The 508,169-nt window shown below is 36.8% G+C and overlaps 13 protein-coding genes and 2 long non-coding RNA genes across 63 annotated transcripts; 5 read left to right on the top strand and 10 right to left on the bottom strand.

Annotated features, from left to right (window-relative positions):
- Positions 1-4,047: 4,047 nt before the first annotated feature.
- Positions 4,048-28,238, bottom strand: LOC117330488. 3 transcript variants are annotated; one of them, XM_033888792.1, is made up of 12 exons: positions 28,149-28,238; positions 26,488-26,563; positions 25,384-25,499; positions 17,488-17,691; positions 16,613-16,766; positions 13,517-13,699; positions 12,731-12,904; positions 11,087-11,192; positions 10,563-10,628; positions 8,049-8,253; positions 5,366-5,411; positions 4,048-4,986 (listed from the first exon to the last, which is right to left on the bottom strand). In XM_033888792.1, the coding sequence occupies exons 2-12, from the start codon at positions 26,509-26,511 to the stop codon at positions 4,939-4,941; spliced, it is 1,326 nt and encodes a 441-aa protein (XP_033744683.1). In that variant the 5' UTR covers positions 26,512-26,563; positions 28,149-28,238; the 3' UTR covers positions 4,048-4,938. The 3 variants fall into 3 exon arrangements, with proteins under 3 accessions (XP_033744683.1, XP_033744682.1, XP_033744680.1); XM_033888791.1 differs by having other exon boundaries at positions 4,048-4,992; XM_033888789.1 differs by having other exon boundaries at positions 4,048-4,995.
- A 5,787-nt stretch (positions 28,239-34,025) lies between these two features.
- On the top strand, positions 34,026-69,806 carry LOC117330489. 3 transcript variants are annotated; one of them, XM_033888793.1, is made up of 2 exons: positions 34,026-34,701; positions 65,478-69,806. In XM_033888793.1, the coding sequence occupies exons 1-2, from the start codon at positions 34,654-34,656 to the stop codon at positions 68,970-68,972; spliced, it is 3,543 nt and encodes a 1,180-aa protein (XP_033744684.1). In that variant the 5' UTR covers positions 34,026-34,653; the 3' UTR covers positions 68,973-69,806. The 3 variants fall into 3 exon arrangements, with proteins under 3 accessions (XP_033744684.1, XP_033744686.1, XP_033744685.1); XM_033888795.1 differs by lacking the exon at positions 34,026-34,701 and adding an exon at positions 51,443-51,463; XM_033888794.1 differs by lacking the exon at positions 34,026-34,701 and adding an exon at positions 58,870-59,205.
- Positions 69,807-88,978: 19,172 nt separating this feature from the next.
- Positions 88,979-124,693, bottom strand: LOC117330491 (zinc finger protein 277-like). Its single transcript, XM_033888797.1, has 13 exons — positions 124,657-124,693; positions 123,603-123,825; positions 123,104-123,195; positions 122,868-122,950; positions 122,319-122,410; positions 121,943-122,007; positions 121,414-121,459; positions 119,788-119,920; positions 117,422-117,501; positions 114,686-114,785; positions 113,472-113,564; positions 113,033-113,157; positions 88,979-89,653 (listed from the first exon to the last, which is right to left on the bottom strand). The coding sequence occupies exons 1-13, from the start codon at positions 124,685-124,687 to the stop codon at positions 89,467-89,469; spliced, it is 1,350 nt and encodes a 449-aa protein (XP_033744688.1). The 5' UTR covers positions 124,688-124,693; the 3' UTR covers positions 88,979-89,466.
- A 195-nt stretch (positions 124,694-124,888) lies between these two features.
- LOC117330492 (dedicator of cytokinesis protein 3-like) lies at positions 124,889-306,745 on the top strand. 8 transcript variants are annotated; one of them, XM_033888798.1, is made up of 55 exons: positions 124,889-125,017; positions 130,243-130,338; positions 163,654-163,694; positions 170,782-170,837; positions 171,486-171,588; positions 171,930-172,078; positions 172,575-172,695; positions 173,868-174,031; positions 174,669-174,750; positions 174,955-175,015; positions 175,543-175,611; positions 176,135-176,207; positions 176,930-177,048; positions 177,458-177,586; positions 203,243-203,367; positions 203,591-203,689; positions 205,070-205,133; positions 205,378-205,484; positions 205,988-206,162; positions 206,699-206,802; positions 207,772-207,864; positions 208,344-208,444; positions 209,807-209,885; positions 210,146-210,198; positions 210,934-211,039; positions 211,304-211,496; positions 212,017-212,144; positions 212,346-212,375; positions 218,854-218,964; positions 220,832-220,987; positions 223,909-224,019; positions 232,839-232,937; positions 233,183-233,277; positions 233,539-233,617; positions 233,938-234,038; positions 234,466-234,524; positions 234,709-234,857; positions 235,640-235,728; positions 262,562-262,660; positions 275,750-275,810; positions 283,376-283,618; positions 284,056-284,142; positions 286,001-286,141; positions 286,589-286,730; positions 287,485-287,654; positions 288,058-288,324; positions 289,298-289,381; positions 291,798-291,917; positions 292,327-292,448; positions 292,646-292,718; positions 294,061-294,267; positions 299,636-299,732; positions 299,912-300,106; positions 300,235-300,314; positions 302,812-306,745. In XM_033888798.1, the coding sequence occupies exons 1-55, from the start codon at positions 124,972-124,974 to the stop codon at positions 303,175-303,177; spliced, it is 6,369 nt and encodes a 2,122-aa protein (XP_033744689.1). In that variant the 5' UTR covers positions 124,889-124,971; the 3' UTR covers positions 303,178-306,745. The 8 variants fall into 8 exon arrangements, with proteins under 8 accessions (XP_033744689.1, XP_033744690.1, XP_033744693.1 ...); XM_033888799.1 differs by having other exon boundaries at positions 292,649-292,718; XM_033888802.1 differs by lacking the exon at positions 294,061-294,267.
- LOC117330496 lies at positions 228,098-230,926 on the bottom strand. Its single transcript, XM_033888814.1, has 2 exons — positions 230,438-230,926; positions 228,098-230,098 (listed from the first exon to the last, which is right to left on the bottom strand). The coding sequence occupies exon 2, from the start codon at positions 230,031-230,033 to the stop codon at positions 228,399-228,401; it is 1,635 nt and encodes a 544-aa protein (XP_033744705.1). The 5' UTR covers positions 230,034-230,098; positions 230,438-230,926; the 3' UTR covers positions 228,098-228,398.
- Positions 300,321-302,802, top strand: LOC117330494 (extensin-1-like). Of its 7 annotated transcripts, none has more exons than XM_033888809.1 (3): positions 300,321-301,912; positions 302,157-302,211; positions 302,428-302,802. In XM_033888809.1, the coding sequence occupies exons 1-3, from the start codon at positions 300,344-300,346 to the stop codon at positions 302,562-302,564; spliced, it is 1,761 nt and encodes a 586-aa protein (XP_033744700.1). In that variant the 5' UTR covers positions 300,321-300,343; the 3' UTR covers positions 302,565-302,802. The 7 variants fall into 7 exon arrangements, with proteins under 7 accessions (XP_033744700.1, XP_033744701.1, XP_033744702.1 ...); XM_033888810.1 differs by having other exon boundaries at positions 300,321-301,397; positions 301,778-302,211; XM_033888811.1 differs by having other exon boundaries at positions 300,321-301,397; positions 301,778-301,912; positions 302,157-302,802.
- Positions 306,393-311,773, bottom strand: LOC117330497 (carbohydrate sulfotransferase 5-like). The gene is made up of 3 exons (XM_033888815.1): positions 311,046-311,773; positions 308,549-308,759; positions 306,393-307,739 (listed from the first exon to the last, which is right to left on the bottom strand). Exons 1-3 carry the CDS (start codon positions 311,200-311,202, stop codon positions 306,926-306,928), a joined length of 1,182 nt encoding a protein of 393 aa, XP_033744706.1. The 5' UTR covers positions 311,203-311,773; the 3' UTR covers positions 306,393-306,925.
- Positions 311,774-312,939: 1,166 nt separating this feature from the next.
- LOC117330498 (carbohydrate sulfotransferase 5-like) lies at positions 312,940-316,357 on the bottom strand. Its single transcript, XM_033888816.1, has 3 exons — positions 316,042-316,357; positions 314,679-314,877; positions 312,940-313,976 (listed from the first exon to the last, which is right to left on the bottom strand). The coding sequence occupies exons 1-3, from the start codon at positions 316,148-316,150 to the stop codon at positions 313,157-313,159; spliced, it is 1,128 nt and encodes a 375-aa protein (XP_033744707.1). The 5' UTR covers positions 316,151-316,357; the 3' UTR covers positions 312,940-313,156.
- A 2,799-nt stretch (positions 316,358-319,156) lies between these two features.
- On the bottom strand, positions 319,157-332,576 carry LOC117330499 (RNA-binding protein 5-like). The gene is made up of 21 exons (XM_033888818.1): positions 332,530-332,576; positions 330,893-331,138; positions 330,441-330,660; positions 329,481-329,639; positions 329,042-329,108; positions 328,131-328,204; positions 326,863-326,970; positions 326,239-326,299; positions 325,371-325,430; positions 324,852-325,116; positions 324,688-324,724; positions 324,129-324,363; positions 323,839-323,918; positions 323,378-323,632; positions 323,041-323,214; positions 322,727-322,867; positions 322,056-322,325; positions 321,798-321,866; positions 321,385-321,473; positions 321,111-321,237; positions 319,157-320,788 (listed from the first exon to the last, which is right to left on the bottom strand). The coding sequence occupies exons 2-21, from the start codon at positions 331,117-331,119 to the stop codon at positions 320,663-320,665; spliced, it is 2,844 nt and encodes a 947-aa protein (XP_033744709.1). The 5' UTR covers positions 331,120-331,138; positions 332,530-332,576; the 3' UTR covers positions 319,157-320,662.
- A 165-nt stretch (positions 332,577-332,741) lies between these two features.
- LOC117330502 (RPII140-upstream gene protein-like) lies at positions 332,742-354,956 on the top strand. Of its 2 annotated transcripts, XM_033888850.1 has the most exons (9): positions 332,788-332,856; positions 333,286-333,338; positions 334,640-335,094; positions 337,751-337,916; positions 339,354-339,442; positions 340,498-340,565; positions 340,916-340,994; positions 343,683-343,784; positions 353,512-354,956. In XM_033888850.1, the coding sequence occupies exons 3-9, from the start codon at positions 334,667-334,669 to the stop codon at positions 353,537-353,539; spliced, it is 960 nt and encodes a 319-aa protein (XP_033744741.1). In that variant the 5' UTR covers positions 332,788-332,856; positions 333,286-333,338; positions 334,640-334,666; the 3' UTR covers positions 353,540-354,956. The 2 variants fall into 2 exon arrangements, with proteins under 2 accessions (XP_033744740.1, XP_033744741.1); XM_033888849.1 differs by lacking the exon at positions 333,286-333,338 and having other exon boundaries at positions 332,742-332,856.
- LOC117330500 (muscle M-line assembly protein unc-89-like) lies at positions 354,370-408,779 on the bottom strand. Of its 28 annotated transcripts, XM_033888822.1 has the most exons (50): positions 408,647-408,779; positions 408,216-408,391; positions 406,968-407,202; positions 405,699-406,139; positions 405,281-405,656; positions 404,979-405,004; positions 404,682-404,708; positions 400,075-400,198; positions 399,530-399,708; positions 399,151-399,183; positions 397,859-397,979; positions 397,165-397,343; positions 396,816-396,936; positions 396,019-396,197; positions 395,580-395,700; positions 395,142-395,320; positions 394,205-394,325; positions 392,848-393,026; positions 391,993-392,113; positions 391,156-391,334; positions 390,704-390,815; positions 390,219-390,397; positions 389,489-389,600; positions 388,999-389,177; positions 388,565-388,676; positions 388,073-388,251; positions 387,774-387,885; positions 387,272-387,450; positions 386,977-387,088; positions 386,488-386,666; positions 386,038-386,149; positions 384,426-384,604; positions 383,498-383,609; positions 382,590-382,768; positions 381,697-381,817; positions 378,218-378,396; positions 377,090-377,210; positions 376,534-376,766; positions 373,707-373,827; positions 373,122-373,306; positions 372,264-372,378; positions 371,602-371,774; positions 369,845-369,949; positions 369,241-369,309; positions 364,431-365,234; positions 362,534-362,848; positions 361,002-361,083; positions 358,922-359,175; positions 357,590-357,808; positions 355,720-355,830 (listed from the first exon to the last, which is right to left on the bottom strand). In XM_033888822.1, exons 2-49 carry the CDS (start codon positions 408,306-408,308, stop codon positions 357,741-357,743), a joined length of 8,016 nt encoding a protein of 2,671 aa, XP_033744713.1. In that variant the 5' UTR covers positions 408,309-408,391; positions 408,647-408,779; the 3' UTR covers positions 355,720-355,830; positions 357,590-357,740. The 28 variants fall into 28 exon arrangements, with proteins under 28 accessions (XP_033744711.1, XP_033744713.1, XP_033744714.1 ...); XM_033888823.1 differs by having other exon boundaries at positions 376,588-376,766; positions 405,281-406,139; XM_033888824.1 differs by having other exon boundaries at positions 362,594-362,848; positions 405,281-406,139.
- Positions 408,780-416,051: 7,272 nt separating this feature from the next.
- On the bottom strand, positions 416,052-432,955 carry LOC117330503. Its single transcript, XR_004533353.1, has 2 exons — positions 432,728-432,955; positions 416,052-416,839 (listed from the first exon to the last, which is right to left on the bottom strand). It is a non-coding gene; the product is annotated as an uncharacterized LOC117330503 (long non-coding RNA).
- Positions 432,956-436,824: 3,869 nt separating this feature from the next.
- Positions 436,825-440,181, bottom strand: LOC117330506. 2 transcript variants are annotated; one of them, XR_004533354.1, is made up of 3 exons: positions 437,669-440,181; positions 437,377-437,516; positions 436,825-437,294 (listed from the first exon to the last, which is right to left on the bottom strand). It is a non-coding gene; the product is annotated as an uncharacterized LOC117330506 (long non-coding RNA). The 2 variants fall into 2 exon arrangements; XR_004533355.1 differs by lacking the exon at positions 437,669-440,181 and adding an exon at positions 437,650-437,666.
- A 40-nt stretch (positions 440,182-440,221) lies between these two features.
- Positions 440,222-499,118, bottom strand: LOC117330504 (DCC-interacting protein 13-alpha-like). 3 transcript variants are annotated; one of them, XM_033888853.1, is made up of 23 exons: positions 498,959-499,118; positions 490,241-490,339; positions 489,756-489,815; positions 489,152-489,223; positions 487,828-487,915; positions 486,905-486,946; positions 486,355-486,467; positions 485,285-485,463; positions 484,923-485,087; positions 484,427-484,447; positions 480,580-480,661; positions 477,188-477,294; positions 476,305-476,347; positions 476,075-476,167; positions 474,519-474,607; positions 470,822-470,986; positions 454,390-454,520; positions 453,661-453,769; positions 453,005-453,091; positions 451,360-451,453; positions 450,840-450,890; positions 448,731-448,746; positions 443,382-443,556 (listed from the first exon to the last, which is right to left on the bottom strand). In XM_033888853.1, exons 1-23 carry the CDS (start codon positions 499,010-499,012, stop codon positions 443,522-443,524), a joined length of 1,995 nt encoding a protein of 664 aa, XP_033744744.1. In that variant the 5' UTR covers positions 499,013-499,118; the 3' UTR covers positions 443,382-443,521. The 3 variants fall into 3 exon arrangements, with proteins under 3 accessions (XP_033744742.1, XP_033744743.1, XP_033744744.1); XM_033888851.1 differs by lacking the exon at positions 448,731-448,746 and having other exon boundaries at positions 440,222-443,556; XM_033888852.1 differs by lacking the exons at positions 448,731-448,746; positions 484,427-484,447 and having other exon boundaries at positions 440,222-443,556.
- A 177-nt stretch (positions 499,119-499,295) lies between these two features.
- LOC117330507 (26S proteasome non-ATPase regulatory subunit 6-like) lies at positions 499,296-508,169 on the top strand. The gene is made up of 8 exons (XM_033888854.1): positions 499,296-499,464; positions 502,227-502,432; positions 503,055-503,200; positions 503,808-504,027; positions 504,400-504,508; positions 504,908-505,076; positions 505,446-505,551; positions 507,930-508,169. Exons 1-8 carry the CDS (start codon positions 499,320-499,322, stop codon positions 507,996-507,998), a joined length of 1,170 nt encoding a protein of 389 aa, XP_033744745.1. The 5' UTR covers positions 499,296-499,319; the 3' UTR covers positions 507,999-508,169.

Consider the following 508,169-nt stretch of genomic DNA (forward strand, 5'->3'; position numbering starts at 1 on the left):
AAACAGGTTTTCCGAAAGAACCATAACTTTAAGTATGTCTGGACAACTCCTCCTAAACCGAAGGGCTGATTTTAATGAAACTTCACACAAATATAGTGGACCATATGCAGATGTGCATCTCATTTTCTTTTCATCAAAATTATGGTTGCTATGGCAACTGGTCACTATATTACTGGATTATCTTAGACTGTAATTAAGAGTTCCAATTCACCATTGACTCATGCAGATTGCGGGGGTATTAGTCAGCCATCCTGGCGACAGTTCTAGTTAGTATTTTGCCTAGTTTTCATCTATTTTGAGTTAGAATTAGATTCATTTGCATATAAGTGGTTGCTTTCAGATTTGAAGACTCGACCGTACATTTAGATAAGATGACCCTTTCAATTAATTTGGTTTTAAGTTACAAACAAAATCACCAAATAAATGTTTGATTTATAAGAAAAATTCAATAATCACAAAACATAAATCCTAAATTGCTTTCAATACGAGTTTAATATATTTGACTGTATAACAGTTAACACATACAGTAATAACAAATGTACATACATGAAGTTTAAAATCTGCATATATACAACAAAAAAGCGTGTACTGCCTGGCCAATGTAAGTCTTCAGGCTTCTTTTGATGACCTTCACCATTGTAACCACAGGAAAAACCTCGTGTAAATCAATGACAAATGAAATGATCAATTGTGGTGCCAAAATCATATCAACTGATGGTAGATTTATTTATATCTACAATGACAGTATCCGACATCAAACATGGACTACTGTACATATACGATTTTTAGGTGAATGTGACCCAAGACAAATACTATGAGCCACATGCTCACTTAACATACCATTTAAAAATTTCTACATTGTATAAGGAAAACCATAAAAAGTGGAACAAGTTCCAAGAAAAAATTTGAAATGAAAAATTATTATTTGTAAGCAAACACTCGTTACTTCTTCAGGTACCTGTCATGTGCACCAAGTTTCATACAAATAGGTTTGGAATAAGAAGTAAAACGTATTACAACTTGATCATAAAAGGGCAATTACTCAAAAGAAAAATCTTAATTAAAAAAAAAAAATAATCAAAATAAGTAATAGTCCAGAGAGTAATCTTTAAAACTGATGAATGGAAGAAAGCAATGAATTCTTTATATCAAAACCCATCTTACTTTTTACACCATACTGTAAATATAGTTGTGAAAAGGCTAGGAAGGAGGTATCTAAAATGTAAATACTGACAGTTCCTTGGAGGCCCTTCTATTTTATTATTGGATGTGTCTTTCATGATTGCAAAGTAGAAATAATAGTGTTGAGGAGAATAATTTGTTTGAAAAAAACTGGACAACTCTTGACAACTCTTGTAGTTCAAATGAAAATTGAGCACAGACAAGATGGCACTATTAGCACTATGACATAATTTGAAGACAAATCTTTTTTTCCAAAAAAGGTATATCAGACAGAGCTTGACATATGGGGATTTTCTGAAAAGTTTTCAGCTGAAAATTATGATATGAAATGTCTCTTTATTCCTTATGAATTGAATTTTGAATCCAAATATACTCTTGACTATCAAAACAACAATATCAGTAAACATACATTCAACATGAAACATTGTGGTTAATAATACTATACATTTATATACACACAAGACTTAAACATACAAAAAAAACAGTTCAATTTTAGACAGATTTGACTTGACAAACACATGTAAATCTCATAAATGGATTTTGATATACTGATATTTTAAGCTGATTTAAATAAGTGAACAGAATAAAAGAACAAAGTCTGTACCATGGTCAAGCTGACTGTATAAACCTAATAACAAAACAAAATTGATAATCAGGTACTAGTAGGCACAGCATACCATTAACTAATGTTATAAACACAATATTTCTGGCATTGACCAGTTCTGGAGATTAGAAATTTTTGAATTCAAAAGTCCACTATAATTATTGAACCAAAACTAAAGCAACAAGATCATTAGACAGTGTATAAGACTGAGAGGCAGTCTGGGCTACAGCCCAACAATTGCAATAAAACAATATTTCTGGAAATGACTTTTTTTCCCCTGAAAATCAAACAATCTCATAAGAATAAAGTACTGAAAATATTGAAATTGCAGAAAAAAATAATAGCTTTTGATAACAAATAACTGATTTCAATGAAAGGTAAATCAGTGTGAAGCATCTTTATAGATAAGTCTGTTTATTTGTCTATTTTTACTATGGAAGAACTCAACAAACCAAACAAGTGCAATCAATGATTGCGAAAGCTCACCGGCGGCAGCAATCACACTATGCATTCATTTTTTATGTATGTATAAGCATGTCATTTTGAAATTGTATTTCACATAATATCGCTCCTAGACCTCTAAATAATGGATGTATAAACCAAATAAGAAGGGTGTGGACTTACAAGCTTTCCAAAACTAACCCCCAAAATCTTTAAAGTGGGTTTTTGTGTCAAAAAAAGAAAGTCCACTAAATAGTAAAATGCCAAAATGCCAATTTTTTTCTGCATGATTTGCCACAGCATCACTCCTGGATCTCTAATGAATGTATAAACCAAATTAGAAGGGTGATAGGTGTATACTTTTGACTTACCCCCAAAACTTTAAAGTGAGTTTTGGTGCAAAAAAAGTTAAGTCAAGTCCACAAAATGGTAAAATGCAAAAAAATCTGCATGATTTTGCCATAGCATCATTCCTAGACCTCTAATGAATGTATAAACCAAATAAGAAGGGCATGAGGTGTATACTTTTGGACTTACAAGCTTTCAAAAAACTTACTCCAAAAATTTTAAAGTGGGTTTTGGTGCCAAAAAAGTTAAGTCCACAAAATGGTAAAATGCGAAAAAAATCACGATTTTTTTCAGCATAATTTTGCCATAACATCACTCCTAGACCTCTAATGAATGTATAAACCAACTTAGAAGGGCATGAGGTGTATACTTTTGGACTTACAAGCTTTCCAAAAACTTATTCCAAAAACTTTAAAGTTTTGGGGTGGGACGCGGGCGCCGATGTGACAGCATTAGCTCTCGGTTACTCGTAACTGGTGAGCTAAAAACTGAAATCAATTGACAGTTAACATGTGACTGCACTCCAAACTAAACATTTCATTTAACAATTCTTTAGCTGATAGATCTTCAAATGATGAAACAGATATTTCATCTCGGAATGAGAAAACTGTTCTTTTTCCACTGTTAACTTATACATAGAGCAGTGATCATGAGTTCTTCAAAATGGGCCAAGGTCAAATTTATTTGAATAAACTTTAAAGACTTCATCTGAACATGTTGTTGTAAGCGTATAAATTGCTTAAAACATGGAAGCAACAAGGAGAACTGTACGATCAAATGCTGCTTTAATATAAAGCTACATGTAGGTTAATGTTATTCTAAAGTAGACAAAAATATATCTTGGAGATATCAAAGTCTGAAATTAAAAGAGAACCAAAACTTCTTTAAATATTCTTTGAATTAAAATGCTACAAAGGAAACATTTCCATGATTAGGTCTAAAGCAACTTACAGCCTGAAGTTAAACAATAATTATATCTTGTATCAGTAAAGTACTGATTTCTATGTTGAAATGTTTATAAATTCATAATCTCATTTACATCCAATATAGGAAGGGTATTATTGATGATATACATATAGCTACATGTACTACAGAAACATGCTTCAGCAAAATCACAAACATTTTTACCAAGAAATGAGGATATCTTTCATAGTGTTGTATGCTAATTGCTGTGTGCATTTTGACGAGTTATAGACAATATTCTATCTCCAAAGTTTCAAATTATAAGATTTATAAAAGAAACATTCACTATTGAATCATTTTGTTGTCATAAGATGTGCAAGAGACTTCAGCTCTCAGAAATACAGAATGTATTTGGTTAACCTTTTGAAACAGGATATGTTTAATTTTCCTGTATTAGTTAACCTTGTGAAACAGGATATGTTTAATTTTCCTGTAATATCAAACGTTTTTTATTAATGAATGGGACATATTTGGCCGCCATCTTGAATTAAAATACGAAGATGACAACCCTATGCCAATATCTACAGCTGATTTTTTTTTTAAACGATTCAATACACTGTTTATCTCATTCCGATAAATCTACAGTGAAATTACAGATGACAGGTAAAATTATACTACAAGTTATAAAATATAAAATAAGTTGCTTTCAGTAAGACTAACCACATATTTCGTCAAAAAATGTGAACTGTTTTCAGAGATTTTATTTTTCATGCAAGTAGATAGATGTTATGGTTGAGTTTTTGTTTTATACTAAACGATTTGTTGTCGTTTTATACCCTCCTGGCACTAGGTGGGGTATAAATCCCAGGTCGGAGTAAACTTACATACAATCACCCTTGCATTTGATAAGAACGCTGACGCAAGAAAAAGAAATTGAAGCATCTGACTGAAAATGACTGGATAGAAATGCGATAGCATAATGAATAGAACTTCATGAGGGTCGTACTTATTTACATCTGTTCCTACGTCATGTGTTTTCCACTACATGTAAGTCTCTGGATTTCCAATATACCTGTTAGATCATCCAGTCCTCATATAAAAAGACATATACTCCATGAACTTAGCAACAAAATCATCTCAACTCTAAAGGTAGCCATCTCACTTATGTAAGTACACAACATTTCTCTAGAGAAAAAGTGCTTAGATATAAATATCATCTTGATAATGGCTTTACACATTGAATAGGAACACAAAAAAATTCCTCCCTAGATTTTACTGCCCACTGTGAGTTCAGTAACAGCAGGCAGAAGTCCAATCCTTTGACACGGTATTCTGGGGGTGTTACCGCTGTACTGTACTGTACTTCAAGTTGAAATATCATCTGCACAATTCCACAAGACAGTATGTAATGTTAATGGCCAAGGTCTGTAAAGTGATCCAATGCCTGATGATGGAGGTGCTCATCTGCCTTTCACCAGTTTGATGACATCAGGATTTGACTTTTTTTCCTGTTCCTGATTAAAGATATTCAAATTGTCAATTGTTACAAATTATAGGACAGAGCAAAATTATCACATTGTAATATATCATACGGCAGAATAAAATTTTAAATTTTGTTATATTGCTATACGTGATACAAAATCATAACATGGTAATATTGCTACATGTATGATGTACGATGACAACACTAGGGGTACAGCATTAGTTTTATGCATCTTCAAATATTTTAAACGGCTGAGGAAAGACCTATACATGTACAATGTACCAGTGTAATTTATGCACGGAAAAAATAGGATGGATTAAAGTTAGCTCAATCTTAATATTGTTAAATTTATTATACCATATAATCTATAATGGAATCATTATATTGATTAGATAGAAACTTACAGATTTTTTCTGAATTCCAACATCCCATATTTTTGTATTTTTCGTCCTGAAAGAGATGTTTGTACAACATATGAATACAGTCCAGCAGGGTTACTTTTATGTTGTAACACTAACCAGCAAAAATTCAAAGAAATACAAATATATGAACCAAAACAAGTTCTTTATTTGCTATCTTAACAATATATACAACAAGAGATCCCAGAGGGATCTTGGCACCCACAATTAAATGATCTTTATTGGATCTATGTCAGACTGATCTTCTCTCTACTTTTCTCTTCTTTCTTTTTTCCTCTTACTTACCGGTATTTGATAACATAGAACCTACATGTGAATTTTGAGAAATATCCTTCCAGTTCTTTTCAAGAAATATAAATAACTACTTCTAAAAATTCCTGTTGGCCATTTTGTTTTTCAGGTCAATAATCTAAATTCTATTGACATACAAAGAGACCAAGGGAACCTACACATGAAGTTTTAGGAATATCCCTCCAGTAGGCAGTACTTTTCAAGGAATAGTGATAATAAGTATTGTTTACAGACGGACGACAGGCAGACAACGAACCACAGAGGTATTGGAGGTACTGCGGTATCTACTAGTACAATTGTTAAATAAAACAGTATTGTAGGACCTGTATCTGTGTCTGTCCCAGGGATCAACACACAGTATTGTAGGACCGTTATCTGTGTCTGGCCCAGGGATTAACACACAGTATTGTAGGACCTGTATCTGTGTCTGGGATCAACAAACAGTATTGTAGGACCTGTATCTGTGTCTGGCCCAGGAATCAACACAGTATCATAGGACCTGTATCTATGTCTGGCCCAGTTATCAACACACAGTATTGTAGGACCTGTATCTGTGTCTGGCCCAGGGATCAACACACAGTATTGTAGGACCTGTATCTGTGTCTGGCCCAGGGATCAACACACAGTATTGTAGGACCTGTATCTGTGTCTGGCCCAGGGATCAACACACAGTATTGTAGGACCTGTATCTGTGTCTGGCCCAGGGATCAACAAACAGAATCGTAGGACCTGTATATGTGTCTGGCCCAGGGATCAACACACAGCATTGTAGGACCTGTATCTGTGTCTGGCCGAGGGATCAACACACAGTATTGTAGGACCTGTATATGTGTCTGGCCCAGTTATCAACACACAGTATTGTAGGACCTGTATATGTGTCTGGCCCAGTTATCAACACACAGTATTGTAGGACCTGTATCTGTGTCTGGCCCAGTTATCAACACACAGTATTGTAGGACCTGTATATGTGTCTGGCCCAGTTATCAACACACAGTATTGTAGGACCTGTATATGTGTCTGGCCCAGGGATCAACACACAGTATTGTAGGACCTGTATCTGTGTCTGGGATCAACACAGTATTGTATGACCTGTATCTGTGTCTGGGATCAACACACAGTATTGTAGGACCTGTATCTGTGTCTGGGATCAACACACAGTATTGTAGCTATATAGGACCTGTATCTGTGTCTGGCCCAGGGATCAACACACAGTATTGTAGGACCTGTATCTGTGTCTGGCCCAGGGATCAACACACAGTATTGAAGGACCTGTATCTGTGTCTGGCCCAGGGATCAACACACAGTATTGTAGGACCTGTATCTGTGTCTGGCCCAGGGATCAACACACAGTATTGTAGGACCTGTATCTGTGTCTGGCCCAGGGATCAACACACAGTATTGTAGGACCTGTATCTGTGTCTGGCCCAGGGATCAACACAGTATCATAGGACCTGTATCTGTGTCTGGCCCAGTTATCAACACACAGTATTGTAGGACCTGTATCTGTGTCTGGCCCAGGGATCAACACAGTATCATAGGACCTGTATCTGTGTCTGGCCCAGGGATCAAAACACAGCATCGTAGAACCTGTGTCTGGCTCAGGGATCAACACACAGTATTGTAGGACCTGTATCTGTGTCTGGCCCAGGGATCAACACAGTATTGTAGGACCTGTATCTGTGTCTGGCCCAGGGATCAACACAGTATCATAGGACCTGTATCTGTGTCTGGCCCAGGGATCAACACAGTATTGTAGGACCTGTATCTGTGTCTGGCCCAGGGATCAACACAGCATCATAGGACCTGTATCTATGTCTGGCCCAGGGATCAACACACAGTATCGTAGGACCTGTATCTGTGTCTGGCCCAGGGATCAACAAACAGAATCGTAGGACCTGTATCTGTGTCTGGCCCAGTTATCAACACACAGTATTGTAGGACCTGTATCTGTGTCTGGCCCAGGGATCAACACAGTATCATAGGACCTGTATCTGTGTCTGGCCCAGGGATCAACAAACAGAATCGTAGGACCTGTATCTGTGTCTGGCCCAGGGATCAACACACAGTATTGTAGGACCTGTATCTGTGTCTGGCCCAGGGATCAACACACAGTATTGTACCGATGGTACAGCATTAGCTCATGGTTACTATTAATAAAATGTTTACATTATAACAAATCCTATATCATGAATTATATATTATAACAAATGCTATATCATGAACTATACATTGTAAAAAATCCTATATCATGCATTATACATTTAAAAAAATTCCTATATCATGACCTATCCATTATATTAAAATCATGAACTGTTTGAATTATTCATTGTAATAAATCCTCTAATTAAAATCAAAAATTACACACAGCCATACTTACTCATATCCAAGCTTGCGTAGAATTTGTCCAATAAGTGTTTGCGTGATGTTCAAATCTGGGTGTTTTAATTTAAGAGCAGTCCTCAGATTCACTGTGGTAAAGGTTATATTCTTACTCTCCATTTCTTGTACAACTTCTATGAGAGCTTCCTCTGCCGCCTCCTCCAGTCTTCCCTTGATTGATTCCATTTCTCCCCCAACACAACCTGAATATTTTAATTACTGGTATTACTCAGAACTCAGAGACAAAATGAAAAGGGAGAGAATAGCAGGAAATATGTGTGATATTATCAATGAAGAAATGGAACTCAGTTAAAAGAGTTATGTTTTGATTTTGTTACAGTTTACTGGGTTAATTGCCCCAATCAACAACAAAAGTAAAGCAGAAGTGGTGTTCTTGAACAGGAAGACAATTGACATGCTATCTAGAGCTTTTGGGATCAGGGTTACTTGCTCAGGAACACAACCATGAGTGTGCCTGTGATCTTAACTTCCTGATTAAACACAAACTACCCTTGGAAGGAATGGAACTACAGATCTCTGAAAATGAGAAGGGATAATATATCCATAAATTGGAAAAAGTATTTCAGGCCATAAAAAAATAATTAATTGGTTCTTAGGCCTGCCCACATCCAAATAGATGTAGTCGCGTTACCGATTTTAGTGCAAAAACAATAAAATAAAATTGCCTTAAATTGCCCTGAATTCCTGGTCCGGACTTATGTCCGGATTATTAGTCACGTAACTGCATTTCCTTCATCACGATGGAGACATTTTCAACTGACTTTTTATGAACTCTTTTTCATACTTCCCAAGCAAATTTTTGTATTTCTATCTATCAAAATTTCGTGAAAATCGTCTGAATGGCTAGGATGTCTTTTCGCCATATCCCATCTCCTTTTTGAGAAGTAAAGTACTTCCGTTCGCTTTTGGGTGTTATCAGGGCAAAGATAATGTATTCAATACATTTTATGAGGCAGAATAAGACATTTCATGCATTTCTGAAGTATTTTTTAATCTTCAAAAGCAGGCAAGTTCGTCTGGTTTCTTCTTGATTATGACTTCTGCTTCCGTTTTAAAACTCAGAAAGTCGCTGAAAAAAGTTGCTTTTCAGCATTTGGGACACGGAAATGATGGTCGTTAGTCGCGTCTGACAGGTAGTCGCTTAATTCAGGTCACTAGTATAGTAAATAACATTAGGAGGAAAAAATACGGTCGCATATGAAAGGAAGTCATTTAATTCAGGTGGTCGCTAAGGCAGGTTTGACTGTACCTGCTGAAAAATTCCTATAATAAGCTCTGAGGCCAACTCACTCGAGGCATTCCCATACTTGGTCATTAAAGCTTGATCAAAATCTATTTAAAAATAAAATATATTTAAACAAGAGGCCCATGGGCCTTAACAGTCATCTGACTCTAAATTAAAGACCCTTATACTATTGTAGTATGCATTCTCTGTAGCAGGTATAGTGGCACTGTGGGCCATGGTGGCCATCTTGGAATTTGGATTAACCCGAAAAATAATAAAACTTGATCAAGACTATCTCATGATCATTTCTGGTAAGTTAGAGCTGAATCCCACAGGTGAAATTTGAGAAGTTTTAAATAGGTGTTGTTATGGAAAACCATGATTGCGCAATCATATTACAAAATGGCCGTCGTGGCTGCCATGTCAAAGTTTTTACGAGGCCGAAAAATAACAACACTTTGTTGGCTCTCCTTCCTTAACATCCTCACCAATGTCCAGCTCAATGGCACCAGTGGAACTGGAGAAGAAGTTTAAAATGTTTTTCAAGATGGCTGCCATGGTGGCCATCATGGATTTCTGACCGACCTGAAAAATAACAACACTTCCTCAGGACCATCCCAGGATCATTTCAGGCAAGTTTCAGCTCAATCTCACCAGTGGAACTTCAGAAGAAGTTTCAAATGTGTTTTCAAAATGGCGGCTGCGGCGGCCATCTTGTTGGATTTCAGACTGACCCGAAAAATAACAACACTTGGTCAGGACCATCCCAGCATCATTTCAGGCAAGTTTTAGCTCAATCCCACTAGTGGAACTTGAGAAGAAGTTTGAAATGTGAAAAGTTTACGCACGGCGGACGACGACGGACGAAACATGATGGCTATAGGTCATCCTGACCCTTCGGGTCAGATGACCTTAAATTGAAGATACTAGAGAGCTAACAATGATTTTCTATAAATAGCTATGGTGACCTTTGTGGCAAGGGGATCCCAAAGCACTGACAAAAGGTTACTCCATTACAAGGAGATAACAATAATACATGGAGGAGGTTGCGTAAGTCTGATACACAGACTACACAACACTTCCTCCAATAGAGCAAATTGCAGACTGAATAGGATCAGAGGTTGTCCTTTAAAAGATAACTTCATACAGAATAGATGATGCACCATCACATCAGCCAAATGGAGCTTTGTGTCAAGTGACCGTGTTGTATAACTTAATGCTTTCTATGATGTTTATTTTGATAAAATTACTGGAAAACAAACTCACGTTTGATAGCCATATCTTTGTCATTCGCAAAATCCAATTTCTTCTTCAATACACGTGTTGGTATACCTAAAAACAAGAAGAAAAGAATGTGAAATATCATCAAAACTTACATGCTGGTATGGCTTATATACAGCTCAAAAAAATATCTTACTGTTTAGTCAAAATCCCTGAAAGCATCAGGTTATGAAAGTTGTTAATTTGATACTGAAAATCATTTAATACTGATTTGAAATATGTACAAAACACCTTCAAAAAAATGATTGACAACAATGAATCACATAAATAGTCCTTTGGACTGATTACATAAATATATTTCGAAGACATTACATGTCTGCAAAAACCACATGTTCAATAAAAAAAATTTCTCAACGATATATTGCATCCACTTTCTATATTATGCTAAGTGCATGTGCTGAATCAACTGAAAAACATGTTTTATTGAAACCACACTCATAGAAGCTATGACATCTATATAGACAGTTCCTTCCAGGATCCATTTTGCCAAAATTTGCGATATTTATCACCTGTGGCTTCATATAATCTCTTCATGGGGCTGTTTATGTTTCTTGTAGTACCAGCTCTCTCCTCATCTTCAAAATACTGTAGTACATTTCTCAACACATTTTCCACCTGTTAAACACAGAAAATTCTTCATACACATATTTTGAATAAAAACAGTATCACCTGAATTAAAACTATACTGATAAATGGTGTCACTTCATTATCAGCATCACTGAAAAACAACTTTGCAATTTTAAAGTAACTTTTTAAAAAAAAAATTAAGGGACATTTTTCATAATGTTACCATGATTATAATACATTGTATACATTTGTGTTGAGTGCAAAGTTTAGTTAATTAACATGATATAGCAGATTTAAACTGGGTATAGCAATTTTTTTGAAATATCTTAAATCTTTTTCTGAACAAAAATCTTGGAAAACAACATTTTATCACTTAGAAGATGTACTACAGTCAAACCTGTCTATAGCGACCGCCCAAGGGGAGGCAGAAAAACGGTCACTATAGACAGGTTGCCTTTATAGACAGGTCAAAATTATTGCACCAACCAATTCACTTAAACCTGCCATAAATAAATTGTCATTGAACAGGGCATTCAGAAGACCAGTCAGAAGTTAAATAAATGCATAAACTTTATAAATCTGAAGGGTTTAATATTTAATGATTTGTGGACCCAAACACAAAATATAACTCAAAATGGTCTTATGGATAATTTTTTTTAAATATTTTGTTCTGAAATAATGCTATATGTATCTATCAAATTATCTCCCTTTCTTTCATAAATAAAGAAAAAGAATACACAATAATTAATAAATTAATTATATTTGTGTTACTACTAATTATTTTGTGTTATAGTCTTACTTCTTAAAACCAAAATATTTTTTTTTCTGACCCAAATTGAAATCCGGATATTTGTGTCAGTTTACGACTTTTTATTAGTATTGACTAATTAAAGATGGCGGCAGTACGCAAATACCGACAGCTACGATTAAGAAAGGCATTATTGGCTTTCTTGTGAGTAAATCTTGTTGACAGATATGACCAGTGTTTGTTATTGAAGTGATGTATCCTAGTTGTAATCACAAAATTAACTGACCGTGTCAAATGAAGCCACCTGTGCACAGTTGTAATGTAATACCGACACGCATGGTGACCCGACTCCTCTCTTACCGAGCCCCAGGCCAGGGCAGCTACAGTAATTATAGGCTAACAGGTGGTAGGGGTCTTTTGTTTATATACTCAGGCCAGGGTTGTGGTGGTCCTTTGTTTGTATAATCAAGCCAGGGTCGATGTGTCTGAATTTTCCGGGGATTTTATGAGGGATGACTGCCGAGAGCAGAAGATGGCTGGCAGAAATCGGTCGCTATAGAAAACAAATTAGCGACCACCGTTCCGAAATCACCGGTCGTTAGCCGCATTAGACAGGTAGTCGCTATACAGAGGGTCGTTATATAGTAAAATCTCACGGGGAATCTTAAAACCGGTCGTTATAGACAGGCAGTCGTTATATACAGGGGGTCGTTAGAGCAGGTTTGACTGTATATATATATGTATCAGTTTATTTGAGAAAAAAAACCATGACCACTTAAAATATTCATACAAGAACACTACTGAAAATTAGACAAGTACTTGTTGGAGAGAAACTTACACTTATATCCACTTTATTTTTCATCTTTTCCCTAATACGGTTGGCTGTCCTCACCAGATTGGCATGTATTGATCGACTACACTCTGTTTCATCTCCTTCAGCATTCTCCAGCAGCACAGTGTTGACGACAGCTGGACCAGTATCCAGCATGTTCTGTTTAGCCATCATCTTTATCTGTGTTACAAATTATATCCATTATAAACTATAACCTGGCTCAAAACTGATAAAAAAGTAATTCTGTTAACTAAATTTACAGTACAATATATATACCGATGTGCTGAAACTTGGATGCTTGATAATCAATATACTTTATGCTATTACCAACCTCCAAAACTTACATACTTTATGCTATTATCACCCTTCAAAGCTTCTTTTTTCATTTTCTAATTTTAAAGCGAACTTAAATCATTTACATGTCCTGAAGAAAAACTCTGCCTTTCTATTGATTTTGCATGTAAATACTGATTACCATTACCATTTTAGGGTGATATTATATTCTTATTTCATTTCCTGGTGTGAATTAGTCATTTCTATACTTCGGGTCATTTGATGCATTTTTGTGAGAATCAGAATATATGCTGGTGGCAATATTAATGAAACCTCTTTCAACATTTTCTTTGAATAAAATGTATTTTAAAATGATGCTAATTCAGTTGAATTGGGCTAGTACTATTCCACCATGTTTCATCTTTAGGCAATTCATTTCTAATACAAACTTGCCGACAGGCCAATGATACTGAAAATCTGTTTCTTTCAACATTAAAATGTAACAGTGACCGACATTACCTGTTTTCTGATCTTGACTTGGTTAAGACCATCTGGTTTGGGTAAATGTCCATGTGGCTGGTCGTTGCGCATGAAGCAATCATCACCCTCCTGAACCACACCGGCTCCACAGCTGTATTGCTTCCCCCTCACGGCACACCTCCAGTACCTCCTTTGGATTCGATCAGCCTGATCTCGCTTTCCCTAAGATTTATTTTTTAAAGAAAATCCTAGTTAAGAAGAGTTTTTCCCAACAAAGCAATTGCACAATCATTTTTAAACAACAATGAAAACACTCATGTTTATCGCAGTTCTGTTAAAATGAAAACAAATTCATGAATTATTGTATTTCCTGTAATGAACCAACTCCCTACATTAAATCAGTTTATGTGTCGGCCATCTGGACTTATTAAAAGATAAATATATACTTAAAAAATCGTAGAAGGATATAGGTTATAGAGCCAACACGGATTGTCCTAGATTGGTTGGGTATTAGGTTCCTTTACTCCTCCTCTGGAGACCCGGGAGTATACAGGGTGATTGAGCAGTAGGGAAAATCAGGTGAAGACAATCATAACAACTTTGGAGTAGGTTCTTTATATTTATTACTAACCATCAACCAATTTCACCCTCTACGGGCTTTGTCAGAACTGTCTTGGCAAAGCCCTTAGAGGGTGAAACTGGTTGATGGTTACTAATTATATATTATAAATACAAAGAATCTACTCCAAAATTGTTGTGATTGATACTCTTCACCTTAAGGTAGCACACCACAGTAAGACAGCCTGGCCATGGGCAATTTTTTTGTTAAGCAAATAACTCCTGTATTATGATATGCATAAAAAATGAAAAAATAAATGTACACTATAATTGGTATATCCAGTATGAAGTAGTACATACAGGCTTCACATTTATTAAAACAAAAATCAATAAATTGGTTCCGGATTTTAAATATCCGGATTTTCCGAACGTGTGTTTACACAGGAAATTTAGTTTCGCCTACAGCGCAAAATGGAAGCCCACAGAAAAGGTAAGATAGCGGAAAAACTTAATTTACAACATATGTCCAAACAAGATTAATTCTGTCTTTGGGATAGAGATATTTAATTTTAAATAGGTTTCAGAAAAAAAATTGTGTAGAGAATTGTGCCATTTTGGGTCAAATATCATAATATTTTGCAATTTTTGAGAATTTTTTAAGCTGTTACCATGGTATTCACAGCTCTAAAAATCACAGAAAATATCAGTTTACTTATCCTTCAGAGCTCTATTAAAATTGCAAATGTTGTACAGATTTCAAATATATATACTTTATTAGAGGTTATATGTAAGGTTAACTGGCAATGTTTACATATCTAAAGCATGTGCCATATTTTTCAGAATTTGGCATTTTTACTGTACACTGCTACCTTATAAGGGCTGAAAAATGTTATTTTTTGGAAATTGTGCTTAATTATGCTTGATTAAGCTTCATTTTAGTTCATTATTGCTCAAAAATGCATAAAAACAATTTAAAACTTGTTTATTATCAGGCTTGTCATATTAGAGGAATCAAGGGAGGTAACTCGCATATTTACCCATTTTAAGGGTGGGTTAATTAAGCATAATGTTAATGAGTCAGTGTAAATTGAAAAGATATTCTATGTTTTATAACAAACCCAAAATAACTTATTGGGTATCTAACAAACCATATAGACTGAATTCTGGTTTGTTTTACCTGATTTATTACCCCGTATCCATGGAAACTATTACAGTAAGTGTTATTTTTTGAAATATTTGGTGAAACCATTATTTTCAATTTATTTATACATTGGTAAGCATGTAATTTCAATTGATGGAGTGTACGGTTGATACAATATTGTCAATTATTGTCACTTCCTTCGGTAAAGCAGAAAAAATAGCATTTTCCGCATAAAATGGGATCAGCGGACACTTTCATATGATCATTGGTACATATCTGAATTACCGGGGTGGAAACAGATGACTGTGATGTCATAGGCATGACATTTTGAAATCTTGGATGTCATGTCATGATTTATCAGTTAGAATATTGCATGTGTTGCTAAGCTGAGGTTTGGAAAGGAATTTGGTTATTTATTATGACCCCATTGAGTATTTATGACGTCATAGATACCATCTGATGACGTCATAGTTACTGATGACGTCATGGTAACTATGACGTCATATTACAAGGCTAAATTTGATAGTTGTATAGTATTTTTTGCTTGATTACATGCACAGAGACTCAAAGTACCACATTCAACTCAAAACACAACTTTATTCAAGAGATATACAGAATTATGGGAGTTTTCATCTTTAAAATTACCTCCCCTTATTACTGGATTGGGAGAAAAAGTTGTCAAAATACACCTCTCAGGGAAATCAGCAATACTCGGTGACTATTAAAGATACACAGTAACCCGATATGTCATTTTGTTCGTCGGAACATATTCTAGACATTCATGGGTTTTTTAGTAAAATTAGAATTAACAAAAGTGATGTATAAGGTAGCACACCACAGTAAGACAGCCTGGCCATGGGCAATTTTTTTGTTAAGCAAATAACTCCTGTATTATGATATGCATAAAAAATGAAAAAATAAATGTACACTATAATTGGTATATCCAGTATGAAGTAGTACATACAGGCTTCACATTTATTAAAACAAAAATCAATAAATTGGTTCCGGATTTTAAATATCCGGATTTTCCGAACGTGTGTAAAGTATTCTATTTTGTAACATTATTTAGAAATTGTAAACCAATACCAACTGAATTATAAAATGATGATATAAGAAAAAGAATACCACAAATGTCACATTTTGGCCAATGTCATTCATTTGCATTTAGAGAAGCTGATTACAAGACTGTCAAACTGTCAAGAAAATTTTTCATTTTAAATACATGTACATGTAATCCCTTTTTTTGTTTCAGCCATCCATTGAAATATATATTCCAGTTTTTATTCCAGTCAAAGATCTAGACTGCCCATTGATTTTATCTGATCTGAATGATCATTTGTGAATTCGTTGAATTATTTTGAGCGAGAAATATTTTTTTTTGTTTTAATACTTCAATCAGATTAAAAGGATGACAATATAAATATAGCATATCCTACCTTACACTTCCCTTTTGCCTTTGCATTGACACATGATGTGCGGCGAAGAGTGTAGCCATATCCAAAGTTATCCATCAATTTAGGAAGGCCCCTTTGTGAGGCTGAATCAATCACTTCAAATGTCAACGACTTACTGCAGGTGTTTGATGCAGCTCTAATATGGAGAAAATCAACAAAAATTACTTGCTCTATAATTTGACGGACCCAGTGTTTTTCTTGGCCATTGGAAAATGGGACTCATCAAGCTAGATTTCATGCTATCATATAAAAAGTACCAATTTTGAAAATTCTGGAAATTTTTGTAATTAGATTGGAAAAAATAAACATCATACACAATTTGGAATGAGGCCAAAATATATTCGGACCAAAATATATAGGCAGAAAAAACTATAAACATCTAGATTTTCTGTAGACTGGAGGTAATAAACCAAATAATGTTTTGATATATACAAGGTTTATCCAAATGTTAAATCAAAAGGTTTTTTTTTGCAGCATTTCAAAGGTATATGTTTGGCAATATAATAATTACCAGAGTATTGATGTCTTTCTTTCAATGCTTGGTGTAAACACTGACACTTTAACATTTGTCCTTCTCATCAATTACATAGCACCTGATCCCCACTACATGTATGTTATATGCTGCTTTTACAACGACAGTGACATGGAGGTTCCAAAATGTTCTGGAGAAAATATTGCAAATTTCCCATCATTAACATACCTGCCTCAACAACCACCTGAATTAAGCGACTTCCTTTCGTGTGTGTATTGTTTATCGAGTAATTTCCCCTCCCAATGATGTTCTGCATTTACTAATTATGTGAACCTGGATTAAGAGATCACTTGTCATGAGACAGTGATATTATCCAATAACTTACTGTATAGCCATGATAGAGGACGCAGCATCGACTTCTTCCCCACCATCATTTTCACCAGATGTACTACAATCCATAGATGCATCTGCACTTTGTTCTTCCACTATTTGACGTTCTGAATCAACTTTTGAATATAATTTGTTGTCTGCAACTTTGAATCGAGTAATACGGTGTGCATGATCAGTGGCTGTTGTGTCTATCACAATCCTGCAAAAAAAAAAAACGTAAGTCATTAGAGTTTGGATCAACTAAAACTACAATGGCATAACATGTATGTGTTCAGTAGATGCAGTGCTCCAGAAAGCCTGCGTGAATGTGTATTTACACACAATTCTTCGCAAATAACACAAGCAAAATACTCATACTTGCGTCAATAATGCAGGCAAAATCTGGATACTTGCGTCAGACTCAGAATCCAATTTTTAGCAGATCAAATTTCGATACAAGTGGAAAAAAAACACCATTATCCTAAGGTATGGGTAAAAACCCCCCCTGTTCAAAAGTTATCTAGATCACTGAGATAAATATCCCTTACATAGAAATATGCAGAGTACAAAACTTGTTTGTAAGTATTTTTTCATCATCAATCATATAGTGTAAAATAATCTGAATCTATGACCTGTCAGCAGAGGTAAACATCAAAAACAGCTCTCTGCAGATGTAAACATCTAGATCTAGATTTTAAGATCAGAAACAACTGTCTACAGGTTTACATCAGAAATAACTCTCAACAAGTAAAGATAAGAAACAACTGTCTACAGGTTAACATCAGAAATAACTCTCTAGAATTAAACATCAGAAACAATTGTCTACAGGTTAGCATCAGAAACAACCGTCTCTAGAAGTAAACATCAGAAATAATTGTCTACAGGTTAACATCTGAAATAACTCTCAACAAGTAAAGATAAGAAACAACTGTCTACAGGTTAACATCAGAAATAACTCTCTAGAATTAAACATCAGAAACAATTGTCTACAGGTTAGCATCAGAAACAACCGTCTCTAGAAGTAAACATCAGAAACAACCGTCTCTAGAAGTAAACATCAGAAACAACTGTCTACAGGTTAACATCTGAAATAACTCTCTAGAAGTAAACATCAGAAACAACTGTCTACAGGTTAACATCAGAAACAACCATCTCTAGAAGTAAACATCATAAACAACTGTCTACAGGTTAACATCAGAAATAACTCTCTAGAAGTAAACATCAGAAACAACTGTCTACAGGTTAACATCAGAAACAACTGTCTCTAGAAGTAAACATCAGAAATAATTGTCTACAGGTTAACATCTGAAATAACTCTCTAGAAGTAAACATCAGAAACAACTGTCTACAGGTTAACATCAGAAATAACTCTCTAGAAGTAAACATCAGAAACAACTGTCTACAGGTTTACATCAGAAATAACTGTCTCTAGAAGTAAACATCAGAAACAACTGTCTCTAGAAGTAAACATCAGAAACAACTGTCTACAGGTTAACATCTGAAATAACTCTCTAGAAGTAAACATCAGAAACAACTGTCTACAGGTTAACATCTGAAATAACTCTCTAGAAGTAAACATCAGAAACAACTGTCTCTAAATATAAATCCTAAGAGGTAAATATCAGAAATGACTTTCTCCAGATGCAAATATCAGAAATAACTCTATCCAAAGCTAAACAACAGAAACAGGGTTGCCACCTCTCACGTCCTCAGGGGGAGACTCACGATAGTGAAAGGTTTCTCCCACAAAGACCTCTCTCATGCGACGCGAGACAAAATCTTGCGGTTTTTTTTAGGTACCAGTTTCCATGGCATCCTGCTATTGTCAATCATGTCTGGTCCTCATCAATCAGAACACTAGGGCTGGGGCTTGTTAATGCATACATAGCAGGTGTGAAGGCAATTATAATATGTCTGACATAATTAGGACTGGGCAAGCTAGTCCGTAGTCGGGCCGGCTGGGATCTGAGCCATGCGCCAAGTCTCGGACCCTTTGGTCATTTAACCCCTTAACTCCTAACTACGCCAATAGCACGTCGATGTTAGGGAAATGGTCGTATCTCCCTTATTTTTTTACCTATTGAGATTCCGAATATACCTAGTAAAACTGGAGAAAATATCCAACAACATTTGTAAAATTTCATTTGACAAACTTTTCTGATATATTTTATGAGTTGAAAAAACAAACCAACTTTTTTTCGACTATTTTGAATTGTTGACGTCGTGTTTCAGCCAGCGTAATCGTCCAAGCGCGGATTCGGTTTTGTATCTCACATAACTTAAAATATAGCGAGAAATAATGCCTGTAATTCACAGTAGTGGTAGTCAATACTCTCAATATTATGTAAATTCCACTATTTTACAGGAATCCTCCAAAAAGTGATGTTTTTTGTCAATAAAGTACATGTGATGTATGGTTCTATACCTTACGCAGCACAAATCGACAAATTTTAATGATTTTTTTGCATAAAAAATAGTAATCATTACATATACAATTGAAGCCAAGAAAAAACTGACCAAAATACACAATTCTATCATTCATAACGTACCAAATAGATGATTAAAAGTTACCATAAATCCGTATTGTTTTAACGAAACACCGCAGTAACTTGACATCGTGCAAGAGCATGTCGATAACGCAAGCACCTGCGCGAATACGATCGACAACTTTTAGTTTCTGCTGTTTTCATAACGCAATGGTCTTGGTTTCATCAGGAAACATCACTTTTGTGGCACTTTTGTGATAGCACATATTTTGAATACAAATAATAGAAAAATGAATAAATAAGAATAAAGCCGACGACAGCAAAATCTATTTATAGTAATCGGGTATTTCCTAGATGATCACTTTCGGTTTCTAAATGGTGGGATAGACATGTGCCTGGTGCCGATTGTTTTCGCGGACCGAACATATTACCAATACAAGTCGTCACCAAAACAATATGCAGTGACCACTGTCAACTCAACTAACAAACTGGGCATTATGAAGAGCTGCGGACGTAACCTGTATATGGACACAAACAGACAAACAATCATGTTCAGATAAGTAACCCTGATAACGTACATGTAGGTAAGGTAAGTACAAATACAAAAAGTACCAGCAATATCTTATATGTATTTTTTACAAATATACATTCATATCATATGTTTACATGAGTATCTGCATGTAATATTGTTGCTTTAATTTCATTTATTGTGTTACAAGATAGGCCTACGTACATTTGTATATTGGCTCCAAATGAAATATGACCAGTTAAAAAAATATTCACATTAAAATCAATGATTTAGTTCTTGTTTCATTTATTTTTTATTTTATTTTCTTATTCTTCTTTTTTCTTTGTTTGTTGGGGGTGTGGGGGATGTTACAATAAATTTCATCATTACTGTATTTTGTATCAGAATTATCAATATTTATCTCTATGGGTTTAATTTCTAATTTTTACTTTACATCAGTATATCAAATATGTTTGTATGTACAAATAGTAAAAAGTTCTTGATGTTTTTGCTAAATTTCTGTACATGCATGTATCAACTGAAATTAAATGAATTTGCTTGTATTGCATTTCACATAATGAAAATTACATGGGAGATGAAAAAGTGAGACCTATTAATAGAATTTCAGTTTTGCAACAGTGGTATATAAATTCAGAAAAAAAGTCACATGGTATGGTTGATAAAACAGGTGATAGAGGATTACTGAAAATACCAAATAGCTGTTCTTGAGTTTAGCTGGTTGTGAATTCTAAAATATTTGGATCATGGTGTGCTGATATAGGTTGGATTCTTATATATGTATTCATGTTAGGGCTCATATCCCTACCCCCATATTAATATAAGGTGTTTTTATTGTTACTGTGCTTACTACAAATGGATGTGGATCAACATGTGACACACCCAAGCTTTTGTCTGAATTCAAGCATTATATGTTGTGTCAGACTTTTTTTATGTGAAGTAGACTGATACATGTATAAATGTATACAATTGTAGAGATATACATGTATGTAGTTGTACATGTTTCAGTAAGTATTCTATGCCAGTAAAGGCTGGGAACATTGTTGAAAGCAAATAATTTGAATAAATCAAAGATAGACAGATACTTGTGTTGGCAGATATAATGCTGGTTAGCTAGTAATTATCATTTTATGCTTTATTATGATTAATCCTCTAAGGATGCACACAAGACAGAAAAAAATAAGTAATTACAAGTTTTCACAGTTATTATTAGTGAGGAGTGGGACACTGAAGCAGGGTTATAACGTGTATTTCTCTGTTTGAGAGTAACCCTGACTTTCCTCTGACCTAAACACCAAACATAAGACACTTAGATAGAGAGATGTCCTTTATGAGACATATAATGATATCGATCTTACAATCAAAATGTCTAATGTCTGGCAGTAGAGCAAGAAGAAACTCATTGGTGTGCTTATTTGGATTTTCAGAACAATGTTACGAGTATTTGAAACGCAGACTTGGTTGGTGGGATGGGCAAGTTTGTTTAATTTTCTAAAAGTTCATTTCAAGGCTTTTTAAAATATTCCACATTAATAATCTCAATTTTTTTTTTTTTTTTTTTTTATTTATTTTTTAAACAGGACCATGTGAAACAAGCAATCAACAACATTTGAATAAAGTTTATTTTGTATTTCAGGTATTCCCCTTACTTGTAAGGTCTGGAGCTGTCTCAATTTTACTAGCAAGCTTGCATTGGTGTACAAAATTTAATGTGAACATTGGCTTATGGATGATTCTGCCCAATATATGACATCAAAGATAAGCTAATAGATTTATCTTAATTACAAATTCATTTCAATTAAAATATTTATTATCTTATAGCTTCTGAGGATATTTGGTTTTGTTTAAATTGGTCATTATTTTCTGCTTTTCTATATGTATGTGAGCTCATTTCCTATACTTCATAATTTACTTTTTCATTTGAAAGTTTGAAGTGGGCATTATAAATTACCATATTCTTTAGAATAAATCTGTAATGCCTTGCAAAGAAGATATTTTAATTAGTGTATATACATGTATCTGGATGCTTATGATATTGATTTTCTCCCATTTCAAATTTCAGGTACATCAGCTTTATGACTTTATTTATATGGATATTTGTGGTGTGACCAATACTAGAAGATAAATGCCATCCCCTACCACCAGAGACAGCAGATTTAGGCATAGTTTCCCTTTAGCTATCATCTCCCATTATTCTATGTCATTGATTAAACTTACATAACTTAATATTTGTGTTGGTGTTGTTTTTCAACTGCTTCCAAGTTGAATCATCTTAAGTAAATTATTATTTTCAAAAACATGGTACATCAATATTTCATTTATACCAAATATGGCTTGCCTGGCCATGTAATAAATATAGTTCAGAATTCTTTATAATCCATAATAAACATGTAACCAACCATGTTCAAGTGTTTATATCAATCAACTTGTTTGTCTGCCAAACTGGATTATTCAAACTGAAAATTTCATCAATAACATAGGTTCCTTTGGGGAACTTGGACTTTCTTCTCTTGTCTATATTTCTTCCAATCTATTGTCTATGAATTAAGTCTAGGATTTCTCAACCAGGAAGACATACATACACAGAATGATGAGCAAAGATGGTTATAACCATTTGATTTGCTTGCCTTCAATAATTTCAATTTTTATCAGTAAATCTGTTTTTAGTATACTAGTAGCTATAGTACCAGATGCTATTATGACCCTTTTGTTAATCATCCTATCTCTGTGAACAAGTGGCTAATTATGATAAGTATTGAGAAACTAGAACAAATACAACAAGTGAAGAAGATCTGAAACAACAAAATGGTCACTTGCTAAATTGGTAGCCATGGCAACCAAAAATAGATACAGAATGTACATAGATTCAACATGTTGAAGAGAGGAATTGCAATTTTACATTTTCTGCAATGTACATAATGGTAAAATTCACATTGATAAAATCAGCTTCAATATCATGATTTGGAGACACATGTTAGCTGTTGACTAAAACCATGAAATAGGAAAGGAATAAATATAACTAAATATAACTTTTGAAAGATTGATTATTAATGTTAAAACCATGAAAACAACAACCTACTTTTATAATTCTAATACAGCAATCTAAGCTGCAAACAGTTTTACATTTTACATATTTATTCAGATGGGAGCACATGCACATGTTTTTCCAAGTAAAATATCACATTTTTAACTATTTTCACTTCTGGTTGCCATGCATGGTAACGTTTTAAATAAAAAAAAAAGAAGTTTTGTCATAAAACCTGGATAGGTCCTCTTTACAAGATTCAATATATAGATAGACTGCTGACTAAACCATTATACCTGTAATACAAAATCAAATTTCTTACAACGAAGTCTAGGCAGATAAAATGGAAATAAAAACTTGTAACAAAAATCACTGCTTTTAATTTCAGTCAGTAACTATGACAACAACTGCAAATAAAAAGAAAATACTGTTTTTTTGTGTTAATCATCCTTCCTGAAGAGTCATATATATCATTAATTACATAAACTAGCACTAAATTCACTCGCATTGACTTAAAATGTATAAACATATGAAATAAGTAACTTTCTTCATAAAATCATAAAATTTGGTTACCATGGTAACGTCAATAATGCAAAAAACACCACTTTTGTTACTAAATTTGAAAAGGTTTTATTCTCAAGTTTCTAAATATATATCGGTTGTTTACCAAAAATATTGACGCAAAAGTGTGAAAAATCATGATGAACCAAAATGTCGGATTTTTTTCAGTTCCATTAAAAAATCCTGGGAGTTAAGGGGTTAAGCATGGCACGGTTAATTACTGATGTTTGTGATAACATTACAGGCCATCACTTAAAAAAAAACAACACTAATAACAATTGACAATGATTTTCTCCCATGAAAATGATATAAATGTGGAAACATATCATACTGACAGCAATGAAATATTTGTACTGACCGCCATTTTTTATTTGGTAATAGTAAAAGAAGAGCCGGAAGCTGCTATAAAAAAAATACGGATTTTTTTATAGAGGGAGTTGATTAACAAATAAATTAAATAGATATATATATATAAAAAAAGAGAGAGAACATATACATTGAGAAATTAAAATAAATCCAATGATTAAAATATTGTAAGACAAAAAAAAAATATGATAGTTATCAGGTAAATTTTCTGTGAAATTAAATATAAATACATGTACATTATGACTAATTAAACAATATTGGATACTTTATGCTGAAAATTACTGCATAAAAACAATTTTTATCTTGTTGAAATGTTGCTGCACTAAATCTCCCACTTTGAACAATCTCTTGGTGGGGAGATTTCCCACTTAGGCATCTCTAAAGGATGGCAAAGCTGGCCTGCAGAAACTGTCTCCAGAAGAAAATACCCAGAAGTCAAGTAAATATCAGAAACAACTGTCTCGAGAAATGAAAAAAAAAAATAAGAAGATTTTTCTTTTCAGATGATGTTAAGAGATAAAAGCCTGTGTGATCAGTTAGACCTGGTAACTATGCATGTCTGACTGGAGAATCATACCCCAATAATTTTGGTGATCCAGAAGTTGTGCGGATTTGTGAAATTTTAACACTTTCACAATGTATTTATGAAGTAAATTAATTTACCTAATTAAATTAGGTAAATCATAGGAGATACAGCTACAACATGCCTCAGAAAAGATGAGACATCCTATAGGAATGCGATTCATCAGTTAAATAACCAATATGGGGTGGGATTGTTAAAACAACACCTGTTTCACCGACTGCATGCACAGCTTTAAAGTTTTATTGGAACCAAAATAATTTAAAATGTGTCTTAGACATTTTGACAGCAGACTTCACACTTTCATTGATCCCATCACCGAATATAGTGAATGGTGATCATCCTGATGTCTGCAATTCAATACTTACACTTCTTCATTGACATGATCTGGTGGTATGACAAGGTATTGTTCCGAGCCTCCTAGGCCTGTAGTAGTAGAGTTGTTCTCACTCGCCTCAAAAGCCTTGGCAATCAGAGATTGGACCTACATAGTACAAAAAATGTCAAAAATGCATAAAATAACAAGGATGGAGAGTATTGCAACAGCAATACAAAGTCCCATGCCTGAGCTATAAGTGCAACTATTCATTTTCCATTTTTTTTTGAAAAATGGTTTTTCGAGAAAAAAAAACAAATGTGGGATGCACAACTACATGTTAATATACTGATTATGTATACCAAGTTTCGTTAAGATCGGAGTAGTACTTTAGGAGGAGTTGTCCGGACAACTATTGTGTGACTGACAGACAGACAGACAGACGGACGGACGGAGGGTAACCATTAACCTATAGTCCCCCCATTTTTCAAACGGCAGGGGACTAATAAACTGTTTCACATGTACATGTGGAGCAAAAGACATTACATAGAAAAGTAATAACTCATACAGGCAGAAATTTTCCAGGTGTACAATTGCAAGTGACTTCGATTTTTTTAGGTACAGTAATCTTGTACCTAAAAAGTACCTGGTAAAGGCCTACATGTTTGGTTACCAATGAGAACCAAATAGAGCAAATTGTTTAAGATTTTATCAAAATATCTGAAACATTTCATTTTCATACATGTATAATTGATTTGAAATCTTTATTAATGCTTTATCTGATCAATGTTTCTGAAAATTTGTAAGGGAGGATATATAATTTCTACAGCAAGAATGTTACAGCAAGTTGAAATTTAAATCAACGGGTTACATTATATCAAAAACAAGATGTATCTATAGGCTCTATAGTCACTATAACAACAGTTATGTGTCATGACATTGCATAAACTCTTTCAACTGACAAACATATTATGACCCAGTACAACCTCATTTCATAACATCTTATGTATACCTGGAACTAGTTCTATTAATTGTGTGGAAATTGTACATATCATATCAACTAACATCAGTTTTTAATCAACTACAGCTATAAAACTCATGATAGTGAAATTCAGAATGTACTGAAGTTTATTTGATGATTTTTATTACTACTTACCTCTGGTGTAGCTTCAACCTCCATTCTCCTCTATTAATTCACTGTGCACTTAAGTATATAACCGTCATGTAATATTCTGTCAATAACAAAATATAATAGAATAAGATGTAATACTGAGTAAAACATTAAAGATATCCAGCTTTCAATTTTGATTATTACATTACATACATTTTAAAACAAGTGAGTATTGCTAAAACAATAAATGTTCCCTATAAGCCACTGCTAGCTATATAGCTATTACACCCTGATGATAAGTTATTTATAAAGATGGTGCTCTTTGGTGGTAATTTGGGAAAATGAAAGCTAGTACTGTAGTTATAACCAATTTTAATGTATAAACATAAGAAATTTTTAGAATTTTAACTAAGGAATTACATAAATGAAACTTGGATTATCTGAAATTAGTAATGACCTTGACCTTATAACCCTGAACTCAAACTCGTTCAAAATATGGTTATTTATAAGTGTGTGAAGCTTGGTGAAAATCCTTCAAGGAATGAAGTCACTAGATTGCTGACAATGAATTTTCTAAAAAAAAATAGGAACACATGACCTTGGCCTCGACCAAATAACCTTGAAACTAAAACTATAGTCAGAAATATTATGATTCTTAGTAAAGTCTGAAGTTTGATCAAAACGGTAACCCTCAATGAATCTGCACTTCTTTTGCTTTAACTTAACAACTTGTGTGTGAATAGTTTTTTTTTTTTTATCAATTATATATAGTGTCTGAAATTGCTATTTTGGAACAAAAACCAATCCATCAAAAAATATTTTGGGGACGGAGTAAAAACCAAAGACAACAGTTCAAACTAAAGTTGTTTTTAATATGAAAAAGTGGTGCAGTTTTTAATAAAACATACCAAAATCCTAACTTTTGACATTTCATATATGGCACACTCAATTGTATAAGAAAAGAAAAGACTTTCGGAGGAGTTCCCAACCAGTATATATAGGTATTTCTGGTTGATTTTATCATAATCTGTGACTTTGGCATTATGCCCATATGTATTATTAGATATATTATAGGCTGTTGGAATATAATACGGTCACCACTTTTTCAGATGATGCCAGGTAAAACAAAATCCTTTGTGAACCCTGACCGTCACTGTTGATTTGCTAATATTAACAATTTAGGATTGCTTCCTTAATGCATATTTATTGGGATTAGAATCTGTGTGCATCATCAATAACTTAGGTTATAGCTATACATTTTAATTCATACATCCAGGTAACACGTACCATAACAATTGCATGCGATATTCAAAATTAGAAGTTTGTTATCCTCGTCAAAATCTGATCGGCCAGATGCACCCAAGTGATTGTGTTTATGGGCGTGTCATGTTACTAGATGATCCGTTTCAGATACTTAATATATCAGTTTATTTGTTGCAAGCATTAAATACATTGACAAATAAACAAAAAATAGGCGAATGTATCGAGACAAAACAACAAATGTGGTCTAAAAGATAAACACTTCCGATTTGTCGGACAATCATTCTAAGTCAACTCGTGCAACAACCAGGTCTATTCGCCATGTTTAAAAAAATAACACTAACATCTTCAAGGTTTTGACATTCTACAAAATGTTCTATATAATCGGGTTGAATGTTACAAAATTAAAATATCTAGACGTTGCATTTCTGTTTTTGATAACTTACCACTCATTAAATCAATAGATACAATAGTGCGAAATGTCTTCGAACGAATTGACTAATGGATGCGCGCCTCGTTTCGGAGTGTTAAGCATCGCCGTGACTGAGATTTTGGCGGGATCGCACGGTGTAGCAGGAAACAGTAACCCTGTATTACAGAGGTCGGACCTAAAACCAGAGACATCTGCATATATGTCTCTGCTAAAACCAAAAGGTTCATATGATACCGTTCTGTATTAAAAATATAAAGATTAACGTTTGATTAGTTCCCCATCGATCCATGAATGTACGTAATTATGTTTTTCGACATAGCCGTATACTATTCTTTTGGCCCCGGATATGACGCGACAGGTGGCGTTACTGGTCAAGATGAAGTATGTGATCGGTCAATGTAGCGGTAAATGCAAAATGTAGATATGCAGTTAAAAACGAAACAAAAGTTAAGATTGAATGCAAGCTGAATAAGTTGGTATATCTTTTCAAATGACACATTAATAAAATTATATTTCTGATTCAAATACAGTCTGAATATCACCAAATATGATTCAAACCGATATAATTTTGTTATCCGTGCTGAAATGCATTAGTTCGTTAATTTATTTCAACAGCAGATTTACATTATAATCACCAGCATTAAAACTATGCCGTTTATCTTTTTTCGGCATAGGCGTATAATTTTCTTTTGTCCCCGGAAATGACGCGACAGGTGGCGTTACTGGTCAAGATGAAGTATGTGATTGGTCAATGTAGCGGTAGATGCAAAATGCAGATATACACTTAAAAACGAAACAAAGTTAAGATTGAAACTGATACAATTTTGTTATCCATGCTAAAACGCATTTGTTCCATAATTTAGTTCACTATCAGTTTAACATTATAACCACCAGCATTAAATCTATGCCGTTTATCTTTTTCAAAGATCTTTCTTGTTATTATTTAATAACACACTGATTACCAGGGACATATAATAGTATATGTCCCTGCTGATTACATATTGATTTGTATACGTGTCCGTGTCTGTTTCTGTTCTTCACTTCATTATAACAGAGACTTGTATATCAGTATATATACGTCTCTGCATGTATAACATATTGGGGGGGGGGGGGGGGGGGGGGGGGGGGGGGGGGGCATGGGTATGCTAATACAAAAAGTTTGTATCTGTGTCTGTGACAATAGTCTATATCTGAATCTATTTAAAGCTAACAACACGAAAACTTCGAGGATACTTACATCCTTGTATCATTTACAGTAAAAAATACGTCATTTGGGGTGTAATTTACATACGATATTGACAAAAACATTGAAGTAGACCACCTTTCATTAAGTCTCTAATCTCTTATGTAAATAGTAAACCAAATTTTACCAATAGGGCGTGAACTTATCCACTTTGTAAACGGGACGCGACACTTCGCCCCAAAGACACGAGAATGGGGAGTGAAGATGATTATACTGTATGCTAATTAAACCTTCAGTCATTCGGACATCAAAAGATCCGTCCCCATCAGAGTAGATATTGGCCAGGTGTCCATTTCGGTTGTCAGTTGCCGATGGCCGATCTAGCTGTAATGACGGGTTTATACTCCCCCAATATTAAAGGACTGTCGGGAAACCCGGGGAGAACTAAAAGGTAAGCTGTATCTTCATTTCCTCTTGTCTTGTTTACATAATCTAAAGTAAACATTACCTATTTCTAATGTAAAGAGAATAATAAGAACATGTTTAAAATAAGTGTTGTGATAATTGGTTACCGAGACATCGTTATTACGTTATTTTGTCGTAAAGTGCAGGACAATTGAAACGATATTCAGGTTACATATATCAGCTACAATATATAATAGACACTATAGTCTCAATGATTGAGTTGGAAAGTGACAATCCGTGGATCAGGCTATTTTTCCTGTGAGTCACACTTTCCAACAAAATTGGTAATTTTCTCATTTACAGATGGTTATAAGAATTACTACAAATATGTAATAATTACGGGGGGGGGGGGGGCACATATTTCCGTTTTTGGAAATATCTTTTATTGGAATTAAGAAATTGCATGTACCCTTAAACTCGAAGCTGTGAAAATCAACTTTAATAAGAGATAAGAGAACCGATTCTCAGCAAGGTTAGAAATTATTTGTTTTAATTCAATTCTTTTGGTTCCAAAAAAGCCTAACAACCCATTCCTTGTGCGCGTACCATATACTGAATGTTTCACAAACGAAATTTGATAAATTAACATCAAATGAAAATACTTAAATAATAGATTGTTATACTGTTAAATTTATGTTTGTTTAGCGTCAAACCTCGTGTACAATGACTTACCTCCCTTACTACACGAACTAGTCCATACTGACGAGTACTTGGTAGCACCCATGTTCCGGTTTTCGGTTTGTCCTAAACGTCACCACGCATGGTTCAAATGATTTAATATCCTACATCCAGTAACCTCTGATAAACGAACCATTCAAATACTCCCGAGTTACAAATGGGTTTTTTTATCCGGAGCTCAGAATTGAACGCAAAACAGTAAAGGAAGACTAGAGCATTGTTATTGGTGTATGTGATGTACATGTAGTATACCTCGCAGAAATGAAATAAAGTTTATATTAAAGGGAAGACTTGGAATTAGGGAGGTAGTATTAAATAGGAAATTGTTTTAAATTAGCTATTGCACTGTGCAGCTGAAATGCCCATGTCCATGAATCGCTACATTTTTATATTTGAATTTTAACAATTAAAACAAATAAATGAAAGTTTTGTCTAATATTCGTCCCAACATGTTTTAAGAGGCATCTAAATAGCAAGCCCAGTTGGTGATGTTTTATATACCTACAAATCCCTAATAACAACTATTGTGCAATTTGTGAAGTAACTTGATCAATTTTAGCATGTATCATGGCTAACCATGGGTCTTGCATTTGACATGTACAATTATAATTTGTTCATCTGTTCATAAATTTCTAAATAGGAGTATTGGTTTGGCCAGATCTGACATTAGAATATGATATGCATAAACACTTATTTTATTTTGACCTTGAAATGCAAATGGCGGTTGTGAATAATATCGCACAAATATGACATGTCAGAGGGAATTTCAAATATCAAAAATGCTCTTAAGGGACATTATTCAGAACTCTGGATATGAAAAGAAGACCTTTTTTTTAGGAAGAAATGTTCAAACACTAACTTGAGGTTTCAGAAAAAGGCCCCAAACTCACCAGTTTAACAGTTTATCTTGAAAACGTCGTTCTTACTATGGTCAGATATGTTAACTGTACGATATATGAACATTTTTCGGCATAGCCGTATGATATTCTTTTGGTCCCGGATATGACGCGATAGGTGGCGTTACTTGTCAAGATGAAGTATGTGATTGGTCAATGTAGCGGTAAATGCAAAATGCAGTTAAGATTGAATGCAAGCTGAAAAAGTGGATGTATCTTTTCAAATGACACATTGATAAAATTATATTCCTGATTCAAATGCAGTCTTATTATCATCAAAAATGATTCAAACTGATATAATTTTGTTATCCGTACTGAAACGCATTAGGCCTAGTTTGTTAATTTATTTCACCAGCGGTTTTACATTATAACCACCAGCATTAAAACTATGCCGTTAATCTTTTTTAAAGATATGTCTTGTTACTCATTGAAATACCTCACATTTCGGCATATTTATGTAACATTATTCACAACTGCCATTTGCATTTCAAGGTCAAAACAAAATAAGCTTTCATAGGTAGATAAAGTCAAATCCGGTCAAACAAATGTTCTTATCGTGTGTTAAAGACGCTTGTGTGTATAACAGATTGGCTATTGTTCATGTTTGATTTGTGACTTATCCCCTAATATAACAACAAAGTAACTCACAGAAGAAGCTGTTATTATCTACAACAAATTACTGGTGATTTGAAGAAAATACATGTAAAAAAACCCAAACATTTTGGTATATCACATGACTAGTTTTGCACAAATTTGTATACATGTATTCATGGACAGGGGCATATGGTATTTCCCTTTGCCCTAATTCAGTCATAATTTTGTTTCCATTAAGCTACACTTTAACCGATGCAGATATAGAACTGTAAATTGTTGTAGACTTGTATAATAATATATACTAAGTTCTGATTTTATGGTCTATTTTCCCCGTGGTAATAATATTGTATACAGACTGTAGGGCCAAAATTGGAGAGCCTTGTTTAATTCCAGTGTGAATTCAAAACAAAATAACAGTCAAATAATAAATCTGTGGAATCTCGTGATTTGGGAATCACTGTAAACGAGGGTGAAGCTTTGAACCAGGTAATTTGGTAATTTATTTTGACAACCATTCTTTGTCAACTAATATAGTACCTAACTTGTAACAGCGCCCGATACCTAAGTCCGGGTTAGAGCACCGAGGCCATCTCGATTTGCACTCTTCTTCTTCTAGAATATAACTTCCGGTCACTCGATTTGTAGCTCTTCTGCTTCTGGAAGATTTTCTACCTCTTCCGTCTCGAAGCTGGAAGATTTATCTTCCAAGATGGCGGCGACCATGTTTAATTGTGCGACATGCGGAGCGATGAGTTTCACTAGAGAAGGATTTATGGCACATACATGCACGTGTTTGTGTTACAGTGTTTGAGAAAACTTAAAAACTTGTCTGTTTTGGGTAGTGTTCTTCCGGTTTACTCGATTTACATATAACGGAATACGATCTTCTGTGAAAGCTTCTCTACCGAGAAGGAAGCAAATCGAGTTGGCCTCCGGCCACGTAACTCAAGCCCAACGCTCCCAACCCGTATCAGTTTGTGCTTCGTGGGAAGCTGAGAAACGGGCCGGTCAGTGCTGTTGTGGTTGTGTCCTTTGGCAAGACTCTTTTCCCTCGTTGCGCAGGATGGCATGCGGCGGGCCTTCCGTGTGTTGTTCAGTGAGCCGTAGTCACCAACTACTACAAGGAGATCTTGGCTGTTCACGGAGCCATAAACCCAGCAAGCAAACAAACAAATTAATATCCTTCACAACGTCAATAACAGTAAATATTTAAACTTCCATTGGTTACCGGCGAGGCATTCGTGTCGCTCCGGCCGGCACTTCTAGCTGTTTTACATTCCACCGACAAGTCATTTCGGAGACAAATAATATATGCAACACATATCAATCTAGTTGAAGGAAACCAATCTTCTCTAAGACAAAGCTAAGACGTTGTGTGGTAAGCGTCACTACAAGAAACCATTGTATACTAATACTATATATGTACACGATGTCGATTTTTTTTGTAGGAATTATCTCCTTTTAATTTTAAAGCTGTCATTATCTGGGAATTCATAATCACCGGAGTATAACTGTATTATCGATATTTTGTAAATTGCAATTGTGTCATCAATTAATCCCTCAATTTATTATTCATTTCAAACGTCATTTACTAGCTTTTTAGTAGGGAACTCTCCTGTACAGAAGATACAAATCACAGTAGCATACATCCTTAAACACCTGTTACTGATTATAACCAAACATTGGCGTTAGAATATCGGTTTATAACTAGATTTCTGATATGTAGTCAGACGAAAACGACACATGTTCACACAAATACTTAATTTTTACGGGAGTCGTCTAATCTATTTACATTTAAGTACATTTCTATTTATCACACAAAACAAGGAAAGAAAACCAATTTCAAACGGCGATGAGTCCATTCAGGATTTAACTAACACAAACATTTATTTTCAATGAAATGTTTGATCAAATTCACTGTCAATACATAAAGGAACATGGCGGGTTCGGGATTAAATCTAACCAATGTGTTACTTAAACCATAAACGTGATGGATTTAACTTGGGATATTTCTACTGAAGAACGACTTGAAAAGTGCGAAATGGCAGACTCCAAGTGGAGCGGAAAGAGACTAAATAACTATATGGCTGGGGGATGTCTGGAAAAGTTTATTTACATAGGAACTTCTATAATGTATTCTGAACAGGACAAAGTGTGGTCTTTAATGTTTTAATTGGTCCTCGGGATGTCCCCTCAGGACGCCGGAGTACGCCATGGTGTACTGCTGTGAGCGTTGAGCCATTCTGTGATTTTACATAGGAGAATTTCACTATTATTATTCAACATTAATGTTAACTGCCATGTTCAGTAATTTTTCTTTGTGAAAAAAAAAATGACAAGTGGGATTTAAGTATATAAATAGTATACCTGCTTTCTGCTGTAAGGGTATAATATATTGGTGTCTGACACGCACCTGTCATTAATTTCAGGTGAAAGAGACATTCACAAAAGCCTCGGAGACTTGGAAACGTTCGGGTTACATAATCACAATACAGCTACCCTAACGGACCCACCGCTAAACGTTGTATACATGCAGATTTGTGATGGATCAACTTGATTATGGGTTGGAAGAGTGAGGCTGCTTTGGATAACACCATCACCTGGATGGAACCCCGCCTTTAGGGGCCACATCTACTATAGCTCCATCTGATCCTTCACGGGAGCCGTGTCAGAGCTGTCTGTGGCCCCCATGGGATTCCAAGATGAATACTACAATGGATATTCTGCTACACCGACTGAGAGAGGAAGTGGTAAGTCACCATTAATAAGCAGCACGTGCTCGAGTTCCTCTAAGATAACACGGTCACGGGGACCCATTGCTCCCTTATACATGTCTGTTTTATATTTGGTCATACGTTGACAGGCAGATAATAATGGACATGTTACGATCTGTTATCGATAAAGTTAATCATAATTGGAGAGAGCAGTTACATGTACGATAGAAATTATTGCGAAATCTGAGGTTCTTTTGATAGATTTCCGGACTGGTACAGTCTTAGCATACCAATAGGTCTCCTACTGAAATATAAACAAGACGACATTTTGTGGATTGTCAGTAGTAGTCGAAGAACCAAATCAGCTGCAGAACAAATAAATATGGTAATTTCTTACGGCCTATGTATTTGTAAACCAGACACATCAGTTCCTAAGTATCAATGCCGCACAGAGATTGCATCTGAAGGTCACAAGTGCAGAATTTCTATGTGAATGATCGATATATTTATATAAACAAACAAATCAATAATTAATGATTGATTAATTCTTAGTTAATTTATTGTCTGATATATTGATTATGTTCGTGCTAAACGTATAGTATATACTATGCTTCCATAGCGGACAGTAGAGTTGGCCATCCTACCATTGTTGCTCTCAATACTGCAATTGTCTTTCAGCCATTATTACAATGGTAACCTGTTTTACCATGATATATGAACGACATACATACATTTTGTATCTACACCGTGCTCTGAATAGCCAATTAACATTTTATGTATAATTACTGTAAGTTTACATCAATAAAGGACGTCATTGCAAATTTCCTTTCTATGACAACGAGTTAAGAATGTAGATATTTTCGTTCCTGTGTAGTTTTAAGTTAAAAAGTAAACAATTGACCTATAAAAACAAGCATTTTCACAGAGGAGCTAGGAGATCTTAAGATGAGATATGGGATGAACCTTTCGTGTCAGGTGCCACAGTCATCTTTCGGATATGAATATTTCTGCATGGTTGCATTTATTCCTTTGATCCCAGTGATCACGAAAGCGTGAAATGCGTATCTATGTAGCGATATAATATAGTTTTGTGATATGTATTTTCGTTTCAAGCTATATCATCTTCATGTTGTATGAAATGAATAATGTTCAGCGACATTAGAAATACAAAAAAGATAAATACAGATCTGGTTTGCGATAATAATTGTATCGTCTTGTCTATACATCCGATCTGGATTCTTTTTATATCATATACACATCCATTTGGAGATTATACTTCAAACTATCACATTATTATCCGTACTTTATCAAACCATGATTTTATACACAACACATAAAGGACCTTTTTTCTCAGTGGCAGAAAAAAACTCTCCCCGCTAGTACATTGAAGGTTTGAAACACCTGGCCTCAGTATCACCAATATTCTTTAACATGAATTTTCCTTGGGAAAGCATGACAATATTTAAGGAAAGTTCCAAGATTCTTCCCTTGAATCCAATATTGCTTTCCTATGGAAATTCCTAAGTTAAGAAATTAACCTGGGTCTGTGCAGTTAATTACAAGGTTTTAGTAGATCCCTCAATTTCCAAACTCAGTTGAATGTGACCTTTCTTTGTACATTTTCGGCACAGGGACATGTATAGTCTTTTACAAATGGGATTAGCATGGAATTCCTTTTCTTATCATGTAAGACTATATACGTCCCTGTGTTTGGGGGCTGGTAATGGACCACATTGCCAAATGAAGCAATGCGTAACATAGTTCACTGGCTGTTTCATAATTGGTCATTTTCTTACCAAAACAAAAAATTATGTTCTTACCAAATTCACTCCGGTGATATTCAATTTTAGTATAACAGCCCTAAGCACGTCATTATGGTTACACAAGAGTTACCCCGCTTGGATATTTACTATTACCTTGTTATCTAACCAATTTGACGTGTGATTGGTTCAGTGACTCACAGTGTGTGCCTATTTATTTTTGACATCTTGAATTAGATTTTGTATGATTTATTTAAGTGGATATTTACAGTTCGATGTTAACCAAGTTGATTTATTTTTGGCGATTCTGATAAAAAAAAAAGGCGCGTTACAAAAGATATTAACCTTTAATTGCTAAGCAATTGTTTAAGCATGCTGGTATGTCACATACTGTTGATATTTTGGTGTTGGAAGCAAATGGATGTATTTTTCGTGGATATTTTTCATCGGGCCGTGTGTTTCTCTAATACATTGTATAAAATAAATCCTATCATTAGAAAACACTAATACATTTTAGTATAGTTCCTTGAAATATATGTTTGATAGCTCATGGGCCACCAAGGTTGCAGAATTTCATCTTTAAAAACTATAGATGAGAAAACTGGAAAACAAACGTTATCAAAAGATATCTTTAATAAAATGACTGACTACGTTAAAGATTAAAAGTGTGACATTCCGCCTGGATTAGATCCGGGGAGGCGTCCAACATTCCCGGACTACCATCATCTCCTAGGGTGCCCCATACAACTGTAAGAGACATGACCCTATCTCCCATTCAATGACTTCATCTTGAAATTTAATTGACATTTTCGCTGGTACGTGCGAAGAGATTGTCCTATCGTCTTCAAGTGCCATTCAAATACAGAAGTAGAAAGTCTTATCGTCAATAAATCTCAAAATAACACCCCAAGAAGCGAGTACAAACTTCAAACAAGGAGCTCGTGGGGTGTTTCAGATAACAACTCTCCTGATTGGGTGCGTGCTGTTCCATTTAACCATTCAAAAAGGTGATAACAATGTGTGGTTTCGGTAGGGATATTATAGATAACATACGTTATGATTGGTCGTACATTGTAATGATTATCCATTCAACAGGCGGATACCAGACGTGTATTTTACGTTCGTGCTAATATTGACTGTATGTGACTCTCTGAGGGTGTCTTAGCCAGCCGTGGAGTCTGGCGGTGTTGACTTAGCGAAGTCGATAAAAGGTATCCTGGGTGGACAAACACCCCCTGCCAGGCGGTGTACGGACAAATTATACTTACAACCTGATGTTTACCCGGGGTTAGACCTTAGAAAGTCACTTTTGGTGGTATACCCTCAGAGAAACAGATATCCTATGCTGGCCTTGTCCGACAATAACAAACGTCCCCTTGTTGGCTACGCACTCGTTGGCACCATATGGTCTTTGAATTCAACAATTTTAAAGTTTAAGTAGAGTGTTATACCGTGATCATTGTATGCAGTCGTTACTTTCCGATAACGTTGTTTATTGTCCTTGGTAAATAGGAGTAAGTATATTCAAAAGTAGAAAATTGTCATTGACACAAGTGTACTAAAAAGATCCCAATATATATAATATTGATGCATTTGCTAAAAAAAAAAAATATTTATAACGAAAGTTTTGTATTCACTTTAATAACAGTTCTAATAGAAGCTGATGTTGCTATATCCGATACTACTTCTTTATTATGCCGATGTCTTGGAATATTCCTGCAATGGAAACTGATGTTGCTATACCCGACATTATTTCATTATTATGCCTATTATGCCGATGTGTCTTGGGTTGCTTCCTGCCGCTTCGCCGCCCAAGTATTGCCACTTGTCAAACCTTGGCGCCGGGGACCTTGCCTCCAACCACAGGTAGCGGCTAGATACATCCATCTACCTGTTTTATTACGGCTAATTGCTAAGGACCTACCCGTGCCAGGTGTATCTATTTCCTGTCTTACTGCGACAGGTAACGATCTGACAAGGATACATCCCGCGCGAAAACAAGAGAATTACCAGAGAAACTTACACGGCCAATTTACTGATCTTAATATGGATGTTGTACACGGTTAACAAAGCCAGTCGCTCCATGTTTCCCTGTTTCTCACAAACAGTAACAATGGCGGTCGCCTAATTTTTCCGTGCTTATTATGAAAAGTTGTATTGACACTGCAGACGTAACCAACTGGTGCTTTTTTCACATGAAACGTTTTGTTTGTCCGGACAATAGGCAGCATCCAATGTTTCAAATTCTGTTACTAACAAATCGCCCGCTATCTAATCTAACGATACAACAATAGAAGATCACCTGCTGGTTCACATCCTCTGATGATATCGGTGTGAGCGCCATAGTTCGTCTTACTCCTCTCTCAAAAGCAAAGGGCGACTTTTCTCGACAATTTCTCATCAGTATCGAGTTTTCAGTAAACGCCAAGGGGACACGATTGTTAGGTCGATACTCGGAAAGGAAACCAATGCTATCGCATTCAATCTGCTTTTAAATTCATGTATCTTCATAGCATGAGATCTACATTGTGTACTCGGATGATTGCGAGTCTTATTACCGTCAATTGATATGCCTTTTGTTATCAATACGCTCCTAAGCAAACTTATAATAGGACAACCGATGTCTTCTATCAGTGTTAAATCTCAACTGAGATAAACATATTTCCCACGTTTTGTGGTAATATTATAATCACTGATGTTAAAAGGGATTCTCAGAATAACAAGTACACGGTGGTTTTCTCACTATGTCCATGTACCGAAAAAAAATCAACATAATATCCTAAGCCGATTGGACGAAAGAGCTGTATGATGCAGTTTTATTCATTTTTGACCCTACTACATCAAACTGCAAAATTGTTTTGGAAGATGTTAATATTTTGAGTGCATAGTACGATCCAAACTGTTATAGTAAATTTGATATCTATAGGGAGAGATATAAGGAAGAACCTTTGTAAATTGATTCTTCACATTCTAATCTCAAGTATTTAATCATGGACTCGTATTTAAACAAGTAAAGCATACCATTCTTTATCTGAAGTACCACCCAAACTCATTAACGTACAGACCATCTAAATTCTCCGTACCACCTCGCCAACATGGCAACCAGGTAGGGAAATGGCTATCCTCGTACTCCAATGCGACCTCAGCATTACTTGACCTCAAATTGACCTTATTCCTTGACCAATGTGTTGAACTGTAAAAACTCTATCTCAAGATTGACCTTCAAAGAAAGGATATCGACTGTATAATTGTTTGTTTGAAGGTCAAGTTCTTGCAAATCTTTGACCTTCAAGTCCAGCTCTCTGTGAGGTTCAATAATCTAGTACTTTTGAAAACTTGCAAGAATTAACATTTGATGATTTTATATTTATATGCCTATGTGATTATGTATCAATGTGATGACATACATATTCGGCTTATTCCGTCATTTTCGAGCCTTGACGAACTCGGAACTCCTACCAAATACATGTATAGTATTATTTTCTGAATTGGTAATGGCGCTCTGTATAACTTGACACATCAGTATTATAAAATCAAATGTTGAATGGAACCAGTCTTCATCAAATTATACCAGTTTTAGAACCGGAGCATCACGTGAAAAGTTTAGGTAAATGTCAGAAATTGATTTCCGAAATTGAATTTGTTCCAAGATATTGCGATGACCAATCAAAGTGCATACAATGGTTATGGCACTCAGTGCCGCTTGTTCATGTTGGTCTAATATATGTATGTACAAAAATGGGTAACGACATACACTGTAATACTCGCCCATCGTCTGGCGTCATTCTACTGCAGATAATTATGCACTTGTGATGATATCGTATACAAGTTGTGCTTACTGAAACGATGAATGAGCCGCCTACGCCATTCACACGTGTCACACTATTTGAAGGAATTTGATATTAAATTTAGAAAGGAATGTCGGACGAGGGTTTTGTGTACAGGTTTGTTAACTATTATATACAATGATGAGGATTCCGTGTATAGTCAAGTCACCGTCTCCTCGTACCGAGTTACACAGCTTGGCTTACATTCTCTACACCTGTTACATGCGACAGGTGTACTAATGGAGGTACAATCTGCACATGTTATTACATCTGGAGTGACCATATCGTGTACAATCTGTTGGTGCATATGTAATGTACAGAAAGTTTGCGTTTAGGTAATATTTTAAAATAGTAACTCTCAAAACTGTACATTCAGACTCAACTTTGCTCACACGTTCTAATAAATGCACTCTTCCATTTTGTTGTAATAAACATCCACAGGGACCAAAACAATCACGTGAGCTTCGTTATGCAATTTGTACTCGTGGTTCCTAAGTAACAGTTAAGTTGTGAATTCTATATCTGGAAATTCCAACTAGTAACTAGACTACAATATGGCAGATCTAATCAGATCAAAGCATTCCAAAGACAGTGACATCAGCGACAATTGTGCGTTTGTCACAGATCAATATCCCATGACTTTTTAATCTATTCACTTGGGACTCATTTTGAAACTAAAACAGTTAGTTTTCTGTAGTACGTTTATACACACGAGCAGAAAGTGCCTTAAATTATGTGCGTTCGTATGTCTAGGTCTCGTGCTATCCCCTCGGGAGTCCACTAACGCTAATTGGGTTGTCTGCTTTCTGACACGTAACAAATGTACCGAACTCACTCAGGTGCGTCCAGCCTCTGCAACTGTTTCGGGCGGGAGATTCGCTGTCACACTTCAAAGCCTTGTTAGTTTCCTTAGTCTTTGATGTTATTGTCAAAGTTAGAATTTTGAAGGAAAATAATCTTCAACTGCGTATTATATTTGTAAAGTAAGAATCCATATGCTTGACTGTTCTCTATGATTTCAATTACTTCGAAAAAACACTGTACATTTAACAAGTTATTTGCAAGCTGATATGGTGTTTGAACAAAAGACCAGACTAAGGGTACCAGATACAAAGTCATATGTACATTATGTATAAAGATGATAATTCTTATAATCAAATATTCACTGAAAAGGCAAAGTGTGCATTGTCTACTAAAAAATGGTATACCCGATCATCTCGTCAGGAAGACAACTGCTAAAACACGTCGAAACCAGTGACGTGGTACATGTTATTGTTGGTTGCAATTAAGGAAATATTGGAAATTACTTAAGCTTTTATTATTTATGGTGTTGATGGCTGTATCTCCATTTGCCCACTTTTTAAAATCCTATAACGAGGGAAGTGTTGTGACAAGAATTATAGTCTATTTCAGAGTAGTTAACCTAACAATACCTGTGTTTTTTACTTGTGTTTTTCACCTGTTACCTGATTATATCATGATGGTAACTTATACCTATAGGATGTACATATCAAGAAAAACTTATTAATTGAAAAAAAATGCAATAAATTACAAAATATATATATTAATTGCATTTATAGACTATAATGAACTAATTATCTAAAATCAAAGATTTTTTAATAATCATTTTATCATTACTTATAATAACAATAAAATTTCACCAATTTTCAATGATCATATGTAACAATGTCTAATAATATTAATGACTGAATGATGGAGATGACTCGCGGATCATCAGCTTTCCAACCACGGACAGCTTATTTGACCTCGCCAACGCCGACACCATCTACTGCGACGGAACATTCTTCACCTTTATTATGCAAACATTTCGGTCTCCATGTTAACTATACCAGTGCGATTTATTGTCTAATGTTAATTATTAGTGTATATTCTGGTGTTGCTCATGTATCGTATATATGATCTTAGTGTCAAATAAAAAACTTCTGAAACTTCTGAAACCTGCCCAAGCTTTTCTACCAGATTTATACCATCTATGCAGACATAGACGGACAGATGTACCCACTAGTCTACACTTTATTGCCTAGCAAGACCCAGCAGACCTACACCCGATTCCTCACCCTTCTGAAGATAACCATGACGAACTACAACCTCCCCTTCAACCCGCCGACGCAGCATCACACCTTCTTCACTTGAGTAAAGATAAAAATCAGGGAAGAAACCTGCGTATGAACTGTAATGACATTAATAATATTGCCATATATACTGTATCTTAGATGTTGTACAAATGTAGATATGTTTTTATATAAAAAAAAGTTAAATGAATTGTTTCCATCTCATGAAATTTACATGTATATGGTAAAATAATGTTTAATTAAAATGTATTGATATGAAACTGTAGTCGATATGTATCGCATAATGTATTTAAAGTAACATATTGTAATGATATCTAAAATATGTCTTAAATGAATGAAGGGATTTGTAGTGTAATATCTTCCATAAAAAATGAAATTAATGTATTTAGTGCTTTCTTGGTGATATATGTTGCTGATTGAAATGTATTATCTATATACAATTTGTAACTCTCAAAACTGTACATTCAGACTCAACTTTGCTCACACGTTCTAATAAATGCACTCTTCCATTTTGTTGTAATAAACATCCACAGGACCAAAACAATCACGTGAGCTTCGTTATGCAATTTGTACTCGTGGTTCCTAAGTAACAGTTAAGTTGTGAATTCTATATCTGGAAATTCCAACTAGTAACTAGACTACAATATGGCAGATCTAATCAGATCAAAGCATTCCAAAGACAGTGACATCAGCGACAATTGTGCGTTTGTCACAGATCAATATCCCATGACTTTTTAATCTATTCACTTGGGACTCATTTTGAAACTAAAACAGTTAGTTTTCTGTTGTACGTTTATACACACGAGCAGAAAGTGCCTTAAATTATGTGCGTTCGTATGTCTAGGTCTCGTGCTATCCCCTCGGGAGTCCACTAACGCTAATTGGGTTGTCTGCTTTCTGACACGTAACAAATGTACCGTACTCACTCAGGTGCGTCCAGCCGCTGCAACTGTTTCGGGCGGGAGATTCGCTGTCACACTTCAAAGCCTTGTTAGTTTCCTTAGTCTTTGATGTTATTGTCAAAGTTAGAATTTTGGAGGAAAATAATCTTCAACTGCGTATTATATTTGCTACAGTATTACCTTTTGTCCCGTAAAGTAAGAATCCATATGCTTGACTGTTCTCTATGAATTTCAATTACTTCGAAAAAACACTGTACATTTAACAAGTTATTTGCAAGCTGATATGGTGTTTGAACAAAAGACCAGACTAAGGGTACCAGATACAAAGTCATATGTACATTATGTATAAAGATGATAATTCTTATAATCAAATATTCACTGAAAAGGCAAAGTGTGCATTGTCTACTAAAAAATGGTATACCCGAACATCTCGTCAGGAAGACAACTGCTAAAACACGTCGAAACCAGTGACGTGGTTCAGGTTTCAGTCAGGATATGGAAATATGTACACGTACATGTTAGTGTTGGTTGCAATTTAGGAAATAATGGAAATCACTTAAGCTTTTATTATTTATGGTGTTGATCATTACTATGCTAATGTGTATTAAAGGAAAGTTTACCATCTTTCGGAAGTCAGGCAAATCACAGGGACTTTCCAATCCACGGTCCATATACATACATATATATATAGTACTCATAATTATATGCATGGACCGTGGATTGGGAATTCGTGTCAAGTTCCTGTGATTCGGAAGTCAGGATAGACTAATAGGGGTTGGCTTCGGTAGGGACAGGGTTTTGAGTCGAATACACAATTGTTCAGTGCAAATATTTTTTTATGCCGGCCTACATTTTCTAGTTTGACGCTTAAGATGGATTGTCCATATTTTGTCCATGATTTTGTCCATGTTTTTGTCCATATTTTGTCCATTTTTTTTTTTTTTTTTTGCTGTTTTATAGACAATTTTAGTTGATGTTTTATATGAAAAAGGTCGCGCTGACCGCAGACAATTCTCCGGCGTTAAGTGTCTCGTTAAGTCAGCCCCGCCCCCTAATAACTAGGTATGATACGTCCCGGGTGTAGCCCCTCCCCGGGGCAAGTAAGATACGACGGCCGTTAACAATAAGATTCTATCTGCTAGGAAGGATTAGGCGGGGGATCTCTGGCTCATCTGTTTGACGTTTAGAAGAAATAAATCAGCTTTACAGACAATCTGCCGTGAAGTTTGGAAAGTTAAATCTCTCTAGCCAATTGTCCTGTTTCTACACCATTTACACACGTTTAAATATTGTCGTTAGTGTAGAGACTCACTCCAGACATGTTTTATTCATGTATCTAGTCCAGAGGGTCTCCATTGTCACCCCGAAACACACGCGAGCTCTAAACCTTTATCTTAAAGAAGGCGTTTCCGCACCAAGTTAGGTCAAAATGTCACCATTGTGGGAGACCTCTTTCCTTAAATTCTGTTTGTTGTCGGAATTCGTGTTTAAGTCCGCAGACATGGTAACGCTGAAATATGTCAATTTCTGACGTAATTTCGTGTTACCTTTTTAGGTCGTGTATCTGCGTATTTCTCTTGCTTTGGTTTCATCATCATTCCTTAACTAAGGGAATTCCTTAAATTAAAAGTTTACGTAAGAAAGCATTACATAATTTGATAAACGTTTCTTAACTAAGATTGGTTCCTAAATTCAATAATGCTTTCATATTGGACATTTTAAGATAAAGAATCCCTGAACGTTGATAGAACTTAGACCTGGTCATTTATCAATAGAATCCGGAAAGATATTTTAGAATGATCTATTGAACAATGTAAGTGATTGTTGTATACTGTATATAGAATTAGCGGAATAATTTAATTGACATTTATCTATAACTTGTCACCATCCCCACACACTGGCGGGACAGCGGTAACGTCCACTCTGTCAATAAACTTCAGTAATTGACACGAACGGTCAAACAGGTATATATATCTCCCTGATGAATACACCTATTGGCCGAAATTGGCCGGAGAAGTGCCCAATGGCCACTGATAACATTGAACCTACAGGCTTATATACTTATGAATGAATGGATGTCCACGCCAGCCATTTACGTCACTTGTCCAGACCGTCCAAATGAACACTAAATCAATTTTTGACCAGTCCTTAACAGCACCCACGAGACATTTTAATATGTATTTTATCACTGTCACACGAGGAGATATCTTCTTCATTAGTCAGTCATCGTGTATCGGAGACGTCTAGCACGAGAATTACCGGTCAGTAGTGTGGTATCAATTAGCTTACATGTAAAGTCTCTATAGAGTCCAACTAATTAAATTTAGAAATCCGCGTTGCAAGACTTTGGTCCTAAACTGAAGATTTAAAAATAAATCTATTAATACTAGGAAGAAATCCTAATTTAAGACATTGTAATAAATGTATGTCATCGCATGATTGTCTCTGTATACAGCACGAAAATATATTTTCATCATGAGTGATAGCGCGAAAATATCCACACCGCGAACTGTTTTGAAGCTGACTAAGCGAAAATATCCACACCGCGAACTGTTTGGAAGCTGACTAAGCGAAAATTTCAACGCGCGAAATTATCCACTTTTACAGTAGATGACGCCGACAGAACACTGACTTCAGTCTGGGAGACGAAGATTGGTAATGGACGGAGTCGTGAAGGCGGTAAAAACCAGAAACTAATTAAAATGTCTTTGTAGACAAAACGCATACCGTCTGAGTCAAAATCCGCATGTCTTATATAGATGTGATACTTCTCACTTACACTCCTATAAATATGAGTTATGTGATAAACAGAATCTTAAGGCTCGTGTCATTTCAAGTTATAGAACATGTTTAATGAATAGAAATCTATATACCGGAAATAAAGTCCGGGAGTTTAATTTCAAAGAATCCCCCGAACTACAAACTTTACTATTAGAACATTAAAATGATTTACTTACAAGTTCTTATGTATTATTAAGCATAGTATCTCTATGTTGATATCTGTGTGATGATATCAATAGGCAATTAAAATCTAAAAGTTTCCTAATCTATCGGAAGGGAAATTGATCGCTTGTTTCGCAATCTGTCATTCAAACATTTTAAGTCAAGTAGTGTCTTCCCAAACAGAATGTGTAATATCGAGAAAATGAAATTGATGTCGTGTCCTGATAAGAGATATAAAGATGGAGTTTATTACTCTGATACTTATCGATCGCTTTCCTTTGAGGTATACGTAGTGAATCATAAAAGGCACTTCCACCAAAAACTACTTATCCTGATATGATAAATAGATGTACATTTGTGTATAGATATATGTATCTCGTAATAAAGGCAACGTCTCCCAGAATTCCTTGCTATCCCTCCAAGTTTCATGATTAACGCTTATGCACTGCATTATGTAACAAAACTACATTTCCCATATTTTTACATTGAGCATAACCTTGCTTTATTTTTTTTCTGGTTTATATAAATTATTAGATTATTTCTATCAAGCTAAGACGTCGGATTATTTGTGTGTCAGCATCATCTTGGGATGTGTTGTTCAGTGAAAATTCTAAAGTTGAAATGGGATATATAAAGATGATCCCCCAAGTTGAAAACTGGACTCTGTTGTGACGTGTTTGACAAATACAAGAGGAATGAAATACATCATGGACGATGTTGCTGCAAACCCCTGGGGATTCATATGTCTGGCATATGCTTAACTTTTGTAACCAAAACATCATTTTACGACAGATGTATGAAGCTGCCTTGCTTCTTGCACAAAGCACAGCCGTAGATGATTATATGTAAAGTAAAATGAAATGTACTCTAGAAGGGCTCTAAAGGAAGAAGAACACCAGAAGGATTCGAACGGCAGAAGAACACCAGAAGGATTCGAACGGCAGAGGAACACCAGAAGGATTCGAACGGCAGAGGAACACTAGAAGGATTCGAACGGCAGGGGAACACTAGAAGGATTCGAACGACAGAGGAACACTAGAAGGATTCGAACGGCAGAGGAACACTAGTAGGATTCGAACGGCAGAGGAACACTAGAAGAATTCGAACGGCAGAGGAACACTAGAAGGATTCGAACGACAGAGGAACACTAGAAGGATTCGAACGACAGGGGAACACTAGAAGGATTCGAACGACAGAGGAACACTTGAAGGATTCGAACGACAGAGGAACACTAGAAGGATTCGAACGACAGAGGAACACTAGAAGGATTCGAACGGCAGAAGAACACCAGAAGGATTCGAACGGCAGAGGAACACCAGAAGGATTCGAACGGCAGAGGAACACTAGAAGGATTCGAACGGCAGGGGAACACTAGAAGGATTCGAACGACAGAGGAACACTAGAAGGATTCGAACGGCAGAGGAACACTAGTAGGATTCGAACGGCAGAGGAACACTAGAAGGATTCGAACGGCAGAGGAACACTAGAAGAATTCGAACGGCAGAGGAACACTAGAAGGATTCGAACGACAGAGGAACACTAGAAGGATTCGAACGACAGGGGAACACTAGAAGGATTCGAACGACAGAGGAACACTAGAAGAATTCGAACGGCAGAGGAACACTAGAAGGATTCGAACGACAGAGGAACACTAGAAGGATTCGAACGGCAGAGGAACACTAGTAGGATTCGAACGGCAGAGGAACACTAGAAGAATTCGAACGGCAGAGGAACACTAGAAGGATTCGAACGACAGAGGAACACTAGAAGGATTCGAACGACAGGGGAACACTAGAAGGATTCGAACGACAGAGGAACACTTGAAGGATTCGAACGACAGAGGAACACTAGAAGAATTCGAACGGCAGAGGAACACTAGAAGGATTCGAACGACAGAGGGACACTAGAAGGATTCGAACGACAGAGGAACACTAGAAGGATTCGAACGACAGAGGAACACTAGAAGGATTCGAACGACAGAGGAACACTAGAAGAATTCGAACGGCAGAGGAACACTAGAAGGATTCGAACGACAGAGGAACACTAGAAGGATTCGAACGGCAGAGGAACACTAGAAGGATTCGAACGGCAGAGGAACACTAGTAGGATTTGAACGGCAGAGGAACACTAGAAGGATTCGAACGGCAGGGGAACACTAGAAGGATTCGAACGACAGAGGAACACTAGAAGGATTCGAACGACAGAGGAACACTAGAAGGATTCGAACGGCAGAGGAACACTAGAAGAATTCGAACGGCAGAGGAACACTAGAAGGATTCGAACGACAGAGGAACACTAGAAGGATTCGAACGACAGAGGAACACTAGAAGGATTCGAACGACAGAGGAACACTAGAAGAATTCGAACGGCAGAGGAACACTAGAAGGATTCGAACGACAGAGGAACACCAGAAGGATTCGAACGGCAGAGGAACACTAGAAGGATTCGAACGGCAGAGGAACACTAGTAGGATTTGAACGGCAGATGAACACTAGAAGGATTCGAACGGCAGAGGAACACTAGAAGGATTCGAACGGCAGAGGAACACTAGTAGGATTTGAACGGCAGAGGAACACTAGAAGGATTCGAACGGCAGGGGAACACTAGAAGGATTCGAACGACAGAGGAACACTAGAAGGATTCGAACGGCAGAGGAACACTAGAAGGATTCGAACGGCAGAGGAACACTAGTAGGATTTGAACGGCAGAGGAACACTAGAAGGATTCGAACGGCAGGGGAACACTAGAAGGATTCGAACGACAGAGGAACACTAGAAGGATTCGAACGGCAGAGGAACACTAGTAGGATTCGAACGACAGAGGAACACTAGTAGGATTCGAACGACAGAGGAACACTAGAAGGATTCGAACGACAGAGGAACACTAGAAGAATTCGAACGACAGAGGAACACTAGAAGGACTTGAACGACAGAGGAACACCAGAAGGATTCGAACGACAGAGGAACACTAGAAGGATTCGAACGACAGAGGAACACTAGAAGGATTCGAACGACAGAGGAACACTAGAAGAAACCCACGACAGAGAAACTCTAGGGAAATTTGCAAGATAATATTATTTATAATGAGAGTTCGCAAGGGAGACTTAATAATGAATTAATTTCTTATTTGCTATCATCTGGAAAAAAACCCACAAACTGTGCTTTGGTTATGTACTGAAACTATTAGAAGTATTCCATCGGCAACACGTAGGATATTGTGTGCAGTATCACAGATTGGAATGTGTGTTCAGGAAGTCTCAAACTAGAAATGGATATATAAAGATGATCCCAAAGTTGAAAACTGGACCTAGTTGAGTGTTCGCAAAGACAAGAGGAACACTAATAGCATCATGGACGAAGTGCGAAACCCTGGGATTCAACCAGAAACACGTACGGCAATCTAACTTGAAGCCAAACATTATTTACTGAAGACAGAGGAAGCCTAGTTGCTTCTTGCACAAGAAAACTGTAGAGATTATACGACAGAAAACTGAAGATTCGAGAAGGCAAAGGAACACAGAAGAAAGGATTCGAACGGCAATGGGAACACAAAGTATTCGAACGGAAGAGAATACTATAGGATTGACGGCAGAGAACAGGCAATAGAAGTAATTGCGGATAGGAACACTAGAAGGACTTGAACGGCAGAGGAACACTAGAAGCTATGTTTCCAATTATTGATGGTGCTATTTGTTATGTTACTGACGTTTATCAGTCATACAGAATTCAGACTATGTAGGTACGCGCGTACTTTACATCGTACCAAGAACTTAAATATGTATATCTAAGTCTTCAGTTTTGCTAGATTTGGTTTATTTAGTAGGCAATGCGACTTCAATTAACCCATATCTCTAAGTTGCCATGCGTTACTTACGTTTCGTTGAGTATCGATAATAGATTGAATTAGTACAGGAATCAATAAATTATCATGATATTAATGTATTAAATGTCATCAAATTATCCTTTCATCTTTCAAAAATAGAAAAAGATCATTTATAAATATGCATATCAAAAGCATACAATATGGTTTCATCAATATACTTCTTAACGTAAATAGACCAGGTATCGTCAGGCATATTGTTAATACGACCAGGTATCGTCAGGCATATTGTTAATACATGGCCCAATACATAGTTGACATAGTTAATGCATTTATTTCAACTTGGTGACGTCAAAACGGAAATTAAATCATAAGGGAAGCATGAAAAGTAAGATTATTATGCGTTTGTCTAGCATGATGGCGAGGACTAATTTCAATGATAAACGCTTATGAATCGAGCTGAAGTACTTCGTTACACCCACATAATTTCTGAAAATGTCATTTAACTGTTATGTGGAAAATTTTCAATGGGTATTTTTCAAACGGCTGGTACCATTGATAGACTTCACTTAATGCTAAAATTGTATATCTTTAATATATAGTTAATTAATTATTTTGATATTCAGAGTAGGGGTTATCGTAACCCGGAAACTCCAGAAAGTGATAAAAATCAGGATCATACAGAAGGCGACCCCTTTATTGTACCCAGATCATCCTCACACATCTAGCCGTCCGTGAGGTGACGAGGAACATGTTCCGTTATCCCCTCCACATTGTGGGCGTACAGGCGTGGACACAAAGGTTCAACGGACGGTGATCCCTTATTGAATAGCAATGCCAATTACACTCCAAATATTGGTGTACGGACATTGAAAACAACCTCGTGAGTTAAAGAAGCTGGTCACTCGTGGTCAGTGAGGTGGTCCGTTGCTTCACCCGAGCTGCCGATTGTCCGGAGAACTTCGACAGATGTGCACATCTTGCGCGCCAATGCATTGTCGCGTGCCCGCCTTCGACAGGTGCTGGGGGGTTAGAAGAGCAGGCCTGACTCCGGGAGGACAAGTGCCCGGGTGAGGAGATCCGATACTTGCCCCGAGGATGTTGACCTGTGTCTAACACCCTTTAACAATAAAGCTCATTTCCCGTTACACTCTCCTAGTCTGTAATTCAATTTCTACAACAATCCGATGGCTTAGTGAAATTCTGCACATCCGGGCCAGTTCTCAACAGCATGGCCACCAAGCATGTCCTGCTCCTAGTAAAAGTAGCTCTGCATTGTGAGACGAATGAACTGCTGAAGTTCTGTCCGGACTGTGGAATAACCAGATTTGTGTGACGAAGCTAGAGTAACGAATCTCGAATGTAAATGTCACCTTGGGACACATAGTGAACAAAATATAACATACATTTTCAATGGACATGACAGTTATCGTCACAAAATCCATGTGAGATAGGTAAGTTGTGGCTGTTTCCCATTGAACTCTGAGGCTCTTTGATTTGACGGGGCGATTCCTTAACTTCAAATCTAGGGGAAATGCTGTGTGGAGAAATTGTCTTGAGCTAAGGAACGTTGATGAAACTGAAACAAATAGTCATATGTTTGGGCCCCAATGCAAAATAGTTCATGGTACCGGTATATCGACCTCTATATCAAGGTCCATTTTCTCTGCTTCTATGATTGGCCATTGTTTAAAGGGTTGGCTGTATAATTTTGAATGTCCATTCGTCACCTTCAAGTGTCCCATATGGTTTTGTTCTCCATACAACCCGTTTATTGGTACAGCATACGGTACCTGAAAGTATAGCAGAGAAGTGGAGGGGGAGGGGGTCAATAGCAAGTGACAAGTAAGGTAATTTGATCGAAAGCGCTAATGCCGAGTATATTTAGTTCCCCATATTTCAATATAAGATTACTTACTACACTTTCTTTAAAAGGTAAGTTGGTAAGTTTAAGTGACAGCTGTTTCCTATGGTTTGACATACGACCATTCTTTCTGGTTACATATCCTCATTATTCTTACCATATATGGTCATTCCAATTATCGTCAGCTCTTTCATCTTAATACGTCATCAAATATATGTCGATTCACAGTGAGATATCTATATCCGTCCATCCGCAAAGATCCTGGTTACATTATGTTCTTAATTTATTTTTCTTGTACAAGTCAAGAAACTTCAAATTTCATTTTCAACAAAGTCATTTCTTTGAGATTGATTACACCTGCTGGGTCAGCTCAAGTGTGTCTCGATAGATGGGCCGCCATTGTCGACAAATTCTCCCCGGACACCCGATCTACCCGTGGTGTTCGCTTACACTCTAAGTACCTGCATGATTGGAAAAGATGGGTAAACTTCCTTTTAAATGATCTCAAACATTTCACCGAAATCGTGAACTGTAGCAGCGGTGGAGAATGTTGATGCTTTATTAAGATAATATCCATGTCCTTATAGTTATTTCTCTGACGTCGGTGTTTTTTAATTAGAACAAAATTTAAAGTTCAAACGGACGTGAAAAGTAAACAATGCTTTTATTTTTGACTTTGTGTACAATGCTCGTCCATTGTCTCTGTAGGTCGATGCTTTGGTATTCGGCTATACGTTTTGTGGGGGTAATAAGCCTGACTTGTAAACTCGAACCCTCTCAAGATCTAATTATGTACACAGTCGGTAAATGTTATGGATTCTAACGTATTCTAATATCGAGTGTTTGCTCTCCATCTTAACGGTGTGGGGGAGAAAAGTTCGGGTGGCTTAATTGATACTGGGTGTTCAGTGTTGGTACGGAGATGTTCACCAATTGTGGCAGTTTTATTATATCTCCGTAGAGGTAGAATCGGGTGATTGTATACTGTATTTGATTGTATAAGGTATATGATTATATATGGGGTGGCAAATTGAATGATCACAAGGAACAACACTCCTGGCGTTGTTTAAGACTCCCGTGACAAAAGTCTCAGACTATTTGCTTTAGTAATAGAGTCGAAAGGTGAAAGAAGGTTTGTTTCGCTATCCTATAACCATGCAGAGATTAACTTTAAACCAACAATACAAGTATTTGTGGATCCCAAATTGAACTCCATTTGTGATTCGTTTTTTCTTCTTCATTGTAATGTGTATGTTTGTGCATCATTAATTAGTCAAGTATTGTTAATAGTTCCAAACAATGGACCGGACATCCCAGGAAATCCCCAACCTGCTGTCATTGACCACCAAGGAGGTCCATGTATGTGGTAGAGTATATATGTCGACGTTCGTGAGATAGTTCTCGAGAGCCGGGTGGAATACGTGTGATTGTCCCTATATTTTCCTCTTTGTTTTATGACCTTATCATCAAAGGCAGAACCTTGTAATAGCCATTGTGTACCTCTCGGAGCTGAACCTTGTTGTATTCAATGTGAACCTCTCAAGCCTGAACCTTGTTGTATTCAATGTGTACCTCTCAAGTCTGAACCTTGTTGTAGTTAATGTGAACCTCTCAAGCCTGAACCTTGTTGTATTCAATGTGTACCTCTCAAGCCTGACCATTGTTGTAGGCAATGTGTACCTCTTAAGGCTGAACCTTGTTGTAATCAATGTGTACTTCTCGTGGCTGTTTCTTGGAGCCATAAATGTGTACCTCCCGTTGCTGTACCTTGGAGCCATAAATGTGTACTTCTCGTGGCTGTTTCTTGGAGCCATAAATGTGTACCTCCCGTTGCTGTACCTTGGAGCCATAAATGTGTACCTCTCGTGGCTGTTTCTTGGAACCAACAATGTGTACCTCTTGTGGCTGTACCTTGGAGCCATAAATGTGTACCTCTTGTGGCTGTACCTTGGAGCCATAAATGTGTACCTCTCGTGGCTGTACCTTGGAGCCATAAATGTGTACCTCTTGTGGCTGTACCTTGGAGCCATAAATGTGTACCTCTTGTGGCTGTACCTTGGAGCCAAAAATGTATACCTCTTGTGGCTGTACCTTGGAGCCATAAATGTGTACCTGCTCGTGACTGAAACCTTTTGCCAATGTGTAGCTCTCGAGCCTGGACATTGTTGTAGCCAATGTTTACCTCTTGTAGGTGAACATTGTAATAGACAATGTACACATTCTGTGGCTGATTTTGGAGCCATAAATGTGTACCTTCTCGTGAAGTTTTGCTTGTTATCTGGTTGCGATCTAATGTCTCTTAGTTCACGGTCAAAGTCTGTTTTAAAGTTGAATCGTGAGATAGTAAAAAAATCAATGTCATGGGTTGACTATAGAAGTGAACCTCCAATTGGGTATCCTCGCGGTGGTCGGACAGATGCGCCCGTAATCATTACTTAAAGAGTTGTCCCGAAGGCATGTTTTTGTGTCTGTATGTCAAGGGTACAAAGTGCGATCAGCTGGCAGTTTCTGCACCGAGTGGCTGCAATGAGTTTGTGTGGTTCCCTAGTACCCAACACCGCGACCTCCCGGATAGGGATGTACGCTACACTGTTACCTGTAATTACATGTTAATTACAGGTGGTTCTACCTGTACCTGTCATATAACATGCCAATTAGCATCTATCAAGCTACATAATAACCCGGAATAGTGCCCCAGTGCCGTTTTGCAGCTTAGATGATGCGTTTAATTATACACTAAAGCATAATGCGGAATATTAGTCCCGTGTTCATTTTTGCATCTTAGATGATGCATTTAATTATACGGTAGAAACGTGTGACGCGGAAAGTTTGAAGACTGTAGCATGCACCATTGGACGTGTTTTGATGGGGATGAAACTAATGGGGTAGCAAAATCGCCCACAAAACACTTCAGACCTAGTACCACACTTTTATCATACCTTCATCTACAAAAAATACTTAAACCCATAAAAATATCATAAATGGTCCATTCTCTACAGTACTTTCTTTATGAAACAACCCATACAAGATGATTGCTAGTTAACAATGAATTTAAGTATTTATTTCGGCACGCCCCATTCCACACAATCTGATTTCAGCTTTGAACGTATTCTACACCTCCGAGAAGATACACAGACGCCATAAGACTGGCTTTATACCAAACAGTTGGTTTTTATACAACAAAGAAAGATAAAGTAATGATATCTTTGTGACATTGAAAACAATTTACGAATATTCTACCGACATTTTGTTTTATGAATATATATGAACTTGTGTAAGTTGTGGTACACATGCGTGATGTACGTGTGAGTTGTGGTATACATCCGTGATGTACGTGAGAGGTGTGGTATACATCAGTGATGCACGTGTGAGTTGTGGTATACACTCCGTAATGTACGTGTGAGTTGTGGTATACATCAGTGATGCACGTGTCAGTTGTGGTATACACTCCGTAATGTACGTGTGAGTTGTGGTATACTTCCGTGATGCACGTGTTAGTTCTGGTATACACCTCGTGATGCACATTAAGTTTTGGTATATATCCGTTGTGCACTTGTTAGTTGCGGTATACACCGCGTGATGCACGTGTTAGTTGCGGTATACACCCTTTAGCTATGATAATACATTTGTAAGTTGTGGTATACACCCCGTGGTACACGTGTAAGTTGGGGTATACACCCCGTGGTGCACGTGTAAGTTGTGGTATACACCCCGTGGTGCACGTGTAAGTTGTGGTACATACCCAGGGATTCACAATGCTACTGTACTAAGATCGAGAGTCGCGTAGATTATCTACTTAACGGATTTAAACTAAGACATTTTTGTGGTGAAGTTCCCTGGATGCACAATAATGCTCGCCATTTATCAGCTATAGGGCCGGGTCCCCCTTTATCCCTATCAGAAGGACCTTTAAAGGCTCTCAAAATACCTCTAGTAATTCCAGGATGACAGGGGTTTTCTCAGCTATGTCACCTTTCATCTTGTCATTTTAATCCCTGAAGTCGGAAGAAAATTGATCGATGAATATTGTGAGACTAAACTGAAGCAATTAAATGTATATCAGTAATGTTTGTAAACCTAAGCGCCTATGTAACCTAGATGTGTTGTGATTCTTACACAAACATGCCTGTGATGACCGTCAGTCTGTCGGGGTACTGTAAATCTACTGATGGATTGGCCAGACGCCACCAAACCGTTGACCACTATGATGTCCATTTAATCGTGTAACTGTGAACTTAAAAAACCCGCCGTGACGTCATATTACAGCAGGTGCCCGTAACATTACGTTACCTGTCAGCGACAGACTAGGCCACCCCGAGCTAATTAGACGGGTGATGCGAAAACACTAAAATTGTTTATCTTCCGGATTACTGGTCCGAGATAGGTTTACAGATTTAGAAGTACGCCTTATTTTCACCTGTCAGTGTACAGGTGAGGTGTTTGTATTAGAGATATGTTGGATCTTAATCATGGACCAGGGGCTAGTACCGCATGGGACAGGGCAAACACGGGGCTTACTGCGGTCTGTCTCCGGGCCCCAAAATACAAACGGCATTAAAGTTCAATATGTAAAATGTATCTTAAAGATAATATCTGTCCATACCTGTCATCAGCCAATATTTTGATAAGGGCGGAGCTTGTACAGGTTGTAGCCTCTAGGCCAATTCTCGTCAATATTTTCCCGGAAGAAATGCAAGGAGTCGTTACAGTCGTAATTGTAAAAACTATTTTTTCGGGGTATTATTGAATTTAAATTTGTTCAAAACCTAACGACATAAAAGGGTTGCAATCGAAAGAAAAACAGTTTGTTTACATTTCTCCTTGGATAACCTCGACTATACGGAGTATACAACGCTTACCGAAATTCCGGTCATTTTGTATTCTAAAATGACATCTCACTCAAAGTAACTTCTATTCGTCGATGTCGTATAGATCTTTACAAACTACTCTCCAAAACAGTCAGTAATAGAACATTTTCACGACTAAAGCTAGGTATGTATGCTTGCACACAAGTCCGAATAACTGACGGTACGGTCCAATTCTTTGCCTTTAGATAATTTTTCCATTTCGTGACTGGTTGTTTGGTTTGTTCGGTAACGGTGGTACTGTTAATTTTGAGGTTCCGTGTTCGAATCTTATCCGCTACTCGTCTTCTGTGGTCTTTGTGCTCCACAACTACAGAGAGGGCCGACATAGTTTATGGAATATGAAGTGGTATACAATCAGCACCATGCAAGTCGTTCGTATTGTTGACTTTTCTTATGAATGGTAGGTATTTATTTGTCGCATTTACGTACTTTTCCTTTCCTGATCAACTCAAAAGATAAGGGCATCTCATTTCCAAAGTAAATATTGAGATTATTTCTCCTGACATTTAAAACACCGCTAAATCACATTTTAATTTCATTTTAGATAAAACATATTTTTTAAAACAGCAACAATTATTTCAAGTTGTCAAATGATAAATTGTGTACCGTGATTGACTTAAGATATTAGGCCATCGTGTCTAAAATCAATGTAAACTTACACAGGTTGTGGCGATTGCCTAAGTAAATATCACCTGTATCCCAAAGTTAATATCCAAACATCTGAGGACGTCGACAATGGAACGCGCAAGACCATTACTTAGAGAATTCCTTAGGGGATTCAACATGGCGTTACTTTACGGACCGTGGGCGACGAGAAGATCGCCGGGAAAGGGTCTTGTTTAATACACTACAGCTCACATTATATAAACGAGAACACGAAATTTGCATCCCTAAATCTGTGTACGAAACTATGGCTACATATGTTAGACATACTCTACCCACGTGTTGGGGAAGTGTTTTTTGCGAAGAGATCACTTCCCTTTTCTTTGTAGTTTAACAGTTCAATGTGGCAAGGAGTTCTGTCCATGGTCTTCTGTAAGAAATCGCTTTGCCCCTCCACTTTTTCGACATATGCTACAAAGTGTTCAATGAATCTAAGAATCAGTGCCTTGTAAGATGTAGTCATTTCCCCAGCTTGTAAGTCTTATCAGACATATATATATCACAAGTACATATTGTTGTAAAGCAGCCGTTTCCTCTAACCAAATTATATTCATATTCCCAACAAAACATGTTGAAATTCGCCAATAAATCGTATAAGAGACATTGAATTAGTGTTGGTCTTTGCTTATATCGTTTTGGCAAACACCGTTTGAAATTAGATTAAACAATATTTTGTTCAATAATTTCACGAAATTTGCCATTATGTTCAGTTCATATCAATAATGTGTAATTATATCGATATGATGTAACCGCTTAGGAGGCTGATGACATTGGACATTAATTAAGATTGGAAATTATATTATATCAAATCTTCTTTGGTTTGAATTATTGATCAATGCATAAAACATATATGGCCATTTCCCTCCGATAAAATCGTTTGACGTTGTATTGAATTTTGAAGGAATGTGATCTTGTAAATGACTGTACTGGTACAGTTATTCGGTTAAGAATCCATGACTATATGTCCGGTATATACAATAAGTATCAGTAAAGTGTGAAAACGAACGTTTGATAGACCTCCATTCTATATATCCCAGAGATATAATTCGAATTTATAGTGCTGTTCACCTCTCATGATAATTATTTATTGAATCCGATACACAATCGCATTAAAATCTCAGATAGCACATTCACGTGAGAACGCATAAACTAACAATTAGTTAATTGGTCGCCTGCTTATACCACTGTTAGACCTGTATTCGACCGACGCAGAGCTACTTATTTTATAAGCAGTTCAATTTATTTTCTTTGTTATCATATTGTTGTTTAGTTGTTTTTGAAAACTTCTCCTCGCATGAGTGGTGCTTTTGTAACCCTCTGATATACTTCCCTGGTCTCAGGTGGGTTGACTGAGGTGTACCCTCCCTCCCCACATATCGCTGGGTCGACTGTCATATTTGACACAGTGTAACCCGTATCTGGTATCGTTCGTGGGCTGGGGTTACTCAGCCTTGGCGCATACACACCAGGCGCGTTGGTGTTACGCTAAGCTGGTCTTATAGTGGCGACCAATCACACAGGTATCAGTGTACGACTATCTACCTGTAGTACAACACTCGGATGTACTTACCTGTCTACCTAGCTATCCGAGAAATCTAGTTTACTCACCTGGATACAACGTCTGTTGTTTTTAACCTGGATTTAACTAGATTTTACCGATAGAAACGTTTGGTCACCTTGTGAAGTCAGATTTTAACGATTTTTTTACCTGGATTAAAAAGATAGTGTTATTAAAGTCTACTCTGTGTGATGGTACGATGGTCGTGTTGATGACGCCGTAGGAAGGGCCAGTCCCACTGAGGTAAGATCTACTGTCAGATTGTTTAATGTTTATACCACTCGATGACAGCCTTAAGTACTAAAACAAAAGAAACTCTTACAGATTAAATAATCGACAAGATTTCAATTGATTTATCAGACGAGGTTTTGTTTGATAACTAAACATCTCAAGTTATAAACGTTATTAAACAAATTGAAAAAAAAATCAGTTTCTGATAAATCTATAGAATCTAGTTATATGTTATATATGTAAAATTATTTTGTTAATATGAATAAATACGTCACGTGGCAAGTTATAATTGATGCATTAAAAGGAAATACGCTTAAATTGAATTGATAAAAAACAAACAAAAAAACAAATACACACACACCACTTTAATTATTACACACACTTATTTTTAGAAAACAATTTTACAAAAAAATATGTTGAGTATAAACGGGACCATAGATTACAAGTGCTATTTCTCACACTTGAGAAATGTGTGGCAATGAAGCAATTCCAGCCTCCCTTCGTTACCTCTCACTAACACTGGGTGCGTGTGAATCCTCAAAGTCCTTTCTTTAATGTACGTAGTAAGACCTGTTCTCAGTTAATATCTGGTGCTCATCTTCATTATCTGTCTGCTGATTTCACCCTCTAACGACAATCTCACGACATCATACCTCAGTATTTATAGATTACGTAAAGTGTTAGAGGTAGTTAAAATCGTGTATAAATATTACGACTTTACACGTGAGAGAACTTAATAGTTGTAATCCTTTCATAATAATGATATGGAGAATGCTAATAATTAGTTAATATCTCGTGAAATACGAATGAAAAAGAAACAGTCTCTTATCTGATAAAATCATTTCCCATGCAGTTTAAATACAGCAAAAAAAACAAGCAAAGAAAAATTCTACACTTTTTGGGGTCGATTTTAGATGTGGGTATGTTTGAAAGGGAAACCTTTTGCCACGTGCTTCGTTAGACAGTTGGTGGTACAGATTTGTTTCTGTATGTTAAGTAGCATTACAATTATAGATACATCCAAAATGGCGGATTATTGACGGATCGCACAAACCACGTGTATGTCATGAGATGTGGTCTTGAGACTTCTCTGTAAGTTAAAAAAAAATCTTGGGCTGCATTAGTGTAGCGAAGCCTAAAAACGTTACATTGTATGGTTTCCTGTGACAGCATCAGGCGTGAACCGTGCAGTCACTGTAGACTTATTGATATTGGTAATCAATTATTGAAGGCTTTCTCTGGATACATATCCAATGGCGATACAACTCGTACCTTTTCTGAAACTTGTAGTGCTAGGTTATGTATAAATTAACACTTCCTTTAGTTCGCTCATGAAATGTACATTACAGTGAACGTAGAAATATATATACTTTGTACTCCGAGGGATACAATTCCATCAGCTATCAAACGCATACGGAGTTGTAAGTTATTTATAATAAATTTTATTGTGAGGAGACAGTTACCTTGATCATATATGTATACTTTTGTGTAATCCAAGTGCAGGTGTATAGACATTAACAGTTGTTATAAATTTATTTTTCGGAGCATTGACAAGTTGAATATTTTTTTTGCCATGCAGATCAAAATTATCAGTCGTAAAATAGCAAACTTAAATCCATCAATATTGCTCGTAAAACACAATAGCTTCTACAATATAGCCGTGCTGAATGTGACGGGTAAGTGCTAGAACTGTCGGCGTTCATCAGTCTGTCTTCATGTTTGTTTACTGTTTATCATACCTGTTCAAAGTCTCAGGTGAAAATATACAAGCCGTTAATCACAGGTGATGTGTAAATTCTGGTTAAACGTAGGCGTCACGCGCAGGAAGTGTACAGAAAGTTAAAAAAAAAGTTCGACAAACTGAAGATCGCTTTAGCCATAACTTGATATATAGTTTTTATCTAATAATTCGGGATATTTTTTTTTGTTGTTCTCTGTTACATTGTTTCTTTGTATTGTTTGTTAATGAAATGTAGAATGACCTTAACTGGACATAACGTGATCACCAAGCTATGATATAACATATTAAAAAAAACACGGGGTTCTGATGGAGACTTTTTAATACTTACCTTATGTCAATATCTCCTTGTTTTTTAGAAACGTTTTGTGTTAAATGCATTTTCATTCAAAACACGCGTCCTTAACAAAATGAATTACACATACATGTATGTCCTAAACCTTTGATCTTCCAGGTGATGTTACCGGTAATTAGGTTAATTGCCGAGAGTGTTACCAATGACCCCTTGATTATAGCATATTATTATGCTTGTTACTTCTGTGTGAAGAAGTCAATTGAATTATTTATGTAGGGCCCTGACCACTGTCTGTAACCCTCTAGTTGTTAGTTCATTTGTCCTTACAGAAACTGACCGTCTACCTTTGTGCATAATTGATATACAACCCACGGGCTCTTTAATTCGTTACAATTTTACACCCGCTGTTAAATATACTGGCCAAATCGGCGGGGTATCATGTAGTGTTAATTAGGCCAAGTTTCTACCGGACAAGGACAGGTAGCTAATTGGATAGTACTTCATTAACCCGTAAATTCAATCAACTTCCGTCTAATAATTTCTTTCTTTCTTTCTTTCTTTCTTTCTTTCTTTATGGATATTTCTATTCTATGTGGAGGCAGTCTTTTTGTGAATTTTTGCAGTTCACAAGAACAATAATTTGTAAGTGTGAAGTGACCTTTTTTGAATGGACACCGAGACTCGACTTTGTCGGGACAGGTCTCTGGTTGGGCGAGTGATTAAGCGAGTAGCTACTTTTCTGTGAGATTTAAAACATGTTGGCTGATTATTGTGACGTTGGTGAGGATTTGTAAGTGGGTGTGGAAGTATAATGGACACTAGTTGGTTATATACCACGCTGAGAAGGAAATAATGAGACAATTTTAACTTATTTGTCACAGAGGCAATACGACAATACGTCCTTACTGTCATGTAGCGTTCAAGCCACAAGTGAGGGTGTGGGGTGTCCTGGATCCAGGGATCAAAGCTCCACGGACAAATGAGCCGAACATATGGAAATAGTGGTTCATTATCCCAACAGGGGAGGGGAGGGGGACTTTTAATTAGGTCAGAGGATTACTGCGCCCTTGGTCAGCTTAGTCTAAGTGACGATATCCATGGTCAGTCCTGTCGAGATGACCAGCTCCCTGACCAATACACGGTGTTATACTAAGCCGAATAAGACAGGTTTACTGTCGTAATGTCACTCAAATCGTTTCCGTATTTTATCAAGGGATCTGTGTCACCATACAATACCAGTAATCCTAAACTATTGTGTGTCCATATATAGTCATCTTACGGCATTGTGTTTTAAATCAATATCTCTAATAAACACATTGAAAAAGATTGAAACTGAAATTCAATTCTAAACTCCATAAAGAATATCCACGCTTTACCATAATACTTGCATTTATACCGTGTATTCATTTCCAGTAACTGTTGCTCGTAATTCCTTTTATGATTTTAGATGTTTACAATATATTTAATGTATTAAGGAACACACACAGGCTATTGTTCTTTATAATCTATTACACTGATAATGCCCTATTGTTACCTGACGACAGAAAGGGCCAGAGGAGGTGTAGGGACAGGTATCTATAAACCACATGTAATTCATTGTCCGAATGATTCATGGTCGATAACTCTGTCCTGTCAGCGCCCTGTCGGACGGGAGGAGAACGGGGGATCTGTCTGTAGGGAACGAACACTGACATACCTAATCCTCTTTAGTTACACAGGTGAACAAATCAAGGGTTTGGGGTCAGCACGATCCCCTAAATTGAGGATTACGGATCACCAAGAGCTGTCCGATCTACCTGTATATATTTGCACGTCACTCAACTCGAGTTGATCCCGTTACACGCCGTCACTTAAAACGTTTTTATATTTTAAATTTCACAACCGAATATTTATTTGATATTTATAAGTTTCTTTTCTTGAAACACACAAGCTTGTGTTCAGGTGTATGCATGATTTACAAATACTCCATGCTTGATTATTCGACAGTTTTGTGAAAAGAAGAAACATTTTCGCTAGTATGCTTCGATACATTTAAAAATAATTATCATAAAAAGGGAGAAGACATTTTATTATTAATATCTATTACGCTTGATTTTTTTTATCAATATACGTCGTATATAGAATAGTCGCTTAATGGGATGGTATATATCATAGATTTAATCATATACGTTCACACCTGAATGGGATAATTATGTGTATCAGCCTTATTTTACCTGAAGCAAACTACTAACTTCACCTAGGTCACCAGGTATGACAGACATCACATTGTGTTGGGATTCTGACCATAATCTACCTGTAAAAATCCTACCTGTAAACATTTATCGGTGATTAATGACTCCGTGACACTATCACTTCCTATCTGTCGCTAAAAGCCAAAATATGCAAATAGGTCCAGGTGAGATCATTTTTCAGGTATAATATCAAACATATCCAAATATATGTAAATGTGGAATTTACGTCATTCTCAAATGTTTTACAGCTAAATGTCTTTTGAGTTGTTCTAATATTATTACGACATCGGAAGTGTAATTGTACAATTGTACGTAAGAAAAAAAAATGGTGGATTGTGGCAAATATGTATTGAATAACTGATCTACAGCCTAAGTTTTAACACACTATCTAAATCACAAACACCGATTGCGACACATTCAACGATAAAAAAAAATCTTTGAAGCGAAAGTACAATGATTTGAGACCTATGATAGCAGGACTACCACTCAAGCTAGTACAACATATACAATACAATACAGCTAGTTGCTCGGTAAATGTGTTCCAATTACTACCGGTACTTCTTGAAGTTAACAATTGCCACGCCCATTGTAAACTGACAAAAACACTTTAAAACTGAAGCAAGTACTTTCTGTTACTGTCGGAAATCAGAAGATAGGCCCGTGACACTTGTTTGTTACGGGATGATGGTTTCAGAGAATTCGTTCCTCTCCATCTTTTGTACTATACTAAATCATCGATGCTTATTTATAATACAAATTAGGATTTTAAATGACACTTTCGTCATGAAAAGATACATAAACATTTGCCTTGCCTTTTACGATTCCTGATGTTCCACGCTAGATTTACCCCAGCACGATAGCATCTAGACAACAGACGGTATATTTCCTCGGGGCTTAAAACTTTCTGTCCTATCTAATTATTGGTTTAAAACCTGCCAACATAGACTGCCATCATTAGCTCCACTTTCACGGGGCTTACCTGGAATTTAGACAGGTGTAAGAGAGTTTGTTAGTTTTTGTAATACATTGTATATTTGTGCGTCTGTGTCTGCGAAGCATTGTTATCCCCTTCCCTACCTCTGACTTATATACACTTACATACACCTAAACTTCGCTCCGTATATTCATATAATAATCCAAGTTTTTTTTATTCCTGCTTTCCTTATAAGGTATGCTATATGGGTTTACTGTTCTAAGATGTGAGCGTTAATGCTGCACATTGTTATCAGTAGCCGCATCATACCCGTATCCTGGCGACACCCGCACCATACTGACAAGGCCGCGTGAAGCTGCCTTTTAAACTATCCAACGCCCCATGATGTGTTTAATAAAGAAATACTCTGTCACGCACCATCAAATCTCTTGTTCGAGAAAATATAAATAAATTCTCCAGACAGCATTTTATAATTATATCGCTGTTTGAATCTTCCATATGATCTTCCCGAGCGAGCGCAGCATTCTTGATGTGTTGTGTATACAGGTATACAAATAGTAGGAACGACTAGCGACATGATCTCTGTAACCCAGACCTCATGTGTAACGACAACAGATGTATTACATGAATGTTAAACTCTAATCGGCGAAGCAAAACATTCTGTTTATTTAAAAAAAAAGTCTGATGTCTTTGTTTTATAATGAATTGAATACATTTCATATATATTTGGTATGCAGTGTGTTGTCAATGCAGGTCGACGAGAACAAGGAAATTAAAGTCGATGAAATGTTTGAAATAATGTATTCAGTACACGTGATGGATATTACAGAGGTCGTCATGGTCACTAGGTTTACTTCGTCTCGTACGTCCGTTTTGTTTTCGGCGAATGGTTGCCTAGACAACCAGGCTGGCCAGGCCGTTTCCTGAATATCCTTGACCTGTTGTTGACAGTGTTACGGCACAATGATTTAATTTCCAGTTTATATATCATTGTCTTGTGACCCCCGACCCTTACGCCAGTAACTTTGATAATTTATACATAATTGGGACATCCCGTCTAATGTTTGTTTTTAATTGTCATTGCAGGTTGACCTTCGCACTCAGAGCTCTGCTTTGACGCGGCAGATGTGGCTATTGTATGTAACATTTGAGGATTTCGTCTGCTTGAAATATCCTAACAAGTCCAAGGAAGTTCTGACGACCAGGATAAACATTGATGCCTACATCTCCTCGTCCTGCAACAGTCCTGTGAGAAGGTCGCTATCACAACCGGTCACCAGCTCATCTCAGAAAGAGATCACTCGATCAAAACGAGTTTTGTGTGAGGGTTTTAAAAACCAAGTTGGATTTAAACGTATTCAAGCTAAAACGCGGTGTTCCACTCTTGGAGATAAAGAGGTAGATGACAAAAGCAGGTACAACACTACTGTTTCATATCAGATAGCTAAAATACAGTCAATTGTGAAGACTGAAAGGCACAACAAACCCCGTAACAATCGACAGAAACTTGAGCTTGATGGTTTTCCAGGCGTGATTTCAATGGAGATTGGCCAGTCCGATCAGAGGAATCGAGATAGAATGCACGATTTGAGTGAAGGGCGCCTGAGTAGTATAGGGAGTACAGGCCAAGGTGCATGTAGATCATCGAGATGTGTGAATTCCCCGGGAATAGCTGATAAGGCTGTTAATTCGCGAGGTATTGTTTCGGGAGCAGTGACAGAGTCACACGGGGTATTGTTACGTGGAAGTGTTCCGCGACAGAGCCAGAACAGTGCCACACTCGGTCCTAACAATGGTCGGGTTCGGCGCTACAATCCACAGGTTGGGGTGGAAAATAGGTGTCTCAGTCAAACTAATCGCCTTAATCAGTCCGCAGATCAGATACATTCTGTTGGTCGGTGTGTAAGAAACCCTGCACGGGTCGAAACAACTCATTGTGGACCGAGGATTGTAAACGTGAGGGCTCTCCAGGCCATCACAGATAACGCTCTTCGTGAGGATCCCTGCATCACCAACAAACTCAGTGTTCAGAGCAAGTGCTGGAACTCTCTCCGTCTTCAAGGTATTCTTCCACTGGATAACGGTCGCTTTGATTGGGACAGTGGTTCTATGAATGATCGGATCATGACGGACCCTTTACGCGTGTCAGTTAGGCACGACGTTTTATTTAATTCACAAGATGGCGGATATTTACATCCACGACCGGACAGTGTTGGTCCGCGACACAAACCCCCACAGACACTTTCACTGGATAGAGTCAATTTAGCTGGACGATCGGACAATGTAGTAACGTCCACTCCGAATGATTCCGCCCATGATGCTAGTATAGACATTTTTCATTCGAACGAATCGTCACCAGTTACGATTTCAAGTGGATATGAAAGTGATTCTCTACATACGTGTGAGGCAGATATAGACAATATATTCTTTAAGAGGAATAAAGCCAACAACACTCGTACAAAGGCAGCGACCGCGGAAGGAGACACCGATCCATTGACGGACTACTTCTCAATGTCCGACTCCAATCTAAATGCGGAAGTGACGGCGCCTGTTGATGGGGATGTTACCCCAACGTCCTCTCCTCAGGTCGTCCTTACAAGGATACCAGACAATCAAGGAAAGGATCATCCTGTGCCTCAGGATTTAAAAACAAATTCTAAATCTCGAAAGCCGAAACAGGATAAAGTGCTAACACCCAACCAGGGAAATAGTGCCGTGTTTTCTCCGAAGGAGAGAAATAGTTACCAACTGACTAAAGTAGCAAGGTCAATGTTCGAGATAATTCATGACCTTCAAAACGAAGAAAACGCGGCTGAAGGTAAAAAGAAAGGAAAGAAACCTCGCAGAAATACTCCCCCATTAAAACCTGAGAGGTTGATCGGGGACAACCCTAACCTTCCTTCGTCATCATCATCAAGCGATACGACGCCTACAAACACGTGCACAAAACCAGTTATGGGTCAAGATCAATTTAATATACAAAGACAAGTTCAAAATCAATGTGATAACACGCGTACAAATGTGAATCAGGTTCCCCAACCAAAACATTTCGATAGAGTGGTTGGCAATCCTCCGAAAGTGTCTGTTCGTTGTTTGCGACGCCCTCTAGGAGCAGATCCATCTGACTTTGACCGCAATGCGGCGCTACCACATTCAGACAGTGCACGTGCTTCAACGAACGATAATCCTCCAAAAATTGTCGGCCAGCCAAGCTATTTGGAGGAAGATACCAGTATCGCAGCCAATGACAATTCTACTGTACATTGGGAAGGAAGCGGAAGTGACGTGCACCCGTTTCATCCACAGGTTCCAGATAATTCGAATGATCCTCAAGCGGCCCTGATAAATCAAAACTGGACTACTAATATAAATGACTGTATGCCCTACGCTACAACACGGCTTCCCGGGTGTCAAACACCAAAACGAGATCCAAGGGATGATCACGTGTACGAAACTATTCCCGGGGATGAAATGCTGTCGTACGAGGAGCACATGCGCCTTCGGATGAATGGCATTCCTGTAAAGCTACAGCGTTTACATCCAGACTGTCCGTTCGTTCCGTACGAGCCTCCCGCTCTCCCAGCAAGGAACGATCACAGAATGCCAAAATCAAGTGCTTTTATGAACTCCAGTTTTATCATGCACACTCAACCTTTTGTGCCTCAGAATCTTATTCAGTGTCCTAGAAATCATTCACAGTCATTTGTTCCGCAGTTTTCGTCACTTCCAGGAAGTCATCAAGTTAACGTCAACCATGGGGTATTGTTCCACGCCCCACACCAAAAAATCGTCAACAAATTAAAAGTAGGGGATACATCTGTAAATATTAACTCATCAAAGAAACAATCTAAACAACGTCCGGCGTCACAGGAACTTCCGGTTAGACCACAACCAGTATTGCCAACTGGTTATAAACAAAAACGTCCCGTGTCGGAACAATTATCTCATGCACAGAAAGCTCCAGCACAGCGGCGCTTACAGCTGCTACAAAAACAGCAGTTAATCAGACAGCAACAACAGCTTCAACTTCTCCAACAGAAACAGGAGCTAGAAAAACAACAGAAGATATTGCAATATAAGCAGCAGCAGCAGGATAAACAACAACAGCAGCAACAAAAACAACAATATTTACTCATGCGTGACATTAATTCCAATGTTCCGGAAAGAGCAAGTTTTAGCGCGACGTCCACTCATCACCATGTAAACAGGTCAAGATCACGTGCGAACTCGTGGGACGGTTATGGTAGTTTGGATCTAAGAAAGACCAATGACAATACGCCTTTAAGTAAAGGAGCTTCCAAACTTTCAACATCTGACCTTTTGGATTATATTGATGACATAAAACAACCCCCACCGAAACGACGAGAAAACTTTTACCTTCTTCTGTCGAATAGACAGAACCGTGCGGATTTCTCGGATTCATTAGAAATCGAATCGAAACTTAAAGACCTCGGAATTAATGTGAATCAAGCAAAGTGTGGCGAGTTTGTTGACGAGGATGGTTATACTACTATGGACAGTCCGCCATTTGACTTTGGTATTGAAACACGACCTCAGTTTCTTCAGTCTACGTATGTGTGAAGTACGTCATCTTTTCTTGTGTAGATAAGTGTTATACCTATGTAATACAATTTATACGTTTCTACCGTGCAATTTTGCCACCTAATCAATACGTGCAATGACGTCAAATAGACTGACATATGGAGGATACCAATATTATTTACTGATAAACAAAACATGGATTTACAATACAAACGTGTAACCACTCTAGTGGTATTGATCTCAGGCTGGTACACTGCCTTTCGTATGAATTTCGTTTGTGAGAGTTTATGTTGAGTGGAAATGCAATTGATCTGGATAAAGTTGGGCTTTCGTGACACTGTAAAACATTTACCCGTGCCATTTAACGTGTATTTCGATCTGCGGCCGACCACAAGGAAAGGTTAGTCGCAGTGAACAGGATAAAAGTGTAAAAAGTGCTGACTTCAATTCGTTTATAACGTAAGCTGTCCCAGGGGTAGTCATTAATCAGTCCTAATTCGGTCCATAAGAACATCAATGAAAACAGACACAGAGATTTAGATATATTAATATTGAAAAAAGTAATGTCAAAACCAGTGCTCAGAGATTTATAATTTAAATCAAAAGTGACTTGTGAACAGTCCAGCCAAGGGGAAAGCTTACGTTTATATACAGAACTGTTTATCCTTTTGTTTACAATGAATGATTAAAACTGTAGTGGGTAATTAAAGTCAAACGATTTAAGCCAAGAAATACGTTAGATTTAAGTCGAAATAGGCCCGTCTGTGACATGACCCAACATGTGATCTATCAGGATCGGCTCTTTTCGTGTGGAGTGAGAGACGAGAGAAATACTATTTATGACAGATAAGAGAGAGAGAGAGAGAGAGAGGGGGGGGGGGGGAGAGGGAGAGAGGGGGGGGGGGGGCATTTGGAAATTTGTTTAAAATGACTTTCCAATTAGGTATATTTATTATGCATTTCTTGCAGATGTATAAAACTGATTAAAATGTTGAATAATTATTATTTTCTTTTGAGTCATTATTATATATGGTTGTTTACGTATTGTCCCTGGATGAGGTAACAAGTCACGTGCTAATCACACGCGGGACCGTACTTTATTCTTGACTACGTCATAGAAATGAGGATTAAATGTTAGTTTTTTGTTTTCACCCAAAGTTACAAAAAATATATATATTACGTGAGATAGACATAGTTTTAAGTCTAAATTAAACTGTTCAGGAATCTGATAAATTGTCAGAATAAATAACTGATATAAAAATATTGAAGAGAGTGACATGCTTTCTATCTGAAAGAACGAAATCAAAGCAGGATTGAATGGAATTCCAACGATTTTTCGCACATGAAAATAAAATTTGTTAATTATTTGAAAACAATAATTCTTATTCTTCACTAAACTCGTTCGGTTTCATATTTCGCTATATTAGATCTGTTAACGAATCCTTCCATCTTTCACTTGTGAACGTGCATTTGTACGCACTATACAGTGCAAGGTAGAGCCATGCTGAAATATCGACACGAAAACTGTGGCGGATTTTGTTGTTATGCCTATGAGATAACAAAATATATGTTTAACCAGGCATGTGGATCACGAGCACTAGATTTGAGAGATATATGATATTTTAATAGCATGTACAGAAGGACACTGTAACAACATCACGTCCAGCTTGCACAATTTCCTCCGGAATTGAGAGAAAACTTTTCTCATATAATCCATTTACATTAATTTCACGTTTATGTGATTACTCAAGTCAGTTCATAGTAGTTGAACCCGAACGGAATTGATTTTGTTTACATAGTGTCATTGCAGTGCAAATGTAAATATTGTTTTTACAAAACGAAAGGTGAAGATCCTAAATGTAGATATAATGATAAATCTAGAAAGCAAAATAGAAAAACATAGAAAACATTGAAAGTTCACTAACTATTCCAAAGAAAGGAAGAAAGTTTGTTGAAATATTGCAGTATTTTGGAGACCATGGAGATAACACACCTTCAAGATCCATTCTAAATAACACGTTTGGGTATAGGACCATATTATCTTGTGTCACAGAAAGCCAGCCTCCTCAGTCTGGATCAACAGAATTTAGACTAGTAACTGGCAGGAGGCTTTTCTTCACAACATGCAAATGATTCTGACTCACCCTATTTGGAAGTTTATATTTTAGCTCACACTAAAACATGCATTACAGAATCATCAACAATTAAAATGGTTTACTGTAATTAAGTGTTTTGTAAATATGACTCAGAGATATTCCATTATTGAACAAAATGTCGAACAACAATTCTTCGATAGCGTTACATGATTGTTCTCGTCTTGTCTATGAAATGGAAACTTACACAATTCATTGAACTACAACAGTGTTTATATATATGGCAAATAATCAAATCTCCGACCAAGATGATACGAGACACACAATATAAATTCTATTCCGATTGTGGCTCTACTCGACATACGATAACATTCAAGTCTCAAGTTTGGTTAGCTTGATAAACCATTATTCAAAACACTTAAAAGGATATAATTTGTCACTTGTTTAACCATATTTCTGTGTTTTTTGACAAAGAGAAACATCTGTTTTACTAATATTCGTTATATTTAGTTAATTATTACAACGCCTTTGAAAAAAAATTAAGATGTGATCTTTCTGTTGGCATGTTAAGCTAAGCACATATTGAATTGTCGAACCAAGATGATTTAAACATTTCGATGTTAAACGATGGAATGTTCACCTGACAACTTGGACAATTACTACGCGTGATATTTCACGGTAAATTAGGAAGGTTGAAGTGTCAATGACGCAGCAATTAAAACAAGCTCTAAAATCCTTGGCAACGGATATTTAAAGCTTAACTTAACAATCTTTGGTTTTACACAAAAAGAGAGGCTTTAACAGTTTAAAACACAAAAGCTGTGGAAAGGTCGTAATTATACTGATAAAGAGAGCAATTTAAAATCTTAAAATCTTGAGTGATTAGACTAGGGATAGTTAGGTGTAATAAATGCTTTTACCTCAGATAACGAAAACTAATTCGTTGGATATAGCGATGTGAGAATAAAAACACCTCTCACCACCGCGAAAACACGAGACAATTATTGAAACCTCAAACGGCTATTTATGTTCTTTATAGATAAAAACGACGAAACAAATATGACAGAAAGATCCGAAAACCAAACAATAACATTGCGTAAAAAGAGAAGAAACATATTAAAATTTTAAGGTAATGGTACTCTGTATATATAATCTTTTTGATTTTTTAAATGCTCGGAATCGTTTGTTACCTTTAGCATAATTAACGTTAATTATCGGATCTCGATCCTATTAACGGACCAATTGTATTAACTAGACACAATAAACTAATTGTAGGGCCGCCAAAATGCTCACAACCTACCATACATACATGTGTCCATGTAAACATGAAACCTGATCTAAACATAGAATTAGTCATCGTATACTTTATAGATCATATTATAACAAAGACAAAGGATTAAGACAACCAAGTCTCGGTTATATCGAAATAGATTTATATAGGTATACAATCTGTATATATCCATACGTCATGCTCAGTGAGTCAGCGTGGACCTGATTTTACAACAAAGCCAAGATCAATTAATTCCTAAACAAATGAAATCAAGATATTAAGAAAGAATATTCAAAACGTTTGCCAAAATGAGTTTTATTTCAAACATCATCAAAGCCGGTATTATAAAAGGTTTACTAAATACGAAATATAAAAACTGGGAACAAAAATGTCACAGAGTGAAAAATAATCTCATTCTACAAGAACACATGAATTTGGAATTTGTCAGATGAGAAATTTGTATTATCTGACAAATGTCGGGTGTAGAGTGTTTTACATATTAACACACATTAAAGACTATATATGTAATGTAAGATACGGGGCCGGGGATATTATTTCGACCACAAGGCAAGGCACGTTCTGTCACCAAGACCGGTGTCGTAGTAATTCTGGCCGTGGCGACTACCTGTCTCTTCTTTAAAGTTTTATATTCGGGAGGAAAACCGCAAAAATACTAGTCGTCACCATTGTCCATTAAGTACACTGAATGTTTAAAGTCCACGCGAGTTTAATGTACCAAGGTAACTGATATTAAACTGATAACATTATACTGGTTTTAATAAAATCAATAGACATATTTATGCTTAGTTAAATTCTACATAAACCAGTTAAAGTTGAAGACAAATCAGGTATTTTTTATGTACCATATTTAAAGTCACATTTAGCGACATGGACGTGAAAAAAATGTTTTCTGAAATGCGTGTTTTCTAAATATTCTTACGAACGGTGGTAGATTTAGTAAGTATAAGCAGTTCTGTAGTTCTCTTAACAAAAACTGTGGTTTTATTTAACGATACACAGAGACTGTAATCCGCTTTAAAATAAACTGCCAAGACACTGCCCGAAGCCTGTTCCTGACCATATCCCGGCAAATGTTTACTCAGATGGTCTGTAGTATTTCTCACGGGACTGAAGAAGTCACTTTCTCAGGAACGGTTCCAAAACCACTCGCATTCCGTCGCTGTCTGCCAACTCTCTGAGTGACGGAGGGTTAAGTTAGGTAAACACGGGTAACGAGCCTATAGCGATTAGGACAGTCAAGGAAAGGTATTAATCAGGTAACATATTGAAACAGTAAGATCGGTGGGAACATACTCATAATCCGATTTATCCAAATCTTAACCGATTAGGATCGGGGTATATTGGCGAATTAATAGTAATACTCTGGATGTGTTTTAAGACAGGTAAGCTTTAAAGAAAGAAAAAAACAGATAATCAGGACAAGAGTTCGGCACAAATGCTGTTTTAATGTTGAATTTGCCAATGGTAGATTATCTGATGTTTTAAATACAGCTTTTAAGTTGATAAAGCTCGAGGATGAAAAATTACCGATTGAGAGAAGGCAAGATGAAATATAGAAATGAAAATGGAGCCAAGATTAACAAGCCTTTACAAAGACTATTATAGGTATTAGTGTTGCGATTATTTCCTGTGTGAACAGAGAGATGTGTATCCTTATCCACTCCCCACCCACACACTTCATCCGGGGAGCTGCACGTATGAAGTAGAGATGACGCATCTCTTACCTGCATAATGAGCAAGGTCATGTCAAAGTTAACATTTTCACGGACGAGTGTCTTGTGCTGGCAGGAGGCTTGCAAAACCACATTTCGAATGCAACAGCTCAAAACTCCCATTACATTTTATATTAAACCATGAGATGTAAAGAAGATGAAGGTCACCTTCCGTATTTTTAATCGTCCATCATTGTCATCATTGTTGCGAGCCAGCGATGACACATTTGCTATACGATGATGGTTACATTCTTCGACACTGTCTGCATCAAATCTGCGTCATTTTGATGATTCAGTGTAGTTCTTCAGAAATTAATATTAAAGATAAAAATCTTTGGATATTATTACACTTATTCAGTTATACAACTACAGCTTTCTCAAACTGAGTGTTATGTAAATTTTGTTAAGATATTACCGTACTTTTGAGATATTAAGAGACACTGAAGAAATTTATACTTTGGAATCACATACTGTATTATAGAATTTGCAATCCAATCGTTAGAGTTTCCTTTTACTATCGTCATTTAACAAGTAACAGTATTCTCTGTTCTAATAAAACGTTATAAACTTTCTTTACAAGTGAGGACTTGTGAATAATCATCATTTATCACTATTAGGTCCAGTTTCAGGTCCCAAGGAGAAACGGCGTAAACCCAAGGTCATACTGTCTTAGGTCCAGTTCAATAAGGTCATACTGTCTTAGGTCCAGTTCCATAATGTCATACTGTCTTATGTCCAGTTCCATAAGGTCATACTGTCTTAGGTCCAGTTCCATAAGGTCATACTGTCTTAGGTCCAGTTCCATAAGGTCATAGTGTCTTAGGTCCAGTTCCATAAGGTCATAGTGTCTTAGATCCAGTTCCATAAGGTCATAGTGTCTTAGATTCAGTTCCATAAGGTCATAGTGTCTTAGGTCCAGTTCCATAAGGTCATACTGTCTTAGGTCCAGTTCCATAATGTCATACTGTCTTAGGTCCAGTTCCATAAGGTCATACTGTCTTAGGTCCAGTTCCATAAGGTCATACTGTCTTAGGTCCAGTTCCATAAGGTCATACTGTCTTAGGTCCAGTTCCATAAGGTCATACTGTCTTAGGTTCAGTTCCATAATGTCATACTGTCTTAGGTCCAGTTCCATAAGGTCATGCTGTCTTAGGTCCAGTCCAATAAGGTCATACTGTCTTAGGTCCAGTTCCATAAGGTCATACTGTCTTAGGTCCAGTTCCATAAGGTCATAGTGTCTTAGGTCCAGTTCCATAAGGTCATAGTGTCTTAGGTCCAGTTCCATAAGGTCATAGTGTCTTAGGTCCAGTTCCATAAGGTCATAGTGTCTTAGGTCCAGTTCCATAATGTCATACTGTCTTAGGTCCAGTCCCATAATGTCATACTGTCTTAGGTCCAGTTCCATAATGTCATACTGTCTTAGGTCCAGTCCCATAATGTCATACTGTCTTAGGTCCAGTTACATAAGGTCATAGTGCCGCAGGTAGATTTTTTTAGATTCAGTTCGTTTGAAAAACATTGTATAGTTGATTAATACATTAGGCCAAAGTAATGCGTTCTCTATATATAAATTGCGAATACAAACGCAATGGATAGAAGTATACAATATGTAAACTTATAACACTTAAAACACGACTAAGCTCAAAATAAAATGGGCGTAGCTAATATTGTCGTATAGTTGTCAACATGGATGACGGGGAATTTATACAGATATGCAACACAATGCACTCGAGTTAGATCGCATGGTGGTCAAATCTTACCAATATGTCCAAAACTTGCATTTCAACATCAAAGTTAATGGATACAGCACTTACAACATTCAGGGCGTCTGGGATAAGGTTGTACAAACACGGGTTTGGTTGTTCTGAAGGCGTGAGACCGAGGATGGCGTCAGGTGCTCATGTTTTCTGTTCAGTGTGATCGTTTTGTCGGCTTGTGTTCATCAACATAGTGTTACAGTCGTGTTACCATGGTTATGTGTGATTGTCGCCTGGCGATGTTGAGCTTCACGCAAACACATCAATAACTGTTATACAAGACAAACATTTAACTTATCTGTATAAAACAATAAAGAATACCGACATTAAAATCAAACTTTAATTCAAACTAGAAATCGATAAAACGAGGGCAAAAGGAGATTCCCGAATACAAAGATAATAAGACCAGGCGCTCTGTAAGAGAAAGCGTCTTCTACTTCACCGACGGCACCTGAACTACCAGTCTATTTCAGATCCTGGTTAAGTCACAATCTCAAATAAGAGTTGGAGTGGTGACAACTTCTAGGTATATCAACAAGCATCAAACACATACGACTTTATATCCCATATTCAAATCAGATCATGGCATTGATCATAAAGCTTTCTCATGGTCTATTTCCATGAATAAGTATGAAAGCAAACAACAGCGCTGATTCCAAAAATGTGTTTAAACCATGAAATAAAATCAACTTAGCCAATAAATAAACATAGATTACAGCTTGCTTAGATAGATATCAATAACAAAGCTCTAACGGTTTGTAGGTTTTTGTGATAATTTCATGCTGTTTTAGTTTTAATTTTAAAGGAATTTAAAAATTAAGTTTAGTATAACCGTTTCCAGAATTAAGAGACTAGACAATACAAATGTGCAACAAAATATCAAGTAAAAAAGAAATACTCTTTAGTAAAACATTGCCTTTTTTTAATAGAAGCTTTTACGATGCAGCTTTTTTTGTTTAGCTTTGACCTAGATTTGTATGGTGGGTGTTGTCGTGACCTAGATTTGTGTGGTTTGTGTTGTCGTGACCTAGATTTGTATGGTTGGTGTTGTTGTGACCTAGATTTGTATGGTTGGTGTTGTTGTGACCTAGATTTGTATGGTTGGTGTTGTTGTGACCTAGATTCGTATGGTGGGTGTTGTCGTGACCTAGATTTGTATGGTTGGTGTTGTCGTGACCTAAATTTGTATGGTTGGTGTTGTTGTGACCTATATTTGTATGGTTGGTGTTGTTGTGACCTAGATTTGTATGGTGGGTGTTGTTGTGACATAGATTTGTATGGTGGGTGTTATCGATGAAGGAGTAGACGTTTGCCTTTCTGAAACGTATTGTCTAAATCTTGTACATTTTCAGGGGACTTACATATATATATTTGTTGGTATTTTGGTATTTTGTCATCGTCTTATCGATTATGAGTTAGTAATACGGTTTCATTATTAAATTATTATCTCGGTTTTCTTTTTGAAAACAGAGAAAAACATCAAATACATTACTGACCAAAAACATACAATTATGACTACTAAGATAATTTCATTCTGTCAGTTTAGGATTTGATGAATCACAAAAGCCAGGCGAATTCGGAACACAGTACTAGGTATTGGACGTGTGAAGGAATTTCCAGTAATAAGGGTAGTGAGACAACCCGTGGATAAGAACAAGTACCTAGATTAGGACGTACAAAATTCATTGTTTATAAGCTTAAGCGTTACATGTAATTACATCACAGATTTCCGTGTATATAAGAAACCTATGTATGTAAAGTCAACTACGTAATACAGGAATATTTGGGAGGCTTATAGTCTTGACGTGGGCGTTCATTATGTACTAGTCAGATAAGATATTGTATGGCGTTCTATAACATTGGTTTGTTGTGACCACCTGTAGCACGGTAAGGCTATCACGGCCATTGTTAAACCATGATTGGGATATATCAGTACAATATTACACAGACCTACAAAGGATTAAGGGTGTCCATCATAACTTGGATCTAAGCCCCCGATTTGATAATGGCTATTCATAATTGATAATAAGAGGACAAAAGATTTGTATCAATACGCTGTGTCTATAGGTACGTAGGATAGCAGTGAGTCACACTATTGGACGAACTACGTTGTATCAACTACACGGTACTGACCAATCTCGGCACCATACAATCTGTCAGGACAAAAGACGTTATCAAAGGAATTTGAAATATCACTACATTGTCTTCTTTCTTCTGTAATATCAATCCCGGATACTTCTCAAAACAGTTATCTATATATCTCAGTCATTGTGTAACACACGGATACCCAAGCCTTAAGACATTATATAAAAGATGGTTATACCAGTATGCCATGGCCTTATACTTAGCTCAAGGGATTGGTGAAAAACTGAGTTGGACTTTAGCACATCCATTTTCTGATAATGGAGTAGGTGGGGTAAATCACCAGCACGCATTCAGGGTTGCATCGCTCGCATGTTCTTTTGTAATGTGATAAAGAGTAATATTATGTCATTTATGGAGAGTTTTGTGTATGATACCTTGGACCAATTGTGGTGAATTGTGGTTTCTTACCGACACAAAGTATTAAACGAACACTTTATAGAGGAAATTACAGGAAAGAATACATCATGTGTGGTTATAATAAGTAACAAAGGCAATGAGTATAAAGATGTCTAAATCATTAAAAGAACACGGTAGCATCAAACACGTACGACTTTATATCCCATATTTAAATCAGATCATGACATTGACCATAAAGCGTTCTCATGGTCTATTTCCATGGATAGGTATGAAAGCAAACAACAAAGCTGATTCCAAAAATGTGTTTAAACCATGAAATAAAATCAACTTAGCCAATAAATAAACAGATTACAGCTTGCTTAGATAGATATCAATAACAAAGCTCTAACGGTTTGTAGGTTTTTGTGATAATTTCATGTTGTTTTAGTTTTAATTTTAAAGGAATTTAAAAATTACTAAATCATTAAAAGAACACGGTAGCAATTGAAACTTCAAATTAAATCAAAACTATATTAGAACTTGTTCAGGTCCATGATAATGTATTACAGTTAATGGTTGTGCATGTCTTCGGACTTTGTATCTCCACTACTGTATATTTTAGAATATTTATGCCTATTACTGATTTCCCCAACTTACTTACCGTGCTACAGGTGGTCACAATTTCCTTATGAAAGCTCCAAACTATTGGTTCCTGAAACAACTGACGAGAAATACACAACATGCATGGCGCACTTTCATTATTTGACATACATACTAAATCTATGATTGAATTCATTTTTAAGGTGCTCCCCTCTCAGCAAATCCTAAAAATGTTTTCATCTTTGATTGTGTCATGGCCGTGAAATGAATCATGGTACATGTATAATTAATGTCGACACATAATCCAAACAAATAACACTTATACATTATTATTTCATTTTCATTGTTATTTTACCTACTGAGCCTCGTTCATTCATTAAGCATTGGCACATTTTTCCACACCACTCCACATCTGTAGCGTAATGGTATGGTACAAAATAACACAGCATACTGTAATTCACTTATATTTCATGTGGGTTTTATTTTCGCGGTAAAACGCGAGGAGAGTCAATTGCGACTTCATATCATTCGTGATCATTTGTACGATACAGGAGTCCGTTACTATAACAACCCATCATTTGTAAATTTAAAGTAATTTCTAGATCAGCATTCGCGAAATCACGTATTCGCGAATATGTCTGAAGAAGTAAGTTCGCGAAATAAAATATTCACGAAATATAAGTGATTTACAGTAATCAATAAACTACGTTGAGACGACTAAATCATTATGATGTATTGGTATTGGTATTGGTAAGAATTTTTTTTTTTATTATCAATAAAAGTAAAATGCACAAGAGATATTTGCACCTTTCAATACAAATTAGGAGTTAAGTACAGACGATCCCAGTTACTTAAACTCCAACTTACAATTGTATCGTCTTTCTATGACTCGTCATGATGCTAAGGAATTCTCAATACTATATATAGAATGCCCGAATTAAGAATAAAAAGAAAGGCAACATGACCATCTGTAGTAATACACGATGGATGATAATTTAAAGTTAAATATACATATCGATAAATTGAACAAAGTCTTTTTAAAATCAATTATCAATGTGAAATAAGTACACATGAACACGATGAAAACTGTTTCACCTTTCAAATAAACATTATGTGTATGTTATTGAAATATTTGTGTAAGGTATAAACACATCTAAAGTAGATATAGTTTATGTCCATCATATAAAAAGGACATTATGTCTTTACGTTCCACTCAATGTCAATCGAGTTCACCACATTACACATTGCCCGGGTACCTAAATTATCCCAAGATGTGGTCACCGATAGAAGCTAGTGAGAATATTAATGTATGATTCTCTACCAGCTACTGACCACAGTATCGGTCAAGTTCCTACACGAAACTGACCCCTAGCTGTAAGGTGAGCGCTCAATAAATAACAAAATATTTGTGGTTGATATGAAGGCCAATTTTACCTGACATACCTACAGGTTTGTCATAGTAAATGTATCTTTATACATCAACTTCTTGTCGCCGAGCTTTACTCATGCAGAAGATACGTCCTGTCACCTGTTAATACACCGACAACAAAATTCATATATTACACTAAAATTCTCACCAAAATAAATTTCGTTCCGTATCTGTTATACAGGACATAAATATATTCTCAAACAATGTCAAACCATTTGCCGGATAAGACCGATACTATCTGCATGTGTAAAATGCGAATCAATGCAATCCACTTCCAGGACACGCTTCTAATTAAATCATATTAATCACTTAAATGAAGCGTTTGTTTGATCTTAGCAACAAAGGAGAGCTTCCTGACCCATTCCTCGATACAAGAAACTAAGTAAAAATTTACAATCTAATTAAAATTTTGGCAGATAAGTTTCATTTTCTAACCTTAATCAAAATACTGTCACTTACTAGATTTAGAAGCATCAGTATCAACATTAAACATATATTTATATCAACAAATAAATCCGTCCAAGTTAATGTCACGACCAACATGTCTGCGATCCCTGGAGACATAGACTGCTGTGGTGTATTTATAAATAGTTATATAATTCTGTCCTTGCATGACGTTAAGAGATCTGCCTCGAAGATAACATCTACAAACCGAGCCTTGAATTTAGTGATGGGTATGCCAGCTAGGGCACTAATACGTCTCATCCGAATAGGGCTTGATATCTACACCTTCCTATCAAAGTATCTGTCTGGTTTTATGTCTCTGTCAGATCGTGACTTTTCAGACACACTTAGCAAATGAACTAAATACAGATCGCTGTATTAAATAGGAGTCAATTTTACAGCACTTGAAATTACTGTATTTTTACACAAAACTTTTAATCAAATTACCTATTTCATATGACTTACCTGTAACATTGATTCCCCGCCGTTTGATCGAACATAGACACAATTTAAATTAAGTCTCTTATTTGCCTTTTCACACAATGGTACAAGTCCATAAAATCATCAAATACACTAGACATTATACGGAACACCGGTAAATTAGCATCATTCAAATATACCGAATACATTCAATTTCAATTCATTCACACACATGACACAAACGTTATACCAGTAACAAAACTATGAATTCAAGGTTTATAAACCAGCAAATTAGCAGACATATCTTCTGGTTAGGGTTTGATAATAGTCACGTACAGTATTCAAATCAACCAACATTCCGGAAATAAAATGACAAAGCAATACTGCCTTGTCTTGTCTAACATACGCCTATGTCTGTACCAAACTGTCTACTAACGAAGGTTCACAATGTCTCAAACATTCAGAAAATATATTTCAATTAAATATTTCCGCCAAATCAGCGAATTTTATTGCCAAAAAGGGGGAGAATATATCAAGGAGAGAGCTATTTCAATTAACTGTAGAAAATCAATCCAGAAGAAATGAGGCCATAACAATGGGAGGGAATAGGTATCCCCCTTCTGGAGAAAATAACCAGAAGCAGAATAAGGGTCTGGTAGGAGTGGAATTAGACAGGGCTATAACATAAATCACCGGTATTGATGGACCCTTAAACAGTCATACAGTACCACCTAGAATGGAACATTTAAATTAGACGTCTGTAAATAGGACGAGTGATACCTTTCAAGCTAGAATACAATATAACTACAAACAATTCAAATTGGATTAAGTTGTCATGGTAAAAGACTTTTTCATCAGCAAGGGTATTGTTGTTGGGTGTATGTATTAGTTTGAGTTCCATTCGCCTTTCAACACCTTACCCAACACCCTGAAATACCCAGTAGATAGTGTCTGGTTAAATCAACACACGTCCTGGGAGGTTTACCACAATTTGATGTTCAGTATTTTATTCACACGACAAATTCTCACATTTAGAGATACGCACAACATACAACCATAGTGGTTATTTCAATGCCTCAAGGTAAATAAACTTTGTCTCTGATTATCTTGACAGCCGAGATGGAATTGAAATGCTATCTTGGAATCTGTATTCAAAGGTAGAATATGGTGTTGGTTTAACCCTGAACCGGTTTGGTGCATCCGGGACCCTGGATCAATGTAATCAGTAACACGAATGTTTCCAAATGAGAACCAGATATCGCCGGGCCGTATCTAGGAATCAGTCCAATGTGATAAATGACTACACCAGCAGAATGACTGAGGCCTGTTGACAAGTGGTTAGAAATACCCCATTGTCGTTACTGGGGAAACAAAGTGTTATTTACGGGTTGATGAACAATTATCCGCTTGAACGAGGTGTCGGAGAGCAAGGAGTTACTATGTCAAAAAATTGTGTATATTGTTACTTGTATAAGTAAGGGAAATTGAATTATTAATTGTGTAACTGACACATTACAGGGAGAAACAAATACTTTCTTCCGGACATGACAATCAATTTTCCAGTTGAATAAGATGTCAGAGTGTGAGAAATGAGTTTCAGTAATGAGTAATAGGCATCAGGAAACCAAACACACTCTACCACATATTTATTGAAATTACAATATGTTCCTCTACACGTATCCTACCATCAAATTCAAACATAGCATAATGGAAATATTATATAATAGATGTTTCAGTGAGGTATGCTGGCATTTATTGTTATTAAAACGGTCACCGAGTTTTGCAAGAACTAAACTATCAAAAACTAACAGTATGATTTCACACGATTTCACCGCGTCTTTAATAATACAGTTTGTGTATCAAGATTGAAATAGTTATTTGTATTAATGATCTGCATGATTTTGCGATATCCACGCTTGTCGGAATAAAAAGAGACATTTGGATATGTCAGCGACTCTAAACTTTGGTTGTTACACGAGAAGTGTATGACAGCCTTCTTTTTGTTGTTATTGTCTTTTTTTTACACTGTTTTGTAACGTTTTGAATTGTTTATTATTATTTTTTCATTACATGTACTTTTTATCGTGGTATTTTATTTAAGCAGATTGCCACTAGTCCTTTGGTATTCAACTGAAGATGCAGAACAAATGAAGCAAGCAACAGCAGCAGTAGGAGGAATGGACAAAGGTGATGTACTCTACAAGCCCAAAAATTGGATGTAAACTCAGATGACGACACCAGAATGATAACCTTCTCAATGAATAAAAAATCGAAACAGAATTGTCTGATACCTTAACGAAACCAGGATCTATGTATCTGAACCTACAATCTTATTGGCTGTGCTCCAACCAATAACACGACGAGAAACAGTGTCAACCTACATAGACGGATATATTAAAATGTAAACATTGATGTCAAGGTCAGCATAAATCAAAACCTGTATGTTAATGTTTCATAAAACGTCACTGCTCGTAAAACATTTGAAGACCGATCCCGCAATAGTGCCTCGCAACTGTCTCTCGAAATATTGTCTCAAAACTGTCGCTCACAAAATTGCCTCACAGCTGTCTCTCACAATATCGTCTCACAACTGTTTATCACATTATTGCCTCACAACTGTCTCACAATATAGTCTTTCACTATACTGGACTCATAGCTGTCTTTCACAATATTATTTCAACTGTCTCTCAGGATACTGGACTCGCTATCTAAGATATTTACTAAAGAACGTGTAATAATAATTTGTTTGGACGTCTGGAAGCAAATCTTTGAAGACCAAAGGGCACTCCTTGAAGACCAAGGCAACCCTTGGTGACATATTGTCATCAAATGTGAAGTAGGTATAAACTGTATCAGATGGTCAGAAACCCTACAATACTCTATTTTTCCCGTGTGATAAAAATAGACATGACGCAATAAGGTACACGAGAGGTTTTCTACCTGTTAATCCAGGGAAGTGTTTTTTTTTTTAAACTATCGCTGTATCTATCATTATATAAGACGATCTATATTTCCGTGAGCTATGAATTGATCCACGATTTACTGTAATGCACTGGACTCCAAATACAATATTGTGTACTAACAAAAGGTATTGGAAGTGGCTAGTAACATTGGTGACAAAATATGTATTGTTCTTAATACACGACCCCATACTCGGAGGGAAATAAACGTAACCCAAGTGTTATAAATTCAAACTTCATATACTAAATGTATGAAAATATTATATAGTTACTGTAAACAGAATTCAGTAAATGCCTTTTTAAATGCATCTAGCGTTAATACATATTATACATGACTGTCGTGAGGGCAAGCTTGTTGGACCAAATGCATATAACCATAACAAATAAGACAGACAACCAAGTTTAGAATGAAATTGGCCGTTTATTATATATAAACGACAGACCTGGAAATATGGATTTCCAAGCCTGAACCAACATTTAGTACATAACAAAACATTTGGTCCTAGGTGGGGATAAAAAACGCCCAAAGATGTTACTCTTGGATAATAAACAGCAAGTTGATCCTTGTACTATCATGAAATTATTTATTTAAGACAAAAATAATGCTCATTTTATCAGTAATATAACATGTGACACACTAACATTGTGATGAAATTTGAAACATTTCCGAATTTTAATAAGCAAAATTGTAATGGTAAATGTCTATTTCAGGTTCCGCCTAAGTCTAAAACGGCAGGGATTTTTTTGACATGGCGTAATTTATATAAGGTAAGCAATATGCTGTACATATTTTGGCATTCGAGGTTTTTGTTTAGATGGCAGTAGACAAGGATATGGCAATCTGGCAAACTGTTGTATGTTCCTAATAATATCTGCTATTCTGACTGCCTTCAATAATGCATTGACGATGAGCTGTTCTATAATGCTTCCAGTCGTAATCATTTAAAACAAGGGAAAATGCATTAGCATCCTTGCCAATGAACCTTTGAAAACAGGATATTACTTGATACAAAGCAAATATTTGAAGGACTGTTTTACATCACAGGTCAGTTTTCAAATCATTTTAAGACAATACGATTGTGATCCATCAGGTTACTGAAAAAAATTGTTGCTAACTTGATTGATGGTATTGACACCTAACCGCATATAACAATGTAGAGGTTTCACTTTTACTATCGCTTAGGGACAAATACAGTTTTAAATTCTTTCTTCGTTACTTTCTGACACATCAAAGTGTTGGAATATTTAAACAAAGTGATACAGATTCCGTACACTGGTACAGCGATGATTCACTTGTCAATCCATGATTATACCGGTAAGTATGGCAACACGTTTCCCCTCCAGTCACCAGTCACTACCAATCCGTGACCAATTGTTTTTATCCCAAACCCAATCAGTTAACTTTTGTCATTGTGTATAAAGTCTTTACTACCATATGTGGCAGGCATTAAGGTATAAGAGAGCCAAACCGTCAAACCTGGAAAATATCAGATATTCTAAAATAGATTTATAGCTTCTCTAAGATTTGAATTATCCGCGGGCAATTTCTTAAACATCAATCTAACCTCACATTAACAGAAGTAGTGAGGAGGATAAAAATGAATATCTATGGAGATTTTCTGGCGGTTCATAACCGTATGAACTGCAATGATTTTATTCCAGACAGTGTCCTGTTTTACGGGTTATAATTATAACACAATATCCGGAAGAGACACATTATAAACCAATCATTCATATATGGATATAGAGGCATATTGCCTGCATCCATTGATTATCATATTATAAAGATGGTGTTGTCGTTATAGCATTAAGACAATACAGAATATGATGCGCATGTTCCCGTTTTTCTCTCTCAAAGTTGATGGCACTTAGGCAGATTATGCATAAATGAACACTTAAGGTCGAGACTTTATACACCGCTAATACGACAAAGTGTTTCTACAGGTAAATAACGTTTGGTGACTCGGCGATACAAGAAATTATATATCTTAGTCAAATACAATTAATCGTATCCTCGGAGTGTGAAGGCTGTAGCTGCAACCATAGACAAACCAGATGGAAACTTTGACACGAAGGAAATGCATACAGAATATTGTGTCCCTGATCTTAAGTTCAGAGGGTTAAATTATATATATGTTTGTTATATTAATACATCACATTTTAAAAATGAAATGAAATACTTTTTTCTGATAAGCTTTCAATAATTTCAGTGTCACATATTCATGCTGAATATTGGCCCAGAGATATTTTCAAATGATGATTAATTTTGTGATTACATCCTCAAGACAACTTGCAATGCATTAGTCCTTCGCGATCTAGAGCTCTATCTAATCCCACTTCTGGAGCAATCATCTGAAGCATACAGTGTCAGGACTGGACGGTCATAACATGGTACTATGAATGTTTGGATAACGGACTGGTTGTTATCTAGGGCTACCAATGATATAATATTCTTTGGAAGTTTCATAGTCAGATAGGTATCCTTATCAAATAGTATCAGATAGAGACACATGACATCCTCGGTACACCAGTGGTTATACTCTCTACATCTCTGGAATATGTCATGACAACATCGGCTCAGTTACAGCCATCTTGAAAGTAAAACAAAAAAATACTGGACTAATCTTATAGTCGTATGCTTCCTATTTTGCGAATACTTATTCCAGAGGTACCGGGAGGGAGCGAAAAAGAACAATTTTGCGATGACATATTCCAGGGGTACTGTGAGCTAAGGGAACAATTTTGCGATGACATATTCCAGGGGTACTGTGAGCTAAGAGAACAATTTTGCGATGACATATTCCAGGGGTACTGGGAGCGAAAGAGAAAAAAATCCATTGATTATCATAGATGTAGTTACCTCTAGAAATAAGGGCACTTTTTGGTGGTAACTACCTAGGGACTCCAAATGGTCAATTGTTTCATGAATGATGGACATAGCAGATTTTCATCCACACAGAATATGTATCCAATTTTGAATCGAAAACATAATTGTTAGAGAGATTAACCCAAGTCCATCTACTAAACTTCAAATGTGGTGTGACTGGTACATAATCAATACATCTAATTAATTCAATAAATTGTCATTGCCTGAAAATACCCGAGAACTTATATGTGTATCTAAAAAGGTACTAATTTAGTCACCTTCAAAGAAGGAAAAGTCAACACACATGACAAATGATATTTCATATTCTGACAAATTTAATGAATAAATAACAATGATTCAAACAACATTTTGAGCTTAATATTATACCTTTGCATAACAGTTTAGTTTTAGTATTTTTCAACATCCTATCAACAGCTAATATGCAGAAATGATGCTGTCTTTATAGTGCTACCTCACCGAAGCATACTGCCAAAGACATCCAGCAGGACACACCATCCGGTCACATTATAGTGATAATGGGCGATTCAGTCTTCCCACTCATGATTTTCATACACCTAATTGTTCATATAGTAAAACAATGTTTATTTTCAACTATAATGCCATCGCTACATATGATAATGTTAACGTGTGTCTTATACAGTTATTGGACAAAACAAAATGGAGAATTTGTTGGAGACAAGTGTGATAAAAAACAAGAGGCCCATGGGCCTTAACGGTCACCTGAGATTTGAAATATTTCAGTTAATTTAATTTACCCTTTTTGGCCCCGCCCATCAGCCCTCAGGGGTCAGACAGGGCCAACATATGCATATTATCAAACTTTCATCCCATGCTGAAAATGTTAACCAAGTTAGAATGAATTCCAATAGAAATCAAACAAATCAGTCAAAAATGTAATTTCCCTATATAAACTATAGTAAAATGTAACCCCTCCCCAGGGGCAAACTTATGACCCCAGGGTCATTAAATTAATAAATTTTAGTAAAGCACCTTAAGACCCTTCCAACTATGAAGAGTATTTGATTCTACCTTATTTCGGTCTTGAGAAGAAGATTTTTGAAATTTCAGCCAATTTGACCATTTTTAGCCCGGCCCATCAGCCCCTCTGGGTCAATCAGGGCCAACATGTGCATACCCTCAAACTGCCATCCCAAGCTGATAATGTTAACCAAATTAGAATGAATTCCAATAGAAATAAAACAAATAAAAGTCAAATGTAATTTCCCTATATAAACTATAGTAAAGTTTACCCCCTCCCCAGGGGCAAACTTGAGACCCCGGGGTCATGAAATTCACAATTTTGGTAAAGCACCTTCAGACCCTGCCATCTATGAAGTGTATTTGATTCCTTATTATCCGAGAGTAGAGAAGAAGATTTTTGAAATTTCAGTCAATTTGGCCCTTTTTAGCCCCGCCCATCAGCCCCTGGGGGTCAACCAGGGCCAACATGTGCATGCCATCAAACTGTCATCCCATGCTGACAATGTTTACCAAATTAGAATGAATTCCAAAAGAAATAAAACAAATAAAAGTCAAAAATGTGATTTCCCTATATAAACTATAGTAAAGTTTACCCCCTCCCCAGGGGCAAACGTTAGACCCCTGGGTCATGAAATTTACAATTTTGGTAAAGCACCTTAAGACCCTTCCATCTATGAAGAGTGTTTGATTCCACCATGACTGGGAGTAGAGAAGAAGATTTTTGAAGTTTTAGTCAATTTGACCCTTTTTAGCCCCGCCCCTCAGGCCCCTGGGGGTTGGGAACCATATAATTTATTTACAATTTTGGTTGACCTTTAGCCATAGAAGCTTCATGCCAAATTTCATTGAGTTTGGTTTAGGGGTTTTGGAGAAGAAGTCGAAAATGTAAATTGTTTACGGATGCACGACGGACGACGCACGACGCACGACGACGGACAAAAGGGGATTAGAATAGGTCACTTGAGACTTTGTCTCAGGTGACCTAAAAAGGCAAGACAGCTGATAACAGGTTGTGAGGACAACCTATCTTATTGTGAACCCTCAGATACAATTTAATCTCTGTAAAGAGCTGTAGTCAGATATTCATGTTAACAAATTCCATATTGTCCTCAAAGCCAGTCAATAACAGGATTTCTAAATTGCAAACAAATCGCAATTCAGTTATTTTCGATATCATATACATTTGTACACCATCTCACATATGGGTCCATAGCGGACAGTCCATCAATTATACAAGTTCGGTTCTTCTTCACCCAGGGATGCTCCATATCAAATTTGGTTGAAATCTGCTTAGTGGTTCATGACTAGTAGTGAAAAGTTGCTGACAACAGATGATGTGCCATGGCTTAAGATCACCGGTCCCTCTGACCAATTGAGCTAAAAACATTCATCAATCTTAGATATCATGACTGACTGGTGGTGACTCTATATTTCGCAGGAAGAGGGTATCAGAGAAGACTGGGTTCCTGTTGTCACTGCTAGGAAATTATATCCTGTCTGACCCTTTCTTCAGATAAAATGGTCTGTCCTACATCTGGAACATCCTCTGCAATAACTGTCACTTTGCCTTGGCAACAGGTCACATGACCAGCCCACTGGTCCTCTCCGTCATCGTCCTGTAGCTGACACAGAAGGTTGTCATTCTCGTAGGTAGGGAAGAAATACCTGATGGTGAAAATAACATAGTGTCAGAGAAAATACTAAGATCAGAATATATCATACCCATGATTCAACATGAAGAATTCTAACTTCTGATTCATTATCAAAACAAATCAAAGGTTGATACAACCAATAAAAAGATCAAAGTTCATATACTGTACCTCAAACTAAAGATCCAGGATTCAGACATCTCAAACCAAGGACATCTCAATGTCAGTAACAATTAACAAATTAAAGATTTGATACCTTCAATAAAATGGACTCAAATATGAAACTTTCATCACCAAAAGGGTTTCGAGACTTCAACATAATTTCCTTTTTGAGTCGACCTCCCTGATGAAGGAGTTAAGTTTGAGAATAAAGAATCTTTAACCAAAGTTTGAGACATCTGACACCACAAACCCCAGAGACAGTAATTTTACTGGCCATTTTTCACAATACACCTTTAACAAGAGGGCCTGGTATTTAATGTAATGTGTCTGTTTTTGCATCACTACACTTTTTAAATATGATCAATCTGTATCAGATGTATTTAAACTATAGGGTTTCATTGGACCAGATATTGGTTTCACATGGTCATTGAGAACATGCAAACCTCTGGTAGACCTCATATTAATGAAAAGGTGTAAGTTTCAGCCAAACTCCCCCCAAACTCTCCACCAGAATTGATTGGTCAGTTTTGATTTGAGATTACTCCATCAGGCCATGTCTGTCTGTTAAATGTTGTAGTGTAAGTGACCTGGTGACCATTACAGTGTGAATGTGTCCGCCCCTAACCCCTCCCAGTGTTATTCCTAACCCGTACAGGTAACTGGTCATCAGACATCCCACACAAAAACACGCTCATATAAATTACCCAAATGTTACTTTATCAAAAGAAAAAAATTTCCTATCATGAAATCCTATCTTGAAAACAGATCCGGGGGAAAGTATACAAATCTCTTGAATTTGGAATGGATTTAAAGAGACAGTATACAACGACATGATAAATGGTCGACTTTGAAATCAGAACCCTACTTAATTTTGTCTGATGACAAGGAGCCATGTGGTGTCCCTACTGTGTCCACTGACACAGAATTAACACACACTTCCTCTGGGGCGAGCCTTGCTCCTGTTGGGCCCGCTCATCATCATGTGGCCACCGGCGGTCCTATATCACCTACCTGTGAGTTCTCACCTTGACTGGCGTTAAGTCGTTACTTTGTCTGCTACAGGTGTGCAAATAATTATTCTTACCTTACATTTTACGTCACATTAACGTTATACAATCTGCCAGTTGTCTGATCAATTTAAGGATTAGTTTGGCGGAGTTTAACAATTTTGTGTCAACTATGGCGATATATCTACAGATAAAGCAACCCTGAGAGATTTACATTTAGAACTGTACAACACCCTGCAAGAAATGATATCAGAAACAAGGGAAATTAAAACAAGAGGCACCATGGGCCTGTCTTGAGTTCTAGTTATATGTCTAAACTATATAAACTTTAGAAGTAAATGATGAATGAAGATAGCATCTTTGTTAGAAATGCTCTTGTGAAACCTTGTTTAAAGATCTTCAATTTCTTTATTTAGGTGACTTTCAAAGCACATCCAAGTCATTCAGTAGACATTTTGGTTATTCTGAACAATGTTTGTCATTCATTGTCATTCAACATCATAGTTTTTTTACCCAGCATGCTACAGGCCAGAAAGGAGTTAAGGCGAAAAAAGAAAAAAAAAAAAATCATGAAAATCACTAACTCGTAAAGCATGCTCTTTTTTGAGGTCCAGAATTGTTAATGTTCAAGCAACATTAACATAACTTAATCATGTGTGCAGATATCTTCAAAAAATTTAATTAGATATTACAACTAAACAAGGTGAGTTATCAGATATCAACAACAGACAAAATGATGACACCATTATAACGTCATGTCAGGTCATAATGTAATTAATATTTTAGCAGATACAAATATATATAAAAGTTGAATTTTCAGCAAAACTGGTCAAAATAAAAGAAAGAATATTGGAGAAAATGAAAATCCTTTTTAAATCTTGCTTATCAATATAGACGCAGCTACAAAATGTAGATAATATTGTCTGTAATGAAAAAGCAATTGATATGGAAGTAAATAATCTAAATACATGTACATTAAAGGGAGGTTTTGAGTAAGTCCTAATGCTAAACTTGTGTTTAGTTCATTTGGAAAAGCAGTAACATGTTGGGAAGAGAATTTAAAAAATTAAGCAACACACTAGCAAACATCTACTACTGCCTTTTTCTAAGATAAAATATTGACAGTCTGAGGAACATTTAGTCCTACCTCCGAGTAGGATCCAGTTTAACTCAAAATATCACTGACATCCCTCCTCTATAACGATGATAGTATGATGGATACACATATTAGTGAAATCCTATACTCAATAACTATAATTGTCCACAAAAATACTTCAATTGGCATCAAATGTGTAATAAAACGATGATTGACTATCGACCATTAAAACAGCCACGGGTAAATATTAGGAGCAATTTGAGGTATTGTTGGCTCTTTTCATTGGTCGTATCCCACGGTTACCTGCTCCATTGCCACCATGGAGGACTAATGTGATGTTTTAGAGTCTATAATTACTTGCGACAATCAGTAGCTCGGTCTACAGGTGCATCGATAATACACATCTACCCAAAGGATCGGCTTCGCCTCGTCCTTCTTCATAGCAAACCTGGCCAAGTGAAACCGTCGGACTTAATGGCGTGTGACCCGATCACACTGCCTCAGATCTCTATCACAGTGAGAAGCTCTCCCAGTGTCAGTAAGAGCTAGCAGGGCTAGTCAGGTGTCAAGCTTCATATTTCATCCATAATTTGCAAATCAAATCTTTTTTTTATTTATCACATATATATTCATGCCTATTGATAATGTCTTTTTATAAAAATTGATAAATAACTCTCGGTCCAGACATCCATCAGGGCATATCTGGACACAATCACGCGATCTAAAACTCATTGTATTTAATTCTAACTTTACGATCTCTTTACGAGTGACAGTGCCCCAACACTGTCCTCCCGAGCACACCTATTCCTATAATAACTAGAAACACCCAGAGACTCCCTTACACTATTTGATGAATATGCAAATGAGCAACAACCTGTGTGGATCAAGGTCAGGCCATTTAATAAGCACTGCCTGCCAGACCATTACTGCTCTACCTTGGTAACCTTAGATTTCAGAATTAATCTTCCTTATGTAGATCTAACAAAATTATTATTATCCTGTACGTGACCTGGTCAGGGGACGGTAACTCTGATAATCAGATAATATTTGTGGGAGGAATTGCAGCGAAACAGCAGAAAACAATTTTTTTTATTAATGAAGGGGCCATAACTCTGCAAAATAATGTCTGGCAAAAATGGTGATCGAACTTGGACAGCATTTAACCTTGTTATCGAGCTGAAGAAAATCTGTAAATAACTAGTTATTTCACAGAAACAGCAGAAAATGATATTATTAGTTATTCAAGGGGCCATAACTCCTCAAATAATGTGGCATTCAACTTGGTTGAGTCCTTAAGGCTTTTAACCTTGTCACGAAGTTTGAAGAAAATCTGTTAACATTTGTTGCAGTTATTGCATGGAAATGAAGAGTGACAGACGGACAAACCAAAATTGACTAGGATAACAGTGCTGAGTAGTTTAATTAAAATTACTTGTGTCTTTTCCTCTGGCTCATTCAAGTACAAAGGTAATTGTTACATAAATAACAAAATGGTGGGAATAAGTTGAAATGTATCCTAAGTAGGGCCCCTTATTATGTAAACCATGTTAAGTTTTCTTTTCATCACCCCTATCTATACCATGATGCCCCCTCCATTACATACATCTACTGTGTTGCCCCCTCCCCCTCCCCATTATGTATACATCTACTGTGTTGCCCCCTCCCCCTCCCCATTATGTATACATCTACTGTGTTGCCCCCTCCCCTCCCCATTATGTATACATCTACTGTGTTGCCCCCTCCCCCTCCCCATTATGTATACATCTACTGTGTTGCCCCCTCCCCATTATGTATACATCTACTGTGTTGCCCCCTCCCCCTCCCCATTATGTATACATCTACTGTGTTGCCCCCTCCCCCTCCCCATTATGTATACATCTACTGTGTTGCCCCCTCCCCCTCCCCATTATGTATACATCTACTGTGTTGCCCCCTCCCCCCTCCCCATTATGTATACATCTACTGTGTTGCCCCCTCCCCATTATGTATACATCTACTGTGTTGCCCCCTCCCCCTCCCCATTATGTATACATCTACTGTGTTGCCCCCTCCCCATTATGTATACATCTACTGTGCTGCCCCCTCCCTTCCCCTCCCCATTATGTATACATCTACTTGGTTGCCCCCTCCCCATTATGTATACTGTGTTATGGGCTTTTATCATGTACATCATGGCCCTGCACCCCCTCCCCCAATTGTGTAGACTGTGTTGTGAGCCCCCATTATGTACATGGTGGCCCCTAAGGTCCCTCATCATGTAAAATGTGTTGGGCCCACATTATGTACATGATGGGCCCATCAGTGACACAACATTCACACACACAGCAGTGCTGACATCTGCACTTGCTGCTCTCTCCCTATACAATCTCCAGTATATATACCAGGTAAACGTCTTATACAGGAAATTAACAAAAACGATATTCAACTCTTGAAATTCTAAACCAAGCTTTTATGTCACTAATGTACACTATAAAAATTTAATAAGAAGTCTTCGTAAAAATGCAAATAAGCAAAATAATATAAATAACACCTGAATTCCACAATGAAACTGATCACATAATCATGGTGACCCTTGACCTGTTGGATTGCGTTTTTGACATATGATTTGCTATGACCCCATGGGGATTACAGGGCTCGCCTTCGCTGACAAAACCAAGACCTACACTGCCCATACTTCAGACATATCAACTTTTACGACACATCAAAAATTACCATCTGAAATTTGAAATTAATTGAAAAAAAATAGTTGTACAATCTGGCCTTATAAACTTATGCATGTACAATTGAGAATGTAACAATGCTGTTTCGCTATAAATGTACAGATTCCTCTGCCAAACTCTAGGGTAGTGACACTAAATCTCATAGAAATCAAATTAAACGCAGATATGTGGTATCAACTCCTGTGGATTATTCAGTTTAAAATTTAGCTGTCCCGAGAAATTCCTTCAGGGAAGTCGATATATTTATTTTTTTATACAAGTCAAAGGGTTTTTGTACTTTAGTTTAGACCAGGTTCAAAATTTACATAACTCCAGCATTCCCGTAACAACATCGTTACATTTCAGACATTTATGTTATCCCATGTGTTTCTTCTGGTTTCAATGTTTTCAGATTCATTTTCTGCTTGTTCATGGTAGATAGAACTGATATCACACTACAAATTTACATACAAGCATAACTGTTTTAAGAAAAAGACTCATTTTCTTAAATGTTGGGTCTGTCTTGATGTCAGCCATGGCCAGAAATTGAAAAAATAGTATTTTAAACAAATCAAACTCATCAAATTTATTGTTTAATTATTTTATAATTATTAAAATGGTTCATATATTTTTATTTGTCTTCAAAAATTATGTGGTAGCTGAACACAAGATGTTTTCCAAACAATGTAACTGATGATTTCACCTGTCAGCTTTAGTTCGTTGTTTAAGATCTGAATGGAATAAACGATGTATTAAATCATTTCAATGAAATATTTTGGTCATAGATCTTTTTAGTAGAACAGGCTCTTCTTTTCCATATCATAATCCAAGATGGTAGCCAAAATTTTCCCTCTTGCATAGTCTTATAATCAGGGAGAAGCCCACCGCCTAATTGTTCCCTATTTTCAGTGTACTAGCCCCCTGGGCTTATATATATATGCAGTAAAATACAGTATATCAATCAGACACCTACTTTTTGTGTCCGTGACATAAGGAGAACTTAGAAAGAAGAAGGCCACATTTCTGGTGGGCCTGTCTAAGGGTCCAACTGCAATTCTTTGTAAACCCCAAAATACAAAATTTGAAATTTTATTGAAGAAAATCATCAAATGTATTTTTCGGCATAGCCGTATGGTATTCTTTCGGTCCCGGATATGACGCGACAGGTGGCGTCACTGGTCAAGATGAAGTATGTGATTGGTCAATGTAACAGTAAATGCAAAATGCAGATATGCAGTTGAAAAAGGAATGCATGCTGAATAAGTGGATGTATCTTTTCAAATGACACATTGATAAAATTATGTATATCATAAACAGTCTTATTATCATCAAAAATCATTCAAACTGATATAATTTTGTTATTAGTTCGTTGATTTATTTCACCAGCAGTTTTACATTATAACCACCAACATTAAAACTATGCCGTTTATCTTTTTTAAAGATATATCTTGTTTGAAATCATCATTATTACCTCAAAGGGAAGCAAAATTCATGTATAAGGCAAGAAGTAAACTGTAAAATATTACATATAGAAAATACTGGGGTTATAAGGAATTATTAGTAACATCACCAAATATTTTGTCTATGAAATTCTCACATATATACAGCAAGTTGGTAAATTCATGGAAGACAATATTCATGTATTACTCAGACAAGAAAAATACTTGTACACAAAAAGAAAAAAACCCCACTCCATTATAATTTCAATTGGTCATCTGCAATTTCCATATCAATTAAAAACTCTCTTTACCAAATGATGAAATAATTATGACAGAGTGGATCAAAGTTTTATTTTGAGATTATAACATTTATCTTATCCTATAAGATATTCTGTCATGTAGATGAGGAACAAACATCAAGAAACACGTGAAGATAATACACACAAGTCACACAAGATTAGGAGATAATCCGCAATTGTTCTCTTTCTCCGTAATATACTGGAATTGTAGACAAAAGGTAAGAAAAAAAAAAAAAATCTGGCTAAAACAACAGCATAATCTTCTGTTGTGAATAGTCTGGTTTTTAATAAAGAAAAGCGAAAAAAGCGGATTTAGAGATAGAGTTTAGGAGATGTTATAGTCAGACGGATATTGTGTTATACAAAGGTTCTTAATGCTTGACAGGCACGCCTTCAATTCTACCGTGGATACTCACAACTTTACATTTCAACAATGGCTACTCCATTCAAATTAAAATATTGAATTCGGAAAAACAGCTATCAATACCAAAGAAACAAAGGAAACTTTAGAGCAGGCAACACCGTTTCTGAAATGGACCTTTTCAAAATGACTTTTAAAACATTTAAAAGCACAAAGAAAATGGCTGAAAAACAATACCCAGCGTGAAGGTAAGCTATTGAAAAACACTAACTTATCTGATTAGTGTAATGTTACTGGGCATAATACACCCGAGTTGTATGTCATAATATACATTACCATATACTCTCGTTAAAATCTTATCTTTCTATTATTGTCGTTACGCTTTCTACATTGAAATATCGACTGAAATAGAACTTTTCTATTTGGAAGTAACTGTAAACTTCAAAACTAGACAGCAGAACGAACAGTCTTTAAAATTCACCAAGGTATATTTTATCAGATCTGGTTCGAGTTACGATGGTACTGTTACAAGGAACGGATAGCATCAGTAGCAATTCTCCGACTGCGACCATCTCGGCCCAATTAATTAGGCGAAGACAGGTTAATTAGGGGGAGTTATTCAGGTGAGAGATGGACCTTCTGTTTTTTTTCCGATCTGGCACCGGAACTCTCTGCTATCTATATTTTGACATCTCTTGCTTGTCAACAAACACAAACCTCACATTACTCAGACAGAACACCCAGATTTATCCTCGTTTTGTTTGTCCCATCAATACATTATCTGTCCTGGGTCAAGGTCAGAGACAAAAACACTGAGCACAGCAGATCCTCTTCCTTTACTGGTAATCCTAAGTCTCTGACACCATGCAAGAGACATTGTTTCTGGCCTCCTCGTATCAATTACACTGTAGTCGTTTTACTCATAGGCCATCTTCATTTTATATTGAAGATAAAAGTCTGCTGTCAAATTTTTCTGGTCATACTGTATATGCATCTTACATTTTGAAATAGAATGTTTAAAAAAAAAAAAATATCAATAATCAATGCTGTTATGACATTTTCTATAAGTGAAGTGGACATTTCTTAAGTTTGAATTATATTGGTTTTAGGGAATGGCTTTTAATCAGCTCATATTGTATCATATACACTGTACATGTATTGATTTATATTTAGCAGACATTACACTGAATATGAGAGAGACTCTGTCTCAAGTTTTAAGGGGCTTGACTGAGAACAATTAAGCCCCCTTAAAACCTTTGTCAGTGATTCTTACCTCAGGGAGGATTTTTTTGCAGTAAGAATATTTTGATTGAAAGGTCAGAGAAATACAATTTCCATGTCAAGGTATGTCAAAGAATATTGATGAAACTGGGGGCATGTCATCTATTAGAAATGCAAATTTATTATGTTATCAATGTTTAGTTCTGGCATGTTTTTAATTTTCTCAATTGGTAGAGCATTCGGCTGGTGTTTGGAGGGTTCCAGTTCGAACCCTGGCCTGGCTGCTACGTTTTCTCTTTCTCTTGTTACATATCTTATCAGTTGTAGTTTTGTTTCTGGTCAATATGGTGATTTATGCTGTCATCATATTTACACATTTTTCACGTTACTATCACGTAACTTCTGAAAATTGATATTAAATGAATAATTTAAGAGAAAATCATTCTACCTGAAAATTGAATTTATTTGAAACAAGAGATCCCAGAGGGATCTTGGCGCCCACCATTGAATGATCTTCATAGGTTCCATGTCAGATTGATCTTTTCTCTACTTTTCCCTTCCTCTAAGTCTTACTAATCTGTGTAAATTCAGAAACAGCCCTCTATAGCTTCAAACAAGGGGAACCTATATATAAAATTAAAGATTTAGCGATAATGGCTGTCTGTCGACCATGTTGTTTTTGGATTGGTCCCAATATGCAAAACTAGGCACTGAGGGGAACCTACATATGAAATTTGAGAAAGATCTCTTCAGTACTTTCTGAGAAATAGCGATAACAAACTTCAATTGTCAAAATCCAAGATGGCTGCCTGTCGGCCATGTTGTTTTCTGATTGGTCTCAAAATGCAATATGCATAACTAGGCACTGAGGGGAACCTGTGTATGAAATTTGAGAAAGATCCCTTCAGTGCTTTCTGAGAAATAGCGATAACAAACTTCAATTGTCAAAATCCAAGATGGCTGCCTGTCGGCCATGTTGTTTTCTGATTGGTCTCAAAATGCAATATGCATAACTAGACACCAAGAGGAACCTACATATGAAATTTGAGAAAGATTCCTTCAGTACTTTCTGAGAAATAGCGATAACAAACTTCAATTGTCAATATCCAAGATGGCTACCTGTCGGCCATGTTGTTTTCCGATTGGTCTCAAAATGCAATATGCATAACTACCCACCTAGAGGAACCTACATATAAAATTTGAGAAAGATCCCTTCAGTACTTTCTGAGAAATAGCGATAACAAACTTCAATTGTCAAAATCCAAGATGGCTGCCTGTCGGCCATGTTGTTTTCCGATTGGTCTCAAAATGCAATATGCATAACTAGGAACCAAGAGGAACCTACAGATGAAATTTAAGAAAGATCCCTTCAGTACTTTCTGAGAAATAGCGATAACAAACTTCAATTTTCAAAATCGAAGATGGCTGCCTGTCGGCCATGTTGTTTTCCGATTGGTCTTAAAATGTAATATGCATAACTAGGCACCAAGGGGAACCTACATATGCAATTTGAGAAAGATCCCTTCAGTACTTTCTGAGGATTAGCGATAACAAGAATTGTTTATGGACGGACGGACGGACAGAGGGACGGACGGACAGAGGGACGGACGACGGACCACGGACGCAGGGCGATTTGAATAGCCCACCATCTGATGATGGTGGGCTAAAAAGCTCCAAACCATCACACATGTAATATGAATTTTCTTTTCAAGGTTGATAATTTATTTTACAAGTTGACTGATACTGATAGGATGTAGAAGCAAAATGAAAAAAAATCTGCTGTTCGGTTCGTTCAACGCCTGCTTCATGTATGTTGAATACAGAGAATTTATCAGCTTTCCTATTAGATAAAATTTTAAAATGAAAATATAAAAACTCTGGTTTTAAATTGTGTTAATACACATGAATGCCACTCGCCCATTAAAAATGTATTTACATAATTTCCATGGAAACCAATATATAACCGAAAACCAATTACCTAGATCTGGCCGATACAAACGACAAATTACATTGTTAGGTTAAAACTGAACATCAAGTGCTAGGCGGTCTACTGATGAGATTAAAAATATATTTCAGAGTATAGTCTCTGTCTTGATGTCATCAAATTGAAATGTCCCATAAAAACATAATCTTTAACTATCATCTAATGGGAAAAGTTATAAAAGCTCAAGGTGACCTTCAAAACGGTACTGTAGCTACACTCAACCTAAATAAACCTACTTAGTACTCGTGTACTGTTAAATAATGGAATTATTTACTTATTTCTATGACATGTGCTGTAGCATGCCTAATGCATTAATTGCCATGAAACTATGAATTACTTACTGAAAAAGGTACCCAATACTTTGCAATATGCCATGTCAATATGGCTTTTCGACAGTATGGTAGCATTTCAAATACTTCAGAGGTTGCTAACTTATTCAATATATTTTTATCCTTCAAAAGAAAAGAAATACTTCAAAAGCATTAAGATGTATATGTTGAGCTTTAGCTAAACAAAAGTAATTCTTCTAAAGCATTAAGATGTATATGTTGAGCTTTAGCTAAACAAAAGTAATTCTTCTAAAGCAATAAGATGTATATGTTGAGCTTTAGATCTTACTTTTTAGGTAAACTATGACCTTTGCTAATTCAATGAACAATGAAGGACCGCAGCCTAGATGTCTAGAAACTCAATATTATGTTAAAACACATTTTCTGTGGACATCTAGAATGTTTCAATCAATTTAAAATAATTGATGAAAGATAACTACAAGAATGTACATCATGACACATGTATATAAAAAAACCCTCTGTAATCTAGATAACTTTTAGAAACCTTTATAATCCAGAAAACTTTTAGAAACCTCTATAATCCAGATAACTTTTAGAAACCTCTATAATCTAGATAACTTTTAGAAACCTCTATAATCCAGATAACTTTTATAAACCTCTATAATCCAGATAAATTTTAGAAACCTCTATAATCCAGATAACTTTTAGAAACCTCTATAATCCAGGCAACTTTTAGAAACCTCTATAATCCAGAAAACTTTTAGAAACCACTATAATCCAGATAACTTTTAGAAACCTCTATAATCCAGATAACTTTTAGAAACCTCTATAATCCAGATAACTTTTAGAAACCTCTATAATCCAGATAACTTTTAGAAATCTCTATAATCTAGATAACTTTTAGAAACCTCTATAATACACATAACTTTTAGAAACCTCTATAATCCAGATAACTTTTAGAAACCTCTATAATCCAGGTAACTTTTATAAACCTCTATAATCCAGATAACTTTTAGAAACCTTTATAATCCAGATAACTTTTAGAAACCTCTATAATCTAGATAACTTTTAGAAACCTCTATAATCCAGATAACTTTTAGAAACCTCTATAATCCAGATAACTTTTAGAAACCTCTATAATCCAGGTAACTTTTAGAAACCACTATAATCCAGATAACTTTTAGAAACCTCTATAATCCAGATAACTTTTAGAAACCTCTATAATCCCGATAACTGTTCGAAACCTCTATAATCCAGGTAACTTTTCGAAACCTCTATAATCCAGAAAACTTTAAGAAACCTCTATAATCCAGAAAACTTTTAGAAACCTCTATAATCCAGATAACTTTTAGAAACCTCTATAATCCAGATAAATTTTCGAAACCTCTATAATCCAGATAACTTTTAGAAACCTCTATAATCCAGATAACTTTTAGAAACCTCTATAATCCAGATAACTTTTAGAAACAGCTATAATCCAGATAACTTTTAAAAACCTCTATAATCCAGATAACTTTTAAAAACCTCTATAATCCAGATAACTTTTAGAAACCTCTATAATTCAGATAACTTTTAGAAACCTCTATAATCCAGATAACTTTTAGAAACCTCTATAATCTAGATAACTTTTAGAAACAGCTATAATCCAGAAAACTTTTACAAATCTCTATAATCCATAAAACTTTTAGAAACCTCTATAATCTAGATAACTTTTAGAAACCTCTATAATCTAGATAACTTTTAGAAACCTCTATAATCTAGGTAACTTTTAGAAACCTCTATAATCTAGATAAATTTTAGAAACCTCTATAATCCAGAAAACTTTTACAAATCTCTATAATCCAGATAACTTTTAAAAACCTCTATAATCCAGAAAACTTTTAGAAACCTCTATAATCCAGATAACTTTTAGAAACCTCTATAATCCAGATAAGTTTTAGAAACAGCTATAATCCAGATAACTTTTAGAAACCTCTATAATCTAGATAACTTTTAGAAACCTCTATAATCCAGATAACTTTTAGAAACTTCTATAATCTAGATAACTTTTAAAAACAGCTATAATCCAGAAAACTTTTACAAATCTCTATAATCCAGATAACTTTAAGAAACCTCTATAATCCAGAAAACTTTTACAAATCTCTATAATCCAGATAACTTTTAGATCAACCTCTATAATCCAGAAAACTTTAAGAAACCTCTATAATCCAGATAACTTTTAGAAACCTCTATAATCTAGATAACATTTAGAAACCTCTATAATCCAGATAACTTTAAGAAACCTCTGTAATCCAGATAACTTTTAGAAACCTTTATAATACAGATAACATTTAGAAACAGCTATAATCCAGATGACTTTTAGAAACCTCTATAATCCAGATAACTTTTAGAAACCTCTCTAATCCAGATAACTTTTAGAAACCTCTATAATCCAGATAACTAGAAACCTCTATAATCCAGATAACTTTAAGAAACCTCTATAATCTAGATAACTTTTAGAAACCTCTATAATCTAGATAACTTTTAGAAACCTCTATAATCTAGATAATTTTTAGACCATCTGTGAAGTGTGCCTAAGAATTTCGGTCACTAAATATTAATACCTAGGCTACAAATGAACTGTCAGGTTACTGGAGAAGAATTCAAGCCTACATTTTATTTATGTGGCAGGTTTTCTTGAGAAGAAGGATTTAGAAGGTGTGCATTCGACTGTGTCTATTTTTTTCTTATTTATTTACATATATGACAATAAACTAGAACGGGATTGTGACATGGACAGCAGGAGGACGGGAGAATGTGGACATATGTCTGGGGGACGACCTAGAAACACACCTGTCTCACCAACACACCTATATATCATACCTATATACCCTCAACACTGACACAATTTTCCAACCCATTACCTGTACACTTCCCCATCATTAGAAGTGATGGTAGATATAGATTTTAATGTGAAAAAATTTAGATTACAAATATTTGACATTCAGAGAATAGATGCTGAAAACTTGTTTTTTTATGTATATTTTTTTTTACCAGAGAAGCGGTTACATTTCCGATTAAAACCCATCCCCATTACCTCAGCCCTCCACCCTAACCTCCATAATGTCAACCCTTCACTCCCACCCCATTACTTCAAACCTCAAACACCAACCTCCATCCTCATTGCTTTACCTTCACCCATCAACCTCCATCCCCACCACATTTCATTCACCCACCAACCTCCATCCCCACCACATTCATTCACCCACCAACCTCCATCCTCATTGCTTTACCTTCACCCACCAACCTCCATCCCAACCACATTTCCTTCATCCACCAACCTTCATCCCAACCACATTTCCTTCATCCACCAATCTTCATCCCAACCACATTTCCTTCATCAACAACCTCCATCCTCAATGCTTTACCTTCACCCATTAACCTCCATCCCCACTGCATTTCCTTCATCCACCAACCTCCATCCCTTCCATTACCTTCCTTCCAATCCTCACTCCCCACCCCAATGCCTGATGCCTATTGGTCTACTCTCTGGATTTATCTATATCTGTAGCAAATTATGTCAAATACATTTTTGCTTACAGACAGAACCAAAAAAAAATGTTATTAAAGAAAACTAATTTGATAACAAATCATGTTGAAATTAAAGGACGAAAAACTCATTAAAAACTGCACTCATCTTATGGAGTATATTTTATGCATGGAAACTCACAAAAAAGACAAGGATTTTTGACATTAGCCATCTCCCTACATCTATACTCCTGGGAACTTGTATCCCCTACGAAACGGTCTCAAACCAGTGAGCATTGATATTGGCTAGATCAGTTTAAATGTTTCAGGGCACGATAGATTGTATTGTGTGCATCCTCCACATGGTATCCCAAATAAGATTTATACCTACATGGCTGAGCGACTTTCCATTTTACTGTCATCTCGAAGTTCACGTCTGAGTGACCCCGATACGACCTTACACGGTGACCCGTGGTAACGGTACTCGTACAGTAATGATAATCAACATGTCTTTCCTTTCCTCCCCGATGCTTCAGGCCCTTTGTTAGGTCAAAGATCACTGTCAGATTTCTATAATGTTCATATATTTTGACACAACTACTTTCACTTCCCTCTGCAAACCAACCAGTTTCAGAGATAAATCTTGTGGTCAGGAGGAGAAACAAATGACCACTTCGGTGACTTCCGCCCACTTGAGCTATGGTTGTCGTCAAGGTCACCACTATTATAATTTGTTGTGTTGGTCTATTTTATTCTATAAAAAACACAGATTTTTTTTCATCCTCAACACATGTTTGACTTTGTTAGCAATGAAAGTGTTAAGCATTGAACGGCCTTGCTATGGTATTTATGGTGGTTATAAATGACAGAGCTACACAGACATATAACAAAACTATATTTTGCTTTTTGCATTATCTGAAATAGAATAAGGGTGTTTTAAAAACCACCTCCAAGGCTCATGTGAGTTATGCATTTGATGTCATCAATGGGCTTTTTCCAATTTTCCCAAATCCCCAAAATGGATCACAGTTAGAATATTTCAATATTTTACCCTTCAATTTTTTTTTGTAAACATGTAACTATCTTAAAATATTCTAAAAAAAGTCTTTCTAGTTTTTTTCAGGTCAAAACAAAAAGCATTGGCCTTGTACATGTCACTTTTAATGTATGTCATATTGAGCTTTCATCAGTTATTATGATGTAGAAGTAAATTAACAATGTATTCCATTCTATTCTTTGTAAATTCTCATTCATTCAAACTTGAATGACAATAATCAATTTTCCATTTTCGAAATTGAATATCATTGGTGTAGAAAATTACGTTTTTATCAAAATAAACAAACAACATCTAACATGTACAACAAAGAAAACTACTTTCTTTTTCCCATATAAGTACTGGGACATTCCATTTCCTCGTCATCATAACCTGGCCAGTACCGTCATTTTCCCACAATGCAGCTGGGGGTCATGCGTGACAGTACTAGATCTTCCTGATTATTTCCATACCTTTATTACATTTGTGTCGAATTTCGATGATTAAACTAGTAGATAAGACTTGTGGTCAGTTTGATAATTATGGTTTAAACCTGTCAAGGTGCTTTTGAAGTAATTAATGTATGTTTGAGTCATATATCAAAGCCTGGCTAAACAGCTGTATTACAGTAGGTATCAGAGCATTGTCATAGAATAAACAGGCATTGAAAATAAAGAGGGAAATTAATTTTCATCAATTCTATTAGTTTTTCATATACCACTTTTGAGTGGTAGGACAAACCCGCTTATAATTTAAATGTAATGAATTTTTCATAACATCATTGAATATAATGTATAAGTAATATTTCAATATGGTCAAGACAGATCCATGCCTCTTTATTTCTTTTACCAGTAGTATGGCTGTCCCTCTGTCCAGCCAATGTTTTTGAGACATATTGTCCCTGTATCCAGCCAATGTTTTTGAGACATATTGGCCCTCTATCCAGCCAATGTTTTTGAGACATATTGTCCCTCTATCCAGCCAGTGTTTTTGAGACATATTGTCCCTCTATCCAGCCAGTGTTTTTGAGACATATTGTCCCTCTATCCAGCCAGTGTTTTTGAGACATATTGTCCCTCTATCCAGCCAGTGTTTTTGAGACATATTGTCCCTCTATCCAGCCGGTGTTTTTGAGACATATTGCCCCTCTACCAAGCCAGTGTTTTTGAGACATATTGTCCCTCTATCCAGCCAGTGTTTTTGAGACATATTGTCCCTCTATCCAGCCAGTGTTTTTGAGACATATTGTCCCTCTATCCAACCAGTGTTTTTGAGACATATTGACCCTCTGTCTAGCCAGTATTTTTGTGACATATTGTCCCTCTCTCCAGATAGTGTTTTGGAGACATTTTGCCCCTCTGTCCAGCCAGTGTTTTTGAGACATATTCTCTCTCTATCAAACCAATGTTTTGGAGAAATAATGTTCTACTATCCAGCCAGTAATGGAAGAATCAATATATTTCCCCACTTGTCAGCCAGTAATTAGGAGATATATTGACAATTTTGATATGATATGTTCTAGAGGTGGCCAGTATCATAACTGCCTCTACAGATCCAGACAGTTTTGTTGATAACAAATGCTGTATGGTAGTAGCAAATAATTGACCCTTTAGATATCTATACTTTCCTAGCACATCATTTATTTGTCTATAAGAAGCCAAGGTTTAGAACTGATCATCACCTTTCAGAACATTTACCGTACATGATTTCCCCTTCAATTTTTCAGGACATTTACCATAAATGACTTTCATCTATCCTTTTTCAGGACATTTACCGTATTTACCATAAATGACTTTCATCTACACTTGTTCAGGACATTTACCGTACATGACTTTTACCTTTATTTTCTCAGGACATTTACTGTAATTGATTTCCCCTTCAATTTTTCAGGACATTTGCCATAAATGACTTTCATCTACACTTTTTCAGGACATTTACCGTACATGCTTTTCACCTTCACTTTTTCAGGACACACCTATTTTACACAAGACTTTAAACTGGTATTAAGGTAAATGAGACCTACAGGTATGGTTTCTCCCCGAGATACAGGTGTACGCCTTAAGGTGGGAATATCTACCTGTACAGGTACATCAAGGTCTCCAACACCTACCTCAATGTACCAATCTAAGGATGGCATTCTGTGTACACTTCCGACCCTTTGTTCCAGCCCTGAATGCTGTCACGATATAGCATGCTACGCTGTATACTTAGCTTGTCTGTATAGAGTCATAGATCACATGTAATTATCCACCCAGAAAAACTCACCAAGTACACTTTATAATTAATGATTAATATATCTCACCTCAAATATCCAACGATTGATCGACAACCCTAGTTTAAAAGAAAACATATAGTAGAGAAATATTTCCAGCGACAGTGAATTACTGTTGAAATATTTCTTCTGATAGTGAATGAGGACGGGAGAATGTCTTTTAATTGTGACTCAGGCGTATTGACCATTATACCATTAATGCTTTCTGGAATTGATTTTAAATTCTAAACAGTAAGGTACAGATATAGAGGATAGGTTCTCTTTATTAAAACTCATAATAATGTATCATATATACAATATAATATATCAATGAGATTCATTGATGTGGACATATAAAGATGTCACCTTTAAAGGAACAAATTTGAACAAGTGACCTTTACATCAACTTTGTATAAGGGACTTTGTACAGTTGTCGAAAAGTGACCTTTACATGGACAAATCTAGATAAGTGACCCTTACATGGACAAATCTAGATAAGTGACCCTTACATGGACAAATCTAGATAAGTGACCTTTACATGGACAAATCTAGATAAGTGAAGGACAAATCTAGATAAGTGAAGGACAAATCTAGATAAGTGACCTTTACATGGACAAATCTAGAAAAGTGACCTTTACATGGACAAATCTAGATAAGTGACCCTTACATGGACAAATCTGGATAAGTGACCTTTACATGGACAAATCTGGATAAGTGACCTTTACATGGACAAATCTGGATAAGTGACCTTTACATGGACAAATCTAGATAAGTGACCCTTATATGGACAAATCTGGATAAGTGACCTTTACATGGACAAATCTAGGAAAGCGACCTTTACATGGACAAATCTAGATAAGTGACCTTTACATGGACAAATCTAGATAAGTGACCTGTACATGGACAAATCTGGATAAGTGACCTTTACATGGACAAATCTAGATAAAAGACCTTTACATGGACAAATCTGGATAAGTGACCTTTACATGGAAAAATCTGGATAAGTGACCTTTACATGGACAAATCTAGGAAAGTGACCTTTACATGGACAAATCTAGGGAAGTGACCTTTACATGGAGAAATCTAGGAAAGTGACCTTTACATGGACAAATCTAGATAAGTAATTATAACCTTTACATGGACAACTCTAGATACTTTGTATAAGGGACTTAATACAGATGTTGATAAGTGACCTTTACATAGACAAATCAAGATAAGAGACCTTTACATGGACAAATCTGGATAAGTGACCTTTACATGGATAAATCTAGATAAGAGATGTTTACATGGAAAATCTGGATAAGTGACCTTTACATGGACAAATCTAGATAAGTGACCTTTACATGGACAAATCTAGATAAGTGACCTTTACATGGACAAATCTAGATAAGAGATGTTTACATGGAAAATCTGGATGTGACCTTTACATGGACAAATCTAGATAAGAGACCTTTACATGGACAAATCTAGGAAAGTGACCTTTACATGGACAAATCTAGATAAAACACCTTTACATGGACAAATCTGGATAAGTGACCTTTACATGGACAGATCTGGATAAATGACCTTTACATGGACAAATCTAGATAAGAGATGTTTACATGGAAAATCTGGATGTGACCTTTACATGGACAAATCTAGATAAGAGACCTTTACATGGACAAATCTGGATAAGTGACCTTTACATGGACAAATCTAGATAAAGGACCTTCACATGGACAAATCTGGTTAAGTGACCTTTACATGGACAGATCTGGATAAGTGACCTTAACATGGACAAATCTGGATAAGTGACCTGTACATGGACAAATCTGGATAAGTGACCTTTACATGGACAAATCTAGAGAAAAGACCTTTACATGGACAAATCTGGATAAGTGACCTTTACATGGAAAAATCTGGATAAGTGACCTTTACATGGACAAATCTAGGAAAGTGACCTTTACATGGACAAATCTAGATACTTTGTATAAGGGACTTAATACAGATGTTGATAAGTGACCTTTACATAGACAAAATCAAGATAAGAGACCTTTACATGGACAAATCTGGATAAGTGACCATTACATGGACAAATCTAGATAAGAGATGTTTACATGGAAAATCTGGATAAGTGACCTTTACATGGACAAATCTAGATAAGAGATGTTTACATGGACAAATCTAGGAAAGTGACCTTTACATGGACAAAGCTGGATAAGTGACCTTTACATGGACAAATCTAGATAAAAGACCTTTACATGGACAAATCTGGATAAGTGACCTTTACATGGACAGATCTGGATAAGTGACCTTTACATGGACAAATCTAGGAAAGTGACCTTTACATGGACAAATCTGGATAAGCGACCTTTACATGGACAAATCTAGGAAAGTGACCTTTACATGGACAAATCTGGATAAGCGACCTTTTCATGGACAAATCTAGGAAAGTGACCTTTACATGGACAAATCTAGATAAGTGGCCTTTACATGGACAAATCTAGGTAAGTGACCTTTAAATGGACAAATCTTGATAAGTGACCTTTTTATACAGTATGTGGCCATTTCATGGGAAAGTCATTTCCTGGTTATCTCAACTTATGACACTTAAGTATGGGTTAAAAAGACAGTTGATGTATTTAAATTTTCGGTAGAAGTAAACCTAATTTGGCGTGATATGTCCCAATAACACACAAAGACAACGTAATAGGATATCATGGGAGTTTTTTAATTTCTGACAGGAAACATTTTAAAGCTAAAATAATTGAAGGTTTTTGTTGTTTAAATATGACTTGGGATTGTTGGTTGTATTGTGTTTTTGAACTGCTGTGATTGTGTCGAGCACCAACGTTAAATGGGCAGGAACAAAGTGGGCGATATTTGTAAAGTACACATCACACAGGACATTGTCAGCAGTGATACTTCTATTTCACACACATGGTGCAGGTAAAGGATAATTACTCTGTATTTGAAAACAAGTCTAACCACAAAAAGGATTGTCTTATGTACAAATATCAGTGTGAAGCCAAATAAGTTATTAATAACTCATGTTGGTTAAACACCAGTCAAAATATACACAGAGAAACGATGTCAAAGCAGATAGCTTCTGGGGTAGTTGTGGGAAATGTTAAGATCTGCTGAAATATTGTTACATGTATCTAATCCAATATAAAGTCACAGACTAACAACACAATAATCAACATGCTATCACAGAGCAATACAGCATTCCTCAAACCAATATTTTCTATATAAAGTAACAATGACCTTGATATTTGACCTTTGGACCTGAAAAACAACTCCAATTTCTTTTCTTAAAAAAGCAATGTATTATATTTAAATTTGATAAGCCCTTAGAGCTGCCCTTATTATTTCCAAACTTCTTTTTATTTAGATACTAAATAATATTGGAGGACCAAAGTTCCTGACATCTCAAAATGTTCTTGGATGGATACCTTGAAGTATTCAGCCTAAATGATGCCCATAGTATGCTAATATTGAAACATTTTGAAAGTACCCAGATCAATAAAGCAGACAAGTATTAGTGGATGGTGAGAATCCTTGATCTAATTTAGTATTTGACTGAGGCCAGTCTTACTACAGGAGGCATAGTTTGTGTACTAACTGAGGCTGGTCCCCGATACATACTTCAGGAATAAGCTTTGTGCGACCCAGTTTGTTTACTTACTGAGGCTGGTCCCCGATACATACTCCAGGAATAAGGTTTGTGCGACCCAGTTTGTGTACTTACTGAGGCTGATCCCCGATACATACACCCGGAATAAGCTTTGTGTGACCCAGTTTGTCTACTGACCAAGGCTGGTTCATGATACATACTCCAGGAATAAGGTTTGTGTGACCCAGTTTGTGTACTTACTGAGGCTGGTTCCTGATACATACTCCAGGAATAAGGTTTGTGTGACCCAGTTTGTGTACTTACTGAGGCTGGTCCCTGATACATACTCCAGGAATAAGCTTTGTGTGACCCAGTTTGTCTACTGACTGAGGCTGGTCCCTGATACATACTCCAGGAATAAGCTTTGTGTGACCCAGTTTGTGTACTTACTGAGGCTGGTCCCCGATACATACTCCAGGAATAAGGTTTGTGTGACCCAGTTTGTCTACTGACCGAGGCTGGGCCCCGATACATACTCCAGGAATAAGCTTTGTGTGACCCAGTTTGTGTACTTACTGAGGCTGGTCCCCGATACATACTCCAGGAAAAAGCTTTGTGTGACCCAGTTTGTCTACTGACCAAGGCTGGTCCCCGATGCATACTCCAGGAATAAGCTTTGTGTGACCCAGTTTGTCTACTGACCGAGGCTGGTCCCCGATACATACTCCAGGAATAAGGTTTGTGTGACCCAGTTTGTGTACTTACTGAGGCTGATCCCCGATACATACACCCGGAATAAGCTTTGTGTGACCCAGTTTGTCTACTGACCAAGGCTGGTTCATGATACATACTCCAGGAATAAGGTTTGTGTGACCCAGTTTGTCTACTGACTGAGGCTGGTCCCTGATACATACTCCAGGAATAAGCTTTGTGTGACCCAGTTTGTGTACTTACTGAGGCTGGTCCCCGATACATACTCCAGGAATAAGGTTTGTGTGACCCAGTTTGTCTACTGACCGAGGCTGGGCCCCGATACATACTCCAGGAATAAGCTTTGTGTGACCCAGTTTGTGTATTTACTGAGGCTGGTCCCCGATACATACTCCAGGAAAAAGCTTTGTGTGACCCAGTTTGTCTACTGACCAAGGCTGGTCCCCGATGCATACTCCAGGAATAAGCTTTGTGTGACCCAGTTTGTCTACTGACCGAGGCTGGTCCCCGATACATACTCCAGGAATAAGGTTTGTGTGACCCAGTTTGTCTACTGACTGAGGCTGGTCCCTGATACATACTCCAGGAATAAGGTTTGTGTGACCCAGTTTGTCTACTGACCAAGGCTGGTCCCTGATACATACTCCAGGAATAAGCTTTGTGTGACCCAGTTTGTGTACTTACTGAGGCTGGTCCCTGATACATACTCCAGGAATAAGGTTTGTGTGACCCAGTTTGTCTACTGACTGAGGCTGGTCCCTGATACATACTCCAGGAATAAGGTTTGTGTGACCCAGTTTGTCTACTGACCGAGGCTGGGCCCCGATACATACTCCAAGAATAAGCTTTGTGTGACCCAGTTTGTCTACTGACCGAGGCTGGGCCCCGATACATACTCCAGGAATAAGCTTTGTGTGACCCAGTTTGTCTACTGACCGAGGCTGGGCCCCGATACATACTCCAGGAATAAGCTTTTTGTGACCCAGTTTGTGTACTTACTGAGGCTGGTCCCCACGATACATACTCCAGGAATAAGCTTTTTGTGACCCAGTTTGTGTACTTACTGAGGCTGGTCCCCGATACATACTCCAGGAATAAGCTTTGTGCGACCCAGTTTGTGTACTTGTCCCCACAAAATACTCTGGAAATTAAGTTTGTGTGACCTATTTTGTGTACTTACTGAGGCTGGTCCCCGATACATACTCCAGGAATAAGCTTTGTGTGACCTAGTTTGTGTACTGGTCCCCAATACATACTCCGGAAATTAGGTTTGTGTGACCTAGTTTGTGAACATACTAAGGCTGGATACCATAAAGCTACTTTTTGAATTAGTTTTGTGTGACCTAGTTTGTGAACATACTGAGACTGGTCCCATAAATCTACTTTTTGAATTAGGTTTGTGTGACCTAGTTTGTTTACTTACCTAAGATTGTCCCTGTTACATACTCCGGAAATTAGGTTTGTTAGACCCTGTTTGTGTATTTTTTTAAGGCTGCTTCCATAAAGCTACTTTAGGAATTAGGTTTGTGTGACCTAGTTTGTGTACATACTGAGGCTGGTCCCATAAATCTACTTTTTGAATTAGGTTTGTGCGACCTAGTTTGTTTACTTACCGAAGATTGTCCCTGTTACATACTCCAGAAATTAGGTTTGTCGGACCTTGTTTGTGTATTTTTTTAAGGCTGGTTCCATAATGCTACTTTAGGAATTAGGTTTGTGTGACCTAGTTTGTGTACTTACTGAGGCTGATCCCATAAAGCTATTTCAGGTATCAGATTTGTGTGACCTAGTTGGTGCATGTGGTCCAACAGTTCCTGCTTGTCTTCAAATTTAGCCTGGCAACCAATACAGGTACACAAGTGGACCTACAACACAAGGAAAGATGTAGTTATGAGAATGGTCAAATTCTGTCAGACAGAGATACAGGTATGAGACCGGTCAAATTCTGTCAGACAGAGATACAGGTATGAAACTGCTCAAATTCTCTCCGACAGAGGGCAATATCAAAAAAGATTATAAATTGAAATTAATACCATATTTGAATATGAAATTATCATCTGATTTTTTTTTTGTCATTCCCTCTCCCATTCTACAAGGAATGTATTACACCACCAATTACATGTGGCCGAATTCAACAAAAGATTATTAAGGACAAATATTTGGAGGAGAACTCTATTACCTGTCTCCGTATAAAGTTGATTAACTTCACTTGTTGATAAAAATCTAAATTCATTCTCAGTTTTATGTCTTGGAGGTCAAGGTCATGAAGTTCCTGGAATAGATAATGTAATTTGTCATATTGTGGAATATCCTGGAATAGATAAAATTCCAATATTACATCTTTTATTTCCCCTATAAAATACGAAATATTTCCCAGCATTTGGGAGTGTCCATGAAGTGAGTGACAAAATAAATGTATTTGTTCCTGAACTTAACATTATGGTTTCGTTTTTAAGTAATTTCCAATACAAAAAATATGTCTGCAAAAATTCCCATTTGTTTTCCTTATTTGCTTTTTACTTTTTACAAAAATATCAAGTCAAGACTTTATCGGGGTTTTTAAATGATGTTAAAAATATTCAGAAAATTAAAATCCAAAAAACAAAACTCCTTTAGTGGTGTTGTGGTTTAGACTAAAAAAACCTGTAATCATGACACGACACAATTGTGTGAGGTAATAAGATCTGACTAACACAACAATGATCATTGTATTCAGTAACAAACAATGAAGCTTCCAGTAACACATGTGTATGAGGCATGTCCAAGTTAGACAGAGTTATCTCCCTTAGTACCTAATAAATATGACACAGGATTCTGGTTATTAGGTCACGAGTCAAAATCAGACGTTTTATATTATTTTCTCTGATAGAAAAAATTGTTTATTATGTGAATGCTTTAAATCAATTAGTATGACAATTAACGTTCACAATTCTTCAAGACCCTTTCTACTTCAGCAAAAATGTACAGGCTTAATTATCACACCTCCATTATTATCTGTACAGGAAATATTTCCATACCTGATACCAGCAACATATAGAGCGAGTTCTAACATCAACTAACGGTATAATGTGATACATAAGATGTGATACATATACGAACAAACAAAAACCAATCACTACTGTCCTTCCCGATGGTGACTTATGTAAAAATGATGTTGGGCTGCCGTGGTTGGATCAAAGTAAAGTCGGAGGTTGAACCATAGTCAAATAAAAGTTTTTGTTTCTGTACACATGCATATTACATGTAACCAAAGTGAGGTCTACTTTAGTTAGATCATAGTCACTATAGTTTCTGACTGAACTCGCTCATTACTCATGATTAGACCAAATATATGTTACAGTTATCACCGTGGGACAAGGGAGGTAACTCTTAAACACCGACATCGAAACTGACCTGCATATGAGCGTTGAGTTTTGCTGAGTTACTGGAGGAAAACAAACAGTAGAGACAGACAGCTTGGGACCCCGCCTCCTCCTGCCACCCCTCCCACTCACTGACAACAAATGATAATGTTCATAATAAGATATGTAGACATTTAAACAGAATGGGAGCAATTATTAAAATTTATATACATGTACATTATGCAAAATTTTGTGATATGGTAAGGCTGAATTTCGGCTCAAATTACAAAGGAGTAGACGATGCTATTCAAAATATGAAAATTAAAACAATTCACTATCACAAAACATTCAGTGTGAGCAGATCTAGACTAGTGATTGCTATGAAACCTGCATTAAAGAAAATCTGGACAATGAAGTTTGACTTACTCCTCTGTAAACCTACGTTACAGACAGGAGATCTGGACAATGAAGTTTGACTTACTGTAAACCTACGTTATAGACAGTAGATCTGGACAATGAAGTTTGACTTACTCCTCTGTAAACCTACGTTATAGACAGTAGATCTGGACAATGAAGTTTGACTTACTCCTCTGTAAACCTACGTTATAGACAGTAGATCTGGACAATGAAGTTTGACTTACTCCTCTGTAAACCTACGTTACAGACAGGAGATCTGGACAATGAAGTTTGACTTACTCCTCTGTAAACCTTCGTTATAGACAGGAGATCTGGACAATGAAGTTTGACTTACTCCTCTGTAAACCTACGTTACGGACAGGAGATCTTGACTATGAAGTTTGACTTACTCCTCTGTAAACCTACATTATAGACAGGAGATCCGGATAATGAAGTTTGACTTACTCCACTGTAAACCTACGTTATAGACAGTTGATCTGGACAATGAAGTTTGACTTACTCCTCTGTAAACCTACGTTATAGACAGGAGGTCTGGATAATGAAGTTTGACTTACTCCTCTGTAAACCTACGTTATAGACAGTAGATCTGGACAATGAAGTTTGACTTACTCCTCTGTAAACCTACGTTATAGACAGTAGATCTGGACAATGAAGTTTGACTTACTCCTCTGTAAACCTACGTTATAGACAGTTGATCTGGACAATGAAGTTTGACTTACTCCTCTGTAAACCTACGTTATAGACAGGAGGTCTGGATAATGAAGTTTGACTTACTCCTCTGTAAACCTACGTTATAGACAGTAGATCTGGACAATGAAGTTTGACTTACTCCTCTGTAAACCTACGTTATAGACAGTAGATCTGGACAATGAAGTTTGACTTACTCCTCTGTAAACCTACGTTATAGACAGTTGATCTGGACAATGAAGTTTGACTTACTCCTCTGTAAACCTACGTTATAGACAGTAGATCTGGACAATGAAGTTTGACTTACTCCTCTGTAAACCTACGTTATAGACAGTAGATCTGGACAATGAAGTTTGACTTACTCCTCTGTAAACCTACGTTATAGACAGAAGATCTGGACAATGAAGTTTGACTTACTCCTCTGTAAACCTATGTTATAGACAGGAGATCTGGACAATGAAGTTTGACTTACTGTAAACCTACGTTATAGACAGTAGATCTGGACAATGAAGTTTGACTTACTCCTCTGTAAACCTACGTTATAGACAGATCTGGACAATGAAGTTTGCCTTACTCCTCTGTAAACCTACGTTACAGACAGGAGATCTGGACAATGAAGTTTGACTTACTCCTCTGTAAACCTACGTTATAGACAGGAGATCTGGACAATGAAGTTTGACTTACTCCTCTGTAAACCTACGTTATAGACAGTAGATCTGGACAATGAAGTTTGACTTACTCCTCTGTAAACCTACGTTATAGACAGGAGATCTGGACAATGAAGTTTGACTTACTCCTCTGTAAACCTACGTTATAGACAGGAGATCTGGACAATGAAGTTTGACTTACTCCTCTGTAAACCTACGTTACAGACAGGAGATCTGGACAATGAAGTTTTGACTTACTCCTCTGTAAACCTACGTTATAGACAGGAGATCTGGACAATGAAGTTTGACTTACTCCTCAGTTTCTGTAAACCTACGTTATAGACAGTAGATCTGGACAATGAAGTTTGACTTACTCCTCTGTAAACCTACGTTATAGACAGGAGATCTGGACAATGAAGTTTGACTTACTCCTCAGTTTCTGTAAACCTATGTTATAGACAGTAGATCTGGACAATGAAGTTTGACTTACTCCTCTGTAAACCTACGTTATAGACAGGAGATCTGGACAATGAAGTTTGACTACTCCTCTGTAAACCTACGTTATAGACAGGATATCTGGACAATGAAGTTTGACTTACTCCTCTGTAAACCTACGTTATAGACAGTAGATCTGGACAATGAAGTTTGACTTACTCCTCTGTAAACCTACGTTATAGACAGGAGATCTGGACAATGAAGTTTGACTTACTCCTCTGTAAACCTACATTACAGACAGGAGATCTGGACAATGAAGTTTGACTTACTCCTCTGTAAACCTACGTTATAGACAGATCTGGACAATGAAGTTTGACTTACTCCTCTGTAAACCTACGTTATAGACAGGAGATCTGGACAATGAAGTTTGACTTACTCCTCTGTAAACCTACGTTACAGACAGGAGATCTGGACAATGAAGTTTGACTTACTCCTCTGTAAACCTACGTTATAGACAGTAGATCTGGACAATGAAGTTTGACTTACTCCTCTGTAAACCTACGTTATAGACAGGAGATCTGGACATTGAAGTTTTGACTTACTCCTCAGTTTCCGTACTGTCGTCACTGACCATATCACGGTCGTTCTCCTGTTGTATAGCCTCCCAGTTCTTACCCATTTCCTGGAAACACAAACAAACATGTCTAAATCTTCACATTCATAATCATTTCTTATTGACATAACAAAGCGAATATCATTTCAGGGTTTTAAAATCTTGAAATTATCAATAGCTCATTTATAAGAAAAGTAATAACTTCACATGTAGTTACCATACTGTAAATCACTTATATTTCGCGTGGGATTTATTTTCGCGTTAATTCGCGAGGAGAGTCAAACGCGAATTCAAATCCCTCGCGAATATTTGTATGAGAATGACAAAAATACTAAGTGGCGTCCATTTTGAATCTACCGTAATCTTTAGTTGGTGAGCAAACATCGCCGTTAAAGTAATGATAGAGTGATAGATTATATACTTACATATGTATATCAGAGTGTGTTTTTATATCACAAAACACTAAAATTTCACACACAAAAAACCGCCACTGAACACTGATATTGTGGTTGAACTCGGACTTAATTAACTTCTAGACGACGTTTTACATGTAGTTAATTTAAGTACAATAGGTACGGTCCCGAGGATCCCGGATGGTCACCCGGAATACGTCCTACTTTATTACCCAAGCTGTTGTAAGTTATGTAAGGTTTCATGTATATATAGCACTTCACATCGCTTGATTCTCGAAAAGATATTTACCATAACAAAGTTGAAATCAAATAAATTATTTATTTAATTCAAACATTCAGAGCAAATAATCGCCTGGAGTATAAATCATTCGCAATATAGACTGTCCCGAGAACTGTTCATCGGTATCACTGTATACACACGTACGTTAATTACAATGTACGTTAACTCACAACCTATTGTAGTCACGTCATCTTCCAGGCATTCTTAATGAGCCGTGGGTTTTGTTCAATGTCTGACACCGCCTTTGTAAGCCATTTAGCATGTATACAGGTACGGTAAATACAATTCTGTATGTCCAGACACCGATATCACATGATTGAATCACATGACTTTTCTTTTTTTTACCGTCACATGACTCTCATGAACAAAATGGCTACCAACATGGAAATATCGCCGACCTGTTAACGTCATTCGCGAATTTAAAGTCATTTTGAGATCAGAATTCGCGAAATTATGTATTCGCGAATAAGTCAAATTAGGTGCGTTCGCGAAATTAAGTTTCCGCGAAATATAAGTGATTTACAGTAAATGTTTTGATAGTTACTCATCCAGTTGTGGCTGTATTAAAACTATATAAGTTTCGGGAATTAGGAGATACAGGTTAGCTGAATTATTCATAATCTATGTACGTCATAACTGATGAGGAGACCACAAAATTTTCTGAATGAAAATCATTATTTAGGCTACAGTCTTATTTTGTTACACATCCATCTAACTACATGCAACAATTACCATAACTGACAAACAACTAAGTCCTGCTCTAAAATTGACCCCTTCCTCTTCCTAAAAAGTCTTTTGAGATTAAACTTTCATTTGATAATAAACCTGATTTTGTTTTTGTTTTCAAAAATCTTACAGTACGATGTAAGAAGTTGATCAGAATGTTCTTGAAATGTAAAAGAATTAGCCTCCTCCACATAAATCCTGACAATCTTATAGACCAATATAAAAAGTAAGGAGACTTCAATCTGATGCTTTTTGTTAGTTTAGATTTAACTGTTAATCAACAACTGTAGTCATTTAGGGCCAATCACCAAGGTGATTCATTTATTACCTTATTATAAACAAATATGTGGGTGAGCGTAGACAAAGAAGATAAAATTCTTCATTTTTAAAAGCAATCGCTTTGTATATTTAGATTACTAAAATAAAAAGGGGGTTAAAATAATAAAAGATACAACGAATAGGTGGTGTGGATTATGTGATATATATAATGTCAAAGAGAGTAAAGGAGAATTGACATCAAAGTCTATAGAATAGATCAATATCTTTCATAAAGCTAAATAGTGTCTTCCAATCAACAGAGCTGAAAAGAGTTTTCGTATCAGGGCTCGAAAGTACTTATCACAAGTGTGCTTAAAATCAATATTCTATTAGAAAATGCTCCAATGTAAATAGTGTATCACATGCATGGCATGTTGGTGGATCTTCAAGTTTTAAGAGGAACAAATGAGTAGGGTATATGTGCCCGTTACGGAGCTGAGAGAGGACAACTTCCTCTCTAGGATCTTTCTGACTGGGAAAGTATGTTTTAAGTGTCGGTTGTACTTTATAAGATCTGTTGCTTGTCTCCAGAGACCAGCGCTGCTGCAATGAATTTTAAATCTGTTGTAGAACTTAATATTTATAGTGGTATATCAGCACCAGTACCACAGTACTCACTAGGTAGTTTATGATGTAATACTTGTCGTATGTCTTGTTCTTTGGATTAACTTTCTTGTGCTGTTTCTTTCTCATGTGTTCCTTCAGTATGGCTCTGTCACGAAAGGTCCTCTCACAGTACAGACACTGAAGACTGCAACACATTATAGTAATATAGTTGTCCTTGCCACAAAAGCTACCTATAGCAAAATCCTGTCTCTAAGGCAACCTCTTTATAACAAAAACTTGTCTATAAAGGCCACCTCTATATAAAAAGCCTGTCTATAAAGGCTACTTCTTTATAACAAAAACTTGTCAAAAAAGGCCACCCTATATAAAAAGCCTGTCTATAAAGGCTACCTCTATATAACAAAACCTGTCTATACAGGCTACCTCTATAAAATAAAAACCTGTCAATAAAGGCAATGTTTATATAACAAAAAACCTCTCTATAAAGGCCACTTCTATGAAATAAAAACCTGTCAATAAAGGCATCCCCTATACAAGAGGCCCAATGGGCCTGTAATGCTCACCTGGCTCTACAGCAACTTTGAATTTGATTGAGGTCATTTCTACAGATACTATGCTGATTACCTCTTTATTCAAATATCAGAGTAGGCTAGGTTTATTCATATCAATACATTTTCTAGTCCTTCATTCCAGCATACTATTGGCCTAATATCAGGTCTCAGACACTCTTGGCTATCGCAAAATTATTGTTTACAGATTTAAGCCGATTTCACCCCTGTGACCTTGAATGTAAGTCAAGGTCATTAATTTGAACAAACTTGATAGCCCTTCATCCCAGCATGCTACAGGCCCAATATCAAGTCCCTGGGCCTCTTGGTTATTGAGAAGAAGTGGTTTGAAGATTATAGCCTATTTGACCCATGTGACCTTGAATGAAGGTCAAGGTCATTCATTTGAACAAACTTTGTAGCCCTTTAGCCCAGAATGCTACAGGCCCAATATCAAGTCCCTGGGCCTCTTGGTTATTGAAAAGAAGTTGTTTAAATGAAAAAATTGACGCCGGACGGACGGACGACGGAAGCTGCACCACGGCATAAGCTCACTTGCCCTTCGGGCAGGTGAGCTAATAACAAAAACTTGTCTGTTAAGGCAACCTGTCTACAATGACTATCTGTTTTGATTCCCAATATCAGAAAATTTCCTAAATGGTTGCCTTCTTATAAAGGCCATTTTCATACTTTTATGTTTGTTTTTACAGACAGGTTTGACTATAAGTTGATTCAAGTACTTATTCCAAGGTATGAACAGACTGTTTGATTTAACAGAATTCTCGGCATTTATGCAACATGTTGCAGTAGGTATTGTTAAAAATGTGAGATGTTATGTTCACTTTTGATTTTTTAATTAAACAGGGGCAACACATAATCTATTCTGAGTGGGTTGGGCTTATTATGAGACAGTGGCATCTGTTGCTAGTTCTACTGAACAACAGTATATATATGTAGGCTTAATAACAAGTATTACCTTAATATATACATGCTAATTGTTCCTTATACCATACAAAAGAGATATCCTATTAGGAATATAGTTACAATAGCTTAATTTGTAAAAGACGTCAAAGTGAATTTCAGCCCTTTGTTTGTCAGAATTTCAGCCCATTGTTTGTAAAGTACTTACTTGTTCAACTTCTCGTGTAACTTCCCAAGCAACTCATCAATATAAACTGCAATTAAAGAAAAATTAATAATGAAATAGATTGTACAAACTTGCAACACCTATAAGGTCCAAGGCTCTCGGTCGTAAAAAGAGGGGCTTAGAATAAAATCTATCTTTAAAAACAACAGAGAATGCCATCATTAAGATGAAACCATAATTCAAACTAAACATTAACGAGACGAAGTAAAAATGCAACCAAATTATACAGACTTGCATGGATAGCATCATACAACGCGACTAAAAACGAGTGTTCCGGGGAAGAGAAAGTGTCTTATGCTTTATCAATGACATGCAGTTGTCAGAATAAGAAATCTACTCTCTGATGAAGTTTGATCCTCTCAGGAAACATTTTGAATGAAATACAAATGGAAAATTTCTTCTTAGATTAATGTATTTATATATATATGTAAATATTTATCCAACATGATTTAGAGTAAATTTTTCAATATAAAGGATAACAAGATGGGATATCTGTTGCTATGCTACTTACCCAGGTTGTTAGGGAGGCCGATGCTGAATCCATGATCATGTGCCATGTGGTCCAGTAATTCAGACCTACAATTGATAATGTGGAGATTAGAGAGATATATACAGAGTCATCAGCCAGTCATACCCACATAATATTACACTACCGGTTATATAATATATAATGGTTATAAAAAAGGGCTATAATAAAAAAAAAACATATTGTCTAATTTTCATATTTTATTGTTATTTTTTTTCTCCATCTATGAAAATAAAACATTCCTAATAAAGTGAAAAAAACAAACAAAAAAACTTACATGTAACATCTGACATTATAAAATCAAACCTAAAGGATAAAATAAGTTTGTGTATAGGTAAACATGATAGACTCTGAGTCGCACCTCTTTTTGGTGAATTGTGTACGACAGAATAGACAGGTCTGACAAAACTTCTCATCATCTCTCTCCGCCTGCTGCTGCTGGATAACTTCCTCCTAAAAACACACATTAAGAACAGACATTTTACATCGCTATCAATACATTTTAAAACAAAAACAAAAGTGAAATCTGACTTTGCCGACACTGCACGGGCCCAAAAAAAATGTGTTGGATATCATAGAGTATCGGTTAAGGTCAGAATAGACAATGACAGTGGAGAATAAAGCTGTTCTAATATACATATGGTCAGATGTCACAGGATGTCGCTAAATTCAGTGTTCGGTAGTCAGATTTCACTGTGCTTCTGTTTTAGTAAAATGGAGTAAAATTTGGTTTCCAGGCAAAGCAGACTTTTGATTAACAAATATAGAACTACACTGTAATTATAAATATTTTATCACATAAAGCAAAAATAGACATAGAAAATGCTTTAGCATGTAGATATAAAAAAGTAATGCTATAATATCAAAATAGCTAAAAAAAAATAACAAAGTCATATTTAACATGGCTTACCAGTTTTCTCTTCTGTAAGTAGTGTCTATAGCTTTTGTCTTCTGGTAAAACATCACACAGCAAGTAGTAATCTTCTGATGGGTCTGGAAATACAAAACATAGAGTTATTCCCCTTGCATTATATGCTTCTAAATTTCATTTAATCCATTTGCCAAACTATTTTTATTCTCTGTAAGAACTATGATACTATCAAGCTTTTGTACTTTTAGCAGCATGATAATTGAGACAAGACTTACCTCTATCTTTCTCCCCAGTGTTGGTTTTGATGACCGAGCAGAAGTCAGTGATTGGCTGTTCCTTGAATCGCTGTTTCCAATACACAAGGTACCTATGGAATGGCACAGTTTAAAAGTAAAATGCTCCACAGGGAATTCACTCAATTCAGAAGTGTAAATATTTTTCATTAAATTTGTTTGATATTGGTTTATCTAAATAACTGTACAAAATTCAAATAATTTTATATTTAAAATGCTATTGAACTTGTCAACATGAAAATAGAATATAACATTATACTAGTCAGTCATGAAACTGATATTTGCTGGTGTTTTTTGTAATTAGGCTCTATTCTTATAAGAATAAAAGTTGTATCTCATCCAGAAAAAAATATCAATGCTGGCATGGTGACAGATTAAAATGAAATAGACATACAAAAAAATAATGTAAAGAACTCCATTATGATGTCACGATGTGATATTATCAATAACATAAATAGTTGCCTGTCAATTTATAAGATACCTTTTCAAATCTGCAACAAGGTGCACTTCAGCAATGACGAGTTTGTGTGATAGCAGAAGATGGCGCAATAGATCATTGTTTCCTTCTGTGATATCAAAGCTTTCCTCACACAAAACACATGTACATGTGTTAATGGCCAGTGTGTCGTTTTCACAATCCTTCTCACCTTCACTACTCAGGCTCAGCAAATTCAGAGATTCTAGGACTGGCTGCTCTGATGTACCTGTTAAAAGGTAAAGATTCCACAGCTGGTACACTTATAAATTATAATTTCACCCAATATACTTAATTATGTAACATCAATTTTCACTAATGACAAGTACCTGTATATCTGGAGTACACATGTCCATGACCATAGATTAGAACATTAGTCAGGTAGTCTTGTAACGTGCACCGGGGGTACAACGGAGCGGTCACCTGTCCAAGAGCTGACCACGCTCGACGTTGCATAACTTGGGTACACAGACACAACACCCAACTGCATGCACAGCCACAAAAGCTATAGCTATTGGACTCTGCACTGAAATGCCCATATCCACGAAGTTGAACCATCAGTCTGAAGGTATGGGGCTATCTACTGACAATTTATCATAACACAGCGAGAAACTTATGACGGGTGCCGTTGGTTGGCATCTTAGATAGCTTTATTATGTAGGCCTATACCGACTGTAGCCTCAGCCCTGTAGACTCGAATTACAGGAAGATATTTGACTGTTCATACAAAAGCATTATCCAGAACAAATAATCAGAATCAATCACTGACTTCCATTGTTCCTACAAAAACATTATTAATCAACATAGGCCCTACTGTACAGAATAGTATATGAATACTTAGTTGTATATATCAGTGCTGAAAGGCTGGTGATCAGATCATGTACATCTGTCATTTGGGCAGACCTCAAATGACGTTTGTTTGGAAAGTTCGTTAAATAAATCAATATGAAACCATATACAGTTCAAAATTAAAACATAAACCATATATATATACGTTTGAAATACTAAAATTCACTTCAAATTCTCGGATAACTGTATTTGAATGATGATTTCAACGCACCTGCATCTGTTATTTTCATGGAGGCCGCCATGTTTAAAGACCGAGGAAATTTATGAAATAAATAATATAAATTAACTCTAAAAAATATTTTAATTCACATGTAAGTTTTTAAACTGATAACTAACGGGGTCATTCCATCCTGAAGTATATCATATTTCTACTTTTATTAATATTACGTAGGTTTTGTTTGCGTGACCTCTTCACCTCTTACCTCAGTTTAAGGTCACGAATGAGATCACATGATCACAACATCATATTAACGTGAAGCAGACAAGATTTGTGATATCAGGAAGTACCCAGTTCAAACGTCTTGCTATGGCCGAACATAATTGGCGACCGTCACGGAAGAAATATGGAGTTGGTAAGGAGATGTTTTTATTAATGTGGTTGGTTGAATTGTCATGCTTATTTCTTAACACTGTGTCAAAATAATGGTCACGCATCAATGTGTATTGCAGCCCTGCATCAGTGGCGGCAACATGTGTTTTCCCACACATACTAATACTCTTCATTCATAGTGTGATTGTCTTATACACTGTTCTCCTGACATTTCAATTAAATGTCACCTGCATTAATTTCATACTGAATAAACCAACAAACCACTTGACACCACTACTTGACAAAAGTACTGATTGTATTGTTTGTTTAAGATCTGCAGCTTTTCTGATATAGATAATTATCAGTAGATAACACTATCTATTGCGGTATGACTATTGACATCATATCATATTTACACATTATCACTTTTACTTAACTAACTGTGATGTATATGTGGAGATAATATTTATTTATTGGCCTGACTGTATTGGATCATTCAAACTATTAATTTACCATCATGAGTTTTGGGTCTGGTATCAGGTGGAATATATATATATCTATAAAATTAATGCTGAAGTGGGCCAAACAATTAAACTGTGTGGATGTCAACACCAATGAATTCTAGTTCTTTTGGTACCAGTTATTTTTGATACTTGGAAATATCATATGTTTGCTCTTGCCATGTAACATTTGATAGTTGTTCTTACAGTCCCTGTTTTCCATCAGTCATGGTGCCTTTGATGGAGTTCTTAATTTTTGTATTGTTGATGTTTTGTGCTTTGAATATTATGTGGTGTTACTGCATGTTTAATTAGTACTTACATTGGTAGAACACTGTCATTGTTTTAATTAGTGACTTAAAATTGTGTTCTGAAATATAAGGTTACAGAAATGCCAGGGTGATGAAATTGTTAAAACTAAACTTTTATATGATATATATATATATACATTTATTAAACAGGCTTGTAGTTGACCTGTTATACCCTACACATGTTTTTTTAATATAAATGTCTTCATTCATAATTATGGTATGAGTGGATTGCAGGAACAAGAAATTAATTGATGATAAGAATATAAAAAGCCGTCCTGAAAAGGATTTTGCAGTCAATCAGAGGCTTGCTTAAATTTGAATTGGAAGTTCCCTATAAAACCATTCTGCCAAGATGATTAGATAGGGAAATTTGTTTTAATGATATTTTTAGAAAACATATACTTTTATCAACCAATCTGCAGTTTCTCAGGTAAATTGTTCCTGATGTCTGTGTAACTTAGGTAAAACCCAAATCTTGACAATCTTGTTAAGAGTCCAGCTTAGAGATAGACACATTTATACAAAATGAGATTGCATGTACAGTCAAAAACCTGTATTACAGTATTATAGGCCACCTCTTTATAAGAAATACCTCTGTATAATTATATACATGTGTATGGGGGGGGGGGGGGGGGGGGATAACATTTATTATCTTTGATACATTGTTAACATTATGGGGAATGCAATAATTAAATAATTTCTAACACTGATTGCAAACATATGTCATAATTGATTACATCATTTCACTTATCAATTGACATGGTCATCAGCGCTGACCTGCAGTTTGACCTTTGACCTACATCAAAAGGGTTGTCCAGACTCTGTCTCATACTGTGCATGATTTCACAAAGACATGTATCAAAAGTATGTCACTCTGTGACCTACATTTCCCCTTTGACCTATATCTGGTCGGGAACTGTTAATCTCTGAATTGTCTATGAGACACTTGGTTGACCCAAGTTCATGCTGCCCATGCAGTATTTCTCTGTACAATGTTGCAGTCCATACAAAGTGATCGGAATAGCTTTAAAGTGTGATGAGCAATAGCGTGTTTTCCTCACTTTTTTTCCCCTCTTGTGTATGATATATCTCTATGGATGGTATTCCAAAATCATGTTTTCTTTCAAGAGAGGTCGTTTCCTTTGTAGTTAAGAACACAATGCATGGATGAGAAAAGCATTTAAGGGTACACGTTTATATATAAATACAATCTAGGATGCTTTAGATATATATATAATGCGATGAATGAACAAGACATGAAGTGCCACTTATATTCTAGTAGGATGTGGGAATGGAGATTGTAAGTGTTCCCCTTAATCCTATACATCTGTGTCATCATATCTGTCGCTGTATATAGAATGACATAGGCTATGTATGTAGGTTTTTATGTTTTAAGGAAAAATAAATACAAATTAAAGCCTATGTTCTATGCATTGTTGGAATTCTCAGAAAAATCAAGAAAATCACAGGAAAAATGTCATGTTTTAAAAAAATAAACTGTGTACTTCAGCAATAGGATTCAGAAATGTTACCTAATTAGATATATTTACAATTTTTGAAAATTCCACGCCAATTGTATTTTTAATATTTGTCTTAAAACCTTAATTGTTAAACAAACTCCCTGTAATATTAATAAGTTTTAAAACTTGGCACTAAAATTTTCTTTGAAAATATATGTAACCCATGCATCCTGACTACCTGGCAGAATCGGGGAAAGTTTATGTGATGTCATGTACGTACAGATCCATTCACTGTGTCGGGGAAAGTTTATGTGATGTCATGTACGTACAGATCAATTCACTGTAGTATTGTGTACTTATAGACAGTTGGATGTACAGATGTTTTAATGAACAGATGAACATTCAAATGTATAATTATATATTGAGAAATCATGCTGTACATGAATGATGTATAATTCATTATACCCCCGCAACAAAGTTAGAGGGAGTATATTGGAATCGGGCTGTCTGTCCGGCCGTCTGTTCGGTTGTCTGTCCAGCCGTCCATCTGTCTGTAGACACATCTTGTCCAGACAACTCCTCCTTAACCGGTGGGCCGATTCCAATGACACTTCACACAAATAGAGGACCATGTGTAGATGTGCATGCAGCAGTGAAAATTCCAAAATTTTGGTTGCCATGGTTACTGGTCACTATATTCAAAGGTTTTTTCTTGTCCGGACAACTTCTCCTAAACTTGTGATCCAATTTTCATAAAATTTTACAGGAATGTTAGGGAACATGTGTATTTAAGGAAATGAGAACATGTGCAGATGTGCATACAGGTGTTTGAATAGACAACTCTTCCAAAACCTGTGGACTGATTTCAACAAAACATATATCCCAGCCATTTTATTTGTTTTTGTTGTGACATCAGTACATGAACTAGTGAAATGATGAAGATAAAATAATATCTTTGTGTTATGTTTGGCCAGTTAATACTTTAAGATTTTAGCCTGAAGGATTTTTTTTTTTAAGTGTTCATTAAAAAATCTACACCCGTACTCACTGTGTTGATAACAGGTAGCTGGTGTATTGTGTTTCTCAGTTTATCCCTTACATTACACTGAGTATATATAGTCAATGAAATGTTGTGTACTATAGTCAGTGAAGAGGAACCTGTACCCTTAGTAATTCTATAAGATTCTTCAAACAGAATATACATGGGTATGGTTAATTAGTTGATGTTATGCAACTTGGGGTGTTGTCTGATTTAGACCAGTTTTGGTGTCGCAGTGTACAGAATTTCTGTAAAAGTTGACTGTTTTGAGGTGTGTGGATATGTGGTGAGTGGGTTGAATTATAATTATTATACTGTTGTGTTGGTATGACTGGTGACACAACGGTATACCCCACCTGTAGTTTATCATCACATGGGTATGTAGTAAGTAAAGAAATGTAGGCTTGTGTATGTTACAGACAATTGCAATAAACCAGGATATATACTTATACTCGGTCTACACTCCTAGTTAAGATTTATTAAACTGTTTAAGGAGGCCAAGAAATATAACTTCAGCATCACTAGTCCTTTGGGGCAAGTTTGAGTTTAGAGGTATTCATGTATACTAGTATTGCCCATAGAAAATTTCTCTTGCCTATCTGGCAAGCAATGACCAATATTCAATTGTCCACAGACCTAATTTATACTGACAACGAGTCTGTACCTGGGATTTTTCTCGCTCTGTTTAAGTATTTTAAGTGTTTAAGGGTTTGAGGATGAAATTGTACATTTACCTCATATTCTTTACCAACTTAGAGAAATGAAAATGAACATTTTTGTTTCCCAAATATGATTCCTATATAGGCAGTTTTCTGTAGTTAACAGGACATTTTTCTGAAGGCATTCTAAGATCAATTATGGAAAAAGGATCCCATTCTTAATTGACAACTGGCCGTGGGTCAATTATATTCATATTGAAGACAAGTTCCAAAATTTACAGTTTAGTCCTGAAAATGTTATTCTCGATTCACCCAATTTCTTTCCAAAATGAGGCAAATAGATGAAGGTCCTATCCCAAATGAGTAGGGAAAAATGTGGCTGCAGATTCAAAATTATATTTTAATCATGTGGGTCCTATCTTTGAAATCACACATGTATATAGGCTCCTTCCCATGAGACCAGGAAAGAAAATGTCAAACAGTCATCATTGTTCATATATAACTACACTTTGTATAGACCGAGTTTTAGATAGTTATGCAATGAAATTAAAATTCAACTAAAGGTGAGCTGTTAATTTAGATCTAGTCAAAGTAGCTGTACAGGAATTCAAACTAGATAAACGTACTTTTGCATGACAGTCGTGGGGGCAGACCTTGTATGTATGACAGGTTTTTATCTGGTTCCATACATCAATTATAGAATATCGCTGTGATAGGAAGTAGCTATAGGAAATCAATACTTGTTGCCTGTCATTCACTCCACAAATACTGCTGGCAAAATAAAGGACTGGCTCAATTTCATAACTCAATAGTGATTGCATGCCTGTCTACAGACAGGTTATACTTATACGTACAATGCACAGGTACATGTATTTAAGATATGTAGTTTTCGTATGAGTCCCAGGTGAATTTTAGTACTTTTCAATTTCGTTAATGTATACCTGATAGTTTACTTTTTCTCCATTTAATGTCTCTTAAAAGTTCATTGTGTTACCAGGTTATTTTTAGGGAAGGCTCCATTTCCACCTCCTCCAATGATAAAATATTTTCATAAATGTCTATATACATATATATCCTGAGAGAAATTTATTCATCATACATAACATACATTATAATATACACTTTCATCTTCAAAATAATTTTGGAAGAAAATAAACACTTGGGTGAAAATGGAGGTCTTATCAAAATATGACTTCAAAGTACAATAGTCTGCTTTTGATTGTATGTTCTTTGTAAATGGCTGTGGTTTTAGTGATGATGATGATGATGATGATGATGATGATGTGGTTTATGTTTCAGCCATATTCAACTTTTTGGGAGATGTTAAGGACGGATTACGTCTGCAGATTGGAGAAACTGTCCATATATTGGAGGAGTATGGAACCGGAGCAAAGGGTCAGTACATTGTCTTAAACAAAGGAATTGGTTGGCTGGCTTGTACATTTTGAAGTCTTAAATACAGTCTCTCTGACACCAAACTGTTGGAGCATGCTATTTTGGCTCAGTTGGTACTAGTACTGTTGGTATAGAGTCATGAGATTATCACAACAGAGACCTGTGTTCAATTCCTGTCCCAGCACTTGACAGGGATATGTCTTTTTCTGTTTTTTTTTCACACATGCATGTACTGAAGATATATTAATCTGTTCATACGAAGAGATCAAGTGCAGAATTGTTTTGGTTTCAGCTTTTTTATGTTGATAGATAATATAACACCTGAGAAAAAACAAAGGCACCATTTCAAACAGAAGTCAGGAATTTGATTATATTTTTCTTAGAAACGAAGCCTGTTTGACAATTTTGGACTTGATATCTAAAAAGTTTCTGTGTTTCTTGTCCTTCAGACAGCATTGATATCACGTAAATTATTTATCGATTGCCCAAAACCTAAAGGGAGGGCATTTTTTACCTCATTCTGTGAATTCTGTATTTTGGTGTATTATGATAAAGTATTATTATACTCGAGGTATGTACAGGAAATTTACTATAAAAGGTATAGTAGATTAGATATTCTTTGAGAATTATCAAATGATGCATGTCAGTTTTCACAGTACGTTTTATGAATGCTCAATGATTTGCTGAACATTTTGCCCAAATTTGTATCAAACGTCATCAAGATTCTCTGATGATTACCTCATATACAAATCTGCATTATCATGTGCTTCTATTTTGAGAATTTGTCATGTTTAAACTATTGTCATATGTAGTTATAAATTCTCTCAAAGTCAGAGGTTATCAAAGGAAGGAAGTGTGAAATGAGGTTTTAAAGCATTATAAAAATAGTATGTGTTATCTAAACTAGTGTGGGCACTGATCTTCTTTTATTTTTGTTTACTTTGTTAAAAGGCCTGGTCATATCGCCAACTGTTTAAAGCTCCCTTCATATCACCACCCGACAGCCAGATATGATAGGGAAAAAATAATATGAGCCCACATTAGCACTTCAATAAATCTCTAGTCCTAATTTCCATGGTCTCATTCAAGCGTAGATGCACAAAGATGGTCGATGTAAAGTTTGTAAGTGAATAAATTAATTAAATCATGCCCTACATATGTTAATACACCTGTTCATTTTGTAGGGTGCTGCTTGACATGTACACTTGTTATATTTTATTGTACAGTCTTCAAATGTTAAGTGTTTTATATCGCTGTGACAGCTCAGGTTATTTTGACTGTAACCAATAATGTCCTTCATTTTGGCTATAACCAACCAGTGTCTGTAGCTATAACCATGCAATGTCCTTCTTTTCATCTATAACCAATTTCTGCCATTTTTTCTATAACCAATGTTCATCATTTTGGCTATTACCAATTCAATGTCCATCATTTTGGCTATAACCAATGTCCGTGATTTTGGCTATAACCAATTTCCGTCATTTTTGCTATAACCAATGTCGGTCGTTTTGGCAATAACCAATAGCCAATGTTGGTTGGTCATTTTGGCTAAAACCACCTAGCTATTGCAATGTGATTTTAGCTAGAATCAATATCCTTGATTTCAGCTATAACCAATGTCTGTTTTCAGATTTATAACCAATGTTCATCATTCCATTTGTTTTCATAATGTCAAACATTTTTCTGAGTGAATAGTGGCTAAGGGATGTTTTACATTATGTATATGATATATATTGTGACACAGTTTCATGATCGTCTGTAAATTTATTCATAGCATCTTTATGCTGAGTCTCTGTGTGTCATTTACTATGGTGACCTTGATAATCTGCAATCTAGCAGGATGTTTGGATTTGATAAGGGTATACTTTTTAAGTTTAATTTTTTTGTGTGAAATTGTTGAATGGATGGTGTCTGAGATAACACAAGGTGTTTACATTGGCCTATTTATATAACTCAAGATGCTGAGTGTGCATGAGTCGGAATATTGACTGTCACATGTAGATGTGGTGCTTATATACTTGTCCCTGTCTCTACAACATTGAAATCATATTAAAAAAAACGAGCTTTATAATGTTGGTCTCGAGGATAAATCAGAAGTCGTGTAAACTAAGGGGAGACAATCTGGTGTTAGAATTCAGCTCGGCAGTTACAAATGCTTGGTGTCTGATGGCCAGTTTAATGTCCTTTGAAGGTAACAAAAAAACAAAAATAGAAATAAAAGAATAGACAGGAATAAAAGAAAATATAACCCTGATAAAATACTAGCCACAATTAAACTCTTGGCTAGAAAGGACTTCTCTTTAGTTCGATTGGTCGAGTGTAAAACTAGTAATCCAGAGGTCCCGGGTTCGATCCCTATCGGGGGGCATTGAAAATAGATTTGATTGATCATGCTCTCTGTTACATTGGCTTCCATGTAGGGACTCAAGAATTATACTTAATGTTACTTGCAAAGTATATCGCTGTAACCAATAGAAACTCGAGGACAAAATCTTCCCTGGAAGGGGAGTATGTAACCCTGGTAAAATATTAGCCACAATATACCTCACTGATAGAGAGAACTTCTCTTTAGCTCGATCATCTCAATAGGTTGGATGTAAGACTAGTAATCCAGTTGTCCTGGTTTAATCCCTAGTAGAGGCATTTAACTAAATTTAAATGATCATGTTCTCTGTTAAATAAAAGATAAAGATTTAAACTTTTTAATAGGGATTGTATGTAAGGTTGGTCTTATACAAATGTATATACAGAAAGCTAAGCCTGCAGGGAGATTCACATTTGCAGTTGCCTTTTACCATGCATATTTTCTTGGTTTCTCAGAGACATCAACGAGACATATACACCCCTGTCCTCCTGGAGGGGGTAATAGTGCTATAGGTATATAGATAGCTGATGATGAGTGTTGACAGCTGAAAATATACCATATCATGCTGAAGTATACATGCTTCATACACCCCTGTCCCTTGGAGGGGGTTTAGTGTATATAGATAGCTTAGTGTTGACAGCTGTAATACCATATCATGTCTAAATAAACTGTATCGTAGAGTATCCACACACAAGTACTTGTCCTTTAGATGTAAGCAAGATAAAAACACATATATATATATATATATATCAGTATTTTAGGTTGTATATAAGTATATTATGATCCTAAAGGAAATGATTTAAGTGGTATATAGATTATATGTCACAAAGTTGAAAGATGAAAGTATATATGAGTCAATTTTCTGATTTCCTTTGATAGGGTTGAGGTGTTTGATGATGGATGATATGTGGTATGGTGAGATACATCTGTGTTTAATTATAGGCCTGTCATTATCTACATCATAGGTCGACATACAATGTATAACACGAATATCACTAGACTTTACATAGGAACAATGTATAGACCTAAAGGTTATGAACTTCCCTGGAGTGACTAGGTGTGACAATTAAATTCTCTGAAGGGACTAGATGTGGCTTTGAACATCACTAGAGTACTAGATGTGACCATCAAATTCCCTGGAGTGACTAGACGTGACCATGAAATTCCCTGGGGTGACCAGATGTGACCATTAAATTTCCCTGGGGTGACTAGGTGTGATCATGAATTTCCCTGGGGTGACTAGATGTGACCATGAATTTCCCTGGGGTGACTAGATGTGACCATGAATTTCCCTGGGGTGACTAGATGTGACCATGAATTTCCCTGGGGTGACTAGGTGTGACCATGAATTTCCCTGGGGTGACTAGGTGTGATCATGAAATTCCCTGGGGTGACAAGATGTGACCATAGATTTCCCTGGGGTGACTAGATGCAGTTTTGAACATCCGTGGAGTGACTATAACTGTGACCATGGACTTCCCTGGAGTGACAAGATGTGACCCTGAAATTCCCGGAAGTGACTAGATGCGGCCTTGAACTTTCCTGGAGTAACGAGATGCTACTATGAAATTCCCTGTTGTGACTAAATATAATTGATGTGTCTTTAGAATTCCCCTGAATTGACCATATAGATTTGACCATTAAATTTCCCTGAATTGACTCTATAGATATGGCCATTAAATTCTCATGAATTGACTCTATATCTATGGCCATTAAATTCCCCTGAATTGACTCTATAGATATGGCCATTAAATTCCCCTGAATTGACTATATAGATATGGCCATTAAATTCCCTTGAATTGACTCTATAGATATGGCCATTAAATTCTCATGAATTGACTATGTAGATGTGACCATGAGATTCCATGAAGTGACTAGATAGGTGTGACCATGAGATTCCCTGAAGTGACTAGATGTGACCATTAAATTCCATTGAAGTTACTAGGTATGGTCTTGAATTTCTCTAGAGTGACTGGATATCTGTGTATCCAATAATGGTCCTGAAAACTAAATGGAGTCACTTGGAAATTTTCTTCTACTTACAGTTTAATCTGTCTAATGATTTAAATACTTTAAACAAGATAGCCTTTATTTCCTGCCATTTGATAGCCATTGGCCTGGGACCATTAAAAGCTATTCACCAATGTATGTTTGTGTTAGAGAGGCTGTTTGTAATTACATCAACAGATTGAACAACAAGAGTATTGGATGAGGTTATCAATTAGTCATGCAGTGTAGGGCCTAATGACCAATACCACATTCTCAAAGTAGTAATTACTGGCAAAATGCTCCTAATTAGGTCAATTTTACCATATATGGCTAATAGATAAATGTGTCGTGATTAGGAAATCTATGCCAATTAACAGTTGTCTGGCCCTGGTACAGGACCAACATATAGTCAGAGCTCAGGCTAAATAGTGATGGCAGCACTATACTTTTCTCCAACCTCAGATGATCCAGGATTTTGCCATGTTGGGGGAGGGTGGGGTTGTAGGCTTAAACTTTGACATGGCGAGTTTTATTTAAAAACCTCTGCATGCATATATACATGCATTTTCAGAGTTTGAAATTAGGGGTGGCGGGTGATGGTTGATCTAGCTTACTAAACTGATATCCCTATTGATACCGCACACAACATACGCTGGTCTGCATCATGTTAATGTATCAATTTTTATATGCTGAATTTTAATAATAAAACAAAAACAATTAGTTAACACTGTGTGGCACCTGCTTCAGAGATGCATCAATGACATATGGTGTTGATAGGTATAGACATGTAAGTTGTTAATAGGTCTTCATTATCAGTGCATGACAGGTATGTATAGCTGTATAATCTAAGATACATTTTTGTATGTACAAAACACTTATTGACAGTAAAGACAAGTTGGTATCAAATTTTCAGATTGACCTTTTAAAAAGACAACAGGAAACTAGTTATATAGATGATACTGTACCAATCATGACAAATTACCGGTAGGTTTTGACAATATATATATGCTGTAGTTATATAGATGATACTGTACCAATCATGACAAATTACCGGTAGGTTTTGACGATATATATAGGCTGCAATATGTGTGATTCTGAATGGTGTTTTTTTTTAGAATCTGGATCGGATCATTTTTCATCTTCGCATGAGATATATTAAGATTTATATATATCTATCTTCATTTTAAAAAGGTTGATTTTTTAATAAGATAAAACAATTTTCTGGATTTAAATACATATCAGATGGTACATGTACACAGCTGGACACAAACCTGTCAATCAAATGTGGAGCTGGTGGAGTGTTTGTAATACATAACTATCCTAACATCATTACACAGCTATAGACATGTGAACTTCGTAACATCATTACCCAGCTACAGCCATGTGAACCTCCTAACATCTAAGCTATAGACATGTGAACCTCCTAACATCATTACACAGCTACAGACATGTGAACCTCCTAACATCTAAGCTATAGACATGTGAACCTCCTAACATCATTACACAGCTATAGGCATGTGAACCTCCTAATATCATTACACAGCTATAGACATGTGAACCTCCTAATGTCATTACACAGCTATAGACATGTGAACTTCGTAACATCATTACACAGCTATAGACATGTGAACCTCCTAACATCATTACCCGGCTATAGACATGTGAACCTCCTAACATCATTACCCAGCTACAGACATGTAAACCTCCTAACATCTAAGCTATAGACATGTGAACCTCCTAACATCATTACCCAGCTATAGACATGTAAACCTCCTAACATCTAAGCTATAGACATGTGAACCTCCTAACATCTAAGCTATAGACATGTGAACCTCCTAACATCATTACCCAGCTATAGACATGTGAACCTCCTAACATCATTACCCAGCTATAGACATGTGAACCTCCTAATATCATTACCCAGCTATAGACATGTGGACCTCCTAACATCATTATCTGGCTATAGACATGTGAACCTCCTAACATCATTACCCAGCTATAGACATGTGGACCTCCTAACATCATTACCCAGCTACAGACATGTGAACCTCCTAACATCTAAGCTATAGACATGTGAACCTCCTAACATCATTACCCAGCTATAGACATGTGAACCTCCTAACATCATTACCCAGCTACAGACATGTGAACCTCCTAACATCATTACACAGCTATAGACATGTGAACCTCCTAACATCATTACCCAGCTATAGACATGTGAACCTCCTAACACCATTACCCAGCTATAGACATGTGAACCTCCTAACATCATTACCCAGCTATAGACATGTGAACCTCCTAACATCATTACCCAGCTATAGACATGTGAACCTCCTAACATCCCAGCTATAGACATGTGAACCTCCTAACATCATTACCCAGCTATAGACATGTGAACCTCCTAACATCATTACACAGCTATAGACATGTGAACCTCCTAACATCATTACCCAGCTACAGACATGTGAACCTCCTAACATCTAAGCTATAGACATGTGAACCTCCTAACATCATTACACAGCTACAGATATGTGAACCTCCTAACATCATTACACAGCTATAGACATGTGAACCTCCTAACATCATTACCCAGCTATAGACATGTGAACCTCCTAACATCTAAGCTATAGACATGTGAACCTCCTAACATCATTACCCAGCTACAGACATGTGAACCTCCTAACATCATTACCCAGCTATAGACATGTGAACCTCCTAACATCTAAGCTATAGACATGTGAACCTCCTAACATCATTACCCAGCTATAGACATGTGAACCTCCTAACATCATTACCTGGCTATAGACATGTGAACCTCCTAACATCCCGGCTATAGACATGTGAACCTCCTAACATCCCGGCTATAGACATGTGAACCTCCTAACATCCCAGCTATAGACATGTGAACCTCCTAACACCATTACACAGCTATAGACATGTGAACCTCCTAACATCATCAACTGGCACAGAGGTGTGATATAAAACGAAAACAAAAAAGTGAAAAAAATAAGTGATCAAATTATATAAGAAAAAATTGACTAGATTAAAATGAATCAAACAAAAATCTTTATTTTGAATTCATTTTCATAAATCAACTTGAGAAGAATTAGAGAATTTAAGAATTCTGAGCTGCATTAAGTTTATGTCTCAATCTCATTAACATTTTCTTGATTTACTTCCTGTAATTGACACACTGAAATGTTAGTTTATATGATTTAATCAGTAAAAAACAATTTTGTGTGCATTAAAACAAAATCTGTTATCTTGGAATTAACCTTCATGTGTATTGAATCAACTATCATTACTTCCTAGTCTAAACATAGCAATCACCACTCAGATTACATGTAGGATAGACAAAAACAAAAAAAGTATTTGTTTCAGGTACATGTATTGAAGGACTCACACATGTTTCACCTGAACCAAGTCCCTGAGGAAAATGTGTTTCTTAGGTAGGTAGCTGTTTTCCTGAATAAATAACATATGAAATGGGTACTTTCTATATACGAGATTAAAGAGTAGGGTCTTGAGACTTGGAAAATATAAAATATACACTCCTACTGAAAATAGAATGACGTAGGATTTGAGGTGTAATTGCCCTGGTGGGGGTTCCCAGGGCTACTGTCTTGTGAGTACCTGTGTGCTGATCATATGCCATCGATAAAACCTATACAATAACAACATTTATCCGATAGAAAAAACTTCAAACTTTAATTTGATATGAATTTGACATCATTTGAACTTCAAACGAGTGAATGAAGGGATGGGGTCCCTAGTAATAACATATAGTAAATTATTTAGTTGTGCAAGTCCGAAACAGGAAAAAAAATTAAGTGGGAATTCAATTGGTAATAATTGTACATAATCATTTAATATATCAAAATTTATATTTAGAGCCCTGTATGGATAGCTATTATGGTGTCAAGAATGGGGTCAGGTTCCCAAAGCAGGAAGAAATTGAACCTTTTTACATAATTTTGCCTAAATCAATCTTTGATACAAATATCTGGTATTAAAACGCTCTTCCTAACAGGAAATCTAGAGTAGAATAAGATACTAAAGCAAACATTTTTCTTTTCTTTATGACAGTAACATTTACACTGGGTGTGTTGTCCTTATGACAGTAACATTTACACTTGGTGTGTTGACCTTATAACAGTAACATTTACACTGGGTGTGTTGTCCTTATGACAGTAACATTTACACTGGGTGTGTTGTCCTTATGACAGTAACATTTACACTAGGTGTGTTGTCCTTATGACAGTAACATTTACACTAGGTGTGTTGTCCTTAGGGCAGTAACATTTACACTGGGTGTGTTGACCTTATGACAGTAACATTTACACTGGGTGTGTTGTCTTTATGACAGTAACATTTACACTGGGTGTGTTGTCTTTATGACAGTAACATTTACACTGGGTGTGTTGTCTTTATGACAGTAACATTTACACTGGGTGTGTTGTCTTTATGACAGTAACATTTACACTGGGTGTGTTGTCTTTATGACAGTAACATTTACACTGGGTGTGTTGTCTTTATGACAGTAACATTTACACTGGGTGTGTTGTCTTTATGACAGTAACATTTACACTGGGTGTGTTGTCTTTATGACAGTAACATTTACACTAGGTGTGTTGTCCTTATGACAGTAACATTTACACTAGGTGTGTTGTCTTTATGACAGTAACATTTACACTGGGTGTGTTGTCTGTATGACAGTAACATTTACACTAGGTGAACTGTCAGTAGTTTTTTTTTTGCTTCCTGTTAAAATATTGAAGTACAGAAATTTTCATTATTTGTATTATTTTGATTTACCTCTCCAATATATTGAACCTTAAGAAATAAACAGACATACTTACTAGGTATATATACACATCAGATTGTGTTACTTGAAAATAAATGTTACAGTTACTTTGTCAAGTGTCTAAGCTAGGTTTCATTGGACTGTTAGTTCTGATCAGTTCATAGACAAATTTCGACAATTTAGCATTCTAAAGTGGTGTAAAATAGGTCAATACGGTGTGGCATACTGCAATGTCATACGCTCGCTGCTGAAAATTATAGGTCAAGGTCACTGCAATAGGTCAAATGTCAAATATCCATGTTTGCTTGTCTAGGTCATACCTTCTGCATTTTAAATGTTATTCAATAGAAGGAGAATACTGTTATCAGTATGTTACAAATGTCTGGACGTCCAGATTTGAACATTCAAGCGTTTAGATGAGGGGTATATGTGGGACTTTGTGCCAAGGAAAGATAATTTAGATGAAATTTTAAAACAAAAGTGTTGAGTGTGTAGTGATTAGTATACTCCTACACATTTAGTTGAATAGAATACTCAAAACAGGGAAATTCATACTCCAGAACACTCAATGTCAGCCTGTATGATTATTTTTTCCTGGAAGAAATATGAAAAAAGTACTAGTTATCTAAAGTACATTCCTGGGTGAAAGTTTTATTTTCAGTATGAATACTGAACATAATATTTTGGAAATGTGTTTTCCCATATATTTCTGTGTTAAATTTTTGCAAAAACAGGTATTTCAGTATTTTGAGATTCTGACATAGTAATCCATATACATTTAATTTAACATAACTACCGTCTAGAGAGCTTAAAACAACAGAAAATCACAATGATATATGAGGTAATTTTGTGTGAAACCAAATCTTAATATTTAGTATGTACTTTCATATAAGTGGTATACATGTATATTATGATATAGATATTGAGGATGGGAAAACCTAAAATGCGCTGTTACTTCATTGTCAATTGTGTGCACAGCTGCAGTCGTCCCCGCAGCTATCTCAGTCTGTAATGGGCTTTGTTTTTACCGATAGGCTGTGTGTATTACCCTGGGGCTGTCCATGTTTTTGTTTGAGTTGGTTTTACCAGTAACATCACTCAAACATCTCCATTTAATGGTAGTTAATTGATGTTAATTGATATTTTACACCATGGCGTTTTGTTTTAAGAAATTTTCGTTGAAATGAAATGTGTAATTTAATTTTAAAATGTTGTGGAAAATATGACAGTCTTTTATCAGCACATCTATATTGTCCTGTGGAATTCAGACTTGTTTTAGGAATGATTCACCAAAGACCAATTGAATTTGTAAAATGGCAAAACAACTGCAGATCCAAATCTGAAACTTCAGTTCTTAGTAACAGTTGCATTTTGACTGGTGTTATTTGCAGTTTTTCCTAGATTGGTGAAATACACTGGATATAAAGGTGTTACACACTGGCCACACAGTATCTACATCAGGTGTAACACACTGGCCACACAATATCTACATCAGGTGTAACACTGGCCACAAAGTGTATACATCAGGTGTAACACTGGCCACACAGAATCTACATCAGGTGTAACACACTGGCTACACAGTATCTACATCAGGTATATCACACTGGCCACACAGTATCTACATCAGGTGTAACACACTGGCCACACAGTATCTACATCAGGTGTAACACACTGGCTACACAGTATCTACATCAGGTATAACACTGGCCACACAGTGTCTACATCAGGTATAACACACTGGCCACACAGTATCTACATCAGGTGTAACACACTGGTCACACAGTATCTACATCAGGTGTAACACACTGGCCACACAGTATCTACATCAGGTGTAACACACTGGCCACACAGTATCTACATCAGGTATAACACACTGGCCACACAGTGTCTACATCATGTATAACACACTGGCCACACAGTATCTACATCAGGTGTAACACACTGGCCACACAGTATCTACATCAGGTGTAACACACTGGCCACACAGTATCTACATCAGGTGTAACACTGGCCACACAGTATCTACATCAGGTGTATCACACTGGCCACACAGTATCTACATCAGGTGTAACACACTGGTCACACAGTATCTACATCAGGTGTAACACACTGGCCACACAGTATCTACATCAGGTGTAACACACTGGCCACACAGTATCTACATCAGGTGTAACACTGGCCACACAGTATCTACATCAGGTGTAACACACTGGCCACACAGTAGTACATTAGGTGTAACACTGGCCACACAGTATCTACATCAGGTGTAACACACTGGCCACACAGTATCTACATCAGGTGTATCACACTGGTCACACAGTAGTACATTAGGTGTAACACTGGCCACAGAGTATCTACATCAGTTGTAACACACTGGCTACACAGTATCTACATTAGGTGTAACACTTGCCAAACAGTGTATACCTCAGGTTGCATTAATTATGTTGATTATATTCGTTATTGTCAGGGTTTGTTAGGTACAATTAATGCACTTTGTGTTAGGACACATTGAGGTTCAGGAAGAAAATATATAGAACATTATATCAGGTTGTGTATTTACATTTGTTATCAGATAATTAGTTAACCTAAACAAAATACACTGATATCACACCAGTCCCCGTTACCTCAGTGTACAATAGGTCACTACCAACATAGAATATGATCACATCAATTCTGATTCAGCCTTGGGTTTTGACAGTGTTAGAGCAATGGGCCATGATCCTGCATAGGAATGACTGTTTAGATAGCTGTATTCCTTGTCTAGGGAATAATGCTGATGATGTAGTCTATGATAGGTTTTTATTGACAGTAAAATCCCTATACACTCTTCCTTATATCAGTTTTGATATAGCCATCAATATGCAAAAATGAAGATATATTGACCTTTACACGGACATTTGGCATATGTATAAAATAATTTACTTGTTGGTGTAAGTTGGGAAGGAGGAGGGAAATATATAGGAACAAGGCATCGCGAGGGACAAAGGCAACAGAGATGAGGATTCGAGTATACATATCAACAGTTCAAGATTATAAAGAATATTGACAGGAGTATATAAAATTCATGAATGTCACCATGGATCATCTGTAGTAGAATGGCCAATCCTTTTGATATTGGATACATAATGACAACATCAGTAATGTTGAGGTATTGTTACTATACTTCAGTACATGTATAGACAGGCTCTTTTAGACTGGATATTCATGTACTATTCCTAAATAGCCTGTTGTAAGGTCTTTTACATTAAGGACAAACTTTGACCCTAGTTTGGTCATTTTTAGTATCCTCTAATAGATTGGTTATATCTGCTAAAGACAAATAGACCCTCATTTTACCCTTCATTGATTTTCACCAAAAGAATTCTTCTTTGGAGCTAGGAGCTCGAGCCAGGTGTGGACAGTAGCTTATAAATAGCTTTATGAAAATGTTCCCAGCTGTTAGGATTTGAAGTGCACAGGTACAAATTGATATTTGAAGTGTCTAGGTAGAAATCTGTTGGCATTTTTGGTGACCTTTCTGACATGTCCTGATGTCTGTAATACATCTCTATGAGTCACAGAGAGTGAGGACCGTGATGTCACATGTCCTTTATAGGCTTCTGTAGTAGGGGAAATATGAATGAATAAAGCGAGACTTTGAACATTTTGTGGTTTGTCAACATGATGTCATGTGTGGTAAAGGTCAAGGTCATTCACATCAGGGAACTTTGTAGCATGTCCCCACTGTACTCTGTGTTATTGTGTTGTAGATGTTTATTTGAACCTGTAATCAGATTGGTGAAGTCGTCAGTTCCCTATGTGAATCAGAATTGATACAGAAATTCTTCAGCTGTCAACAATTGTGATGAAAACATAACATATGAAGACTGAGTCGCACCAGTACAGCTGGATTGGCCTGAGGACCAGAGGTTTCTACTCTGGCCATCTGTATCCTGTCTCCCATATTCTGTTGATAAAACAATTACCAGCACCTAGAGCTAGATTATCTCATACACAAGTACATGCACCCATAAGAATTCCTAAATTGGGAGTGAACACTGGTCTTATAAAGGCTATTTGAATATGAAGAAATCAGGGACTTAATTACCTGTCTGCATTGTAGTTTAGGTAATTAAATCTTACGCATGCATTAATGTTAAAATAATTATGTTTGTAATGCTTGATACAGAGACACTAGAGAAACATTTAATCTGTCATGCCCGCCTCCGCCTTTACGTTTCTGAAGGTGAGAATTATACAGTGTGTGCTGTGTATATAAAACATACAGAGTGATGTTATCTTCAATCAGTAACAATATTTATTATTCATCAGCGGCATTAATTAAGCTCTGGGGAAGGTTATAGTTTACTTTAGAGATGTACTATGTGTAGGAGTGATAGGTTTAAACAGTGATAAATCAGGCTGGTATTGTATTGTACTATACAGGGAAATCCAAGGATTGTAGCAAGATGTTGCAAACATATGTTAAAAAAACACCTGAGTTCAAGGTTGCTTCTTGGTTGTAAATCTGTACAGGCAGTAGATGTCATGGAAACAGGCAAACGACATCCAGATAATATAGCTCCTATTACATATGCAACTTTTTAGAGATAAATAATATTTCATAACATTTGTTATCAGCACACAAAATAATATTTCATAATGTTTGTAACCACCACACAAAATAATATTTCATACTAATTTTTTTAACGCCCCAAAATAATATTTTATACTGTTTTTTTACCGCCCCAAAATAATATTTTATACTGTTTTTTTACCGCCCCCAAAATAATATTTCATACTGTTCGTTACGTATACCACCTCATAAAATAATATTTTATACCGTTTGTTACTGCCAAAAAAAATTTGATCAATATTTTATATAATTATACTGCAGTAGATTTTAAGGTAAGCTTAGCTATTGGATGTGTTGTTATTATTCTTAAATCATGCACAACTACTGGTATATCATATACAAATATTGATAAGTGAATTGTCTGTATGTCAGTCTAGGTAGGATATTTAACACTATATTTAAGGATATTATGTGAGAAAAGAAAATATATGTATGTATTGATAACATCAACTTCAGGAAGTTGTTGACATTATGACAGAGTTAGGATTAAATCCTGTAAAATTTGTTTTGAGGCCAAGTTTTCACCAGGTGAAATTAAAGCAATTTATAGCATACAACTTCATTTTGAGACTTAGGCGAGTTTTCCTTCGACTTATCTCACAAATGTTTTTTTATTACAGGGTAAAGACAGATAGTATATGTAATGCCAATAAAAGCATGTGGTGTGTAGGTTTATAACATCTGTATGTACACACTATCAATAATTTATTCACAATCAACATCTATTCAAACAGTTTTGTGTGTATTATAGAAGTATAGTTTTGAGGTATCATTCCCCTTTGATTTGCTTTTGAGACTTCAGTTGTTTCTGCAACACACACGACTTTTTCATTAAGAATACAATATATTATCCGTTAAATTATACAGTTTTGTTATGTGACTGTAATTTAAGTATTGAAGTTAACTTATTATTTGATCAATGTTGTCGAAGGTCTGGTCCCTGAACATCTGTACTCTGTTTAGGCCTGGTTAGATATTTCCGTTGTCAACTCTTGGGCTCCATGTTTAGGTTAAATATTTCTATACAATCTGTTCTATAGACATTTGGCTCTCTCATGAAAGTTGTTTTTGTACAATCTGTTCTTCACTACATGTGATTTTCTGCTTAGAGGATGGAGGTCATGGTTGAGTTAAACTTGAATAATGATGAAATTCCGAGCTGGCATCTGTTTTAGCTATCAGACAATGCCTTGCCAATATAGCACTGTAGAATTACTGCATTCCTTCAAATTGATGTTACCGCCTCATCAGTAGGGCTGGCCTTACTAAATAGATGGAGTGGATAGAGTGTTGATCTACACTGACTGTATCATTGTTAATAGATAGTTAGAAATACAACCACTTTCAGTAAATTTCTAACCTTGAGCAGTTGATAATTAAAGAAAATATTCTTGCAAGAAAGAAATATTTTTAAAGATTGAAAATGGTTGCCAGGTGATTAATCTAACAGTTGAAGGGCTGGTAGATCTGAGCAGATTTTCTGTAGACCAGTTTGGATATTAAATTCATATATATATATTATATATATCTTTTGTTCTTTATATTATATATATGTATATATTTTTCTTTATATTATCACATATATATAAGAGGCTTGACTTCATTGTAAATGGAAGCTAGATAGATGTAAAATAGCCATTAAGTATAGGAGCCGCTAATGAATACCAGAAGTAAACAGAGATATTTTGGAAGCTGTAGTCAGAAATTGTAATTTTGTTTTGAAGATCTGAAGGTACACAGAGACAGTTAATGGAGATGGGGGAGCCACCGAGGTTTTTATCCACTAATTAGGCATGAGTGCGATATAACCATGAAAGAGGTAGCGAGGTAATTCCTCACCAAAGCCACGCTGCCCTTATCAGGACTTTGATAGCCCTTGCCAGCTCAAGATCGGTATACCCATTCCTTCATCTTCTGTAACAACAGATGCTTTACTCCTTATGAACCTGGTATTTATGTACAAATTGTATGTGTTTCAAAATGATATCAGTCTTCAGAGATTCCGGACATGACCCCATGATTAACATGTATGTGTAAAGCAAACCATTTGTGATTGCAGTATTCACTCCTGTGTTTAAAGTGGCATCTACAATAGCTGTTTGTAGGTTATCATATATTTTAAAGGATACTACTGTTGGATAAATTGTATGTGGTTGATTAGCCGGTTACAGATGCTTCAACCTGGCAGGCAGATGTGTTTTCTGTCAAGAAGCTACAACTATATACCGTTGATTCTCTGTATTCTAATCAAGTGTAGGCAACACAGATTTCATATGTCAAATTACAAAAAAAAAAAAGATTGAGATGGTAATCCTAAGTGTGGTATGGCTCTGGCATGTGTAGATCTTGGGAATCTATAAAGCACCAACTATTTCAAGGCAGATTTTCAGTAAAATAGGTATATATCATCAAATGGCAAGATCAGAAAAAATGACACACAGAGATTCGAGCATTATCATTTTTATAAACATTCAGTGTGTATATATAACAAGCTGATTTAGATTCCAGCAAGTCAGAATCGTTTAAATATATCAAAAATATCAGCATTATATATTTTACAACAATTGCGAAAACAAATTATATCAACTTGTATTAATTACTCTTGTTGGCATTAATTGATGGAAGAGCACGAGAGGTTACCGTTCAAGAAACTGGACTGCCTTCGAGAGAACCCACGGGTTGGGCAGCTAACCCTCGTACCTTTTCACATTCGATTCAGGAATCATTAAATGATTGAGTAAAGCGCTATCATGTGTCAACCTGGTAGACATTACAATGAAATAGCATTTGCTAACATTTCTTTCCTGAACTGCAATAAAAATGGATGAGCTAGCTAACTACCAGCTATGGGCTTATTGCTGGTTAATTATGGTTATTGCCAAATTTAATACTTTTTTAAGTAAAAAACAAAATCCAGATAAAACATGCTATGTCTGTTTGCTCATTTCCTATATTTAATAGCAAATGTAATCAAAAGCACATTAAGCAAATATTAATCTGTTGATCTGCAAATGAAAAGGAAAGTTGTGCTGTATACTTTTTGATTTTTTGTGTGATGAATAATGTCATGCAGGGCAGTTCCTGAAGCTTGAATAGATCACAAACCTTGACCCTCTTAAAGCTGTGGTGATTTATCATTATCGTGTGGTCCTGTACTTGAAGGGTGTCATATTTTGCACTCTGTGGCTTCACAGCTGTATCAGTCATTATACATAGTGTATTAGGAGACAGTGTTTTCTATAAGTCTACCTATGGAAATATAACATTTTATGCATAATTAATGATAGAAAGATTATAATGTGGGCAAATATATGAAAATCATTAAATGGTAGACAATTTGTGTTCAATACTTCATGTTGTTATGCTAATTTTGCATCAGCTGTACAGGCCTTTATGCTATTTCTGTCCCAAAAAAAGTTGTATTCAGTAGTCTTAAAAATGTCTCCAACATTCCTACTCGTATTTGGTGGTCTCCGAGGTAGACTTTGTCTCCAACAACCGTACTCGTATTTAGTGGTGTCCAATACAAGAGGTAGACTTTGTCTCAAACAACTTTACATATATATATTAGGTGGTCTTCGAGATGACTTTGTCTCCAACATCCTGGCACCTACTTGGTGGTCTCCAAGGTAGACTTTGTCTCAAACAACCTCACACATACATGGTGGTCTCCAAGGTAGACTTTGTCTCCCAACAACCTCACACGTACATGGTGGTCTCCAAGGTAGACTTTGTCTACAACAACCTCACACGTACTTGGTCTCCAAGGTAGACTTTGTCTCCAACATCCTCACACATACTTGGTGGTCTCCAAGGTAGACTTTGTCTCAAACAACCTAACACCTACTTAGTGGTCTCCAAGGTAGACTTTGTCTCCCAACAACCTCACACGTACATGGTGGTCTCCAAGGTAGACTTTGTCTACAACAACCTCACACGTACTTGGTGGTCTCCAAGGTAGACTTTGTCTCCAACATCCTCACACATACTTGGTGGTCTCCAAGGTAGACTTTGTCTACAACAACCTCACACGTACTTGGTGGTCTCCAAGGTAGACTTTGTCTCAAACAACCTTACACGTACTTGGTCTCCAAGGTAGACTTTGTCTCCAACAACCTTACACATACATGGTGGTCTCCAAGGTAGACTTTTGTCCCCAACTACCTCACACATACTTGGTGGTCTCCAAGGTAGACTTTGTCTCCTACTACCTTACACGTACTTGGTGGTCTCCAAGGTAGACTTTGTCTCCTACTACCTTACACGTACTTGGTGGTCTCCAAGGTAGACTTTGTCTCAAACAACCTTACACCTATAGCTACTTAGTGGTCTCCAAGGTAGACTTTGTCTCCAACAACCTTACACGTACTTGGTGGTCTCCAAGGTAGACTTTGTCTACAACAACCTCACACGTACTTGGTGGTCTCCAAGGTAGACTTTGTCTCCAACATCCTCACACATACTTGGTGGTCTCCAAGGTAGACTTTGTCTACAACAACCTCACACGTACTTGGTGGTCTCCAAGGTAGACTTTGTCTCAAACAACCTTACACGTACTTGGTCTCCAAGGTAGACTTTGTCTCCAACAACCTTACACATACATGGTGGTCTCCAAGGTAGACTTTTGTCCCCAACTACCTCACACATACTTGGTGGTCTCCAAGGTAGACTTTGTCTCCTACTACCTTACACGTACTTGGTGGTCTCCAAGGTAGACTTTGTCTCCTACTACCTTACACGTACTTGGTGGTCTCCAAGGTAGACTTTGTCTCAAACAACCTTACACCTATAGCTACTTAGTGGTCTCCAAGGTAGACTTTGTCTCCAACAACCTTACACATACTTGGTGGTCTCCAAGGTAGACTTTGTCTCCAACAACCTTACACGTACTTGGTCTCCAAGGTAGACTTTGTCTCCAACAACCTTACACGTACTTGGTGGTCTCCAAGGTAGACTTTGTCTCCAACAACCTTACACGTACTTGGTCTCCAAGGTAGACTTTGTCTCCAACAACCTTACACATACTTGGTGGTCTCCAAGGTAGACTTTGTCTCCAACAACCTTACACGTACTTGGTGGTCTCCAAGGTAGACTTTGTCTCAAACAACCTTACACGTACATGGTGGTCTCCAAGGTAGACTTTGTCTCCAACAACCTTACACATACTTGGTGGTCTCCAAGGTAGACTTTGTCTCCAACAACCTTACACATACTTGGTGGTCTCCAAGGTAGACTTTGTCTCCCAACAACCTCACACGTACATGGTGGTCTCCAAGGTAGACTTTGTCTACAACAACCTCACACGTACTTGGTCTCCAAGGTAGACTTTGTCTCCAACATCCTCACACATACTTGGTGGTCTCCAAGGTAGACTTTGTCTCAAACAACCTAACACCTACTTAGTGGTCTCCAAGGTAGACTTTGTCTCCCAACAACCTCACACGTACATGGTGGTCTCCAAGGTAGACTTTGTCTCCAACAACCTTACACGTACTTGGTGGTCTCCAAGGTAGACTTTGTCTCCAACAACCTCACACGTACATGGTGGTCTCCAAGGTAGACTTTGTCTCCAACAACCTCACACGTACATGGTGGTCTCCAAGGTAGACTTTGTCTCCAACAACCTCACACGTACATGGTGGTCTCCAAGGTAGACTTTGTCTCCAACAACCTTACACATACTTGGTGGTCTCCAAGGTAGACTTTGTCTCAAACAACCTTACACGTACTTGGTGGTCTCCAAGGTAGACTTTGTCTCAAACAACCTTACACATACTTGGTGGTCTCCAAGGTAGACTTTGTCTCAAACAACCTTACACGTACTTGGTGGTCTCCAAGGTAGACTTTGTCTCAAACAACCTTACACGTACTTGGTGGTCTCCAAGGTAGACTTTTGTCCCCAACTACCTCACACATACTTGGTGGTCTCCAAGGTAGACTTTGTCTCCAACAACCTTACACATACTTGGTGGTCTCCAAGGTAGACTTTGTCTCCAACAACCTTACACGTACTTGGTGGTCTCCAAGGTAGACTTTGTCTCAAACAACCTTACACCTATAGCTACTTAGTGGTCTCCAAGGTAGACTTTGTCTCCAACAACCTTACACGTACTTGGTGGTCTCCAAGGTAGACTTTGTCTCAAACAACCTTACACCTATAGCTACTTAGTGGTCTCCAAGGTAGACTTTGTCTCCAACAACCTTACACGTACTTGGTGGTCTCCAAGGTAGACTTTGTCTTTAACAACCTTACACGTACTTGGTGGTCTCCAAGGTAGACTTTGTCTTTAACAACCTTACACATACTTGGTGGTCTCCAAGGTAGACTTTGTCTCCCAACAACCTTACACATACTTGGTGGTCTCCAAGGTAGACTTTGTCTCCAACAACCTTACACGTACTTGGTCTCCAAGGTAGTCTTTGTCTCCAACAACCTTACACATACTTAGTGGTCTCCAAGGTAGACTTTGTCTCCAACAACCTTACACATACTTGGTGGTCTCCAAGGTAGACTTTGTCTCAAACAACCTTACACATACTTGGTGGTCTCCAAGGTAGACTTTGTCTCAAACAACCTCACACATACTTGGTGGTTTCCAAGGTAGACTTTGTCTCAAACAACCTCACACATACTTGGTGGTCTCCAAGGTAGACTTTGTCTCAAACAACCTCACACATACTTGGTGGTCTCCAAGGTAGACTTTGTCTCCAACAACCTCACACATACTTGGTGGTCTCCGAGGTAGACTTTGTCTCCCAACAACCTCACACATACATGGTGGTCTCCAAGGTAGACTTTGTCTCCAACAACCTTACACATACTTGGTGGTCTCCAAGGTAGACTTTGTCTCCAACATCCTCACACATACTTGGTGGTCTCCAAGGTAGACTTTGTCTCCAACAACCTTACACATACTTGGTGGTCTCCAAGGTAGACTTTGTCTCCAACAACCTTACACATACTTGGTGGTCTCCAAGGTAGACTTTGTCTCCAACAACCTTACACATACTTGGTGGTCTCCAAGGTAGACTTTGTCTCCAACAACCTTACACCTACTTGGTGGTCTCCAAGGTAGACTTTTGTCCCCAACTACCTCACACATACTTGGTGGTCTCCAAGGTAGACTTTGTCTCCAACAACCTTACACATACTTGGTGGTCTCCAAGGTAGACTTTGTCTACAACAACCTCACACATACTTGGTCTCCAAGGTAGACTTTGTCTCCAACAACCTTACACATACTTGGTGGTCTCCAAGGTAGACTTTGTCTACAACAACCTCACACATACTTGGTCTCCAAGGTAGACTTTGTCTCCAACAACCTCACACGTACTTGGTGGTCTCCAAGGTAGACTTTGTCTCCAACAACCTTACACATACTTGGTGGTCTCCGAGGTAGACTTTGTCTGCAACAACCTCACACATACTTGGTGGTCTCCAAGGTAGACTTTGTCTACAACAACCTTACACATACTTGGTGGTCTCCAAGGTAGACTTTGTCTCCAACAACCTTACACATACTTGGTGGTCTCCAAGGTAGACTTTGTCTCCAACAACCTTACACCTACTTGGTGGTCTCCAAGGTAGACTTTTGTCCCCAACTACCTCACACATACTTGGTGGTCTCCAAGGTAGACTTTGTCTCCAACAACCTTACACATACTTGGTGGTCTCCAAGGTAGACTTTGTCTACAACAACCTCACACATACTTGGTCTCCAAGGTAGACTTTGTCTCCAACAACCTTACACATACATGGTGGTCTCCGAGGTAGACTTTGTCTGCAACAACCTCACACATACTTGGTGGTCTCCAAGGTAGACTTTGTCTACAACAACCTCACACATACTTAGTGGTCTCTAAGGTAGACTTTGTCTCAAACATCCTTACTTGTATTTGGGGATCTCTGAGGTAGACTTTGTCTCCCAACAACCTGACACGTACTTGGTGGTGTTTCAAAGAAAGACTTTGATCTCTGAGGTCACACATCAACATTAATAGCCTCTAATGGTTTTGCATTTCACTGCACATTACAATAGTTTACTGTCTGTAAGTCTCATAGTTATAAATCACAATACATCTATTGAATCAGTGTATCATCTATCACCCTAAAGTATTGCCTAAACATTAGTCCTGTGTGTCATACATAGAGATCACTCTTTAAATTGTACGATTGTCTCCAATCACTTAAAATCCTAGAAATATTAGTCTCACCCTCAAAGGTCATGCATCCTTGTGTAAAAGATATATCTTTTTAATCCCTAGACAGATTTAGTTCATATTGACACCATAATATGACAGCATGTAATTCTACATTTGATTAGATTTTGGTGGTCATTGGTCAAGCTTAAAGGTCAAAAGTTAGATTTTGGTGGTCATTGGTCAAGCTTAAAGGTCAAAAGTCACACTTTTGAAAAAGCTTAAGACCACTTTTGAAAAAGCTTACATACAAGATATCCTTGTGAGGCCTTGTTTACCATGCTTTCATTCACATAGAACTGGGGGCATTTATCCTGTTATAGACGTTTTCTAGGTTTATATATAAATAATGTTTTCTAGTTTAGAGGGCAACTTGTGGGGATAGTGTTGATTAATAGCATCTAAATTCAGTGTTGCACATGTGTATATGCACTTGTATTGTTTTATAAGTTGATACAAATGTAGCAATTAATCCACAGTTTATATATATAGTGTATACCACAATGTCTCTGGTTAGTTAAGGCTCCCTCATACCATTCTTACTGCAGAACTTAAAACTCCAATACTAACCTTGTAAAAAGGCTGTATTCATGCATTCATAAAGAACCCCGGTTATTGAACAACTATTAGTAAAGTAGGTGTATGCTGATCAGTTGTCTGTTGGTTAAGAACAAGGTCATTTGGATATCTGTGGTAATTGTATGATACAACTGACTCAGTATGAGGCATGTTTAAAAGAGTATTGGATCCACATGAATTGTTACAACAAGGAAGAACCATGTATTTGTATACTGCACATGTACATGTATGATTTAAATATTTAATCATTTGTAGGGGTGGATATTTATAGATCGAGTGTAACAATGATGGTGGAGAAATGACCATACTGTATGATTTTAATATGTACACTGTAATCCTTTGTAAGGGTGGATATGTATTGGCTCTATAACAATGATGGTCAAAATACGACAATGACAGTATGGAATAAGTTTTGATGATACGACTGTAATATGTAATCACTTGTAAGAGTGGATATATATAGAGTATATACGTAACAGGGGTTTCTCCTTCCTCCTTTGTAACCTGGTAACCTCTCATGCTTGATTAGAGTCCTATAAGATAAATCTTCCAGATACTTTCCAATCAGTTGTGGAAATTTTCAAAAAACATCGGGAGTTGTTGGGGAATACCTGGTTTGTGTAATTGAATATGTCTATATTTACATACCAGTACATGTAATCAGCAGTGGTTTATGTGTCGCTATACAAACAGGAAGTTGTCCATCTCTCTTTGTAAAAAACCTTTGTTTAAGATTATAATGTCTATAGAGGCAATTCAGCTTGAAGTGTAAATCGACTGGCTTGTTTTAACAGGTAAATAATGTACAGGTGCTGTATATTTACTGGCTTGTTTTAACAGGTAAATAATGTACAGGTACTATATATTTACTGGCTTGTTTTAACAGGTAAATAATGTACAGATGCTGTATATTTTAAATATGAAGTGAGAGCAACAAATAACAAAAAAGTTCTGTATATAAACACAAATCTTATTTGACCAGTATAAGTACCCTGTTCCATACTTAACAACAAGTGCCTCTTGTCCTGTGTCTGTCCAAATTTAAAGTGTCTGATCCTGCCAATAAACCTGTGCCTGTTAATATAATATGGCCATTCATATCTATTGCAGTTCAGTTATAAAAAATCTTTTCCTTTTTTTCTGCAATAAATACACTATATTTGTTAGCTCAACTTGGTTTATTACAGGGTAAATATGGTTATTCAAAAATGACTAGGTAATAATTTTTAAAGGTTGTGCTATCATTCTATTTTTCCTTATTTTCAAAAAAGGTATATTTTTAGATTCAGACATCATCAGACCACATCTCCTGAGGGACAAAAATGATTTGTTAAAAGAAGAAATTGTTGGGCTACTGTACATGTATTTAAAATAATCCCCTGCCAATAAAAATTAGCCCCTTCCTTATTTTTGTATGATCATCAAATCAAAAATAGTGAGCTTTAAGTGATTCATAAATAAGCCCTCCCCAAACTTCACTTCTAATCTTTTACACTAGAGGAGGATGATTATTTGAGGTTTAATACAGTACTAAACCTTTACACTAGAGGAGGATGATTATTTGAGGTTACATACAGTACTAAACTTTTACACTAGAGGAGGATGATTATTTGAGGTTACATACAGTACTAAACCTTTACACTAGAGGAGGATGATTATTTGAGGTTTAATACAGTACTAAACTTTTACACTAGAGGAGGATGATTATTTGAGGTTACATACAGTACTAAACCTTTACACTAGAGGAGGATGATTATTTGAGGTTACATACAGTACTAAACTTTTACACTAGAGGAGGATGATTATTTGAGGTTACATACAGTACTAAACCTTTACACTAGAGGAGGATGATTATTTGAGGTTACATACAGTACTAAACTTTTACACTAGAGGAGGATGATTATTTGAGGTTACATACAGTACTAAACTTTTACACTAGAGGAGGATGATTATATGAGGTTAAATACAGTACTAAACCTTTACACTAGAGGAGGAGCTTACTTTTAAACTAGAAGGGGGGAGGCTTATTGCTTATTTGAGGTTTAATACACTACTAGACTTTTTAACTATAAAGGGGGAGATCTAGAGGCTTATTTGAGGTTAAATACACATGGGGGGGGGGCATATTTTATATTTTGAGGTTAAATAATACAGCGCTAAACTTTTACACTAGAAGGAGGGGGGGGGGGGGGGCTTATTTGAGGTAAAATACAGTACTAATCTTTTACACTAGAAGGGGGGGGGGGGGGGGGGGTATTTGTGGTTAGATACATTTACAGTACTTAAGAATGGGACTTTAATGTTTGAGGATAGATGCAGTAGTTATTGAATATTTTAGGAATATAAGAAATTAACAGGAAAGTCACACAGTATTTCTGGGATGTAAATAAAAACCTGTAAAGGTTAATGTAGCTTGGATCAAAGGTCGCAATGACATTCATAAGCCTGATAATGCCACAGCTGGCCAGGTGATTATGTACAGGTCAGTGTGAATTTTATAAAGGTTCTTATGAGATCAGGATGTTTTCCTGTAGAGAAAGATGGTAATAATCCATATTAAAGAGTTAATAATTTGGGTAATATCTAAATGAATAATAAAATTGTGATAGTTTGAAGGAAAATGATATTAAAATCTCCATTTTTACCCTTCAGAGAATATGATTATGATATCAAGCACATAATTCACAGTTTTGAGCAACAGGAGAACAAATTCAGCATTTAATAGCAGTTATAGACTTGCGTTTCGTTTCCAACTGTAGATTTGACCAAATTTGATATACAGTATGACAAAAAGCGTCAGGTTTATCAGTGATAACAATGGAGTAGACTATTGGGAGTAAGCTGTGGTATTATTGAGGTTTCATTGTCATGTGTAATTATGAAGTTCTCTCACAAAAGCCCTGATACTTTAGAAGCAGCTGCTGCTGACTGGTAGATACAGGGGAAGGATGATTGTGAGGTATTACATTGATCCAAACAGACAATGATTTCCCAGTCGAGGAAACCACCCACACAATCCAGAAACATCAAAACCATACATAATAGTTTTCCTAGAAGCAAGTAAAGTTGTAATTTTCTTGGATGGAAAAAATAGCTAAATCAAGTCTATTTCATTTGTTTTTAGCTCACCTACCTGAAGGGCAAATGAGCTTATATTAGTATGCTCTGGTGTGGCGTCCGTTGTCCATCCGTCTGGCTTCAACTTTTCCTTTTAACAGCTTCTTCTCAATAACCAAGAGGTCCAGGGACTTGATATTAAGCCTGTAGTATGCTGGGTGAAAGGCTACAAAGTTTGTTCAATTGAATGACCTTGACCTTCATTCAAGGTCACATGGGTCAAATAGGCTGAAATCTTTAAACAACTTCTTCTCAATAACGAAGAGTCCAAGGAACTTGATATTGGGCCTGTAGCATGCTGGGGATGAAGAGCTACAAAGTGTGTTCAAATGAATGGCCTTGACCTACATTAAAGCTCACAGGGGTCAAATAGACTAAGATCTTTAAACAATGATTTCTCAGTAGCCAAGAGACTCCAGAACCTGTTATTAGGTCAATAATATGCTGGAATGAAGGTCTGGAAAATTTATTGACATGAATAAACCTAACCTACCCTGATATTTGAACAAAGTGGTAATCAGCAAAGTATCTGCAGAAATGACCGAGATCAACTTCAAAGTTGCTGTAGAGCCAGGTGAGTGATACAGGCCCATTGGGCCTCTTGTTGGTAATGTATATGGAGTAAATCTAATTACCCTTGTATAGAAGTCCATCTGCCCCCTTTTTACCAAAAGTTATATAGGACCATGGTAGGAAGCCAAAGGTCCTAGTGGATCAGACATGTTGTAATAAGCATTTACATAATCACACAGAGTAGATAACATGTAGTAATTAATATATATAAGTGCCCTATATAACATGTAGTAATTGATATATATTATATAAGTGCCCTGTATTTGTCTGGTCCTTAAATTTGATTTGTCTGGTCCTTAAATTTGATTGTGACACTGAAAATTTATTTTTCTAATTATATAATTGAGAGGCTATACTGATTTATACACCTGTTGTCGTAGCTTTCTACAGGTTATCTTTTTAAGTATATAAAGCTCGATCATTAGAAAAAGTCTTCAAAATGTTTGTATGATTTATACAAAGGTGAATTGGGAAAATTCTACTGATGTTTTCTAATTAAAGGTGAATAATTGCTTGCATTTATGTATTTTCTATAAGGCTACTAAACTAGCCTATGAGAATTTGTGGCATCAGTTTTTAGAATTCCTTTGGATGAGCAGCAGGAATATTATTATTGAAGTTAAGGTTCCTGATGTCATTGTTACTCATTATTGTTTTAATGTTAATGATGCAATCATCCAGAGAAATCAGTGAGTCGCGACTACAGGCATCCCAGAATGCATCAGGTAACGACACAATTACACATCGTAATTCTCTGGGCTTAGTAATGACCTGACCCTGGAGAAATGCTGTTATGTTCTGTTACGATTTGAACGATGAGGTACCATTTGACACGTCATTTAATTTGTACCAATAAGGAAATGGAAGACTCCTATTATGAAAAGAGTTGATATGTTTCTGCTGTTTGTGTAAATAAAGATTTCATATAGTCAACCTGGGACTAGAAATCATTGTGGCATTTCTAATCTTGACAGTACAGATTGTATTTGACAAGTAATTTGGTGTTCAGCATTGAAGATTATTGACATTGTTAGATCTATTCAGTGCTGATTCATCACTGAATATTGTTTGTAAAGTTTTCAGGTCCCAATTTCATTATTATTAATGTAAGGAAATTTCTTAACTTAATATTTTTGATAGGAAAGCAAAGATAACAGAATTTCAGGGAAGTTCCATTACTTAGAATGTTTTCCTTAAATAAAATCATGCTGTTATATGAAAAAAAAAATAAGTTCAGGAATTAAGTTGAGGAATATTGACGAAACTGTGGGAGCAGCAATGCCGATCGACCGACTAATACAGATGGTTTGTTAAGTCAAAATAGAAGTCTATCTGATGGACAGGTCTGCTCTGATTGGTGGATTCCATCGTCTGCCGATCTGTAGTTGTTGGGTCTTGTGTTGTTTGGTCTGATCGGATGATTATTTTTGTCACCTGATTGGTGAATTTTTAATGGCATCATGGGCATGTCTAATAAAGACTGTGATTGGTGTGCACACATTAGGCCTGGGGATGAAGATTGGTGTGCACACATTAGGCCTGGGGATCAAACATGTTTGTTTTTCTATAACAGTTATTGATATCGCATTTGGAATTCGGTCAATAGCATGATTGTAAGTTATCAATAATGTTTTGGAAGTGATGTAAACAAGTCCTGTAATTGTTTTGTTTGATGGCTGAGGTGGTTTGAGGACACATCAAACTTCACAGGGGATTCCTCGCCTCATTTAACCTTCCATAGAAGTGGTGGTCAAGGTCAAGGTCATCATCACGTTAAAGTTTCAGTATATATTGATACTGGTCATTTTACCATTGTTATGTATACCCCATCATAATGGACAGGGAGTACAGAACATACACATCAGTCCTTTATATAAATATTTCAATCACCAGATGCATGTGGTCAATTTTACACGAAAATAATAAGAATACCAATATATAATTAACATATATTTCAATAAAAAAGGACCAAAAAATCACACAGCTGTCCTGCAAAAAGTCTGGTAGCTAATTCATAGACTGTCTGTGAGAGGATGTTAGTATATATACACTGACCTGTAGTGGACATGCATGGGCTTATTTCTAGGTATTGGCTTATTGTCAGAATATTTGATAATAATTAATAAAATGATGTTTGTTTCTATAGTTTCTAGTTGTGTACATGTACGTCACACAAAGAGGGAAATCGATAATAAACCAGAAGGTCAGCTGTACACCCACATTATAAGCCCTCTAATTAATGTATTTTTTTTTTTTCAACAAACAGAATTACTACCTATCTGTTTAAATGAAGTATTATTTAGTGGGAAATGTTCCGTATGTCAACAAGACCAAAATTCTGTGCAGTATGTAATTATATATAACATGGCCAATGTTCAAACTGAAAATAAAAATGTGCCGGTAAAATGATTATGTGTCATGCTGATCAATCAGTGTATGTATGGTGCTATGAATGTTGGTGGATTTACCTGTATAAAGTTTACAGGTGATCATGATATCAACAGGTAGTTGTTCTCAATGCAAGTTACACTTCCTCATTCCACTCTTGTTCTATGGGTACTTAAAGCATTGAGGCCTGATGCAGCAGTGGTACGGGTGTACCGATGTGTGGTTACTTCCCTAGCTACTCTGGGTAGTTCAGGTGTCCTAGGGAGCCTGCAAGACCATAGACTATCTTATGCTGTTGTGTCTTTGGGCAAAATTCTTTACTCTTATTGCATCGGAAGATGGGGCAGGGGTGGTCGAGTGGTTAAGGTGTCCCGACACTTTATCACTAGCCCTCCACCTCTGGGTTGCGAATTCAAGACCTAAGTGGGACAGTTACCAGGTACTGACCATAGGCTGGTGGTTTTTCTCCGGGTACTCCGGCTTTCCTCCACCTCCCAAACCTGGCACATCCTTAAATGACCCTGGCTGTTAATAGGACGTTAAACAAAATAAACCAAACCAAACCAAACACTGTAAGACATGCAACAGGCCTTGGGTTTGTTATTCAGAGAGACAATCACCAGCTACTACACGGAGACCATGTCTCAAAATTACCCTGGTTTGTTCATGGGGCTATATATAAACCCAGGAAACATAAAAACAAATTATTGTGTAGTGAAGTTAACAATCAAAACACTGTACACAGTAATAAGGGCCTTTGTTTCTTTGAACAATATTTACCTATTATTTTATATACTTTTGTCCAGTGGTTCAGGGAAGGAAGCATTTACTTCCCTTTTATACTACTCTCTTCTAATCTCACTTCCTCTGATATTGGTATCATTGTAGGTTTGTTTATTGTCTCCTTGTAGTAGTTGGTGACTTCCTCATTAAACAGCTTACAGGAGACCCATTGCATGCTATCCAGAGCAATTGGGGTAAAGTGTCTTGCCCAAGGACACAACCTGGACAGTACAGACCAGCTCATTTCTCAGCTTCTCGAGAATCAAAAACCAAAAATTTATTCCAGAAAAATATAGAAGAGTAAGCATTCTATTAAATTACATTCTCAAAGGAAATAATTTATACATCCATTCATAGTAGATATCTCATTTTGAATGCAAGAAAAAAAATCAGGTGTTTTAAGAATTTTAATCACACTTCAAATATCTTCATTAATAAAGTATATTTTCATGTGAAATGTGACAAAAGCTTCATTATAATGTATCTATTAAAGCTTTAAAAAAGAGTTCTGAATATTCTGTCATTGTAAAACATGAATACAAATTATTTGTTTTCAAAAATGCTAAAATTTTCATAAAATAAAATGTGTTAAGAAAACAGCTACATTATATCTTGAAGACAAAACATGGACATATTTAAAAAAAAAAAAAAAAAAAAAGAAAAAGAAAGAAAGAAAAGATGATTTAAAATTCTTCAGATGATGACTGCATGTGTAGACTGATTAGGAGTTCACCTGTATATGGGATAGGTATAGAGTAGAGCCATAATCAATACAACTAGAGGTAGATTCCATACCAATTGCATGCAGTTAGGTAATATTTTACATGTTCAGAGTTTTGAAAAAAGATATGACATTGTCATATACTTGGTTTAAAGCATAGATTCTAAGCTTCTTGGAAATAAAAAGATAGGAATAAATCAATAGCACTAGTTTTGGTATGATATGACACAGAAAATTACCAATTAAAAAACTCATAGTGCAGAATATCGAAGAAAAATAATGATGTAAGAGACATGTACAGGTGCTTTGTAATGGCAGAGATTGTGGAGGTAATATCTCAGGTATTGTGATCATGGTGGCCATGGAATTACTTTTGACCTATAAATATATATATAGCAGTAATTATGTATTGATGGGGAAAAAGCGAGTTAAAAACAGGCCAAGTTGTATTACTATGATTGTATTGATCCCCAGCCTGACCGGGGTGTGTTATAGAACCATCAGGAGTAATGTGGTCAGGTTATGGTACTGGCTGCAGAAGCTCAGGTAGTTTTACATTAACGTTTGTCTAGTTTTACATTAACGCTTGGGCTAGTTTTACATTAACGCTTGGCTTGGTTTGTGGGTGAGGAAAGAGCAATACCACAAACAGTTTTGTCAATAACTTAAGAAGTATAATGTGTATTTCAGAACAAAAGGAATGTCGTCTTCGATGAAATTCCAAAATTTATGAGGTTACAGTATACTGGTGTTGACAGAAAAAAGGATGCTCATGTTTCTACTGTATTTATCTTCAACCATGCCCCGTCCCCTAGTGTAAAAGTTTAGTACCGTATTTATCCTCAAATAAGCCCCTTACTTAGTGTAAAAGTTTAGTACCGTATTTATCCTCAAATAAGCCCCTCCCTTAGTGTAAAAGTTTAGTACCGTATTTATCCTCAAATAAGCTCCTTACCTAGTGTAAAAGTTTAGTACCATATTTATCCTCAAATAAGCCCCTTACCTAGTGTAAACGTTTAGTACCGTATTTATCCTCAAATAAGCCCCTTACCTAGTGTAAACGTTTAGTATCGTATTTATCCTCAAATAAGCCCCTTACCTAGTGTGAAAGTTTAGTATGTACCATATCTATCCTCAAACAAGCCTAATCTCTTATTGTAAAAGTTCATTACCATACTTATCCTCAAATAAGCCCCCCTACCATGGTGTAAACATTTAGTACCATATTTATCCTCAAATAAGCCCCCCTACCATGGTGTAAACATTTAGTACCATACTTATCCTCAAATAAGCCCCCCTACCATGGTGTAAACATTTAGTACCATATTTATCTTCAAATAAGCCCCCCTACCATGGTGTAAACATATAGTACCATATTTATCCTCAAATAAGCCTCTTACCCTAGTGTAAAAGTTGAGTACCATGTTAATCTTCAAATAAGCCTCATCTCAAAATGTAAAAAACTTATTATTAGAATTTGGAGAAGGATTATTTTGTGAACCAATCTCACCTTGCTATTTTCAAATTGATGATTCTGCAAAAAAGAAGTTTGGCAGGCTAGGGCTTATTTGTGGATAAATACAGTATCTATAGTTGAAAAGTTGATTTACTAGCTTTGCATGGCTAAAGTAATTTCTCCTTCATCACATCGGTAAAATGTTTGGACCTATTCTAAGTCTAAGATGATTTTATCCTTAGGAAAAGTGCATATTCTTTACAGTACCAGCTACCTGTCTATAACAGAAGCTGCTGGTCACAAAAAACAAGAGTATGCTTCATCGTATCATTTTATACCATTTTTTGGCTTGATACAAAACAAGAACATCGCTATAAACATGTGAACCATTTTAGATTTATTGTAATAATGAGTGTGGTATCATAAAATACCCTGGAGTAACAACAGATTTGAATTTTAGTTGTAATCAGACATGCATAATGCATATATGTATGTGTTAGCTATGATAAATACATCTCTGATGAACATTGAACAAGAAAATATAGATTTCAATACTATTTAACATAGAATGCCAATTTCTTTATCTAATAAAATTCTGATATCCATAGATATCAAATATACATAAATAATGCGGGACTTGTTTGGTTAATCTGTTTCCTGTATTGATTACAGAAGATATTTACATGAATGATTAAATTACATGATTTATATATACTGTTACTGAAATTTATGTGAACATGATTTCTGTGGGTTGAATATACTGTAAACAGCGACTTCGGTTCTAATACTGCTTTGTTGTTTAATTTTGTTGGTTTATACATGTACACAACACAACAAACAGTACTGAAAAGTGAAGTTCCAAAATTTATTGAATGAACCTATAACTTGTTCAGGCTTAATTACATAAACTTTTGGTATTCTTATAATTTTGTTAGGCTAAATGTTGGTATCTAGTCCTGGTTGGAATATATTACAGGTGCATGAATTGATTAAATTTTTCACATCACTACCTTGTCTAAATCTACAATAAACATCTATTCATTTGTGTGTGTGTATATAAGCATATGATGTATATCCACAGAGATTATATTTCATGTTTTAAATATTTGATTTGTTTTGGTACTATATTTAATGGCTCGAATACATGTATAGCAAATTTGTACTTCCTCCTCCTTACATAACACTGACTCATATCAAAATCTGACTTACATGATTCAAAGAACCATGCTACACCTGTATATAAAATCAGGTCCCACTCACTACATTGTGTGTCCACAACCTGGAAAATTGTACAAATGATGGATCTGACTTCCCGAGGGGGCCTGGGGGTGGAGCCAAAAGGGGTCAATTTGGCTATATTGATTTAAACGACTACTTCTCTGAAACCAAGCAGTGGATATCACTCATATTTGCATGGGTAGCATCAATATGGGCTGGGGATCCAAAAATGTACAAATGATGGGGCTGACCTCCTGGTGGCTGAAGAGGGAGGGTTTCTTTTAGATCCTTAACTGGAAAATAGGTTGTAATATCATTCAAATAGGAGTTTTTGTCATATTTGGTGAATTATCCAGGTGAGCAATACAGGCCTCTGGGCCTCTTGTTAAGAGGATGCCTGGAATTGTATTGGGGCCTCTAGATCTGTATTCTCACTCTAGAGTTATGAACTTTCACCTGTAAATTAAATTCTATGACCTTTGACCTTGATTATTTTTTTTCGTTACAGGTTGGTACAGAGGTGTGTCCCTCCACCAGAAAGGCCCCAAGGTAGGTAGTCCTGGATACAACCTTTCAGGTTGTAACTGATGTATAGACATGGCAAATTATGTTTTATCTCCTAGCTCTAAAACATAATTTCAGTTTAATATTATCTTAACTTTAATACATTATGTACAAAGCTGGTTTGAGTTTCTGCCCAATCAAGGATGGTTAAAGGCAGAACTAGATTATGTCCCCTGAATGAAGGGACATTTTTGGTTAGTCTCGTTATATAGTGTAGATATGCTGATAGTAAGTCTGCAAACCAAAGTTGTTCTGTGCTCCATATTTAACTTTTAATTGGTGATTGTTAGGAGTGGTTAGCCTGTTGTCAGTATAATAAGACAGGATTATGTGTTACTAGAAGCTATGTTCATGTCATAACATTTCAGTGCGATCACACTATAAAATACTCCTGAAATGGCCTCATGATATATATGGACATCATCTTCATATGGCCTTGGCTGTTGTGAGGACATGATCCCAATAGTATTTCACACTATACCACCTGTACAGATCAAAGCCTTTAAAATAATTTAATGTATAAATCTGTCACTATTAAGTACTTTATACCTCAACTCTTGTCTTACCAGGTGATGATTTTATTTTCTGGCCCAAGTTTGTATTGGCAACATCACATTGAGATCATTAGTCTTGTATCAACATTACTTCCTATCATTAAAATATGACTATGTGAGGTAATAATGATTTTTACTGGGTTTCTTATTGCTTAGGCTGTCCTAATTTATGGGGTCAGAATCGAAAGGTGAAAACTTAAATCCTCACTGCAGTCATTCTGAGCTTCAGGGTCCTTTACATCAAAGTAAATTAAAAAAAGGGGGGAAACGTTAATAGGCTGACCTTGATTCACAATAAATAACCTTGTTTTATAAGGAATGCTCATGATTCAAAAGGAATAGTCAGGCTTCAAATTGATTTATTAACTTTCTGAAGGAGAAGTTATAGGTTTCAGAAAGATTATATAGGTGTCAAATTGAACAGTAAGGTTCAAGTAGGAATTGTCAAATATAAAGAACAAATGCAATTTCAGAATTAAGGCACTGTTAATTTTCAAAAGGAATGGTTAAGTTTTTGAAGGAAATCTGGATTTTCTGCAACATTTTCTTCTGGTTGGTTATTATGTATATATGATAGAAGTTTACAACCAATTTGAATACATTTTTGTATCATATTGGTTGTGTTATATAAATTCTATCATAAATCTTCTGGATTTTCTGGAACATTTTCTTCGGGTTGGTAATGTAAATATGATGAAAGTTATATAACACAACTAATATGACTATCATATTGCTTGTGTTATATAACTCTATCATAAATCTTCTGAAGGAAGTGGAGTTTCAGCCTTTTAAAGGTAGGTTATTTAGGTGCCATAAGGAATAGTCAGGTCTGCAGCATGAGAACACTATACATGTCACTCAAAGCTTGGAAAACTTGGATGAATATTGCCAGGATCCCTATAAAATCTCGGGGGCCTGTTATTGGTTATTGATAGCTTACAGACCTGTTGGTCAATTCTCTCACAGATATTGTCACTGGTCACTATAGTCTGTTAACAGCCCCATGGTCAGTCATCATTTGGACATTAAACACTGTCCTGGACTACAGAACTGAAATCAATATAGTGCTATAGCTGATAATTGAAAATGTATGTATTCAACTGATTCTGGCCACAAGTGCTGTCTTTACTCTCCAGGGGACATGTGTTTACATTTACAGCAGGTTGTGTTTTATCATTATTGTCATGTTTTTAGACATTGATCTTCAGTGTTATCCATATGGATTACAGGCAGTTCTTACTAAAATGTCTGTCTGGTGAACCAAGTTTTCAGGAAGTCCAGCCGTCTATACCTAGATAGTGTCATCACCAATCATTGATGACCGATAAAACTGGGGGGACTATATAAAGGTTTCCTTCCTATCTGTCTGTCATCTTTCTGTCCATCCGTCCACTCAGATTTTCTCAGCTATGCTTCAAGGTATGTTGCTGAAAGTTGGTGTGTAAGTACCTTCAGTATGAGTAGCTACAGATCAAGTTAGATTTTCAAGGTTTTTGGGTTAAGGTCAAGGTCACTGTTATTATTTTTAGCGGGGTCTGGTAGGTTGCTTTAGCAATACTCTCAGAATGCTCGTAATGTCTGGCGATATCATTACTAGTTTAAAACAGGCTATAACTAGGATACCAATCAACAAACTCAGGGTAAATTCAAAAGATAATTACCTAACGAAATAAAAAAAAAATCCTTGGAAAGTAATAATACCAGATTAAGGTCATAGGTTGAGTGCTATTGGAACTTGGGTTAGGTCAAAGGTCAAATGCCAAGTAACAAAACCAGAGTAAGATCAGTTGTGTATTGATAGAACTGGAGCAAGGTCAAAGGTCAAGTACCAAGTAACAGAACCAGGGAAAGTTCAAAGGTGAAATACTGATAGATAGAACTGGAGTTAGGTCGAAGGTCATGTACCAAGTAACTGAACCTGTGTAAGGTCACAGGTGGAGTACTTGTAGAATTGGAATAAGGTCAAAGGTCAGGTACCAAGTAACAGAACCATGGTAAGGTCAAAAGTGGAGTACTATACGTAATAGAATTGAAGGTCAAAGGTCGAATACATAGCAAGAGGTATGTTGCTCTGGTAAATATCCACCCCTATGTAACTTTTACTTGCTTTGTTATGAGGACTAATTCATCATGACCTGATTATTGTTACATTACTAAGTGTATACATATTTCCACTGGGTATAATTAACATGAGATGGTTATGGATTTTCCCAGTAAATGGCTGCTATTTCACTGTGTGTAAGCTTAGAAGTAAACAGCAGTGCTGTAAGAGGTCAGCGGTCTCACAACGTAATGACCAATTCTAAATGGTCAGACATTAGCTGGACAAGATGTGAAATTGATTTGGTATATATAGTAATGTAACAAAAGTGATGAGGATTTCATCAATGACTTCAAAACAAATTAAATATCAATATCAATGCTAGCTACAGGTCCTTGTCCTTCACAGTCATAATCTTTGTTGTTGTTATTTACTTGAAATGAATCTTGAGTATTCCTGAAATATCGGTTAATTTGATGGTTTATTGTCCTGTGAACAGCCAGAGTCATTTGGTGTGGGGGTAGCTAGGTGTTGATACATATACTCCTTCACATAACAGTTAACATGCAGAAGGCCTGTTTCATGACACTTAGAGCGATTTGGGTAGTCCAGCTAAAAACCAAAACCATGACAACTCTACTAAGGTTAGGGTAAAAACAAAAATTACTGGGTGTAGAGATCTGACCATATATCTCAGGTCTTTACTGGAGGTGTATGAATCCATTTCACTGAATTAAATAAATAGTTTTGCGATTGTAAACAGAGAAATCTTCAATCATATTTCATGAATTTTCCTCTTTCCACTGTTTCCTACTGTGGAAATGTCACCATCAATAAAAAAAATCCCGGCGTCAGGGAATTATCACCTACTCGGGTTAATAAATCTTTATATTCACCTGAAAATAGGTCAATAGTTGTAAAATACTGACCGAGCTATGTCTGTCCCCAGAAATATCAGTGCAGGTTGTGTTCGAATATACCAACAAACATACAGCAAGCATTAATACTGGTGTCAAATCTCTTACTGAATCAAATAAATGAGAAATTTGTCGAATATCAATTAATGATAATAATATAAGTAATAGTAGTAATATCTATTGTTGATTACAGGGTTACATTGTTCTTGTTAAATAGTGTTCATACTGGCTTTCGTATAGATGTATAAATTGTTGACTTTATTTTAAGAAGTCTCGAAGCTGTACCACATTGGTGAGTTGCTTAATCACAGAGCACTCTTTGCTTTGAATTTAGTCACTGTGGGTTATATATATAATTAATTTTTTAAAGGCTACAAGTCAGTGATAATCAATACTACAATTTATCTTATTGAATATTGGAAAGTTGGTCCACAGGTTTCTTTATTATAAAGAATTCATCTTAAAAATAAACCAAATTGAACGTGAATCATTGTAATAAACCATCAGAGCTTGGTAACTGATAAGAATATTGATATGTACAGCCATAAAATGTTCATTTTCTTATCAGAAATAAAATTCTGACTTGTTTGGAAATTTACAATAATTCAATAGCGGTTACCAGTATTTGTCAGAAATGAGGTTTCTTGTACTATTATGTAATTTGTCTGCTGAATCAGAGAAATATTTTCAAATTTAAAAGTGAGTTATTGAATAAGATTGCATTGGTACTACGTTGTACCATTTCCATCACAGTAATCAGTGTTCACTTTACCGTTTTATTTCGATTAGCAGTAATCTTACTTCAAGCTGAAAGTGCACTATAAATTATGGTTGCACCATTGCAATCAACTAGTATTGTATAAAATGACAAATATTGAGGATGTACCAATTCATCACTGCGCTGATATGTTAAAATTTGGAAAAATGCTAAAGTAAGTGAGCAAAAAAGTGTCAGTGTTTACTGTATAATATAAAACGGAAAGTGAAATAGAGACAGTAAATGCTATGGTTCTGTTATATGTTAAGTGGTTTGTATTTTATGGGGGTGAACTATTTGGCTTGTAAAACATGCAGGTGTAAGCTGGGTTGAAATTGGTAAAAGCTTCTCAGCTTTATATTACTTATAATCCAGAAACTGCACATCTTATATTCTGTGTCAGTTATTTCATACCCAAGAGTTCTTTGCTTTGTCGATATCGCTTCAGTTGTAAGCTTACATATAATCATTTGGTTTGGTTGTAGTTTACCTGTCAGGGTATTGTATTTCATCTCTTTTGACATAAACAAATAAGAAATAAAAATGCTGTAAAATAAACTCATATTTTCATCTGTAATATTGGGTCATGGCCTTTATTATAGTTATCACCATCAGGTTCACATTCTATATACAAGTGACAAAAGGAGATCACCATTTGTGTTATCTGGTTCACTATATGTCACAAAGTAGGTCACCATGGGTTACTAAGTAGGTCATCAAGAAGGTCACCATAAGGAGTTACTAACTAGGTCATAAAGTTGGTCACTATATGAGTTACTAACTAGGTCTCAAAGTAGGTCACCATATGGGTAACAAAGTAGGTCACCATAAGAGTTGCTAACTAGGTCACAAAATAGGTCTCCATATGAGTTGCTAACTGGGTCAAAAAGTAGGTCACCATGAAAGTTACTAACGATGTCACAAAGTAAGTCACCACCAGGTAAGTCACCATTTGGGTTACTATCTGGATCACTCGAGGTCACAATGTTACTGTCCTAGACATGACTGGGGTTTATAAATGTAACTCAATTTAGCAAGAAGTCAATATATATGTCACTTCATTTGTTGTATCTTGTTCAGTCATAACAAGTCATGATATGGGTCAGTGAGCAGATCATATGACCAATGGGTCCCTATGTATAGTAAAAGCATCACAAAACTCTAGAGTTATCATAAATCTATATTTCTTATTATGAATTGCTATTGATACTTCCCCATCACAATGAGTAGTGTAGAAATATATACATGTACTTGTGGTATGACTTCCTTCCATGGATCTGTCCATGTGTGTGTATAAATTGTCCATGCATACAGGAAGAACATGACAGCATTCAAATCAAGAAAAGTTATCCATCGGCAATAATTAAATTTTGTAACTTGTTCCCATTTCATAAGTGGACAGATAATAAAATATTGATTTTGAGGGTCGGAAGTAAAAGGTCAAAGTCACTTTTAGGGCAAAATAACCAAAAAAAGTCGTCAGCATGATTTAGAGTTAACTCTGCCATGGATAATAATCTTACTCTGCTTATGTCACTTTATGAGACAATATAAGCCTAATTAATTTAATAAGTTAGTTTTTAAAGGCCAGATGCTTTATATTTCCCTTGTTAGCATGGTCACCTGAAATTTCCAAAATCTTCTCAAGACCCAAAAAACAGAATCAAATACTCTTCATAGATGGAAGGTCTTAAGGTGCTTAACCAAAATTATGAATTGCATGACCCTGGGTTTTCACGTTTGACACTGGAAGGGGGGGTGAACTTTACTATAGTTTATATAGGGAAATCACATTTTTGACTATCATTTGTTTGATTTCTATTGGAATTCATTCTAACTTGTTAACATTATCAGCATGGGATGACAACTTAATGATATGCACATGTTGGCCCTGACTGACCCCTTGGATGGATGGGTGGGGCCAAAAAGGGTCAATTCAAATTAACTGAAATATTTCAAATCTCAGGTGACCGTTAAGGGCTATGGGCCTCTTGTTTTTCTTTATTTCAGTGGTTGTTATTAAAAGCATGTCCTGTCAGGATTTTGTACCAAATATAAGTAAAGTAATATTTTCATATTTTGTGAGCTGGCCTGGCTGTTATTGAGTGTGATAGGTGTGTAAAGGACGGCTATGGTATCAGTGGGATCCCATACTGGATTACTGTCTCATCACCAGTGCTAGATATTGATTGAAGTCTTATCTTCTGATGTTAATAGTTCCCTCCTACACAGTATTAGTTATTTCTGAAGTTTTTTTGTATCCTGTGACATTCACGTTCCATGGATTACATAATATACCATTAGTGGATCTGTCACACTCACAGCTGATTCAGTGTTTTTAAGTGTGGGCAATGAGACCTATCTGATAGTTCTCCAGTATCCTCCCACATACATATGTATTGATTTATTCTGAATGTTATGTTAGCTTTGTTGACCCTGGCTGTTAATAGGACGTTAAACAAAAAACAAACAAACCAAATGTTAGCTTTGCCATTTTGATATTTGAAGGTTATTTGTCTATCTTTTTATAATTGTAGATATCATAACTCAAAATAGAAAAATTGTTAAATGGAAATGATGCTTAATTGAACTTACTGTAAATTAGCTTATGCCTTGATGAAATATGGAGTTGGAAATGAGTGGACGTCTGTTAAAAATACAAATATTTTTACTATCATGAGCTTGAGGTCCAAAGAAAGTTATAGTCCTAATTATATTTTGAGGCGATGAAAAACTGTAACAAGATATTAGGTTTTGTATGAAAGAAAACAATAATTCATCTTGTTGAATTATGTATTTACAGGGAATATTTCCAGCAGCCTTAATTCACATCAAGGAGTGTGTGGTTGACAATGAAGGGTAAGTTGTCTCCCTTTACAAGTATTATATACACCCGGGCCATTTTCATCTTAGCGGTCCAAACAGTTAGACCATTTGGACAGGTGTTGTTCGTTTATGAAATAAAGACTAGACCTGGTGATTTTATATTGTGTTCAGACTTTCAAGGCCTGTATTAACATTTGCAGGCCTGTCAAGTTATATGTTTGAAATATTACATTAAAAAACTGACGAACAGGTTTGTCCGCATAAACGAATTCGAACAGGCCCCAGAGAATATGAACTGGAAAAAAAAGGTAGATTACTCCACTCACTGAACCCTCAAAGAGTGATTGTGCAGCTATGAAAGGACTGAATGCCCTTACATGCTGCAAAAATAAACTGAAAATAGATGGGTAGTCTGTTTCCTCTTTATATATACTACATTTTATAGAGTTATATTTCACTTGCACCAATTTAACAACAATTTTTAACTGTCCTGCCATATACCTGATAAATTACTTATTCATGCTTCTTGAAGTAGGTTTCAAGTTAGAAACTGTTTTTTCTTCTTCAGAACTAAATGTATACGTTTTGAATATCCCCTTCCTTTGAAAACATCTTGTATTTTGTGTTTGACTGTTTATTTACCAGTATGACAAGATATTTTAGTGTCCTTTGTGATTTCAGTGCGAATGAGACGATTACACCTGTGGAGGATTCCATGGTTAAAGAGGTCACCTATGTCCTACGGGAGTGGTACACTATGTGGAAATCTCTCTTTATCAAATGGGTAGGTCATATGTTAAATCCAGATAGAATGAAGCTTGTCAGTTTTCCTTATTTTGGACAGAAACTCCAAATCTTGATTCTAAATTGAGACAAAATATGTTTTGAAAATCTAGTTAGTCAAGTTGGCGGAAAAGCAGTTAATAAAAATGGATTGATTAAATTCTTTACATGTTGTTTGTTAATAGATTGTTTATAAATGTACTTTTCCTCCATGAAAATTACACCAAGCCGGTAATAATGAAATGTAAAAAAAAAAAAGAGAGATAATGTTTTGTCTGAATCAGAAAAGAAAAGCATAACACTGGATTTCAATGATTGACAACTTTAACCCTCTTCTTTCAGGGCCAGTCTAGTGCAACAGTACAAGAAATCAGGAATGCAATGTTAAACCTGGTGTCACTAAGAGGCAAGCTCATCAGTGCCGCCCTGTCGCATGAACAGGCCAAGGAACTGCGCCAGGAGATCGCCACACTCATAGACTGGGGGGATGGGTAAGTATGATGTATTGGGGGGAAGAGGGAGTAGAGTGAATTAAATAATTACATTACTGATATCATACTTTCTCTATCACTACCCTGTTTTCAGTGTAATAACACCGAGCAGATCTGTGATCTACTGTATTTCAAATTGTTTTATTTGGCTTCAGGAAAGCCTTGAAGTGAAAAAAAATCACTATATTCCATATCAGCCTGAAAAAATGTTATTTTCACCGATATTTACAAAATATCAATAAAATATTATTTCACTGATATTAAAAAAAATATCATGATGATGTGATAAAAAATTATCTTTACCAGGTACTTGTATTCATTTTTATTTCATAAATATGATATTTATGATACTCATCATGAATTATTTCATTTTATTTTGCCAGATGCTCTTTAACATGAAACACTCAAAGAAATATTTGATCTATATCATACAAAATAGGAGAACATAGGAGATCCACTAGGAGATCCACTATCAATGAAATAATCTCTATTACAGGAAACTAGGAATGGACTTGGTGCCTCGGGTTGAAGGAGAACAAGTTGATCCAGACCGCTACAGTGTGACAGGGCTTTACAGACTCCACACAAAGAGTTCTGACAACACTACCTCAGATATGGTGAGTTGTCTGTCTGTCTGTCCATCTGTCTATACAGACTACACACAAAGAGTTCTGACAACACTACCTCAGATATGGTGAGTTGTCTGTCTGTCTGTCTGTCTGTCTGTACAGACTCCACACAAAGACTTCTGACAACACTACCTCAGATATGGTGAGTTGTCTGTCTGTCTGTCCATCTGTCTGTACAGACTCCACACAAAGACTTCTGACAACACTACCTCAGATATGGTGAGTTGTCTGTCTGTCTGTCCATCTGTCTGTACAGACTCCACACAAAGACTTCTGACAACATTACCTCAGATATGGTGAGTTGTCTGTCTGTCTGTCCATCTGTCTGTACAGACTCTACACAAAGAGTTCTGACAACACTACCTCAGATATGGTGAGTTGTTTGTCTGTCTGTCTGTCCATCTCTCTGTACAGACTCCACACAAAGACTTCTGACAACACTACCTCAGATATGGTGAGTTGTCTGTCTGTCTGTCCATCTCTCTGTACAGACTCCACACAAAGAGTTCTGACAACACTACCTCAGATATGGTGAGTTGTCTGTCTGTCTGTCCATCTATCTGTACAGACTCCACACAAAGACTTCTGACAACACTACCTCAGATATGGTGAGTTGTCTGTCTGTCTGTCCATCTCTCTGTACAGACTTCACACAAAGACTTCTGACAACACTACCTCAGATATGGTGAGTTGTCTGTCTGTCTGTCCATCTATCTGTACAGACTCCACACAAAGAGTTCTGACAACACTACCTCAGATATGGTGAGTTGTCTGTCTGTCTGTCCATCTCTCTGTACAGACTCCACACAAAGAGTTCTGACAACACTACCTCAGATATGGTGAGTTGTCTGTCTGTCTGTCCATCTCTCTGTACAGACTCCACACAAAGACTTCTGACAACACTACCTCAGATATGGTGAGTTGTCTGTCTGTCTGTCTGTCTGTCTGTCCATCTATCTGTACAGACTCCACAGAAACAGTTCTGACAACACTACCTCAAGGGATGTTGTTGATAGTAGAGGTGGTCATTGACAAAAGGATTCCTATCTCAGGGCCGAAAATTTATTCATGATAAGCCATTGTCTGGTTTTTAGAATGTATATTTTTGGATAACTGTCCATACTTTCGAAGCTTGAGATATGATTCTGAATATTTTCTAGCCAAAGAAGAGAATCAGTAGTGAATCACAGAGTATGAGAGGAGATGGCAAGAGTGAGGGGATGAATCACCTCCTTGTCAACTTCAAGTCGTCACAATGTGCTATTATGGAGGAGTCTGTCCTATACATGTCTGTATACAATGCCAGAGAACGCAAATTTATCAGGTAAGTAAAAACAAGTTTATCTGGCAGGTAGATAAGTAGATAACTCAGTACAGGATTGGACAATGCAGTCAATCAGCCTCCCTTAAATTATGTTCTTTATAGAAGTAGCCACCAGCTGCAACAGACCTTAAATAGTGATAAATCCAGGTAACAAAGGAAACATGTCAAATTCTTAAACTTAAAAGTTGGTCATAGCATGTTTATCAAGAGTTAACAAGGGCGACTGAGTTTATTATCAAAACTCTTAATTTTTTCAGCAGAAAACCTATTACATTGTATACTTAAAGATGGTAGTATTCTATCGAATACAAAACATCGGCAAATATACAAATAACGTGGTTGGAATAAGAGAATACAGGTTTGTAAGAAAAGGGTCAAAATTACTACTATCTAGATAAATATCAATATAGTAAGATGTAAGAGGCTAATTTGATTTGGAAATTAGGGGAGATAATTGCATTGGTGAGAAGGATAGGAAGAACAAGTCTTATAATAAGAAAGGCTAGTCAAAGCCTCAGAGGTCTGTAAAAGGAAAATTGTTGATATGTAGAGAATGACCACATTGTCAATAGTCTTAATCTACACAACAGTTATTTGAAGAATTGATAAATATTTAATGGAAATATTTTCTTTACAGTGAGCAGTTTGAAGTATGTGTAAACAAGAATGGTCTAGCACAGGACACGGATAAACTGAATGGATACTACGGTCTGTTTTCAGTGAGTACACATTCACACATGGAGGGTTGTGGGAAAATTTTTAAGGGTAATGCCATCAGTTATGAGGATTTACCTGAAGATCTGTAGTACATTCAGGAATGAAAAAAATTCAATTAATGTATGGATGTTTGTTTTATAGATTATTTATCTTGAAATAATTAAACAGAATAAAATGTGAATCACATTGTTTATCCTTTATTTCAGGATTTATCTTCAGAAGATCTGAACAAAAGTCTGTTTTTAGTCATTAAGATATACAGATGTGGTAAGTCTAGTATTGTAGGTACTGTAATATTATTTGTCAAACCACATGGTGCCCCCCTCCCCTAACCCCTATAAACTTTAATCCATGGGTGTTTATGTTTCCTTTGCTTTGACAATAGATTTCTCTTTGCTACTTTTATTAAATTCTTTCAAATAATGAAAAAAATGAGGGAAATTTTTTTTTATTTTATATTAGCAGGAGACCATCACTTTTTATAAGATAGAACACAATAAGCTATGCTGTATACTGGCATAAGCTTTTGCCTTATTTTGGCACATCATCCTTCAAGCATAAATATACAAAAAATTGACAACAGCTGAACCATTTCTCTATACCATTGATGTAACACTTCATTCATTATTGCTGTGGATAATCTTTTAGTACTGATACTTGAATAAGTCTACAGATTTAACTTGTGTAGGGCAGAACGTCTCCATTTGTGAGCCTCCAATGTTCAGATCTAATTAACAGAGATCTGAAGTTATAAGGGAAAATGTCAGAAAATTTGATTTTTTTTCTCCCCACAGGTAAGATGTTAGCTACAACACAACAGAAGGGTGCCGGGCGTACGTACAGACGTCCATTTGGAGTTGGAGGTAGGGACACCTTACTACTTCATATACAGACATTTTCACTTGTGTTTCAAGAGTTTGACCAGTTGGACTAGATCAGGTAGTTTAGGAAGTAAGGATGGACCTAGTCATCCTACTTTGCAGTTTAGCAAATCTTGACAGAGACTTTCTGGACCGGTATTTTCATCTGCAGGTCCATCAGGATTTATACCTGAAATTTTGCATATCGAATTAGACGAATTATTTCATCCTTTTTCAATGAACACACCTTTGTCCCTTAAAACTTATATGTTTATAGTGATCTTGCAGCTTATGGATATATAAACATTACATAAGTACACTGTAGTTTGACAATGAGTGAAAATCTGCACTTGGACTTTGACACTATAGTGATATGTTGGTCAAAATAGCTTAGAAAGTCTGTTTTAGAAATACAAGACATTTCACAGAATTTGTCAATATACGAAAATAATAAGTTACAGAATCTTACTATGTGTTTGTGATGAACTGATCATGTTTTAAAAGTTATGTTTATTTTATATTCCAGTATTAAAAGTTGAGGAAGTGAGACACATGTCGTGTACTGAGAAGGAATATGAAAGTATGATAAAGGTCACCAGGTAAAAATTCTGCAATATCCAACCCTGGGGCCCTGTTCTACTTATACCATGGTGACTTAAAAGTTTTAAATCTTTCTGTACTTCTTATACTATGATGACTTCAATGTTTAAAATGCCTGGAAGCCAGTTTAAAATTTATAACGAAATTGGATGGAAATATTTAGCTGTATTCTACTGTAGATATATATAAATTTGTATTGACCATCCCTGTAATACCATTAAGGTAGATCATTATAATTTAATGTCCAAGGTCAAGGTCACTGTTTAAATATTGAAAGATAGCTTTTATAGAAAATGTATTCCTTGATAAAATAGTCATAAAACTCTTTTCTATGTTTGTCTTAGACAAACATTTAACAATTACTAGTCATACCTTTGTTTATGAGTCCTTGGTCAATGTCACTTACTTCAAATAGAATTTGGTAAAAATTGGTTCCTGATTATAAGTGGCCATAAATATTTGACTGATTTTCTTTAGTCATCGCACATGTTTTCCTTGGACAAGTACAAATAAATCATTGTAATTTGTCCAATGTGAAGGTCATCTTTACCATATATCAATTTTGCAAAAAATCAGCTAAGTTCTGTAAAATTCTATTTTTAGTGATGTTGACATTTAGCTGTGAGGTAATTTATTGCAAATTATTTATATTAAGAATTCATGTTTCTGCTTTGATAATCAGATTATTTTCTAAAATCGTTTTTAATTGATTCTCACCCAGTTGTGTGGACAGTGAGAACTCGTTCCCAGACCAACATGAGAACCTGATAAAAAAGGCTCTACAGGAGAAAACTGGCAATAGACTAGGGGCAAGCTTTAAGGAAGACAAAGTGAATTTAGGTAACAATCCTTCTACTCACAACACTTGTAACCCTGGTAAAGACTATAGCTTCAGTATACTGCTTGGCTATAGAGAACTTCTCTTTAGCTTGATTGGTTGAGCATAAGACTAGAAAGCCAGACGTCCTGTGTTTGATCCCTAGCGGAGGCATGAAATAAATTTAATTAATCATTCACTCTGTTACACACTGATTCATGAAGGAAAAGTGTAGCATTTCATGTTGAATTTTAAAAAACAATTCATCAACCTATGCAATTGGCAAAGCAAGGTTTAAATCTGATATTTAATCAACTCCAGTATTGCAAACTTCAATCAGTATTGTAGCACTTTGTACCTAATCAGCATAATTATGTGCAATTATGTATAACATCTTTAGGACTAACTCAGATATTTTCTTCATTTTTACAGGTGTAACATTTTCATTCAAAATGTTTCAAGGTGACATACAGGCAATAAAAACTGAGGAGGCCATCTTGTTTTCAAAAGGAGTGACTGTGATACCAAAACTCAGCTTTACTGATCTCATAATTAACCCAGGTAACTACAGACAGGTACAGATTGACTTTACTGATCTCATAATTACCCAGGTAACTACAGACAGGTACAGATTGACTTTACTGATCTCATAATTAACCCAGGTAACTACAGACAGGTACAGATTGACTTTACTGATCTCATAATTAACCCAGGTAACTACGGACAGGTACAGATTGACTTTGCTGATCTCATAATTAACCCAGGTAACTACAGACAGGTACAGATTGACTTTACTGATCTCATAATTAACCCAGGTAACTACAGACAGGTACAGATTGACTTTACTGATCTCATAATTTACCCAGGTAACTACGGACAGGTACAGATTGACTTTGCTGATCTCATAATTAACCCAGGTAACTACAGACAGGTACAGATTGACTTTACTGATCTCATAATTAACCCAGGTAACTACGGACAGGTACAGATTGACTTTGCTGATCTCATAATTAACCCAGGTAACTACAGACAGGTACAGATTGACTTTACTGATCTCATAATTAACCCAGGTAACTACAGACAGGTACAGATTGACAATATTTGGCTTATTGATGATATTCATAATCTACTTCTTATAAAGATTGTGTGTTTTGTCATATTTAGTTATTCAATGCATATTAAAGTTATGGTATATGCGAATATTTTAAAGCTTGAATTAGATATTGTTTGTTTTTTTTAGTTCTGCATTTTAAAAGTTTATAACATGTTATATTGATATTTGATGAAATGGATGTACTTATCTGTATTTGTGTTGTGTCATCATAAAATGCATTCTAACAAAAAAGTTTGTGTACTATGTCATAGTAATGTGTAAGCTGACAGAATAGTTTGTGTACCATGCCATAGTTATGTGTGTACTTACATACAGCATTTTGTGTACAATGTCATAGTTATGTGTGTACTTGTACAGCATTTCATGTACAATGTCATAGTTATGTGTGTACTTATACAACATTTTGTGTACAATGTCATAGTTATGTGTGTACTTATACAACATTTCGTGTACAATGTCATAGTTATGTGTGTACTTATACAACATTTTGTGTACAATGTCATAGTTATGTGTGTACTTATACAACATTTCGTGTACAATGTCATACCGTAAATATTGGCGTATAGTGCGCACTTTTTTTTCAAAAATTGACAAGTGAAAAAGACCACTGCGCACTATACGCAAGTACAAGCCTTTTCCCAGTCAGAATGAATGTGATTTGACTGAGATTTGTGATCGTTTCCTTTCACAGCAGGATTGATTTAATACTTATATATATATATATAACATATATAAAGCATTAAGAAAGTAATAGTTAACAAATAATCAAAGAAATGAATAGTTAGTTTAATGTTTAATTCCTTGAAATTGTGTATTTTTCAGCAATATTACGTGGATTTATCTAAGTCGATCGTGAGCCACATGTTCCGTACACATACGATCTCACTTGAGCATGTTCCCGTATTCAGGTCCAAAACGATGTATAACATCTCAATTAACATCAAACAAAACTTGAAATGATATAGCAGTACTTAGTTATTTCATACTTCTAAATTAATCACCTTATAAATCCAGAATGTTGCCAGAAACTGATAACGTTCAACTTGTTTATTTACGGAAGCTGTAACAGCACGCATGCGCAATTAGCACGGGTAACACTAATGCCTTGATCTCGTGCGGCAGTCACTGACCAACTGGCCATATAAAATACAATATGACTGTGAAAACTACCGGGGTACTCTTATTTATCGTCTGCACTGTAGATTTATCCTTTACACATGTTAATTCATTGATATAAAAGTTGTGACCAGCACGACGACTGCAGACCTGTTTCCGTACTGTATACAAAATGGCGGCCTGTGTTACATTATGTACAGTCAGCTTACAAGTCAATCTTGTTATAATTGAGCTTAATTAGCTTTGCATGTTCGTGGACAGATACGACAAGAGATCATACCTGCGTGAAAAACACAAGGTAATTGAGGGTAGGATTAATTATTTTGTTGATACAACAGCGTAGATGGGACCTAGATGGGACCGCTACAATTTGCAAGCTGACAAGGCCTGTGGCGGTATAATGTAAACAACCTGTCAATCCAATGTGGTGATTCCAATTAAATGTGGTACATTGTAAATAAGCTTTCATAAGTTACAAATTCCTATCATCTTATGCTTTAGAATTCATCTACCGCTCAGTTGAAAATTGAAAAAAAAAATTGTTAATTTTTTTTTTTTTTTGAAAATGAACCTCAAAAACGTACCTGCGCACTATACGCGAGTGTGCACTATACCCGAACATTTACGGTAGTTATGTGTGTACTCATACAACATTTCGTGTACAATGTCATAGTTTTGTGTGTACTTATACAACATTTTGTGTACAACTTCATAGTTTTGTGTGTACTTACATACAACATTTCGTGTACAATGTCATAGTTTTGTGTGTACTTATACAACATTTTTTGTACAATGTCATAGTTTTGTGTGTACTTATACAATAGTTTGTGTACAATGTCATAGTTTTGTGTGTACTTATACAACATTTTTTGTACAATGTCATAGTTTTGTGTGTACTTATACAATAGTTTGTGTAATATATATGGCAGGTTTTTAGTGGCCTGCTCCTTGATGTGTAGTAAGATATAACTATATTTTACTTTGGCTCTCTGTTTGGAATCAGCTGTCAATGGTATGTGGTGGATCACAGTTATCTCCCCTTATATGTGTATTATACTTCGTTTTGATATCAAACTTAGATGATATTATGTTGTGAATCAAAGTTTAAGTTTGATGTCAGTTTCATTTTTAGTATATCCCTGCCTTCTATATTTTGTTACCTGTTGTTGTGTGGACAATGTTGTATTTCACGTTTGCCTTATACAAAGTTTTTACCAAGATTATGTGTACATGGAACCTTTATTTGATAAGGTGTTTTGAAAACCAACAGATGTATACATACAAAAAATGATAAATGTTGACTATTTGAGGTTATGTGAAATACTACATACAACTTTTAAATGAAAAAAACAAGGACAATTCATGTCATGGATTGAAACTGACCAACTTATTAGTTCTTACTTCATAATAAATGATAAAACTACATCAACATATGGATCGCAATGTATTAGCTCAATCTTCATACTGATCATGATCGTTGATCAAATTGCAAGTACGTCCTAAAGGTTCATCAGACTTAGGTTTAGTTTATTTCAATACAGGTATTAAAACAAATTTTCATGCATGGCTGCTAGATCAAATTAACACAGTCTAGTTAATGTCTGTCAAATTTGAACATTATTAATAAATTCACAATTATTTTAGGAGACTGAGATTTACCTATCAGCATTTACAAATATGATCAAGTCCCCATTTATAGAAGAAAAAACAACAACGAAACAACAAGGAAAACATCACACAGTATTTTTAGCCCACCATCATCAGATGGTGGGCTATTCAAATCGCCCTGCGTCCGTGGTCCGAGGTCCGTCCGTCCGTCCGTCCATCCGTAAACAATTCTTGTTATCGCTAATCCTCAGAAAGTACTGAAGGGATCTTTCTCAAATTTTATATGTGGGTTCCCCTTGGTGCCTAGTTATGCATATTGCATTTTGAGACCAAGCGGAAAACAACATGGCCGACAGGCAGCCATCTTGGATTTTGACAATTGAAGTTTGTTATCGCTATTTCTGAGAAAGTACTGAAGGGATCTTTCTCAAATTTCATATGTATGTTCCACTTGGTGCCTAGTTATGCATATTGCATTTTGTGACCAATCAGAAAACAACATGGCCGACAGGCAGCCATCTTGGATTTTGACAATTGAAGTTTGTTATCACTATTTCTCAGAAAGTGCTGAAGGGATCTTTCTCAAATTTCATATGTAGGTTCCCCTCAGTGCCTAGTTATGCATATTGCATAATTTGAGACCAATCGGAAAACAACATGGCCGAAAGGCAGCCATCTTGGATTTTGACAATTGAAGTTTGTTTTATCGCTATTCCTCAGAAAGTACTGAAGGGATCTTTCTCAAACTTTTTTGTAGGTTCCCCTTGGTAGTTATGCATATTACATCTTGGGACCAATAGGAAAACAACATGGCCGACAGGCAGCCATCTTGGATTTTGACAATTGAAATTTGTTATTGCTCTTTTACAGAAGGTACTAAAAGGATCTTTCTCAAATTTCATATGTAGGTTCCCCTCAATGCCTAGTTATGCATATTGCATTTTGAGACCAATCGGAAAACAACATGGCCGAAAGGCAGCCATCTTGGATTTTGACAATTGAAGTTTGTTTTATCGCTATTCCTCAGAAAGTACTGAAGGGATCTTTCTCAAACTTTTTTGTAGGTTCCCCTTGGTAGTTATGCATATTACATCTTGGGACCAATAGGAAAACAACATGGCCGACAGGCAGCCATCTTGGATTTTGACAATTGAAGTTTGTTATTGCTATTTTACAGAAGGTACTAAAAGGATCTTTCTCAAATTTCATATGATTTCATATAATTTCATATTTCATATGATCAAATCCCCATTTATAGAAGGAAAAACAACAACGAAACAACAAGGAAAACATCACACAGTATTTTTAGCCCACCATCATCAGATGGTGGGCTATTCAAATCGCCCTGCGTCCGTGGTCCGTGGTCCGTCCGTCCGTCCGTCCATCCGTAAACAATTCTTGTTATCGCTAATCCTCAGAAAGTACTGAAGGGATCTTTCTCAAATTTCATATGTGGGTTCCCCTTGGTGCCTAGTTATGCATATTGCATTTTGAGACCAATCGGAAAACAACATGGCCGACAGGCAGCCATCTTGGATTTTGACAATTGAAGTTTGTTATTGCTATTTTACAGAAGGTACTAAAAGGATCTTTCTCAAATTTCATATGTAGGTTCCCTTTGGTCCCTGGTATTGCATTTTGGGACCAATCCGAAAACAACATGGCCGACAGACAGCCATTATCGCTAAATCTTAAATTTTATATATAGGTTCCGCTTGTTTGAATAGTACTAGAGGGCTGTTACAGATTAGTAACACTTAGAGGAAGAGAAAAGTAGAGAAAAGATCAATCTGACATGGAACCTATAAAGATCATTCAATGGTGGGCGCCAAGATCCCTCTGGGATCTCTTGTTTTTTAGCCCACCATCATCAGATGGTGGGCTATTCAAATCGCCCTGCGTCCGTGGTCCGTCGTCCGTCCGTCCCTCCGTCCCTCCGTCCGTCCGTCCGTCCCTCCGTCCGTAAACAATTCTTGTTATCGCTATTTCTCAGAAAGTACTGAATGGATCTTTCTGAAATTTGAGATGTAGGTTCCCCTTGGTGCCTAGTTATGCATATTGCATTTTGAGACCAATCGGAAAACAACATGGCCGACAGGCAGCCATCTTGGATTTTGACAATTGAAGTTTGTTATCGCTATTTCTGAGAAAGTACTGAAGGGATCTTTCTCAAATTTCATATGAAGGTTCCCCTTGGTGCCTAGTTATGCATATTGCGTTTTGAGATCAATCGGTAAACAACATGGCCGACAGGCAGCCATCTTGGATTTTGACAATTGAAGTTTGTTATCGCTATTTCTGAGAAAGTACTGAAGGGATCTTTCTCAAATTTCATATGAAGGTTCCCCTTGGTGCCTAGTTATGCATATTGCGTTTTGAGACCAATCTGAAAACAACATGGCCGACAGGCAGCCATCTTGGATTTTGACAATTGAAGTTTGTTATCACTATTTCTGAGAAAGTATTAAAGGGATCTTTCTCAAATTTCATATGTAAGTTTCCCTTGGTGCCTAGTTATGCATATTGCATTTTGAGACCAATCTGAAAATAACATGGCTGACAGGCAGCCATCTTGGATTTTGACAATTGAAGTTTGTTATCGCTATTTCTGAGAAAGTACTGAAGGGATCTTTCTCAAATTTCATATGGAGGTTCCCCTTGGTGCCTCGTTATGCTTATTGCATTTTGAGATCAATTGGAAAACAATATGGCCGACAGACCGCCATCTTGGATTTTGACAATTGAAGTTTGTTATCTCTATTTCTCAAAGTACTGAATGGATCTTTCTCAAATTTCATAAGTAGGTTCCCCTTGGTCCCTTGTATTGCATTTTTGGACCAGTCTGTCCTGAAAACAACCTGGCAAACAAACAGCCATTATCGTTAAATCTCAAATTTCTTATATAGCTAGGATTCCCTTGTTTGAAAAGTACTGGAGGGATGTCTCAATTTGCACAGATTAGTAAAATGAAGGGAAAAGTAGAGAAAAGATCAATCTGACATGGAACCTATGAAGATCATTCAATGGTGGGCGCCAAGATCCCTCTGGGATCTCTTGTTTAGAAACCTCATCATTGTGTATATACATATATGTAGTTATGTCTTGGACCTTTTTCGTAATGTTGATATCTGTATTGACTGATTTGTGTAAAGCTTTTGATTATTCGTTGATACCCAGCTGTGATTGTGCTTTACACATATGCTCTTCAGATATACCTATCTTACAACAGCTTCATTAAATGTTTTCATAATAGCACAGTAATCTACATTGGGCTGTGATGATGTTTTGCCAATCCTGTTTACATCATGACGTTGATGAATGTATAACTAAATGTGTCAGTATCTGCAGTGTATCTTAACATTTGTCAAAAAAAATTATTGGAAGTATTATATTTATGTCATGAACTTGAAGGATTCGTGACTGTTATTTGAAACAGAACTTTTTTTACACTGCAGATTTAATTGACAATATTTGAAAGAGTTATTGCTATTTAATCTTGTCCATAAAAGCTATTTCAGTTTTCCACCAATGACTTCAAACTTTTTGCAAGTTTTATAAACAAAGACATGTAATTGTGTTTTCATAAGCATCAGTTTGATTCAGCAAATTCTTAAAACAAACAAATATTACTCTTTTTTTTCAGCATTTTCATCATGTCTTGAGATCTTAATCTCCTTACTCAGTTTTTTGATTTTTTTTTTTTTACTTTATGTATTTTTAGCCCACCATCATCAGATGGTGGGCTATTCAAATCGCCCTGCGTCCGTGGTCCGTCGTCCGTCCGTCCGTCCGTCCCTCCGTCCGTCCGTCCGTAAACAATTCCTGTTATCGCTATTTCCCAGAAAGTACTGAAGGGATCATTACAAAATTTCATAGGCACCTTTCTCTTGGTCCCTAGTTGTGCATATTCTATTTTGGGATCAATCGGAAAAGAACATGGCCGACAGGCGGCCATCTTGGATTTTGACATTTGAAGTTTGTTATCGCTAAATCACAGAAAGTACTGAAGGGATCTTTCTCAAATTTCACATGCAGGTTCCCCTTGGTCCCTAGTTGTGCATATTCCATTTTGGTAGCGATCAGAAAATAATATGGCCGACAGGCGGCCATCTTGGATTTTGACATTTGAAGTTTGTTATCGCTAAATCTCAGAAAGTACTGAAGGGATCTTTCTCAAATTTCACATGCAGGTTCCCCTTGGTCCCTAGTTGTGCATATTCCATTTTGGTAGCGATCAGAAAAGAATATGGCCGACAGGCGGCCATCTTGGATTTTGACATTTGAAGTTTGTTATCTCTAAATCTCAGAAAGTACTGAAGGGATCTTTCTCAAATTTCACATGCAGGTTCCCCTTGGTCCCTAGTTGTGCATATTCCATTTTAGTAGCGATCAGAAAAGAATATGGCCGACAGGCGGCCATCTTGGATTTTGACATTTGAAGTTTGTTATCGCTAAATCTCAGAAAGTACTGAAGGGATCTTTCTCAAATTTCACATGCAGGTTCCCCTTAGTCCCTAGTTGTGCATATTCCATTTTGGTAGCGATCAGAAAAGAATATGGCCGACAGGCGGCCATCTTGGATTTTGACATTTGAAGTTTGTTATCGCTAAATCTCAGAAAGTACTAAAGGGATCTTTCTCAAATTTCACATGCAGGTTCCCCTTAGTCCCTAGTTGTGCATATTCCATTTTGGTAGCAATCAGAAAAGAATATGGCCGACAGGCGGCCATCTTAGATTTTGACATTTGAAGTTTGTTATCGCTAAATCGCAGAAAGAACTGAAGGGATCTTTTTCAAATTTCACATGCAGGTTCCCCTTGGTCCCTAGTTGTGCATATTCCATTTTGGTAGCAATCAGAAAAGAATATGGCCGACAGGCGGCCATCTTGGATTTTGACATTTGAAGTTTGTTATCGCTAAATCTCAGAAAGTACTGAAGGGATCTTTCTCAAATTTCACATGCAGGTTCCCCTTAGTCCCTAGTTGTGCATATTCCATTTTGGTAGCGATCAGAAAAGAATATGGCCGACAGGCGGCCATCTTGGATTTTGACATTTGAAGTTTGTTATCGCTAAATCTCAGAAAGTACTAAAGGGATCTTTCTCAAATTTCACATGCAGGTTCCCCTTAGTCCCTAGTTGTGCATTTTCCATTTTGGTAGCAATCAGAAAAGAATATGGCCGACAGGCGGCCATCTTAGATTTTGACATTTGAAGTTTGTTATCGCTAAATCTCAGAAAGAACTGAAGGGATCTTTTTCAAATTTCACATGCAGGTTCCCCTTGGTCCCTAGTTGTGCATATTCCATTTTGGTAGCGATCAGAAAAGAATATGGCCGACAGGCGGCCATCTTGGATTTTGACATTTGAAGTTTGTTATCGCTAAATCTCAGAAAGTACTGAAGGGATCTTTCTCAAATTTCACACGCAGGTTCATTTTGATCCCTTGTTGTGTATATCCCATTTTGGGACTGATTGGAAAACAACATGGCTGACAGGTGGCAATCTTGGATTTTGACATTTGAAGTTTGTTATCGCTAGATCTCATCAATTACTTAAGGGATCTTTCTCAAATTGCACATGCAGGTTCCCCTTGATCCCTAGTTGTGCATAACCCATTTTGGGACTGATTGGAAAACAACATGGCTGACAGGTGGCCATCTTGGATTTTGACATTTGATGTTTAAAATTGTTATCGCTTAGTACTGAAGGGATCTTTCTAAAATTTCACATGCAGTTTTCCCTAATTTTAAAGTTTTAATGTTCCTTTTGTTCGCATATCTTGTGCATGTTTTATTAACAAAATGGCTAACATGTGTCCAGTTTTTTGTTGTTTTTTTTCTCTTATCTGAAGTTTATATTTTATGACATAGTGTTTTAATATATATATTTCCCATATCTCAGAAAGTAAAAAATTATGAATGAATATTATTCAAAATACATTTATTGTGGGTTAATATTGGTATGAAATCCTGTATAAACAATATATATCTAGAAAATGTTTAAGTTGACGACATGCAAGTAAAATATATATAAAACTGATAATTGACAAAGAAGACGTTACATTTTGCACCTAGCGCTTTCACTCTATTAGATCACTATGCACCTGAAGATCTAATAGAGTGAAAGCGCTAGTGCAAAATGTAACGTCTTCTTTTGTCAATTATCAGTTTTATATATATATATAATTTTTTTCTTGTTTTCTTATTATTAAAGACATAAAATGTTGTCTTTCAGTCTGAGATACACCTTAGTTCAGACAAGATTGAAGGAATACCACCATTTGTCCACTATATGTAATTGTGCAGTCATTTCTCTTTACAGCATATATATTTTCAAACTTATAAACATTGAAATAATTTTTACAAATTATTATTGAAGTATTGTTATAAATCAAAGATGCTAGTAATGATACTGTTTCATTTCATAAATAATGTTTTAAACATTGATTGAAATGGGGTTTTTTTTATTGCAAATTATATTAGACTCTAATGAAGTACAGTTATAAATCATGTAGCACAGCTTGGATCTCTGCATTGAATTATACTACAGTACATGTTATCAAAATGGTACTGTTTCATTGCATGATTAATGTTTTTTAGGAAATTATTTATCAAAGAATATTTATTTAAAAGCTACAATATCTTTCTTAGAACACTAATTACAATTAAAAATATATAATAAAAAATCGTTGGCAGCGGTATTCGAACCCTTATATTACTGAATCACGTGACCGGAAGTATTCGACAATAGTGCAATCTGGGATACGGCGAGGTAATGATGGGCACATGTTTTCGTGATTAACTGCCTCAGTGATTTCTTTATAGGGTTTACTCCAGTTGTTACGTTTATTTGCAATACATATTTATATGTTATAACACATGGTCTACATTCTTGAGTAGTTATGAACCTGTTACATTGTAAATACGATACATTATGGCCTTGTCAGTTGAGTGATGACACTGTCCCGTGTAGGCTAAACCCCCTACTGCGTAATAGCCTTGTGAATATGTGCTCATACGGAACCATGGAATTGGTACATGTTGCACAAAGTGTTCTATTGTTTTTGTTGATAAAATTGGATGTAGACGATGCAAGCAGCAATGTTTTAGCATTTACCGAGCGATCCATTGGGTTTACTAAACCTTTTCCAAGCGTATTTGATGCAGTACACTATATATATAGGCCTATAGCTAGTACGTACTGTACCATAACGGGCAGCTGTGCATGATACATTGTGCTTACATTCAGGCCCGATTTATGATCTGTTCAAGATCCGACAAGGGCACACTATGGTGATTTCTTACAGAAGGAAATTCCTCCTACGAGACCATGAACTAGTGATGGGTGCAAATTTAAAGGCGATCGTCAGAATATCGTAGGGCATTTGTTCTTTGTACAGTAATTCCCTCATCTATGATAAACATATAACCATGAAATTGATCAGGACTTGTTAAGATTAAACAGGTATCCCTAGGCCTACACAATCATGTTTAATGAATATTTCTCACACTAGTACAATCAAATTACAATAGATACTATTATTTGTTTATATCTTATGTCAACAAAATTTAGATGCATCAGCAGCTGTGAACAGATTTAATCATTTAAAATACATGCACAGTCAAATAAAAAATGTACATACATTCTAAATGCATTGTTTTTGTTGATATGAATTTATTTGAATGACCTTACCTATGCAAAAGTCACAATAAACTTTCTGCACTTTAATTCTCCATTCCCACTAGTCGCATAACATGAGAGCCAGTACTGGTTGGCTTTTTTATGATCGGACATTGGTTGACCGCTGCTCTCATCCAGAGACTGTCTGATCCCTGCCCTGATCTGATAGTGTTGGTTAAAATGTGCCAAAAACCATCTAAAACGATAATTTATGTTAACTATATTTAGACCTACTTGTTGATTATGTATTAATTAGTCCATTGATGTCCAAACTGTTGAGTGACGTTTGATATAAAACTTGTTACTGAATATGTTGTTATAAAATGTCAAAACAATTTATTTAATCCTAGAAAGTCAGTTTCCATGATTTTATATTGTTCTGATTGTTTTTATGCATAAAAATTACACTTCTTTTTTTGATAAACCCAATTGAAAACAAGTATGGCAGCATTTACAAGTGAAAGAGAGTTGAGTTATTGGGTGGTCGGGTGGCACAGTTGTAACACACTTGCCTTTCATCAAGATGATCTGGGTTTGATTGGGCGTGAATAGGTTTGGAGTCACCTTCCCGACCACGTTGGTTTTCCCCGGCTTCTCCGGTTTCATCCCACAGTAAAACCCCAACAAGATTGATTAATATAAGTTAATATAACTTGTTTTGAAATTGTTCTATTTATATTTATATTGGTAATTCTAATAATCGCTGCTTCTTGTATATGAATATGGACACACGTTTTGTAAATATGTGTATTTATCATACCTAGATAGAACAAGGTAGGTCACATTGTGTGAAATGTGAGTTCAAAGGGGCATTCCTTCGTTGAATAAAGTTTAGGTCATCAAAATAAAACTATGTATTTTTGCCAGGTAGTAGAAGTTAAAACCTTTACGATAATATGACAGTTTTACTGACAATGTAAACCAAAATTCTTCAAATATTAAGTCTTTAGAATTCTTAATTCGCTCCAAAGTATCACTAATTACAGCAAAGACGGACAGTATTTTTGTACAATTTGTCATTTTGCTATGCATAAAGGTACGTTACGATGATATTTTCAGTACTAGTAGGCACAAACCATTTAATATTCGTTAGGATATAAATTTCAACAATAGAAATTTTGCATGTTTCTGATGTCCAAACAAAGGAATGACCCTTTAATACATTTTGAACGACTTTTATTAGCTGTGTCCCAGCAGCAAGGAATGTGAACAGTGGAAATTTGAGGTTGTAACGTGACGCATATCAAAAGTTTCTCGTCTTGTTAAACCTCTAATAATATTATATTATTAGAGTACCTTCCCACAAGGAATAGATCTTTTTAAATCACTTTTTCGACAAGTTATTATACCCACGTAACAAAGTTAGGGTGGTATACTGGAATTGGCCTGTCTTAGTTAGGGTGGTATACTGGAATTGGCCTGTCTGTCGTCCCATAATTTTGTATGGACAACTCCTAAACTGCTGGGCCAATTTCAATTAAACTTCACACAAATTTAAAGGACCATGTGCAGATGTGGATCCATCTTTTTTTTGAAAATTTTGGTTGCTCTGGTAATCGGTCACTATAAACAGGTTTTTCATCGCAAAATCTTGTCGGCACATCTCCTAAACTGCTGGGCCAATTTCAATGAAACTTCACTTAAATATAAAAAAGGACCATGTGTAAATGTGCATTCTATTTATTTATTTTTTTTTTTCTCTAAAATTTTGTCACCAATCGCTATAAACAGGTTTTTCGTACTAAAAATTTTGCCTGGACAGATTACAACGGAACATTAAAAAAAAATAGAAATAAATTCTGTTGCAATTATGACCCGATGAGGAATGTTTTTGGCTAATTTCACTGGACTAATAGAGGACTTGGAGGAAGAAAAACGGACAAAACTGCTTGAAAACTGAAGAAGAAAAAAATACTGTTCGAATTACAGAATGCTTAACAATCGTAGATTTGGTCTCTACATAGTTTGGCCTTACAGAGACAATGTCGATATGTAGGATGGAAACGCACAATTGCCAAGCCAAAGGATTTGATTGGTTGAAACCTTGTCCAAGTTTGATTGAATTTAATGAAAATAATTTCATATAGAGATTACTGCATTTATGTTGTGCAGGTCTTCCTTTGAGTCATCTTTCACTAACTGTTGAAATGTGTTAATTGCTTCAGTTTCATCAGGTATTAAATTATTGTTGATTTATACAAGGCAGGGTTAATTTCGAATCTAATGTTACATTTTCTTGTTTCATGTTTTGTTTCTTTGCTATTTGACAGGTGTATATTGTTTAGCCCTGCTGCACTCTGATAACATAGCGATTAGTAGGTGAGGAAATTCACTTTTCTTTAGTACGTAAGCGATGATATCATCACTCCCTGCTTATTTCACTTATATAGTATTTGAATTCTGTGACCTCTGTCCAGACTATCATTTACATCCAGATACTTGCAGTCTTTATCTGCAGTTTAGTAATGCTGAAATGTTTGAATTTCAATAAATTGCTTTAAAGTCCATCTTTCACAATGTTACTGTATCCCTGTGAATTGAAACTTTGTAAGGTTACTGATACTATCATCACAGGATTACATAGTTTAGGTTAAAGACCTGGCTTTCTGAATTTGCACTAAAATTCACTTTCGCAATTCTGTATGGACTTAAATATAATTGACAAAGTGAGGAAGCCGATACATATAATTAGATGTAATTCTTGTTATGTATTATTTATTAACTTGTAGGTGATGGGTCGAAGACGTGCAGCTGGTATCCGCCAGGCGGCTGTGATGCAGAAGCAGAGGATGAGGGAGAGGAGAGCTGCACGAGCAGAGTCACCCGATGCCTCGGCATCAGATGGTTTGGGAGAACCATCCCCAGTGTTGGCAACTGCGGGAAAATCTCCAAATGCCCTGAGGTTGGTAACTCCTCAGGGAAGTCTGTGCGTCCAAAAGGATGTCCCACCGAGGTCTGATTCGCCACCGTGCGAATGTACACCACCGCGTGTACCACCAGTAACTACCGATGGTAGGGATGGTGCAGGGCAGACGAACACCATTGGGTCAGTACCTACTGATTGCACATCACACGTGCCATCACAACAAACTTGTGATGCAGTGGTTGAAGATGTTGAAACAAAAGTTACAAGAAGTGTGAACGAAACAAAAAACGAACTAATGAACAAATCAAAGAACAAACAGAAATGCAACTCAAAAAATGAAACAAAAACCTTACCTCAGAGCAGAACAAAAGATAAGAAAATTCATAAAGAACAAGATAATACTCTGACTCAAATACCCAATGATCAAAAAGACAGACTTTTTGAAAGAATATCTCAAATAGAAAATGAAAGCAAGGTCAGAATAGATTCTGATAATAATCAAGCATACGCTGATACTATTGATGATAGTATAACAGATGTTATATTTGTACAACAGACTGAGCCTGAAATTTATCCATTTACACCACTGTGTTTGAAATCAAAGGAGACATTTGTAGAGCAGTTTGGATTTAAGAATATTATTTTGGATAGTAACACACAAATCACCAAAGAAAGTCGCATACTAGCCAGACCAAAGCAAACAAAAACTATATGTGGTGATGGAAATTGCTTTTTTAGAGCTGTGTCTCATGTTCTATGTGATAGTGAAGAAAATCACATGTTCTTTAGAAATGAAGTTGTGAATCATATGATTGATAATGATTTACATTTTAGAAGTCACTTAAGATCAGGTGAACGCTCTGTAAGTAATTATGTGGTTAAGAAACGTATGTTGCATAATGGTACATGGGCAACAGAGGTAGAAATACTAGCTGCAGCAGACTTTTTGAAAACGGATATCTATATCTATGATGATGCACAATCTACTTGGCTAAAATTTTCAGCAAAACAAGTCCGTCCATTTGTAGATGTTCATGATGAAAGTATATACCTAATTCACAAATATCAAGCTCATTATGATGTTGTTTTGGATGTTATGGAAAAGGATTGTTCTGTTGAAACATTTGCTGGAAACAAACAAAATATTTACTTTGCAGTTCAAAGTCTAGAAGAAAAACAGCAAAAAGAGCAAACTGAGCCAGTACCAATGGCAGTACAAGGCCACTTTGACCAAAGCGATCCAAGGTTTCTGGACAATGCTGGTAAGCAATGTGTCATGAATAGTTTGTCAGCTCTCATATACAGTTGCAACAAACATACAACAGCTTGGACACCATTTGATGTAGATCAAATCCTTACAAAAGGCAATGAAATGTATGAAATTTTGCAGCGTAGTAGTACCATTGAGCATGATCTGCTAGCAATTAATGAAATACCAAGATGTGTTGAGTACAATGATGAGCTATACCACTTCACATTTCAAGAATCACTTATGGGCACGCTTGACAGTACAGGACAAAATTTAGATGAATTTCAGTTTTATACACTGGATGAAGCTTTAACAATATCTTTGATGCAGGATGATAGCCAGGGTGCATTTGTGACATTTAGAGGAAATACATTTGTTGTCATCAAACAGGATAACCTTTACTGTATATGCGATTCTCACTCGAGAAATTTAACTGGCATAGTTGATCCAAATGGCTCTAGTACCGTTATACATTATCAAACTATTGAGAATGTGTTACATCATTGTCTTCAACTTGCAGAATCTTTGGCGTGCCAAATAGATGATGTTTTTGAAATAACTGCCGTCACAGTATCTAAAGCATCTTCCACCGAATCAGGAACTAGTCGTGCAAGTTCATTATCAAACAAAAACCAAAAGACTGAAAAAGATTCATTCAGGAGAAAGATCACACTAGAGTCATATTTCCAAGATCAGGAAAAGAGGAAAAAATGTTGGAGAATGAAAACAGACGATGGAAATAGCACAGACACTTTTTCTGTTTCTATCTGTTCAAGGAAAGAATATATGCGTAACTATATGAGAAGAATTAGACTGAGTTCGAAACAAGCAAGCTTTCAGAAAAAAGACAAGAAAAGGAAGAGAGATGAAAGGCAGCATAATCCAGAAAAACACCGTGCGATAGATAAACAAAGCAAGGCCAATACACGTGATAAAAATCCAGAGAAACACCGTGCCATAGATAAACAAAGTAAGGCCAATGCACGTGATAAAAATCCAGAAAAACAGAGACTAATAGATGTACAAAAGAAGGCTAATGCACGTGCAAAAAACCCAGAAAGGTACAAGGCCGTAGATCGACAAAGCAAGACTAATGCACGTGATAAAGATCCAGAAAACAGAGGCTTATAGATGTACAAAAGAAGGCTAATGCACGTGCAAAAAACCCAGAAAGGTACAAGGCCGTAGATCGACAAAGCAAGACTAATGCACGTGAAAAAAATCCAGAGAAACACTGTGCCATAGATAAACAAAGCAAGGCCAATGCACGTGATAAAAATCCAGAGAAACACCGTGCCTTAGATAAACAAAGCAAGGCCAATGCACGTGATAAAAATCCAGAGAAACACCGTGCCATAGATAAACAAAGCAAGGCCAATGCACGTGATAAAAATCGAAAAAAGTTCCAGGAACTTGACCTAAAGAGCAAACAACAAGCCAGAAAAGATCCTCTATATCTCGAGCAAGAGCAGCTGGTGAAAAAGAAAGCTAGACTTGATCCATTGTTTTTACATGCCGAAGCTAAAGCTGATGTTTCTAGGAAAAGGCAGTTACGCTTAAATAAAAACTTCCTTGAGAACGAAAGGTTAAAACAAGTAGAAAGAAGGAAGCGGAACACAACAGAACATAAAGCATTAGATAGAAAACGAAAGGCAGATAATCGAAACCACGATACATTTAGTGGTAATGAAAGACACCAATACAAAAAGAGGCGTTTTGGAAATGATATATCAGAATGCATAACTGTCTTCCAAAGAAAAATTCAGAGAGGGCCTGAATATGTGTGCACATGTTGTCAACAGACATGGTTTAGTGAAAGTGTAAAAGAAAGTTCCCCGATTCCTGTTTTTCCACAATACACAGATTTCTATACAGGATTCAAATCGGTAGATGGTAAGGAATGGATTTGTCATACATGTTATGCCTCATTGAAGAAATGCAAAGTCCCAAAACTGTCGGTCAAGAATGGAATGAAATGGCCAGAAAAACCACCAGAATTAGACTTGCATCCACTTGAAGAACGCCTCGTAGCATTGAGAATACCTTTTATGCAAATACGAGAATTACCACGAGGCGGACAATACTCTGTAAAAGGAAATGTAGTGAATGTCCCAATAGATATTCAGCCAACTATTAATGCATTACCAAGACAAATGGATGATCATTTCACAGTTGCTGTAAAACTGAAAAAAAGACTAACATATAAATCATGTGTTTTGTCAGAGAATGTTCGGCCTAACATGGTACTCTCTGCCCTTCATTGGTTGATGAAGAACAGTGATTTGTATAAGAATTCTTGTATTAAAATTGATGATGATTGGCTTCAGAAAACAGCTGAAAGTGCTGAAGAAATTGTTCAAGAATTCACAAAAGCACAAGATAATGAATCAAATGTGCTGAAAAACCAATCTAGTTCTATATCTACTGATCAGTTCAAAATCCGACACTTCAAAGAGAATAATTCAGATAATAAAAGCTATGATGACAGCAGCAATGCTTGCGAGAAAGATGATAATTTCATTGAAATGAATGAAGATGAATGTATTCAAGGCAATTCTGATACGCTCATTGATGAAGCCAACCTTGACACAAACAAAGAGCTAGTCTTTGCACCAGGTGAAGGTCAGCAACCAATTGGTCTCTATCATGACGAAGATGCTGAGGTCCTATCATTCCCATCAATATATTGTGCACAAAAAAGGTTGAAAAACAATGAGAGACAAACACCTGTTTCATACAGTGATTTAGCAAAATGGGAACTTCGAAGTGTTGATAGAAGAGCTGCAGCATCTGTTCCAAATATATTTTTCAAATTGAACAAAATACAAAGAAAACAGGTAGCAGACAAAGTAAATTTGGCAATCCGCAGAAAAAAGAGTGACGGAAACAAAATTACTGCGTCAGATGCACAAAATCCTGAAATAGCCGACAAGATAGTAAGCTTAAATGAAGGTTACTATATCTTCAGAACTCTCAGAAATTCTCCAGCATATCTTTCTTCAAGAAAAAAAGACGTCTTCGCAATGATAAGACAGATAGGATTACCAACATGGTTTATGTCATTGTCTTCTGCCGATACTCGATGGAATGAGTTGCTTAAAACCCTTGCTGTGTTGTCTGGCACACCTTGCTCTGACCAACAAATAAGAAATATGACTTGGTCTGAAAAAGTTAAACTTGTACAAAAAGATCCAGTGACATGCAGTCGATATTTTGACCATAGGGTTCAAGTATTTATGAATACTGTTTTGAAGAGTGAACATGCCCCAATTGGAAGTGTAACGGACACTTTTCAACGTATAGAATTTCAGAACAGAGGTTCTCCACATGTTCACATGATGATCTGGACTGAAAATGCACCCAAATACAACATTGATTCAGAAGAAGACATTATTCGATATGTTGATAAATATGTGACGTGTTCTCTTGATGTAGATGATGACATGCAGGAGTTTATCAAAATGCAAGTACACAAACATTCTAAAACTTGCAAGAAAGGTGGCAGATCTGTGTGTAGATTTGGATTTCCACTTCCCCCACTTCCAAACACCATGTTATTGGAACCACTTGAAACAGATGTTGATGAATACAGACAAAAATACTCAGAAATTCATGCTAGAATGAATGAATTCAAAGATGGGTGTGACATGTCTTATGAAGAGTTTCTAACAGAAGTTGTGCAAATTGAAGAGGCAGAGTACATTAAGTGTATAAGAAGTTCACTGAAAGGACCGAAGATATTTTTAAAAAGGAAACCTAAAGAAATGAGGGTAAATTACTACAATACCACAGTACTACAAGCATGGAAAGCAAATCTTGACTTGCAATTTGTTTTAGACCCATATGCCTGTGCAATGTACATTGTATCATACATAAGCAAATCACAAAGAGGTATGAGCACTATGTTAGAACAAGCTTCAAAAGAGGCAGCAGAAGGAAACATGGATCTTAAACGTCAAGTCAGACATATTGGAAACAAATTTCTCAATTTTGTAGAAATCAGTGCCCAAGAAGCGTCATATCTTGTACTACAAATGCCCTTGACCCGAGCTTCTCGTGAAGTCGTATTCATTAATACGTCATTACCTAAAGACAGAGTTTTCCTTCTGAAAAGCCAAGAACAACTGAAAGATCTTCCTAAAAACTCTACAGATGTTGAATCTGACAATATCATCAAGAGGTATGCAAAGAGACCAAAGAAGCTAGAGAACTATTGCCTTGCTGATTATGTTTCTGAGTTGGATGTGAAATACAAAAAACCAAAGCAGAGTTTAGAAAATGATCATAATGATGATGATGATACAGGACATCATTCAGGTGAAGATGACCACTCAGAATCTGAGAGTGATACAGAATTCAATAATGAAAACACAATTATGAAGTTGCGGGGTGGCATTACAATCAGGAAACGCAAGAACCCTAGAATCATTCGATATGTCAGGTATAGCAAAAGTACTAATGCTGAAAACCATTACAGAGAAAAACTATTACTGTTTGTACCATGGAGAAATGAAGAACAAGATCTATTAAGTGGCCATGAATCATATGAAGAACACTTCAACAGCAGACAACAACAGATATTGCCTATTATTGACAAATATGAACATCATGTTGAGGAACTAGACATGGCTAGACATCAGGCAGAGGAAGACATAGTCTCAGAGTTTGATACTGTTGCACCTAACACTGAACAAGTGCAAGCAGAAGATGCAGAACAGTCAGTTGATCGGTCTGAAGAGTTCATTCACTATGTACCACCAGAACCATCACACAGAACAGTAGACATTGGTCAAGACCTAAACCTACCAGAAAGTACAGTATCAGTTGAAACAAGATCAGTCCTTTTGCCAGATGATGAATATATGACATTGCTCCGTTCTTTGAACAAAAAGCAAAGGGAATTTTTCAACCATGTCGTGAAATGGATTTCTACAAAAAATGAACCTATCTATGCATTTCTTTCTGGTGGAGCTGGAGTTGGAAAATCAGTCGTTATCCGAGCATTATTCCAAGCATTGCAAAGACAGTTGAACTCAAAAGAAGGTCATGACCCAGACAGCATAAAGATTCTGCTCACAGCTTTTACAGGAAAAGCAGCATACAATATCAATGGTGTAACAATAGCATCAGCATTTCATAAGAAAATGTTTCAGACACAACAACACATGCACAGTGATGAGCTGAATACTTTCAGAACCACATACAAAGATCTCTCTGTCATCATTGTAGATGAAATTTCAATGGTTGGTAATAAGCTGTTTGCTTTCATGCATGAACGCTTAACAGAACTGACAGGCACAAAGCGAGACTTTGGTGGTATAAGTATCATAGCAGTTGGAGACTTATTTCAACTATCACCTGTTGCAGACTCGTGGATCTTTAATGATTTGAAGATAGGTTTAGCAAGGAACTTGTGGAAAGAACATTTTCAACTATTTGAACTTGAAGAAATCATGAGACAGAAAGATGATTTACAATTTGCTCAGATGTTAAACAGGTTGAGATTAAATGAACTCTTACCAGAGGACAGAGATCTTATTAAATCTCACACCATTACACCTGCATCACCTACTTATCCAAAAAATGCCTTGCACTTATTTACTGAAAATAAGCGAGTTGATTATTTCAACAGCGAGTTGATACAAGACCTAGTCACCACAAAGGTGAATGTGCCAGCTCATACAGATGTCATTGCCCCTTCAAGTATAAGCAAGCAATCAAAACTTCACTTGATAAAAGAAATGAATAAGCAAGAAAATCACAGCAAAACTGGAAATTTACCTAGCTTGCTTAAACTTGCAGAAGAAATGTTATATGATGTGACGGTGAATGTGGATGTAAAAGATGGATTAACAAATGGAGCTTCAGGCATTGTAAAACACATTGAATTCAAAGAAATGAACCATGAAAGACCTGGCATTATATGGATACTTTTCACTGATGAAAACATTGGATCTAAAAGGAGAACAAAATACAAACATCTATATCATAGAGGAATCAATAGGTTGTGGACACCAATGTTTGAAACGAAACGGACATTTTTAAACAATAGAAAAACTTATGAAAGAACACAGTTTCCTCTAGCCCCATCTGCTGCCAAAACTGTACATAAAGCACAAGGTACCACTGTTGATGAACTGGTAGTTGACTTGAGGTCCAATTACAAAGCTCCACATATCCACTATGTTGCATTGTCACGAGTTAGAACATTATCAAATCTATACATCCTTGATTTCAACGACAAGGCATTAACAGTTGACAAAAATGTACATGTGGAAATGGACAGACTCCGTAAAATACCTATGCATTTGTGCTATATTCCATTATACAACATTGACAATGCGCATGTGAAACTCTTATTCAACAATGCAAGGTCGTTGCACAAACACATAGATGATGTAAAACATGAACCAAACATTCAAAGTGCAGATATCATTGGAATTTGTGAATCACGACTTGTTGATACAGACAGACAGGAATGTTATGATTTACCCGGCTTTACTGCACACAGACTGGATGAAGATTATAATGGCAAAACAAGGCCAAACCATGGACTAGTTGTGTATGTAAAGCATGGAATTACTGTGGACAGAGTACACCCCCATAGATATGATGGAATTGAATCCATGACCATCCATGCAAAAGTCAAGGAAACAGATATTCAAGTTGTCTACCTTTATAAAACACCAAAACTTGGTATGCAGTTATTTTTGAAAGCTTTAACAGACCACATAAAACCATGCATTGATAGAAATAGATCACTTTTTATTCTTGGTGACTTTAACATCAATCTTCTGGACATATCGAATGCCTTTTTGCGATTTATGCGAAGCGAATTTTCATGCAAACAAGTAATTACAGAGCCAACAACATGTTATGGAACACTACTCGATCATATCTACACTACAGAGACTGGAGTACAGACAGGAGTTATTCCAACATATTGGTCTGATCATTCTCTTACTTTCTGCATGAAACAATTTTAGATTCATTTGTAACACAAAAACAATCAAAATGAAGATGCAATGTAAAGCCTGCAACATAGAATTACAATGTTTATCGGAGAAGGACCCTTTGTTAATAACCAAACAAAAATCCTGACAGATCAATTACTGAACTAGCAGAATTTAAGTTAAATACATATTAAACCAAACAAAAACCTAATACAGATCAATTACTGAACTAACAGAATTTAAGTTAAATACATATTAAACCAAACAAAAACCTAATACAGATCAATTACTGAACTAGCAGAATATAAGTTAAATACATATTAAAACAAAAAAAAACCTAATACAGATCAATTACTGAACTAGCAGAATTTAAGTTAAATACATATTAAACCAAACAAAAACCTAATACAGATCAATTACTGAACTAGCAAAATTTTACTTGAATACATAACATAGCGAAACAGACCTTATAACTATTGCAATATCAACCAAAGCAAACTCATATTTACAAAACAGTCTACTCATCAAAATCATGAAATAGTTTTGATATTGAAGAATGTCCTAAACTGAGACATGAGCATTTAAGAAACTTAAAACAAATTTACAGATAAACAACCATGCCCATGTGACATATTATTAACGTAGTGATTGTGTGCTTAAATATGGTATTTGTACCATATTTAATCACATACTAGAAACTACCCCCACTGGCTAAATAGCTATGGGGAGAGCACATTTTGTTTATATCGTTACATCAATGTATTTTTAGTTGTGTGCTTCCTGTATCTGATATTATCTGTAAATTAATTGATGTACAAAATCTGATGACCTTTCAAGCATTGTATAGATTTTGCCACTTGCTTTACTCAAACTTGACTCGTACTTTTTTTTCGGAAATCATTACGTTCCAATATGCAAGTAAAATGTTGGTGTTTTTGAAATCAATCAAATATTGAATTCTATGGAACTAGTATGAATTTGTGATCAGATACGAACATTCAACTTACTGTTCTTTCTTTAAGTTAGTCACTTGCTTATATCACACCAATGACTCTCATGTATTGTTAAATATTTGCCAGAAAATTTGTTAAAACTTGAAAACTTACTTCAAATGATTTTGATGTGTATGACCTGTCATGTATCGAATACTTAATTAGAGCGATTGCAAAAGATGCATGTTTACAACTTTGATTCAAGGACATACCTGAAAATTGTATCACTGGAAATATCAATTAACTGACATTTGATACAACAAAGTGCCGATGAATAATGAAACTGATCAACAAAGAACCACAACAAAGTGCTAATGAATATCAAGAAAATAAACAAAAACATCAAAACTACACAAGACATTTGGAAATACTGGGGTATTGGACAATCGTTTCCTCCATGTAACTACCACCAATGATCAGATCCTTTGTACTGGCCACAGACCTCAATCACTATCAGGTAATGCCAGTATGTTCTTTTGTTCACCAATTGTTGAATTTGTATTTCTATCATCAATCAATTATTGAAATTTTTGTATTATTACAAGTTTGCGTTGTAGTTATCTATTTACTGCTCAATACTGAACCAGTTCATATCAATTTCAGGAATAGAACAGACCAACCAATATGAAAACAAAACAAAACAGTAGTATGTAGACAGATTCCAAACACAGACAACAGTTTTCTAAGACGTAAGTTATTTTCCAAGCAATTATATTGCTTTCAGTAAACATGTATACATTGCAGACACATGCTAAATATGTGTTACAACCCTTTTAATTAAGTTTTTTATGTGTGAATCAAATTTATTTAAATGTTCCATTTGATATTTTTGCCAATTCAAACTTTTCTCTCATTACAGGTACATCCCTACACAATCTACATCAAATCATTCTTGGAGTTGATCAATATTATCCAGTTGTGTTCTGCAAGACCAAACAAGTCCTCGTGTCGGTTTCAATTCATCTCTAATTGAACAATGCAAACATTTCTATTCTACATGTAGATCACAAATTTAAGTTTAGATTTGTGCTACACCATGTTATGAACAACAGCTGCAATATTTCAATCACTGCTGTTGTATTTGAACAATAAGACCATGTGTTTTCATTATTTGGTCTCAATTTTAATTCAAGCTGGACTACAACAAAATGTTTCAGCTGTATGCTGTTATTCATACCATTCACTTAAATTGTGTGCTTTATATTGTGTAGGTGTATATAAAAACATTTCTTGAATATCTGTTTAACTCAGTTAGTCACTTAGAATATTTGCAAATAAGTCTCTGCCATTTGGAGAAAGACTTAAAACAAGAATGTGATAAAAGCACATGATTGATGTCTTCAGCAACTCATGATTCTCAGCAACTTAATGTTGATTTATTGTAACAGGTAAGTATCTGAAAGTGGGGTCACTGGCATGGCAGTAAATGCCTGTAAACCCTTTCTTTCCATGTCATGTTGCTCAAATAACTCAAGAACATGGAGTAATGTCATGATGACATATCAGGTGCGCATGGTCTAGTTCCATGGCATGCCTTCTATATTTTTTGGTGTGTCGTTAAAAACGACTTAACTGATTTATAAACTTAAACAACTTAAACTATATTGTCAATTTCATGCAAATTGACTCATATCTGCTCAGTGTGGCATTAGACAACATGATAATATTTATATTGTGTTTATATAGGAAAATGAGCCATACACTTTCCATGAAGTATGTACATCATACGTATAGTTCTGTACACCTATCATACAATCTTGTGCTAAATATGCCTATGAAACATCACATTATATCATTGTTCATTCACTAATTGCTAATTTTATTTATAATTTTATTACATTATTTAATGGTAAATAAATATTTATTGTGTATATAATAATATCATGGTTGTTTTTCCTATTAAACTCTTACCTTTGAAACCAATACAGACCATCATTTTCTTGACGAATGTTTGTAAAACACAGACAATACTAAAGATTGTCAGTGCTCTATTGGATTCATTCATTGAGGTAATCTTATCATTCTTCACAGAGGTCCATAATATCTCAAGCAAGTTTGAAATTCAAACAAAACACTTTAAGGTCAATAATATTCTGCAGAAATATATACCGGTATGTGAATCATTTTAATGTATTGGCAAGAGGTGCCATACAACACATAAATTGCTTCAATACCTGCAATCTTTAGTATTTTGTGTGTTTTACTTCAATACTTCCTGGGAGATAGCGATAACAAACTTCAATTGTCAAAATCCAAGATGGCTGCCTGTCGACCATGTTGTTTTCCAACTGATCCCGAAATAAAAATATGCATAACTAGACAGACAGCCATTATTGATACATTTTATATATAGGTTCCCCTTGTTTGAAAAGTACTGGAAGGATGTTTCTCATTTTACACAAATTAGTAAGACGAAGGGAAAAGTAGAAAAAAGTAGAGAAAAGATCAATCTGACATAGAACCTACAAAGATCATTCAATGGTGGGCGCCAAGATCCCTCTGGGATCTCTTGTATTATCATGACATACAATTCGTAAGTGTCATGGATATCCATGTAACATTTCCACGTTTTTATTTATTTTGTTCAAGAATATAACTTTGACCCTCTAATGACCTAAAGTGATTTTATCTGTTCAGGTCAAATGAGAAATGACATCTACCTGACCTTAGTCAGTGGAGAGTACGAACGAGGAAGGAAGAAGTCAGAGAAGAATGTAGAAATAGTGGTGACTGCCTTCAACTCGAATGGAGAAGAAATCAAAGTAAGTACAATATTAGGTCCACTCTGGTTCTGTTGATAATGTATTACATAGTCACAATTACATACCTAAAATCTTTTTTTACTTTCATGGTATTTATAGCTATGTGACTTTTATGCATATTAAACAAGGTAATATTTAAATGATTTTGCATATTCATGTTGACATTTATATAGTATGTATATATATATACATGTATTGATCGAGTATTCTTTTTTTTTTCCAGAACTGTATGAGCTTTGGATGCGGGGAGAAACCACAAACCAATTTTTACTCGACAACCTATTACCATGACAACAGTCCGCAATGGAATGAAACAGTGCGGGTAAGGACCTGGATTTAGTCGATTCGGTACAAGAGGAGATAATTATTTGACAATACATTGATTCGTAGATTAGAAGATTGGTATTGCTAGTACTGATCTGTATTTCCCATTTACAGTTGAAGTGCAATAAACCAGTTACTTCTATTGAAAAAGACTAGTATTAGTGATGCCTAGATTATTAGGAATATTTTGTATAAAAAGGGCCAATTTGTCCTCTGGTTTGGGAGTGGTGTGGCTGATATCAAAATAACTGTTTTAGTGAGGTTGAAATGTATTTGATTTATAAACTTTGAACCAGAAAAATCTCTCCGGAGAAGTTGAAATATATTTGACTTATAAACTTTGGAACAGAAATTTCAGAAGGAAGGCTGTTAAAATGCTCAGTTACTGGCCGCTAAATTTAATGGCCCGTGAACAGCCTGGCTCATTTTGAGGCTGGATGTTCTTCTAGTAGTTGGTGACCACCTCACTGAACAATATACTGGAGGCTCATTGTATTCAATCAAGAGCAATTTATTAGGGTAAGGTGTCTTGCCCAAGGACACAACCAGGGAAGCACAGACCAAGGTGTTTCTCAGCTTCCCGAGAAACACAATCTGACAGATAGGGAGAGAGACGAACCACATACACAGAGGTTATGTGGCCGACATTCTAGCTGACTGAGCTATCACTGGCTCCCTCACCTGAGGTTATGTGGCCGACGTTCTAGCCGACTGAGCTATCACTGGCCCCCTCACCTGAGGTTATGTGGCCGATGTTCTAGCTGACTGAGCTATCACTTGCCCCCTCACCTGAGGTTATGTGGCCGACGTTCTAGCTGACTGAGCTATCACTGGCCCCCTCACCTGAGGTTATGTGGCCGACATTCTAACTGACTGAGCTATCACTGGCCCCCTCACCTGAGGTTATGTTGCTGACGTTCTAGCTGACTGAGCTATCACTTGCCCCCTCACCTGAGGTTATGTTGCTGACGTTCTAGCCGACTGAGCTATCACTGGCCCCCTCACCTGAGGTTATGTGGCCGACATTCTAACTGACTGAGCTATCACTTGCCCCCTCACCTGAGGTTATGTTGCTGACGTTCTAGCTGACTGAGCTATCACTGGCCCCCTCACCTGAGGTTATGTTGCTGACGTTCTAGCTGACTGAGCTATCACTTGCCCCCTCACCTGAGGTTATGTTGCCGACGTTCTAGCTGACTGACCTAACGCTGGCCCCTCACCTGAGGTTATGTGGTCGACATTCTAGCTGACTGAGCTATCTTTGGCCCCCTCACCTGAGGTTATGTTGCCGACGTTCTAGCTGACTGAGTTAACAATGTTGTAGAGAATCTATATAAAAGTTTCAGTTGTTTGATGGCCATATTTGTTTCTGTTTTAGTTATCAGTGCCAATGGAAATGCTGCCAAAGTCTCAAATTAGATTTGATGTTTATCACTGTTCAAGTAAGTACTATGTCTTTGGTCTGAACTTATGGCTAACTTCTACTGTATTTAACTATGAACAAGGTTCACATAGTTTTTAAAGTACATTTAGTGTCCATGTGTTAAACAATTAGTGTCCACGTGTTAAACAATTAGTGTCCACGTGTTAAACAATTACCGTAAATAGTTAAAACTGGTCGAAATTAAAAAAAAAAAAATCATATTCACAGAAGAGCTTCAACACATTTGTTTTCTTTTATTTCAGCTAGAGGAAGAGAAAACAAAAAGTTAGTGGGATTTGCCTTCCTGTGTGTAACTAATAATGAGGACGTTGTGATACAAGATGGGTCCCATGATCTCTGTATATACCAGGTATCAGTTTATTTGTTCTTTATTCTCCTATATATCATAGCTACTAGGTTATGTATGTCATAATTGCATGCATGCTTTTAAATTTTTTGTTGTAAATTGAAAAGAAAAACAATGGCAGGGACACATTTGGCATATACTTGCAAACTTTGTGCTAAGGATATCACATACAGAACTCTTTTGCTGACAAATGCTTTGCAACAATTAAACTATTCTTCGTAATGGACATCTTGAAATTACGAAATCATGAATTAAATACAGAAGTTTTACTGATAAGTTACGGTACATATAAATCAGTCATATCAGGTCAAAATAAGATTTGAAATGAGTGAGTTAATTAATATGGTGGGAGACTTGAGGATAGTGTTTTATTTGTCCACAGTGTGATGAGTGAGTTAATTAATATGGTGTGAGACTTGAGGATAGTGTTTTATTTGTCCACAGAGTGACGAGTGAGTTAATTAATATGGTGGGGGACTTGAGGATAGTGTTTTATTTGTCCACAGTGTGAAGACATTAGTAAGGTGGTATTTAAGAAATACAGAGGACTGCCGTACCTATATGATGATTTGGGAGATCCAAGATTGTCCATGTTCCCTAGTAACCTGGCCTACAAGAAAAGTGCAAGGGAGAAACTAACTGTGAAAACTCAGCTGTGCTCTACCAAATATACTCAAACAAGTGAGTTGATGTTAAAAATATACCTAAAAAAAGTGAGTTAATTCTCAAAATAAACCTCAAACAAGTGAGTTAATACTCAAAATATACCTAAAAAAAGTGAGTTAATTCTCAAAATAAAGCAAGTGCATAAATGCAATGATTGATGTATGAACTCAAAAAAAGTCAGTTAATACTACCTTTACTCAAACAAACAACTTCATACATCCAGATATATACTCAAACAAGTGTGTTTTTATGCCAAATATATCCAAACACTTTACTTAACTATCAATTAAAGTCAAATAAATGAGTTTACTTTCAAACCCAAATGAGTAAATTAGCTTTTCAAATACACTAAAAATATCAAACTTACCAAATATTGTATGCAAACATTTTAGCCCAAATTACATTTAAGTACCATTTTGAGCATTGTGCTAGATTATGATAATTGCACTACATTTATATATATGTTTACATACATTAAAATGAGTGTCACTTTCACTTTTTGAAGTTATATTAAACAAAAGAGTAGTAACCAAATGTCTTTGTTTCATTAGGTGACCTATTGGGCCTACTACAGTGGAAGCTTCCAGAAAACCAGCGACGCCTCCCTACAATACTAGATCAGTTCAGTCATATAGAGGGCGTAGAAATCATGAAGGTAGGTACGACTCTACATGTACTAGAATGTTATCAAAGTTATGTAAAGGTAGATGTTTCTAGGGGTTCCATTTTACCTTTTTTGGTGGGTAGAGTAAAATAGAAAAAAATACAATATAAAAATAGAAAATTGCATCCTCCAAACACATCCTCTCTTGTAGGGCTGTAACGATATATCGATACTACGATAAATGTTGTCGTACATAACCGCGATACGATACACGATACGTAAACTTGGTATCGCGATACCATACCTTAAATTACTTACTATAAACGAGTTGTCTCCCTTTGCACGCTCTCTTAAACCTACTACAAAAAGCAACATGGCCGAGAGGAGGAAACTTGCCTCACCACCTGCAACATTGAAGTCGCCCGTTTGGCGACAATTTCGATTCCCATATGAAACAGTTGACGGGAAAGAAACAGTAAACAAACATGTTTAAAGATTTAAACAAATTTAAACATTAAATTCTGGAAAGCAAAAATTATCTTATTGTTTTGTAATTTCGTGAAATCATTTTATGTATCGGATACATATCGTATCGTGGGTCCTGTATCATGATTCGTATCGTATCGTGAGGGAAAGTATCGTTACAGCCCTACTCTCTTGCTTAAAACTTTCAGTGATACTGAGAAAAAAATAAAAATAAAGAATGTTAATTAACCTTGAAAAAACGCCTTTATAACTTCTCGGTAACCTTCCCCGCTGTATTTCAGATAGATTTATATCAAAATTGGAAATCAGGAGATATAGAGAAACTGCATTGTAAGTTTATGGTCTGATACCATATTCAAAAAAATATCATGCCTGGTTGTAAGTCCACCCAGGTGTTTTGTTGATACAGTATCAAGTTTTAATCTACATGTATTATAGACAGAAAAAGAAAGAGACCCTGCATGCTTAACAACTTAATGTCAATGAAACACAAAATAGTGTATATTGTTATGTAACCTTGACCTTGCTCTTCAGTTCCTTCCAGATGTCCTTGACTCACTGTTTGCTATCATGACCGATGGCTGTGCTAATGAGGACACCAACACTTCCAAGGTGTTCCAAGTGCTGGTAAGATACTGTGATACAGTAGTCTCACATACGTTGCTGTGTGATTCCGTGGTTGCTAGGGATGGGATAGACAGGTCCCCTGTCATTAGAATATTAAAATTATAATTAAAATTGAGCTTTATGATTTTGGTCCCTTGGAATATGTCCCAAGTTTCAAACCAGGGGCAGATAATCTGGTATTAGAATTTAGCTTGGCAATTCTTAACAAAAAAAACTGGTGGCCATTTTAGGGATGGGATAAATCTCTCTCACAGCTGGCCAGCACGAGGCTTGTCCAGGCCCATGTAAGATTCTATTAATAGAAAATGAATATTAAGAAATTATAACAATGATTTATTTAAGTTTACCTGACAAAAAAGCAGTTTCAAATGAAAAATATTTTAATTAATTTTAAGGCTACTCAAGTCCTATGTGGTAAAAATTACAAGTGACTTTTAATTTTGCAAACTTGTCTGACTAAGACCATTTTTCCCTGACAGGTCTATGTACTACACCTCCTTAAGGACAGCCGGTTTGTCACATTCCTACCTGTACTAGAGAACTACCTCACTGACCAGTTCTCCTCGCCAGTAGTTCACAGGTATATACGACGGGTTGCACTGATCCTTTTTCAAATTTTGAGCTTCACTTAGGTCATTTGTTTCTTCAGCCATTAATTAAATTGTCTAAAATGTTTTTTAAAAATACCTTGGAGATAATTAACTTACACTATTAAAATGAGATTTATAAAGCAATCAATGTGTCACATGTATAGATATATCAATTAAGAAAGCTAAGTCTATTTTATATCACATGTATCATTTGTAAGGTAAAAGCACCTATAGATTTATAGTATAAACAGATAAAGCTGAATCAGGAATATAAAACTGCTCCACACAGCTGTTTTGTCCTTCTAGGCCTCATCAGTAATGCTAGGGGACACCACACAACTGTTTTGTCATTCTAGGCCTCATCAGTAATGCTATGGGGACACCACACAGCTGTTTTGTCCTTCTAGGCCTCATCAGTAATGCTATGGGGACACCACACAACGGTTTTGTCCTTCTAGGCCTCATCAGTAATGCTAGGGGACACCACACAGATGTTTCACCCCTCTAGGCCTCATCAGTAATGCTAGGGGACACCACACAACTGTTTTGTCATTCTAGTTCTCGTCAGTAATGCTAGGGGACACCACACAGCTGTTTTGTCCCTCTAGGCCTCATCAGTAATGCTAGGGGGACACCACACAGGTGTTTTGTCATTCTAGGCCTCATCAGTGATGCTATGGGGACACCACACAGATGTTCCGTCCTTCTAGGCCTCATCAGTAATGCTAGGGGGACACCACACAGCTGTTTTGTCCTTCTATGCCTCATCAGTAATGCTAGGGGGACACCACACAACGGTTTTGTCCTTCTATGCCTCATCAGTAATGCTAGGGGACACCACACAGCTGTTTTGTCCCTCTAGGCCTCATCAGTAATGCTAGGGGACACCACACAGCTGTTTTGTCCCTCTAGGCCTCATCAGTAATGCTAGGGGACACCACACAACGGTTTTGTCCCTCTAGGCCTCATCAGTAATGCTGGGGGACACCACACAGATGTTTCACCCCTCTAGGCCTCATCAGTAATGCTGGGGGACACCACACAGCTGTTTTGTCCTTCTAGGCCTCATCAGTAATGCTGGGGGACACCACACAGCTGTTTTGTCATTCTAGGCCTCATCAGTAATGCTGGGGGACACCACACAGATGTTCCGTCCTTCTAGTTCTCGTCAGTCATGCCAGGGGCTAAAATGTGGGAATCCAAAGGGGAAAATTAAGATGGGCTTTAAGTACTTTTAAAGTACAGCAAGGGAGATGGAGTAACACCATAAGTTAATAAATGCCCTGTCTTTGATATTGAATGATTTAATAAAATAACATACCAATGGATGATGACAACTTTTGTGATTACAGAGACATGCTAAAGTGCTTTGCTGAAGGGATACATTCCTACTGTGACGGTGGGAACTTCTCTGTGTCCCTGTGTTTGAAGGTAATATTTATCTTCTAGTTCAGTTGTCACTTCAAAAATCTTTTGTCTTGTCCATCCTCCGTATATTTTTTATGAAATAACAGAATTGTATTTTAAAGAATGGAAGATTCTGGAAGATAAATATCAATAACAAAGCATTTAATCTCTTAATAAAAAATTTAACATATGTATTTTGAAGGAATGGAAGAAATTTTAAGATACAAGTGTATATATACTTTAAAAGAATGAACTATGTTATGTAGTTTAACATTTTTTGACAGGTGTTAGAACAGATACTGCGGTTCGTGGTACGATCAAGGGAACTACAGCTCAGGTATGTAGCTATAATCTTAGACAGTCAGTAGTGTAAACCTTTCTCTTTTTATAACTAAGCATTTCAGCAAACTGGAACTTAATGATTGATAGCGTGAGAAAACATCAACATGGGGAAAATTTAGATAATACCCAATGTAATTGACCTGATATTAAAAGTAAAACTTGATCAGGTTTAATATGAACTACACATCCATCAGCTATCATATACGGCTGAGTGAAACATTCTCAAACTTGATTATTGCTGTAATGTTTGTAAGTGAATTCTGGGGCTTGTTCATTTATACAGACGAACCAGGTTTTAGGTTGTTAAATGTAAAATTTGAAACAAATATCTTGACGGACCTGCAGATGTTAATTTAGGCCTTGGACGTCTTTGTCAAGGCTTGTCTGAAAACAATATAAAATCACCAGGTCGTCTAAATTTCATAAGCATACAACTCTGGTCCATCCGTTTAGACTGCAAAAACGAAAACGGCCCAAGTTAGGGGTAGTTATAAGAAGGTCCTTTATAGGAAGGGAAGTAACTCTTGCTGCATGACCTTCACAATAAATAAATTTTCTGTTTTTCACTGGTAAAGAGACATCCGAGCTATTGAATTAATGGATGGCTAAAATAATGAATAAGGTGACAAGGTTCTTGATGGACAAGACATGTCTAATACGGGAGATTTTGATTCCCAGGTAATGGGTACTTTAAAACTATTTCTGATAACATTGGTTTATGTGTTAACAGCCTCGGCAGTGGGAACGAGATGGATTTCAAGAAGAATCTACAGGACCTGTTTACTAAGATGGGAGAGCTGGTATCTCGTAACAATGACAGGACAAAGATATCCCAGGTCGGTCTTAGATTAAAACCTTAATATGTACAGGCCTGGAATGATATTAAGACTAAAAGAGAAAGTAATACAAGAGATTCAAAATGTGTACTAGACAAAAGCTGTATTGTTAGAAATGGAGGACAGCTTTTGGCCAAGTATTATTGACTTCATCATTTGTATTAAAAGTATCTAGACATATGTACTGTATGTCGTTAGTAATGGTATGTACTGTCAGTTTGTGGTTATTGATGTTTTTGGTAAAATAATAACTTGTGATTACAGATGGCTCTGTTGAGTAACTTACACTGTGTATACCGACCCTTACGGACTGTACTGACCCTACGGGAGATGGCCGAGCTCATCGTCATGGTTATCACAAGAATGCCCAAGTCTAAGGAGCTGCCAGAGGATGTACAGCGGAACAAACTAGAATTTATACAGGAAACTGTTAACTCCGAACTTTTCCAGGCAGATGGTATGTGTTGATGAAGTGTTAACAGTAGAAGTTATTAATTTACAGTGTTTCTGGTTAAATGATCTGAATAATCATAGATGTTAATTGTTATGAGTGTAGGTAATTTGCTCCTTCTTTATGTGAAAGTTGTCCTGGGGAAAATCAGCTTCATATTTCAAGGGGCCGCGGTGGCCGAGTGGTTAAGGTGTACCGACACTTTATCACTAGCCCTCCACCTCTGGGTTGCGAGTTCGAAACCTACGTGGGGCAGTTGCCAGGTACTGATCGTAGGCTGGTGGTTTTTCTCCGGGTACTCCAGCTTTCCTCCACCTCCTAAACCTGGCACGTCCTTAAATGACCCTGTCTGTTAATAGGACGTTAAACAAAAACAAACAAACAAACAAACCTTATATTTCACTGTCAGTGGTGAAAGGGAATGAATTGGGTGGTACACAGTACTTAATAATGGTTTTTGTTAGAGTTTTCTTGTTTGAGATGAGCTGCAATGAAATACTATATTACAATGATGTTTATATTGTAGAATCTCGCAGCATCATCCTACCTCTGTGTCTGAGTCAGATCAAGTACTGTATGATAGAAAAGTTCATGCTGCCACAAGTCACCAGTATCCTTGGTGACATCCTCAACAATGTGTTCCAGATGAAACAGGTAATCATGAAAATAATGTCAAAAGAAATTATCAGGCTTATTCCATACCTGTCATAGTTTTACAAAGCAAAACACAAAATGATGTTACATAGTAAACAAATTAAATTTTCTTGAGAATCTCTTACATGGAATGAACTATATACTATATAACCCCTTTGTGGTAAACTTCAATATTTGACAAGTTATGGTTTTAATTACAAGCGGCAAAAAGGATCAAGATCTCGACCACGGGTAAGTTATACTGCAAGTCTTGGTACCTTCACATAACTGGATTATCTCCCCTGGTCAGCTCACATTTCCAGACAAACTGTGTCTTTGTATGCACATATTTTATGGAAACTACTGTACAATTCTCTTGTTATGTCTGTGATAATTCCTTAGTCTCCTCACACTCACAGAGAATGGAGATCACTTAGATGTATTGATGTTGTCTTTTGTATAGATCTCTTCATACAAGTCCAGAATGTCGAGGATTACTTTTAAAAATTATCCTGGTGCCGCTGATCTTGTCTGTCTGTCAGCTGGCATTTTACACCAGACGATTTCACTTTTCTCATAAAAACTTAATACTCTTATGCTATGTAGATGGTATTTATTCAGTCTATTCAGTGTATTAAGCACTTACCATATTGACTATACAGATCCTGCATTACAGTGTGTTATAGGACCCTGTAGTATTGAATGTAATCTCAGCTTTCATGTTAAGTGAATATTTTCTCAAATAATTTCACTGTGACCATCTCTTTTACTTAGCATCTTGCATGACTCAGCCCTCTACAAAATGGTCTTCATGTATCCCATCTGACACACAATGTGTTACTGGATTACATATTGCATGTGGAACGTTAACGTGTAATGTTTCATTTATTTGTTTATTTATTTACGGGTTTTACTTCGGCTATTTAATGTGTCCATTTTAACAGGTTTTTATATAACTTGACATATTGGTACAAAGATATGTGGAAAATATGGTTGTTAATTAAAATCATTCTTTGGTATAAGGTCTGTCCATAATGACACTTTCTTATGTTTTCATATCATACATATTTTCCCCATTTAATTCAGGCTCGATAAATTCATTTGCAGGATACTAAAGTTGGTATTGATAATTAAATAAAATCTATATAACTGACAAGGCTAGTCTGGTAACCATTACCTGTGATTTAAACCATAAGGGTAGCCTAGTTACCATTACCAGTGATTTACACCATAAGGCCTAGGGTAGCCTAGTAACCATTACCAGTGATTTACACCATAAGGGTAGCCTAGTTACCATTACCAGTGATTTACACAATAAGGGTAGCCTAGTAACCATATCCTGTGATTTACACCATAAGGGTAGCCTAGTAACCATTACCAGTGATTTACACCATAAGGGTAGCCTAGTAACCATTACCTGTGATTTACACTATAAGGGTAGCCTAGTAACCATTACCTGTGATTTACACCATAAGGGAAGCCTAGTAACCATTACCAGTGATTTACACCATAAGGCCTAGGGTAGCCTAGTAACCATTACCAGTGATTTACACCATAAGGGTAGCCTAGTTACCATTACCAGTGATTTACACAATAAGGGTAGCCTAGTAACCATATCCTGTGATTTACACCATAAGGGTAGCCTCAGTAACCATACCAGTTGATTTACATCATAAGGGTAGACTAGTAACCATTACCCTGTGATTTACACCATAAGGGTATACCTTGATTTAACATGTGCATAATTCCTGTATTTACACCAAAGGGTAGTAGTACATTACAGTATTTAATGTGTGTCATTTGTATTATCACCATAAAGGTAAATTCGTGATTACAAAATGTAGCCTGTAGCCCGTGATTCATAGGTACTAGTACTTACTGGATTTACACCATAGGGAGCTTTACATTTGTGTTTAACACCATAATACCTATACATATCTGTGATTAATTAAGGTTGCCATAGTAACCATACCATGTCTATTCACTAGTAGCCTAGTACCATTATTGACATAAGGTGCCTAGACCATATCCTGTGTTTGACCCATAGGTAGTAGTAACCTTAATGTGATTCACTTTTAGTGCTTAACCATACATGATTTACCATAATACTATTTACATGTGACCTCTGATTTACACATAGGGTAGCCTGTACCATCCTGATTACAAAAGTGGTACTTAACATACGTGATTACACCATGGACTGTAACCAATGTGTTACACTAAGGGTAGCCTAGTAACCATTACCTGTGATTTACACCATAAGGGTAGCCTAGTAACCATTACCAGTGATTACACCATAAGGGTAGCCTAGTAACCATTACCTGTGATTTACACCATAAGGGTAGCCTAGTAACCATTACCTGTGATTTACACAATAAGGTAGCCTAGTAACCATTACCTGTGATTTACACCATAAGGGTAGCCTATTACCATTACCTGTGATTTACACCATAAGGGTAGCCTAGTAACCATATCCTGTGATTTACACCATAAGGGTAGCCTAGTAACCATTACCTGTGATTTACACCATAAGGGTAGCCTAGTAACCATTACCTGTGATTTACACCATAAGGGTAGCCTAGTAACCATTACCTGTGATTTACACCATAAGGGTAGCCTAGTAACCATTACCTGTGATTTACACCATAAGGGTAGCCTAGTAACCATTACCTGTGATTTACACCATAAGGGTAGCCTAGTAACCATTACCTGTGATTTACACCATAAGGGTAGCCTAGTAACCATATCCTGTGATTTACACCATAAGGGTAGCCTAGTAACCATTACCTGTGATTTACACCATAAGGGTAGCCTAGTAACCATTACCTGTGATTTACACCATAAGGGTAGCCTAGTAACCATTACCTGTGATTTACACCATAAGGGTAGCCTAGTAACCATTACCTGTGATTTACACCATAAGGGTAGCCTAGTAACCATTACCTGTGATTTACACCATAAGGGTAGCCTAGTAACCATTACCTGTGATTTACACCATAAGGGTAGCCTAGTAACCATTACCTGTGATTTACACCATAAGGGTAGCCTAGTAACCATTACCTGTGATTTACACCATAAGGGTAGCCTAGTAACCATATCCTGTGATTTACACCATAAGGGTAGCCTAGTAACCATATCCTGTGATTTACACCATAAGGGTAGCCTAGTAACCATTACCTGTGATTTACACCATAAGGGTAGCCTAGTAACCATTACCTGTGATTTACACCATAAGGGTAGCCTAGTAACCATTACCTGTGATTTACACCATAAGGGTAGCCTAGTAACCATTACCTGTGATTTACACCATAAGGGTAGCCTAGTAACCATTACCAGTGATTTACACCATAAGGGTAGCCTAGTAACCATTACCTGTGATTTACACCATAAGGGTAGCCTAGTAACCATTACCTGTGATTTACACCATAAGGGTAGCCTAGTAACCATTACCTGTGATTTACACCATAAGGGTAGCCTAGTAACCATTACCTGTGATTTACACCATAAGGGTAGCCTAGTAACCATTATCCTGTGATTTACACCATAAGGGTAGCCTAGTAACCATTACCTGTGATTTACACTACAATGGTAGCCTAGTAACCATTACCTGTGATTTACACCATAAGGGTAGCCTAGTAACCATATCCTGTGATTTACACCATAAGGGTAGCCTAGTAACCATTACCTGTGATTTACACCATAAGGGTAGCCTAGTAACCATTACCTGTGATTTACACCATAAGGGTAGCCTAGTAACCATTACCTGTGATTTACACCATAAGGGTAGCCTGGTAACCATTACCTGTGATTTACACCATAAGGGTAGCCTAGTAACCATATCCTGTGATTTACACCATAAGGGTAGCCTAGTAACCATTACCTGTGATTTACACCATAAGGGTAGCCTAGTAACCATATCCTGTGATTTACACCATAAGGGTAGCCTAGTAACCATTAACTGTGATTTACACCATAAGGGTAGCCTAGTAACCATTACCTGTGATTTACACCATAAGGGTAGCCTAGTAACCATATCCTGTGATTTATACCATATTGGTAGCCTAGTAACAATTACCAGTGATTTACACCATAAGGGTAGCCTAGTAACCATTACCTGTGATTTACACCATAAGGGTAGCCTAGGGTAGCACACCACAGTGATTACACCATAAGGGGCCATAGTAACATTACCTGTGATTACCTATACCTATAATTGGTATATTCAGTATGAAGTAGTACATACAGGCTTCACATTTATTAAACAAAAATCAATAAATTGGTTCCGGATTTTAAATATCCGGATTTTCCGAACGTGTGTTTACACAGGAAATTTAGTTTTGCCTACAGGCCAAAATGGCAGCCCCACAGAAAAGGTAGATAGCGGAAAAACTTAATTTACAACATATGTCCAAACAAGATTAATTCTTGTCTTTGGGATAGAGATATTTAATTTTAAATAGGTTTCAGGAAAAAAATTGTGTAGAGAATTGTGCCATTTTGGGTCAAATATCATAATATTTTGCAATTTTTGAGAATTTTTTAAGCTGTTACCATGGTATTCACAGCTCTAAAAATCACAGAAAATATCAGTTTACTTATCCTTCAGAGCTCTATTAAAATTGCAAATGTTGTACAGATTTCAAATATATATACTTTATTAGAGGTTATATGTAAGGTTAACTGGCAATGTTTACATATCTAAAACATGTGCCATATTTTTCAGAATTTGGCATTTTTACTGTACACTGCTACCTAGAAACCATTACCTGTGATTTACACCATAAGGGTAGCCTAGTAACCATATCCTGTGATTTATACCATATGGGTAGCCTAGTAACAATTACCAGTGATTTACACCATAAGGGTAGCCTAGTAACCATTACCTGTGATTTACACCATAAGGGTAGCCTAGTAACCATATCCTGTGATTTACACCATAAGGGTAGCCTAGTAACCATTACCTGTGATTTACACCATAAGGGTAGCCTAGTAACCATTACCTGTGATTTACACCATAAGGAAGCCTAGTAACCATTACCTGTGATTTACACAATAAGGGTAGCCTAGTAACCATTACCTGTGATTTACACAATAAGGGTAGCCTAGTAACCATTACCTGTGATTTACACCATAAGGGTAGCCTGGTAACCATTACCTGTGATTTACACCATAAGGGTAGGCTAGTAACCATTACCAGTGATTTACACCATAAGGATAGTCTGGTAACCATTACCAGTGATTTACACCATAAGGGTAGTCTGGTAACCATATCCTGTGATTTACACCATAAGGGTAGCCTAGTAACCATTACCTGTGATTTACACCATAAGGGTAGTCTAGTAACCATTACCTGTTATTTACACCATAAGGGTAGTCTGGTAACCATTACCAGTGATTTACACCATAAGGGTAGCCTAGTAATCATTACCTGTGATTTACACCATAAGGGTAGCCTAGTAACCATTACCTGTGATTTACACCATAAGGGTAGCCTGGTAACCATTACCTGTGATTTACACAATAAGGGTAGCCTGGTAACCATTACCTGTGATTTACACCATAAGGGTAGCCTAGTAACCATTACCTGTGATTTACACCATAAGTGAAGCCTAGTAACCATTACCTGTGATTTACACCATAAGGGTAGCCTAGTAACCATTACCTGTGATTTACACCATAAGGGTAGCCTAGTAACCATTACCAGTGATTTACACCATAAGCGTAGCCTAGTAACCATTACCTGTGATTTACACCATAAGGGTAGCCTATTTACCATTACCTGTGATTTACACCATAAGGGTAGCCTAGTAACCATATCCTGTGATTTACACCATAAGGGTAGCCTAGTAACCATTACCAGTGATTTACACCATAAGGGTAGCCTAGTAACCATTACCTGTGATTTACACCATAAGGGTAGCCTAGTAACCATTACCTGTGATTTACACCATAAGGGTAGCCTAGTAACCATTACCAGTGATTTACACCATAAGGGTAGCCTAGTAACCATTACCTGTGATTTACACCATAAGGGTAGCCTAGTAACCATTACCTGTGATTTACACCATAAGGGTAGCCTAGTAACCATATCCTGTGATTTACACCATAAGGGTAGCCTAGTAACCATTACCAGTGATTTACACCATAAGGGTAGCCTAGTAACCATTACCTGTGATTTACACCATAAGGGTAGCCTATTTACCATTACCTGTGATTTACACCATAAGGGTAGCCTAGTAACCATTACCTGTGATTTACACCATAAGGGTAGCCTAGTAACCATTAACTGTGATTTACACAATAAGGGTAGCCTAGTAACCATTACCAGTGATTTACACCATAAGGGTAGCCTAGTAACCATTACCTGTGATTTACACCATAAGGGTAGCCTAGTAACCATATCCTGTGATTTACACCATAAGGGTAGCCTAGTAACCAATACCTGTGATTTACACCATAAGGGAAGCCTAGTAACCATTACCTGTGATTTACACCATAAGGGTAGCCTAGTAACCATTACCTGTGATTTACACTACAATGGTAGCCTAGTAACCATTACCTGTGATTTACACCATAAGGGTAGCCTTGTAACCATTACCTGTGATTTACACAATAAGGGTAGCCTAGTAACCATTACCAGTGATTTACACCATAAGGGTAGCCTATAGTAACCATTACCTGTGATTTACACCATAAGGGTAGCCTAGTAACCATATCCTGTGATTTACAGAAGCGGTGTATGCAGCAGGACATGAAGACGATGGTGCTGAGTGTGTTTGAGGTGATACTACAGACAGTTCTAGCCCTTACAGAGAAATCAGTCCTATCTTTACACCATCAGGTATGTCACATTCTATTTTTATTCCCCCTCCCACCCCATTACCTCCACCTTCCCCCATTTTCCCCAATCAACCACTCCCCATATATCCTTCTATCTCTACACTGGACACCTTCCCCTCTCCAAATCTCCTCATACCCATACCTTTTGGTTATATTTTCCTTCTTACATAATTTCATTCCCTATCCCCTACCCCACTGACCCCTATCCACTACCCCACTGACCCCTATCCACTACCCCACTAACCCCTATCCCCTACCCCACTAACCCCTATCCCCTACCCCACTAACCCCTATCCCCTACCCCACTAACCCCTATCCCCTATCTCACTAACCCTTATCCCCTACTCCACTAGCCCCTATCCCCTACCACCTACCCACTGACCCCTATTCCCTACTCCACTAGCCCCTATCCCGTACTCCACTCATCCCTATTCCCTACTCCACTAGCCCCTATCCCCTACTCCACTAGCCCCTAGCCCCTACCACCTACCCCACTAACTCCTTCCCCACTGATCCCTATCCCACTGATCCCTATCCCCTACTGCACTAACCCCTATCCCCTACTCCACTAGTCCCTATCCCCTACCATCTACCCCACTAACTCCTTCCCCACTATTCCCTATACCCTACTCCACTAGCCCCTATCCCTACCATCTACCCCACTAACTCCTTCCCCCACTAATCCCTATACCCTACTCCACTAGCCCCTATCCCCTACCATCTACCCCACTAACTCCTTCCCCACTAATCCCTATCCCCTACTCCACTAGCCCCTATCCCCTACCACCTACCCCACTAACTCCTTCCCCACTAATCCCTATACCCTACTTCACTAACACTTCTCAACTAAATAACTAACTAATGAGGATATGTATGTAGCACATAGGCTCGACATGTTCCTGCGACCTAGAATGAAAAATTAACCCCGGGGTCAGGTCCCTAGATCACTTTTTATGATGAATATGGTCAGACCCTGGGGTAAATTTTTCATTCTGGGTCATACGAATGTGTCAATTCCCAATAGTATGTAGTAATAACCTTGGCCCCAGACAAAAATTTTGCATGGCAGTAATTGTGGTTTAAAAAAGGGAAGGCAATTTTAAAGGCTTCTGGTTAATAACATGTGGTTCTGCCTAATAATTCACATTAGTACAGTTCACAAGAGAATGAAGCCATTCAGATGTAGTTTGATGTCGGTTCACTGTAATATTGAGTAAAAACAATGTATAGGCATGTTTGTACCCGACTGATGTTGTATCGTGGGCTTTAATCCACTAACCTGTGGTGTTTGTTACTCTAACTTTTCATCATGGATTATATATCTGATCTACAAATAAAAGATCTGACTTCAAATTCTGTAAAAAAAACTTTAACTATCTTACAAAACGTTCCATGTCATTTGGGTTATTTTCATTTGAAACAAATTTTAGATAATTTATCATAAGAATATTTTTTAAACATTCATGATTTTCAGTTATTGTTTTGGATGTTTATTTTAAATATTTATTGTTGAATTTTTGGTGTGTCTGTACAACATTTAAGTGAGTAAAGTGTAATTGGATTCAGGAATTCCATCTTTGTAAATATGGCATTTACCAGGTATTGAGTTTCTGTTAATTACAGAAAGCTATATCAAACCAATGTATTACTCATAATTATTTCTATCTTAAACAACAAATAATGAGGTCAGTATGACGGTCAGTTTTGACCAGTTTTACTATACAACCAATACAGAAAGGATTACTATGTATGATGCGTGCTCAAAAAAGTTGCTCACATTGAGTTTGTAACATGTTACTAACACAAAACGGGGGCAGTACATTGTCAGAAGCATGAACAAAGATAACACAATAACTGTTTCTATCCAGTCCATTCCGGAGAAGTCAGAGACCGAGCCAAAATCTCCCTCACCTCGGAAAAGGATGTTCCCTGTTAGAACTTCTTCAAACTTAGTTGATAGACAAAGACCAGAAAAATATAATGATTATCGACCGAAATCAGAATTTGAGCCAATCAAGTGGAAAGTATGAAGGTTTATTATGGTCCTGTACAATCATATTTAGCATGACTTACCTCTAAATTACACAGTCTATTTCCTAATGATATGGAAATCAAGAATTATTTATCTCTAACGGAATGGCATTATCTTGGTAACCAGCTAACATTGCATGAGGTTTGGATGATCTGAAGAGCTAGGTGTTTGTATGTAGAGAGTACACAGTACTCTAATCCTGTGTATAAATCTCTGCTGTGATGGAAGTTACATTAGCTATGCACTATAGGCATTTTAACATAAAATGGACAGAAAACATTTTGGCCTGAATTTTGATGAGCATGAAATTGTATCGACTACTGTAAATGAAATCTCTGCTGTAATGCTATAGGTAAATGGAAGTAAGCTGTGCAGTAGACATCTTTAATATAAAATGAACAACAGTGTAGATGAGCATGATTTTTATTGTAAAGAATTTTTTTTCCAACTTCATTTAGTTAAATGCTACAAATGTACCTGACAGCATTCGCCTTCTTCACAAAATAGCTCCATATATATATTTATGAAAAAGTATCATCATTCCTAAAATAGTCATATATCTGCCGATAACACTTTCAGATGATTTGAAGATTTTAGATTTAAGTACTGGTAATTCTTTATCAAAAAGTTCTTTCAAGGGAGACAACTCTTTATACAAATCAGCAGTGCAAAGTGTCATTAATTGTAAGGTAGCATGTACCATTAATGTCACATGCATGCTACCATAATACAAATACATCTATTTTCCAAGGTCTTGAATTTGTTGTTGTTAACATATTACTTTAGTTGACAGTATTCTGTACATGTGTAAATGCCTTTAAAAAAATTATTATTTGACATGATAGAATGGATATAATCAACATATGTTTGACTTTGATGATGGAATTATATAACTCTGGATTTAAAAAGGAACAGGAGAGATTAAGTCTGGCCATGATTGTTTGGGTTTTTTTTTCCCCTAGACTAATTCTTAATTTTGACTATTGCACCATAATACACATCATAAGCTGATGTTTTCATCAATAATTCTTAGCTCACTCTAAAAAGTTTCATGACAATTTTTTTCTTATCATCTAAAAACAAAATTTTGCAATTTTACTATCTTACCACAGGAATATTAGAAATGTACAATCTTGCCCCAGGAATATTATATTAGAAATGTACAATCCTACCCTTGGAATTTTAGAAATGTACATTTCTACCCAAGGAATATCAGAAATGTACAAACTTACCCCAGGTATATTAGAAATGTACAATCTTACCCCAGGTATATTAGAAATGTACAAACTCACCCCAGGAATTTTAGAAATGTACAATCTTACCCCAGGAATATCAGAAATGTACAATCTTACCCCAGGTATATTAGAAATGTAAAATCCTACCCCAGGAATTTTAGAAATGTACAATCCTACCCCAGGAATTTTAGAAATGTACAAACTTACCCCAGGAATATAAGAAATGTACAGTCTTACCCCAGGAATATCAGAAATGTACAATCTTACCCCAGGTATATTAGAAATGTAAAATCCTACCCCAGGAATTTTAGAAATGTACAATCCTACCCCAGGAATTTTAGAAATGTACAAACTTACCCCAGGAATATAAGAAATGTACAGTCTTACCCCAGGTATATTAGAAATGTACAATCTTACCCCAGGTATATTAGAAATGTACAAACTTACCCCAGGAATTTTAGAAATGTACAATCTTACCCCAGGAATATTAGAAATGTACAAACTTACCCCAGGTATATTAGAAATGTACAAACTTACCCCAGGAATATTAGAAATGTACAATCTTACCCCAGGAATTTTTGAAATGTACAATCTTACCCCAGGAAATTTTGAAATGTACAATCTTTCCCCAGGAATATTAGAAATGTACAATCCTACCCCAGGAATATTTGAAATGTATAATTGCTATTGAGCTGTTAATTGTGAAGATGTTATTAGTTACAAGCCCCTAATTTTTTGTTAAGAAATGCTCTACTAAATTCTAATACTAGATTATCTCCCCCTAGTTTGAAACTTGGAATTAGACATATCGATATCCTTGAGACCAAAATAATAAAGCTAAAAAATTGTTTATAATTTTAATATTCTAGAGACAGAGAACCAGTCTTAAGGAAGCATATTAGGCCTAACACATCATAAATCTACTGTATATATCATCATTACATGTACTCCTGGGAATGTATGGAATGACTAGTATTAATTAACTAATTAGATAGCATGATTATTATTATAATATGTATTATAATAATAAAGAAAATATGAAATGTTTGAAAAATCACCCATTTGGTAAAAAATTTTGATATTGCAAAATAATAATGCAACTATTTCAACTTCATTTTTAAATCCAGCTTGAAATATTAAGATTCCAGCATGCTTACTCTATGTTATAGAAAAGATTTTCTGTAGATTTTCTGATATTTAGTTGTGGTTATTAAATATTGTAATATAATGATATTTGACCTGCTAGTCAAAAAATTCTTAATTGAATTGAGACTCACAATGTGTAAAGATTTAATGTCATTGCATGGTATTATCATTTTACATCAACTAATAATAATAAGAGTCATTGTGCTATTAATATCATGGCTTCATATTGAATTTATGACAAAGTAATTTTACTCTTTGACAAAGTAGCCATGCTATGACAAAATAGTTTGTTATGACAAAGTAGTTTATTGTAAAGTAACTGTATGACAAAGTAACTGTATGACAAAGTAACTGTATGACAAAGTAACTATGACAAAGTAACTGTACAACAAGTAGCTGTATTATATGACAAACTACATCATGACAAAGTAACATTCCTGTAATTATATATATTATGTGATGTTAAATCAAGCTAGTTGTACAATATGTTAACAGTAAATCTGACATGTAGTGCACCTCCTCCTGTTTACAGAAGCTCGAGATCAACCACATGGTACCAATGTGTCAGGATATGTCCTCTGCTATTGCTCCGTCCAACAGTCTCGCTGCCACACTCACAGCAGAAAAACTGGCAAAAGTTTCTGTAATTATCCTCATTACAGTATAGCACTGTATATTATATCACTACATATATAATATATTATCACTTATTCATATCTGCTACTGTACACTGGCTTCAACTAAAAGCTTACTTGAAATTAAAGCATACATTTGCGCTTGCATGTTGACATTTATCAATATCACCACTGATTACCACATAGTGGATGAAACTGATCAACATTAGTATCTTCAACACTTTTTCACATCCCCCAACTAAACTAGGGGAAATGTATAGTATCATAATCACTTTGTGAATGTGTTCATAGCAAAAACGCTATGAGATTCAGGATGATTTTTGGGATGTCATTATGCTGTCACGGGGTGATGAATGTTGTATCTATACATTTACATGTATACAAAGTTTGTACTTTACACCTAAAAACACCTGAAAGGGAATTGGTTATATCATAATATATTATACCATTATGGCTGTCTGTGTGGGGATATATCTAGAATTATGTCCCTGGTAGGGGTTATTTCCTTAAGGGGATAGCCCAAGGGGAAATAACTCTTACAAGGGACATAATTCTTGACAAATCTCTACTCAGAGGGCTATAAACGTAGTATTATACCAAAACAAACAGCATGATCAATGATTATAATAACTAAATCATTGCTCTCCAATCTCTCACTGATGTCTCCTGCTGTTGACGGACCAAACCGTGCTGACACTTTCATTGTTGTTATTTTGAAATTGAAGCAGACAACTTCCGGCGCATGCGCGTTCAATGATGAGTAGAGTTATACATCAGGCGGGGGTTATCCCATGGTGTTATTCACCGGGCAGGGGTTATACACCACAATGGTATACTGCCGTGGGATATTCCATTTATAATATGTCAGGTAACCTGTTTTCCTCCAATGAATACATTTTTAATGGAGGTATAATAAATGATATGAGATTCCAGCATCGGGTATTATCTAGCTCCTATAACGATGGCTTCTCAGCATCTGATTTATCTAAAGATAAGCCAAACATTGTCAAAAGGATTTAGTGTAATCAATAGTGTTATATGTAACGCCCAATAGTATAGTGTAATCAATAGTGTTATATGTAACGCCCAATAGTATAGTGTAATCAGTAGTGTTATATGTAACGCCCAATAGTATAGTGTAATCAGTAGTGTTATATGTAACGCCCAATAGTATAGTGTAATCAATAGTGTTATATGTAACGCCCAATAATATAGTGTAATCAGTAGTGTTATATGTAACGCCCAATAATATAGTGTAATCAATAGTGTTATATGTAACGCCCAATAGTATAGTGTAATCAATAGTGTTATATGTAACGCCCAATAGTATAGTGTAATCAATAGTGTTATATGTAACGCCCAATAGTATAGTGTAATCAATAGTGTTATATGTAACGCCCAATAGTATAGTGTAATCAATACTGTTATATGTAACGCCCAATAGTATAGTGTAATCTATAGTGTTATATGTAACACCCAATAGTATAGTGTAATCAATAGTGTTATATGTAACGCCCAATAGTATAGTGTAATCAGTAGTGTTATATGTAACGCCCAATAGTATAGTGTAATCTATAGTGTTATATGTAACGCCCAATAGTATAGTGTAATCTATAGTGTCATATGTAACGCCCAATAGTATAGTGTAATCAATACTGTTATATGTAACGCCCAATAGTATAGTGTAATCTATAGTGTTATATGTAACGCCCAATAGTATAGTGTAATCAGTAGTGTTATATGTAACGCCCAATAGTATAGTGTAATCAATAGTGTTATATGTAACGCCCAATAGTATAGTGTAATCAGTAGTGTTATATGTAACTCCCAATAGTATAGTGTAATCAATAGTGTTATATGTAACGCCCAATAGTATAGTGTAATCAATAGTGTTATATGTAACTCCCAATAGTATAGTGTAATCAATAGTGTTATATGTAACGCCCAATAGTATAGTGTAATCAATAGTGTTATATGTAACGCCCAATAGTATAGTGTAATCTATAGTGTTATATGTAACGCCCAATAATATAGTGTAATCAATAGTGTTATATGTAACGCCCAATAGTATAGTGTAATCAGTAGTGTTATATGTAACGCCCAATAGTATAGTGTAATCAGTAGTGTTATGTAACGCCCCAAATTGTAAATGTATATGTAACGCCCAATAGTATAGTGTAATCATAGTGTTATATGTAACGCCCAATAGTATAGTGTAATCAATAGTGTTATATGTAACGCCCAATAGTATAGTGTAATCAGTAGTGTTATATGTAACGCCCAATAATATAGTGTAATCAATAGTGTTATATGTAACGCCCAATAGTATAGTGTAATCAGTAGTGTTATATGTAACGCCCAATAGTATAGTGTAATCAATAGTGTTATATGTAACGCCCAATAGTATAGTGTAATCTATAGTGTTATATGTAACGCCCAATAGTATAGTGTAATCAGTAGTGTTATATGTAACGCCCAATAATATAGTGTAATCAATAGTGTTATATGTAACGCCCAATAGTATAGTGTAATCAATAGTGTTATATGTAACGCCCAATAGTATAGTGTAATCAGTAGTGTTATATGTAACGCCCAATAGTATAGTGTAATCAATAGTGTTATATGTAACGCCCAATAGTATAGTGTAATCAATAGTGTTATATGTAACGCCCAATAGTATAGTGTAATCAATAGTGTTATATGTAACGCCCAATAGTATAGTGTAATCAATAGTGTTATATGTAACGCCCAATAGTATAGTGTAATCAGTAGTGTTATATGTAACGCCCAATAGTATAGTGTAATCTATAGTGTCATATGTAACGCCCAATAGTATAGTGTAATCAATAGTGTTATATGTAACGCCCAATAGTATAGTGTAATCAATAGTGTTATATGTAACGCCCAATAGTATAGTGTAATCTATAGTGTTATATGTAACGCCCAATAGTATAGTGTAATCAATAGTGTTATATGTAACGCCCAATAGTATAGTGTAATCAATAGTGTTATATGTAACGCCCAATAGTATAGTGTAATCAGTAGTGTTATATGTAACGCCCAATAGTATAGTGTAATCAGTAGTGTTATATGTAACACCCAATAGTATAGTGTAATCAGTAGTGTTATATGTAACACCCAATAGTATAGTGTAATCTATAGTGTTATATGTAACGCCCAATAATATGGTGTAATCAATAGTGTTATATGTAACGCCCAATAGTATAGTGTAATCAGTAGTGTTATATGTAACGCCCAATAGTATAGTGTAATCAGTAGTGTTATATGTAACACCCAATAGTATAGTGTAATCAGTAGTGTTATATGTAACACCCAATAGTATAGTGTAATCAATAGTGTTATATGTAACGCCCAATAGTATAGTGTAATCTATAGTGTTATATGTAACGCCCAATAGTATAGTGTAATCTATAGTGTTATATGTAACGCCCAATAGTATAGTGTAATCTATAGTGTTATATGTAACACCCAATAGTATAGTGTAATCTATAGTGTTATATGTAACACCCAATAGTATAGTGTAATCAGTAGTGTTATATGTAACGCCCAATAGTATAGTGTAATCAATAGTGTTATATGTAACGCCCAATAGTATAGTGTAATCTATAGTGTTATATGTAACGCCCAATAGTATAGTGTAATCTATAGTGTTATATGTAACGCCCAATAATATGGTGTAATCAATAGTGTTATATGTAACGCCCAATAGTATAGTGTAATCAGTAGTGTTATATGTAACGCCCAATAGTATAGTGTAATCAGTAGTGTTATATGTAACGCCCAATAGTATAGTGTAATCAATAGTGTTATATGTAACGCCCAATAGTATAGTGTAATCAGTAGTGTTATATGTAACACCCAATAGTATAGTGTAATCAGTAGTGTTATATGTAACACCCAATAGTATAGTGTAATCAATAGTGTTATATGTAACTCCCAATAGTATAATGTAATCTATAGTGTTATATGTAACGCCCAATAGTATAGTGTAATCTATAGTGTTATATGTAACGCCCAATAGTATAGTGTAATCTATAGTGTTATATGTAACACCCAATAGTATAGTGTAATCAATACTGTTATATGTAACGCCCAATAGTATAGTGTAATCAATAGTGTTATATGTAACTCCCAATAGTATAATGTAATCAATAGTGTTATATGTAACTCCCAATAATATAGTGTAATCAGTAGTGTTATATGTAACGCCCAATAGTATAGTGTAATCAATACTGTTATATGTAACGCCCAATAGTCACCATGGTGAAATAAAAAAGAACAATGTTCCATACTTCTATGACAAATTACAAAGGCATTGAATTCCAAACTGGCTAAGTGGTGACAGTGGTTGAGATATAGAGGATATTCATGGAATGTACTTGATGATATGGATTGTTCCATCCTGCTGACCAATCCACAAGTATCTGTAGTTGTCCATGGTAACAGCGGTTGGATATGCCAGCCCATCCTCTTCTCTCATTAGAAATTTACTGAACTTTCCCTCGGGGTTGAGGAGGTGTACGGCATGGTTCCAGTAGTCTGTGACGATGAGGCGGCCATCTTTGTCCTGACACATTCCTCTGGGATGGAACTGTTTTGCTGGATCTCTCCCTATGGCTCCATTGTATGCAATATGTTTGAGTACATTAATCACACTCCCCTTTTCAGATGGCATACCAATTATATATGTCCTTGAATTAAGAATGTACAGAGCAGATCTTGTCATGACGATGTCAAAAACTTGTGGATAAATGATTCCCCCACTCCCCCTTTTTCTTACTTCTTCTGAAACCGTTTTGCTTTTGATTCCATCTTCATTGTGTTCAGAAAAGTATTGATATTGCATGGAACCTTCATAGCAGTCTGTGCATATAATGATTTGACCACAGTATGACAATCCTACACATCTCAGAGTATCTGGCCAACAATCAATAAAGCGATACTTTTTACCTGTTGTAGTGACTCTAGTTACAACATTGTTATATTCCTGTTGTACATAGATTCCTCTGTCTGTGACAGGTGTGATATGGACAACACCAGTCATGAGTGGTTTTTCCTTCTCAATATCTCCCTTATGTTTACTGAAATCCACAAGGTACAGCTTCTTTTCTGTCACAATAAAAGCAGTGTTCACATCTACAAGGGCTATCTTGTCTATGGGAGACTTGGTACATTTATACATTGTTTCTGAATCAGCATCTTCATACAAGCTCTCTGTGTCTGTAGAATCTTGGTGGCTATCATCAGCTTCGTCTTGGTCCACACAAACACTGTTTCCCAGTGGTATTATATTCTCAGTGCTGTCAGAGGCAGAAGTTTCACAAGGCATCCCAGCAAGACTTCCAAATAAGGCATACAGGTTCTCTTCACAAAATCCTGACCCTGGAAGGAAACTCATTGGCTTTACATCTTGTCTTTTGGGTGGATTAGAGCCTTCATGAAGAACTTCTAAAATCTCTATGGATTTTGTTTCATCGAAGGTGTCAAAAGATTCAGGATCTTCTTGAAATACTTTGAGAAGTGACAGGCATGTGTCTAAATCTACCATTCTGTCATTCAAGCTGTCAAATCTTACTGTCTGATAATCTCCCACCACAGTCTTCAAATCCTCACTCCATCTTTCTATCTCTTTTATTAGAATTTCTTTTTGTTTGTCAATTTTTTCTGACACTGATTTGCACATTTCAATCACAGCTCCCTTTTCATGTTCAGTGACCGTGATACTGTTTTGAACCTGTTCACACATTTCTTTTCCTCGGTTGCACATCTCCGTCCTAAATTGGACTTGTTTTTCCTTGGCAACATGGCTTATTTCACAGAACTTATGGTTGCCATGGTTACCATCTATGATGCATGAAGCACACACAAGTCTGTCACATGTTTTGCAGAACAATGAAACTTCCCTTTTTTTGTGTTTAAAACAATATGCTGGTCTGGTCTTAAATTTGTTGAAGACACTCTGTTGTGCAAGAAGTGCTGGAATGTATTCTTGTCGCGCCATTTCTTTTTGAGAACCTGCCTTGTTTGCATGAAGAGAATCAATCTCTACCTACTTGGATTTAATTTCTGGAACAGAAAAATAGACAAAGTTATGAAAGCATGAAAATATATCAGAGAGAGTAATTATTACCATCATATTAGAGAATGTACATTTGTATTTCGATCAATTTAGCATGGAAATGGCAAACACACATTTCATACCTCTTACCAAAATGTACACCTTGGATACCCTTTCATGCAGGTATAAAAAGTATGCAGATACTTTTTAAAGCAGGAAGGAAATTTTATGCATGACACTGGCCAAGTTTTTCCCTATTTATCCATACAAGATATCTACTGGAAGTTCTCTTTTGAATAAATGCTAATAATTTTGTGCTATCTTAGAATACAAACAAAAATACCCACGGGTGTACATATAATGTTTGTTGTAGAGCCCTGTCTATGCTACACTTTACACCATATGCATGTTACTGGTTAAAACAAGGAAGTTTGAAGTGTGATAGCATTTCAAGGAATAGACACCAGCAAGTTTCACTATCTATCCAGAATATAGACATGGCACAAGCAGCTAGCTAGGCTTTACTTTCTGTTCCTGCACGAGTGAATTGTAATATTGATCTTTGTGACGTGCTTCCGGGAAGAGTGGCACAAGCAAGTTTCACTTTCAATTTCCTACTGAAGTATTATATTAAGATTTTTTTTACGTTTCTCAGAAGAGAGCCACAAATAAGTTTCACTTTCTAAATTTCAAACTGAATGTATTTCATTTACTAGGTAACATTGGCTACTTCATCTGTATATATAACTTGAAGTTTTGATCTTAAAATAAACTTTTCTACCTGTATAAGGTGTGTCCCTGCAAAACTGGTTGTAGATAATGTGTTTGTATACAGGTATACATGTTGACACTGAATTGTACATTATTACACTGCACACTGCTCTATTGTATGAGCAGGTCAGACTGTTACCTTCCTGCTATGTTTAGTAATACAAATTTATTCAAATTGTATGCCTTACATTATCTAAGCTATTTGTTGTGGTTGGAAATTAGCATTGCTATACAAAGTGGTTAAATCTTTACTATAGTTTTTATAGGGAAATCACATTTTGGCTCTCATTTGTTTCATTTCTATTGAAATTCATTCTAACTTGGTTAACATTATCTGCATGGGATGACAGTTTGATGGTATACACGTTTTGCAGCTGACAGACCCCCAGGAGCTGATGGGCGGGGCTAAAAAGGATCAAATTAACTTAATTTAAAAAAAAAATCTTCTCAAGGACCTGAGGGGCGGGGCCAAATGTGGTAAATCCGGCTATATTGATATAAACGACTTCTTCTCTGAAACCAAGCAATGGCTATCGCTCATATTTGCCTGGTAGCATCATTATGGGGTGGGGATTCAAAATTGTACAAATGATGGGGCTGACCCCCCAGGGGCCTGAGGGGCGGGGCCGAATGTGGTCAATTTGGCTATATTGATATAAACGACTTCTTCTCTGAAACCAAGCAATGGCTATCGCTTATATTTGCCTGGTAGCATCATTATGGGTTGGGGATTCAAAATTGTACAAATGATGGGGCTGACCCCCCAGGGGCCTGAGGGGCGGGGCCGAATGTGGTCAATTTGGCTATATTGATATAAACGACTTCTTCTCTGAAACCGGGCAATGGCTGTCGCTCATATTTGCCTGGTAGCATCACTATGGGGTGGGGATTTAAAATTGTACAAATGATGGGGCTGACCCCCCAGGGGCGTGAGGGGCGGGGCCAAATGTGGTCAATCGGGCTATATTCATATAATTGACTTCTTCTCTGGAAGCAAGCAATGGATATCTCATATTTAACTGGTAGCATCACCTTGGGGTAGGAATTTAAAATTGTACAAATGATGGGGCCGACCCCCCTGGGGGCTGAGGGGCGGGGCCAGAAGGGGTAAGTTTTGCAAAATTGAAATAAACGACTTCTGCTCTGAAACTAAGGAATGGATTTCGCTCATATTTCCCGGGTAGCATCCCTATGGGCATTTGTATGGTAGCATGGTTATGGGGTGGGGATTCAAAATTGTAAAGATGTTGGGGTTGACCTGGGCCGCCAGGGGGCTGAGGGGTAGGGCCAAAAGGGGTCAATTTGGCTAAATTGATTTAAACAACTTATTCTCTGAAACTAAGCAATGGTTTGACTGGTAGCATCTTATTGGGGTAGGGATTCAAAATTGCATAAAGGAAGGAGCTGACCCCCAAGGGGGCAGAGGTCAGGGTCAAAAGGGGTCAATTGGTCTAAACAAGTTCTTCTCTGAAACTAAGCAATGGATATCACTCACATTTGTGTGGTAGCATCCCTCTGAGGTCGCAGATTAATGCACTTTTTGGAATTTTCAGTATTAAAATAAAACCAATGCACATGTACCCATATAAAATGCTTATGATATAAATTGACATAGCAATACCAGCGACAAATATACTTCAGCATCATTATTGTTTCATATCTCATGAAACCAGGTGAGCGATACAGGCCCTCTGGGCCTCTTGTTAGTGTACTATTCTCTAAATCTTGGTGAATGTTTCTTAGCAAAAAATTTTGATGCCAAATTCAAAACGGGTTGGAAATACATTGTACCAAGTTACGAGTTAGCGAGCTCGAGCCATCATCTGATTGGTATCTGTAAACTATACAAACATATCTTTATTTTCATTAGCTACATTTAGGAACGTTTAGAGATTTTTTTCATTGGTGCTGTGTAAAGTTGCCTCGGATTTAATCATTGTGTTGATGAAGTTTATCTGAGTTGTCTCCCTTGTATAGGGGGAGCTGATATCCTGTCTGGTGGACATGCTGCGTCTGATGGACGAGGACCATTATGAGGCGGTGATGAAGATGTTCCCAGAACAGCCACCACTTAAGGTCTGTAAATTCCCAACAAAAATATTCCTGCAAAATAATGGTCAGGACAATAAAATGTTCTATATCATGATATGAATATTGTTTTAATCTTGGCAGTATATAAGTAAACGCTATTTCCTAAGCTGGAAAATAAACAAAACTTTTTGCCAGTTTTTGCGTGGATCAAAGTTAAAACTTGTGAACCTTTGAACTAATGTGTATGCCACATCTAAATTCAGCCATATTGGTTGATTTGCCTTTTGCAGGATTTTCTCGTGCGAGTTTTTCTGACATTCCAAGAGCTGATCAAGCCTGAAGTGTTCCCTTCACAATGGACAGTAATGAGGCTGGTCACTAACAAGTAAGTCTCGGGGGTCAAGGTTGCCAACAGAAAGTCTCAATATGAGGGCAACTTCACCAGCAATGTTTGTTAGTGTCCTAGTTAAAAGTCTTGAAAGTGAAATTATATTAAAAGAACAATTTTACCAATACATATAATGTATGTAATATTATGCAAGACAAATCAAAATTAAAACAAATGAACTTTTTGAACACATTTATGGATTTGTCAATATTAAGTTTTAAAGTTGCGAAACAGTCATGGATTTGTGTTCTTTTTCAGTGTAATATTTACAGCTGTAGAATACTTCTCACAGGCTCTCACCAAACACTTCCTACATTCCGAAGACTTTGACTTATCTGTAAGTATTTATGTCAGGGAACATGAAGTGTGGGAGTTTCAATAATAGTTTGAAAATGCAGATGTTCTAAGTGATTCAAGAAAGTTTGATAATCTATTGATTATCTCCCTTTTCCTACAAAAGATTACCTTTTTTTTCCGTGTTTCACTAAATCTAGTATATGTTTATATTTCTGATATTAACTTGTCTCAGTCAACAATTTACAAGTTTTTGTATAATTCTTATCTTTGTTTATTAACATAGTGGTAAATTATCTCCTCTTATTGGTTATCTCCCCTTATTGGTTATCCCCCCTTATTGGTTATCTCCCCTTATTTTAGCTGTGGCAGCACTACTTCAACCTATCTGTGGCCTTCATCACCCAGCCCAGTCTTCAGCTGGAGAAATACTCTGAAGCCAAGAGGAAGAAGACCAAGGAAAGGCAAGAAAACATTTGTTGATGAATTGATCAGTACATTTGTTGATGAATTGATCAGTACATTTGTTGATGAATTGATCAGTACATTTGTTGATGAATTGATCAGTACATTTGTTGATGAGTTGATCAGTACATTTGTTGATGAATTGATCAGTACATTTGTTGATGAATTGATCAGTACATTTGTTGATGAATTCCCTTATTGGGTTTGATTATGTTCGAAAACAACCCATGTCCATTGGTAATGTTAGGGCAGGGGCTGTTTAGAATGATTACATTGAAAAATATTATAGACACACGGGTATGGCATGTGATTGTAACTTTAAAGAGGAAAACATAGAGAATAATCTGGGTCTGTTCAACAATATCATATGTGAAATGTACAAGATGTTTAACCATCTGTCTGATATGTTTCATTATTTAACAACAGATACCAAGACATGCGAGTACCTATGGGCTATCAGATGCAGACGCTGTGGGAAAAACTGGGTAAGAATTTTTTGTTTCTTAAACAAATTATACCGTAGAATTTCTAAAATGTGCTGATAAGTTCCTTTCATTAATAATAGTACCTAGGAATTTTTTTATAATTTTTGTGAAAACTTTGATTTGATGAATATTTTGTTACCCAGTACTTGAATTAGTTTCAAACACACCTGTGCTTCTGATTCAGGAAACAATCAACGTTACTTCATACCGTCTCTGATTGGTCCATTCCTGGAGGTGACCTTGGTACCTGAACATGAGTTGAGGTCAGCCACTCTGCCCATTTTCTACGACATGATGAAATGTGAACAGAGGGTGACTGGCAATTTTCTCCTGGTCAGTTAACAGAATAAACAAGAAATATAACCGACAAATATTGTATATTTTTAACAGAATTGATCAATCTACAGGTTCATGGGTTATTGAAGTTCTTGACATTTAGGGAAAATATAGGAAGAGTCATTATAAAAATCATCGTATTACGAGACAAGTTTCTACAAAGATCACGTTTGAATCCTATTCTAACACTACTTTTGACATTTTGTAAATATTGCTCCCTTTACTTCGATATAAATGTTGTATTTTCAACCAATCTTAAGGTTAAAATTTACTCTATGATGTAGGTTTTCAAACAGCTTCAATCAGAAGGAAAAAAAAACTATTTTCAAAAAGATATTCTATATTTTTATCAGGAATGAATGATTCACATGCTGATGGATTATTGAATGTAATTGAATCTTGGGGGAAAATTTGGAACATCTTTGTAAAAATCATTGTATTAACTCTATATGTCGTATAAAAAAGAAATATAGCTATGGTGATAAAATCCACTACTGTAGGAAGACATGTCCCTATTTCATTTCTCCCTGAATTATATACACTAACATTTCCTGATATTAGATGATGTATTTTCAACCAATCCTGAAATTACACTCCATTATAGTTTATTGTATGACGTAGGTTTTCAAAACAGCCAATAAATGTTATCTCTGCAACCTTGCATGAGAAATAATCCTTGCAGTAGCCTGAACTATAAGACAAACATTTTGTACTTTCTACAGCGACCAAGACACACATGTCCAGTGTTTTGTTATTTTTTCTTTTCTTCTGAACTGCAGGTGGAAAATGAGGTGATAGAAAAATTGGATGTTTTCATCACAACCTGCAGTAAGGGAGACAACCAATATAGAGAACTCTTCGGGACAATGTAAGTCAGTAATGATAAAGTATAATGTTATTTTCAGTGTTTAAATAGCCATTATTAAAATAGAAATAGTAGACTAACATGAAACAAAAGATTGGTGCAGAAATCTCTGGAGACTTTTGAGGTATTCTGCTAACTTATTAGTTTTGGTAACCACAAGGAAGAAAATATCATTTGCGTGGGATTTTTTTTTTAAATCAAAATATTTCTCATGTAAGCATGAGCATACTGAGATTTTTATAAAACTTGGGACCTGTGCAAGTTTCAAATTTCAGTCTGGGCATTTGTACATTTTTTTCAAATTTAAGGGAGCCTGCAGTTAAAAATGCTGGGGATTTGACAGGTATGATTACCAAGGCAATTGAGCTGGTGTAGTTTTAGGATTTGATAACATGTATGTAGGAGTTACTTCCCTTGGTTCAAGATTCTCTGTAGACAGATGGGCTGTACAAGTCCATATTAAGACAGATGTAGATGAATAATTCTTTTTGAAGTGTTAATGTCCTTTTTTATTTGTCCATATTTGACCTGACCTTTTTCCGTTATAAAGATGACCTATTGTGATATGTGTACATAGAGGTTACACAACGAGTGGTTGTTGGATATGGAATTTATTTCACACGAGTAAGTTATTTTTTAAACGTTACAAAAGACACGAGCTTTAGCGATTGTTTTTTGCAACTTTTAAAAAATAACTAACGAGTGTGAAAGAAAAACCATATCCAACAATTTTGAGTCGTGTGACCTGTTTCTACCAATATAATATCGGCTTGAATCAAAGGGAAACGTGGCCAAGTATAATTTCGCGTATGCAAATAAAGTGTACCGGTGACGTCCGGGACCCGGTGATGTGACGTCATTAGATTATTGATGACGTCGATAACAATTGCAGCTTGGGTCAAAGTTCAACGTGTTAGCCAATCAAAATGCGTACAGAGTTTATACCACGTGTGGTATAAACAGATTGTTAATCAACAGCTGTTATGATTAACTGATGGTCTGAGAGTTGAATAACACAGGGTATTTTGGTAGAAGTTGTTTTAATAAATGTACATAAGGTTTCTGTATTGACAACCCAACAGAGGTTTGTTGTAATATTTGTATCTGTGAGTGTACAACAATGATCTCTTTTAACTTATATACTGTTAAAATGTTTTAAAAAAATCCAAGGCTGTATATATATGTAATGACAGAAAAACTAAAATTGTGTGCGGGAATGCGTGTTAGTGATATTTGTCTGTTGGTGTAGACAGGTATTGTGCTTGCCAGCAAACTTGCCTTTACACATGTATGATTGCACTGGTATAACTGTAGTGATGCGGGGTCGGCAGTGTAGAGAATTCTATATTTTGAATTTCAAAAGGAAGTTGATTAGTGGTGCACACTGAAATGGCAGCTACTACATAGAAGAGTATCTATATAAAGAACCTGGCATTGAGGTAGACCAAGAATGCTTGTAATTGGTGTATTTGATTGATGTTGAAATCTGATGGAAGATGTAATTGATGTTGAAATCCAATGGAAGCTATAAACTACCTATTACTTCTCCCAGAACCATTGCTGACCAGATGTATGTCTGTTTGCTAATATAGAATTATTGTGGCATTACTTGTTAAAAACATTTATTATTTGTGAACCTATACTTTTATGACCCTCATTGTCATCATAATGATACTTAAATTATTTCTAAGTTTTTTGATAAACTTGTGTCCCTTTCATGATAAATATACTTTCCCCACTCATAACTTAACTCTAGCTACCATTGTTATCTCAAAACACAACGACAATTATTTCCCCACTCATTTTAATCATTCAATATAAACTCAATACAAAATATAATTTATCAGTTTACTTGTGGTTGTAGCATTATTCTCTATAATATAATATGTATCTTCAAGTTTGTCTCTTAATTCTCACATCACATGTACAACCATGCATGTATTACAGTGACACCTATTGCACATGAGCAGCCATGTTACCTCCATACAGTAATGATGTGATGGTTTACATACAGTGGAACTTCGTTAACTCGAAGTCGACGGGACCATGAAAAAACTTCGAGTTATCCGAGTGTTCGAATTAAGCGAGTTATCATTTTTGGTGAAAAGTTTGGTCAATATTTGTCAATATTATATAATCATTATAACCCCGCTCTGTCGCTCATCAATTTAGTGTGAAGACTGGTCAATACATGTAAATATATATGTAATGTTTCGTTATGTCACTTGTAATTTGGTGTAGTTTTGCCGATATACAGTCACGATAAAGTTTCTTTCACTTAGTCACTTCAATAACAATCTGATGTGCAAGTCATGTTTGCAAAAGGTAAACGATAAAACGGAATTCGACAAAATAACAAGTTATTCATGTCAAATCAAATAACCGTTTAAGTTTAACACAGATTGCATGCAAGACGTAACCGAACCACTACCTTTTATTGGACATATAAAATACTGTTTGATCGGCCTACTTACTTTTAATTGATAACCACGCCATTTCCATGTGTATTAGCACCGGAAGTTGGGCTGCGCATGTGCGTATAAAATGTTACTGTGACTGAGTTGACGTTTTATCCGATTTAATAGACAGCACTGACCGTTACAGTTGTACTCTGAACACCTCGGCAGTAATTACGCTATTGTTTCAGCAGTTTAAAGATTTAATAGGCGCCGGTGACTGTTTCATTTCTACACTTGTAAAAACATCAGCCGGGTAGATCTACCGGTGTGTCAGAGATTAGTTCCGCTTGAGCGATCGGGTAGATGAGTTGTTGACTATCGTGTGTACTAATATCGGCGACTGCCTTAGGAAATTACCTGATGTAAGTAAAGCAGTACTTTTTATCACCAAGACTTGTTGTAATAAGATTCAACCGACAATTTCTTTTATGAATTTATGAAACACTTATAATAGCATGTAGTGCCGATATGTTCAGTATTACAAACGGAATTAAGCTCTTAAAAGATGTCGGCGTTTACCACCGATCAACGAAAAGTATACTTCGAGTTATTCGTTCATTTCAAATAGGATTTTTATTGTTGGGACCAAATTTTCACTTCGTATTATCCGAGTTTTTCGAGTTATCCGAGTTCGAGTTTCCCGAGTTTTTTTTACTAAGATAAAGAGAGAATTCGGCCGGGACCGACGATGTACTTCGAGTTAAGCGGGGTATTCGAGTTATCCGAGTTCGAGTTAACGAAGTTCCACTGTACTTCAAACACACAGTTTTACTGTTAAGTGCATTGTTGTGTTATTGTCAGACTTCCTTTAGGTATAGTACAGGTGAGGTGAAACTGATGACCTTGAAATAGGAATGTGAGCTGATGTTGATGACCTTGAGAAGGTTTCAATTTCTCCAGGAAGTTATCCAGAAACATCACAATTAGAGATTTGAGGAGCATCACATACTGTCTATGACATTGTTAGGACAGAGATTTGAGGAGCATCACATACTCTCTATGACATTGTTAGGACAGAGATTTGAGGAGCAGCATGTACTGTCTTTGACATTGTTAGGACAGAGATTTGAGGAGCATCACATACATTGTTAGGACTGAGATTTGAGGAGCATCACATGCTGTGTATGACATTGTTAGGACAGAGATTTGAGGAGCATCACATACATTGTTAGGACTGAGATTTGAGGAGCATCACATACATTGTTAGGACTGAGATTTGAGGAGCATCACATACTGTATATGACATTGTTAGGACTGAGATTTGAGGAGCATCACATACTGTGTATGACATTGTTAGGACAGAGATTTGAGAAGCAGCATGTACTGTCTATGACATTGTTAGGACAGAGAGTTGAGGAGCATCACATACTGTCTATGACATTGCTAGGACCGAGATTTGAGGAGCAACATGTACTGTGTATGACATTGTTAGGACTGAGATTTGAGGAGCATCACATACATTGTTAGGACTGAGATTTGAGGAGCAGCATATACTGTCTATGACATTGTTAGGACCGAGATTTGAGGAGCAGCATGTACTGTCTATGACATTGTTAGGACAGAGATTTGAGGAGCAGCATGTACTGTCTATGACATTGTTAGGACTGAGATTTGAGGAGCAAATGCCATATTTTTAAGCTGTTGTCCCAGAAATGGCAGTGCCAGCTGTATGCTCCCCCCCGAGAGTTGAGATAGACTTTTGCTAAAGATCCAACAACCATGGATAATAATTTATGAACTGGTTAAAGATTGTTGTATTGCTGTGATATAAGGGTATATAAGAACTTAAATTATTATCAACTATGAGACATTATCACAAAACTGAGGGGAAATTCCTGCTCACCTGAAATAATAATTTCGGTGGCCGAAATCTGTCCTTGGAAAGTCTTTATCCATGAAGCCAGGTTCTTCAGCTCAAATGAAGCCTCTCAATCCCCTTAGCTTACACTTGTAGTGGTCACCGATACCAAATCTGTAATAGGAATTGTAGTGTACAAAAAAACTGTAAATTACACAGGTTTCTATGGTAATATCTTGGGCTTAACTAGTGACCTCACTCTCAAATTACACCTTACAGGAAGGCTTAAGGGAAATTCCCAACAGCCAGGCCTGATAAGTTGACTTAGCTTATATTCTTTACTTCTATATGCTTGGCAAGAGCACCAAGAGGCTGGATAAGTAAGAAGGTTTACTTCTCACAAGTAGCTCTAAACAAGGCTTGACCTCCGATGCTGTAAGTGCCACAGACCTAAGTTGAACTTGTGTGAGCTCATTGGACCTAAGTCTCTCAAGTGACTTGTTGAACCCGATGTCTCCACATGTCAAAATGCTCGAAAGGACCAGATCAGGTGTCCTAAGGGGAGATAATTAGGGCAGGGATTACCTTGATTACACAGATCTCACCTGAAATCAAACAATTAAATGTATGGTGTGTTTAACAGGTAATTAACATCACTTGATCAGTCATTTGTGACCTCTCAAATCATTGCATGCCTGTTACCAAGTCCTCAATGACTTTCAGAAATAAAGATGATCAGTTTATCAAGCTACCACTAACAGACTCTTGATCAGTACATTTCATTTAAAAGGAGGAAAGAAATGTACACGTTCACTAGACCTACCCTAATGTGTGGAGTGTTCCGGTGTTAGGTGTGGGGGTGGGATCAGGAGAGGAGATAACAATGGGACAACATTGGAGGTCCCTGTCTGATCCCCTTTGACAAACACACCTATCCCCTAGTCAACAGTAGCAGACAGTGAGGAGTCCCCAACAACCAGAGACCTCGACCTGATAGGACTTTTATTTCAAATTAATAATATACTGGGAAGATCCAGTCATTTGATTTCCAGTTTTCTTCAGATCTTAAATTAGAAAATAATAGACTTGAATTTTAAAGATCATCTAAAGTTAAATACCTGGAGTTAATTGGAATATTTCCTGTAATAAAATGTTGCTATGTAACCAGAAGGCCTGTGAAGTGGGAATTTATATGGACATTTATTGGCAAATAAAATTTGTTTGTATAAAGGAAAAAGGCATGTAATACTAATACTGTGCTCTCACTTTTTGGTGGAAGTAATATATTTTGACATTAAAAATGTATTTTTTTCAAGTCTCACTGATTCTTGTAATGTTATTTTAAAAAGTTTTTCAGTTCCAACAAAATAGATTTCATAAAATGTTTAAATTAATATAAGTTTAAAAGTAATGACAATATTTAAACACTTGTTATTTTATATAAATAGTGTATTACTGTATTTTCAAAGTGTGTAAATTTTGTGAGCCACAAATCCATCATCAGTGACAGCTAGCTCATAGAATACAGACCAAAAATGTCCATGTTAAAAGGCTTGATGTAATAATTATTTAAAACTTTTCAAATTGATTTTTATTCAATCTTAATACTTTTCTTAATATCTTTCAATATTTTGACAGTTAAGTTGTACAAAAAGTTTGTATGAATGAAAATATTAACTACAAAATAGAATGTTTAGATTCTTGGCAGTTTATCACCTTTCCAGATTGACTTGATATGCTCAGAAAATTGATTGTTATTGTTTTCAAAAGAACTGGTGTTTGAAAATAATTGATTGTTATTGTTTTCAAAAGAACTGGTGTTTGATAATAATAGATTTGAGGAACAAAGAATGACAACTGTTACTGCCTGAGGTCCCTTTTCTCGCCTGACCTTGGCTCAGATCTGATAAAGCTTGTCCCCAGTCAGTCCAACCACACACCTCAACCCCCGCTCCTAATTACCTGTCAATATCCTAACACAGATTTCTTCTAAAGAATCAGATTTTTTAAAGAAATTACTCCGGGCTAAATGTATGACCAGTGCTGTTGAAATGTGTGCGACGGCCTGAGGGTTGTTACATTGTAGGCCTAGTAATTTGTCTGTCTTTGCTTTTCTTTATTAATATGGGGGACTTTTAAAACTCTGGTGAACAGTATTTGAGGGCGTCATTGGTGAACAGTATTTGAGGTGACCGTGTCATTAAGTTAAGGGGTGAGTGAGGAGTAGGTTTAATATCCAGGATATGTTTGAAATGTGTCGCTATTTTTTAAGTTCAAGCTTATTCCCTTGAGGAAAATTTATTCGTGAAGGACAAGGTGATGAAGCCTGTGTATAGACATTCTATGCGGAAAATTTAAATGATACAATTTTTACATAAAATTTTGATGCATTAATTGGAATAGAGAAAAGCTTGGATATTCCAGTGATTACTTGGTTTTCAAATGAGATTGAAAGAATTTTTTTAAAAACCGGGTGACACCAGTCTAAAACAGACATTCAATAAGTTGGTGTTAAAAAGTTGTTAGAGATATTGAATCTGTTGACACTAAGGAACATTCCCGGAGGGTAGAGAAACACTATCTATTTACGGAAGCATTATCAGGCGCTGGATTGGCCCCTCATGGTTGACTTGACAGGTAGTGTTTGTGTACATAGTGTTAAAGGGGTGTACTTGTGTCCCCTGTTACAGCGGACATCAGCTCTATACAGAAACACTTAATCCAACAGTCCTAATAGCAATACTGATCAGAGTTGTTGACACAATTTTGAAAAAAGGCAAGGATATTCAACGGTTTTTTCCTTGTTGCCTGGAGATAATAGAATTGGAGAAAGCCTATAGAAGATTATATTCACAATCAAAGCAGGGACCTTTTTGTGCGGAAAAATGTTTTTTCATTGAGTGTCACGGATAGTGCGTTGTGCGTGAGGGGAGATCATTAGAGGATATATTATTGTGTTTTGTGTGGAGTTATCGGTGGCAAGGTTACGCCAGGATATTATTGCACATTCAGTACATACCTTAGAACTGCATGGGAGATCTTTTTAAATTAAAAAAATTCCTCACCTGTATAACTGGATATATATTTCTCCATGGATAAATCTTAAGTGAAGTTTTCACAAAATGACAGTTCAAATTTGATTGACTGACTGAATTCTGTGAAAACCAATCATTTTCTACTGTGATATACTTTGCCTATGTTGATATGATGGTCAATGGAAAGGATGTCCAGTTGGCGTATTGTCCAGTCTGTGGAAAATCCCAGAGTAAGAGGTTCAAACGGATCAAGTCTCAGACCTCAAGGTAAAGAAATAGGATGAAACTTTAAAGTAATTTGGTTATATTATATCAGTATAATGATATTAATATATATCATGTCAGTATAATGTTATATAAATATATATCTTATATCAGTATAATGATATATATTTATTATATCAGTATACCGTAATGATGTTTATAATTTGCTGTGAGTATAAGTTATTTTAAAGAATATGTTTAGTGTATAATGCCCCTCATTCCATTTGCCAGTTCAGTGATTGCAAATTCGTTTTATGATCAGTTTTTCCTCTCTTGACAATGTCTTATATATCTGATGTATATTGACAGACCAATTTTTCATGCTGTCATATTGTAGGATGACTGGTGACAGTAAAACAGGTGTTTTTTAATATTAATTATTGTTTGTAATACAGCTCTTTTATAGGACAGATGATGGCAGTATAAGAGGGTTTTACTGACAAATGGTGACATTGTCACCATACTTTATTTCCTCCGGAAGGAGATGTTTGAATACAAGAAATTGACAAAAGAAAAAAAAGTAAAGAAAGACAATAGATAATCAATGCATCAAGGTGCAGTAAGGAAAATAACAAGAATGAATTCCTCCACCGCTTGAATCAGTCAAAGTGATTGGCAGTCACTATATTACAAATAGCATTGCATAGCTAGTACAACAGATCAAGCAGGCTTCATCAGGAATAGTCTATGGGCCGCGTCGTCTGTGAAGGGGATTCCTGTGGTCTCTCCTAATAAGTTGAGAGTAAAGGGGATAGTATTCATGCTCTCAATTGACATAAGAACACTGGCAGTATAAGGAGGTTTACTGTGTATGCTCTCAATTGACATAAGAACACTGGCAGTATAAGGAGGTTTACTGTGTCACCTGACCTCATACAAGTCTCGTTAGTCCCCTACCGGTGATATCAGGGCAACTATAGGTTTCTTCTCTGACCATCTTGTAGTATGGTCGTAACACCAAAGTTTGTCAACGCTCTAGCGTATTCATTCCTTGGGGGATTTTTATCAAACTTCACACAATGATAAAGGACCATAATATCTCTCACAAGTTTCAGGTATTTTTGGTCAGGGTCAAGATTACTATATTTAGCGGGGCCGGTAGGGACCATGTATTGCTTTATCAATAACCAGTATGCTTGTTTCAGATAAATAACGACAATATAACAAGGTTTACAATTTCACCAAATTTCTTTTTATTGCCAAGATTGTAAACATTTACTGCACCAGGTACATGAATCCTAGTTCTAAGATTTTATTAGTGACCATACAAATGTGGGTATATAGGAGAGGGAGGGTTGAATTAGATAAAAAATGAAATGCTATATCATTCAAGCTATCTTTAATCTTTTATCAGCAAAATAAAGGCTTAGGTATGAAAACACAGGTTGTGATTTAGTACTTATTGTAGCAGTGGGTACCTGTAATAAATTAGAACAATTTCAAAGGTAAACGTGTTTGATGTAATGTAACATTAGCAAGTAAATACCTGATATGATGCTTAGATAATTGTCTTGTTTGGCCTTCCCACACTGCCATCTCCCCACACAGATAGATACTTAGATAATTGTCTTGTTTGGCCTTCCCACACTGCCCTCTCCCCACACAGATAGATACTTAGATAATTGTCTTGTTTGGCCTTCCCACACCGCCCTCTCCCCACACAGATAGATACTTAGATAATTGTCTTGTTTGGCCTTCCCACACTGCCCTCTCCCCACACAGATAGATACTTAGATAATTGTCTTGTTTGGCCTTCCCACACTGCCCTCTCCCCACACAGATAGATACTTAGATAATTGTCTTGTTTGGCCTTCCCACACTGCCCTCTCCCCGCACAGATAGATACTTAGATAATTGTCTTGTTTGGCCTTCCCACACTGCCCTCTCCCCACACAGATAGATACTTAAATAATTGTCTTGTTTGGCCTTCCCTCACTGCCCTCTCCCCACACAGATAGATACTTAGATAATTGTCTTGTTTGGCCTTCCCTCACTGCCCTCTACCCACACAGATAGATACTTAAATAATTGTCTTGTTTGGCCTTCCCACACTGCCCTCTCCCCACACAGATAGATACTTAGATAATTGTCTTGTTTAGCCTTCCTGCACTGCCCTCTCCCCACACAGATAGATACTTAGATAATTGTCTTGTTTGGCCTTCCCACACTGCCCTCTCCCCACACAGATAGATACTTAGATAATTGTCTTGTTTGGCCTTCCCACACTGCCCTCTCCCCACACAGATAGATACTTAGATAATTGTCTTGTTTGGCCTTCCCACACTGCCCTCTCCCCACACAGATAGATACTTAGATAATTGTCTTGTTTGGCCTTCCCACACTGCCCTCTACCCACACAGATAGATACTTAGATAATTGTCTTGTTTGGCCTTCCCACACTGCCCTCTCCCCACACAGATAGATACTTAGATAATTGTCTTGTTTGGCCTTCCCACACTGCCCTCTACCCACACAGATAGATACTTAGATAATTGTCTTGTTTGGCCTTCCCACACTGCCCTCTCCCCACACAGATAGATACTTAGATAATTGTCTTGTTTGGCCTTCCCACACTGCCCTCTCCCCACACAGATATATACTTAGATAATTGTCTTGTTTGGCCTTCCCACACTGCCCTCTCCCCACACAGATAGATACTTAGATAATTGTCTTGTTTGGCCTTCCCACACTGCCCTCTCCCCACACAGATAGATACTTAGATAATTGTCTTGTTTGGCCTTCCCACACTGCCCTCTCCCCACACAGATAGATACTTAGATAATTGTCTTGTTTGGCCTTCCCACACCGCCCTCTCCCCACACAGATAAATACTTAGATAATTGTCTTGTTTGGCCTTCCCACACTGCCCTCTCCCCACACAGATAGATACTTAGATAATTGTCTTGTTTGGCCTTCCCACACTGCCCTCTCCCCACACAGATAGATACTTAGATAATTGTCTTGTTTGGCCTTCCCGCACTGCCCTCTCCCCACACAGATAGATGTATATTATCTGTTACAGTCATTGATGTCTATAAACAGGTATTCCTTCAGTTTGATCTTTCTGTTTGGTGGGGTAACAAGATGTAGTGATTCCAGCAGTTTAACTCACTATATGAATATAATGTATAACATTGCTTTCTCTACCAAAATCACCGCAATACTTCTCTACACTTTTCTCCACATGTTTAAGATTTATTGGTAAAAACAACAAGATCAGCTGTTTCATCATTTGACATAGAAAATACAGATTTGAGGGATGCTATTTTTCTCTAACATTGTAAAGCCAATTTGTTAACAGAAATTCCAAAGAATGTCAAATATGTTTAGATTATACAATTCTATAGAGTAGCCATGTGGCAACTGCACATGTTCTTAATTCCATTCTTGTAAATATGCAGCAATGTTGTAGTTTTGTGGCAACAAAGTTGTAAGGAAATATTCCACATACTGCTGGATCTTTCTTTGGAGTAAACATTAGATTTTGGAATTTGTTACAGTTTGGTCTTGTAATCAAATGTTTTTATCTGTTTATATATGTTAAAGATGTGACACTGCTTACTTGATAAAAAATCTCTAATTATCTCCTAATAGCATACCGTAATTTAGACAGAACAATTTTAAAAGAAAAAAATAACATTGATTATTGAGGAAACAAAACAAATCTCATTTCTAAAGTATTCTTAGCAATAAGATTAGGTATGAGTGACCTTACTTGGTCAGCTGTGGACAAATGTGGGATGGATTACAATGTTTACACAGTCCATACCCTATTATCTGGTGGACAAACAGCCTGCTCACCACCACCACCCTTAATAATTATATGTCACATGTCCTTACCTGGTAGACAGGTGACACCACTTCATCCTTCATATTCATTAACCCCCTTCCTTTTTTACATTAGGACATAAATGGTGGAAATTCATGCAACCATTGGTTGGATGTATATGTTATTTATAATACTTTTTGATTGTTTGTATATGTTTAGGACAGTGATGACATAAATACATATTAAAATTTGTGAGTAAAGGATACTAATTTAGAGGTCAGAGGTTTAGGTGTACCCTATCATGTGACCTGTGGGACCAGCCTGTGTGTAACAACAGGATGTAGATTCTATGTTGTGATCAACAGTAAGCTTCTGGATCTCTTGGTGACCATGTCCTCTCTGAGCCTCTACATCCCTGGTCTGGGTGATCATGTGACCAGCGAGTCAAATATCCCTCAGTGTGGGTTCTATGTCCCCTCTAGGCCTCCACATCCCAGGTCTGGGTGATCATGTGACCAGCGAGTCAAATATCCCTCAGTGTGGGTTCTATGTCCCCTCTAGGCCTCCACATCCCTGGTCTGGTTGGTCATGTGACAAGCATTGGTTCTATGTCCACACTAAGCCTCCACATCCCTGGTCTGAGTGATGATGTGACAAGCATTGGTTCTATGTCCCCTCTAGGCCTCCACATCCCTGGTCTGGTTGGTCATGTGACAAGCATTGGTTCTATGTCCACACTAAGCCTCCACATCCCTGGTCTGGTTGATCATGTGACAAGCATTGGTTCTATGTCCACACTAAGCCTCCACATCCCTGGTCTGGGTGATCATGTGACAAGCATTGGTTCTATGTCCACACTAAGCCTCCACATCCCTGGTCTGGGTGATCATGTGACCAGCGAGTCAAACCTCCCTCTGTGTGGATTCTATGTCCCCTCTAGGCCTCCACATCTCAGGTCTGGGTGATCATGTGACCAGCGAGTCAAACCTCCCTCTGTATGGGTTCTATATCCCCTCTAAGCCTCCACATCCCTGGTCTGGGTGATTATGTGACCAGCATTAGATCTATGACCTCACTAAGCCTCCACATCTCAGGTCTGGTTGGTCATGTGACCAGCATTGGTTCTATGTCCACACTAAGCCTCCACATCCCTGGTCTGGGTGATCATGTGACAAGCATTGGTTCTATGTCCACACTAAGCCTCCACATCCCTGGTCTGATTGGTCATGTGACAAGCATTGGTTCTATGTCCACACTAAGCCTCCACATCCCTGGTGTGGGTGATCATGTGACCAGCATTGGTTCTATGTCCACACTAAGCCTCCACATCCCTGGTCTGGGTGATCATGTGACCAGCATTGGTTCTATGTCCTCACTCGGCCTCCACATCCCTGGTCTGGGTGATCATGTGACCAGCATTGGTTCTATGTCCACACTAAGCCTCCACATCCCTGGTCTGGTTGGTCATGTGACCAGCATTGGTTCTTTGTCCACACTAAGCCTCCACATCCCTGGTGTGGGTGATCATGTGACCAGCATTGGTTCTTTGTCCACACTAAGCCTCCACATCCCTGGTCTGGTTGGTCATGTGACCAGCATTGGTCTATGTCCACACTAAGCCTCCGCATCCCTGGTCTGATGCACAGTTCGTGGAGATCAATGAGTTAAATACAATCTAAGACTACAGTAAAGCAATAAGACCAGTGTAAGAGTGTTTATGTATGTTTAATGTCTGTTTGTGGAATTATTTACAAATCATCTGGATATATCACTTACATTAACCAGCAGACCTATTTTATCATGATAGTCACGACATTTAGCTCCACTTTTCTCAAAAACCCCACATTATCTCCTTGATGTGTCTCTGCCTTTGTTTGTATAGAAATCTTGGTGTGGAACAGAAGCGTAATTGTACTCGATTTAGGTATCGGCTTCTCATCCCGGATCTTATGTGGGAATTAAAATGAATTGACTGCTCCCATTTCTTGCATGACAGTACATTTAGGAGATTATTTTATCAGCATCACAATAAAATAAAGTATTTTCTTACTGAGATGATCACTCCTGATAAGATCACTGATATTAACACCTGGCTGTGACATGCAATGCTATGTACCTAGTAGACACTTGTTTGAGTAGAAGATACCAAAGCTGTCATACATAAAAAAAAAAAAAAACAATCAATATTTTTTTTTTGGTTTTTGTGCATCTCCAAAATGTAATAGATACTTTAGTTTCAGTGAAATCTCATCATCGGAAAACCTCGAGACTGTGCTGTGGTTTGATTGACCGACAGTTTATATATGCACGTTATATGAACATTAAAAAATATTTTATCAAGTGATGATTTGGAAAATAACATATTCATGTAAGAAATCTGAATGGTCAAGAAAATCAACATATGTAATTTATCACCAAATAATTTTAACCTTAATGTACAATGATTTGATGTTTGATTTATAAATGGAGGTATATAGAGGATAACATTATTCTGTCTCCCTTTCGAATGAACAGACATATTGTATTAGTACTGGTTCTTCTTCTAATAATAATTTCTTGTCCAGGCCATAATTCTGAAACAAGTCAAGATTATGATGATGAAACTTGGAGGATGCTTGCACCACATGGAGCCAATGTGCAGTGCATTGCCTTTATGTCACTGTGACCTTTACTTCAAGGTCAAATAAGTGCCAAATTTTTCAATGATTGTTCAGGCTTTGAAAAAGAAATTAAATAAATTGTGATGAATGTTGCTGTATTATATCTTTATCTGATGAAGTGCATTGCTCTGTCATCAGATCATTGCAGCCTTACCCTCAAGGTCAGATATGTGCCAATTTTATTGGGCCATAATTTCTTAACCATTGAAGATTATGTTGATGAATCTTGCAGTATATATAATGGTTCTTATCGAGCAATAACATTTAAACAGTTTAAGGTATCTTTATTGAAGGTTGCTGTATACCTATCACCCTTGTGATGAAATGTAGTGCTTTCTCTGGATCATTGCAACCTTGACCTCAGGGTCAAAGGTAAATGGAGTTCAAAACATTCAATGCCTGGTATAGGAGAAGGGGAGACATAAGGTTTTCCCCCAAATACTACTCCTTATGGATTTGATAGATAAGCTGGAACAGTTTACTACTGTCTTTAGGCTATACGTTTGGGATGTTAGAATCCACTCTTTCTTGCTAAGCTTTTGAACCAGAAATATCTACCCAATGAATGGTGGCCCAAGGAACATCCCCAATCCTCAGATCATGTTACCAAGGGAACAGAAGTCTTTGTTTGGTGTCATCAGGAATATCCTCTGATAAATTCTTCTGGTTACATTACCAAGGGTGCAGAAGTTTCCAAGGGAACAGTCTATGTTTTGTGTCCCCAGGACCCAGGAACATCCACTGACCCAGTCTTAAGGTCATGTTACCAAGGGAACAGAAGTCTATGTTTTGTGTCCACAGGACCAAAGAACATCCCCTGACCCAGTCTTAAGGTCATGTTACCAAGGGAACAGAAGTCTACGTTTTGTGTCTACAGGAACATCCGCTGACCTATTCTTCAGGTCATGTTTCCAAGAGGACAGAAGTCTATTTGTGATCCCAAGAACATCCTCAGGTCATGTATTCAAGGGAACATACATCTGTAGTGTGATGTCTCGGAGACTATTACTGACCCAGTCCATGGGACAAATTGCCAATGAAAAAAGAACATTGCAGACATTTCTAGATTGTATTGTACCTGTTGCCTGTTGATTGGTAGATTTACATGTATATTAGTGTATAATCACCGGATGTACACATAAAGGGAGCTACTATCTTCACCTAATCAATGATCATTGTTGTCATTACTATCCCACTAAAGGGGACACCAGTAGACCCCTACTAAGGCACTTTGTCCAGTATCACTTAACACTAATCTCTCATCCTCTAGCCCCGCCCCCTTAAAGGGGACAAAATGAAATTCCTTGCATGGCACAATGTTCCAGGTGGAAGTTAAAATCTCAACCAGGAATACCGAAGGTCCTAATTATACACTAAAAATCAACTGTCAGCTGTCATTCACATCAACAATGTCCTGAGATGCTGAAATAGAATCTGTACATTACAGGGTTTTTAAATGGTAATGATTTTATAAGGATCATCTTGTATACAAACATCCAAGTAGGCGGTCCACCCAGTAGTCATTGGCTTTTTATGAAAGATTAAGCACTTAAATTGCATGTATAGAAAATGTTATCAGATGGATGAACAGGATGTAAAAGGTACATAATTAGATATTTAAATTTAATGGCAAACCTCAATAATGACATAGGGAAATAGAATTGGGCAGGACACTCATTGTCCAGAAGGGAAGGCCAGAACAGCTTGACCAGATTGTCCCGAGAGAGCTGTTAACAGTGACCATGTTGACCAGAGGTTTCTATAATTGAATGATAAAAGTTTCTGCATCTTTGGTATTTTATAGAAGATCAGTTTCATCAGACAGGTGTCGTCTGTTGCTGTTGGTCATTTCTTAAGGACCATTTGAGGCCATAATTTTGCAATGGACATAGCAGCAGTTATAGCATACAAACTCTCAGTTATGATTGTTTCAAAGGTGAATTATTTTGACAAAAGAGTTTATTGGTTTACCCCTGTCAGTCTGCCTCTCAGGAAATTGAGTCTGATTTGATTGCTTTTCTAATTTACATGCCCCATGAAACAACAGCAGTCTACTAACAGGATTTCACACCCTGCTGAATACATCTTCGGTGACCTAAGACACCAAATAACAGTCAACAACAAAAAGATAAAATTTCTTACTACATCAAATAATAACAATATTTTTTATCATTTTAGTATAGGATATATATTGATTTCCAGTGTATTTCAGAAGATTGATGACACTTTGATCATTTTCAATTCCCTACAGACAGAATTGGTGACTCCAGTTTCTGAAATGATAGATAGGAGGTAATAGGGCTAGGTAATCCAGGAATATATGTAGTAGCTCTGATGTCACTGGACCATATCACCATTGCTTCTCCCATGTGTGACAGTGCTTGTGTTTCTCTTCATATTCCACAGGATAACTTTACTGTCATTAGTTGCTGTGGTCTTGACTACTCTGCCCCTCTGGTTCCAGTAACTTACATAATGTCTTGTCACTGGTCCCTGACCTATGAATATTATGTCCTTTGCTTTGACGTCCCAGTATTACTGGTCAGAACGACCTTGACCTACCACTCCTGTGCCCATGACTGCTGTGTCCTTGGTCCTGGTGTTCCTGTGTTACTGGTCTTGATGAGTGACCTTGACCAATCACTGCTGTACCTATGGCTGCTGTGTCGTTGGCCCTGGTGTTTCTGTGTATTTTGTGTGAGTGACCTTGACCAATCACCCCTGTGCCTATCTATAGCCCAGGTCCTTGTTTCCCTGTATCTGTTGTTACTGTTTCATTGACCTTGACCTGGTCCCTGTGGCTTAGACCCTTGTTTCCCTGTATCTGTTGTTACTGTGTCCTTGACCCTGACCTGGTTCCTGTGACCTAGACCCTTGTTTCCCTGTATCTGTTGTTACTGTGTCCTTGACCCTGACCTGGTTCCTGTGACCTAGAACCTTGTTTCCCTGTGTCTCTTGTTACTCTGCCCTTGACCCTGACCTTGTTACTCTGCCCTTGACCCTGACCTTGTTAATCTGCCCTTGACCCTGACCTTGTTACTATGCCCTTGACCCTGACCTTGTTACTATGTCCTTGACCCAATGCTGTGGTGACCATAGCAATGGTTTATCACTGGTTCTTCTGTCACTTACTATTTGTTTTTCACAAGAATCCAGCACAGAAGCCAAATGTTTGTGTAAATATGATAATGATGTTAGTAATAGACTCTGGCAGTAAACTGACTGGTTTTGATGGCTTCTCCGGTACCAATCATCATTAAGTTGGGACCAATGAAATCTTCACACGCAAGTGTTAATGTAATTATTAAAGTCATTTGGATGACTATATGAGCTGTCAAAAATACTGCATGCATGTTCACGTGGGAGGGCTAATAGGATTTAGGGGGAAATGGTGATGGGTGGGTGTTGTGTAGCAGGAACTGAATGGGAGGAGCCAACACAACAGGAAGATGGGGGGAGGTTAATGGCAGGAAGCAGCTCCTCTAATTTACAAATTCTACAGCCACTGTCCCCCACAGTCTCTGTGATAGATCATCCAGTTATCTCTCTCTTGTCTCGTACAGCTACAGAGCTACTCGATTTACTGCCTTTATCACAGACAAAAGTTTAATTAAAGATATTTGTGATATGATTAAAGAGATCGCTGGTCAATTTGGATTATGATTTTTTTTTTCTGATAAATCTGTTTTGTTGTTTATCAAACCTGTATAGAAATTTTTTTCCTGAACATATTTCATCTTTCAGAAATTTTGTCATCTTTAATTAAAATAGATAAATTATGTATAATGTGATAGCTGTTTAGAAATGTTTTATTTTGTGTTGTAGATCTTTTTTTTTTGCTTCCATACCTGTAAATATTCTAATAGTCTTCATCAACATCTTCACACTTTTAGGATATTGATTTTCTCACTCCACTTATTTGATCCAATAGCTATTATCTTAGAGACAGCCATTGATGAGTCTACAGATAAAAGCTGTTTCTGCCTTTTTGTAGTGATAGATTTTCTAGTTTCCTTTGAACAGTAATTAATTATCATACAGGATCTTAATTGGAGATTACAACAAGACTCATTTGATTCACAGATTAATGATGTCATGAACCTGATATGTTACCATTAAATTATCAGAGGTTCAGCGCTGATAAAGTGCATATTATATTGACTAGTGATCTCTTTAGTTATGTGTGGCTGAATGTGGATGTTGAAGCCATGCATGTATCCATGGGAAATTACATGACTGGTACCCATGGGAAATTACATGACTGGTATCCATGGGAAATTACATGACTGGTATCCATGGGAAATTACATGACTGGTATCCATGGGAAATTACATGACTAGTATCCATGGGAAATTACATGACTGGTATCCATGGGAAATTACATGACTGGTATCCATGGGAAATTTTCGTGACATGACTGATTCGGTGATGAATTTTCATTAAATGACCCTGTATCCATGGGAAATTTTCATTAAATGACCCTGTATCCATGGGAAAATTTAAATACATGACCCTGTATCGGTGGCAAATTTTCATCACATGACCTGTATCCATGGGAAATTTTCATCACATGACCTGTATCCATGGGAAATTTTCATCACATGACCTGTATCCATGGGAAATTTTCATTACATGACTTGTATCCATGGGAAATTTTCATCACATGACCTGTATCCATGGGAAATTTTCATTACATGACCTGTATCCATGGGAAATTTTCATCACATGACCTGTATCCATGGGAAATTTTCATTACATGACTTGTATCCATGGGAAATTTTCATCACATGACCTGTATCCATAGGAAATTTTCATTACATGACCTGTATCCATGGGAAATTTTCATCACATGACCTGTATCCATGGGAAATTTTCATTACATGACCTGTATCCATGGGAAATTTTCATCACATGACCTGTATCCATGGGAAATTTTCATACCACCATATTTTGGGATTACCATCATTGGGGCCACGACCAATAATGGTCAATGAATTTTCATATTGGCTTTGATGTCAGATTTTTGAAAGACTTTAAATTTATGAATTTGAAACAATTCTTTCACTTTCAAAAGGTTATCCACAGAGGCCGCTATTACTGTATATACACCAAACCCCCAAGAAAGCAGTCTTCTGATTGACAAAATTCTAGAAGAAATATTTTCGGGGAAACAACAAAAAGTGTTCCAATTGTCCCATAGTCTCTGTCCGAGAGCGTCTGGGCAGCAGGTTACTGACGATGCATGTATCCATGAGGAAGTTCTGTTAACATATGTATCTGCGGGGAACTATCGTTACATGTATTGGTGTTGATATAGCTGTACGTGTTACTGCTCTAGGTCTGCTTTCACATGATCAAACAATTTTTTTTTTTATGAAATCAATCAACTGACATTGACATCTAGCTGCCTTCTGGGATTGCTGTGCTGTGTCTGGGAGGACAAATGATGTGCTTAGTATATAGCTTAGTTCAGCAATGGTATTACTCCTGTACATAGACACTATGTTTGGTACAGGCTTGTCAGTAGTATTAATAACACAATGATGTGACAAAAGGAAGTCAATCCTACCAGAACCACCAGATAATTCTTCTATCAATCAAATTAAGGGACTATAATGGAATAAGAATATCTTAATTCTCTTGTGTATTATTGTGTATTCCAGTATTGTTTACTGATGGACCTATGGCCTAAAGTTTGAATAGAACTTAAAACCTAATAGTCATAATGAGTACTATTTTGTCAATACAAAGCGTTACAGGGGCAGTCTCTGGTAACCGATTTGACTTTTGAGTACTGGTGCCTGTTCATTTATCAATTCATCATTTCAAGCATAAATCTTGACAAAATTGCAGATGACAACACAGGCTTTGATAGTTAGTCTTTCACTAGAAATGAATATACGTAAGATCATTAGGTTCGTCCTTATTTTGAACTAACAATTAATAAACAGCTTTGGTCCAAACAGTTAGACTGTTATGACCACAATGTAACAGGTCTAGAGTATTTGTCAGAATCAAGTATTGCAATTTAGTGATGACTAGGAGCAGTTTTCAAGTTTTGTGGGCTGTGAGTGCCATATTATCTTCAGTTTAGATAACAGATTTTAGAAGATCCATCATACAAAGCTAAGAGACCTGAAGTATGGAAATTCTGACGGTAGACATTATATTATCACAACTTTTTTCGGAGAGATCAATGTTGAAGTAAGATGTTTGTGAACGATGTATCAAATTGTGGGCGTATGTCGTCTGGAGAAGTCGTTATAGGGTTAGCGACACATGTGTTTTGGTGTACAGTAAGTCATGGGACTTCAGCCAGTCATTTGATGGATCTGACATCAAGTCCAATGTGTACAGAAGACTTCATAACAATCAACAACCCAGTCTGTCCTGATTTTTTTGATTTTTTTTTTTTTCTTCTTTTCAAAATCTTCTTTATTCAAAACCTGTATATTGATATCATTAGTGGATCATGCCTTCTCCCTTCCCATCTGTAAATCATTAAATATATTATTAAATGAAAATATACCTGGTATGACATGAAGTAAAATAGCTTAATTACCCATTTATGTGTTGAATTACCTAATTATGTGTTTGAGGGTACTAGCTCTCCATAATTATCAATTAGAATAATTATAACATAGGTCTAATGAGAGTAAATCTAGCTGTGCTGGCAGTCTCCAGGGAACGCAAGATCACCACACAACATATGGAACAGATCCAGTTATTTTGGAGTTTTTGAGATTTTCATGCCATTTTAGAATTGCTATAACATAGCAATTTGTCAAATTAGTGGATTATAGAAGTGAACCATTCTGACCTATGCCTTTTCATCTTTCTAATTGGTCACACAGAGAGTTAAACATGTCTTTTTTTTTTTAAATCTTGCATCACCCTTTTCTGAATGACTTAAACTGACCAAAAGATCAGAAACTTCAATTTTGTATTTATTTATTTATTTTTCCAAAAAATTAAATTCCCTAATAATATGAAAAGAAGAGCTGTTAAGACAAAAGTCAGTGAAAGATGTGTCCCCTGTTTCTGATGCTGAAGACGTGAGGAAGATATGTCCTGGGCCTTCTTCGGATGCTGTACGTGGGGAAGATGTGTCCCTGCTTTAAATAGTATACACCAGGAAGGCTTGGGAGAAAACACATGTTCAGGGCCCCATGTTAAGCTGATGGAAAATTCTTTACAAAGACATTTTAAAAGGACTAACATCTGTTGTGAGACTAACCACGGACATTCTGCCAGGAAGATTAAGAAATTCAAGATTGTGTTTTGACATTCAATGAGAACATCCTGTGAAAGGGGAAGACGCTACACAGCAAAAATCGCCAAGAAGCATTTTTAAAAAGTTCTTATTTAATGCTTCCCGTATACAAAGTTTGTGGGGCAATATGTTCCAGGAGTTCGTTTTATATCGGTAGCAAAAACACAGATCCATTACCAAACATTACGGTACGCTCTTTATTCCAGCTGACATGACTACAAAATAATTTGACGATTTTGAAAATGAAAGAAAATTTTGTATACAGACCGGTTTCGATATTCATGATTTGTTTGAAATAAACTTCTCTAAGTTTTTTTTTTTTTTTTTTTTTTAAATAGTTTCTTTATTGGCTGTTTTTGGTATACTCTTAAAATGTTTTAATAAACAGTTACATAGCTATTGAACAGATTTATTTCCTTGACACTTCAACGGAATCTCTTTATTTTTCATCCAATATGAAAACCATACTTTAGACCTGTTTAATAAAATGTCACTAGAACTGAGGAGGACAAGCCTGGACCCAGTTTGATTAGATACTATCATACATTATCATACAGTATCTTGTTACGACATGTTGTTCTTGTTTAGCCATCAAGTTACACTTTTAATTATAATAGTGCTGATAAAGTTTGAATTGAATATAAAAGAAAATTTCTTCATCAATCTTGGATTTTCTTTTTTGAAAACAAGATGGCGGACGCTCATATTGAGTTTTTGCTCCATGTATGCCAAAGTTTGTGAAAGGAAAACACCTTGACCCATATTCAAGGTCACAAGGGTCAGATATCTTATAACCTTTAAATGACTTCTTCTCACTATCCAAGACTCCCGGAGTCAGGATGTTTGAGTAATAAGTTTGTTGGATAAGTCCCACCAAAGTTTGCAAAAAGAAATGACCTTTTCCCATATTCCTTAAAATGGCTTCTTCTGATTAACCAAAATCGTGATATTTTGCTTGTAGGTTCCTATGATGGAGCCCCTCAAATTTTGCAAAAATATGTGACCTTGAACCATATATATTCAATGTCACAGATGTGAAATTGTTCAAACATATGAATGCCTTCTTCTTATTACCTACAAAGCTTAGAATGAAGTTCTTTTGACTAAATGAAAGGCAGATAATCATCAAACAAGTGAATACCAGGTAGGCAATGCAGGCCCATTAGGCCTGTTGTTTTGGAATGAAATATAATAATTACCTCAAAGAAAATGTATCCTTTGTAATTGTTCATGAGAAAATTTGATTTTTTTTTCATTATTGTTATTTGGCTTTGTAGCAATTTGGAAATCCCATTATTAAATGATAAAATGAGATATTGGTGTCCAGTGACCAGAGCTTTGATTGGTTCAGGTTGAGTGAGGTATCGATGTTATTAGAGAGGGCAGTATGAGATTTCCTTGGTGAAGATTGAATGAGTGTATTGACCATAATGTGTATTTGACAGTCCGGTTATTGATATGTTGAAGGATACACACTAGCTCACTGCCACTAACACTAGCCCACTGCTAGTAATGGCCAGATTGCATATGATGGAGTATGACTCTGACTTGAATTACTTCCTTGACAACCAACTGATGGATATTTCAGCATCTGTATCATTATCAGGTTGAAACTTGCTGTCAGTGTATAATTTCTGTATTTGTATAAGGAGATGAGTCTTCTGCATCTCTGAACTCTAGATGACAGCTTTCTCTCCCTCTTTCTCACAGCATCTGTATCATATTGGGGAGTCAAAGAAGGATAAAGGTCACGACATTTGAATCCCAGTTATACACTTTGTAATTACTGTGTTTTAATTGTCTTGCCCATAGAAGTGTTGCAGTTGGAATGTCCAAGGTTACAAAGGCAATTAATTGAGCTGTTTATAGAACAACCACAGAAATTAACATGTCTCTTCAACTGTAACTAATATTGGGGTCAAAGAAATGTCAGTGAAGTTAGCCAGATATGTATCATTGGTGATTCTGTTTGTAAGTAACCTGATAAAACTACAGTAGCCATCAAGTTAGTTGTCTAAAGTAAGACCATCCAGGGCTTAAGGTGATTATCCCAGGAAGATCTGTAGCTGTACAGTTCAATGTTGAAGGATTTAATATGGATTCCTCACACTCACAGCCAATGGTGAGGACATGATGCTCTCTGTCTTGGTGATAATGTGGACATTGAGATTCATTCTATCCCTCTAATGCTAGCCAGGTCTATTATCAGAAACCAATTAGCCAATTTCATCAGGGTGGAACAGCTGATAGGTACTGTCTGGGAAGTTTTGGTGTGAACTCAGCTCGCAACAGCACCTAAATCAAGATAGATATTTCTAGTGTTAAATGGTATAGAAACTGAAATTGTCTTCAGGATTTACTAAGTTGCACCATTTTGTGGTACAAAGGTTTCAAAACTTTAAGGAGGTATGTCACCTTGCCAAGACATGTATCTCTGTTTCAAAAGAGTTCTACAATAACAAACCAATAAAATTGAATTAAAAAAAACAAACTCATATGAGATTAATTAAGGATGCATGTAAAAGGCACAATAATTTATTGAAAGGGAGACAACTCCAACACAAATCACGAGTTTTAAGTTAACATTTGTTCATAATGGAAAAAATAAAGCTCCTAACAGCGTTGATTGGATGCATTTATTAATCTACAGAAATGTAGGGTTTGTGTGTGTGTCTGGAATGTTGTTTGTAGACTTGTAAAGACATCAATGGGAAAGCTATAACAGTTGAGGTTTCTATCAGTTCTGTATTGAGCCCTATCCTGGTGTGTGAGTGGCCTCTCTTTCTGTAGCCAGTACGTTTTATTGTGATGGGAGGACTGTTAATGAGTACACTCTAAGAGGTGATTGTGTCCGTTTTATTAGTAGTTATGTTTGTTTGATGTTTAACTTTATGGTGGGTTAATATTGGTTCCTCTGTATTGGAGTGTGAATTCAGTGTTTTTCTCAATACCCATTTCTTACTGAACCATAACTTAGTGCACAGAGATATTATAAGTAAATTCCAGTAGAAAAGTTGCGATGAAATTCCAGCAGTGGAAAACCAGTAGTTAATGTCACATTTTGATTTCATTAGAAAATTTATGCAATTTTTCAGTGTAATTATAGTACTGTCCAGTAGTTTTCAATGTTCTAGAAGAATGTTGAATTAGTCCTGAGCAGTCTTGCCTTCTATGTTGTATCTTCTGAGAATTGTGTGGTTACTCAGATCAGTACCTCAGATTATGTAAAGCAATATTGACCAAAGCAGTGGATTGATCAGTGCTGGTCAGTGTTACAGCAATACAGAGTAATTGCTACATGTATATGTATCCACAGAGACTCGGTACAAATTTCCAGCCCAAGGTCCATATTATATGTACTAATATAATATGGGCTGTGGGTTGGATATTCCTGCCAAGTCCCTGTGTATGTACCATGGCAGTCTGTCTGATAGCTTTAAATGTTAAAAGTTAAATAATTTTCTGCAGCATATCTTCACATGGTAATATTCGTGACAGTGCAGTCAGAGCGCAGTGTTAATTCTCCTACGGTCATAAGTGGAACTCATCTTTGTAGAAATGTAATGATATTCTGTAGGTTTGTTGTTGGTGACATATTCACTTGTGGATGGAGTCTGACTAGTCAGTGCATATGGTCCTGTGAAGATGTTTCTCTGTGTTTTAAATTAAGAGAATGAACGTTATAAATTCTTTACGACATTGAAGGATTCTGGTTGAATACTGAACTCACTAAAGGATTTAAGGAATATTAATGGTTCAAATGCAATTAACAACAAACTTCTGGATTACTGTTTATGACATAAATTAATCATCAATATTCCATTAAATGATCGATTTAATGAATTTAGATTTCAGTGAATTATTGAATGATTGCAATTCTGGAATTTTGTGAATTAATGAATCACTGCAAATCTTGACTTTAAAAGTGGATTAATGAATTACTGTAAATCTAGAATTTAGAGGATTAATGAATTGCAATAAATCCAATTTACAAGGAATGGTTGAATGACTACAGAATAAGGATATAAAGAATATTGATGATTTACCACAAATTCAGGACACAAAGATGAGCAATTGAATTACTCTACTTCATTGAAGGACTATTGCAGTACCTCTGAGCTGGCCAGTTGGTGATTTGTTTGGACAACAGACATGGCTGTTCGACTTTGATCATTGATACATAAAGCATTGCTATGGGTGTAATTCTGTAGTATAATAAGCTGTCACTGATACGTGAATTGACCCCTTGGATCATCTCTAAATAGTTGTGGTCAGACATTTGGACATTTAATTCTGACCACTGCCCTACCCACACAGACTCTATATATCAGAGGTACCCTCTGGTACCAAGCCATCCCAGAACGTTATGCCACTACATCTAGTTAATTAGATACAAATGTGCCCATACAGGAAATCAGCCGATCACCTTCCAGTACATTCATTTTAGTTCCAAGTTGATGTGATTAAAAGTCTGCTAGACAAATCCTGTGCTGTAAAAAGTGAAATAAAACTAGCTGACAGAGAAAAAAGTGGAGTGCTCAGTTTGGCGTGTGATATAGTGTATACATTTATAGTTCCTGTTTCAATAGGCACCCCCACGCCAACACCTTCTCCCTGGGGGCTGGTCATTCAGGGACTTACTTCACAGACAACACAGGCACCCCACACCAACACCTTCTCTCTGGGGGCTGGCCATTCAGAGACTTACTCCACAGACAACACGTGTCTGTCAGCCAGTCACAACTAGGCTTATCTCAGGATCTCACCAGAACACGGTGCTGGTCATTTTTTATAATTTCATATTTTTGGCTACTGAACTACTGAATCGGCCTTTGTTGTTTCGACATCAGCTGTTCCTACAGAGTGTTTACATGGGAACCAGTTCTCACCAACCAGGGCTCATTCATAGCTGCCAATGAGTAGCTATTCTGGTTCTGCACAGTTTATCAAATGGTCGTCTTCCCAGTGGATTGATGAAATTCGTGTTGTGGATATTAAAATTTCATTTCTGTTCTGTTTATCCGGAAGTCGGCTATTTATACAGAAGTGGTGTACATTTGTGGACTAAATTACTGGACCATTAGGTTTATGTTTTCAATAATCTATTTGTGAAATAGTTTACTCTAATTCGTGCTGATGGATGAAGTTTGCTTGGATTGCTGCAGTGAAGTTAAGTGAAGTGGCTGTATTTTGTCGGTACTGACTTCACGTGTTGGCAGTGTTCTTGTTTACTACACAAACTCGTAGTGGAGAGTAGACTTTTATAAAGTTTACTTTGATGTTACCAATCCGATACAAGTTCACGAAAAGCTAGGTCTGGAGTGCATCATAATGTACATTTATAGAATTTATGCTTTCGTGTTTTGTGTTGTAAAAATGATGCCTATTACTCGCATGAAGGGATTACAATACCGCGTGTAATGTACAGCAACACTCCGGTGTTCTATACCGGTATCAAAGCCTGGTGATAGTATTATAGTATTGACATCTCAAGGGAAGTACAAAATGATTAAGTATGTATATCATATGAGTGAAAACACCCAGGATTTGTTAACAAAATGGTGAAATTTTTCTCCAGACTTTTGGACAAAGTGCAAGCGGACCCAACACTCCAGGAAAATGGCAGTCAGTTTATCCTGTCCGTCACCAGTCTACTGGAACGACTTCTCGACTACAGGTAAGGACCAAACTTTCTTCCTTATCATTTTTCGAAATTTCAATTAATTTGTCAAGATTTGATTCAACTTGTAATGATTTAAATCAATTTTTGAATTTATCTGCCCCAAGTCATTTCAGAAAGCACATTTAGAAGTATACTGGAAATGCTGTTTTTTTTTGGTTTTTGTTTTTGTTTCGTTAGTTGAAATTTTTGCAGTGTTACTAAAGTTTGAAGCAAAAGAGGAGGTTTTTTGCTGGAAACATACAGGCCATAATTTCTCTATAAGTTTAATATCACTGTATTTTATCATGAAAAAAGTAAAAGACAACCCCTCAAAAATGACAATTCCTATAATGGACCCTTTACAAGTTATAGTCGTTTTTATCCTTGTTTGTGGAGTTTGTTGTTAAACAAAAATTTCTCCCACAGTTTGGAAAAAATAGATGCAAACTATACATGTCACTGATCTGATTCAGTAGTAATGTCACTGCACACACATCAAAAAATGTTTTGAAGTACAAATTGTCATACAAGAATGTGTAACATTGGCTCTTCATGTTTGTCACACAAAAGTGAGCTAGAAAAAAAACTGCTCCTTAAAAGTTCCTCCTGGATAACTATTTTTCATTCAAATTTCATGTACGTTTAAGATTTACCAGGAAATGAGAAAAACAAACTGTTATGAAGGAGAAAATAGGATATCATAAATTCACACCCAGTGGGGAGTTGAGTGTGATTGGGATGAGGGATGTGTGACATTTGACAGTTAGTAGATAGGGTTACAGTGGTTTAGATATCCAGCCTAGCTGTGAACACATATGCTAATGCCTTTGGGTCACATAATGTATTTGATAAAAATATTACTCGGAACTGTTTTTGAGATCAAATTATTGAAAATTTGCCTATGATTTAGGTTAGTTATAAAATCTTGAGGTTTCCACTGAATGCCCTTGAAGCAGCTGTCCTTGAACCTTTGATGAGAGAATGTGATAAACTAGTGATAATATTGGTGGTGTAATGACAGAGATTATATCATTGTGTTGTTTGTACTAGTGCTTGTGAATGTGGATAGAAATTAATATTCTTATGTCAGGATTTACAAACTTGATTTTTTTTTTTTAAGTTTTAGCATCAAGTGCAATAGAAAAACAAGGATATGTTTTCAAAATATCAAAATTTAATTTAATTACTGTACATCTGACTTAAACTCTATTTAATCTCATTAGAAGCTTAATGGTTTAAGAAACATGTTATCCAAACTTTTCTAGGTCAGCATTCATAAATTATTCAACTTTATATTATTTTAAATGTTTTATATCCAAACGCAATAGACACACAAGGAAATGTTTTATCAAAATTTAATTCGCTCCTATTTGTGATTAATCCTACTTCTCACAGAGGTTTAGTGGTTTGTACCCAGTCTCTGTGATCACACATCTCCTTAGAATTAAAATATCTTAATTGAAGAAATCCTAGATTTGCATCATCAGAGGAATTAGGCACAGTGGCTATCACTGCTTATTAGTGAGTGATGGGTCCCTAGGGGGCCAGTGGATCCCTGGACCTCATACTCTGCTAACAAGATCAGGGGTTTAACTTACATCTGATATCCCAGGGGCCCAGTTAGATCCCTATCATGGGCCAATATATCTCTTCATATACCCAGTATCTGTAAGGTATCTGATACTTCACAACACAAGAGGCTGTGTGGACAACTGTTGTGGAGGAATAATAGTAGAAATCTGGGGACTTTCTTTATCATGTTTATCAGAATCAATATATAATAGTAGAAATCTGCGGACTTTCTTTATCATAATCAATAGTATAATAGTAGAAATCTGGGGACTTTCTTTATCATAATCAATATATAATAGTAGAAATCTGCGGACTTTCTTTATTAGAATCAAAATTCTTTTGCATTTTTAAATCACAAGGACTTTCAGTACAAGATTCTATATACAAGAGAACAGTATTTTGGGGTAATTGAGGAACTCTTGTCTAAAACAAAAATAGTTAGTTGATTATTGTTATGCAGGTGCTTGCTTCTCAAATTGTGCCTTTCTCTTGCACATTATAAAGACTATTCAGTCTATCTTAGTGATAAGAGAATGTCTTTATTGTAACTTTGGAACTGGAGCATGTCTATGTTCAATGACTAGATGTTCTATATGTCAATACGGGCCGTACTAGCCCTCCACCTCTGGGTTTCTAGTTCGAAACCTACGTGGGGCAGTTGCCTGGTACTGACGGTAGGTCGGTGGTTTTTCTCTGGGTACTCCCAGCTTTGCTCAACCTCCAGAACCAGGCACTTTCTTAAGAGATATATTTAAGAATCTAAAAGAACCTTTAGAGTAAAAAGACTGTATTTCCCCTGGGTAGGAGACTGTGTGCCTCCCTGGGGACGGGGACAATATACCTCAATCATTGTTCACTTGTATATCAGCTGTATTTTGCCGTTAGTGTCCTCAGAAACAATGTCCAAGTCCTCCATTATGTTTGTAATCGACACAGTCAACATCCTCATCCATCATTACAATATGTTGATGGATGGGCTACCTTTTCATTACCTCTGGTGTGTTTCTGACATTGGGGAAAACTTCCTTCTTCACCAACACTGACAAATTTAGGTGGTTGATTAGTCGATTCTCATGTCTTTTTCTCTCTAAATTTCCGAGGTGTTGCCTTAATTTTTTTTATCCCTGAAAGACAAAATTGGATTCTGTCATTGTGACATTGGTTCAGGAAATTTTTAGATTAGTTTTCTGATGTATTTCAAATGTTATAAAAAATGTAATTAGATAATACAGGTTGGAAACTGAAAAAAGTTCAAGACAGAAAAGCTGGGAAAAGGTCATTTGTTAGGATGTATTTTGAAGGTTATTAAAAACTAACTTAGAAATTACATTACAGAAATGAAAAAAGTTTTAAGATTTAAGAATATGGGTACGAAAAAGTCATTTGTTGGAATGTCATTCTTTTTAATTGTCTTCTGGAATTGAATAGAGGTGTAAAGGAAGTGGTGAATCTTTGAGTGGAGTTATACAGCCTATATTTAAATAATATTACAATACCACAGGTATAATACATTTTATGACAGGTATTTGTTGACTAATTGGAGGTGACAGACATTAAGGACTGACCAATCAGGGTAGCCTTGGGTCAGTTTTAATGTTGTACAATTGAGACAGGAAACTGACCCCCTGACAAAGTAAAAATGTCACACCCTAGTGTTTACTGGCCCCTCCCCTCCATATTGTGATCACTTCCTGTCTGGGCATACTTGGTTACCATAGATAATGTATCTACCTATATATATATATAGACAGGTATGGCAAAGTGTTTTATAGGGTCAAAGGTTAAAATAGACAGGTATGACAAAGTGTTTTATTGGATCAAAGGTTAGAACCAAAAGTATCTATGTAGTTTTTTTCAAAATAAAAATAAATTTTGCTTTATTCAGTTGTGTATATTGATAGGTGACAGTAATTGGCCCAATATGCAAAGATAACCGAGGAAAATGTTGATGTTCCATTTTCATGACGGGGAGAAAGAAAACAAAATGCCCACAAAATTTCACAAATATTACTGGTTGTAGACATGAAGATCTTAATTTTATGTTCTTTTTAAAAGCATAGATTGATTTACTATATTTTTGAAAATTAGATATAAAGAAATAACTGTAGAAGTTCCCACAAATTTGGTCATTTCAACAACAAGTTTAGTCCACAGGATCCTAACAGAAAAAAACCCCACTCATTTCAGTTAAGGTATACGTAAACTATTCATTTACAAATCAATTCAACAGAAAATTAAAAAAAAAGAAGGTACAGTTGTTCAAACGATTTCTGTGATGTTTTAGAAGCTGCAGCAAGTTTCCCAACACTGTCACTCCTACTATACAGACAGATGGATTTGTAAAGCTGTCAGCGTCTGGTATACTTACTACTGTAGGCTTAACATATACCCACCATTGTTGATAAGCATCACACGGGCACTCATCATAAAAAACATCACATTCAGTTTACTCTATTCTCTTTGAAGTGCTATCCACACATCTCCTCAACATGAAATACCAAATTGTAATATAATTAAATTCCTCAAGCATTGTGTGGAAGACGGATATTGTGGGAAAACATGATATAAATTGGGTTAAGATAGCATTAAACAATTAATCTGGTAGTTTTATGCCTTGGAACAATACTTTCTGAGAAAATCAGCCCCAGGAGTTGTGGTTAGTACAGGGAGACAGAGGACAAAGATGGGAACCTGCAGGCGTTACCGCACCAATGTCGTGACGTGAGGCTTACAGTTATACGATAATTTGGAACAGTAGATGTGAATTAGAGAGATGTTTGAGATGGGTGACAACAGAAATAGATATTTCTCTCTCATTAATCATGTTTTCGGACGTAATAGTTACTTTGATCTGATGAAGTTTTGATGCTGGATCAAACTGTGTAACATTAACGTTCGTGAAAATAAAATGTTCATCAGATCTCTGTTAACTCGACAGAAATAAAAAGTTCTTATTCCGGGGCTTCTTCAGACAAAGATTATATATCTCTCTAAAATATAGTTACTGATGTTATTTCAAGCTTTAAATGAACTAGATGACTGAATTTTAGATAAAGACTTTGTTACAATGAAATTGTAAAATTTCTTTGTAAGTTTTCCAAAATATAGATATAAAATATACTCTGAGATGAAGAAAGTCAGAATACACTATTAAAATAGAGTTTGCAGAATTTAAGTTACATGATAAACACAATTTTTCTGCTTTCATACCGGTGATGTTTAGGGTTAAGGGAAGTGTAATCTTCATAAAAATATATTGTTGTTTTTCTCTCAAGACATTGCCTGTTTGACCTTCAAATAATGTCAAATGAAAGTTAATATTGGCCACCACAAGCTCTATGGTGCTGTGCCAGGAGGCCTGTATCCTGGTTCCCATGTTATTTCCAGCTGTGGCCCCACAGGGATTGGTGACCATATGGACAACTGGGTAAACTCTGACCTAGGCTGACAAAACAAATTAATACAGCGCCCTCCTACCCCTTCAGTACAGTGACCCTGATAGAGTCCTACAATATATAGATTCTGTAAACTGAGATGTTTTCATTTTTACATTGAGGTTGCACTTGTTAAATTATTTTTAAAAATTCTTCAAATGAATTTGTAAATTTTTCATCTGCTGAAGTTTTCCTTTTGAATAACTTTGCTGGTAAGCATGTTTTTTCTCTCTCATTTACAAGTTTTGTAAACATTGGTATGTAGCACTCGACTAACATGGAATAGAAATATGCTATGTGTAGTGGTCTCTTTGATGGATGCTGGGTGGTCCATCTGACCTGGGAGGAGGACGGATAGGGAAGAGGGTAGATATAGTGAAAGAAACCATCCAGCAAGGCAATATCAATGAGAGAGATCAGAAGTGAAGGAGGAAGTTATTGACCAAACATCTTGGAAATGTACTCCAACACTAAACAGATTGCACATGTGTTTCACACACTGCTTCAGAGCAAACTACCTGTAGTCAAGCATATACACTTATACTGAATTCTTCAGAGCTGAGAATTGCACTTGGATTCCAATAGTTCACACATGGATTAGTGCAGTACGGACAACATGTGGGATATCTGTAATCCTATGTAATTAGCAGTATATTCATTCTAATCTAGTAAAAAAAACTGGAAAAATAATGCATTAAAATGATTATGGTATCTTGAGGGAATTTCAGAATTCATCTGTGCGTGAAATAATCTGTGATCCATATAATACTGGTAGATAGTGGTATAGAGGCGCGGCTGCTGCATGCCTCTTAAAGCCTGCTAATATGGGTGGTATGAGAGAGGCGGAGTTGTTCCACTACCTCCGCACTGCAGTATAATTGCTTCACATTTTCATTTCAAATTCAGATGCAGTTTTTGTAAAGCTTGAGTAGAAAATGTCTGATGCCATTCCCTGTAAGACGTGCAGAATTATCCAGTGGTATTTCCCATATAGCACACGTAAACGATATCAAACATTATTTTTTTACAAGACAAATGTTGGGTGTTTCTGTCAAAACCTTCATGCAAAAAATATCTGGCATCTGTTACAGCTCATGAGTATTTCTCATAAGGAGTAGGTAGACTTCCTCACAATACATGGATTCAAATAGAATTCTCACAAAACCAGACAGATTTCTCACAAAACCAGACAGATTTCTCACAAAACCGGACAGATTTCTCACAATACATGGATACAAATAGATTTCTCACAAAACCAGGCAGATTTCTCACAAAACCAGACAGATTTCTCACAAGACATGGATTCAAATAGATTTCTCACAAAACCAGGCAGATTTCTCACAAAACCAGACAGATTTCTCACAAAACCGGACAGATTTCTCACAATACATGGATACAAATAGATTTCTCACAAAACCAGGCAGATTTCTCACAAAACCAGACAGATTTCTCACAAGACATGGATTCAAATAGAATTCTCACAAAACCGGACAGATTTCTCACAAAACCGGACAGATTTCTCACAATACATGGATACAAATAGATTTCTCACAAAACCAGGCAGATTTCTCACAAAACCAGACAGATTTCTCACAAGACATGGATTCAAATAGAATTCTCACAAAACCAGGCAGATTTCTCACAAAACGGACAGATTTCTCAAAAAACCAGATGGATTTCTCACAATACATGGATACAAATAGATTTCTCACAAAATCAGGCAGATTTCTCACAAGGCATGGATACAAATAGAATTCTCACAAAACCAGACAGATTTCTCACAAAACCGGACAGATTTCTCACTAGAAAATAACACAAATTTATTTGAAGACATTAAAACATATGCAAATATTTCTTTTAATTTTCCATTTCTCACCTGGACCATCCTCACATGACCTTAATGTGTTGATATGAAATTTAACAGTAATACTACAGGACCCAGATACTGGTTTCCCCTTCAATCAATAAAGGTCCGACATCCAAGAAAGGTCACTCTGTGTAATTTTCTATGTTTATGAAATATTAATTTAAAAATATCTTCAATATGTATTGGTGGTTATCACAATTGGTAAAGCAATATACAGAAATGAAAATCTTCAGCTGATTGGCTGATTTTAGCCTTTTTGACTCTCAGAAAAAAGCTAAATCCATGTATAGTTTCCACACAAAAAAGTAAATTTTAACTTTCTTTAGATTTTCCATTTTTGTCTCTGATCATAGGCTTTGATTTTAGAATATTTACAAATATACTAATGGGACAAATATCTCTAAAACTCCCCGACTGGAGTTATTAGCCATTGTAGGATTGATTGACTAATGATATTTTGATAATACACAGTGGGATGTATACAAGGTATGATAGATTGTAATATTGATTTGCCTCCCTCAGATAACAAACATCACCCGTCTCTTGTAGTTTAATCACACGTGTGTTCGAGATTCTATAAAATTTTGTCACAAATTTGGCATTACAAGATGTGTTTCCTTAGTTCATATAAATATTTTAATGGAAAATAATATTTTTGAAATATGAAATGAAATTATGAAAACTAATGTGACACTTTTTCCATGTATGTGCTTGAAATCTTTCTGATTTCACATTTTGATAATGGCCAAAGTTAATGGAACAAATTCAAATTAATTTGTAATTGGATTTCTATGAAACAAATTATACATGGTGGGGATGGCAGAAATAATTTACTTTTTCATTGTTTTTACCTGTCGTTCATCGATGGAGCTCTGACATTTGAACAAACAGATTATGGTCTTCATTTTAAGTGCAAAATTTAATACAAGTGGGTTTATGTTACATAACACATTATTTTTTACTAATTTTATGGAAATATGCATCATAAGTTATCTGAAAAACATCGCAAGTTGCATAATTCACAAAAACTATTGACAGATTTCCATTTATATTGACAATTACTGGTGATGTGACGAGTTTTCGAGGACTGTTGATTGATCATATCGTTTTTGTCATTGGAAGATTAGAACGTCCATTAAGGAGAGTTGTACTCTTAGAATATGTATAAATATTATAGAGATAAGGTTAACATGCAATACAGCGATAATACAACATGTTATTGATTATACATACCCCTCACTCCTCAAATAAAAAGATGTTTGTGGGTGTATCAGCATGTCTGTCAATGTGGCTGCACGGATAGCAGTTTATCTGAGATAATTTACTCTGAGTCTCTATCAACTAATTATAGTAGAACCTCATTTGTCTTAATTATTATTAGGGCCTAATTTGTTTTTGCATTTGAAAATTAGTTAAAATATAACAATTATGTCTGAGAGTTATGTCCCTTTGATGATACCTGTTTAAAAAGTCACTTTCATTTTGTTAAGGGTCATACTAAAATAAACTAAATCTCTTTGTTGATGATGTCATTATTCTTATTTTCAATATCACATCGAAGATGAACCAGTAGTTTTATACATTGCTTGCTTAAAAATCTTAAACTTTAATAGATAATGTTTGTCAGTACTGCATAAATTTGCCAGAACTTAATAATTGGGAAAATAAATGTCCTGATTTTTCCCCTGTAAGTGTTTTTTTTCAGTAGTGCTATAAAGTACTTTAATCTGTTTATTTTACCCATCACACTTGATGACTTCAGTGTGTGATCACAGTCAGGGGTTGTGAAAGTAAGCCTGGCCCTCAAGTGGTTACCATGGCGGTATGGGAGGAGCTCTGTTGATCAACTTCTCTAAAGTCAGGCACTTGTGTCAAAAACATTGACCAGTATACTGCCATTGACCTTTAGGTCAAATAGGCTAATTTTGGCATTTGGTTAATCAAAGACTGAAAGGCCTGCGTAAGGTCAAAACATGGTCAAATTCTTCAAAGGTCAAGGTCACATATATCATTGAAGATATATTGATCTATGAAAGTATGAAATATTGATGTAATTTTGTGTCTTTGCTGTAAGGAATTCGTGCAGGAAGATCCATATCTGGGCTGTCAACATATTTTTTTCATCTCAACAAATGATATATTTGAAGATATAATTTTTTTTCATAGCACCATAAATAAAAGATACAGAAAAAATTCATATTAGAACAAATTAGAGATATGTTTATGAACAGTAACTTCTCTAAAAGACAGAAACCTAATCTTATGCTGATATCTTTAATAGACAAGCTCACACAATCATTGCCAGACAGAAGTCTCCGGTATACAATCTCCCGGGCGATATCTGGTACCTATCTCTGATAATTTAAAGAAGATTTTTAGTATTTGGAAGAAGATTGAGTTTTAATGCAGTAATGAGTGGTTTATTGTCTGTCTGTAACGTTCAAGCTGCCAACACTGTATAGCTGTCACATAGCTGCACGTGTCTGTGATGGAGATATCTTCTTCTGTCATGATAACCTTTACCAACTAGAGTGATCTGCCCTTGATGAGATAACCTCACACTGTGGTCCATTGCCACTGGCTTCCTGTTGATCTTCCTCCTCAGTGTGAGCTGCTTCCTCCTTTTTACATCATGGTTACCATGGTGATGACCTCTGATTGGTTTGAAGAGATAAGTTAGCTCTACAAATGAGGGTCAAGGTCACATGCTTGTAGATATATAGATGTATACCTATTGCAGAATGGGTGATTTTGGTATCTTATTACATTAGTTTGAAAAATTCTATTAAATGGACCTTGTACATGTACATAAAAATCAGAAACCTTAACTATGAAATGTGTCTCATTTGCATGATTGTAACTATCTCATCTGTTTTTTCATGGAGGGTGTATTTGTTTAGGTATGCAAAATCTGTGTGAAACATTTTCTGAGTTTTGGAGAGATGTTGAGGTCAGATCACTTCATGCAGAGCAAAGATCGCTAGACAGATTTCAAGCAGATGCATTTTATACAATTTTGGTACAGATCCTGTTCTCAATTGGGTCTATTGACGTAATGCTGACTTGATGATGGTGATTATACTACACAATGGCCTGCTCCCTATGGTAGTGACAGGAGCTAGAACCACCTGTTACCACCATCAGTGTTGTGTTGTTAGGGTGTGAAGTTTTTCCAGTGTGGTGTAAGCGGTATCAGCCCCACAGACTGCCTGTCTAGGGAGGGATACAACTGCTGGGACCAGGTCCCCCTCCTACTGACACCATTCCTCATCTTGTCAGAATTTGCTGCTCCTGACCTCTCCCTGGCACCTCCATCCTCACTCCCTCCTGTATACAACCACCATGTTGACAGGTAGAGAGAGATTTATACCTTAGACAATGTGTTTATCACACCAAGAAATATTTAAAGTACATTTGTTTCTGTTTGTAGTTGTCCATTTTTCTCATTGTCTTCTTTTTGTGCTATATTTAGGGGTATTCATTGAAATACCCACAATACAGTTGTCATGCTTTAGGTGTCCACTTCCTCCTCTCTGCCATACTTGAGGTGTCTACTTCCTGTTCTCTGCCATAATTTAGTTACCCACTTCCATATGTTAGGTACCCACTTCTATTTACCTTCCAAACTTGAGGTACCTACTTCCTGTTCTGTGCCATACTTTAGGTACCTACTTCCTGTTCTGTGCCATACTTGAGGTACCCACTTCCTGTTCTGTGCCATACTTTAGGTGCCCACTTCCTGTTTTGTGCCATACTTGAGGTACCGGTACCTACTTCCTGTTCTGTGCCATACTTTAGGTGCCCACTTCCTGTTTTGTGCCATACTTGAGGTATCCACTTCCTATTCTCTGCCTTAATTTAGGTGCCCAACTCCTGTTCTCTGCTATACTTGAGGTACCCACTTCCTGTTTTGTGCCATACTTTAGTTGCCCACTTCCTGTTCTCTGCCTTAATTTAGGTGCCCACTTCCTGTTCTCTGCCTTACTTTACTTATCCACTTCCTGTTCTCTGCCTTAATTTAGGTGCCCACTTCCTGCTCTCTTCCATACTTGAGGTATAACTACTTCCATTTATCTGCCATACTTGTTACTTTAGGTAGCTATTTCCTATTCTCCATGAGTGCCACTTCCTGTCCTTGTGGTATAGATGATCACTTCCTGTTGTCTTTTGAGGAACTGTACTTAGATGTTGATGGTATTTTCGTAAGTAGTAGCTTCCTGGGTTGGAAGCCAGTGATGATAAATGTTACAGGCAATGCATTAGTTGTGTTAATTAAAATGTCTCCATGTTCAAACATATTCAAGTGTTAAGGGTATGTCCTGTCGGGGACAGTGCTGATGGAGAGTTTAACCTTTTGACCTCTATAATAAGTGTGTGATTGCTGTTAGAGGGTCTGTGTAACTCAGTCCTTTGATGTTCGCCAACTTACACTGTACTACAACACAGGGGACACCATTACGTAAACTGGAAAAAATATACAAGTACTCGAAATTGATGTGGCTTTTATTACCAGGAGCTTAAAATCCCAGCAGTACTTGTGTAATTAAACACATTAATAAGATAAAAAACAACTTTCTGTTTACTTAAAATGGAGTTGGTGTACACTTTTGAATTAAATTTTGATAAACTTACGGATTTATGGTACATTTTTTTAAATTAAATGTTTTTTCTCGCAGTAATTGTGTCAATGTATTATTGAATTGGTGTGGCATAGGTAGACAGAGGATAAGTCCTAATACCATATGGCTGACGTATTAGTAACCATATAACATTTCCTGCACAAACCAAAACTGAGGTATCAACTGAACTAAGGCTTTTACGATATTTCCTGTTTATGATGTGATATTGCTTGAGCTCTGATATAAAATCTTATAGCGTTTGATGGCTGCACTTTCCAGTGGTATCGGCTACATTCAAGGCAAAAAAAGGAAATTAAAAGTAAAAGTCATTTCCAGAGAATCCACATTGAAGTTGTTTTCCTTTAGATCTTAAATAGAAGTAATTATTACAGTGATGCACATAACAGACCATTTCTGATGTCATTAGATATTCTAGGTCGGGCGACTTTTAGTATACATGTAGCTAGGTCAGTATTATCTGCACATGTCTACTTTGAAAATACCGACTGAGTGTAATACTACATGGCTTTAATGTATCTGAGAGATGCTTCACTGGCTTCCAACAATTACACACGACCATATTAGAAACATTGATTTAGAGAAAATTCGCTGATTTAATCATGGTAAAATTTAACTGTTGGCATGGTCACAAACATGACCAAAAAAAAAAGTTCTCTCCCGAAAGTAATCATGGAAAAAGAAGAAAACAGAATTTCAAATAGGATTCTTGCTCCCCATTTAAAGAAACAAGAAAAAAAAACCAAATAACTCCTTCACATATTTTCTGTAGTATATTTTATTGGTTTCTATGGTAATGGGCTAAAAGGGAATATTAGAATTTCCTCTTGGTGAGAAACTTGTTTAAACTAAAGTAGAACATAAAGATGAAGGGAAAGAACTTTCGACAATATATATACTGTGTTATTTTCTGTGGTAGTATACTAAGCTGTCAATTTGGTATATCATAGTCCTTAAGAGTTGGCCTCCAAATAATTAATTACTCTATTTTGATGATAATTCTTTTATCGTGGCTAATTAATATACTGAAGGTCATAGAGACTGTTGAAAGAAGTGTTCTGGAATAAAGTTACATATTTCAAGTTTTCCAAGACTTGGCCCAGGATTTCTGTATTAGGTGAATGTTGAAATATAATTGTTGGCTTGAACTTTGGAGCGGGTGATAAAATATTCCCATGCAGTGTGGTATCCTTGTGACATTTCACACATCATATATGTGTCGTCCCAGTATCTGACCTACTGTAGGAATATTTACATTATCTATAATATATAGATCCAAACTGTAATTTTACATAAATAACTGAATTTTATGAATAATTTGTATTTTCAATTAAAATAGATTTCTCAGTATGATGACCTTAAGTCACTCATGGTCTATCTAACTTACCTGAAGAAAGATGGTTACATCTTTGAGGCAGAATTCTTATTTTTATTGTAGTAGTAACTTTTCTTGAAATATCTAGAAATACTGCTGAATAACTATTGTAAAAGAGGCTGTTCAAAGGTACAAGAGGTGTTGTATCTGATTAAAAGTTTTCATTTTATAGGGTGTTTTGGTTATTTAGAAATCAGTCTGTAATTTTTGTCATTTCAGGAATGTGTATGATGGAGAGGAACATGGTGACAGACGGATGCAGAGTACCTTCAACATCCTTGTAAGTAGTACAGTTGTCTCCCCTTTCTATCCCTGTTTGTGTGACAGTCACCATTGACTGAGGTGTATAGAGGTACAGTACCTTCAACAGCCTTATACAGTTATATCCCCTTGCTGTGTGGCATAGACCATTGACTGAGATGTATATAGGGTACAGTACCTTCAACATCCTTGTAAGTAAGACAGTTGTCTCCCCTTGCTGTGTGGCATAGACCATTCACTGAAATGTATATAGGGTACAGTACCTTCAACATCCTTGTAAGACAGTTGTCTCCCCTTGCTGTGTGGCATAGACCATTCACTGAGATGTATATAGGGTACAGTACCTTCAACATCCTTGTAAGTAAGACAGTTGTCTCCCCTTGCTGTGTGGCATAGACCATTGACCGAGATGTATATAGGGTACAGTACCTTCAACATCCTGTAAGTAAGACAGTTGTCTCCCCTTGCTGTGTGGCATAGACCATTGACCAAGATGTATATAGGGTACAGTACCTTCAACATCCTTGTAAGTAAGACAGTTGTCTCCCCTTGCTGTGTGGCATAGACCATTGGCTGAGATGTATATAGGGTATAGTACCTTCAACATCCTTGTAAGTAAGACAGTTGTCTCCCCTGTCTATCCCTTTCCGTGTGACATAGACCATTGACTGTGGTGTAGATAGGGTATAATAACTCCAACATCCTTGTAAGTAGTACAGTTGTCTCCCCTTATGGCGTTTCCTTGACATACATGTTATAGTTCCTTATAATGGATGACCTTGACCCATTTTCTTGAATAAATTGTAAAACTCAAAAATTAAAATCTGCAAGGGCCAAGAGTTTTTATGCTTGTGGTTAATATGCGAACCCATTTCATGGATTAAGTCTTTCTCATTTAATTATAATGTTGATTTGGCAGTCATTATTTACCTCACAGAGTTTGTTGACCAAAAGACTAGCATTTTATGATTCAGTAATTTTGTTTTGGCATGCAGATGTTGATATTTCATCCTAAAACTGTTTTGCTACAGTGTATACTTTCACTTTCAAGTTTATTTGCTTAACATTTAAAATTCTTTTCTGGAAATGAGAATTCTTTATTTTAAGACAGATGTCTTTAGTTTTTGTATCGTTATGTAAAAGATTCTCTTACATTCCACTAGACATGCCTTCAATACATAACAGCTGCTCTCTCACCTCTACTCATCCCTAAAATCACTCCTGGAATTCGTTTGGTGGCAACTGATGTTAATTTGATGAAGACATAAAACCCTTTAGTAATCAGCTGGTATAACTTAATACGATTGGCCCTATAAACAGGATGTGTGAGGGTCTCTCCTGCTTATCAACTAGGGAGGAAGTCAAATAGGGAAGGGCCTATCATCAGAGGGGAGGAGCTGTGATCATCAGAGGGGGAGGGGATCCACATGTGTCCTGGTGACTTTATCACACCTGTCTGGTCAATCAATTATCTAGGACTTTATCACAACTGTCTGGTCAATCAATTATCTAGGACTTTATCACACCTGTCTTGTCAATCAATTATCTAGGACTTTATCACACCTGTCTTGTCAATCAATTATCTAGGACTTTATCACACCTGTCTTGTCAATCAATTATCTAGGACTTTATCACAACTGTCTGGTCAATCAATTATCACAACTGCCATATCAGCTAATTACCTGTACTTTGAAGTAAAAAAAAGTAATTTGAATGTTCATATGGCAAAACAGCTTTTTCAAAACTGTCATATCAGCTAATTACCTGTACTCTGAAGTAAAAAAAAAAGTAATTTGAATGTTCATATGGCAAAACAGCTTTTTTGCTGGTTACTATGGTTTCAAGTTCCAAAAGGCAACTAATGCCAATCAGAATCCACTGAGAAATTTCTGTTATACTGTAATTGAACTAAGTTCAAAATCATGTCATGATTAGTTTCTGGTTAACACTGTGAGGAGGAAAAGTGTCCAATCAGAAAACATCCACATAATAATTCTTGTTGTTGTTGGATTATAACAGCAACTTGGGTTTATCATGAGACTGTACAAAGGTATTGTAAATACTATCTAATGACAGCTGTACAATCTGAAAATGTCAGCAATACTATCATCTGTAGGCAGTGTTCCAATATGGCTCTACCACCAGTCTGTCAGAATACAAAGTGCTCATGTACAAAATGAATGATTGTGGATTTAGAAGATGTTTGTTTTCAATCTCGGGATCTATTTTCCTGCCAATTACTGGAATCCTATAAATTCATTTTCTTGCCAATTACAGGAATTCCATTGGTCAGATGGATGACCTGGCATGATAATGTGGGGGCTGGTAGAACAGTCGGATTACACATGTTATCACAGTTTGGTCAGGTTGGGTTGCTATCTATCAATTCTTATGTTGGTCATGTTTATAGTTATCTCCCCTTGGGCCTGCTTGTTATTTCTGGGAGATTTACAAATTGGATATTGTCCAACTGAGAATTTATATTAGGCTGGATAAACGTGGTGTGCTGTTACTGTCCATATCATACTGGTATAATAGACAACTGATGGGCGGCTCAATCTGAATCATTTCATCACCCCCAGACAGACAGGTGTAATGTCAGGTTTTGTCTCTGACCCAACAGGTAATCACTCCTACACAGACAGGTGTAATGTCAGGTTTTGTCTCCGACCCAACAGGTAATCACTCCTACACAGACAGGTGTAATGTCAGGTTTTGTCTCTGACCCAACAGGTAATCACTCCTACACAGACAGGTGTAATGTCAGGTTTTGTCTCCTACACAGACAGGTGTAATGTCAGGTTTTGTCTCCTACACAGACAGGTGTAATGTCAGGTTTTGTCTCCTACACAGACAGGTGTAATGTCAGGTTTTGTCTCCAACCCAACAGGTAATCACTCCTACACAGACAGGTGTAATGTCAGGTTTTGTCTCCTACACAGACAGGTGTAATGTCAGGTTTTGTCTCCAACCCAACAGGTAATCACTCCCAGACAGACAGGTGTAATGTCAGGTTTTGTCTCCTACCCAACAGGTAATCACTCCTACACAGACAGGTGTAATGTCAGGTTTTGTCTCCTACACAGACAGGTGTAATGTCAGGTTTTGTCTCCTACACAGACAGGTGTAATGTCAGGTTTTGTCTCCTACCCAACAGGTAATCACTCCTACACAGACAGGTGTAATGTCAGGTTTTGTCTCCGACCCAACAGGTAATCACTCCTACACAGACAGGTGTAATGTCAGGTTTTGTCTCCGACCCAACAGGTAATCACTCCTACACAGACAAGTGTAATGTCAGGTTTTGTCTCCGACCCAACAGGTAATCACTCCTACACAGACAGGTCATCACCCCCAGACAGACAGGTGTAATGTCAGGTTTTGTCTCCGACCCAACAGGTAATCACTCCTACACAGACAGGTGTAATGTCAGGTTTTGTCTCCGACCCAACAGGTAATCACTCCTACACAGACAGGTGTAATGTCAGGTTTTGTCTCCGACCCAACAGGTAATCACTCCTACACAGACAGGTGTAAATGTCAGGTTTTGGTCTCCGACCCAACAGGTAATCACTCCTACACAGACAGGTGTAATGTCAGGTTTTGTCTCCTACCCAACAGGTAATCACTCCTACACAGACAGGTGTAATGTCAGGTTTTGTCTCCTACCCAACAGGTAATCACCCCCACACAGACAGGTGTAATGTCAGGTTTTGTCTCCGACCCAACAGGTAATCACTCCTACACAGACAGGTGTAATGTCAGGTTTTGTCTCCGACCCAACAGGTAATCACTCCTACACAGACAGGTGTAATGTCAGGTTTTGTCTCCTACCCAACAGGTAATCACTCCTACACAGACAGGTGTAATGTCAGGTTTTGTCTCCTACCCAACAGGTAATCACCCCCACACAGACAGGTGTAATGTCAGGTTTTGTCTCCGACCCAACAGGTAATCACCCCCACACAGACAGGTGTAAGGTCAGGTTTTGTCTCCTACCCAACAGGTAATCACTCCTACACAGACAGGTGTAATGTCAGGTTTTGTCACCTACCCAACAGGTAATCACTCCTACACAGACAGGTGTAATGTCAGGTTTTGTCTCCGACCCAACAGGTAATCACTCCTACACAGACAGGTATAATGTCAGGTTTTGTCTCCGACCCAACAGGTAATCACCCCCAGACAGACAGGTGTAATGTCAGGTTTTGTCTCTGACCCAACAGGTAATCATTCCTACACAGACAGGTATAATGTCAGGTTTTGTCTCCGACCCAACAGGTAATCACTCCTACACAGACAGGTGTAAGGTCAGGTTTTGTCTCCTACCCAACAGTTAGTGATACTGTTTCTCTTAAAAAGGAAAGTTCAAAGGATTAAATAAAAAGTTTAATCTTTATCTATTTTACATCAAATATGAAACCAGTGATATCAACTCTTGGCGAATGTAAGTTCATGAGTAGGTCTTACTGTGTCCAATCAGAGTCTTGAACCTCGGTTGTCTAGATGAATGTCAAATGCATTACCACAGCTCCCCCCTCACCCATCCCCCAGGATTATAACAATACATGCTAATTAACCCCAATATGCTTTTGACAATATATATTACAAGATATTTGAGACAATGAATACTCCGAGTGAGTCGGACCAATAGACGTCTGGTGAAGATCAGGGTGTGTTGTGATTCCATCTCTCCATTTCTCAGGAAGCTGATATGAGAAACTATCCTGTAACTTTGTGGATGTATCCTCAGGCCAGACACTCCCCTATCTATGGATCGTCCATCTTTTATACTAGACACCAGCAACTACAATGTGACAGACCCAACCTCAAAATGAACCAAACAAACCCAAGATAAGGGGGAATCAGAGTTGAATTAATGTTAGGTTTCTAAAATTTATGAGATTTCAACATTCTGATATAATCAAGAACATTTTGATTGCTACATTACAAATGTAATACAGGAAATATTTATAAATTCTACCAAATAGTGCTTTTCATTTTATCAGCATGTTTTCCATTAAATTGTTTGAATCTCAAAGTCTTGTGGTGTTTTTTTTTAATGTTATGTCTCCAGGACAGATCCGACATGATCAATTTATTTCATCCTCAAACAATTATCTTGACATGTTTGAATTCGATTTCAGTTCAGTTTAGTGGGTGGATAGTATTAGGTTTGACAGTGACTTAGTTGTAACTCAGTTCTGATCAGAAAATTGACATTAGTTCTGATGGATTGTAGTGTCTTGTACTGGTAGTAGACAAATAGACTCTTACATTGGCCTGTTGTGTACAATTTGTTACATTTTTTAAAAGTATTTGAGAAAAACAATCAAACATGGGCCTGTATCGTGGACAGGGATATCTCGACCCGAGTGTAAGAGTTTGGCCAGTAAGCACATGGCTTGCTGAGTGCTGGACAGCCAAACCCTTACACAGAGTTTGTAAATTGTCCCTGGTTTGTGTTGCCCAAGTTTGTGAATCATCCCTAGTTTGCAAATCATCCCTGGTTTGTAAATCATCCCTAGTTTGTGAATCATCCCTAGTTTGCAAATCATCCCTGGTTTGTAAATCATCCCTAGTTTGTAAATCATCCCTGGTTTGTAAATCATCCCTGGTTTGTGAATCATCCCAGGTTTGTGAATTGTCCCTAGTTTGTGTTGCCCTGGTATGTGAATCATCCCTGGTTTGTGAATTGTACCTGGTTTGTGAATTGTCCCTGGTTTGTGTTGCCCTAGTTTGTAAATCATCCCTGGTTTGTGAATTGTCCCTGGTTTGTAAATCGTCCCTGGTATGTGAATCATCCCTGGTTTGTGAATTGTACCTGGTTTGTGAATTGTCCCTGGTTTGTGTTGCCCTAGTTTGTAAATCATCCCTGGTTTGTGAATTGTCCCTGGTTTGTAAATCGTCCCTGGTTTGTAAATCATCCCTGGTTTGTGAATTGTCCCTGGTTTGTGTTGCCCTAGTTTGTGAATTGTCCCTGGTTTGTGAATTGTCCCAGGTTTGTGAATTGTCCCTGGTTTGTGAATTGTCCAAGGTTTGTGAATTATCCCTGGTTTGTGAATTGTCCCTGGTTTGTGTTGCCCTGGTTTGTGAATTGTCCCTGGTCCCTGGTTTGTGAATTGTCCCTGGTTTGTGAATTGTCCCAGGTTTGTGAATTGTCCCTGGTTTGTGAATTGTCCTTGGTTTGTGTTGCCCTGGTATGTGAATCATCCCTGGTTTGTGAATCATCCCAGGTTTGTGAATTGTCCCTGGTTTGTGAATTGTACCTGGTTTGTGTTGCCCTAGTTTGTGAATTGTACCTGGTTTATGAATTGTACCTGGTTTGTGTTGCCCTAGTTTGTGAATTGTCCCTGGTTTGTGAATTGTACCTGGTTTGTGAATTGTACCTGCTCCTTCCATCATCTCGTTGATTGGGCATAGCCTCGTAGCTCCTCAGTGAATTGTCCCTGGTTTGTGAATTGTCCCTGGTTTGTGTTGCCCTGGTATGTGAATCATCCCTGGTTTGTGAATCATCCCAGGTTTGTGAATTGTCCCTGGTTTGTGAATTGTACCTGGTTTGTGAATTGTACCTGGTTTGTGTTGCCCTGGTATGTGAATCATCCCTGGTTTGTGAATTGTACCTGGTTTGTGTTGCCCTAGTTTGTGAATTGTCCCTGGTTTGTGAATTGTACCTGGTTTGTGAATTGTTCCTGGTTTGTGAATTGTACCTGGTATTAGGTCATCACCAGTAGCTCCTTCCATCATCTCGTTGATTGGGCATAGCCTCGTAGCTCCTCAGGTTTGTGTACTTCTGGGAGAGATATTCAATATGAATAAACATCATGACATTACTAGATTTTAAAGTGATTTATTGTGTTTATCAACAGAAATTTGTCCATTAAACAGAAATTCAAAACTCATGAAATAGTTCTCTAAATAAGGCTGGGTGATTAATGTTGCTACGACATCGGTTGCAAGATAAAAATCACAGAAATTAAATAAAATTTAATTTCTACAGGAAATCACACCCAATTTACTCAGCAGTAAAGCTGTGTGTGATCACCCATAACAATACTGTACATGTAAAACTCATTTCCTCTCTGTTACGACAAGTACTTTAAATTACTGTGTCATAAACCGCATTGTTAACAAGGACACATTGGTCAATCTCCTGGTCATTTGGCTGGTCAAACTGATGTCTGACTGATACAAGTAAATGTAACACAACTTGTATCATTCTGGTGTCATCAATGTAGGTGGTCATTGAGTTGGTCAATCACCAATTCATCGGTCAGAGTGACCTTTAATTCTACTATGAGGTGGTCATGGATCACAGTGACCAGAAGATACATTGGTCAGGTATAAAGGTCAGTAATTACAGTGACCTTCACTGACCTATTTGTGCAATTTTAAGATATGTATTTTCATGATATTACTTGATTTGAAAACCATTTTATGTTACTGAATTAATTTATTTATCAAATACAAAAACAATACTATATTAATATATATGATGATCTCGTACTTCTGGTTTAGGGTGATAAAAAGTTATCTTCCTCTTACTACAAACAAGTAATTTCAGTTTCTCTTTCTATGTTTTAGAACTTCTACAAAGACAACAGCAATAGACAAGAGATGTACATGCGCTACATCAAGAAACTGTACGACCTTCACCTCTCTGCCAAGAACTACGTCGAGGCCGGTCTCACTTTACAGTTGTACGCCAAACTGCTCAACTGGACAGACGAGGTCAAACAGGGCGAGATGGGGTACCATGAACAGCCCGAGTGGGAGAGGAAAGAGGGCATGTACCAAAAGGTCATAGAGTGCTTCGACAAGGGCAAGGTCAGTCTGTAATGAAGGTGAAGATCAGCAATGTCGAGAAAGCTTTTAAATTAAATGCTGTAAAGCTCTGAATAGTACAATAATTTCAGTTAGCGGAATGCTTTCAATGCAAATAATGTTAAAATAAGATTACCGTTAAAAACTATGTTTACAGAATGTTAAAGGTTTGTTTTACAAAATCTCTATATGTCAATATATCACAGTGTGGTCCTGATGTACATTAATTGAAGAATCATTTAGATTGTAACAAAATACAATTTTGAATTTGGTATCAGCCTATTGTACAATAACTTAGATAAAACTTAGAATGCGATTTAGAAATATTATCAGAGATAGAAACTTCAAATGTAATAAGTATTTTAATGGAATAGTTTTTTATAGAATTTTCCACAGATAAGAATTTAATGGATATATAATGGGACTTTCTGTCTTGACAGGTTTGGGAGTTTGGCATTCCGCTGTGTAAAGAACTTGCAAAGTTCTACGAAGAAAGACTTGAGTACCGCAAACTTAGTCAGGTTCTGGTGAGTATGAGTTTCAGGGGTTATGTGTAGATAGAGGAGAGATTTGAGTACTGTAAAACTAGATTCTGTTGAGTATGCACATCATGGGGGTTACTAAAATACGGTCTACAAACCTTTTTGATTACTGGGTTAGTTACACAGAAACAATGCTCTGTATGTACCGTTGATTACAAAGTGATGATGATTGTATAATGGGAGTAGTATGTTTTGTTATGTTAATTTCTATAAATCTGTATACATACATGTCAACCTCTGAAACCTCCAATGAGGGAGATCTCCCTCATTCCACATCCAAAATGAGGGAGAAAGTGCGTGAAAAAAATCGCGACATTTTTGTTACTTTAGGTGATGTTCCTCATGGGCTTGCGCAGGTGTAAATTACCACGGGCTATACATTTTGATATTTAAATTTGACAACAATGGTTAATTTTAAAGAATAATATTAATTAAAAAAAAAAAATAGAGAAAAAAAAATGATTAATTCATTTAAAAACTGTATTTAGTGAATTATATTATTAATGATGTAGTCACCCAGTATACAAAGCAACTACTTATCTCCTGAATTTTTTTTTTATTATTTTGTTCTGAAATATTTCTAAATGTATTTATCAAATTATCTCCCTTCCTTTCTCAAATAATAATTACACAGTAATTTATTAATTTTTGTTTTACTAGTAGTTCTATTATGACAATAAAAACAACCTTCTTAAAAAGTGTTTTTATTTTTTTCTGACCCAAATTGAAATCCGGATTTTTGTGGCAGTTTACGACTTTATATTAGTATTAACCAATTAAAGATGGCGGCAGTACAAACGCTGTTACTGACAGCTACGATTAAGAAAGGCATTATTGGCTTTCATGTGAGAAAATCTTGTTGACAGATAGTATCAGTGTTTGTTCTTGAAGTGATGTATCCTAGTTGTAATCACAAAATTAACTGACCATGTCAAATGAAGCCACATGGGTTATAATGTATACACCAGTCGGCAGGCACGCATGCATGGTGACCGGTGACCGACTCCCCTCTCTCACCAAGCCCCAGGCCAGGGCAGGCTACACAGGTGGTGGGGGTGTTTTGTTTACATAATCAGTTTAGGGTCGAAGTGTCTGAGATTTCCGGGGTTTTATGAGGGAAGACTGCTCATATCCGGGAGAAATTTAACCCCGATTCGGGAAGTGTACCAAATCGGGATGTAGGGGAAATTTTAATGATTTTCCGGGCACTTCCCGCGTAATCCGGGATGGTTGACACCTATGTGTATATAAATGAATCCATAATTTGGTAATTATTAGTGTAACTGTTTATAGATGAACTTAGAGAAATTACAGATGGCCTAATGGGTATACTTTCTCTGTATGTAATTAGCCCTGGTATTCTAGGGAGATGTGTCATAAATACTCTAGTATTGTTAAGTAGATAAATATCCTATCAAATCATATCCATATATAATTACACAAGTATTACTACATGTAAAGTCAAATACCTCAGGAATGTTTTACGTGAATGATTAAACGGTTTGTGTGCATGTTGTGCAAGGGAGATAACTCTAGGTCCCAGTCCTGACACTCAGAACTCTACACCATAGAACCTTTTAAAGCAAAAAGCTATCCATTTTGAACAAATATACTCTAAAGAGTGAATTATATTGAATGTCCTCTATAATGATATAAATAAAAATACTTATTAGAAAAATATTGAATCACTCATAATTGTAAAGTATAGTCAGTGATGGAATGTATCTAAGATTGGAAGTGAAACACATTCTATATTATTTAGCAATGAAATGTTAATATGAGAAGTATTCCCTGTTGATTCAGTCTTTTCTGCATTAAAACAATTCAATTTGTATTTTTACAGCAAAAACAGGCTGCATTCTTCAGTAAAATACTTGACGGCGTTGAAGTGGTGGAGGATGGTCAGAAGAAGTACTACCCCCGACAGAAACCCAGCTTCTTTAGAGTGGCATACTATGGCCGAAACTTTCCTCCCTTTGTCAGGGTAGGCTTTTTCTTATGAAATTTATCTGAATAACACATGTCAGAATTGTTCAGATGTTGTTTATATTTCAAAATACTGAAGAAAGTGTAGATTTTTGATGGGCATCAATAAATATTTATACCTGTTAATTAAGTCCGTTTATAGGTAGGCGTATAGAGGTATCTACTAAAGTACACGTTTTCTTTTGGTCCCTAGTTTCTTCCTGACCCAATACGATCTGGGCTAACCAGAAGGATAGCTTTGTTATAAAACGATATATCTTGTTTTAAGTTTATGTTAAGGTGTATGTTTATTAGAACAGTACTTTGTGTAGATATATATTTGTTTGTACATGTTTGCTAGCGAGTTTTTTTTTATAGGTATACACTTCCTTATGTGACTACATTGAATATGAGCCTTCATTTCGAGACATTTCGCAAATTGATTATTTTTCTTTATAACATTTAGAACAAGGCATTTGTATATCGCGGCAATGAGTGTCTGAAGTTACAAGACATAATAAATCAACTGACAGAAGAGTTCCCCACAGCGACCATTATGAACAAGAACACCGATCCGACAGAGGAGATGAAGGAGGGCGAGACTATGAGTATCCTTTACATGACAAACACTTAACTAGCAGACTATTGTCAAACTGAAAGCAAGATTCTGATGAGGATTTATGTCTGGTATTTGTTAATTATTTCTCTCTTGGGTATTTACCAATTAAATCTCCAATTTGTGTGGATGTCTTCAATGACGCAGAAAACGTTTACCTACCTGGACCGCCTGGTTTTATTCTCCTTGAACATTTTAAGGATCTCCATGCAGATCTATATTTTGTTTGATTTTTTTTTTTTTTTTTTTCTCTCTTTCGTTATATCATTTTTGATGCAGGTTCTCTGTCGTTTTCGAATTAAGCCTAAAATACAAAAATATTGTAGTAAACTGATACATTTTCACAGACATGAACAAATATTCTACTCCAGTAAAACAGCTGCTTACAATGGAAACTGATAATTTGTTGTTAAGGCAATATAAAATATAAGGCGTACAATATGATGTATGAATGAAAGAATATGCAGTTTTTCTGGGGCTGTGGTAGCCGGGTGGTTAAGGTGTTCCGACATTTTATCACTAGCCCTCCACCTCTGGGTTGCGAGTTCAAAACCAACATGGGGCAGTGGCCTACTACTGACCATAGGTCGGTGGTTTTTCTCTGGGTACTCCGGCTTTCCTCCACCTCCAAAACCAGGCACATCCTTAAATGACCCTGGCTGTTAATAGGACGTTAAACAAAATAAACCAAATGTTTCCGAGTTAGATTCAGTGAGGACATTGTTTGTGCCTTAACCTGAGTACAGTCATACAGATCTGTGGGGTGAAACCTGTAGCTGAGGAGAGGCCAGAATTCAGGAATTGTCCCAATGCTGCCACAGAGATTAAACAATTCTACAATGTAAATGATGTTGATACATTCCAGTTTGACAAGTCTTTCTACCGTGGTGAGAAGGACAAGAATAACGAGTTTAAGGTATATAACATACAGTAATGTATATTTAGCTTTATCAAGAATGAATCCAGACAGCATATAAGATGACATATGTCTGTGTAACAAAATAAATATTAGATGAAAAAACATTTTTTTGAAGCCAGATCCCAAATTATGCTTGAAGATTCTCTTCTCAGCCAGTCCATGTTTTCAATAAATGAATGAGGGGGAAAAAAGGAAGAAAAAATTGGATCAAGTCCCATAGACTCAAAAATTTAGAAACGTTTTATATAAATATAATTTGACATTAAAATTATATTGACATTAAAATTAGTTAAGATGCTATTAATATACAGAGTGTTTTGTAAAGTGAAGATTGATTAAGTAGTGTTAACTAGCTTGTTAACAGTTAAAATCATATTGACTGGTATATTTATACGAACAGTCCCTGTGTACGGAGCGGGTCCTCATGAAAACGAGCTACAAGCTCCCAGGTATACTACAGTGGTACGAAGTTGTAAGTGCAGAGACAGTGACCTTGAACCCTTTGAGGACTGCCATTGAAGCAGTGAAATCAGCGTGTCATCAACTCAAGAACACTATTGGAGATTGTAATCGCAATCCCAATGAAGATAACATCAAACACTTGTCCATGTTGCTGAATGGAATGATTAGCGCCAATGTGATGGGAGGCATCCCCAAATACCAGGAGGTAGGTCAATTTACAGTTGTCTCCCCTTAACAAGTATTGGGAGGAAGGTCAATTTACAGTTGTCTCCCCTTAACAAGTATTGGGAGGAAGGTCAATTTACAGTTGTCTCCCCTTATCAAGTATTGGGAGGAAGGTCAATTTACAGTTGTCTCCCCTTAACAAGTATCAGGAGGTAGGTCAATTTACAGTTGTCTACCATTAACAAGTATTGGGAGGAAGGTCAATTTACAGTTGTCTACCCTTAACAAGTATTGGGAGGAAGGTCAATGTACAGTTGTTTCCCCTTAACAAGTATTGAGAGGAAGGTCAATTTACAGTTGTCTCCCCTTAACAAGTATCAGGAGAAAGGTCAATTTACAGTTGTCTCCCCTTAGCAAGTATCATGAGATAGGTCAATTTACAGTTGTCTCCCCTTAGCAAGTATCATGAGATAGGTCAATTTATAGTTGTCTCCCCTTAACAAGTATCAGGAGGTAGGTCAATTTACAGTTGTCTCCCCTTAACAAGTATCAGGAGGTATGTCAATTTACAGTTGTCTCCCCTTAACTAGTATCAGGAGGTAGGTCAGTTTACAGTTGTCTACCCTTAACAAGTATTGGGAGGAAGGTCAATGTACAGTTGTCTCCCCTTAACACGTATTGAGAGGAAGGTCAATTTACAGTTGTCCAACTGTAAAAAGTACTCAGAGGAAAGTCATTTTACAGCTGTGTCCCCTTGAAAAATACCAGGAGGAAGGTCAATTTACAGTGGTATCTCCTGAATTCGTATCAGGAGGTTGGTCAGTTTACAGTTGTCTCCCCTTAATAAGTACCAAGATATAAGTCAATTTATTGTTTAGATTTTAGTGTTCAGAAACTTTTTTTTTTTAAGTAAATAAATAAATCTAATGTTTTTATTTCCATTATATTCTTATGTTAGTCTGATCGAAGTTTTGTGAGTTTGGTACAATGCAAATCTGTCTCTTCTGTTAAAGGCTTTCTTCTCCAATGAATTTGCAATTGAACACCCAGAAGAATCATACCTTTGTCCAGAGCTTAAACGCTGCATACAAGATCAGGTGAGTGAATTTAGGTGTAGAAGATATAAATGCCAGGAGCAAGAAAAGGTGATAAGTCACCTCGTCACATGATACAGTAACGCGGGTGGTCTGGTCACACATAACACACTCACCTTACACAGTAACGCGGGTGGTCTGGTCACACATAACACACTCACCTTACACAGTAACGCGGGTGGTCTGGTCACACATAACACACTCACCTTACACAGTAACGCGGGTGGTCTGGTCACACATAACACACTCACCTTACACAGTAACGCGGGTGGTCTGGTCACACATAACACACTCACCTTACACAGTAACGCGGGTGGTCTGGTCACACATAACACACTCACCTTACACAGTAACGCGGGTGGTCTGGTCACACATAACACACTCACCTTACACAGTAACGCGGGTGGTCTGGTCACACATAACACACTCACCTTACACAGTAACGCGGGTGGTCTGGTCACACATAACACACTCACCTTACACAGTAACGCGGGTGGTCTGGTCACACATAACACGCTCACCTTACACAGTAACGCGGGTGGTCTGGTCACACATAACACACTCACCTTACACAGTAACGCGGGTGGTCTGGTCACACATAACACACTCACCTTACACAGTAACGCGGGTGGTCTGGTCACACATAACACACTCACCTTACACAGTAACGCGGGTGGTCTGGTCACACATAACACACTCACCTTACACAGTAACGCGGGTGGTCTGGTCACACATAACACACTCACCTTACACAGTAACGCGGGTGGTCTGGTCACACATAACACACTCACCTTACACAGTAACGCGGGTGGTCTGGTCACACATAACACACTCACCTTACACAGTAACGCGGGTGGTCTGGTCACACATAACACACTCACCTTACACAGTAACGCGGGTGGTCTGGTCACACATAACACACTCACCTTACACAGTAACGCGGGTGGTCTGGTCACACATAACACACTCACCTTACACAGTAACGCGGGTGGTCTGGTCACACATAACACACTCACCTTACACAGTAACGCGGGTGGTCTGGTCACACATAACACACTCACCTTACACAGTAACGCGGGTGGTCTGGTCACACATAACACACTCACCTTACACAGTAACGCGGGTGGTCTGGTCACACATAACACACTCACCTTACACAGTAACGCGGGTGGTCTGGTCACACATAACACGCTCACCTTACACAGTAACGCGGGTGGTCTGGTCACACATAACACGCTCACCTTACACAGTAACGCGGGTGGTCTGGTCACACATAACACACTCACCTTACACAGTAACGCGGGTGGTCTGGTCACACATAACACGCTCACCTTACACAGTAACGCGGGTGGTCTGGTCACACATAACACACTCACCTTACACCTTGGCGACTGGGGTTCAATTCCCTGATCCTGATTAGTCACGAAATGGGGAAAAGGTTCTGTATGTACAGTGTATAATGTGTTATCACAGAATTGTCTAATGTGAGGGGTTCTATACGTATAATGTGTTATCACAGAATTGTCTAATGTGAGGGGTTCTGTACGTATAATGTGTTATCACAGAATTGTCTAATGTGAGGGGTTCTGTATGTATAATGTGTTATCACAGAATTGTCTAATGTGAGGGGTTCTGTACGTATAATGTGTTATCACAGAATTGTCTAATGTGAGGGGTTCTATACGTATAATGTGTTATCACAGAATTGTCTAATGTGAGGGGTTCTGTACGTATAATGTGTTATCACAGAATTGTCTAATGTGAGGGGTTCTGTATGTATAATGTGTTATCACAGAATTGTCTAATGTGAGGGGTTCTATACGTATAATGTGTTATTACAGAATTGTCTAATGTGAGGGGTTATGTATGTATAATGTGTTATTACAGAATTGTCTAATGTGAGGGGTTCTGTACGTATAATGTGTTATCACAGAATTGTCTAATGTGAGGGGTTCTGTACGTATAATGTGTTATCACAGAATTGTCTAATGTGAGGGGTTCTGTATGTATAATGTGTTATCACAGAATTGTCTAATGTGAGGGGTTCTGTACGTATAATGTGTTATCACAGAATTGTCTAATGTGAGGGGTTCTGTATGTATAATGTGTTATCACAGAATTGTCTAATGTGAGGGGTTCTGTACGTATGTGTTATCACAGAATTGTCTAATGTGAGGGGTTATGTATGTATAATGTGTTATCACAGAATTGTCTAATGTGAGGGGTTCTGTATGTATAATGTGTCATCACAGAATTGTCTAATGTGAGGGGTTCTGTACGTATAATGTGTTATTACAGAATTGTCTAATGTGAGGGGTTCTGTATGTATAATGTGTCATCACAGAATTGTCTAATGTGAGGGGTTCTGTACGTATGTGTTATCACAGAATTGTCTAATGTGAGGGTTTTTTTTGTATAGATACGCCTGCTGGATCAGGGTCTGAAGCAGATGAAAATGGCAGGCAATAAAGATGTGACAGGCATGGTAAACTACCTGGAGGATACACTAAAAAATATCAAGCAGAGTGTGGCAGAGAAGGTATTACCTCCCTTGGCTTGATCTTCTCTCTTTGGTTAGAAGAATGTTTTAAATTTATATAAAATGAGTGTATTTAGGAAAAGCTCAATTGAATATAGTTTTCAGTCATGAAAGTGAATACCTATTTGGTCCTGATCCCTAAATATGGAGAAATGAATGTGGTTTTACCTGTCCGTAAAGGGTATTCTTATATACAAAAACCTGTCCATAAAGGCCACTCTTATGTGTATGATACCAGGTAATCTTCTTTTTATGCCTTGCCCATTTTATTTGGGAGGGGGGAGGGGATACAGTGTTACCAAAATCCTGTAGCGGCCCGTCCCATTCTGAATCAGTAAGAAACTCAACAGCATAGAAATGGGAACATTCATGTCTTATAGACATTTTCTAGTCTAACATTATTTTTCAGGGCTCAATGACATCTCTGAATCGTAGATCAGACTCTGGAAATGATAGTCTCTGTGGTAACGGTGTGATGTATCTTACCCGCCCCGATACCCCCAGTCATTGCTCGGTGAATTCGAGCGGCAGGTAGGTCACAGAAACTCTTACATTTGTATTGAAGAGGGAACGGATATTGTGGAATGCATGATATATATTACCAACTTTATCTGGTAATAAACCCATGCCTGGTAAAAAGCTCACCGATATCTATTGCAGTTCAATAAAAATGTTTACATATAATGATATAATACAATATCCTAATTGTAACATTGATGTTTTTGAAGCAGTAACAGGTCATCAGAGTGCTCAGTGTCCATAGGAACGCTGTCTCAAGAGGACATTTACACAGACCCAGAGGTAGGTGGTTGTCATGGTTACAGTGTTGGCATGCAGTGGTATGGTTCTGTATTAACTTGGTATGCTTTGGCTTTACTTACTAACCTGCTTCTGAAATTGTATGCTTTAGTGCCATCTACATTTTATTTTGTATAACTTATTTAAATCTTTAACAATTTAAACATTCTGTTTTTGTTTTGTGCATTCGATAGTAGCTAGAATTATTTTGAACAACTAATTTTTTCAAAGTTGATGAATCTGTTAGATAATATTTGGATAAATGTGACAATTAAAGTTGTATAAGCTGTCTATAACTTAAGGATCATGTCGTACTGGATGTTGTGCCCAAATAGGGAATGTTTTTTTAATTGTCATTTTCCTTCAAAAATCTGTGTCCTTATAAGCTCTTGGTCAGAATAATCTGATTAAAAGAAACATTTATGCAAGAATCTCAAAGAATACTTAATAAGAACAAAGATAACTTGTCTCTTTTCATTTTTTTTTTTTATTTATTTATTTTTGGTCTCCAAAAGGAAGATAACTAAACAACCAACTTACAAATAACTTTGTCACTCCAAAGGTTTGTTATGCTTTTACTCCAAGGGGAGATAACTTCCCAATTGTGAAACAGAAATGACATTAATATGCCAAATGCATGAGTGCTTTTCTATTTTTTTTACGCCCAAGGGAGGCATCTTAACAATTACCCCCCAAAAAACTAACTTTGATATGCCAAACGCATGAATGCTTTTCTTATTTTCGACTCAAGGGAGGCAACTCACAAATTAGCTGTATTACAGAAACTGCTGTGTTGTAAATCTATGGTTAATTGTCAACAAGCTTGTTTTTTATTTTTGTGTAAAGATTCAATTTTGTCAATCTGTTTTTGTTTTTTGTTGTTGTTTTTTTTGCATGATTATTTTGATTTTGTTTAAATAACATGCAAGAAAAAGCGTTGTTTTCCAACTTAAACAGGTTCAATTAAATTGATTGATTTTCCATTTGTATAAAATTGATTGCTGAATATCATTTTGTAATAAAATGTGTATTTTATAAAAAAAAAAAAAAAAGATTGGTATGTTGTCAAATGTTTAACTCATAATTAAAATATTTTAATAATTTTTACTCCAGTATTTGAAATCTTAATTGTTATTGAAATATGCACAGCAGATTCTGTTCAACTTAACTTTTTTCATAACTGTTTTATTGAATGGCTGATTATTTATACATGGACACTAGCTATACAGAAAGTCCAACATCATTATGGATTAGCTTGTTAATCCAGCCCAACACACCAGTATAACCCTAGGTTCACCATGTGATGCTAATTTTATTCTGTACCATCTCTCTGCATGTGATCTAGGAGAACCCACATCAGCATCCTCCACATCACTTTAACCTTTCACCCCTAATTCCTCCACCTCCTCCGGAGAAGAGACGTCACAGTCAGCACTTCCCTGTAGGGAGTCCAGGGCAGCATGTCTCCTTTGGGAGCCCCAGATCTGCTGTGCCCCCTCCAATACCATCACGGCCACACTCATTGTGTCTGAATGGGCTAGCAGCCCAACAGGTGGGTATCTTCTCCTAAGGCACAAACCTGGTGTCACTATGCCCAAAACCCTCTCCGGTAGAGTCACCGATAGTCACCGTTCCTGCGATATTTTGGAGTGGTTTTGTTTCATGCACTGTTTTTTCTGTTATAAACCCATCCATTGGATTATCACGTGGCATGGTCCATGCATTTTCTTTATTCATTCTATTTTACTTTAATCTAGTTGATCTTTATCATCATTTGTGAAATAATTGATAAAACTAGACAATGCATAGGATTTCTGCCCTAGATCAAAGGCTGAACAATTGGTTACCTAACATTTTCCTCCGATAGGCTTCTAGCTTGAAACTTTGGAATTTTATTAATTTTACAATGGAATATGATTGTTTTGAAAGCATTCCACATTTCAAACACTAGTTAAATTAATTTTTAAAAATAAATATATATATATAAGCTATAGTATTATTTGGTATTCTCATCAATGATCTAAATCACTTTAATAGTTACATTGAATAAATTCCTCCAACAAAAACTTGTAAGCTGCAGAACAGGTGAGCCATACTTGTACAGGCCCATTGGACCTCTGTTAAACAAAGAGGGATACAACAGTTTACAGTTATAGGCCATGTATATTAGTACAGTAATCCTGTAGCGGCCCGTCCCATTCTGAACGTGTGTGATGACATCATGCTGACATTTTCTAGTCTAACATTATTTTCAGGGCTCAATGACATCTCTGAATCGTAGATCAGACTCTGAAATGATAGTCTCTGTGGTAACGGTGTGATGTATCTTACCCGCCCGATACCCCCAGTCATTGCTCGGTGAATTCGAGCGGCAGGTAGGTCACAGAAACTCTTACATTTGTATTGAAGAGGGAACGGATATTGTGGAATGCATGATATATATTACCAACTTTATCTGGTAATAAACCCATGCCTGGTAAAAAGCTCACCGATATCTATTGCAGTTCAATAAAAATGTTTACATATAATGATATAATACAATATCCTAATTGTAACATTGATGTTTTTGAAGCAGTAACAGGTCATCAGAGTGCTCAGTGTCCATAGGAACGCTGTCTCAAGAGGACATTTACACAGACCCAGAGGTAGGTGGTTGTCATGGTTACAGTGTTGGCATGCAGTGGTATGGTTCTGTATTAACTTGGTATGCTTTGGCTTTACTTACTAACCTGCTTCTGAAATTGTGTGCTTTAGTGCCATCTACATTTTATTTTGTATAACTTATTTAAATCTTTAACAATTTAAACATTCTGTTTTTGTTTTGTGCATTCGATAGTAGCTAGAATTATTTTGAACAACTAATTTTTTCAAAGTTGATGAATCTGTTAGATAATATTTGGATAAATGTGACAATTAAAGTTGTATAAGCTGTCTATAACTTAAGGATCATGTCGTACTGGATGTTGTGCCCAAATGTGGAATGTTTTTTTAATTGTCATTTTCCTTCAAAAATCTGTGTCCTTATAAGCTCTTGGTCAGAATAATCTGATTAAAAGAAACATTTATGCAAGAATCTCAAAGAATACTTAATAAGAACAAAGATAACTTGTCTCTTTTCATTTTTTTTTTTTATTTATTTATTTTTGGTCTCCAAAAGGAAGATAACTAAACAACCAACTTACAAAATAACTTTGTCACTCCAAAGGTTTGTTATGCTTTTACTCCAAGGGGAGATAACTTCCCAATTGTGAAACAGAAATGACATTAATATGCCAAATGCATGAGTGCTTTTCTATTTTTTTTACGCCCAAGGGAGGCATCTTAACAATTACCCCCCAAAAAACTAACTTTGATATGCCAAACGCATGAACGCTTTTCTTATTTTCGACTCAAGGGAGGCAACTCACAAATTAGCTGTATTACAGAAACTGCTGTGTTGTAAATCTATGGTTAATTGTCAACAAGCTTGTTTTTTATTTTTGTGTAAAGATTCAATTTTGTCAATCTGTTTTTGTTTTTTGTTGTTGTTTTTTTTGCATGATTATTTTGATTTTGTTTAAATAACATGCAAGAAAAAGCGTTGTTTTCCAACTTAAACAGGTTCAATTAAATTCATTGATTTTCCATTTGTATAAAATTGATTGCTGAATATCATTTTGTAATAAAATGTGTATTTTATAAAAAAAAAAAAAAAGATTGGTATGTTGTCAAATGTTTAACTCATAATTAAAATATTTTAATAATTTTTACTCCAGTATTTGAAATCTTAATTGTTATTGAAATATGCACAGCAGATTCTGTTCAACTTAACTTTTTTCATAACTGTTTTATTGAATGGCTGATTATTTATACATGGACACTAGCTATACAGAAAGTCCAACATCATTATGGATTAGCTTGTTAATCCAGCCCAACACACCAGTATAACCCTAGGTTCACCATGTGATGCTAATTTTATTCTGTACCATCTCTCTGCATGTGATCTAGGAGAACCCACATCAGCATCCTCCACATCACTTTAACCTTTCACCCCTAATTCCTCCACCTCCTCCGGAGAAGAGACGTCACAGTCAGCACTTCCCTGTAGGGAGTCCAGGGCAGCATGTCTCCTTTGGGAGCCCCAGATCTGCTGTGCCCCCTCCAATACCATCACGGCCACACTCATTGTGTCTGAATGGGCTAGCAGCCCAACAGGTGGGTATCTTCTCCTAAGGCACAAACCTGGTGTCACTATGCCCAAAACCCTCTCCGGTAGAGTCACCGATAGTCACCGTTCCTGCGATATTTTGGAGTGGTTTTGTTTCATGCACTGTTTTTAGCTCACCTGGACCGAAGGTCCGGTGAGCTTATGCCATGGCGCAGCGTCCGTCGTCCGTCGTCCGTCGTCCGTCGTCCGTCCGTCCGTCCGTCCGTCCGTCAACATTTGCTTCAAATCGCTACTAGTCATAAAGTTCTTATTGGATTTTGACCAAATTTGGCCAGAAACATCCTTGGCAGAATGGGAAAAGATTTTGCATAAATGGTGACTCTGACCCCTGAGGGGCCAAAGGGGCGGGGCCCAATAGGGGAAATAGAGGTAATTCCTTTAAATCGCTACTAGTCATAAAGTTATGAATGGATTTGAACCCAATTTGGTCAGAAACATCCTTGGGGGAAGGGGAACAGATTTTGCATAAATGGTGATTCTGACCCCCGAGGGGCCAAAGGGGCGGGGCCAAATATGGGAAATAGAGGTAATTCCTATAAATCTCTACTAGTTATAAAGTTATGAATGGATTTGAACCCAATTTATTCAGAAACATCCTTGGGGGAAGGGGAACAGATTTTGCATAAATGGTGATTCTGACCCCCGAGGGGCCAAAGGGGTGGGGCCAAATATGGGAAATAGAGGTAATTCCTCTAAATCTCTACTTGTCATAAAGTTATGAATGGATTTGAACCCAATTTGGTCAGAAACATCCTTGGGGGAAGGGGAAAAGATTTTGCATAAATGGTGGCTCTGACCCCCGAGGGGCCAAAGGGGCGGGGCCCAATAGGGGAAATTAAGGTAATTCCTTTAAATCGCTACTTGTCATAAAGTTATGAATGGATTTCAACCCAATTTGGTCAGAAACATCCTTGGGGGAAGGGGAAGAGATTTTGCATAAATGGTGGCTCTGACCCCCGAGGGGCCAAAGGAGCGGGGCCCAATAGGGGAAATTAAGGTAATTCCTTTAAATCGCTACTTGTCATAAAGTTATGAATGGATTTGAAACCAATTTGGTCAGAGATATCTTTGGGGGAAGGGGAACAGATTTTGCATAAATGGTGGCTCTGACCCCAAAGGGACTAAAGGGGCGGGGTCAAATATGGGAAATAGAGGTAATTCCTCTAAATCGCTACTAGTCATAAAGTTATGAATGGATTTGAACCCAACTTGGTCAGAAACATCCTTGGGGGAAGGGGAAAAGATTTTGCATAAATGGTGGCTCTGACCCCCCAGGGGCAAAAGGGGCGGGGCCCAATAGCGGAAATAAAGGTAATTCCTTTAAATCACTGCTAGTCATAAAGTTATGAATGGATTTGAACCAAATTTTGTCAGAAATATCCTTGGGGGAAGGGGAACAGATTTTGCATAAATGGTGGCTCTGACCCCCAAGGGGCCAAAGGGGCGGGGCCCAATAGGGGTAATAGAGGTAATTCCTTTAAATCACTACTAGTCATAAAGTTATGAATGGATTTGAACCCAATTTGGTCAGAAACATCCTTGGGGAAAGGGGAACAGATTTTGCATAAATGGTGATTCTGACCCCCGAGGGGCCAAAGGGGCGTTGCCAAATATGGGAAATAGAGGTAATTCCTCTAAATCTCTACTAGTCATAAAGTTGTGAAGGGATTTGAACCCAATTTGGTCAGAAACATCCTTGGGGGAAGGGGAACAGATTTTGCATAAATGGTGACTCTGACCCTAAAGGGGCCAAAAGGGAGGGGCCCAGTTGGGGAAATAGAGGTAATTCCTTTGAATCGCTACTAGCCATCAAGTTATGAATGGATTTGAACCCAATTTGGTCAGAACCAGGGGAACAGATTTTGCATAAATGGTGACTCTGACCCCCGAATGGCCAAAGGGGCGGGCCCAATAGGTGAAATAGAGGTAATTCCTTTAAATCGCTACTAGTCATAAAGTGATGAATGCATGTTCTATAAGCAATTCTTGAGGTCTTTCAGACCTTAGAGAGTCTGGACTTCATTAATCTTTAAAGCAGTTCGGATTCCCACACTATAACCATATATAGCATTGTTAGAATTTTACAAATAAAACAATTTGAATATGAACATTATTTCAACATTTGGTCTAATCCAACCAGGTGAGCGATACAGGCCCCATGGGCCTCTTGTTTCTGTTATAAACCCATCCATTGGATTATCACAAAAACTTGTAAGCTGCAGAACAGGTGAGCCATACTTGTACAGGCCCATTGGACCTCTGTTAAACAAAGAGGGATACAACAGTTTCCAGTTATAGACCATGTAGTATATAGTACTAGATACTGGTGTTTGGTGAGGGGTGCTCACTTTTTGTATTGAGTGGTGAAGGATTTAGTTGATACTATGATGCATGCATGATACACATGTACATGATTTTATAGCTTCACTATCAGGATATTTAAATAACAGCTCTGAAGGCTTTTATAGCATTTTGAAATGATTTTCTACAAGCTTTACTAAACCAAAACTTCATTTATCATAATAGAAATGAGAAAGTGCACAATATTTTTTTTTTTTTTTGTCATTAAATAAAATCATTAAAATGAAAATAATTTTTGAAAATCAAATTACCATGGTACAACCTTTTTCTAAGGATATTCTTATACTTGATTGTTCAATAGTGGTGATCTTACCAGACTATATTTTGACTAGGCAGTCTTATTGTATTGTAGTTAGTGACACAGATGCATACTCCCCGTCATGGGAGTGACCCCAATATTAAACAGACAACCAACAGACCAACGAGTTCCTACTCCATCAGACAGGAAGGTAAGTAAATACTAGCAAACTTTTATCAATCATTCCCCTTCATACATGAAAATATTAAAGGTCAAATGTAAATTTAGTGCAATTATTTTACAATCTTTGCATAGCTTTTACATATACATGTATGTAGGTAAAGATATCTTGATGAAATATAAAACATATGTGCATCCTATTGTGTCCAGGTGAGTATCCAGATGGGCCACCAACTCCCTGTGAGAGGGAATCAAAGAAGCGAGATGTGTATGTGACTCCATTAAGTCCCCCAGTCCCCACCCAGAGACGACATCACTCCTACGGGGAGAGTCCGCCACCATCTCCCTCTCCTAGTATGATATCTACAACCTCAACCCCAGCTCTTCCACCCCGGAGACTTTCAGGTAAATAAAAGTGATTTTTTAGTTTAAATCAATATTAAAGAAATGTTGAATGATCAAACAAAACATGTAACTGAAATGAGGTATGTATTAAGGAGAATTTATTGGAAAAGAATATTTCGTATTTTCAGAATCAACAAATGAAGACACCCCACCATCCCTTCCCAGGAAAAAGTCAATTCAAGTCGACCAGCCCTTACTACCTCCAAAGGTATGTCACCCCTCACTACCACCAAAGGTATGTCACCCCTCACTATCACCAAAGGTATGTCACCCCTCACTACCACCAAAGGTATGTCACCCCTCACTACCACCAAAGGTATGTCACCCCTCACTACAACCAAAGGTATGTCACCCCTCATTACCACCAAAGGTATGTCACCCCTCACTACCACCAAAGGTATGTCGCCACTCACTACCACCAAAGGTATGTCACCCCTCACTACCACCAAAGGTACGTCACCCCTCACTACCACCAAAGGTATGTCACCCCTCACTACCACCAAAGGTATGTCACCCCTCACTATCACCAAAGGTATGTCACCCTCTCACTACCACCAAAGGTATGTCACCCCTCACTACCACCAAAGGTATGTCACCCCTCACTACCACCAAAGGTACGTCACCCCTCACTACCACCAAAGGTATGTCACCCCTCACTACCACCAAAGGTATGTCACCCCTCACTATCACCAAAGGTATGTCACCTCTCACTACCACCAAAGGTATGTCACCCCTCACTACCACCAAAGGTATGTCACCCCTCACTACCACCAAAGGTATGTCACCCCTCACTACCACCAAAGGTATGTCACCTCCTTACACCCACCAAAGGTATGTCACCCCTCACTACCACCAAAGGTATGTCACCCCTCACTACCACCAAAGGTATGTCACCACTCACTACCACCAAAGGTATGTCACCACTCACTACCACCAAAGGTATGTCACCCCTCACTACCACCAAAGGTATGTCACCTCCTTACACCCACCAAAGGTATGTCACCCCTCACTACCACCAAAGGTATGTCATCCCTCACTACCACCAAAGGTACGTCACCCCTCACTACCACCAAAGGTATGTCACCCCTCACTACCACCAAAGGTATGTCATCCCTCACTACCACCAAATGTACGTCACCCCTCACTACCACCAAAGGTATGTCACCCCTCACTACCACCAAAGGTATGTCACCCCTCACTACCACCAAAGGTATGTCACCCCTCACTACCACCAAAGGTATGTCACCCCTCACTACCACCAAAGGTACGTCACCCCTCACTACCACCAAAGGTATGTCACCCCTCACTACCACCAAAGGTATGTCACCACTCACTACCACCAAAGGTATGTCACCCCTCACTACCACCAAAGGTATGTCACCCCTCTCTACCACCAAAGATATGTCACCCCTCTCTACCACCAAAGGTACGTCACCCCTCTCTACCACCAAAGGTATGTCACCCCTCTCTACCACCAAAGGTATGTCACCCCTCACTACCACCAAAGGTATGTCACCCCTCACTACCACCAAAGGTATATCACCTCCTTACACCCACCAAAGGTATGTCACTGCTCACTACCACCAAAGGTACGTCACCCCTCACTACCACCAAAGGTATGTCACCGCTCACTACCACCAAAGGTATGTCACTTCCTTACACCCACCAAAGGTATGTCACCCCTCACTACCACCAAAGGTATGTCACCCCTCACTACCACCAAAGGTATGTCACCCCTCACTACCACCAAAGGTATGTCACCCCTCACTACCACCAAAGGTACGTCACCCCTCACTACCACCAAAGGTATGTCACCCCTCACTACCACCAAAGATATGTCACCCCTCTCTACCACCAAAGGTACGTCACCCCTCTCTACCACCAAAGGTATGTCACCCCTCTCTACCACCAAAGGTATGTCACCCCTCACTACCACCAAAGGTATGTCACCCCTCACTACCACCAAAGGTATATCACCTCCTTACACCCACCAAAGGTATGTCACTGCTCACTACCACCAAAGGTACGTCACCCCTCACTACCACCAAAGGTATGTCACCGCTCACTACCACCAAAGGTATGTCACTTCCTTACACCCACCAAAGGTATGTCACCCCTCACTACCACCAAAGGTATGTCACCCCTCACTACCACCAAAGGTATGTCACCCCTCACTTCCACCAAAGGTACGTCACCCCTCACTACCACCAAAGGTATGTCACCCCTCACTACCACCAAAGGTATGTCACCCCTCTCTACCACCAAAGATATGTCACCCCTCTCTACCACCAAAGGTACGTCACCCCTCTCTACCACCAAAGGTATGTCACCCCTCACTACCACCAAAGGTATGTCACCCCTCACTACCACCAAAGGTATGTCACCCCTCACTACCACCAAATGTACCTCACCCCTCACTACCACCAAAGGTATGTTTACTTATATAGTTAATATTTAATTAACACAGTCACTGTAGATCAGAGGTGTTTCTGGATACTAAATGTATATTCGGTAATAAGCTCATGTCTGGTAATAACCCACCCATGTCTATTGCAGTCAGTAAAACTTTCAACAATTGCTATTTCACCTCTACCATGAGTTAAAATTTCTGTGATGGCCCCTTGGTCTTATCATAGGTACCATATGTTGATGTTTGTAGAAATTCTACCATTTTATATGGTATATATGTTTCGGTATGTTATTAGGTAAATCTGGGTTTACAAGGGAAGACGGGAATCCGGACTGGTCCCCCACTTCCTCCTCGTCATCCTACCGCATCACCAAAATCTCCGGGACAGGAGTCCATGATCTCCAGATCAACATCAAATATTTCCACACACAGTAAAGACAGAATAAGCCCGATGGTACGGCCAAACAATTTAAGCACAACAAATCTGAACAATTCTAATGGTGCAGAGTATAAACAGTTAGAGGTTGTGCCAAGTGACCCACCCCCCATCCCCCAGCGTCACAGTCAGCGGATAGACTCTCCCCCACAAGTTAAACCCCGCCTGTCTGTGCCCGATAGAAAGTCGACCCCCTCAGTTGAGTTTGAAAACACACCTTTGTGAGACAGGGACTCTGGCGTTCTTTGTGATCTGTGATTTTTATGAATGTGCTGTAGTGTATATACATTGACATGATGTAAAGTGATTTCCTTCGTCAGAATCTTGTAAAATATGGATGTGAAATTTTCCCAAGTGTGGCGATACAGGGTGATATATTCTTAGTGATTCAAGGACTTGTAAAAGCATGTCTGACCAAGCGACACGAGAAAGTGCAGGTCTGGACCAAAGGAGCAATAAATCATGGATATCAAGTTTGGTGTCGTGACCAAAGAACAAATGTTATAGCTTTACCCTTCCTTGTAACTTAATCTGCTTTAATATTGGATTAAATACTCTACTGTCATCATGATTCTACACACATAAAACTGATACAGCTTGTTGAGTGTGTATGACATGAACCTATTATTGAAAGAAAACATGTATTGGGTATACTGCTGTTAAAATAGCAAGTGTTACATTAATTAACTACAGTATTTAGAACAATTACATATATAGCTGAGTATGTAATGGTACTTGAACAATTACATATAGCAGAGAAGTTGTACTTGAACAGTTACATATAGCAGAGAAGTTGTACTTGAACAGTTAAATATAGCAGAGAAGTTGTACTTGAACAGTTACATATAGCAAAGAAGTTGTACTTGAACAATTACATATAGCAGAGAAGTTGTACTTGAACAGTTACATATAGCAGAGAAGTTGTACTTGAACAGTTACATATAGCAGAGAAGTTGTACTTGAATAATTACACTTGAACAATTACATATAGCAAAGAAGTTGTACTTGAACAATTACATATAGCAGAGAAGTTGTACTTGAACAGTTACATATAGCAAAGAAGTTGTACTTGAACAGTTACATATAGCAGAGAAGTTGTACTTGAACAGTTACATATAGCAGAGAAGTTGTACTTGAATAATTACACTTGAACAATTACATATAGCAAAGAAGTTGTACTTGAACAATTACATATAGCAAAGAAGTTGTACTTGAACAATTAAATATAGCAGAGAAGTTGTACTTGAACAGTTACATATAGCAGAGAAGTTGTACTTGAACAATTACATATAGCAAAGAAGTTGTACTTGAACAATTACATATAGCAAAGAAGTTGTACTTGAACAGTTCCATATAGCAAAGAAGTTTCACTTGAACAGTTACATATATAGCAAAGTGGTGGTACTTGAACAGTTAAATATGTTGAGCTAATTGATGTAAAATTCACTGCTGTACCTTGAACAGTTATGTAAAGTTCACTGCTGTACCTTGAACAATTATGTAAATTTCACTGCTGTACCTTGAACAGTTATGTAAATTTCACTGCTGTACCTTGAACAGTTGAATGCTATATCCTAACTTATTTTAGCCAAATATTGTTACCTTAACTACTAGAGGATCAAACACAAAATCATTTTGTCCATAGTCTGTTAATTTGTTTTAAATATGTAACCTATTGTTTACTGTTGATGTTTTTTTTAAGTATTTTATTTTCATTTCTCATTAGAATTCAACATTTTATATCCACTCGCCAAATTAGCCACCGACTAACCATCAAAAGCATTACACGAACAATTCACCGGCCAGCATTATGTCATTAATGTTGTGTTCAATTTATGTTAATGTTTGTCTGATGTGACGTAAAAATACAAAGATTTCACTAGCTTCCTCCACTCATGTTCGTTTTTATTGATCAAAAGGTTTTTAGAAATGTGATACATGCTGCTTATAAAATATACCCAACTGTTGTAAAGGTAGCTAATCTGATTTTGAAACCAAATTTATGAAGTAACTTCCGATATTGGTTGTATTTATCAAAAATGTATAAAATATTAATATGGTTTCCAGAGAAAGTTTGTATTGTTTATAAAGCTATGACAAGTAGCTTCCACAATGTGTCTTTCAAATGTAAGTATCATGCAAAATATTCATATTTTAATTTAGGTTCATCTGCATTCAATATATACCCAACAAAAATTTAACTTTGTGTATACTTGTTAACATCAGGGTTTTTATAAATCATTGAAAATTTGGGAGATTTTTTTTTTAAATGCATCTCTGTTTTACAAATTTTACAATAAAGATATCACCTTTCCTAAGAATCAGTAAAATGAGGCTTTGCCATAAGTTATATGTGTACGCATGGTCCCTAGTAACTACCTGTGTCCAAGTTAATGGAACCAGAGTATGTATCATGTTTATAATATATTGAATTCAGTTTGATGTTTAATAATATACAATTCTGATGTTCACCACAGAAATAGTGCTACAACTCCTTAGGAGAACAAAACCAAGGAATGGATTCATATTTAATATGTTATGTGCCATATATTTTCATAAAATAATTGCAAATTATTTAATACATTGTATATTAGCTTTCTATCTAAAGGGAGATAACTCAACTTTCAGTTTTATATTGTGATCATTATAACAAACTAAGTTGCCTCCCTTATAAGGGCAGAATATGTGTAGTGTACTGAAGATGTTCTCATGTGAATATTAATTTCATAGGAAACTGATCATTCTTGCCTGTAAAATAGATATATTATCTTAATGAAGTACACATGGTCTCAGATTAAGAATGTTGGAAAGAATAAAATATCATAGTTATACTGACAGGAATATATTTCTTGTTTACATTTTAAGTTATACAATTATTATGGTCAAAATGCATAATATGTAAATATATATTAGATTTGCTATTATTTGTAAAAGGATTGTAATTCTAAAGATAGCTATCAGATGGTCTTAGCGGTTTTAAGATAAAGATTGCTCAAGTTTCAGTAAACTTAACTGTTCTTTCAGAAAGAAAAAAGATTGTTCCCGATAGCTACAGATACTGTTTTGTTTGTTATTCATGTGAGTTACCTCCCCTCCTTTTCTTTGTTAGATTCCTCTTCCGTGTCTGTTGCATCAGTTAAGCAATGGTCTCTGAATTATGTATTTTGAAGTGAAAGTCACAACTTTATCATTATGATGAGTAAAGTGTACATTTATCCTGTAAACAAGTTTCTAAATTTAAGTTTTAACCAAGCTCATGGAATTTCTTAGAAGTTTTTCCAATAGTTATCTCTAACTGACAAGCTGAAGATCAATGTCATACTTAGAATGTCAACCATCACGGCTCTTTTATAAAATTGACTATGGCACAAGGTTAATACTATAGAAGACAACATTGACAATCATACTTACAGAACATTGTCAGCAGATGTATAATGGACTTTTTTCTTGACTTTCTGTTTTTATTTTGATTTACCAAAGCAGTATCATGATATGCAGGTTATATTAAAGATACAGATTTCAGCCAAATATCCTTATTGTTTCCATTGAGAATCTTGCTGATAAACACACGTATCTTGTATGAAGGTTGTCAGTCTGAGTTGTTGACAACCGACTTTTTTAATTGACAATAACTACCAGGTGTATGTTGACAAGCAGGTTTTGTTTAAATGTACCTGTGTGTTGATATTTACTTTGTCTGTATAGTAGATCTACTTCACAACATGATATTTTGTGACTTGAAGAGTCTAAAGTCAATTTTTAATAGTGAAATAAACATTTATGCAAAATGGAATGATAGTATGTTGTTTATTTAAATAATAAAATTTGATGAAATGTCCTTGTCACTTTCCTCAATGACTGAATTGCAGAAAATGTAAAACATAATTTAGAGGAAATACAGTGTATGAAAACATTAGAAATAAGAATGTAATCAGGCAGTTTTGTGAATCTGACCGATTTATTGAATTTGACGTCACAAAGGGCCTGAAGGAAGGATCTTCAGACGAAGGGGAATGTTAAGGTTTCTGAGCTGTTGTAGATCCTGTACAGGTAGGTATCCTATCCTCTTATATAAGTCATCACACTGAGTGTCTATAACAAAGGCATGCTCCACTTCTATCTGTGTCCTCCACATTAGCGATGTCTTGGTGGAGTTAGATTTCTTCGTACACCAGTCACAGTCGCGGGCAAGTGGCGGGTAATGGGTGATTCGGTACACACGCTTCATCACTGCAGGGCTGAACTCAAGTCCAGCAAATATGTAAATATCTTCAGAGATTGCTATTGGATGTTCTGCCAATAGTTCATACACAATTTCTTTTATATACATGTATTTCTCATTTATATGAGCAGCCATTTCTAAATTTTTAGTGATTCTTTTACACAGTTCATTAACTTCTGTTTCTAGATTTATCCAATTTGATAGTTTGACCTTGAACCTAGAGTTCATGATACCTCTGGGGTCACGGATGACGTGAATGACCTTGAGATATGGAAGTCGCTGCTGTAGTAGATACACAGTATCCATGTTGATCCTGATGGACTTGATAGCCCTTAGCTGGGCGGGTACACATGTAGCTTTGAGATGATGAAGACAGTAGCCAATTCCGTCCAGGGAGTGATTGTATCGTTTGAGACACCCAGAGTAAGTTCTTGTCCTCCTGCTGTAGTACAACAGGTAACTGCTAGTCAGAGTACCAATGTCAAGGTCTTTAAAGTTACAGGTGAACCAGTTGTACAAACTGTCCACAAAGAATGAAATCTTTTCCTCTGCTGTATGAATATACCTTGAAAATAATACATAACATAATTTCAATATGTGTACATTATCTTACAGCTTATTTGGTCAAAGAGGAATCAGCCAGTGATGTAAAAACAATTGTCAGACTAAACTTGTCTACCAGTATCATAATGAATGGACACAGATTTTCTACAAAGCTAACAAAAGTGCTCACCAGGTGTTCTGTTACATTTAGTTTAGCTGAAAATGGAGATGACATCAGGGGACATAAATATTACACACATTATATATACGAGGGTCTTATTTGGGTATATAGGGGGATATAATTGGGTATTTTGGTCCCGCTCCAAAGCCCCTAGGGGTCATTGCGGCCCTATGTACATGTATTCATACCATCAAACTGCCATCTCATAATGTGATTTTCCTAATTTACCCCCTACCCAGTGAGAAATGTAAGCCCCAGGGTCATGAATTTCACACTTTTGGTAAAACATCCAAGGACCTTTCCATCCATGAGGAGTATCTTATTCTACCATAACTGGGTCTTCAGAAAAAGATTTCTGAAATTTCAGTGAATTTGACCCATTTTAGCACTGCCAAACAGCCTCTGGATATCATTTAGGGCCAATATGTGCATACCACCAAACTCTCATCTCATACTGATAATACTAACCAGGTTTGAGTTATCTCCTATGCAAATTAGACAAATGATGCTAAAAATATGATTCACAATATAAACTATAGTAAAGTTTACTCCCTCCCCAGGGGGACCCCATGCAGGGTCAGATGACCTTAAAGCCAACATTGGATATGATTTGAGACAAATTCTTCTTTAACTATGTTAATGACGTATACCTTTCTGTCCCATTTAAGAAGGCTATAGTCCGGTTGTTGTCGATACTGTCCACGGCATCCTTCAGAGGTTCATAAACATAAAAACTGGAGTCGTGCTGCTGGAGGATGTCGCCCAAAAAACTCGAACCACTGCGCATGTACGCCACTACCAGGACCATCGACTGCTGAGCTTTGGTAGTTACAGTGCCTGGGTGGACTTGTCTAGGCTTACCTTGAAAAATTACAGCAAGGATTATATACAAAATGTAATAGTATACAGACTCTGAGGTGCAGATACAAAGTTTCCATACTTTCAGAATTTCAAGAGACCCTTAAATTTTCGTTTTAAAGAAGAAGCCAACATAGAACAGGATATAATACATGGTTTTTGCAATCATGTTGGGTTGTGATTTGTGTTATAGGTAATGTGTTAAAGTTAAGGTAATATGCTACCTTACACTTTATACCTGTGATTTGTGTTAATGTTAAGGTAATATGCTACCCGACACATTATACCTGTGATTTGTGTTAAAGTTAAGGTAATATGCTACCCGACACATTATACCTGTGATTTGTGTTAAAGTTAAGGTAATATGCTACCTTACACATTATACCTGTGATTTGTGTTAAAGTTAAGGTTATATGCTACCTTACACATTATACCTGTGATTTGTGTTAAAGTTAAGGTTATATGCTACCTTACACATTATAACTGTGATTTGTGTTAAAGTTAAGGTAATATGCTACCTTACACATTATACCTGTGATTTGTGTTAAAGTTAAGGTAATATGCTACCTTACACATTATACCTGTGATTTGTGTTAAAGTTAAGGCTATATGCTACCTTACACATTATACCTGTGATTTGTGTTAGAGTTAAGGCTATATGCTACCTTACACATTATACCTGTGATTTGTGTTAGAGTTAAAGCTATATGCTACCTTACACATTATACCTGTGATTTGTGTTAGAGTTAAGGTTATATGCTACCTTACTCATTATACCTGTGATTTGTGTTAAAGTTAAGGTTATATGCTACCTTACACATTATACCTGTGATTTGTGTTAAAGTTAAGGTAATATGCTACCTTACACATTATACCTGTGATTTGTGTTAAAGTTAAGGTAATATGCTACCCGACACATTATACCTGTGATTTGTGTTAAAGTTAAGGTTATATGCTACCCGACACATTATACCTGTGATTTGTGTTAACGTTAAGGTTATATGCTACCTTACACATTATACTTGTGATTTGTGTTAAAGTTAAGGTTATATGCTACCTCAGACATTATACCTGTGATTTGTGTTAGAGTTAAGGCTATATGCTACCTTACACATTATATCTGATTTGTGTTAAAGTTAAGGCTATATGCTACCTTACACATTATACTTGTGATTTGTGTTAAAGTTAAGGTTATATGCTACCTTACACATTATACCTGTGATTTGTGTTAAAGTTAAGGTTATATGCTACCTTACCCATTATACCTGTGATTTGTGTTAAAGTTAAGGTTATATGCTACCTTACACATTATACCTGTGATTTGTGTTAAAGTTAAGATAATATGCTACCTTACACATTATACCTGTGATTTGTGTTAGAGTTAAGGTTATATGCTACCTTACCCATTATACCTGTGATTTGTGTTAAAGTTAAGGCTATATGCTACCTTACACATTATACCTGTAATTTGTGTTAAAGTTAAGATAATATGCTACCTTACACATTATACCTGTGATTTGTGTTAGAGTTAAGGCTATATGCTACCTTACACATTATACCTGTGATTTGTGTTAAAGTTAAGATAATATGCTACCTTACACATTATACCTGTGATTTGTGTTAGAGTTAAGGCTATATGCTACCTTACACATTATACCTGTGATTTGTGTTAAAGTTAAGGTTATATGCTACCTTACACATTATACCTGTGATTTGTGTTAAAGTTAAGATAATATGCTACCTCAGACATTATACCTGTGATTTGTGTTAGAGTTAAGGCTATATGCTACCTTACACATTATATCTGATTTGTGTTAAAGTTAAGGCTATATGCTACCTTACACATTATGTGATTTGTGTTGGAGTTAAAGGTTACATGCTACCTTATCCATTATACCTTGGATTTGTGTTAAAGTTAAGGCTATATGCTACCTCAGACATTATACCTGTCATTACACATGTGATTTGTGTTAGAGTGACCATATATATGTATACAGGTCTGGTAACATGACATTACGTTTTTCTAGAAGAAATATTGAAAGTCTAGAACACTCTTCGAAATCTATTAACTGCATTTGCCCTTGTTAATATTCAGTCAAAATATGTCATATGGCTATTTGGGATACTATTGATCACCTGCTATCCAATATTAAATCAACTATGAGCAAACGTGTAATTAGCTTGTACTCACCGTGTACAATTCACGAAATTAAAGATGACATATTATCATTGTATTCATTAAATCAAAGCACGTTTAAGATAAGTATAGAAGATTGTTCCTGTACTTACCCGTCATATTGTAAACAGTGTACGCGGTGGTGGCCATGAGAATCCAACAGGAAACCGGATATACCAGGAACCGGTACCTCGCCCAGCACCGCATCCCACAGCTCAATCGGAAACGGTACCTGACGCAGTGCCGCACGCGCACACAAAATGTCCACATCCAGCAGCATGTGACACGTACGCCGATTTACCTAGAGGTATCACCAAAACAAAACCCACACCAATCGCTCAAGATATTGTACCGTGATATTTGATTAGAATGGAACAATGCGATCTGTAGATCAGAGATACGTTGGATTGTCAGCCCTGGTCATGGTTCGGTCGGTCGGTGTTACCGTCAATGATACATGTACGTCTCGTACATGGATTTATGTCTCAGGGTTTATATAGGATTAAAGGGATATGTTTCCATTTCGGGCCGATTTAGTGTCCGTAGGTGAATAAATCCCCTGTATTTTAAAGGTCCAAGACATGTTTGTTGTATCACTTATGGTTTTTCTTTTTTTCTAGTTGACGAAGAAGTACTTGTAAAGTTTTGCTGCGGTCTCGGTGAATATTACTTTTTATCAGGTTGATAAATTTTGGTATTAACCTTGCGTAACGTCACTATTTGTATAACATCACACTCGATATGAAACAATCGAAGAAATGGCTGGAACTGTCGTTAGTAATATTGGTTAGAAGTGGTCACACTTGTCCGCTTCATGGAACTTAAGTATAATAAATCTCAAGACATAACTAGATCTCCAGTCCAATGAATAGACCGATAGTTGCTGACAACAGGAGTTCAAAATGTCTGAATAAATTTTTTCTTCATGCTGTGATTCAAAACATGAGTGACATTGGACACAGAGTGGGTAACTAAGCTTACGATCGTACTTCATTGAAAACACTTACTAAATATACATTCATATATGAAAGACATGAAATATGATTAATTTGAATGTAAATATATATACATATATACATGTATCCGTAGTTATGATATACGGTATTGTCTACCACCATGGGCAACTGTTACCACTTTACAAGGATTAAAGTTGTATAGATAGTAAATTGCTTTAGTTTACTTCAGCGAGATAGAATTGCATTACGGCTAAGACTTTGCAGGGACGAGGCCAATATGTCGATTATATAAGAGGATATTAAGCCTAATGGGTTCCCGTTAGATATCATATATATTTCACGAGTATGGAAGAATATCGATACTTTTCTCTGAAACTTTACGGCACGTATAGGCAACGAGGCTGACACTTTTATGTCGCTGTTTCGAGCTTTGATGAAGATTATGTCCATGTTTATATGGAGACAAAAGCCATGATCAATGTAGCTGTATTTTGGCGAGCGAAATTTTAGAAAAGTGCAAACCACTTTTTATTTTGATATCTCGAGCTAAAATACAGCTGATTCAATATTCTAAGACAATTACCATGTATTTTATTTATACTGAAACGTTTATAAGAGGACACGTTTTCAAAAATACAACATTTTGTATGGTGGCGATTTCGACCATGTCGCTTTGGCGCCCACGTCAATCGATAAGCGACAATGCGAAAAGCGAAAGTGCGCCATACGAAGAGCGACAATTCGCCATGCGATGAGCTAAAGTGCGCCATGCGACCAAAAGTACCCCGCCAACGCGACAAAATACTCCGCGACAGGGCGACAGAATCTTTATGTCTCACTTTCGCGTAATTTTGTTGCATGGCGCTTTTATTTTATCGCGTGACGCGCTGTCGAACTTCGCTTGGCGGGTACGCCAACGCGACAGTGCGACATGGCCGAAATCTTGTTTGTTTGATTAAATAGACCTTTCCCTTTTCTTACGCCAAACAACATACAAACAAAAGCTGGTACGATGGCGATTTCGGTACTTATCTAAAAAAATTGACACAGCTACCAAATAAGATATCTTAACATTTATTTTTTAAATGATGAACAAAATAATTCATTAATTTGTTACAACAAATTACCACACATGATGGTTTTTGATTTTGTCACTTCCGGGTGTTCCGAGAGTCACACTGCTGAGTGTAAGAAATAATGAGTTATATAAAGTTTTCAACTAACGATAATAAACTCACCAAAATAACAATTAACTTTAATAAATACAGTTAAAGTGAGTCACCCGTGAATCTGACAGTTTTCCTTAGCGGGTGCGATAGGTTTCGAAGCTGCGTGGTTTCGTTAGTGATTGGTTGATACCCAGTCATGTGATATACCCTACCACAGACTTCATCAATAGCCCGGACATGTGCGTACAATGTGTATATCCGCCATAGTAAGGATGTCCGTTTGGAGTTACCCCTCTGTGTACACCAGAAACAGTCTACGCCCCGTCCGTATAAAGTCAGGTACCGTACATACCCTACAACGTAAGCCTTAATCTCTATACCCGCAAAGGTATACATCCTGTGTGACACCTCCTCTGGACGTTCTGCCAGATTCTCATACAAAAGTATCTTAAACCTTTCTGGATATTTTTGTTTTAATTCCATGGACAATGGAATATCTGTGGATATTTTGGCACAAAGGTCGATGGCTTCTTGTTGAATCTTTTCCCATGTCAAAAGTTTAACGCGGACTCTCGAATGAATTATTGCACGTGGATCCCTTATAAGATGAATCACTCGTAACCTTGGTAACCACTTAAGGAGAATGTCAACTGTCTTCAAGTTGAGACGGATCGTTTTTATAGTTCTAAGTTCCTTGTGATCACAGTAGGATTGTATGTAACCAAGGCAATACTTCACGGAACTGACGTCACCTCCGTACCGCCGCAGACAATTATGATATGGAAGTGTCGATGCGCTGTAAAATCTGAGGTAGTCTGACGTCAGAGAACCAAGGTCAAGGTCGGAGAAGTTGCACGTAAACCAATTATAGAGCAGCTCAGCGTGGAGTTGAGTTATCTCTTCCGGTGACGTATATTTTCTGTGGGGAAAAAGAGATAGTCCACAATGACGTATAAAATGTGTATACCCCATGCAGTTCTAACATCAGTGGTAATGATACTATTAACGATGACGTATATACTTTTGGTGCATCGTCGGTACCACGGTCGATTGACTACACTACGCTTATCATCGGATTGATTGTACTTAGTCGTGCGTATCCGACGATGCTCTTGACGTTACTTTACCGAAAGAACTGCAAAATAAACCAACGTCAGAATAAATGTTATTCAAGGGTTAACAGACTAATCATTCTCGAACAGCTTAACATTTTAGCGTCAATTTACAAACATTTATGCAGATTTTATTTTTACACACACGGTAATGGTAGAAAGCTCACGTGAAGCGTTGAGATCAGATACGGCGCTTAAGAGACCGACGTTTAGGTTTCATAATCATATAGATGCCGTTTACTTGTGATTTATATATATCCGATATAGTTTGCACTCATAACATTGAAAACTTCCCCCTCAGTAACGTTCGTGCAAAATTCTAACATCCTATCACTATTTAAGAATTTTGTTTTTCAAAATTGACTTCTGTCATACAGCATTTATGTTTGATCCAAAAGTCGAACCCTACTGCCCTACCAGCATCATCATTGACCACTATTACATTGCGAGCACTGTAACCCTTGCTAATATATCACACATGGGAATCTGTGCTAAGTCCCAAACTTCACCTGACGGAACTGTTATAGAATGTTATGGACTGGTTGCTGTAGGCGAGTTCCGTAGCTGACCGGAGGGGCTCGAACACGTAGAAACTAGACTGATGATGTTGCAGAATGTCCCCCACTAAACTGGAGCCACTGCGCATGTACGCCACCACCAGCACCATGGACCGATTCCGTGTAGGGTACAGGAAATCATACAGGGATGCTGAAAAATAACATAGGATCATAAACTCCACCTCTTTCAATTATTTTTCGAATATGCAATGGGTTATTACTCGTCCGAACCCCATAATCGCAAATCTGGTTATGTCTAGTCCACAAAGAGTCATCGAAGGTCATACGGCATCCTGGATTACAATATAAAATGGTTACACTATTTCAAAGTACTGTCTACAATACAAAATACAATGCTGAAAGCCTGTTGGTGAGGACAATCGTTTGGGTACCTCCAAAAACAACTACAGTGGAACTTCGTTAACTCGAACTCGGAAAACTCGATTACTCCGCTTAATTCGAAGTACTTTGTTAGTCCCAGCCAAATTCTCTCGTTATATCAGTTAAAAACATCGGAACATTCGAATTCGGAAAACTCGGAAAAGTGAATTCCCAACTCTAAAAATCCTACTTGATCGAATAACTCGAAGTATCGTTTTTAAGTACATAATGTGTATTCTGATATCCAATGCTCACTCCGTTGCAAAAAGAAGTTTTTTATAGCTATCATATGGAAAGTGAACGAAACTCCTGGATGGAGGATGATACTGTACGTATGTATCTCAAAAACCTCATAGAAAAATAATTCGGTCGGTATCGTGGAAATTGTGTATCAAAAGAATAGTCAATGAATGAACATTCCACGATGCTAACAAAGGTGATTCGGTCAATAAAGAAACATTCAATATTGGACACCACCACCAAAATTAATTAGTCTTTTTTTCATGATGTTTTTTTCTTGAATTTTGTACAAATCTAAATAGAAAAATAATTGACAATCTCCCTCCTTCAGAAGAACTGGTGACGTCATCTCGCCCACTCATCTCGATACTGTTAAAGTGTAATCTATTTTAATCTAGGAGAGTTTATGTGGTACACGACCATTTAACGCCGTCGACTATCCAATTAGCTGTCAACATGCAAGGAAAGTGAACTATATGTGTTTAAGCTAGAATTTCAATGCCCTCAATAATGGTATATCAGGACGGATCCGCCAAATATATACACTGTTGTCCAAATATAGGCTGCCCGGAATAGTTTAGTGAATAATATTTGTATTACTTTACTCTACACTTTCATCTACATGTATATGCTATTTACATTGTGTCGTTCAACGATATTTACTCATGCACACGCGACGTTTGTCAATACTTACTTAAGGAATAGTAGAGCAGCCCCGCGCCCAGCACCACCCACAGAGCGATGGCCCGGGGGGTCAGGAATGAGGGGTGTCGGGCCCAGAACCTTCTACAATGTGGCTGCATCCCTCTGGAGAACGCCTCTCCCTATGTTCCACACAAGAAGACTGCATAATTTGTTGACCAGCAGAAATCACGATGAGCCATTCCTCGCCTTCCTCGTATAATCATTATTATCGATTATGGTAACGCGCCCACATGTTATGGTGTGTATCCTCGTGTGTATTGTGGTCTAGGGTAAAAGTTAAAAGAATGTGTATACCGAACGGCAGTTCCTCGATAAATGCTGCGAGGTCAGGTGTACGGAAAGGAACACCCTTTTGTAAAACGTTCGCAGTATTTTTATAAGTCTGCTGGGATATATTAAGCCCTTATCAAAACAATCTTAGCAAATGTAATAGAGTCAGTTTAAAACCCGAACTCAATTATGTTTCGGGATGTCGTTCCGAATTCAACCTGGGTCTAATTTATGCTTGCTCTCCGTAAATCGAACTGGATAAGACGAATTATAGATTGGGATCAGATTTCGGGTACTTTTCGCTAACCATACCGGGAACAAATAGCTAGACTCCAACACAGAACAGCTATCGGGGCGTTAGCTCACCTGGTCCGAAGGACCGATGAACTTGAGTCATGGCGGCATCCGTCGTCCGTCAACTTTTCCTTTAAATCGCTACTTGTCATAATGTACTGAACGGATTTGGACCAAATATGGTTAGAAGCTTCCTTTTGGGAAGGGGAGCACATTTTTCATAAATGGTGACTCTTGACCATTTTGGGCCAGATGGAAGTAAAACCTTTAAATCATTATTTGTCATAACGGACAAAATGCATTTGGTCCATATTAGGTTTGAAGCATCCTTGGGCGAAGTGGAATCAATTTTGTAGAGTCTGACCCCCATGGTGCTGAAGGGAGGGACCAATAGGGCAAATTCTTCTTCTTTAAAATTAAAAGGATTATATCTTTATTTGTTCTGAAGCACCTCTAAACTGCGCCTGCAAGGTGGGGCCCCAATAGGGTAAATACTTTATAGCAAATTCTTTAAATCCTTCTTCCTGTGAAGGTGAAGATAGCAAAATCTTTGAAATCCTTCTTCCTCTGTAGAAATGAAGTGTTTTGCCATACTCATTGCAATATCCAGGTGAGCATCAGAATATGAAATTTTCTTGTCATTAGTAATTCCGACAAGAAACCATTTGAGATAGGGTCGTTCTCGTTGATCCGGAAACATCGCTGATGTCATTTTAAATTCTTCTTAAGAATGGAAGGAATCGATCTATATTTGGTCTGAAGCAGCCTTAGGTGAATATAACAAGTGCAATCAATGATTGCGAAAGCTCACCGGCGGCAGCAATCACACTTTGTATTCATTTTTCATGTATGTATAAGCATGTCATTTTGAAATTGTATGTCACATAATATCGCTCCTAGACCTCTAATGGATGTATAAACCAAATAAGAAGGGTGTGGACTTACAAGCTTTTCAAATCTAATCCCCAAAATCTTTAAAGTGAGTTTTTGTGTCAAAAAAAGTAAGTCCACTAAATTGGAAAATGCCAAAATGCCAATTTTTTCTGCATGATTTGCCACAGCATCACTCCTGGATCTCTAATTAATGTATAAACCAAATTAGAAGGGTGATAGGTGTATACCCCCAAAACTTTAAAGTGAGTTTTGGTGCAAAAAAAGTTAAGTCCAAAAAATGGTAAAATGCGAAAAAATCACAATTTGTTTCTGCATAATTTTGCCATAACATCATTCCTAGACCTCTAATGAATGTATAAACCAAATTAGAATGGCATGAGGTGTATACTTTTGGACTCACAAACTTTCCAAAAAATGACCCCAAAAACTTTAGTGGGTTTTGGTGCCAAAAAAGTTCAGTCCACAAAATGGTAAAATGCGAAAAAATAACATTTTTTTCTGCATGATTTTGCCATAACATCATTCCTAGACCTCTAATGAATGTATAAACGAAATTAGAAGGGCATGAGGTGTATACTTTTGGACTTGCAATCTTTCAGAAAACTTACTCCAATAACTTTAAAGTGGGTTTTGGTGCCAAAAAAGTTAAGTCCACAAAATGGTAAAATGCGAAAAAATCACATTTTTTTCTGCATACTTTTGCCATAACATCACTCCTAGACCTCTAATGAATGTATAAACCAACTTAGAAGGGCATGAGGTGTATACATTTGGACTTACAAGCTTTCCAAAAACTTTAGTTTTGGGGTGGGACGCCGACGCCGACGCGGACGCCGGGGTGACAGCATTAGCTCTCGGTTACTCGTAACTGGCGAGCTAAAAATGGTGTTATCTCCTTCGAGATGTCGACGGGATATTTGGACCTGTCCGTACGTGTATGTTTCGTAAGAAAGCGATGTTGCCTCTACGGATTTCATTTCCAATCCGATTGACCCATCGGGTCAGATGACTTTATAAATAGAATTAGGGTATTCCTATACTACCCACCTAATTTCTTAGTGAATGCCGCAAAATCTGCAGCACCTGGGTCATAATCCCCACCTCCCTGTAATACGATACCATTAATAGTAATTCGGCGTCCTTGCTCTCGGTATCATTTTACAGTTAAATTCCTTTTTAGTTCCCGACGCTATGGTATCAGTCACAGGGACGTCCAGACAAAAAGCTTGCGATATGTTGTTTCCTTTTCAATACCGAGAATAGCACTTGTTTACCAGTGAACCGACATAAACAAGTATGATTATATAAGCCACACATGGCATTAATTCTGTAATTATTTATTCAAAATTAGACGTTCATTTATTTTAACGCATTTGCAATTAGCCCAGTATCATCATCACCTTGGGACTTGTGGTTATTAAAGTCATTTCAAGATTTTAAATTTGATCCCTTTACCCTTGAAATTGAGTCAAGGTCATTCAACTAAACAGACTTGCCACCGTAACATTGCTATTGGACAAATATCATGACCATTTGACCAGTGGTTGCTGTTTTATTTATCAGAAGGAAGGCATTTCAATACTTTGACACGTTTGAACTCTGTAACCTTGAATGTTTGTCAATTATATAAACATAACACAATACCATGCTTTATTCAGCAGTTTTATTAGAAATACACAGTACTTCAATGGAGATTTCTACATCAATGATCATTGATAAACCATGCTTTAAAACATTCAGGTATCACCATTATTATGGTAAAAAGTACACATTACAAATAAATATCACAGGTATCGAAGTCTTCACACAGAACAGAGAACCTTCCACACTGTACAGGAAAATCTGTGTCACACGGGTCAAAAATCACTGAGGGGGTGTCGGAGGTAAAAGATTTAATTCATAAACCAGCAGGCCACTATGGGGGGATGTGTTTCCCATCATAGTCAGAAATTTATAGTCACACAGTCATAGCTCAGACCACTACAGAGTGTTTCCCATCATAGGATCAGACATTCATAGTCACACAGTCATAGCTCAGACCACTAGTGGGATGTGTTTACCATTATAAGATCAGACATTCATAGTCACACAGTCATAGCTCGGACCCCTAGTGGGATGTGTTTCCCATCATAAGATCAGACATTTATAGTCACACAGTCATAGCTCAGACCACTAGTGGGATGTGTTTCCCATCATAGGATCAGACATTGATAGTCACACAGTCATAGCTCAGACCACTAGTGGGATGTGTTTCCCATCATAGGATCAGACATTGATAGTCACACAGTCATAGCTCAGACCACTAGTGGGATGTGTTTCCCATCATAGGATCAGACATTGATAGTCACACAGTCATAGCTCAGACCACTAGTGGGATACGTTTCCCATCATAGGATCAGACATTGATAGTCACACAGTCATAGCTCAGACCACTAGTGCCGTCTTTTTAAAAGTTGCAATTATTGAATTTCATCAATTGAACATACTTAGTTAAACCTTTCATGATTGGTGTTTTATAATAACAGTTAAATGCATAGATACAGCAGATGTTATAAGGATTTAAACCTAACATTTCAACACTTTCTTTCACACAAATTAATAGAAAATAACATGATAATCATGACTGGCCTGTGTACGAGGTAAAGACCATAGTCAAAATCCAAGATATCTTTTGAGCATGTGTGACCTGTCTTTGTCATGGCAATAAATGTAAATCTCTATAAACATTAATCCTGACAACTGTCCAGAACTATTGAGCACACTTGGCTCCTGAAGGTGCAGTGTTTGGTTCACAACCTTCTCAGATGGTTGATGCCTCGGTAAGCTGGGACCTGTTCAGCACAGTATCTGTGCTCACCGTATGTAGCAGACATGCTACTGGTGTCCGCCCACTCTTGCACTCTAGGGTAAGTGCTCTCCAGAACATCACAAGGATCTATACATGACAAACCCAATGATAGTGTACCATAGGTACATACTGACCAATTAGGTATTGTTCTATAATCCAGTCCTCATAGTTTGGGCGTCTCCACACAATGGGACGGGTTTGATTTATCAAACTTGATGTTAGACTTGGCAGCAGTCTTGAGTAATCCTTGTTGAAGAGTCTGGTGTTGTAACAATTATCATAGGCAGTCTAATTTGCCTTAACATCATTCCGTTTCCTGGTAACGAGCAAACATGGTCTTTTTCACAGCATCCTTGTATGTGTCAGAAGCATTAGCTCCGTAAGTTGATCCTCTCATGCCCAAACCAGCTGTTTGCATGCGTCGCTTAGCCTTAAAGAGAAAAGTGGTTTAATATCAATTAAAGGTCAAGGAAATGAAACTTACATTTTACCAGTGTAAATTAGTTGATACAAAAGTGATTGTTTCTTTTCAGCTGAAGCATTCACATCATAGCCAAAGTTTGATGTCTTTGGTGGTTTTACCTTCTTCAGAGCCAAAATACACCAAGATTAAATGAACTTTTACATATTTTATTCATATCAGATTTCATGGACATAGTCACTGTTTTATATCGTGTTCAAAAAGCCTATCACAGTGTCGAGTGATGGTGACGTATCACAGACCTAAATCCTATATAATTAGAGATACATACCTCTATAGGATTGACTATGCCCTGCCCTTTCTTGCCGAGACCCTGACCAGATGACCATCCCATCTTCTGAAGAAGCTTGTTGCCAATATTATCCTGGCCAATGCCTGTCTTGGTTGGCTGTTCTGGTCTGTAAAATTAGATGTCATAGATATTCCTTTGATAGTAATTTAATTGTGTAATAGAAACGAAAAGTTAACATTCAAAGAAAACTTCCATGTGGGAGCAGAATTTTTATTTTAATAATTTTTTTGTTAATGGGTTGACTGATGCTTACATGATGGGTATATCTGGACGTTTCATCTTGGGTTCAGGAGGGGGAGGTATTCCGTACTTCTGACGTCTCTCCTTCGCTCTATCTCGATACTACAATTAAACCAAATAATAACACTGAAGACCAAGCTCTCACAGTTGGAAATCTTTGCAAACTATAAATGAACATCACTTAGTTTTCAATATCTTGTCAATATATTCAACATGTAGCTTGATAGTACTCTCCAATGTCAAGTAGTTTCACCAATGTCAAGTAGTTTTAATATTATTGAGAAATTCAGGTTTGATTGTCAAGATCAGTTACAGGCTACATTTTTAATAACTCAATGAATTTAAGATATTAAACACAATTCTGAATGACTCACTGCCTCTGTACAAATTATATCTGGAATGGAATCAAAAGACCCAGATAATCACCTGTAGCTTTTCTTGTTCTGTAGTAGAAGCATTCTGATTTCTTGTTTTATGTAAAGCCTCCAGATTTTGCTGGAATTAGAAAAACAGAAATTTTAAGGAATACATTCTATTATCAAAATAACAATCCTGTAATTGATAAATATGAAAACAATATTTATTACATCAAAACTCTTAAGAATAAGCTTTCCAAGTTATCTATGCAAAATCATCAAATTTGCAAGTCTTTGTTTTCAAAAAACACAAAATGGAAATGCATACCTTGTGTAAGTCAGACATCTGTTGATGTTTGATGAGAATCTCTCGGGTCTGAAACTGTCGTTTACACAGAAGACAAGCTAGCTTAGACCAGTCAGTCAGCTTACTCTCATCAACTGGGCCAGTCCCTCCTGTTGCTGTGGGATCCTCCTCATCAGAGTCACTGTCTCCACCATAGGATGCCACAAGTATGGCACCAGCTGCAGGGCCAACACTTGCTTTGTCAGCAGGTGGTGGAGGCATCATCTTCTTGTCTTCAAGACTGCCCTTTGCCTATAATGTTAATAAGTGATGTCAAACAGACTACAAACTTAACAGAAATAATGTGGTGCTATAAGATTTTCCAAACAATAAAGAACTGAACAGTGTTGCAGTAAAACTTCTCTAAGGCAAACAGACTCAATATGAATTGATGCTTTTTACGAAGTACAAGTTAAAATCCTTGAATTTGACTCCAACTTTATTCACTTTAAAATCCTATGATGAATTTCAACACTGGTATTACAAAGTATTTTGTCTGGTCATGTGTAATTTATTAACCAAGTTTTACTATTGGTTTATCACTAATAATTAGCTGATTTGTTTACAATTTATGTTACTTCTGTGAAATACAAACATGTAACTAGTGTAGTATTTGAAATATTTGCTGTGAGCCACTAAAATTGTTTACTTACACTTTTCTCCAAAATGGCAAATCCTGCATCTGCTGTAGCAGATTCCTTTTCAAATCTAGAGTTCCCCATTGCTGTCTTTGAACTAAAGCCCTTGATTGCCTCTTTCTGGGCATTCAATGTCTTTGCCCATTTTTCCATATCCTGAAAGGAGAAAATGATTCATATCCTAATCTTAAAATTATCAAGAACGTGGACAGTTTTTCTAGAACACAAAGCTTGCTGATATAAGATTTGGATGCAGTTTACAATGTGCTCACAAAACCCAAAATTTTAGAAGGTATATGAAGACAAATGTGCCATCAGCCCAATCATACCTTAGCAATCCTCTTCGCTATCTTGACTTTCTCCTTCTTCTCCTTGTCTTTCTTGCCTCCCTTCTCCGTACCTTCCTCCCTTGATGTGCTGTCATCCCCTGTAGGGGCTGGGAGGTAGGTGGATTTTTCTGCATCCCAGTACAGGAACTGTGCAGTCTGGGAGTTGTAGAAGTACTGTAACACAAACAACACCAATACATTCTTAAGAATTCAGTACAACACAATATAAATTTTACTTGCATGGATAATAAATCCCAGGATTCAATTAATAGGAGTTACTGCTCTAACTAATGAAAATTTCCTTGTGATAATTCCTAAAGTTCAAAACTTAGCCTACCTGAGAATTTGCATCATAGTAGAGGCCAGTGACAGAATCATAGTAGTAGCCTGAGGACTCGTCATATGTATATGTTGACACATCAGGGGCCGGGTACACTGAGAACTCCGACTGGACTTGAGGTGCAGGTGGTGTTTGGACAACTGGAGCTGTTGGCTGGGCCTGTCCAGGTTTTGGCTGCTTCTTCCACTCCTCAGCCCGACAAGCTAATCGTTCCTCTGCAGTCATATCTGCTAGTTTTTGCTGCTCACGTACCTATTGTGTGTGGAAACAAAATCATCACGTTTTTTTTCTTTTGGTCTCCATGTCATAAAATTTACACACAACATGCTGTATCTACAAACTTTTTTTTTTTTTTTTTTTTTTTTACAATTTCTTATATTTGACGAGACAATAGATTTAATACTCATTAATATGTAATCCCATATTCAGAATGAACAGAACACATGCTCATGACCTACCTGTTTCTGGTATTGCTTGACAGCATTGCGTTGCTGGATGGCAGCCTGAGCTACAGCTGCTGCAGCATTAGTGGTGTCTGCTGCACAACAGAGAATCAATGAGAAACATTCGTTACGATATCACATATCCTGACGACATCCCGGTGTACGTATCATTCTATTGAGACATCCACTTTATTATATTTTATATTGATACCTTAAGAATGTGATGTTGTTTACACAAATTTGTTTTTTTAAATATTTGCATGGGTAATTACCATACATCATTAAACCCGTAGTAAGAGACTTACTCTGTGTAGGGTTAGTACTAGTGGAAGCTGTGGTGGAAGCAGACTGCTCCTGTGAGTAGCCTTGACCATAGTACTGTGAATAGTCATAGCCCTCTCCATAGTACTGAGCATATGTGGCTGCATCATATTCTGTACCCTGAAAGTACTGTCCATCATAGAAACCGGGCGGATTTGTTCCTGTAGCTCCAGCGGCTGGCTGTCCCCCTGATGATTGTTGAGTGTAGTCCCAACTCGTCTATTACACAACACACACAAATTACCAACTTAATTATTTAGCTATCAGTATATAATATCCCAACTCATCTATTACACAATACACACAAATTACCAACTTAATTATTTAGCTATAAGTATATAATAAACAATGTACAAGGTGCTGAAGTCATGACATGAAAATAAATATTACTACCGCATTCTTTCTACTTCAGCCAAACAAAAACACCATTATATCATTGTTTTATATATGTCCAATTAATGTACCAATTCCAGTAGAAATGTTTTGAAAATAATTATACATAAATATGTAGTTATTAATGGATGCAATAAATACTACACATACCTGATCTGCTGGATAGCTTGCCTTTAATGTTGCCATTCTGAAGCATGAAATAGAATACATTAACATCTAACTCATTTTTCTTTAATTACAATATTATTTCCTGGGCATGAAAGACATTTTTTTTAAAATCCATTAACCATAAGAAATGAAGACAAGTTACTTACACAGTAGAAAATGTGTTCTTAGCAAAGCTAACTAATATCTGTTTGCCATCCACTTCAAATGGAGGATGGAGTTGTGTGAGGGTGTCGAGGAGTTGCTGAGATTCCATGACCGAAGCCAGCTCTAAGAAACCATAGCCCCTTGATGTGTTTGTCAGTTCATCTCGCAGCACCTGACAGTTCTTCATGACCGATGACGTGACCTGGCCCAGAGCCTGGATAAGGTTGTCCTCTGTTGTCAAAGCATCAAGTCCACGCAGAACCAGAGCTGTAACAATATTGCAGTGTATTTTAAGATCTAGACCAGTTTTGTCCAAGTGTGAAAGCCTTTGAAAAGCATTATCATCCTAATATGCTTCAAAACAACAAAACATTTTTTGTTGTATGCCTAACATATGTCCTGGGAGACTATAGATACTAAAATATTCAAATAATCATTTTTCTCTGTCAATTCCACAACATATTTATTTTGCTTTATTATTTAAGTAAAAGCTTTATCACAGCTACATAGATATAACTTACTATTGCAAGGGTTTGTTCCAACCTGGTCAAAACCATCTCCTTCTTGTTTTCGGTCTGACTCTGAAAAACACAAACACATCTACTGAAACACTAAACTCTAATCTGATGAATACCCAAGACCAGGTGACTGCCTACAGTACACTGTGGAAGATCCAGGTTTATACAGAAATTCTATCTTTTTACGAATTCAGATAATTCTTCTCTGGATCCACCACTGGATGCCATCCAAACGCCCACATCACCAAGATGTGATAAAAAAGAATGTCTCATGCCAAGATATATAAGGCAGCACATAAGAATTAAGTTGATGAGATTATTCTAACATAATAAAATAAAGGTCATGCTTCTTAAGGTTTGTGCAAAAACATGTAAATTCTGTCATATTTCAGTGAATGGTGTGTTCCATGAAAAATATATTGTCAGTCACTGTCCGATAGTCCAATAAATCCTATCACATCTCAGATTAACCACACCGCTAGATGAATAACAATATACGAAAGCTAAAAAAGTTTTGATAGCTTACTCCTAGTATTTTCACACATCCAGTAATGACAAACGATATTTACTTTTTTCAGGGGTAGGTAAGTGTTAAGGGTGGGAAATGAATGAATGGTGAGTGTTAATGGTAAAGAATTAGTACATCTTCTAACTAACGCCAGTTTTAATTTCTTTACTCTGGCTATAATAATCAAGGATGACGAAGAACAACAGAGTTGTCTCCTGTCTTTACACTATTCAACAAATCACTCGGAACAAGCATTGTGTCAATGTTTTTAAATGAGTCAATGGGTCCACAAGTCGCTTCAAGTGTTCTATCTACAAATCTTTTACGAGGTGTCATCCGTTGATTGTAGATCGCATACTGTACCTTCACGTGAAAGATTGCACTTGAAACAGTGGTCCCTTCTCTTGAAATTATGGACGCCGCACTATAAAGTTAGAGATGTATGCAAATAATGACACAAATTTCTATATCTTTTTTGCCTTCATTTTGTATCCAACCCTAATGCAGTACCCATTAAAAAGTGGATACATACTTAATTGTTTTTAGTGTCAACAGAACATCGAGTGTTGTGCCCTTTTTAAAATGCAATTTTATAGTCTTCTGTATTTGTAAGCTACAATACTATCCACGAGTATCACAAATTTGTAATTCAAGTTCAGTGCTGTAACATTTCTATATCAATTCTTGCTTCCATTTCTTTTGGTTTTGTGTCCCCTATTTTTCAGACAATTTCAGCTGTAAATTATTCTATATTTTTGCATTCAAACTTTGATTCCCTCATTAAGATCTTGGTTTGGACAATGCATCAAATTAAATGCCTTTAAGGCAAAAATATGAGTGATGTATCAATTTATCAAAGGAGACAATACAAAAATGCCTAAAAGTATAATCTAATATCATCATGCGACATACTGTAACTACTCCCCAACATAACGGATCAGACGCTGTCGACACCACTGGATGTCAGTGCACAACGGAAGCCATTACCTTGCTACATGTCCAGTCGGTCTTGTGTATGGGTCCCTTTTCAGGCCCTGCCTTGGGTGTGCTGTAGTGCATGGTGGCATTGTACTGGTTTTGCAGAGTCAGCTGGCCCTGTAGAGGATGAGGAGCAAAGTTACAAATCTGTGATGACTGTGTCAGATAACCTTTGGTCACTGAACCCATTTCCTGTCAAGTCAAGATATATAATCCCTGTCTTTGAGCAATCATTTCCTGATTTTTAACATATGGCTAAAGCCATGACTACTATCACACACAGCTCATGTCATATCTTAAGTAATCTTAATCCAGCCTCTTCGGCCATGTTCCACAAGGATTTATACATTCCAACTCCTAATTAAAGTAGTTTTAAATTATCATCAAACAGATCAATTTTTGAGAATTCAACGATCAATCATTATACACAGTAATTTTAAAGCTTGCTGTTCATGGAAGGTCAACATTTTTAGGACTTTGTCATCTCTCTCAACAGTCAAAATAAACATTTTCATCATCTTAACATCTACATTTTGAATCAAACCAGTCTGCTCTTTATGATTTTTGTCTTTTGTTTAATAATACTAGCTTCAAAGTGATATTTTCATTGATTTTTTAAAAAGTTCATATTCAAGAAAACCAGTAAAATACAAACATTACCAAACCATAATGGAACCTTAAACTTTAAATAGATTGGAATAAAATGTATCTAATATCTTTTTGATGTAATACAGTATTTAAATAAAATATTACCAATGTAATCGTCTTGTTATAACAATAACTTATAAAAAATATTTCATACCAAATCAAACCAAATATGAGATATGTTACTTTTCATTGCATTTCCAACAAAGAACTAATATCTATTGATACGATACAGTATTTAAATGAAATATTGTCACTAATATTGTCTTGTTGTAGCAATAAGTTATAATAATTATTTCATACAAAATCAAACGACAGATGTGATATGTAACTTTTTGTATATCAAACAAACATCATCCTGTATGGTACCACTGAAGTAATCTGAACTGAACATCAGCTATCGATAGTCAAACTTTTTCATCCCACTGATCCCTAAGTTGATTCTACCACAGAGTAATTGAGATCTCATCAAGAGGGTTCATCAGGATGAAAATGTCTCAATGCTTCTGACTAGACAATACATCTTAACGAGTGCAGAAGCGACTTCCCACTAAGGACAATGATGCACCTCTAGTGGTGATAAAACGGGTTTTGGTCGTTACTTTACGATAAAACTGAAAGCTTCCATAGACCTGATTCTGGTCCATCCAGCGTTGTGCGTCTCCTATACTCTGAAACTCCACAAAAGCAAACCCGCGGGATGCACCTGTACAATAATTTGAACGTTTGGCATTAGATGACAATGTACAGCTAAAATACAAATGGTGGCACAGTTTTGAGGAAACACAATCATCTCATCACTGAAGGTTTTCTGAGCTCCTTCATTCAATAAACATTTTGAACAAATTTAAAAATGAATCTGAAATAAAACATACATATAGATACATTCTTAATTCACACATGAGTTGTTCAATCAATTAGAAAACTGAAATAAAAGACAAGTTTATAAAATAACAATTTTCAGATCATTTTGACTTGCTTCTGCAACCTGACCTACTCACTCTCAAATCTTCAACCACTTTCATTTTCAGTTGTATAATATTTACATGCAGTTGTAAAACCATTGTGACATTTTTTCTTTAAAGTTTTCTCATCATTACTAGTCATATGTAAAATGTATTCACACACAAATTCAATATTCTGACAGTTGCAGTTCAGGTAATTTTTTTTATGTATGGACCATATATAATGGTCATCAGTGGAGTGACTTCTGTAAAAGAAAACATGATCAGCACTTTCAAATTAACTTCACTTTCCTATAATCTCGGCTACCCATTATTTACTCAACCAGTCTTACCTGCAGTCAACCATGACCTATTGTTATCCATTACCAGAGGCATTCCCATTCTCCATCCTCTGGTGTTGTCCATTATTCAGATCAAACTATTTGTTTTTAAGTGTTTTGAGATGCAAGTTGAAGGAAACCCACAACCTTCAGTGATGAAGTGAAAACTGAACCACCTCCTAAACAACTTTGTCCCTATTCAACAATTGTAATTAACAATTTTCAACACCAGTGCTAATTTCGTAGCACAATCCTCACCTGTACTTTTCCTCATGAGCCGCACATCCTTGATGGGAAGCCCAAACAGCATCAATTCTGCTCGAATCTGTAAATTATAATTTTGTACTTTTATTATTCAAATGAACATTTATAAACACAATAATGAAACACTTCAAAGCATGGATATAATAACACATGTATGCATAATTACACCAATACAAATTATATGGAGCAATTTTTTTCTATGGTAATTTTCATGCTTTATAAAACCATGACAAACAAGCCAACCCTGTTTTCAAGGCTGATAAAAATTCTAGAAACTTCACCATCAATGTGTGATCCAAATACTCTGGTGATAGATTGTTACAACACTTCTGGTGATATGACCTTAAGTATGGTAATCATTACACATGTTTTTAGAAATTCAATGTATTATCTGAACAAGTATTATGATACTAAAGGATTAGAGTAGACTTACATCTTTCTCCTCTATGATAATTGGCAGTCCCCTAAGAAGAATTGTGTTAGTAGGTGTGTCTGTCATCCACTTCTCGCCACCTCGATCTTCTCTGTCAGCTCGGTCTCTGTCTCTAGAATCTCTCTTATCATAACCATCTCTTCTATCCATAGACCCTTCCTGAGAACAAGTTTCAAATGTCATTTTGCTATGTAATATGAAATGTCTTCAAAATTAAAACATACTTTCACAATTGTTCATGATTTAATATGTAATTTATCTAGCCATGGATAGGATGACTTGACTAGAGGTGAAATGGTATACTATGGTGTAGTTGAACTGCAAATTTTTTTTTTCAGTTCGGTACACAGAATAGTTACTTCAAACTACAGTACATGCATTGTGGGTGGTCAATTATATACTATTTCATCTTGCACTGGTAATTCCAAGTGTTTGGTTTCAGAGTACTCTAAATTTAACATTAAGAATCATAAGGCAAGAAACTGACGCTTGTCGCAGCTTACACAACATCAGTTAATAAATCAGGTGACAGACTCCCTTTATGTTATAGGATACCATCGCCGAATATGTTCATACGGACATTATAAACACCGAAACACAATCAATGTATACACACATTTGATTAGGAAACAAAGAACTGGCACTTGCCCAACATCAATTTAAAGGGTTCTGATGTTAATGCAGTTTTTAAATTGCCTTGTAGTTATGTAGCAATATCATCTAGCTATCTTATGAAACACAAACGTAACTCCTACTGTAGCAACAAGATTTATGCTCGTTATATATGCTGCTATAATGTTATTCAATACCTGGACCAAACCATGCTGAAGGTGTACAGTTTCACCCCTATTACTGACCAATTTAACTCCAAATGTTACAAGAAAGCCATTTAATTAAAACTAACCAAAACTCCTGATAACACAATATACATTCCTTAGTAAGAATTCAGTTATGTACTACCTTATCATTATCATCAAATCTGTCTTCATGTTCACTGCCACTTCTATGAGAGCTTCTATCTCGGTCTCTATCTCGTCTGTCACGATCCCTCCTCCTATCATAGTCACTATCCCTACTGCGATCTCGATCTCTGTCTCTATCACGATTCCTACTCCTGTCCTTTTCATATTCATGATCATGTCTTCGGTCTCTATGTCGATCCCTGTGTCTTCGGCGAGATCTGAAATATATCAGTTGGAATATGTATATCAATAAACTTAAACTTGATTCTTCAAACATAATATTAACAAATTATCTCATTTGATTCAGTATTCATATATCTAGTAATTTGCAAAACCAGAAAACAATTTTTTAGCTTATAAATCAAATAATCTTTTTTTATGCCAAAAATCATTTTAATTCATGTGACAAACATTTATTTTGACAACACTCCTGGCTTCTTGTCAAATTACCTGTCCCTCTCTCGGTCACGATCTCTTATATGATTAGGTTCAGGTGGCTCTTGTTTTGGCTCTTCATAATTTTCATAAGATGAGCCACATTCTCCTTCCTCATAACCATATTCTTCATCATAGAAATCATCTTTGTAGGCAGCACTGTAGTCATACTGCTGGTGGAAGGATATGTCTCCTCCTGTGTAGTTATAGTTATCCTTGAAATTTTCTTGATAAACCTCCATTGCTTTATCAAATCTGGCTCTGTAACAAAATAATCAGAGATAACATTGATCAAGCAAGCATGTTCATATACTAGCTATAGATTATTCCACGGTCTAAGACATTTGTCCTTCAAACTGTCTAAAGCCTGGTGTTGAGGCGAGAAGAAACTCAGCCTAACCTAATAAGGAGTAGACAACTGGGGTTTTATAGTCATAAGCCACCTTGAAGGTAGATTTGGTCTTATTTTAAGGGTGTTTACTTCTTGACCACCTGTTTATTCAATTACAATTCCACATAATATTGTAACAAGAGGCCCATGGGTCGCAACAGTCACCTGTTTTTTTTTTTAAATATCTAAGTTAATCCCAATAGAAATTAAACAAATGACAGTCAAAAATATGTTTTCCCTATATAAACTATAGTAAAGTTTACCCCTTTTACCCTCATGGGGCAAAAATGAGACTCCAGGGTCAGGAAATTCACAATTGTGGTAAAGCACCTTAAAACACTTCCATCTATGAAGAGTATTTGATTCTATACCTTATTTGGGTATTGAGAAGACATTTTTTGAAATTTTAGTCAAATTGACCCCTTTTGGCCCCATCCCTCACCTCAGCCCCCTTTGGGATGGGGACCATATAACTCACAATTTCATTCAAACTTTTGGCCATGGAAGGTCTCTTGAATAATTTCATTGAAATTGTTTCAGGGGTTTCTGAGAAGTCCAAAATGTAAAATGTTTACAGACACACAACAGACAAAAGGCGATTCAGGCACTCGAGAGCAAGAGGTCACTGATACCAGCCTCATAGAGCACATGGTATTTTCATTACTCTTTCCTATTACATTACTGTGCACAACCTTTAATAATAGGTAGCATTTGCGCACTTTAATAATAGTGGCACTGGGTGCAGATTTGATTTGAATTTGGACTTCTTTTCGGAGGCTATGACGCCAATGCTAGACATTTTTCAGTCAGACAGGTGATTGCACACTTTATTTTTATTAAGATGATATAGGCACCTAATTGACGGCGACATGAATGACTCTCACAATCCGTGTTTACTGTAACATTTGGGAGTTGTGTTCGATAAAAGTTACAAATAATACATTGGGTATTTCCACAGATTTATATGTTACATTCTTGTTAGTTAACATGTTCAGGATTTTTTCATGTAGTAATAAATATATGTGCGTTAAGAGGACCTAAAGAGGTACAGATAATTGCGGGCGGAGTGCCAGAAATTCAGAATCCCTCCTCCCCGCCCAATCCAAAACGGGTTTATTATCAGAAACTATGACTATAATCGAGAATATAGTGCACAGCTATGTTAAAAGGGAGATTTATTATATTTGGTAGCATTATAATCCGATAGTAAGAGGTATTTACAACAACCAAAATGGATTATTCTTAGCATTTTGATTCTTACCTATCCCGATCGCCTTCAAATTTGCAAATGGCGTCCAATGCATTGATTGTTCGTGATGTCGTGAGAGCCTGACACATCAGCAAATACCTATTCATTCAATATAAAATCATAGATTCAATGTTACTTATTTTATGTTTATATTCTAATAAGATATAGCGTTTATTTATTTTATTGAAACTTAACAATGGTTTGACCCCCAAGCAAATTTTACGACATCCCAAAGACACATGTGTAACACACGTGTGTGAGGACTCTTCTGTGTCATTGAAGCAGTTGGCACTAGATAGATCTATACACCAAGTGGGCTTTTATGAAAAGCCGTACAAGGTAAGTGAGTGAGTCTAGCATATATCATCATCAAAAGAAACCAAACAGGCCCCAACTATGAAGTGACAACTGCTTTATCAGATCACCGGGGCAAGTCTAGTTTTTTTTTAATATTATAAAAAATAGCCAGAAATACCAATATTATGATATATACCACTAGACATGTCCCGTGTAATAGATCGGGGAAAACCATCAAATTGCGTGTTATACACAAACTTGCTTATCATACGTCAATTACTAAGGATTAGGTTTGCTATAGAAAATAGCCGAAATCACTTTACGCTTTTGTTTTGTTTTGTCAAAGTTGCATTTGCATATAATACACAAACTTGCTTATCATAGTAATCATACGTCAATAAGCATTTAGGTTTGCTACAGAAAATAGCTGAAATCACTTAAAATTAACCTTTTTTTTTGTCTTTGTCATAGCCGTATTTGTAGCGGAACTGGACTTGTCTGAATCAGTGAATGACGGTGGCCAGGTACTATAAATGGTTAGAGTGTCCGTCTAGAGTTTGGAGGTCCCAGGTTCGAGTCTTGGTCTGATCATCATTGCATTATTCCTCTCCTGTTACATTTGATGCCCAGCAAAATACCCACAGAGGTGGTATAGGTTCTTGTGTGCAGTGTCCTCAGAGTTGAAGACTTTGTTGAAGCAAATTGGTAATTTGTGTCGTCTGGAAAGCATGGCAAACAGTTGTAGGCGTCTTGTGTCATGCATTGTTGTTGTCGGTCAGACTTTTCTGGATTTGTAACTTAGTGTATGGCTTTGTCATAGTGAATTACAGATTGAATTCGAGCCCAATGTCAATATTCCATTTTTTTTGCTGGAGTTACTGCCCTTTGCACTAAGGAAATTTGCGTAATTACCTATTTTCTGACTTTATTGTATAACTTCAAGATTACATATTGAGTTAATCCCCATTTTTTGCTCGAGTTATTGTCCTTTGCACACTGGTAATTATTACAATTAATAGTTCTTCATCTTTTTTTTTCCACTACTGCTTCCCACATCAGATTGAATTTTTGTATGTCGGTTATTCAGAAAACAGAAGGCATGATGATTTTTTCATATGGTGATCATGAAATTTTCAAAATAACAACCTGTCATTTAAGTGGGATCAGGCAACAGATTCACTTCTGTGGAATTTTGATTTTACTGCTGCCTTTTTCATAAGACTTTACCCTCTAACACAACCACAGCCCAGGTTCTTTAGCTGTATGCTTATAATATATGAACTCTATTGATATTGTTATCAATATGTTGTCATTAACATGATATTACAGTCAAACCTGAATTAAGCGGTCACCTAAGGGACTGACAGGTTCACTAGAAACTCACAAAAAAAACAAAAAAATTCATAAATGTATTGCTGCTGAAAAAAATCTCCAATTGTAGTTTGTTTGCTACATTTCACATAAAGTTTGTCATGTTCAGCCTCGGTTTGCATGATAACGCTGTGTTAAGGGTCTGAGTGTGAAGATTATCATTAACAAAACAACCCGTGTGACGATCGATGATAAAATCTGATCATGTGATTATCTCGGCTGTTTATATCCGAACACAATGGTCACTCCATACGGGATGAGATATCGACTAGGGCCAGATTTTGGTGACCACTGCCTGGCCACATTAGACAGATGAATACTTATTTAAGGTTCATTATATACTGGTAGTATTTTCCATCTGGAAGACCATAGACTGGCCACATAACGGAGGTGGTCGCTTATTCAAGGTGACCGTTAAGCAGGTTTGACTGTAATTTATATGTATGTCTTTCAGATAGCGTGACCAATAGCTGCTGTGGCAATGGATCCATTCAGGATGAACTCCAAAGAGACCTTCCAGTTAAAACCCTTCAAAGTGTTCCATCCTTCACAATATTCTTTATCAGCACATCGGTCAACAAAACAGCTATTAAAATTCCCTTACATTAACACATGCACATCAAAGCCAGCTTGTTCAGCGGTATCAGGTAACTGTAAGAATGACCATGCCGCATCTTCAAGAACTGTTGTGCGTCTGTCAGATAAAAAGAGCACACCGCTGTCGTACTCAGTCTACCAGAGGTTAAGGTCATGCATTCAAGTTCCTGTCCTCCTTGCTGAGACAAAAACTGATGAAGTGGCTGATGTTGAAACTCCTATTGATACTCCCTTTGTGTCACGAGAGGAAGTTCTGGAGTATATTGCCAATGAGACAGGAGAAGAAAGATTACAAGATTTTTATTACAAAAAGTAAGTATATAGTGGAACTGGACTGCATGGTCTGAATGATGGTGGTTAGGTAGCTCAAATGCTTTGAATTCAGAGGTCCTGAGGTTTGAGTTCACATCTGGTCATTGCATTCTTTCTCTCCTGTTACATGTACATTTGTATCTGATAATTTCTTAACTGTCTTTGCAGGGCTTTTTCTCATTGGTGCCTTTTGGTGTCATTTGGGAAAAAAATTGGTGAATTGGGAAAGATTTTTTCAGGAGTAAACTGCAATTTTTTAGCCCACCATCATCAGATGGTGGGCTGTTCAAATCGCCCTGCGTCCGTGGTCCGTCGTCCGTCCGTCCCTCCGTCCGGCCGTCCCTCCGCCCCTCCGTCCGTCCGTCCCTCCGTCCGTAAACAATTCTTGTTATCGCTATTTCTCAGAAAGTACTGAAGGGATCTTTCTCAAATTTCATATGTAGGTTCCCCTTGGTGCCTAGTTATGCATATTGCGTTTTGAGACCAATCGGAAAACAACATGGCCGACAGGCAGCCATCTTGGATTTTGACAATTGAAGTTTGTTATCGCTATTTCTGAGAAAGTACTGAATGGATCTTTCTCAAATTTCATATGAAGGTTCCCCTTGGTGCCTAGTTATGCATATTGCATTTTGAGATCAATCGGATAACAACATGGCCGACAGGCAGCCATCTTGGATTTTGACAATTGAAGTTTGTTATCGCTATTTCTGAGAAAGTACTGAAGGGATCTTTCTGAAATTTTATATGAAGGTTCCCCTTGGTGCCTAGTTATGCATATTGCGTTTTGAGACCAATCGGAAAACAACATGGCTGACAGGCAGCCATCTTGGATTTTGACAATTGAAGTTTGTTATCGCTATTTCTGAGAAAGCCCTGAAGGGATCTTTCTCAAATTTCATATGAAGGTTCCCCTTGGTGCCTAGTTATGCATATTGCATTTTGAGATCAATCGGATAACAACATGGCCGACAGGCAGCCATCTTGGATTTTGACAATTGAAGTTTGTTATCGCTATTTCTGAGAAAGTACTGAAGGGATCTTTCTGAAATTTTATATGAAGGTTCCCCTTGGTGCCTAGTTATGCATATTGCGTTTTGAGACCAATCGGAAAACAACATGGCTGACAGGCAGCCATCTTGGATTTTGACAATTGAAGTTTGTTATCGCTATTTCTGAGAAAGTACTGAAGGGATCTTTCTCAAATTTCATATGTAGGTTCCCCTTGGTGCCTAGTTATGCATATTGCAATTTGAGACTAATCGGAAAACAACATGGCTGACAGGCAGCCATCTTGGATTTTGACAATTGAAGTTTGTTATCGCTATTTCTGAGAAAGCCCTGAAGGTATCTTTCTCAAATTGCATATGAAGGTTCCCCTTGGTGCCTAGTTATGCATATTGCGATTTGAGACCAATCGGAAAACAACATGGCCGACAGGCAGCCATCTTGGATTTTGACAATTGAAGTTTGTTATCGCTATTTCTGAGAAAGTACTGAATGGATCTTTCTCAAATTTCATAAGTAGGTTCCCCTTGGTCCCTTGTATTGCATTTTTGGACCAGTCTGTCCTGAAAACAACCTGGCAAACAAACAGCCATTATCGTTAAATCTCAAATTTCTTATATAGCTAGGATTCCCTTGTTTGAAAAGTACTGGAGGGATGTCTCAATTTGCACAGATTAGTAAAATGAAGGGAAAAGTAGAGAAAAGATCAATCTGACATGGAACCTATGAAGATCATTCAATGGTGGGCGCCAAGATCCCTCTGGGATCTCTTGTTGGAATATGGCTTTGATATGAAATAATTTCGTCCCCAAAAAGTCCCCAGAAAAAGCCTTGTTGCTAGCTGCTTTATAAATCATAAATTTATGTGATATATGTGTTAGATATTTATATGAAATTTGGGTTTTGTCTATTAATGATATAATGTAATATAATACCCTAACATAAATAGTCAATCTTATTATTAACTCAGTTTGTTATACATTAAGGAATGTTTGATGATCTCACGACAGACTGTCATTAAATCATGGGAGATGACACTTTATTATGTATATTTATGTACTATTTTGGTATATCAAAGATTTATTAGCTCACCGGTTATGAGTATCCTTGAGCTAAAGCTGTTACCCTAGCAATACACCCCACACCCTTCTAATTTGGTATGTACATTCATTAAAGGTCCACAAGATCATGTTGAAATATTTTGCAATTGATTTTGAATTTACCGTGTTTGGGACTCTATTTTTTTGCATAAAAACTCACTTTAAAGTTTTTCAAAGGCCTCTAAGTTCATAAATATATATCCCATACCTCCCTCTTTTGGCCGTCCTTAAATGACCTTAGCTGTTAATAGGACGTTAAACAAAATAAACCAAACCAAACCAAAGTATAGATCTAGATATGATATGACAACTTTATTTTGAAATTTAATATATGTTGTATTCAATAGTTGGACATCAAATAAAAATTTGTTGAGATTAGTTTTAGAATTTGAATGAAGTCCAGATAATAATGGTGTATCAAATGCATTGATATAGCTTTAAGATTTCACATCTTTACAAGTCTCAGAAATTTTAGCATAAGACATGTATGGTGGTTGCCACCGATGAGCTTCACAATCATTGATTGCACTTGTTGTTTCTGTTACTAGTGATCAAGGTAAAAGACATCCGCAGTATGATGAGATTACGGTGGATTTCATAGCAGCTGTATTATTGGGCGCATGCGTAGGGTTTCCATTGGGGTTTCGCACAACATCTATTAAATTTACGGAAGAAAACCGAGCAACAATATTCCGTTCCAAGATGAGTTATGAGGTAAGATTTTCTTACACCAACAGCTTGTAATTGAGTTTATTATTATTTATTTTCCTACCTTTATATTTGGGGTCAAATATAGGCCCAATTTGTATCTTGTCTACTTTTCCTGAAGAAACTTTCAAAATATTTAATACTGTTTTATTTCATTTGAGAAATCAAAATCCATCAACCTATGTTCCCCATTCTAATGCTTATTTTGAAATTTTGCTGCACAGCAAATCCCAATTTCTACCTAGTGGCACTTTTCCAGTATGGATAAGGACAATCTCTAGACTAAAATATCTACTGGGTTATATCAGTAACAGGTAACAGACAAATCAAAACAGTTTCAGGAATATAATTACTTCACCATAACATCTTGCATGCTTATGGAAGGTTGATGAAACTCTATAGATGACAAGGCAGTGTGTCAAATATATCATCTTTGAGTCTACAACCAATGTCAAGGTCACATTGATTTCATGTTAAAGGTCAAAGTCATTGTTTGGTGGATCATTACTTCTTGCTCAGAGCGTAGGTCATTAAGATTTTATTGACATATATACAGTATACTGTATATATGTATGTGTAGGATGGCAAGGCAGATAAAGGTCACATTGAGGTTAAAGACCAAAATCATTACAGGTCAATACAGGACAATGGAATTACATCTTATGGTAATTTCATCCAATAGCATTGTATATAGGTGGCTCAACCTTATTTATTTTAAAATCTGATTATGAATTGATGATAAACTTATTCCTCCTGTCCCTTGGAATTGATATAAACAAGTTTGAAGGTGAAGTGTTGGTGCTTACCAATTTGGATCTGGAGTGTTACTTTATCTGTATAAAGGGACCAGATTTTATCGGGACTGTTTGCTTCTTAGAACATTTTTAGGTCACTTGAATCCTTTTATGGAATATCATACCTTTAAGGTGCATACTATATCATTGTGGATATTTTTAGGTCACCTGAGACAAAGTCTCAAGTGACCTGTTTTAATCGCCTTTTGTCTGTCATCATGTTTCTTCCGTCGTCCATTCTTCTCAGAAACCACTGAACCAAATGAAAGATTATAGACACCTTCCATGGTCAAAGGTCAACCAAAATTGTTAATTATATGGTCTCCATACTTCAGGTGACTGGCTGGTGGGGCCAACCAAAAAGGGTCCAATTAACTAAAAAATCTTCTTCTCAAAACCCAGCAAAGGTAGAATCAAATGTTCATCATAGATGGAAGGGTCTTAAGGTACTGTACCAAAATTGTTAGATTCATGACCCAGGTGTCTCACATTGCCCCTGGAGAGTAAACTTGACTATAGTTTACATAGGGAAATCACATTTTTGACTGAGAGTCTGACTGACCCCCAGGGGTCAAAATTGACAGAAATATTTCAAAACTCAGGTGACCGTTAAGGCCCATGAGCCCCTTCTTTTTGTTATATTTTAAAGAGGATGAGAATAGACAAAAGCTTACTAGGAGGAATGAAAATGGCAATGAAAGGGGGCTTTCACAGTGGAACATTTATGACGTTGATATTGTAAGTACATGGAGAAAAAACTTTGTATCTTAGCTACAGTTGTAATGGAAGTGACATAGACCACTTATTTCAGATTGATCACAAGGTTCAAAGTTCTTAAAACCATTAAAGGACATCTGGTTAATCAAAAGGCCTGGAAGTATATTTGGCTAATAGGTTGTTACCATAAAGCCTGACAAAGTTTGTGAAAAAAGAAGACCTTGACCCATATTCAAGGTCACAGGGATCAAATTTGTTAAAACATTCACACAACTTCTTTTCACAAACCAAGAGGCCTAGAATAATGATATGCCATTCTCTAGAATGGAATGGCCATAATCCAAGGTCACAGGGTCAAATTACAAAAAGTCTAGAAGCATAATATTTGGCTGATAGGTTGTTACAATGAAGCCTGACAAAGTTTGTGAAGAAAAATGACTTTGACCTGTATTTAAGGTCATATTTGTTAAAAATCTTTTCTTGACTTCTTCTGGTTAACTTAAGGCATAAGCATAATATTTAGCTGGTAGGTTGCCGGAATGGAACCTCACAAAGTTTGTAATAAGAACTGACCTTGACCCATATTCAAGGTTACAGGAGACAAATTTGTTGAAACTTTTAAATGCCTTCTTCTGATTAATCATTTTCCCAGAAAGTTGTTATTAACAATAGCAACATAACCATCTCAAAGCGGTTCACAAATTTGATAGATCTTTCTCAGATTAACTGGTATATTCCTCTTGTTTTATAATGATTAAGATGAAGAACCACTGGAATCTCTTGTTTTTGTTAATGTTACTTATTATAGCCTAGCTCAACCTGGTGTCAAATACAGTGTAATGTACCACTGTACTGACTTCCCAGGTGTGGTTGGGGGTGGTTGGTTGGCAGGGCCTAAGAATTTAAAAAAAAAATGGAAATAGGTATGAATATTCAGAAATTAATTTGACTGTGTCTGAAAAAACTGGCAAATGATCATTACAGTTATACACCATGAAAAATAACCCTTTTTGTGGCCTTCACTCTGAAATATGATGATTGATCAAGTTTTAATTTTCTTGATTTTATTTCCACAGGGTTTTATCCAAATGTATAGCTATATACAGAAACAAAACATCTGTCGTGGAATACAGCGTGGCAGCATGTGAGTTTTAAAAGAGATTGTCACCATTTCCTGTAATACTGTAAAAGTTTGATGGTAATATGATATATTTATAACATGGTATTCTCAATACATCAGTGTGGACTACACACTTGAATGATGTTGCACATTAATCTTAGCAAAACTTCCTTACTCACAGTTATTTTATATAATACCTGTATCGAGGGCTGTTACTCTTACTCTATTGAAATGGTCCATTGGAGTTTGAGTTATCAGGTTTGTACATTACATTATGTAGTATATATAATGCTGATCTGTGTTTTTCCCATGTGGAAGTTTAATTTTAATTTTAGTTAATTTGTTCCTTAAGAGTGATTTTTATGTTGTGACAGCTGTGGCTGGGGCGTTGTACCGAGCACACATGGGAGCTAAGGGTATGACGGCCGGAGGTATGGTTGGGTTCACGCTTGGGTAGGTATAGAACGCCTTAATTAGTCTGATATATGTTGGGAGTGAGAGTCAGATTTATGTTGGGAGTGAGTCTGATATATGTTGGGAGTGAGAGTCTGATATATGTTGGGAGTGAGAGTCTGATATATGTTGGGAGTGAGAGTCTGATATATGTTGGGAGTGAGAGTCTGATATATGTTGGGAGTGAGAGTCTGATATATTTTGGGAGTGAGTCTGATATATGTTGGGAGTGAGAGTCTGATATATGTTGGGAGTGAGAGTCTGATATATGTTGGGACTGAGAGTCTGATATATGTTGGGACTGAGAGTCTGATATATGTTGGGACTGAGTCTGATATATGTTGGGACTGAGTCTGATATATGTTGGGACTGAGTCTGATATATGTTGGGACTGAGTCTGATATATGTTGGGACTGAGAGTCTGATATATTTTGGGAGTGAGAGTCTGATATATGTTGGGACTGAGAGTCTGATATATGTTGGGACTGAGAGTCTGATATATGTTGGGACTGAGAGTCTGATATATGTTGGGACTGAGAGTCTGATATATGTTGGGACTGAGAGTCTGATATATGTTGGGACTGAGAGTCTGATATATGTTGGGACTGAGAGTCTGATATATGTTGGGACTGAGAGTCTGATATATTTGGGACTGAGAGTCTGATATATGTTGGGACTGAGAGTCTGATATATGTTGGGACTGAGTCTGATATATGTTGGGACTGAGAGTCTGATATATGTTGGGAGTGAGAGTCTGATATATGTTGGGAGTGAGAGTCTGATATATTTTGGGAGTGAGTCTGATATATGTTGGGAGTGAGAGTCTGATATATGTTGGGACTGAGAGTCGGATTTATGGCTTTGAAATGTGAACTATATCAACAATATGTTTATTTCTATGGAAATACCAATAGTCGAGTTTGAAACATCAGTGATAAAAAATTTCATGACTTTAATTGTATTTGACCACATTTTCAGCCCTCCATCATCATTTGGTTGGTTGTTCAAAGCACCCTTTTAACCCAACATCATGAGATTGTGGACAAATCACACTATGTCAATCGTCCATCCATCTTATAACCAATCCTTGATAATGCTAATTTTTCAGAAGTACAGGAAGAATCTCTCTCAAACTTCACTTGTAGGTCTCTATGATTGGTAAAACAAAATGGCTGACATCTTGGATTTTCCCAATTGAAATTTGTCATTGCTATTTCTTCAGAAGTAATGGAAGAATATTACTTATACTTGGTATACAGATTCTCCTTGGTCCCTTCTTGTGCCCATTTAATTTTGAGTCTGATCAGGAAAGCACAATGGCCAAAAGGCAGCCATCTTTGATTTTGGCATTTGAAGTCTGTTATCACTATTTCTTGAAGGTTACTAGAAGAATACTTTTGAAACTTGATATGTTGTGTCTGTGTAATTTCAAGATACACTATCACTCTTTTTGGAGAAGCACTCAAATGATATTTCTCACACATTGATGCATAGCTTCTGATTGATCCCTTATTTCATATGGTTAACTTTGAGACTAATCTGAAAAACAAAATGGCTGACATCTTGGATATTAGTTGAAGTTTGTTATTGCTTTTTCTCAGAAGAGCTCTTGATTGATCTTTCTGAGATTTCTGATGAAGGTTCTTCAGGTTTCCTGATTCTTTGGACTGGATGGGAGAAAATTAGAGAAAAGATCAGTCTCACATAGATATGGATCCAATAAAGATCATTCAATGGTGGGCGCCAAGTACCCTATGGGATATCTTGCTTTCTTTGTGGATAGTTGATTGTAAAGCAGTTCCTTTAAACAGACCATATTCATTTGTTTAATGAATTTGAACCTCATTTTTAGCTGACCTGGTCCAAAATTAATGACTTAGGTGAGTTTAATTTGGCATCCATCATCTGCCGTCTATACATCAGCACCACTTCTTAACCACTGAATGGAATTTGGTGTAATTTGATTGGACACATCCCTAGGTTGTTGGGATTCAAAATTATACAAAAGATGGAACTGACACCCTAGGGGGCTTAGGGTTGAGACCAAATGGGGCAATTTGGCTATATTACAATAAACAACATTTTCTCTGTTCTAAGCAGTGGATATCACTCATATTTGATTGGTAGCATCCTGAGATGGTTGGGATTCAGAAATATACAAATGATGTGGCTGACCCGACAGGGGGCTGACAGGCTGGGCCAAATAGGGAAAATATAGCTCATTCTTAAAAATCATTCAACTTGGGGGAATGATAGGGTTTGGTCCATATTTGGTCTGTAACATCCTTGGATAAAGGGAAGTTTTGACTTCAATGCATGGTACTGATCCTAGACAGGGAAAAAGTATTTGTAATATAACATACCAGTGCCAGGTTAGAGGTATATGAGAGTGTTTTATCGAATCTCTAAAATATCAAGTTCAGTGATACAGGCCCTCTGAGACTCTTGTTCATCTAGCATCCCTGGATCATTTGTTTAAAAAAAAATCCAGCTCCTTGGATTTTGTTATGACTGTATGACTTACTGACAAATATGTCATGACCTTTAAGTGATCAATCTAAAGAAATTAGAGATGATCAGCAAGCTGGCACAAACATTTAATACACTTGTCTGTTGAAATAACGGAAGAAGCAGTGAATGATATAGGCCTATTCTTCTCTATAGTGACAATTTAATATGTTTATACAGGACAGTTGCTGGGATCTTAACGATGGGGCTGGCTAAGGCAACAGGAGAAACCCAGCAAAACAAGCATTACAGATACATTGAGGAGAAGCTGATACTCAAGAAGTAAGATGGTTAGAGTCGGATCACAGGGATGAGCTTTAAATACACAGAACACACCAGTAACTGGATGGTTGGGTGGTGTGGTGGTCACACTACACACCAGTAACTGGATGGTCGGGTGGTGTGGTGGTCACACTACACACCAGTAACTGGATGGTTGGGTGGTGTGGTGGTCACACTACACACCAGTAACTGGATGGTCGGGTGGTGTGGTGGTCACACTACACACCAGTAACTGGATGGTCGGGTGGTGCGGTGGTCACACTACACACCAGTAACTGGATGGTCGGGTGGTGCGGTGGTCACACTACACACCAGTAACTGGATGGTCGGGTGGTGTGGTGGTCACACTACACACTGTGACTACACACCAGTAACTGGATGGTCGGGTGGTGTGGTGGTCACACTACACACCAGTCACTCGATGGTCGATTGGTGTGGTGGTCACACTACACACCAGTAACTGGATGGTCAGGTGGTGTGGTGGTCACACTACACACCAGTAACTGGATGGTCGGATGGTGTGGTGGTCACACTACACACCAGTCACTTGATGGTCGGGTGGTGTGGTGGTCACACTACACACCAGTAGCTGGATGGTCGGGTGGTGTGGTGGTCACACTACACACCAGTAACTGGATGGTTGGGTGGTGTGGTGGTCACACTACACACCAGTAACTGGATGGTCGGGTGGTGTGGTGGTCACACTACACACCAGTAACTGGATGGTCGGGTGGTGTGGTGGTCACACTACACACCAGTAACTGGATGGTCGGATGGTGTGGTGGTCACACTACACACCAGTCACTTGATGGTCGGGTGGTGTGGTGGTCACACTACACACCAGTAACTGGATGGTCGGGTGGTGCGGTGGTCACACTACACACCAGTAACTGGATGGTTGGGTGGTGTGGTGGTCACACTACACACCAGTAGCTGGATAGTTGGGTGGTGTGGTGGTCACACTACACACCAGTCACTTGATGGTCGGGTGGTGTGGTGGTCACACTACACACCAGTCACTTGATGGTCGGGTGGTGTGGTGGTCACACTACACACCAGTGACTTGATGGTCGGGTGTTGTGGTGGTCACACTACACACAAGTCACTTGATGGTCGGGTGGTGTGGTGGTCACACTACACACCAGTCACTGGATGGACGGGTGGTGTGGTGGTCACACTACACACCAGTAACTGGATGGTCGGGTGGTGTGGTGGTCACACTACACACCAGTCACTTGATGGTCGGGTGGTGTGGTGGTCACACTACACACCAGTAACTGGATGGTCCGGTGGTGTGGTGGTCACACTACACACCAGTAACTGGATGGTCGGGTGGTGTGGTGGTCACACTACACACCAGTAACTGGATGGTCGGGTGGTGTGGTGGTCACACTACACACCAGTAACTGGATGGTCGGGTGGTGTGGTGGTCACACTACACACCAGTAACTGGATGGTCGGGTGGTGTGGTGGTCACACTACACACCAGTAACTGGATGGTCGGGTGGTGTGTTGGTCACACTACACAACAGTCACTTGATGGTCGGGTGGTGTGGTGGTCACACTACACACCAGTAACTGGATGGTCGGGTGGTGTGGTGGTCACACTACACACCAGTAACTGGATGGTCGGGTGGTGTGGTGGTCACACTACACAACAGTCACTTGATGGTCGGGTGGTGTGGTGGTCACACTACACACCAGTAACTGGATGGTCGGGTGGTGCGGTGGTCACACTACACACCAGTAACTTGATGGTCGGTTGGTGTGGTGGTCACACTACACACCAGTAACTGGATGGTTGGGTGGTGTGGTGGTCACACTACACACCAGTAACTGGATGGTCGGGTGGTGTGGTGGTCACACTACACACCAGTAACTGGATGGTTGGGTGGTGTGGTGGTCACACTACACACCAGTAACTGGATGGTCGGGTGGTGTGGTGGTCACACTACACACCAGTAACTGGATGGTCGGGTGGTGCGGTGGTCACACTACACACCAGTAACTGGATGGTCAGGTGGTGTGGTGGTCACACTACACACCAGTAACTGGATGGTTGGGTGGTGCGGTGGTCACACTACACACCAGTCACTGGATGGTTGGGTGGTGTGGTGGTCACACTACACACCAGTAACTGGATGGTCGGGTGGTGTTGTGGTCACACTACACACCAGTAACTGGATGGTCGGGTGGTGTGGTGGTCACACTACACACCAGTAACTTGATGGTCGGGTGGTGTGGTGGTCACACTACACACCAGTAACTGGATGGTTGGGTGGTGCGGTGGTCACACTACACACCAGTCACTGGATGGTTGGGTGGTGTGGTGGTCACACTACACACCAGTAACTGGATGGTCGGGTGGTGTTGTGGTCACACTACACACCAGTAACTGGATGGTCGGGTGGTGTGGTGGTCACACTACACACCAGTAACTTGATGGTCAGGTGGTGTGGTGGTCACACTACACACCAGTAACTGGATGGTTGGGTGGTGTGGTGGTCACACTTCACACCAGTTACTTGATGGTCAGGTGGTGTGGTGGTCATACTACACACCAGTAACTGGATAGTTGGGTGGTGTTGTGGTCACACTACACACCAGTAACTGGATGGTTGGGTGGTGTGGTGGTCATACTACACACCAGTAACTGGATAGTTGGGTGGTGTTGTGGTCACACTACACACCAGTCACTGGATGGTCGGGTGGTGTTGTGGTCACACTACACAACAGTCACTTGATGGTCGGGTGGTGTGGTGGTCACACTACACACCAGTAACTGGATGGTTGGGTGGTGTGGTGGTCACACTACACACCAGTAACTGGATGGTTGGGTGGTGTGGTGGTCACACTTCACACCAGTAACTGGATGGTTGGGTGGTGCGGTGGTCACACTACACACCAGTAACTGGATGGTTGGGTGGTGTGGTGGTCACACTTCACACCAGTTACTTGATGGTCAGGTGGTGTGGTGGTCATACTACACACCAGTAACTGGATAGTTGGGTGGTGTTGTGGTCACACTACACACCAGTAACTGGATGGTTGGGTGGTGTTGTGGTCACACTACACACCAGTAACTGGATGGTTGGGTGGTGTGGTGGTCACACTACACACCAGTTACTGGATGGTCGGGTGGTGTTGTGGTCACACTACACACCAGTAACTGGATGGTCGGGTGGTGTGGTGGTCACACTACACAACAGTAACTGGATGGTCGGGTGGTGTGGTGGTCACACTACACACCAGTAACTGGATGGTCGGATGGTGTGGTGGTCACACTACACACCAGTCACTGGATGGTCGGGTGGTGTGGTGGTCACACTACACACCAGTAACTGGATGGTCGGGTGGTGTGGTGGTCACACTACACACCAGTCACTGGATGGTCGGGTGGTGTGGTGGTCACACTACACACCAGTAACTGGATGGTCGGGTGGTGTGGTGGTCACACTACACACCAGTAACTGGATGGTCGGGTGGTGTGGTGGTCACACTACACACCAGTCACTGGATGGTCGGGTGGTGTGGTGGTCACACTACACACCAGTAACTGGATGGTCGGGTGGTGTGGTGGTCACACTACACACCAGTCACTTGAGGGTCGGGTGGTGTGGTGGTCACACTACACACCAGTCACTGGATGGTCGGGTGGTGTGGTGGTCACACTACACACCAGTCACTTGATGGTCGGTTGGTGTGGTGGTCACACTACACACCAGTAACTTGATGGTCGGGTGGTGTGGTGGTCACACTACACACCAGTCACTGGATGGTCGGGTGGTGTGGTGGTCACACTACACACCAGTAACTGGATGGTTGGGTGGTGTGGTGGTCACACTACACACCAGTAACTGGATGGTCGGGTGGTGAGGTGGTCACACTACACACCAGTAACTGGATGGTCGGGTGGTGTGGTGGTCACACTACACACCAGTAACTGGATGGTTGGGTGGTGTGGTGGTTGGTGCGGTGGTCACACTACACACCAGTAACTTGATGGTTGGGTGGTGTGGTGGTCACACTACACACCAGTCACTAGATGGTTGGGTGGTGTGGTGGTCACACTACACACCAGTAACTTGATGGTTGGGTGGTGTGGTGGTCACACTACACACCAGTAGCTGGATGGTTGGGTGGTGTGGTGGTCACACTACACACCAGTAACTGGATGGTTGGGTGGTGTGGTGGTCACACTACACACCAGTAGCTGGATGGTTGGGTGGTGTGGTGGTCACACTACACACCAGTAACTGGATGGTTGGGTGGTGTGGTGGTCACACTACACACCAGTAACTGGATGGTCAGGTGGTGTGGTGGTCACACTACACACCAGTCACTGGATGGTCGGGTGGTGTGGTGGTCACACTACACACCAGTCACTGGATGGTCGGGTGGTGTGGTGGTCACACTACACACCAGTCACTGGATGGTTGGGTGGTGTGGTGGTTGGTGTGGTGGTCACACTACACACCAGTTACTGGATGGTCCGGTGGTGTGGTGGTCACACTACACACCAGTTACTGGATGGTCGGGTGGTGTGGTGGTCACACTACACACCAGTCACTGGATGGTCCGGTGGTGTGGTGGTCACACTACACACCAGTTACTGGATGGTCGGGTGGTGTGATGGTTGGTGTGGTGGTCACACTACACACCAGTCACTGGATGGTCGGGTGGTGTGATGGTTGGTGTGGTGGTCACACTACACACCAGTTACTGGATGGTCGGGTGGTGTGATGGTTGGTGTGGTGGTCACACTACACACCAGTCACTGGATGGTCGGGTGGTGTGATGGTTGGTGTGGTGGTCACACTACACACCAGTTACTGGATGGTCAGGTGGTGCGGTGGTCACACAACACACCAGTAACTTGATGGTCGGGTGGTGTGGTGGTCACACTACACACCAGTCACTGGATGGTCAGGTGGTGTGATGGTTGGTGTGGTGGTCACACAACACACCAGTTACTGGATGGTCAGGTGGTGTGGTGGTCACACTACACACCAGTAACTGGATGGTCGGGTGGTGCGGTGGTCACACTACACACCAGTCACTTGATGGTCGGGTGGTGCGGTGGCCACACTACACACCAGTAACTGGATGGTTGGGTGGTGTGGTGGTCACACTACACACCAGTAACTGGATGGTTGGGTGGTGTGGTGGTCACACTACACACCAGTCACTTGATGGTCGGGTGGTGCGGTGGCCACACTACACACCAGTAACTGGATGGTCAGGTGGTGTGGTGGTCACACTACACACCAGTCACTTGATGGTCGGGTGGTGTGGTGGTCACACTACACACCAGTAACTGGATGGTCGGGTGGTGTGGTGGTCACACTACACACCAGTAACTGGATGGTCGGGTGGTGTGGTGGTCACACTACACACCAGTAACTGGATGGTTGGGTGGTGTGGTGGTCACACTACACACCAGTCACTGGATGGTCGGGTGGTATGGTGGTCACACTACACACCAGTAACTGGATGGTTGGGTGGTGTGGTGGTCACACTACACACCAGTAACTGGATGGTCGGGTGGTGTGGTGGTTACACTACACAACAGTAACTGGATGGTCGGGTGGTGTGGTGGTCACACTACACACCAGTCACTTGATGGTCGGGTGGTGTTGTGGTCACACTACACACCAGTAACTTGATGGTCGGATGGTGTGGTGGTCACACTACACACCAGTAACTGGATGGTTGGGTGGTGTGGTGGTCACACTACACACCAGTAACTGGATGGTCGGGTGGTGTGGTGGTCACACTACACACCAGTAACTGGATGGTCGGGTGGTGTGGTGGTCACACTACATACCAGTCACTTGATGGTCGGGTGGTGTGGTGGTCACACTACACAACAGTAACTGGATGGTCGGGTGGTGTGGTGGTCACACTACACACCAGTCACTTGATGGTTGGGTGGTGTGGTGGTCACACTACACACCAGTAACTGGATGGTCGGGTGGTGTTGTGGTCACACTACACACCAGTAACTGGATGGTCGGTTGGTGTGGTGGTCACAATACACACTAGTAGCTGGATAGTTGGGTGGTGTGGTGGTCACACTACACTCCAGTCACTTGATAGTCGGGTGGTGTGGTGGTCCCACTACACACCAGTAACTGGATGGTCGGGTGGTGTGGTGGTCACACTACACACCAGTCACTTGATGGTCGGTTGGTGTGGTGGTCACACTACACACCAGTAACTTGATGGTCGGGTGGTGTGGTGGTCACACTACACACCAGTCACTGGATGGTTGGGTGGTGCGGTCGTCACACATACCTTTCACACTACAAGATAGCGTAAGTCACATGGTGGAAAGATGGACCAGGGGTATATACATGGTACAGTATTGATATGATTAATCAGGGGTGTTTTCATGGAAATTTAGGTCATGTGGTAGAAAAAGCCATTGATATTAAAAACTACTCAGGAAAATGGCAGATGCCATCTAAAAGGAAGGGTTGGGATACAGTGTAATCCAGTTTCTTTATGGCCATCTTACTTCATTATGTAATTTGTATGTCCCCCAAGAATGTTTTATCAAGCTTCAGTTACATAGACAAGGCCAGCAGCTTTCCATGCTAGGCTAAATGTTATTACCAATTTACCAGTCTGAAGTCTAGTCAAGTATCACAGTTGTTATAGCCCCTCAGTCCTGAGTCTAACTTGAGTCTAGTCAAGTATCACAGTTGTTATGGCCCCTCAGTCCTGAGTCTAACTTGAGTCTAGTCAAGTATCACAGTTGTTATGGCCCCTCAGTCCTAACCGAGTCTAACTTGAGTCTAGTCAAGTATCACAGTTGTTATAGCCCCTCGGTCCTAACCGAGTCTAACTTGAGTCTAGTCAAGTATCACAGTTGTTATGGCCCCTCAGTACTAACCGAGTCTAACTTGAGTCTAGTCAAGTATCACAGTTGTTATAGCCCCTCGGTCCTAACTGAGTCTAACTTGAGTCTAGTCAAGTATCACAGTTGTTATGGCCCCTCAGTCCTAACCCGGTCTAACTTGAGTCTAGTCAAGTATCACAGTTGTTATGGCCCCTCAGTCCTGAGTCTAACTGAAGTCTAGTCAAGTATCACAGTTGTTATAGCCCCTCAGTCCTGAGTCTAACTGAAGTCTAGTCAAGTATCATAGTTGTTACGGCCCTTCGGTCCTAACCGAGTCTAACTTGAGTCTAGTCAAGTATCACAGTTGTTATAGCCCCTCAGTCCTGAGTCTAACTTGAGTCTAGTCAAGTATCACAGTTGTTATAGTCCCTCAGTCCTAACCAAGTCTAACTTGAGTCTAGTCAAGTATCACAGTTGTTATGGCCCCTCAGTCCTAACCCGGTCTAACTTGAGTCTAGTCAAGTATCACAGTTGTTATGGCCCCTCAGTCCTGAGTCTAACTGAAGTCTAGTCAAGTATCACAGTTGTTATAGCCCCTCAGTCCTGAGTCTAACTGAAGTCTAGTCAAGTATCACAGTTGTTACGGCCCCTCGGTCCTAACCGAGTCTAACTTGAGTCTAGTCAAGTATCACAGTTGTTATAGCCCCTCAGTCCTGAGTCTAACTTGAGTCTAGTCAAGTATCACAGTTGTTATAGTCCCTCAGTCCTAACCAAGTCTAACTTGAGTCTAGTCAAGTATCACAGTTGTTATAGCCGCTCAGTCCTAACCGAGTCTAACTTGAGTCTAGTCAAGTATCACAGTTGTTATGGCCCCTCAGTCCTAACCGAGTCTAACTTGAGTCTAGTCAAGTATCACAGTTGTTATAGCCCCTCAGTCCTGAGTCTAACTGAAGTCTAGTCAAGTATCACAGTTGTTATGGCCCCTCAGTCCTAACCGAGTCTAACTTGAGTCTAGGCAAGTATCACAGTTGTTATGGCCCCTCAGTCCTAACCGAGTCTAACTTGAGTCTAGGCAAGTATCACAGTTGTTATGGCCCCTCAGTCCTAACCAAGTCTAACTTGAGTCTAGTCAAGTGTCACAGTTGTTATGGCCCCTCAGTCCTAACCGAGTCTAACTGAAGTCTAGTCAAGTATCACAGTTGTTATGGCCCCTCGGTCCTAACCGAGTCTAACTTGAGTCTAGGCAAGTATCACAGTTGTTATAGCCCCTCGGTCCTAACTGAGTCTAACTTGAGTCTAGGCAAGTATCACAGTTGTTATGGCCCCTCAGTCCTGACCGAGTCTAACTTGAGTCTAGTCAAGTATCACAGTTGTTATAGCCCCTCGGTCCTGACCGAGTCTAACTTGAGTCTAGTCAAGTATCACAGTTGTTATGGCCCCTCGGTCCTAACTGAGTCTAACTTGAGTCTAGTCAAGTATCACAGTTGTTATGGCCCCTCAGTCCTAACCGAGTCTAACTTGAGTCTAGTCAAGTATCACAGTTGTTATAGCCCCTCAGTCCTAACCAAGTCTAACTTGAGTCTAGTCAAGTATCACAGTTGTTATAGCCCCTCAGTCCTAACCGAGTCTAACTTGAGTCTAGTCAAGTATCACAGTTGTTATGGCCCCTCGGTCCTAACCGAGTCTAACTTGAGTCTAGTCAAGTATCACAGTTGTTATAGCCCCTCGGTCCTGACCGAGTCTAACTTGAGTCTAGTCAAGTATCACAGTTGTTATGGCCCCTCGGTCCTAACTGAATCTAACTTGAGTCTAGTCAAGTATCACAGTTGTTATAACCCCTCAGTCCTAACCGAGTCTAACTTGAGTCTAGTCAAGTATCACAGTTGTTATAGCCCCTCGGTCCTAACTGAGTCTAACTTGAGTCTAGTCAAGTATCACAGTTGTTATAGCCCCTCGGTCCTGACCGAGTCTAACTTGAGTCTAGTCAAGTATCACAGTTGTTATGGCCCCTCAGTCCTAACCCGGTCTAACTTGAGTCTAGTCAAGTATCACAGTTGTTATGGCCCCTCAGTCCTGAGTCTAACTGAAGTCTAGTCAAGTATCACAGTTGTTATAGCCCCTCAGTCCTGAGTCTAACTGAAGTCTAGTCAAGTATCATAGTTGTTACGGCCCCTCGGTCCTAACCGAGTCTAACTTGAGTCTAGTCAAGTATCACAGTTGTTATAGCCCCTCAGTCCTGAGTCTAACTTGAGTCTAGTCAAGTATCACAGTTGTTATAGTCCCTCAGTCCTAACCAAGTCTAACTTGAGTCTAGTCAAGTATCACAGTTGTTATGGCCCCTCAGTCCTAACCCGGTCTAACTTGAGTCTAGTCAAGTATCACAGTTGTTATGGCCCCTCAGTCCTGAGTCTAACTGAAGTCTAGTCAAGTATCACAGTTGTTATAGCCCCTCGGTCCTAACTGAGTCTAACTTGAGTCTAGTCAAGTATCACAGTTGTTATAGCCCCTCGGTCCTAACCGAGTCTAACTTGAGTCTAGTCAAGTATCACAGTTGTTATAGCCCCTCGGTCCTAACTGAGTCTAACTTGAGTCTAGTCCAGTATCACAGTTGTTATAGCCCCTCAGTCCTGAGTCTAACTTGAGTCCAGTCAAGTATCACAGTTGTTATGGCCCCTTAGTTCAATATCATATTGATGAATAATAAAAGTTTTTAATTTAATTTTCTCTCGTGTGTTTTGTTCGTGAATGTAGTCATATATTAGAAAAGACAAGTAAAGAATGAAGTACTGTGTATACTCCAGTGTCAAATTCTTTTGAATACATTTCATGTACCTGCTCTAGTATGTAATTAGACACTATGTTTTGTTTTATTCCTTTCTTTAGATCTTCAGGAGCAGTTCAAAATGTGTGAAGCACCGAATGGAAAGTCTGTACAGATAATCTCTGGTCAACAGAAATCAGCAGCTTCTCTAAATCTTCAAATTAATGTCGTGTCATACAGACTTTCATATGACTCAGGATGGACAGTGCTGGATGTCCGAGTGATTTGATGTCAAACTTTTACATTACACGAGGGCTGGATGTCCGAGTGATTTGATGTCAAACCTTTACATCACACGAGTGCTGGATGTCTGAGTGATTTGATGTCGAACCTTTACATCACACGAGTGCTGGATGTCGGAGTGATTTGATGTCAAACTTTTACATTACACGAGGGCTGGATGTCTGGGTGATTTGATGTCAAACTTTCACATCACATGAGGGCTTGATGTCTTGGTGATTTGATGTCAAACTTTCACATCACATGAGGGCTGGATGTCTGGGTGATTTGATGTCAGCAAGACTTTTGTATCACTCAGGATGGACAGTGCTGGATGTCGAGTGATTTGATGTTGAGGATGTCTGGATGATTCTGATATATCAAACTTTTAAAAGTGTTTTAATTGTTAGATATCTATCAAACTGGCCTTTCAGTGATGGAAATATATTTATAAGCAGTATGATTCTGATATATGTGTGGATACTGATAAGGTGGTTTTCAAACATTTAATGGAGTTTCAATTATTAAATATATGTTAAAACTGATCTATGATTCTGATATACGTGTGTATATATGTTAAAAATACTTCTCCCTTTATTTCTTAAGATTTTAAAATGTTTTTATTACTGGTTTATTGTTACTGTGAGTGAATGAACCTGAATAAAAGAAGACAGAATGTAAAATAAAAACAAATACATGTATTTGGAGATTTTTCAATTTTATTTTTTCTTAACATTCCTTTCCCATGGTAAACTGTTGTGCATTCAATATACAGATAATGGTCAGGTTCACACAAAGAATAGGTACATACTAATCACAGCATAAGTTAGTGTATATATACAACATAGACCTCTCTACAAATAGAAACCAAGGAATGTGTATGATGAGTATATCTGGTCACCCCTACATCTCCCAATGGACCCTTCCACAATTTTGGTAAGTCCATTGCGAAGTGAAGGGATAGAAAAGATCAATGGACAAACCCAAAAGTTGGATAAGGTGAGATATGTATTGATGTCACTAAGGTGCCCTAATTACCACAACAGGTGTCTTAACTAGGACAGGGGTGTAATAACAAGGGGCTGTATCATCAACACTAGAGCCTTGTCAAATCTCAAACAGTAGTACATCTCACAAGCCTGGCTATGAAAGACAAGTAGGTTTTGCTGTCTTTACACAAAAAAGTCATTCAGGTGGGATGAAAACCACTAATTGAACATTTTTATAACAATACAATCTAATCAAATTTTACATTTTTTCTACTTATTTCATTCATTTTGTAAAAAAACAAGCACAAAAAACAAACTGACTATAGATTAACAATACATGGACTCCAGCACTCTATCATTCACGAAAACATATCATACCAGTATCGTTCCAATAGACAGGCAAGTGTTTTTACTTTTACAAGAATTATCTCCCTTGCAATGGTTGACCATTCCTGTATTGAGTTATTTAATATCCTAATAATTGAGGTTATACAAGTAACATATGGTAATACAGGAGGACACGATATATTTGTCGTGTGAAAAAATTGGATTATGTGAAAGAAACATACACAGATAGGATTGTTAACTGAATAAAGCTTGGTGCTTCTCCTGCATAATAAGCAAACACTATGATGGTTGAAAGGCACGAAGCAGCTCTCTGAATCAATATGTTGTTCTATTCTGGCCTATAGGCGATACTTTGATCCACATCCCATGACGGAGACGTAGCTGTGGTATTGGAGTACTTTCTTACCCACAAGTTACACAATTTTGAACAGTGTCGCTACTGATATCGGGTCACGAAGTAGAGGTGCGTTTCTCATCCAGACAATTCTCTCCGTTTCTTTTTACGGCAACAATTGTCTCCCAAGATTAATTTATAGTAACCTGACACAGCTTAACACGTTATGGTATTTGATAATAATACATTAGACACATTCTCCATGACGGTGTTCCAACAGCTAGGCGTGTAGTGATGATTTTATCAGATGTACATAACAAAAATCATCACATAAAACTTTGTACATAAAGCCGTGACATTGGACATAAAATGTTCAGTGTTCTCTCCCATCCTTCTAGTTGACAAATGTTCACATATGGCGCTGTCTGACATTTAGGTACAGTAGGTCTACTTAGTTACGGCTTCTTCCTCTTCAATCATTTCATAATGGACTGTTCAAAGATAAAATGAAAATTTGTTTGAATACTAATTATACTTGTCAGTTTGTCAAATTACAAAAGTTATGGAATTATTAATGGTAGCCTAGCATTAGAATCCATTTGATGTTTGTCGGAGAATTCTTAACATTTCATCATTCTAGTTTTTAGTTTTAACAACTTCAAGAATCCTTCAAGTTACAACAAACATTCTAGTAGAAGCTCTAAGATACAAATATTTCCTAAGTAGAACAGCTTCAACCAGATTCAGTGTCATCAATGAGTTTTACTTCTTCATGGATTTTTATCAAATTTTTCACAACAATGAGCTCTTATTTCAGGAATCAAAGTTCAAGGTAATAATTACTATATATAGAAATTTGTCAAACAATGATGATAATTTGTAGTAGTTAATAAATAAAGCTATTCAATCAAACAAAAGCACCTGCTGCAAAGAGTAATTAGTAAAACCATTTTTTGTAAATCAATTTTATAAAATCTTTTGAATGGTAAATAAACCAAAAACAAAACACTTCCAGAAGCACCTGCCATAAAAAGTAATTAGTACAAATTCTTGTAAAACAGCTTAATTTTGAAAATAAAGTTATACATACTAAACCATAGCAAAAAACAGTTTTTTAAGAAAATGCAATTAATAGAAAATAAATGCTGATTATATTGAAATTAAAAGAAAAAAAAAAGAAAAAAGTATTTCAAAGAAATGAACTTTTAACATGTACTGTATTTGACGTATGTATGCCTATTACAATAACCTAGTGTGACCCAATAACAATGCAAAAGTTCCAGCAATAGTTCAATTAACCCTCTCTTCTTTATTTTTAAACCTCAATATATGTCAAATACAGTAAAATAATACATTTCCAAGGCATGCTGGCTTAGTATCAGCTTTTTATGCCGTATCAAAATGACAAAACCTAGTTACTGGTGTGTACCTGTGAATACGAAATTATTTATCATACAAAACATAGAAAATATGAAATTATTAATCATACAGAAAATTAAAATAAACATTTGTTCTATAATTGTCATGCAGAACTTACAGTCCTACCTACCAGCACTTGGTATGGAATCCTTTCAAGAGGCCAGAATACTTATTATCTTGGATAATCAAACATTAACATGCAGAGAGTAAGGAAAGTAAGGTATATCGTAGAGGATGGAAAGACTACATGTAGATATGGAGCTACATATATAACAATATCGATGGGTTACAGGGTACGGAGACCACATATGGAGACATATATAAAGGATATAGATACACAACAGTTTTCACCTTAACAGATTGACATACAAACTATGGAATTTATCTATGAAATACCTGTAATTAACTTTGATGTGTAGGAATTTTCTGTTTTCAGATTGCTTAAATTCTATACCAAACATTTTCCTCATTATATTGAGTTTGCTAATGTATCGTATCAGGAAAATGCTAATTAATGCATCATATCAAGAAAATGGTGAAAATAATGTACCACCAAAATTATCTTGCATACAGTATATTATGATTTTTGAGATTAGGTGTGAAATTTTTTTTGTGTTTCATGCCAATAACACATTATTTCATTCTGTCATGTGATGTTGCTAGTTGTAATAGAAATAATTAAAAAAGAAAAAAAAAACCAAAAAAACAGCTGCTTGAAATGCAAAACATTTAGGAAAATAAAGAAAATAAAATGTTATTCCTTCCATGGCGATTTGTATTGTTTAGTGATTTAGTGGTGTTAGTTCACATACGGATAGAAAATGTTCTTACCAATGTGTACGGTTGGTTTGTAATCCATAGAAATTCACAAAAAGTCTATCTCTATAAGAGTTCCACACACTACACGTGTGCACAAGCAAACTCTACTAGTATTGCTGAGAGATCGGAATGTGACTGAGCATAAGGCCTAGTAGGGCCAGTTTCAGGTACGTGTGAGCATTATATAATAGGCCAGAATGTAAAGCATTACAAACATGGCGTAGCCTCGCTCTGAAAAGGAATAATGTTTCTTACGGTTAAACAGGTCAGAAATGTTCAGGCACAATGGCTGGTATTGTGCTTTAATATTTGACATTTGGTGATGTGCCACCCTGCCTGCCAGTGTCCGTGCTTCAGAGACAAAGAACTGGGTTTATACCATTTGGTGATTGGTTGGTGCAGTGGGTAGTCTGTATGGGGACACTTGACTGACATATTGTTTTTCTCTGGGTGCACTGGTTTCTGATTCCCAATTTAAATCAAGTGTTATAATATATCCTGATCAAACTGTATCACAATTGTGCCATTTTTCCTTCCATCAGTCTTCAGTATTGTTGATGTGGGGAGACAAATAACCTTCAAATAAACTTATATTTGATTGTCATATTTTTGTATATCATCATTTAAAGGCTAGCAGTCCAGGTTTATGGAGATTGTACTCAAAAGTGTTGAATTTTAGAGTCATAATTGTCTGTGAATTTTAGAGAAATGCAAAAACTGTGAAGTAACAATACTGATAGACGCCACATTTATCATGCAGAATGGCATTAGTCGGGGCATATACATGTACAGTATGGATGTGATGGGTGGTGTTAGAGGGGTGTATGTGGGAGTGGTGGGTGGTGTTAGTTGGGTGTATGTGGGTACGATGGGTGTTGTTATTGGGTTGTATGTGGGTGTGGTGATTTCAATGGTTCGGAAAATTTGGGAGAACAGACAGGCAGACAGAGAGGCACAAATCACTAGAGAACAAGGACTGAAAGCTTGGGGAATCAGTGAAGGCATGGTATCTTTAGAATTGTATATAAATAGTTTAAACTTGTTTATACCACAATATATATTTAGAAAACTAAAATTGTAGAGATCTAAATTATAATAAAAGCTATAAAATGTAAATATTGTTGAAATCCCTACTTTCTCTTACAGGGGTTACTTGGAAACTTTACAAGCATTTTAACATTTTTTTGTAGCTATTATCTTACAGTATCCAAGATCTATACAAATATCTTGAGGAAAAATGGAACTACATTTATATGATTAATCTGCATCTGAAACAACACCTCCACCTCCTAGAAGTATTGATCTAATTTCACAATAAAACGTTTCCTTCCTCATGACACTTACCAGACTGTTGTACAACCTCGCCTTCATGCATCCAGCGTACATTGGCCTGTTTAGCAGCTCTGACTTTTACCATAAGCTCAACTTCACTGTGTTCAGGAATCTTGGTTGAATTTGCGGGGACGATGATTTCAGGTCCGTGGTGATCATGGTGACGGTGACGCACCTCACTAGCCTCATCTGAAGTTTCATTGGTTATGTGCCTTGCTGTGACTTCCACGATTTCTATTCTACTATCTGATGTACTTGATGCAACACTGCAATTCAAGTGACATAAAATTGTATTAACATTTCAATATTAGAAGCTTTATTAGTCATTTCTCATATATTAACATCTATTGTTACAGCCAACAGTAGCTAATTATCCAACCTCTACCAATCCAGTTTCACACCTCAGTCACATTTGTTAGAAAGGAAAGTGGCTGGATTGTCTATACAGGAATGTCTACTGAGATAAAGTCAGATTGTCTGCAGAGGTCAAACATGGTTGGATTATAGGAACAAATATGGCTGGAATATTTACTGGGATCAACTATGGCTGAATTATCTCCTGGGATCAACTATGATTGGATTATCTACTGGGATCAACTATGGCTGGATTATCTACATGGATCAACTATGGCTGGATTATCTACTGGGATCAACTATGGCTGGAATATTTACTGGGATCAACTATGTCTGGATTGTCTACTGGGATCAACTATGATTGGATTATCTACTGGGATCAACTATGATTGGATTATCTACTGGGATCAACTATGGCTGGATTATCTACTGGGATCAACTATGGCTGGATTATCTACTGGGATCAACTATGGCTGGATTATCTACTGGGATCAACTATGATTGGATTATCTACTGGGATCAACTATGTCTGGATTGTCTACTGGGATCAACTATGATTGGATTATCTACTGGGATCAACTATTGCTGGATTATCTACTGGGATCAACTATGATTGTATTATCTACTGGGATCAACTATGGCTGGATTATCTACTGGGATCAACTATGACTGGTTTATCTACTGGGATCAACTATGATTGTATTATCTACTGGGATCAACTATGGCTTGATTATCTACTGGGATCAACTATGTCTGATTTATCTACTGGGATCAACTATGTCTTGATTATCTACTGGGATCAACTATGTCTGATTTATCTACTGGGATCAACTATGACTGGTTTATCTACTGGGATCAACTATTATTGGATTATCTACTGGGATCAACTATGACTGGTTTATCTACTGGGATCAACTATGTCTGATTTATCTACTGGGATCAACTATGACTGGTTTATCTACTGGGATCAACTATGATTGGATTATCTACTGGGATCAACTATGACTGGTTTATCTACTGGGATCAACTATGTCTGATTTATCTACTGGGATCAACTATGACTGGTTTATCTACTGGGATCAACTATGATTGGATTATCTACTGGGATCAACTATGGCTGGATTATCTACTGGGATCAACTATGTCTTGATTATCTACTGGGATCAACTATGTCTGATTTATCTACTGGGATCAACTATGGCTGGATTATCTACTGGGATCAACTATGGCTGGATTATCTACTGGGATCAACTATGATTGGATTATCTACTGGGATCAACTATGTCTGGATTGTCTACTGGGATCAACTATGATTGGATTATCTACTGGGATCAACTATGGCTGGATTGTCTCCTGGGATCAACTATGGCTGGATTGTCTCCTGGGATCAACTATGGCTGGATTGTCTCCTGGGATCAACTATGGCTGGATTGTCTCCTGGGATCAACTATGTCTGGATTGTCTACTGGGATCAAATATGTCTGGATTATCTACTGGGATAAGATCATGGAGTTTATACCCAGATCAAAGATGACTTGATTATCTTCTGGGATCAAATATGGCTGGATTTTCTGGGATCAAAGGTCACTGGAGTAAATATACTCTGATCAATGGTGGCTGGTATTAAGACTACTGTAACCCTTTTTATATACGTTCATCTGGGGCTGTATCCTGTATGATGTCCTTTTTTATCTTGATACTGTAATATGATACATATACAGTTAGATGTTATTTTTACCTTGTTTCTTGTGTTTGACTTAGAGTTTCGTTCAGCTTACTGACCGAACTCTCCAGTTCCTGGAGCACCTGTACTGTAGACTCTGAAATAACATACACAATATATATACTCAATACAGATACTTACGTACACGTATTCAAGTAAAACACGAAAACTAATGACACAATTTAATAGTGACATCTAAACTGATCTATATCTGCCACAAACATTTCTTTTTCCAGTGACTTATCTTAATAAGAAAATCAATTAATAAAAAGAATAAATCTACAGATGATGAAATATTACATTAGTTAATGTATTGTTATCAAATGTATGTGGGGTATAATTATGAGATCAAATGGAACACACACCAATCTCACTGATGTTAGTTATAACACACACATGTTCCCTGTGATAAGCCAAATGCCCACCTTCCTTGTCCATAACAAAGGCCAAACCTTCAACAACATCCTTTAACTTTCCTATCCTAAGATTACATTATCGGATTTAAGGAAAAGTTCTTGGGAACTTTAGTTTGAATGCTTCCCTATGCAAGTTCAGGAATTTCCATAAGTGAAGGAGCGTTGATGAACTTGCATGAGCCTGGATCATAAAAGCCAATATTTATCCTGCATTCTGCAATAGCACTAAGAGATCGGCCCATACACTCTACTATGAAAAAGAAGGTTGGCTTATTGCAGGATAACAAAATGGCATGTATTGGTATTTCTACTGACATCTGGATATGGCTGGACCTATCACTACTAGGTAAAAAGGTGTGATTAACACTCTGAACTGTGGATATGGCTGGGCGTGTCACTACTGGGTAAAAAGGTGTGATTGGGGAACAGTCCGAGTACTGTTTTAACACTCTGAACTGTGGATATGGCTGGACTTGTCACTACTGGGTAAAAAGGTGTGATTGGGGAACAGTCCCAGTACTGTTTTAACACTCTGAACTGTAGATATGGCTGGACTTGTTACTACTGGGTAAAAAGGTGTGATTGGAGGACAGTCCCAGTACTGTTTTAACACTCTGAACTGTAGATATGGCTGGACTTGTCACTACTGGGTAAAAAGGTGTGATTGGGGAACACTCCCAGTACTGCTTTAACACTCTGAACTGTGGATTCAGTTCACTTTCCTCTTTGCATCCCTTGGATATGTCATAGCTATTAATTCTATTGGTGTTTAGGGGAAAACTTGACCAATTCCCAAGTCGAGGTTCTCCTGATGATTATAGAATTGTGACAACCAAATTCAAAGCCAGTCAAGTTATGGTATGACAACCTTGACATTCATTTGATTTAATATTCATGAATAAACATCAAAGGATCAAACTAGTCTTGTTTTTGCCACAAGATGGCAAATATTGAGCCCTCGATTTTGCCATGACAGGGATGCAGAGAGCAAATGTGAATAAAATATCTGGAGTATCAAAGATGAGTCTGGTTAAGAGAGTTGAATTTGGATTCATCTACCATAAAAACAACCAAATGGCTTTGGTCAATCAAAGGAAATCCTCAAGCAGAGAAGTTGAAATGAACGCTTACTGTTTATGTCTTTGACATTATTTTCGGCACCTTTGGATAATCTCTCCATCGATTGCTCACCTGCTGCCGACACAGACTCTGAAGTGACCTGAGTGACCTTGGCCTCTTCTTTCTTTACTGATACTTCCTGTTTGGAGACCGACTCAGATTTAGCCTTGACGACCTTGACCTCCTCCTTGGTAACAGACACTTCCTGTGTTGCTGTTGTTTCAGATTTTGTTTCAGCAACCTTTACTGTCTCTGATTTAGATTCTGTTGCTACAGCAACTTTGGATTCTACAGCACCATCAACTACATCCTGACCCGCTTCTTCCTCTGTAAATATTTGATAGAATTATTTTAAATGACAGTTTACAACCATCCAAACTTTTATTTTAATTATATAAATATATATCAATTCAAATATAGCTTTTAAAGAAAAGAAAATCCAGATAACATGCATTGTATTATTGTAATGAAAATATGATAATTAAATGATAAATAAAAGCATTTGATAGCACATAAGTTGAGCATGATATCGAAATCATTCTATTGTTGATGATGCATAACTAAATAAAAGGCACAATTAGTTCATACCTTTTAATGCTGAAAGAAAATCATTACACATATATAGAATGTTAAGATAGATATGGACTAGCGCAGGAACAAAGCATACATAACCATTCACAAATATGTAAAATATTAGCATGGCATGCACAGCAGTTCACTTGTTATATATTTCTCACCTGCCTTTTTACTAATCATGATAAATACACATGGTAAGATATGTAACTTATTTCTAAATACTGATACTATTTCGTTTCATTCCCCTTTCTTTAGCATACACCTAGATATCAAAACATCTGATTCTACATTGTTGGAAATATCTATATATCGTGTAAGCAAATATTTTTTGGGGATATGATTTCATACTTACAATCCTAGGATGCTTATTGTATATTTCTAATCTGCTCTGAATGCAAATCAAAACCTATTTTTAGTTCCTAGTGACAATGCCCTTGACCTTCAGCGGATCATTTTCATGTTCCTGATCCCCACGAGCAATCCAAATCTGAAAGTTTTTGTGATAAAATATTCCCAACTAAGCATCCAAGGTGCAGGCCAAAAATCTATTTTCAGAAGTCATGGCCCTGACCTTTTACATATCTGATTAAGCTCCATCTTCGGAGACAATTCACAAATAAGTTTGAGCTTTCTGTGTTGATTCACTCTCAACAGATCAATTATAAATCTATTTTCATAAGCATTGACCTTGACCTTATCCAAGGGCAGCAAATAAATTACTTTTGACCAATCACAGTTCAAAGATTTTTAACCAATTACAATTCCTAGCTTTGGCCTGCTCACAGCTGCCCTATGTTTCCAGCATTCATACTTAAAAGACATTTAAGAATCAATTATCATGGGTGCACTTTAAAATTTTTGACGATATTGTTTCACGCCACCGACACCGTAAGCTGTTAAAACAAGGTATCGTTACTGTTCAAAGTTTAAGTAACATGCAATGCTGAAATGTTAAAATAACGACAGCAATTCTTTTAAAAACTACATATGACGGCAACATTTACAAAAAAACAACTTTACCTTAACAATGAATTGACTTTAAAAACTACACTGATGACATCATTGACAATGACAACATGATGCATGTATACAATCATTTCTAGCTAATCTAATACATATAGCTAATCTAATACATATAGCTAATCTAATACTTATAGCTAAACTAATACACCTGTTAAAGACCAAAAAACATATACACAACACCTGTTAAAGACAACAATACCAACAGTACTAATTCTGTGTTGTAACAGGTACTATAAGTTATACTAATACAGGTGCTTTGTATTAACCACAAACAGACCACAGCACATTCACACCGCTAAATCTTCCTCACCCAAGTCACCACCAACAGTCTCTTCCAATATCTCTTCCAACATCTCTGAGTTCCTGATCGGGATTCTATCATCAAGTTCAATGTCCCTGTTGTCAGGCCTTGTGTCCCTGTTGTCAGGTCCCACGTCCCTATCATCAAGTCCAATGTTCCTGTTGCCAGGTCTTGTGTCCCTGTTGTCAGGTAAAACCTGTTCTACATCCTTAAGTGTTGCCCTCTCAAAAGAGCCTATGTTGTCTATGTATCCCCTGTCCCGGGTGCCTGTGAGGGTTTGGGTAAAGTCTTCCCCTGACTCAGATGAATACTCATAGGAATAAGAGTCTTCTCCGGAGTCATCCTCAGGACTGGCATTTATCAGAAAACTAAAGTTAATTGGTTTCACAGGAGATTCAGGGTGACCCGAGCTCGTACAATCTTTCTCTTCTCCTTCCTCTGTTTTCAAAGTTTTACAATCCTGAATAAGTTCTTTCAATTCCATCTTATTTACCACACCATTTAAATTTGTATTGGATTCAAAATCATTTTCCATCTCTTCTGACTGAGTTCGTTTGTGATTGGACAAGGGCAAATTTTCTTCCTGGACAGACAAGGTGGGATCCACAGAATTGTTAGACTCGGTTGTTCCATCCTCCAGACTTTCTGCACCATATTCAGTGTTTGTGACTGCGTGACTCATTTCAGAGTCATAATGGTCAGGGCTTATCTTCAAGGTAACTATATATTCTTCTTCATTGGCAGTTTCTACATTGTTGGTATTGGAGTGCTCATGTTGGACAACAGATTCCTCGTCACTGTTAATGTTATCGGCTGGAAATGTTATAAATATGATAATATTTTTAGATTATAATTGATATAATGATTATATGGAAGCTAGAAATCCTACCTGAAAAATATTCTACACTACAAACAGAAACTCCTATAAAACTAAAAATTGGCTAAAAATGTTGTAAAATACCTATGGCTACAACAAATAAGCTTTCTACTCCTACTGAAGTTAAAATCAAAACAATATTTAAGAGTGCCAACAACTCGTATTGGTCTTTAAGATGATATACATGTAGTAGCATATTTATGGATATTGATTTATCGACTTGCACGATCCTTGTGTTTCACTTTGCCCTCAGCGTGCGAGGGTATCAGTAGTTAAATGATATATACCCTCTTAGCCTCAGCTATAAATCATAGGATGACTCTCATCCATTGTATCCTTGGCGATACTTGGATGAGGGGGGCCATTATCACTTACCAGTGGACAAAATATCTAGATATAAATATCGATAGAGAAATCCTCTTATACATGGACACCATGTTACACAAAACAGACATTCACATGCATAACAATTCTAACTCCACATCTGACAATAAAAGGGAAACTGAGAAATGGGCTTATCTTTGCTGTAGCGGTTGTGTCCTTGAAGAAGACACTTTACCCAAATTGCTCTGGATGGCATGTGACGGGTCTCCCATATGTTAATCATTGAGGTAGTCACTAACTACTACAAGGATATCCCGCCTCAAAATGACCCTAGCTGCTCACAGGAGGATAAACCCAACAAACAAACAAACAAACAATAAAGACTATATAAATAGTGTTTAAATGATATTCATATATAGGTAGCTATCTGACATCTTCATTGGAAATATACACAAAGAAACACAATATCATCATGTCACATCTGAACTACTAAAACCATAATATTGAATAATAGGTTCATTTCTCATTTAAAGGAGAAGAGGTCAGTTATATTTGTTTTGAATTTAGATTGCTTAAGTTAGATGTACAATGTGATATGGCAGCCACAGAAGTTATCCATGCGTTGACCAATAGCTAAAACTCTTTTCTATGCTTGTCTGACACCGAGCTTCAGTAGTTACCATAGAGATGAGCAGGCCTATATAGATCTACCTAAAATTAAAGCAAATATAGCTGAAGGATCTTCTCCTCAAAATGAGATCACAGATCCCCTAAAATCAATTAAACATATCTGGATTGTTAAATACTCTATTGCAGTGACTAATTTAGTACATATTAGTTTGACTAACAACCTACAGAAACAAGAGATCCCAGAGGGATCTTGGCGCCCACCATTGAATGATCTTCATAGGTTCCATGTCAGATTGATCTTTTCTCTACTTTTCCCTTCATTTTACTAATCTGTGCAAATTGAGACATCCCTCCAGTACTTTTCAAACAAGGGAATCCTAGCTATATAAGAAATTTGAGATTTAACGATAATGGCTGTTTGTTTGCCAGGTTGTTTTCAGGACAGACTGGTCCAAAAATGCAATACAAGGGACCAAGGGGAACCTACTTATGAAATTTGAGAAAGATCCATTCAGTACTTTGAGAAATAGAGATAACAAACTTCAATTGTCAAAATCCAAGATGGCGGTCTGTCGGCCATATTGTTTTCCAATTGATCTCAAAATGCAATTAGCATAATGAGGCACCAAGGGGAACCTCCATATGAAATTTGAGAAAGATCCATTCAGTACTTTCTCAGAAATAGTGATAACAAACTTAAATTGTCAAAATCCAAGATGGCTGCCTGTCGGCCATGTTGTTTTCAGATTGGTCTCAAAACACAACATGCATAACTAGGCACCAGGGGAAACCTACATATGAAATTTCAGAAAGATACCTTCAGTACTTTCTCAGAAATATCGATAACAAACTTCAATTGTCAAAATCCAAGATGGCTGCCTGTCGGCCATTTTGTTTTCCAATTGGTCTCAAAACGCAATATGCATAACTAGGCACCAAGGGGAACCTACATATGAAATTTGAGAAAGATCCCTTCAGTACTTTCTGAGAAATAGCGATAACAAAAATTGTTTACGGACGGAGGGACGGACGGACGGAGGGACGGACGGACCACGGACCACGGACCACGGACGCAGGGCGATTTGAACAGCCCACCATCTGATGATGGTGGGCTAAAAATTGGTAACCTTGGGCAAATTACTAATCTTACACAGAAATTCAACATGTACATGTATACTTTTATTCACATCAAAAATACAACCACACCTGACTGTTTCAACACAGATTTATAAACATGACATTCAACATTTAACACGTAAAGCCGATTTCTTCAGCTGTAAAGTCAGTCTTGCATCACCACAATGCAAAAAATACGATTGACTGAAGCAGAAAGAAGCTGTCAATTACATTTGACATTCCACAAATTGTAAAATCTGAATTATTGACAGGTGCAAAAATTGTGTTGATCAATCACAGGTGCTTCTACATGTATACATGGCATGGCTTACAATAAGCAGAGGGAAGAGACCCACATCTACCTCGTGTCAGTAAAATAACAAAGCCAATGTCAGTTCATCATTCGCAAAAATACAACTACATGTAAACAAAAGCCTCTCTATTTCTCCAGTATGCAGTGTGATACAGAAAACAGGACACCATCGTAAGCCCGGCCCATTTCACTCATATCATTTATACGGTATTTTACTGGAAACAAAACTATAGGGATAGTCCTTCGAGAAAGTAGGAAAACTAATTCTGGCTTCTGATTCTCAAAAAATGTAAATCCTTCATAGGAGAAGAAATTTAAAAAATGTCTCAACTTCCACAAAAGAATATTCAAGAAACAAAGGTCTGAAGTTAGAGTCCACGAAATTTGTTGGTGCTTTAATAGATTACCTCCACCTTATGAAACTATTCAAAAGAAATGACTTCAGCATGACTATTTCTAGTACTAAACAACAGAGCCTTGCTAAAGTCAAAGATTTTGATATAATTTGAAGAGAGGAGAAAATCAATCATTTTTTATATTTTTTTTCCAATGATGATATTGGCCTAAAATTAAGTGTGCTTTTATCACAAGTAAAATACTGTACAACTGATATGTATGATAAGGATATATGCCACCTTTGATGTTATACCTGTGATTTGTGTTAGATTTATCTCCCTTTTATTCTTTTCAACAATATCATCTTATACCAGTTATAAAAACTAAATTTGGATTTATTCATTTTTTTGTTTTTTTTTGTTTTCAGTAACATCATCTATTGATCTAGATAAATTTATTCATGTTTTGTTTATATGATTTCTTACCTTAATGCATACATTTACACATAGTAAACAACTAAAAAAGACAAACATTTCTTTTTAGGACTTTATAAATTAGAGCGCTATGAATTGTCTAAAAATTAACTGACAGGAAAAAAAAGTCTCTTGTTCTCTTATTGGAAAGAAAAAAAACTGTTTATTTTTGTTCCTTTTATTTTAAAATGTGTTGATGGCAATTTTGTCTTTTCCCTAGTATAATATTAAGTTAAGGATATATGCTACCTTACTCATCATACCTGTGTGTGAGTTATCTCCCTTAAACATTGATTTGTATTTCTAAAGATTCATCAGTAATTAACTAACAGGTCATGATTTTGTGCTCTTCTTAGGTTCAACAATAAGTAATCAAAATACTTAAAATTTTGTAGTCATATTTCAAAAGAGTGATTTTTGTTTTGTTTTTTTGTAATAGTTCATGATATAAAGAATATGTAAATTTTAAAATCAAGCACAATCACCATTATTTCTAGCAAAACAATATCAGGAATCGAGCTTTACCTTAAAACTGCATAATGAGGACTTATTTTGATATCAGAGGATTATTTTATTGCCGATTCACAGCAATATACACACCACACATTCTTTAAGTGAAAGGAGACAGATATCACATTAATTTGAAGGTAGCATATATCCTTAGGCTGGCTTCTAACAACTGGGCCTGAGGGTGAGCAGCAGACCAGGGAAGCGACAGCGAAGCTGTGCTGCGGGCACTAACAGTGTTACCTATGTAAAGGGCGTGTCCTTCAGCCAGTATCGTTATATCTTGAACATAGGTGTCCCAAGTGTAACTCGCTGCAAGATGTTTCACAATAAATTTATAATGCCACGCCCACCATGCCAAATCTTCCAACATCATCAACAATGTTATCGCTCATCATTCCTTGTCAGTATAACTTGTTCTATCGGTTAATTGTAACAATGCTTTTAACATATTATGTAGAACTTCATGTCAGGGAAATTCAAAAATTAAAAGTTTTCTAAAGCAGAACAAAAATCAGCTAACCTTTGTAACGTCAACAATATCAGTATCACATGCTTCGAGTCAGTTATGTCAAATTCCAGATAGAAATGAAGATGAAAATTTGTTTTCTTTATTTGATCTACCCGCTATGAATCTATTGTTAATTAGAATGCATGAAAGTCTATATTATTCTCTAAATTCAGTAATTACTGTCTTTCCATGCTTATGTGTTAATTAAATACAATCTGTGTGATTAATTCTGATCTAATTCTATCCATGTGACTTAATTTACTCTCTTAGTGACTGTGAATCGTAAGGAAGTGAACATGATGCACGTTCTTGCTTGGATCCTGTGTCCAGCTTTACCTTTAGGCTTCCGATCATCCGGCAGAAAAACATCATCCTCATCCCCAGCGATAAACGAGCTGGGTCCATCCGATAATGGTGTCCGTCTACCCTTAACACCCTTTTCTAGTAAACCAGGCAAGACAAAAGTGTTTTCAAAAAAGATGTTAGCCAAGAAATGATATCAATATTTTAATTCTACCTATATGATCTTTAAATGTAATCAAAATACTGTATTTTTCCTGTAATAAGCCCTGGGGATAAACAAGCTTCCACTCAATGTAGCGATGGCCTTATTGCTGAACAATGAAGAGTATTTAGCTGCAATAGACATGGGTGTACTTAATACCAGACATGGACTTGTTTACCAGACATGGGCCTATAACAAGACATGGGTTTATTACCAGACACAGGCTTATTATCAGACATTGGCTTATTACCAGACATGGGCTTATTATCAGACATTGGCTTATAACCAAGCATGGGTTTATTACCAGACACAGGCTTATTACTAGACATGGGCTTAATACAAGGTATGGGCTCATTACCAGACATGGGCTTATTACCAGACATGGACTTATTATCAGGCATTGGCTTATAACCAAGCATGGGTTTATTACCAGACATGAGCTTATTACCAGACATGGACTTAATACCAGACATTGGCTTATTACAAATCATCAAAGGCTTATTACCAGACATGGACTTATTACCAGACATGGGCTTATTACTGGATAAATACAGTATATATATATATATATATATATATATATATATATACATTTCTACACAGCTGAAACAATAATATATGTGAATAAGATAAATACATATATTGTTAGGCAGCATTATGTAATACTGGCTCAAAATAAAATCACTCAAACAAATCCAAGAATCTTGGCAAACTAAAACCAGCTCAAAATAAATCCTCATACAAGTTGGATTCCTCAATGAAATCTATGTGAGTATTACTAATAGAAGCAAATGCTGCTTTGGTTGCATCCTGCTGTAACAAGCATAGCATTAAGTATGATATAATGTTGCTGACATCCTGCTATATCAGGCATAGTATTACGTATAATATATAATGTTACTATTTAGTATAAAGTAATTCATTGAGGAATATCACATAAAATATTCAATACATCAGGGAACATTTGTCAAGCATTTATATTTTCTTAAGCTTTAAAAAATTTCGAAATATTTCATTTTTCAAATCTGGAATTTAATTTTTTTTTTAAATAGATTGTATATTTAAAAGTTTATTTTACAAATGTTCCCCAATCTATTATACAGAATTCCATTATTGTATAAACACACAAAACCAGAGGTTTCCATATTTGTATTGTGAAAAGTTTTCGTAAAAGGTTATGTTGCTGCTGAGCAGATGTAACTAACTGGCAGAACAACGTGATAAGGATTCATTGTTTCCAAGATTTCATCCTATTTTTATCAAAAGCTGATTATCAACATTCATTTCAACAACACAAATATGGACCATACTGTGCCTAGATGTTCAAAGCAATGTTTTGTTCATGAGCAATTAACATTCTGAATTAATTCTCATTAAAATTTTTTGTTTTGAAATTATGACTTTCTACCTATAATTCTTCCTATGATAATCCTTACTACTTACAATTCTCTTACTTTAATTCATTTTTTTTTTTAAATCAATGTAGATGAGAAAATGTTTTTGAGTACGTTGGTTTAGCTAACCTGATTTGAACATCTGGGCAGTAACACAATGTATACCATACTGATGGAGTTGTATAGTGTCTTACCCTCCACATTCAGATCTCCCGAAGTGTGCTCCTCGCCATCCTCATTCTTAGCTGAGCAGGTGTAAGTGGCACGATCGTCAAACTGGACACCAGTGATGGTCAGGCTTGTGTCAGTCTTGGATACTGAGATCTTGATCCTGTCTGTGCTTGAAAGAACTTTGTCTCCTTTTTTCCTTAAGAAATGATGTTGAATAATAATAATAATGGGATTCGTTTACCATTACGATTTCCTGTAAAAAGTCCACTATCTTTTGCAGTGGAATAGAAATGCCTGCAAAGGTTAATTTCTTAATTCTTTTTAGATGATTCCATCTCCTGCTAAGATTTAGAAATTATGGGTTGTCTCCCCTTGGCTTCTTGCAGGCTAGATGCTTGAAAAGTGCAGGCGGAAAATGACGTCAAATGCATGAAAGAACCAATTAAACTTGCTTTCTTGAAATTCTTTTGCTTGGATATCGAGATTTATGTGTTAAGATACATTTGTATAACTACAAACTAAGAAACAACAAAAGCCTTTCAGCAATAAAGATGTACTAATTAAGACCTGATTCAGACTGCAACATGTATTTTATGAATTAGGGATCAAAAATTTCAGAAATGACAACTTATTTACATAGTCCCCATTAATTTGTTATAAGTAAATTTGACTGTAGTTGCCATACCATGTAAATGTGGCAGGGGACTTGGAGGTGACGATGCACTTAAAGACAGCTACACCTCCGACAGGTACAGTCTGACTAGTCGCCATATCTGTAAACACTGGTGGACACACGGGCTCTGTAACATACAACAACACATACAGTTCCTGATGGGAGACCAGTTTTCAAGTGAAATCTTCTCCATAATATGATTTGTCTTTTATTTTTATTTTTTCTCAATACTGTATAAATACTGTACCTGTTTAAAACAGCTCTGTACAGACTGAGCAAGGCAAACAATCTCTTTGTGTGCCAACTGGAGCTCGTTTGGCGTATTGTGATAATTATATGTGAGATTTGATCAAAATCTGTTTTAAAATGAAATTGATAGTGTGATAATTATGACCAAGATTTTCTATAATATGTAACTGTGACCTTGCCCTTTGCAACCTGAAACTCAAACTCGTTCATAAAACTTGTTCACAATTATTTAAGTTTGATCAATTTTGTTCACAAATGAAGTCTCTGTAGCGACGACTAATAATTTCTATAAATAGTCACTATGACCTTGACCATGACTTTGACTATGACACCCTGAAGCACAAAACAGTTTGAAATAAATGGAATTATATATACACACCATAATTTTTTTCGGAAAGGTGTAAAAACAATAGAGTCAGTACAGATGTGTCATAATAGACAGAGCAAAGTAAATTATCTATGACACCTACTTGTGACCTTGATACCTACTTGTGACCTGACACCTACTTGTGAACTTGACACCTACTTTTGACCTTGACACCTAGTTGTGACCTTGACACCTACTTGTGACCTTGATACCTACTTGTGACCTTGACACCTACTTGTGACCTTGATACCTACTTGTGACCTTGAGAGACGTCTCACTCCTCTTGTTTCCAATAGCAGAATCTGCTAGACACACGTAACTTCCGGCATCTGACAAACTGACACTGCTAAAGATAAGGGACGCATTGCCTGTACTCTGATCAAACTTCATCTTCATATTAGTTGTATCCACAAGCTTTTCCTTCTTTCCGTCCTTGTACCTGACATCAAAAGCCAGATAAAATATTGAAAAACTACTTCATAAATGATCATGTTATGCTTTAAAAGAAATTTATTTCAATGACAATTAATAATAAAATACAGTAACTGTAGTCAAAATAGTGCATCATCAGATTTAATTAAAATCAATTCAGCAAACTAATGAATTTTCACATCCACAATTTTGCTGTTGAAAACAAAGTACAGAAATACTAATTAGCACAATTAAAATTAAGCGGAGTATTTTCAGCGCAAAAAAGTGTTAAAATAAGACTACCTCTAAAATATCTTTGTTTACAGTATATGTGAATGCAGACAAAAATATTTTATTGTTAATTCTCTTATTCTAGCACTTCCGGCCCTGAATATATCAAAATGTATATAACATGGTGAACAACGTACCAGGATACATCAGGACAGGGGTTGCCATCGACAACACAAGCCAGGGTGACATTCTTGTCCCCTACTAGGACTTTGTATGTCTCGTCCAGCTCCTTAGAGAATTTAGGTTTGATCTCCGGCACTGTCATAAGTAATTAGATATCAGTCATACATGATGTAATATACAACTTATGGAAGCAATATTTTCCCTATATTAATAGGTATATTAATTTTCTTGATAAGTGACAAATGTGTTTCTCTCTCATTCATATATTAGACCACATATGATTTCACATACAATTATGCCACTCAGAAAGTTAAGGAATCCATGGATCTTGTTTCTTGTTAAAAGAGTGTCAAAATAGGCTTTTAAAACTGAAATCTGACCATTGAAATGTACAGTGAAATTTGTAGTCTAAGTATTGTAGCAATTATGTTAACTTTCTCTTATTACTTTTGGGATGGCTGTTTTATTATAATTATACCAAATGAAAAATGTCTGTATATTTCGGACTTACAGACGGACAGACTTACCAAGGATAAGCAGTGGTAAATTATGATAAAGAAAAAATATATATAATTTTCTAAAATTGCTATAATTCTGCTAAAAAGATTGTACCTAAAATTCAGTGTTAATTGAAAAAGAAAAATTAACATCAACACAAACGACCATCACCAACATCATCTGACATGTTTATTTACAGCATTATAGAAGCAGACATCACAATAGAAGCCTACATATAAATCACTAACTTGCTCATGCTTTGAAAACTACAATAAGCCAGGACAATACAGATACCATGCCATAGCTATCAGAAGAAATCTATGTCATTTCATTATTGCAGCAGAAGCAATAGCATGATTTTGAGAAAGCAAAATGAAGGAACAGCCGGCTAAATAATAGCAGACATACATAAATATTGACTCAATTGTAAATCACATGATCAATTCTTGGATGCTTATTGGATAAAAACAGGTTTATTCTGGTCCGCAGCAGAGGTGACTGCATGAGTCAGATTTCTTGAGCTCATGAACGTGTGTACAGTCGCTCACAAGTGTGTATATGTATATGCAGGTGCTTTTGAGTGTACATACTGGTGTTCATCAGTGTGTGTACTACAGAAGTGCTTACAGGTGTGCATACAGGTGCTCATGAGTGTGCATACAGGTGTTCGTGAGTGTGCATACAGGTGCTCATGAGTGTGCATACAGGTGCTCATGAGTGTGCATACAGGTGTTCGTGAGTGTGCATACAGGTCTTCATAAGTGTACATACATGTGCACTGAGTGTGCAAACTACTACAGAAATGCTACTAAGTGTGCAAATTGATGTTTACAAGTGTGTGTACAGAGTTGTTCTGCTTGTGAGTTTGGTTACAAAGGTGCTCACAAGTGTTCATATAGAGGTGTTCACAAATCTTAAGAGGTGCTTGCAAGTGTCCACTTTGAATAAAGCAACAGACACACAGCCACAACTAATATTACATCAACAAAATATTACACAATATGTGCATAGCATTCTAATATTTATAAAATGTGCAAGTTACAGACACAGAGGTAATTCAATACATATACAAAAGTCACAGTGTACAGTCAAAGCAATAAATTATAACATCGGCAACATGAATATTCAACATAAAATTTAAAGCATAAATAATGACAAGAGGACAATTAGGATTGAGGAAAGGCTTACAATATACAGATGAGGAAAGGTCAGGTGTCGGGCAATCATTCAACCATTACCAGCCACTGGAGTTATCTCTACACTGAGGTATACAGGGCTCCTTGCGTCTAACAAAGGTGTTACCATGTGGTCCGCTAACCGTGATGGCAGCCTCCAAGAAAGCGTCCTTTTTTAATTTTTATTGGTAAGTGAAATTCAAAGTTTGGGACCATTGAAAGGAAAGGTCAGATGTCATTATGCAGAGAGAACTACAGATTCCAACAGAAAATTTTGGTACATTCTACAAAGTTTCAGGAATTTACTTAAGTACAGACAACTCATTTCACCAATAAGCTAAGCAAGGTCTAGCTCTCTGGAGAGAAAAAAGCTGTCATAAACATACGAGACCATGGAACGAGAGGAAATTTTATATGAGGAAAGAATGGAGGAATAAATCTCATCAGTCACTTAAACTCCATTGTAATTTTTATATATTATATTCAACTTATAGAATATATATATATTGACATAAATTTCATTGTTATTGTTATAAGACTTGCAAAATCTATCAATTTTACTTTTATATTACACTTTCAGAATATATATGGACACTAATTTTCATAGAAACTGTCAAAACTAAAAGAAATGAGGACTGAGAATCTTGAAATATATTTGCAGTGTGTGCGTTGTTATCAGAGTTGAAACGATGGTTTGAGATTTGACTGTATAAGGCCACAACATGGAAATACAGACAAACCTTGTTATCTCAATCTCTGATAACTTAAAATCACTGCATAACCCGAAGTAAATATTCAGTTCTAACAATAAGAATTCAATATAAAATATACTCTGTTACCCTGAATACTCAGGATTTCTCAAGTTTGTCATTGACCTTTTGACTTTGAGATAACAAAGATCAACCGTAGATATATCTATGCCCTATAAAACCTACAGAGCAAAGTTTTTAATATAAACCCAATATATCCTCACACCTAAAAATTTGAAACTATGATGGACATCTAGCTTAAAAAGAAAAACTAAAACAAACTGTATGTTGAATGTATCAGTGACTTTTCATGGTATGGAATCATAAATTGTAGTTTCTGCATAATAAAAGGAAACATTATTTTTGATAAGAATAGTTGGAGACACTCGGGGCCGGTATACACCTTTGCTAGCGCTTACCTTGGTGCGATGTGATGAATGCCTGATTTGTTGTGGGTGAGAAACATTTCTTACTCTTGACTGTCAAGGATGCCTTGGACTTTCCAGTGCCAGCAGATGACACCGCCACACACTCATAATTCCCAGCGTCAGCACATGACAGCACCTTGAAGGTCAAGGACGCTGTGCCTTTTTCCGCATCATACTGTGCACTGATGTTGTCGTCTGCCTCCAGTTTAGCTCCATTCTTCATCCTGTAAATTCAACAGTTAAAATAAATGTAGAATGGGGCCATAATGTCATATTCAACATACGTAACATGTCGGTAGATGTTCTTTGAATCACCATACTGTATTTATCTATAAAAGTACAAAATAATAAAGACTTTTTCATTGTCCTGCAATAAGACAACCCCTAATTTGAGTCAAAATATTATGTGTTGACTCCCTGGGTTTATTACAGGTTATAGACAGTAGTTTATGGTATTTCACTCATTACATTTTTAAAGCACTGCTCATACTTTAGAATTAATAATTTAAATATTGAAGAAATTAGTGAACATCTAATAATGCTTTACCATGAAACTTGAGGAGGAGGATTGCCTTCTACAGTGCAAGTCATCACAAAGTTTTCATCTCCTTCCTTCTTGTTGTTTTCTTTCTGTAGAGGTGTAGAAAATGTTGGTTTCTTTTCTGGCTCTGAAGAATAAATTAGAAAATAAGAAATTACAGCATGATGTGTAAAGGTAATATACATCAAGTGAGATAAACTTAACACAAAAAATAATGTGTGAGGAAACATATATCAAGGGAGATAATTCTGATACAAATCACGGGTATAATGTGTGAGGTAACATATATCAAGGGAGATAATTCTGATACAAATCCAGGTATAATGTGTGAGGTAACATACATCAAGGGAGATTATTCTGATAAAATAACGAGTATAATGTGTGAGGTAACACATATCAAGGGAGACAATTCTGATAGAAATCCAGGTATAATGTGTGAGGTAACATACATCAAGGGAGATAATTCTGATAAAATAACGAGTATAATGTGTGAGGTAACATAAATCAAGGGAGATAATTCTGATACAAATCACACATATAATGTGTGAGGTAACATATATCAAGGGAGATAATTCTGATACAAATCACGGGTATAATGTGTGAGGTAACATATATCAAGGGAGACAATTCTGATACAAATCACAGGTATAATGTGTGATGTAACATAGATCATCAAGGGAGACAATTCTGTTTTATTTTATATGCTAACTGTGGCAGTTGTACTCACTTTTGACAGCAATGGTGGTACTGGAGGTGGTTTTTCCAATGGTGGAGGTGGCCACACACTCATATTTCCCAGAATCACTCACACTAACACCATTAAAAATCAGGCTTGCTGATCCAGTTTCAGCGTTCCAGCCAAACGAGATGTTTCCACCAGCTTCCAATGGCTTACCATCCTTTAACCTAAGATATAGAATACATCATTCTATTGATAAAACAAGGTTATAATGTTAGAAAACTTTTCCTCAGGTAGATAAGTTTAAATATACTTTACTTCTAACATTTTTGGGGAACTTTGACAAGGGAGATAATTCTGATACAAATCACGGGTATAATGTCTGAGGTAACATAGATCATCAACGGAGACAATTCCGTTATATTTTATATGCTAACTGTGGTAGTTGTACTCACTTTTGACAGCAATGGTGGTACTGGAGGTGGTTTTTCCGATGGTGGAGGTGGCCACACACTCATATTTCCCAGAATCACCCACACTAACACCATTGAAAATCAGGCTTGCTGATCCAGTTTCAGCGTTCCAGCCAAACGAGATGTTTCCACCAGCTTCCAATGGCTTACCATCCTTTAACCTTTTAACATTGAAAACAAAACATGAAGATCGATATGAATATTTATGTCAGAATAGGCACAGCATTTAAAGTGGAGAATAGTATACAAAGATATAGAATACATCATTCTATTGATAAAACAAGGTTATAATGTAACTTTTCCTCAGGTAGATAAGTTTATAATACTTTACTTCTAACATTTTTTGGGGAACTTTGAAAAGAAGTTTTAATTGTTAATTCCAAGGTTTGCTATTCCTGATTTATAAGATATCTAGTGAAGTCTTAAACAATGCTCCAGTGTCGCCCAAATTTTGCTGTTCGGACTATGGGGACAGGGAATGTTGTAGTAAGGTGTGGGACAGACTGATAGACAGGGGATGTTGTAGTAAGGGTGTGGGACATACTGAGTGACAGGGGAATGTTGTTAGTAGGTGTGGGACAGACTGGTGGACAGGGGAATGTTGTAGTAAGGTGTGGGACAGACTGGTGGACAGGGGATTGTTGTAGTAAGGTGTGGGACAGACTGATGGACAGGGGAATGTTGTAGTAAGGTGTGGGACAGACTGTGGACAGGGGAATGTTGTAGTAAGGTGTGGGACAGACTGGTGGATAGGGGAATGTTGTAGTAAGGTGTAGGACAGACTGATGGACAGGGGAATGTTGTAGTAAGGTGTGGGACAGACTGATGGACAGGGGAATGTTGTAGTAAGGTGTGGGACAGACTGATGGACAGGGGGATGTTGTAGTAAGGTGTGGGACAGACTGGTGGACAGGGAATGCTGTAGTAAGGTGTGGGACAGACTGGTGGACAGGGGAATGTTGTAGTAAGGTGTGGGACAGACTGATGGACAGGGGAATGTTGTAGTAAGGTGTTGGGACAGACTGGATGGACAGGGGAATGTTGTAGTAAGGTGTGGGACAGACTGATGGACAGGGGAATGTTGTAGTAAGGTGTGGGACAGACTGATGGACAGGGGAATGTTGTAGTAAGGTGTGGGACAGACTGGTGGACAGGGGAATGTTGTAGTAAGGTGTGGGACAGACTGAGTGACAGGGGATGTTGTAGTAAGGTGTGGGACAGACTGATGGACAGGGGAATGTTGTAGTAAGGTGTGGGACAGACTGGTGGACAGGGGAATGTTGTAGTAATGTGTGGGACAGACTGATGGACAGGGGAATGCTGTAGTAAGGTGTAGGCAGACTGATGAACAGGGGAATGTTGTAGTAAGGTGTGGGACAGACTGATGGACAGGGGAATGTTGTAGTAAGGTGTGGGACAGACTGGTGGACAGGGGAATGTTGTAGTAAGGTGTGGGACAGACTGGATGGACAGGGGAATGTTGTAGTAAGGTGTGGGACAGACTGAATGGACAGGGGAATGTTAGTAGAAGAGGTTGTGGGACTAGACTGATGGACAGGGGATATGCTTGTAGTAAAGGTGTAGGACAGACTGATGGACAGGGGAATGTTGTAGTAAGGTGTGGGACAGACTGATGGACAGGGGAATGTTTGTAGTAAGGTGTGGGACAGACTGATGGACAGGGGAATGTTGTAGTAAGGTGTGGGACAGACTGGATGGACAGGGGAATGTTGTAGTAAGGTGTGGGACAGACTGATGGACAGGGGAATGTTGTAGTAAGGTGTGGGACAGACTGATGGACAGGGGAATGTTGTAGTAAGGTGTGGGACAGACTGATGGACAGGGGAATGTTGTAGTAAGGTGTGGGACAGACTGGTGGACAGGGGAATGTGTAGTAAGGTGTGGGACAGACTGATGGACAGGGGAATGTTGTAGTAAGGTGTGGGACAGACTGATGGACAGGGGAATGTTGTAGTAAGGTGTGGGACAGACTGATGGACAGGGGAATGTTGTAGTAAGGTGTGGGACAGACTGATGGACAGGGGAATGTTGTAGTAAGGTGTGGGACAGACTGATGGAACAGGGGAATGTTGTAGTAAGGTGTGGGACAGACTGATGGACAGGGGAATGTTGTAGTAAGGTGTGGGACAGACTGATGGACAGGGGAATGTTGTAGTAAGGTGTGGGACAGACTTGTGGACAGGGGAATGTTGTAGTAAGGTGTGGGACAGACTGATGGACAGGGGAATGTTGTAGTAAGGTGTGGGACAGACTGATGGACAGGGGAATGTTGTAGTAAGGTGTGGGACAGACTGGTGGACAGGGGGAATGTTGTAGTAAGGTGTGGGACAGACTGATGGACAGGGGAATGTTGTAGTAAGGTGTGGGACAGACTGGTGGACAGGGGAATGTTGTAGTAAGGTGTGGGACAGACTGGTGGACAGGGGAATGTTGTAGTAAGGTGTGGGACAGACTGGTGGACAGGGGAATGTTGTAGTAAGGTGTGGGACAGACTGATGGACAGGGGAATGTTGTAGTAAGGTGTGGGCAGACTGATGGACAGGGGAATGTTGTAGTAAGGTGTGGGACAGACTGGTGGACAGGGGAATGTTGTAGTAAGGTGTGGGACAGACTGATGGACAGGGGAATGTTGTAGTAAGGTGTGGGACAGACTGGTGGACAGGGGAATGTTGTAGTAAGGTGTGGGACAGACTGGTGGACATGGAGAATGTTGTAGTAAGGTGTGGGACAGACTGATGGACAGGGGAATGTTGTAGTAAGGTGTGGGACAGACTGATGGACAGGGGAATGTTGTAGTAAGGTGTGGGACAGACAGGTGGACAGGGGAATGTTGTAGTAAGGTGTGGGACAGACTGGTGGACAGGGGAATGTTGTAGTAAGGTGTGGGACAGACTGATGGACAGGGGAATGTTGTAGTAAGGTGTGGGACAGACTGGTGGATAGGGGAATGTTGTAGTAAGGTGTGGGACAGACTGATGGATAGGGGAATGTTGTAGTAAGGTGTGGGACAGACTGGTGGACAGGGGAATGTTGTAGTAAGGTGTGGGACAGACTGGTGGACAGGGGAATGTTGTAGTAAGGTGTGGGACAGACTGGTGGATAGGGGAATGTTGTAGTAAGGTGTGGGACAGACTGGTGGACAGAGGAATGTTGTAGTAAGGTGTGGGACAGACTGATGGACAGGGGAATGTTGTAGTAAGGTGTGGGACGGACTGATGGACAGGGGAATGTTGTAGTAAGGTGTGGGACAGACTGGTGGACAGGGGAATGTTGTAGTAAGGTGTGGGACAGACTGATGGACAGGGGAATGTTGTAGTAAGATGTGGGACAGACTGATGGACAGGGGAATGTTGTAGTAAGGTGTGGGACAGACTGATGGACAGGGGAATGTTGTAGTAACGTGTGGGACAGACTGATGGTACAGTTATGTAAACTGTTACCATGACACCTCCGGTACAGGGTTCCCGTCAACCTTGAATGTTAGTGTGATGGTCTCCTTGGTCTCGGTCAAGTTGTACTCTTTGTCTAACGGCTGGACAACGGCCGGCTTCTTCTCTGGTTCTACAAGGGAGTAATGGATGTTTACAATTTCAACTACAACGATCCAGGTTTTGATCTATGTACGAGTGTTCATCTTCTGATCATGGACTTTGTCTATAGACATCTTCATGATGTTTTACCTTGATGCAAACATTTTTACCGGGAAAATCTCTGTAAATGGTAAAATCCTAAAAGGTACATATGGCAGCATTCTGTTATTGATAATCTAACATCAAAATTCAAAATCACACTTAAAGATACTTAATGACTTAAAGAAGTAATTAACAAGTTCTTCTACTAAAAACAAGATAAACTAGAAACCATCAATTAGAATAATACCAACAGTTGATATGGCAACAAAAATATACTAACCACTAACTCAAAACGGTCAATGAAGGGACAAACCTTCCATCAAAACAAATTAATTCAATTTTGTGTGTTAATTGTGATTCTGAAAATCAAAAGTGATGTTAATCCTTTTTAATTAATATTCAATAGTTATAATAATATTACAAGTAATCATGTATATATAATGCTTTCTAAAACATGTTTGAAATTATACTTACCTGTTGTTATGAGAAAACTACCAAATTACTGCTTTGTGTGCATGATAAATGTTTCATGTGTCAAATGTATGTCCAGATACATTTCATGAGTATATATTGATAAAACAAATATGGCAGGTAAATATGTGTTTGTATCATGTATGTGTACAAATGTCATTTCTATAAAAGGAAAATGCTACTACAACCATCCAATGTTGTGCGATATGTCGACTCCCCAAAGTACTCACTTTTCACCTTAATAGTAGTAGAGGTACTAGTACTACCAAGAGGTGACGTGGCCACGCACTGGTATTCACCCGTGTCCTGATATGTTGGCTGTTTTAACACCAGGGCGGCGCTACCAGTGGTAGCATTCCACTCAATTGTGATGTCATCACTGGATTTAATTTTCTTCCCACCTTTTGACCTAGTGTTATGGTATAAAGATTTTAATATGACACTAGATCTTGAAAGCGTCATCATCTTTATTTTTAATCATTAGCAAAGCATATATCATCAATTAATAATGATAATCCAAATTTTTGTATAATGAGTTATTGTTATAAAGATTTGAATATATACAAAAATGAATATCAAATTCAATCTTATTTAACAATAGAATAAAACTATTTAAGATACTAAAGTTCCACAAATTAAAAACTGTCCAAACTTCTACAGTATGAAGCACACAGAAAGCAGAAATATGTCAGAAAAAGGGAAAAAATACAAAATAAAACTACCCAGGTGAAGTCTATAAGACTAAGGAAAGTAAATCAAACAAATCTCTCAACTATATCAAACAAAATTTTCACGATTCATCATTACAGCCACAAAGCAAAAGGAAAAATAAATAATTAAAGACAGAATAAAAGAAAACAAAAAGACACTAAACAAAAGAACAGGGAAATAAGTTATCTCCCCTTAACTGAAAAATCAGTTGAAAATCAAAACACTGCAGTACAAGTCAACAATGAAAGCAAATAAGCAACTTAGAAGCAACTTAGGAAAGTGAAAACAATAAAGTTGAATACCCATCTCTGTATAGACACATTTTAATTTTGGTGTAAAGGAGACGAAGAAGCAGAAGACCTAAGTGTAGCAACTAAAAGCAGACAAGCTAAGGTTTAGAGGGTCACAAAGTACACATGTATCCTACCAGGACACCTCAGGGCTCGGTTTTCCCGTCACAGTACAAGCAAGACGTAAATTCTTGTCGCCAGCTTTACATGTATAACTCTTTTCCAGAGGTTTTGTCATGGTAGGTGGTTCTGAAACGAATACCCAAACGACCAATCAAATAGTGCTGTACTCATTAGTCCCCAGAACCATGTCGTACCCATTACTCCCCAGAACCATGTCGTACCCATCAGTCCCCAGAACCATGTTGTACCCATTAGTCCCCAGAACCATGTTGTACCCATCAGTCCCCAGAACCATGTCGTACCCGTCAGTCCCCAGAACCATATCGTACCCATTAGTCCCCAGAACCATGTCATACCCATCAGTCCCCAGAACCATGTCGTACCCATCAGTCCCCAGAACCATGTCGTACCCATCAGTCCCCAGAACCATGTCGTACCCATCAGTCCCCAGAACCATGTCGTACCCGTCAGTCCCCAGAACCATGTCGTACCCATCAGTCCCCAGAACCATGTCGTACCCGTCAGTCCCCAGAACCGCTGGCGATTGTTTATGTCCTTTTCGTTGCGTCCAGATGTCGGAATGCTTTCGTGGTTTACACAAACTTGAAATAATATTACACAGAGGTCAAGAGAGTCCAGTCAATCAATTGCATTTTTGGAGGTTTAGATTACATGGTTTAATTTTTTTTTTCAAATTTCATCTTCAAATTAACGTACAATGCTATAGACCATTTGAGGATATTTCCTGGAGCTGTCTTAAAATATCAAGGGAACACTAGATGTTTTATTTCCCTAAACGTGTAATTTGTTTCTCATTGTGATTCAATGTGATTTAGGATGTGTCTAGTATTGTTTACATTTGTTATTTGTATAGTACTGTTGTACATGTACAACATTCCGATAAACATCCTGTTACTGAACTGAATTAATTACATAACTTACTATTGACATTAAGTGTGGTTTGGGTGTTTGTGGTACCAACAGATGACGTGGCCACACACTGGTAGTCACCAGAATCCTCACATGTTGGCTGTTTGAACACCAGGGCGGCGCTACCAGTTTCTGTATCCCATTCCACCGATAACTTATCACCAGGAGTAATCTCCTTTCCATTTTTTAACCTTGTAGAAGTAAAATCCACCGTCATAACTCACATTTACAAAAGTTCAAAATATTATGATGGTATTTATGTTGAATCATTTCTGCTTTTTACTCAATGACAAGTCTATTATATATTACTGATGACCAAAACTCTAAAAAATGTGCTTATCACTCATAAGAACATTAATGATCCTTCCATTGAATATGATTTCTGATGAGAATGAAATTCATCGAAAAGTTAAAATCATTTTTCTTGATGCAATTCTTACTCGTAAAAGAAAATTCCATTTTTGAACAATATCATGCTCCATCTAACTGCTGGTGTTACATGTACTAATCTCTACGTAGACACGAATGATGGCTGGTGGACCCTGCCAGTCAACATTATAGATTACATGTACATCAGCCAGTCATACACAAACAGACAACACTAGAACTTGTTCTATAGACACAGACATTTACAGAGAGACAAACTGTTTTAGTTGATACAGCAACCAAATACAAGCATATAATATCCCAGAAACAACATATCTGACAATAAGCTACGGAAAGCAGGCATTATTTGATAAAAATCAGTAACATTTCCCAGAAACATGTACCAGTACAGGACAAACAGCCATAAAACAGTCTTTGACATATAGCAAATGTTGACAAAGTACATCAATCTCTATGAGTCAGGTATACATTGACAAAACTCATATATAGGCATAATTTGACATATAGCAACATTTTCTATGTGCAAGAAGTAGGCATAAACAGAACCAACATCCAGATATATAGGTACCAGTTGCAGGCATAAATTGGCACCCTATATAACACATCTATATACCCACTACAAGAGTCATGCATAATTTGACAGACTACAGTACATCTAGGCATAAATCATCAAAGTATACAAGAAGCAGGCATAATTTGATTGATTACATCTAGGCATAAACTGACAGACTGCAAAAATCTCTATATAAGAATCTGGCATAATTAATATGATACCAGGTAATGTCAATGTTATATATGACATCACCCAGTCACCATACACAGACAACACAGATTGTGTAATCACTGTTAAAGACACAGAGAGGCAAACAGCTCTTTTAGTGACCAAATACAAGCATAATATATTTAGCAACATCTCCCAAAAACAATACATTTACAAGCCACCAAATTAAAGCAGGTATCAACAAAACAAATCCCAGTACAAAACAAAAAGTTACCAGAAACATTAATACTTTGGAATGTCTATCTAAAGGAGTCTGGCATAATTGAAAAAACTGATGTTGTGGCATACTTTGGCAGACTACATGAACCAGAACAACCCATCCCTGAACAAGAAGCAGGCATGAATTGATAGACTACAATTACACATGCGTATGCATAACCAACAAGAGAAAGTCAGCATCATGCACCCATTACAAAACCAATGATTCAGTACAATATTCAACAACGTCCATCATACCAGCATATTTCAGGGCGAGGCCTTCCATCAATCTTACATACAATGCGGACACTTTCAGTCCCCTCTACAGTATCGTAAGACTTTTCTAACGCTTCAATTATAGTGGGAAGCTCTGAAAGGAAACCGTATATTTTGTACATTGAAATAATACAATAGTATCAGAGGTTTATCTTAATACAGTCTCTACCCAAGTACGGTCCATTGTAGAAGGACATTTCAGAAAAAACTGAAAACATATTGTTACAGCATAATTTTGTTCTAGAAATTTTAGATAAATTCTGATTTAAAAAGGACTGTATTCTTCATGTCAAGATTTTTTTCCCTACATCTTGAGCAGTTTTTGGTGCATGTGTTTACACATTTGGTAATGTTTGACTGTTGTACATTTATATATACTCACTTTTGACAGTAAGTTTTGTGTGAGAATTTGTCATATATCTAAGTACTCACTTTTGACAGTAAGTGTAGTATGAGAGTTTGTGGTACCCACAGGTGACGTGGCCACACACTGGTAGTCACCAGAATCCTCACACATTGGCTGTTTGAACACTAGGGCGGCGCTACCAGTCTCAGGATCCCACTCCATTGCAACATTTTCACCAGGGACAATCTTTTTACCATCTTTCAGCCTAACATTAGATTGTATATATATAATGAAGACTGGTTCTTACAAAAATACTGCTTAATGACAGTACATAGAAATTTCTCTCAGATTTGTGTTTTTCCACATAATTTAAGAAGATACACAATTGAAATGAAGGAATGCAAAAATTGAAAACTAATTCTATACAACATTAATTTTACTGTAGATAAATATATATTGATTATGTACACTTTTGAAAAAACACTAAAATCTAAGACTACAGACACCAAGACATTACACAATTGTACCACATCGATCACTATGACTAGACACCAACATGCCACACAGAATCGTACCATGTGATCTCCGGAGCTGGAGTCCCGTCCAGTTTACACACAAGACGGACATTTTGGTCTCCTTCTACAGGCTCATACGCCTTATCGAGTGGTTTAACTACCGTAGGTACTTCTGTAATACAGCACAAAAATAGAGGTCATTACAAGATTTTGTTGTAGATGTGTTGACACTTTTGGCTATTTGAATTGTGTAATACTTTTGAATAAGTAAATATTTAGCCAGATCATCTATGAGCAAGAAGTATATTTGAAGGTAATTATTGTGCTAAATTTTGTGGTATATTTGAGTACTCACTTTTGACAGAAAGTGTAGTATGAGAGTTTGTGGTACCAAGAGGTGACTTGGCCACACACTGGTAGTCACCAGAATCCTCACACATTGGCTGTTTGAACACTAGGGTGGCGCTACCAGTCTCAGGGTCCCACTCCATAGTAACATTTTCACCAGGGACAATCTTTTTACCATCTTTAAGCCTAACATTAGATTGTATATATATACTGTATATATAATGAAGACTGGTTCTTACAAAAATATTGCTTTATGACAGTACAAAGAAATTCTCTGAGATTTGTGTTTTTCCACAAAATTTAAGAAGATACACAATTGAAATTGAGGAATGCAAAAATTGAAAACTAATTCTATACAACATTAATTTTTCTGTAGAAAAATATATTGATTACGTATACTTTCGAAAAAAACACTAAAATGTAAGACTAGAGACACCAAGACATTACACAATTGTACTACATCAATCACTATGACTATATAGACACCAACATGCCACACAGAATCGTACCATGTGATCTCCGGAGCTGGAGTTCCGTCCAGTTTACACACAAGACGGACATTTTGGTCTCCTTCTACAGGCTCATATGCCTTATCGAGTGGTTTAACCACCATAGGTACTTCTGTAATACAGCACAGAGACAGAGGTCATTATAGGATTTTTTTGTAGATGTGTTGACACTTTCCACAATTTGTATTATCTAAAAGCTTTTGGAACATGAGAATATCTACCTAGCTCATGTATGAGCAAGAAGTATATTTGAAGGTATAAGTATTGTGCTAAATTTTGTGGTATATTTGAGTACTCACTTTTGACAGTAAGTGTCGTATGAGAGTTTGTGGTACCAAGAGGTGACTTGGCCACACACTGGTAGTCACCAGAATCCTCACACTTTGGCTGTTTGAACACTAGGGCGGCGCTACCAGTCTCAGGGTCCCACTCCATAGCAACATTTTCACCAGGGACAATCTTTTTACCATCTTTCAGCCTAACATTAGATTGTATATATATATAATGAAGACTGGTACTTAAAATAATAGCCCCGGTAAATCACAGTTCATATAAATTTCTTTTAGATTTGTATTTTTCCATATAATTCAAGAAGATACAAAATTGAAATGGAAAAACACAAAAATTGGAAACAAATTCCATTCAACATAAACCTTTCAGTATGTCAAGACATTGATCAGGTACACTATTTAAAGAAACAAACAAAAATGTAAGACTACAGACACCAAGACATTACACAATTGTACTACATCTAACGCTAACTGACACCAACATGCCACACAGAATCGTACCATGTGATCTCCGGAGCTGGAATTCCGTCCAATTTACACACAAGACGGACATTTTGGTCTCCTTCTACAGGCTCATATGCCTTATTGAGTGGTTTAACCACCGTAGGTACTTCTGTAATACAGCACAGAGACAGTGGTGAATTTGTATCGAATCTTGTAATACAGCACAGAGACAGTGGTGAATTTGTATCGAATCTTGTAATACAGCACAGAGACAGAGGTCATTATAGGATTTTTTTTGTAGATGTGTTGACACTTTTGACAATTTGTATTATCTAAAAGCTTTTGGAACATGTGAATATCTAGCTAGCTCATGTATGAGAAAGAAGTATATTTGAAGGTATAAGTATTGTGCTAAATTTTGTGGTATACTTGAGTACTCACTTTTGACAGTTAATACTATGTGAGAGTTTGTGGTATATCTAAGTACTCACTTTTGACAGTAAGTGTGGTATGAGAGTTTGTGGTACCAAGAGGTGACTTGGCCACACACTGGTAGTCACCAGAATCCTCACACATTGGCTGTTTGAACACTAGGGCGGCGCTACCAGTCTCAGGGTCCCACTCCATAGCAACATTTTCACCAGGGACAACCTTTTTACCATCTTTCAGCCTAACATTAGATTGTATATATATATAATGAAGACTGGTTTTTACAAAAATACTGCTTTATGACAGTACATAGAAATTTCTCTTAGATTTGTATTTTTTCACATAATTTAAGAAGATACACAATTGAAATACAGGAATGCAAAAATTGAAAACTAATTCTATACACCATTGATTTTTCTGTAGATAAATATATTGATTACGTACACTTTCGAAAAAACCACTAAAATATAAGACTAGAGACACCAAGACATTACACAATTGAACCACATCGATCGCTATGACAAGACACCAACATGCCACACAGAATCGTACCATGTGATCTCCGGAGCTGGAGTTCCGTCCAGTTTACACACAAGACGGACATTTTGGTCTCCTTCTACAGGCTCATACGCCTTATCGAGTGGTTTAACCACCGTAGGTACTTCTGTAATACAGCACAGAGACAGTGGTGAATTTGTATCGAATCTTGTAATACAGCACAGAGACAGTGGTGAATTTGTATCGAATCTAGCTGTAACGTCTAAGACATGTACAGATCATGGATTAATGATACCAGGAATTGCATTGTTACAAGATTTCTTATTCTTGGAAAATGCTTACTGCATAGAATGGTATATGACAAATAATATGCCTACAAATTTCCAAAGTTAAATTAATATGCATAACAATATATATTTGCATGTGTTTATTGACACTTTTGACAATTTGGAATATTTGAGTATCATAATTTGAACAAAATCTAGCTAGCTCATGTATGAGCGGTAGTATGTATCGATACAGAATTATGAACGTATGTATTGTTAGAGAGATCGTGGTATACATTTTAGTTCTCACTTTAGATACTAAGTTTTGTGTGAGAATTTGTGGTACATCTGAATATGTCCTCACTTTTGACAGTTAATTCTATGTGAGAGTTTAATTGTGGTATATTCGATTACTCACTTTTGACAGTAAGTGTTGTGTGGGAGTTCATGGTATATTCAAGTACCCACTTTTGACAGTAAGTGTTAAATGAGAAGTTGTGGAATATTTGAGTACTCACTTTTGACAGAAAGTGTGGTGTGAGAGTTTGTAGTACCGAGAGGTGACTTGGCAACACACTGGTAGTCACCAGAATCCTCACATGTTGGCTGTTTGAACACTAGGGCGGCGCTACCAGTCTCAGGGTCCCATTCCATAGCAACATTTTCACCAGGGACAATCTTTTTACCATCTTTTAGCCTAACATTAGATTTATACACATCTTGAAAGCAGTCAATTATGATTATAGGAAGAAAATCACAGTACAGAGATGTTTTCCTTAGAATTAAAATGTTCACATGTTGAGGCGTTCACTTATCATATAAATCAACAAAGTAGCTTTAAACAAATTCTATTCACTATTAATGTTTCTGTAGATAAAGACATTGTTTAGGTTCACTATTGAAAGAAACAAATTAAAATCCAAGACTACAGACACAACACATTACACAAGTGTACCACATCGATCACTATGACTAGACACCAACATGCCACTCAGAATCGTACCATGTGATCTCCGGAGCTGGAGTTCCGTCCAGTTTACACACAAGACGGACATTTTGGTCTCGTTCTACAGGCTCATATGCCTTATTGAGTGGTTTAACCACCGTAGGTACTTCTGTAATACAGCACAGAGACAGTGGTGAATTTGTATTTAATGTAACTAGTTCTTGCTACATACTATATAAAATTCTCAGATTTAATTGATATACATTATAAGATTAAGTTGCATATGTTAACACTTTTTAAACAAATCGGTTTAGTAGTATAATTAAAGTGCACTTCTCAATTTCAACAGTGTCATTTAAGTGTGGGTGAGAGTTTGCATATATTTATGTACTCACTTTTAACAGCAAGTGCCATTTGAAAGTTTGTGGCAATTCAAGTACTCACACAACACTGAGAATTTTTAATAGTAAGTGCTGTGTGAGAGTTTGTGGTATATTTTGAGTACTCACTTTTGACAGTAAGTGTGGTATGAGAGTTTGTGGTACCAAGAGGTGACTTGGCCACACACTGGTAGTCACCAGAATCTTCACATGTTGGTCGTTTAAACACCAGGGCGGCGCTACCTGTCTCAGGGTCCCACTCCATTATTATATTCCCATCAGCAGTAACCTCCTTTCCATCTTTTAGCCTATCATCATTCATTTGAGAATAATCAGTTTTAAAATTTACCAAATCTTCTTCTGACAGATTTATTTCATTGATTATACAGATGTATTTATGTTAATTCATAAATAATTGATATACAAATTTGATTAAATTGAAGACACTTCACTTTTTGTAAGTCTCTTGTTTTTAAATTTGTAATGATATCATATTTAATATAAATCAGCTAATTACAATATCTATAAGTAGAAAGAACATTTTCTATATATGAACATTGATTAATGAAGCTCAATAGAAACACAGTGGAACAACTCGGGGGGGGGAAAACAAGTATCAAGCTTTGGTATATGACATTAGAGACAAACTCTTACAGTAGCACACTGACACAGACTTTACAAGTCTGATACAGAAACGTACAACAAGGCCTGTCAGCTTATTCTGTTTACAACATGAAGATTAGGTGAAAGTCGTGTTGACCAACATATAAACAGAAATGTTTGTACCAGAACTATGTAACCGACGTATTCTACACCACCAGTACATCATACACACACAATGTAGATAATTAGTATGGACAAACCACATAGTTATCAACTGATGGTCAGACAAGTCTATTCTAGGTGTGTTTTACTACAGACACACACAACACTAGACACACAACACTAGACTAACAGGCATCGTACCATGTGACGGTGGGACTGGGGTTGCCCTCCACCTGACATGTAAGACGGACACTGTCGCCTCCTTCCTGACAATCGTAGACCTTGTCTAACTGTTCTACAACCGACGGAACTTTTTCTGGTTCTGTAATGTGCATGAACATCTCTTAGTATATATATAATGAAAGAGAAAAAAAAAACAATAAAACTTCAAGACTTTCCACAAGGCCTTTCTGCCTTGAAGCCTATAAGATCACAGGGGCTTGGCACGATTTTCCAAATGACAGTCTATATATATATGTATATAGTATCATATACATATATATATGGACTATCATTTGGAAAATCGTGCCAAGCCCCTGTGTATAAGATAGAAAAGCCTAGCAGAAAAGCGTTGGAAGTTTTATTGTTTTTTTTATTTTTCCTTCATAAGGAATTAATTTTGTACATTATCTACATATAATGACATATATATATTTAGCAAAAGGCAATGATACACCAAAATATATTGTGTAATGCTTGACTATATCATTTACTGTTAATGTTTTATTTCAGTTGTGTTATCAACTCATGGATGTTTTGAAAAAAATTTCAACAGTCAGGATGACCAGTATTGATTGAACATAAACCTTTTATGAAGAAAATCATCAGCAGATCTAATTATTGATCAAGATGGGATGTATTTATTCCACTGCAGTCCTTATAATCAAGGTGGACGATGACATTGCTTGATTTTACCTTTTTGATTTTTGTCTTTAATACAAATTTTTAAAGTGTAATGTGAGAGTTTGTGAGTTATATAAATACAGACTTTGTGAGAGTTTGTGAGTTATATGAATACCAACTTTGTGAGAGTTTTTGGAATATTTTATTACTCACTTTTGACAGTAAGTGTGGTATGAGAGTTTGTGGTACCCACAGGTGAAGTGGCCACACACTGGTAGTCACCAGAGTCCTCACACATTGGCTGTTTGAACACTAGGGCGGCGCTACCAGTCTCAGGGTTCCACTCCATAGCAACATTATCACCAAGGACAACCTCTTTCTCATCTTTTTTCCTATATTTATATCACAGTTTATTATCAAATACACTAGGAATTAAATTATCAATGGAATATTTTTCAATATTTCTGATCACTATAGCATCAAGTATCTAACACATCTGATACCTGTTACAAATTTCACTGATAGCAAGCATAATTCTACTTTTAAGATTTTCATTCCAATTAATTTTAAATTTGGTTACATTGAATAATTTTCTACAGCATTGATAGTTTTAGTTAATCAATGAAGGTGAAAAAATGAAATGACAACCTCCTAATACACAAAATTAACAGTATCTTACTGACGCAATGTCTTACATGTAATATTATCAAAGTAGTGAGAGTACTGAGTTTTGTAATTTCACACAGAAGCATTCAGATATGATTAATTTTATGACTATCAATTAATTTCATACAAGTCAAAATCCATTAGGCTAATCTAGTAAAGTCTTTTAATTTCTAATCATTTCTATATTCATCTCAGTTTGTTACCCTCTCTTAATGTTAATTAAAATATTCTTTCTAGATACTCCCTCTTTGTTATCATACAGTGATTATGAACTGTTGATTGTGTCATGCAGTAGTTATACTGAGTTTGACAAGAAAGTATAGACTGGCTATGCTACTGAACGAAAGATAATATTTTGCAACAATGCTTTTACAGAAATCATAGGGCTATGATAGACAATGATAGACATCAAATTAGTAACTAAACTACACCAGAAATCATAGATTGTCTTAACTATGATGGTCAGTATAAAGTGACAGATGACGATACAACAATTAGCTTATGTAGATTACAGTGTGATACAGAAAGCTACTACATAAGACAGACGCCATTAAATTGACTAAAGTACGACAGAAATTTAGTTTTTCTACTGTACAACAGATAATCTTTAGTGATTATGCTATGATAAAAACCATAAACAGACATTATATAGTGACTAAGCTACGACAGACAGTTTACAACGACTTTGTTACGACAGACAGTTCATAGCAAATATGCTATGACAGATAGTATATAGCGACTATGCCATAATAAAAACCATACACCCACAATGTTACAACAGACAGTATACAGCAACTACGCTATGACAGTATATAATGATTTGTTACGACTGACAGTTTATAGCAACCACGCTATGACAAACAGAACATAGTGACTTCGCTACGACAGACAACAGATATCGTACCAGGTCACATGAGGACTTGGGTAACCATCCACTTGACATTTTAGCCGCAGAGACTCTCCACCTTCTACAGTGGTGTATGTCTTTTCTAGAGGCCTCTGAATAGTTGGTATAACATCTGGTTCTGGAAGGCAAGAAATTACTACAGAAAAATGATTCTGTGCCAATCAAATTTGGAATGAGAATCATCAATTTTGTGTGAATATCATTAGGAATCATATTGTAAACACAGCAAATGAAAACTGTTCATGAGCTTTTCAAAGTGTCTGTTTCCTTTGTAGAGCAACAAGTGCAAAAGTAATTCCTCTCCCAGTTGTATGGTATATTCCCCGATAGTTCTGATGCTTATATGCAATCTCCATATAACTGCGAACAGTCAGCACATCAAAATGCACCCCATATATGCTGGTCAATGTAATGGGAATGTTTTTGTAACATATAGGGACTGTTTAAAATTAAGTTGAGTTACATTTTGTATGTTTCAAGGAGATTTGAGAGTTTGAACTTGACACAAAGCTCTCTGTTGTTGACATCCATAGGGAAAATAAATGTGTGTCCCTTACAAAGATAAACTGTTGTGCCTCAAGTCTGTCGATGAATCCCTTGGGCATCTTCCACAAGATTTTACACACATCTGAAATAAATACTGTATGTTTCCAAACTTCCGCCATATTCAATGGCAACCACTTGCTCTGGCAAGCAACCTTTGTAACAGCATAAAGATGATCCTATACAGGTATGCTTCCTGAGGGCTATTCCAGTAAAATATTTACTCTACAGAAGGACTCCTGGTTTATAAAACAGTGACCACCAAGACAATTTTTGTTCAAATGGTACCATATAAGAAGGAACATTTCCGGTTTTTTTCTGAAGTCCCCATTGAGATATTTTACTGAAATAGCCCTGAGTATGACCTTGAACAAGATAGATTTCTACTCACTTTTGATGGTCAGTGTGGTTGGAGATTTTGTTGTACCAGCAGAAGATTTTGCTACACATTCGTAATTTCCAGAATCGCTAGATTTCGGATGCTTAAATACTAAAGAAGCTGTACAGGTGGCAGCGTCCCATTCCATTTTAACGTTGTCACTGGCTGACAGTTTCTTACCGTCTTTTGTCCTGAAACAAAACAAAAACATACCAATGACTTAGATAGCTGCTTGATTTTGTTGAAACAGAAAAACGATTTCTTTTTTTATGATTCATGAAAAATTTAATATAAAATAGTAATATAGTATCCTACATATTACTTACCAATGAAAAAGACTTCTGTCTTAAACCATACATGACGAAAATTAATTGCACAAATGACATACATCATTAGAAACAACAACTTAAATATCACAACTTTTGACTAAAGTATGAAGCAATCACATACCAGGAGATTTTAGGAACTGGGTTTCCATCCAATTTGCATTTAAGACAGACATTTTCATCAGACTCCAAAGCATTGTATTCTTTATTCAGTGGCTCCACAACTGAGGGGGCTCTTTCTGGCTCTGAAAAAAAAATATTCATGGATTGTGAATATGTCCCCTTAAACACTAACATAAGTTAGATAATCTGTCACCTAAAACTGACAACATGGAGGGACATTTCCTCCTACAACAACATGTGTATATCGAACCAATCAGTCTAGTAAATCTCCACATATGCATATTTGGATGACTAGATCGATGGATAAGTCTCCATTGTAAAGTTATGGAATTAAAACTGATTTTTTAAAATTGTAACTGCATCAGCATTTTATATTTCTTCTTCTTTTCCTAAACATTTTGGGCTTTCTGACCGTGATCTGGGATATACATTGTACTAACCTTTAACTGTCATTGTTGTAGCAGATTTGGTTGTCCCAACTGAAGACTTGGCCACACACTCGTATTTGCCTGTGTTTGACACACTGACTCCTTTAAAGACAAGTGCTGCTACTCCTGTTTTGGCATTCCACTCAAATGTCATTTGTTCTGAAGCTCCTAATGCCTTCCCATCTTTGGTCCTAAAAACAGAAAAGTTAGGTGATGGTCAGAGCAATAAATACACAGACTTCTTATACCCTGGGGGAACTTTGGTATCAAAATTTAAAAAAGGGGCCATAACTCTGTATATAAAGGGACATTGAGTATTACTTTAGTTTTGAAATATATAATACTGATATTTACAAAATTTAATGAATTACAAAGTTACTGCACATCCTTATCCAGATTTTGACATTTCTTTTGGCCGGTTTTGAGTTTCCTCCAAAGCCTACTGAGGCAGTTTGACTTGGCTATACTACATTTAACTCACAATTGGTTTTTAACACTGCTAATATCTTTTTTACAATCATTTGTAACATTTCATCTTCTCATAATATATGATGAAGTCTGGTGGAAGGTAATTATGGGATGGATGAAAAAGTGCTGATACATAGCCAGGCATCTCCAGGTGGAAATCACACTTCCACTTCTTTATTCAAATAGGCTATAGGCATAGTGTGATTTTCACCTGGGTCTTAGGATGACAGCCAGGAAATAAATCACAAAATCAGGACATGTTCAGTTCCAGACAGACATGTAAAAAGAATTTTAAATATGTTTGACAACTAAATATGAAATACAACAGGGACTACACTGACCATGAGATCTCAGGACATGGATTGCCCTCCATTTTACACTGAAGACGAACAGTCTCTTTGGTCTCTACAAAACTGTATTCTTTTTTCAGAGCGTCCACAACAGTTGGTTTCTTTTCAGGCTCTGCAATAATCAACAAATTGGTTAGAATACTAAAGTATTTTCTCAATGGAAATGTCAACATTTTCAACATGATTGACCCATTTGATGCATTCACTGACCAACAGCGAAAACCATCTTTATCAAAATGAAGTTTTGACATTTTGCTCCTTTATACAAGGGGAAATAATTCTCATAAGTCAGTATCACAGAGTTCAAATAAATGTTAATTGATTTAATCACAAGACTTACTTTTGACAGTAATATTTGCAGAACTTGACACAGAGCCAGCGGTAGATGAAGCTGAACATTCATAACAACCAGAATCTGCTTCAGTCAAACTCTTGAACTTCAGGGTAGCTTTACCAGAGGCTGCATCCCATTCAATGCCATGTTTGCTTCCATTGACCAAGGTCTTCCCGTCCTTTTTCCTGGTACAGCACATTTTACATTTTAACAGTATGTAAAAGAACATTACGACATCCTCAAAGACAAGGCTGACAAAAACTGGCTTAGTGTCTGATCTAAGAATTTGCTGATTCAACAAAGAAGATGGCATTGACCCAAAAACCCTGAAATTTATCATTGTGTGAAGTTTGATCAAATCTCTCAAGGAATGAAGCCCTCCCCCTTGGTCGGGGGACTTACAACCATTTTGAGTTAGTGTAAATGTGTTTACACAATGAACTTATTGCAGGATACATAAAGTATGTTTACCAGTTATAAATTGAGTAGATTCTAGATTCATTTTCTGGGTTAAGTTTCAAACTGTGCCTCAATAACACAACCATGCACCTGCATTATTCTGGTTGTCCCTCGATCTGTCCAGCCAATGTTTTAGAATATAGATATTCTTTTTCTACACAAAATTTGTCAGTACACTCAATGGAAATGATCGTGTCTGTATTATCAGGGCTCCACTGTGAAGAATTATATGAATTATTACCATAAGACATCTGGTGTGGGGTGACCGTCCACTTCACACTGTAGTTTGGCCTTGGTATCCGTGGTAACAAAGGAATATTCCTTATCCAACCCTTTCTTTACTGTAGGGGCTCTCTCTGGCTCTGTAAGTGTTTTCGTTCACTTAAAGCATGAATACCAAATTTCAAAGAATGAGAAATTCTCACAGATCTCACCAAATCACTTTACTTTTATTGACTATGATTTCAAAGCTACCAAATATATCATATTCTCAATAAAAGTTGTGTTAACCTTAAATATTAATATAAATATGATAAGATACATTTGACAATAAAGGTCCAACTAACAGGGTTTCAAACATTGAGTTGCAGTTAATAAACAATATTTTTCACAAAATTTCAAAAAATATCTATTAGGCTACCTGAATACAGAACAAATCATGACTAAGATTATATTAGGATACAAAAATCAACCGTTATATATCTGTAAAGCAAGAGAAATACATAAGCAGTTATATTTAGTTTAAGCAGTGGGTACATTAGCTAGCAGTCAAATAAACACAACACTAGTGTAACCTGGCATCACAGGAACTTGATTTTACATAAAAGCTAATTCTTTATCAGCAGTAGAATAAGATTGTCACCAATTCTCTATATTGATTAGCACCAATAAATCTCATGGTGACGTAAGAAACAATTATACTTCTAATGATCTAAAAAAAATAGTTTAACATCAGTACAAACTGCTTTTTTTTGAGTTATTGTTTTATGCAGACATGATCCACATGGGAAAAATAAATAGAGCTTCCACCTATGAAATAATTTTTGAAATTTTCCAAATCTAGAATTATCATCAAAGGGGCATAACTCTAAAAAATCAACAAAATGAAAATAAATTGCAAATTAATTACCTTAAATACCAATTAAAGTACCAAGTTTCATCAGAAATGGTTGGGATCAAAAGTATTAGTAGTACATAAATAATTTTGGACAACCATCTGTTTACAGAAAAACAGATGGGTAGATGGCCGGGACACCATTTTCAGTATACCAGAGTCCATCCCAATCTTTGATCGTTTGATGGACATAACCTTATTAAATGCAACTGATAGGCACACGGAAACCAACAGCAACAGCAGCACAAAAGTTTAATGCTGATAATGGCAAAAAGAAATAAAACTTACTAAGAAAAAAAACCCAGATTGAAGCAAATATAGATTAGCATATAGAGGAAACAAGCTCTGTTATTATGTTCAGAACCTTATTACTGCACTAATGTGTTTGTAGCTAAAGCAGCATCTTATGCTTAACTTACTAACTCCTGCCAAAGAAAGGTTTGCTGCAGCAGCTGAAATATATATATATATATATATAGGTACACCATGAGATTGTGATTACCTACATGAGTTGTGGCTCTATCTTACATCAAACTTACTGTGGCTCAAACATCATGATGAAGAGTATGTAAAGCTGTGGTAATCAACCCAATCATCTTATAAAAAAAAAACTTGGCACATGGTCAAATTGATTATTTAAGGAGTCTGATATTTTAGAACCAAACTTCTAACTGATTCTGACCACATCTAAATATGACTTTCTAAAAACCTGAACCGTCACTATAAAAGAAAACCTTCCAAGTAACCATGACTACATAAAGCATTCAGGTGACCATGATTTTGAAGTTTAAGACTTACTGTCTACAGTAAATGTTGCAGAGCAGGAACATGATCCTGCTGAGGACGAGGCAATACAGGTATATTTCCCAGAATCCTGCACTGTCAGACTCTGAAACCAGAGAGTGGATATACCAGAATCGGCATTCCACTCAACGGTCAGATTTTCACTGGGGCTTAGCTTTTTATTATCCTTGACCCTGTCAGAAACCAAACAGTCATTTTTATTGATATTTATATTTATTAATTAACCATTTTAAAAGAAGTACAGTCTTCAAAATAAGGATCTTGATAAACTTAAACGTTTAGCCTTATTTTCCATGAATCAATGATGAATAAATTTTATTCGTTATCTCTCACAAATTCGAGATTATTTTGTACTCCTCAGATACAAGCTCTGAAATGTTCAATAATAAAATATTTAAAGGAAAAAATTAGTTGAACTCAGACAATTTTTGAGATATGCATAACTACTTAAACGGTTTTGTAAAAATACTAAATTTTATGTTAGAGTATGCAGTATGAAATTTGGTTTGACCATGACCTTGGGCAGGAATTAATCTTACCATGACACTTCGGGCAAAGGTTTGCCCTCCACTTGGCACTGGATTTTGATGTTAGTATCCGTGTCCAAGCAGCGATACTCTTTTTCAAGTTTCGTAACAAAGTCGGGACTCACATAGGCAGGCTCTAGAATTGGACACAAAGGGGCCATGACTTATCTGTCTACCTGAGGGATACCATAGCATCATGATACATGTACCTACCCTATCTAATCCTTCAAACAATTATAACAAATATTGACCTATTATTTACTTGTTTTTCGTGGGTTTTTTTATGATAACATTGATTCTGTATTTTCAAGTTTGCATGGGCTCCCGTTGCTGAATTTTTTAACAAAATTGAAATAAAGAAACATAATTTGGTTGGTTTTGCAGTACTTTTTTTTTTTCAGACAAACACACATGTTTCAATAGATTTCCAAATATTTTAAGAAAATAGATTAACAGTCAAGAATAAATGTAATTTGTTCTATTAGTAAAAACGCAAATTAAAACACAACTGTGCATACAGATATAGAAAACCACACAATATGTTTAATTCTTCATTACAAACGCCAAGAAATTCTCGAACAAAAGACAAGAATGTTTGAAGAGAAGAAACTGAAAGGATTTCTGAATAATATCATAAAAATTGAGAAGAGTAGAGTAGAATCCCATTCAATGAAGATACATGTACAAAAGAACAGGATATGAAACACAATCATTGTTATATATATATATATATATATATGTAAGTACAGAAAAGTTTCAAAAAGAAGTACAAATACTTCACCAAAGGTTGAACCACAAAGGGGGGAGGATTACTGTGCCATATAAAACTGACGAGAAAAAAGGAAACCAATGTATACAGGATTTGGTAACTAGTTACCGATGTGTGGTACCTATAGTGAGTGGATCACAGCAAAGTATGTGAAGTCATGCCCCTACGAAACAGGAAATCAGCCCCTACGAAACAGGAAATCAACCCCTACGAAACAGGAAATCAGCCCCTACGAAACAGGAAATCAACCCCTACGAAACAGGAAATCAACCCCTACGAAACAGGAATTCAGCCCCAACGAAACAGGAAATCAGCCAATACGAAACAGGAAATTAGCCAATATGAAACAGGAATCAGCCTCTACGAAACAGGAAATCAGCCCTTACAAAACAGGAAATCGGCCCCTACGAAACAGGAAATCGGCCCCTACGAAACAGGAAATCGGCCCCAACGAATCAGGAAATCAGCCAATACGAAACAGGAATTCAGCCCCAACGAAACAGGAAATCAGCCAATACGAAACAGGAAATCAGCCCCTACCAAACAGGAAATCGGCCCCTATGAAACAGGAAATCGGCCCCTATGAAACAGGAAATCAGCCCCTATGAAACAGGAAATCAGCCTCTACGAAACAGGAAATCAGCCTCTACGAAACAGGAAATCAGCCCCTACGAAACAGGAAAGCAGCCTCTACGAAACAGGAAAAAGTAAAAAAAAACATTCACCAGCACCAAAGGAGTAGGATAACATTTCTCAACTGCAATGTACAAAGAGATTCACTTTTATAACAAATCAGGAAATAAGTTTACAAAGAAAAACGATTCCCAAAACCACAGGACAAGGATAACCATTTAAAACTACAGCAAAACAGAAAAACACAGATAAAAGATTATTATAGAAAACAAACCAGTAACTAACACCAAGCACCATGATTGTTGGTCACAACTATATGTACAATGTAGATGAAGATTTTTCTGGGTAAAGATTGAAAAGGGATTTGTACCTCATCAAAAAAATCAAACAGTGAAATGTTTGATTAAAAACAGTGAAATAATCTGTCAACATGCATCCTGTCAGAATTAGAGAAAAAATTATGGATATTATCCCATAAATTGTAACTGACAGAACCAGGCTGTCAATCAATCCAGGTTTAAAAAATTAACATATGTATCAGTAATATCACATAATAAAACAAGAAAGGGAAAAACAGCAATAGAAATACATTTTTTTTCCTCGGTTTTTATTAAGGGCGAATATGATAGAATGTAGATCCATTAGTGTGAAGCACCAGTATGACAACTCAACAATCAATAGAATAATCCACACCCATTTTTGAAATAGCAAATTAACAAAATATTTTATTAGTAAATAGTTTAAATGTATATATAATAATAAAAATAAACTTTTGATGCTATGAAACATCAAAGCTGTTTGCAAATCCAGTTTAGTGAGCAAAACGTTTCATCCAAAAATGAAAAATCCAAACGACCGCAAATAAACCAATTATGTTAATGAGAAAAACAGCTGGACCACAGAAGAGTATACAAATAAATATATGTCAATCTATGTCTGAGTAACACAACAAACCACTCGGGGATGGGGTCATAAGTGAGAGCAAATCTAGGGTAGGGAGGGCACGCCCTACCATACCGTGTTTGGTCGGACCGCAGGGCGCTGTGATGCTTGCCAATCCTGTATTCCAGCTCCCGGAGTAAAGGTAGAACTAACGTCCAAATTTACAGCAGTTTAAAGAAAATAGATGTTAGTGGGTAAGAGTGTGAGGATATTTACTATGGAAGTGAAATGAGAGGTGGTAAACAGAATCATCTCATAACTTCATGAACCTGGATTAGTTACACTGGAAAGTCCCTACCAGCAACAATTACCCAGCTTTGAGAAAATAAGTCACCAATAACAAAAGGCATGTTTCCATAAAGAAATCGCCAACAAAATAGGCTTGCTTTTAGACAGAATTCGCTAGCGACAATAGGCCAGCCTTCAGAAAGAATTCACCAACAACAATAGGCAAGCCTTCAGAAAGAAATCGCCAACTACATTAGGCCAGCCTTCAGAAAGAAATTGCCAGCTATATCAGGCAAGCCTTCAGAAAGAAATCGCCAGCTATATCAGGCCAGCCTTCAGAAAGAAATCGCCAACAACAAAAGGCCAGCCTTCAGAAAGAAATCGCCAACTACATCAGGCCAGCCTTCAGAAAGAAATCACCAGCTATATCAGGCCAGCCTTCAGAAAGAAATTGACAGTGACATCAGGCCAGCCTTCAGAAAGAAATCATCAGCATAGGTCAGCTTTGAAAAAATATCTAACTGAAACTTCAAACCATTCTGCAGTGTTATTTCAGCAACAACTGGTGCAGCAATGTAAGTTTAGAAAATGAAATCACTACCACAGTCAAACATAAAACTTCAACCACATGAAAACCAACAAGATTCGTTCCTAGACATCACCGGTCAGAATAACCTTTGACCTCTTGTTTCTTCTGGTGACTAGTGTGTCCAGTTGAAGTTCAGTTTACATATGATTGCTGATACAGGTAGCTTTGAATGTCCTGTTTGTCTGTACAGCAACAAGTACTTCTGCCCTCTATTTCCAATCCAAAAATCATTTTCACCATATGATGTTGTTTAAGTGTAACGTGTTACATACTGTAACCATGACAACCTTGATGTAAAGGTGTGAACGAAATAAGAGGTCCCCCATTAATTGTTAACTGGTATTCTTCTTCTTTGGATTCAAAGGACTTGATACTTGTTATTTTTTTAATTTTGATTTTTTATTCTAATTTTGGATAAAATTATTTTGCTATTCCTGTGCTATTTATAGAACCTAATTATCCATCTTAGCACATAATAAGTATACAGAGTAGGTACACTGCTTTTACAGGTGTCCTCCTGGATAAGACACGAGTAAAAGTCAACCAACCTCTCAATTGACACAGATTTGGTACTCCATGGTCAATAATCTTATTATTTACTTTTGAGTAGAACACCGGTCACTTCTGGACAAAAATGATTATTTTGAAATTTAAATTATTTGAATCACATACCAGTAGATTAATGGTTTTTTTTTTCAAATTTAACTTCATATCGCATAGTAGTTTTAAAAATCTGTCCGTTTTACTCTATCTGTTTAACTGCAACTGTAGTTATCAACAATTAATTATTCTTTTCAAGTCCAGTAATCAGTGCATATGGATGAAAACTAAAAATAAAACTATAACAAACAAAATCAAAATTCTACATCTATATATTTTTTTAAGGTTTATAAATGTTTTGATAATTCACACAACCCATTCTGAAAAGAAACTTTTGTCTATCATGCAGACAAGCTAAACACTCATATATCTGTAACATATCCACATAGGCATCTCAAAGCACAGTGGTAAAGATTGCAAAACCGACACATAACTGATAGCTAGGGCATCCTACAGTTACTACAATACATCTGTGGTAAACACAGCTACCACAGGGGAGATAACTTATAAACAAGGGAGGTAACTTATTCACCGACAAGGGGAAGTAACTTACAACACCCAAAACAGAGGTACAAAAATGTACACCCACAAGGGAGGCAACTTTCACATCTAGAAATATTCACAGCTTGTACGAAGGAATTGTTATTGGCCAAGGTCAGGAGGAGATCGATAGGAATGTTTACAAAGTGGTAAATCATCTGTACAGTGAAAGATGCATTGGCACCAATATGGGTGGAATCTGTATGAAGTAGGAGAATTTGAATTTTTCAAGGATAATTTGACAAATATCTAATTTAACTATAGACAAAGGGACCAATCAGGCGGATGAAACATGGGGCGGGCTACATTATGAACTACCTTTCTCTTCGGGGACACTGGATTCACCTGTGAGAAATACATTATTACAAATTGTCATTTATTAACTTTTCTAGAAGATGAAACAAGGTAAAAGTGATCTTTACATAAATATCATTATAAAAACAGCTAGAAACGTAAACTTGAGTGAATTTTCAAAGCTTGACCAGCTGATATCTATCTAGAGACTGCAGTTTGTTTTATATTGAATTTTAAGTTATGAAACACATTTAAACCGAAGCGGAAGGACAAGCAACATGAACAATGATAAGCGTAACAAAAACAGGCTGTAATACTTACAGGGTTCAGGTTGAGGAGCAGCATCTCTGTGAAATTAAGTTTCATGAAATGTGAAATAGTAAGATATGTGTTGACTGATCTACAGAATATATCGTTATTCTCTAAATTCATCAATTAAACTTATCTGGTAAGGCAAAATACTATAATATACATCCAACTGCTCATTAAGTAAGATATCCTATTAAAGTTCTTTAAACAAGCAGCATGTGTTTCCAATGTATTTTACTTATTTCCTTCATCATAATTGCTTTAGACATCTCAGAAACCGTTATATGACATAATTTTACAAACTCAATACATACACTTCATCTTCCTTTGCTACCTCAGGAGCAGCATCTGCTTTGGTTGCTTCTTCAGCTACAGGTTCAGAAACTGGTGCTGGTTCAGGTGCTGCTGGCTCGGGTGCAGGTTCGGGTACAGGTTCGGGTACAGGTTCGGGTGCAGGCTCTGCAGCTGGAGCAGGTGCAGCCTCTGGTTCAGGTGCAGGTTCCGGTGCAGGTTCTGCAGCTGGAGCAGGTGCAGCCTCTGGTTCAGGTGCAGGTTCCGGTGCAGGTTTGGGTGCAGGTTCTGCAGCTGGAGCAGGTGCAGCCTCAGATTTAGGTGCAGGTTCGGGTACAGGTTCTGCAGCTGGAGCTGGTTCAGGTGCAGGTTCAGGTGCTGCTTCTACAGGTGCAGAGGCTGTCTCAGCAGATGGAGCTGGTTCCTTTACTGTTTCCTTGGAAACAACAGCAGCAGCTTCTGCCACAGCTTCCTCAACAACCTTAGCGGCTGTCCCTTCTGCTGTCTTTTCAACAGCGGATACCTTTTCAGATTCCACAGTTGTCACCGACTCTGTTGTTTCAGTTTTTGAAGATTTTGTCACTTCTTCAGCTTTTTTGGCATATTTAGCAGCTAATTGTTCAGCTTTAGCCTCACGTTCAAGCACAAGGTCAGACTTTTTCTTCTCTTTCAAATCAGATAATAAAGTGATGTCCTGCTGGATCTCTACCTCACAGCTGCTCTCAATGACACTGCCGCTGGGATGACTCAGGCGGACTGTGAATTTGCCTGTATCTCTCTCTGCGTAGGCCCTGGCTATCTCACAGGAGTGGTAGTTCTTCACAGCAATGATCTTCACATGGCCCTTGTTGGTCAATTCCTCTCCATTGCACAGCCATGTCACTGAAAAATCAGGTTTCACAACTCACATCCAACTACCGGTATATACATGTGGTTACATTTGGCTGTACTTTAATAGAATATTTAAGAACAATATTGTGATTTTGTTGATGCAATTTTTAAGGTAATTTTTGTTGTTGTTGAAAATATCATTAAAATTCTCAGGATCATGGATTCATCATATATTATTTAGTGAAGTTACATTTATACTTTCTTCAAAATCAATATTTTGTCCAGGTTTAAATTTGAAATAAATGTTATTCATCATTAGAAATTAATGTCCAAAAAACAGGGTTCTTTCTTTAGCCATTATGATGACCTTGATATGCAGATTAAGATTATATAGTGTTGATGACCTTGATGTGAAGATTAAGATCATATTGTGATTTGCTTTGTTGATGAACGTGATATGCAGATTAAGATTATATTGTGTTGATGACCTTGATATGAAGATTAAGATCATATTATGATTTGCTGTGTTGATGACCTTGATGTGAAGATTAATATTATATTGTGATTTGCTGTGTTGATGACCTTGATATGAAGATCAAGATCATATTGTGATTTGCTATATTTCAACAGATCGAGTCTGAACCTGAAGAAAGATCTGTATGTTTAAAGCACATGGCCCCAGTCACATAAATATTCCTTACACAAACACCTCAACCTATAATGTTTTCCATAGGGAAGTGCTTTTGGATGTAAGGACAAATTTATGTTAAGGAATTTTCCTTTAACTCTACTTTGCTTTCCTCTGTAAGAGAAATATTGATGAAACTGGGGGCAGATTGTAGTGAAGGATGACTTGTCTGACAACAAAATATCACCGACCTGTTGGTTTGGGGAATCCTTCAACCTTGCACTCAAAGAACAACATCTGCCACTCCTTGACCCTCATTGTCTGTGGTAGGGACTTACACAGCCTGGGGGGCTGATACAAGTATATCTCTGGTGTTAAGGGGCACAATGTCACTGTCTCCCGTAAACTCTGACAGACCCAATGGTCCTGTGTCGACAACTTTAGTGTCCTTGTGGCCCCAGCTTCCAAAGGACGGCTGTCCATCACCTGTTCGTATGTATCAAAGAGCAAATTTATCATTTACGCAAATAATTGCATTCATTAGGCAACACAGCATTTTCAGATGATAGAGTTGGATATACAACGAACCAACATAAGAAAGCTAAGATACATTTGTATTGAACTGCATTCAATCCTATTCTCTGAGACATGGTAGGGCATCATGGGGATTGGTTTAGTTTGATTTATTTTGTTTAAAGTCCTATTAACAGCCAGAGCCATTTAAGGACGTGCCAGGTTTTGGAGGTGGAGGAAAGCGGAGTTACCAGAGAAAAACAACTGACCGTGCCCCATGTGGGTTTTGAACTCACAACCCAGAGGTGGAGGGATAATGATTAAGTGTCAGGACACTTTAATCACTCGGCCAATGCCGCTCCGCACCATGGGGAATATGTATGTCTGATCAGATAGGTTGAATAAGACTGTTAGATTGTTCTACCCACCAAACACAATCAATCTGGTTGAGATAAACATACTTTGTTACGATATGTACCAAACCATACACTTTAACTTATCTCTGAATTTCTTCTGCAATAGTGTTTACCGTGTATGATAACCCTGATATTACCAGGAAAGTTGAATTAGACTGTTACATTGCTTTACCTACCAAATCAATGAGTATTGCCAGGCTTTGACAATGCTATTCCCCAAATTACCAGGTATCTTAAAACTGTAAGATGTCCTAGCTAGAGAACAGATGACATTTCCTAATTAACAAGTATTTTAACACTGTAAAATGTACTACAAATGTACATACCAAAAAGATAAGTTTTGATGAGTTCTGACAATGATGTAGCTGATGACTAGGTATTCCAAAACTGTAAGATGTTCTACGTAGAGAACAGATGAGTCTTGATGATATACAGGTAGTCTAATGACTAGGTATTCTAAAACTGTAAGATGTTCTACGTACCAAACACGATGAGTTTTGATGAGTTCTGACAATGACGTATCCTAATGACTAGGTACAGTATTCTAAAACTGTAAGATGTTCTACGTACCAAACACGATGAGTTTAGCGGAGCTCTGACACCTTCCAGCCATGCTGTGAGCCTGACACTTGTACAGACCAATATCTCTGTGCTCACACTCATGGATCTTCAGGATCACAAGACCTTTCTCTCCAAAATGCATTGTCATCTTGTTGGTTTGATGAATCCTCCGCCCATCTTTGTACCTGATAACACACAATTTCATGATATGTTTTTGCTTCAATGCATCAGATAATTAATATTTTCAAAAAGATTAAACTGATTTTGAAGTATTGACAGAAAAACTGAGATTCTATACAAAGGAATACTAACAGTGATCATTCAGCATTAAATGAGAGTGATGATATTAGTAATCCCCAGGTGATGTTTGGTTACGTATGATTTTCTACATAGACGGGGACTATTTTTTATCAAATGAGATTGATGATATTGGTACTCACCAAGTGACGTTTGGTTTGGGGTTGCCCTTGACGATGCAGCTGAAGATGGCAGTACCTCCAAACTCTGTTTGGGTGTGATGGATGTTCTTGGTGAAGTAAGGTCTGCAGTACTCAATGCAGGGGTCCAGGGTGGCTGAAATTTAACCAAAACAGGTAGAGGAATCAATGGTGTTTATGGAAATCAAACTGTTGCCTTATGAAAGGCAATTATTATCTATTTTAAAATGTTTGATAATACAGTGATACCAGCCATCTAGATCAGAGAATAAGTCACACATATAAGTTATGTATGTGGAGTACAGGTCCCACAAGTATTCTGCTTCCGAAACAAATTCAGAATAATTTGTAGACTTTGAAATATAACAGACTTTCCATTTTGTTGAGATTTTGGGTTGAAAGATATACCGTAAAGATATACAGTAAAGATATACAGTAAAGATGTACAGTAAAGATATACAGCAAAGATGTACAGTATAGATATACAGTATAGATATACAGTAAAGATATACAGTATAGATATACAGCATAGATATACAGTAAAGATGTACAGTAAAGATATACAGCAAAGCTATACAACATAGATATACAGTAAAGATATACAGTATAGATATACAGTATAGATATACAGTACAGATATACAGTAAAGATATATAGTATAGATATACAGTAAAGATATACAGTAAAGATATACAGTATAGATATACAGTATAGATATACAGTAAAGATATACAGTAAAGCTATACAGTATAGATATACAGTAAAGATGTACAGTAAAGATGTACAGTAAAGATGTAGAGTATAGATATACAGTAAAGATATACAGTATAGATATACAGTAAAGATATATAGTAAAGATATACAGTACAGATATACAGTAAAGATATACAGTACAGATATACAGTAAAGATATACAGTACAGATATACAGTAAAGATATATAGTATAGATATACAGTATAGATATACAGTAAAGATATACAGTATAGATATACAGTATAGATATACAGTAAAGATATACAGTAAAGATATACAGTAAAGATATACAGTAAAGCTATACAGCATAGATATACAGTAAAGATATACAGTAAATATGTACAGTAAAGATGTACAGTAAAGATGTAGAGTATAGATATACAGTAAAGATATACAGTACAGATATACAGCATAGATATACAGTAAAGATATACAGTATAGATATACAGTAAAGATATATAGTAAAGATATACAGTACAGATATACAGTAAAGATATACAGTACAGATATACAGTATAGATATACAGTAAAGATATACAGTAAAGATGTACAGTAAAGATGTACAGTAAAGATATACAGTACAGATATACAGTATAGATATACAGTAAAGATATACAGTACAGATATACAGTATAGATATACAGTATAGATATACAGTAAAGATATACAGTAAAGATATACAGTAAAGATATACAGTATAGATGTACAGTATAGATGTACAGTAAAGATGTACAGTAAAGATATACAGTATAGATATACAGTAAAGATATACAGTAAAGATATACAGTAAAGATATACAGTAAAGATATACAGTAAAGATATACAGTATAGATATACAGTATAGATATACAGTAAAGATATACAGTAAAGATATACAGTAAAGATATACAGTATAGATATACAGTATAGATATACAGTATAGATATACAGTAAAGATATACAGTAAAGATATACAGTAAAGATATACAGTATAGATATACAGTATAGATATACAGTATAGATATACAGTATAGATATACAGTATAGATATACAGTAAAGATATACAGTAAAGATATACAGTACAGATATACAGTAAAGATATACAGTAAAGATATACAGTATAGATATACAGCATAGATATACAGTAAAGATATACAGTAAAGATATACAGTAAAGATATACAGTACAGATATACAGTATAGATATACAGTAAAGATATATAGTAAAGATATACAGTAAAGATATACAGTAAAGATATACAGTATAGATGTACAGTAAAGATATACAGTAAAGATATACAGTAAAGATGTACAGTAAAGATATACAGTACAGATATACAGTATAGATATACAGTAAAGATATACAGTATAGATATACAGTAAAGATATACAGCAAAGCTATACAGCATAGATATATAGTAAAGATATACAGTATATAGATATACAGATATATACCTTACTGGCTGAATACTCACGCTCGACTTGGAGATAGCAGGTAGAAATGATGTGACCCTGTTCATTGCGCACCTCAACACTGTACTCTCCGGTGTCGTCAAGGGTGGTAAGGGGGATCTCCAGGCTGAAGTGTCCGCCCCTCAACTGTAGTAGCTCGGTATATTAGTTCAATGAATATAGTGATAAGCAAACTAAATGCACAATCCTCTAACATATGATTGTCTTCTGGCTTAAAACTAATTGTCACTGGATCCAAATTCTATATACCATGATATATATCTGGACATAAGCCCATTTATCATAAAATCATATTTTTCGCATTCTCTGATTGGCTTAAATAGTGTCACATGAGCCCAATAAAAAGTTATATTGACTAGTGTCATGCATAGTATGTACCCCCTACCAAAAGGTATCTGGGGGGTACATTTTATGCAGGAGAATAAAAAGTATCCAGGGGATTGGGAAGTTGCAAGATGTCTTTTATATGCATATCAGGTTTCCTTCCTATATTGATCCTTAGTCTTGTAAATGACACCCCCTTATCATATCTTCACAATTTCAGATTTATAAATTTAAAATTAAAGAATTTCCATAGGGGGGGTACTTTTTATGCAATAGGGATACGTTTTGGTAGCTAGGTGTATAAAAAGTATCCGGGTGGATACTTGTTATTCTGCAAAAAAAGTATCCGGGTACTTCCTTTGCAGGAGGTACATATTGTGCATGACACCAGCCGTACAAAAAATGAATTACCTCCCCTTTGTATTGTCCAACAAGGTGAAAAATCTTACCTAATTTTAAGATTTTAAAATCAAAACAGTCACTTTATAATTAAACTATTATAGATTTTTGATTTCAGCCAATACATGGTTTTATAATCTGCAAAAATATCAACCTCGGTCTTATTCCTCAGGCGACATATTACCATGAATCAACCTTATCAAAAGCCTATTATTGTATAATATGTCTATCGCAATCAGATAAAATATTACCAAATGACATTTATTTTTTCTTCAATAAATCCATTTCTTAATTTATTTGAACAAGCTGATTTATTTGCCTCTGAGTTTGTGTTACTGTAGTATAGTATAAGACAATACCATCAATTTTTCCAAAGTGACCTTTATGACAATTCCAGACATGGTGAGATGGATATAAGTTCTGTAGGCCTAACAAGATTTAACTAGATCTGCCTCCATTGGGAGACTAGACATGATGACAAATTGATCTGTAATGTTGTAGATAACCTACCCTGATGTAGATAACCTACCCTGATGTAGATAACCTACCCTGATGTAGATAACCTACCCTGATGTAGATAACCTACCCTGATGTAGTATAACCTACCCTGATGTAGTATAACCTACCCTGATGTAGTATCACCTACCCTGATGTAGATAACCTACCCTGATGTAGTATCTCTCATATATGTTGGCATAGAGTGGAGCATTATCCTTGTACCACTGCACGAAAAATGGAGGGATTCCCGAAACGAAACAGGTCATAAGTGCTGAGGACCCTTCGACTACACACTTGCTCTTGAGGTGCTCCCTGAAGAAGAATGAGCGGCTTTCATCCCACTGTGCACTCAGTTTGAGAATGGCCTCGTTCTGCTGTTTGTACAGCTGTTGAAGGTGGGTCTCGTCACTCTGTTCAAAGGGGAGACAACCATGACTTTATTCTAGGGTACATGTAGTAGTTAATCTGAGGATTTAGAATTTCTAAAGGTTAAGTGTCCATGCTACCATAATACTGTCATAATAATATGAGAGTCCATGTGACTTTAAAACAACCAGACATTACATTACAGACAAGAGTTTATGTTACCTTGAATTGTCATGACCTGAATCTATCAATTTAAAGAGTATATAGCACCTTGAATGAACTTAGAACACAACTTTATTCAACCTTGAGATTACTAACAAGAGTTCAAATACCTTGAGTGCCATCAGCCTTTTGTCAACCACAGAGTCATCTTCAATTGGGTTTTTGCCTGTTGATGTCAAAAACCTCCTCTGGATGTCATAAGGCTCGAACTCTACTTCGTCAAGCTTATTAAGTTGGTCCCATTTCTCAAATGATTCTTTATCTGAAATTTTTCAAACGATAGCTACATGTAGATTTATTTTGAAGAAAATCTTCATTGTGAATGTGAACTATCCAGAGCAAACAAGAGGTTTAAAGTACAATCCTGGAAGCCCTCCATGCCAGTATTCAAAATGTTAAATATCCCAACACTTATCATGCTTTAGGTTTTTTTTCAATCTAGTGTTTGACTCATGTGACCACAAAAAATCATGATTAATTAGTCATACATGTAGTCAGAGATAAAATGACTGATCATTGATTAAATTGGAGTAACCCTACCTGTGACACTAACTTGATCATCAAAATATCATTATAGCATAATAATTGATATATTTGATATCTTACTTTGACCTTTGGTCTAGTGACCTTGGCATTATTCGAGCGACTTTTCATTGTAATGAACAAATACTTACCAGTTAAGAGTTTGACAATTTGACATTGAATTTGACACACGTGATTTTGAACTTTAATCAGCCACCTCCTCATAACAAAATATTTAACAGTAAAATATTTTGACCTTGACCCCTGAACTGGTAAACTTGGTCTGTTGCTAGGCGATTTTTCTCATTCGTACTACCATCACAAAATATCCAGGAGCATAAATTATTTTCCGCATGTGTAAAACATTTTATCTTCCAATAACGGTCACACATGACCTCTTACCTAGAACGGTCACTTTTGACTCCGTGGTAGCGATACCGAGGAAGCTGATAGCCTCACAACGGTAGACGGCGCTATCGAACTTCCGGACGGCATTCTTCACCTCAAGGGTTGAGACCCCGTCGCTGTGAGTCGTTACCGTGTGTCGAATATCGGACTGTATTGGCAGATTATTCTTGAACCTAGAATTTCAATCCAATAAAAATAATTTTTAAATAATGTAAAATTATTATGGAGAATGAAGTCTTTTCGAATGTCTTACTGTACAAACAGGGTCTTTTCGAATGTCATAGTAGCTCTACAAAGTTTTTAAAACACGGGCACCGGCAAGGAACAAAAAATAACAATTGATAAAAAATACCATTTTATTTCAGGTGTAGGGTGTCCTGCAGCTCTGCATTCTAGCTTGAAACTGAATCCCTGCTCAACTTTGATGTTTCTAAGAGTCCTGGCAAAAGTTGGTTCCTCTTCAAACAGCATGGCTAGAAGTTGTTAAACAAAATGATTCGTTTGTAATTATCCGTAATTTGCAAACTGTTTATTTCATTTTTACTTCTGTAAGATGGAAGAATATAAACTAAACAAATCATAGTGAAACATTTAAAATGTCTATATCGGTAATAAGGTTATGTGGCGTTCTCATACTCTTAAGTCGTTAACACAGGGACATGATGATTCTAAATACCCCAACGCGTAGAGTTTATATATCGAAATTGCGAACTTAACATCCCGTTACGTTAACACAGTAATGACGTTTGACTCTATATTTGCCGTCAAAGTGTCACGTAAAGCTGTGGTGACCTTTAAAACGTTAAATTCTTGACGCAAAATTTACTGTAGCTTAGAAATCCGGGAGTACGAAATGGAGAGAAATGAGATTACAACCCACTCAGTCATATATCGGTACATTTCAAAAACCCAGAAAAACAATTACCGTTGAGGTCCCCTCCTTTACTTAGATGGAAGAATTCTGATGATCCGTCCTCTTGTACTCCATTCTGGACGGTTGTTTTTGAGGTAGTCACTGAGGAGGATGAGTAGGAAGAGGAGGAGGTGGAGTTTAAGGTAGTGGTCTTGCTTTTTGCCGCCCTTTTCATGTTTGCCTCTTCTACTGCGGCCTTCGCCTGCTTCTTTAGCTCCTCTACATAGGCCACAGAAATGACATAGTTTTAACGTTATAGAGTTAATATATTCAACCTGATGATATAGAAACAAGATTGGATTATGGAATTGTTAATAGCAAACATGCTGTTTGAACGTTTGCATTTATATATAGTATAGCGATGCTTTGTGTACAATCCGAACAAGTACAAAGCCACCTACGTCAAGCTGTTGGTTGTTACGTTTTTTGTCTGAACCGACTTGTAGCTCCTTCTAAATATATCGGACGATATGTGACATCTCGTCTTTCGCGTTGTTGCCCGCGAAGAGACGCCAAGCGACATAGCGAAATAACGACAAAATCAAAAACAGAAATTAAAGCGTCACATTGGCTTCTTTTCGCTTTGAATGTTTTTTTCTTTATTTCGCTTCGTCAGTTAGCGTCTTTTCGTGGACAACATAGCGAAGCGACAAATCATCACGTACAAGCAATCATGATAATATCCTTCGATATGTTTCATAGAATGGAGACAATCTAAAAGTTGTTACGAGCTTGTGACAAAAATAGCTATAGCGATTAACATCCAATGCGTTAACGATTAAGTTAAATGACAATTTACAATCGAGCATGTGGCAAATGATTATAATTAAATAATAGGTTTTTACGAAGGAAAATATAACCAGAAAATAAAGCAGAAAATAACATGGCTACCATATAATATGACATAGGGTAACAAAGCATTGGACTGGTAACTACATGATAAAGGTTACATACATGCCAACTAGATAATTATACACTACAGCACAGAAATGTGTAATCTACAAAACAATATACTTGTACAGAATGCATCCCATTGCATGCTACCCAGAAAAATATCACGGAATGTAGAGGAACATCCCGTCATGGCCATCTCTAGATGTGGAATACGTTCTTTGGTCGTTTACAAAAAATAAAGTTTTAAAGTTTGCGGACCCTTATAATTCAACAAAATAACTGAGAATAACATTCGAATAGATGGAATGTGATAGGTGATGTTGATCACTTAAAAACATCACTAATCTAGTTCACAAACCCGTATAATTAGGGGATAGAATATTATTGTTATGGGACGAATTGTCCAATATAACTAGACTCAGTATGTTGGAAGTGAAAATAATAGTAGTTCCTAAGATTGCCAATAGAGAGCGTAATAGTCGAAAAGGAGCAGGCGACAATATCAGGCTATGGCGATAACATACCTCCTTAACATCTAAAATGATACGTCTTATTCGCACACCCATGTGATTTCGGATATCACAGGAGAGTGAATGCCAACACAGAAAATAGGGAAATAACATTCAACATGGCGGAAAAACAACAGAAGACGTAGATATTGGTGAAGAGACTTTAATGGTGATCCAGTGACATGCTAGGTGTAACTAGAGGCGGATACGACAAAATAATAGAACATGCTAGACTGTCACAAAGCATGGACGTGAAGGATTCCTACGGCAGTAGAGTACCTTCGTCAGTTAACCTTGGACAATGTGAATTGTCGGTGGTGGACAATATTTACTTTCTGATTACATGTATCTACAAAATCTAACTAAACAAACATGCATTATTGTAAACCGACTACAAAATTTACATGTTTATGATTACAGGTTGAGCGACGTCTGTCCTTCCAACATTCGTCCAACAGAGGGTGAACTGAACGGTTACTGGTACTCGCGAATATCACATTGTGCTATTATGCATTTATCAAACGCGCAACAGCGACTGTTTTTGGAATATAAACAGATATATAGTCATAGAGGAGTTGCTTGGGAACATATAAAGGACATTTCAATGGAAACGAACCAGATGATTTAAACGTTTGATTTACAACATGCAACTATATCCACTATATAGAAACACTGACAACATTGAGGAGAGAACTGTCATGCTGGAATACGTCATTGACGGCTACATCACGTGACCACTGACCGAGAATTGCCACGTCACAAACTGTTGACACTTTGCCGTATTTGTCTTCAACTTCACACGTCCATTTTCCCGCGTCATCGAGACTTGCGTCATGGATTCGAAGACGATAAACATGAAACTCATCTTCGTCTGACGCCGATGATGTGGACATCCGGGCGACTTCTTCTGCCATTTTGGAAGGTTTTTATATGACCTGAAATATTTCAGAAACATTTATAGATATATGAAACTCAAGGTGGTTATGTGCCCCAGTGCATGCACGTGCCAGACTATTGTTCTCGAAATTCGCGTACTTGTAGGCAGTTGAAGAGCATCCTGTAAGGGAACAAACAGTCCTATATCCTCAGTCATAGTCTCTGTAGGTAAATTAAATTATTTGTAGTATCTGCATGTCATTTACATATTCTCATCTGAATAACTGTGTGACCAATGCAATGTAGGCCTAATGATGACATTGTCTAAAGTCCTAAAATAAGATCCCATTCACCGATGGAAATACGTGGTCGGCTTATTAACGGACAGGTCCCTTAGTTACTTATATATATTCTAGCATGGGGTTATTGGCTGTAAAATACGGTAAATATATACATATGCCAGAACACAGATGGTTCTATCTATTACCACCCACTGCCTATGTTGAATATCCTGTGTATGGGGAGTTTCACATCCCCGACCCTGTCCGCGGTATGGCTGCTCCTCGGCTAACGAGGATCATATGAGAAGTGTGATGAACGGTATCTCGACCAGCTATTATCGACACGTTACGAAGGAAGGGTGATTTTCACTCGGTTGTTATAGAAAATCTAGTATAGAGACAGTTGAAAGCGTCATTTTCTAGTATCATCGATAGGTGTTTACTCTAGACTTTGTTTCAATCTACGTTATATAACTGATATTCTTGGTTGATATTAAACGAACATAACCGAATCAATGCGTGGTGAAAGTTGTCCGGAAAATATCATTTTAAATTTCATTTTACTCAGCAATTATTTTTTTTTTCATAATACATAAATTGTATGAACAACTTTTGTCCGGAGTTTTAAGCCCCCTAAAAACTACCTGCGCAAATTACATGGGTGCGCAAGATTACATAGGTTTTTATGCTTAAATAGTTGCAATTGGCAATTTGGTTAAAATGTGGTTATTAAGATATATGAAACAATAAATAATTCCTTAAAATAAAAATATCGCTCCTGTAAAAAATTGCATTTAAATTCACAATTCTACATATCTCCCAGTTTGATCATTTTGCCGCTGGCAACTCCGTTGTGTAATCTTGGCATGCGTTGTATCGGTGCGTGCAATGTTACAAGCCCGTTGGACCTTTTGTGTTGTATGCGTTGATAGTTTATTACTTGTAAGAGTACATCACTGAACACAGGGTGTGGGTGTAGAGACAGAAATTGACAACCTACAGCAGCAGACACACGGTATAGTTATATAACATTACGTCTATTTATAGCCAAGTCACGCCATGGGATGGTATACTAGTGATTACAGATGTACATTCGAAAAGGCAGAATGGGAAGCAATTAACTATATAGGTATACGACTTGGGAATTACGGACTATGCATACACCACATACATCTACGTATGTGTTTTCTAATATCACGATATGATGAAAAGGACTGTGATGTATTTCATTCGTTAGACAAAACTCTTATATAACATTAGCCCCTATGGGACTTAACGCGGACCTAACGATATCGCCTCGAAGTACAGCAATCACGCTTGTCCACATTATCGTGGACCTATAAGAAACACATGTTTAACGTCACCTCCCTACTGATTGGAAGAGGAGAGGCCCCAACAGAAGATAGCAAAACGAATAAAGAAACAGAAAGCAGGAAAGAATGGGAAAAATAAATATCCAAAGAGTTTCAATTGAACAGCGGATCAGTTTCGTTCTTTTCAAATTATCTAGTAGAAAACTGCACGGTGCCTCACTTTTAGCCGCATACAGTTGGATATAGTAAGTCTTCTGTGGTTCTCCGATTTCCTTTGCACCAAATACATCGTAGAATTCCACAGGGGATCGGCACGTTCCTATGACCCAGAATGACAAAGACAAGTGATCTTGGGGTCGGACCCTGGGACTATTTTTTTTTCATTCTTTGTAACAGGAACATTTCAAGTTCATGTGGTAGAAACAATTCCCAGACGCAGGGGAATTCGTTTGGGACGGGTGTTAAATGCTGAAGTCCGGCGGGGTAATTACAGTAATGATATTAATGTAAAAAGGTCAGAAGAGAGTAAATACGGTAAGCGTATATGCTACCAAGAGTGAATACGGTATGAATCGTCTATCTATTATTGAGGTTCGGGAGAGTCCACTGGAGTGAATACGGTATGAATCGTCTATCTATTATTGAGGTTCGGGAGAGTCCACTGGAGTGAATACGGTAGGAATCGTCTATCTATTAATGAGGTTCGGGAGAGTCCATTGGAGTGAATACGGTATGAATCGTCTATATATTATTGAGGTTCGGAAGAGTCCACTGGAGTGAATACGGTAGGAATCGTCTATTTATTAATGAGGGTCGGGAGAGTCCACTGGAGTGAATACGGTAGGAGTTGTCTATTTATTAATGAGGTTCGGGAGAGTCCACTGGAGTGAATACGGTAGGAATCTTCTATCTTTTAATGAGGTTCGGGAGAGTCCACTAGATTGAATACGGTAGGAGTTGTCTACTTGAAAGTTTCCAGGGAGATCACTACAGTGAATACGGTAGGAGTTGTCATTTACTGAGATTCGGGATAGTCAATTAGATTGAATACGTAGTTGTCTACTATAAAGGTTCGCGAGAGTCCATTAATTAGTGAAAATACGGTACGGACTAGCGATACAGCCCATTAGAATAATTCGTACACGTTCGTTAGTTTTTTTCTATAATTAGACAAACAATTGGCACGGTAATTTCTGCTAATTTCAGAATATAACGATACTACCTGTTATAAATGCAATTATGATGACGTCATTTGCTTCTAAACTTAATCACGTGAGACATGTCATCTTCGTGATAGACTATTCTGATGATGTACGTACCAGGTATATCTATATTGTACAATACAGGAATTGCTCATTAACCACTTGTCTATCGGTAACTAATATCAAAGTCGTTGTCTCCCCGCCTCCCGCGGCATACTCTACAACATAGACTGTATCAGTAACCTAGTCACACGTGTCTCGAGACTATAGTCAAACACACACTGTCTCCCCACGTCCAAGGCATACTCTACAACATAGACTGTATCAGTAACCTGGTCACACGTGTCTCGAGACTATAATCAAACACACTGTCTCCCCACGTCCATGACATACTCTACAACATAGACTGTATCAGTAACCTGGTCACACGTGTCTTAGTGACTATTACCAAACAAACTGTCTCCCCGCGTCCCATGGCATACTCTACAACATAGACTGTATCAGTAACCTGGTCACACGTGTCTCGAGACTATAATCAAACACACTGTCTCCCCACGTCCATGACATACTCTACAACATAGACTGTATCAGTAACCTGGTCACACGTGTCTTAGTGACTATTACCAAACAAACTGTCTCCCCGCGTCCCATGGCATACTCTACAACATAGACTGTATCAGTAACCTGGTCACACGTGTCTCGAGACTATAATCAAACACACACTGTCTCCCCGCCTCCCGCGGCATACTCTACAACATAGACTGTATCAGTAACCTGGTCATACGTGTCTCGGTAAATAGCATCAACACACTGTCTCCCCACGTCCATGGCATACTCTACAACATAGACTGTATCAGTAACCTGGTCACACGTGTCTCGAGACTATAATCAAACACACACTGTCTCCCCGCGTCCCGCGGCATACTCTACCACATAGACTGTATCAGTAACCTGGTCACACGTGTCTCGGTGAATGTCATCACACACACTGTCTCCCTCACGTCACAGAACATACAGTACCCTTCAAGAAGGGTTGTATCGATGCCTAAGCCGAACGATTCTTTCGATGGGCACTTCAAACATGTTTGCACATATTACATTGTATATGTGTTTACAACTTAACAAAACGACAGCTCAATAATATTTCCCGAGTGTCCGAGAAATACATGTACAACATGGACTGGCACCAATAGACAAGCGACACGACACGAGTGTCTCTTTATGTTAATAATGTCAGGATGAAAGAATGACAATATACGGAAAGTTATGATTGTAAATATCTCCCAGAATTCACAAGGAACTTTGAAAAGACATAGTAAGAAAACGTTACAACGGAAAATAAATGCGAAAGGAAACCGATAGTCGTCAGTCAATAAACATCTCCATCTTTCGGAAAGAATATGAGGACGGATAAATGATCTTGTAATATAAAATCGAAGACGACTAGGATGTACAATTAATTGACTTCGGCTGATTCCGCGACTATTCGTTGATATTGTAATTGCAATTACAGAAAAATCCGAGTTGTGGCGAGTTTAACAGTTCAGTTGCTTAAAAAAATGATGCCACAACAAGCACTTGAGAAAACTTTCATGTTTCGACTTTAAGTTTTTTGGTCAGATAAATACAGATCAGATATATAACACAACTCTAAAGATTAATTAATTAACAACAATATGCTACAAGTCCATATGTTTCGGCGGCCCATTAGTCGAGGTATTGCTTATTATTATCAATAGACACCCAACAGATGCGAGGGAGTGTTTCCATGGAAACCATTGATATGCTACCGTTCACTAACCAATAGGTGTACAGCCACTATACATTGTCCTATAGTTATTGCAGGTGTTCTCCAAGTAAGTATAAGTATACAGGAATGTGCCAATATCATGTCACTTATATCAAGTATAAACACGGGATAACTTTATCCTGTAGATCTGAGATAATCTCACTGCTATACAGCATTTCTGTGTATGTTCGGAATGAAATTCCTCGGTTTGGTATAAATATGACTTTTTAATCACAGATAGCGATTGAGCCTTGACATCGTTAAGATAAGTTAATAATTCGGCGATGGGACAGAAGTGCATGTAAGGTCAACTGTCAAATCGTCAAGACGCATTTTCTTTTGGTTTTCTTTATATAGCTCCTTATAACGGTGATGTCTTTCAAAAAGACAATTAACCCAGCTTAATTAACCCAGAAATAATAAAAGCATTACTATGTAAATAAAGACCTTCGACCGAAAACACATTTGCCAGGAAGACGCTGCGTAGTGTATTTTATTCCTACTAAGAAAGAGTCAAAATCAAATCTATCTTCTAGTAACCAAGGTAACAGACTTGACCCCAGTCCGATCGAACATGGACAAAGAGTTATGATTCACTAAGTATGTAGTGGTGTATTGTTCAAATGACAGTAAAAAAGAAACGTTCTGGAATCTCATGATGGAATCACGTGTAGAATTTAACATACTATATGATAAAGCGTATGGGATATACTTCATACAAAGCTTTGCACGATGCCGAAAGGGCCATAACTCTATATATAGTAGAGAACGGGTATCAAGTTTTGTTTGCGACTATGACCCATCTCCACCGACGATGACTCATCTCCACCGACGCTGACCTATCTCAGGAGCTACTCGCATGTGAAGTCTGGTAGTTGCAGGTGAACTGTGAAAATACCCTAACAGACAGACGGAGTGCGAAGGTACTACCACATCCAGATACTACCGCTTGGGACTAATAAGACTGTATGAGCGACGAACAGACTCTAATATGTTCAGTAACCCCGAGGTCTGGAAACCTGGACATCCAATCAAAACAACACCAATACCAAACTGACTAGGCTGTAGAAAAGCGAAACACGTGCGATATAAAATGGCACCATTCTTGTGTTAGTGTGTGGAATCGATGTTCCACGTCCACTTGAAGAGAGTGGCTAATTAATACAATCTTGTACACTACCCAGAATACTTCTGTGTAATTACACCGATCTCTGATGTACGTGTAGACCTCGCCACAGCTTTCAACCAGAACACAACACTACACCCTACAGACCGACATACACAGCGCAGCCCGTGGGGCCTGTGTCTCTCAGACCGACATACACAGCGCAGCCCGTGGGGCCTGTGTCTCTCAGACCGACATACACAGCGCAGCCCGTGGGGCCTGTGTCGCTACAGAGGATCGAGAATGATACCGAGGAAAACAGCCAAGATAAAAATATCGATGTCATGACTGACAAACAAATAAACTACCCACTGATCAATGCCAATTAGATAAGGTTTGGTAGCCAACTACCCAAGACTGATGTCAATAAGGCAAACAATATAACAAGATTGTAGGGAAGTTGACAGAACTACCAAAAAACCAATGTCAAGTCTATAGTGAAGATGAGAGAACTATCAACCAATGTCAAGTCTATAGAGAAGATGAGAGAACTACCAAACAACCAATGTCAAGTCTATAGTGAAGATGAGAGAACTACCAAACAACCAATGTCAAGTCTATAGTGAAGATGAGAGAACTACCAATCAACCAATGTCAAGTCTATAGGGAAGATGAGAGAACTACCAAACAACCAATGTCAAGTCTATAGAGAAGATGAGAGAACTACCAATCAACCAATGTCAAGTCTATAGTGAAGATGAGAGAACTACCAATCAACCAATGTCAAGTCTATAGGGAAGATGAGAGAACTACCAAACAACCAATGTCAAGTCTATAGGGAAGATGAGAGAACTACCAAACAATGTCAAGTCTACAGGGAAGATGAGAGAACTACCAAACAACCAATGTCAAGTCTATGGAGAAGATGAGAGAACTACCAAACAACCAATGTCAAGTCTGTAGGGAAGATGAGAGAAATACCAAACAATATAACAAGTCTGTAGGGAAGATGAGAGAACTACCAAACAGTATCAAGTCTATAGGGAAGATGAGAGAACTACCAACCAATGTCAAGTCTATAGAGAAGATGAGAGAACTACCAAACAGTGTCAAGTCTATAGTGAAGATGAGAGAACTACCAAACAACCAATGTCAAGTCTATAGAGAAGATGAGAGAACTACCAAACAATGTCAAGTCTATAGGGAAGATGAGAGAACTACCAAACAACCAATGTCAAGTCTATAGAGAAGATGAGAGAACTACCAAAAAATGTCAAGTCTATAGGGAGGATGAGAGAACTACCAAACAACCAATGTCAAGTCTATAGAGAAGATGAGAGAACTACCAAACAACCAATGTCAAGTCTATAGGGAGGATGAGAGAACTACCAAACAACCAATGTCAAGTCTATAGGGAGGATGAGAGAACTACCAAACAACCAATGTCAAGTCTATAGAGAAGATGAGAGAACTACCAAACAACCAATGTCAAGTCTATAGGGAGGATGAGAGAACTACCAAACAATGTCAAGTCTATAGGGAAGATGAGAGAACTACCAAACAATGTCAAGTCTACAGGGAAGATGAGAGAACTACCAAACAATGTCAAGTCTATAGGGAAGGATGAGAGAACTACCAAACAACCAATGTCAAGTCTATAGGGAGGATGAGAGAACTACCAAACAACCAATGTCAAGTCTATAGGGAAGATGAGAGAACTACCAAACAACCAATGTCAAGTCTATAGAGAAGATGAGAGAACTACCAAACAACCAATGTCAGGTCTATAGGGAAGATGAGAGAACTACCAAACAACCAATGTCAAGTCTATAGGGAGGATGAGAGAACTACCAAACAACCAATGTCAAGTCTATAGAGAAGATGAGAGAACTACCAAACAACCAATGTCAAGTCTATAGGGAAGATGAGAGAACTACCAAACAATGTCAAGTCTATAGAGAAGATGAGAGAACTACCAAACAACCAATGTCAGGTCTATAGGGAAGATGAGAGAACTACCAAACAACCAATGTCAAGTCTATAGGGAAGATGAGAGAACTACCAAACAACCCATGTCAAGTCTATAGGGAGGATGAGAGAACTACCAAACAACCAATGTCAAGTCTATAGGGAAGATGAGAGAACTACCAAACAACCAATGTCAAGTCTATAAGGAAGATGAGAGAACTACCAAACAACCAATGTCAAGTCTATAGAGAAGATGAGAGAACTACCAAACAATGTCAAGTCTATAGATAAGATGAGAGAACTACCAAACAACCAATGTCAAGTCTGTAGGGAAGATGAGAGAACTACCAAACAACCAATGTCAAGTCTATAGAGTAGATGAGAGAACTACCAAACAACCAATGTCAAGTCTATAGAGAAGATGAGAGAACTACCAAACAACCAATGTCAAGTCTATAGAGTAGATGAGAGAACTACCAAACAACCAATGTCAAGTCTATAGTGAAGATGAGAGAACTACCAAACAATGTCAAGTATATAGTGAAGATGAGAAAACTACAAACAACCAATGTCAAGTCTATAGAGAAGATGAGAGAACTATCAAACAACCAATGTCAAGTCTATAGTGAATATGAGAGAACTACCAAACAGTGTCAAGTCTATAGAGAAGATGAGAGAACTACCAAACAGTGTCAAGTCTATAGAGAAGATGAGAGAACTACCAAACAACCAATGTCAAGTCTGTAGGGAAGATGAGAAAACTACCAAACAACCAATGTCAAGTATATAGAGAAGATGAGAGAACTACCAAACAACCCATGTCAAGTCTATAGGGAAGACGAGAGAACTACCAAACAATGTCAATTCTGTAGGGAAGATGAGAGAACTACCAAACAACCAATGTCAAGTCTATAGGGAAGACGAGAGAACTACCAAGCAATGTCAATTCTGTAGGGAAGATGAGAGAACTACCAAACAATGTCAAGTCTACAGAGAAGATGAGAGAACTACCAAACAACCAATGTCAAGTCTATAGGGAGGATGAGAGAACTACCAAACAATGTCAATTCTGTAGGGAGGATGAGAGAACTACCAAACAACCAATGTCAAGTCTATAGAGAAGATGAGAGAACTACCAAACAACCAATGTCAAGTCTATAGAGAAGATGAGAGAACTACCAAACAACCAATGTCAAGTCTATAGGGAGGATGAGAGAACTACCAAACAATGTCAAGTCTATAGGGAGGATGAGAGAACTACCAAACAACCAATGTCAAGTCTATAGAGAAGATGAGAGAACTACCAAACAACCAATGTCAAGTCTATAGTGAAGATGAGAGAACTACCAAACAACCAATGTCAAGTCTATAGGGAAGATGAGAGAACTACCAAACAGCCAATGTCAGGTCTATAGAGAAGATGAGAGAACTACCAAACAACCAATGTCAAGTCTATAGAGAAGATGAGAGAACTACCAAACAACCAATATCAAGTCTATAGAGAAGTTGAGAGAACTACCAAACAACCAATGTCAAGTCTATAGAGAAGATGAGAGAACTACCAAACAACCAATGTCAAGTCTATAGGGAGGATGAGAGAACTACCAAACAATGTCAAGTCTATAGGGAGGATGAGAGAACTACCAAACAACCAATGTCAAGTCTATAGAGAAGATGAGAGAACTACCAAACAACCAATGTCAAGTCTATAGTGAAGATGAGAGAACTACCAAACAACCAATGTCAAGTCTATAGGGAAGATGAGAGAACTACCAAACAGCCAATGTCAGGTCTATAGAGAAGATGAGAGAACTACCAAACAACCAATGTCAAGTCTATAGAGAAGATGAGAGAACTACCAAACAACCAATGTCAAGTCTATAGAGAAGATGAGAGAACTACCAAACAACCAATATCAAGTCTATAGAGAAGATGAGAGAACTACCAAACAACCAATGTCAAGTCTATAGAGAAGATGAGAGAACTACCAAACAACCAATGTCAAGTCTATAGAGAAGATGAGAGAACTACCAAACAACCAATGTCAAGTCTATAGAGAAGATGAGAGAACTACCAAACAACCAATGTCAAGTCTATAGTGAATATGAGAGAACTACCAAACAACCAATGTCAAGTCTATAGGGAAGATGAGAGAACTACCAAACAGCCAATGTCAGGTCTATAGAGAAGATGAGAGAACTACCAAACAACCAATGTCAAGTCTATAGAGAAGATGAGAGAACTACCAAACAGCCAATGTCAAGTCTATAGAGAAGATGAGAGAACTACCAAACAACCAATGTCAAGTCTATAGAGAAGATGAGAGAACTACCAAACAACTAATATCAAGTCTATAGAGAAGTTGAGAGAACTACCAAACAACCAATGTCAAGTCTATAGTGAAGATGAGAGAACTACCAAACAACCAATGTCAAGTCTATAGAGAAGATGAGAGAACTACCAAACAATGTCAAGTCTTTAGTGAAGATGAGAGAACTACCAAACAACCAATGTCAAGTCTTTAGTGAAGATGAGAGAACTACCAAACAACCAATGTCAAGTCTATAGAGAAGATGAGAGAACTACCAAACAATGTCAAGTCTATAGGGAAGATGAGAGAACTACCAAACAATGTAAAGTCTATAGTGAAGATGAGAGAACTACCCAACAAGTGATTTCGCGACCTTAGAGGTAGTGATATAATTACCAAACAACTTATATCATTTAATGCATGTAATGGTAACAAGAGGTCGTGTACCCAAACTATAAGATACTTAGCTTTGACTTTTGAATCCTTTGAATACACATCAGTCACAAAGACATTTCGTAAGGATGAAAATGTTTATGTTCAAAGAATGAAAATATGTGTTCAGGACATTGACGGTAACAGGCATAACATCTGTACCAGTTACACAGTTGTTTGTATAAATTTGTCGGTAAGGGGATTACACTGTATAAGAGTTCAATCCCTACCAACACGTTTACATAATTCAATATTTGCTTGTCGGACTTATCGCTGGTGAAAAGATAGCTGGGTCACTCTGATTACGTGGTCTCTTTGTAGTAGCCGGTGGCTACTTCACTTCATGGGACGACCAACGCAAGCCACTCAGAGCACTTCATGATGTCTTGCGCATGGACACAGCCACGACAGCAAAGGACGGACTGTGATCTCAACTTCCTGAGAGGTCATTTATTGTAGAGGTCATGTACGTGTTGTCCACTTAATTGAAATGCCATATCGCAAGAAATCAGGCACGGACATTCTCCAATTGAACTGATAGCGGAACGGACCAGCTTGTCAGTAGACCTTACACTTATATATACAACCATGAATTGTTTAAAAACAAGGAGATCCGTCACTGTTTTAAACGAACCGCGAAACAAACAATTTATACCAGTTAGACCTATTACAAACAAACGACTATTGTTTATATACTAGATAAGATAATTGCCTGTTGTTAGGATGAAGTTTGTACGTAAGTTATTGTCAGACCCAGATTTCTCGTAAGTTCCCAGCTTCTCTTCTTAAACCTTCAAACACATTTCCCAGATTTCTCCAGGACTTGTGATATATTCTGCACATGTGGACTTTGCCGTCTGTTTTCTAGCTAAATACACCGTATACCAGTAGATAACGATAAGAACGAAGGTTGTTTGTAGCTTAATTATCGCGTATTTAATTAGAGTTCAGAATGTGTTTTATTTGTATCTTACGTCAAAATGACGTGAGGGGTCTTAGACGTAACACCCCAGTGCTTGACACAACAACATAATGTTCTATAAGTGTATCAGAACTTATCTGAGTCGCTGCCAAATATATATTTAAGTTTAGAAAACTGACGTAGAAAACAATTATCATTTTACAAGGTATGTTTTGATGTCGTAAGTGTGATGGATTTTCCAATGTGGTTCGGGATGTTTTCTGTTTTTGCTCTGTGAGTGTTCCTATCATCATAAACCGAAATATTTCTAAACATATGCAAGCTCTTCTCGGGGCTATACCTACGTAAATCATCACTCAATAAAATATTTGGCTACTTTCTTGGTAATTGGGGATATTAATTCACCAACAGAGCCAATCATAGTGTATATTACGTAATTTCGTCTCTGTATTCGACGAAAACGCCCCCTCCCCCACCACACGCCGTCAATTCTTAGGTAAATGTGTCTCTAATTGTATTTATATCTAACGCATGTCAAATATTTGTTTGTGAATATTTTTTGCTTGTTTTATCACTTTATGCGATTGTACGTGTATCTATATTTATTATATGAGAGAACAAACACATGCGTGATCTAGATAAATGCGTTAGATTTTGAAATAGTTTATACAATGATAACTTATATCAGATCTGCACTGTTTTCAGGTTTCCACTTGTTCTCGTCATAATATCGAATTCGAGCCAAAAATACGACAAGCTGTTATCATTACATTAAAGCTACTACAGGATGATTTGTACAACATGACGCCCTTCTTCATAACTAGTCTCCAAGGGCTTTGTATCTCTATCAGCTTGTTTGTTATTATCAGATCAAATATTATATCAGATTTAGAAAAAAAAATCTTAATTATTTTTTAATAAATGTATTTGCGAAAACCAGTAAAGTAAAAACCCTTAATTTTCACTTAAGATGGAAATTTGAAAATTTGAAACAAATTTTGATGCCCATGAATGGAAATCTTTACCTTAACTTAAACAATTTAACCAACAATCGATCTTTCTTTTTCCTTTGTTGGCCATATTTCACTTTAGTTTATTATCTAGTGACGTCACTTATTGTTTCAGGTATTACTGTGCCTGGTGGGTTGACACCTCTACAGGCCATGTAGATGATAAAAATCACAACAGACAGTTACAAATTCCGTGTTATAGATACATTCTATTACATGACAGAGAACAACTGTTTCCTTTGACAGGTTACTGCGCGTGCATCACTCTGACAGCGTCTGTGTACGGCATGCTTTTGACCTTAAACACTAGTAAGGATTTATCTTAACTGGCAAGAACTCGGAGTGTTTATTGAGTGAAGTTAAACCTGATAAAAGCACGTTTCATTCTGACAAAGCACATGCAACATTTTTTTTTCTCACGATGTCTGTTTTCGATGTTCGTGACTTTAACATGTCCTCTAGATAAAGCCAGATATCATCTGTATCGTCAAAAAAAAAAACAAAAAAAACTACAAAGTTCTTATTCTGGTAAACAACACATTTACATGCCAAGAAAACTGCACTTTTTGTCTTAAACTTGAATTAGACACAACCGATTCTTAACTCAGCCAGCAGTTCCCCACATTTAATCTAAAATGTAGGGTGATTATCTAAGTTCTCCTAATGTGATTGGTTATTTTCTCATTAGAAGTAGTCCTCTTTCCCAACATACCGTGCTTATATACCACAGTTTAAACGAGATCCAATCACCACATGAATATTACGCTTTTCGTCATAGATGTCGACTCCTGATGGATTATTATTATAAAACTTGATTTCGAGAAAAGGATGTTAATTTACGCTACGAATACATTTTGCAGCCGTCATCATATCAGAGGATGATGTTCTTCTTGTGAAATGATGTTCGACTTGTTCGATGCTCGTCAATATGCCTGGTGATTTCATTGTCACTACCCCGAAATTCCTTTTGAGAGCCTTGTATTTCTTTTTACAAAACTGGAGTCGTCGATGAAGCAGAAGACGCTGATCCTTCCGAAACGTTAGTCTTATTTCCTTTTACTTTCATACACTGTCGTAGCTTTATCGATTTTGAATTTAAAATTATAATTTGGTATACGCGATTTGCTTTTGATGATCTCCAACTCACTGTAAGGTTTTGACCTTGTTTTTCGCAATCATAAAGTTTATAAATAACATAGACTCATACGAGTTCGTAAAAACATAGACTCATACGAGTTCGTAATAACATAGACACAAACGAGTTCGTATTGACAAAGACTCACACGAGTTCGTAATAACATATACCCATACGAGTTCGTAATAACAGACTCATACGAGTTCGTAATAGCATAGACCCCGGTAAGTGCGAAATAACAGACTCATACGAGTTTGTATTAACATACAGACTCCGTGATAAGTCGAGTTGGGCAGCCGATTTGTATCCTTGCCGCACCATGGGTGTTTATTGAACGTGCTGGAGATGTATCGGTACTGGGGACTTAGTCTTTGGAAGAAACCCAACATGTAATACATAACATACGTGTGATTACCAACACACATACGCCCCCCGCCCTCCCCCCTCCTATTCCCTCCACATCCCCCAAACACACGCGTACCTACCGACACCATCTCCTCCCCACCGCTATATTCCCCCACACAGAATACCTACCTCCATTACAAACATACGCGTGAATAAGACACCGATTTCGCCGACCCTCCCTCCCACTTCTCATCAGCCTCATTAACCCACAACCATGCGTCACCATGATCACTGATCGTTTATTTTTGTACACTGTTACGTTTAGGCATTTAATTTCACATGTAGGCTTTAAACCAAAACGAGAAAAAAAAATGGATTTTTTTTGACAGAGCCGTTTGAACACCTAAAATGGATTTTACTAATCAAAATGTAATGGTTAGCGTCAAATAATGAGCTAACTAACTGTCATTCAGTTCTATACTTGGCCCGAAATTGGAATAGGAAGTGTGTATCTCAATTGCCCATTTTTTCCTTCTCAAAATGAACGACGGTTTTACAACTCAAAACAAAAAGCCGTAGCTACATTGTATTGATATTTTACTTAAGTCAGTATATTATGGAATGAAAAGTTTGGGTTGATTTCAATTATCATCTTCACAATAATTTCTTTTCTTACTAATACACTTTCATTTGATATATTTGCTATCCTATCCACACCTACAGTTTATGTAAGAGTTATTGCCCCTTTTCGTATTAAAACGTGAAACCGTTAATGATACCGACATCTTCATTGTTAACAATCCGTTTGCAGATAATTCACACAACAACACGCCCTCCACAACCCCTATTGAATATATGAAGTTCAAATCGATGATGTGATAATCTACCTTATACATGCATGTTTGTTCAGTCGAGATTATAATTGTATACGGAAAGTGCCGAAAATACCCGATTACATGTTCGGTAAGGACAGTTAGTGGGAGTTATCGCCCCTATGCGTACTCCTTGTGTAGTCTGGCTCAGCATAGTATGATTCTTAGGGTCTTTAATTTGTTATACATGATATTTGCGGTAAGTATGATAGATTCATATTTTGATATGGAAAATTGAGCATTCCCCAAAGTATATAAAAATGAAGAATGGCGTCTCTAATATCATCTGACACATTACCTTACCTTAAAGCCCCCCCCCCCCCCCCCCCCCACCTCAAACTTACCCCTATAAGTTACATGTATATCGGTAACTGTTACATTACAGTAACTCGAACAGCTGTACATCGAACTCCACTACATTACATGGAGTATACCTAATGTTTGTAATCCCACTACATTGCATGGATTACACCTAAATGTAAAGACTCTGACGCGAGCAAGCAGATAACAGTAGCACGTCGTACTTACCAAGTGGTCGGGTTAATTATAGACCGTGTACGTCATTAACAAACACACAACGACCTTGGAAAGTCTCTCTTTACTTTCTCAGAGTGCATACTTACATACATAAGTTTGGCCGAGATATTGATATCGTTTTAGTAATCGTCATCAATTATCACGAGACAATCTCCATACAAGCTGTCGACGGATCGTAAAACACCAAAAATACATGTTTTCAAAGCTTCACTTTAAGTTGGTTTGCGGTAAAATAAGAAAGCAATTTTAGATTGAGATTATTGTCTACGCTCTAAGTGTAAAGCGATGCTCCAACAAAACTATTCATCTAATACGTCGGGATTAATATGTATATTGTATTGCTAGCATATCTATTCATAACTGGCGTTGATTGATTTTAAGTAAAAATATCACATGCAGATTAATATTTTCCGCGCTAATTTGCGTTAATAAAATATATGCATTATTTCTTTTGTCACTTACGTTCTTATTTTTTTTTAATATTAATCGAAAAACTGTGTTTAACTGAAACAGTGCTTTTATGACTCCCATTATGTTATGAAAGCCGTCATAGCCATCAATAATTTCTCGTATGTTTTGATATTTTTACAGAAATATAGAACTGAATGCTGACATGGTAGATTTTGATCTGACGTAGCATATTAGGTACAACAATACACCTATAGGTGGTGATGGCGTTATTACCTTACTAAACCACACACTACACTCCAGAAAAAAATACTTACCTGGATTATGGAATGCAAACTTTAAAGAAAATGTATTGATCCTTAGTCCATTACACGAGTTGACCACTGCTTGTAAGACGTACGTGGACAGTTAATGGTCAGAAAGCGAAGCAGTAACGAGAGACACGAGGCCAAATCACGTCCAGAGAGCTCAGGCAGCCACTGAAACCGGATAGGCGCGTTCTATACACGTGCAGTGACGGGCGCGAGCACATGCTTACGATATTGGGACCATATGTTTGTGTATAATATCCCCGTATACCCCGATATTGCGTTATCGGCCGTCTCCCCCCAGTTACTGTGGCAGCAGCCTGTGTATATATCTCTGTTCCAACAGGTAATATACACTCAATGTATAACTCATATCGAATTTATATTGAATCAAATTTCGCGAGACCGAAATTTTGCAGGTTTGTCGGGGAATATCGCTAATTTTACCACGAAGTTTATTTTAACGAATCGTGTAAATACTACAAATACGGTTTTGATAAAGAGGTGATGACCCCTAGTGTGCGCTTGACTAATTGACATTAATTACCCCTCGTTGGTGCGTGTTATATTAGAATAACTCGTGCACACACGTACATGTACACACTATTTACACCCAATATTACTGACGTTTATGTCCAAGCGGTACACCACAGGGGCGAGGAACCAACAACCACGTCACAGGGATTTGTCTTTATCAGTTACGCTACACAAGGAGGGTTCACAGTTATACAGACTTTGTACGCTACAAACCGTACGAATAGCTCCGTTATCGCAGTTACAAACCGTTATATTGAACGGATGATATAAGTTCGTTAATCCAGCCGCCATTATTTCGGCTGTAAACGTCTCACCAGAGTCTTTTCCTTTTCGTTTTTTAGATTATTCAACCGTCATCCACAATACCTGTTTCCAACGGCAGGTATTGTAAAACGGCAATTCATCACTGATATTACCTGTGAGATTGATTTGTTAGCTAATTTTTGATTCTCTACACAAGATTGTTCAATAAACAAGACAACTAACGGCAAAGCTTCCAGCGCTACTTTGTTGCTATGATTCTTCAACTTAAAAAAAATCGTTTTCGATAAACAATGTACAGGGAGCTGTTTGATTAGTTCCAGTCAACAAAACAAACTGACCAATCAAACCAATCAGAATGCCGAGAGATAATATGTCTGGACAATCGGAGATGGACGTCCATCTATTTGCCGTTACTTCAGAGACAGACCTGTGATACAGTGGCTGTGTTCTTTGGCAATATTTACCCAGCTTGCTAAGGAAAGCAAACGACAGGCCTCCCGCATGTTTTGCAGTGAGGTAGTTACCAGCTCCTATGGGGCGACCCGTCAAAAAGTTGACCCCTATGGTAGTTCCCGGGGCGAAAACGCAACAGAAAAAAAAACATTCCTCGCCCACAGACACGCAGGAATAATATGTGTACATGGGCGTTACAACAAAATCGCAGATACTTATAAAGTCGTGGGCGGAAACCCTTGTGATGATGATTACGAACCATAGTTATTAGAATTGATTTATGCGTATGTGGAGTTTATGTATTTATGTAATGCTCAAAATCACAAATAAAACTTTGCATTTACAACTTGTATGTAAAAAACACAAGTTATACTGATACTTTACAGCCTTCATTTCGAAACTCCAAGGTTCTGATCTGTCATATGTATCAGATTGATGATAAAGTCCACCCCTATGTCAGATCCCGGTGAGCTAGAATGAAGAACTGTAACGTCACCAACATATACACAACATTTTTGTAATTATCACTAGAAAAGGTTCGATAAGTTACCAACCGCGCCGACCTTCATTATCTTCCAAGTGTACGAAAACGCCAAGCAGCAACTTGTTGACAGTCGTCCCTTGCCTCCATTTTGTGTGTAAAATTCTGACACATAATGTTCTTGACCATGTCATCCATGGACAGAATTTTTCTTTCATGATTTTTCCAAACTAATTCGAGCTCTTAATCCAAGACTTTTCTGTAAAACCATGCCAACCTCGATCTACGAGGTCGACGTAGCCAATTTATTGTACATGCGACAAGGCAAAGGATTGGATAGGAAAGGTTTCGAAGAAATGGTTCAAAATCAGATTATACAGAAAGGTCAATTGCGCCTGTGCAATCGTTTATGAGCAACTATATATTGTCTTCAAGAAGTAAGATTCTGATATTTAACTTTTTGCTGGCTGTATAGCCTCTTACACAGTAATGTTTAATCTACGAAAGCATCGTAAGCATTCAGACAACAAAGCGTCATTATGGAGTCAAGGAATGGCAGTTGACATTGTTGAATACCAGAATTACTACAGAGGTAGGTCAACGTTTCATTCCTTTGAAAAATCACACCACATAAAAACGTAAAACGGCACTTGATAGTTAGTTCACACAAGAAGCGAACAAAAATGAAATAAAATAAGAAAATATATGAACAAAAAATAGAGAAAACCCAAGCGAAAATCAAAACAAATTTCAATTTGTGAGTATGAGAAAGAAAGCGAACAAAGAAAACAAGACTTCTGGGATATCAACCGAACAGGAAAGTGTGTTATGTTACGGTAACCAGAAGATAACTTACCAAAGACAGGTCAATCTCCCCGAATACCTCCGACAAGACGTGACATTGTGGTCGAAAGGGAAGACGAGGTTTGTAAACATCGAACTGATACCCAGGTATTTCTATGTAAGGTAATTATAAGATGCATTGAAATCCAGCAGAAAAAAACAACGAAGAAGGTAATATGTGAGGCACTGCTGTCGGATGAATGATGAAAATAATGGTGAAATGGCCCACCTGGGTCCGGTGTTATTTACGTTAATTACTCAAGGAAATCCTGCGACTGAAAATTTCTCATAGAAAAAGCATTACAGAATTTAAGGGGAAATCTTTGTTAAGGAGCTTCGTTTAAATTCTGTAACGTTTTCCTATGGAAAACATGAAGTTTAGGGAGGGCCTGATGCAGATTGGCTTGGCAGGCTTTCTGAAACAGTTTTCTCAGAAATGGTGATATAATGGTCATACAGATAAGCATCAATCAATTCAGAGTGAAGAGAAAGACAAGAAGTCGAAAGAAATCCTACTGGGTGTTGAGAGGTCAAGAAGGGTTGATATAAAATGACGGCTTCAGACGGCCTGGGTAGATCCAAGCCTGCGGCGATTGGTAACCTTGAATGAAGAAGCAATAACATTTGTACTAGTATAGGCAAGCAAATACACACAACCAAGCTTTTTTATTCAAACAAGAGGCCCGTGGTCCTTAACGATCACCCGAGTCTTATTTTTGATGTATCTACAATGTATTTTTAACAGCCCCTATGTAAATAAAAGTTTGGCACTTCCCATAATTCTAACGATTTTTTAATCATTTAGAATGTTCACTAACGACGAGGGACAAAGCTGGATTAGAAAAGATCACTGAGCTTCCCTCAGGTGATCTAAAAAGCCATTGGGGGAAAAATAAGGCAAACTTTCGCTATGTCCATTTCATATTTTCACTTCAGTTTATCATTATGAGCTCTTTGCTCACTGGTTCACAATTATGATACTTAAAAGCTGTCATAGTGCTTTTGCAATCATTGGTGTCCGAGAGCAAAACAGGAAATCCTTAAATCACAGATCATTCTCGTCAGGCCAGTATGACTTTAGCTTTGTTTTCATCCATGTCGTAACAGCTAACGTTTCGCCTAATTATCTGAATATACCTTTTGTTTCCATCCTGAAGATGAATCGCTAGATGATTCTATGATAGCATCAAAATGATACAAGGTTTTTCCTGTGATAAGGAAGTACATAGTTATTTTCACGTGGTAATAAAGCACAAACGATTATATATTTCTGGGATAGTTTTCATCTTAAGGTGGCATGTCATCTTCCACTGTTTTGCCAGTCGCATTGAAGAACTTGTTAGATAGTTCTATGACAGAGAACACAGTAATGATGCAGTAAGTTGTCTAATAGTTCTGTTGTAGAAACGGAAGTGTTGAAAAGTACTATGTAGATATTTCTATAAGCGAGATAACAGAAGCATGGTATTTTGCCAGATTTTCAAAACTGTGCTGTTAGGATTCTTATAATAACAGAGAGAAGACATGGTTGGGATGGTAAATTTTATTTCATGATTGTGTGCTGTTACACAAAAACACACTAAAATGTAAAGCGGCAAGTGTTCCTCCTCACTCACTTGTAATCGTAAGTATTTCACCTGGTTATCAAACCTGTCTGTAAGACCTTGCTCACCTGTCCTGTACACCTGTACCTCACTCACCTGTCCTGTACATACTCACCTGTCCTGTACACCTGTACCTCACTCACCTGTCCTGTACACCTGTACCTCACTCACCTGTCCTGTACACCTGTACCTCACACAACTGTCTGTACACCTGTACCTCACTCACCTGTCCTGTACACACCTGTACCTCACTCACCTGTCCTGTACACCTGTACCTCACTCACCTGTCCTGTACACCTGTACCTCACTCACCTGTCTGTACACCTGTACCTCACTCACCTGTCTGTACACCTGTACCTCATTCACCTGTCCTGTACACCTGTACCTCACTCACCTGTCTGTACACCTATACCTCACTTACCTGTCTGTACACCTGTACCACATTCACCTGTCCTGTACACCTGTACCTCACTCACCTGTCCTGTACACACCTGTACCTCACTCACCTGTCTGTACACCTGTACCTCACTCACCTGTCTGTACACCTGTATCTCATTCACCTGTCCTGTACACCTGTACCTCACTCACCTGTCCTGTACACCTGTACCTCACTCACCTGTCTACACCTGTACCTCACTCACCTGTCTGTAAACCTGTACCTTACTCACCTGTCTGTACACCCGTACCTCACTCACCTGTCTGTACACCTGTACCTCACTCACCTGTCTGTACATCTGTACCTTACACACCTGTCCTGTACACACTCACCTGTCCTGTACACATGTACCTTACTCACCTGTCTGTACACCTGTACCTCACTCACCTGTCTGTACACCTGTACTTCACTCACCTGTCTACACACTTACTTTTTCTCACCTGTACACCATTAAATGTTATGTTAAGCAATGTATATCTCTATCTCACACGCTATACACATGCCTAGTATACACTATAGGCCCTTTTCCCTATTCTGATCACCTAACAGTCGATGAGCCATGGAGTGAGTAGAAGAATATTTCGCACCAAAATGAAAAATAAATATATACATATCACAGTTCTAAATCGTAATAGGGCAGTTTGTCCTTTTAAGGTTAAATTTTTCAGAGCAACTAGAACTGTCACCAAATATAAAATATGTATTTACTTTTCTTTTGTTAATTGTAAAGTGAATATGTTTATCTACTGTCTTTAAAAACAAAGTTATCTAGTTGATGCTAATTCACACGTTATAGGGACAAAACTATCTTTTATAAATACTATATGTACTGGATCTCAACAAAGAATCTAATTTTCTTCAATATTAATTAAAAAAAAAAAAAATTCTTCACTAGAACACCTAATATATGTATTTATTTACCTCTTTTCATCATTAAAGCACTGTACTACTAACAAAGCAAATTCTCTGCACACACAAAATATAACACAAAAATTTGCATTACCACAGCAGCAACATAAAAAAACATATTGGAAACTATTTAAACTGATATCCATGTTGTTCTTACAAACAGATTCAAAAACAGATTAACGAATTACATCAGCCTTACAACTAAATAAAGCTGGACTGTCAAAAAGTAAACTACCATTGATAAAAACCGGTATTTAGCTTGCTATTTTGGAAATAACTAGTTCTGTAGCTAGCATTTAGCACAAAATTTAGCCACTAACACTATAGCTGCCAAGTCCAAACTTTAATTTCCAGTCTCCGCTTACTAAGATCTACCCAGTGTCTGTACTAGTACTGTTAAAATACCAGACATTGACAGTTTGGCATTCAAAAGTGTAAATAACATGCTAATTCTCTTAATATAACCAAGCAACCTGTTGTTTTTTTTTCTTTAAAAATTATAATAACAAAGACCATGATCACAAGCAAATCGATCACATTGCCATTAATACAAAAGGAAAAGCATTCCACAAACTTGTGAAAAGTGGTGATGAATTAACTGACTGTAGTTTTATAACACTGAAATTGGTAAGTTATAAGGTTTGTGTTGTAAGGCAGTTGTATGGCCATGTTTTGCTGTAGTTTATACAAAGACACCAACAAAGCATTATACAAGAGGCCCATGGGGCCTACATCGCTTACCTGGATATTTCACTGAAGCATTATAAAGTGGTAATTATAAAACCCTTATATATAAACTGAATGACTTGTACAACACAATTCAGAATTCTCCATTGAATTTATACTTAACTAGTATTCAAAAATGTAACTAAGAAAAAAAATGGCAAAAATCATCTGTAATTAAAGCTACAAAAACACCGCGTTTGCACATAAAATCATAAATGCTGACACATCCAAATGCAAATCATTTGAAATAGCATAAAATGTGAAGTGACACATGTATTTGATGAGCATCATGATACTGTATACGTGAAGCATACCTGATCAGTATATGTGAGAATTGTATAATGAGCATATTGTTTGATAACACACTAGACAAAGCCCCTGATCCCACACACGCTAAACCCAATACCTATCATACCTCATAAGGCAAATATATACCCAAACAAGTCACTACCTCACATAAAATGGGGTGTCATTAGACAACAAGTCAAATTTATACCACACTTCTAGCTAATTAATACTCTTAGCTAGCTAAGCGCTAGTTGTATAACATATATGTTACTGTTAAGTTTGTTAATTTTCCCGAAAAGATTGAAGCAAAAATAAAAAAGATGTATAGAAATGTATATTTCATTAAAATTATCAAATACATAACACCTTTCTTAATAAATATTTTTTCTGATTTATTTTTCACTTTATTGCAAATAGCAATCTTACCAGGATGTAAGTTAAGCAGGGACTTTTATACATTATAATGATCTGGTACAGAGTTTCAGGATCATTTAAAAAACAATTCATCATGATTCCAACTTATATTAACTGAAGTTCAATGGCCTGATTTAATTGGCTTTCTATCTATCTTACTAGGAACAGGCCAGGAGGTCCTATGTCATAAGGATACTATTTATAGGACTATAGTCTTTGAGAAGAGTTTAGGATACAGCCATGGATTCCTGAATTTCCCTGCCAAACTGTATATGTGAGAAATACAGGTATACTTACAGTAGTGAAATTTTCTTTAATTGATTAATACAGAGAGTTCAAGAAGTCATGTGAGTTTTCTCTAAGCTGATTACAAGGAAAAAGCAGATTAATACAAATTTGGTATTTCATCATGGATTATTTCATTTTCATGGCTTGTTGATGGTAGAAAGTGATGTGCCTGTGAGTCTTAATATTTCTATAGAAAATTTATCTTGATGTGAAATCTTTAAAAGAGACTTTAATTCATGACTTTCTAAATCAACCACCAAATTCAGTTTTGAATTATTTCGTCAACTAAACAGGGAAGCCATCTGGAATCTGTTAATTAAACTGACAAATTCATTGTTATTATTGGAGGAAAGACAAAGTGCAAAGATGATATGTGCCTTTGATGTCAATTCAAAAGTTTAAATAGACATGTGGAGTAACTACTTTGTATCTTTCAGGGGCAGACAACTCCAACATCACCTGCATAGATCAGTAGCATACTTTTCTCTGTTGGGGATATCAAACTATGACGAACACAGTGATATGCTTGTAAAGCTTGAATATATTTAGTGCTCAACCTTTCTACATATGTAATGGGAAGATTTTCAATTGTCCCTTTTTTAATACAAAAACATTTTCCAACATTTTCATTCAATGTTATTGAAGAATTCCATATTTATCATAATGGCATACTAGTATTGATAATTAGGAAAAAAATATGTACAATGTTTACATCTTCAGCATCTGACTTCAATAAATTAAGATTTTGAGCAAAACAAATCAAGGTGAAAATAGTACAATAATCAGTGATTATTTTTAACAACACTCCATGTTTTTGTCACCGATTATCAAAATAGATCCTATTTCTGTTCATGTTTAATGGCCAATATATGCTCTTGATAAACTTTGATGAACATGCAAGAATTTCTATACACCACTAAAAAATACTTCAGTACATGTGTTAAATCGTAAATTAAACTCGACAGTTTTTTTATATCTGAATATATTGATTTCATATACAAGTATTGGGGATATTATTATTTTGCACTTTCAAATTTAGGATGGAAAGTGCTGAATCAAAGTCCACTTAATGTTAAGTGTTCAGAGGAGTGTTGCCAAATGTCCTAGTAATAATGGGATTAATTTTATAGGTCAAAATAGAGAATTGAAGATTTGAGAATAAAAAAACAAACTCTAATCTTCCTTAACGTGGTAAATATACTTGTGGTAGAGGTAACACAGAAACGGCCGCAATGAGTATAATTTGATTTCTGCAGATCTGAGTCTCCAATACAAAACTGATATAGTCCTACACCCTGGATCACAAATAAAAGTGAAACACCTATATAGTCATTTTTACAGGAAGAAGAGTATGTAGAGTTACAGTGTATAGCATGCTAGAACAAAGAAGCTACCAAATTTACACTGTACAGCTACAACGCTTTACAGAGTCTAGCATTTTGGATACTATAGAGAATACAGGATATCATTTCTAGGATATTAAACAATATTTAGGACACAAGGTTATAGGTTCTTACACTTACAAACATGTTTTAATGGTAAGACTTTAAACTCTGTAAACCATGAAGTATAAAGGAGGGCCATTAATGTTGTATTAGATATGGCCAGTTTGATGGACATCTTTATGATTGCTGTTACACATTGCTGTTACACATTGCTGTTACACATTTAGCCTTTAAATAGGGAAAGCATTGCTTCAACTCAAGACAAATCTTTAAGTAGACCAAGGACCTATTTAGTAACTGGAGTCAGGTATGGTCCAAGATCAGAATCAAAGGAAGAGGAACTTAAATTTTCCCAGGAAAGACACAGGCTATGTCATGTAAATGGAGCCAGGTTTGTTTCCTAGGTGAGGATAGCTCAATCAATGATAAAGCTATGGGTTCAGGTTTTCTATTTAGGGCACCACCCATTATCATAATATCAAAGAGCATTTATCTGTTCAGATTTGTTTTGCATTATTCTATGACAGCAGTGAGAAAAGTACAGTTGTTGATGAAGAGAAAATACAAAACTGAGGTCAAACAACAACAGGCAAAGGTTAAGGTCAGAAATGCCAAAGTGATCTATACTACAAATAAATTCAATATAAAATCCATGTCACACAATAATACACAGCCATACTGTTTGGCTCTACATGACATGTTGTAGAGTCATAAAGAGGCAATCATCCAAACTAGTGAATAAATTCATAGTCTCATAACAATATAAAGGTCATTAAACATCAAAGTTCAAAGTCAAACATATCCTTCAATGAACCCAAATTACCCCCTGGTCACACAGCAACTGAAAACCAAATATGTTTAGAATAGATTCAGCACTTACACTTTAATAGTTACAAGACATATACATCAGTATCCTGATAGGTCAAGGTTAATTTAAGAGTTAATTACCACCAAGGTCAAGGTCACAGCCAAATATGCTGTATAGATTATAGGTCAAGGTCAATAGCAAATTCACATCAAGGTCACATTCAAATATACTGTACAGAATATATAGGAACTCTGTGAATCCAATATGTTAAAGACACCAGTAAGAGAGAGAATAGGTCAATAGTGTTAACTTTTACAAAGTGGATAAGCTCATTGAATTAAAACATAATGAAGAACCTTGCAGAAATATAAACAGCCCTACCCCATAACGTTGTTTCTCACTCTTACAGTGCCTGTCACAGAGTTACCATACTGTAAATGAACATCAGTCAACAAAATAATATTCCTTAAATCTGAATCAAAACTACAACCTAGCAATCAACCAAATGCAAGCAAGAGTATCTGTAGTAAACTTAACAGGGACAGCTCTAAGCAGGGCCAGCAACTGTCTAATCATATTGCTTCTCTGAACCGGAAGAACAGGCAAGGAAAACAAAAATAAAATAAATAATAGGAATGTCTAGATATGTCCTCAGCAGAGTAGAACATCACTTCTACAAGGATTAGAAATAATTACTCTATCAGCCCAGCAGTCCTAACATCCAGAGTACTATACTATTCCACAAGTGGGAATTTATTACTCTATCAGCCCAGCGGTCCTAACATCCAGAGTACTATACTATTCCACAAGTGGGAATTTATTACTCTATCAGCCCAGCAGTCCTAACATCGAGAGTACTATACTATTCCACAAGTGAGGAAAAACGACATCTAAAATTGGCAAAAACATACAAGTTTGTGTGTAAGGACTAATTAAATTAGCACAAAAATAGTCACATAATTATAATGTTAGCACAAAATATGGCATAGAAATATCTAATTAGATTAGCACAACACAGTCTATCACAAGTTTTACAACCAATACTGATAGTCTTCTTTACTCGGTTATTATCTTCCTATGCCTCTGATTCGCTGTCCATCTCCTCAAGAGGGTCAGAACTCACGCTCATCTTTGCCATACTCTCCTCCATATCCTGTGGCTCTGGGTAGAGGTCGGATTCGTCTGTTGTGGTAAGAACTAGATATTTTCCGTCAGAAGACAGTGGTAGGGGACTCCGTCCCTGTTCCTCTTCGGGAGCATCCTCTATCTGCCCTATATTGGCCAGTAGCAGAGCATGCTCCTTTTTCTTAGCTTGCTGTTGTTTTGTCTGTTTTTTCCTTTCCTATTAAAAAACAAATATATACTTCCAAGTTTTTATTTAGATATTTAAGTAGTGTGTCACAAAAGCACACAACATTTGTGATTTTCTGATTAAATCAAAAATATTGAAAAATCCCACATGTGTAATGCTGTATCTTATTTCACCTCATTATTTTTCTATACAGTGATCATAGAAACATTGTGAAATATGTATTTATTATTTGAAATATGTTCCAAATATCATTTTTGCTGCTGTCATAGACCCAGTCAATAATAAATATCATTTAGGACCGATCGTTTAAGTGCAAGATAGTCAATTAATATTCAGATCATCATGCCAAAAACACCAACAAATTACAAACACATGCAGTAAATACAAGTTTTGCCTTCTGCGTTTTTTGAACCTAAATACCATGGCAAAATCCCTGATATGAGAGTTGGTCCCATACGTCATAATACTAATACACTTTATTACACATGCATGAAAAAGAATTCATGGGCAAGCATAGACTGAAGTCATACAATATACACCTGTGAAGAAAATAATTATATTACAGTATGACTGTCACCAATCCCTAGACCTAGATTATACAGCATACAACTCTGTGTAATAATATATACACTCAGTGGTAACCTAGATTATACAGCATACAACTCTGTGTAATAATATATACACTCAGGGGTTACAATTCTACCACAGACCTAAGTAACATTAGTACATCACATGACAGAATACTGTCTTCCCATTGGCTACACATATAGGTACAATGAGGTGATAGTGCCCACTCTTCCAGGCTCTATCAGTTTTGGCGCGAGATTTAATGTGAATCTATTGTGACATCACTGTTACTGTGGATACAGACGACAAAAATGGTTTATGCCACCAGGCCCTCAGGTGGTGAAATATTTTGTTGAATATTGAAATTAGCAAAGTAAAATGTAAGTGTGATGTACTAAAAACAAATACTGCCTTCTTTTGAGGGCACAATGGTCTGGTAGTATTGTCTTGATATGGAATAGTACCCTTGCCTCCAGCTCAGGTACCATGCCTTCCCTCAGTAACACTATCAGACCCACACCTCTGGCTCAGGTACCATGCCTTCCCTCAGTAACACTTTCAGACCCACAACTCTGGCTCAGGTACCATGCCTTCCCTCAGTTACACTATCAGACCCACACCTTTGGCTCAGGTACCATGCCTTCCCTAAGTAACACTATCAGACCCACACCTCCAGCTCAGGTACCATGCCTTCCCTCAGTAACACTATCAGACCAACACCTCCAGCTCAGGTACCATGCCTTCCCTCAGTAACACTATCAGACCCACACCTCCAGCTCAGGTACCATGCCTTCCTCTGTAACACTATCAGACCCACACCTCTGGCTCAGGTACCATGCCTTCCCTCAGTAAAGCTATCAGACCCACACCTCCAGCTCAGGTACCATGCCTTCCCTCAGTAACACTATCAGACCAACACCTCCAGCTCAGGTACCATGCCTTCCCTCAGTAACACTATCAGACCAACACCTCCAGCTCAGGTACCATGCCTTCCCTCAGTTACACTATCAGACCCACACCTCCAGCTCAGGTACCATGCCTTCCTCTGTAACACTATCAGACCCACACCTCTGGCTCAGGTACCATGCCTTCCCTCAGTAAAGCTATCAGACCCACACCTCTGGCTCAGGTACCATGCCTTCCTCAGTAACACTATCAGACCCACACCTCTGGCTCAGGTACCATGCCTTCCCTCAGTAAAGCTATCAGACACACACCTCCAGCTCAGGTACCATGCCTTCCCTCAGTAACACTATCAGACCCACACCTCTGGCTTAGGTACCATGCCTTCCTCAGTTACACTATCAGACCCACACCTCTGGCTCAGGTACCATGCCTTCCCTCAGTAACACTATCAGACCCACGCCTTTGGCTCAGGTACCATGCCTTCCCTCAGTAACACTATCAGACCCACACCTCCAGCTCAGGTACCATGCCTTCCCTCAGTAACACTATCAGACCCACACTTCCAGCTCAGGTACCATGCCTTCCCTCAGTAACACTATCAGACCCACAACTCTGGCTCAGGTACCATGCCTTCCTCAGTAACACTATCAGACCCACACCTCTGGCTCAGGTACCATGCCTTCCCTCAGTAACACTATCAGACCCACACCTCTGGCTTAGGTACCATGCCTTCCCTCAGTTACACTATCAGACCCACACCTCTGGCTCAGGTACCATGCCTTCCCTCAGTAACACTATCAGACCCACACCTCTGGCTCAGGTACCATGCCTTCCCTCAGTTACACTATCAGACCCACACCTCTGGCTCAGGTACCATGCCTTCCCTCAGTAACACTATCAGACCCACAACTCTGGCTCAGGTACCATGCCTTCCTCAGTAACACGTTCAGACCCACAACTCTGGCTCAGGTACCATGCCTTCCCTCAGTTACACTATCAGACCCACACCTCTAGCTCAGGTACCATGCCTTCCCTCAGTTACACTATCAGACCCACGCCTCTGGCTCAGGTACCATGCCTTCCTCAGTAACACTATCAGACCCACGCCTCTGGTTCAGGTACCATGCCTTCCCTCAGTAACGCTATCAGACCCACACCTCTGGCTCAGGTACCATGCCTTCCTCAGTAACACTATCAGACCCACACCTCTGGCTCAGGTACCATGCCTTCCCTCAGTTACACTATCAGACCCACACCTCTGGCTCAGGTACCATGCCTTCCCTCAGTTACACTATCAGACCCACACCTCTGGCTCAGGTACCATGCCTTCCTCAGTAACACTATCAGACCCACAACTCTGGCTGAGGTACCATGCCTTCCTCAGTAACACTATCAGACCCACAACTCTGGCTCAGGTACCATGCCTTCCCTCAGTTACATTATCAGACCCACAACTCTGGCTCAGGTACCATGCCTTCCTCAGTTACACTATCAGACCCACACCTCTGGCTCAGGTACCATGCCTTCCCTCAGTAACACTATCAGACCCATGCCTCTGGCTCAGGTACTAACGGTATGCCTTCCCTCAGTAACACTATCAGACCTACACCTCCAGCTCAGGTACCATGCCTTCCCTCAGGAACACTATCAGACCCACAACTCCAGCTCAGGTACCATGCCTTCCCTCAGTAACACTATCAGACCCACACCTCTGGCTCAGGTACCATGCCTTCCCTCAGTAACACTATCAGACACACACCTCCAGCTCAGGTACCATGCCTTCCCTCAGTAACACTATCAGACCCACACCTCTGGCTCAGGTACCATGACTTCCCTCAGTAACACCATCAGACCCACACCTCTGTCTCAGGTACCATGCCTTCCCTCAGTAACACTATCAGACCCACACCTCCAGCTCAGGTACCATGCCTTCCCTCTGTTACACTATCAGACCCACACCTCTGGGTCAGGTACCATGCCTTCCTCAGTAACACTATCAGACCCACAACTCTGGCTGAGGTACCATGCCTTCCTCAGTAACACTATCAGACCCACAACTCTGGCTGAGGTACCATGCCTTCCCTCAGTAACACTATCAGACCCACACCTCTAGCTCAGGTACCATGCCTTCCCTCTGTTACACTATCAGACCATAGAGCCCTCAATAAAAGGCAATAATATACAAATAGTTCCCGGCCTTCTAGCTTTGTCAGGTATCATGGAAATCAGTTATTTTGATATAAGTCAGAAGAAATCTGCTTGATACCAACAGTAACTTGTCTCTACTAGCATGAAACTAATGTTAAAAAAGTATGTAAATTTCACATGAATTTCAACTGAAAAGTAACTGAAACACATTAATATTGTCTTTTTAGAATTCTTTTTAATTATACCGATGGCACATTTGAAAGATGACCTGAAATTAATTAGTGGTTTCAAAGCCAAATAACTTTAAACATTGAGGCTATTTGACTGATTTTTTTTTTTCATTATTTTTATCTTAAATATCTATAAAGGGAGATAAGGGTTTTTCTGCATTCTGGTATAAAATAAATCATAAATAACTGTAAATAATAAGATAAATCTGAACTTTTGAACTTTTCAAGGGGAGGTAACTATTATGATATAAAAATGCTGAAATATTACATTCAGTAAATCATTTTCAAGGGGAGATAACTGTAAGGCTCAGACAGTTTCCTTTCAAGAAAAGATAACTCATGATCAGATAGTTTTCTGAATTAATCACATGAAGTTTATTATTTTTTCAAGATGCATAAACTGTAAGGATCAGGTAATTAATAATTACAGCATATGAAACTTTATCAAGGGGAGATAACTAATGATTTGATATTCTGAATCATTACATGAAATGAGTTTCCAACAGGAGATAGATCACTTACATTACTCCCTGGTATAATATCTAATGAAGCCTATATCTAAGTAGTGGAAAGTTACTGTATCATCTATTACATCATTCTACACAGTCCACCAGTGTGAGTAAGGCAGCATACATGTTGTATTACTTGTGGTATACAGGAGTAACATAGAGAATGATATGACTGTAGCATATTACAGTAGCAACAGGGCAACATTAACGAAGAACATAGCAGGATTAACAAGGAACATATAGTAACATAACATGATTAACAAGGAACATATAGTAACGTAACAGGATTAACAAGGAACATATAGTAACACAACAGGATTAACAAGAAACATATAGTAACACAACAGGATTAACAAGGAACATATAGTAACACAACAGGATTAACAAGAAACATATAGTAACATAACATGATTAACAAGGAACATATAGTAACGTAACAGGATTAACAAGGAACATGTGGTAACAAAACAGGATTAACAAGGAACATTCAGTAACACAACATGATTAACAAGGAACATATAGTAACACAACAGGATTAACAAGGAACATATAGTAACACAACAGGATTAACAAGGAACATATAGTAACACAACAGGATTAACAAGGAACATATAGTAACGTAACAAGATTAACAAGGAACATTCAGTAACACAACAGGATTAACAAGGAACATATAGTAACAAAACGGGATTAACAAGGAACATAAATTTACGTAACAGGATTAATAAATAACATATACAGTAAGTAACACAACATTAACATGTAACATGTTGTAACATAATAGCAGTATATGCAGTAATAAATGGCAGTAACATGGACGATGCATATGAAATAATGAAATTACCCTCATTTTTAGCAGCCTGGAAGGAAGTGACGAAGACAAATGATCAACAAAAGTTGACAAATGATTTTTTTAACCGACAATCTCTCTCAAATACCTCTTTTACTAATACAGTATAATGTCATCGTTCAAAAAACGTCTCTACTGGTATCATCCCCTGTGAGTAATGCCCGAATCATTTTAATTTTATTATTTCAATCTCATTTTAAGGGTATACTCAGAAATGGGTAATTAGAGCTATGATTTGATAGTCAAAATTTTCTGAAGGTAAATTTTACCAAATAAATATATAAATGTCAAAGACAAAACACACTAACATAATAGTATATGAAGGATTGTAATACATTCAAAAAGGGTTGAAATGATAATTACACAATCCATCTGAAACTCTGTGTGTCCATAATACCAGGAAAATCAAGGGGACATAACTCTCTTAATAGCTATGGAAACAAGCTGGCACTCAGTGCATTAAAATTTGTGCAGTAATTTAAGCTAGTGAAATCTGCAAAACTTGTGTCTACAGACCCAATGACAGTCTTATTCACATATACTCCACTAACTGTTGTGCTTGTGTTGGTGTGGGGCATGGTGTTTTTCTAAATTTCTACAAAGTTGGCATGATCAATTGATGAACAGATTCTATAATATGTTTTATCCCTGAATGTATCATTTACCCTGTATAATAGATTATAAATAGGACAGATTTAACTCACACTGACACTTCTGGTACATGGAATCAGTTGAAAAAATTAAAGTAATTAGATGAATACAATATGTATAGTTGATAGTTTTATTACAGGATAGTGTGGCCCTAACTCAGGTAGTTTGTAATTTTTGTTTATTTTGAAAAGAAACGGTTGGAAATACAACAGACAGATTTTTTATTTACTTATCTCCACAAAAAAAAAAAAGATGATGATTCACATTCTACAATATTACAAGTATCAATATATGATGTCAAAAATGGCTTCCATTGATGGACTGGTGAATATTCAGAGGATGAAATCTAGTGGTTGGGGAATAACTCGATACTGTAGTAAAGTAGATGAACAAACTGGCGATTTCTTAGTACTTAAGGAAGACAAGTAAGGAAAGGACAGTGATGAAAACTGGCACATAATATAAATAAAGCTGCAAATCTATAAGATACAGAGAAAGCTCAAACTGAAATAAGTGTGTCCCTCAAAATCATTGTTAGATAAAATAAGTGTGTCCCTCAAAATCATTGTTAGATAAATAACTGGTAGTAACCTTGATAAACTTTTATTAGATTTAATATGATACACAGAAAAATACTTTGCTGTGGAAACGAAGATCAGAAATACCCTTGAAAGAGATTACTCTAGACAAATAATGAATATATCTACAACTCTTGTGTGAAGGAACTTTCCTATTATCTGAGTTTGTTCAATACAAATATTGTAAATTATCTTGTGTAAATACTTATTTCCTTGTAAATTGTTGTGTGTAAATACTTATTTCCTTGTAATTATCTTGTGTAAATACTTATTTCCTTTTAATTATCTTGTGTAAATATTTATTTCCTTGTAAATTATCTTGTGTAAATACTTATTTCCTTGTAATTATCTTGTGTAAATACTTATTTCCTTGTAATTATCTTGTGTAAATACTTATTTCCTTGTAATTATCTTTTGTAATTACTTATTTCCTTAAGAATTATCTTGTGAAAATACTTATTTCATTAAGAATTATCTTGTGTAAAAACTTATTTCGTGGTAGATTGTTATGTTTAAATACTTATTTCCTTATTAATTATCTTGTGTAAATACTTATTTCCTTGTAAGTCATCTTGTGTAAATATTCATTTCCCTAAATACTAAATAATTTTTCAGGTGCTTAAAGTTCATATAATGTGAAAAAAAGAACAAAATTATTAAACAGAATTTAAATGTCTGAATATCAGAAGGAATATTGCATTTAAAATTGCTTCCCCTTTAGCAAATTGATTTTTTGGAAGTATATAGGTGATCTTACAATACCTGATAGTTCCATAGCAATAATAAAGAATATTAGCTTTATTGAAGAGCACACAGAGACACTGCAACTTTCACTCTGGGTGAGAAACAACACCATAGACAATGAACTACTTACCATAATGGCCTGGAAGGCAAGTTTTGTGGCTGTACCTATCGCCTGGCATATCTACAGTAGAACAAATCACTGTGTTAGTATACATGTATAGTTAACCAGCTAAAAAACCTTCCTGGTATATCTACAACAGTGTCAATAGCATATTCATCAATTGTTAGCCAGCTAAAACCTTCAGTACACATTTTAAATGGAATCTTTAGCAGTGAAGAGCAAGTGGTGAATTGTATATTACATGGCTCCCATATAAATGTATATAAACAATAGAAATACATTTGTTTACAACATACATGTTATATGATGTTAAAATAGAATTGTTTCAACTACTGATAATTGATAATTGGCAGATATATATTGATTCTCAGGGAGCAGTTCTCATGTACGAAGTATAAACTACCTAATTAAGCTATGTAAATTATTCTTGAGAATGAATTCATAAGAACTGACAAACTGTAAATCATTAATCATTGGCAGACCTTGATCATCAGAACTGACCCCTCTAGATTTCCCCTACAGTTCTTACCTCCTCAGCAGATACATTACACTCAAACACATGACAGGCGAATGTTGAGATTGCAGCTCCTTGGGCCTTGGTTCTCGTTATAAACCCGAACAGTCTGAAACAAACAAGAACTCATCATGGAGGATATAGTTTATTGAAGGAAGCATTTTTGCCTCGAAAAACTGAAGATGTTTTTTTATATATGATTTTTTACCTTGTGATCTATGACCAGCCATGTAATGATTTTTTACTGAAATATGATATATATCTTGTGTACTTCAAATCATCAAAGAAATTATGTGATAACTTCCAATATAACTAGAGTCATGTTGATTTAACTGGTTATTGTAGACTTAAGATACAATTGTCAGATGTTGACCTACAATAGCCCAGTGATTTTAGATGTTGGGATTTAACTTCAGGCTTTGACTTTGTAACTTGGCATGGTCCCTTGAAGATACAGTGCAACTTCCGAAAACCGAACCTTCTAAAAACCGAACACCTCTGAATACTGAACGAATTGTCATTGTAAGGAATTGGTCCTTCTATATTACAGTATTAAAAAACTTCCAAATACCGATCCCTCTGAATTCCGAACACCGGACCGATTTTGTGTCCGGTTCCTGTTAAAATATACAAAAAAATTACTTCTGAAAACCGGCCTTACCTGAGCGATTATGACACGAGGTCAGGCCAGTCAACCGTGAAACAGCAACTGTGACGGGTATTGTGTGAAACCTTATTGTCTCTGGACCTACGTAGGTGATTTGTACAGGTATCCAATATATACCCCAAGGGGGCATTATGACAGATGGCCTAGTGTATAATGAACACGACAATTATGAAACAATGCCACATCCATTGAAGCGCGGTGGTTCGTTTATCTTCTCAATGCAAGTAGAGCTAGAAGCCTGAGTTTCCCATGTAATTCAAATGAGGCCCAAAGGGGGTTGTTTTCGTAAATGAAGCCCGTGACGTTTTTTTTTAGACAATAGCTATGTCGGAAATACGACCAGTATCAACTGATCAATTGTAATTGATATTGAAACAAAACATCTTCACACCCTTTAATATTATTCGATGTGTAAAATATTCCTTATCGGACTATTGGCCCCATTCACATGACGAAGCTTCACCGGATGTAACAAAATGTAGGGCGATCGTAAAGTGTAGTTGTACATGTGAAAATACTGTTTAAAACTATAGTTATAGTCATTTGCCTTTCTTATATATTCTGCAATATAAACATTGATTAACTTTCATAATATGCATATTATTCAGACAAACCAAATTGTCTACGTATGTACGTGCCGGTTTGTAATCGGGTGCATTCTAATAAAACATAGTCCGACCAATTATATCCGGAATTCGACCAGTCATTTTTCGATCAACTTCTCCAAACCGAACCCTCTATAAACCGAACAACTAATGATGTATTATATTTACTGGGGTAAACCTGTGTATGTATGTTTGTGTATATTGGTTTGGCAGATAAGTCATATGGAGTCATTGTGGGGAGAAAAGTTTTGAAGACATTTGCCTAGTGACTCATATTTTAGGCCCATGCATGGAATTTTTTGGCTGTTTCATTTTTATGCAATACTTCATCAAATGACGAAGACTTTGGGCCTTAAATAAATAAATGGTATTAGGAATGGTGACTTACCTGTTGTTTTCATGATGAGCTGACCAAAAGGATATATCTCCCAGGTTAAATTGTGTTCTAATGTTATTCGTCCCTGGATCTACCAATCTATATCAAATAAAAAAAAAATCAAGATATCAAAATAACTACTGTACCTACACAAGTTCATGCTGTATACAATACTGGGAAATTGTTATTGTTGCTCAAACAAAAGTAATGTTATCAATGTTGTTAATGTAAACACAAATTTATATGGACAAGAAATAATAATGATACTATCAGATGAACCAACAGATTTTAAGTTCACGTCTTAATGTTGATTTACTATTATTGCATTAATAACTTATAAACAACAATTGCAAAAAACAAGTTATATCAACTCAATACATAACCACTTTTATTGGCTCAGATGGTGGCAGGTGGGGCAGTTGCCAGGTACTGACCGTAAGCTGTTGGTTTTTCTCCAGGTACTCCAGCTTTCCTCCACCTCTGAAACCTGGCACGTCCTTAAATGATCCTGGCTGTTAATAGTACGTTAAACAAAAACAAACCAAATGGCTCAGATGGAAGCGTGCAGGAGTCTGACTGTGGGAGGAAGCCAGAGTACCCAAAGAAAACCCCACATGGTCAGACAGGTTTCTGCCCCGACCATATCTTTTCATGCCACCATGACTTACCTCATACATTCACTAGACACCACGAGTCTAGATTCTGTCATCCTGAACACATTGTGTATGGCACGAGCAGCCATGATCTGTCTCATTGTCTCATGCACCAAGGATTCTCCTAGTAATAAAGACAATGTAATGTAGGTAATGACTTGAATGCCCTCCACAGCAATAAGAAATTATCTGATATTTAATAGGAAAATGGCCAGAAGATGACACCATAAAAATGGAAGTGATTCATATACTTCTATGTTTATTTGAATTGAGGATTTTCAGTAATAAAGATATCAAAGATCTTGGTAATGAAATTTTAGTTTAAACTGTGTTTATTTCAGAATTTCTTTTAACAACAACCATCTTTAAACAGTGTATATGCGGGATTGGAAACCAGCTAAAAGCTCCATGTGTAATACTATTTTATAAGCTAACTTATGGTCAAAAACATTAGAATGAAATTTGACCTTGAACAGTGACCTTCAGCAAGGGTGAAGTGACACGTAAACACTAATGTCATTGACTAGTTGTATAAATTGACCTTGAACAGTGACCTTCAGCAAGGGTCGAAGTGACACGTAAACACTAATGTTACTGACTAGTTGTATGTGTATTCACTTTTAGTGTGGTATAATCAGTAACATGGAAGTAACGGTTGATTCAAGGACTTTAACATTTTACCATGACCTTGACCTAGAAGAGTTGATTTACAAAATATTGGAAACACACTTAATGTAAACAGACCTCGGTCACTCTTCACCTCCATTGACCCAAGGAATCGCACGACAAAACTCTCCACAAATGATGCATTTTCAATGGCAGCATCCAGCGTATCCAGTACATCAGTGGCAGACTGGTCAAATGGGTTGATCCTTCTGTAATCATAGATGGCAATTTATACGTATATATGTACATACATTGTATTATCTTCTTTACATGTAGATTGTTGGGTTGGGCCTTTGTCTTCTAACCCCCTCAATCTTTCCATTTGAATAATAATAATCTGAATCTATTGAATTCTATTTCTTTGTCTTCTAAATAAATATAATGGTTATCACAGCTACAATTATCTAAGACTAGAGTGCCTAATAAGTTTCACAGATTTGGCTGGAGGTGACTTTTTATTACATAGTCGTACAATAGTACAGATTCAAAAATTGTCATAAAGTTGGAAAAAACTTTCTCTTACTGGTGGGAAAATTCTCTCAATTTGATGGTACAAAGATTGTTTATAATGGGGAAAATATGCACGATTTCTAGGATGTAACCATGGCTACAGCAGTACCAGGAAAACAATCTGTTGTCATGCTTGAAGAAAGAAGACCAACATAAAAATATAATTATCATTTGTACTTGTGTCGTCCTTAAATGACTTTGGGTTGATAGGAGTTGATAATATACCAAACCATGGATTTTAACAAGATTCAGAAGAAAAGTGATACTAGGTTACATTCAATAGCATATACAGTGTATTTAAAGATGAAAATTTTGTTTAGCCACAACTGCCAGCCAATAGCCATATACATCACTAAATCACAAAATGTTTAACAACTGTACAATCCAAGCAAACAAAAAATATACAAATAAAACCATTACATTTCTGTTTCAAATACAAATTTTGATAATCAAAATCAAAAAAACAAAAATGAAAAACTTTGACATGCTATTAGCAAAATGAAATGATGTCGATTTAATTTTAAACCAGATCACACCATGCCAAAACAACACTACAGATTAAACTGAAGCAGTGGTGTAGTAACTATTGGTGGTGATGTTACAACTATTAACCTAACTGGCAAATAACTATCATTAGAAAAATATTAATTGGTCAAATTATTATCTTTGAAATGTAAATAGAAAATATTACAGAAAAGTAATACAATGCTGCCAACAATGGGCTAGATATCATCTTGTACTATAGATGATGAGATCATTTTTGAATATATTAGTATTTCCATTTTGTAAGGATACTGTTATGGATGCAGATTTTCCCTATATACAGCAACAATGAACTAAGACAGTTTCTGTGGGGTCTTGAAATGTGGTATCATCATATTGGATATACTGATTCGGAGAACCAGTGACCTCAGAAAATGGGTGATGAAAAATAGACTTGTTCAAGTTATTTTCATAATGAATACTAGACTTGTTCAAGTTATTTTCATAATGAATACCTATGTGAATTTTCATCGTAACCTAACGAAGTAGTAACAACTATTTCTATGTGTATTGTAGTAACAATTGACCTAGGTTTTACCTTGGGCTAATAAAAATTAATCAAAGTACTGGAAGTACTGTAAACGAACATTATTGTTTAATGCAAAATCAGTAATCTTCTAAGTTTAAAGTTGATAAATTTACTGATATCGGTTTAGGAATGAATTGCAAATAATTTGAAATGTTTGCAGCTGTTGTGATATGATTGTACACATGCATGTCTCTGTAAGGTCCTAATTGAAATTGGAAGTTTGTTGATCTATCTTGGATGGATGAAAATAAAATATGTCTTCTTTCTTTCGGGAAGGCATCATCAGTTATAATACAGCCAGGACTCTGTGACCTTATTGATGCCAACTTCTAATATGCACTAAATTTAGGCTAGTTCCATCGTTAGTTCAACTTAATATGATGAAACACACATAAAGAATTACTGAAAACCAAAACCAGAGCTGCTAATCAAATCCCGGATTAGGAATGTATCCTATTGAAACTGTACTAAAGCATGTATGGTACTTCAAAACAAAAAACTTGACTCCTTTTGTGCTGGAATCATTTGATGTTAATAAATCTTTATATGAGAAGATATACTTCTGGTATAAATTAGAGTATTGTAAACAATGTGATAACAACCAGATAAAGACTATCTTCATCGAATAATTCAGCAAACAGGAAAAGAAAACTTCAAGCTTCATTTTCAACTTCAAACCTGATCACAAAGATTACAGTCCATTCGATGGGACGACACATTCCCTATTTATTGTCCTTTTCCAATGCTGATCATCCAATCATACTGAACCACACAGTTCAGCAATGTAATTGCACAAATCACACCTTTATGTGTAGAGAACATTTTTGGGGGTGTTATAAGATTCCATAACTGTATGCAAACTTGTGAAGCATTCCATATCTATATCTATATATATACCGTATGTGTATATATTTACACATCAAAATTGGAATGACACAGGAGATTTTGCAAGTTTAAGTTCACCATCAGTCATGGGAGGTTTATGTAAAATGTTATATTTACCGGGGTAATTAGTAATTTTGAGAATATATTTATGAAGCTCTATTCTGTACTTTCTACCAGTGCAGCACTGCTTAGAGAATGGACACAATTATATGTTTTCCAATGTTAAAATTAATCAGATGTAAAATATAAGGGGTTTATTTGACCGTATTTAAGTATTTGAAGTATTTAAAATTTTTGTAATCATTCGCCATTTGAGGCCTAATTGCCGTCATAGTTGAATTACCAAAATGGACCTGAAATCAATATTTTTAAAAGAGAATGATCAATGACTTGAATATTTCATAAAAATAATTTAATACATCGTTTATTCACTTCATTCAGATCTTCAGACACCAAATAATTTGTGAAGTCATATATAGAAATATATGAACCATTTTGTTATTGATTTATAGTTCACACAAGTAAGCACTAGATGTAAGCAGTAAGTACATGTACCAGGTAAAACCTTGTTGTTCTCATCTACAAGTATATTATAACAATTAAGTGAGGACAGGTGATAGTCTTGTTACCTGTGACAGGGGTCAGGTACCGTAAATATTCGGGTATAGTGCGCACTCGCGTATAGTGCGCAGGTACGTTTTTGAGGTTCATTTTCAAAAAAAAAAAAAAATTAACAATTTTTTTTTTTTAATTTTCAACTAAGCGGTAGATGAATTCTAAAGCATAAGATGATAGGAATTTGTAACTTATGAAAGCTTATTTACAATGTACCACATTTAATTGGAATCACCGGTGAGATTTGACACATTGGATTGACAGGTTGTTTACATTATACCGCCACAGGCCTAGTCAGCTTGCAAATTGTAGCGGTCCCATCTAGGTCCCATCTACGCTGTTGTACCAACAAAATAATTAATCCTACCCTCAATTACCTTGTGATTTTCACGCAGGTATGATCTCGTGTGGTATATGTCAACGAACATACAAAGCTAATTAAGCTCAATTATAACAAGATTGACTAGTAAGCTGACTGCTACGTAATGTAACACAGGCTGCCATTTTGTTACAGTACGGAAACAAGTCTGCAGTCATCGTGCTGGTCACAACTTTTATATCGATGAATTAACATGTGTAATGGATAAATCTACAGTGCAGACAATAAATAAGAGTACCCCGGTAGTTTTCACAGTCAGATCGTATTTTATATGGCCAGTTGGTCAGTGACTGCCGCATGAGATCAAGGCATTAGTGTTACACTTGCCTAATTGCGCATGCGTGCTGTTACAGCTTCCGGAAATAAACAAGTTGAACGTTATCAGTTCTGGCAGCACTCTGGATTAATAAGATGATTAATTTAGAAGTATGAAATAATTAAGTACTGCTATATCATTTCAAGTTTTGTTTGATGTTAATTGAGATGTTATACATCGTTTTGGACCTGAATACGGGAACATGCTCAAGTGAGATCGTATGTGTACGGAACATGTGGCTCACGATCGACTTAGATAAATCCACGTAATTGCTGATAAATACACAATTTCAAGGAATTAAACATTAAAATAACTATTTATTTCTTTGATTATTTGTTAACTATTACTTTCTTAATGCTTTATATATGTTTTATATATATATATATATATATAAGTATTAAATCAATCCTGCTTTGAAAGGAAACGATCACAAATCTCGGTCAAATCACATTCATTCTGACTGGGAAAAGGCTTGTACTTGCGTATAGTGCGCAGTGGTCTTTTTCACTTGTCAATTTTTGAAAAAAAGTGCGCACTATACGCGAATATTTACGGTATATGTACCGCTATCTACTGGCATGACTTTGAGTACAGTAGACTACACTCGCTTTGTGGATATTGACAGGCTAACATATATTTACATACTAATTCAATTTTAGAATTGTAACTGAAATCTTGTAACAGCATGGCACAAATAGTCATCTGAACATTTGTTTGAAACCCATCAAAAGTAAAAGATATAGAACTCATTGAAAATGTGCAGAGAAGGGCAACAAAACTGATTCCTGGATTTAAAAATATATCGTACTCGGGACGGCTACAACGGTTAAATCTCCCAACGCTACAGCACCGTAGGACCAGAGGAGATATGATTAACGTTTTTAAGATAGTAAATAACATATACGATAGTAGAATAACAAAAAACTTTTTCCAAATGGACAAGATGAGTAGAACCAGAGGTCACGATAAGAAAATATTCAAAAAGCGATGTCGTCTTGATGGGAGGAAACAATTTTTTTCAGTTACCGAGTTATTGATTTATGGAATAGCTTGCCACAAATTGTTGTCAATGCTGATTCTGTCATAAAATTTGAAATAATGTTAGATGATCATTGGAAAAATAAACGTTTTTATTCATGAATGTACAGGAACTAATATAAAGCAATTAATTACACAGGAAATATTTATATTATACTATGTATTGATATTGATATGGATATAGAGGCTACAAGGCTGCGTCCATTATTTATGCTAATAAATGTATATTGAAAAATATTTAAGGTAAATATTAACTCATTTGCTTGACTTCAATTTTCAGTTTGAAGTATGGTGTAGTGAGAATTTCAAGTCTTGATCATGACTTCATGAAAATTCTAAATTAACAAATTATTAAAATGAATTTGTTTGAAAAATAACACAAGTTCCACAGCAATATTATATAGAGAATCAATCACAATATATCAGAAGTTATAAAATTACAAATAACAATTAACGGCTGAATATCAAATTAAGTGACTATCACAAGTATTTTTGCATTTGTTTTTAGATAATCCGGATTTCCGTTTTCCGGCTTTAAAAAAATTTACGTAGACGTAGCGCATAGTAAACGTAGCCATGTAACAGCTGATTTTAATCAGATTGACTTAACATGAACTTAACACCGTCTCAGTAGTTCGTCACAATCGAAAATTCGGTCGTGAATTCGGTATTTTGCAAATTATTTCCAAATACTTCCAGGTAAATGAAAAACAAATTCATATGGTCTCTATACACACACCAAAGATTACTATATTGGGTCCATTCTCTCGTAAAAATATCGATTTTGGGTCCACTATCGGCCATTTCGGTAATTCAACTCTTAACGACAATCGGGTTGCGATTCGCAAATGAAAAATTAATTTAAAATTCGGTCAAATTAACCTCTAATATTTTACATATGATACAATTAGGCATTGAGGAACATATATTTGGGTCAATTCTCTGAAAATAATGCCAATTTATATTATAATTAAGCACCATTTCTCTTCGCGTCGGTATTTCCAAGTCCGCTTCACCTGTGGTCCGTTTCAGTAAATATTCTCGTCTTTGCCGAAATAAAAACAAGCTATATAATTGTTCATTTTAAACATGACAACAACTGCCAACCACACGTATCCAAAAATGTTTTTGTTGATATCATCGGAATATTGCCGTAGTTATGAAAAGTCATGAGATCGACAAATCAAATTGGTAGAACTTTTGATTTCCGTAATCTTGCAGTTACCTCCCTTACAACAGTAAATACGTTCCAAGTATCGTTTACAACACGCAATCCCGTGCACATAACAAGATATTATCATTTGCATTTGATCTATTGGTCATTTTCGTCAAAGGAAAATGGTATATGGAAATCGATGACAACGTTAACGCTATGACCAGTCACCCTGACCACAAATACCACTTTATTGTAAGCCTATACAGTAACCTATGATACAATGTATCGTCTCGTTTGCCGTTATTGATATATTTCTTTCTCTAAATTATAGAAATACACACCTAGTTGATAATGATGTAACATTCTAGAATATATATATTACACATTTAAGTAAATCGCGGACATATTTGCAGACCTATGCTATAGGCCTAATGTCAGCCGTTTTGGAATGAACACGGAGGAGCAAAACTTTCTAAACATCCGGAGACGAATGCGCCTGCGCAATAGTTGATTACATGAATATATTGACCTGGAGTTATTCGCAAAGTTCATGTTCATTTAGTCTTCACATTTCGCTAGCGTTATGCATTTCTCAAATCGTATGCATCTTGAAAACATCTACTGAATACATTTCAATATTTTCAGTAAAACTACTCTATAAAACGAAGATGTTTTTGCACATAAATTATTTGAAGCGTAAGGCCATGGGGGCAGCCATATTTCATTGAAACAGACAGTAGATGGCGTATTGGTGAATGTGGTTACCAAATATGGTCATATTTCTCAGTCCAGTTCTTGATTGCAATAACCGAACATTAATGTTCGTTTAAAAATCATTCATGAAAATCTGTACTGAATAATAATGTAAAGTTCACTCAAAGTCTAAATAACATAACAATATAGTTGTGAAAAACTTTTTCTATTCAGCAAAGATGTGATTTTAACATCGACAACAGGAGCCTGACAAATGAAGTTGTACAATGCTACTTAACACTTGTATGAACGTTCATCCAAAGTTCATAAACATAGTAAGTTCATGATAAATGAATTGAAGACCTATGAATGTATAGATATAGAACATGTTATATGCCCAGCAATGATATATTAATCAATAAATAATATGTATAGTGATGAAGTTCTGATTATTTAAGTAAGATGTTCACAAGAATATCACAACATCCAAAAATTAAAATCAATGTGCATTTCTTAGCAGAGTACAAATTTATATTTTGGCCGGAGCACAAGCAGCCTATCATGGCTCACAACACCAACAAAGTATGCAGAGCAGACGACACTTCTACGAAGACATACTCACTGTACAATACAGTCCAGAGGGAGCCATATACAGCACGCAAATAGAACCACACAATAACTGTTATTTTATACTCAATGTAGCCGTATTTCTGTCAGGTTTAAAATGTACTTATCACAAATTGTCAAAACATTTAAAATTTCAATGGCTTTTTTTCAAAAGGGTGATAAAAACATCAGTATGATCCTTAATTAATATACTGTTTTCATATATTGTCACACACAGGTATATTGGATGATATTTTTGTCATATGAATGTCATGCAGTATCATACATATTGTTGTTCATCTCACTGTATCCTAAGTATTGGTACCTATGTAACCAAGACAATATGATAGCCTAAGGCTGTACATTGTGAAGTACCTACCTTGTTTATAGATCAACAACACAGTTTTATATGTACTAACTAACTTTTGAGTACAGTATAATACTTGTCCCTATGTACCTCCCTACCTATGTGTACAGTATAATACTTGTCCATATGTACCTCCCTACCTATGTGTACAGTATAATACTTGTCTATTTGTACCTCCCTACCTATGAGTACAGTATAATACTTGTCCATATGTACCTCCCTACCTATGTGTACAGTATAATACTTGTCTATTTGTACCTCCCTACCTATGTGTACAGTATAATACTTGTCTATTTGTACCTCCCTACCTATGAGTACAGTATAATACTTGTCCATATGTACCTCCCTACCTATGTGTACAGTATAATACTTGTCTATTTGTACCTCCCTACCTATGTGTACAGTATAATACTTGTCCATTTGTACCTCCCTACCTATGTGTACAGTATAATACTTGTCTATTTGTACCTCCCTACCTATGAGTACAGTATAATACTTGTCTATTTGTACCTCCCTACCTATGAGTACAGTATAATACTTGTCTATTTGTACCTCCCTACCTATGAGTACAGTATAATACTTGTCTATTTGTACCTCCCTACCTATGTGTACAGTATAATACTTGTCTATTTGTACCTCCCTACCTATGAGTACAGTATAATACTTGTCCATTTGTACCTCCCTACCTATGTGTACAGTATAATACTTGTCTATTTGTACCTCCCTACCTATGTGTACAGTATAATACTTGTCTATTTGTACCTCCCTACCTATGAGTACAGTATAATACTTGTCCATATGTACCTCCCTACCTATGAGTACAGTATAATACTTGTCCATATGTACCTCCCTACCTATGAGTACAGTATAATACTTGTCCATATGTACCTCCCTACCTATGAGTACAGTATAATACTTGTCCATATGTACTTCCCTATTTATGTGTACAGTATAATACCTGTCCATTTGTACCTCCCTACCTATGTGTACAGTATAATACTTGTCCATATGTACTTCCCTACCTATGTGTACAGTATAATACTTGTCCATATGTACCTCCCTACCTATAAGTACAGTATAATACTTGTCCATTTGTACCTCCCTACCTATGAGTACAGTATAATACTTGTCTATATGTACCTCCCTACCTATGAGTACAGTATAATACTTGTCCATATGTACTTCCCTACCTATGTGTACAGTATAATACTTGTCCATATGTACTTCCCTACCTATGAGTACAGTATAATACTTGTCCATTTGTACCTCCCTACCTATGTGTACAGTATAATACTTGTCTATTTGTACCTCCCTACCTATGAGTACAGTATAATACTTGTCCATTTGTACCTCCCTACCTATGTGTACAGTATAATACTTGTCTATTTGTACCTCCCTACCTATGTGTACAGTATAATACTTGTCTATTTGTACCTCCCTACCTATGAGTACAGTATAATACTTGTCCATATGTACCTCCCTACCTATGAGTACAGTATAATACTTGTCCATATGTACCTCCCTACCTATGAGTACAGTATAATACTTGTCCATATGTACCTCCCTACCTATGAGTACAGTATAATACTTGTCCATATGTACTTCCCTATTTATGTGTACAGTATAATACCTGTCCATTTGTACCTCCCTACCTATGTGTACAGTATAATACTTGTCCATATGTACTTCCCTACCTATGTGTACAGTATAATACTTGTCCATATGTACCTCCCTACCTATAAGTACAGTATAATACTTGTCCATTTGTACCTCCCTACCTATGAGTACAGTATAATACTTGTCTATATGTACCTCCCTACCTATGAGTACAGTATAATACTTGTCCATATGTACTTCCCTACCTATGTGTACAGTATAATACTTGTCCATATGTACTTCCCTACCTATGAGTACAGTATAATACTTGTCCATTTGTACCTCCCTACCTATGAGTACAGTATAATACTTGTCCATATGTACTAACTAACTTTTGAGTACAGTATAATACTTGTCCATTTGTACCCCCCTACCTATGAGTACAGTATAATACTTGTCCATTTGTACCTCCCTACCTATGAGTACAGTATAATACTTGTCTATATGTACCTCCCTACCTATGAGTACAGTATAATACTTGTCTATTTGTACCTCCCTACCTATGAGTACAGTATAATACTTGTCCATATGTACTTCCCTACCTATGTGTACAGTATAATACTTGTCCATATGTACTTCCCTATTTATGTGTACAGTATAATACCTGTCCATTTGTACCTCCCTACCTATGTGTACAGTATAATACTTGTCCATATGTACTTCCCTACCTATGTGTACAGTATAATACTTGTCCATATGTACCTCCCTACCTATAAGTACAGTATAATACTTGTCCATTTGTACCTCCCTACCTATGAGTACAGTATAATACTTGTCTATATGTACCTCCCTACCTATGAGTACAGTATAATACTTGTCCATATGTACTTCCCTACCTATGTGTACAGTATAATACTTGTCCATATGTACTTCCCTACCTATGAGTACAGTATAATACTTGTCTATTTGTACCTCCCTACCTATGAGTACAGTATAATACTTGTCCATATGTACTAACTAACTTTTGAGTACAGTATAATACTTGTCCATTTGTACCCCCCTACCTATGAGTACAGTATAATACTTGTCCATTTGTACCTCCCTACCTATGAGTACAGTATAATACTTGTCTATATGTACCTCCCTACCTATGAGTACAGTATAATACTTGTCTATTTGTACCTCCCTACCTATGAGTACAGTATAATACTTGTCCATATGTACTTCCCTACCTATGTGTACAGTATAATACTTGTCCATATGTACTTCCCTATTTATGTGTACAGTATAATACTTGTCCATATGTACCTCCCTACCTATGAGTACAGTATAATACTTGTCCATATGTACTAACTAACTTTTGAGTACAGTATAATACTTGTCTATATGTACCTCCCTACCTATGAGTACAGTATAATATTTGTCCATTTGTACCTCCCTACCTATGAGTACAGTATAATACCTGTCCATTTGTACCCCCCTACCTATGAGTACAGTATAATACTTGTCCATTTGTACCTCCCTACCTATGTGTACAGTATAATACTTGTCCATATGTACCTCCCTACCTATGAGTACAGTATAATACTTGTCCATATGTACTTCCCTATTTATGTGTACAGTATAATACTTGTCCATATGTACCTCCCTACCTATGAGTACAGTATAATACTTGTCCATATGTACCTCCCTACTTATGTGTACAGTATAATACTTGTCCATATGTACCTCCCTACCTATGATACTTATCCATATGTACCTCCCTACCTATGAGTACAGTATAATACTTGTCCATATGTACCTCCCTACCTATGATACTTATCCATATGTACCTCCCTACCTATGAGTACAGTATAATACTTGTCCATATGTACCTCCCTACCTATGAGTACAGTATAATACTTGTCCATATGTACCTCCCTACCTATGAGTACAGTATAATACTTGTCCCTATGTACCTCCCTACCTATGAGTACAGTATAATACTTGTCCCTATGTACCTCTCTACCTATGAGTACAGTATAATACTTGTCCATATGTACTAACTAACTTTTGAGTACAGTATAATACTTGTCTATATGTACCTCCCTACCTATGAGTACAGTATAATATTTGTCCATTTGTACCTCCCTACCTATGAGTACAGTATAATACTTGTCCATTTGTACCCCCCTACCTATGAGTACAGTATAATACTTGTCCATTTGTACCTCCCTACCTATGTGTACAGTATAATACTTGTCCATATGTACCTCCCTACCTATGAGTACAGTATAATACTTGTCCATATGTACTTCCCTATTTATGTGTACAGTATAATACTTGTCCATATGTACCTCCCTACCTATGAGTACAGTATAATACTTGTCCATATGTACCTCCCTACTTATGTGTACAGTATAATACTTGTCCATATGTACCTCCCTACCTATGATACTTATCCATATGTACCTCCCTACCTATGAGTACAGTATAATACTTGTCCATATGTACCTCCCTACCTATGATACTTATCCATATGTACCTCCCTACCTATGTGTACAGTATAATACTTGTCCATATGTACCTCCCTACCTATGAGTACAGTATAATACTTGTCCATATGTACTTCCCTACCTATGTGTACAGTATAATACTTGTCCATATGTACCTCCCTACCTATAAGTACAGTATAATACTTGTCCATTTGTACCTCCCTACCTATGAGTACAGTATAATACTTGTCTATATGTACCTCCCTACCTATGAGTACAGTATAATACTTGTTCATATGTACTTCCCTACCTATGTGTACAGTATAATACTTGTCCATATGTACTTCCCTACCTATGAGTACAGTATAATACTTGTCCATTTGTACCTCCCTACCTATGAGTACAGTATAATACTTGTCCATATGTACTAACTAACTTTTGAGTACAGTATAATACTTGTCCATTTGTACCCCCCTACCTATGAGTACAGTATAATACTTGTCCATTTGTACCTCCCTACCTATGAGTACAGTATAATACTTGTCTATATGTACCTCCCTACCTATGAGTACAGTATAATACTTGTCTATTTGTACCTCCCTACCTATGAGTACAGTATAATACTTGTCCATATGTACTTCCCTACCTATGTGTACAGTATAATACTTGTCCATATGTACTTCCCTATTTATGTGTACAGTATAATACTTGTCCATATGTACCTCCCTACCTATGAGTACAGTATAATACTTGTCCATATGTACTAACTAACTTTTGAGTACAGTATAATACTTGTCTATATGTACCTCCCTACCTATGAGTACAGTATAATATTTGTCCATTTGTACCTCCCTACCTATGAGTACAGTATAATACTTGTCCATTTGTACCCCCCTACCTATGAGTACAGTATAATACTTGTCCATTTGTACCTCCCTACCTATGTGTACAGTATAATACTTGTCCATATGTACCTCCCTACCTATGAGTACAGTATAATACTTGTCCATATGTACTTCCCTATTTATGTGTACAGTATAATACTTGTCCATATGTACCTCCCTACCTATGAGTACAGTATAATACTTGTCCATATGTACCTCCCTACTTATGTGTACAGTATAATACTTGTCCATATGTACCTCCCTACCTATGATACTTATCCATATGTACCTCCCTACCTATGAGTACAGTATAATACTTGTCCATATGTACCTCCCTACCTATGATACTTATCCATATGTACCTCCCTACCTATGAGTACAGTATAATACTTGTCCATATGTACCTCCCTACCTATGAGTACAGTATAATACTTGTCCATATGTACCTCCCTACCTATGAGTACAGTATAATACTTGTCCCTATGTACCTCCCTACCTATGAGTACAGTATAATACTTGTCCCTATGTACCTCTCTACCTATGAGTACAGTATAATACTTGTCCATATGTACTAACTAACTTTTGAGTACAGTATAATACTTGTCTATATGTACCTCCCTACCTATGAGTACAGTATAATATTTGTCCATTTGTACCTCCCTACCTATGAGTACAGTATAATACTTGTCCATTTGTACCCCCCTACCTATGAGTACAGTATAATACTTGTCCATTTGTACCTCCCTACCTATGTGTACAGTATAATACTTGTCCATATGTACCTCCCTACCTATGAGTACAGTATAATACTTGTCCATATGTACTTCCCTATTTATGTGTACAGTATAATACTTGTCCATATGTACCTCCCTACCTATGAGTACAGTATAATACTTGTCCATATGTACCTCCCTACTTATGTGTACAGTATAATACTTGTCCATATGTACCTCCCTACCTATGATACTTATCCATATGTACCTCCCTACCTATGAGTACAGTATAATACTTGTCCATATGTACCTCCCTACCTATGATACTTATCCATATGTACCTCCCTACCTATGTGTACAGTATAATACTTGTCCATATGTACCTCCCTACCTATGAGTACAGTATAATACTTGTCCATATGTACCTCCCTACCTATGAGTACAGTATAATACTTGTCCCTATGTACCTCCCTACCTATGAGTACAGTATAATACTTGTCCCTATGTACCTCTCTACCTATGAGTACAGTATAATACTTGTCCCTATGTACCTCCCTACCTATGAGTACAGTATAATACTTGTCTATATGTACCTCCCTACCTATGTGTACAGTATAATACTTGTCCATTTGTACCTCCCTACCTATAATTACAGTATAATACTTGTCCATATTTATCTCCCTACTTACCTGGTATATGTACAGTATAATACTTGTCCCTATGTACCTCCCTACCTATGAGTACAGTATAATACTTGTCCCTATGTACCTCCCTACCTATGAGTACAGTATAATACTTGTCTATTTGTACCTGCCTACCTATGTGTACAGTATAATACTTGTCCATTTGTACCTCCCTACCTATGTGTACAGTATAATACTTGTCCATAAGTACCTCCCTACCTATGTGTACAGTATAATACTTGTCCATTTGTACCTCCCTACTTATGTGTACAGTATAATACTTGTCTATTTGTACCTCCCTACCTATGTGTACAGTATAATACTTGTCCATTTGTACCTCCCTACCTATGAGTACAGTATAATACTTGTCCATTTGTACCTCCCTACTTACCTGGTATATGTACAGTATGATAATACTTGTCCTTAATTATGTACCTACCTATTTACCATATTTATCCTGTAATAAGCCTAGGAAACCAACATAATTATAAATTTGACTTGGGGGTAGGCTTATTGCAGGCCAAGCAATGAGAATGCTTGCTGAACTGTGATAGACATTGTCAAAATATTACCAAACATGGGCTTATTGGTGGATAAAGACGGCAGTACCCGAATGAAGGATTTTATCACAATGAACCACCAAGTTGGTTATTGCTGGGGGTATATGTACCTACTATTAACATATGACAATCCCCGATTTGTTCACCTGTACATAATACTTACCTGTAATTATGATAGATACCACAGAAAAAACCTACTGTTAATTCCTCTCGGTAAATAATTTTTGTAATTCATTAAAATATTTTCCATATGCATACATTTTTTTCCTAAAGTCTTTTAAAGATTTACAACCATGACAAAATGTGTATTGCTCCTCTCTGTACTTGCAATAACTGTCTGTAAATAGTGCTTACTGTCTCACTAAAACTTCACCAATGGATGAGTCTATTGTATTGTACCCATGTATTTTGTAAAAAAAAATAAATCTTTTTTTAAAACTAAAATATACAATATCTAGCTATTCTCTCCATTACAGGAACATACCTACCTGAAGAACTATCTACATAGTCATCAACAAAAATACAACAACAATGACAGAAAACAAGAGGCCCATGGGGCCTGTATCGCTCACCTGGTTGGATTTGACCAAATGTCAAAATAATGTTCATGTTCAATTCCTTTTGTTTGTTAACCTCAAACAATGCTGTTTATGGTTATAGCGTGGGGATCCCAACTGCTTTAAAGAAATAATGAAGTCCAGACTCTCTGAGTTTACAACATGCATTTATAACTTTATGACTAGTAGTGATTTAAAGGAATTACCTCTATTTCCTATATGGGGCCCCGCCCCTTTTGCCCCTCGGGGGTCAGAGTAACCATTTATGCAAAATCTGTTCCCCTTCCCCCAAGAATGTTTCTTACCAAATTGGGTTCAAATCCATTCATAACTTTATGACTAGTAGTGATTTAAAGGAATTACCTCTATTTCCCCATTAGGCCCCGCCCCTTTGGCCCCTTGGGGGTCAGAGTCACCATTTATGCAAAATCTGTTCCCCTTCCCCAAAGAATGTTTCTTACTAAATTGGGTTCAAATCCATTGATAAATTTATGACTAGTAGCGATTAAAAGGAATTACCTCTATTTCCCATATGGGGCCCTGCCCCTTTGGCCCCTCGGGGGTCAGAGTAACCATTTATGCAAAATCTGTTCCCCTTCCCCAAAGGATGTTTCTTATTAAATTGGGTTCAAATCCATTCATAACTTTATGACTAGTAGCGATTTGAAGGAATTACCTCTATTTCCCCATTAGGCCCCGCCCCTTTGGCCCCTTGGGGGTCAGAGTCACCATTTATGCAAAATCTATTTCCCATCCCCAAAGGATGTTTCTGACCAAATTGGGTTCAAATCCATTCATAACTTTATGACTTGTAGCAATTTAAAGGAATTGCCTCAATTTCCCCTATTGGGCCCCGCCCCTCAGGCCCCTTGGGGGTCAGAGTCACCATTTATGCAAAATCTGTTCCCCTTCCCCCAAGAATGTTTCTTACCAAATTGGGATCAAATCCATTCATAACTTTATGACTAGTAGCGATTTGAAGGAATTACCTCTATTTCCCCATTAGGCCCCGCCCCTTTGGCCCCTTGGGGGTCAGAGTAACCATTTATGCAAAATCTGTTCCCCTTTCCTGAAGGATGTTTCTGACCAAATTGGGTTCAAATCCATTCATAACTTTATGACTAGTAGCGATTTAAAGGAATTGCCTCAATTTCCCCTATTGGGCCCCGCCCCTCAGGCCCCTTGGGGGTCAGAGTCACCATTTATGCAAAATCTGTTCCCATTCTGCCAAGGATGTTTCTGACCAAATTTGGTCAAAATCCAATAAGAACTTATTGACTAGTAGCGATTTGAATCAAATGTTGACGGACGGACGGACGACGGACGACGGACGCTGCACCATGGCATAAGCTCACCGGACCTTCGGTCCAGGTGAGCTAATAAATGCTACAGGGTATGGCACTGACTTTGGGGGGCCAGCCAGGTTGGTTGTCACGGTGCCGTTTTCATCCGTGGGTGTGATAATGTCAAACTGTATGGGTGCATCTGGGAGGAAAGCATCGCCCGGGGAGGGGGCAGGGCCAGAGGTTGTCGTCGGGGATGTGGCGTTGTTGTTGTTGTTACTGGCAATACTGTACATCACAGAAAGGAAACAGAACATGATCAACACACAAGTCTAAAAAAATAAATAAAGCACTGAACTGGCCAGGTAACCTTTCATACAGACATCACAAGGATTTCATACATCCTCTTAAAACAAGCACGATATATCATAAGCGACTGGTTACTTTCTATTAAACTTCAACTTGAAATTATTTTCGACAAATTAGACCATGAAATATATTTTGAATTTGAAATTTATGAAATTCTGTAAATAAACAAATAAATATAAATATATTTTTTTAATTTTCACGAAAGGTTACCCTGTAAAGAGTGCAGTTCTGACTGATAAAGACATGCAGAGAAATCATCACAAATAGTATACAACACACACTAGCCAGCACACAACATCCTTGTGGATCAGTGATAGCAGGAGAAATGCTTACACTATACCATGAAATAGTTGGCATTGTGTGATGAGATGAGAATTGTATCAAGGTTTTACTCTAAGCATGGGTAATACCAGGTCTTCCTCATTAAATCTAATTGTATCAAGGTTTTACTTTAAGCATGGGTAATACCAGGGTATCTAAAAAAAGGTCTTCCTCATAAACTCAGATGAGAAATCAGGTAATACCCAGATATCTACAAAAGGTCTTCCTCATAAACTCAGAGATCCCAGGTAATACTAGGGTATCTACAAAAGGTCTTCCTCATAGATCCCAGTGTGCCAACCATAATACTATTTTTATCTTTCTATGAAAATGATCTTTTATGTACTTATATTTAGTCTTTCCTCTTCACAATTTGTTAAACAAAAAGTATTAGACAGGTTTGATTCACAAAATGTGATAGTTGTTTTGGTTTTCTGATCAATCTCAAAATTGGACATGAATAGATTGAAATTTTGGAAAGATCCATAGAGTACATTCTGAGAAACTGTGATAACAAAATTCAAATGTAAAAATCTAAGATGACAACCTACTGGCCATTCTATTTTCATGATCAGTATCAATATTTTTTATGCTCAAGTAGGGACATCAGGGAATTTACATAATAGTAACTAAAGAATGAATTATCAGGGACATTCTAGGAAATAACAAACTTCAATTAGTACAACCCAAGATGGCCACATGTAGGCCATTTGTAAAACCCAGAGGAAGTGATGGGAATCGGTTCAAATTTCCTGAAGGGATCATCAGTTTTGCTTATTTAATTGATGATCGATTTAAACCGATTGATTTTTAATTATCTTTCTTTCGTATTCAAACTTTTTTTTTCATTCCTTCGTAGTTCTTTCTCATATGCTATACCAATCAGCTAATATTCTTTCATTGATCATAATGTCTGACATTTCTGACAAAATATTATTATAGATTTCGAACTCAATTAATTGGCAAAATATCTCAAACAAGTGATACTTGAGGAATTTGACTGATCAGAACACCACTACCCAGAGGTTCTCTTGGAGACATGGACAAAAGTGACGAAGGCTGTGTTTAATTACTAGTGTATTAAGTACTAATTTATGTTAATCATGTACTCTGGACTATAGCTTCTCCACTCAGACATGCTGGTCAGTCACAAGATACGGTAAAACAAGATACCAACAACATTCCTTATGTCAACATATCTAATTCAACATACCAAAACAATGATATATGATTTTTGTGTAGACATTTTACGGAAATGTTGGTAGCATGGAGAAATTTCACACAGCAGATGCAGACAATATGCTGATATTAGGTGTACATCTCGTAGAATAGTTCGGACACTGAGAGAATTGACAGTTCACAACACTTACTATCTAGTACAGACCTTCCCTCTAACACACTCCCTACCTTGACAGATCTACCAATGACATCACCACATCATTAGTACATCATTGTCATATGAAATAGTTGAGTATCGCTGTACAATCACTAGAATTTAATACACCACCCCTTGGTGTGATCCGACAGTGCTTGTATTCTAATCATTAAGAATATTGTTACCATCCCTAGATGTGATCAAAACCTTGTCACTAATATCACACCCACACCCTATACCCTGATATATAGAGCAATGATGTGAAGCTATGGTATGACATATGGTCATGATCCCTTCCTGCTGATACTCTAGTTATTAAAGACTACTACCACACTCAAAACCTACCTCGATATGTGAAGCTAGAATGTGACCCAGTTTTGTGAATGAGAGTTGTTATTACTACCTGTCAATACTTTGGCTATAAGAAACACTTTCACACCCACACTGACATGTAAAGTTAGGATGTAACCCGAGGTTATCACCCCAACCTATTGATACTATAACAGAAACACTATCACACCCTACACTCTGCCCCGGTATGTGAAGCTATGCTGTGACCCAATGTCATGACCCCTACATATTGATACTATAACAGAAACACTATCACACCCTACACTCTGCCCCGGTATGTGAAGCTTCTGCCCCGGTATGTGAAGCTATGCTGTGACCCAATTTCATGACCCCTACATATTGATACTATAACAGAAACACCATCACGCCCTACACTCTGCCCCGGTGTGTGAAGCTATGCGGTGACCCTAGGTCGTGACCCCTACATATTGATACTATAATAGAAACACCATCACGCCCTACACTCTGCCCCGGTATGTGAAGCTATGCTGTGACCCTAGGTCGTGACCCCTACATATTGATACTATAACAGAAACACTATCACACCCTACACTCTGCCCCGGTATGTGAAGCTATGCTGTGACCCTAGGTCGTGACCCCAACCTATAAATAATATAACAGAAACACTATCACACCCTACACTCTACCCCGGTATGTGAAGCTATGCTGTGACCCTAGGTCTTGACCCCTACATATTGATACTATAACAGAAACACTATCACACCCTACACTCTGCCCCGGTATGTGAAGCTATGCTGTGACCCTAGGTCGTGACCCCTACATATTGATACTATAACAGAAACACTATCACACCCTACACTCTGCCCCGGTATGTGAAGCTATGCTGTGACCCTAGGTCGTGACCCCAACCTATAAATAATATAACAGAAACACTATCACACCCTACACTCTGCCCCGGTATGTGAAGCTATGCTGTGACCCTAGGTCTTGACCCCTACATATTGATACTATAACAGAAACACTATCACACCCTACACTCTTCCTCGGTATGTGAAGCTATGCTGTGACCCTAGGTCGTGACCCCTACATATTGATACTATAACAGAAACACTATCACACCCTACACTCTGCCCCGGTATGTGAAGCTATGCTGTGACCCTAGGTCTTGACCCCTACATATTGATACTATAACAGAAACACTATCACACCCTACACTCTGCCTCGGTATGTGAAGCTATGCTGTGACCCTAGGTCGTGACCCCTACATATTGATACTATAACAGAAACACTATCACACCCTACACTCTGCCCTGGTATGTGAAGCTATGCTGTGACCCTAGGTCGTGACCCCTACATATTGATACTATAACAGAAACACTATCAAACTTTACACTCTGCCCCGGTATGTGAAGCTATGCTGTGACATAAGGTCGTGACCCCTACCTGCTGACACTTTGGCCGTCGGGACTACTGGAGCCAGACACTGAGCCAGAACCTTGTTTGGTCATGCTACTGCTGCTGCCAGCCCTCTCCTATAATAAAAACGAGATTACAACCATTTATCAGATAGATCACATACATCTCCTATAATACAAACGAGATCACAATCATTTATCAGATAGATCACATACATCTCCTATAATACAAACAAGATTACAACCATTTATCAGATAGATCACATACATCTCCTATAATACAAACAAGATTACAATCATTTATCAGATAGATCACATACATCTCCTATAATACAAACAAGATTACAATCATTTATCAGATAGATCACATACATCTCCTATAATACAAACAAGATTACAATCATTTATCAGATAGATCACATACATCTCCTATAATACAAACAAGATTACAATCATTTATCAGATAGATCACATACATCTCCTATAATACAAACAAGATTACAATCATACAGATAGATCACATACATCTCCTATAATACAAACAAGGTTACAATCATTTATCAGATAGATCACATACATCTCCTATAATACAAACAAGATTACAATCATTTATCAGATAGATCACATACATCTCCTATAATACAAACAAGATTACAATCATTTATCAGATAGATCACATACATCTCCTATAATACAAACGAGATTACAATCATTTATCAGATAGATCACATACATCTCCTATAATACAAACGAGATTACAATCATTTATCAGATAGATCACATACATCTCCTATAATACAAACAAGGTTACAATCATTTATCAGATAGATCACATACATCTCCTATAATACAAACGAGATTACAATCATTTATCAGATAAATCACATACAAACTTCAGCCTTGACTTCTTCCTGCACACAGTGTATAAAGGAGGATGCTTATATGTTCTGCTGTGGTGTTAGTTAGATGGGACCCTATACCCTCTCTCCCTTAGCAACTGTGTGAGTTGATATGAGTATATACCTACTAAACTGTGTTGGAGTTTGGGTTCAGATATTTGAGTAACTACAAAGCTGAAAACTTACTTCCGTGTTGCATAGGAGTGATGGTACCTTTTGCTGTGCTGGCTAAGAGATTTTCTGTTTTACGTAGTCCACATATACCTTTATAAGTTGGATTACCTTTTTGCTTTGCTGTGATCACTGATGGTACCTTTTGCTGTGCTGGCTAAGAGATTTTCTGTGTTACGTAGTCCACATATACCTTTATAAAGGTGATTACCTTTCTGCTTTGTTGTGATGACTGATGGTACCTTTTGCTGTGCTGGCTAAGAGCTTTTCTGTTTTACGTAGTCCACATACCGTACCTTTATAAGTTGGATTACCTTTTTGCTTTGCTGTGATGACTGATGGTACCTTTGGCTAAGCTGGCTAAGAGCTTTTCTGTTTTACGTAGTCCACATATACCTTTATAAGTTGGATTACCTTTTTGCTTTGCTGTGATGACTGATGGTACCTTTGGCTAAGCTGGCTAAGAGCTTTTCTGTTTTACATAGTCCACATATACCTTTATAAGTTGGATTACCTTTTTGCTTTGCTGTGATGACTGATGGGTGAGAGTTTTTCCTCCTTTTTCATAGCCACTCTCTCTCACTATGTTGTTGATCGTACAAATCCACTGAAACATAACACTCATAATTGAGTATGGACACGCATCAAATTTGTCAAGCAAATTCATAGCTAAATTCATTCAAAGAACAACGACGTGGTTAATTAATTATCTATCAAGTTAATTAATTGAAGTCATCAAATTACCTCATCTTTCTCTCGGTCATTCTCGGCCTGCACCACTACGGATCTGTAACCAATCAACACGTTTCAAAACAAATGTTGAAAGTCATCTGGAAATCTACAGCATTTAGAGCATCCACAGTACTTGAAACCTGGTTTTTCCCTCTTGGAGTTAGTTTAACTTATATTGTATTATAAACAATATCTGAACATATTTCTACAAGTATTTTTTTTAATTACATGTAAAACAAGCACACAGGGTATTGCTAAAGTAATAAATGTCGACTACTGCCCCCACTAAAAATAGTAATTGTGACCCGAAACTTGAACTTGTCAAAGACATTTATGGTCCTTTATCATTGTGTGAAGTTTGATCAAAATCCCACAAGGAATGAAGCCGGTAGAGCGCTGACAAACTTTGGCGTTGCGTACATACGGGTGGAGACAGGAAACATATAGTCCCTTTGGTTTCAATGGTAGGGGACCATGCAACAACAAAGTAAAGAGCAGAAGTTACTACTGTACTAGAACAGTTCTATCTTTAATGGTGATAAAACCAGAAAATAGTTTTTGAGAACAAAAATATGTTTTAGTTTTTGAGAACAAAAATATGTTTTAGTGTTTGAGAACAAAAATATGTTTCATCTTATTACTTGAACTTTGACCTAGAGGTAAGTACTAAACACTGTCTATGGGAATGTATAAAGTTTTATCAAGACATCCATATCCTTCACTTTTTCACACTTATACCCTAAATAAGATCATATTGAAACAATGACATAATGTCTCCTTTTATAAGCAAGGGGAGATTTAACAATGGCACATGTACAAATGTACTGTCTGGAGGTTGGTATGCGGGGAGTGAAGGGGTCAATTTTCCCTTTTTCAGACTCAACAAGGATCTTACTTCTTTTTTTGTGACACTACAGCAAACACAAATCTCCTGTCGTCTGCTTCACATGGTTCTGCCATCACACCAGGCTCGTTCAGATCTAACACCAGACTACCTGCCAACTGGAGAATAAGTCAAGGATTTTAAAATCACTTGTATTTACCCAGGTTGTCTATATCAGTTATATAAGTATTACATTACCCAGGTTGTCCTTATCAGTTTTATAAGTATTATACAAAAAACATACAACTGAAAACTGTATTTAATACTAAGTCTATATACATGTATATGGTAGCTAGGCCAATAAGAATGTTTGGTTCTCTTGATTATAATCTTGAAACTTTTATCTACCAATGCTGATTACCATCTGGTTTAATTACCAACTGGATGTGAAAATACTTTAATCATTTCTAGCTTCAATAACATATTAGATGGGAAGACCTGTGGTCTCTTCTTCAGCTCTGAAAAAAAAATCCTTTTTGACTGAAATTTACCGTTTCATGTTTGTATTGGGAGATACTCTCTAGCTGATCTACCTTTCAGACTAAGAGGTAGCTCAGTTTTAAGGCCACATCTATTCAGAAATTCTAGATCTGACAAAGATGATTTATAACTCACAATGATGTTTATTTTTTTGTACACAATCATAAAACTGCACATACAACAAACCTCAATGAAATTTTACATCACATTATTTCAAAGATAGTCTTAGTGTCCTGTTTTGTTTTTTTTTGCCATTGGAACAAAATGTGCTTTGATAAATTAGAGGTGAAATTGGTGACAAAGCATGGTGTATGATAATATGATGATGTGAATGAGGATGTCAAAGAAATTGGTTCCATTTCACATTCTGTTCGATCAAATGATTTACCAAAAACAACCACAATGCAAATACCAAATTAATGCTTACATAAGAAAAAACCAAACACAGATTTCCCTCGACAAATCACACATTCAATACTCTGAAGTAAGTCAACATGAATATAATATATATTAGGCTTATTGTCCTCAACGTTTTCTTACACAGTAACTGTACAACAGGAAATGTGTAGGAAATGTGTGGATACTTGGGTCCTCTGAGGAAATTTGGGTAGCGGGATTAGGAGAAAATGTGTGGATATTTAGGATCTCTGAGGATATTTGGGATGCGGGCAGATACAGTTATCGGAAGGAAATGTGTGGATATTTAGGTCCTCTGAGGATATTTGGGTTGTGGGTGGATACAGTATCAGGATGGAAGGAAGAGGGTGGAGTATTGTTGTATGGGACTGCTAAAACTAAGTACTACTACCTTATCAAGACATATATATATATACTAGTAACACATACAAAGAAATCCTAGTTTGTAGAATAAGCATAACCAATAAGGAACTCTCGTAGTGTCAACTTATTGAAACCATACAACACCAAGTATATGTTTTGAAATAAAACCTAATACAAACTTATATCTCACATAACAAATAATGAACTCCATAATTCATTCTATTTCTTCCAAAAATAATTACAGACTTTAATTAAAAGAAATCACAATAGAGACATTCTGTAAAATGTAATCAGTGCAGTGCTAGGTCCCCGCCCATGTAGTGCTAGGCTATATACATCATTCTTACAAAGGGGTTGTTAGTCTTGGACAAATTCTGGAAATAAATACAGAACAATTCATGTTGTTATATTCTGATTTTTCTATAAAAATCTTGTCTTATATCATAAAATCTGACAATAATTCCTCCAAAATAACATTTAATTTTCACTAGCCGAACACTAATATGGCTGTCACAATCATTGTCAATATAAGGTAATTCGGTCATAGTTTGGTGTACCATATTCAGCATCTCTAGACACCCTGTAAAAGAATATGCTAGGTGATGTGCCAGTCACATGTACATTCATACATTCCTATTGAATACCAATATAATTCACTGAAACAGTAGAATATTTTCATCTGTGTGAATCATGACTGAATAATTATCCTATATATTCTGCAATAAAAGTTTAGCATATTTTGCATATACTTGCTTAATGTTCTATTGAATGCATTTTAAAGTACAGGTATCCAACTAATGAAATTGTCACTACATCAAAAATTCTTGAAGTTAATTAATTAATGATAGAGGTTATACTCTGATAGTGTTACACTTGATAAAGCTGTGGATTTCTTTCCATTTCTGTACATTTGACAGCTATGAAATGTTTCATTATGGTAAAATAGCCATGGCACATTAAAACATTCTTGGGAGAACAATGTAAATGAAGCTTTCATTTTTCTTGCATTTTTTAACGCTCTATCAACAGCTAAGTTAAAATGATAATGAAGATTTATGTGATAGTAGATGAAAACAATATCTGACTACATCTTTCAGAATTATTTATGGACGATTCTTTGTTGATAAAGAAAAGATGTGAAAAGAGAAGTGAATAAAGTGATTAGACTAGTGAATGATTACTATAATCTCCCCCTACTGTGTGTGTGTGTGATAGGGATACCCTAGGGATGATATTCTATGTTGTCCGACCTGAGACTCATCCAAGGGTTAGACAGTCAAGCAAATCCCCTGAAAGGGTTGCAAATTGCACTGTCACACCCTCAAGGTAGAGGAGGATTATTATTTTTATTCCATCATACTATTTAATTCAAGTATGGTTCAGTTATTGCAATGTAACACAATGTCCATGTGACGTTACTGTTTTGTTGCCAGGACATTTTATTGTTGTCGTCATAATACCACATCATTGTATTGTCGCTATGATGTCATAACATTGTTAACGTTGGCAGCACAGGTTATCTGTCAGACATAAGGAGTTGACAGAGAAATCACACCCTAAAACGTGACAGAGAATAGCGAACAGGTAAAACGAGAAACAAATCTGAATGACGGGAGAAATAGCAATCATGTAACAAGTAGAAGATAATCAGGTAAGTGCCCCCTACACGTTTCACGTATGATGGAGGGAATCCAATTCTGGTCTCCTCAGTAATACGTAAATGTGCTATCACTGCACCTTACGACCACCAAATACATTTTAAATTGTATAGGATTAATATGCTAAATTTTTTATCATGAAACAAAAGGAATATCAATCTTATAGATCACAATTGTTATCTACCTTCCTGCAGGCATATCAGATATATAGTCTTAATTGACAAACCATAAACTTTTGTCTATGTCTTCTGTTTTTTTTTGTTTTTTTTTTCATTACACATTAAAGTAAACCTACAATAATAATTGGAAAAAATGGGGAAAATGCAACAACAGTCATTATTGATTATACATGAAGTCCCAATGGGCCATATGAAAGCATTTACAAAGTATCAACATTTAATGAAGGCCACAATAATCTAGGCCTAGATATAATAACAGAATAAATTCTAGTCATCCTGTCTCCACAGTACAAGATGGCCAACTCACCTCATCCTTCGCCTGACACATCAGGTTGCCAGCCTGGGTGAAGAAGAAACATTTTTCCCATTTTGTCGCCAGCAGCTGCTTACTGTGGAAATAAATAAATCCAGATAAAGTGTTTTACAGAAAAGCAAAACTTGTTCATAGTGAATTTTGTAAATAGTAATCCAGATTCATCAGAAAATACAGAATTTGATCTCAACCTTATCTTAAACTTTGGCCCAATGACCTTGGGAATATTAGATCAACACACGAAATGGCCTTATTGTGTATCTACATATCACAGTGCAACATCTTCATAAATAATAGAAATACTGACTTTCTGGATTATCTCACATTAGAAGATCTCTTTGCTGCACGTAAGTTTTTTAAACAAACTAAACTTGTGTTCAGACTACAATGCTATCTATCATATACAGTGTACTACTAACATGGAACACTAACTTGCTACAAAGAGTGTACTGCTGATGATCTACATTACCAGAAATATTGTTTAATCAAAACACCATAAATAACATACAAATAAGCATAATAACATCTTCAATATTCCAGGGGTTGTATTCAGTTATAATCTCCACTTATTGGGAATGTTACCCTTAAATATTGAAGATAACACATTGGCTGTGACCCTGTTTAATTTCTGAAAATGTCTTTCTTACGATTTCATTATTTTGTATTTATAGGTAATTTAATGTAGGTCACTCAAACTACATCTAGGGTTTCATTGGATGTAGGTCACTCAAACTACATCTAGGGCTTCAGGAGATGTAGGTCACTCAAACTACATCTAGGGCTTCAGGAGATGTAGGTCACTCAAACTACATCTAGGGCTTCAGGAGATGTAGGGTACTCAAACTACATCTAGAGTTTCATGAGATGTAGGTACTCAAACTACATCAAGGATTTCACAAGATGAACTAATGATGGATGACCAAATGCACTAAATAAATGATTACTAAATAACTTTCGCTCAAGGAATGTCAGCATTACAAGACAATTGCTAGGAAGGTTTGAGTGTTGCGAGTAAAATTATCTTGATTGTGCAATGTAAACAGGAAAATACACATAGAATGAAATTTTAATGATCTGCACCTTGAGAGAAATCCTCAGTTAACAGCAAAAACAAATGAGTTGAGATTTTTCTGTCCCCCTCCCATAGTCTTATAAATTGTATCATTCCTAGTTAAATACAACAAAAAAAAAAAAAAAAAAAAAATGTTATATATGATATATATAGATACATAATATGATTACAGTAAGCCTCCAGTCAGTTCAAATAAAATAAAATAAATATTAATGAATCTGTTTGAATTATACAAGATTATGCTTCAGAAAAAAGCATGAGTTCGAACTGTCAAAGTCAATATATATGGGCAAAAATCTTGGCAAGGCACACACATATAGAGGTCTATTTGATTATGTATACCTGGCATATCCAATGTAAGGCTGATACTTAACAGCGCAAAAAATGACAAATTTTTATTTAATTCGTCACCAAATAATCATTAAACTTTCTTCATTTCGTGATAATAAATTATGATCATTCTAGTGCAAAGCAGAGGCCATTGTGTAGGCCCCAAAACAGTAGACATTTCATTTGTGACACAAAAGTTAAGACTTAGCCCTAAATAATGAGGTATATGCATGATTATACATTTTATCTGAATTAGAAACTATGGTACCCGGTATATATATAGGCCTATTATTTTAACTCAGATGGTCCATTTAATAAATTAAAAACAGTCTACATAACTGTGTTTACAAAAATGCTATTGTAAATATAGGCCTAACCATATGTGAGTAAAATCAGGTCTGAATATCAACATATCTACTTTTAAATCAAAATTAATTTGATAGTCCTAATAGCTACCAAATTTCTTTGACACCTTCAAAATTACCCATCGCTAATTGGAACATCAATTATTATTACATAATTATCAATCAATTAATGAACAGCATCAGGTTGTCATTGCCGGGTCCTCCCCGATTACAACCTACAGCATTCCAAATTTGAACAACACACTACAGGCTGTTTTTGCTGGGTCCTCCCCAACTACAGCCTGGATAATTAGTATACAGTATCCATAACTCCTAGCAGTCGGTGTCTTTGCTGGGCCCTCCCCAACTACAGCCTGGATAATTAGTAAACAGTATCCATAACTCCTAGCAGTCGGTGTCTTTGCTGGGCCCTCCCCAATTACCACCTGGAGTTATATATGGATGCCCTGTTTCACTAATTACATGTATCTACAATTCACCTGAAACAGTCATACAGAGTAGCCCCTGAGAATGCCATATTTTATAAGTTTTGTAAATATTCATAATCATGTGTGTTAATAAATGCAATTTTCCTATAACTTGAGACTATGTTGTTTGTATAAATGTGAATAATCAAAATGCTAAGCTAACACTGTATTATACACCAGTGAACACACGACTGGACACTGGCACCACAGAAGAGTGCTGGCTGGATTTACAAGTTTTAACCACAACATCATAGATAACTCTTTTGAGAAAAATAATTTAAAACATGATTTTCTAAAATAATGAAAAATATTTGTTAAATTTCTTTGACACCTAAATATCAAAACACACCATTTAATATTTATTGCGAATGAATTTTTAAACACATCATATCAAACCTATGCATTAGATTGTGCATAGTGCAAGACTGATGAATGCTAGCTTATGTGTATGGCTGAAAAGGACTTGTGTATATATATAGCTGAACACTCTCCATGTAGATGTGAAAGGAACCTAAAATAAACTATTACTGTATAATAATAAACTATTACTGTATAATAATAAACTATTACTGTATAATAATAAACTATTACTGTATAATAATAAACTATTACTGTATAATAATAAACTATTACTGTATAATAATAAACTATTACTGTATAATAATAAGTTATAAAATCTAGCAAACTTTAGTTTTAAACCTTATACATATTTTGGTGAAATATATATCATTAGATGTTTAAACATTCTGCAATTTAATATTGGAGAATTCTGTTATATTCAGAATTGTTTTGATCTTTTAATACAAAATATCTATTGAGTTGTGAAATATTTCAACACAATTAACGCTTCCAAAGTACATCACAGTATTCAATGATAACATTTTTCAATCTAGTGGGAAAAATTGTAGGTATATAGATATATTCTGTAAAATTCTGTATTATTCTATAATGGAGTAATTCATTACAAACAGCTTATAAATGAGGATTCTTTATACGTGTATGCAAGCGTGTTATAACAAAGGGTTTAAAGCAAGGACAGAATCATATTAATTACATATAAACATATGGAAGCAAGATTTTTAACTGAAGTTTTTTTTTTACATTAGTAACTTATAATCTAGCATTGATTTCTTTTTACAAATGGGTTTCAAATGAGGTCCTTTACACAAATGACTTTTAAGTGGAGATTTTAACTTTTTTTTTTAATTTTCTTGATGAACAATCATGAGGTTCCCATTAATATTACAGTATTTGAATTGATGATAAAATCCCCAGAAATAGAAAAAGGGTTGGAAACCTTTTCCAATTAACCTAGATTATATTACTGTATCTCATAACTGTACAAATAGACATTATTATCTCATAGCCATATATCAGATGATAATTAAGTAACAATGGTTTGAAGACTGTTTCTTACAGACATTTTGAAGTAACAGGGAGATGGTTTGAAGGCTGTTTCTTACAGACATTTTGAAGTAACAGGGAGATGGTTGAAGAGGTTAAATTTCCTCATAACCGTACACCTATGTCAGTAAACATTAAGGTACCAGATGATTTATAGAGTGTTCCTACTACAAAGCCATCTATGACCCACCACACTACCTTACCCAATAGGGAACATCTTGCTCCTAGTAAATAATACAAAACAAGGAAACATAAGTCAAACAGCTTGAAATGCTATCGAGGTACAACCAGACATACTCTCAACATTGTCGAGTAATTACTCGATCATCAATCCATTATTTTGAAAAAAGATATTATTTCAACAACCAAGCTCTTCAGTGTAACATATGATAGTCTAAGTTAAATATTAGAATACAGTGACATCACACTCTATTACACAGTTATATTTGATCTCACGCTTCGTCTGTCTCAATTGTTTGTATACAATATGGCAGATATTACACACCTGTGATGTAACAGCTAGGTCACTATCTAGGACAAATGACTTTTTTCGTACAGGTGGGCATACCACGAAATCACACATATCTTGAAAATGATCATTTTTTCAAATTGATTTCCTCACAATACTTTATTTCACAGCTTTATCTAATAAATAATAACCAAAAATCATTCAGGGTACACTTAAAAGATTTGCCTTACCTGCGGATGTACAGATAGCCAGCCTTCTGTGTGAGTGAAGTGTTGGGCGGTATGTAAGGCATGTCTACGGGAGGCTGACCATGGTACAGATGGGCACTCTGCTGTTCAAGGTTGTCAATCAAATCTACTGTCTTCCTGGTCTCTTGTTGCAATTCATGCTGTACCCTGTAGTAATGAAAATGGAAATTTCAGGATTCAAAATATTTTTTTAAGAAATCATAGACCTGAAAATTTGTCACATTGTTCACCTAGATTTCAAAAGAAAAATGCTATTCACGATTTATTCATTTATCTTATTTCTAATTAATTTCTTACTATATTTACTTCAGAAATCTAGTTTTGTTAAAAACATTCTATCATACCCTTGCACACTGGTGGCGATGTTGTTGAGGAAATCTTCAATGTCTGTCTTTCCCACTGCATCCTGCCCCATCCTAAAGAAAGCCCTTTGAGAATGGAGGTAGCCCATGACAGGCTCTAGCAGGCAGAACTTCCTTTTGTACTGTAGGGCATTTAGGCAGGAGAAGTAGTGTAAAGATGTCTGAAATATAAAATGGCCAAAGATAGAAGTCCAGGGTTTACCCTTAGTATACATTGTATAGAGAATTTTACAGGATAGAAAACTTGGTGGTTAATTTTATTATATTTAACAATTACTTAAGCACGTTACCAGGTCAATTAAAGCAGAGAAAGTAATAAGGTAGTTTTATGAGTGGACTGATTTAGTGGGTAAAATGCATTTTAAGAAATATGATCTGCTTTCAACAAGTTATTCTTGGCTCATTATCAGCATTGTCCCTTTAGTGGAACTCAAATTGGTAGGTACTATATTTATCCTCTTAAGCCCACTCCCCTGGTATAAAAGTTTAGTACCATATTTACCCTCAGATAAGCCCAAATCCCCTAGTTTGAAAGTTAAGCACCGTATTTATCCTCAAGTAAGACCATTCCCCTAGAGTAAAGTTTAGTATTGAAGTTTGTAGAGAGCTCATTTGAGAACCACGTTTAGCTTACTGTTTCAAAATGTATAATTGTGCAAAAATTGATGAAGGGAGCTTATTTGCAAGTAGAGGCTTATCTGTAGATGAATACGGCGATATGCCTCAATGCACACTAGGATATACAGTGTATCTGTAGAGACTTAAAATGTAGAATGGACTATTACTGAGTATATACTAATACTGTTAACATTAGCTTTATTTTCCAGTATTGATGTCATAATGATGGAAAGAAATTCAGAAAATTAAAGTATCTATCCTGGCCTTGACTAAACCTGAGCATTGTCCAATGAATGTTTATAATCTTAAACATTGCTTGTGTAAAATGATAATAAATACCAAGCCACGATATGAAAAATCGAAATGAATTGTTCAGTATATATGTTATAAATACTAAAGTAACGAATTGTTATATATATATGTTATAATACTACCTGATGAAATTTCTTCCTCGTCAAATACAATTCTTGGTTGGCCTCATTCTTAGATCTCTCATCCTCTCTCCTCTTGGGTAATTTCATGTATCTACTTTGGGCACTCGTATGTTCTGAATATATAGATTAGCATTTGTCAGCAATATTTCTGTAAAATATTCTACAGAATACAGCACCCTAGAATCTTTTACATAACACCTCAAATCATATCTGCAGTCAATATTGATTTCACAATTCAGAGAACTTTAACTGAATCAAATTCTTTTAATTCTTTACTTTTATATCATATATGCATTCTCATAGGAGCAGTTTTTGTTCTTTGCAAACCTTTTAAAGACTCATAACTTCTCTTTTTTTTATTGCAATTAATTATAAGACAACGAAAACTCTTGTATTCTTTTTTATTACAATTAATTATTATTACAATTAATTATAAGACAATGAAAACTCTAATATTCTTTCTTTATCATGATTGATTATAAGACAACCAACAAATCCTTGGTTATACATTAGGACTAAGGAGTGTAGGAAAACAATGAACATTGCTTACCACTCGATGCAATGTTAAACATCTCATATAGGGTGGTCACCTCTAAAAGGAAATAAAGCAAACATTTTAGTTTGTGTGTAATAATAAGACTACAATGGATATTATAAACATACATATTTTAACATTACAGTCTGTTTGTATTGTGTAATGATAAGACAATGATCGATGGACATAATAAACATACAAATGTACATATTTTAATATTTCAGTCTATGAGTTTGTTTAGTATACCATAAACACACATATTTCAGCACTTTTTGTACCAAGGACATTCCACTAAATTACTATTGTTGAATTTTAGCTTCAGCATATTGTGTTCCATGACATGTAGTGTGGGTGCACCAATTCATCATCTGTTTAATGAAGCTATGCATTAAAATTTGAGGGTACAAAAATTAATACTGTTATATCATTTTTATTAAAATGATAATGAGTAATGATTCAACTAATATGTAAAGAATTTGCAACAATATCAAGAAAGACAATCTCAACAGGCAGAAGGCGGGTTCCTTTAGTATTTATTAGGTAGTTGGTCTACCTGTTTCGCCCACTACGTCGGGCTTCCTCAGGACCAACAATTTGCAACAAGATTTAAAACCTATTCTCATTTTTTTGTTTGTTTTTTCTATAATTTTGCATTATCTTTTAACATCTTCGTAGAATAATATGATTTAACACTATCAAGGTAGACTGAAACTTCGGTCAAATTAGAGTGTCTGTATAGCTATGGTAAAAGGTACGTCTTCACAATGGGCCATATGATACAAAATATCTTAATGCCAGATACAGGTAGGGTCTGATTTCATTCTAGAAACACTACAGACTCTTATTTCTCAAATAACTATACAACTGTATGCAAACATTTCATATGAACCTGAAAATATCTGGAATACAGATTTTCCTATTTCCCATAGATCAGTTACCTTCCAGGTCGGCCTGAAGGAACTTGGTACATGGATACATCATGGTCTCAGACAGCTGGGCTGATAACACCTGCTGGATGGAGCTCACCTAGTATAAATTAAAAGGAAATAATGTAATTGTCAACAAGATAAAAATTTTATACATGTGCCATTTGATTTATACAATATATACATATGTCATTTGATTTATACAATATATACATTTATACTTGTTTGTTTGTTTTGTTTAACGTCCTATTAACAGCCAGGGTCATTTAAGGACGTGCCAGGTTTTGGAGGTGGAGGAATGCCGGAGTACCCAGAGAAAAACAACTGGCCTACGGTCAGTACCTGACAACTGCCCCACGTAGGTTTCGAACACGCAACCCAGAGGTGGAGGGCTAGTGATAAAGTGTCGGGACACCTTAACCACTTGACCATCGCGGCCCCTTGATTTATACAATCAGGTGAAGTGTATTAATCACAACAACTTTAGAGTAGATTCTTTATATTTATTACTAACCATCAACCAGTTTCACCCTCTACGGGCTTCATCAGAACCATCCTGACAAAGCCCTTAGAGGGTGAAACTGGTTGATGGTTACTAATAAATATAAAGAATCTACTCCAAAGTTATGATTGATACTCTTTCACCTGATTTTCCCTACTGCTCAATTACCCTGTATACTTCTGGGTATCCAGAGGAGATGTAGAGGAACCCAATAGCATGAATGGAGTTGGCTCCTTGATCTATACAATATAAACCTACTTTATTTCTTTCAGTATTCAAGAGATGTACCATCATTAATATATTAAAAATTATAACTTAAACATGTCTGGTATTGGGAAAATACTGTAAAGTCTTTAGGTCCAAACTACTATCATATACCTCCTATACACTGCAGCAGCATTTTGATATGCAAAAGCTGCATTTCAACACTAATTTGTCAACATTCAGCCCAGTATAATGAAAACAGAGAATTCTCAACCAGATAGCCATTAGTTGTACTTATTTCCATCAATCTATGTATATAGTTGATACTGGGCTGGAGGCTACTCTGTATCTCCCTAATTGGTTTGGTTTGTTTTTGTTTAACGTCCAATTAACAGCCAGGGTTATTTAAGGACGTGCCAGGTTTTGTAGGTGGAGGAAAGCCGGAGTTCCCAGAGAAAAACCACTGGCCTACGGTCAATACCAGGCAACTGCCTCACGTGGTGGAGAGGTGGAGGGCTAGCGATAAAGTGTCGGGACACCTTAACCACTCAGCCACCGCAGCCCCCATCCCCCTACTAAACATAGGTATCCCAGAATCGTGTAGATGAATAACTGTCATTTAAAACTTACATCATCTAGATAGCTGGCATATTGTTTCAGTGTAGATGTTAAGATACTGTCCTCTGTTTCTAAAGCAAATTTCTGGAAAAAAGAAAAAAACAAGGTATCATTAAACGGTGCTATACTTTGGTTCATTGTCATTGAAAATGAAACGGAAACAAGCATCCAGCAGTGTGTGAAGTTTGAGTTTGATTAGTCCACTTCAACTTGAGTTACTGTCCAGAAATCATATTAGTAGTTATCGTAATAGTAACCTTGACCTTTCACCTTTTTACCGAAAATTTAAAAGAAAATCTTGATGAGGAAGCAGTGTGTGAAGCTTTAGTTTGATTGGTCCATTTGAACCGAGTTTTTTTGGGAAATCAATTTTCTATTATTTGTAGTTTGAACTAGGACACGAAAAAAAATCCCAAGCAAGTATTCTCGATAGGGAAGTCAGGAAACAATGATGCGGATGGACGGCAAGGCGGACGAAAGACATCATCACAATATCCCCTTCTGATCTCCGATCGAGGGTATAATAATGAAATGGCAAGCATAGTTAACAAATAAGATTTAAATTTTTCTGAGAATCAGATCTAGTACCCTAGAACCAGATAGCAGTGTAACTTACCTGTATTTCATAGTCTCTGAGATGCTGGGCCAAAGATTGTGTGGCAGCACACAGCTCATTCTGTGGAAAGTCATACTTTTATATCAAATGGGTGAAAGAACAAAACACAATAACCTTTAAATAATATCAATCTATGCATTACAACATTTTTTTCAAATGTTACAGGTAAATCAGCTGATGTCTGACATCATGATCAGAGTCATGTAATGTCAAGGGAAAAGTGACATCACAATGAAATAACTTGTAAAGAGAGGTGACCATGAAACATCACTTATAATCCATCTAGACACTGTATTGTAACCAAAACAATTCTAGTTCAAATATAGAATCATATTATTTACTTTTCGAATATCTTTCAAAAATCAAATACATTGTAAATCCATGAATTTGTATATTTCCAATGATTATTTTCCTTGACATAGCAGGTATAAATCTAACATCAATATTGAAACATATTGTCGACACTGTTTTAAAACAAATTTTACCTGAGCTTTCATGATTCTCTGACAACAGCCATGAAGCCCTGTACTGTATTTCTTCAGAGCCACAGCATCCTTTTCAAACACAGACAGCAAATGTCTGGTCTGAAACAAAAAATTCAAATCAATTCTTATCAACTGGTGTATACAACAAAGTGTGGTTGTACCATTTCATTTTACCCAGCAGACAGTTTACACTAGTCCTTAAACATGTATAAAATTGACTAGCTCCAGCATCAATACAAAATATCAGTTGTGTAACTAGAAATATTTATGATTTTTGAGGCTGCAGTATAATTTCAGTTGTTACACCAGACTACCATACATAGGATGTCCACAAAGAAACTACCTGAATAACTTCAATTACTATTATCATTAATCCAGTACTTAATACCATGGAACACAAGATGTTAAATATTATATGGAATTCATTTTTTTCCATGAAATTTATTTGATATAGCTAATTCCTTTTCATCATCAATCACTATTCAATTTTCCTTTTATTCAAATTAAATTTAACTACACAGGAATAAACCTTGTTTTTTCCCCACTTACATGAAATGGGCCTTTTTGTCCTATTTAAGGAGAATATTGGTGAATTAGGATGTAAATGTTCAGTAGTAAACTGAATATTTTTTGGAAGTTGATCTAATATCATTTATCAGTCATCAAACAGTAAAAGCCTAGAAACCTAAACATATCAAGGATGGTCTAAAATGAAAATGTGGACAAAATGACCACCTCAGTTTATTACAAGACATAGAACCAACCTACATGTAAAGTATGCTCCATTTACACATTCATAGAAATTCACATTTGATACCGGGTAACAATATCAATATTTGAAAGCCTGATCATAAATATAATTAGGTCAAATGACAGTAATGGACACGTAATTAACATACAGGATTGAAGCCAGGTACCCAATGACAAACATACATACCATATTTTTCCAGGTAAAGGCCCATGTTTGAGGACAAGCCTCCCCACCCACCCCTATTTTTCAAATTTTCTCTGCATAGGCCCATATTTGAGAATAAGCCCATTCTCCACTTTTGTATGTCTGATTCACAATGGGAAGAATAGTAGTAAAATAATAGCATGGCTGTTTACAAGGCACTAAATACACCATTCAAACAAACATTTATCAATACCTTTTATAATACTGTTATTGTCTTTATTTTATTATATATGTCAAAAAGGAAAGAAAATGTCAAAACAAGGTTGAATCAGAACTATCTACGACAGAAATTGTAATAACAATATATCAATCAATATGGTTCTTCTGAGGGAGTTTTATATGAGATTTAACAGATTATTTTGTAGCCCAAAAATTTATATTAACCTCATGTATTCTTGATTAATACCTGCATCACAGCATGACATCCACACTGATAACAAAGCTGGATTGATATGCCCTAGAAAACTTCTTCACTTTAAACACGTAGGGGACTAAGCAAACCAACAACCATCAATCAACGACTCGAGACCATCTATAGTATTGACATTTCATCAATAATTGTCTAAAATCAATCTCCCATCAAAAAGTGTAAAGTTGTCTGACAAGCAAATATAACATCTTGTACCATATCTTATCAGCCCATGATCAGGGATAAGCCTGACCCACTATTTTCCCATTTTCTCTGCATAGGCCCAAATTCGGGAATACGGGAATAAGCCTATTCCCCACTTTTGAATGCCTTATCCACAATGGAAAAAAATGATAGCAAAATAAAATGAAAACTATGTTGTTTTCTGTAAAAACTATTGTTTTTTTCTCATTAAAACAATATTTTCTATGAAAAAACAAGAATTCCACAGAAGTGGATGTGTCACCTGTGCAGAAAATTGTGTGATTACAAAAGATATAAGAGACATCATAGTAACAGTAACCTTGACCTTTTTTCTATAACTATCAGCTATGTAGTCTGGTTAGTGTGGCATTCAATGTATAGAACAGCATGTGTCTGATATTATATCCCCTATAATCATCAACAGGAGTTACAAGACCATCTTGAATTTTGGACTAAGAAAATCAAGATGGCAAAAACTTTGAACTATGACCTGATGACCTTGACCATTATAAAATAAATTCTCATTTAATTTTTATCAAGTTTACTTCATTCTGTCATAACATAATACTTATCCCTTAAAAGATAACAAAATTTGACTTTGAACTGTTAGTTTCATGATCGACCTTGACCCTTGACTCAACTGGTCAATTGATCTCTTCTTTGATTTTGACCGATATAGCTTTATGACGTCATAACAAAATGTGATTTCCAGTAAGAGATATACAAATTATCGGCTAAAATGTCAACTAAGGCTCAATCAAGTGTGATATATAGACCTGGAATATCCAGACTCTGCAACAATTAGCCACTAAGCATCCTTAGAAACATCAGCCTTGTAAGTTTGGTTGATGTACGTAACAGCTGTGATTACTTTAAAACTTATGTTAACCATTCTCACAAATCAACCAAGTCCAACAAGGAGTCATTTAAAAGTAAAATATGGATCTGATTCAACATCTTTTTAATTTCATGCCAAGCATCCCTTTATACATGATCTGTCATGAAAATTTGGCTGATGTACCACTTGTACTTCTCACAGTTTCAACAAAGTCCAACAGGGGTAAATCAAGCATAAAATATGGGTCATATATCCAGCCTCTGCAACATACCTAGGTACATCATTCATAAATGTTTGTAAATCCTTTTTAATTATGAAATTTGTGATGGGAAGTTTCTTTTCAATTTGGCAAACTCAATTGAAAATGTATACCAGGTAGTATTTTTCATAGATCTTTTATAATAAAATGAAAAGTAATTTACGACATAAAATCTCCTATGATTCATTAATTATCTCACGATTGAGTACATTCTCATGACTTATGACACCAATTAAATATACAATGTATATATCCAAGGTCTACAACTTTTACCTGTATACAGTTTTAACTTTCAATAAATGCACAGAGGCACTCAAATGTGATTAGAAATTAGTTACTCCATATAAATCCATGTCACAGACTCTGAGGCAAACTAGTAACAGGGGTGTGTCTGTTAGGAGTCACAGTAACATCACAATTATTGATCAGACAGACAGCAATCGGTAATTAAACTGCTGAACAGTCATTTAGTTGATAGACAAATCCTTTTATGACTGAACAATATCCAAATAAAACTGCCATCAAGACCCCATATATAGTTATACAATACTCTACCATACTTATCCTAAAGTAAGCCCAGGGGACAACACATAACCTCTGACTTACACACTGAGCTGGGCTTGCAACAAGTATTTATTGGTACTGAAGAGAGATAGATATAATAAATGGTATTTGTAAATGTCATTTACTCTAACAAAAAAAAAGCATTAAAATCCAGGCCTTTCTCTACGTCATTTTTCATTAAAATACAGGCCCTCTGCACAATAATTTCTTATTTCCATTTTTTCTTACTTTATAATGTAAACTAAACTTTGTCTCGTACACTCTGGGACACACTAATTATATATAAAGGGCATACAAACTACATATCCAACATTATGTTGTTTGTCAGACTGCTATAAAGTTAAATTTTAGATGTTTTAGAATATGTTTCCTATTCTATCATACTGTCTACAGACCCTCCACAATGTCCTCACTGCAATGCAAAACTTTCTATCACAAAGCTAGACATTCCTGACTCTTCTAACCATCTAATTGCTTTCTTGCCTTTAAGATATTTTGTAATCTAATTGTACCGCGTACTAGTTTCAGACGGCTTATCATACTGTCTGTGATAGATAGATGTGATTCTGGCAGATCAATACATTTCATCATGGTACACGTTTTGTGTATATGCACTACACAGCTTCATCGTCACACGCTGCATGTTAGAATCTACCTTCATTGATCCTACAGTGCAACTTCATTATGTTTACTAGTAAACATTAATTAAATAGTATGTCAGGGGAAATCAGGTTACTTTATAACTGATATGTTCTTATGGAAACTAGCTGAAATCTGTTCTAACCCCCGGGATAACAATAGCTATTGACAGAAATACCTATCCAACATTAGGGATATCTTGAACTTGATTAACTGAACATGATAGGTTACAGACAAGAGGCCTAATGGACCTGAATCATCCACCAGTTGCTAGCTTAACTTCTGTGATCTCCAGACTAAGTATTTCTATGAAGAAAAGTCTTTGTTGGAAGTTTTTAATTTGTATGATACCTGCTATTTGAAGTAGATCAAGGTAAATCATGTGGATCTCAAATTTAATAGTCTTTCATCACAGCATATTACTAACCAAATAACTCTTCACTGAGCCACTTGGTTATTTGGAGAAAGTCATTTTAGGAAGCTTTTATCCCTTTTTCACCCCTTTGACCTCTAATCTTGGTAAAGCCTGAAGATCATTTCCTGGGTTTTGGCTTCACTCTGGAAAGCACACCCAAGCCAATATCATGGTTCAAGGTCTTGCAATTAATCAAATGAAGTTGTGAGGTGTCTTGAATATGGGTCAAGATAATTAAGTTAATCAGAACTGACAGAAGTCATCTGAGTGTTTTAATAAGTTGACATCCTGTGACCTTGAATATGAAGTATGATTGTTCCTTTTCACATTCATTCATCATTATTGGGAATCATCTCAGGAAGCCATTGTTTGATTGTTTTAACAAAGTTGACCATGTGTCTATGAATATGGGTCAAGGTCATTTTATTTTTCAAACATACCCACATTCACCTCAGCAAGCTACTCTTCCAAGATCATGAGTTTACACATCTCTGTCATTGAGAAGTGATTTGATGAAAAAGTTGGTACAAGACATACTCTGAGATGGGATATATTGTTCCATCTCAAGACATATGCCATATGGTCAGACAGGCTGATAAATAATGACAGACCAGTGCTTTTGAAATGAGCAAGGAACCATTATGTGTGATTTGGTTTATTTCAAATTCACAACAACGATAAAAGAAACATTAATTAGAAAAGACAAATTGTCCCCAAATAATGATTGAGAAAGTGAGAACGAACTTATATCATCCTGAGTAAAACTGTCAACAGTTACAGAAATCTATAACATAACAAAATCAGTTAATTAACCAGTAGTCAATACTGTGTTATCAGCTTAATTAGAAGAAGTAATTAGTTACAACTGTGGAGACCAGAATCCTGCAGAGACTAATTTGAGTCATTTGTTAGACCAGAGACATATATACAGAGAGATTGGCAGCTCTCTATTTGCCCTTGTGTTTACATAGTGACCCCTGACCTTCCCACAATCTTTTGCGGTCGCTTGGTTCAGTCTTCACTAGACGCCATATTGGAGAAAACTTGAAAACCAGACACATAATTATCGATAATTTCTATTTGAAATCATCACCAAGATCCAACTATGTGCTTTAATTTTATTAATATCAACGTGCAGAAGTGTCATCAATATGAAATATATCACAATTTGCTGTCCAAGTGTTTGTATTTTGAGTATGAAAGTCAAGCACAACGCAGGAAAGATCGGCGGGAATCTCCAATTTTCGAAAAGTCCCTATGGGGTTTTCAAGAATACGGATAAATGACAACAATGTGCATGATAATCAAGACCACATTTCATAAGTATGATAGTTTTTGGTTAATGTGGTAACTTTTGTAGTGGCTTAGATAAAACAATGTGCTTTTTGTGTGCGTTTAAAATTGACGATGTTTTGGTCTGACGTAATGGCTGCTTAATTACAAAACTTGGACATGTCGAATAGGACCCAATGGATTTTAGAAAATAAAGATAAATGGCAACAATGTGCATGATCACTAAGACTATATCCCATAAGTATGATAGTTTTTGGTTAATGTGGTAACTTTTATAGTGGCCTAAATAAAACGATGTGCTTTTTGTGTGCATTTAAAATTGACGATGTTTTGGTCTGACGTAATGGCGGCTTAATTACAAACTTGGACATGTCGAATAGGACCCAATGGATTTTAGAAAATACGGATAAATGACAACAATATGCATGATCAATAAGACTATATCCCATAAGTTTGATAGTTTTTGGTTAATGTGGTAACCTTTTGTAGTGGCCAAAATAAAACGATGTGCTTTTTGTGTGCGTTTAAAATTGACGATGTTTTGGTCTGACGTAATGGCGGCTATTTACAAACTTGGACATGTCGAATAGGACCCAATGGATTTTAGAAAATACGGATAAATGGCAACAATGTGCATGATCAATAAGACTATATCCCATAAGTTTGATAGTTTTTGGTTAATGTGGTAACTTTTGTAGTGGCCAAAATAAAACGATGTGCTTTTTGTGTGCGTTTAAAATTGACGATGTTTTGATCTGACGTAATGGCGGCTATTTACAAACTTGGACATGTCGAATAGGACGCCAATGGATTGTAGAAAATACGGATAAATGGCAACAATGTGCATGATCACTAAGACTATATCACATAAGTATGATAGTTTTTGGTTAATGTGGTAACTTTTGTAGTGGCCTAAATAAAACGATGCGCTTTTTGTGTGCGTTTAAAATTGACGATGCTTTGGTCTGACGTAATGGCGGCTTAATTACAAACTTGGACATGTCGAATAGGACCCAATGGATTTTCGAAAATACGGATAAATGACAACAATATGCATGATCAATAAGACTATATCCCATAAGTTTGATAGTTTTTGGTTAATGTGGTAACTTTTGTAGTGGCCAAAATAAAACGATGTGCTTTCTGTGTGTATTTAAAATGACGATGTTTTGGTCTGACGTAATGGCGGATTAACCAGAACATGTCGAATAAGTTCCAATACTACGATACACACATGCACATAGCCCGATTTACCTGCGCTCGCGTGTGTTTGATAGGAGACAGGACGCTCTCGATAAGGGATATGCTTGAGTGGTCACGAATAAAGGGAGCCACTATGTGTACGGGGAAATAGCGATGTTATAATCTCTCTGTATATATGTCTCTGGTTAGACAAAGATTAATGGTTTACAGTGTTCGAAAGTAAAAGTGGTCCGATAGCCAGAGGCTATAGAAAACCTGGTCGGTCTATGAAATTTTTTTAAGTGTTGGCTCGATTGGCTATGAAAAGTTTGAGTCCTGACATACATTACATTACTAATATAATTTTAGCAATAGCCATATTCACTAACATCTGATTGAAAATATTAAAACAATGTCGAGAGTGTTATCTATTTTAATTCTGAGAGTTATCGAGATACAGAAATTATATAGTGTAATAACTGTATCAAATCCATAATACTGCATGCTTTGTGTTGATCCTGTGGATTTTTTCTCCTTAGACATATTACACATCAAAATGTATCTCAATACATACAAGATAACCATTGGGTGTCTTCTGGGAAATTAACTGAGGAACAAATGTCTCAGGGATGTATAAAGTGATGGGATAAATATGTTTCTGGGATGTATATGGAGGTATGATAAACATGTCTTTGGGATGTATAAAGATGTGAGGTAAACATTTCATTGGGACATTAATCAAGTCCTGAGTACAACTGACAATATATTTTCAGATTATAATTAGCTCCATTCCCATTTGGAATTATTTCATATTTATGAAGAATTCACAAAACTTGCAGCTTACCCCTGTTACATTGTTAACTTGTACAGATAATACTAATGTTTAATTGTACATTGGACACACAAGTACAAAAATGTACACTAACAGTGCTATTTATACTCTATAGTCAACTTAATAAATTGCTGCCATTTTATACCCTGATGACCTATATATAGCTACAGCATCTGAGAATTTGAATATTGCATTCATTTATGGCCATCTTTGAAGGATTTCATACATCCTGTTCATTTATTGGAGTAAACATGGTTATTTTCTTCCAATTAAATGGCAAATTCCATGTCATGTAAATGAAAAGGAAAACATAAATAGATCAAGTCTGACATTTAGTCATTTAGGTTAAGCAAATGGAAATTATCTACTTGTAAGAGTAGAATAGTGTTTCGATACTGAAGACATTTTTTTAAGCAAACTGTTCTCTTTTTCTTCATGGTGATAAAAAAACAGCAATAAATACACTGGATATGAAGATTGTATTAGGTTATATGAACTTGAAGTACATGTACTTGTCAAGAGATATTTGTGCAAGCGCAGTCACATTCACGTTTTCCAGTTACAGAAGCATCAAATCAGTTCATAATAATGGAGGGGTGAGCTTCAGTTTGACATTCTCATTAGATTACTAGGAAGTATCACGCGGGCCAGGGGTTGTGGGGATGATTCTGGTGAATCTATATACGTGTCCCTATCAACAAAGTAAAGCAATCTGAGGAAAAGAGTAGGAAGCAAAAACTGTAAACAGTGTACATGTCACAAAGAATCACAGCCCACCTGTGCCATGTATCACAGCTGATCAATGTAGACGAAAATTGAACCGAGTCTGTTGAGTCACCTTTATTTCACTGCCATAAATAACTTTTATCGATCATGGTGTTGTTTGTGTTTTTCGTTCCAATTTTTCATGTCAGTATTCCGTTATTAGACAGGCTGATAGATATAATAAACGCTGTTTATTCAACATTGTGAATTCAAACGTTTGAAAAATATCAAATGCAAATCTGACAATGATAATTAAATGCTAGTATTTCGACTAAGCATTAGATTACCGTGAAAAATAGGCTACTGTATTCATCAAACCTGGCAGTTTCAGTACCCTCCCCCCATTCATAAGTCTAAAGATACCTGAGGGCTGTCTTCCAGTGCATCCTCCAGGTGTAATTTTTCGATGCCAGGCATGACCACTTGTCTCCTCTACACGTCAGCTGCTACCGAAGATGCTTTGGCATCAGCAATTTCCGATTATTTTGACAGTCGACTGCGGTCTGCTACAGAAAGTACTTGCCGAATATAACAGGCCCGCAGTTAAAATACTTAGTTTCTTTTTGAAGAAAATGAAGTAAACACATTCATTTAAAACCTAAAAATACACTTGTTCTGAAATAAAAAAAATATCATATTGTCAATTTACTGATAGCGTTTTTTATTTTAATCCTTTTTAAAATCATGATACGGAGTAAATAGCGCATCCACTTCCGTTTACAAAATGCCGGTCGAAGATTTGGAAGAAGAGGGTCTGGCCAAAAACCCTAATTTTGAGCATGCTCAATGGAAATATCTGCTCGGAACGAGCAAATACAAGCACGATAAAGATCTACGACGAAGACTATTAGAGGCCATTGAATCAAATAGTGAGAAACTTAAATATACTCAATTGTTTTCTTCAATTTTTGCTTGTCATCACGCTGGATGCATTGTTACTACAGTAGTCATCAATGACCTGGGTACAGACGTTTCGGTACATAGACGTTTCCACAATCAGAAGTATTGGTATCTAGACGTTTCGGTGATTCGGTATTTTGAAAAGACTCTTCGGTATCCATTTTATTGGGTCTTGAGACTATCCAAATATGTCATTATTAATTTATTTGTCAGCAAAGAACAATATATCTATTGTAAAATATACTGTAGCATTGGTCTGACTTAATAAACCAGTTTAGGGGGGATTTTTGCTATTATGCAGAGCAAAGGTTGCAAGTGTAACAGCAAAGGAGAAAATGTAGCGGCCAGACCGGTGTTCGAACCCGGGACCTCCGAACACTAGCCGGATGCTCTACCAATATTGAGCTACCTGGTCACCGATGATCAACCCAGTCCAGTCCCGGTACACACCTCCCTCCTTTTTTCAAAGTCTTCGTCCTCGAAGACACAGACCCTTTTACCACTACCGTGGGTATTTTAGCTGGGCGCCAATTTTGTAACAGGAGAGAAGAAAATGTAGCGGCCAGACCGGGGGTTTGAACCCAGGACCTTCAAACACTAGCAGGATGCTCTACCAATTGAGCTACCTGGTCACCTATGATCAACCAAGTCCTGCTACACAAGTAGGCAGGGTATTTCCCCTTCCTATAAGGTGGCGTTGCTCACTCCAAGCACAGGCCAAGCAACGATTATTTGGCATAAAAATAAAGACAGCTAAAAAAAAAGTACATGTGTTCAACAGCATGCAATGAAATTACTACCAGGAATGAAATATCTTTCGTATAAAGAATGATTATTAAAGTTTTTCAAAATCTTAAAGGGAGGCTAGCTATAAGTCAACAGCATCACACAGAACTGTGCAAATAAAGCAAGAGAGAAGGACTGGGGAACATTCACTCAGCCTAGATAAGTCAAGAAGTAGGCTGGACAAATTAAAGTCACAGCGTAAACAATAATATAGATTTGTTTTAATATTATAAGGACTATAATCTGAATATAGAGGCAATTATGCCTGCATTCAGAGTATAAGTTAAACAAATTAAGTTATGTGCGCTTATGTTAATGTATATTATTATTTTCACTCTGATGCTGTAGAATTTTTGCTAGACCCTGTGCTAAGGAGACCTAATATGCTTCCTTGGAGCTAAAAAAATCCTGTGTTGTGGTTGTCTTCAGAGGCAAAGACTTCAAAGGAGGGAGTAGTGTAAAAGCGGAGAGTACATGTCACATTACTAGCTCAGGCTAGAGAGAATATCTCCCTTAATTCTAGTAGCAGGATGTTTTCTCAGAGAGCGATGCATCAATCTTTGAAGCCCAGCACGGGCATGGTATTTTTTATTAATCATTTGTATCACAAATTCGGTGCCATTGACCTTTCCAACTGTAAGCTATGGGAGACTAAGATGCTTCCTTGGAGCTAAAAAATTGGGTTGTAGTCTGTCTTCAGGAATGAAGACTTTTTGATGAAAGGAGTGTGTTAAAATTAAATCAGAAAGTATAGTCAACTTTAATTACTAGGTCAGACTAATAGGAATTTCATTTTGGTCTGGAGGTCTTCTAGGATGCATGCCCACTTGTAGAATGAGAGGTTGCTAGTTCAGTGCATGCGTCACGCTGAACATTAGATATTAGATTTTGATTGTCCAATGAATTATGTTTGGAAACAGAATGCCTCCTACATGTATATGAAAACATGGAAATTTCTAATATAATTTGGTGTTCATTAATTTTTTTATGGAGCAGAAAATATAAATCATATAGTGTCAATCAATCAGATTTATGTACTTGTTAGTCCCCAAGTGGTGAAACCAGGGAGACTAGGTTTCCATTCCATCTGTCTTGTATATATCAGGGCATCCAGTTGACCCTTGACTTCTTGCAATTTCAGAAGTCAAATCACAATTTCTGAACAATCTGAAGGGTCAAAACGTATGTCAAATAGACATGTCCCTTCAAACTCAAGAGTCAGATCTCAATTTTGGGAGTCAAAAACATACCCTCAGGGGTCAACTGGATGCCCTGTATATGTACACAACACCTAAGTTTGTCAGCGCTCTGACAGCTTCATTCCTTGAGGGATTTTGATCAAACTTCACACAATGATAAAGGACCATAATATCTCTGACAAGTTCAAGTTTCAGGATTTTGGAGTCAAGGTCACTGGTACTATTATCAGTGGGGCAGATAGAGGATATGTATTGCTTTAGTAATACCCCGTAGCTTTTTTTATCCAAAACACTTCTCAATCACTGTTTCATTCCATTCATATAGTCCATCACAAATCACTCTTGAGATACTGGATTTTTTGTTTATTTTTATCTAGCAAATTACCTGTAAAATTGAAGTACCAAAACAACTCCAGTCAGAAGGTACAAATCCGATACATCTGTCAGAGGACAAGTACCAAAACTTTTTATCCAAGCACTGAAATGAATAGATACCTTGGTGCATTTACCTATATAAAAATCAAACTGTAATGGTGAGTGGTCCCCACAAAATGATATTGAAACATTAACCTTACTATAGTGTATTTCATTGATGGGATCTGTTCCATTGGATGAATTTGTAAAATAGATTAAAAAGTGTGACTTGTGATTCATTTACCAAAGTAATATACATGTATTAGCTTATTATTTCTTGAAACACTGATCGAACTGTGATATGAAAATAAGTCATGCACTTGCCTTTGTAGGTATGGCACCGTTCTATGAGGAAGTGTGTAAGGAACTACAATGGAAGTGTGATGAGACTTTGTTAAAGAAAATGCAAAAGATAAATGAAACAGAACTTAAAGCATTGGATGTGTCAATAGAGGATGCAGAGACAAACCTGGGAGAATCAGAAGTCAGAGAATTTATGTTGAAAAAGGCAGAATATTTATGTAAAATTGGAGATAAGGTAAGTACTCCTTTGTAAAATCAGATGTAAGATGTACCTTTCTAGATCCGACTCCTGTGTAATATCAGATATAAGATGTACCTTTCTAGATCTGAGGATCGCTTGAGTATGTGTTGAATTTGCATGCTAAACTGCTTTCAGTGACTCATACACTTAAAAAATAAAGAGAACTGAATGATGCCATTGAAGTTTTATCAACTTGAATGAGCAGTTATTCATCTATAACAGTTTTAGGTAATGATGGTGTCAGGTTTGTTTAATACAGTTATACTTGAGTAAGGTGTTCAGTACTGATCAGGTTATTTAGTAAATGATTGCATGTCATACATGGAATCCAAGAGCAAGTAGGATTTTCATCAGAGCTGATGTCATAAACATATTCTTACTTTAACCTAAACCATACTAGAAGTTTTAAACACATATTCTCTGTGAAGCACACAATAATCAAGCATTTAATATTAGTTACATAAAGGTTTGAAGTACATGTAAATGGAGTGCATAGAACACCCAGAATAACTAATTAATCATATACATGTATTGGTATTCATCTTTAAAATTTAATAATTACAATGTACATGTAATAATTCTGACTTTTAATCACTAGTTGTTTTCACGTTGACAGGAAGGGTCCTTAGCACAGTTCCGTAAGACTCAAGAAAAGACAGTTACCCTTGGATACAGACTGGACCTGGTATTTCACCTGATCAGGATGGGCCTGTTCTATATGGACCATGATCTCGTTACCAGGAACCTTGAAAAGGCTCAAACGTTAGTACTGAAAATTTCAATAAATAGTGCCTATAATTTCCAGGCTATGTAAAATTGTTGACAGTGCCTTATTCAGTTGTTGTGCTTGCAGTTAAATCTTGGCTACTAAAATATTGAAAGGGAGTGCTACATCAACAAAAAAGTACAGCTTTATATTAAATGATGATAAAGACAATCTTTACTCTTCCAGTTGGATGATGCAAGGCATCAATAGGACTTTGGATATTGTCTTGGGAAGTGGCCAAGATTTTACCTTTATTTTAGCATTCTCTCAAATCTGACAGAATAAGCCACTCTAACTAAGGCTCTTTACATGCAAAGATATATACAACTCACACATTAATGCTACATATGAGTTGAACAGCTGCCTTATATATAATTAACAGGCACTTGTTCTATCCAATATAGCCATTTCATAGGATGATAGAAGTACTATTTGATGGGATCATCTAACAACTTAAGACTTTGTGTATACCTTTGACAAAGTCCAAAAGCATAATTGAACATGAAAAGAAAAAAAAAGTCAATCTCTTCATTAAAAAGTAGATCTTCTAAATGTGGTAATGTTATTGATATATCCTGCAACTTTTATGTTTATTTCCTCCAGTTTGATAGATGAGGGTGGAGACTGGGATCGACGTAACAGACTGAAGGTATACCGAGGTGTGTACTGTATGTCCATACGGGACTTTAAGAAGGCTGCTGGCCTTTTTCTGGACACAGTTGCAACCTTCACTTCGTATGAGCTGATGGACTACCAAACTTTCGTAACCTACACAGTTTTCTGTGGTATGATTGCTCTGGAACGGCCACAACTTAGAGAAAAGGTAAGAATGGATTCAAGACTTGAAGGGGAGGGGCTTCTGATGCAAACAAGTGTTTAAATTGTAAAATATTTAAAGGAATCCTTTGTAATAACAAAGTTTTAATTGTCACAATTCCTTTTTATAGTCAAGTTAACAGACTTGCGAGTTATAACGACTGTAGCAACAATTGATACTATTTAATGATTATAACAAAGTTGAACTGGACAATGCATATGAAATAAAATGTGATGACTGCAAAGAATTTGCAACGTTTGTAAAACAATGAAATGTGCATAACCAGTAGAAACCTTCATTTCAAACCTGCAGTGTTATTTTTTTGTTAAATTGATAGTGTTTACACTGTACTGATAGAAACAAACTGATGTCTTTCAGGTTGTCAAAGGATCTGAAATATTGGAGGTATTACACAGTTTACCAAAAATCCGCACCTACCTGTTTTCTTTGTATGATTGCCAGTATGCAGAATTCTTCAGAACGTTAGGTAAGTGTTCTGTATACAATGGTTAGCATGTTACATTTATAATACGGTTAACTCCCACCTCTGGATTGGGTTGGTCTTGTACGTATGGCCGTTGTATTGAGGGTGTAATTCTTTATCATTAATGCCTAGTACAGATAGTACTTTATTCTCCCACCTTTGACCTGGATTTATCAGAATGATACTTAAAGCACAATACCTTCATTCAGTTTCAAATTTCAATGTTGTGTAGTATGTACGACTTTCCTTAATCGTGTTATCTAGAAAATCAAGTAGACCTATAGTTGTATCAGTGGTAGAATATCTACATTTAATACCAAGACAGTCAACAAAAGTCAAAAATAGTGCATCTTCTGTCAAACCATGTCAATCCTTCTATAACTTATAATTATACATTTACAGCCCAAATGGAGGACACAATGAAGTATGACCGGTTTCTGGCTCCCCATTACCGATACTATACACGCGAGATGAGGATTATTGCCTACACACAGCTCCTGGAATCATACAGGAGTCTGGCCCTTGATTACATGGCTGATGCATTTGGAGTTTCTGTAGAATTTGTTGACCAGTAAGTGAAAGATCTCTCAATTAAATTGTTATAACAAAGTCATTCGTGACTGAAAGTCTGCCTATCTGTAGAAAGACATGGAATATACCACTACTTAACTTCATATTCAATATGCAGTAATGATTTGAGTAAATTTTGCCTTTGATATTTAGTTGCTTAGCTCTTCTTTTAGAGTTGACTCGCTTCATCACTGCTGGATAAGAAAGTCTTTTAAGGTTAAGTGGTGTTTCAGTACTATTGGACTGCCAAATTGTGGAAGGATATCATCTTCTTGATAAATATTTATGAAATTTTGTAAGAACATATATTATAAGGATGTGTTAATTTCATTTTTGACATTTGATCAACATGCTTTCCTCCTTTATCTAGAGAGTTGGCTCGTTTCATTGCTGCTGGCCGTCTACACTGTAAGATTGACAAGGTGAAGGGCATTGTGGTGACAAACAGACCGGACAACAAGAACTGGCAATACCAGGTATGTCAAACCCTGTCAATATCAGGTATGTCAAACCTTGTCAATACCAGGTATGTCAAACCCTGTCAATATCAGGTATGTCAAACCCTGTCAATATCAGGTATGTCAAACCTTGTCAATATCAGGTATGTCAAACCCTGTCAATATCAGGTATGTCAAACCCTGTCAATACCACGTATGTCAAACCCTGTCAATACCAGGTATGTCAAACAATACAAATACCAACCAGTGTTCACTTTACTTAAATCCTTCGCCAATAGTCACTTAGGGCTATTCCAGTAAAACATCTATCCCAAACCTTACCCCAGGTTTTGTGGGGTACCACCTATTGAATTTGTTAAATAAATTACATAGTGGTAATAGGAAGGAAATCCAACCATGGATAGAAGTGATTTATTGTGGAGACCTAGGGTCAGGTAGATATTTTAATGGAATAGCCCTTCTGAAAAACGTTCTTGTGGCATCATTATTTGATGAGATATTTTATCTATGGATAGTTCTCAATGACTTAAATATCCTGCTTGACAAAAAATTTTGTAACATATTAAGATCATTCAATGGTGTGAAATACAAATGCTTAATTTTAACAAAAAATATCAATTTTAAATGAAGGTGTTTTTTTTTAGCCCACCATCATCAGATGGTGGGCTATTCAAATCGCCCTGCGTCCGTGGTCCGTCGTCCGTCCGTCCGTCCCTCCGTCCGTCCGTCCCTCCGTCCGTCCGTCCGTCCGTCCGTCCGTAAACAATTCTTGTTATCGCTATTTCTCAGAAAGTGCTGAAAGGATCTTTCTCAAATTTCATATGTAGGTTCCCCTTGGTGCCTAGTTATGCATATCGCATTTTGAGACCTATCTGAAAACAACATGGCCGACAGGCAGCCATCTTGGATTTTGACAATTGAAGTTTGTTATCGCTATTTCTCAGAAAGTACTGAAGGGATCTTTCTCAAAATTCATATGTAGGTTCCCCTTGGTGCCTAGTTATGCATATCGCATTTTGAGACCAATCGCAAAACAACATGGCCGACAGGCAGCCATCTTGGATTTTGACAATTGAAGTTTGTTATTGCTATTTCTCAGAAAGTACTGAAGGGATCTTTCTCAAATTTCATATGTAGGTTCCCCTTGGTACCAAGTTATGCATATTGCATTTTGAGACCAATCAAAAAAACAACATGGCCGACAGGCAGCCATCTTGGATTTTGACAATTGAAGTTTGTTATTGCTATTTCTCAGAATGCACGGACGAGATCTTTCTCACATTTCATATGTAGGTTTCCCTTGGTGCCTAGTTATGCATATTGCATATTGGGACCAATCAGAAAACAACATGGCCGACAGGCAGCCATCTTGGATTTTGACAATTGAAGTTTGTTATCGCTATTTCTCAGAATGTTCTGAAGGGATCTTTCTCAAATTTCATATGTAGGTTTCCCTTGGTGCCTAGTTATGCATATCGCATTTTGAGACCAATCGCAAAACAACATGGCCGACAGGCAGCCATCTTGGATTTTGACAATTGAAGTTTGTTATTGCTATTTCTCAGAAAGTACTGAAGGGATCTTTCTCAAATTTCATATGTAGGTTCCCCTTGGTACCAAGTTATGCATATTGCATTTTGAGACCAATCAGAAAACAACATGGCCGACAGGCAGCCATCTTGGATTTTGACAATTGAAGTTTGTTATCGCTATTTCTCAGAATGTACTGAAGAGATCTTTCTCAAATTTCATATGTATGTTTCCCTTGGTGCCTAGTTATGCATAAAGCATTTTGAGACCTATTTGAAAACAACATGGCCGACAGGCAGCCATCTTGTATTTTGACAATTGAAGTTTGTTATTGCTATTTTACAGAAGGTACTGAAGGGATCTTTCTCAAATTTCATATGTAGGTTCCCCTTGGTCCCTGGTGTTGCATTTTGGGACCAATCCGAACACAACATGGCCGACAGACAGCCATTATCGCTAAATCTTAAATTTTATATATAGGTTCCCCTTGTTTGAAAAGTACTAGAGGGCTGTTTCTGAATTTACACAGATTAGTAAGACTTAGAGGAAGGGAAAAGTAGAGAAAAGATCAATCTGACATGGAACCTATAAAGATCATTCAATGGTGGGCGCCAAGATCCCTCTGGGATCTCTTGTTTTTTTTTTGCAATACCTGGTCTTCGCCTTTAATCAACAATGCTCTTTCAAAATCTGTCAAATTTTACCTCATAGTGAATTTCTTTTAAGAAATTGGATCACTTAAATTAAGAATTAGTGGTGTTACCCTTACACATTAATATTGGAATAAGCGTTTGCCACATCTCTTTAAAGCTTACATGATCACAAGAATTTGTAAATTTAATTGTATGTAACTTTGCATTTTTCAGGCTACTATAAAACAAGGAGACATCTTATTGAATCGAGTACAGAAGCTGAGTCGTATCATCAACATCTAATGACTAGACGTATCCCAGGAAGTGCTTAACTCATCTCTGTAGGACCATGAACATGTGATTTATATTGACATTATACCATGTGCTGTTAACAGTGATATCATCATAGGTCTCTGTATAGGATACAGAGTTGGCAAAGATGGCCATTATTCATTGTTTGTACAGTGTATCACA

The sequence above is a fragment of the Pecten maximus genome, chromosome 7 (assembly GCF_902652985.1).
Source record: "Pecten maximus chromosome 7, xPecMax1.1, whole genome shotgun sequence".
Taxonomy (NCBI): domain Eukaryota; kingdom Metazoa; phylum Mollusca; class Bivalvia; order Pectinida; family Pectinidae; genus Pecten; species Pecten maximus.

What these genes read in the sequence shown, in the direction of transcription:
- LOC117330488 (XM_033888789.1), bottom strand. Translation starts at nt 26,511, where the DNA reads ATGGAGGTTGAAGCTACACCAGAG. An exon ending in AAGTCAAGATCAGAAAACAG is followed by an intron (nt 12,905 to 13,516) that starts GTAATGTCGGTC and finishes TTTGTAACACAG; the next exon opens with ATAAAGATGATGGCTAAACA. An exon ending in CTACGCAAGCTTGGATATGA is followed by an intron (nt 5,412 to 8,048) that starts GTAAGTATGGCT and finishes CATCTCTTTCAG; the next exon opens with GACGAAAAATACAAAAATAT.
- LOC117330489 (XM_033888793.1), top strand. Translation starts at nt 34,654, where the DNA reads ATGAATACTACAATGGATATTCTGCTACACCGACTGAGAGAGGAAGTG. An exon ending in ACCGACTGAGAGAGGAAGTG is followed by an intron (nt 34,702 to 65,477) that starts GTAAGTCACCAT and finishes TTGTCATTGCAG; the next exon opens with GTTGACCTTCGCACTCAGAG.
- LOC117330491 (XM_033888797.1), bottom strand. Translation starts at nt 124,687, where the DNA reads ATGGCGGCCTCCATGAAAATAACAGATGCAG. An exon ending in GACAGTACGGAAACTGAGGA is followed by an intron (nt 114,786 to 117,421) that starts GTAAGTCAAAAC and finishes ATTTGTTGTCAG; the next exon opens with TGAGTGGGAGGGGTGGCAGG. An exon ending in GCTTTATGGGATCAGCCTCA is followed by an intron (nt 89,654 to 113,032) that starts GTAAGTACACAA and finishes TTTCACCATCAG; the next exon opens with GTATTTCTTCCCTACCTACG.
- LOC117330492 (XM_033888798.1), top strand. Translation starts at nt 124,972, where the DNA reads ATGGCCGAACATAATTGGCGACCGTCACGGAAGAAATATGGAGTTG. An exon ending in ATGATCTCTGTATATACCAG is followed by an intron (nt 205,485 to 205,987) that starts GTATCAGTTTAT and finishes ATTTGTCCACAG; the next exon opens with TGTGAAGACATTAGTAAGGT. An exon ending in CTACTCCATCAGACAGGAAG is followed by an intron (nt 299,733 to 299,911) that starts GTAAGTAAATAC and finishes TATTGTGTCCAG; the next exon opens with GTGAGTATCCAGATGGGCCA.
- LOC117330496 (XM_033888814.1), bottom strand. Translation starts at nt 230,033, where the DNA reads ATGGCGCGACAAGAATACATTCCAGCACTTCTTGCACAACAGAGTGTC.
- LOC117330494 (XM_033888807.1), top strand. Translation starts at nt 300,344, where the DNA reads ATGTCACCCCTCACTATCACCAAAGGTATGTCACCCCTCACTACCACC. An exon ending in CTTCCTTACACCCACCAAAG is followed by an intron (nt 302,212 to 302,427) that starts GTATGTCACCCC and finishes CTACCACCAAAG; the next exon opens with GTATGTCACCCCTCACTACC.
- LOC117330497 (XM_033888815.1), bottom strand. Translation starts at nt 311,202, where the DNA reads ATGTGGACATTTTGTGTGCGCGTGCGGCACTGCGTCAGGTACCGTTTC. An exon ending in CACTGTTTACAATATGACGG is followed by an intron (nt 308,760 to 311,045) that starts GTAAGTACAGGA and finishes TAATTTTTCAAG; the next exon opens with GTAAGCCTAGACAAGTCCAC. An exon ending in TTCTTAAATGGGACAGAAAG is followed by an intron (nt 307,740 to 308,548) that starts GTATACGTCATT and finishes ATTATTTTCAAG; the next exon opens with GTATATTCATACAGCAGAGG.
- LOC117330498 (XM_033888816.1), bottom strand. Translation starts at nt 316,150, where the DNA reads ATGCAGCCACATTGTAGAAGGTTCTGGGCCCGACACCCCTCATTCCTG. An exon ending in GCTGCTCTACTATTCCTTAA is followed by an intron (nt 314,878 to 316,041) that starts GTAAGTATTGAC and finishes GTTATTTTTCAG; the next exon opens with CATCCCTGTATGATTTCCTG. An exon ending in TTCTATAACAGTTCCGTCAG is followed by an intron (nt 313,977 to 314,678) that starts GTGAAGTTTGGG and finishes TTTTCCCCACAG; the next exon opens with AAAATATACGTCACCGGAAG.
- LOC117330499 (XM_033888818.1), bottom strand. Translation starts at nt 331,119, where the DNA reads ATGGAGGTTTATCAAGAAAATTTCAAGGATAACTATAACTACACAGGA. An exon ending in TTATCATAGAGGAGAAAGAT is followed by an intron (nt 329,109 to 329,480) that starts GTAAGTCTACTC and finishes TATAATTTACAG; the next exon opens with ATTCGAGCAGAATTGATGCT. An exon ending in GCATAGTCAATCCTATAGAG is followed by an intron (nt 320,789 to 321,110) that starts GTATGTATCTCT and finishes TTTCTCTTTAAG; the next exon opens with GCTAAGCGACGCATGCAAAC.
- LOC117330502 (XM_033888849.1), top strand. Translation starts at nt 334,667, where the DNA reads ATGGATCCATTCAGGATGAACTCCAAAGAGACCTTCCAGTTAAAACCC. An exon ending in CAAGATTTTTATTACAAAAA is followed by an intron (nt 335,095 to 337,750) that starts GTAAGTATATAG and finishes TTCTGTTACTAG; the next exon opens with TGATCAAGGTAAAAGACATC. An exon ending in GAGAAGCTGATACTCAAGAA is followed by an intron (nt 343,785 to 353,511) that starts GTAAGATGGTTA and finishes TCCTTTCTTTAG; the next exon opens with ATCTTCAGGAGCAGTTCAAA.
- LOC117330500 (XM_033888819.1), bottom strand. Translation starts at nt 408,308, where the DNA reads ATGAGTGTGAGCACAGAGATATTGGTCTGTACAAGTGTCAGGCTCACA. An exon ending in CCTCGCCCTGAAATATGCTG is followed by an intron (nt 384,605 to 386,037) that starts GTATGATGGACG and finishes TACTTCTACAAG; the next exon opens with GTTAAAAAATGGAAAGGAGA. An exon ending in TAATGTCAAAGACATAAACA is followed by an intron (nt 361,084 to 362,533) that starts GTAAGCGTTCAT and finishes ATGTTATTTCAG; the next exon opens with AGTCTACAGTACAGGTGCTC.
- LOC117330504 (XM_033888851.1), bottom strand. Translation starts at nt 499,012, where the DNA reads ATGCCTGGCATCGAAAAATTACACCTGGAGGATGCACTGGAAGACAGC. An exon ending in GACGGCCAAAGTGTCAGCAG is followed by an intron (nt 470,987 to 474,518) that starts GTAGGGGTCACG and finishes TGTGATGTACAG; the next exon opens with TATTGCCAGTAACAACAACA. An exon ending in AACCTGGCTGGCCCCCCAAA is followed by an intron (nt 454,521 to 470,821) that starts GTCAGTGCCATA and finishes CTATGATTACAG; the next exon opens with AAGGATCAACCCATTTGACC.
- LOC117330507 (XM_033888854.1), top strand. Translation starts at nt 499,320, where the DNA reads ATGCCGGTCGAAGATTTGGAAGAAGAGGGTCTGGCCAAAAACCCTAAT. An exon ending in AACCTTGAAAAGGCTCAAAC is followed by an intron (nt 503,201 to 503,807) that starts GTTAGTACTGAA and finishes TATTTCCTCCAG; the next exon opens with TTTGATAGATGAGGGTGGAG. An exon ending in TCTGTAGAATTTGTTGACCA is followed by an intron (nt 505,077 to 505,445) that starts GTAAGTGAAAGA and finishes TCCTTTATCTAG; the next exon opens with AGAGTTGGCTCGTTTCATTG.